The 454,181-nt window shown below is 39.3% G+C and overlaps 12 protein-coding genes and 2 long non-coding RNA genes across 57 annotated transcripts; 4 read left to right on the top strand and 10 right to left on the bottom strand.

Annotated features, from left to right (window-relative positions):
* Nucleotides 1-13,697: 13,697 nt before the first annotated feature.
* Nucleotides 13,698-33,855, top strand: CCDC66 (coiled-coil domain containing 66). The gene is made up of 19 exons (XM_064723797.1): nucleotides 13,698-13,765; nucleotides 14,720-14,784; nucleotides 15,522-15,544; nucleotides 16,388-16,805; nucleotides 17,624-17,759; nucleotides 17,930-18,033; nucleotides 18,975-19,093; nucleotides 19,827-20,000; nucleotides 20,783-20,914; nucleotides 23,399-23,649; nucleotides 24,012-24,096; nucleotides 24,893-25,054; nucleotides 26,442-26,589; nucleotides 27,012-27,134; nucleotides 27,577-28,055; nucleotides 28,978-29,015; nucleotides 29,265-29,527; nucleotides 30,702-30,829; nucleotides 33,473-33,855. Exons 1-19 carry the CDS (start codon nucleotides 13,755-13,757, stop codon nucleotides 33,551-33,553), a joined length of 2,940 nt encoding a protein of 979 aa, XP_064579867.1. The 5' UTR covers nucleotides 13,698-13,754; the 3' UTR covers nucleotides 33,554-33,855.
* On the bottom strand, nucleotides 24,979-33,221 carry LOC135453104 (uncharacterized). Its single transcript, XR_010441771.1, has 4 exons — nucleotides 33,171-33,221; nucleotides 27,298-27,427; nucleotides 25,571-26,170; nucleotides 24,979-25,458 (listed from the first exon to the last, which is right to left on the bottom strand). It is a non-coding gene; the product is annotated as an uncharacterized LOC135453104 (long non-coding RNA).
* A 909-nt stretch (nucleotides 33,856-34,764) lies between the features above and the next one.
* Nucleotides 34,765-59,314, bottom strand: TASOR (transcription activation suppressor). Of its 3 annotated transcripts, none has more exons than XM_064723902.1 (23): nucleotides 58,812-59,314; nucleotides 52,595-52,740; nucleotides 51,402-51,494; nucleotides 50,497-50,569; nucleotides 49,393-49,484; nucleotides 48,886-49,044; nucleotides 47,740-47,867; nucleotides 47,058-47,089; nucleotides 46,304-46,409; nucleotides 45,794-45,897; nucleotides 45,581-45,684; nucleotides 45,287-45,359; nucleotides 45,079-45,153; nucleotides 44,075-44,716; nucleotides 41,960-42,393; nucleotides 40,986-41,124; nucleotides 39,311-40,179; nucleotides 38,515-38,637; nucleotides 37,794-37,953; nucleotides 37,112-37,220; nucleotides 36,781-36,959; nucleotides 36,536-36,694; nucleotides 34,765-35,911 (listed from the first exon to the last, which is right to left on the bottom strand). In XM_064723902.1, the coding sequence occupies exons 1-23, from the start codon at nucleotides 59,194-59,196 to the stop codon at nucleotides 35,349-35,351; spliced, it is 4,947 nt and encodes a 1,648-aa protein (XP_064579972.1). In that variant the 5' UTR covers nucleotides 59,197-59,314; the 3' UTR covers nucleotides 34,765-35,348. The 3 variants fall into 3 exon arrangements, with proteins under 3 accessions (XP_064579972.1, XP_064579974.1, XP_064579973.1); XM_064723904.1 differs by having other exon boundaries at nucleotides 34,765-35,737; XM_064723903.1 differs by having other exon boundaries at nucleotides 39,311-40,056.
* Nucleotides 59,315-65,335: 6,021 nt separating this feature from the next.
* On the bottom strand, nucleotides 65,336-177,393 carry ARHGEF3 (Rho guanine nucleotide exchange factor 3). 9 transcript variants are annotated; one of them, XM_064723892.1, is made up of 13 exons: nucleotides 177,253-177,393; nucleotides 161,410-161,505; nucleotides 138,945-139,011; nucleotides 117,079-117,141; nucleotides 79,246-79,353; nucleotides 73,904-74,074; nucleotides 72,099-72,161; nucleotides 71,711-71,807; nucleotides 71,533-71,609; nucleotides 69,918-70,175; nucleotides 69,581-69,751; nucleotides 68,451-68,637; nucleotides 65,336-67,503 (listed from the first exon to the last, which is right to left on the bottom strand). In XM_064723892.1, the coding sequence occupies exons 1-13, from the start codon at nucleotides 177,255-177,257 to the stop codon at nucleotides 67,187-67,189; spliced, it is 1,680 nt and encodes a 559-aa protein (XP_064579962.1). In that variant the 5' UTR covers nucleotides 177,258-177,393; the 3' UTR covers nucleotides 65,336-67,186. The 9 variants fall into 9 exon arrangements, with proteins under 9 accessions (XP_064579962.1, XP_064579959.1, XP_064579961.1 ...); XM_064723889.1 differs by lacking the exon at nucleotides 177,253-177,393 and adding an exon at nucleotides 172,802-172,980; XM_064723891.1 differs by lacking the exon at nucleotides 177,253-177,393 and adding an exon at nucleotides 171,956-172,135.
* Nucleotides 177,394-178,116: 723 nt separating this feature from the next.
* Nucleotides 178,117-236,760, bottom strand: IL17RD (interleukin 17 receptor D). 2 transcript variants are annotated; one of them, XM_064723976.1, is made up of 14 exons: nucleotides 236,717-236,760; nucleotides 203,625-203,644; nucleotides 197,835-197,892; nucleotides 195,164-195,289; nucleotides 193,228-193,346; nucleotides 192,460-192,580; nucleotides 191,383-191,427; nucleotides 191,137-191,288; nucleotides 190,685-190,750; nucleotides 189,772-189,826; nucleotides 188,744-188,854; nucleotides 186,930-187,114; nucleotides 183,760-184,696; nucleotides 178,117-181,382 (listed from the first exon to the last, which is right to left on the bottom strand). In XM_064723976.1, exons 4-14 carry the CDS (start codon nucleotides 195,252-195,254, stop codon nucleotides 181,267-181,269), a joined length of 1,998 nt encoding a protein of 665 aa, XP_064580046.1. In that variant the 5' UTR covers nucleotides 195,255-195,289; nucleotides 197,835-197,892; nucleotides 203,625-203,644; nucleotides 236,717-236,760; the 3' UTR covers nucleotides 178,117-181,266. The 2 variants fall into 2 exon arrangements, with proteins under 2 accessions (XP_064580046.1, XP_064580045.1); XM_064723975.1 differs by lacking the exons at nucleotides 203,625-203,644; nucleotides 236,717-236,760 and adding an exon at nucleotides 219,507-219,708.
* On the bottom strand, nucleotides 231,190-237,370 carry HESX1 (HESX homeobox 1). 3 transcript variants are annotated; one of them, XM_064723979.1, is made up of 5 exons: nucleotides 237,251-237,370; nucleotides 233,046-235,679; nucleotides 232,732-232,937; nucleotides 232,292-232,393; nucleotides 231,190-231,382 (listed from the first exon to the last, which is right to left on the bottom strand). In XM_064723979.1, exons 2-5 carry the CDS (start codon nucleotides 233,257-233,259, stop codon nucleotides 231,284-231,286), a joined length of 621 nt encoding a protein of 206 aa, XP_064580049.1. In that variant the 5' UTR covers nucleotides 233,260-235,679; nucleotides 237,251-237,370; the 3' UTR covers nucleotides 231,190-231,283. The 3 variants fall into 3 exon arrangements, with proteins under 3 accessions (XP_064580049.1, XP_064580048.1, XP_064580047.1); XM_064723978.1 differs by lacking the exon at nucleotides 237,251-237,370 and adding an exon at nucleotides 236,717-236,772 and having other exon boundaries at nucleotides 233,046-235,682; XM_064723977.1 differs by lacking the exon at nucleotides 237,251-237,370 and having other exon boundaries at nucleotides 233,046-236,724.
* A 341-nt stretch (nucleotides 237,371-237,711) lies between these two features.
* APPL1 (adaptor protein, phosphotyrosine interacting with PH domain and leucine zipper 1) lies at nucleotides 237,712-261,929 on the top strand. Its single transcript, XM_064723693.1, has 22 exons — nucleotides 237,712-237,869; nucleotides 242,066-242,164; nucleotides 242,646-242,705; nucleotides 243,436-243,507; nucleotides 244,284-244,371; nucleotides 245,899-245,940; nucleotides 246,738-246,796; nucleotides 247,240-247,386; nucleotides 247,611-247,693; nucleotides 247,794-247,952; nucleotides 248,689-248,877; nucleotides 249,335-249,377; nucleotides 249,998-250,054; nucleotides 250,616-250,707; nucleotides 251,278-251,460; nucleotides 253,866-253,915; nucleotides 254,294-254,468; nucleotides 254,572-254,608; nucleotides 255,621-255,767; nucleotides 255,945-255,995; nucleotides 256,349-256,438; nucleotides 256,630-261,929. Exons 1-22 carry the CDS (start codon nucleotides 237,816-237,818, stop codon nucleotides 256,777-256,779), a joined length of 2,127 nt encoding a protein of 708 aa, XP_064579763.1. The 5' UTR covers nucleotides 237,712-237,815; the 3' UTR covers nucleotides 256,780-261,929.
* Nucleotides 261,930-261,951: 22 nt separating this feature from the next.
* ASB14 (ankyrin repeat and SOCS box containing 14) lies at nucleotides 261,952-269,209 on the bottom strand. The gene is made up of 9 exons (XM_064724432.1): nucleotides 269,082-269,209; nucleotides 268,535-268,551; nucleotides 268,015-268,146; nucleotides 267,760-267,918; nucleotides 266,311-266,556; nucleotides 265,458-265,629; nucleotides 264,016-264,559; nucleotides 263,086-263,239; nucleotides 261,952-262,992 (listed from the first exon to the last, which is right to left on the bottom strand). Exons 1-9 carry the CDS (start codon nucleotides 269,207-269,209, stop codon nucleotides 262,799-262,801), a joined length of 1,746 nt encoding a protein of 581 aa, XP_064580502.1. The 3' UTR covers nucleotides 261,952-262,798.
* A 1,292-nt stretch (nucleotides 269,210-270,501) lies between these two features.
* On the bottom strand, nucleotides 270,502-328,124 carry DNAH12 (dynein axonemal heavy chain 12). Its single transcript, XM_064724048.1, has 75 exons — nucleotides 327,709-328,124; nucleotides 327,493-327,566; nucleotides 326,611-326,774; nucleotides 326,307-326,397; nucleotides 326,012-326,035; nucleotides 324,883-325,072; nucleotides 323,570-323,648; nucleotides 322,949-323,107; nucleotides 322,075-322,270; nucleotides 321,454-321,642; nucleotides 320,519-320,669; nucleotides 320,318-320,409; nucleotides 319,883-320,061; nucleotides 318,475-318,610; nucleotides 317,599-317,724; nucleotides 317,113-317,247; nucleotides 316,075-316,268; nucleotides 315,018-315,234; nucleotides 314,301-314,486; nucleotides 313,741-313,941; nucleotides 312,493-312,687; nucleotides 312,140-312,261; nucleotides 311,737-312,019; nucleotides 311,060-311,179; nucleotides 310,515-310,671; nucleotides 310,121-310,293; nucleotides 308,703-308,855; nucleotides 308,061-308,300; nucleotides 307,369-307,614; nucleotides 306,947-307,066; nucleotides 306,123-306,232; nucleotides 305,312-305,495; nucleotides 304,426-304,566; nucleotides 303,457-303,540; nucleotides 303,186-303,374; nucleotides 302,411-302,530; nucleotides 301,436-301,624; nucleotides 300,627-300,778; nucleotides 299,784-299,922; nucleotides 299,531-299,697; nucleotides 298,213-298,468; nucleotides 297,724-298,023; nucleotides 296,841-297,019; nucleotides 295,148-295,340; nucleotides 294,887-295,048; nucleotides 293,378-293,578; nucleotides 292,466-292,599; nucleotides 292,089-292,251; nucleotides 291,558-291,638; nucleotides 290,548-290,724; nucleotides 290,053-290,184; nucleotides 289,542-289,631; nucleotides 288,438-288,578; nucleotides 288,065-288,306; nucleotides 287,583-287,730; nucleotides 286,520-286,665; nucleotides 285,893-286,107; nucleotides 284,828-285,020; nucleotides 283,818-284,010; nucleotides 283,228-283,400; nucleotides 282,559-282,699; nucleotides 281,272-281,430; nucleotides 280,119-280,263; nucleotides 279,158-279,308; nucleotides 278,660-278,913; nucleotides 277,974-278,114; nucleotides 277,159-277,296; nucleotides 275,800-276,033; nucleotides 275,148-275,333; nucleotides 274,511-274,614; nucleotides 273,238-273,442; nucleotides 272,925-273,062; nucleotides 272,397-272,488; nucleotides 272,096-272,163; nucleotides 270,502-271,268 (listed from the first exon to the last, which is right to left on the bottom strand). Exons 3-75 carry the CDS (start codon nucleotides 326,772-326,774, stop codon nucleotides 271,078-271,080), a joined length of 11,859 nt encoding a protein of 3,952 aa, XP_064580118.1. The 5' UTR covers nucleotides 327,493-327,566; nucleotides 327,709-328,124; the 3' UTR covers nucleotides 270,502-271,077.
* Nucleotides 328,125-328,369: 245 nt separating this feature from the next.
* PDE12 (phosphodiesterase 12) lies at nucleotides 328,370-333,030 on the top strand. The gene is made up of 3 exons (XM_064724412.1): nucleotides 328,370-329,617; nucleotides 330,649-330,727; nucleotides 331,429-333,030. The coding sequence occupies exons 1-3, from the start codon at nucleotides 328,370-328,372 to the stop codon at nucleotides 331,869-331,871; spliced, it is 1,770 nt and encodes a 589-aa protein (XP_064580482.1). The 3' UTR covers nucleotides 331,872-333,030.
* A 4,148-nt stretch (nucleotides 333,031-337,178) lies between these two features.
* ARF4 (ADP ribosylation factor 4) lies at nucleotides 337,179-347,567 on the bottom strand. Its single transcript, XM_064724149.1, has 6 exons — nucleotides 347,249-347,567; nucleotides 341,219-341,299; nucleotides 340,657-340,766; nucleotides 339,624-339,695; nucleotides 338,985-339,110; nucleotides 337,179-338,132 (listed from the first exon to the last, which is right to left on the bottom strand). Exons 1-6 carry the CDS (start codon nucleotides 347,313-347,315, stop codon nucleotides 338,046-338,048), a joined length of 543 nt encoding a protein of 180 aa, XP_064580219.1. The 5' UTR covers nucleotides 347,316-347,567; the 3' UTR covers nucleotides 337,179-338,045.
* Nucleotides 347,568-349,087: 1,520 nt separating this feature from the next.
* Nucleotides 349,088-370,752, bottom strand: DENND6A (DENN domain containing 6A). The gene is given in 21 exon segments (XM_064723960.1): nucleotides 349,088-350,954; nucleotides 351,430-351,504; nucleotides 352,948-353,050; nucleotides 353,610-353,719; nucleotides 353,800-353,853; nucleotides 354,540-354,629; nucleotides 355,308-355,372; nucleotides 355,464-355,529; nucleotides 357,242-357,336; nucleotides 359,340-359,435; nucleotides 359,641-359,763; nucleotides 360,101-360,156; nucleotides 360,744-360,806; nucleotides 362,213-362,292; nucleotides 363,393-363,498; nucleotides 363,849-363,929; nucleotides 364,908-365,020; nucleotides 367,660-367,702; nucleotides 367,807-367,845; nucleotides 370,457-370,737; nucleotides 370,740-370,752. Coding segments are annotated over 21 exon segments (1,884 nt in total). The 3' UTR covers nucleotides 349,088-350,822.
* A 1,576-nt stretch (nucleotides 370,753-372,328) lies between these two features.
* Nucleotides 372,329-376,125, bottom strand: LOC135453333 (uncharacterized). Its single transcript, XR_010441842.1, has 2 exons — nucleotides 374,482-376,125; nucleotides 372,329-373,081 (listed from the first exon to the last, which is right to left on the bottom strand). It is a non-coding gene; the product is annotated as an uncharacterized LOC135453333 (long non-coding RNA).
* A 1,023-nt stretch (nucleotides 376,126-377,148) lies between these two features.
* Nucleotides 377,149-450,371, top strand: SLMAP (sarcolemma associated protein). Of its 31 annotated transcripts, none has more exons than XM_064723662.1 (25): nucleotides 377,149-377,202; nucleotides 377,307-378,665; nucleotides 408,410-408,557; nucleotides 414,127-414,199; nucleotides 415,001-415,037; nucleotides 416,446-416,508; nucleotides 417,509-417,604; nucleotides 417,881-417,952; nucleotides 418,616-418,756; nucleotides 419,381-419,518; nucleotides 420,417-420,585; nucleotides 420,670-420,720; nucleotides 421,230-421,280; nucleotides 424,771-424,833; nucleotides 430,350-430,406; nucleotides 433,767-433,850; nucleotides 434,109-434,168; nucleotides 438,804-438,926; nucleotides 439,514-439,588; nucleotides 440,652-440,972; nucleotides 441,782-441,899; nucleotides 442,181-442,352; nucleotides 443,771-443,905; nucleotides 447,334-447,423; nucleotides 448,431-450,371. In XM_064723662.1, the coding sequence occupies exons 2-24, from the start codon at nucleotides 378,468-378,470 to the stop codon at nucleotides 447,415-447,417; spliced, it is 2,529 nt and encodes an 842-aa protein (XP_064579732.1). In that variant the 5' UTR covers nucleotides 377,149-377,202; nucleotides 377,307-378,467; the 3' UTR covers nucleotides 447,418-447,423; nucleotides 448,431-450,371. The 31 variants fall into 31 exon arrangements, with proteins under 31 accessions (XP_064579732.1, XP_064579730.1, XP_064579738.1 ...); XM_064723660.1 differs by having other exon boundaries at nucleotides 408,410-408,563; XM_064723668.1 differs by lacking the exon at nucleotides 420,670-420,720.
* The last annotated feature ends 3,810 nt before the right edge of the window (nucleotides 450,372-454,181 follow it).

Raw genomic sequence — 454,181 nt, 5'->3', positions numbered from 1 at the left:
AATCACACATTGTAACAGAAGAACTTATGCATGTACCAATAATGGAGGTCAACATTAAATTGAACTGATGACTTTTTATTTCTTTATTAAGCTATATAGAAAAAAATGAGAAGACTCACAAGTTAAAATAAAAAGGGAGAAATACTTTTAATTGTCAGCTTGAAATTATATAACATTTCCCTACAACTGGGTATGAAATGGCTGCTAAAGTACAGGAATTCCTCCCTGCCAGTCTGGCACTTCTATTTCTTGTGGGCTGCAAGACTCAGGGTGTGCAGATCGTGAGCATGACTGTGCCTGAGGTGTAACTGTGCCATGGAGGAGAAGGTGGCTCTCATAATAAAGTTCTTGCAAATTCAAGGATTTATTTTTTTGTCACCACTTTATCAAGTATTGCTTAGAGAAAAAAAAAATCCACGTGTGATTATCATTAATTTGGTTAGTCCATTTTTGTGAACTTTCTCACTGTTTAGTTGACTTTATTGGGAGAGTCCAATTGAGGAATGACAAACAAAAACATCACAGGAAACTGTCAAACTTTAAGCTTGGTAGAAATAAATAATAATCTGGAGGGGTTGTTTCCAACCAGTTCTGGATATGGATTAAATATACCATAGCAACTTTCATTTCCCCATAATTTTTCTGTCCATTTAGACATAATCTTGGGAAGAAAACTTACTTGAAATAGCAATTCAAGTAAATTATACACCTTGAAAACACAGGAAGAAAAATGAAGCCTATAAACATTTGTTATTCTATCCTTCACTCACCTTTAAAGGTGAAGAAATATAGATGCTGCTGTCAATGCATTGGTATTGAGGATTCTTTTGCCAAATGTGAAAAAAATCAGAAGAAAACCATAATCTATGCTGAAGCAATATAGAAATGATGAGAAGCAGATTTAGAACTCCCAGGAAAAGCCAGGCAATAGAACCAAATAGAAGTATTGGTAAAACTCTTTTTGTTAAATTACAAGCTAGAGGAAGCAATGCAATGCAAAATTTCACTACATTTATCAGCCACAGAGAAGGTAAGAGAAAAGCAATGGAAAACCTCACAAATATAGCTTATTTCCATTTTTTGCTCCTTCAGGATGTCAGACACCTATATACAAGTGAACTATTGACTCTAAACAAAAAGATTTTTCATGTTGGGGAAAGCAGTATTTTGCCACACAGTACGGAATTTATTCTGAAGTCTTCAGGGCAATCAGAAAGCAAATATGTATAGCACAGGAGAGACAGGCAAACCATATTTTACAGCAGCAGCCTGTGAAGGGAAGGATAAATGCATTAATCACTTGAGTATAGCTCAGTTTAAAAGATTTTTATAAACCATGAAAGATCAGACTACAATACAGAGCATGATTTCTTGATCCCTGAGCACACTGTGCTGCTGCTGCTATGTGAGGTATATGACCATCTTTAACATGAATTAAGAACCAGAGAGACCTTGGGATAAAACAGGAGGCAGAAGTAACAGGAGCAGTATTTTAAATAACATTTCTCTGCATCTTGTTTACACTTACTTAAATTGCTCTACTCCTTATTTAAACGTATTTTCAATTTTCAAATATATATTTTTATTTCCTGCATTAAATCTTTTTTAATACCCTGACCACGCAGCCATGAAGAGGAGTACATTTGAAAATTAGTAGAAATATTTTGCAGCTACAGCAATTGGTCTAAGAAAACGTATTACCTCTCTGCACAAACCTTATCTCACTGGAAATATTTTGTCTGCTCCTTTTATGCAGTTAATTGGATTCGTGGTTTTGGTGTTAAGGTTCAGTTGCAATTTTAGGATCCTAAACATTTCCATGGCCTGTGCTTGACAGACAGAAGGGTTCATTTAGAAATAAAAGGTAATGTAAACTACTTTGTGGTTTTTAATGAGAAGAAAAGTTGGGAACATAGGAGCATAACTAGAGAAAACAGTATTTTGGAAGTTAACAGTTATTTAATCCATAATAGTTTACAATTATATTGAGTGAAATAGCATTTCTGTGGTATCATTACAGAGCAGAGATTATGGTGATTCACAATGTATTATAAGGAACACAAGAGAAGAAAGAAGATCAGGCTTATGAAGGATTTAGTTTGGTACAGCAGCAGGTACTCAGGAGCGTAAGGTGAGTTCAGGTTGTGAGCACATAAACCCCCCAGACCTCCAAGGCCTTGCATAGTTCCTGCCCAGCACACCCATTACTGAGCTGTCCTTTCATACCTGCTAACACAAAAGGAAGGTTGGTAGGCAAGGAAAAATGCCTGGCAGAAATATTCTGGTTACACTTTTTCTTGCAGGGCTCCTGCCTGCATTCAATTTTCATGAGCTCTCTGTAAAGCAGATTAGGCTGCCCAAAGGCTCTGAGTCTTGGTTTCAGGCCCTTCTCAGACCCTGCTTGCACTAGAACACAGGTTTTCTTTTTCTTGCCAGGCTGCTTTCTTTGCTTCTTAAGAAGGTGCAGATTGTTGGGTTTTTTCCAGTCCTCTTCTTCCTCCCACTTTTTTTTGATAAACACAGCCGGCAGCAAAGGCAGCTGTGGAACTGAAGGATGGTGTCTGACAGGTAGCTCCTGGTGAGATGAAGCCAGCAGGGGTATAAAAGCCCAAAAGCATGCCTTTGAAAGAAGAGTCACGTTCCTAAATATTGAGAAGTGATTCTCTTAAGATAATACTTGCAATCAGCACTCAGCATGTGCAGCAGCCACGTCTGCAAGACAAAATTGGCTACTTCAGGGAGTTCAGCAGAAAGCAGACGGTTGGGGTACTGCAGTTCTCCTACACTGAGTTATTAAAAGACAAATCCTGTACGCTACTGAAGCTCAAACTGAGGTGTTCCAAAATCATGCAGCTCTGATATAGAACAGAAAATATTCAAGATCTGCATATTGCCATTTGAAATTTAAGCTGTGGTCACCAAACCCACCCATGTAATTAGCGTGGATCTTAGAGATTCTCTTGGCAGAGCAGCTGGGAGTGCAGAACGCTTTCAGAGGTGTAGAAATGACTAAGACACAAGTAGAGCAAAAAAACCTAAGGAAGATATGAATAAGAGAGGTGGGGGAAAGATCAGAATAAAGTACTGCAATCATTAGAATTTTTATTTGTAGAAGAAAAAAACTCCATGTCGCAATGGAATTATGGCTGTGGTTATGGACCAGATACCAGAATTAGTGGAAGTTACTGAGTTACTGATTAAGTACTTTTTATTAGCCCAGGTGCAGCAATGGCCAGCACCTCAAGTACAGGGATGATGATGCCTACACCAATGCCCTCTGCTAGTGAGGTTTGGATGGAATTTAGAATACAGTATTATCCCTGAGATTGTAATTTTCTTCTTACTGTAGAACCCAAGGCGGACCAGTATCCCTAAGTTTGCACAGTTCTTATACTCAAAATCCAGATTGTTTCCTAGCACTCTTCTAGCACTATCAGTGGTATTTTTTATTGCAGAAACATAAACTAAAGATTCATCTGTTTTACTCAATCTCTCAACATTAGATGCCCCCTTTTCAGAAGACATGGTCTTTTCATGGTCTGATTTTGAAGGGAAGCTATCAAAAAACCCATAAATTGTTGAAACATTATTTTCATTTTTATATGCTGTTCCCTCTGCTGCTCTCCTGATGCAATCATATTTCATAGGAACACTGTAAGGATACTTCTGAGCTATTTTTATCTTTCCCAAGTTATTTATTTGCAGTTTCAACTTGTTTGTTAGTCAGAATTTGAGTAAGCATATATCTAAATTATTGTTTCTATTAAATACATATCTCTCTAGGAAAAAGGAACATCATTATCTTTAAAGTGCTGACATACACTTGACTGGATAAATTTATAGTAGATCAAATAGCATTTTTAAATCTAAAATAAAAGCTTGTGTAATTTTAGTTTAAAATTGCATTTGTGTCTAATTAAAGACTCATCAAAGGCTACAGAGCATCTATATGTTATATACAATAACAGACATTTGGTTTTGTCATCAGAGGAAAAAACATCTATTTATTGATAAGCCTGAGTTATATTTTAGGAAGTGTTACCATTCTGGTCACTCAGTTGTTTCCAGACATCCTTTGGACAATCTGTTATTATTCAGAGGTGGTGTGTCCTAAGGACAGCAGAGTGCAACTGTGCTTTTTCTTAGTTATTTTGTGATAAGCGTTAGAGACCAGAATTTAACAACTCTGAGAACAAAAACGGCCTCTTGAAACAGGGGCACTCCTGCCAAGTGAAATCCATGGGTCCCACAGCTTCTGTCACATGCAGCCTGTTGGTTGTTTAATTTGTAAATACAAACACTGCATAAATCAGGAAAATTTTCAATCTAAACAGGGATAAAGTATGACAGATGGCTGTAGAACACAGATGGAAGGAGGGAAGAGAAAGTCTTCTTTGCTGTATCATATTTATTAGGAAGACAGAAATAGATGTTTCTGAAGCACCTGTATTTTGATCTTGGAACTCTCATAAATCAATTCCTCACAAATTGCTCAGAAGCTTCAGCCCTTTAGGCACTCAACAGTCCCACTGCCCCTATTTTTCTCCCTTTTTAAAATTTTGCATGACATGAAGTTCTAATTATCACAGACATCATCTTTTTACTCACCAAACCAAGAGTTAAATGTGTAAGCATTTTATGATCTCCCAAGTGGCCTTAAAATTTAGTTTAATCCCATGGTGGTGTTATTTGGCTTATTCAAACTTCACAGGTATAGAAAGGTCATCAGAGAGATCTCAAGTGCTCTATGTTGCTGATTTCCTTAGCATGAGAAAAGAAAACACAGTAACTCCTTTTTTTAAGGGAAGAGATGGAAGTGAAAAAGACACAGCAACAGGTCCCTTCTATCTATTATCTCTCTCTCTCTGTATATATATATATATACATATATATATATATACACACACACACACATAGATCATTCAGACAACCACCCCACCTATACTGCAGTTATCAGGGGTGATATGTATAAAGCAAGTTCTATGTAAGGAATCCCTTCCAGAGGAGATATTATGCAAAGCTTCACTCCTGCCAATTATTTAAATCATTTATGAAATATTATATATCACACACATGAACAGCCATGTAGCCTTTCTAACACTATTATTTTCAGTATTTTACTTCTCCCTGAGACTGAACAAAAGAATTCATTTACCTTGAAAAAAATCAAATTACAATTTTTCAAAAGTCACATTGCATAATGCCACGTAGCCATAGAGATGAGATGAAACTGCATTTTTCTGTGCTACTGGAAACAAGAGCAGTGTACATGCTATGAAAGGGAGATGCCATTTAGAGTACAATCTAACATATTTGAAGAAAAACCTTATCAAATTCTTTATTAATACTGGTCTTTTTTGCAAAAGGAAAAGTGAAGTAGGGAGGGAAGAGGTTACACCCCAATTATCCAGGAAGAACAAGCAGAGTGTTTGAGCTCCTGGCCATAGGGCAGTTTCACAGGCTATCTTTGGAAATTCCATTTGAGCATTTCTGACAGGATAGCAGCAGCACACAGTATATGTAGCTCTGTGATTTAACTCCCAAAATATAAGTCAAAAAGCACTCACAGACATACAATTGGCTAAGAATAATCATCCAAAATCTCAGGGAAAATATTTGTAATGACTGTTAGAAACATAAATGGTCATTCCTGTGTCAGTGTGCAGCCTCTACTCTTGCAGCTTTCCAGATACAGATTCCTTTTCTGAAACATTCATTGGTCTGGCAATAATCCTTTTAGACCTCAGTTATTTTCAGTTTAGTGTACATGAAAGTGACAGAATTCAGGTCATTCTTATGATTATGATCCAATAATGTACATTTCTGAATTACCCATGTTGTGAAAGCATACTCAATTAAAAACCCAGGTATGACACAGCACTACAAAACTCCCTTTCAGAAACTGGTAATTTTTATAACCCATAAAGATTTGTCCAAGTATGAAGCAATTACTTGTAGATACTGGAATAATGGCTGGCAGATTTCATTTGTCTCAGAATATAATACAGCAGCACTATCAGATGTGCACTTGCTTACAGCAGGACAGAAAAGGAACTCCCTGCAGAAGGAGCTCCAGCCTGACCTGAGCTCCAGAACACGATGGCTCCACGTCACACTTGTCATCACCACGGTCAGGCTTGTCCTGTAGTAGCCAGATAAGTGTTTTTTCTTTGAAAAGAATGTCAATTATATCTGGAAATAAATGTTTTGCAGAAGCACAGAATATTTTTGAAAGCCATGGCACAACAGTTTTATCTCTTTTTCTTAATAAAGCTCCTTTGCCTATTCAGAAAGAATATCCTGAATTACTGGTGTCCCAATCTCTTCCTATTCAAGCTTATCTAATTCAACAGTGTGAAGCTTTCAGAAAAGAAATACAGTAAATACTTATATTTTGGGGTAAGCATGCTTATAAGAACTCCATATATTTATATATATTTAATATATGTATGCATGTGTATACACACCCCCACATATATAAAGCTTTCATTGTAAAAACAAAACAGTTGGCAGAGCTTACTCATGAAGTGGGATTGAATCATAAACTGTTCAAGAGATCCAGGCTGATTTCCCAATTTTCTGCAAAACAATTATTGCCAAATATAATTAACATTCTCTTCAAAGACTGATAAGGACTACAACTAAATTAATTTACATGCTCAGAAATTCTAAAGCACTAATGAAAATGATAATACTCAGCAAGTAGCATTTGTTGAGATTTATTTAAATTATTTTGAAATATATCCAAGATCAAGCCTAACTTGGTTTAAGAAGCAATTTACAGTTAAAGAGCTTTGCTTAGAAAACTTGACAAAATGGAACACTCATACAAAAGATGACAGGAAGCATTACATTACCATAGGTCATTCTTTCCCTTTTTGTTAAATCTCTATTATGCTGCATTTTCTGTTTCAGCTATACCTAAGGTTTGGACAGGTTAAAAACAAGGCATAAGCATAAAAGCAAAATATTTCCAATTCTAAAAGCCTTTTTCTATTGTTAAATTTAACAGGCAGGAGGATTCAGTGTAGTTTATGGTTTTTAACCAAATCAGTTTCTGCAATTATTTATTCTACTCAGCTGAAACTGCAATTACTGCTTTGGTTATTTTTTTCATGCATGATTTAGGCAAAGATCTCCACAGGCTCATTTTTGCCTGTGGCCCATGGATGTATTTCCCTACCTTTATCAGACAAATAAACTTTAATGTAGATTGGTGATCTCAACAAAACTTTTAAATACACAAAATAGTCCCATATTCCCTAAACACCACAAGGGTATATTAATTATTTTCCTAAATCATGTTACAATGTAGTGTAATCTTTGTACTTACTGTACTTACCTTCACTGACCACTTTAACTTGTGCAGCATCTCTGTAGTTGCCCCTCAGTCAGAAATTTTAAAAAAGCATGCAAACATTCATTTTTGGAGAAAAAAATATTTGTTTGTACATACTGTCAGGGCTCCATTTATTTCCTGCACAAAAATAAGCCCCTTTATACCCACCCTCACTTCCCAAGCTGAGGGAGCTCTGCAACTCAGTGCTGAGTCCACCCTAAAATCCCTGGAAAATTTGGCTTTAGAAATTGAACAGAGGAAGCACCAGGAGCTCAGAACACACCTTTCACTTTTCAGATATGATCCATTGCAATGTGAACACATGGTTTTACTTTCCCTCAGGGCTTCTTTTGAACAGTCCCTTTGCCCAAGTTCTAACAATCAGAATGGCTCAGACTGAATAAGTTCAATCTTATCCCAAGAAGACAAACAATATAATACAAAGTGATGGAAATATAATTACTAGCATTCATTTGCCAAAGCTATAATTTTCTTTTTTATTTCTGCAGCTGGTTTAAGTTTGATTGCTTCAGTGCTTTCTCCTAGAATGTTCTCTGCATAATGATTTGTCCAAGCTCTGATGAACATTTCCTATTGAATGGATATAGTTGTTTTTATCTTAGGAGTTTTTAATTTATGGACATTTTAAGGTAAGTTGCACTTCAAAAGTGTATGCATACAAAAGCAGAATAAAGGAGAGGGAAGGTATAAGATTTGATCAAGTGCTTGCTCAGAAAAATTCAGTGGCTTGACCCATTTTTTGTATGCAGAGCACTTAAGTTTCTCCCTCTTCTCTCCTTTGGTCTCTTTAAGACAACATTCTTAATTTTTAAACTAAAAACCAGTTTTACTTTATTAGTATTTGATTTACCACAGTTTTTCCAGGTTTCATGAAAATCATTAATATTTGATAACAATAACAAACAAACATCATTACTAGTTCAATTATTTGGTTATTTTTTGCTGTTCTTGCTAAGGTTCCTGTTGTTTTTCACTTGACTTTTATTGGTGTATATTCCAATCCATACTGATTGATTTCTCGTGAGGACAGTTTCTTCAGTCCTCATATTGGACATTTATTTTACACCTACTGTGAGATATTTTTATAGCATTAACTGCTCCTATGTAATACAATCTCATCAGCCCACATGGGCCAGTTACTATGCATGAAGCTGAAAAACTCCCAGTGCCAATCTGATGTCTCTGTCCAAAATAAGGCTCCTTCAGGAAAAGCAGTAGAAGACTTGACAGCCTGTTGGAATTTTATGAAGGGGAAAAATGGGAGAGGGGAAAAAAATCAGGCTTATTAACCTGGAGCAAAAACTCTGAGCTGTCAAAGGCTAATCCTGAGACGCTTGCCATGTCTTAATTAAACACAACATGGGCTGATAAAATGCAGAGAACCAACCTAAACTCCCTGCTGTACAGTGAATTTCTGCCTAGACATCAAAGACTATTTTGAATTCTCTGCAGCTTGCAAATTGTACTGAGCAGTTGTCAGATTTCTGCATAATGCATTTCAGTCAAGACTGCAGAAGAGACTCATTTGTAAGTATTTTGCAGGAGATGCTTTTCTGACAAAAATGAAATGTTAAGTGGTAATCCTTGCTTTTATAGTGTTTAATTATAAACTACATCAAAATATATTTTTAGGGGTAGAAAAAAAATGATGCATTGCTCCAGAGGAACACTTGTCCATCCCCACTTAATAAGCTGATAATTTTTAATTTAATTTTTTTTTAAATCCAAAGTTGACAGTACATATTAGCATTATATAAATAGCACTCTAATCTCTCTTTACCCGAAAATACTGTTATTTTGGTGCAAAATTTATTCTTTCCCAACACCTCTTGAGAAATATATTTGTAAGGAGCATGACAACTTCATGTTTTGACAGTCACTCTGTATTACAGTAAAGGACCATGAGGTTTTGTTTCTTTGCTAGTAAGAATGCAGAAAGAAAATTTGGGAAAAATCTGCAGCCCCTCACATTCTTAACTCAAGACAGCAATACATTCTTTCCTTGATAGCCTTTTGCCTTACCATACATAAGTTCTACTTCTACACTTGATACCACTTCTATCATAACTCTACATACAAGTCCTTTTTAGTCACATAAACATTGAAAGAGTTTTTGTGATGGATTTCAGATTTTTTTTTCAATTAAAATTTCCACGTGAAGAAACAGTACAGGAACTGGCTGTGAGGAGAACTATGGCTATGTGCAATTTGAAAGTGCTGTGCACAAACAGATCTGCAGCTACCACACCTGTCCTTTTGAAGCAGGCTTGCTTTAAAAAGTGAGTAACCTTTCTGGGAAAGATCCAGTTATGTCATCTCTGAATAATTCCTACAGAAGTGAGTGCAAAGGTTACCATTCTTAGGTGTGCATGAGATGCACAAATACACAAAATACTTCACCAGTACTTATGGCAAATGCTATAGAGCCCAAGCAGCCAATTGAAGCTTTTATCTCAAGTGGAAATTAAGATTTTTCATTCTGATATGGTGCAACTCCACTGGAACAACAGCCATTTTTACCACTCATCCATCTGACTGCAGCCCAATCAAACCCATGGATTTGTATGTTATGGAAGGAAAAGACTGCTGCAGGTTTCAATTTACATAAATTTGGGTTGTTTACTCCCAAGTCTCTCCTCCCAGTTTAATGGTGCAGGTAGAACATACTTTCTTTACATTCCTTATGTGCTTCTTGGTGGTCTAAACTGTGCATATTTGAGAATATAAAAGTATTAATACTCCACAGAACAAGCTATGCAAACACAATCTCAAGCACGGCTATCATTTAAATCCATCTGTATGAAGGAAATGTGCAAAACCCCACACTGAGAATACAAGTGTGGTATGGATGGCCTGCACAGTGCTTGGCCACAAAGGCAGGTTTCAGAAACTGAATTCCTCTGCTACAGAGAAATATATTTTAGAAATATTCTACTGTTCATAAACTTCTCAGTATGTAGTAATCTATGACATCAGATATAAGGACTAGTTTATGGACATCACATAAGCCCCTGTTTGGAATTATAGTTTAGAATCAGAACACGCAGTCCTGTATCAATTCGAGTATCCAAAAGCAAATTATTTTCTTTAAAGAAAAACTTTTTTTTTAATTTCAACACTCAGTTTATTTGGCACACAGATCACACGTTCATTCCATTAATCATCAAGTGCCTGCTGGCTAAAGATTAACACCATCTCATGCTAGCATTTGATTGCATTCAGTTGATAGTTACTCTTCATCGTGTTGCTTTCGCAGGAAGCAATCAAGGAAACAAGTCTAAAAACTTCCATTTGCATTATCTAAAATGTATTGGAAGCAAGGCCAAAGCTGTTTAGGTTTCCCATTTAACTCCAGAAGTCCTGAAAGCTACAAATGAATTTGAAACTTTAAGGACACTCCTGATTTCCTTTACTGCAATGGCTGGGTACAGAAACTACATAAAAGTATTAAGAGGAAGGATAATGATTTCTGCCCTGAAATCTGATTTCTGATATTGTAGGGTATAAGGATACACTTTCTATGAAAGTTATATTGTTCTGAAAAGGTTTAGAATCCCCTCCTCCAAAAGTAAGTTAAAAACCAGAAATTAATGGACTCAAACCACACTAGCAATATTCAACTATTTAAAAAAAACACTTGCTCATGCAGCAACAATGCCAAATACAAATCTGGCTACATTCCATATGCAAGCCCCAAAGAAATGTATTCTTGGGGGACCCTCTCAGCTGCATTTGCATTGTAAATACATTTGCAAACTGAATTCCAAGCCAAAGTTCGTTGCTCCAGCTTCCACAAGGCATCACTGACTGTGCTGAATTTAATCATTGTGCCAATCCATTTATCCACCTAGAAAAGAGATACAACCATTCTGAGTGGGGTTCTCATGAGGAAGTGATTGAAAATCAATGTGACTTGTTCTCTTAAGTCAGTTATAACCAGATATTAATGGTATTTATGTGTCTGGAGATCAAGACAGACACCTGATGGGGCTTTCATAACACCTACCTCCCACTGAAATCTCATCCTCTTACCTGGCTTATATGAGCTATTCAAAAGTTTAATTAATGAGTGATTGAAGTGCTTGTATAGTGTTTCATGAGCCTTAGAGAGATGCATGTAGCCTGAAAGCATTTTTATTCAGTCCTCTAGAATGATAAATCAAAGACTTGGGAATGCTGGTTGTGAAACTGCAGCTTTGTTAAGGGACTTTGGATATTTTTAGACTTTGGCCTCTTAATGCGGGAATGACACAGGACATTCCCAAGGCAGTCTGAAAGTAAAAAAGAACTTATCTGGCCCTCATAACATTCAGCCAAGTGTGTAGTATGGAATCAATAATTTTTTTTACCATGTAGGAAGTCCTTTTACACAATTTACAATCTGCTTATTTGCCTAAATAATTTTATTTTGCGTAATATTTTATCAAATGCCTGAAAGACTTGCCAGTTTTGAAAGATCCAGTTCCACATATGCAGGACAAGTATTGTAGATAGTCTTATTTGTCTACAAAGAACACAACTGGTTTTTACCCAAGTTCTGAAACCACTAGTCAACTATCAGCTTTTTGAAAGAACATATCACTTGCCTGGAACAACTAATAATTAACAAAATATTAAAAGAAAAAGAAATATAAATGGACTGTGAAATTTGTTTTATAGTCCTTATAAGATGATTTTCTCTATGAGAAAGTTTTGAAAAGATGCTTGAAATTATATTGCCACCTGCTGTTTCCAACAAAAAGCAGGAGCCAGGTCTTGTTGGCTATATTATTTAAAATTCTGCAAGTATAATGGAAATCTATTAATTTAGGGAATCCATTGTGAAGCAGGGGATGAAATCTCACTGCTTTTATCACCCATCTTGTATGTTCTGTGCTTCACAGGACTTCATAAGCAGCGCACTATTATGAAAAACTCCAGGCTTTCTTTTCTTTCCTTCCCTTGTCCTAGTCCCTAAATGAAAGTTTCAAAGACTTCTTAGCTGATCTATAGAAAGTACCAAACAATAAGCTGCCAAGCAATATTTGGAGGGGGGAAAAAAAATGAAGTGATTTTGTCTGATAAGTGATAATTTTACAGAAATACAAGCAAAGCAGTTCAGAGATTTTGTGCACACAATAAACTCCACCTCAACTGTCTATTTCTCTATTATTGCTTCGTTTCCTCTGCAGCCTCCCAAGGGCAGCACTTCTCTTACCATCAGCTGGAGAACACACCAGAGGACGTCTCCCTCTATCTCTGGTACCTTCGGCAAGACAAAGGTCTTGCCAACCACAGCTAGAAGCAACACTATTCCAGACAGATCTAGAGGTCTTAACCTCCTTTGAAATAACAGAATTCAGTAAGCATTTGGCCTTAAGCACAAGCCTAAATGCCATCTCGAATAGTAAAATAACTCAACGGGCTCCGAAGCATTTTATTCAATCTCACTATATTCTTTAACACTACCAAATGCTCCTTTGAAAAACGTAGATTCACTTGATTTGGAGATTTAAGGGTCCCATTATTCCAGAAGCTGTACCCACACAACAGCAGTGCTCAATCTACGGCTCGGCAGGAGCGGGATGCAGAAATCGCCCCGGGACACGGCAGGGACGGGACGGGAGGGCTCCTACCGGGACACGGCTCCGCTGGGAGCTCCCGGCCTCCGCTCCGGCCCCGGCCAGTGTCCCCCGGGCAGTGTCCGCCTGGCAGTGTCCCGGGGGCCGTGTCCCGGCTCTCCCAGCTCGGCTGCCCCGGCTCTCCCTTCCCTGCCCCTCTCTCCTCTCTGGACGGGACCGTGCAGCCGCCGCTCCCCCGGCAGTGCCGGGACACCCGAGAGCGCCGTGCCACCCTCAGCCTCCCCCTTCAGCCTCTCGCCCCTCTCCTACCTTGTCCGCTTTGCCCAAACCACACCAGAAAATAAACCAATAAAGAAAACTGAAATGCAATGCAATGCAATGCAATGCAATGAAATGAAATTGCGAGCGAGCAGCCGCCGCTCTCCCCCGCAGCGCGGCCACTGCGGAGGCAGCGGCCGGCTCGGACCGTCCCCACACCGATCTTCTGACCCCCCCGCCCGCCCCTCGTTCCTCTGCTTCCCCTCCTTCCTCCACAGCTGCTCGAGGCCGGGGATAATCGCCCGGCAATTGCTTCGCACCCTCGGCCGGGCTGAGATACCCCATCCCCTGGGACAGGCAGGTACAGGACCGGTCCCCGGCGCTCCGGGCCGGGGGCTGTGCTGGACTCCATCTCCCAGCGCTCCCGGCCGCGCCGCCCCGCAGTGCTGCGGGTGCCCATTGGTGGCGGCACTCCGCGGGCAGCCAATCGGCGCGCGGCTCCTTCAGCGGGGCGCGGAGCTGAGGGCGGGCGATGCTCGGTGCTCCGCGGAGCTCCGCGGCCGCCGGGCAGCGCCATGAACCTGGGGTAAGGAACGAGCGGGACCGGGCGGAGCGGGCCGGGCCGGGCGGGACGCGGCTGTTCGGGGAGGGACGGGCGTGGCTCCGCGGAACGCATTGGTTCCGCGCCGGGACGCGCAGTGCCGTGCGGCTGAGGGAGCAGGAGCGATCTGCGGGACAGAGCTGGGGGCCAGCGACCCTTCCCGTGGGAGGGCCTCGGGACGGGCTCCGGGCGCGGAGCCGGGGTGCGGTGCCCGGGACAGCGTCCCTTAGAGCGGTGCGTTGGAGCGTTCCGCACCCCCGGCGCAGAGCGGGCCGTGCCGGGCCCCGCTCACCGCAGTGCCCCGTTCTGAGGTGCCCCTCGCAAAGCTGCGTGCGAGCCCGAGCTGCGCTGGGTTTTTTCGTTGTTAACGTTTTATAATGAAATGGGAGGACAAAGCGGTATTTGGAGCGCTTATGGTCACGTCGGATTGTCCCAGCGCACGGAGCAAAGGAAGGCAGCTGGGAATTGACACTGCCACGTTTTTCAATGCTCCCAAACGCTTCTAACAGCGCTTGTTCCGCTTGCAAAGGTGAATTGTTGAGCATGGAAGCACAACCAAAGGCTCTTTCCAGAATACAGCCCTGCTTTGTGATCAGCGCTGGCCTTCCGGGAGGCTTGGTTAGCGATTTGTGATTTATATTGTTGGATCATTCAATTCTTGAGGTGTATTGCACTGTATAACGATATAGAGCGGCACCTTTAGTGTTAAAGATCTACTTTGCAACAAGCAAAGCTGTAGTCGTTTTTTCAGTATCAATAAAACTACACCTTCTTCAAGACATGCTGATTTCTTTGTTTTAAGTAACTTCTCAAAACATGGCTTGGGATGTGAAGGACCATCTGGAATAACAGTAATTGTTCTTGTTATGAATGTTCAATTCTTACCATGATCAGATTACTTCATATTTCAGATTCCTCTCTCTCTCTCTCGTTTTGCAGCGATGGACTGAAGCTCGAAACTGAAGTGCTGGATGGAAAGCCTAGGCTAATTTTAGCTTCTTCTGGTATTTTTTTAAATTTAATCTTTAAAGCTTCTTGAAGTTAAACCTAATATCCAAGAGACATAAAGCCCAGCCTTCCTGAAATATTTTTGAGTTTAGGAAGCATGTTTGTGCATTGTTATTTATAAGTCCTCAGCAGCTCGATTCTCAGCAGTAGGTTGATGATGAATTGTGAATATTCTGTGCACCAGGGAACAGCTGGCAAACAGTCTCCACTGCTTAGCTTGGCATTAAAATAAAAAGTTAAGTGCTATTGTGTATCAACTGGCATAACTTGATGGTAATTCCTGTAACTTTATAGCAGGTTACTTGCCAGGATAAAAGAGGCTTAATAACACCTTAATTTACACAGCATGACATCATTACAATCGTGTTTTTAAGGCAGCTTCAGTATTTGTGGTAAACATTTTTAAATTTCAGTAAGCAGTTTATTTAGGCTAAATCTCACTACTACCATCTGAGATAATTATTTTCCAGTATAAGTGTCAATAAATTCTATTTCTGTGATTTGTCAGACATATGTCTCTGCAATAAATTTCAACTTTGTCAGACATACATTTCTGTACAAGTCTATTTTCCTAACTGTTCTACATAGTCAGGGCAGATAGCATGGGAAAAGTATTTTCCCCCTGATTTACAAAAATCAGATGAATATAATGTTTTACTAATTTCTCAAGATTGTTTTTCAGGGACAAGTTGTTATTAAATACTTTCATATGTTTGTGTTTGTTTCCCAAAAGATAAATCAAAGCCTGCCATGAAGGTAAGTGTAAAATTTTTAGAACACACAAATTCACTATTTGTTAACAGAAAATTTGAGAAATTGAACTGTATAAATACTTGGAAACAATTGTATTTATGAAAGAGAAATATGTGCTTATGAGTCTCTTGTAACTTGAGATATTCTGTTATTTCTCAGGTTTATAATAGCTGTTCAAAAGGATGAATACAAAGTTTTGTGACTATTTTTACCTTTCAAAATGCATTAGTTTCCTTGGCCAAGAGTTAGAGCAGCAGAGGGAATACTCATCTAAATCAGAACTTTCAGAGCCCTTAAAGGAATTCTGGTAAAATAAAGATCTGAAGTGTGTTTAATTTCAAGTTTGGTCTGAGTAAACTGCAATGGGGTGGGTTTGGGAAGGATAAAGAGCAGGAAAAGGTCCCAACAGACAGGAAATAATTACAAGTTTGCACCAAAGACCTTGGAAAGAATGAAACTTAGTTCAGAGGGCAGAATGAGGACTGAAATACTGCTGGCTGTGTGATGAAAACATGTACCTGTGTGGAGCCAGGAAACACCTGTTCCCATTCAGAAACACCGAAGTAAAGCAGAATTAATGCTTGTTAATTCTTTTAAATGTCAGGCTACATTAGGTTGTTATTCATACTGTCATTTTGAAATACTCAAATTCAGGTGCTGTGTCCTCTTCCAAAGTTTTCCTGGTACTTGTGAAGATGTTTCATTAGCTTATACAGAGTTACTACTGATGGAGCAGAAAAGAAAAATGACACTTATTTTCTTTATTGCTTCAATCTTGTTTTCATTTGTTACAAATACAATTTTTTCCCTTATTTAATAGATGGTGAAATCTTTTTGCTTTAACAGATGGGTAATAAAGCCAGAGCACCCAAACAGGCATTGAGAATAAAGCACACTGGACTCATCTTGAGGCCAACACAAAATGCTTGTATCAAGCAGGAAAATTTAACAAAACCAAGGAGTGAATCAAGTTTATCAATGACAAAAGGTGAAAAACTGCAAGTTAATAAACACTCCTCGCATGAAGCCACAACTAAAAGTTACTCTTTGATTTTCCAAAGAGATAAGACAAACAGATATCCTGATTCAGAGGATCCTAGTACTGTGAAAAAAACTAAACACAAACCTCAAGCCCCACATGTATCAGCTGAAGACTTAAAAAGTTTGGTGTGTTTAACACAAGCACAGCTTCAACAGATTTTGATGATTGTTAAAGAAGGAAGAAGCATCTCTGAGACTCATAATGAAAAGCAAGAGGAAATGGGTAAGATACCAGGCATTGGATGCATTTGTTCCATGGAAACAGAGCAAAATGGGAAAGCTTAACTTGGAGTTGATAATTTCAGGTTATTTGCACATTGTAGAGATGTTCCACTTAGGTTGGATGGTCTCAGACAAAACACCATTTGCCATTATGAATGTGACATTGTTACTGTGAGAACCAAGCATTTCAGAATGATCACAGTAAAAAAGATGGATTGTTACATTTCCAGTATTCTGAAGAGCAAACCAGCAAGAAGCATTGTCACGGTTCCATGCAAAATAAAAACCATTTTACACTGGGGGGAAAAAGAACTGCACTGTACCACTGCCCAAGGAGAAGGGCCCTTCTGGCTTGTGAGGAGTTCAGGCCTTCTTCTGTATCTCAGGAGCAGTTCTGCCATTTTTCTGTGGCCAAAGTTGGATTTGTGTTAATGGTGAATAGTATTTTTCTTTTCCCCTCGCCAGTTCTCACACTCAGAAGTGTAAGAACTGTTGCTTATCTTCCTTTAATGCATCCTTCCTCCTGTTGGTGGGTGTGTGCAGGGGGTCAATATTTGCACCAAGACAAGACATCCTGCAATGGATTAGAGTCCCAAACCCTGAGCTCTTTCCAAGAATAAGTGATTACTACATCTAGCATTTGAAAAATACCCTGTGAAGGTCTAACTTACGTGCCTTAACTGTATAAGCAGGGCTGAAACCACTTTTGTTAAATGGTGGGGAATCTGCAAGCTTCTCCTGCTTTCAGAGTATTTACTCAAAGCTGAAGCAAGTTTAGTGGCTATATATACATTTTTATGTATTTATGTTCTATTACAGCTACTAATGAGGCATCAGAGGAAAATGTTATAGCATCACTCCAGAAAGATTGTGAAGTGTCCCCAGTTCCAGATGAAGCAAACTCTGATTCAGGCAGGAAACAAGAAGCACATCCACAGCCAGGACAGAATGTTATGTAGGTACATTTGTATTACTGTGTACAAAAATTGTGTCTCCAATAAAGGTTCATATCCCATGTTCTTAATAACAAATATCTTTTATAAATACTAATTTAAAAGTTACCTCTAAAATTTTAACACATCAGCTTTCTAGATAAAAATCTTCCCCCTTCTTCCTTTTCTCTAGAAAGGATTCATGGAAACCTGCTGACTTGTTTAGTACCTTGGGTGAAAGAGAAGGGGAGAGAGCCTTATTGGAACTTAAAAAGGCCCAATGGAAGAAGGAATTAGGTATTTATGATGTATAAAATACATTTTTGATAGATCTTTTATTACACTCAGCATGCCAAGAAATTTGGTATTCCTTATGCCCTTTTAAATTTACCTAGATCAGTACAGTTGCTGTAAATTGAAAATTAAATAATAAATCTCCAAGACAGGTTAAGATTCTTGAATTTCAAAAGTTTATCCAAAGATTATAAATTCTTGCAAGAAACTTCATTGCCAATTAAATATTATCTCAAATATATTGTTATACTTTGTATTTTAGGTGCTACATGCCAGCAGTTTTGTCACATTCTGACAGTAATTGACAGCCATTATCATTAAAAAATTCATTTGGTTTTTAATGGGAACAGCATCAGCACTCAGCATGACTGAGTGTATGAAACTGCAATTTGAACTTGAGAGTGTTTCCAGTCCAGCCCCATCACCAATCAAGGGGAATCTCTGGAGGAAACAAAAGCTGCTAAATACAGTAGTAAACTGTCTCTGACAAATTAAGCTATTTATGATGCACATGGAGGAGTGCTGTGTTTTGGTTTGAAATTGGATTTAGACCATTTGGTTTCAAGGTTTAATTCTGCATTGTCAGTAGCTTCCATTATGGCTCTGTTGGTTTTCATAATACTAAAGTAGCTCAAGGCTGATGTAACAAAACAGAGAGAGTTCATATACTTGGTTATTTGCTGGTTTTCCCTGGGAAATTGTTACTCCAGTGTTTTTTAGTGTCCCCAGAGAGACTCCCCAGTTACCTCTGCATCCCTGGGCAGATGCCCCCTTTGCTCTACAGAGCAAGGTCCTGGGGATTGGTCAGACTGATGGGTGACAACCCTTGTGTCCATTTCACAGTCCAAGTGACAGGGAAGACCTGCATTGCTTTTTTATTTTTTTTAAACTATTAAATGTTTGCAATAGGAATTCTAGTAAGAGCCTGATTTTGTTTGTTTAAGATGAACAGGTAGCACTGAAGAAGAAGCTGAAAGAAACTCTGGAGGGTGAGGTGGGTTATTTCTGGGCAAATCTTGGCAGTAAGAAAACCCCTAAAGTGGAAACTCCTGACCCAGACCAGGTAAGAACACAGTTTCCACAGCACTGTTGCAGAACAGTTTAATTTCTAATTCACAGATTTTATTTTCTGTACAAATCCTCTAGAATCCAATATTGGTGCTGCTTTAAGCCTTCTCAGGGCAGGAATTGCTGCAGCTCCCTGGTCCACACTTACTTGTTGCTCCAGGTCATAACTTTGCAGCTTAAGATCTTTAGAGCAGGAACAACCCTTTCCTGTCCCTCCATTTAGATTCCTAACTAAAAAGTATAAAACTTCTCTTGTTCTGTTTGAGGGAACAGTCTCAAATGTAATTCCTGGCTATATAATGATATACATTGTTCATGAGCTGTCACATATATTTGCTTGCTTACATAATGAGCATAGCCAATATGACATCTAGCTTTTTAAAAGCTGTGATTCTGAAACCAGTGTGTTAGATAAATGCATTATACTCACAAGAGACTTCTCCAGTGAAAATTATTGCTCTTAAACAGAAGTTAGGGTTGTATCTGCTATCATTTCTTTCAGCAAAAGCAACTTGCACTTTTTTATGGCACATTCAGCATTCCTAGCAAAGTTTTGACTCTGTCTTAAAAGAATTTGTTTCAATCTGCATAATTGATAAATAGTGGATAAACAATGCTTAGTTACAAATTTGGGCTGAGGCTTTAATGAACAGCAGCTTCTAGAAGTATAATTTTGTTAACAAAAAAAGTGAACTGAATAAGTCTTAAAATGGTCCCTTTGTTTGCAGGCAGTGCTTCCAGCTGGCTCAGCTGATGGCACTGAGAGCTCTGCCTGTACAGCTGCTTTAGCCACAGAGGCTGATGGAGCTGCCCTGAGTGTTCCAGGAGCTCCAGCTGGGCAGTCCTCTGATTCCACTCCTTCTGACTTCCCAGCTGCCACTTGCACAGCCTTGCCTTTCAGGGTAAGCTCTTTACCTGTATGCAGGGTAGTTTTACTTATTTATTAACAGCAAATGTTTGTCTCAATAAGTTCTTTTAAACCAGGAGAATTCCTTAGACCTTTTTGCTGTGCATAAATAACTTTGTCTGAATGAATGTTTACCAAAATATCAATGCTTGGAAGACAGCACTTCCTTCCAGGCTGATGTGAAGAACAGTACTAGAGGTGTGACATGCAGTGTTAATTAGTTTTTAAGTATGTGCAGAAGAAATAGAGAAGTGGGAACCTATATAAAATAAATTATATTGATGGCAGAAGGTTCAAGAAGTAGGTCTTAAATTATGGCTGGTAGGCAGAGATTGAAGAGAGTTTTTGTCAGATGGCATTGGAAGCTCTCAGTGCCACTGGAGCTTGTTAAATAGTACAGAGATCCCTTAGGCAGAAACAGAAGAATGAAGATGGCAACTCCTTAATTTCAGACAGATCACTGCTAATTAGATTGTGGTGCTGAATCTGCCTGGAACACAGACTGAGCAGTGAACCACAGGAAGAAAAAGGGATTTCTGTTCATGATACAAATAAGTAGGGTTTTCTGGAGTTCAAGTTAGAGTAATATTCAGAATTCATCTTTCTATTAGCAGTCAGATACTTGCTACAGTTACAAAGTTACATCCTTTTACTGTGCTAGGGAAAGGCCCAGTTTTGCTCACCCACTGAAGGCAGAGCTTTCTGCCAAGTCCTTATTATGTAGCTAGAGAAGATACTTAATTTTTTGTAGAATAACCAGCAGTTATCTTATTTCAGGAAGCTGTGCCACAGGAGCGACCTTTCAGTGCTCTGAAACGTGAGCAACAGAAGAAGTGGCTTGAAGAGTTGGACAAGCAGAAGGAAGAAGCTAAACTACGAAAATTAGAAGAAAAACTTAATTTATCAAAGGTATCTGTGGTTTAGAGAAGTCTTTCTCTATTTTTGTTTTAAGAAATAAAAAATGAAATTAGTGAAGTGGCAATGATAGTAAAAGGTTTAAAATTATAAAATTCAGGGAATTAGAAAGAAGCTAGACTTAGTGGGGCCCTGGAAAAATGTTAAAAATAGACTCTGAAAATGTGAGGCTTTGTGTTTGCCAGATCATGTGAAATTGCACCTGTGGCAGCAGTATATGGTAAATGATATAATTGTTAGATGTGATGATTGTTCAGTAATTAAACAATTATTGTTTAATCTTAGGAAGAATCATGAGAAGCTATGTTAGAAGTTTGAGGGGGACCATGAGGAGCCCATGCTTGGATGAAATCTATGTATAAAATAGAACAATATAAGTTTAATAATTAACATGAAATTTATATAACAATAGAATATAAAAACATGTTCATCCCAAACCCATGGTGGGGGGGTCAGATTTGGGTTTGTACCCCTGACACCCAGAGCTGTTCAATAAAAGCACCTGCATATAATCACTCTCATGATTATGTGTTTCTGAATGCTAACAGCAACAAAGAGGGAATTTTGTGCAGCACGTCTAGGTTTTCACCATAAGGATGCACTCACACTGAGCCAGTGGCTGGTGTGTTACAGGGCTTGCTGCAGGGATGGAGACAGTGGCAGCATCACCAAAAATCAAGGAGAAAATAAAACCCTCTTTCACTATATTTGAAGTGAGAGAGAATCAGGCATTACTTTATTTTCTGGCCAGGATGTGCCAAGGAAAATGTTCCAAACACATGTTTTTGCAGGATTTTGCCCCAAACTTTACAGTCAAAACCCATAGGGATGCACTGTTTTTAAGTTAATTGGGCTAGAGTTGAGCAAACCCCAATAGTCAGTCCCACTGGACTCTAATCTCCTTGCCTCCGGTGTTAATTAGATTTTCATTCTGACCAGATGTCTCCAATTCTGCCAAAGGCAGCATCTGAGAGTAAATGTTTTCTGGATGGCCACTAATGTTTTGTTGATGTTCCGTTGATGGCCTTTTCTCTTTTTGGGATCTTTGGGCTGCTCCTAGTCTGCTGCTGTGTTCAGCCCATCTCCTTAGGGTAATGCTACATCTCCTAAAAACGTCCAGAAAATTCCTTTCCCCAAGGCCAAGTCAAGTCAAGCCCAACTTAAGAGACAAAATAAAAGTGTCTAAGTTATATTGTTTCCAACAGTAGTAGTTTCTTTCTCTTTTCCACCACGTGTAGAAGCACTTGGGTTTGCAAGGTGGTGTAGAGACCATGGCTAGACACTTTGGAAAAAGAAAATTTGTGTGGACTACAAGGGATGAGAAAAGAGAAACCGAGTACAAGGTGTCACAGTGACAGCAAAATCCTGTTTCTAGAAATACTTTTTTTAATATACATACAGAGTCATGCAGCTATAAAAAAAGTTTAAAGCAAGCACTTTTCCAGAGAATATGGAAGAAAATCACCTTACCTTTCCTTACTCCCCAAAGCCAGCCTTGCTGCTGGGGTGGTTACAGGCCTGCACACAACACAAGTCTTGTCTTCCCCTGAGTTGCTGAGGGGATCAGGCTTCCTTTGTAAACCGAGTTTTTAACTGTGAAGGGAACACAGCTGGGATATGTTCCCTCATTAGCTGCCTTGTTAATTGGGTAGGTGTGCTGTGGAAGGAGGGCTGCAGGCACCAGGGAGTCACCTTTTCCTTTTTTTTCATGGAAATGCAGCAGCAATGTGTTTGTGCTGACCAGGTGTTAGTGCTCAGGAACACATCATCACAGAATGATAATTTTCAGGTGCTTTTATTGAAGAGCTCTGGGTGTCAGGGGTACAGACCCAAATCTGACTCCAACATGGGTTTGGGATGAACATGTTTTTATACCCTGATCCTTATATAACTACACATTAATTGTTAAACTTACATTGTTCTATTGCATACATTGATCTCATCCAAGCATGGATTCTTGTATTTCCATCAAACTCCCCAAACATCATTTCTCATGATTCCTGTTACGATTAAACAATAATTATATCCAATTACCAAACAATCATCACATTTAACAGTCATCATTTATCATGCAACAATCATATCATTTATCATAGTCATTAAATGATTATACAGGTGCAGTTTCACATAATCCAGTAAAGTTTAACATTTTCCCAGGGCCTTCCAGGCCCAACCTTTCTTTCCAACTCCCCTGAATATCCCATGATTTTAGAAACATTTTATTCCTGTACTATCACAGGTATGGATCAGCATTATAATCTGTGATTTGACTTGCTTTTTAATTGTCTTCTCACTTAAGGAATTAACTGCTGTCTGCATGGTAGCTTTTCAGATGTTCCTGGTGTACAAAATGTGTACTGTCTGTTTTATTAACCACCTTTTACACTTTACAGACACGGTGTAACTGAATGCTTTTCCTTTTTCTTTTTTTTTTTTTTTGTTGTTGTTTTTTGTTGTTGTTGCTTGATACTCGTTTAGGCAGAAGAGCATGACAGATGGGAAATGCATTTTGATTCTTTTAAGAACCACTTCGGTGCTAATGCACAACAGCCCTTAAATGGAATGCACAGAAAGCCTGAAAGTCTGTCCTTGTCACCTGACCCCAAGGACCCGACTGCTTTCATTCACCCTTTGTCCCCTGCAGCTTTAGGAAACCTCATGCCCTTACAGATGGGAACTGCAGAAAAAGCTGCTAAAAATGGTGCTTTGGAACAAAGTCAGAGAGTCAGGTGAGTGAGCTTTGTAAGGGTAATTGTTTTCCCAGCCAGTACATTTATGGTACCTCCCCAGAAAAAAAAAAAAAAAAAAAGAAAAAATCCTTTCCATACATTTGGCTTTTGTTTTTCAAATACCTGTTATTTCACTGTTGAAAGACACAAGTGCTGCCAATGTTTACTAATGAAATTTACTGCAAATAGCCTTACGTATAACTTAATGAAAAGGATTTCCTAATCTATGAATTAATTTATATATTAACTTATAATTAACAGAATAACCTCAATATGAAAATGCAACCTAACTGATTCTAATTAAGGAAGGCTTAAGGACTATTTTCTCATGATTAGAACCACTGACATGTCCCTCTGTTCAGTTTCCTGCGTTCCATGACGGCTCTGCTGGACCCTGCCCAGCTTGAGGAGAGGGACAGGAGGCGGCAGAAGCAGCTGGAACATCAGGTACACCTGGGTGTTAAAGCCTCACCCTTGTTTAATAACACAGAGGATGAAAGGTAATGTCTCATGAATAAAGCATGAGGTTTAATACCAGAACCCAGGGAGGCACTTGACTTTTACACTTCAGATGACATGTGCATTGTTTGGCAGTATTTCCTTCAGTCAGACTCTACAATTCTCTTTCAATATTTGCACAAGATTATTGCACTTCTGTTACTGAACTCCTGCCTCAAAAAAAGGTACAGTTCAATCCTTAGAGCTCTAGCAGGTTTGTGTGCATTTTCCTTCAGTCTCCACTGTTATAAGGAGGAGAAATCTGATATTTACAGATTCCCACTCCATGAACCTTTAGTTTTTTATCTAGCTCACTAACATTTACCTGACCTCTGTGGCACCCTAACAATGTGTGTCTCTAGCACGGTGTGAAGAAGTCTCAATATAAATGTAGAGACTGTTCTGATCACACTGTTACTCTGCTGGATCAAACTCCTGCATTACCAGGAGCTTTTTCACCAATAAGGTGAAAATCAGACCTTCATCTCTGTACAAGAAAAAAAAAAAAGTATTTTCTAAAACATAAAAAGCTCCTTTTTTTCTATCTGAGTATTTCAGACTGCTCAGTTGGGCTGGTGGTTTTCCAGAAACAAAACCAGGAGTGTTTGAATTAAATTATCTTCAGATTTTTTTTTCACTTGTCCAAATCCAATCCTACACATATACAAAAATACATTAATAAATACCTTACAATATGTTAATGTTGTATCTTTTACTTTGTCCTTTTCTTTCCTGATCCTGCCAGAAAGCAATAATGGCTCAGGTGGAAGAAAAACGGAAGCAGAAACAACTGGAGGAAGAGCAGAGAAAATGGGAAGAGCGACAGGAAGAGCTGCGCCTGGCACGAGAAAAAGCACAACTGCAGAAACAGTTTGAAGAAGAAATGCTGAAACAAAAACAAAAGGAGGTGGGGTTTGCATTATCTTAGTGCAGATACTGTGAGTTTTGAGGAAAGTACTTCTTGTTCCTCACTTGCAAAATTTTGCTCATCATTTTGAGAATGAAAACTATCAAAAATGTAGAGTTGCTTAATAAATATACAACACCATATGAGAATAAGCCAGATTGGTTTTTTGAACAAGGGCCTTTTCAGGAAGAGAAATTATAAGAACTGGCAAAACCAGAAATGTAGTTGTAAATAGTGCAGAAACATCCATTTTAAAATACAAATTTAAAATTAAAAAATACCTTGAAGGATGTGGTCCAGTTCTTGTTATTGGTAACTTGATGCTTTTAAGGTGCTTCAGTAACATGAAGTTCATCCAGGTGAATGTGCTTTCAGTCTGAATTCAAGACTTCTTAGAATATAGTCTGAAAAAGACATTTTAAAAGTCAGTCAGGTTCTCCATCTTTCCCCTGCATAGCTGTTGCTGAGCTTTACACAGTGCTTTCATATAAAAGTTAAACCAAGGTAGGTTTTTACCTTTGGTAAATACAGATTTTGAATTTCTATTTCTCCTTTAACCCCTGTGGAAGGTTAAACACTTGGTCTGATGTTTCATTCTTCCTTTTGGAACAGCAGAGCTGTTACTGTTTGCCTCCTCTTTGGAGCAGTAGCAGATTCCATGGTGCCATAAGACAAGGTGATTCCAGAAACAGTCTTCTCCAGAGCCTGCAGAAATGTGGATTGCTGATTTCTCTGCATTTTCTGGAAGGAATTGTGTGGCATCTGCCTGTAGATGCTTGAACAGACTGGTTCAACATGGGGAGAGCCATCCTCTGTCACTGCTCAGCTCCTTTGGTGTCACAGCACCAGTTGTTCTTTCCAACTGCAAAAGCAGGAGGGAGTGGGATCAGCTGCTACCAACAGTTGGGAAATGAGATTTTCCTTGGCCCAGTCTCCTGCACCTTGAACCCACTGAGTCAGGGAGCTGTAACCTCCTGACATTTGCTGGGGAGCTTTCACTGGCTCCTTGCTGTGCAAGTAGGAGTAAGATGGGATTTGTTACTTTTATTTGGGCTCCTTTCATTTCATTAAAGCACATGTTACAGGAAGTCACAGATGGCTGACATCAGATGGCATCTAGAAAAAGAGGAATTTATTAGAAGGGAAATAAATGCTCATTTTTTAATGCTAAGACTGAAGATCTTTTGTTAGTACAGCAGAGGTTCTGAACTTATAATCACAGAAATTATAGGTTACATACTGTACTTAACTAGTTTTAGTTTTGAAAAAAAATACTTTCGCTAAATAAAATACATATAAACCTTGAGGATTATATGGTCATTAAATAATCCAATTGATTTTATTCTCAAATAATCACATATTTACCCTTTTTCTTTTTTTATGAAAGGAACTTGCAACTCTTAAAGCCAAAGAGCTTTATCAGACAATGGAGAAAGCTCAGGAGTTAGCCCAGGGATCAAAACAAGACCAGCACGTTCCAGCCTTGGCTCAGAAGGCACATGACCTTTCAGAACTTCAGAACAGTCTTGGTGGTGGCAAGTATAAATCTCACACTCAGTTTCCCTGTTCCTTTGGTGGTTGAAAGCAAGTTGTTTCTGGGATTGGCGTGGGGTTTTTTTTGGTTTTTGTCTGAATTTGGGTCACAAACCAAATTTCATTACAATTTATTTACCTTTCAAACAAATCTAAGTGTTAACTCCTATAGAGAATATTGTGTTTTAGTACGTTTCAAACAGTGTATTACATAAAGGAAGAAATGCAGAGCTATTGGCAGGAATGCACAGGAATATTCAGACCTGTGTGCTGTCAGATTTCCAGTGGCAAAGGGAGAGCATTGGCATTTGGATCCCAGTTCTCAGTATTGCTTTGAGCTCTAAACCACAACAGTCTGATAACTGTGTAGCATAGTTTAAATTGAACACAGGTTACTAAATGGAACAACTCTACCCCTTTTCAGGTGATGCAGAGTTTGGCAGCTGTAATTCTGGCGTTTCAGCACCAAGTGCTGATTTCCCTGCAGGCGTGGGGAGCCCCCCTGGGCTGCAGCGCTCCCCGCGCAAGGACACGGCCGTGCAGACAGGTACAGAGCCCACACCTCAGTCACACTGAGCCACATCCCTGACACTCCCAGGGAATAAAGCTGGAAAGAAATACTTGCACTGACACAGTCATGTTAGTGTGTCACAGTGTTATCACTATTTATTCTTCTAAATAAATGATACTTCTGTATAGTTGTTACTTACCGGTTACAAATCCCATAGACAAATGCTGTGTCAGCTTAGGGTCACAAGCCACATAGGTCCAAATTTTTTTGGTTCTCCAGTCTTTTGTGTTTTATCCCTTCCTCACTGAGTTTACTTCTACGGGTCCTATCTGTCTTCCACAGAAAAAAAAGGATTATCAAACTGTAGCAACCATTTTAAACATAAAATAAGTAGTAGTAGATTGATACATATACAAAAGTCAACCAAGTAATTTGAATAGCTCAGACTTGGAGTTAAAATACAATTATTTTTTTTTAGATTGCTTTAATACTTCAGCATACACAGAGTCAGCTGAGGAAAGAACTGCATGTTGTGAATCACCTGATATTTCCATAGAATATAAAGAAATGTCTAACAGCAAAAAATACCAGAAGGAAATGCATTATATGGATAAAAATAAACTTCCAGGAAAAGGGACTGGTGGTATTTACAGTGATCTATATGAGCAGTATGCAAGAAAAGAAAGGCACATTAAATCTTCAGAAAAATACAGCAAAAGACCTGACTGGAACATAAACAAGCCTGGGAAAAGATACATTCCAGCCTCAGAAAGGTACCCCAAGGCTCTGCAGAGGCAGAGGGAGGAGAACAAGGTGCGCCGGCAAATGGAGCTGCTGCAGCTGCTGGAGAGGAACAGCCCCGGGCAGCTGAGTGCCAGGAGGGGAGGGCACTCAGCCAGCTCTGCCTCGCCCCGGGAAGAGACAGCTGGGAACAGGAAGGGCCACAGAGGCAGAAAGGTGGGTCACTGTCTGCCCTCTGAGAACAATGGCCTGCTTTTAAAACTCTTGTTCCTCACAGTGTTACCTGGGTGGGAGTTCAGTTCTGTAACTGGAGCAGTGAAATTCTCCTATTGCTCATCCTTATGTCAGCACTCTGCTCATCAGGAGCAAAAGAACATATTCAGATTTTTGAGTTTTTACTGTTATTTCAGTCTTCCAAAGTGTTGATTCCTTTTCATTTGCTCACTAACACTGATTCATGATGTAAACAGAGAGCTTAAATGCAAGCAGTGTGCAGGACACAGCGACATCGCTGGCTTGCTCGTTTTGTCCATCATTGTGTTGTGCTGACAGGTGAGGCACAGCAGCACCTGCTCAAGGAAACAATGTTTATTTGTGCAAAGAATATGGATTACTGAGGATGTACTCCACTGCCACAGAAATGCATCCTTCTTAGGGGAGTCACACTATATCAGTAGAGCTTGTGGCTGGAAAAAAGTCTTTTGAAGAAAATACTATCAAATATATTTTTAGCTTCTCTCTTGCCCTCTCTCTATATCCATAACTTGTTCAATCAGTATGCAATAAGCACCTCACTTTCTCACACATTCAAATAACAAAACTGGACCTTTCCTTTAATGTCCTGGATTGAACCTTTCATGTTTATAAATTCCTACATTCCAAGGACAGGGGAATCGACATAATATTTTTGATAGTGCTTAGAGCTGCCAAATTCAGAAAATCGTAATTTGTTGATTTATTTCATGGGCACTACAAGTCTCTTAAATGCAAATCTTTGATCAATACCTTTCTCCTGAACCTAGGTCAAACAAGTCCTTTTGGAATTTCAGAACAAACTTTCTCTGAAAAATCAAAGCTTTTAATATAAAAAACATGGAGATTTTTTGTTTTACTTTTGACTTTCTTGGTTTTCTCCTAGGAAGAAAAATTTCATAAGAATCACTTGAATGAAGAAAGGTATGTCAATACTCTGCATTAATCAAATGTAGGAATACGTTATTACTGAAATGCATGTGCTTTTCTTTCCTGATTTTTTAAAAAGAATTTAGATACATCTAATTTAAAGACATACAGATTGCAGGTATAAAAGCAGAAGAAATAAACAAAAATCTTGTCCTTCAAAGATTCTTAGTCTCTGTTATTTGAGAAAATCACATTACTGATGTATTGTTTGAGCTTTTTTCTAACTTCAGTTGTTCCGTGCAGATCTGAATCACCACCCGTCCCAGCAGTGAGGAACAGGTTACTGCAGGTACACCCAAGGCAGATGCCGGCTCCTCCCGTCCCGGTGTTGGAGCAGCGGGCTGGGAGGGCGCAGAACGCCCGGGCAGCCCCGCAGCGCAGCAGCGCCCCCGCCGCGCCCCCCAGCCCGCCCTGGGCGCGCTTCGTGCCCTACGTGCGCACCCGCGAGGTTCTGTGCCTGCCCCCGGAGGCACCGCCGAGCCGGGCCTCGACCCAGCACACGCACGGTACGGCAGCCCCGGGGAGAGCGGGAGAGCGCCCTGCAGCGCCGCTGCTTTGCCTGCCTCGGGTTTGCTGCTCATTGCGCTGTGCAGCAACCTCTGGGTCACAGCAGGGCACACAAAGGCTGCGCAACCAAATCCTGTTCGGTGTGTTGTACTTGCCCAATTATCCCATCATCAAAAAAACCAAACAATACTAAAGGTAGCAGCAATTTTAACTGAGTAGCTTAAAATATATAAAATTGGATACACTTTAAATATGGTTAAAATAAGGGCTAATTTGGTTCCAGTAATAGTGCAGAAGCAGAAATAACCGTGCGGGGTCCGGAGTGCAGGGTCCCTGGAGCCCTGGCGCCTCTCTACGAGCTTGCCAAGCTGAAATTCCCCTGTTATGCCATGTGTCAATGCCATCTCCTCCCATGTTCCATTCCTCACCCTTCTGCCCCTGCCCTCATCACCACCTTTAGCACACACGCCCCACCACTCTTTGGGGTCGTCACTGATGAAGGTCTCTCCTCTTCCTCCATGTCCTTTCATTCACCTTTGGGCTACACATGCGCACCAAGCCAGTGCAATGTAAGCCAAAACTAACATAACATAAGATAATATTATATTTAAGCATCAAAGCAATAAATCTCAAATAATTAACATTTTCCTGGGACCCAAGCAGATTTTCCTTTCTTTCTGGTAATTTTTAGTAACTGTTATCTCTTGCTTTTTCCTGCCTTGAACATCTGCAGGAAAGGAGGGGGGGGGGTTGGAACCCCTCCTCTCCCTTTCTTTCTTGGCATTACACCTTTTAACTGTTTCATTATTTCCAAATATTAATTACTGTGTCAATATTAATTACTGTTTCAATTTTGTCAGCACGAATCATACCTATTTACCACAGGTATTAAAAAAATCAATCCACCAAGTTTTAAAAAAATCAGCAAAGCAACAAATGTGTTACCAATATTTTGTTTGTTTACCTTTCATGAAGTATGACTGCACTTTCTTGCTTTACTGCAGAGAGATTGGAGTTTAGGAATCTAAGTGTTGTTTGATTTAAAAATAGAGATTATAATCTCAATAGCAACCAACCCCTGATTTTCATAAACTTTCAAAATCTGCTGCTTCAAAATTAAAAGAAAATTAATAAAGTGTTTTATTAACTGATTTGATATATATTTACTTTTAGATTCATACCAAATGCCACAACAGATTTTTAGCTCAGATCATGTTAGAGATCCTCTTCTAAATCCTGATGCAGTTACAATCAGAGAGAGACAACAAGAAATTCTCAAAGGATTGTCAAAATTACGGCAGGTAAGCAGAAATTTATTGGCTAACTGTGCATGTGTGTGTGTATATATGTGTGTGTATATATATAGAGATATACTGAAGTAAAAATTATTACATCATTATCTTTAATTCTATTTCCATAATTTGATTTATATTTTGGGCCCTGTCCTCTACTTTTGTTCCATTTTACTAATTTTGTTTTTCACCTGTTGCTTCCATCTTTGGACAGTCCTTAGAGAGAGAGCATGGACTCCTCAGTCCTTAAATCAGCTGTGAAACAGTGAAGTGCCTGAGCAAACTTGAAACCAAGAGAAATGACTTTGTTTGGTGGCCAGGTTTCTGTGGTTAGGGCTGTTCATAAAGAATGTATCAGTTTCAACAGAACAGTTTTAACAACACTAGAACCTTGTTAATGAGGTTTCCTCTCTGCTGTTCCCAGGTTAGGACAGAACAGTGGGGTTGGTGGGGTGGTCTCGAGTCAGGCCTGGAAAAAGACTGGAATTTGCAAACTGGAAGTATGAAAACTTAGAAAATCCTTCCAAGACAGCTGCTACTTGTTAACATGTAAAAAGCAAACTCAGTATTTGTCAGCCATCCTCCTGCTGTACAGATGACACCTGTTTTGCCTCAGTTATTTGACTGAGAAAGCATGAACAGTGCAGGATTTTGTCTGATATACAAAAAGCTGAGTTTTCTGTTTCAGAATATAATCTAGTCTTGCTCTTCTGCATTTATATATACATATATAGAGTGGATTGATAGTGTCAGAGTACATACACACCCGTATTTACAACATATTTAGCCATTGTTTTGTTTGGGGAAATTCACATAACAGTCCCATAATGTCAGCCAGTGTTCAGTCTCTGAACTCCCGGCTGAGGCAGCGATGGATGCACCGGGCTGGTGCAGTCCCGGTGGGATTGGCTGAGCAGGGAAGGAGGGAGGGTCAGTCTGGCACTGCATTTGCTACCAGACAGCAAATCTCTGTCTGTGCCTCGGTCACAGCAGGTACAGGAGCTAGCAACAGACTCTCTTTCCCCACTGAAATCAAAAGTCAGAGGATAAGCTGAGCAAAGTGAATGATTTGTGAAAAAGAAGGGACAAAGTTTAACAAAGAGGACTCAGCCCCAGGTCAGTAGCACCCCACTGTTCCTGAGGCAGCAGCTCTGCCAGGGCTGCAGGTGACAATGGCTGGGTGGGGACACACCCCAGGCTCTCTGGGGAGGGATTTCCCATTGCTGAGCCCCTGCCCAGTACCTGGGCAACCCCTGTGGCAAACACTCAGCTGCCAGCTCTCAGGGTTATTTGTTCCTCAGCTCTTGGTTTATTTAGGGCAGTTTATTTTATAACTTGGTTTTGTGACATGCTTATACATGCAAAAAATGCTCTGCAAAACTACTAATTATTGACACAGAGACTGAAAGCAGTGACCCATTAATAGAAATAAGCAGATCCTGTTGATTAATTAGAAAGCAATTCATCAAGTGATTGAAAGTAGGCAGCTGCTGCCTTAGAAGGAGCCAGAGTGAAGCCTTGCAGGCTGCTTTGGTGCCACCAGGAATCTGTGCCTCAATTGCTGCAGGAGCTGCTGCCTTGCATTAGGTCTGCACCGAGCTGTGCCAGCAGCCTGTAACTCTTGTCTTTGAGAAAGGCCTTGGAACTCCCGAGAAAAAGAATTACCTTTTGTTTTTTTAAAAAAACTAACTTCTGTGGTATCAGATTATTTCTGACAACTCTAAGATAGATGGAGAGCAAGGGGCCAGATGTATCAATAAAAACTTACTTTTAATTAATTCACATACTTGTCATAGTTCTATCATGTATGACCTGAATCCAGGAGGGTTTTTTGTGACAGGGTTTCTCCATCATCAGTACTTACAAGAACCTTGAACCTTTTGGCAGTTCTCTGTGTCTCCTGAAATGTCAGACACTGCTCTGGTTCCAGTGGCCCTGCTGCCCTTGCTCTGAAGGGAATTGTTTGTGTTAAGGCTGAAAGCCAATGCCCATCAGGGTTTTGGGTTCTGCTTCATTCAGGAATTCACTACACTACTGCAAATGCAGAGACAGTGCACAAAGGGATGAGAAAGCTCCATTTCATACAGTGGAAAAGTCCTTTTTTCCTCTGCATGGTCATCCCTGGAAACTGGCCTGCCTTCCACTCCAGTCACACATCAAGGGCTGCTGTAGAAGTTCCCTCTTCCCTGAGGCTTTACTGTTTTTTCTGAACTTAAAAACCATTAGGCCTTAACAAGGAAATTGTTTCATAGTTAAAAACAATGATGCTACATTTGTTGCAATCATATTATTGTAGTTCATATTTCACAAGTCCCATGCTGTTGTTACCTTATATTCTCAAAGTCCATACCTTCTCACTGGTTTTCCACGAAGCTGTTCCTCCCTGCAGCACAGTTCTTCCTGTCCTGTGAGGGGCTGCTCCTGGGCTCTCCACCCACCCCTGTTTATTCCAGTTACCTCCACGAGCCACAGCTGCTGCCCAGCCAAGGACTCTGCAGCTGTGGCTCGTTTGGAGCAACTGGGACCCACACAGATCTTACAACACACAGATCTTACAGGGACTCTCCATAACAATCCATATATTCAGGCCCCCACATACACTGGTTCAGGCTGTGGGAGGAGACACAACATTGACATTTGTATTTATTTCAGGGCCTCCTGCAGAAGCAGAAGGAGTTGGAGAACACTCTGATTCCCACTGTAGCTCAAGAGAACTTCATGCCACCGTTCTGAGAGGTGCATATGAATGTTCTGAATCCTTCATGTGGAAATGCACAGCACTTTGCTACTGTAATTAATTACAAACCACCTCTAGCTTTTTTATGGAAATTAAATTATGAGAATTTTGATAGACTACAGGGTCATGCTACATTTTATATTGAAGATAATTTAGACTAATCATGGTTTGTCTGTTTAGAATGGTTTTCCTGCTACTTGAATACAAGGGTCAATTTAATATAAACCACCAAAAACATGGAAGTAAACTGTTACATGGGTTTTTGTAGAACTCAGTGTGTGAATTTTGATAAATAAAAAGATTAAGATGTATTCTGAATGGCTTTAGTTATCTTTGTTGGTATTTTAAACTATACAAAACTGCCTGCATTTCGATATTCTGCTACCTTTCAGCCTTATACTGTGAACATCAAGTATTCTAAGACCATAGTTCATCACACAGCCTGGTACAATTCATTGACAAACAATTTCTTTTTTCAGAAAAATTATTTGCCATGCTTGGGGGGAGGGTAAGAAGTTTTACACTGCTCTGGTATTGGTTCTTAACTTGAATAAATCAATCCACTCTTTATAGAGGGAAAGAATCAACTTCAGGCTAAAGTCTCTAAAACAAGCAAGGGTTTTGCTTGTTTTTTAAAAACTGTGCTTTTTCACCAATAATTTTCTCCCAACTAATTTTGTGGATTCAGAGTTATGTGGTTTCAAACACTCACCTGGTACCAAACAGCACATCCCAGAGAAAAGCACTAAAATCAAATGACGAACAGGAATTCCCCCAAACACAGGACTGTGCAGAGCCAGGAGTCCCAGGCAGGGGAGCAGAGCAGCAGCTCCACAGAGAATGGCTGAGGGGAAGGGTTGGGAACCCAGCAGATGGGAAATTGAACAGACAGGAGTAAGAAACAGAGAAAGCTGTACTTACCCAGTGCCAGCTCCCAAACCAACAAAACCAAACTTTTTAAAGTGCCTGAAAGCCCCAGCAATCATTCAGCTGAAGTGGGAGAGGACTGAGGTTTTTCTGATGCAAACTGAATTCCCACAGTCAATAAATGTTGTCCTTCTCTCATTGCAGTAATCACAGTGGCCAGATAAAGGCTGGGAGGGCACAGAGCACCAAGTGAGACACACAGATAATTGCTGGGCATGAAACCAAGCCGGGCTGTTCCTCCAGCACTTTGCAAACAATGTAAAAACCACAGACAAAGCAATGTGTTAGCAAGTCCCTTGTGCATTGAGAGTTTATTTGTTTTTTTTTGTAATGGAACTGCACCATTGGTTACTCTAATTGAGGTATTTAGCCAAAATCCAGTATATAGTCATGAAAATAAGTACACGGCCTTAGAGCTATGTAAAAACATTGTACAAAATTTGTGTCCATGTCAAATAAATACATTAATTTTAATATTTATGTAAAGAAACATGACTTGGATACTCTTGTGGTTAAGAAAAAAAGACAACTGGCTCTTTCACATACTTTAGGCAAACATTCAATTTTACATTAAACAGACCTCAAACTGAAGCTTAGGTAACAGGTCAAATACAAATGTAGAAACTTAAAAGTGCCAACAAACAAGATAATTCAAGTACAGTAAACGTTAAAAAATATATGTATTTATTTAAATTTTCAGATGGTTCCAACAGGGACGGGCCATCAGGGATTTAAATAGAACATGAAAACATCTGAGATAACAAGAACAAGAAACATTTTGTTCCAGAATAAAATAGAAATCATTAATCCAACGTTTTAGAAACAGAGAAGTCCACAGCAACTTAGAAAAAGAGACTTAAGAGTTCATTTTTGTTCTGAATATGGCCTGGAAGAATCACAGCAGCTATCCCAGCCACCAGGTGATAATGACTTTTCTGTATCCATGCTCTGATTGTAGGCAGATAGAAAATAATTGCTCCCTTCCTGGTTTTGATTTGCAGGAGAAATTGGGTATGTTGTTCCCAGAAAAGTCTGATGAGTGAGGACACTAAAGTGGCTGAATTGATGGAACATGTTTAATTGTCTGCTATAAACCTGGAAGTTACTGAAGGGAGTTTGTTCAACTGCATTGTGTTTTTCTCCTTCAGCAGAGCATGTTGTAGAAACTGGAGGAATTGGCTGCTTCTCTTCCAAGTCACTTTTGTAAGTCTGTTCCCCAAGGCCAGTTTGTGCTTCAGGAGGTAACTCTGTAACTGATAAGCAGCTTGCTTTAGCATCTACTCCATGTGGGCCCTTGGCCTCGGGCTGCAAAGCTTCCACATGAGTATCATACTTAGAGGCACCACTGCAGATTTCTATTTCTGCCAATTCATCCCCTGAATCCAGAGACATGTCCTCCTCATCCTTCTCATCCTTTTCTACAAGAACTACATTAAAAGAGAGAGAAAGTTCTATTCTATTGAAATATAAACTTTGGTTTAAAAGGCCATACACTACTCACAGTGTTACACTTCAGGTCTGCCAGTCCAACAGCACTTTAAGTCTTGGTCTTCTGCCACTCGAGTTCACTTACTCAACACACACACTCAACCCTCTGTGGGAGAGTCCAGTTACTGGTGCTAAAAGCTTCTGCACACCGTGCTCATATTTAGTGCTGGGCAATCCCAACTCCCAGCTCCAAAGGGGACAATGTCACAACAGGATCTAAAGTTACACAGCAGGTGAGTATTTGATCAGACAATCAAAGGAGTACAATTACTGACATCTCAGTACAGTTTATCTACTCTAAGTAGATAAAGCAGGAAGTGACAAGTTTATCCTTTCCCTGACAACAGATGCCCTGTCTAGTGCCTCAAATACCACATCAGCCTGTACTTCTGTGTTGAAGGTCTCCATCCCCACTGCTTTTCCCCCACCATTTCAAACACCTTGAGAGCTGAGTTTTCCTTGCCAGCTGCAGTGGCTGCTGACCAGAGTCAGGCACACTGTCCCAGCACCTCTACCCCACACATGCACTTTAGGAAGGAAAGTTTAAGTGTGTTTGACCTCACCTGATTGTCTTTGGCCAGCACTGCCAGCAGCAAGGTTGTTCTGCTCAGTATCAGAGCTGTGAAACCCCACAAGATTTTTAAAGTTATGCATAAAGTCATCAACAGCAGCAACCACGATGCCATTATCAACGTAACTCGAGAGAGTCTTGAGATTCTTTTCTAAATACATACAAGAGGAGTTTGTATTAATATTCAGCACCTGTTATCAAAACAGGGAGAGAGGTGTTCACAAATGTGGGGTTTACCTGTTAGGAAGACAACGTGTCTCTGCTGTATGTTCTGAGCTTGAAGCCTGATGAGACACTCAAGTTCTGGAGCATTTCGAGTTTGAGAGTCACAGTTATGGTAGGACAGAATCTCAACCAAGTTCTTCTTCTGGTAGGTGTTCAGAAGGGTGAGCAGGTTCAGGGCATTGGCATTCATCCTGCGGGGGTGGGCAAAGCTCACTATTAGAAACAGTTTAAGGTCAGTCTATACAGCAAGAGACAAACAGAAGAGTAAGTTCTGTTAAGTGTTTTGGATGGCACAAGGAAAGCTGAAGCCTTTTAACAGCTGCTATTATAGAACCTTACTTACCTCCCCAGCTCTTTCAGTTTCTTTTGTATTTTGCAGTGGACCTTCCATTGCCATTTCCCATCTGGGGTATTGAGATCCTCCAGAAATGTTAGGAACTGTTTCAGTTTATCTGTTGTAGAGATATTGAATAAAAGTTCAATTTTGCGGTATGTAGACTGAAAATATTGCTTCAGTGTGTACAGAAAGCTGTTTCCTGTTTGTGTCACAGTACGGTCACACAACTACAAACAGCAGCCACTCACTTCAAAGCTTTATTCCATGCAGGCTGGCCAACAGCAGTATCATAAAACTGAGCTGCCTTTCTGTACCTCAGGTATTTAAAAGCTGACTTCAGCATACACACTCTGCCTTGCTAAAATATTGCAAAAAATTGTAACTTCATTAGCTATTCAATTTCAAATGAAGAAAAAGTATATACAGCATGTTTGTGGATGGAGTAGTGAGGAATAAAAGGCTCCACAGACATAACTACACAATGCAACACAAACTGAAGACAAAATCTCCCTGTTCATGTGTTCTTCAAGAACACCCTGGGCTGAGAAAGAGACTGAATTAGCTGAAGTTTTTAAAGAACATCACAAAAACTGGAGGACCTGATCCTTCACTGAGGTGAGTACAGGACCTCTCACATACTGACATGTCAGGATTTTAGTTCTAAACCTTCCAGAAGGATCACACCTACCTGTAGTGATGGACTCTGGGTTCAGGACAGATTCATCTGACACAACAAAACCCCCAGACACAAACAGGTCATGGTAAGTGCGATTCTTCACATCATTCAAACTGTCAACCCCTGCAAAGCTGACACAGGAGAACCTCTTCAGAGTCACCAGGCCAGGGATCTGTTGAAAAACATTGGAAATCAGAGCTGTAAGCACAGGTCACACAGATAAAGGAATTACAGAACTCTCCTATCTACTAATGCCAGGCACCAAACTTCAAAACACATTTTCAAGAAATCACTGTTTCTTCCCTTGCCTAGGGAGGTGCTCTCTCAGGAGCATTACAGCAATAAGGTAAATGGACACTGAGCACTTTGAGTAATTTTACTTTCTGCCCAGCACAGGGTCTTAAGCTGGCAGGAATAGCTCAGGCCATGTGAAAGCTGCCTTCACCTCCTGTTGGAGCACCACAGAACCAGAACTACTCAGGCCTCTGCACAGCTCTGCAACTACTAACAATAAATATGCATTGGCCTGTGCATGGTGGTGGAAGAAGTTATGAGTAAATGTTGGACAAGACCATTTTTACTACAACAACCATTTTGTTTCTTCCAACAGCAGCTAAACACAGGGCACTGCTGAATGCTGTGCTGTTGGAAGGAAGCAGCCTTGCCCCACATGAGCTGCTCTCCCAATTGCCAGCAGGTTTCTGTAGCTCCCAGTTACTTACGTGGGACATACCTTATGGATGAGACTGGCAATGTCTTCGTTTTGGATAATGATCAACAGTTTCTCTGAATTATCTCCTCTTCTAAGGAACTCCTCTGGATGGCACTCTGTGTTCCCTAACTTTCTGAGATACTCCTGCCACCACAGAGAGAGGAGACAAGGAAAAGGTCAGTAGGCAGTTTGGTAAAAACAATGCCCAGATGACACCCACTGCAAGGAGGTTTTCCATTCAGTGATTCCCAGAGGGACTGGCTGCTTTATCCCTCCCAGAAATGAATCAGAAGGATGCAGCAACACAGAGCAGCTGTTTCAGCAACTCAGTCATTCTTATCAAATCACACACAACCAACTGACACGATCAAACTGCCCCAGTTTTCAAGGAAGGCCAGAAGTTTACCACTTTATCTTACACATTTAAGTCACAGAAGCACAGTGATTCCTCAAAGTTCTGTCTACTATTAATTAGAGGAGAAGAGAAACAACCCCAAAGGCACACACAGTGACTTTTCACACATTCTTTCTAAAATGGTAGCTATCACATTTCTTCACTTATCACTTTTTTTTTGTAAGCCCCTGGCAGGATCTTCAGAAAGGACCAACCTGCAGCCTGTTCTGTTTTCCAGCTCAAAGACTTACGTAAAAGCTAAATATAAGCAAGGCTACCACAAAAGCTCAGTGAGGAAAGGGGACAGGACAGCCTATTTTCACAGCTCACTTTCACAGTGCAAGTGAGTCCAGTTTCATACAAGTGGATTTCAAAGACACTCTGTTCTGACAGTGGAGAGAGGCTGAACTGAAACAGCTTTACCTTGATTTCTCTGCAGAGAACACTTTCTTCCTCTTCATGAATATAAAACTGGATTCTGTTTTTCTGTACATTTTCCATTATTTGGACGAAACCGGTAAATAATTCAGGCTTTAACCTGCTTATCAAATCAGAAAAATCTGGTTGAGTTGAAATGTTGAAGTTCTTAGGGGACTTCTGAGTCTTTTCTGGTGTTCCCCGGAGATCCCCACCAGAAGCCTGTTCCTCTGGCTGAGCACTCCCAAGGCCCGCAGTGTCCGTGCCCGGGGCCAGGCCGGCCCAAGGCAGCTCCTCCCCCGGCGGCTCCGGGAGGGCCGTGCCGGTGCCGGGGGCAGCGCTGCTCCTGCTCGGCGCCTCCAGGGCCTCAGGGCTGCCATGCACTGGGGGGGGCGGCTTCACGCAGGAAGAGGCCAAAATGACGCTGTCCAGCTTCTCAATCAGGCTCTCCACGTATTCTTGGACAGAAACCTCTGATGCCTGCAAACATATGTGTTCAGAAAGTCTCATCATCCTCTCCTGGGCAGAAAGGACTGGTGTGGACATGTCACTGACATAAGGAATGTTTTTTTGCTGCAAGATTTCTTTAATCTTTCTTGCAAAGAGCTTATATTCTTCTAACAGTGCTGTCTCTATTACTGCACTAATGGAATGCTTAGCTGTAAAAGGTTGATCTGTTAGCTCATACTGATCTTCAAGTTTCTCCACTTGTCCTGTGTAATGTCCATCTTCTGCTGTCCCCTTCTGTGCGTCTGAAAATGGAGAGCATGGCAATTGATAGTCAGAATTTCTCTGTCTATTTACTACCCGGGGGTCATTAGGAAGTGCATCCGTTGGTGGCAAATATTCCGGTGGCTCTTCAGGTGATTTCAGACCTACAGAAGAAGAGTTCATCATCACCATCACCATCCTCTCATGTGTCAAACTCACACACACAGGGGATAGACCAAAACCTCCAAACCCCAGCCTGAAAACAGCATTACTGCTCTGCCTCCCCCACCAACCAACTTCAACGCCAATACTCAAGTGTTACAGTCTGCTGAGGCACAGAAGCACAGTACATTTACAGCTCCTAAGACAGTCAAACAGCACAGTCCAAGTCTGCTGAAAAAGCAGAATACAAGTAGTTTTCCCAGAGATAATGTAGAATAAGCACAACAGGACATACCTTCATTACAAATTAAATTAGAAATCGAGCAGGGCAACATATGATTCAAGTATTTCCATTTGCTACTAGGTTAAAATGCTCACTTTTAAAAAGCTTAGACACAAATGACCTTGTGGAGTTGGACTGCAAGCTGCACCTGATCTGTCATCACCTGACATCAGTCTGACTGATTACTGACACAGCTTCAGTGGTGCTGCAAGGAGTGCTGACAGACCCTCATAACCCCAGCTCAGTTCCTTCACCATCCATATCCAAAACTATAGTTTTGTTTGTTTTTAAAGCATTCACATTTCTAATTTGTGTTAATATGAGGTCACACCAATATTCTCCACCAATATCTGTTTTCATCCAGATTTCTGTAATTATCAAATACAAGAAACAACAGCACAGGCTATAGACGTGCTTGTGTACCAACATGTGAGCCAAGAATGGATGGATGAATCCAGGCACAAACCTTTAGAATATGTTTTCATTCACAACTTGTAGGAACAGAGGAGTTCAAATCCATCTTACCTGTAATTGGGATAAGTTTCCAGTGCATTCCAACTTCCCCCACATTATTTGAGCAGGGAGGTTGCCTGAGATAGCCATGTTCTATAGGTGCACTAGGACAGGGACTGCAGCCTTCAAAGGTACTCCCAGTGCCTGTGTCCTGAAAACCAAGCAAAATGCTCATCTCAAAACAACTTCTTTTGGTTTTGCTCACTATTAAGTTTTTACATTCTGAGCAGCTGACAGAAAGAAGTGAGTTCACTGGCAATTCTGCTATCAATGTAATCCATTAAACCTGGAAACATTTCCACGAGGTATTTCTCTGGTCTCCCATTACTAATGCAGTCCTGAGCACTGCTCTTACAGTGTGGAAGCCCTGGGTGCCAAAGGGGAAGGGAGGCGAGAACTGGCGGCTCCCTCACTCTTTTCCAGGCTGTTGTCTTGATACCTGACTAAAGCCAGGAGGCATTTTAAATAATACAGTTGAAATAATTTAAATTTAAATAATGAATTTGCTGAGGCACTGCCTACAACTAGTATTGGGCCCTTAAAAAAGCCAATTTCACCTCGCATTCCAGATGGGTAGAAGCAAAACAGCATAGAGATTACAGGTAGGACAAACTCACTCCTTCTCTAAGAATTAGGAACTGGATTTTGTGTGGAAGTACCAGAGATCATGGAACAATCACTCTTGTAGGGTAAGGAGCTGGGGCACTGTGATCCCTAAGCACAAGGGAACTCATCTACAGCACTGCAGTGAAATACTCAGAATTCTTCAACTCTGCTCCTTTTTTATCACAAAAAGAATAACGAACCACGAACACACTTAAGAGTGGAGAAAATTTCCACCTATGTTCCTACCAAACAGAAAAGCTTCACAGAAGAGTTAGTGCGTATCTATGTTTGCCACTGTAAAAAAACAATGGTTTTTTCATTCAGTCTCATATTTATGAAAAAAATTCCTTCACTGTCAGCATCTGGGCAGTTTCACTTACTTGTAAATGTAGTGTGTGCTCCAGGGGTGCTTCGTTGGGTGGGAGCTGCAGACTGACATCCACGGGGTAGGGCAAGCACGGCGCGTCCGGCTCCAGCAGGGCCGGGCTCTGCGGCTCCTTGAAGGGAGCGCTGTCAGCCTGAGCAGCGGCAGCAAGCTCATGACCATCTCTGTCCTGAGCTGGAACGGATTCATACTCATATTTCTGCCTCACATCCTCTTCCAGCTCCTCAGCGGCCAAGGCCTTGGTGACAGCCTGCCGCAGCAGCGCCGGGTCCCAGTGGCTGGGCGGGCCCAGCGTCTCCAGCATCGCCTGCACCAGCCCCTTGGGGTCGGCTGCGGCGTCCGGCACGTCCTGCCTGGGCTCACCCTCGCGGCCTCCGTGCTCAGCGTGCATTGACAACACACAGTGTGGGGAATCCAAGCTTCTGCCACCTTACAAGAGGGTGAGGAGGGGAAAAGGAATCCATTGCTCAGTCTTAAAATAGAAACAAAACCAGATCTCCCCACAAACATCTGCCACGTACCCGCAGTCTCCATCTTTAGCGTCAGTTTGTATGTACACACATTATTTTAACAAAAATGTAGACATGCTTTCATCGCATATTCTACATCATTAATCAATGTCAAAACACCTTTGAGGTTGACAGAATTCACCAAGCAGGAATCCCAACCATAAAGTCCACCCTTCATCTCCTTCATCCCTACACGGCAATCAGTATCTTCTGTCCCCTCAAGAGGGTGAAGCCCTAAAGCAGATAGCCTTCCAGAAGTAATGGGTTAAAACATGGAATGAGAGGCATGTAAAGAAGGGCCTAGCACTAGAACACACGGAGAAAGCACAGCACTAGGAAAACAGAGCAATAAATTAGATAAAAGGTAGAGCATCATGACAGGGGAAGAGATAGGTATAGGAGAAACTAATAAGCTAAGCAGGTTTAGAGCCAGCAATGTCAAAACGACCCTAAGGGTTTTTGCCAAGCCACGGGATCTAAGCCAAATACACCGGGAATTGACCAAATTGGGAAAAGAGTTCAAAAGTTTAAAGAGGAAGACTCATCGGAAAGACCCCGTCTATGGTGAAGGCAACAGGAACGACCACCTGAAAATTCCCCAAAGAGATGTCTCCACCTACGCTCCACCCACGCTCCGCCTACACCACGCCCCATATGAATATGCATGATTATGTATCTGATCTGATGTAATCCTATACCCAAAATTGTATATAAGGCTTGCTTTTGCTATGTGAACTCAGAAATCCATTTTGTGATTTCTCCGACGCGTCGCTAATAAAAATACCTCCTGCTTAATTGACTTAAGCTGAGTCTGATTAGGCAGTCACTCTGCCTGTTTGGGGCAAAATTTGGCATCAAGGGCAACTAAGGACAACTAAGATCGACTGATCACTTCATCTTCCAGTGATTCACACACACCAGAGTGACTGGTGCTTGAGGGAAATCCCCTCTTCTTTGTGTCACCCCATTCCCATTCCCCCCTTTTGCAGGAGGCTTCTATAATTGCCTTGAGAAAATGGTCAGGGAAACAGAAATCAAAGGGGTTTTTCTGGCAGACCTTAAGTCAGAAGGTACCTGTGATACTTCTCTGAGGTTTGGATGTAGATCATTATTTAATCTTATTAGGTTGTTTCCTTTGTCCCACTGCACACATTACTGGCTATTTCAAAACTGAACTATGCTTCTTCCCTTCCATCTAAACTTCTTAGGTATGAAATAGGGCAGTGGACACAAAGGATTAGAGCAAAGTCAAACTCTGCAAAAGACAAAACCAAGTCTGCTAAGTGTTCTGCATTAGAAAGTCTTTGGACAGCTCCACAGGCAAGTAAACTCTTTCAAAGTCTGCTTTCTTTCCAAAGAGGCTAAACAAAAGCAACTTCCAGGAAAATTCCCCTTATCTCCTAAAAAAATAAACCTGCAAAATAAACCTGGAAACCTGCAAAAAATAAACTTTATCTCTATTGACAGATCTCAGGCCAATGAACCATCGTGCATTAAATTGCCACAGCATGCAAAAAGATACTCAATCTATGATGATTAAGTGTTAAATATGCTCTGAATAACAATGTTCAAAGAAGAACTCTAAACAAACACTTTCTTACCTTCACACTGACAAATATTCTCTGCAGAGTCACTCATTTTTAGGTATTTCTGCAAGTTTTCAGATTGTTCTTCCAGCTTTCTTTTCAGACCACTCCTAATTCTGGGGTCTTCAAAATCAGAATCCCCACCTACATTTTTCTTTCTACACTGGATCAAGTTAATAAGATCCTTGAGTCTCTCAGTATCATCATCTCCAGAACGAGGCACTCTTTTCTTGGCCTCATAATCTGAGCTGGGGCTGAAGCGCTGCGGTTTGCGGTTCCTGTCCAGCAGCTCCCTGGCCCTGCACACGGGCAGCTGATAGGACTCCCAGCTGAACACATAGTTCTGCAAGCACGTCTTGAGGTGCCCTTTGTACTTCGGGGCAGGGTGCAGAAATCTTTTGTCATCCAGCACGGGTGCGTACTCACGAAGCAGAAACTCTCTGGCTCTCCCAGGGCCATGGTAGAGCTTCCTGAAGTACTCGTAGATGTACTTCTCCACAACAGCATTGTAATCTCCCCCGCTGTGCTTACGGGCCTGGTACAAAGCAAAATGCAGAGACTGAACCAACTTTGTGAATTCTGGAACGATTTCCCTTCTCTTGCGTGAAGCCATGGTAGATGATTTTTTCTGTGTTCCATATGGACCATTTTTTTGTGCTGCCAAAAGGAGAAAAGGGAATCCACAATTAAAATCAAACCATGAAGCTATAAACAAATGATGACTAGTCAGCAATACTCTATGCTAATATATGCTGGGTGAAACACAGTTTGGAATGACCATGAAGAATTAATTCAGGGATGCTATATCAAGAAATTTCAACAAGTTTTACTTTCTCAAATATGAACAAATGAAGCTACAACGTTCAACATTTGCTTTTGTGAAGAAACAAGTATTTCTAATACCATGACCATAACCAATGCAAACTGTTACTCTTAGTTCACACTGACTGACTACAAAATCCTCACCAGAACATCACCTCTGTTTCAATAAACCTGCACACAACAGGGAGCAAACCCACCTGAGCCAATGACACCTCTGGACTCTGGGAACAGAAACAGCGCATGAAGCACACGGGAGCATCCAGTCTGCTGGTCTAGAGCACAAAAACAGAAAAACAGTTAAAAAGGAGAGCACCACCCAAAGTCAATCCAGTACCCAAAAACCCACCCCTCTAAAAAAGCCAAAACAACAAACCCAACTCAAACACAAACCCAGAGTGTGCTTACCATAAGGGGACATCATCTGCCAAGGAGAAAGAAGAATAAGAAATCCTCTGTCCACAAGTGGTTTCACAAGGACCTGTTTTCAAGCAAAAAGAGCAAACTGCTTCAAAGACATTGGTTCACCATGAGTACTCCTCTTGACTGCAAGATAATTCTGTCTTGGGCAGACAAGTGCCCGGATAATTAAGATGCCAGCTAAGGAATTCCAGTGAGACTGTGGATCTTGTAATATGCCTGAAACTACTAACTAGTACAATTATTTTTAAAAATAGGAATAGTCAAATCTGTGGCACTCACAAGTTTCTCTTTCTCTAGTTTTTGAAGCAAACCCTCTAAGTGACTCCCAGAACGGGACTTCTCCACAACTTCATACAGGCTACAGTACATGCCATTCTTCCACACTGCCAGGACACAAGGAGAGAAAGAGAGTGTAAGGAAAAAAGAAACAAAATTGTCATTCAGAAAACTTGAAAATTCTGAATTTAAAGAAATTAAATGAGAACAATTTACCTTCTTTTCTTTCTTGGTAAGTTTCTTTTAAGAACAATGCTGGTGAAATTTTTTTCTTCAAATCATCAATGCTTACAACATTTTCAACCTCAAGCTTCTCAGAACTGGAGGAGAAGGGTGGGGGGAGATAAAAAAAATAAAGACCTCTTTTTTTACTTTCTATATTCCTAGGCTCACTGATAAAATAAGAACCAGTAAATACATGGCCTTAAGAAGAACTTCTTTGTACTATCTCATGAGCCAGGGGTGTTTATTCCTGCAGAGGAGTGTGTGTCACTCGAATGGAAAAAACCCAACAAACCCAAAACAACAGAACAGCAAAGAGATGCTGACATTTGTGTGCCTGAGCTCAAGAAAGTTCTGGACATACATGACTCGACTCTTGTTTGATGCATTTAAGGCACTTAGGCAGTATTTCAGATTTTCATCCAAAACTCACCAGCAGTTTCTACTCAAAAGAGTTTCAACAGAGCAGTATTTTAAACTTACTGTCCAAATGGCAATACTCACAGCTTGCATGGAAGGAAAGATCGCGCTGCTGATTTTAGGGAAACGTGGCACACAAGTTTGCCTTTATTCCAAAGCTGTCCCCTCCACAATGTAACATTGGGTTTCTCTAAATTAAGATGGAGAAAGGAAGACTAAGTGAAACCACTTGCCAGCTGTGACTGAAAGAAGAGGCTGCTGAATCTCCAGAATCAGTACAGGGAAAATTTCATACTAATACCAGACAATAATGTTAAAAGGCAACAGAAAGGATGTTATCAACCCTGTTATGTTTTGACCTGCTCTGAGCAGAGTGAAGGAGGTTGGTTTGTTACCTACACCTGCCAGTACAAGCAATCCTTGATGCTAATTTCTGAGGAATTATATCCTCTTTTCCTTACCTTAACTGTCAACCACTTTCATACATATCAGCTTTGCTTGAATGAGGTTCAAAACAAAGCATGACACAGAATCACATTATGTGAAGTGCCATTGAACAGGAGATTCAGGAACTGAAGATCAGTTCCTACCACACTCTAAGAAGGAAAGCAGGGAAAAAAGGCTGTTGATTTAGTTCACTTGTGGTTCATTCTGATAAAAGAAGATACACATGAAGGTGTCTGTTTGATCATCCAGTATCAGCAACCAGCATGGTTCAGGATAAAATTCAGGTACACACTCAGCATAACTAAACTGGTCAAACATAAAACTATGGGGGAAAATCATCAGAACCTTCCCTGTCTGTATCATAAAACCAAAAAACAGAATTCATTCTTACCTGTACTTCTATCTGCGTGGAAGGTGTTTGCTCTAAACAAAAGAAGAGAGACAGAATGACTGGGCTGGAACAGAGAATTCTGACCACTGAATTTCACACTAAGAATAGTTTATCAGTCTAACAAAATAGGAAGACTGGTAATTCCCCCTCTAACCTCCATCTAGCACTGCTGCAGCATCTTGTACTGTTTTAGATACCTTGGTAACTGCTTTTAGCATTTCACAGTACAGTCCCCACACCTGGACATCTTCCTATCAGCACAGCTATCACAATGGATCTGTGATCAACTGGCCAGCTACATACTCCCTCCACCAGCAGACACCACTGAAGGGTTCAGAGACAAAATATACAGAATATTATTTTAGAGTACCAAGCAAGATAATGTTGTGAATGATTTTATGTCCACAAATTTCCTCAGTTAGGTAAAACCCTTCAGTATTTGTGGATTCCACCCAGGCCAAAGGCAAGCAGGTGGGAAGAGCAGCAAAACTGCTTCCTACAGGGGCCCCCTGCTGCATAAAACCAATTCTGGCACCTCTTGCTCTGCATTAGAACTATTTATTATACTAAGCCCCTGTGACACATTCATTCACTTCAGCACTGCTCATTTAAATCAATTCTAAGCTACTGCCAACAGCTATGAATTCTTCCTGCTACATCCACAACTCATTCCCTGGCTTACCTTGATGGGGGCACAAATTTTGGTCCTTGTACCACGTCATCTTTGTAAGCAAATGAAACAACAGCAAAAGGACAAACATGTCTTGGTCTTTGCCTGATCTCATCAAAGCCGTATTCATAAAAGTAGTACTGGGAAAAAGAAGGGACAGTGTTAAATCAGAAGCCTGGAGCAATCATTAATTTCTTTAAATGCTGGGATTTAAAATAAAGAAGTTTTTAAATGCTCCTCTCATATGTATTAGCAAATACAATAAATTAAGATCGTTTTTTTAATCTTCTCCTTCCTTTATTAACCACTTAGATATGGACAGCACCTTCAGGAGTGAATCAAGAATAAATCATTACTGAAATGCAAAATTTACTTGAAAGTATTTTTGGTGAGAGAAGGGATTAACTAATAAAAAACAAAAAAATTCAGAGGAAAGTAAATATTGCAATGAGTTTTGGAGTCTATCCTTAGCTCAATCACCAATATAAAATGTTAATTTAGGCAAATTTACAATGAGAAATGAAAAAATACATTCATTTTTTAGCCATCTATTTCACTGATTTACAGAAGATAAAAGAAGTTAATACTGAAGAGAATGCTTTCAAGCAAGGATCCTGAAATCTGCATACTTGGTGGAATAATCTCACTGCAACAGATTGTTGCAGTAAGAGACAGAACACCTGGAGGAACATAAATGCTTGGAACTGATTTCATTGTCTTCCCTCATCATCTCCAAACCTGAGAATCTGGAAAGGGGAATAAGCAAAAAAAAAAAAAGAAAAATGCTGTTCTTCCCTAGCCAACAGTTTTCTTTTTAGGAGTCCCACTTAAAGACCACAAACCAGTTGTACTTTTACACCTCAAACTCCCCAAGTCCTCTCCTCCAGCCTCCATTCCAGTCCCATGTATTCCCCAGTTTTTTCCTATTCCCTCTCCCCCTATGTGAGGGAGATCTCCCGGGGTTCAGGATGACACCATGGAGCAGCAGAGGCTGCCAGGCTGATCTGGGATTTCCAGTGCACACCTCTGGACTGCTGCACACACCCAGCTGCAGCTGCACAGGGAGCTCAGGGGCTGCTCTATCCCCAGGATTTTCTCTCATCATTCCCAAGTTCTGCTCGTGCAGTGTTCTGGAAGGTGCCACAGGCCCAGCTGTACCTGAGTGAGCTCGTAGGCTCGGTAAGCCAGCAGGGAGGTGACTTTGCCTGCATTCTTTGAAATGTGACACTCGTGGTTTGGGGTGGGATCCAACATGCTCTTGGCAGCTGATTCCATTGCTTTCATACCAGTGTAGTCGTATATGCTTTTCATTCTTCCCTGTAATAACACAGCAGAATTGTCAGCAGGAGCTTTGTCCTGCAAACTGACAAATTGCTTCAAGTACCAAACAAAGTAAGAGCAGTGAAAATAAAACAAGCCATTAAGAAAGCTACTTCTGGAAGTACATTATTTTCATACTTTCAAAAAAAACCAACATATTTTTGCCTTCTATAACAATTTATTATGATTTATTTCAGCTTAATATCACTACTGGATTTTAAATCTAGTAGATGTTTAGTTTCTGTATACACAGATGACTGCACAAATTACAAGTAAGTTAGGTTAAAACCCCTGTGTGTTACCAGTAAGCAATGTAATCCTTCAAGAATAGCAAGATTAAATTACCTTTATTATTTTAAAAACAATCACATCTCCAGTTGCTCCAGATTCTAGAGGATTAGGCTGCAATAAATCAGCATACTTGGAGATATAGACACCTGAGAAGAGTATAAAAAGAAGCCAAAATACATTATGGTGAATGTTAAAACATTATTAGAGATTTCAAAAGCCTTACATTGGATTAAAGCTCAATGCACACAAAAGAATAAAGATACAATTGACACTCAAGTGCAAAGGTAAAATAATTTTGTGCTTTTCTGTACTTAGTTATTTCATAGATTTTACAGCCTCAAACACACACTGTCATCGGTTGGTCTGGCTGACTACCTCAGACCAAAGAGCTGTAACTGAATTCAGATGCTCTATAAAGCATCCATTTGCCTTAGGTTCCTCTCATTCCAAGTCTGTATTTAACTGCTTGAGCAAATTGCTCCAGACCCTTTACCAGCTAAACAGTAAAAACTCACACGCTCATAAAGCCTTGTTCTCCACCTCTCACCTACTTCTGCTTTCAGTATTCACTTCTATATTCATTCATATTGTCTGCTGTCAATATTCATGATACCTCTGTGCCATGTTCCTCTCAACAGGATGACAAAATCAGTTCCTAATTTTCTATTTGAAAAGCTTTGCAAAAGGAACTTACTGTCTTGCATTCTCAAAACTCTTTAACCCCTTCTGACTCTTCTAAGTCTCCAATTTATCTATGCTCTTCTTGGGTCTGTGGATTCAAGAATTTTAGTTCTATCTACATCAAACTGAGCTGAGCTACTGTGTCCATGAGGCATCTCTGAATGCCCACACCTACAGACAAACACAGAGGCAGCCAGCCACACACTGCATCAGCTCTGTGCCCCCCCAGGTTTGCTGGAAACACATGGGACACTGGTTTGAGAATTAGGTGTTCCCTTTGCAAAGGGAATTTAACTGAACTACTCAAAAACAGAGCTATGAAATAATGCTCTGATGTCCATTTCCTTTGCTAAAAACATCTTGCTGTGACATTGCTGCAGTTAGTGATATAAAAGAGACTGGAAGGTGACACAACTGCATCACATTATCTGCCAACTGCTACTGAATAAGCAGCACTTCTAATGAAAAGATAATTACCCATGGAAGGGCTGCCGAGAACTGAGAGTTTGGAGTGGCCAACCTGCAGCCCCTTTTCACATATGCTCTGGATCTAAAGAGAACAGACAGGTTTTTAAGCAAGTCTGTAAGGAAAGGCAGGATATGAACAGAACAAACAGCAAGAAATTACAATTACAGAATATAAATTGAGATTTAAACACAACCCCAACCCTTACAAACAGAGGCAAGACTAGTCTGAATTCTCTATAGAACTATTCAACTGTGTAAGTTAAACTCTGACATGGAACAGCTACATAAACTCCTCTGTAGCTTAAAAAACCACACCCTCCCTATACCTCAAACACTCTTTATGAATATTACTTGCCTTTAATACAGAAAATTTTAATATTTGAAACAGAAGTATACCTGTCAAATGATTGCATGCTTAAGAAATCTCAACTCTATAATAGCAAACAAAGCACAGAAATCACTTTTCCATCACTTTGATTAAAAGTATATGATCAAAGAAGAGACAGAGAAGACAATGACCATTTTCTAATATTACAGGTCACCTTATTGATGCAAAAAAAGAAGAAAAAAAATACCAAAACAAAATGCAATGAAGGCATAAAATATTCCTCAATTAAAAAAAAACACAAACCAAATAAAAACTCACATGTCATCCAGAAAATCTATCCTTCTATTTATAAAACAGAGCCTAAACCAGAGAAGATACAGAGTCATGTAAATGGAGTACCTTAAGTAGCAGGGAATAGAGGATTTACAGGGTGACAGATCCCTTTGCCATCCTTCTACACCTTCCAGTGCTGAATTTTGCAAAAGTAACTTTAAGATTGTGCCAATAAAACCACTCTGAAAAACCCCAAAGGCCCAAAAGCTGGAAGTGCTGGATAAAGCATGTCCCTGCAGGGCTCAGGGCTCACCTGGCAGCGATCCACCATGAGGAAGGCGTAGCTGTCCGACAGCTCCTTCTCGGGGCGCCCGTCCCGCTTCAGCTCCCGCCGCTTCTCTGTGAACTGATGGCACACAGCTCTCAGCACAGGCACACACTCCCTGCTGCTGCCACACCCACTGCCAGGGCTTTAATGCCCCAGCTGTGTTAGCACATCCAAGTGTACAAAAATAATCAAAAGATAATCCAAATTAAATCACTGGATGCTGTAATTAGATTTCGAGAACATTATACCTGTGGGAAATCTAACTGGCCCAATCTGCCCAAGTATTTGGTTTTTTTAAGAGACACTCCTCAAACAAACCTGTGCAGTAACAGATTGGTTTGATCTTTGTAGCAGAACTGGCTAGAACTATCCAGCCCAAGGCCTCCCACAACATCTTTGAAACTCCAGAAATAACTTTTTCTCTTTTTAGGAGACAGATCTCTTACACTGTACAAGCATTTCTGCAGACACATCTCACTGCTGCTGAGGTGGTTTTTACCAATATTTCTCAGCTGTAACCATGAACAATTAATGTAACAGCAGAAAAAGCTTCAGTTTACTTCATAACTTCAAGATGATAAACAGCAAACGAATTATATATTCTTCAATTACTTCATATGTGAAGCTTTTTGGCACTGGGAATGAAAACTTCATTTGAGAGTGATGAGAACAAGCCCAGGCTGGATTTAACAGACACCACATAAGGCACAACAGAGGGGCTTCAACCAAGGTGCTCCAATTACTGGATCAACTTTAACTAAAGTACTTCTTGGAAAACAACAAAACTACAGAGATTATGGAAACTTCTATCAGACACATATTTTAATTTTCACAGGAAACATCAGCCCCGTCAAGAAAACATTAAAACAAACTTCTGGGTTATTAAAATACCTTAATAAAAATTAAGAAAATTTTTGACAGCTAAAAACACACAGACAAGTGGTGCCAAATACAGTTTTTCTTTTAGTCTTCTTGAGGTACCTGGCAGGCAAAAGTTGAAAACTATGCAGTAATAAACTTGCCTGAAAAATAGCTGCTTTCATTTCTGGGGATGGGAGTTTGCAATTAAAGACCAACTGCACAACTGAGAATAATGCCCAGGTCTCTGCCTCTAGACTGAGAAGCACTGGCATTTGACTGGTACCTTACTGAGAAGCAAAAGCCACAAATATACTCACTTCCTTTTCCAACAGCTCACTTTGAACTAAGCTGGCTCTCTTGTATTTAAAATTGGACACTGAACTGGGATCCAAGTAGGAAGAATGCAGAATGTTTATAATCTCCTCAAATTCTCGAGACTCTGGAAGTACTGGCTGAAAGAGTGCTATAAAAGAGAAGAAATAAAATAATGAGCATCAATATAGATGTGAAAACATCCAAAAGTTTCCAGTTCACTGACAGTTTATGCATGAAAATAAATGGTTTGTGATTCGATTTCAAACACAAAACACCTAGAATACTCGGCAAATATAAAGTTTATCTTAAAATCTCCTAGAATGATAGCATCTTTTAAAAATCACAATTGTGTTTTTTTAATATTGCTCTTGCACAGCTACTGGTTCTCAGAAGTTTGTAAGGGAAGCACTTCAAGTCTGAATTTACCCCTTGAAAGACATCTAATACGTACTGCAAAACACTGAAATTAAACTTTCAGAACTGTAATTTACTAATTAACTCCTTTAATTAACAAATTGTCCTAATAAAAACCTCAACAGCAGTTTCATAGCTTGGCCCCACTTCAGAACTATTATGAGGTTTTGTGTTGATTTGCTTATGGCAATTAAGCTAAATATGAAGAAATCCAATCCTATTTAAAGAAGCCAAATAAGCTCCTATTGCTAAAACCACCAGGGCCCCACTGCCTGTGCTCGTGGTTATGATGTTGTCCCTTACCATACCTGCTTTAAAAGGAAAGCCCTTCAGGAGCTGCTGAACCAATTCCCTCCTGGGAGAACCTTCACCTGAGTTCCCACAGGGAAGCAGCTCCGTGTCTGTGTTTGGGTGCCAAGGTGACAGAGGGATCAGAGGAGCAGCCCCGGGGGAGCCAGCACAGGATGGCAGTGCAGACTTTGAGAGTAGTGGCCAGGAAAATAACATCTCTGGGGGAACTGAACTAGCACAACACAACAAGTGGTTTTATCCTCAGAGTAACTTCCAAAACCCCCACCAAAAGCGCACAACTTTTACTGTGGTTACAACACTTAAGAACAATAGTACTAATCTCACCAAAAAAAAAAAAGACAAAAACGACAAAAAAGCAACCTACCATCACTCTAACAAGAAATTAAATTTAATTCTATCTTCAGAGTATATCCTCCAATTTCATTAAGTAATATGGCAGTAGATTTAGGCAGCAATTTTTCTCTCATTTGCAGAAAAGATTTACTGCATGAGCCTCAATATAAAACAAATGTTCCTAATGAAAACCAAACTGTTCTGTGTTATTTAGTAAAAGCTGCACACTTTAGAAGGCAACACCACATCTGCAAACTGAAATCAAGCAAGGATTCCAACACCACCACCAATGAGAAAGTGACTTTTGTAAGAGAGCGGAAATTACGAAAGTGATTTAGAAACCATCCTTATGCAACATCCTTTTCAGTAACCACACCTTCATTCTTCAAAAGCTGACAGCAGCATGGGAGGAGACAGAATTGAATGTGAATGGAATTCTCAACTTGGTATTACTGGGACTGAATGCTCTCGTACTGAAGAGATAAATGCTTATGAATAGAATAGCAAACAGAAGCCTGCTGCAGGTACACACAGCCTGGGAAAGCACCCCCTGTTCCACCCCAGACACTACAGCACCAGCCCCCTGTCACACACATCTGGGGTTCACACACTGCCAGCTCCTCAAAACCACCAGCGAAGGCAGAAGGTTATCTGGGCCAGCTGCCTGACCCAATTTCCTGTTTTCTTACCAGCGTTTACTGCACCTTATCCCTCCTCCCTCCTTCCCCCAGGACACAAGCTCGGTAAAAATGAGCCTCTCACTTCCATCTGGAGCCCAAACAAGCAGAAAGCACTGCAGGGTGAGTTAGAAAGAGCCACCACAAGGCAGGCATAAAGTCTCACCTGCTTTCCCAGATGCGAATCTAGGAAGAGGCACATTATCACATTAATTAAGATCCTGTCATACACACAAATATTATCAACCATGCTCCTCTTTGTGTTTAAATATCTGCTCTGTGGAAAGCCCTGGGGAGCAAGATGAGACAGACTTGCCCTAAACCAGCAAGTCACCCTATTCTCCTGGTAGGGAGAATCTGCATAAACTAGTATGCACTTAGTGCTCAACACATTTATGGGAAAGCCCTACCTAATCATTCAATTATGGAAAACAGAAAATAAAAAATTTCATAAAGATTGTTGCAGTTTTTTCTTCCAGACCTCGAGGCACTGCAGACTTCATATTCTCAGTCAGAACATGAAACATCACCCCAGGGAGGTGAGAAGCCAGGCAATACTTTCCAGTTCCCCACTTGAGCTGAGGTGTTCAGGGACAGTGATGGTCTGAAATGTCAGTGTCACCACAGCCTGTACCTTATTTCAAGCAAAGAGTGCAGAAACAAGAAAAAGCTAAAATAAAACTGAGAAGTACTAAACTAGACCTTGTACAGCAGCCACCAAGGCTGTGCCCCCAGGCAAAGCATGAAATTGCTGAGCTCCTCCCAGTCCTCCATCACCTCAGGGAGCAGCCATGAGCACACACACATCTTCCAGGCTTGCTGGACACAGCACATGGGGCTGCACTGCACCTGTACTGCCCCGGGCTAATTACACTCTAATTAAAGTAAGGACTAACATGCAGCATCCTTATAATACAAGTCAATTGTTTGGGGGTTTGCTGGCTCGCTCAGCACAGGTAAAAATAAGTAAATAAATACTGAGTTTGTACAGCTTCTATCCGGGGCATGGGAATTTATGTAATTATTTTTAGGTGGAAATTGAGTTTAGCTAATAAGGACTAGTCAAAGGACAGGGACTGGACTGGATGTCTGGATGTATGTCATACCTAGGAGGCTTACTTTTCTTTCACAGCTGTCTGATGTTTCAACTTCAGAAAGCTGAGATTGGAGTCCCTGGGTTTAATTGCTTTAAGTCACAATGTGAAGACAGAGCCATCCTCCCTGAGCAATGCTGAACAAAGTTTGAAGGGAAGGTAAGTAAATTAATGATTTTCCTATCAGCTAAGCAGGCAGAATGCTAGCATTCCTCACACAAGTGCTCCTGCTACAAAAGCTCCATTGAGCTCCACTCTTTTAAGTCTCAATTTCTTTCAGTCTTCATTTTTTAAGACTAAGACAAAAAAATCTGTGGTGTTAACAACTGGGACATTTTTACCTTCAGGACTTTTTCAGCCCAAAATGCCTTGTGCTCTCAATAGGCCTAAACTGTTACCAAGTTCAGGGACTGAGAGTTCTCCACCTAGAACTATCGTGGAGCAAACAGCAGATGCCCATCTCTACCAAAGAAAGGGAAAATCAGAAGACAAAAGACAAGGCAAAACGATGAATTAGAAAAGGGACAACCTAGACCTTCATGCAGGTATTGCAGAGTTTGATGGGTAAAAGCAAGGCCTTTTTCCCCCCTCAGCCTCAGAAACAGCAGGCAGCTGCTACTTTGACAGACTCCAGAAAGAAGCTCCAGCTTTAATCAACAAGCAACCCCTCAAAGGCACCGGCTGCCATGTCAGCATCACTGCTGGAATTATCCTTTGCTAAGGGGATCACTCGGATCGTTCAGCAAGTTAAAAGTGCTCTTACACTGATTTATCCTTAAAATTTGCTTTCCTAATCCTATCAAGGACCTCTCAAGTTTCAAGCAGACTTGGAAACCTGTGAAGATCAGACAACTGAATTAGAAGAGGCCAGGAAAGGCCTGAAGACAAATGACAGATAAGCTGCTCAGTGGAGCATAACACCATTGCTGAACTCCATGTACCAAGAAAACAAACCTCCAAGGAACTTCTAAGGAGCAAAACAAATGCAGGCACACCTTAAAAAAATAATGCTGCAGCCAACTTCTCTTTCATTTGTTTCCTGAATTCCTATGCCAGCAAAAAGAATGAGAAAATCAGAAGAATTCTCTGTGCAAACTGATCACAGTTGTTAGGAGGTATCTTTTCTTCAGATTGCAAAGAATTTGTTGACTTTCAGTCTCTACTTAAGTCTCCAAGAGGGAAGATAAATTCTGAAGAAGATAAATAAGCAGCTAAAGCCTAAATTTTCTAGGATATTTCTCTTACATTTTGAAAGCTAAAGTTTAAATTTTCTCTTACATTTGTGCTTTTCAGATTCAGTTTTTAATTTCTTGACTACCAAAAACTGTTGCTAAAACACATTTTAGTGTTTAAAAATACTTTAAAATCCACCAAAAACCCCACCTCCAAACAAACTCAAACACCTCGGACAAGGGGATCCTGTCCATAGCAGCTAAGCCCTCACAATCACGGCAGCAGCCGTGTCTCAGGATGGTACATCCACAAAACACATGGTGGTTTAAAAATCAGAACAAGGACAATGGCAAGGCAAGGAATGATGGAGGAAGCTTCCATATGTACTGCTTCATGCTGGGCTTTAGAACCAAGCCAAGAGAGCTCTCTTGAGGAACTGGTGTCATTCAGATTATTTTGCAATTTAACAAGATGTATTTAAGCACTGACAATAAGGATGCTGCAAGAGCCACTACCTATGGCATCAGATGATTGAGTGCTGATCTTCCAGTGCAGTTCCAGAACTGACTGAATTGCATCATTTTCCAAATGACAATGCAAATCCCAATGGCAATTTAGCTGTCCTCAAACTGCAGTTTGGCAGTCCATGCCGTGAGAACAACACTCACAGCTGAAAACCCACCAGCACCGTGGGCTGAATGGAGCAGGGTCTGCTCTGAGACCTTGGGAAGCTCCAAGCCGTCAGAATGATCAAAATACCTGAGAGCCTTTCTGCAGGCTGAAAGGAAAAAAGGCGAGAATGGCTCAAAGACCTTGACATTAGCAAGTCAGTTTTTGAAGGAAGGCAAGAATGGCTCCCTCTTCTACCTCAGAGGCCACAGAAGCCTGAGGTTTGAACTACACAATCCAAAGCTTTTTGCACACTGCAGATGGCTCGGCATAGGCAAATGATGAATTAGATGACCTACGAAGGTATTTTGCAGGTTTTCATTCACATTGGAACCAAATGCTAAAGAGCAACTCTAGAAAGCGTTGGTTAAGTACAAACATTTCTGAAACACATTTAAACCACACTTGGGTGTGGCACACAAGACACTTCGATTGTTCATGAGGCACCAAGTTACATCCAGGTATTTTTCTGCCAGATGAATTATAAAAGACTTTTTTTCTCCAAATCAACCCAGTTCTTTTTACAATGAATCTCTGCCAGACTTGTATCACCCCAGAGCGGGGTGGCAATGGGAATGACCAGGAAGAAAAAGGGGTCATTACTGCCAAAAGGAATTAGTCTATTACTGGAGACAAAAGACTGGATAATGAAATAAACCTACCTTCATCTCTTCTTTACAGAAGAAAGCATTTCAAGAAGTTAGGATGTTACCTCTTCTCTGAAGAACAAGAAGCCTATTCAAACAAGTATTTTTGTGATATGGACTAAGTTACTGACTCCATATTGCAAAAGGGCAAGAACTAAGATAAATTTCAGGAAGGAAATCAGACATGTCTTCAACTCCACTTAACAATAACAAAGTTAAGAAGAAACCAGTGGAGTCTTGTGAAAAGCAAGAAATACCATAGGCTTTTAGAGGAAGAGTTACTCAGAAACAAAAAACCCCAAACCCTGGACACTTGGAAGCAGAACGCTTCCAAAGCGAGGCACGAGAACGTGGGATGCTCCCTTTCTCCCTGCAAAGAACTTTCACCAGATAAGAGTCTTCTGCGATTCGTCAATGAAGGACAACTCTGCTGGGTTTGTTTCGTCTATCCTAACCAGGATTACACCCCTCTCCTGCAGGGAGGAGGTCAGGGAAGAGAAAAGCGAACCATCTTCGCTGATGTCGGCGTCCCAAAGAAACATCTTCTCCACATGCCAAGGCACCTCCAGAAGCAGAGCCGAGATCAACTCAAGCCCACTCTGATCACATCCAACTTCTCCTCCTTCTAAAGCAGAGATCTGAAATTCAAGCCAAGCTTTGGTTTTGGTTTTGTTTCATCCTCGTGACAAAATAAAAGTGAGAAAGAAAAGAGGAGGTGTAGGAAAAGAATGTAACATCCTGACACTAAAATCGGCTCCTCAGCAGCCTCGCGGGTGCGAGCCAGCAGAGCCTCCTCCACAGCAGGGCTCGCATGCAGCCGTGTGAGGTGTCCGAGAGCTGCCTGATGAATCGGATGGAGAGGGGAGCGAGGCAGAAAAGGAGGGGAAGGGAAGGAACAACCTTTCTTTTCTCTGCTCTTCCTGGGGATCTGAAAGTTCTTCCTAACAGGCTGCTGGTCTTCTGAGGGCTTAGGGAGAGGGGGCGGCCCCCCGAGCACACCGCTGGGCGGCTGCTGCTGTTCATTTGCCGTCGAGACGCTGCTCCTGCGCTGGCTGCTGCTATTGATGCTGGGGTTTGTGGGGACCTTGTCCTCTGCAGCAACAGCAGCCACCAGCAGCGCCTCCCCAGCGCTACCGCTCTCAGAGCGTCCGCCATTTTGTGCGGTGTCCTCAGCGGCTCCCGCTCTGTTACTCTCCGCTCCGAGGACGCCCGCGCTGGTCTTCTCCATCCGCTGATGCTGCTCCGGCTCCATCTCGCCGCCACTGCGGATCACGGCATCCGTCATTCCCTCCGCAGAAGCGAGCCCGGCAGCCCGCGCCTTCTCTTCTCCCCAGCACAGCGCCCCTGCCCAGCGCCAGCAGCGCCCGCGCCGCCTCGACTCGCCCTCCGCCCGCCTCACGGCAGCCCCCGGACCGCCCCCGCCCCGCCACACAACATGGCGGCGGAAGGGGGGGCGGGTCTGCGGCCAGCCCGGCCCAGCCAATCCGCTCGCGGCATACGTTATAAATAGGGGCGCGGGCAGCGCCCACGCGATGGAGCGGGACGGGCCCGTTGGGAGCCGCTGCTGCCGCCCCGGGGCACCGCTCGGGACCCGCCGCTCCCGGCAACCGGCACCGCTCGGGACACGGCGCTCCCGGCAACCGGCACCGCTCGGGACCCGCTGCTGCTGCCCCGGGAACAGCTCGGGAACTGCCGCCCTCCCGCGGGTGCCGGGCCAGGGGGAGCGGGGCCGGAGCGCTGCCCTGAGGAGACGCCGCTCTCCCGAGAGGGCCCGGCCCGCACACGGCTCCTGCCCTGCAGCCGGGGCGCGGCGCTCGGACCGCGCTCTCCCCACAGCGAACCCGCCCTTGGGCACGATCCCCCCCTGGCATTCCGGGCCCAGGAACGCTCCAGCTCCAGGGCTGGCACTGCCTTCTTTGCCAACTCCTAACTTTAACTACAAGTTCACTACACTGAGTGCCAACGCATGCCTCTTACTCTCAGATTCAAAGGGTTTTTTCCAAGACACTGGACAAGATGACAACATTTCACCTTTGAAGAATAAAAATGCATTCATGGTTACGAAGGGCAGGCAGACAAAAAAAATCTTAATTTACTTCAGCAGCATTCTTTCATAGGTGCATACTGAGAATAGCACTAAATAACCTATATTGGAGGCCAGAAAGTTAACGTTTATTTCCATGTAAGGCTCTCAACTTGCAGTGCAAGAGGGGTGTGAAAATGCAAAACCCAAAGCAAAGACCTGTCTTTGGCAGCTGCCAGGAATGCACTGCAGTGAACACTGCCTCCTGAAAATAACCATTCTTGCAGTGCCTAGGAAATGCAAATACCAGATTTTAGTTTTACAAGTAATTAGCAAAACATTAGAAGCCTGTAATTTGTTTTCTTTGTTAAAAGTATACTAGTGCTGTACATGTTGAACAGATGCATATATTCATTAGCTACTTATACCAATTACCTTCAATCCCCATAACTGTAGCTATTCATTTGTCACCTTGAAAACAGGCACTGATCTTAAAAATAGTGTGAAAATTGCATGTATTTTATGATTGGCTTTTTGCAAATATTGAATATTTAGAAAGCAATGCTGTATTAATTTTCTTAAGTACTGTGTTAAATATAGTTTTAGGTTACAAAAATTGCTAAAATAGAAACTATGCTATGTAAGATGTTTTGTTTAAAAGAAAGGATTTGCAGCGAGTTAGCAGCCACAGGACACCTAGATCTTTCAGAGAAAAAGAATTTATTGCCTTCTTATCGGAAGAAACAAACTTCTTCCCGCCTCGAAGGCGCTGTTAGGATTAGAGGGAAGAAGTTGATGAAGACCAGAGGGAATCCTGTGTTTGAATGGAATTTATGCATCATGGATGAGGTGTATGAATATGCAGCAGGCTGTTGTTTTTAAGGGTTAATCCTTTGTTAACGGGTGTCGTTTTTGGGGCTCCTGATGCCCAGAAAAGGTACCTGGACGTCTGTAACTCTTTGCTTTTATTGTCTAATATTGTCTTAATTCAATTTGTCCAAATTGTTATTACTCTAATTGTATTACTATTTTTATAACCATTTTATTACTATTAAACTTTTAAAAATTTTAAAAACAAGTGATTGGCGTTTTTCACAATAGGAAGTTCTCGCGCTTGCAGGGTGTGCAAGGAACAGGTAATTTAATCTGGCCCTTTTATTAATCTCTGTTTAGATAAGCCGAAGATCCAAAAATATAAATAACCCATCAGCTCACAAATGGCCTGGTGCTAGTGGTAGCCTCCAGAGTGTTAAAAGAACATAATACCCAGCATTTATCTAACTGCAGAAACACAATGTTCCATTATCTAGAGGTAATGAACGCCACAAATGAAGTGTTCATCATATGGATAAATGAGGATTGTCTCCCTGGGAATCTGATGTCCCACCTCTCTGTGAGGATTCAGTGCTGGTGAAGTGAATATTACAGATGTGCTGATCTGTGATCGAAATTATTTTGCTGTGGTTTACGTTGTTTAAATAGAATTTCCATATACAAGAAAAAAATGGAAATAGCAATCTGGTCCAATTTAAGGCTGTGTTGATCCATTATACATCTCCAATCATGTCAGATTGCTTTGTCAATTTTGAATTGGCAGAGCTGTTAAAATCACTTTCAGACTGTGCATGTCTTCAGTACACAAGCAGTTCAGTTGATTGGTGTTTGGACCCTACAATCTCTGAAATCCTGCTTATTTACCAAGCAGCACGCAAAGTTTTCCTCATCACTTGCTTTAGCAAGATATATCATTGCAGATGTACAGAATTAATTTTCTGTATTAATTAACCTAAGTCCGGGAGAGATGATCACAAAAATTACCCAGTACTAATTGATAAATGCTCCAGCAATTCCAGATCACTGCACCACACTGTGCATCTTAAATCCCAATAGATATCAAACAGGTGCAGTTCACAAAACAGCAAAAAACCACCACAGGAAGAGGTTACTTAAATACTCTGAAGTGAAAAAAGAGGTTATAAAATCTGTCACTTATTCTCTCTCTAGTTCTGGTTTCTGTGGTTTTTGATACTTGCCAAGCATTCCACCATGACTCCAGGGCTTGCACCAAGTGGTTTTCCACCCCAGTACAAAGATCCCTTTGATTCTGAAATCAGATGTTTTAACACATTAGTAATACAGATTTAGATCAGATTAAGAGCCACAAAGTAAGACAGAAGGGAGGGTTGCATGCTCAAGGAGCAAACTTGGGTGCTTCCTCCAGACATTACTTCAGAATCCTTTTATAAATGCAAATTTAAGAATTTGAATACTAAATTAGGAATTTGAAATTAATCAATCTGAGAATATCATTACAATTTAAATAACCACAAATTACTATTTTACTTTCCCTTACTAGTGTAATGATGCAAAATACATCTAATTTCTCCAAATTTAGTGTGCCAACTAAATTTCAGGTTCCGGGAGATCAAGGATAGAAGAACTGTGTAATTAATCTTTCTTCCTAGACCATGCAAAGAGAAGAATCTTTGGAAAACTCAGAAACAAAACCTAATTTACACACTTGGAAAGAGCTTTAGTATTATTTACCAGCCATAGAGAAAATATGATATGATATTTAAAATGAGACTAAATGGAGCAGTAGTTGACCTGGCTCTGTAAAATCAGGAATTAGTAGCAGAAATTCACCTAGGGGTTTTTTTTCCTAACAAATATGTGACCCTCAGATAAAAGACTGAGAATATCTACTTGTATTTTTGTAATACTTTCATTTTATTATTAAAATATGTCATATCTTAAAATATTTAAAATTTCCTGTAATCAAATCAGCTGTGAAACTACATTATTTCCAAGAGATGGCAGCACCAACCTGTAAAACACATATTTTAAAATCAGCATTCATTAATAAGCATTAAACATAGAAGAGCTGCCCATTCTGGATCTGAAATCCCCTTTTAAAAGGAAACAAATCATCTTCCATGTGTGTGGAACTTGGTTTCAGACTCTGTTAGATCCTGGGAATCAAGATTTGCCTAAGTGCCAGGCAGTGTCACCATAAAACCTCATTTTTATCAAAAAGTGCAATCCATCAATCTGCTGTCTGAAAGCTCTGATACAGCTTTCAAATTCTGGAAATTCTGTGAAACTTGAAGCAACCTGGTTCCCACTGTCACAGAAGCATTCCAAAGGGAGAAGCCCTGGTTCAGGTGGGTCATGCTAAGCAGGAAAAATACTTTTTGTACCTGTGAAATACAAAGCTGTGTTCTGTGTCAGGTACATACAAGGCAACGTTGTGTATTTGTGATTGTAAAATGTGTGTACCATGGGACAGTTATAAAGACAAATTCTAATAATAACTGAGGAAAGTAAATCATGGAAGAAGGCCTTTGAACCTATCCTTTGTTTGCAATTAACCTTTATAAGTCTTAAGTTGATTTAGGAGTATTTGAATTGTTTTTAGACAGGAACTTTCTGCTTGTAGCTAAGCCTTAGAGTTTTTCAATAATAACCTTTTGAAGTATAATTTTAGAATATTGCTTGTAGTAAGAATCTTTGAAACTATAGCTTTAGAATATATAAAAAGGAAACGTGCTTATCTCACACTTTAACAAAGTGAAAAGCAGCTTGAGAAACGAAGAGGAACATCAACTCAAGGATTTATAGTTTCGACCAAGGGAAGCTGGACATCACTGTTATGAGATTTATAGTCCTTGCAATTAAAAGGTGGACACACATCTGGAATCTAGACCTCCCCAGATGGGAAACTTCTTCCTTCTTTTGGAAACCAGACCTCACCATCTGGGGATACTCCTTTCTGGGATACATCCTGAGAAAAAATAAATCACAATAGGTATAGAATCGTGACGTAAAAAATTGGAATAGAAACTGCTGATGAGTAAAAATTTGGAATAGAAACTGTTGAGAAAGCTGATGAGTACCCCTATAAATACCTGTAAGTTCAACTATTGGTGTGCAGTTGGAGGGAAAACTTCCCCCACTGTACCCAGTGCTGTATTGCTCATACTTTACCATATTAATTAATAAATTGATTGCTGCTTGAATATTGGCCTAGTCAAGCTTCTCATTTATAACATACCCTGCAATTTTGGCCCTATCCTTACCCAGATTCCAGCAACTGTTCTTGGCACTGAGCTTCACAGATCTCAAACTTACAGTACCTGGTGTGTCATTACAGACCTTGGTGTTCCCGTCGTCATCCTGGCTTTGTTCTTTTCAGTGCTGCAGAGCAAATCTAGGGAAACAAAGGCCACAGACAGTTCAGTTTTGTGTTGCAGTCTCAGAGGACCCACACAGTTCACAGAGTCCCAAGGCCATTCTCTTTGCTTACCTTTCCTTCTCAGTCAAAACAATTTCTGCTTTTACCTTATTGCTTCTGGTCCATCAGGTCTTTCATAAGCTACAGCTACACTGACTCCTCATCAGGAGCAGAAGAGCACACAGATTTGCCACAAAGGGATGATCTGCCCCCTCAGACCACTGACATGCTGCCCTTGGGAGCAGGCCAGCTCATACTCACCCTTTGACCCGAGTGGGAGATGCAGAGTGCTCGTGCCTCAGGTTTAGAGGTGTCTGCATCCCTCTCCTCATGGTGATCCTGGAAGCACTTGACACCTCAGGCTTGTCCCTCACTGCCTCTTCCCTCTTCACTGCTGCAGCCTCACACTCCCCTCTGGACACCACAATTACTGACAATCATGAACATATTTATGTACATGATTCTTCCTCTTCACACTCATAATTTTACATTCTACCCATACTTTTTGGTACATTTTATTGTCCAAGCCCACCCCTCCACCATCATCCTCCTGCCACAATCAAAAGTCATCCTTTCAAAAGCAGTGGCATTTTAAAAGTGCTAGAATTAAAACAAGCTTACCAAATCCAGCATGATATCAGTATTCTTAAACTGGAAAGCTTAATCCTTAGGATGATTTGAAGAGAAAAACCCAACATCATTAGGATTAGATCAATCAGTAGCTAAATGCAGGTCAACTACAAAGCACAACCAAAACACTCCAGAATGCTGAACAGTGAGTGAGTGGCTAAATTATAATAAACAAATGTAAAATAATCTTCGGAGATTCCGTGGCTGGTTGGAATAGCCCAAAATTAATAATTTCAATTATTAATTGTGACCCACAAGGAATTATGAGAGAAAAATTGATGACAGGACAGTACATTTTTGTTCCACCTGCTTACTAAATTAATTATGCCATACAGAACCTTGGGGAATGTGGTGAATTGAGTGTAGTGACTTGTTTCTGTTACTACTGTGCATTTAGCAAAGTAGATCCAAATATGAACCACTTTATCAGAAACAAAATACAAGCTTTGGTCAATTACATTAAAGCCTCACTGCATGTAGCACTGGAATCTTTTTGTAGTCTTCTTCCAAAACCAACCAAACCAAAAAAAATCAAAATGGTTTAATGTAATTTATTTGAAATGCTTCCAGAAAAGTTTAAGGCCATTAATAAAAAAAGTCAAAACACACATTCATTCTTTCTTCTCTACCTGAACACTTCACATGTTTTTGTTCTTTTTCAACATTTTTGCTTGACAACTTCCCTATGACTTTTCTTTTGCAGATTTTTCCTTTCATCTTCACTCATTCAGCTCTAAAAATGAAGCAGTTGAAATAAATTACAAAGCCTGAAACAGAAAAGAAATTTGATTTTTTTTAAAAACTATAAATACAGAAATATGTTCTATAGGGTAAAAATGCCATTTTTTAAAAAATAAAAATACCTTGCTTTATATTGTTTATCATTTGTCACACTGATTTCTGTAATGCACATCAGCATATATATATGTAAGATAACTAGTAAATTTTATGTAAACTTGTAGAACACAAGAAAAAATATTTTTGGCAATAACTTAGCAGTTTTTCTACTTTTGTTGTTACAAGTACTTTGCACAAGTTATCTTGTGTAATACCAAGAATCATTTAAAATTTGTAATATATCATTTTCATAGCTTGCCATACAGCACTGGCATTATTTCTTAGAGTAAGAAATAAAATACTACCCAGGGATTCCTGAAAAATAACAGGATGATCACTATGTGTTTTAGACTGCATTTAAGTGACTCATCTGCTTCTCATCATAATGAGTAGGTTAAATCAGCCACCAGAAAACACAGTAACATTTCCAATTACAGTATGAAATGAAATGCAACAAAAACTTTTAAAACAAAACTTGAGGAAAGTAAAAAGGATGTAATACATCCTGAAGGACAAAAAATTCCCTTTTTGTTTAAACTCTCTCTACATAATCCCACAGGGTATATATGTAGAGCACCATTTGTATAAAATCATCACTTAGTTTTAAAAACCAACTACATGTAATTGTAAACAGACATTTACAGGAAATTAAATGTTTTAACATTAGTGGTGCTTAAAACCAACAGTGGAGGTCAGTGGAGTGCAAAATGCTGAAGAGGGCCTATTCACAAGCAAAGCTCCTTTCCATTCTTATTCTGTTTGGGATAAGAGATATATATATGGCACTGAAAGCAAATTACCAGCTTATTTACAAACATCCAGTATTCTCAGCATTTCATTTAATTCAGTGCTAGCTGTAAAGGTTTGGTTGTGGTTTTTTCAGTTGATTATTTTTAGCATTACATTCTTTGAAAAAGAAACCATTTTATTCTGCTGACCATTTGAAATGTCCAGATTTTACTAAGTTTGGCTGCTGAATCTTAGGACAGTGCTTCATTTTGAAAAAAATCCCTAAAGAGTCCCTGGTTTCACGGCCTGCTGTTTGTAGTTCTTGCTGATTTAATACCACAGGAGTTTGGACAGCTTATTGCAAGATAGTTTTCTTTCTTGTTCCAAGAAACTGCTTTTTCTTTCCATACCTTTAAGAAAACTTATTATCTTGAAATTCTATATAAAGAACACATCTTCAGCTGCCACTTTAAAGGGCAAATTAAATACTTAAAAATTAGGGAAAGGTTATTTATGTAATGCATATATAAACAGTAGTTTAGAGATTCTGTTTACAGCAGGACATTGAGAATAACTGGTCAAGTACCTCTTTCATCCACCTTGGGTGTTTATGGAACATAATCACAGGACATGAGTTGCAAGAGATTCCAGCTTATACAGATGGGCAGTTACAGTACGACACTCACAGGTACAAATACAAGAACTGCATTGACATTGTCACAAAAAATATTCTAAAAGTGCTTCTCCGAATGGTTCCACGTATGGAATGCAAATACTGTACGGGTAAGAGACAGACGTTCTTCCAGGAGCGGTAAGTTTTTGTCAGACATTGGTTTCTATTTGCTTTTGGCTGTCCCAGGAGTTGGTGTGCTCCATGCGCTCGCAGTCGGCGCCGAGCTCGCTGGTGTCCATGCTGCAGTCCGACTCGCAGTCCGACTGCTCCATGCGCTCCGGGGCCTCTGCCCGCGGGCACCCCGGGAGCCGCGCCCCCGCCGTGCCCGCCGTGCCCGCCGCCGCCTTCTCCTTGGCCTGCCGGATGCAGTTCAGCCACTGCTGCTTGTTGAACGAGTCATTGGCCTGGAGAGAGTGAGTCTGGCTTTGGGATCCATTCTTGAAGCTGACTCGAAAGAAGTTCTTGACTGAAAGAAACAAGATATATCAAACCCCTGAATGCTTTGGCTGAATGGATTTTATAATCGAAGAATATGCTTAAGTAACAAAATCTGCACAATCTTTGCCTTAAGATCAGACAAGACTATGTGGGACCAGAGAAAAGAGTCTGGGTATCCTCTTGTCTCTGAGAGAAGACCACAGAACACTACAAGCACTTCTAGTAACTTCATATTGCTGGATTACATAATTTTGTTTCTGCCATGCATGAGCTATCCATAAAGCTTAAAGTAAATCAGCAAGATTAAGGCTTCTCCCACACTTTAATGCCTCTCCTCCTACCTTCCTTCTCCTCTCCTTTCCACAACCTTCACTGAATGCAGCATCCTTGTGCCAGCCAAAGACTGCCTCATCTCTTCCTTTCACTTCACTAACAGAGTGGATACATACAAAAAAACCCTTGAAGTTTTGACCAGATGAGATTTAAAGGACCCTTGTAATGGAAAAAGCATCTTCATAATGTACTTAACTGGAAGAGCATAAACATGAATAGCTGCAGTCTTGACCCTGAGTACTACAGTATCTGCCAGCTTCAAGAGTTATTGAATAGCAATCAGTGTCTCCAGTACAAGGAAAGGCAAAACAGCTCAAGATTTCAAAATACATTTGCTTATAACTTCACCTTGCAAAGTTTGCAAAACCGCAAAGCTTTGCAGTTTTGCCACTACAGTCTGTATGTTCTCCCATCTCAATTCAGTACAGGAGCAGGCGTGTGGAGAGATTCTATTATCAACATAGCAAGCTTTGAATAACGATTGAAAAGAAACAACTTAGAATGCAATAAACTAATCTGAAACAAAACTCAATCTGTTGGATGGGGATAACGTTAATTGTAGAGAGACTACTCCTATGCCCCATTGGCTGTATCCCCAGTTGTGATGAGCCCCATGAGCAAACAGCAGCAGCTGCCCCGTACTTCTCTCGTTGTTGCTGAAGGCCCCGCGCAGGGAGCCGCCCAGGCGCACCTCCCCGTCCTGCAGGTCCTCCAGCAGCAGCTCCCGCACGGGGATGGGCTGCCGGTACAGCTGGTAGCACAGCTGCTCGTTGTGCGTCACAGCCCGAGTGATCACCAGCACCTCCTCGAACAGGAACACGTGCAGCTTCTGCCAAAGAGTCACAGGCAATACCGTTATTCCTTTCTTGAAACATCATTAAACCAAATGCAACAAGTAAAGTTCGCCAGAAAGATGAAAATTGCCCATTTCTTCCTGGTAGTTTGGTACTGAGCTACCTGCCTGACCTTCATCAGGTGAGCCAGGAACAGCACCTGTTCCACCTTTCCCTCTCAGCTGTGGGTGAAATGGGACCCTCCCACTGTGTGCAGAACCATGCTACACAGAAGCAGCTCCAGAGCTCCAAAAATGCACTGCTTACTGTGTTACTTCCTAAAATAAATTTTCCAAAAGTTTTATCTGCTTCCATTAGTGTCAGTAAAGAAAAAAGATCTTTTTTCATTGTTTGTCCATTCAAAAGTTCTCTTTAACATTGAGGGGAAAAAAGCTAGAAAAGACTGAGTTCTCTTCTACTAATACAATTTTTTTCCCCTTTTTAACTGAAAGCTCAGTTTGTGAAACTTAACAGTAGTGCAGTGTCCCAAAGACTGGAATCAAAGTACTAAATTTAGTCAATAAATTAACCTTGATCTCAACAAAGAATCAAGTAAAGCATTTTGAATAACCACAGCCTTTGACAAGTGTAAAGTCTGCTGGCACATTTTGTGTGTTCTTTACAGACATTAATATCACATCTCTGAGACCAGATATTTGGTGCTTTTCCCTGCAAGTATTGAAATTGATCAGATTTACCATTTATCCAGGATATTGCTAGGCTCCATAAGAGACAGAGATATAATAATCTTGTTACCTCCCTATACAGATACTTAATTACTAACAAAAAAGATTAGTGTTATATATAATAATGAATCTTTTTCAACTTCCTATATATTAGAGAATTATGTTCATGTGCACTCACAGCTCATTTAGCTGTTGTGCAAAATGAAAATATCTTTAAAGTTATTTATACGAATAATAAATCGGTGGTCCTTACCACTCCCCTGTTGTTCTTCAGTTCCCCATGACAACACACAGCACGTGAATTATCAATCAATGAATCCCTTTGGCCTTCTTCAAGATAAATAAGTCTCTCTTTGTAATACCGGCATTCAGATTCACCAGTCTTTATGTTGATTTCAGCCACAATGCCCTGAATTATATTTATCTGCAGAAACACAATGAAAACACATGAATTTTAATTACACATCCAATATTCAGCTGTTCATATAAACATTTGTGGTTTTTAATATTTTATATAGTTTCCCTTAATTCGCTGATAAGCTAGAACTGCTATAATCTCCTAAAAACCCCCAAACCCAGCAGTAACTCACAGCTTCTTCCAGATGCTGTTGATCTGGATGATCATTTGGTGTGTGTCTTAAGATTTCTCTGAGCAGCAGAGGGTATTTCACCAAGCGGCTCCTGGGGATGTCAAGGAAGTTCCAGAGGTCCAGTTTGCGGCTGAAGGGAGACTCCAGGCAGCGCTGCAGGAAATCCTGCACCCTGTGGTCTTGTTTCTTGTGGTCCAATAAAGCTTTGGCTGCTACTTGATTGCTGCAGTAGCTGTCATAGGAGTTCAGGCATGGCAGCTGAGGAAAGAATAAATTACTCTGTAGCTGAAGCAAAGCACAATTTGCTGCACTGAAAGGTTCAGGTGATTCAGGACATCAGAATTCCTGCTGAGACTCCTTTAGCTGGAGATTTATCCACAGGTTATTGATGTCATGTTTCCAACAAATGTAACCTTTACAAGGGTCCTCAGGGCACCTTGTTCAAAATTTAAGTAATTTAGAAGGACTTGCTCATCACTCAGATCCTACAGATCTCTGTTACTATTGCAAAGCATTAAAATATAAATTACTTAAGACTGAGCACTATTTAGTGCAGACAAAACTAGAACACAAAAGCCTGGCTTTAATTATGAATGGAAATAAAAGCCTAGGAATGAGTACTCCCAAACCAGGCCTTTTTCAGATCAGCAAATTTCTACAATCAAACTTCTATATTGTCCACAGGAACCTTGACCAAACCAAGATGACAAAACTGTGTGTATATATATATATATCTAAAAAAAACCCTTGAGTGTTGATTAGAGCAGTATTTGCACTTACAATACCTGCTGTATTAACACCCAAAAGCACAAAATCTTTTAAAAAAGGAAATTACACTTGAATATATTTGAATCAAGAGAAGTTCACTGATGTTCAACACACATCAGAAAACATATTTTAAGTTACATAATGCAAAGAAGATTATTTTGACATTTACAAATTATTTATCATTAACTATTTGCATTATATATATTATATAATGCGTCCCTTGTTGCCCATAGGCCACACTTTCACATAGAGCTGCTAAATGTCATTACTTAATTCCATAAAATTTCCAGCCTTTTTTTCCCTGCTAAATTTCATTACTTACATTTACTTAAAAGCATACTTCTCACATATCTAAAACCAAAAGTAACTCTTTCTGATAGCAATGAACAATTTTATCAACAAAACTACCAAAAGCTATTTTCCGTATTTATGCTGTTGGATGCTAGTGAACATGAACCTATCCACTTTATCTTTTATGAGGCAGCAATATCTCTCTTGTATCCCTGTTTGACTTTCCAAGGAAACCAGAACAGAAACAGGAGCAGATTCTCAAAGGACCTACATAAGAAAAACTCCAGTCTGACTCTTGATTTTTATTTAAAGTATATTACATAGTGCTCAACTCCAGAACAGCAAAATCTTTAAAACCAATATCCCAGTCTAATTCTTTCCATGGAAAATCCCGGAAAAGAGAAAATATTCTATTGTGTCCCTAAATAGTTGCCTTAACTTTTAAAAGTATTTTGAGAATATCTTTTTGACACGTTATAGAAAGGAAATTGTCTGAGAAAAACTACATTACAGCTGCAGATTAAAGTCCCAAAATTGGTTATAAACTCTGCCTTACCCAACCCACGAGGATGTGGCCAACATGATCTGTTGATCCATCAGGTTTCCTGACTTCTTGGAGTCGCCTGAGAAGATCTGAGAGTGAATAGAAAAAAAGGAGAGAAACCTCACTTTAATAAACCTGACTTTAAATCTGTGTGCTATAATTATGCAGCCAAAGACTATGAGAGTTTTACCTTCATGCAGAGGAATTAGAGAGTCCAGTGTTCCAAAAATTTGGTTCAGCTCTTGCTCTGTCATTATGGAAAGCTTAAGCATTGGGTCATGATAAGCCTGAAAAGAAAAACAAACATTTGTGGTTTGTTGGTTGCAAAATTCATTATAGAATTTAGTGGTCTCTGTAAGTTTCCTAACCATCTATTAAATTATCAATTTCATATTTAAAAAAAAAAGGCAGTACACTTAAGTGTTTCAGAAAGAATGGGAAAATTGAAATACATTTTGGATTTTTTCCTCTTTTACTGTCTTAGCAATTATTAAAAAAAAAGATTGCTTTAAATGTGTTATGAACCAATTAGCACTCTTTGTTGTGGTTTGGTTTTTGGTTTTGTTTTTTAAACAGACCTTTTTTGCCAACTTCAGATCTTCTATCAGGTCTTCTTCTCCCTGGGAAAGTTCAAAGATAGCCTGTAAAAACAGACACAAACATTAGAAAGTATCTTTATTTAATCTATGCTCCACTTCCTGGGTTGATGTTATATTTTGAACAGCTGTCTTAACACCATGTAATAGCATTTCTCTGCTAAATCTACAGAAATAAAGTAAGGCTTTATTCCATAACTACAGAATCAAGTGCATTGTTTTTTAAATCAGTTATAGCAGAATGATCATTAAAAAATTACCTCAAATAGACAGATTTTTTTTCCCAAAGGGATGTGTTCCCAGATGTAGGGAATTACCTTCATTTTTGTGGTGTTTTGACTTTGACTTAGCCACTAATACAATTGCTTGCATAGGAGTTTGTTGTGTTCCATTTCAGCACAGGCAGTGGCAGAAGTTACAGGGGATTCTACCAAGTAGGAGACAGATCTTACTTAAAGCACTTCGTGGTACTGAGCACTTTTATTTTGGTACCAGTTCATTATTTTGTTACAAAGGCTGAGCTCTAGATTGCTGTTGGCTGATGTTAGTTCCTCTTAAAGCATATTTAAAACTTGAAAGCTGGCAGATTAAAAATAACACCACCCTAATTCACTGGTTAATCAAACCCCCATTGTTATTAACTTTTTACCTCCTTAATCTGGGGTACAGGAAGAGTTAAGGACATTTTGGGCTAGAATCCCTTGCTTTACAGTCAAAGCCTTCAACCAGTATAAGTCATGGAAGGCCATCCCCAGCTGGAGCAGATTCCTGGGGCTCAGGAACCCCCATTCCTGCCAGGTTTGCCCTAGTGCAGCTCATGGGCAGCAGGTCAGCTGGCCCAGCAAAGCACACAGGGTGGGAACAAACACACAGCACAACCCTCCTGCTAAACCTGCAGGGACACAGCTCACTTCTTTGGGTTGGAGCAAGGATCCTGGCTCCTGCTCCCACACAGCAGTGACTGCTACACACTGTGCAAACAGTTTCTACAGTTTAGCTTTTAGTAAGCTGCCTTTGAAGTCCTCAATTACAAATTTATTTCCTATGAATTCCTGTACAATGTTAAAATTTGCACAGGAAATGCTTGACACTATTGCTGTTTGATTTATGACTCAATCCCTGAAATATTCTCAAGGAGATTATTACAAGCTCTGTTGATACAGCTAGGAATTTCTTTAGAAAATAAAAATACCTTGATTCTGAAGGAGCTCTGTGTTGACTATAATAAGAACTATTCAGACTTTGTCTTGTCTGACACATTAAAACCCCGGTCATGCTTCTGTTTTGCTTTGGAAAGCACATGTTTGATCAGTGTGTCATCTGTCTAGCACTGGAACCTTCCTCAAATGTCTTTCCCAAAAGGGAAATGATGATGCATTTTTGTGTGTCTGTATCACCTGATGAACACCTGTTCCTGGCACAGCATGCTCACCTCACATTACCAGAACAACAAAATGAAACACCAAAATATCAGCCATGACTACAGCCAGTGTCAGACAGAACACGCACACACACGCAGCCAGCCACAAGACATCCCAGTGCCTTTGGTTTGTTAAGGAAATACAATGAGCTGGACTGAACAAAGAATACATTAATGTAATACAGCTTGGGTCATAAAGAGTAGAGGTGGAATTCTGCTTCTAGAGCAGGTGGTGGCACATTTGAATTGCAGGACATCTCCAAGTGCTGCCCCAATGCCTGTGAGCATTCCCGACTCTACGCTTCAAAGGCGACTTTTGAACGTGAAATTGATGGTTAAAAAAACATATCCATATCTATATCTGTACCTCTTGCCTCTTGATTTCCTTGGATGTAAGCATGTGATTGACACAGACATCGAAGGTCTCACTCCAGAGTTTGCTGTCCCTCCTCTTGGTGCTGGCAGGGGGCCCACTGCGGGACCAGGGCCGCGGGCTGAACAGCTCGGGGCGGCTCTCGCTGCGGAAGCTGATGGAGCGCTGCGGAGAGACACGGGGACAAGGGGCTGTGTCACACCAGCTTCGGGGCACACCCTCACCCTGCTCATTTCCAAGGCTCAGTACAACAAACAAATCTTCTCTGATCGGTTTTGCCTTTGAACTTCACAGCACATTTAGTACCAGGAATGCAAGAGACATTATCTCAATACATTCTCGTGGAAGGGCAGGGCCTCCATTCCTGCAGTGAATTCTGTCCGTGTCCTGTCCTCAACATGTAGAAATCTTCTGCAAAGCATTCCCACACAACAGGCACCAGGAGTGTAATACAGGGATAGTGCAGAATGGAGCAGCACACTAAACTGACAGAACTGATCAAATACAGAGTTTCAGTTCAGTGAAGAACCAGGAATTACTGGTACATTTCACTTCTGCTTCACCAAAAATTTGGAATTAATGCAAATGTTAGACACTCTACCACTGTGTACCAGCATCTCTGTAGCTACTATGTGGTCTGGTCCTAAACTTCAATAAAGCCAATTTCAATTTTAAGAGAGACTTGAGAGTTCTAATTGCCTGTAAACTCTTAGGAGGATTTCAGGCTAAGGATGGATACATTATGCTCTTACTATTCTATTTTGAAAAGGTTTCTTTTTTGCTTCATTAAAATGCAAGGCTTCTTTTTGAGGTCATACCTCTGAAATGCTTCAACTATCTCACATAGTTGAAATACTCCACATTTTTATTGTTATTTAAAACCTGCCTTACATAACAAAATCATCTTTCAATTGCCTTGGGTAAGAATATTTAAAACAACATAAATTCTCTCAATTTCCAGGTTGAAAGCAGCATACACAAAGGACAATATTTGAAATTCTTCTCTAAAGATAAGAGCCCATAAAATGCAAACAGAGCCTATAAATACTATGTTTTCCCCATATCAGAAGACATGATATAAATAAAAAACCTGTCCTTTAACAGAAGCCGTTCTGAATTGTACTTGGAATTGACAAAAACCTTAACAATGGACATACACCCCCCTCTTCCAAAACCTTGCAAGTCAGGTGCTAGTCTTCTTCCAGAGTTAAGAATATACAGAAACACATATGAAATTACATGCTTAATTTCACTTGTTAGAATGGGAAATCACGGAGCAAACTCAAATTAGGCAGTATTTTGGGAAAAGTGACCTTTCCCATGCACTGACAGAATGTTCCTCCCTGCTGCAGGAGAACACTCCATACAATCCTCCACAGCCCTAAACTGTCCTCGTTGGGCAGAAGGGGCACAGAGAGGCTAAAAGACTCAAAATGAAACCAAACTCCCCAAAATCCTGCTTGCTTGTTTGCTTAGCATCCTTGCTCCCTAGACACAATGAGTATATATTTAATTGATTTCTCTCATCCATCAGCCTTTTCATGAACCATACAAAGTGTACCTTGCTTAATAAGGGACACAGAACTGAGGTTAGTTATTAGTGGAATACAGCCCTAAACTGAAGTTCTACCAAAAAATTCCAAAAACAAGTTTGAAGATAGTCTGATGCTATCTTTGCTTTGTACTTGTCAAGAAGGAAAAATTCAAAAAAACCAAAATACTGCAGGAATGTCAAAAGAGCATTTCTACATCTCCAGTCTTTTTAAAATATTTTCTTATAAGGAAGTTTCTGGCTTCCTTAAAAAAACATGTCTCACACACTGTTTAAAAATTATGGCCTTGTGGGATGATTAAAATTTTCATATAATTCCAAAAACTAAAGAAGCAATGAGTTGGATAAAAATTTCCATAAATTCCACAAACTAAGAGTGGGATAACCATAACTTTCTTTGTAGTTTACATTTCTTTGGTCTTTGTTATAAGACTGTTTCTTGAAGAGTCTATGTGTTACCAATGTTAATCAATGCAATTAAGAACCCTTAATTAGAGCTGTAATAAAGCAAACTTCATATACTGGACAAAGGCCGCTACTGATCAAAGCTATGGCATTCAGAATTGATATTTTTAACTATTTTCTTCTTGAGGATTTTTAGAAATTTTTGGTGTCCTAAGACAATAAAAGTAATTTGGACCCCCTACTTAAATTCAAGACACACTGATTAAAATGGAAGTTGCAGAGAAGCCAGCCAGACTTCAATTTCTTTCTTCAGCATCAGCTGCAGCTCTTTTTCTGATCCTATTTTCTGCTTTAAGCCCAACAGCACAACTGTGAATAAAACCAGGCAGATCATCACAATCATTGGTGTAGCCTGATGGAGACTGGAAATACAGCTAAATAAACTGGATTGCCAGGTGGGTTAACAAGTGAGAATACCTGCTTGGCATTAGGTATCCTGCAGCTGCACAGAGTGCAGAAATGAAGCTAAACAGCATTTTATTGGCCAGCTGCTGTACACTGCCCTACATGACAGGAACACAATGACTACAAATAGTCAATAACAAACCAAACAAACAGAAAAAAAAACAAAAATGAAGGCCCTGAAAGAAAACCTCAAAGACTTCAAATATTTTTACTTGCAATCCTTATGAAAAAGTATTGAAAATAAGTGGAAAATTGGAATAAAGTGAAGTACACATAAAAAAATCAAATACTTCTATAATCAATAAAATATGCAAAATATGAAAAGCTGCCAAGAACATATCTTTAAAAAAACCTACACAAATCCCAGACAGAAATTTTTTTTCCTCTGCTCAAAGTCCATTAATGTCAAACGGAAGTCACGTGTACAGAGGTAAGGAAAATTATACACAATAAGTTTGTTTTTTTCTTCTTGTATATATCTTCCATTTAGAAGAATATCTAAGAAGGTTTATTTGAAATGCCATAAAGGAATCTCAGAATTTTTTAACTCATTTTACTGATGCTGTTGGAGTGGTCTTTTTAGATGGATGTTCTGTTGACTTTGTTTTGTTTTCTTCCAGGGGAAGAAGTTGTTTGTTCTGCATGTTGTGGTGATGACAGAAGTTTCCTTCATTTTACAGACACAGAACATCTAACAGCAATGCAGGAAAAAAACATGAGTTTGGACTGAAGTAACAATGAAAATACATAAAAGTTCACTCAGTAAGAAAAATCAACACTTTTTTCTTTTTTACAGGAAATCACATGATGAGAAGAAACCTATATTGTTCCCAAGACACAGTCACAGCTATGTCAAAGGATAATGAAGTGAAATAGCCATATGTACTTCCCAGAATGTTTCTAAGTAATTCCAAGTGGGACACCTGAGCACAAGGGCACAAGGTCAGCCTTTTTTGTTCCTGCTCTATAGCTGTTGAGAAAATCAGATAAGACATCAATTTACAGCTGGGACATCACCAGCAGGATCTGGAGAACACAGAAGCTGATTTCTTATCACAGGTCCTTCAAGCACATAGTTAGAGGGGCTGGTATAAATAACACCACTGTTTCATCTGCTAATTAAAATATATTCTTATGGGCAGTATGAACAGAGCAAAACAGAAATGCTTGCAACACTAGGACTTGCAACAAAGCTGTTATTTTCCCTCCTATTTTTGACAAAGTTTACCCTGAAACACATTAATATAGTTCTCATTTTGGGAAGCTGCTACTGCATACATGAAAGGATCGTTGTTTTGGTTAGTCTGACACAACTTTATTAAATACAATATTGCTCTGGGCACTGGACTGTGCAGTCCCAGAGGCTTTCACTGCAGAACAATAGCACAGGTACCTAAATGAGGCCAACAGCTGCCTAAGGCTGTGGAAAGGGAAGCACCCTGCTCAGCAGAGGTTTGGCCAAAAATTAAATCCTTTTCCACACTGCGCAGAACTGGAACTGATGTGGCCCTTCCAGAGCTGAGCCAGCTTCCCCTGGAGGCAGACTGGCAGACTCTGCAGGGGATTCAGGGAGCTCTGCTCCAGTCACGCAGACCTCACCTGCACCGAGCCAGGCAGGGCTGCAGACACTTGGCTGATCCTCCAACCCCGTGCAGAAATCTGCACTTTCAACATCACAGGAACCAAAGACAGGAAAACCAATGTCAAAAATCCCTGTAATATCAATTTTCTAGGTAATTACAACTACAGAAAAATTGAGTTCTTTCCCATGACTTTTTATTTCTCAATAGACACTGAAGTTTTATTTCTTTCCTCCTTAACAGGTAACTTCAGTAAAGCTCTAATTTAGGTAATTTTGATTAAGGAACATTTCGAACACATTCAAGTTCCTTTTACAGCTCCTCTCAAAGAAATTAAGCTTGTTAAATAATTATCTTTAGATCTTTGACATGCCTTTCTACATAAACTCTTTTAAAGAAGAAACAGTAGTTTTCTGGGCCAGACCCAGAGCAGTGCAATTAAGGGTTGAGCACCCCAATACTTTGCCATCTCTAGATCTGAAGGCACAAATGCTTTATAAACTAAGTTTCATTAATCTCCAAGTATCTACAATATTACATTCCTAATCTGTAACATAGAAACTGCATTTAAAATTTGTTAGACTTTTATTAATTTCCACCATCACCTTTGGAAAATGACTTGGAAATTTCCAATTATTCACTAACTCTTTTGTTTAGCTAAGGTCAAAATTCACTCTACAGGAGGAAATTTAGCAGTCCTACCTGACCAACTAAACCAAAAATAACACTTTCAAAGAAACCAACCAACATTAAGAAAAAGCATTATGGAATATTCTCTTCATCAAATTTTAAAAGCAACTGCAATCCTTTAGTAAACTATTTTTATATCCTACAGGTGCAATAGTTTTCTTCCTGGTAAGTGAAAAACATTAAAGAGAGAAGTGATTTTTTTGAGGTGAGAGTTTTAAGCTGAGTGACCTTGTGGTGGCAAGGTGCCCAAGCCTGTTTGGCACATACTGGTGTCCGTGTGCATCCCTGCTGCAGGAAGGAGCTGCAGCTGAGGGGGAGCACAGGAGCTGCAGCTGAGGGGGAGCAGCAGCAGGAGCTGCAGCTGAGGGGGAGCACAGGGGCTGCAGCTGAGGGGGAGCACAGGGGCTGCAGCTGAGGGGGAGCACAGGGGCTGCAGCTGAGGGGGAGCACAGGGGCTGCAGCTGAGGGGGAGCAGCAGCAGCTGAGGGGGAGCACAGGAGCTGCAGCTGAGGGAGCACAGGAGCTGCAGCTGAGGGGGAGCAGCAGCAGCAGCTGAGGGGGAGCAGCAGCAGCAGCAGCTGAGGGGGAGCACAGGGGCTGCAGCTGAGGGGGAGCACAGCAGCATCAGGAGGCGCTGCCCTTACCTGCAGGCTCTGGCTGAAGCGCTTCAGCGGAGTGGCTCGCACAGGGGGGATGAGGCTGGCCAGGGATGTGACTCTGGAAAGAGGCTTGACCCGTTTGTTACTGGGCTCCTGCAGCACAGGAGGAAGGAAAGGAAAAAAAGTCAGCAGAGTGTGAGCATAATCAGGTAAAGATTGCTAACAGTTCTGCTGATTTTCCTAAGAAAGCATTTGTAGCAAGAGAGTTTGCAAACCTGGTCTATCATTAGGGCAGTAAATAAACAAAAGCAGTTTCAAATGCTGACAGTGACAGATTGCTCTTGGCTGGTACATACAGGTCCTGGAAACTGCTGAAAAATGTAATGATGAAGCAGCTGCCATGGCCAGGAACAGGGAAGGGAGGCAAAGAAACAGAAAATAATTTGATTATTTTTACTCATTCTTAGCAGAAAAATTTTCAGCAGTGCTCTGCAGCTAATGCACATTATGATAATCTTCTCACTGAAAGGAATGCTTTGAAATATAAACAATTCTGTGTGTGCCTTTGCTTCTGGCACTGTCAGCATGTGACTCCATTCAGTTAAATGTATTTTCTTACAGAATATATAATTTAGACAGAAATCTTTAACTCTTATTGTCTCTGAATGCATGTTCTTATGAAAATTGTCACATATACAGACAAACACATTAATAACATGCTACATACACCTATTTTTTGCATAAAATATAAAGGAAAATTAGCAAAATCTACCATAAAGCACACAATTCAACGTTGTCCTTCTCATATATATTTTAGCACCCAAAGTAATGTATAACCAAAATAGTATGCCTATTGTCCTGCAGATATATTTAAAAAAAAAAACAGAAATCATAACACAGAAAAAAGTGATTATAAATACATAAAAATAGAACAGTTACCCTTGGCTTCCTAACCTCCATCTGACATTTAATGGATCTCGAACAGCACATGCAAAAGGCAACAGAAAAAGAGCCAAACCTTCCAAGTGAAGTTAAAAACCCAATCCAACACCATATTTCAAGGACATCCTAATGCAGTTCATCTTTCTTTTTCAGCCATGCTTATAAAGTTTGTGTAGGTTTGCTATGCCTCCAGTTGTCTGGACATAGATTTAAGAAAATGAAGCATGCCTGTTATCCTTTTCTAAATATAAAGAAATATAAATCCTCCTGGAGATAATGCAGATTTGTCATCCTTCTTGATACCAAACAATAAATCTCTGCAGCGATGACCACCATCTGTATTACTGGCAAGAAAAATTCTCTTCCATTAGTGCAGCAACAGAGGAAAGGTGAGAAGCAGCTACATATTTAATTTACTTCTCAGCAGGCAGACCTGGAAATCCATAAAAGCCAGCTGAGATGAGCGACAAAGTGTTTAACCCTCTAGCAAAAATAATGTATTCCATCACACATGACACCTGGCATTACAGAACTGTAGCAGTCTAAAAAGCGAGTTAAATCCTTATCTTCATCACTGCACTGTTATTCATAACCCTTCCTTTTCAGCACCCATGTCTTTGAGGCAGGTTTCAGGAGCATTTTTACGTCATTGCAGCACTCGCATGCTTATATACTCACTCACCTCTCCAGCAGCAGCATCCCACCCCCTCCCCAAAACACAGGGAAAACCTTTGAGATTCCAGTGCAATTCTCCTCCAGCTGGTGGCACAAGCACGAGCTGTTTGTGCCAGTTGTGAGTGCTGGAGCCCAGAGCAGAGCCCTGGCAGGGCCAGCTGGTCAGGAAGGTGCTGCACTGCAGTGCAGGGACACGGAGCCCTGGGCAGTGCCAGCAGCACAGCCTGTGCCAGCAGCTCTGCCTCAGCAGCACGGGCACTCAGCACCAGCACCCCAGCCCTGCTGCAAAACCTGGAAATCAACATTGGAGGGACTTCCCAGGAGATAGGATTAATAGAAATTATTACTCCTTTATGCTGTATCCCTTCTGGAATCCATTGCCCCCATCCACTTCAAGGAGAAAAGTGCTAAGGCAGTATAATATTTACTAATGTTGATGTTGCAAAACCTCACTGAAAACAGAAACTGATTTTAAAGATGAACTCCAAGCAGAGTTTCAGCCACCATCAAACACCATTAAGATCTTGTGGAACCTCTTGCTGTGAGCCACTAGAGGCCAGCCGTTCCCCCAGCAGGCAGAGCCAGGTCAGGTACCTGCAGTCCTGCCCTGCTGTGCCAGCACCCCTCCTTGAATTCCTCATGCAATCTATCGTGTTCTGATTTCACATGGAAAATTCTGACCAGAATTCAGAACAGCTAAATATGCAGTCCAAACTTAGAATTCAATTTTATGAAAAGAAATCAGCATTATTACAGGATTCTCTCAAATAACATTACTACAGATAACTTCAGAAGCCTGAGACTTTACACCTTTACCAATGGGTTCTGAAAGAAAATCTTGTTAATCCTAAATTTTTAAGTATGAGGAAAGCTTTTCTGAATACTTACAACATGATTTTCTCCTTCAGTAGAAACTGTGTGGTAGGTTAAGACACTGAGCTGGAAGTGAAAACTCAACAAATCTTAGTGTTCCAGGTGTCATTTTATTCAGAGGAGTCTCACAACAAAAGCCATCAGCACTGTGTCACCATTTATACTGCAGTAAAATGAAATTTGTACAAATAAGGCTTTGACTGTGCAATGAAAATACAGCACTAGCAGAGCAATTCTAAAACTGCCAGACAGTAATGCTGAAACTGCTGCACATCTGATCCCAGGATTTCTGCTGTACTTCTACATCCACTGTGCCTCTGCCTCCCCTCTCATCAGCACCCTCATTCTCAAGCTGTGTCACCTCTCCAAACCAGCCCTGCAGAGAAGCTGAACAAGCTACTGAGGCCAGTCTGGAGGGAAAACTCCCAAGGCAAGGGCAAGTTCTGAACAGGTGGGTGTTTTTCTCACCAAGGACTCAGTTCATCACAGCCAACAACACAAAAGGAAAGAGGGGACTGCATAAACTGTTCTGCTTTACCCAGAGATACTGACCAGAATCTGCACTTGCACATCAGTCCAACATGTTCATTATTTTACTAATTTGTCTCTGAAGACTCGCCAATTTCTCAGTTAACCAGAAGTCCCACAGCCATAAAACCCTCTATGAATCTGGAGCAGTGTCTGGCCAGCACGAGGAGGCTCCATGAGGACACACTGGTGCAATGAACACCAGACTCCAGGCTGCCCTCAGAGCTGCCAAAGGCATCCCTGCTCCTCTCCTCCTGCCTCCCCCTCACAGCTCTGGGAACTTGCAGGGGAGCAAGAGAGAGGGTTTAGGGGCTGGATCCACTGCAACAACCATCACCTGTCCAGACTGGGAAGGGGGCCAAGTTATGACAAAAAAATTCAGGAGTTACAATGTGCTGCCTGACCTTTTAAAGCCATTATGATTGGTATCTTTAAAAAAAACCCTTATTGCAGAGTTTTGAAATTATTGCATGTTAGACTGTATTTTCAGAGTTATGAAGGCTTGCCAAAGCAATACGGGAAGTAAGTTAAAAAAAATAGACCCAGACTACAGTTTGGCAGAGTTTCCAAAATGTGGAGCTGGTATATGTGAATAAGTAACATTAATCTGACAGGGCTTTAAATTTGATATAAGGCTAAATAAAGCTGAGGGAAACATGAGTGCAGGAACTTCAAAGGCTGAACAGTCAAGTGAAGTCAAATTAATACCTGGCTAGGCTAGAACAATGAGCAGATGGCTTTTGGAGGGAGCTGTATATTTGAACTTAAGATGACTTCAGGAACATTTGAATTCAGAGACAAAAAAAATTTAAGCTGCAAATACTGTGAACACATGCAGCCTCAGAAAGAACTTGAAACTGTGAACAAAGTGATAAAAGGAGCAAATCTGTGTCCAAAATACAGACAGCACTGAAAACCAGACAATGGACATTTCAAACACCTACTATGTCCTTATTTGTACATTTTTCTAATATACTTTTCTGAAGAATTACTATGAAGAAAGACTAATCACCATAGTATAAACAGTGATTATCACCAATTTAAGATGGGAAGCTATCAAACAAGAAGTTTCAAAGGTGCCATGCCTCTAATTAGACATGAAGGACACAGGGCTTCCAATTGCTTCTTCATTCTAATTTACTTTTTATTTATAGGTACAATCATATCTCCAGTATCTTCTATATATTAAACTCTAACCCAGTAGTTTAGACTACTGAATAAGCAAGGAAAGCTCTACCTTTTAATGTATAATCTCAAAAAAGGCCCTTCTGCTGTGGGACAGCAGGAAAATGCAGCATTCAGCTCCAACCAGAGCATTGCTGGGAAGCCACAGTGAGCAGACTGACAGCTGCCAGCTCCCTTTGCAGTAAAATTTAAGTCTTTTTGCCTTGCAGAACCGAGTAAAGTGTTGCTTTCTAAACTGTGATATGGTCGTTTCACAATGATGACATCCTGACAAACAGGTAACTTTTGTATCATTATTTTGGGGCTGATGCACAGACCCAAACAGATTGCTATTTAAAAGCGTGAAACTTAGCACACAGCACCTGCTCCCAGGCCAAGCTGAGCATTCAAACAGCCGTGGAAGTGTGGAAAAGCAGAAGATCCCATGAAGAACTAGGTACTTACATTAGCAGTAATGCACTGACAGCTGAGTTCATGCTATTTCTGCTTCTTCATTAGTGAAACTGGCAACTAATAATTGGTTGTATTGTATCCAAGAACACACTACACCGATATGAAATCTTCTAGAAGGCTATTTAGGGGAAGAAGGTAACACTTTAGTGCTCTTCATCAGCAAAATTTAAAAAGCCTCTTTTACTAGTATATGTAAGGAATGGAATAGTCCCAAAGTTCAAAGCAGAGTGAGTTAAACCCATTTAACTGTGTCAGTTTTTGATACATTATCATTTCAAGACCACACACAGCCTAATTATCACTCTTTGGTGGATAAATTACTCTAGCAAAAGACTGCTTTTCATTTCCTAACAAACAGAAAGAAAGGAAACAAAAAGAATGAGGCCAGGTTCCCTCCATATTGCCCTAAGAAGATCAGAACCAATGACCTGGATAACACACGCTGAATAGCAGTCTAGGTGCCATATAAAAGGTCTTCACTTGCTCCAGTACCTCACTTCAAAATCCTTCCACTCTGTGCCCCTCAAGGCTTAGCCAGGGATTTCCTGCCAGGGAAGAGCCAATTGTGTTCACTGCTGCTAGGATTGTTTTTCCACCTGACTCCCATCTCTTATCAGCAGCTTCAACAGCGCTCTCCATGTCGGAGGGCTGGTGCTGAATCCCACAAACAAGGGAAAATGTTCCCCTGAGGGGCCATTATTCTTGTGTCTGCTGCACTACTGTGACCAGGATATCGTGTTGATTTTTCTGATTGTATTTAAAACCAAACTCAACAAAAGGAACTTACAAAGGTTTTTACACAGCACAGAAAATAAGTGCTATGTGAAAACTGGTACAGAAACTTAGCATTTTAGAATAGTAGAATTCATCCTGTTTACCTTTAACCTTCAGAGGCCAACTGAACCCACACACAAAGTGGCTGAAATTGCCAATGCCTGTTAGAATCTCAACTTACTGGAGTTCAGCAAGTTCTGAGACATTTACAGCAGTAATTCTGGATCTAAGGTAGCTACCTTGCTTCACATTTTATAAAAATCATGCTGGTTAACTTTTTTCCATTTTTGATGTGAATCAGGACAAAGAGACATCCAAAGCATGCATTCTGTGCTATGGGAGCATTCATTAAGGAAAAACGTCTTAACTTAAATTGGTCTCAAGAGTGTTAAGAGTGTAATAAATAGAAGACACTATAAATTGAAACAGTACAGTAACCTTTGTTTCATACCTAATTCACAAGCAGTGCCAGGAAACTCAAACAGAACCATTCTGTTTCAGATTTCAAGTAACTGGCTATATTTCCATACGCCTTAAAGGTTTCCATACTTTAAAGGTTATTAGTTTTTAGTCAACTTTATAAGGGTAAGTCAACATTTGTCATGGCAGGAAGCCCAACAATATTATTTTTGTTAGTCTGCTACTAGTTAAATTGGCCTCAGATTAAACAGCTCTAATAAATGCCCCCGAAACTTGGAGTTTAATAAAAAAACCCCACATTCAAGCTCTGTTCCACAGGATGTTATCAGTATTTAACCTTCAGCAGGATAAAAAACAAAGCAAACCAAAAAAGGTTAAAATAGAAAAAACAACCTATGTTACGACAATCCTTAACACAGCAAACACTTAAATCTAAAAATAAATTAAACCAAGCATCTCAGGCTTTATGTACCTTCAGAGCAAAGCAAGTCTAAAACCAGAACAACAGTCTCAATTGATTTTGGCACTAAAAAAACTGGGATTTTATACTGAAACAGCAGAGAATTTCCCTTTGCTTCATAGTATCTTAGAAAGATTCTGATTGGAAAATTATAGAACAGTGCTTCTTCTAGAACTGAGGTAAATGGTAAAGAAAAACAAAGTAGGTGACTCTAAAGCAGTTCTAGGTATAGTTCAATGGTGCACAAAGGCAACCAAATCATCCACATGAGTCCATACTAAAACCTGGGAGAGGCATCCCTCTACTAAAACTGCCAGCATCTCAAGGAGAATTTAATAAGCAATTTTAGTGAATTGACACAAAGGCAACTTGATCATACAATTTTCCTTGAAATCCATGCACCACCTGCACTCCCTGATGGCAGCAGGAAGAGGTTTGTTGTTCCTCCTTGTCAGTCTCCTTAAAATCAGCAAGCAAATAAAGAAAAGTCCAGAGACATTTTGTTTTAATCACAGCACTACAAAGAAGAGAACCTGAAATGATAGCTGGGGTACAATGAACAGCCATTTAGGGAAGTGGTGAAATATTCCTGGTCAAAGACAACAGTGAAGTTTGCATGATGTTATCCCACCCTGTGTTAATCAAGGATTGGCTCCTGGCTGCTCTCCAGACTTCATTTGCCATAGGCAGGGCAGAAGCACTCAAGTGTCAGCAGCATCAGCACAAGCTGCATCCAGCAATCTTGACTGATCATTTGTCTGCAACATCCAGAAATCAATACCTCTAGCAGGAGTTAGGAAATGAAGGCAAATTAACAGAAAAACCTCACACTGAGGTAAATTAACACAAGCAACAGAAACCCTGAAAAACCCAGACAACTAATGTAGAGTTGATTAAATTCTGCATTTCCTCTCATTACGAGCTGCTTGACCAGGCAGTCTAAGAGAGAGCTTTTCCACTCTGGAACTGACTGGATATTAACCTGCACTGCCAATTAACCAGCAGATATCATTCAGTGTTTTACTGAATGGAAAAATAAAGACAAGCTGTTTGTTTCACACTGCCATTACGCAGAACAGATCAGCAATTCCAAGTGCAGGGGTTTGACATGTTTCCAGCTACACTGCACCTGAACTTACCTGAAATATGTCAAAACTGCAACTTACTAATATTTCATTAACATGAAACACATACATTTAGGAAGATCAAAGAAAATTCATGACTTGGAGTTTATCTCATAATCTTTTGGCCTCTCTCCCTCTGGCTCCAAGCCTGGTTCCCTGTTAATGATGTGCCATGGCCTGGAGGCCGCTGGGTTCCCCTTCACGTTCCCCATCCCCAAATAAACACAAATAAACACCATCCCCCAAATAAACACCACGCAGAGCAGCAGGCAGCCCAGAGCTCCTGCAGCCGTGCTGGGAGGATGGCAGGAGACAACAGAAGCCAGGCTGCAAACAGGCCTGGCTCCAAGGTCAGAGTCCTGCACTGTAAGGGCTGTAAGCAGACATACAACACACTGGACACACAGAGGAATTCTCTGCCCCCGTTGTAGTTTTCAGAGCCTAAATCCTGTGTTGGATCCTGTATGGCAGAACAGGACATCCTTACTCTGAGGAATTCAGGAGTTCCTTGCCATGACCTCACATTCAGACCTTTAAACCTCAATCTGTGGCTGTGAATGCTCCTTCTCACCTGCTGCCCACCCAGCCTGGGTGTTGGCTTTAGAAGGGGAAAAATGGAAAATAGTGTTTGTCATCGGGAAAGGTCTGCGGCTTTTTATAACTAGAGTAAGCAAGTTTCAAATGTTACTAATTGTTTCTATTTTTGAAATATAAAAAAGTTGGGAAGAACCCAACACCTCTGTACTGTTTATCCCTAGAATTGTACTACAGGATTTTATGTGGGGCATGTAATGGTTCAAGTAAAGACCTTATAGTGTTTGCCATATTAACTCAGGTACTAGGTACTGCAGTGTTTTGCTGCCCTTAAACTGCACTTGAAAAGAACTATGATGACTTGTACTAGAAGACCAGTTTTTTTATCAGAATCCAGATTTTAGTGTTTACATATATTTTGGAAATTTCCTTTGTCATCGTTTTGTGACTGTGCAACTTTCCACAGAGTTTATGCCAAGGGAGCTGGCACAGCTGAAAGAAAGAGCCAGAAGCAGAAATCCTCAGTTCTCTTTTCTGCCACTGACTTGTTCCTCAAAACATCTATAAAGCAGAAAATCTGTTCTAATCCAAATATACCAACATTTATGCACAATTTCAGTTATTAAAAAAACAACCAATTTCACACGTTAATAACTAGAAGTAAACTGGCGTTTGCAAAGGCAGAAACGCCCAGCCCGGACACAGGAGTGCTCTGCTGCAGTAACACCCAGCTGTGGCAGAAGGCGCCCAACAGCTTTAATTCCCCTTGTAAATGCTAAAAGCTGACAGAACAGCTTCAGGTTAGAGCTTAAGGATTTTTCCCCCGTACAGATTTCAAAGAAACAAGCTGCATACACCAGTCCGTATAATGCCTTTCCCAAGGAGTAGCTCTTATTTCTGCTTTCTGAATCAATTTTTTGGAGTGGTGGGTGGTCTTACAGGATATTTAAAAGTTTCTTTTTCAGAATGCTGGAATCCCATCCTACTCTCAGCAAACAGCTCGAAAGCAGAAGGGTGCCTTTTCTTGTTCGTATAAAACACAAGCTGTTTTCACGTTGTAATTTTGATTGATCACATCTGTTACTCAATACTTCCTCATGCTCTCAGCTTTCACTGAGTCTTTTTCTTTGGAATTTGATTATAATCAAGCTTCCTAACTGTAACAGAGCAACACTCCAGCTCTTCAGATCTGCCAGTTCTATTAATTCACAAAAAATCCCTCCACACAGTAAAGGCTAAAATCGTATTTCTTTAATATTATCATTAATACAATGAGTACCCTTGAGAAGAACATTCAGTACCTAACAGCTTGTGCTTTCCATAGATGCATACACACACACACTTAGGGTGTTAATTTTTCAAAAACACATAGCTGAAAAGAATTCCACCTCCCTTAAGCTAAATAATTAAGTCTCTCTATGTAAAAGTACACTGGAAAGCCACAGTGCAGCATCATCTCAGTTCTTAGCTTAGCATCATGATTAAATAAGGTCACTGGGCTTATGTTACTTTTACTTTAGACCTAATCAAGTGGGGAGGTAATTAATATTTGATGGAGATGTATTAAATGAACCTAACTTAATAAGCTGTCTTCAAGTTACTCAGCAACCAAGATTAATAAAGAAACTATATATTTAAGTAATAAAAACTTTCAGATATATGTTCTGCCTTCCTCCAGACAAGTCACAATTCTTAATGTCACTGGTTTTTTCCTAAACACAAACCAACATTAACCTAAAGTATCAAATATTCAAGTTTTTCATGAACATTGCTGGATTTGAGTTAGTGAATAAGATTTTTAATGTCACTTGAAAGGCTTCCATGCTTTTTAAGAAATAGAGCAGTCAATCTGCTGATAGGACAAGATTTTCAGTTAACTGTACATCAGATTAATGTTTTGCTTATTGTGATGAAGAATAGACAGTTAATGTAAATGGTGTCTTAAAATCAATGCTTTAAGACACCATTTTACTGGTTCCCTTCCAGCTCCTATGTCAGTTTAACAATTTGTAAGTAATGCTTAGTCTTGGAATAAAATACAGCTAAATCTCTTTAAGCTACTTATGTAAAACAGGTACGTCTCAATCAGATGTTTTAAAGATTAATTTTCCTAAAGTGACAGATGACAAAAAATCTAGATTCTGTTCCTGGCTTTATTCCAAAAGAGAGGTGAATACCTAGAGAAGGCAGTAAAGGATGCCTAAGCAAAACGGGTATCCATACACTGCAGCCTGTTCTCACACCACGTTACTTTCCCCCAGTGCAATGCAGATCACACAATAAAGGAAAATAAAGTTGCAACCGTGTCAGCAGTACCTCGGTCTCCTTAGCCGGGCTGGTCACCGTCGGCGCTTCCAAGGCGAAATTGGCCCTCTTGGCGGACAGGTAGCAGGGATAATCCTTGGCCACCATGGTGGCTTTCGGAGCGGCGCTCCCGGGGCTCGGTGCCGGCTCGGAGCGAGCGGCGGGCGGGAGGCGCCGGCCGTGCCCGGCCCCCGGCAGCGCTGTGGCTGAGCTGCGCCCCGGCCCGCGGCCCGGAGCGCGTCCCCGCGGCCGGCCCGCCGCACACTGCGAGCTGCGGCAGCGCCAGCGCCGGCCCGGGCGGGCCCAGGGGCGGGTCCGGCCCCTCACACACCCTCGGGGCCCGCCCGCTGGCGCTGCCGCGGAACGAGCGCCTCGGGCCTCGCTGTGCCTTCCGTTCCCCGCTCTGGCTGCCGCAGCACCGAGAGCGCACGGGTACGGGACACACGGAGCGGGCGCTGCCCGCAGGATGGCTGCGAGAGCGGCTCTGGCAGCCCAGGGTCCCACAGGAGGGCAGGAGGACAGGACAGACAGCGCTGCCCAATGGCACAGAGACCCCAATCCAGCCCGGGCTCCAGCCCTACCCACGGCAGCGGCACCCGCATTCAGTGCGCTGTGCTCCCCTCATCTGAGCGGAACCTGCACCATGTCACTGAGGATGTCACGGTGCCACAACACAGAGCATTGCTTTAACTCCCTCCTCAGCACGCTTTTCTTTTTTTCTTTTTTTTTCCCTCCTAGCCATATAACTGCTTTTTTCCTGTCTGGCAAGCTGGAGTTTGTTTCTTGTGTTTTAAAAGTTCCACTTTTGTTCCTCTTGTTCAGCCAAATTGCTCCCCTGCCTGCATCTCTCATTGTACCGAGCTGAGAAAGTGGGAAACCACTTCTGCCTAAGGTATCTCACAGGGCATTTCAGTGTCTGTGCAGCCAGGCAAATTCTGTTTGATGGCTACCTTAAAACAAAGGTAGTGAAAATTTCCTGAAAAGACAGAGGAAGCATTAGGGGCCCTGCTTGCAACACAGGATCAGTCTGACAGGGACTAAAACAAAGGGGACAAGGAAAAGGAAATTGAGTAGAAAGTTGGATGGGGGAGAAGGGAAGAATATTTTCAGCCACACGGAAACAGCCCAAACAAGAATAACTTCACAGACCTTGAAAATAACTGATTTTAAAGGCAGATCATGTGATGGATGTGGCTTTACAAACATTTATTTTTCTAAAGGCTGTTAATCAGATAATGATGACTTTAGAATAAGATTAATCAAATGGCAAATCTAGTCCTCATTTGGACACTTCCCTTTTACTTCACCAACATCCCAAACATATAATAAGCTCTCACACTTACCCTCTAGGCTTTTTGAGGAGAAGCTGCAGTACAATCAGAGATGCTCTGCTGTGCCTGTCATGCACATCTCTATTTTATGGTAGTCTATCCTTAAAACAAAAATTCCCAGCCCTGAAATTCCTGCAAATCACTAGAAGAGTTACTTCTAGATGTGCAATGACTCTAGAACAAAATGTGACATTGGAACATTTGGATGTTCTGTGCCTCCTCATCTGCATCCCAGTAGGGCAAGACAAGGCTGACTGAAAGTGAAAGTGCTGACAAGAGGCACAGAAGAGCTTTCATGCAGATAATGGTTAAGCAGATAGGACATACAGAAATGAGAGAGATTAGAGCAGATGTGATAAGGACCTACAAACCACATTTGACAGAGGAAGCAAATATGGAATTATTTTTCACTGTGTTCAACAAGAGGGGAAAAAATGGTGCATCAGATTAAATCAGATGGTGGCAGATTCAGAGTAAAAAACAAGGAGCTAATTCTTCATATTGTATACAACTTTGGTATTATACACAGTGGAAGTATCTGTCACAAGATGCTGCTCCTAAGAAACATTCTCAGACACAACTTCCTGACTGTTGGGGCAATATTTTGGGAACACCATGACTGGCTATTTCTGTTTTGGACTCTTCTCTAAGCATCTACTTCTCACCATCACTGGATATTTGGTGTTAGGTGAGAGTAATTCTTGTAGCCATCATGTTACTTTCAATATTAAAAAAAAAAAAAAGAAGAAGAAAAAATGTAGCATTTTATTTGAAGACTACATACAAGTCTTAGCTCAGGATTTCTGAAGCTATGAACACTTACTTCAGTCACATGAATGAACACTCACTTCTGCGAATCTTCTTCCATGTGATGTTCAGAGGACACAGCTCTGAGCACCACAATGTTGGGAAGTTTATCCTCACATTTCAATCACATTAAAACACTACTACATACAAATTCTAAAAAATGGTCAAGAATCTCCATGAGAAGACTGCAGCTGCTGTGTAACCATCTAAACCCTTGAAATCAAGCAGCCTTGATTTCAAATGCCATCTGTGTATGTTTGTTTAGGAAGGTGTATGTTAACACCATCTCAAAAATCAGCTCCATTTAAATCATTTTGACAAAATACCTTCAGGGCATGTTCTCAAAGCAATCTAATCCTGTAACATGCTTCATGGCATGAACAGCACTCCACACAGGACAAGAGTGTACTGGTTTGGAGATTGAAATAATGAACTTGAGTTTATACACAAAAAATATGCCAAGAAAGGGATTCTGTCATTTCTCCATTAATCAGGCCAGTGCATTTCAGCTTGACTAAACATTCTTAAGAAACACGAGAAAAATTAATTCTAAGAGGAATATGATTGTCAATAGGCAAGACCTTCATGTCAGTAAGTTTCAGAGCAACTTGTACCTACAAGATAGACTTCAAAAAAAAAGTAGGATTCATTAGACTCCATGGACATTTGTTTACTCTACCAGAAAAGTGTAAATACAGTTTTAGAAATGAAATTTGGACCCAAAGTTCATTGATGAATGGCACCGAACTTTATAATTATAATATTATCTAATGGAATAACAAATGCAAACAACTCTCAGAGAGCTGAATGTCTGTAGAATGCTATGTGCATTTATAAACAATGAATTATGATTACAGTTTAATCATGGTATTGAATCCCCTCTGAACTGTGTATCAAACACTTGGAGTCCCTTCTGAAAGATCTTACAAACTTAGTGTGATTTATATTTCATTTCTACATGAAGTTAGATTGTACAGTGGCTGCCCTCAATAGTCACTGCGTTGTGCATGTGGGCCCAGGCAGAGCCCAACATCAGCTCATAAAGCTCTGCTGAAAGACTCCCTAGAGAACTCCAGTTGTACAGCAGGAGAAACAAAGGATGCAGTGATTCCACTAAGTGTGGAACCAGTGAGTGACCCTTTTCTAAAATTATAGTTAGATTACAAGTCTACACTAACACTGTAAAACTTGTGAATCTGAATTGTAAGGTACTTTCAAAAAAATCAACTAGCATTTCAGATAAAATGATGGTAGTAACTAGATTGCAGACCAGTCCAGTGCATCAGTTTTGCCATTTCTGGAACACATTTTTTGTGGATTTAGTTCAGTGGAGGAGGTATAGGAGGGTTTTAAAATCTATTTAGGCCAACAAAGAACTTACTTATCTGTTAGGGAGAAGTAAGGAAGGTATTTGGTAAGTCTGGAAAGCCCAGCTCAAAGAGGCCTAGCACTGCTGAGCTGGTTGAGGTCTGAAGTTCACTGACAGAGCTGTTCTGTGGTCATGGTGTTCACACCTACGCCTTCAGTTCATCCCCTCACAGATTCAAAACTTAACACAGAAGTAACTCTTGCAAAGCCCTTTGAGATGTGCTCAGGTTCAAACTTTACAAAAACCTTAAATTAAGTAGAAATATTGCATACACATTTCAAGAAAAAAAAATAGTAGTTTGCAGTTTATGGAATATCTCTCATATAATCTATGCACCCTTTCATTTAAATTGAAAGGTAGATTTAGATTAAATATTGGGAAAAAAACTTGTCATTGTGAGGGTGGTGAGACCCTGGCACAGGTTCCCAGAGAAGTGGTGGATGCCACATCCCTGGAAGGGTCCAAGGGCAGGTTGGATGGGGCTCCCACCACCCTGGCCTAGTGGAAGGTGCCCCTGACCATTGCAGGGGGTTGAAATGAGATGAGCTTTAAGGTCCCTTCTAAATCAAACCATTCTGTGATTCCGTGTATGTGGTTTCACAACAAACAAACCAACCAATAAACCAGAGGCCAGTGCTTAGAAGTGCTATTCACTGCTAGGAACACTCAAAGCTACTATTCCTCCCATTCTGAAATGACCAGTGAAGGCCAGGCTAATGCTGCACATACTGAGTATCTCTAAAGCCTCTTTCCAGCGTGCTCCAACCATTAGCAATCTTTCCTTTCACAAAAACAAACTAACAACCACCACCGCTGAAACCACATTCAAACAATCCAAAAAACTTTTGAAGCAGTTTTTTTAATCAGTCTTGAAGAATTTGAATCTTCTCAGAAGAAGGAATGCAGAATCACTGACAGTGTTGAATGAGAAGCCAGAAATCACATAAACTGCTAAAAAAAGAGCATTTATCAGGCAGTTACCCAGCTGTTCAAGAAGCTGCAATTTCCTCATTGCAAATACAGATTGTTCACATGGTAACAAGTTCCAATTTACTAGGTAATAAATATCAGGAAGACACTTGATTAAACACTTTGGTGCTGAGAAATTCCAATAAAAATATTAGACAGTAAGTGATTATCATTCAAAATGTGCTCTCAAAAACCACACCTGTAATTTTTCCAGGTAGAGTCCTAATCATGGAAAGATCAGTGCAGGAAAATTAAACACATTTCAATGAAACACAGTGAAACTCTGTGGAACATGTGACATCACAAAACTGAACCCCAAATTCCCATTCTGTCTTGATTCTCCATTTGAAGACCTTTCACATGTTCATTATTAGCACCACGTGTGGAGTACCATGAGAAGGAGGAAATTAGGTTTCCTCACTATTTTTACGGGCTGTGCTTTGGGATTTGCAGCCAAGATGCCCTGAACTATTCCCCAGCTTTTCAGTCAGTAGCAGGAGTCTCCCTTGTCTCCCACTATGAATGATGGCTATTTCAAAACACCACCCCTACCCTGAGATACACTCATGTCAAAGTGATGGTGAGCCATGGTTCTCACACCAACCATCACAAATGGTTTTTTTTTTTTTTGCTGTATAAACACACACCCAGTTCAGGCTGCAGGCTTTCAAACTCACACAGTGCTTCTCCATACAAATGTCACTGGAAGAACAATTCTGCACTTGAAGAGAAACAGATCCAACAACCTGCCAAGTTGTTTTGATTTGTCTTTATTTTGCTAAATTCATGTAACTTTTGATTACCACAGGAAATATTGTACAGTTCAAGGATGCCTTGTAACAATCACTTTCACACTGAGGCAGAAGCACTCCTTTCATGAGCTTCTCGAGGGATAAATAACAGCTCATTTTGAAATCTGCCTCAGATTCCTGTACAAAAATCGTTTTGGTGGCTGACCTGCAGCTCAGTGCTGAGGCTGGCTGGCCTGGACTCACTGGGAAGGGTTCACACTTCCCCACCCACAGCCACACCCAGCAGTGCTCAGCACTGGGCTCCCTCAGGGGGGAATCACACACAGGGTGTGGTGGGTTGGCCAAAGGATCCTCCACGAGTCACACTTGCAAACAAAGAGGTTGGTGGAGTTTGTCTGAGTACACTTCCCTGGGGACAGCAGAAAGGAGGAGGTTAGGGCTGATTTATCCATGTGGACTTGAAACAGCTGCTCAAATTCTGTAGAGGGTGCATTGATCACCCTAAGTGGAGCATCCTTTCCTGAATTTTTCATTGAAAGGCATTCTAGGGAGAGGAAATTACTAGAAACACTTGTATGATGTTCAAATGAGATTAAATGAAATTAAAATACTTTTGTTTAAGTTACAGGCAGTAGGGGAGCAGGAATTTCTCTCTAGAGCACTTATGCTGACTGGAAAATTAAGTAACAAATTTCTTTATGAGAAATCATTATCCCTAGTACAAAATGTTCAGCAAGACATCACAATAGTGGTCTATTTTTTGTTTTGATTAACTTTTAGTACAAAAATATTTATATTACATGAGTACCTCTGTAAAATTAGTCATCAGAGTGGACAGTATTTTGTAATTTTCTGCTGTATGTATTCATGTATGTTTTGCTTATATATGTATGTATGCCCAGAGAAGAGCAAGAAGAAAATTCTGTTCCTCTAATCAGAAGCAACAGGAGTTTCCCCTCTCTATAACTGATCTCACAATACTGGCCAAATGCCACTAGGTTTGACCTTCCAACCATCCCCTCCAAATGCAAAATGCAAAGCAAAGTTTGGGGTTTCTAGGGTTTATTAGGCAAATCACATAACTGAGGGGTGGGAAAAAAATCAAAATCCAAACCAAAGCCTACAAAAAACCTCAAACAAAAATAAGCAAACAAAAACCCTTAAAAAACCAACCAACCAACAAAAGAAGAGCTTGCAGCTACAGAAGTCATTTTCAAGTCAGAAATAAAACTAGCAAAAAGGATATCACTTGGGTCCTTTGAGTTGCCTTTTCCTATTCCCCTCTTTACCTAATCAGACAAACTTCAATCCTTATTATACATTTCTTTGTGTTCAGCTTGACACAGCTTACTGTGCTGCACTCAGAGTCTCAAGGGCTGCCACAGAATAGGATTTTACAGGATGGCTGAGGGGAATTGACAATTAGCCACTTATTCAAGTATAAATCTCACTTCTCTCTCTACCCTAATTCCTCTTCCTCCCTCTCTTCCTGCTCTTCCTTATTACAAGTCTAACATTCATCTCCTCACACAGGTAAGTCAGCAGTCCAGAAACCCAAAACCACTTTCTTTTGCCAGATCTCTTGTCTGCTGTTTTTGTGAACAAGTTACTGTGGCATGAGAAAAGCACCAGAACTCACTGCAGATGAGTGGTAAAAAAGCTGTCAGGTACAAATAAGGACAGGACAGGGAAAAGGTTGGTTTTTCTCCTCCTAGCTGAGCTCTGTTAGTTCAGCTTGTTTCATGAAGTCATACCCAAAGAATATTGTCATCATCTCATTTTTTTGGATGAGAGATTTGGATCAGAAGCCTTATTTATTTATTTTTAAAAACAAACCCACCTATTAATTTCCATAACAACTGTGCACTATTACTCATCTAGATGGTCACATTTGCCAATTTGACTATCTTAAAATTAGAATATTTGTACCTCCTGAATAAACATTTAGAACACAAATCTTGAGACTGATTTAATTTTCTCTTTAATTCACCTGAATTAAGGTTGGAAAAGACCTTTAAGATCATCACATCCAGCTGTTAACCCAGCACAGCCCACCGCAATACATTAATTGCAAAAGATATTCAGAAAAATTAAAATTTGCAAATTAAGACCACCCTGCAACTCTAGAAGTTTAGAGGTAATGGGCCTTATGAAAATGGGCCTAACAATTTGAGGAAATTAAATCAGCAGCATGAAAATTACAGTTCATGTACCCTTTTCTAGACCACAGCCAAGGATGTGCCAGCAGTGTTTCCAGACCCAAAGGTAAGCAAATAAAAATTGTTTTACGCAGATTACAAGACAACCATGGGAAATGGGAAAGAGTTGTGAAAGTCAAGCAAAACACTGAGACTACAAACAGAAACAAGATTCTGATAAATCCACTACAGTGAAGCAGCCTTGAACCTGAGAGGTCTTTTTGTCACACTGCAATACTGACTGGCCACCCTGTGCAGAAAACCTCCACATTTGGTCCTTAACAAGTTCCTTGGATCATTCAATGCCTTGCAATCCAGATTACTACAGTGATTATGCAAATTTCAATATTCCACTGCAATGATCCATTAATAGCTTCAGAAATGTTGTTCAATTCCCCTATGCAGTGACCTAGTGTACAAACACATCAGACAAAAATGAACACAAGAAACTAAATCATCTTTCTGTTGCCCACATCCTCCCCCTAAGAGCAGGCAGGAGAACCATGTCATAACTTCAAAAAGAAGTGTCCTTGCAAAAACTGGTAATGCTTCAGCAACTGATAGAACTACTCTACTCCCAGTACAACTGCACTGCTGACCTGTGTTCTTAAACCTGGTGTGGCATGAAGTAATGATGTGACTAATCTTCAAAAGACAGCTGAAATGGGACATAACATCTTCAAACAGACAGCAACAACTTACTCTGAGACAGAACTTCTTTGTTCGTACCCCTTTATCAAGGATTAGGGAATGGAGAAGACGTTGCCGGGAATAAAAAAGTTTTATTTAAAGTTACAAAATAACTGTCTTCCCAAGTGCTAATAGAATGATGTCATTCCATCCCATGGTACAGAAGTTACTATAACAAGTTTTAATTGCCACAGAAATATAAATTAGAAACAGTTTCCTTGAATACTCTCCTGATTTAAGAAAGCCAGCTGTAATTTCTGAAGGCTGTCTCCTCTCTGGTCAAGCTGTTAACCACAAACTGCTCTGACACTGATCAAGCTCATCCTGCTTTTATAGGATCATTACCAAATCTCCAACCACAACACACCACAAGTGTTCAACTATGAATTTTGGACAGGTGACTAATGATCACAGTCAATTTAGTTCCCAAGACAGCAGAGAAAGTTAATAGTTGGAAAAATGTCTCAAAGTAATTCCAACCATCACAAAGAAAATATTGTTTACTACTTTAAAAGCTAAGAAAACTCACAACTGCATCAGAACATACTTCTTGTATCTAATAATCTTGGAAGCATAGCCATTGACTGAACACAAAAGCATGATGTTTTAGCAAACATTCTGATTTTATTATATAATTGGGATTGGTGTTAAATTACATGGATAGCAAATACTGTATCTTCAAATCCCCACAAAAACATGAACTCTTAATAAACTTCCTACTCTAATAAACAGTGAAGTGTTAATATAAATGACAGTAGAACAACATGAGGAGACTTAAATATCAACCATAGCCCTAAAATTACTTTGTTCTAAGAATGCCTGTTAAACATAGAGTGTAGTGGGGAAAGAGAGAAGCCATATACTTTTAGTGCAAGGCACTGCCCTCGGGGCTAAAGAACATTAACAGCTGACAAGTTTGTTCTGACCAGCATGTAACTTTTGGGAAAGATTCTTCTAATAACATAGGGATGTATAGCAGGAGAAAAACACACAGATTAAAAAAGTAAACAAATAAAAATGAAGTTGAGAATGAAAGCTGTTATTCTAGACCAGACAGGAGCAGAAGTGAACAACCTGAATGGCAGGTTTGTAGGATTGGCATAAATAATTTATCTATCTTTCAAAAGCCTTTGTAGTTTGCTTGATGCACAACAGAAGTCATTAGAGCAATGCAAAGAGGAGCACAGAACAATCAAAGTGATTACCTAGGAAAACGGTAAATAATAAACAAAATTAGATACAGGGTGTATAAAAGCTCCATGATTCTCAGTATGATATTGATGCCATTCAAGAACACAGCAAAAGAATTTTAGAAGAGAAGGCATTGTCACATTAAATGAATTCTTGTATTATGGGAGGCAATATGTTCCTTAATTGATGGGTAGAACAAATTTAGTGTTGAAGGCTCTGTACCATGAATACCCCACCAGCAACCCACACACACTGCACTTCCCACCATGAAATTCCCAGAGACAGCCCTTTCACTTAATGTGACCTTCATTTACTCTACATTCTCAGAGTCCTTTTACTTAACATGATCTTCAACCCTGCACACAAGCAACAGTTTAAGTAGACATGCAAGTCATCTTGATTTTTTTTTTTTTAAATCCGTCCCAAGGAATCTTATTTCACTCTTCAGCTGTCAAACCCTGAGTTTGTGTACGAGTTCTAGGCTGCAACAGAAGAGAACAAGGTTACATAACACTGCTTGGTAAGTAAAGTAGCTGTAGGAAATGGGCTTGCAAGCACTTTAACAAAGAACTGTTTCCGTAATAAAAACAGAAAACAAACTTGTAACCATCCAGAACTGCTAATTTTGACTGAAGCAAAAATATTTTGTCACCTATAAAAGTTGAAAGAGGAAAAGGAAAGTAAAATGTGCAATGGGAGTAAAGCCCATGTTTTTCCAGGCTGCAGAATTCTTTCATTTTGATTAATAATTATCCATTAGAAACATGATAACATTTCACTGCCTTTGTACTTATCTTATTCTAAACCAAGTAGCAAACAAGTGGGACAAAAAAATTGAGCAGACTGCTGGCATGTGAACATGTTGCAATAAAGCAGAAGGAAAAATGTTAATCCTTGTGTTGTACTTCAGGCACATTGTCACACATGGTACAGGTGTTCTCAGTGTGCTCTGCCAGCTCCCCTCGAATCCACTACTCCATTCCTCCCTAAAGCAAAACAGGACCCAGGAAGAGAGGCACACACTGGGGATTCAAGGGAGTTGCAATGATAATCCACAAGGAAAAAGGGTTAAGTCCTATGAAATGTCCAGCCCTTGCACTGATGAATGCAAACTGAAAGGCTGAAAGGACAGCTTCATAACAGCATAGCTGTACAATAAAGATTGGAATGCACCTCATATCTGCAGCAGAAACACAGGTATGTTATTACATACTGTTCTCTGGAATTTGGTGGTTTGTTTTTGTACAAACACTTAGGGACTACCTGCTTCTGTTCCTAATTGCTTCCTGTAGATCTGGTATTTTTATTAAACCAAAGGATATCTCTCCAAATGATTGCAGTTTTGCCACAGTGAGAATCCATCTATTTTGTTAGTTCAGGAAGTGCCATTTGTTTCAGTACGTGCTATCTAACAGCAGATGTGCATTAAAACGTGTCACTGCAGGATATATTAACCACATCACATGAACAAGCCAAACAGCTGAAATAAGAAGCTACAAAGACCTTTTGGAACATGAGCAGCCTCCCTGATCTCTATGAAACTAAATCACTAGTCTGATATTACTTGCACATATGGGAAAGATGCAATAACTGGCAACAGATCTTATGGAAGGCACAGTCAATGCTTTGCACTTGTTTTACAATTGCTACCTACCCTACAAGCACATCTTTTTCTGTCCTGAGTTATACATTTACATACCTACAGTGTATCTACAATAGAGTTGGGATTCAGATATTATTTCCCCAATATAAAATAGCTCAAGGAGGGAAGGCTGCTTTGTTTGTGGTGTACAGGTTTGGATTTTTTTAATCATTGCCTTGCCCTCACATTCTTTCTCAACATCTGCAGAATTTGATCAGCAAAAATCTCTAAATAATCATCTTCTGACCCAACATTTCTGTTAGAATTGTAATATTCCCCCATCCTCTGCAAGGTCCAAGGCAATCAAAAATCCTGCTAGCCAATTTTTACATTTGTACCCAGATTATGAGAAAGAAGCTTTGAGTGAGATATTGTAAATTTTCAAAAGTCATAGTAACAGAGATAAACCCAATTAACAAATTACTACAAACAAAGATACCCCTTGCAAAAAGAGAAAGTAGAAAGAGGGAAATCTTTAATCTGATCCTATCTCTGGTGTTGGGAGATGAGCAGCCTTCACTATGACTTGCTATCCAACTCAGTATGAAAATGTTACCAGACACCATGCTGAAAATGACATCAGGAATACTGTCCAGTGTTCCTCACCCTCTCTTTAACCTTACGGAATCATATAGCACAAATCCAGTTTTGCCACAAAATACCCATGTGCAGTTATCTCTGTAAGCACAATTTGCAGGCAAGTGGCTCAGGAATTGGACATTCTTTTCAAAGAAAGCTCCGCAGATTTTGTACCAGTAATCCCCAAATTTTAGGGATCATGGACAACAATATTAAGCAAGTGGTATGTCTACCAATGGTTTCAAGCCTGTAATTAGGAATTTTCTATATATTTTTTTTCATTCATGTGGCCACAAGAATCATTAAGGTGCTCTCTGAGACAGTGTTGTCTGCCATCCATAATCTCAGGACTGCTTTTTCAGGCCTTTTAACTAAAGGTAACAGCTGTATTTGTGAGGTGATCAATATTCACAAAGTGCCTGAACAGTTCACATTGAAAAAAAGAACAGAATAACAGAATTGAATGACACTCAAGACCCCTCCCCCAGTACTAACCAGTGGAAAAAAGGGCAAAAATACTAAATATATATTTCAAAGAGATAACACTTTGATCACAGTTGTTAAGATTCTTATACGATCGTGTTGTTAAATATTTTTCCATGTGTGAATGAATTCCACTACCTAAGACCACAGTTTCTTTCCTACTGTATTCAGTATTTCTAGGGTGAGGATTATGTCTTGTTTGTGAAACTGGCTGGAAGTTTCTAATGGTTCTTTTCAGGAAGCATGCATCTGTTTTTCAAACCTGTTCCTTCCTAAACTTGCTAAAGTTGGCCCCAAAAATGTATCAGGAAATAACCAGAGGATGAGGGGGATGGGGAAGGAACTTCAAAGACACCTTTTCTTAATTAAATCTCGAAGTGTTACTCCTTCCTGTTGAAGTGAGTCAGGCAGGGCTTTAGCTGTCGCACCTGACAGGGGGAGGGGAGGTGTCAGCACGGACAAGGGGTTTGTGTTTCAGCTGCCTCCTCTAATTGGCAGCCTGGAATTAATTAATGAAGTGGAACTAGCACACACTTGAGTGCAGCACACAATTAAGCATGGCAAGGAGTATCAAAAACCACTGCTGCTTGCTTTAATACTCTTTTATTGCAACAGAACATGGAGAGGTAAAACAGGAAAGGCAAATGCCAATTACCAGAGACACGAGGGTGCCTCTGGCAGCCACTGGTACCATCTGGGTCTCAGTCTGCTGCTAAGCTTTACCTGAGCAAGCAGTGAGAACAGTCATCTTACCTAATAAACAATAGCCTTTTCCATTTTTAGTCTTTTTTTTGTCTCAGAATTATTTAAAATATTCTGTCTAAAGCCATCTGATTCATGTGGCTGCTCCAAGTAGTCTCAGCTGGAACCTCTCAGTTCACTGTATCAGCATTTCAACTACCAATTCTGCTGGAAAGCCAGGGTCAGGAATGTGTCAACTCCATGGATTCATCAACTCATGACAGGAATGTCATTTCTGTAACCTTTCCTCTTGATCAGCTCTTAGTGCTCAGCACAACCCACCTTCCCATAGATGAGGCCAGATATTTAACTTCTGTATTTTAAAGAACAATCTTTGGAGGGGCATGGAGAAAAAAAATCCCCAGTTATTTTTGGAGCATTTCCTTCCATTTATTTTTGTTGTTAAGTAACAGCAGATTTTACATGCTTATTTTTGGGTTCTGCTTTAACTGCCCTGACAGAGTATTGCAAAGCAGCAGCTGATTCCTTCACAAATGATGTGCCTAAACAAATCAGCACAAGTGACTTTTGTAACTTTACAGCTACATTACATCAATACCCACCAGAACCTAAGAGTGCCAGTGACTGCTGCTCACAGGGTAACTTGCACCCATTTGCAGCTTCAGAATTGCTGTTGATTCAGTTTTGCTGTACATAAGCAGCAATTCAAGTAATTATTAATCCTATAAAGGAGAAAGAAGCCATTGAAGCTGTTTTCAGGTGATGCCATTCCAAACTCACAAGTGCAAGCTTGGCTGGCTCAAACTGCTTCCATCTCAGGAAAGGAGAGCAATCTGAGAACAATAAAGGGTTCCTTCATTTGCTGTTGCAATCCCCAAGGATTAGACCTACTTTTTCCATATAGAAGCTTCCACATGGAAGAGCTATAACATTTTTGGTTTTCTGATGATCCTTTAACAGACAAAAGATATTAATGCTGCCACTAACAATTTGTTCCTTCTTCCATTTCCTTTTTCTTTACACAATGGGAAATTTCAACTCTTTTTTTTTTTTTGGAGTTACTTCTAAGAAGTGGAAAGTGATGCAAGGCAAAATGAAATCTGTCATAGTTTCATTACCAGTGTAGCTGTACCTACATATACCATAGCAGCTGTTTCATAAAGGCTTCATCAACTCTTCCTTTCCCACTTGCATATAGGTTTATTTTTTGGAATGATCTCACACATCAGGTTACAAGAAAAAAACCTGAATGCTGCTGAGTGCACCAATTCTTTGCTTCTTAGACTAAGGTCACTAAAAGGAGACTATAGGATGAGAGCTTTACCAGTAAATTCATCCAGCACTTACATATCTACAACTTTGTGGTCTGTTTAATGTTCAGAATTACTTTATAAGATGTCCTCATCTGTATCTCTCACTTGTAGAGGGTTTTTTGGCCTACTTAAGTGAACACCACAAAGAGGAAGTTATTTTTAAAGAGCACTAAGAAGTGACAAATGTCAGAGAATATATCCAGTAAAAGATACACTGTTGCTTAACTAATGGATGAGAAATTATTAATATGTTGACATTATGTCTGTTTTCTGCTAATGTAAATAAAAACCACTAAAAGATTACAACAGTAAGAATCAGAGTATAGCTCTACTATTGGTGCTAAAGAAATCACTTTGGAAACAAGGCATCTCATTTGATGGAAGGGAACATTCATTCATATGTCATGTCCCCAGACACAGGAAAGAAAAAGTCTCCCTGCCAGGATGCCAAAGGCAAAACTATTTTTCCTGAGACAAACTATCTCAACTTCCTGAGGAGTTAGGCAAAAGCTGCCAGTCAGGCCCCTAATCCTACCCATGACCCAAGAGTCAACTTAGAAAAATCACTGAATTTAAAAATACAAGGTAGAGAAATGATGAATGACAAAGGCAATAAATAGGCAACAAATATGAGCTCTCTCTGACAAGGTAGTGTATTTTGGAACTTCTGTAAATGACATTTTTAAAGCCTGTGCACAGAATATTTCAAGTGAGAATTTGATACAGGTGCTGGCTAGAAAGTATTCTGGCAGAGATCAGTACATTTAGCTGTGCTCTAAGGGCTCTTATCATTTTGGGTTTTGGGTTTCTTCTTTTCCTTCTTACTCTATGACAGAAGACCATTGCATTGACTTCATGCAGTAAACTGATTTTAAATTTGTACTGCAGTACTTCCTGGCACTGCTTTTACCTTGCTTACTCCACAGCTATGCATCCTGCATCAAAAGACTGTCTCACTACAGCAGCTCCTGAAATTCTGCACCCAGACCAAGCTCAATTACATCATAAATAAACACAAGAATAGTACTTTCCATTTCAGTAACATTTCCATATTCCTTTAGGTTTGATGAATAAATTTGCTTAGTACCACTAAGGAAAAATAAGCTCATCAGCATTTCACAACCACAAAACCAAGCCAGAGAATATGTAAGTGATAGATGAAGTTGATGAGAAATATGCTCTGTAACCACAAACAGATTTTTAACTTCAGGCAATGTCAAACCCAGCCTCCACATCACTTCCTGGGCCAATTCCACATAGACACGGGCAGCAAGTTCATTATCATCATCATAAGTGTTAAAAACTTCATGTTAGCAAAAAGGGCATAAAAAGCTGCTTATTCAGACAAGAGGTTAAAAAGGCAAAAATGTCTTCAAACATGAAAACATTCAAACTGCTTGAATTCAGAGCACATTTCATACAGAGTGCAGGAAGTCACTGTGCTATTCTAAGTGATGGTACAAAAGAAAAAAAAAGCCACAAAAGAAGCACAACAAACATGCTGTAAGCAAGAAATACCAGAATATAAAACAAAAAATCTCCCTGAAACAACACAATGCTTACAGTGAATAACATAATGTAAACAACATAATCCAATACAACAATGCTCTTACAACTCTCAGCTTTATGACTCAAAGTTGACTCATTTGTCTTAATTAAGAAGCAACTATGGAGCTTTCATAAAAGAGGTAAGAAACACTTCATGTACTACTTATAAATACTTTCAGAACTTTCATTATGGTTAATTAATAAATAGTATAAGAAAAACTTGTGTAGCCTCTCCAAGAATGCTTTTGCTCCCATGACAAACCCACTTGACACAGTTTGCATCTTTCATAGTCTCATCCTGTTCCCATCCCATCACATACACATCCCTGACCACCTCTGGGTCCAGCAATAGATAGAAATTAGGCCAAAAAGATCTGATTTAGAAGATGAAAGATCTGATACATAGATATCTATAAGCAATAAATAAGACCCTATGCCTATTCAAACTTTGTTAATATTTTTACACAATCTGGGTTCCCACTCCTTAAATGAAATCAATAGTTACTGGAAGTAATTTCATTAATTTCACAGGAAGAAGGAATTTACTGCCAGCCTCTCTCCCTCCAGCTAAGGGCTTGAATTTGTTCTGTTCATTATTGAAGTTCTGGAAGTGTATAATTAGTTTAATTTATTTTGAAAGGTCTTCACTAACCTTTGCAGAAGAGTAACTGTTATGTCAGGAACACAAAGATCTTGACCTTATGTATTTAAGCCTCCGCTATCCTACCTTGCCACTGCCTGTCTCATAATTGAAAGCTACAACAAACCAGAGAGATCTCTTGAAAGATGGAGGATTCATTGAAGGCCCAATAACACATAACCAGTTTTTATATTTAAGAACTCACCTCAAACAGTGAAAAGGAAAATCACAGAATCCAAACTTGGGCCTTAAGCAGGTGAACTGTAATTCCAGCAGCCCTCTGCACACTCTCTATAATTATCAGGGTCCCTACACAGCCACCAGCTACACCAGCAGGAACACATTCCTGTGTTATGTAAAATGAATTATTTAAAGCTTTAATAATCAATTGTTTATCCACAGAATTGTAAAACTAAACCATCATAAACTGGAAATTTATTTCAGGAAGAGGCAGCTGATATAGGATAAACTTAATATTCGCAACAGCACCATCATGCTTTGTTTTACTTTATCAAGTAAATAAATCACTCAGGCTGTCAATGCTTCATCAGGTAAGTGCCCTGAATATATTAACATAAAGTTTGTTCTGAAGACAAGGATGAAAAATTTACATTTCTTTACAAACATGATTCAGTACAGTAAGGTAATTTGGAAGGGAAAAATCTTAAATTATAAGTTTTAAGAGGAAACACACAAAAATTAAGTGGTTTTAATTAACATGCTAAAGAAAAGCCAGATGAGCGGACTGTTGCTGTCCTCTGAATTACATTTTTAGAAAATCAAATCAAAAGTCAATTACATTCTCACAGTGAGTTAAAATTGAGTAGAAGCATTAAACACACAGCAACAGATATTTAAATATATTAAGTTACCTACAGTAAGATTTGGAAATTAAATGCTTCAGCACCTTTGACAACTCTATGCAGATGAATGCATCCATCACTACCTAAGCATCTTTAAAAAAACCTGGCATAAAATTCTAATGCAAAGGAATACCTCTGGCAGCTAAACTGCCTGCATTCCAGGAAGGAGAGCTTTAAAAGATTGTGGTTTTGTTTCCAATTCTATCAAATGTTCACTAAAGAAGTCAGTTGACTGAGATAAATCAAGTGAATCCCTCCTCCATGAAGGGATTAAGCTCTTAGAGGCAAACAAAACTCAAAGGGCAACCTCTACCACAAGTACAAAGCAAATATATACAGTTTAAATAATGTATTTTATGTAGAAAAATAGTAATGAAAGGCTGAACATTTCCCAAGACAAAGTCAAATCCTTTCAGTATTGGTTTCTTTAAGAACAGTGGTGAAAAATATCAGCTAGATTGTTATAAACATTGCCTTAAGAATTACAGATCAATTAAAAAATAGAGCTTTTAATCCAACTAATGGCTGATATCACAGATAAGACAGAAGAGAATATAGTGGAAGTAAATGAAAAATTCTCTAATATAGCAGCAGATTTACATTTTATTCTGCAAATGCAGAACTGTGTCAATGAACCTTGCAGGTTTACAGCAAATTTTTTTACTTTTCTGCTGACTCATTTTTGTAGTCATGTAAATGAAGAAGTTCAAATAAGCGTAAATATCTCATGAGTCACCACTAGAGATGTTCTGTCCTCATCCAGGTGGGATGACTTTACAAAATACTATTGTTCAGTCTTCTGTAGGTTAGTGGGTATATCTAAACCACCAAGAGTATTACTCTGCAAGTTTTAGTTCTCTTTTTTCTGCAGTCTTGCTCATCATCAGCAGAGGTGACATGCTAATATACTGTTGACAAACACAATGAAAACACACTTAGGAAAAAAAGGGGTTTTTTTGTTTTGTGGTTTTTGTTTTTGTAAAATGCTCTTGGAGCATTTAGAAACATTTGTTAAGCTTCCACTTGCTGAGGGCTTTCCCCTCCTGGCTGCTTCCCACACCATGGAAAGGACACAGGGTGCAGGTGCACAACAGAGCCAGCAGCTGTAAGCAGACACCCTTCAGCTGTCCTGATTACAGAGTTACAGTGATAACAGAATGATAGAAAAAGCAATAAAAATTTTTCCCTAAAAGATAAGAGGACCTAGAGGCTACTACCAAATGAATTGAAAAATCACTGCTATGCAGACATCATTTTCCAGGATTATTGTGGCATTTCCACAGCATTCTAAGATTACCCCAGAGAAAAGTATGAAACTTTTATGACAAATCATGTTACACTTCTCTGTTTTAATATTCACCTGCTTATGTCCCCCTACACTGCCCTGCACTGGAGTGGGGCATTGGGATGTGCCCTTCCCACTGCAGTCACAGCACTGGCACTACAGAACATCCCCCAGGCATTTCTGTGCTTTGGTCTCAAAGCAGGTCAGGAAAACAAACACAGATTTGTTGCATTTTTCAGATAAGGATCTGATCAAGAGAGAAGTCCAATGAGCCACTTGAAGGATACACAGAAAATTTAAAGCTCGTGAGGAATAAAAACAAGCCAAATAGACCATGCAACCACAAATATCTGAGTGAAACTTGTTATCTCTTTTTGAAAAAAAAAACTACTTTCACCAGCTAAAATTAGGAAGTACCTACTAGAAAATGTTTAACAGTAAGGTTGTCTTTGTTTTCCTTGTTGCTAAGCTCTTGCTGAAGAAGTTATTTGATAATGACTTTCCTGCTAAGATGCAGCTTGTTTTAAAAAACAAAAAGCCTAGTATAAGAGGTTTCTTCAAAAGATGGAAGCATATGTTATCTATTATTTAATGAAAATCACCTCAATATATTGATGAAATCACTTTAGCTTCACATTACCTGAAACAAAAACACGTCCTCTGACCTACCTAAGGAAAAGGCATCACCTGAAAGAACTGGTTATCTGTAGGTTCCTGGCTACATAAAAAGTACCATACAGGATCCCCTGGCCATACCTGTTCAGGGGATTTTATACTGATCTGAATGCTCACATGTGGTGTAAGATAGTGCCTGAAACTGGTTTGTGACTAGGAAACCTTGTTAACAATGGACAGAGAAGCTCTAAGCTGGATTGCCTGCAGGAGTAGTAGAGGCTTCTACAAAAGACCATGCAAAATTATCTGTAATGAATAATTTCATTATCATTTAATTCAACCACCAGGAGATGGATGGGACAATGCCCTTACAAGGCCTGTCCTAATGCTATGATGTAGAGAGCCATCCTGGTGTATTTCAGTATTTATGTACCAACTTCATTTCCTATTATGATTGATCATTTAGAGGCACAGCCAAAATGAAGCTGGCATTGCCAAAATGTATGGACTTAACTATGCAGCCATGCTAATTCAATGAATCCTGACTTGGCTTGCACTCCAGGCTTCAGTCAGCACTGGACTGTGTCAAGCACTCCCAGTGGATATTATTTGAGGATGAATGGGCCATCCTTTCCTTCTTCCATAGAATAAATACAGGTAGACTGCTTCAGCCAAAAGTTTAACATAACTTGAAAAACCTCAACTCTGGCTCCAGGCCACACACAGCCCATTGCTTACACGGTGCCTTCATTTTTTTTACAAATTATGTCTGCACAGTCCATATTATTAATTCAATATAAAATACAGTTCCCAATAATGATGTATAAAACTTAATTTTAGAAAATGTATGGCATTATACGTTATTTATCTCTATAGAACTAGTATCAGGGCTTACTTTGACCTCTAAATAAACCAAATTACTGTAACTCATTACTTGATTGAATTTCATTATGAAAACCTGCCCTGCAAGCCTTCATCAAACCAACCACTGCACACATTGCTTAATAGATATCCAACTTCATAGCTGCCAATAACATCTGGCTAATTTCAGTTCACAAATGCTCCCAGTCTGCCATGTGAAAACAAGCAAATGTCAAGCCTGTTTCTGTAACCCAAAAGTAATTTAAACTGAAACAGAACACAGACTTATGTATTCTACTTTTGACTGAATCAGAAAGATAAAATGTGTTACATGCAAATATTATAAGAATTACAAAGTCTTCATATTTCTAAAGATAAAGTTATCTTCCATCTCATATTTCTCACTGAGGTAATTTGCTGCTATTGAGAGCTAAGTCCACAGACTGAGTGGATGTTTTTGATGAAACCTTAGCTCCTTTTCTTCTCTTTTATCAGTATAGCCAAGGGAAGAAAAAATTGGCACCTCACCTAAGAATTGGTATAACCTGCTTCCAGATTTTTATCAGAAGATTTCCACAGTTCCCAAGACTTTATCATAATCTAAGATTTGACCAACAACTAAACCCCATGGCAAAAGTGTAAGGGATAGCTTTGCAGTGTCTGAAAAGCATCAGGTTTGGGGTTTTATCACATCTTTCTTGCTCCACAGTGATGCACATTTCAGTTTCAGAACACTAACACTGAGCATGCCTCATCAGGAAAAAAAATTTGAAGAAAAATAATTTTCTAGGAACTGACAAGTTCCCCAACAAAACTTCCCCAACAAATCCCCCAACAAAACCATTTTATGGCTTTACTTCCCCCTCAGAGACTGCAGAATGCCAAGAACTATATAAATAATTTCAAAGGAAAGGAAACTGTACATACAACAAATTGATGATGTTGTATCAAATAAAGATTTGCACATTAATTTAAATAGGAGCAGACAAATAGATGCCAGCAAGTCACAATAAGATAGTGTTATAGTTTGAGCTAAACCATTAAAAAAGTTAGTTTTAATGATCATACTTCATTTAAGGTATCTATAGACCAGCTTTAATTTCTAGAAATTGGGTGAATATGTACCAGAGATACATTTTCTTACTCAATTCCCAAGTATGTTTCAAGAAAGTTTGGTGCATGTTTCCAAAGGTTTGGCATATTTGTACAGGCAGATTGGCACTGAAGATGTTCATCACACATTTGCTGTCTTCACCAAAATAATCCTTGAGATTTAATGGAACTATTAGCCAAATTCTGAGAAGTTGTTCACATAAATAAAGAGTGATTGTATAACTACACAGGAACTCTGAGATCACACTAGCATGCAGAGGGGGAAAAATGCAGCCTGACCAGCAATTTACACATTTTTCCAATACAGCATTGTAGGCCTTATCTAATGAGAAATAGCAAGAGAATTAACAAAATAGAGCTTTAAGATACAGAACATTACTGCAAATAATGCCAGCAGCAGAGGGGGTAGTCTGTGACAATCATATGAGGGATTAATAATGGATTAAGAATAGTCACTGTATAATGAAGTCTGAATCCAGATGAGCACTGACCACCCTGCTGCATAGCAATATTCAAAGGTTATGAATAATTCAAACATATTGCATGCACCTTACTGGGCAAGCTGAAGACCTTTTATACTATGAACATGCAACAGACCACAGTTTAGAGAAATAAAAGACCCAGATACAATATATATTTTAATTATCTTGACTCTGATAAGCTGATGTGGAAGTAATCCTCTCTAAGCTTATAAAGCTAGCTTGCCATACCTTAGCAATCAAATATAATTGAATTTATAATTAAGTTTAATTAGGTCAAATAATGTCTCAGCTATATTGACTATAAAACACATAATAAATGATCACTTTGCACTAAAAGCAATCAAAATTAATGAACTCTGGTCTAGTGCATGCAAATGTAGCTCAAGTCTGGGTACCTTTTCGTTTGTATTTTATACTGGGACAAGTTTTAATAACTTGCAAGCAGACAGATGAGCAATAAGACATTTCCAGTTCACTCAGTGGTAAGTGACTATTTGGCAGAGCTTAATTTTCAGTAATAATTGTTCTATAGAACAAAAATAAATAGCTCTTCTGAAAGTTTACCTTATTTATGAAAGTGTTTTAAAAGTTTAGTTCATCATGTATTTGTTATATGATTCTTCTCAAAATAACAACAACAGTAATTTCCATGAGTTTACAACAGATCTGCATAGAACCAATTGCAGAGGAGAACTGCAGCCTTTTGCACTGACTCTTTTTGTGGATGGAATTTTGCTCAAGTACAATTTTATTCTGAAAAGCCCACATTTTGTATTATGCTTTATCAGCTTTTTGTTCTGGAAATCTCCTGAGTTACTTATGATTTTACAGAGCTCAGCCATCCAAGGCACACAATGTCATCACATTACAAGATTTCAGCCATGCAGTTACCCCCTTAGAACAGCCATTAAAAATGCAGGGCTGGTAAGTGCCTTGCTGAGTGCTCTGTGCAGTGATCTCCAGATAACAGTGTTCACCACCACTTTGCTCAGTGGGCTGTATTAACTCTATTTAACAGCTATGGAATACAAGAAAGAACCAGCTGTCTGTGCCTGAGTAAGGAGCACAGCCCTGCAGTGCTGCACCAGGCTCAGGAGAAGGCTGCCCTGAATGAAGAACCACATTTCAATGCTGGGTTATGAGGAAAGAACAGAAGTCACCGCAGCAACAAGGAGCAAAAGCACAGACAGAAATAATAATCCAGAAGCTGCTCAGAATTCAACTAAGGAGAGAATGTCTGCAACAGGAGGAATATAGAGCAGGGCTCATTGAGGTGTTTGAAATACAAAAAATACTTTGCCCTCTATGATCATTAAAGCTGTCTCAGTTTACAGGCCCCAATTCCCCAGCCTTTAAAGAGACAGCAATAAAATGTGAAGTTTATGTAAGCCAGGTTAATTACATAGTGTCTCTAAATCATTAAGCATACACAGATCCAGAAGCTATCACCATTCTAAGAGCACAAGCATCAAACACCACTGGCTGAGTTAGCTGGACAGACTGAAGTCCATTGACTGAGTGAGGCCAACATGAACACAGCCATGGCAGGTATCAGGCACATCTCCCTTTAAATCAACTCCTGACTGCTGTGGCCTTGTCCATTCATGCACTCAGCCCTCACAGTCTGCTGGCCACATCTGTCACAAGTTATCACAAACTATTTGACATTGAGGAGATTTGCAAATCCACTTATTTAAGCTGGCAATAAAATGAGCCAAGTCGAACCAGTCAGTTTAATAAGCCACTTCATCAACTCCTGAAGCATCAATGCCAGTCCAGATCACTAAACAAATACAAAGATCATTTAACATGCTCAGGTTACCAGTCCTTGTCCTGAGTCAGCAAAGCTCCAAGCAGTGTTTCCTGTGAAAGGAAATTCTGTCAGTATGACTTATTCCCTTGGAAAAGACAGGTATGTCTGGCAATGGTCAGTCACAAAAAAAAAAAAAAAAAAATTGAACTATTTTTGTAAAAGGACTGTAGACACATGATGACGTAATTGGCAGGAGACCCATCTGGATGTTGCTTTCCAAGGTATGAAGTAATCCAGTCATTAAATAGTTAATAGCTTCTTTCTTTGCCACCCCCACCCTGTCCTGGACAAAGGTGGCCACCAGACACATTTACACAAACTGGATTGTTGGACATTAAAGACGGCCAGATCTTTCCATTGCCAAGCACAAAAACGAGGTGCACCCCTGAGGGGATGCCTGTGAAACCAGCACAGAGTGAATGCACCACCAGCTTTTCACATCAGCAGCACAGGGAGCTGCAGACCTGGCCAGACCAGGAGTCATTCAAACCAGACAATGTGCAGCACAGGAGAGCCTAATATACTGATTTGTTATATACATACAATATTTAATAAAAAATAACCAATTTATTATTTGTAAAATTTTAATGATCTATCATTATCTCACTGAAAATCTGAACATGTAATAAGGAACACATGCATTCAAATTTTCATATTCTTAGGCCTGGAAAACAAATGATTCACTGAAGAAACAATTTGGCAGATCTTTTCAGGGCATAAGACAGTTGCTAGACAAAGGAACTTGAACATTTAATTATTTACATCATGCTATAATCCAAAGATTCCAATTAAGCATAGAGCCCTCATTTAGTAATTTCAAAGCTGTCATTGCTTGGAAGAAAGGAAGGCATTGCATTGGGCTAAGCAAAGTCTCCTGAGAACAGCCATGACAGGCTAAGGATGGATCTCAGGCCAGCACCACTTCCCCAGCAACAGTGAGAAAAGGCTGCCCATGTGAAAGCAGAGTAAACACCTGGTGACAGACACACAGTCTGCTCTCCCAGACTCAGAAATATGCAGCTTCAAGGGCTTCCTCAGATGGGTGGCTTCACTCAGTCTAACAGCTCTTGGCAGTTTTTCCTTCCATGAATTTACCCTATTTGTTTTTTTTGAACTCCTGCAAAACCTCTGGTATCCACAACACCCTGTGCCAGAATTGTGCCACTGTGTGGTGGCATGGCTTTTGCTTTGGTAGGAACCTACAAACAGCTTTATTTTGTGCCCTTATTCCCAAGGGAAGAAATAACCTTACACAGACCATTTCGCATGGAACTAATCACGTGCCAATTTGTTCCCAGGATATTTGATTTCAGTTTATATAAGTTCCACTATATTTGACTGTTTTTTAAACAGAAACTGTTCCAAACTTTCAATTGTTCTAGACACTTCTTCTCACCCCTTTCTTCAGCCCCCTCTCCATTTTTGGGAGTTAGTTACTCTGTACATGAGGCAACAGAGAAAGGAAAAGTGACCTTGCATAACACCACCACAGCTGGTTTCTGTGAGGTATGAACTGATTCTTTTTGACATTTTCCTTTTTTTTGAAATTTGCCATCACAAACATGAGAACAAAAGACAGCCAACTCTCTGCCTCGTAACAGAAATCTTGAATTACCTATAACCTAAGCTATGGCTCTCTAAAATCAAAACCCAAAACATAAAAAGACACATCTCTACTCAATATAAATAACATTTAAGCACAGAGAGAACAAAATGCTTCCACAGGTAAGTTATTCAGCCATGGACTGTCAGATTCCATCCATCCCTTTTGTGCCACAACATTCCACAGTGCAATTAGAAGACCCTCCAGTGTTTCCCAAACCATGAGACATTTGGTATTCAGTCTAGCTGCATTCTCAGCACTGTCTTTATCATTAATCATAAGAAAAATATAACATGAAAGGAAAAACAAAAGTTTATTTGGCATGTCTAGGAGGCTCACAAAGGTGATAGTCCTTCTTTGCTTGGGGGGATGATAATCTAATGGGCAGGAACACAAGTCATGGGAAAATGTAAACTCTTCCTGTCCAACTTGTTTTAATGTCAACAGCACCTGGTTTTGATGGGCACACTTGAACCATTACCTGAAGTTAAAAATCCTGAGGGTGTTGTTCTAAATTCACATGCCAGGCTCATTTCTTAACCAAAGGCACCCACCCTCTCCAAGTCATTTATCTTGACAGTTTAAGTCTCCTGGCACAGCCTGAGGCAAACTGGCCCTAAGAGCAGCTCCTGTCAGAGGGGAGGGCACAGCCAGTGCTGAACAGGAACCTGCAGTACTGCAATGTGCAGCAGTTCAGGGCAAGGTAAGCTCAGAGACACAAAACACAATATAGTCTGTGCAGCACAAATCAATCAGCACTTCCCGGTAACAGAAAAAGGGGTGACAAGCTTGAAGTTATCTCAAGCAGAACAAGATAAATCAACTAATGTTTACATAAATTGTACATTTAAATAAATGATCATTCTTCAAGATGCAATGCATACCCTTTATATCCTCATGGGATATTCCTCACCCTGTTGACCTGCGTGATTCTGAAGCACTCTAAGGAAAGATTCAAACTTCTTCACCCATTCATTTCTCACCCCTACTTTCTAACACAGACTCCAGCATGCATTTACATTGAAACAGTGAAATTCTGCCTTGATGACAGTGAGAAGGGTTTTCTTAACAGCCTTTCACACATTTTATTGACAAGATTCCCCTAAAATAGGGATTTACAAATCTTTTAATGAAAATCCAAATTCAATGGTTTTATTAGTCATGGTCTTACAGATCAATATTTAGTGAATTACTTTATCTCTTGTCAGATTCATGTTTGTTTTGGCAGTAATAATGGTTACATAAAAAAGCAATACTAAGAAAATAACAGTTTATAAATGTTAAGTGGTATTTAATAACTGCAAATGAAAGACATTGCTATTATTATTGCTGTATCTAATGCTCACCAGAAAACTACAAACTTCTCTCTGCTCAGTGCTCTGTCTGTATTTCCATGGAGCAAACTCAGAGCTAAGATCACATTAGATCACTCTCCCCCAGGAATTCTATTAGCAGAAATTGTCCCCTTCAAGCAGTATTTAAATCTTTAGCTATTAGCCAAAGGAGAAGCTATATTTATCCAAATATTTCTACAGCAGTGTAACAGATTCTACACAAGGAAATTTTACCTAATTGTCCTAATCACCCAAGAATAAAATACACACTTTTCTGAGAAACATAAAACTAGTTAAACCCAACATTTTCCATTTTTAGAGTTAAGCATCTAAAAACTATCAATTTGTCTAAAATAATAATAAATAATCAACAATTTCCAATTTTCCCTGAAGAATAACAATTACTTTCAAACTCCTTTAAAGGAATGACAATTCCTTTGAAGTTGGGCCCAATGTCAGGTCTGATGGGATGAACTAACATTTAAGTATTAGCTCACAGACAAGGTCAGGCTACTGTGGGTTTATGATTTCCAGAATAGTGCTGGATTCCACCCAGCTCACTTGAAGTGCCTGCAAAAGCTTCTGTTTGTCTGCAGCCATCCAGGCAGGTGAGCCCTTAAATGTAATTAATGCTTCAAAGAACAGGTGTACTTCAAACCAAAATTAACATCTGATCGTTAAAGAAACCACAGCACTAGGTTGGACACTTGCTAATAAATAAAACTCTTAAAACAAGCAGTCTTGATTCTCTATTTTTTCCACAATGTTTTCTGTCTGTACTATGTGAGAGGTCTACAGAAAAGGAAAACTGGTTCAACAGCTGACTGTAAACAGAACACTGCAAATATTGATGAAAACACTGAACAGAAGGAATGGCAAATCTTCCTACCTCTATTTTAGTTCCATGAATTTGAAACTGTAACTTCAAGTGTACCTTTATGTCACAAGTTACAGGAAAAACAACACACACTGCTGCTTACTGCATAATTACCCTCATTAATACTTTGATTCAACACCCACCATAATCAACAGAAAGAGTTTGGTTCCTACAGCTTGCATTAACCACCACTGACAACTGAAATGGAATTTCTCATACACCCATTCAACAGTATAAAAGGTCTATATTTAAATCCTGCATTCGCAAAGCCCTTTTATAATTTTAATTATTTACTAATAAGAGATTCAATGCTTTACAATAAACTGTCATTATGACATCATTTTTCTTTTAAAGGTTTAATACAGAAAATGAGAGAAGCAATATAACAAACTTTTTTTCATAACAAGCAGAACAAGTTATTTGTGCTATGTATGAAAACAACACGGCTAAGAAGATGGAACAGGCTGATTTCAGAATACTCCTAACAGCCATATTTTAGTTTCAGGGGTAGAGAGGGAGGGCAAAAAAGAGAATTAAATTACTCACACTTGTATCCAGGCTGCAGATACTGATTGTATCTTCATCTTGAGTACTCTGTTTCCGTTTTTTCTATAAAACAAAATGAAAAGAAAGCTCAGTTTTGATGAACAGTAGCAACTGCCTTTGGTTTGATCCCAAGACAAGCATACATCATGATGTCATACACATAAATATATGTGTATATTTATTTAACTTACTCTCATTATCATTATAATCACCATGCATGTGAATATAAACTCTCTTTTCACAAGTTGAAAAGCTACCCATTAGCACATAGTGAATTAAATGCTGTTCCTTTTCTGCTCAGATAGGTTCACTGCAATTAAGAAACCTACTTCTAACTAAAAGCACAAGTAATTACTCCATATTGTAAACTGTATTTTGGCACTTGATATGAACTTTTGTAACCAGTAACACTGTTAGGAAGAGAAACTCACATTTTGTGCTGAAAGCATAAACATAAGATTTTTCAAGGGCTACCTTTAGCAATCAAGTCCTATCCACAGACAGTGAATATAAAAGGTGAAATGTACTGCGGGAATCACGAGTGCATGTTAGGGTTTCACTCTCCATGTCAGTGATTACATTCTGCTCTATATTCAGGTTTTGGGTTTGCAAATGGCAAGCCCTCCCTTGTGTCATTTCACAGGTTCACCACAAGATTAATCTTCATGCACTTCAGAAAAGTGTGAAATGTCATTCAACAGAGCTCTGCATTGTCGAGCAGGCCAGGAAGCTTCAGGAAACAGGAGAAGTCACAGAATATATACATGGCTCTTATTTATCCAGCTGTGTTGTCTCCCAGTGTCAACCAGAGATAAGCAGTAACACATAATTATAGCTGGGATTTAATTTCCAGTCTACAGAAGTGAAAGATGAACAATCTAAAGACCAAAAACCCCAGACAGAAGCCATACAGAGTTCATAGGTTATGGGATGTCCAAAGCTCAGCTAAAAGGTAGAAGCTGCACATAATGAAGGCATTTCTTATTAAAAAAAAAAAGATAGAAAAATTGTATCTCCCCCATCCCCAGTGTCCAATGCACCCACTCTTTTGAACCCATGAAAACAATTACAAATCTACAAAGAGTTCAACATATGGTTTTGAAACAGTTTCAATGATGAGAAAAGACAAGAAATATTTAAAACAAATATCAAACATATTTGATAATCAACTCCCTTAAAAAAAAACCAAAAAGCATATTGAACACCTATTATGTTTATCATTCCAAAAGGGATTTCAAGCAGATCTTTGACTCAATTAAATACAATTTTGCTTTTTTTTTTCAAGAAATCCTGTACTTATAGTAAACAATCATTTCACAAAATCAGCACAGCTCTGTTTTCTTTAACACTATAAAAATATGGCCAGAAACTGGACACAGTTCAGTCACACTATCACACAGGTCAGAAGTGTTTTATGAAAGTAATTCTTCACCTTCAGACTAAGCACAATCAAATCCCTCTTACTGCTACAGTATGGATTATTAGCAACAAGTTAAAGCACTGACTAGAACACAGAAATTTCTGGACCAGACCACACTGAGCTATGAACTGAGCTATGCTTGTTTATCCTGTATCAATCTTTTGTAAGGTTTGGTTCTTTCCCCCACAGGATAAACTAATCTGAATTACTATTCTTGGGCTAGCAAATGTGAATTCATTGTGAAAAACACAAATCAGGGATGAGATCTGTCAGGTCACTACTTTGCCCAGAGTAACATCTCTGGGCAAAGATTCCAGTTGCATTCTAGAACATTTTGCAGACTGTTCTTCAAGCCTAATTAGAATTCTGGGGACCCAAATGCATGCATCATTCATTTGTACTCAAAAATCATGTATTGATTCTACTTAAGTCTACACCAAGTCTTTACTTCACAAAAAGAAATAATAAAACTGGCAAGTACCAGCCTTCCAAACAGTGGACATAGGTTAAGTAAAAATGAAGGGCATTTGGATTTGGAATACAATACTGGAATACAGCTTTCTACAAGAGAAGGGTAAATTAAAATTGTGCATGGACCTGGTGTACCTGAGTCTACACTAACTGATGCTTCCAGTGCATGGATGGGCAGGATGCAACTGCATCCACAGCTTGGGATGTTGATGCTTTAAGTCTGACATCTTAGATTTGATTTCACTGCTAACGGAGTGGGACAAATGGCCACACACACAACAAACGGGCAGCTCCTTTGTTAAACAACCAACTAGGAGATTCTGACTGCAGTCACATGGTTACAGATTAACACAGAAGGTGGCATTTCCAACACTGGCCAGCTCTAAGCAAAGTGGATTGAGACTATAAATTACATAATATGAAGTAATAGGCAAGGCCACAGGATTAAAGTGAACTTGAATGAGGCAGGAGATGGTTTTACTGCAGAGGGAAGGTTACACAACAACTGTGTGTGGGCTCTAACTGCTCTGGGTCCAAAACACAGAGGTACCATGGCCAAAGCAGTGGCCATGAGGACAAACATCCATGGCAGGGCTATTCAGGTAAAGCACAGCACAAAATGGAGTCAGCAGGAATTAAAATACTTGTATCTTATTTAAAAGCAACATTTTTGATTATATAGTAAACATCAATATACTCCTGAGTTGATACAAATCAGTATCAACTGTGATGTACAGACCAAAAGCAATGAAAAGACAAAAAAGATAAAGTGTAGGAAAAGCAATTACATATTGAGTAAGTCAGGGACAGCCTCCACAAAATAGATCTCTTGCTCTACCCCATACTTCACTGTGTTCATCAAAGGATCATTCCTCACTTTATCTTAGAACTTCTACTTACTGAAAATTACTACACACTTAATATAAAAGCTACTGAATATGAAATGTTATCTGGAAGCTTGCAAATATTATACTCATTATATTCTCTGTGAGCCTCAGTGGTTATGCAACACCAGTCATTTCAAATAGAAATTGTTAAATATTAACCAGGGCAGGCAAGATTAATGATTTAATATTTCTGAGACTTTCAAGAGCTATTATCATTGTATAAGTGGGGGCAGAACTCCATGGCAAAAAAAAAAACCAAAAAGCAATAATTGAGCTACCAGATCATAGATAAATTTCTTTGCCCATAATAAGTGGATTAGAAGCAAAGATTGCAGTGGATATTGTGCAGGGAGCATAAGGTGCTCATTAAATTAATCCCTGCTCTTTGTGAAGATCTTTTCCCCAAGGGGGTTACAAGTCCTGTCTCAGCTGTCATAGTACAATGCAACTGACCCCTGAATCTGCCTGTCCCACAAAATCATCCCTTGATTCTTGCTCTGCATTTTCTGTTTTAACCCACATGACACATGAAGCAACACAAACCTCTCCCCAAAGCAGCCCAGAAGCTCAGCCTGGTGCAGCAGCCTCTGGCAGAGCCCAGGGCAGGCTGAGGAGGCACAGCAGGGTCCAGCAGGGCAGGCTCAGTCCCCCTGCAGCCCTGCTCCCCCAGCACACTGACATGAGAGTGTCCCCCTGCAGCAGAGTGACACTGACCACAGGCCACCCTGGTAACCCCACACTGGGCTGTGGGCAGAGGGCAATGCCGTCTGACCACAGAGCATCTCTTTGTGAGAATTTGTATGGGCATGAACCAGACTAAATTGAAAAATATTATGATGCTGTTTGCCTTGCTGGGAAAACAGGAAAGCTTGGAACACTTGGATAACTTTCTCTTGCCCAGTATTTAGAGACCTTAAAAAATGGGCACACATCTGCATGAAAATAGTAGCAAGTACATGTTCTGATGAGAAATGTGTCTGTTTTCTGACTGACCACACAGGTGCATTACCTGCATCCGAAAATGAACCTCTGGCTGAAAAAGCTTTTTCTACCATAATTTTGAATCCTAATGTTTGTGATACTGTTTCCCAAAAGGCTGTGCCTACATCCACAGTTACAGACACGACTTCCTGGCCTTAACACAGCAGGAAAGAGCTGCTTTCCATAATTATCTCACAGGAGATGAGAAGGTAAGATATCCAATTATATATTAAAGTATTGATTTCATTAAAGGAATTAGAGCAATAAGACATTATTCCTTATTCATATAAGGAAGGCTGGATTAACACAGTGCCCATCACAGGGTTTTAATTATCAATATCACAGATTTATACTTTACCACCTGGGAGATGAAATGCGAAGATGCACAAAAATAGCTTGACAAAACCCATCCTGTAATGGGGAAAGCAATGCTTTTCAGGAGACCTGCTGACTTTTGTAAAATCATCTCTCCATTCTAGATGCTTAGAAATGGGTCTGCACACAGACTGGTACCAAAACAAATAACAATTCAAGATAATGTATTTGCATAGGCACATCATAACCTTAGACCTTCTTAGTCAGAGACAGACTCATTTCAAAACCAAACACTAAAAACTTTAAGTCTTTTTTCATACCAAAATCCATTCTAATGAAACAGACTTTTCCCATGTCCCCAACACAAAAAGTCCAACACAAAGAAAAATTAGAAACCATTCAAATAGCCTGTATTTCAGATTGTTTTCATATGAAAATATTTTCTAAAACAGCCTTTCCAGAACATACACCTGAACACACCTCAATACTGCTAACTGGAAGAAAATAACTTTTTAAAATAACAGAGTTTTATTATTCAAGTAAATGTAAATAAGTAGAAGCGCATATATACACACCTACATACACATATAAAATATTTACGTATTTTATGTATACACACATATAACAAGTGTATATACATATATATACATTTACAATAATACAGAAAAGGGAAACCATTTAGCTAACAAAGTTTTGTATCATTTTTACTGTTGAGAAGAAGGGAGGAAGAGATTCACTACTCTGGGCTTTATGTTCCTGTCTAGCTTATGGCACACTTTTATCAAGGACAATATCTGCATCACACTAAATTAAAAGACAAAACAACACAAAGACAAACAATTTGAAGAGATCAGGTAGAGCAAAGATAAAATCAAAAGGGATTAATGTGGAAGGATGGGAAAAAACTGATCAAAGACTTAATAAAAAGTCAAACATCACAGGCCAGGTTTAAACCACACTCCAAAGGGTGGATTATGTCTGCATGAAAAGCAGCATTATTACATGATTGTTTTTCTTTTAATTTTAGAAAGCAATCAGTATCTGCTGAGCCAGCTGAGAACCCCTCTACATCTACAAGGAACCTTCCCACCCAAAGCTTGATGATTTATGCCCTAAGAATCACAGCTGGTGCTGAAGCAGCTCAGAATAAGGCAGGAGCACATAATTTCTTTATAGAAAGACATCAAACCACAACAATAATCCAGACTTCCATCTGAATTTCTAGTCACATTTTTATCACAAATTTTATACAACTTTTTTTTAAACATAGTTAGCCTATAAATTCTCTTGATGTGTAATTATTTTTATCAGCAACATCCACATGTGTATACTAAAATATAGATGTGCACTTCTAAGCACCCTTCTAATTCTTACATCTCTAACATGTACAGATGCTGGTAAATTCAAAAGAATATTCAGACACTACAATTCTCATTCTTTCTTCTTTGTAGCTTCTCAGTGCATCCACACCCATCCAACCAACACATGGACCTCTCTTCAAAAAGCCCTGAAAAGTACCACTTGCTAAGACCATATTTATTCTTTTAATGACTCCAAAAATTCCAGTTGCTGTTGCTTCCGTGTTACAAGATCTGTTTCAAGTTTTCATTGCTTCCATTTCAAATCACATTCAAATGTGATTTGAAAATTATCAAGCTCCCAGTTAGTTACACCACAGAGTATGGAGGACTCAGTGAGGACAGCGGCCAGTGATGAGGCACAAATAGTACAAAACAGATGTCAAGAGGAACACAAAAAGGGAGGTATAGGGTGAAAAGAGTAAACTACAAACTGGACTGCTTCAATGTTTCAATTCTCCTAGCTAATTTTAAATGTTTCCAAAAGTTTAACAGATGACGCAGCCATCAAACAGAAAGGTTAAAACATTTCAGTTTAATCTTCCTAATACAAGAGGAAAACCAGCCTAAAAGCCAGCATTTTTCTTTCCTGGTGTTATTACTCAGTTAATGAAATATGCCTTGGATCCAGCCTAATTGCTAAGCAAAAGTTTAATAACCTTCTCTTAAAGTTACTTCAATGATCACTAATTTAACATTTCCTGCTACAGGTGATGGGCTACAAGCCCACCAAGCAGAGTTCAGAAGAGAACCAGAAGAGACAGCAGTGGTGCTGCACTGCCCAGCTCCAAGCCAGAATGATACTGAAAAAAAGAGTAAATCTCACATGGGATTAGACACTTTCCATCATATCAGACTCCTGCTCACTGGCATTAAAGCATGTAAAATGAAATTAAGGCAGAGAAGACACAAAAAACCCAAAAAACAAACCTAAAAAAACACCCTTGAGCCTAGCTGATATAAAGCACAGACCCAGAAAGTCTGTATTGCAGGAGATTGTGACATATTAATGACACAAACAGCTCAGGGTGCAATCCCCAACAAGAAATATCTGCATTTCCTGTTGATTACAGGATTTGGTTACAAGATAGCCAATTTCAGTTTCACAATAAAGTGACAACTCATTCTCTAGAGTTTAAGCCCTTTCACAAAGAGATGGATCTTCTTCCACCTTTAAAGGTCAGCTCTCTTGGCCTTCACCACAGCCTGTCACTCACTTTTCTGCCAATACCTGTGAGCCTCCCTGTTGAGCTCCCTCCCTCTTCTGTGGCTTTATCACCGACAAGAGTTTGAGGGATGAGGAGACAAAAACATCTTAAAATGAGTTTTCCCAGAGCATGATGCCTTTTCTAGCTGAATAATGCATCATGTATGTTTTTGGAGACCATAATCTCAGAATAGTGAATTCTAACACAAAAATTTTTCAAGTCCAGAACTTGTTACCCTGCATTTCAGTATCACATTTCTTTATGTTATATTGGCAAAAGGAACTTGCAATCAAAAATTCTTTAGTGTTATAATAAAACTTTCCATGTATATTTCCAGGGCCCTGTCCTGTTTGGAATACCAGAGACATTGCAGGTTTCATTTTCTCAGGAGTGACACAAAGTCTTTAACATTATTGCTTTTCAGGAGAAAGTGCCAGAGATGACCTGCCTGCACTCTGCACTGAGCTGGACACAGCATGGACAGTCCAGCTTCCCACCCTGCCCATGTTCAGCTGGCAGGAGCCCTGGATACCAGTGCTAGGAACAGGACTTGCTTGTTCCTGATATTCCAAAGAAAATAAACAAATGAAAAAACAGACTCTGCTCTGTTAGAGCACAGCAAAAACTGCAATGGAGGCGAGGTCATCTGTGCCACTGATGACTTTGACACTTTCCAAGCCCTTCCAGGAGTCATCACATCTCTGCTGGCCAAGATGGCAGCTCCTGGGCAGCCTCCCCTCGGCACAGCCAGCAGCTCTGCTCTGCACTGCTTGTTGTGATGGATTGGAGATTTTCCGGCCAGTGTAATGTAAAAGGAACACTGAAGTGAACAATGAAATGAAAGTTATATTCAATGTGTTTAACATCAACAACAGGAAATGGGTGTGCATGTACGGGATGCTGTAAGGACAAGGATTAGCACAGCTTTGTTTGAGGACTGGTATTTACTTTGTCTTTATTTAACCTTCTTCCTTCCCCTTTTTGGAAGACAGGGGAGAGGACCAGTAACTGGAATCTAGAACAGTTAAATACACTGACACTTCTGCAAACTTTACAGTAAAGTCCAAACCAAATTCAGCTAAATAAGTCACATTTATTTCTTCTGCACAGGAGGTTTTTATTGTGTGAGAATCCTTTCTCAGCCAAAATCTGAACACTCCTACATAAGTTATTCTTCTAATTAACACAATCAATATCTAATGATTTTAAACTCACCAAATATATAAATAAAAAATAAGATGCAATGTGAAAGAGTCCATACACTATTTAGATTCAGCTTCTGTTCTTCTTTCAAACACTTTTCAGCTGGGATCTGTCAGATCCAGTTCTGTATGTCTCCAAGTAACACAACCAGTCAGCATGCAAACATCCCTGGATTCCTTAGTCTTCAGCAAGCTGAGGTGATGAATTTGCAGCTCCTGGCCTTGTATGTTTGTGCTGAGGGAGTTTAGCATAGGATTGGTTGTAAAAGCAAGAATAATCAAAGTTGGGGTGTTTTAATGCTCTAATTCTATCCTTGAAGGTTTTGTGCACTTGCAGGGCACACAGGCTCTTGAACATCACGTCATAGAATCCCAGGGGCTGGAAAATCCCTCTAAGATCACCAAGTCCAACCTTTAACTCAGCACTGCCAAACCACCACTAACTCACAATGACACAACTACAGGGCTTCTAAACACCCCCAGGGATGGTGATTCCACCACTGACCTAGGCAGCCCATTCCGGTGCTTGACAGTGCTTTTAGTGAAGAAATTTTCCCTAATACCCAATTTAAACCTTCCCAGGTGCAACCTGAGGCTCTTTCCTCTTGTCCTGTCACTTGTTACCTGGGAGAAGAGACTGACCCCACCTGGCTACAGCTTCCTATCAGGTGTTGTAGAGCCATAAGGTTTCCATATCCCTGATTTGCCTTGCACTACAGCCCCCTGCCTTGATCACATATTTCTCAGAACTTCAAAGTACAGTTTTAATCAACATACACACAAATATTTTGAAATAACTTGGATTCCTAAATGAGAGGATGTTTTAAAGTTTTCCAAGAAAGGATGCTGTAAACTGGGGCTGAAGCTGCAAAATCTGAGATCACATCTGTTCACTGGTGTCCCTAATGGGCCACTCTTATTCACATATTAACAGTCCAAAATCAAAGCTCAACACAAATCATTAAGAACAAACAAGTACTAAATGCAAACCACTGCAACACAAGACAGGAAAGTTTTTATAGAGCGGTTTGAAATTACAGATTTTAACTCTATACTTTGTTCTACTCTTGATGAACATGACAATCAGGAAGCATTTATCCCCAAAATATCTAACCTCAATCTCCCTTGCCATGAAAAAAGCCCATTTCTTCCCATGCTGCACTTGGCAAGTACAGAGAACCAGTGCCCACTTTGCAATTGTCTACACACACTCAGATAAGCCTATACTCACATCTTTTCTATACACAAGATGCACTGAATATTTTAAACCTCTCTCAAAGGCTGTGTTTTCTACAGTTACTATCAACCTTGCTACTTTTCTGGCCACATCTCTCCAAACTGCAGTGTCCATATCAGCACCCAGTTTTCCAGGTGATGCCACACCCACATGCTACAGAGCAGAATCATGCTGCAGTGTAAGTACAGTGTAAGTAGGATGTGTCACCGCTTTCACTTTGACAATGGAGACAATAATGCATCTTGTTATAAATATTCCTCTTTAAGCCATAGCATCAGCTAAAATTCACATTTTCAGGCTAGGAGACTGAGGCAGAGATGTTTACACGGGTATGACAGATAAGTAGAAGCAAAGACTTAAACCCATCACCCTGCAGCAACAAACAATGAATACAGAGAGAAAAATAAACCGTCCTCCATCCCATTGGGAACAGCAAAGTATGTTACCTCAACTTTTAGCAAATTTCTTCCCTTACACAAGGAAACATTCCTGCCAAGCAACATTTTGGTTTAATCAATACCCAATCTTAAGTCCTGGCATGCTTGGAAGGAGTATCTGTGCAATTCCAACTTACACACAAAATACAAAGTTCCACGATCCCGATTCACGCTTACCTGATGATGCACAAATAAGCAGCACCACACCATGAGTTATTTGTATTGTACTCAGACTTGAGCAGGTTTCTCAATTTCCAGTGTGACAGTGGAAAGCCTTGGCTACAAAGGAGTCCCTCTGTCTGTCCCTGGGTTTTCGGCAGGAACTCCTCCCCATGCAGCCTCACAGTTTGCTCTCGCTTCCTGTCCTGCCGTGCACTGCAAGTCTCAGAAACTGATCTGCACTGCTGTGTCTATCTCTGGTGTGGTTTTTCTCTCACATGCTGGTTCCCAATAATATTTTAAACAGAAAAAGTGTTTTACAAATGGCCAATAAGTGAACAGCACCAGTATGGTGAAGGTAAAGATATCACTAACAGGTTTCTAAAATAACAGGTAGGTGTTCGGGAACTCTGAGCCTCAGTAACTGAAACAATCCACCTCCACCGGTGCAATTCTTATACAGCAACAGGCTTTAAACTCAAGGGCAGACAACTATGTCCAAATGCAGATGTCTCAGCACACAAAACTGCTGGTAGATACTGGGCAGAACTTTTAAATATTTATTTTACAATTTATTTTTTTTTTAGCATTTGAGAAGTGATGTTTTTAGGAGAAGCTTGTTAAGGGAGGCATAACAGTAAAAATTAAGAACTGATTGTTTTAGAATCAGCCTAGAATAAAGGAGCAAAGATAAGCATGGCAAAGCATCCCAATTTTGTGTGTAAGTACAAGTGCAGACTTTGATTTTATCCCTAGAAATTCAATATAATTAGAAAGAAAGAATTACACCTCACTTTGGATCTGCCCCTATCCTATTTAGTCTTCTGTGACTTGCTCAGATCTACAAACACAGAGCTGATTTTGCTATAAGCAGAATTCTGCATTCTTCCAGTGGGAAAGAATGTAAAAAAAAGTTTAATGTGGGTAGCAAGATAACAGCAATTCAAATTTCATCTTTAAAGAAAACAAGTCTTTAGTGAGCTGGTGCAATCTTTCTTCTGAATAAAAAATTTCTGCTGAGCTTGGACGAAGAAGATAAAGGTGAAACTGATACCAGTGAGCAACCAGTTCCTTTGAGAAGAGGAGCCACGACATCTCTGCAGACAGAAAATACTAACTGAAGGATCTTTCAGAAAGCAGACATTTCAGGCCAAGACTTAAAAATTACTGAAGTACACTCTTGGTGAATGCTATTGGCCTGTCTTCTCTGCCCAAACGTGAGGCAAAACCCAACCTAGCCACCTTGTTTTCAGACCCTGCCAGCAGAACATAGTACACTTCCCAAGGAAATACATATAAACTCTGTATGTAAGCCTACAAAATTTTCCAAGTATTATTTAGCCTCTATTAATTTAAAGTTATTTCTTAAATAATCTTTAATCCCATGCAGGAAACCCTAATCCTCTGCTGTCAGAATTTGGTAACACCTGACCCAGAATCAAATACAAGAGTGCATTTTTTTTTTTTTCAAGTGTTTTGATATCCACAGCTCTTTAATTGTACCAAAGATGAAGATAGGTAGGCAGGCATTTCTCAATCAGATTTCCTGGTAACATTTGGATTTCTGTATTCCACTTCCTGGAGACCACAACATGTAAAGACTTGAACTTGCTGTACTTCTTTCTATTTGCACTTGCACTACTCCTTAGGCTGCCTATAACCACCTGCCTCAACAGCCATCAGAATTTAAGAAGCCTAGCAGACACCACAGATTTCAGATTGCTGTCAGGTTTTTTCTCATCAATCTAATAAATAACATTTAAAGCCTTCTGGCCCCTTGCCTGTATCAATCAACACAAATTAATGGGATGGCAAAACCTGCTTTCTAAGGTCTAAAGGAAGAAAACATTTTATCTGTGTTTTTTCCCTGCAGTTGCACAAGGATCACCTCCAAGGTACTCTGCACTTTGTTGACAGCAGCATCAAGGGTGCACACCTGAAAGAAAGCGCCTCTGGAATTTACATTGTAGACAGCCACACAAGTACCAAGGAAGGAAATACAAGATACCCTATCTAGATTCCAGACAGCAACTTCATCCTAAGAATGAGGTCCAGAAATCAGAACTGACAAACTCTGAATATGCAAACACATGAAAGCTGCTCCTTTGGTGCCTGTGCAGTTAGAGCAGTTCTGTCCAGTCCAACCAAACATGAAATGAAACAAGGCAGTGCCATGAACACAGGATCAAATAATAGCCAAAACATCCACAAAGCTGAGTAAAGGGAATTAAATATTGCTGTAAATATAGTTTTCAAGAACAAAGGATGAACACCAGCTATTCTTTTTTCCTTTTTCTTTAATTAAAACAAATCTGACAACACTGTTTCAGAAAGTTTCCTGCCTTAGTATTCTCACTTGTAAAATGCCCACAGCACTGCGGTGGCATAAGGCTGAAGCCTGTCCAGTGTCTGTAACCAGCAGCACATGACAAGTCTCTATTCACACAGCACACAGTTTCCAGTTGCTGTATCAAAAAACACAGCAAAATGTAAGCAAAGCTACCTAGGCAGATTCACCATTGCTTTCTTCTCCAGCGTTCTTAAAATTACAGATATTACAAATAGGAAAATAAACACATAAAATTCTTTTCCAGGGCAGTACCCTACTGCAGCAACCAGGTGTTTCACTGCACAAAGGGGAACATACACATCTCAAGTGCTCTGAGGTTTGACCTGGCTCTTTCTAAGGGCTGGGAGAGACACTCACTGGTAGCAAATTCCCTGCAAGACATCCAGATTTGCCCATCCCATCTCCCTTAGTACAAACCACTGAGTTTGTCATTTCTCCTGTATTCTCCCAGAGATAAAGATCAAGGGAAAGCTCAGATGATGCTTCCCAGAATGGGGAAAAGATTGCCATGATTTGTTCAAGACATTTAGAAGACAATTTTTATTTTTTCTGAGAATATTTTTTTTTCTTTTAGTAGTAGTCCAGAAGCAAGGGCCACACCAAAGTGCAGCAGCCACTGCCCAGCTGAGGAGCCTGAGGAAGCCCTGCAGCTCTCTCCCATCTCCTCCCAGGATCCTTGCAGTCAGGACATGCCATCTAATCTTCTTAGGATCAGCACAACTGCCCTCATTCCGTGACCTTTGCACAAGGCTACAGCTCTGCTCTGGACTCTTGGAAGGCTCTGGGAGGACACAGGGTTTGCTGAAACTTATGACTGCTACTTCTGAGAATATTTAAGGTTATGAACTACTGAAAACAGTGCTTGGAAAAGAATTAAGTTTAGCAAATTCAGTGAGGAGCCTGCTGGCACAGAGACAGATTGAGACTGTTTTCTCATTGTGCATTATAAGTGTTTTAAGAATGCTAAATTTAACTCTCTCTGAAAAGCTTTACAATTAACTACCATCTAGAAAGAGACAGACACAACCTATGTAAAACTTTTGCAACAAAAACAATCTAACAAATATTTTTAAGTGAGCATTTTACATATCCTGAGAACAATACCTCACATCATGTTAGGATCACATTATATATACTGAATATATAGACTGCATATATACATATCATATTATATTCATTATCCATTAGGAATGGGATATCCCATTTCAAAACACGTAACAGAACCCAGGAATTACAAAGATTTGTCATCATGAATGAATCTTAAGAGCTTCAACAGATCTTAATTTATACCAAAAATTTAATTGATTATTATTAAAGAAATGCAATAGTATGTTCATTCACATGCTTAGATTGTAAATTCTTTGGAGAAATAATAGCTTATTACTATGTTTGTGTAATATCCAGCAAAACAGAGACCTTATTATCTGGTTGCTACTGTAATAAAAAAATTTGTTTCCAGGCTGCAATAAATAGAAGGTACCACCATATTGTTTTTACTAAGCATTTGTGTCAGATTTTAAAAGATGGCCATCACTTTTAACTGCTGTGTACATTCTAACCACACCATTAGCTTTCCAGAAGAATCTTGCTCTTATGTTTAGAAATAATTAGGATTCACCCTACAACTGAGATGTTTGACCAATTCTGGTTGTGAAAGCACCACTGTGTTTGGAATGAAGGGGGGTCCTCAAGGACAAACCAACAAACCCCCTCAAAATGCTTCCTCAAAATTGAGAACTCCAACTTTCTTTTCTTTCCCCATCAGCTTCAGGACTGTTTATAAGTTGTTTCAGAAGTTCAGAACTTTTCAGGAGGTTTTCCTTCTCTCCTGGTCCTTAAAAGGATTTTGCTTAGCTTCCAGTCACAAGTACAACTTGACAAACTAAATTAGAACCTGTGGGACTGCAGAGGGACTGCAAATGGAGAGGAAGATGTTAGAATAAAACCTCCAGTACAGAGGATTTCCCAACTGTCTTTGGATATACTTTTGAAACCTTTTCCAAATTTGTAGTCCATCTGTTTACTTTTTTTTTTTTACTTAATCCACAGTTTCAAATAATAATACCTAAGCATTACCTACTTGAAAACTTTTACAATCAACTTAGAATGATCACTAAGGCTTTGTACTATAAGCACTAGGAGATTAGACAACAAACCATCAAAACAATTTGGGGAAAACAGAAAGCCACATTAACAATGTATCTTTGTAACAGGTGTGATAACACCAAGTCCTCCTGCAAGCATCACTAGTAAAAGCAAACACAGCATCATTTCAAGCCCATGTGTGCAGCCCTTCATTTGCACAAGACAATTGAAAATAAAACTGCTAATATGAAAGAGTGGAGCATCAATGAAATACCAATTTATAGTTCAAAATTGCTTCTAAAATGTTGATTTCTCAGACTGGACAAGAGCATCACTCAGTTAACCATTAGAGGTTTCTGAAACAGTCATAGGAAATAGTAATTTCACATCACGTGTTCTCAAAGAGCAGCCACTGGTGGAGTGGGGGGAAACAGAGACAAAGAAATGGGCAGAGTTTGGTTGGAGTTAAACTGAACAGGGGTCAAGTTCATCTGCTGCTGAACAAAGAAAAGAGCAGTAAATGACAGCAGGAGTACAAGGTAACACCCAGTCTATGATTAAAGACAGGAAATCTGCTCTATAACAGAACATCCAACTTAGCATAAGAGAATCACAATTGGACCTATCTGCTTTATCACATGCTGCTTCTAGCTCAGTATTGTTTGTATGTGCAAAATAGCTGGCATGGAGGGTTTATAGCATATACAGAATATTTCTACTATAAATAACAAACCACACCCGGAGCAAAAATAAACTTGTTACAAAGCACTGACAAAGAACCATAAAACAAAACCCTACAGCAATAGCAGAATGACTGTATGAAGTATAAAAAAAATCCATTCTTTGAAAAGATAAAATTGAATTATACAAAACCCCTCCCAATGGGAAATATCATAGTGTTTCCATTATCAGAAAAAATCAAGGTACTAATTGAATATATGAGCTTTTGTAAGCAGAATATCTACCTTTTACAACAAAAGTCATGGGTGAAAAGTTTTGCAGGTGTCAAAGTCTGTGGATGTCTTTCCAGGAATGCCTCAGCCAAGTGCTCTGTAAGGGCCTCAATACTCTTGCCCCAAGAAACATAAATCTAAATATAACTGCCATGTATTTGACTTGGAAGCATCTCTGTAAACTAGGTGGACAGTTTAATGGCTATGTACTTATCTCACAGATGACTTCTTGGGAGTCTTCTTTCACAGATGTAAAAGTTGTGAAAGTTTAATAAAACAGCTACTGAATTGAGTTCATGAAGTCAGTACAAACTCCCAAGCAGTACAGCACTCCCTAGGTAGCAGAGCAGTAATAGTTCATAAACATGCACAGGTTTGTCTGCCTGAGCCCCCAACTATTGGAATTTTGAAGTCTAAAGGTCAATCAACATCATTCCCCTTTGTAATTAATTATAAACAACTCACAGCTGTCGCTCCAGCCCATTCCTGTCGCCACCCTACTGTATGCAGAGGACCTTGTAACTTTCAGTACCCATTGACCCTACAAAGAAATGTGGCCATTTATTACAGGCCTAGGAATCCCACATATCAACAAACCATGTTTGGCTGGAATTCCAAATACAACATTCTACTGTGACATGGCTAATATTGCATCACACACTGTGGGTACAAGTTCTGGTGATTAAGCCATGCTGACTCAGCACATGGCTTTGGAATAAAACAATTTTTAATTCTTCAAATTTTATAACTGGTCACTCTGAATTTGTACTTGAATTCAGTGTATACATTAAGAATATGACAATTCTGATGTGTTTTGAAACTGCAGATGGAACTGACTGCTATCCAGTTACGCAAATGCCACACAATGAATTTCTGATAGCATCTCTATTTGTGTGCCAATATAAACCTTGCTGTTCCAAGAGAAATTAGTCTTGTGACTAATCAACAACAGTTCCAGTGGTTTGTTCAAAACCAAAACCAATAACAAGCTAAACCATTTAAAACTCCGCCCATAGATTAAGCAGGGAGACACCAAACCCAACATTTGGTACCATATAAGCTCCTGTCTTCTGAACCAGAAACTGTGTATCACGGGAGGATATTCATTGGTGCTACCAATGGTGTGAAGCAAAGCTTCCCTGCTCCTGCAGTGCTCCCAAGAAACAACAGCAAGAACAGACTTACAGAATCACTTCTGACCGTTTCTGGTGTCAGGTATCAGGGCCATTCCGGCCCAGGAAAGGTCAGAGCTGGACAGCAGCACAACAGCTCCTCCACAGGGGCAGACTAAAGGCAAGTCTGAGCCGAGCCAGGCAGTAAAAGAGAAGGGCTGAGACAAACTCTGAAACAGAAGAGCTTGAACCCACTGTAAGAAGACAGAGGAAGAGATCTAAAAGGAGTGAGTGGCACACAGGAACTCATCATCTGTCGGAAAGCAGAAAAGGAACATGGAATCCTGTTCAAAGACAAAGGGGGAGGAGACAGGTCAGGGATCAAGCATCCACGTATCTTTACCCTGCTGCAGGTTAGAAGAGGTGGCACTCTGCAAAGGCAAAGGGAGGAGAGCAGCCATGGGGAGCAGGGACCCCAGCCAGACTCCTCTGCTCAGAGTCTCTCTATAGTACGGGAAGGAGCTGATTGCTGACTGCCAGGTCACAACAGCTACAATTATTCCACTCCCAGCTATGCTCTGAGTACACAAAATAGTCACTTATAAAAACATGCTGTCAATGACAAAGTAGCCATCCCCCTCTGAGGAAGCTGCTTAAATTGGGCATAGGAGTAAACTGAACTAACAAAAAACCACATGTGTTTTTAATGCATATGATACTTTGTGTTTTAAAATCATACTGGACATACCAAGAGATTATGGTATTTAAGCACATTTGATTTAGTGTCAGTAGTGCATAACATTGTTTCAACAAGTATGAAAAAAGGCCTGTGTGATGCCACTTCTAATTTCTGTTACAGGTAACATCACTGCTTAGGCAAACAACTATCAGTGGATACAGAAATTAAGTAAATCCAGGCAGAATCCAGGAGAGGTACAGAGGCGCTTTCTATGGTAGCAAAAAACAATATAAATTTATCCAATTATTCATCAATTTAAAGCCAGGATAAAACTTCTTTTCTCTCTTAAAAATTTTTATCCTGTTGAGATTCGTGCACTCTGAATGGGATGGATAACTGAAGTGTGCCAGCCTGCACAAAAACATACTGTTTTCCAAATACTGTCTGAAAAGTGTGGAATCCTTCTCATTTGGCATGGCAGACACCTTTCCTTTCCCCCCACAAACACATGTGCAGTAAAACTAGCACAGAAACCACTTACATGTCTAAAATTGACTTTCCGCATATTTAACACTTTTTTATGACAAGTTTCTCATAAATTAGATCAGCCTTCCTCACAGGTGACCACATCTGCAGCTCAGCTAGATGCTTCTAAAAACTAGAAAGGAAACAAGAAAGGAGGAAATAGGAAGAAGCCTCAATGCAATAAATTATCTTCAATCTTCAGGCAACTGTGCACTAAACACATGCCTCAAACTGTTTCAAGCACAAAATGTTGGTTTAGATGTCTCTATTTATTTTCAGCACTGAAGATCTTCAGCCAAATCTGTTGTGTGTGGCAGGGAGGAAATAAAGAAAGGATCATAATGGTTCAGATGTTTGCTTAAAGCATGCAGGAAATTATGCTCTCTCAGTGGAACAGTGGAGAGGCATTTCAGAGACAAGGGCAGACAAAACCAGCATCCTCTTCAGTTCTGCCTACAGCCCAGTATTCTTCACTGCTCAGGTAACTGCTCTTCTTTTGACTGACTGGCAGTTTCTTCATAGTCAACTCAAATGCCATGATAGCAACACTGTGTACCACTACTTCTGCAAATTTATTTATCTTTTTTTTTTTTTTTTTAACAATCATTTGAAGACTTCCATTTGTATATCTAAGTCTAGAAGTTTATCCTGCTGGCATAAACAAAGTGGGTACTTTTAAGGGAGACAGATAAAGCAGCTGAAATCTCAAACTCTCAAGAGATTCTTATTCTTCTTGAATTCAAAACTTCCTTGTTTATAAAACTGACTGTTCTTAGTGTGGTAGAAAACAGCATACAAGCATATAACTCAGGACTGTATCATAACTACCAAAAAACCACAGAAGCTTTGATCCTCACATCTAATTGTGTGTGGATGACTGAACACTTGTAATCCTCATTTGATGGAAGGCTTTGTGAAATGAAGCTGTTTCCCACTCCACACAGCAACATAACACATTATTTACACGGACACTCAGAGCAGCATATTCACCTGATCTCTCTTGCTCATAAGCACCAAACAGTGATGAAGAGGAAAGCCACTTATCCGCATCAAGGTTTTAAGGGAAGGGTGGCATGGGGATGGAAAGGACAGTGAGAGTTAATGGTAATCAGAAGATAAAGCAAAAATAGAATTAATAGTATTTTCTGTGTCAAGATCTGTGCTGGTGTTTTCTTTATATTCATTATTGACCTGCCTCTGAACTGCCCTATCCCTTCAGATATTTGTGCTTCTTCTCCCTGCCAAGTCCCAGGCACAATTTGCTCACCACTGACACCATCTTATCATCTCAGGGTCAGCACTTCCAAAGGCTGAACTGATCAACCTGCAGGGCTCTACACATTTCTGCCTCCACTTTATACATCCATCTCTCTGCTTTTATACTCCCTAGCTTTCCTCCATTTCTGTACTCTATCCATTTCCACTCTCTCTCACAATTCTTTCACAGCTCTTTGCTTTCTCCACCCTGGCTATCCCTCTTTCCAAGTTGCAGATTCCTCTTCTTCTCTTCTCCAATCCTATATCCAAGATAGGATTTTGCTTTTATTCCTTTTCTATAGTCTATACTTTATATTCCTTTGCTTCATTCCTTTTCTATTTTAAGTACCCCCTCTAACACCTAACCTCCTACATTCTAGTCTTTCCTCCACTATGGGATATTCTTATCTCCACAGGATCTTTGTTTCTTCCTCTGGAATGGCAGCTGTCACTATAAGTACTTTCCCTTTATAATAGTCTATTTGTTAGATACGTGACTGTAAAAATCTCTTCAAATCCCAAATTACCCTGATGCTTTCTGTGTATGCAGGAGGAGCTGGTAGCAAAAAGATTTCACTGCTCAGTAACATAAAGTCTAAATTTAATCTCAACCAGGTTTAGTTTATTCAGTTTAAAAAAAATTATTAACTCCTTTCTCCCCACTGATATCTAAACACGGCCCAAAATTCTCAAAGTCGCTGCTTACCACTACCTAAAAACAACAGAAACGTGATGTCATTCTGACATGAAAATCCCCATTGAGAGAGTTGAACATGACCTCTAACCATGGAACTCAAAAGTGCTGTTCAAGATGGAAATCTGCTTCTTCTGATAAATTTAAGTAAGGAAAAGAGAAGTGCAGAGGAGTTTCTTTGGTAAATGTGTCATATCCGGGCCTTCCTTATCTCACTCTGAGGTTTACGTTGGTGTATTTTCCAGGTTTCTTTAACGTGTCCTTTTATCAGCCTGATACTGAGACATTGCAACAGAGTGAACTGACTGCAAAGCAAGGACAGGGAGATGAGCACAATGTTGCAATTCTGTGCTAATCACTTTATTCTTTGTTATTATTTGTGACTGTTGAAATGATCCTGTATTAGAGTCTGTAATAATAGAAGTTAAAAAAAACATAGCCATGAATAAGTCAGCTCCAGAGTTGTGTTTGTTATACTCAGCTGTGGCTCTGCTCCACTGTCAACATTAACCTAGTAATTTTAGCCAGTAAGGTTTTAGTCCTGTTTGAGAAAAGACATCAAAGCCAACCTATTATCTTTCACCATCTCTATGAAAACCTGTGTGGCTTCAAGTCTGCTCACTGGGCTTTTCATAACATATTTTTTTTCATCCATCAAAATAAAATTAATGCTCACACAACGCAAATATCAACCAACACGTAGCTCTCTCTTTTCCAGTGCTCAGCTATCTTGGCTTCAGCATCCAAGCAGATCAAGTGAACAACTCAAACAGGTTCTTGCCTTGATGCAGCCATTTATGTCTAACAATTAACTGCAATTGCCTACTACACACTGTATGAAATATTACAGCTGTAGAACGTAGCATCTGTGCTGCTATCTCATAAGTTTCCTTAAAAATAAGCTAACAGCCACCTGCCACAGATCTTCATTTCTACCCATGAAGGAAGCAGCTGGAAGATCCCTTAACTTGTTGCCTGTTTGCTCTCTAATACTACTATTCCTATCTGCTTTCAGGTTCTTGATTCTGGAGGATTTTACTCCCCAGTTTTGCATTCTTTGGGTGCAGCTCACTCCACCTGCACCACACAGGATCACAGAGCTCATGCTGCCACTGTGAAACCAGCCCTAAGTCGTCACTTCAGTGATCTACTGCTCTGAGCTTGGGATCACTGTTTCTTCAGCTGCAACTCATATCTACACTACTCTTCCCACTATTTTCATACCCACCTTCTTCCACAATTACTTTTCCAGGAAAGAACTGAGGGAAACACTAGAGTCAATTTTATTTTTATACTGGCTCTGAATTAATCTACAGCTTAGAAGTTGTTGGTATTTTGCCTACACTCTTGACCTTGCCCTTGTGAGGGAACTATTTTCTTGGTATCACTGATAACTTCACCCTGGTGTGACACAAGAAACAGTGACAACAGAAAGCTCACACTAAACAATAGCAGATGCTCTACTTAAAACATCAAGTTAGAATGCAAAATTCAGTGAAAAATACTTTTTGTTTTAATGAAGTTGACCACATTATGAACAACAATCAGTAAATCAATCAATGCCATTAACTCTTTCAGCAAAGCATTTAAGTAACGTCTGCCTACTTAACTATTCTGGTGGAAGAAGCTCAGAGGAAACAAATTTATATGTTCTCCCAAATACAAGTCAGTTCACATTACTTGTAATGGTAATTTAGTGTTCATTATACTTAAAGAATTCTGCAAGGTAGAAAAGCCTTTCCTTTAACCAAAAGATTAGTGTGACTTGGATACAACATGCAGTGACTTCTCCTGGACTGTATCCCAGGCTCTTACACACGTGGCAAACACAGCATTGCCACAACACCACCATCACAGAGTGTTTTACACCAAAGGGTGTAGAAGGGCTCACAGGCCTCATGGGACAGAGAGGGGACAACGTGGCTGACTCTGAACTAATTAACCTACTAAGAAGCTACCTCTGAAACCTGAAGAGGACAAGAATAAAAGCTCCTGATCCCAGCAGCAAATACAAAGATTTTTAATGTCACTTGCATTGCTTTTTCATGTATCTTTTCAGTCAGTTTCATTGGGAAGACACAAGCGTCCACATTTCCTTATTCAGCCAAGCAAATAAAATCTATTCCCTTCTGCCTTGTAAGAGACCCACATAATTTTTGTTATGATTTAACTGTACTTCTGCAGAGTTCACACATGCAAACTTGCAATAACTTTACAAATATCTATATTAGAATTAAATAGTATCAGTCCAGTTTCCATTATTCATTTTAAGATATGAAAACACATCCTATTTTTTTTTAATTTAAAGTAGGTTAATGTAGTGTGATTATGTTCTACACACCTCAGAATAATACAAACACATTGTAAAACAAAAAAGCTGGCATTGTTAGAAAACCTTTTAAGGAGGGTACAAAATTAAAAGTTCCAGTCTAATAGTTTGCCATGATTTTAGTCCTAACAGATGATGGTTTAACGACAAGATTACACTGCAACAGAAGGGAATGCTATACCCTGAACAAAACAATATGAAACTTACCCCTCTGAAATTCCAGCCCTTGGTGGAAGAAAACAAGGAAAAATTATTCTGTTGCTGCTGTTTCGGCCTGCAAGATGAGACAAAGAAAAGTGTTTACATTTTCAGCTGCCATATTTTCTATCTCAGTAACAAAATGACAATAGAGGGAGAAAAGAAAAACACTTCAAGTACTAAGACACTTCCTTGGCTGTACCTCTGACAGGTTTCTGTCTTCAGTGCAGTTACATGTTTTAATTCAAATTGAGCACTGAGGGACATGGCAGCCTTTCAACCATTCAGAGATGCTCTGACTTGATGTTTGACAGCAATTTATTCCTCCCACTGATTTTCAGCAGAGACAGCCCTGACCCAAACAGTCTGTGAAGCCGCAATTTCGCCACGTGATGCAAGATGGTGCAGCTGGACTGGAGGGGGACATTTCAGAGCCTTTAATCCTGACAGTGGAGCTACACAAAGCTGTAAAACAGCAAGTTAGCCAGCCTCTTGTGTGACACTAAAAACTAGAAGCTGACTTGTTTTTACTCCTTCCAAAAAAAAAAATCTGTCTCCTACTCTATAATTAGCACTGGACAATTATTTCTGAAAAGTAACCATAACATGGCTCACTTCTCTCCTAATGAGTGCTTTTTACCAGTAAGATCCTCAATTAGTTCACAAAGGTAGGCAAACATTGCTGAGATTTTACACATGAAGTCAGATCAAAGCTCGAGCGACCTGCTGAAGCTGACCAGACCAACACATGGTTTGGCAGCAGGACCCAAGTGCTGAGCAGCTGCAACTCCAACCTTGCAATTACACAGGTTACAGAAGCGACCACAAATAGTAACAGGAGCACAAAAACTTGGTTAAAAACCAGCAAATTAAATGGCTGCTTGTCAAATCTCACCATCCAACAATAACACAACGTTAAAGCACTGAATTAACACAAGTTCTTCCTGCTGCTTATAGTTCCTGAAGGACTCCAACACACCATACCTCAATTTTTTTATTACAATCAGGAGAGCAATAGTTTCCACTGTCTTTTTTTTCTGTCTTCTATTTTTTGGTGTAAAATATTTGGTGTATGAACATTTTTGTTTTCATGTTCATTAAAACACATCATAGAATTGTGATCACAGTAAATATTTTTAGATGCCGGCATAATGCAAATAACTATAATTATGATAAGTAATTTTTGTAACATCAAAGGTTGAGATGTAAATCTCCTTAGTTTTTCACTGTACCAGCCTGCCAACCAGAAAAAAAATGTTGATATTGAAGTGCATTGGCAAAGAGCACAAGGCAGCATACACAACAGACTTTAGCTGTCCTACTAATAAATCCTCCACTACAGCTTTCCAAGTTAAAATATTTTGAAATTGAATTTCTAACATAAAAGCCTCACTGCAACAGTAAGTGCATTACAAAAAGAGAAGAATGTGATAAACAAGAGCAAGTTACACAGGTTATCAATTGTCCTCATGGTGTTTTGCACCTTTTTATTCACAGTTGATATCACACTGGAAACCAGTCAGATTTTTGAGAAAGCATAGTGAGCTTTCTATAAAGCTGTGCTCCTTAGTAATTTCGGAAAAAATATATGCTTGAACTTACACTTCATCATTTTGATCTTGTATATTAATGCCATCCATGCATTTATTTTCCCACTTTGTTAAGAACTGCAATAATTCTATACTAACTAAGATGAATGTAGGGGAAGCAAAAGACATTTCAACTTCAGTTTATGACAGTTTAGACAATATTTCAAGGGAAATGAATGACTTGATTAAAAATTATCCATCCTCCCAATCATTCTGTAATAAGAACTGAGAACTCTGTAATAAGCAATAAATTTGTCATATCATCCATCTACGCTCAACTAAAGTCCATCCAGCAGAAGGATGACTAAGCAATTGTTATCCATCTCTAACTTTGCCATTCACTGACAGCAACACAAAAGACTACACAAAACCAGACAGTCTTTATAAAGAGCACACACATCAAATTTACATTTTGCAATAGGTATCACAACAGGTATCCTCTTCCCTCTTATCAATCAAGAGCCTTGCTTCATTTTGATGAGACTGAATCTCCCCATCATTCACAATGGCCTGCTAACTCTTCTTGTTAATGCTGCTGTGGTGTTATTAAAGGGCCTCAAATGTAGCAGCTTAATCAAACAACGCAGTTTTACCAAAAGGAGTTAATTAAAAAGTCAGAGAAGCATATGGAGGTCACTGTATGCTCCTCCATGACTTGCTGACCCAATCTGATATCAGGGTACAACAAAATTCTCCACAAAATATTTTTTTTCCACCCAATGTGTGCAGCACTCTTCTAAAATCAGACTGAAGCATTCCCTATTTTCTACTCTATCAGAGGCATTTGAAGCCTGGAACACAGTCAATGTTCCAATTCTCCTTTCCCATTACAAGCAAGCACTTGATACAGCCCATCTCAAAGGTACCAAGGTATTAGAACTGCAGAAGAACTATCCCCTCCATTTTCCTGAAAGACTGTTTCAGAAATCTCACTGTTCCCATAACTAGGCATGACCTACATTAAACATATTTAAAACATTTACAATCACCATTCTGAACCAACATTTTCCAGCCTAACACACCCCCAAGTGAAAATGAAGTAACATAAATCTTCTGATTCTCAAATGCAGCTCAAGTGACAAAATTTAGTTCTATCAAAAGCAAGACCTCATTTACAGTTTTCAGTTTGGTCCTTCACTATCTTACAGTGATTTTCATCACTTGGTCTTCCCACTGTCAACATCAATGAAAACTGTACTGAAAAAGAAATAAAGCATTGAAGCATTTTCAAACACATTTTAAATTAATGTTTTGCTCTTTTTTTTTTTCCTACTAACACATTACTACTGTTACCTCAGATCATTCTGTTTACTGGATAGATCCTTTTTGAAGTGCAGCAGGATATGAGATAATTAAGCAGCAGCTTGTGTTATAAAACTATTAAAATACTAAATAGCTATTTGATATTTAAATTGCAAAACTGTCAAAGAATTCTATTTTTGCAACATCCAATAGATATTACACTTGGATCGGAAGGATAGGTGTCCAATAGTGTATTAGATGCACCTAGTTTTGTAACAAAATTTACAAGACCAATAACAAAAATCATCACTGGCATAAGCAGGTAGCTGATAGAACAAAATAAAACATTAGCTTGAAGAAAAAAAGAGGAGCTATTAATGGGCATTAAAAGTGATGAGCAGAACTGACTTTTAGAGGCATGTAAATCTAAAACAAATTATTCAGATACCATAGGAAGGATTTTTCAAATATCAAGGGCAGGCCAAAGATGGCTCCTACAACTGAATGCACTGTGATAACACTCTCGAAATGCACCAAACGGGTTATCACTGACTAGATCCTGGTGAGATCACAGAGGTTGAGAGGAGGAGTTCCTCCCTAAAATTACTTACAACGAGAGTCTCAGAGCTGCAATTTCTAACATGTGACCTTTCTTACACATGGATCTCTTTTCATTTAGCTAAAAGGCACCAAAACATTTTCTCCTGGGCATCACAGTGTTAAGAAGCAAAGACTAAAAGGTGAGGATATAACGGAACTCTGCAGACAGTGGGAGGGAGGGGTCACCAAACCCTCCATCTGAGCTTGGCATCACTATGGAAAGTTACCTTGGGAATAAACCTGAAACCAAGTCCCTCCACTGTGAGGAAAGTACAAGTGGGGTCTGTCCCTTGGAGAGGCAGCCCTGGAGAAAATAAGCATTGAGCTCATCCCTCTGTGTCAAACTGCTCCTCCTCATCAGCACAAGTTTGAACTGCATATCCTCCATTTCACCTTTCAGCTCCAGCACTGGCAACATCAGCCAGGAAATGGCAGCTTCACCCCTTAGCAACACAAATATATCTTAGACCCCTTGAAGCATTTACCAGGAATGACTGACTTGCTTACCTGCTAGCTCCCAGTGATCCTGCAGTTCAGTAAGAGTCATTTAGAATTTTGCCAAACAAAACTTTTATTACTGCAGGAACTTCTGACACCAGTAATACCCTCTGTGCTCTGGCACTTGCTCTGACCAAGGTGCTTCTACCACTGTTTTGTAGCCTAGGGAATAAAATGCTTTTGTCCTTAAGATGTACAGGATTTTCTGTTTAGGTTCCATCACACACACACAATGCATATATTATAAAAATATTTTTACACACTAAATTAACATGCCTCTCAGAATAAATCAGTGGAGCTTCTTTCTGCAACCTTTACTTTGCTGTTAGTTATATAATGACAATTGGTAGGTAAAGTGTATAAAGGAATCTAAAAACTAAAACACAGACTGAACGTTGAAAAGTTTCTATTACATTTACTAATAAAATGTTTCATCTGCCTTGAAGCATGATAAGTTAAGTGAACAGTTTATGGTAGTTTATATTAAGCTCACACAACTTTTACATCTTCATCTGATCTTCCAGTCTATCTGCACACAGAATCACTGACTACAAGGGTATTTCTAAGATATGAATATCCAAACTGTGCGTGTTTTGTTTAAAATATTCCACTCCTACATCCGTTCAAAGATAAAAGCTCATTTTTCACATCTACATGAATACTCAGATAATGAAAGGAAAGCTCAAACCACTTGGAGACAAACTGTGCTAACTAAAATTTCTTTTCTATCTGCAGAAATAAAGGTTGTTACTACAGATGTGAATATTCTACCAAGATACTGTTAAATAATAAATAGTACCTACTGCTCAGATCTGGTCTTTGTGATGTCATCTGCTCAACCCATCAATATGTACACTACAACACTGGTCAGAAAGCACATTTATTTTTATTTTAATACATTGGAATAGTTGTGGTACTAAATTCCACGCACAAAAAATGTCAAAATGGTTTACCTGGTGAAGCCTGAGACATGCAAGAACATTTTAGCTTTGAGCAGTAGTTTTGAATACAGACTGTCTCGGATATTTAAATAACAGGTAATAATAATGTACCTTTGGTACTGATTTTAAAAGCTGGAAAAAAGCTCATGCTTTCACCTACTCAATAAAAAACATTGAATCATCCACTTGTAATCTCAAACACTATTTCTCTTTTATACTAAGCCTGTGCATTTTGGCACCAAACTGAGATTGTGGAAAATTCCATTCATTTTCCAGAAGTGTAAAGCAAATCTAATACAACAGAATTTTGGTTCAAAAAATATTTAAGCTTATACAAAGAGTTGACTTGATGGGTTTTTCTTGCTAAAGGCAAAGTAACTCTAAGGCTGGGTGCATGTTTGATCTGCCTGGGCCCCATCCTGCAGACAGAAGCTCAACACAAATGGGTAACTGGGGGTGGGGAGGCCCCTCAGCAGAGCCAGGCTGAACACTTTTGTCTTGAGAGAAACAAAAATACCAAGGAAAAACACAGATGACTGATTTTCAGCTCCTATGCTGACTTCCTGAATATGAACATAATCTTTTACTGTCCTACTCTCATGAACTGGCATAAATGCATTAAGAAAGCAAAACAGCCCCTGTGAATGTGGCTGCAGAGCCAAAGCAGGTACGTGTAGCAGTGAGCTGTCACACACCTACTCTTTTCCCATGCTTTCTGCAGAACACGTTTATTTACACTGTGAATCAATGCACCCTACCATAAAGTAGCTCTAACAAAACCCAAAGAAGCTACAAAACGCATTTTTTTCATTTCTGTATTTGATTCATTTCCTGCAAAAATTAAAAACATCCTTATGAAAGATGAAAAAAAGAAATCTGAAGGTCAACTGAAGAGCTACTTCTCAATCTAAAACTCAGACATCCCACATGATGTAACATTTCACCTTCTGAAGAATAACAAGCTTGATTTAAAGCTTTAAAGAAATAACAAATTATTTCTTAATTTCTAATTATTGCAGGTTGATGCAATAAATGCCATCAATATACAGGACTATAAAAGCATCCCCCTTGATATCCATGAACTCTGGTCACATCTGAGAGAGAAATCCTGGCTCTGGCCAGCAGGAGGACCCAGACTTTTCTGCTGTTACACAAAGGTGCAGCTGTTATCCTTATGTTTCTGTGAAAAATATCACTTTTTCATGAATATTATAAAAGGCTGAGATGAGAGCGATAATTCACAGCTTTACTTTGGCTATGCAGCTTAAAAACATTCCTGTGTCGTTTCAATATATTCAGAAGAAAAAACAGCAATAACACTTGTTAATTTTTAGTCATTACCTCAGCGCATTTGTGCATCTCAGAGACACACTGAATTCTTTGCAGGGAGCACAACTGCTCATTCAAAAGAAATGTTTGCTCATTTCCACCCAACAGCCAGAGAGGATCCTCTGGTCCATGGAGAAACAAGATCTGGTGCTAAGGTTAAACTGCTCCCATCATCAGGGAGAAAAAGCCAAGCCTCGGGGCAAAAGCCTCGCAACACTCATGCTCAAGGAAAGACAAGTCTGCTTCGTTTTCTTTTCAAACTAGAACCTAAAGCTGGGAAATCCACTTAGGTCAGCAAGACTGGATAACCTGCTGGTTAGACAGGAAAAAAAAGGTTTCCACACAGAGAAATCAAACAAGGGATTTCTTAGCTGTTCAAAATCCACCCAAATAACATTTTCATCTCTACCATAGAGAACCTACTGACACTGTCAAAACCATTCAAATGCCACCACATGATATTCTTGATAAAGGAAATGGGTGTGTTCTGAAAGCCCTTTCTGTTTGGATGTATCTCGTCTGGCTCTTTCTGAAGGTAAACTTGAGTTCCTGAGGAGCTGTGATTCACTAACAGGCACTCAGAGAGACCAGAAGCACTGAACAAAGAGGGCAACAGTATTTACAACAAGTAACATCTGGAGGCAAGTCAATCCTATACACTATTTTAAAACTTTTGTACTGCTGGTTCCTTATCCTTCATTTGCAACTTCATCTTTTTGCTGCATTACAGCTTGCATTTCACCTGAAAGGGCAAAAATTGTAGGTTTGTAACTAAAAGGTTGCACAGGATCATTATAGTCAATTTCGAGACTTTTCTGTGTTGAAAAGTAAAACACCCCTACGCACCTTTTCAAGAGAGCTGTGTGATACTTTCACACCTTGCTCTCAAGGATATGGCACTAAGCCAGTCAGACAAGGAAAGAAATCTGTTTTTATTAAATGTGATCAGTTATAGAGGACTAACTTGCAGCATAATGGTTCACTGAGCGAGACTGTTCTTGCGTGAAGGGTTTCACACTGAGTGACAAGAACCACTCCTGCAATCTCTATGCAGACAGACCAGAACATCTTATCTTGAGATTTTAACAGGCCTGTCACCACCAGAGCTAACAAACTAAACTTTTCCACTGGATGCAGCCCATGCCCATGACTTATTTTCAGTATGCAGTAACTGCTTCTCTTAAAAAGTTAAATCATACCACAATTTTCTGTCTCCATTAGTTCTGCCTTCCAGCGTGCCTAAAGGATTGGAGGCTGTCATGGCAAATTCCACTTAGCTACTTTGTCACATACAGGTCAATAACTTGGACAGAAATATCTCACCAAATATTAAATTCTGCAGCATCCTGGGGCCCTGCTCAGAATACAAGCAAGTATTTTATGATGGCATAACTACAACATGGACAACAGAAATTCTCCCACACATTTTCAGTGAAATAAAGCACAGAATATTAAAAAGTGGGGGGAAAATCGGGGAAAGTCAGTAATTCATAGAATAGTACAGTCATTAAGGCTGCAAAATACCCCCAAGATCATTAAGTCCAACCTTTCACTGACCACCACCTTGTCACTCAAACCACAGCACTCACTGTCACATCCAGCTGTTTCCTGAGCTCCTGCAGGGATGGTGACTCCACCCCATCCCTGGGCAGCCATTCCAATGCCTGACCACCCCTTCTGTGAAGAAATCCTTCCTGATATCTCATCTGAACCTCCCTTGATGCAGCTTGAGGTCTTTTCCTCTTGTCCTCATCACGTTATCAATAACAAAACTTTTAATGGGATGTTGCAATATTTATATCAAGCCTGAGGGATAAAGCTTCAACTTTTTCAACATTTTGCCATTTCTAGATATTTAACTTGGATTTTTTTCTTTTAATCCCAAATCCCAATACTTTCTTTTTTCTTTGAGTGTTGCTTTAAAGACAAGCATCCAACAAAAACCTGGGAGAGAACACCTATGATCTATTACATTACCAAGACCAGTAAGTACAATAAATGCAACAAAATTTTTAAGAGACAGCTGAAACGTCTGTAATGCATGTGATATCAGCATGTGATATTTAGATACAAGTCATCAAGATCAAACTATGTAGCTTTTAGACTTACAAAGACATTTTTGCTTATAAACTTTCACCTGCATTACTAGCAGATTGCACACCACAGGGGCCCAAACAAATAGTGATTTCACCTCCATTTCATCACATTTCCATCTGCACAGTAATTCCTATTAAGTTGCATAAATAACTCTAAGAACAACTATCAGCCCCCAGGGCTTAGAAAACTGCTTTCTGCTCATATTTAACAAAGTGCTCTTCATTTATATTCAGCTTTAACATATTTTTGTCGATCTCAAAAATAATTACCAGAATCTTGCAAATATTTACTAGTTTAGTTTCCCTTTTTCTATACATATAACTCATTAGAACTTTTCCTTTGTGGCCACAAATCCCCAGAGTACCAAAAGTACTTTGGGTTACTCCATGACAGTGAAGCTACCAAATCAAGCCCTGAAATGCTTTCAAGTTTCAAAGTTTATTCATATCATAAACACCAGACTGGCTTCCCCTTTGTTCCAAATGAAAGCGAAATAAATATGAACAAGGCAATTGTATGCACAAAGGCCAGTTTACAAGTACAAGGAGAGCTAGATGCAACAACAAACAGTTTCAGGATACTGCATCTAACACTGAAAAAAATTATTTCTGAAAAAAGCAGAAGAGTTTTTGAAGGAAATTTATAAATGGACACTGAAGTCAACAAATACTGACCTCTGCCACGTGACTTGTGTGGTCCTGACCTTTGTTGCACAGTGAGGTCAGAAGGCTACTAAGACAGTGTTTATTAACAGTATTTGTCACATGTAAATGATTTACATAATTCTTCAAGACACAACCAAGTTAGAGTTCCTGAGCAGATTTTATACTACAAATTTGCCTGAAGACGTTTCTCTACAACATAGAACATTTGAAGCCAGTGACAAATTTGACACCTAACATTTGTAACACTTTTCATTGGTCTTTGGGATGATACTTCAGCAATACATTGAAAAGGTGTTCCTACTCTGAAACCAGACACACCTGCCAGCATATGTGGGGCTTTATGCAAGAGAATTACTTCTTATAAAGTAAGCAACCCCCCATACTTTCACTGAAGGGACATTTAACATGAGATGCAAAAGCAAAATGTTTTCAGTTAGTTATTATTCACAGCTGGGTTCCTGTGGGAACATTTTCTGCATCACTGTTGCCATAGTAATTACTATAGAAACCCTGAATGCAATGGACTCAAACCTGTTCAAACTGTGGTACCATTAAAGCTCTATTCAAAATATCCACTCAGGACAGAAAATGTTCACTTATGTCTACTTTTGTCAGCAACAAGTTAGGTTTTCTACTCTCTTCAATATAAATACACTAACTACATTAATTTCAGCCCAAGACCATTTTACAAGAACATACAGGAAACCTTGTTAAAATAATTTTCTTACGAGTACAGAATCCTATATTTTAAAATAACATTATATCAATGATAGCTCCTAAATTGTTTATGCTTTGTCCCAGGTCAAAGAACATTTCTTTAAAAGTGCATTTATCAGTAGGAGATACCTGGAGCTAGTTTTTTTCCAAAATGCATATATAAGTACATATAAAAAAGTATAATTTATTTCTATGGATACAGACACTCCTATGCTTTTTCCTTTCCTTCTTGATTACAATCCCTGCAAAACCAGGCATTAACACATGAAGTGAGGTACAAAATGGGATTTTGTTGTAAAGCAGAACAGTGATGAGCCACCAGTGGAGGAAATTAGTAGCATTTGCACATCTGCACACAGAGCTTTGTTCTTTATTTCCATCATGTTCTGGGTTTTGTTTGTTTGGTTTTTTCAGACACACTCTGCTGTTATGTTTCCTCTGAAACTTTTAATGCCGTGCCTTTAAAATAGAGCACAATTATCTCTGTTCTCACTCTTGCTGATAGCTAATGTATTTGGGTTTCAACGAGGTACATTAAGACACACACAGGGAAATATTTCATTATAAAAACTGAAAATCTCCCCAGTCACAAACACAAAAGAACAGCCTTTTTCAGTCTCTATACAGAAAGTACTGGAAGACCAGGACAATATCCCCAGTCACTACAGCAGCTGAAGTAAGAGTCGAACCACAAGGGAAGAAATTAAACAGATGTTGATTTGATCAATGATGATGCAAAAGTATTTAACATTTCCTTTGTGGTCATGGATACCAGAACTGCTGTCATTATTCTAGGTGAGTGATCCTCCTCCTTTTGAATACATCAAGTATGTTTCTGAAGCCAAGCTGCTGGATTTTTTCCAATCACTTACACTACATCTCTTGATTAATAAAACAATATCTGTGCTTTCAGGACAGCATTTTTTATTTCCAAATACATCAAAAACAATGTTTTATGAACAACTGATGTGAAAAGAGTTCACTTCAGCTGAACTCTCACCGCCTCCAACTGAAGTGGGGGTCACACATCAAGGATTTCAGGCTGCTGCAGGATGCACTGAGAATGTTATCTAAGAGCCCTCCAGGCAGATCTCCCAACCCTGACAACTTCAAGCCCAGAAAGAAGAGATATGCAGCACATTCCATAGGTCAGTCACTCAGGAGAAGTGGCACAGTAATGAAGAACAAGTTTGCAATTCCGATGCTACACTCTGGGCTCTTTGTTCAGGGTAAAGATTGAAGATAAAAGCTGCTTTCTTACTTCCAAGAGACCAAGGTGGGACCAGAATGAGGTGGAGCAGCACTCACAAGGCACGGGGTGAGATGTGAGCCCATGGTCACAGCCAGAGCTGAAGATGTGAGGTTTGGCACCGAGCACACAGGGTGACAGCAGAACCCCACACCCTGCTGCGGGCAGACTGGGCTGGGGCAGCTGAGGAAGGAACTTGCAGCGGCAGCAGCCCAGGTTGTGTCCCCCAGGTTGTGTCCCCACCTCTGCGAGCCCCTGCCATGCCAGGACAGGGCTCAGCTCAGGCACACCCGTGTGTCCCTCAGCACATTCCTGTCCCTCAGCAAGGACAGCAATGGCCCCGCTCTGTGGGCACCTCCCTGGCCAGGCCAGCGCCGAGCAGCTCCTCTCACCCCAGCCACACATGTCACACACTTCTGCTAAACTGGAGCTCGTGTGCTCTGGCAGTTTTTATATCTTCTAAAAAACGAAACCAGGCAATGAGTTCAAAACTCGCTGGCAAGACGAAGAGCAGAGCCACATGTCATTTCCTGAGGAAACCAGGCTCTCTTCAAACCACACAAACCACACACAGGCACCTTCCTTCTGCAAGTCTGACTTGCTGAGGAGCCTCGAAAAGCAAAGAAATTGGTTTCAGAACTCTGAGCTGCCATGTCCCTTGGTGTCCTACTGAGGAAGATAAAAGTTTGGGGAGTTACTTGGTTGGATCTTTCAACTCCAAATGTGTCATAACTTTCATTCTTCGTGTAAATCTATGGAATAGGGAAAAAAGCTTGTTCTTTAAGCTGGCATAATGAATCAACCACTCTGCTTGGGGAGAAATGAAATTATTTTTTGTCCAAATTTGTAAAATTGTGTGGCTTTTCTCAAGAGAAATATATTTAAAATTATTAGCAAGTGAAAAATATTAAATATTAACCACAAAGAGAAACATTAACACTATGTTTGATATGTAAACAAAGAGCTTTAGGGTTATCACTAAACTCAACTGCACTGTGAAAAAAGATGCAGAAAAGAAGCATCACAGTTTTTTTATGTTATCTTGAAATGGAGAGCAGATCAAAGCAGTTACATCTTTGCTTTAGTGGAATATAAACAGAGTTGCAGTACACTTGTAATGGAGTTCTACTGTGAGCAAAAGCCTCAGTTAACAAAAGAAATTGCCCTATAGTGCATTTGAGATGTTACTGATTGCTAAAAGGCTATTAAGGCATTAAATTACCATAGCAGACATTTATTGTAAGAATGCTCTGGTATCAGGAGTGTCAATCTTTGCACACCAATTACAAAGCCTAATAGACAATTAACACATAATAAAAGTGGGTGTAACTACATTTTTACAACAGCTTCACACAAAAACCTTTCTGTTCTTACAGAAATCTCAAAACGTACAAAGTACTGTGTAAAGAACCTGAAATTTTAGATATTTCACTTTCAAACAAATACAGGCAATTGAATAACTCAGCTTGTTTTCCTACACAAGTTAGCACTGTAAACAAAAGAAATCCATGTGCTTTGTTAAAATCCCCTCTTGTCTAAGTCTGTAACAAAGCAAGACAGCCGGCATCCATACTGATCCCAAACCTTGCTCTGCAGCACCACAGGGTTGTTTACCTGAGCAAGTTCTAAACTCTCGGGTTAGGCTGAGAAAACAGCTCAGCATTCTCTCCGGGGAAACACAGCTTGTTGCTTCACAAGGCTACAAACTATCCTCATCTATTCACCTACCGATGCAAAATCCTAAATCAACGGTGACCTGATGATGGATTAGACAGCTTTGGAGACTACCAATATCTTGGCAAGAGAATCACAGATTCCTGATTGGACAAAAAATAGTATTTAAATCACCAATTAAAACAGTTTGACTTGAAATTGGCAAGGAAATAATATCAGGAACTTTGACGGGATTTAACACAAGACCATTTCCTATAAATAAGGACACCAGAGATTCAGAATCCAAAACAAGTTTTTGCCAGTTCTCAAGTCTTTGGTCAATCTTCCTGCCTGCCCTTTGTGACAATTATGTGTTTCTGTATGCAGAAGTCAGCTGCTAAAGGCCTGAGGCAGGAGCATGGTAAGAGAAAATTGTGATCCCATCCTACCTTTATGAGAAAAACAAACAGCTGAACATTCATGGCCTGTGTTCCTCAGGGAGACAGGGACAGCTGCTTCAGTTACATGAAATTACACATTAGTAGAGGAACATAAGAAATCACAATTTTGTTTATGACTACAAAATTAGAATATACAATTTTTCCAAACTAAGTGTACAGAGTCAGGGGACATCTCACAGCTGTTTTCTTGCAAAAGAAACCTGCTCAACCTGACAGGAGAAATCTCTGCAAAGCACACCTACAGACCTGAAGGACACTGCTGGTTAGGAAAGTCCAGCCCTACCCATTCAGCACACACACACACTCTATGAGCAAAACCAAACACATACAACCTTCAGAGAGGAAATGCAGAAATGGTTCTGGTGCTAAACAATTCACCTTTTCAATACTTTGATACATTAAAAAACTACCACAAAACCAAGTATTGTAATTGTAAGAAGTCCTACAAAACAAAAGGCAAACACCAGTAGGTGGGAGGAGCTTGGCTACAGTCTAAACGGAATTCAAACATGACATATTTCCCAAAGGAAACAGCCCGAGGAGGGCCGGTGCCTCGGCCAGGAGCGCCCTCGGGGGCACAGCCCGGGCAGCAGCGACTCGCACAGCCCAGCGCTGCTCCCCTGCTCCAGCACACCCAGAAGGAAGAGATTTATTCCCATTTTGCTATTTCAGGAATAATAAACCAGCAGATTATCAAATAAATTTCAATGGGTAATGATAAACTAATTTAACCCTCTAATCCTATTTTTTTCTCTCCACTTTCTTCTTCATTTGTATGGAGATTGGTGGATATTTCCCACAATTTTCTGTTTTGTTATCGGTGCCCCTATGTCAACACAGCACAGAGGAAGAAGATGAAAGAGCTCTTTGGGTCAGTTGCTAATTTAGATAAAGGAGGATGTCCGGGGGAAGGAAAAAATCTCCAAACTTAGGAAATCTGATGGATGGGACAGAGAAGGTGCTCTATACCAGGGCAGATAGAATAAAAGCATATCAGCACCTTCCCTGTCGGCGCTGTGCTACAAATCCCTTACTGATCTGCGGCTGACTCAGCGTGACCCCTCCCTGCATTGAGAACAGCAGATCTGAGAGGGAGGGAAACGTGCTGAAGCATGCCCAGGTACAACCTGCCACATCCAGCTCTGTGTAGTAATAAATAATGGATTACAGAGTGTCAGATGTCAATGTACCTAAAGAAATGGCAAAGACACATCAGTTTTTTAAAAATTGAGTGTAACTTGTCTTTTTTAAATTTATCTAGTCACATACAACTTGCATTTAATCTCTGGAATACAAACACATTATATAGCTTTCAAAACAGAGCCATGTTTATCTTACTGTTCTGTACAGAGTGGGGCTGGGGAGACCCCAAAAGAGAAAAACTGAGAGCTCCTCCTTTTCTGGTGCAGTTTGCAGCAATTAATGAGTCTTTGAAACAACATCTTCTCTACATTCAGAAGCACAGTATTAATTGAATTCACTGTTTTAAAAACAACTATAGAATCCATCTTTTAAAATGAAGACATAACTAACCAGACAGCTCACAAAACACAGTCAGCTCTTGGCCTTCACCACTGAGTACAAAGCCTGACAGAAGATGTCAACAAACCACCTCTATTCCTGCCAACAGGTTAGGTTCATTTTTAATTTATGCTTCTTGTAATAATTAAGTTCAAAGTCGGGAAAGAAAAACATGACTTCTTCATACTAACCAACACAAGAGGATATTCTGAAATATTTGCAGATAGTTTTTTGTCACGTATTTTTAGTGAGTTTCTGTTCATAATGACAATGACCCTAATACTCCTATTCATACAGGTTTTCTCTTCCCACATCAAAAGAAACGAGGCTGCTGAAGAATTTCCTTGTGTAGTTTTAAGGCAATGGAATGACAACCCAATACAGAAAAGCTGTCTTTTGTATCCCACAGATTTGCAGGTGACCAAATGTATTCAGCTTGAAAGATAAATATTCAAATCATTGTCACTTACAACACAGCTATTGAAATTTTCAGAGCCCCACAGGAAAACCCAGTTAATTTAACCAGTTCACCTCCAGCCTACCTTCCCCCATGAAGGATAGATCAAATTACAAATCACCCTTTGTTTCTGATCTTCTGTTTGCAAATACTGCAATGTGTAAATATTCCCAAAGAAATACCTTTGTGTTCCTTAAAAACTTTATCACCAGCTCCCTCTACAGACGTAGAATGAACTAAACATATGTAAGAACTACTTTTTTGGGGGGGAGGGAGGCAAGGAGAAGTGTCTTCCTATCAGTATTAGAGTATTAGCTAGAAACTCAGCTGTAATAGATGCTGAACAAGTGTCTAAAATAAAACAGACTGTTTATAGGAACAGATTCTGGAGTCAGTGAAGAGGAATCATGACCAAGGAGAAGAACCTTTAGAAAGAGAAGCAGGGTAAGCACACAGGAAACAGATGGTTACCAGTGGTAGATGACTGGGTTTGGGGGTTTTTTTACATTAAAAAAAAAAAAAGTTGCAGTTCATATACACACATGCACCCACAGAGAGAACCAAGATGTTTCAAAGAGATGAGCAGAAGCTCACACTCTGTGTCCCTGCTCTGCCAGTGAGGAGCTGCACGCAGGGATGGAGCTGGTCAGGGCAGCTGCTCCAAGGCGGCCCCAGGGACCAGAGACAGGCCAGGAGGCCGCGCCCAGGGCAGAGGGAGCCGGAGGGGGCCGATGGCTGCATGGGATGGGCACAGCTCAGTGACTGCTGAGCAACCCCCTGTGCATGGCTTGTTTGTCTGTGCCTTCTACTGCAGCCACTGCTAGTGCTGGGAAAAGCTGGGATTGTAACAAACAGCCTCCGAGCCTTGTGAATTCCTTTAGTGCCAGCTAAAGCAGGACAGTGCTGAGTCCTGAATAAATGTGTGCAAGTGGTTCCTGCAGCCTTAAAGACCCGTGGGCCTGAGCAATGCTGATAAGAAGCGGCATCTCAGCCAGACCACGCTGGGGTGCACTCAAAGAAAAGGTACTTTTCTTTTTTGGAGGCCTCTGACCAAAATAGGATGATCTGAGGAATAGAATATTCCCCAGATGACCACCAGAGACCCTCTGATGCCTACTCTGACGTAAATAAGCTTCAAGAAGTTATTTGAATATGCAAAAGAATTTGTGTGCATGTTTAGCGTGTATGTATGAGTCTTGGGAAATGTAATGAATATGTAAAAGCTACAGAGATTTAAACCAGTGTGCTAGCTAGTGGGTTAGGCAGAAATATCCTGGCACCTAAAATAAAAGTGATGCTTCTTCCTAATACTGAAATTAGAGTGCTAGAGAGTTTTATTTCTGACTTTTGGTGACACTATCATTGTCATTAGCAAGGGGTTAAGCCATGACAACTTTGAAGGAGGGAAGGCAGTGTTTTTCTTTACTTGGCTTGCTAACATTTTTCAACAAGAGATTTCGACTATTTCTGCAACTTTTGTGGGGTTTTTTTCAGAAGATAATAGAGAAGGAAAAGAAAATACATCAAGATGATGCTGCCTATCTGAATGAGAAAATGAGGCTCTATAGCATGAATAAGAACTAAGACAGATGACAAATTTCATCCTTGTTCTAAACTATACAAACTCATTTACTTTGTATTTGCAAGACAACACTGAAGGAGATGTTTTCATCCTCTACAATCATAATTTCCATTTACAAATGACCAAAACCTGAGTTAGGGATGGTGAGGCCTCCTTCCATAGTGTATTAATTACTAACATTGGTGATCCAAGCCTGATCACCGGTATTATCACCCTGATAGCAGGCACTCTCTAATACATGGAGGGGGGCCAGGGAGGGGAAAATGAAAGGAAGTTTAAAAATTTCACATACCAAAATGTGAAAGCCTGGTTCCTTATTAAAAACTACACAGATTCACCTTCTCAGTACCAGTGATTCCTGTTCCAGCCAAGTGAGTTATTCACACACTCCAAAGTGACATTTCTATTAAACTTGGTTTCTTAGATTTCACCAGGATAGCCCATAAGGAAGAATACAACAAGACACTTTTAAAAAAACAGATGGACTGACAGATTTTTACATTCCTTTTCTACATCAAAGTAAAAGGTACAGTTTTAAAACATTCTGCAGCTCTTTAATAAAGAAATGTATTTCACTCTCTCTACACACTCCCTGTGAGCACTCAGTTTATTTGTCAGAGTACAAAAGCCTTGTCATCAGCCATGCACTAACACACATTCATAAACAAAATACCATTGAGGGCAGCCTAAAGATGCCATTACCTTTTACTTGGATAAAAATTTCTTGACATTCAACTGGATCCAATCAGCTATTTCAGAAATGTTTGCTGTAACTCCCTCCCTCAGCTAACAGCTATAATAAAGAGACATATCACATGAAAAAAGCAGATAGGACCCAATAGTCATAACCAAGTATTCAGCAAATGTTTTAAGAGACACACTATCAACAGAAATTATTTGCAGTATGACCTAGAGACAATGCAATCACATGTACAAGGTGCAGGTTATAGCTTTATCCAGGAACCTAGTGAGTGATGATCTCTCACTAAAAAAAAAAAAAAAAAAAAAAAAAAAAGAAAAAATGAACCCCCTGCAAAAACCCACCAAGGAGTAGCCTTAGCTTAGTAAGGTGTTTTTTGAACAGCCTCGGCTGCTATGTCCTTATGTGATCCCAGAAAAAGGCCAAGGGCGGGGTGGGAAGGGGGAAGGAGAGCAGCCAGGGAGGGAGCGGGCACAGCCCCTCACCCGAACCACGGCTGCCACCTCGTGGGCTCGGGCCGGGAGCAGCCCCAGCGCTTTTCTTTCTCAAGGCAAAATCGAGAGGTTTCTGATCCCGTCCAGGATGAGGAAATGCAATCCATACTTAGTTTTGCAAGACATAATGATTGAACATATGTTTAAACTTGTATTTGCCTCTGGGGCGTATTTTCTTCAGCTACAAAGCCCATTTCATGTATGCATGAGGCAAAGTCAGCAGCTGGTGAGTGCACTTAACTTTAACCCTTTCATCACATTCTCATCCCTCACTGTTTGTGGGTGTGCTGCAGAGCCTCATGAGTCACCTTCTCCTGATCTTCATCCACTTCCTTTAAGGGACTGCTCTCGGGCTGCAAGGCCCAATGCAAGTGATTCCCTTGTAACAATTTTCAATTCTACTACTCCTTTTATGGGCAGTGGAGCACTTTAAATAAACTGGGAAAGTTAGGTAAGATAGAAGTGATTTTACATACATACAGTAAATATTTATCTGCTTTATTAAAAGTGGTTGGTGATGATTGTTATGTTATGCTAACTGTCCTGAATATTTTATGGCTTTCCAAGAAAAGCATTTTCTCACTTTTTAATAAGACATACTAGAAAGCAACTAATTCAAGGTCTCTTGTAGATAAGATAATTTTACTGAGCTATCTAAAATGTTAATCTGTAATTTATGGGGCTTCCCTTTTGCACACACTGTAACCTTGTATTCCCTGAACATGCATGTGCCTTTTGTAATCAAACATCTGCAGTTAAACCACACTTGACTACAGCCAGTTTAATTCAGTCCTTCAGGATGACTCATTTCTACTGATTAAACAAGGATCTAGGAGAAACAGGGAAAGTTGTGAAACTTGTTTCTCTTCTTACTGTAATTCCAGACACATAATTCTTCCTTCATCAACTGGCAGCTGGCAAAAGCTGCAACAGAGCCATGATGATTTATTGTCACGAAACCTGACTTCCCACACAAGCTACGAGTCAGCCTGTGCACTTGTCTGCCTGAGGTACAGAAGGCAGCAATTCAGCTGCTCCCTCCTGATCCTCACTGAGGCACAAGGGCTGTGTGATTAAAGCCACAGGCATTAAGGTAAGATCTGTATGGTATCTGCATTGTTCCTTATTAAGTGAAGATGTGGATTTTCAGCTGCTCACCATTGCTTTCCTTCTTGCTTTTACTCAGTCATGGGGATGTCAGTTCAAATATTGTTTTCATCTCAGTTGACTCTGTTATTTCTTTTTCATTATTGACCAGATGAACGTATTAAAAAAGCACCTCAAATACAGGTTGTACAATACTCCAGAATAATTACTTTTTCTATATCAAAGACTTTCCAGACATCTGCACACTTAGATATGACAGTAAACTGCTCTTTTTCAATGTATGCAATGATGGAGCTGGGTTTAAAGTTGGTTTATCCAATACCTAAATTCAGTATCTTAGCATGTCTTCCTTCTCACTCTACGGACTGGAGTTTCAATAGCTTTCCCTCCCCACAAAGTCACCAGTCTCAGATTAGAAAAGAAAGCTGAAACAAAAACAGTCTGTTACAGCATAAAACAAAAATGAAAAGATGTTACAAAGTTTCTGTCCTCAAACTCAGTTTAACCCAAGTCATAAGTACAGAGGCAGAACGCATTGGAGTCCACATCTAACAGTGCTTGTTTGGTTATTTCTAAGATTTATTTATTCATAACATGAACAGTTTTCAGAGGAATTTTGTCTAAAAGTGATTAAAACTCTGTTATAGAAATAGCAGAACACCGCATACTTCATAAGGAACATGGCAGAGTATTTGGAGACAGAAATAGAAAGAAAAGGCACCAAAACTGTCATGAGACATCCAGGACCCAAATTTCAATTATTAGTTTTAAAAAGATTAAATACTTCCTGACTTAATCCTAAGTAACATCATGAAAGAGTGACTAGCAAGATTTCATCCAGCCTAGAGGAAGCATGTTATAAAATCCACACACAATAACAACACCTGGAAAATCTCCAATTCTCCTGCACATTTGTTTTGAAAAACAATGTGCCAGCCAGCTACTTTCACAGAAAGCCTGGATGAACTGACACAGTTCCCACTTGCTCCCTAATCTTTAGTTCCTTTCTCACAATTTTCAACAGTAAGACACTGAGAATCTGCCAAATCAGGAGCTTCTACAACTGCAAGGCTCTCAAGCCTCAGATGTTCAGCACTCTTGCACACCAGCTCAGACAGCTGATACTGTTGATGTTATGACCATCCACCAAGTTCCTTCACCTTCCTGCTTATCAAGAGCAGCTTAATTTGGTTTGCACATGAACTGTGCCACAATACCCTGCAGTTATCAGACACTCACAGCAGCCACACTTCTGCTGCTGTAATCTTGTTTATGGATGTTGGGAGGGAAAAAAGCAACACAGCGAAGTGAAGCATTGCAAGTTTCAATTCTTTTTTCATCAGGTAGATGCACCAAACTATGCAGATGCAAAGCACTGATAAAGCAGAATGGCAGCCTGGGTAAATGGCTGTACAAGGTAACTGGGGTTCAGTCAATTATTTACTCTCCCCTCTGTTTCTAGGGGGCCTTATGCAACATCAAAGTCTTTTATATGCATCCTAAGTGATGTTTAAATGCTAGATAAGGTCTTGCTCAGAGCTTTTCTCTGTGGATGCTTTTGACTTAATTGAATATATTACCCTGCCACTGTACACTTTTGACAATAGACATTTCTAATCTTCCTATGACTAACACCAGTCCTTACCAAGACTCATATTTTCATGAAAATAAACCCAGAACCATCAGAATGTAAATAAGTTCCAAGAATCAGACAATGAATAAGCAGCAATAAAAGAACAATGCAGTAAGGCAGTGCACCATTGCACTTTATGAGGCTGAGAAAAATAATGTTCATTCAACTGTAGTATTCACAGAAGCCCAGAATAAAAAATAGTATTTTAGAAACCTAACCAGACATGCAGCACACTGCTATTGATAAGGAGGCCCAGGGAGGACTTTATCTCCAGGTTAAACAATCTCAATTCTCTCAGCTGCTCCTCATCAGACCTGTGCTCCAGCCCCTTCCCCAGCTCCCTTGCCCTTCTCTGGACACACTCCAGCCCCTCGATGTCTTTGCGTAGTGAGAGGCCCAAAACTGAACCCAGGATTTGAGCTGTGGCCTCAGCAGTGCCCAGTACAGGGGGACAATCACTGCCCTGGTCCTGCTGGCCACACTGTCACTGATACTGCCAGGCTGCCGCTGGCCTTCTTGGCCACCTGGGCTCATGCTCAGCTGCTGCCAACCAACATCCCCAGATCTTTTCCTGCCAGGCACTCTGGCCCCAGCCAGAGAATTTCCTTTCCAGCCACTCTGCCTCCAGCTGCAGGGGGCCTGTTGCGACCCAAGTGCAGGACCCATCTTTACCTTGTTGAACCTCACACCACAGGCCTTGGCCCATGGACCCAGCCTGTCCAGATCCCTCTGCAGAGCCCTGCTACCCTCAGCAGATCAACACTCCCACCTAACTTGGAGTCATCTGTAAATGTACTGAGGGTGCCCTCCATCCCCTCACCCAGAGCACTGATAAAGACATGAACCAGAACTCACCCCAGCTCAATACCACAAGCAGGATATAAAAATCAGCAAAAGACATCAAATGAAAAAAGTGTTTGTGTCAATTTCCCACCCCTCAGTAGATTTGTTTGTCAGGAGGTAAGCCCAGAGTTGTTCTTCATCCTGCCCTTTTATTCAAAGACTTTGTTGAGAATGTTCCAGAATAAATGCTTAAAAGAAACTACTTTAAGGTATTATTATGCTGTTAGTTTAATATTACACTAAAACCAAAGCAAAACAAAAAGATTATTTGATTTCCTGACAGCATGCAACAGGAAACAGAACATTGATTTGCTAATATTTCTTCAATTCTTCAGCTTTTCAAGAGTATTCCTCAGGCAACAAAAACAACATAAGGCAGGTTTTTGTTCATATGGGTGTCATGCTTCCTGTCATGAATTTACTGGTTGTTTGCCACATGGTAAATAAATAATGCAAAAAATCCCTAGCAAACAACAGCAAGTAAAAACCAGCAGGCTCTCAAGAAAAGGCTCATTAACCCAGGTGGAACAGTCTCAAAGCCTTTTCAACACCCTGTTCCCTTCATGGAAACAAAGCAGGTGCTAGAAATTGTATGGTCTGTAGCAATTTTCACCAAAAAATTGTTATGAAGTGTAAGCATTTCTCCATGTCTACCCTTTAACATTGCAATTGCTTTTTCCTCTAGCACAGAGTAAATTTTTCTCTATACGCAAAGTAGAAACTGTTGGCTTTGTAAGGTCTCCCAGGACAGGAATCTCAGAGCTCTGAAGGTTCTGGTACCAGCATGGCCCAGCAGCCCAGCAGCAGGGGGAGATTAAAACATTTGCCACATGTGAGAGATTCCCTGAGCACAACTGCTGCACTGCTGAAATGAACAGGAGTTTTTCCATAGCCCATCCCCCATGACACCCTCTATCATGTCATCTGCTAAAACCTCAAAAGCAAAATAAAAAATTTCCCTTTTTCCTTCTCTGTTGTTAAATAATGCAGACTTAATGTATCAGTTAAAACAAATAATTATTTTACCTAATTTTCAAACTACATCTTCCAATATTGCTGCCTACTAACCTCTTAAAAAATTAGAAGCAATGCTTACCAAATTTTTTCTTGTTCCATTCCTCCTCTGGCACACTGGTTTATTACAGCAGGGCTACTCATGGTAAGACCTGAGCTTTCAGAATTCATTTTTTTTCTACAAAAGAACAATAACAAGAAAAAAAATGCTATTTAAGTAAAGACTGTGGTTGCTAATTAAGTAGAAAATGGAAACTTTAAGAAAACCAAATACAGTATGTTTTACTCATTTAAGAAAATGTCCTACATCAATGTCATTAATTGGATGAATACACTGAGAAGGATTTGGCAGTTTTATGGACTTGCTAGTTATGCCAAATCCAACACTGATTGTCTTCTGTTTACTTTTCTGAACACAGGCCAAGAGAGTTGATGTCAGCAAGGCTGCAAGCAGGGCTGTGCACCATGGCAGCTCTGCTAATTCAGAGCAGCAGCACAGCCAGCACTGCTGGGGAATGATCCACACACACAACATGGGCACAAAACTTCCATTTCTAACACAAAAATTTACAGAAGCTTTTCAGCATATTTTAATAATTTAAGATGATACTTTGCCACTTTGCAGAAAATAACCATCCATGGCTGAAGTCCTTCCCTAAAACAGCACAGACACATTCCAGTTGCAAGTTACACCACCTACTAAAGGTCTCTATGGTCAAATAAGTTTCCAGTAAATGACTTGCATAGCAAGAGCAAATGAAGACTACATAATGCAAGTTAATTCCCCCATGAAACAGTAATCATTTTTAGTAACAGGATCCACAATGTCAGCCTGAAACTTGTGAGTCCTATAGCTTCCCTACCCACTCCCACTTTCTTTTAAGGAAGGGAGGATATTTTTAGCTATCAGTCATCCTATTCAACTTGATTTGACACCTAGTTTGTATCATGATCAGCACAAGACCTAACTGATTAACAGAAACCAGGCTCAACTGCATATGAAATAAAACCTACTAGTATATAACCAGAAAATAAGCTGTGCTTGGCAAGAGAACAATCCCTTACTTTTTTCGAGAGGTACAAAGAACCATTAAAAAGGGGGTTTTAACCTGTGTGAAACCTGGGTCAAAATCTGACTTGACAGATTTCAGGGACAGCATGAAAAGCAGAGCACAGGGCACACGTCCCATCACTGGCAGGTAGATAAGGACAACCTGCACAAACCAAATGATCTGAAGAAAATGCTCATCCTGGTTTCAAAAGTCTGCCCATGCAGGAGTGGATAAGCAGCCCTGGCAAAGCCCCTCTGTGAGGGCAGGAACAGAGACTCAGCCATCTAACCTCTTTTTGGATCAGCACTTGACCTCAAATTTACTCCTGATTCTCAAGTGGATCATTTTAGAAGAAATTAAGAGAAAACAAAACAAAAAAAAAAAAAAGCCACAAAGAAAAAAAATCAGCAACACAAAAACCCCACCAAACAAATCCACACAAAAAACCCTTTCTTTCTACAAGTGGTTCAAGCAGCAACACATGTTGAAAACGAAATTATTACCTGCCTCTGTAGTCCATAATAGCACAGGAAGAAAAGACTCTTTCTTAAATACATGTTAAAGCAATATTGCAAGACTCCATACTTAACATCTTCTGCAGAGCTCCCCTTTTTGAAGCAGCAATTTCCTAACCTGGGGAAAGCTCAGATTCTTCAATGATCACACAAGTTATGGCAACAAGAGTTTTACCTCCTCTTGCAGGCACCTGTACCAGTAAGATCAAAGATCCAGGGCAAGGTTACAAGGAGTCCATTAACTCTCTGAGTTGGAAGGTCAAAGATTCAGATTACAAGATCCCAAAGGTTGCCATTCCAGAAAAATATGGTACAACTTCCACTATTTTCTAGTGGGCTGGTACTAGAGCAGTACTAGCTCAGCACCCTCCTCCCCACCCTTGGAAATACCCAAGCCAATACTCCATACCTATCTCTGCACTGAGGCTTCCACACTCAAACTGCAGCAAAAGCAGAAGCCAGAAGTGATAAAACTTACTGTTTAAAGTATTAACTTATTCTTTTCCATGAAGAATTGATGAAAATGTTGACATAAATCTAACAGAAAATAAATGAAATATGGCATTAACCCAATTCATGTTCTGAGATGCTCTGCAAAAGAAAACCACCTAAAGTAATAGAGAGAGAAATACATGTTGTCAAGCTCCCCAACTGCCCCATGTTCCCAGGCTGATATCTGAGCCAGCAGCAGCGCACTGTGCACCTTGAGTGACTTTTGTGCATCAGCTGCCCACATCAGCTTCCTCCAAAGCACACTCTGGCTCCTGGCTGTGGAGATGGAGGCACTGCCAGGGCTCGGAGGCCACCTCAGGCCTGCACCCAGCAGCTGCCCCAGCCACAGCTGGAGTGGGACAGCAGGGACTCACACAAGCTTTGGGGACACACGTGTCACACTGTTCCTCTCAACAGCTCTGCACAGCTCCTTGTTCGCTCTCTGCCAGGAGCACCAGGTAATTAAACAGCTGATCCCCACAATACTGACAAGTTTTATGGCCTTGTCAAAACACCAACGGGTTTTTAGTTTCTAGATGGCAAACAGAAAATTGCTATCTGTCAACACTTGACAAAGCCAGGGATACCAAGTGTTACCAGTACTTCTCTTACTTGAAAGTCCTTTCAGAGAAAGATTCTCAGCCTGTAGATTCGCTCCTTACTCATGTACCACAGAGCTCCCTTAAAACCCTTTCTTCAGAATAAATTATTTTTTTGTAAAAATTAAAATATGTACAAGAGGAATACATTTTTTCAAGCATTAAGAATATTTTATGGACATATTTCCAATGAACACATACTGCTTCAGTAGGTCTAAAATAAAACTGATTTTTTTTGTGAAAAGAAAATTGTAAGGCTTATACTCTCTAAAAAATATTGTTCATATTCAAAGTGAGCCACACTTTTAAAACTAGCAAAGGCAAATTTTGTATATGTTTAAAAATATATCTATGCACACAGTCAGAATACTACCACTATCCTCAGAAATCACCCTCCAGTAACAAAAACATCTTAGAAAACAAAATGCAACTCAAGAAGCAAAAGAACAATGTTCAGAAAAAAAGACACTGTTCACAGGTGCCTCTTTCTGTATCACCATCCAACTCCTGTTTGGACTTGAACTCTACAGCACAGGCAAGGTTCATGATGAAACTTGAAGGAGGAAAATAAATCCATCATCCTCCCTCCTAATAACTTGAAGCCAGATGCTAAGACAAGTCAATGAATATTAATTTAAGAGAGTGCTCAGACCCATTCTGTTCCTCAGCCTGTGCACACTGAACCTTGCCTGTTCCAGACAAGGGGCACACTCCTGGATCAGGTGCTGTCCTGGAGATCAGGCTGTGCTGTACCAGCAGGAAGTGGGCAGAACAAACACATGACAAAACAAAGCCAGAGAGCTTATTCATAGTTTATCTATAAACTATAGATAAACTAAGTTTATCACTACTCTCTCTCTTACTGAGGAAACTTGAAGAAACATCCTTGCTGGTTTTGATGAGACATTTGAAATTCAGGATACTTAGCCTTCTATGACCAAGTATAGGTTGCCTAGCACTAGAGTCCCCAAAGGGAAACATGAACCCTAAAATTCTCTTATGTTATCTCTTCTATGCTTCCATGGAAAGTATTAACTCTGTTTTATACTGTAAATTCTGTTTAGAGTATTAACTCTGTGAAGCCTAATCAGCCCAGCTGCCTCAGAGCAGATTCTTACATCACACAGTGGCAGAGAAAAGCCTAGCAGTGGTAAGCCACTAGCTCAAATACTGACAAGTGTGTTATATTTAAGTATATTTTATTCATTTGTATTTAATTTTGGGAGTTCTGCAATTGCCCTTAAGGGAACAAAGCAAAGCTGGGGAAGGGGCTGTAGTGTAGCACAGCACTGAAGCCCCTGAACCCCTGCACAGAACAGCACTGCAGGATTTCTTGAAGAGAAAAACATGAGAACGTTCAACAAAAGTATTCAAGTCACAACACCCCATAGGCTCAAACCTGACTTATATCTGGACAAATGGGGTAAGTATTACCCAATCTCACTAAAACTGATTCCCTATACAAAGTCCATTCTCTCCTCCACCTTTTTTTCCCCCTTCCCCTTGTGTTATTAAGTGTAGATACACTTTGATCCTCAGGCTAAAAATATTTTTGCCTTTCCCTCCACACCCTATTTGTATCTCTAGACAAGATAGTCACAGTAGCTGTAGTTAAAAAATAACATATCTTTCAACAGCTGTTCACTACAGTTAAAGCAAAAATAATTAATATCTTCTGAGGAAACATGTTCCCACAGTTCCTCACCCTCACTAGAATGCTTTGCATTGTTGAAACAGTATCTTGTTATACTTAGCTGATAGGAAAACCATGAGGAAAAAAAAATCTTTTCTGAACTCTAAGAACCCTCAATGCAGAAACTATTATTCTTCTTAATGAAAAAGAAGCCAGTAGCAGCACTATGTAACAAAAATGAGCAACTACTACAAGGAAAAAGATGTTACCCACCCTCACTCTCGGCAGCAAATCTCTCTGTGCTCACACAGCCTGCAGAGCTGGTTACCTGATAGCAGTTTTGGTGTGACATCTCTGAAGAGGCCATTCCTATTTCCTCACCAGCTGCCTGAAATCTGCTGTTTCTAGTGAATGACCACGTTCACCCTGGCATTGCTTTGTGAAAAGCCACCTTTCCACACCCAAAGTCAGCAAACACGAGTATCTCCCATCCCCAAAGCACTCAGGCAGCTGCCGCCTTAGGCAAACAGTTAAACAGCTAAAGGGCACATTTGAACTTTAAACCAAACTTCACTGTTTAACTGCATCACAACAAATTCTAAAAACAATATTTTCTTCACTCTCAGATATGGGAGCTGCAAAATATTTTTATGCCACTACAGCAACACTTCAGTGAAACCAGGTGAAAACTCAAGAAGCTCTTGAGGAACATTTCAAAGTAGCAGCCAGTGCTGAGAATTCCACTTTGTATGAGCACTTCAATCCAAGGCACCCATGCAGCATACCATAAACTTGGTTCCACACACACCATGGTTATTTCAAGTTTTGACCTCATGAACACATGGGGCATGCTATTACTTACTCTCTTGGAGTCTTTAAAAATGAACCTGATACTCTACAGAATAATGTTTTGGAGGACCTTTTCAAATCCCTATTTTTGAGAGTTTTTATTCCTGTTCTGAAGGCATCCTAGTAAAAATATATGCCTTCTGTCCTCTTCAGAAGTGCAGTTAAATTTTATACAGGTACTTTACAGAAGCATATATACAAAGACATTTGGAGGCAGCACTTCAGAGAACCAGAGATGCTGCACATTTTGGTGAATCTGTCACAACTCTTCGAGGTGACAGAGAAGCAGCTTGGTAGTAAAGGAGTGATTCCGATTCACAGCAAGTGATGAGTTTGGCTCCCTCTCCCACAGACACACAGTTGCTATAAACAGCAAGACAGTCCATCCAGCATATAGAAAAGACAATATTTAGTTTTGAGATTGCATGGTTGTTGTACTTATTCTCAGCACAAAGTACATTAAAAGACAAAAGACAACTGTTAAATAAATAGATAAAAGTTCAATCCAGGCTGAAGCCAGAGCACTGACATGAAAGGAGAAATTTCTCCATGCTGGAGAAATAGAGCCCAACATGAGACAACACTATCAATAGATCCAGTCCTTTGGCCAACTGAGCCTTTGCTCTTTTCCCTTAAAAATACCAAAATAAATGGAAGGCAGCCAATACCATTGTAATCCAGCTGACACTGCCATCAATGAAAGCCCCTGGAGAAGTTTCCCAGCATCAAAGAGAGGACAGGGTTACATCTCAGCTTTCAGAAGCATGATAAAAAAGAACAAGAAATAATTGAGACTGCTGTTTTAGTCTGTCTTGCACATCAGCATATTAAATAATCCAGTCCATCACTGCCAGGAATAGAGGAGCAAGGACTCACCCACACTCTCCAATCTGCAGTTACCAGGAGCTGCCAGTGGTTTCAAGTCAAACTCCAGCAGTGCAGGGCACAGTAGGAATGTTTGTGAGCTGTGTTGACACTTTTAGGCACAGTAGTCAATTGCATTACCAATTAAAAAAAATTCAAGGCTTCAGTACTCTTGTATCTTAAAACATGCAACCAAACCACTCATCCGATTAGGACAAAACTGAGCATTGTAAAACACTTGCAAAGACTTCAACAAAGCATTTTAAAGAGAAGGTTTAAAATGCAGAAGGATACACACACAACATGAAATTTACTGTTTAAGCAGAATACAGAGAACACTAAGTACTATATTCAACACACACAGGTATCAAGAATTTTTTTGTCATTGATATTGAAATTACATACGCTGTCCTACAACAAATCTGTTTCTGGACTAAAAGATGCAGATGTTCCTATTTCAAGTCTCTGGCTTCAGCACCAGGCAGCAAACAAAACAACCCATCTACCAGCATGCAGGGAGATTTCTCCAGCACTGCCCACTGCTCCACCCTTTACCCCTCCCCAAGGTTTTATTTCTTTTCAGCAAAGCAAGCAAACAGAACACATCAGGATGATAACGCAGCCTCCACTGGAGACTTCATGCCAGCCTTTGGTCAGTTTCCCATGCAAAAGGTTATCTGACTTTTATCATAAACTATGATTTCAAATGCAAATAGAACTACTTTTAAGCTAAACATATTGTATTGTGTTTTGCAGTTGACACTAAGCAGGAAAACAATGTTGAGAGGTCCTTTCCAAAGAATATGAGTATTTATGTTCTCAATTTAGTGACTCATACAACCAGCAATTTGAGATTTATTTAACTCCATCCTCCTCAAACTTCTGTATTTGAAAGCAAGCACTAAGTTTCTATTCAAACGTTGTAACAATAAAACACAAAGGTTTTTTTCTGTTTTTTTTTTTTTAATCTAGATTTTATCTAGAGGAAAATTACTTCCAGAAGTATCTTTTTTGCTGTGTCTGTGAAGAATATTAAAAGGGCTATACAAAGCTAAGTCAATTTAAGGAACAACTTACTAAACAAAAAGAAAGGGCATTTTCTGAAACTAGCACTGAAATTAAACCTTTTTCATGGTAAAGGCAGACTCAGAAAAGCAGAAGAAAAATGATACACAGCATGCATGGCCAGTATAAAGTTAAGGCAACCACTGTCTCTTTTCTTCATATTCTCCACATCCTTTCAGCATATTCCTGCTTCCCTCATAATAAAGAGGTTTATCTTCAACAAAAATACATTAAGAACAAAGTAAAACCAAGAGAAATACCACTACATTTTTCTCTTTATCAGAATCATCACTTCCAGGAAACAGCAGCAGGTTAAAATTTTATCTGCTTGGAAGGGTATCATATTTTCTGCCTAAAATTAAAATGATGATGCTTTTAGACTACCATCTTAATAATCATAATTACTTTATTCAGGATTATTGCACAGTTCAATACAATTCAAGTTTGTCAAGTTTGCCTTGCATTTATATTCTTGGTTATTCAATACATTGAAAGGCAGACAGAGTTGTATTGCCCTAAAATTGAATTTTTACAGCTTTTCACCTGCAATTGCTAAGCACAGTCAGAATCCAAACCTACAAGGGAAAGTTTTTAGAATCCAAGCCCACATAGGAAAGCTTGCAAGACCACCCATCCACACAACAACCAGCTCACTTGAGTGAGTTTTTTCCTTGGCTATTAATTACTTCTATCTGTGGAGCATCAACCAACGTTAACTTTGACAGCACCTATTTCTGTAAGCAAAGCATTTCACCTGAGAACATCACTGTCCTGGGGGCTGGCAGGGCTGGGACACCCTCAGCACTGCCCATGTCACACAAACCTGCTGCTGCTGCAATTCCCACCTGCCTTTGCTAACCCTTCCCAAGAGCAGAAGGAGTCAGTCACCCCCAAAACACACCCTGTCCAAAGAGCTGCTTGTCATCTTCAGGAAATCAGTGATAGTCCTGACAAACCTTCTGAAGAACACTACATGGGCACACTGCTGTATTTAAAATAAAGCCAGTAGGATTCCTGATACAGGACACACAGTGTAATGGGCATACTCTTCCCCTCATTATAATACTGAAAATTAATTTAGGAGAAAGGGTGAAATGTTTAAAATAAACTACAAAAGGCTGCGCTTTAACAACTAAAATGTCTGAGAGATGATAGCAGCAGAGCAGCCGTTCTTGTTCTACAGAAACCACACAAGCCCAGATAATTCCTGCCAACTTTCCAAGTTTATGTAAGCTCCAGCAGTGTAAAAGCCAGTAATCTTTTCTGATTGCAAGTTGTACCTCACAGTGATTACACCTGCAGAGCTATGAGGGCAACTAGAGGACTGTGAGGGCAATTAACTCTACAGGAAGGGAAAAAGCAAGAACAATAGTATGGGGCACCTTCCTAGTTACATTTATATATGCAATCAGAATGACTTAACACAAAAGACCAAAACCCCCTCTCATTGCCAAGAATGTAAAGCTTCTACTTCTTGTCCAGTTCAAGCACTTTTTAGGAGGAATTGCTACATTTTACCCCTGGCCATACCTTCAATCACTGCCCTCAGCAGAGGTCTGGGTAACACACATGTTACTGCAAAGACCTCTGTGGCCAGGCAGCAGCCTCCCCTCGGGCCACTGAGCAGCCCTGATTAGGAAATAAATGAAAAGTAAATGGATGTACACAGCCCTGTGTTCGGGTATTACCAGCCTGGTCCTTGGGCCAGGAACCCTTTCAGCTGATCCGGGCTGTGGCAGCACCTGCGGGTTAATCATTGCCCACATTCGGGTACCTGACAGCCCATCCCTGCACGTTCTGCCCAGCTGGCACTCGAGGGGAGAACAGCGTGTGTGTGTTTGCACATCCCCTGAGCCACAGCTGGGGTGGAGACCCGCACAGCCACATCCTAAATAAACACTCGTTTCAGAATTGTTACTTTATAGCTCTTACAGTCATAAGAAAAGCAGGAGGTGAGTTGTAATCACACACTAATGGAGTGTATTTACCAAGTCCTTTATTTTCCAATTTTTTTGAGATACTACACAACAGTAAATTTACACACTCCTAAAGAGTTATGAAAGGCGTCAGCCTTCTGTTAATTCCAGGTTTCATATGACCTGAACAACCGAGATCCACAACACATCCCCACAAGTTGAGAGGCACACTTTGGTAGCAAAGCAAAGACACATAAAGAGGCTAATTGAGTTAAACAAAATAGTCCTCCACAAATATATCATTCACCAGTTTCCCTCCATATTTCACAGCAATTAAATGGCAACAAATTATTTCTCCAAATGCAGCTCTCACTCATACACTGAGTATAAGTTGTCTTCAGTAAAATACAGCACCTACACAGAGTTCCAAAAGGATTCTAAATGCATTCATTACAGCATTTGCAGCAGCAAGCAGATGCTCTCAAAAAAAACCCTCAAAAACCAAAAAGAAACCCAGAAAATTTCTTTCATCAAAGGAGACTGTTCAAAAACCTAAACCACTGAAACATACAAATAAAACACCAGGGTAAACAACATTTAAGAGGTCAGGTTAATTTCCTTCAACACTTAAAGCAAAATATTTAAGATAGGAAAAAAAGAAACACTCAGGAGCTTTTTAACACAGGCAAAAAGCTCCTGAGTCAATATGAAGGTGTTACACATAAACCCCCGAGCAGAAGCGGGTGTCACCCACTTCAATTCATGAGCAGCAAAACAAAACAGTTTTGTTTAAGGCCACGTGGTCTCACTTGCCACTTGCTGGAAGCAACTTCACATAATGCACCTCCAAATTATGTGCACACACAACTCCCACAGCCTGGAATCACGCCAGAACAACTGTCTACACAAAAACAGTGCTGAGAAGAAGTGAGCTATTCAAAACAGAGCGGAGGTCTGCGAGAATGTGCAGGGAATGATACCGAGTGTTACAGTGGGTCACAAGGCCTTGTCACACTGCTAACCCATACACACCGCTCCCATGGACAGTGAATGGCATCTCTGTTCAAAACAATGACATTTTATTTACTCACACTGTACTGACACTGCCTAACAACTATTTACTGAGAACAGGTATCATATCATACGTATGAAAAATTTAAAAAGGACTCAATCAAGGACTTGTCAAAATGACAAGCCAGAGATATACCCGGGCATTCCCTTACCTCATCTGCACCAGGGCAGCTCTGTTTCACACACTCTACCACCTACATTGAGCAAGCAGTTATTCTGCAATAAATACTTAGCTCCATTCGTTTCCAAGCCCCATAGGTTCTCCTATTCTGAACTCAAATTCTGTACAGGTACAACATCCATCTCATAACTTGTTGCACTCAGCAGACATCTGTACATGCTGCAGAACTGAGTATGCAACCAAAGTAACGCCATAGCAAGTGTTTGATGATGAGGGAATTTCCTCTGTCCTTTAACTGTGAAAATGTACTAAAGGATAACATTGAACTAGAAATTGCATTAATAAATGTAGGCATTCATGGAAAAGGTACACAAGAACGTTTATAGAGTCATAAGATTTAAGAACTACATAAAAACTCAATTTAAAAAATGAAATTCAGGAAAAAAATTACCGGAGTTGAATTTCTTGCATGGACGTAAATGGTTCCGCAGCAAATCACATCTCCTGGCCGCTGCCGAGCCCAGCACTGAGGAGCAGCAGCGCAATGACCGCGCAGCCACACGAGCCGCCCGCGCCTTCACCTGCGCGCCGCAGAGCCCGCGCTGCGCCCCTCGCAGCCGCTGTCCCACTCACAGCCCGCCGCGGCGCCTCGCTCCGCACGTGTAACTCACTACGCTCCCTGAGTGTTTTTTTCCACTTTCCTTTCAGCCCGAGCCTCCCCCACTCCTCGCCCGAGGCGGAGGGAAGGGCCGAGAGCCGGCTCTGGGCCCCGCCGAGGCAAACAGCAGCGGGGCACAGCCGGCCCGTGACAGCCACCGCGGGGCTCAAAGCAAGCGGCCGGCTCGGGGCACCGCGGCCCTTCCCTGGAAGCCGACGCTCGTGTGAGATTCGCCACTAAACAAACGCTGAAAGTTCTTCAAAAGCATAAACGAACAGAGGCACCCGAGAGGGAGCGGGCTGAGCGCCCGCCGAGCCCGGAGCCGCCCCCTCAGGGCCCCTCACGGGCACGAGCGGCGCTCGCACCGAGCGGGGCAGCGCGGAGCTGCGGCCTCCCCCACACGGGGCATCCGGAGCGGGGCGAGGAGCTGGAGCAGGACCGGCCCCGTTCTAGCCAGCAGGAGCTGCCGGGAGTCCCCTCCCGACCCGCCGCTACCGCTCCGAGTCCCGTAAGGCGCGGCGGGTTCCCCCGGAGCGACCTCCGCTCAGCTCCGCCACCGCCGGCTGCCCCAGGACAGCTGAGCCCGAACAGCTCCGCTGGGCAGCGCCCACCTGCCCGGCCCCAAGGGACAGCACTCACCTTGCGCCCTCCGGCTCCTGCCCCGCTCCGGGCATGCGGCTGGCGGAGCTGCCGCCCCGGCCCGGCAGCGAGAAGGGGCTGCGGAGGGTGGGCACGGGGAGCCGGCGGCAGCGGGCGGGACGCGCTCCGGGGGCTCCGGGCGGCTGTCACGGCAGGCGGAGGCAGGGCTGGGTCTCTGTGTGTGCGCCCGCCTCGCCCCGCCGCCCGCCCCTCTCCCCGCCCTGCCCTCCCGGATCCTTTCCCGGCTCCAATCTGCTCCTCGGTTGTGTGTCCTGTCCTTCCTTTCCGCTCCGGGTTCCTTCTGCACGGCTCGCCCCGGCTGCTCGGGCCCCACAGCAGCTGCGGCCGCAGCCCCGACCGGACTGACCCCTGCATCTGCCGGTGCTCCGGGCTGCGCTGCCCCGGCCTCAGCCCCGGGGAAGGGGAAGGAAGCCAAGCTGGGGATGAGAACAGCGAAGGACTCAGACCGACCAGAGACAGGCAAAGGACATCGCGCCACACTGTCTCAAACGATATTAACAGCAAGTGACCAGGAGCCGGTCCCATTGGGTTAAAAACTTGTGGAAAATAGCGACAAATAATGTACAGGTGGCAACAGGCCACGTGTGTTTTGGACAAAATAGTTGTATGGAAATACAATCAAAAGCCCTATTGACTTGGAAAACCATAGCAATGCAAAGATGGCGGTAGATGATGAGCACTTTAGATGAGGAACTCTTTCTAGTCTGTGTTTGTACTGCGCCTGGTAAAGATCATCTTATTTTCTTGGACCGAAGTCAGTATAATAATAATAAATACTAACAATTACATCACTTAAAACAAATACAAATTCAAAAGACGTGTAGGTGGTAGGTCTCTCACAGCAATAGCATTGCCAACATAAAACAGCCAGTGGAAAAACACTAATAAAGGCACTCATCACATTTTGTAGCCCAGACCCCAGAAACACTTCACAGCAGAATAACTAATACTGAACTATGGTTTGGCCTTACTTTCTAAACCAACATCTTGTGGGGAGATTTCATCTCTCAGTTGTTTCTAATTGCTGAGGATAGGAATGTGGTATGGAAGAGACATATGGGCATCAGACCTTGCTTTAAGTAAAGGTCTATAATTCCATGTCATTTCTGCAGGTTGGAATACTACAGTAAGTCTGAACTCCACACTGTATGAAAACATTCTGGAATTAATATCATGTTTAAAGATACTGGTTTGTAAGGTAAATTATTTTTAAAATAAGGACAATTCAACTGGATAATAGCCATCAAGATGCCATAGTAGTTTTACATAATAGTTTACAGCTGGAGTTCTTCTCTGCTCTTAAACTAGCAATTCCCATAAATTACACAGGTGTGTGGAGACTTGGCACTTCTCTTGCCCTATGGCAAAGTCAGGGATTTATGTTATAAACACCAGGTTATGGGCAAAACCTGGGCTCCCAGCAGCTTTGATATAATTAGCAGAAGGGAGAAACCTGTGAGGTTGCTCAATCTGATAATTTCTGATGGATTCCCCAAACATTGGCCCTTTGTCATAGCTGCAGCCAAGGTAAGTGGAAAACAGACATCCTGCCCCTGCTTTGGCAGTGCCTGTTATAAAAGAGAGATGCACAGGATATAAGTGTATGTCCATTTTTCATCCGGGATTTACCATGCCTGCCATGGAAAGCAGCAGTTCCAGACCTGTGTTTTAAAGCTTAATTTGATATTTATTATCAGGAAATGGGAAGAGATGGTCTGTTTAGAGACATTTAACTTTCAGAGTATTTTATGTGTCCACAAAATTTCCACTTACTTATGCACACAGTGAAAGAACAATTAATTGATGTAACATTTATAATTATATAACAAACTAGAATATGCTCAAACACACCAACTAAAAGCATTGTCCAGGGAGACTGAACACTTTTGAGTAATTACTAATTTGTATTTTCTGAGTTTAAAGACAATATTTTATAAAATGTAACTTGTAATTGTGGTTTGTTCAGCATTTTAAAATCATGGCGAGCATAAAATTTTCTTCAGTATGCAAAATAAAAAATTCAACTGTTAAATATACAATCACTTCAGTCCCAAAACATTATCCTAAAAACACAATGATATCTGACTATTATACTTTAAAAAAAAAGTTTAGCAAGCCAATTAAAGGTTAAAAACATGAATATTCAAATAAATGTAGTGGAATTTCTCAGCTCTGGAGACAGTCTAAGCAAAGAGGGGGAAAACACAAATCCTGCCCTGTTTTCCTGATTCACTGTCACTGGCATTCCCACTCCACCCTCAGTAGCTGAGCATTGTCCAACTCTTCAGCAAAGAGATGGTGACTTCCTTCCTAACACCTAAACACACCTTGGCAAGTTTGCAAAAGCTACAGTAAAGAGCAGACAGCTTCCTTTCTGGTGATGACTCACAGCTTTTATGGGTACATCCCCTCTATGAGACATTGCTAAAGACAAGTACGTCTAATTCTATTCTCACTTTTAATTATTTTGAAATAAGTATGATGTAACTGACAGCAATTAAATCACTCTAGATTTTCATCAAAATTATAAAGGAGTCATTCTTGCAAACCAGGTTCTCATCAAGCAGGGCACTTCCAGAAGAGCAGCACCAAGGAGTGCTGTGGGGCTGAAACAGGCTCCTGCAGAGCCTGCCCCGAGGTGCCTCACACCTCACAGCTCTCTGGGGGGTGTTGTGAAGGAAATAAAACATTGCTTCGTGTCTGCCCCAAATCTGCCTCTTCCTGCTGCTGCAGTTCCTGCTGGGCCTCTGTTTCCCACCATTTACTGCAGTGGTGCTGCAGCACTGAGACATCAACCAGAGCCCTGCAGTTCCATCACACAAAGTATTGCAAAACACCAAAGCTGCAACAATGATCTCTAACCAAACACACTGACTGCCCACAGAATCACCACTATGGCTCAAGACCAAGACATGAAGCGCTGTGCTCTGCCTTCAGTGACACCAGCCCACCTCCATTCCCAAGGGATCCATGTCCTGTACTTCATCCAGCTCCTACCCAGCTCTCATGCAACATGAGGACAGAAACACTTGCTCATGGCCTGTATGTGACCAGTTGCGCACCTATACACGAAAATCTGTCTCATCCATGTCCCACTCCCATCATTAGTATCTGATTTCATAACCAGACCCATTGAGATTGGTTGAATCACCTGAGAAATAAAGCATTACTAAAAAGGGTGTGCCCATGGCCTTCCAGAAAGGCCTAAAGAACTGCCAAAACCCACTTTTATATCGTGATTATAGTTCTACAACTTGCACCAGAAATTTTTTTTACCAGACAGTCAGTTGCTGCCCTGAAAATAGTCCTGGCACTGGTTTCCTCAATGTAAAATCCTTTTGGCAATTTTTTTCTTAAAAACACAGTTTAGCTTGGCAACTATGTGAAAAATACATAAACAACCCCATTCTCCAACTGTTTAATTTTCCCTTCTACCATGCAAGGCATCCAATTTGACAAGTTTAAGTCTCTGTAATTGATTTAGAAATAATTTTTTTAACTATGAAGAAGGTGACTTCTGTTTTTAGGTTTGATCTGTATTTTTACTGTACTGGCAAAGGTAAGAAAGAACTCCTGGTTTGTAGCTATTGGAAGTAGTCAATATTCCAATCAAAGACAAGCTCTAGAAGTTAATTTAGCTCAAAATGGAAAAAGGACTATCAGTTTCCCAAGTCCTTGGTACAATCCAGGGTTCTATGGCTGTTAAGATATGCAATATTGAGGAAATGGAAAAAATATTGTGTTCCTAGGAAAACGAATTATGATGATCAATAGCAAGTATTTTAGGTTGAGTAAATCTCATCATAAACCTGACTGGTTCTTACAAAAATTCAGAGCAAGTTTTGTGAGCAATTTGATGTTGGTTTACAGTTAAAGGGTTAACACAGAACATGCACAGGGGGCAGATGTCTCAGAGTTTAGAATTACATGAAACCACAGACATGCACTTCCCCCATGGAGACAAAAAGCCAAAATGATAGACTGCCACAAAACAAACTTACCTGACTCTTATAATGAACAAGACTGCCTCTCTACAAGCAGATTTTTTTGCACACCAGTAGCAGCTAAATAGTTGGAATACCAACTAAATCAGCAGCCCAACAGGACAGCATTCCATACACTCACTCATGCTAGCTCAACCTGCCATCTATTGCCAAGGCCTGTGACCCTACCAGAGAACCTGGAAAAAAGTCTGAGTTTTGTAAATTGGCCTTCATTCCTTCAGTACAGCTTTAAGTCTTTTTATTAGCTGATGAAGAAATTTCTCCACATGTTGTCTTCTTCTTGCATGGATTTTTACTATTATAACCACGAAGCCTATTATATTATAAATTATTACATTCCACAGTTGAGAGAGCCACGATACACAGAGCATCACCACACAATTCCAGAAGGCTTTAAGCATCCACCCATACACAGTAACACCTCACCTCATCAGAAGGCTTCAGGCATCTGCCCATGCAGAGTAACATCCCATCACTTCAGGAGGCTGCAAGGTCTGTTCTCTCTTGTTCTCCAGCCCAGCCTTTTATCCCCTCCTGTTGATGCCCTGCCCCTGTGTGCCCTCTGCTCCCTTTGGTGGTTGGGCAGTGCCCTGGGCACTCCCTGGCTCGTTGCTGTCAGTGCTGCTCACCTGCTGCTCACAGCTGTGCCCACTGGGGATGATGAGGCTCAGCCACAGCCCAATCACCCCACACTGTGTGCCTACAATAGCTAACATTGTATCTAACATCATATCTAACAGTATATTTAGATCCCCTTCATTCACCCAAACATAAGGAATCAGAGTGGTTTCAAGGCTTACCCCTAAAATTACAGTTTGCAGGGTTCACTGACTGGAACAATGCTTTGAAATCAGCTGGATAAAAAAAACCCACATAGAAATCTTAAATATTTATCACGTCCTCTTTGACAAAGTCAATCCAAGTTATTACAGTTTTGTGGATAGGTTTCACCTGGCATGCAGAACAACCATATACTGCTAGGAGACCTTCAGTGAAAATACAGGAAAAAATTACATAAAATCATATTAATGCAATTTTATTAAAAAATAAAATCTGATCCTGTCCATCCCATACAAAAGTTTTAAAAGTTAACATTTCTTAGATTTGCTCGACTATAACCCATCAGAAAGACCCATCAAAACAGCTGCTTCCCTCCCAGCTGCAGGGCACGAACAGCAGCCAGCAGGTCTGGCTGCTTGTGTTGTGTGGAACTGCACTCAAAGTGTGCAGGATAAAGTCACTGCACTTTTTAGCCATTTCTTTTTAATAGTACAACAAAAGCCCAATGAATGAAATGGAACAAAAATATTTTATTTTGGCATTTAACTTCTAAATTAAAGTATGACAAAACATTATTTCTGAAAATGTCAGATGCATTCTATTTTCAACAGTTGATGTGTCCATGGACAGGTACAAATTATGGCAACAACTGCATATATATCCCATTCAAAATGCTGAACACACTGTCACATCTTGAGCTTCAGCTTTCCAATGTTTCTTCACCCTCCCAGAAAATACACTATCAAATATCCAATGTCCACACACTTGAGTGTAGCAAAATTTAAGGGATCCTTTCACCATTACCATGATCTTTAGAATTTACTAAAGCTTGAAAACAGTAGTAAGCTAACCTCTAGTATGTGTTAACATATTTTTAAAAAATAATTTTTACAAGGATTTTTGCTGCTATTCCCAGCATAGTCTTGCCAACTCAGTACTATGTCCTTCCAGTATCTCAATATACACAGTATCTAACTGTTTTAGGAACCGTGGCTTTGTAAAAAAGCTATACTAAGTTAGATAAGTATTACTTCTCTTACTTTTGTAAACTTTAGGTGTGGGCCATCCTAATCTATATTTTCACTTAATTATGTTGTCTTTCTTCTGAGTACATAAAATATGCTGCTTCCACCTTAAGCTAAGAAGGAATAAAGGAATTTTTCTTCCCTCCACCCCTAGATGTGACTGTCATCTGCATAGACTTTTCATAATTAACAAATAAGTGTTGCAAGATTGTACAGCAAATTTTGAACAAATAAAAAAAGCATTAATGACAAGCAATTCTTTGTGCAACTACCTTCATCCCTTTTCAACACTCAGCTTTCTTAGAGCTCAAAATGAAAACTTAATTTCATTTCATAATACTGATTCAGCCACTATATTTAATGGAACCAGGAAATCTTCCCAATCTTTAGCCCAGCATTACATAACAGTAAGTGAGCTGGGACTTCCAATGGATGAAAGCAGAATTACCTTCACTTGCTCACAGCTAAGAAATTGCCTCTTCCTCCTCCTCCTCTCATGTTGTGCAGCTTTGGCACTTCTATGCACAGCAGATCTTCAGCACACAGGTTGTGTCACCTTTCTGCCTCGGCTCATTCAATCCAAACCCTTTCTCCAGTAAAATAACAAGAATTGTACCAAATCATAGCTGGATATCCCTCATAGCTGGATTTAGTGGAGGAGCATTAACCTCTAAATGATTCCCTAGTGTGACCTTCAAGCAATGGGAAAACATGGACAATTTTACCTTCAATAAGGCTCAAGGCACAGCCTTAAAAAAATCATCAAAGGCACAGATGATTCACTACGTATGTAAAATGACCTAAACTTACTTAGATATTGCAAGTTTTGAAGTTTTCCAGGTAGTGTTCTTTGAAATTCAGAAAGCAGAGAGAATAAGGAACATTTCACTACTGGACAAGGGCCTCCAGATCCAACACATGCCGATCCAAATGATCACAGAATTTCATATTACAATTGCAAAGCATGTCAGAGTTCTGCCATTAATTGTTAGACACAATTGTTACAGCACTTTCTTACTCCATCTGTGATAACAATCTCAAGAGTCCTTTGTTTGGAAATTCCAATGATTAAATATAAACTGACACATAGAAACCCAAAACAAAACAAACCCAAGAAAACAACCCATGAGCTTTACAGCTACTCAGCCAAAATCATCGTTTAATAGTTCTATCTCATGCTATTAAAATGGATAATAAAATGTAACAGTTAACAATGTCTAATTCTCATCTATTAAAACTAAGAGAATATTTGAGGTATTTGAGTTCTCCCTTAATTCTCTTTAAAGTAACCTCCTGCTAGTGGAATGTGAATTCAGGTTAAATGAGCCAGAATTTGACTCTGTGACCAGGATGAGCAAAGGCACATTGGTGAGGTGTCCTTTAGTATTTGCTGTTCCCATACTTTTATTCCTGTAATAGTGCCTGGAACTGCAGCTACAGAGATGCATTTAATTTCAGAGAAGTTGGTCCTAGGAAACAGGAGGGACATTTTGGGTGAAGATTTACCCACCTGGTCACTGCAGGAAACAGGACATGCCTGTTCTGTCTCAGCAAATAAAAATGGCCAGTGGTAGTTTCTGCATTTTTCCTTAATATAACACTAGTGACAGCACACAATTGAATCACTAAGTGATGATAAATAGTGTAAACTGCAAAATAATTCACTGGCTTCTGCTCACTGCTTGGTTCAACACAAAGTACTCCTGGCCTGTCAACTGCTGGTCTTGGCTTGTTTTAGCCCAGGTGGTTTTGCAGCACCCTGTCCTCAGATGATAATATGAACCCCCCATAAAGCTTAATCCTCTCATGGCTGAACAAACCTAGAATATCTTCAATATAAGATATGGCCTTCCTTCTCCCATCTCTTTATTCTTCATATCAGCCCTTCAGGAAGAAACAGGGAGCTTTGTTTCCATGGTATCATTCAGAGCATGAGGAGCTGTATTTCTGTCTGTTACAGAATGATGCTCAGCCTCAGAACGGGGCTGTGTGTGAGTCAGCACAGCCCGACTGCAGGGGAGACACAGGAGATCAGTGCAGGGGAGGGACACATGAACTGGAATGAAACACTGACACACATTAGCATCTGGGAGAAGGAGGCTGAGGAAGAGAGCTCAAACATTTTGAAAAGAAAATTATTTCTTCTGATGGAGAATTTCTTGATGTCACCTTTGGCATTTTATCTTGCTTCTGAAAAAAATCCTGTTCTCATTCACTACAACACTCCTGCCATCAAGTACATCAGCACTTAAAACTAGAGGCTGGACTACAAAATTTACTAAGGCTTAATGTTCCAAGCTATTTTATGTCCAGTTGCAAAGTTATTCCTAGCAAAAAATAGTAAATTTTGATTATAGCATCTGTAAACAGTGTAATATAATGACATTTAAATTATAACAGGAATTATTTTAAATGTATGCTCTTCTGGTTTTCCATGTACATTTTTCAAATTATGAAAGAGTTTTTATAAAAATACCAACAGATTCAAGTTTACTGGCCACAAAAAATGGAATAACAGATCTTCTTCAGGGGCAGTTGGTTCCTTCAAGTAGATTTGGTGCTGAGACAGTGTGGTAGTTAAAGCACAAACAGAGGCTGCTGATAAAGTGGCAATGCATAACAATGTTGTCATGTGTTATAAAGGAGCAATTGCCTGCAGTTCATCAGAGTGGATGTGGCAATGAAGTTCTGCTTTACATATTCCAGGCACTAAGAACTTTGTAGCAGTCATTACAGGAGGTTCTTCTTCCCCTATAATAGGGAAAAAAAAGGGAAGTTCATTAATTGAAACAGAGACTTTGTACTCAGTCAACATTTCAGAAACAATGCCAAGAAAACTTATGAAATGCCTCTGCACCACCTTGTCATGCACTCCTGAGGCTGAGCTATTATGCTCAGCAAATGTTATCTACAGGTACAACACTGATTTGCTTCCCAGGCAGGACTTCTTAGGGAAGACCTCATTAGTGAATGGACCTAATAAAGGTTTAGCTGTTGGTACTTCATCAAAATTAAACTGGTTTCAACTCCATGCTAAATATGATGATATATTTGAGAAACTTTACTTTGCAGACCAGTAGTCTGCTCAGGAATTGCACAGAAAGGATTATAAATAAGGGGATTTATGATTTTTATTCAAAAGATTATATCAAACTGGCCTTTTAAGGAAGAGAGGAAAGATCTTTCGAGATGCTAAATGTCAGAGCTATTCACATCTGCTCTGACCAAGTAAGAGGTACAATAAGTAAAAAACGGAAATGTAGGGTGAATTCAGAGCAATAATTTGGATGTGTCTATCTCTCAGAACAAGAATAAAAGCTAAAAAATTCTATTTACTCCTCTCATTAGCATGCATATAAATATTAGGGCTGTAAATGCTTTGTATGTCTGGGATACTAAAGAAATTCAATGGGTTGCAGTCTAAAAGGCAGATGATGCTCAGTTCCAGTGCTCTCTCCTTTGTAACCTGTACAGGGCTGTGGTTTGGGGGAGAGTCAGGCAGGGTGGTGCTTTTGGATGAGGGCAGTAAATGGGAAAATGGCAGAAATTGTGGTTTCTTGAGACACTGGAACATCAGCAAGAGCGCTAACGTTTAACCTGCACAGCTGGAGCATGTTACCAGGGGGGTATGTGACTGGAGAATTAATGACTGGGAAGACTGCCTCTTTCTTCTGTGCCTCCCTGCAGCTGGGACAGCCAGCTGACAGCTCAGCACTGATCAGGAGGGGCACACTGGGAAAGCATTCTGCCAGGGAGGCCATACACTTTAAATGAGCAGCCCACTTGCACTAGAACCTTTACAGAGATCACCTGTAATTTTTCCCACACATGTGAGAAAAGACTAGGTTAGAAGATGGTAGAAAAGTAAAAAATATAGTTTTAATTCTGAAAACAGAGTAATTGTGGCTTAATTAATTAATTAAAGCAGTAAATCTGTCTTTTTGTCCACCTGAAGTTTTTTTCAGATTTTAACTATTTAGTCACATAGGCTATCTAACTGATAGGTGCTGTATCTGTAAATCAGCATTTGTATTCTCTTCCTCCAAGATAATTCTGGCATCAGACATTAGTTATGAGTTATCTAGATAAGAATAAAAGGTTCATTTACCCAAGAGAAATGTCTAGTTAATGCACTGTCAACACTTATTCTAGAAAAAAGAACAGCATACAACCATCAAAATACAATATTCACCTGTTGTAGCTGTGTGGGAAATGGATTTGTACAGAGTTGAAGTTTTACACAGCATGCTGTGTAAGCTTTCTGTTAAGTCTGAAAAACTCTACAAATCAATTTCCCACATGGCTGCTTAAGGAAAGTCTCAGCAGAGCACTTTTATCATATCAATACAATTCCTGGAACATTCCTCACTGAGATAGTTGTGATGCCAGTTAAATATCCTCTAACTAGTAAGGTTAGATCAATTTTTTTATACACCCTGAGGCAAAATTTACACCTTCTAACTGAGGGATCTGAGCTGGGTGTCTGTTCTGGAGAGTGTCTTCCAAGCATTTAAATGACTCCATTGAAAGCCATTTGTTCATTCCCCAGCCCTGGATCTGTGGGAAGCCTGATGTCATCCTGAAACTTGAGTTGAGCACAGCACAGAGGATACCCCTGAAGGATGCAGGATGAGCTGCAGCCAAACAGGATGCCAGGTTTGCATTTATGGCTGGCTGTGAGAATGCTGCACCGTGTCACCCTCTGGATTACAGCACACAGCTGTCAGCTGAAATCCCAGCTGCCAAGGGGGCCCTGGAAGGAAGAAGCTATCTCTCCAAGAATAGGTCAATTAATGAGCAGTGACTTATTAATAGAATTTTAGTGAAATCTTATCTAGCTAAGACTTCCTCCACACACTGTAAGTTTAGGAAACAATTTTTCCAAAGTTACTCTACCTATTTTAATTTTTTATTTTTATATGATATTTTAATTTTATATATTATTTTTACTTTTATTTTATATTTTAAAATATTTTTAATTTTGTGTTTATTTTTAACATCTTTATACAATGTTCACCTTTCTCTGCAGCCTTTTATATGGCTCCTCACATATTAACTTACCTCTTTGGAGATGGCAGAAATATGCACAGTAACTGAATGTAAGTTTTGACACACTGCTGTATCTTACCTAAACCTGATGATGAAGAAACACTTCCTGTAATGGAAGATGTTTCCATTTGGTCTGTCAATAGTCCTTCCATTAAAGGTAAAGATAATTCAGATGAAGGGACAGATGAATCATAGATCCCAGAATCTCGAGGCATGTCTTTCAGGTTTGAAGCTTTAATCACATGTAGCAATGGCTGAAGGACAGAGCTGCCACCCCCTTGAATGTCCTGAGTTTCTAGATCTTCTCCAAGGTTTAAGTGCTGAATGATACAGTGAGAGTCTGAATTCCCCACTGAAATGTTTAGATCTGTTTTCAGGTAAAAATCACCATCCATCACCTGTTTATTCACCAAGTCATTTAAAACCAAGCCCGAATCAAATTTTTCCATGACAGGCTCCGAGTAGTGTAAAGAAGGTGGAGGGAAGGGAATGAATTGTTTCTCAAACCAGTCTGGTTCCTGATCAATGAACTGATGCATGTTGCAAATAGCAACATAAAGGGACCTCCCAGATTTGCTCCTGAAATAATTCCTTTTACTGATGTTAACAGGAAACCCCTCTGAATCCTGCACACTGAGATCCCTGGAGTGTAAGTGTGAATAGAGCTGGGGGAGATTGTCCATGAGTTTGTATTTTGTGCTCAGATCCAGAATGGCAGGGATGTCTCCCTCACAGGAGTAATCAAAGTAAACTGCAATGAACTTGCAGAGGTCAGCTGAGTTCTGCTTGGCCTGCCGAAGCTTCTCTGCCACTGTCAGCACAGCAAAGAGAAAGGGTTCTCCTTTTCCTGCATCTCTGGCTACTCCTCTGTGCTTCCAGTTCTTTTTTTCAACAAAGTATTTCATCCCTTTGGAACACACAATGATGATAAACTGTGACTCGTTTATTTTTTTAATAAGCCACTCCTTCTGATCTTCTTTACAGCTTTTCAGATCTTCCCACAAATCTAAAGCCACCTAAAAAAAGGGAAAAAATCTGATTAAGGTTTATGTATACAAACCCAAATGGTTCCCTAAAAAAAACACACATCCAAATGTGGATTTGATACACAGCAATATTTTTTGGGGAATAAAAAGAACATAGAAAATGTGGCTGGATCAAGTAAATTACAATTAACTTATCTAATCAAATTTGGTATCATCAATCTACAATAAACAATTGTGCTTGCCTCAAACATTTACCATTGTGTGTCTGGGTCCATAATGTGCTGAATGCAATGGAAGTAACAGAATCACAGGATTGCTTAGATTGAAGAAGACCTTTAAGGTCAAGTCCAGCCATTCAGCCAGCCCTGCCAAGTCTAGCACTAAACTGTGCCCCTAAGTGCCATATTCACTTATCATCCTTGCATATTAATGAAGTGTGATACCAAGAATTTTCATATCTAGACAGAAACGTAATTAGTGCCTATAATATCAAGATCTTCCAGTTAGGATGCAAAACAACAGCCATTTTATCTGATGAGAAAGCTCTGAAAAATTTTATCCTAGGAGTTGTTTTATTTTGTACTTGGTCAAGCTTTCTGACCATTCTACATTATCTGAAATGTTTTTGTACACAAAGATGAGGGACACAATGCTTTATCTCACAGGAGGAATGAGTAGTAGGATGAGAGAAAAAAACAGATGTAAAAAACTTGCATAATAGACACACATCAAAACCACTTATAAAAATCTTCTTTGAAGCATTTTTTCCAGGGAACAACAATTTTTGCTCTGCTCTGTCACCCACAGCAGAGTGGAAAACTTTGCCCCATCAGAAGGCAGAGTAGGTGAATGCCCAGAACACAAGGACTCCTGAAAAGTGCTGCCACACATTTGGCTGCAGGGAGAAAGTGCTCGTGCCTGAGGTGCTGGTCAGCTGGACTGGAGATCATGGTCAGCTCCTTCCAAACAGCTCTAGCCTGGGGAGGAGAGGTCATTTTACTGCTGCCTGGGACATGCAGGTAGTTTTGTGTCTGGTTTTGTTTCTGTTCTTCAAAATCCTGTGTGGCCTGCTATTTGTGAGAAAGCATTTTTATTTTAAATGGTTATTAAATGCCACTGGTTTTCTCCTTTGAGAAAACATTCCAATTCCATATGAAATACTTGTGCAACTCTTCTGTTATGCATTAAGCATTACTTTTTATATTAAACTCCACAGCTTTAATAACAATATGTATTATTTCTATACATAGGTGCTATCACTATTTTGTTATATCAATTTTGTGTGCTGTCCAAGGCCATATATTCCATGGTTAGAGCAGTAAGAGTTCATCTCAACACTATTCCAAAGAGGAGTAGTAGGGCTAAAGTACATCTCTAAAAGGAGTTTCAAGTAAGTCAGTTATAAAATAGTTTATCCAGAACTATTTTAAGCAGATGAAAAAGCTGTGACCATCCCCAGCAAGCACGAGGCCTCAGCTGTGTTTCTGTGTTTGGTCACCAGAGAGCAGAGTTGCTGTAATGAAACCCAGCTCCAGCTCAGCCCAGTCACATCCCAGGGCTGGGGGAAAATGCAGCACAAAGAGACCAGCAACTGTCCTGCCTTTTCCAGCTGAAAAGTGAACAACTGGTCACACATTGATTCCATTTCAGACAGCAGTATGAGATTCTAGGCCTGCTCATTCAAAGTAGCAATTGAAATGTCTCTCTCATACCATTCAAACAAAAACAAGAAAAAAAAAAGAGCTGCTGATTTCACAGTATTAATGGAACAGAAGGGAAGCAAAAAAATAAAAATCAGTAAGTACATGCTGTCAACAAGTAATCCTAATAATGCAGTTTTTGCTCTATGGGTAGAAGTCTTCATAGATTCAACTTCTTTTATATTACAATTCAAAACACACTTTAGGAACACCAAGGTATATCAAGTAGACAACAACACCTCTTTGTGGCTGCTGACTGTAAAGATGTAAGGCCTACTGAACAGAAAAAGCACTTAATTCAAAGCAAGCTAAACATGGCTGAATCAAAGTCCTGAAATCATCTTCAACTATTCTGTTGGTTTGGGTTGTTTTGGTTTCTCTACACTGGATAAGATCTCTTCATTTCCCCAAGTAAAGAAAATTCATACAGCCTAAATTTAGAAAAATAACAGAAGTTATCTCTGTGGAAAGGAGTGACTGAAACACCGACTTTTCAAGCACAGAATTTTGGGAGTGCTGTTTCAATTAAGGAAAAATGTTTACATATGAAATGCTGAGTTTACCTCACAGCCACAGAAGTCCTGAAGAAAATAAGCAAAGCACTGGATGACATTGATGTGTTTCTGGCAGTCCTTGCTGGAGTAGCAGATGAACACTTTTGGCCGGGGCCGAAGCCTTTCCACATGGAGACCTGCAGCATACGCTGAAGATTCTGAGCTCTCCTCATCCAGATGGGAATAGATATTTTCTAAAGTGCAAGAGAAAATAAAGTTCATTGTTTTGTTTTGGGTTTTTATTACTTGTGTAGGCATTTTACTAATGCATACAGTAATGTTTGGTTTTTTTCCTAAATCTTTTCCTCTCCTTTCCAATCTAGGAAAAAGAAAAGTTGTACACACTCTGTTTATCCAGCTTAAGATTTGCTGCATGTGAAATACACTTTCAAAGTGAAATGTGCAGTTATTTCTGCCCAAGTCAGAAAACATAAGGAAGATTTATTTTATAGATAGAATGAAGTTGTTTCACCTTTATTCAATCTCAACAGTCTTCACTTCTCTGTTCAAACCCTATAAGCCTAAAAGATGTATCATCTTCAAGAGTTTCCTGTCTAACAAAGTCTCTTGTTAAAAAAACCCAAACCACAACATAAGTCAGGTAAGAATATTCAACTCCAGGTCCACAGACCCTTTCAGGATATCCTACAAGATTTCTCTAGTGTATATATACACACCCATGTTTGGACATTAATTTGAATTAAGATATGATTAATTAAAACCAAAATAGCTATTAGTGTTTATTTCCTTGCATAGATCCTTTTATGCTGGAGCATAACAGTCTGGCCTTATGCCAGACTAATTCAATCTAATTCTACAGCTGATTAAGCTAATTTGGAATAAAGTATGAGTATTTCAAAATACAAATATCCATCCAGGGATTCAATTCAGAACAATTCATCAGGAATAACTATTCTGGAACAACTCTCTCTGCAGACAAATCCTCAGAGATTTGTCTGGGTTTTTTGTTGGAACTATGCTAGCTGTGAGCAAAGGGGATAACTACAGAAGACCAGAAGGTAAAAGGATTTAACCCAGCTGGCATATAGCACTTGCAGTATATCTCAGTGCCAAAATTCAGGTGGATAATACAGATATGTGAGGTTTGGAGAAGTAATCTCTTTTTCCATTATTCATGAAACCACATGATTCTTTAAATTCAATATAAAAAGCCAAGGTATTTTTAACATTTAAATGTATTAAGTGTTGCTTGCCAGCTCCTGGATACAGAGGAGAAGTCAGCAAGGAGGAATGGAATCTAAGAACATCTGCAAGCAAGGCTCATAGTAAATTTAGGAAGATGGCTTAGAATGAAAGGTAAAGGCAACTTCCAGGAAAGTGAGCAAATCTGGAATAGCAGCTGTGGAGAGTATTCCAGACAGCACTGTGAATTGTATTGCCATCACATGGCTTTACTTTCCTTCTGATTTAAAATAAATATGAATTAGATATTTCTGAGTAAAATAAGAGAATGTTTGAAACATACCCATTTACAAATCTGTTTGTAATCTACATGGTCACACGGTACTCTCTCAAAGAAAAAGAAAAATGAAATAAAAAGTATTTTCCAATATTGCTTTTGTTGTCTCCCTTCTACAGTGAAGTCTTGATACAACACTGTCTAGGCAACCAATTACCATCAAGCACAGATTTAGAATTTGCTACAGGCTTCAGCACACAAAAAGCTGAGAGGGGGAAGGACAGATAAACAGAAAAGCAAACTTTTCAGAGAAAGGTATTTCTGGAGTCAGCCTATCAGTGAGGACAGTTTTGGCTCCAAAAGCACATCTGCCAGTGGCACTGCCCTGAGGGCAGGCTCCCACCTTGCTGCTTCTTGCGGCACATGACGGTGAAGAGCGTGGCAAAGGCAGAGATGACAACCAAGGGCACTGTGATGGCAATGGCTCTGATGGGGCCAGCCCAGGGGGAGTGCACTGCAAAAGAAAGCACAATTAGCCACATGCAAATCTGCTGCATTACCATTATCCAAACAAGTCTTCACACTGGGAATGCAAAACTGCTGCATCTATTATCAGGTAATGGTCCAAGATACAGGATATCAAATATGCTCAAATACCATGTTCTGCTCCATTTCAAATTAGGTTTTATGGCAGTTGCCCCACTGACACAGTGACTCTCATAAGCAACAAGAGCTGCAACTCACACCACCCCAGGAGAACAGCCCTGTGGCAAATAGCTTGGCTGAGATATGCAGTGGCCATTTGGACCTGACATGGCTGGTTCCAGGGTGTTGAATTTGCCCCTTCAGAAAGAACTGCCTTCCTGCAGAGCTCACCCTGAGCAATGTGCATTAGGATTCAGTGCATTTTACCCACTGCCTCCATCTGTGGCTGTTTTGAGGTGCAGTTGCACTCTGAAATCCCTGTTTAGCTTCTCAAAACCAGGTCTGACCCAGAGGCATGTGATGCATTCACCTGACGGATTCTCCAGACTGCTGGGTTTGGTACCAGGCCTGAAGGACACAGGGATGTGTTCAGGCTGCTCCCACACTTTCATTGCAGTATTTCCACACTATTGCACTCTCTGTTGTAGGCAATTAAGGTTATCATTCCTCATATCCACATATACAATAAAAGCCACTCTTCCATGAAGATTTCCAGTGTTGGATTGATCTAAACTCCACTAAATACAAGTGCACAGAGATGCACATGTGTATGCTCAAGTGTGCATCTCGTTTTTCATTAGGTCAAAAAAACAGCACTATTATCTCAATAGTCTAGATTATGGCAAACAGATAGGGTCAAATAGAGATTTATTTCCAACATAATTAAAACTGAATCTAAATTACTACAGTAAATATAGTATATTGTTTAAAAAACAGAATTCATACCTGGTTTTAGCGCATAGTGCATCGTTTTCCTTGTTGTATTAGTGTCATCAACCAGCTTGGAAAAGTAAAAGATTAATTTTATTTTTTGCAATATGAAAATAACTGTAACAGCTTTTATGACCAAATGTGAATAAAGGTACTGTTCAAATAGTTAAAACTAAAAAGCAGCACAAACTAGTATGATAAAAATTGACCAAGAAAGAGAATTCCAATTAAAAAATAAAAATCGAAGTCCAGGAATTATGCAGGCCCACAACTTCAGTTTAAAGCACAAAATGCTGTGCACTCATAGAAGCAAAGCTATAGAAATGTCAAGAACATTCTGATGCCTGGAGATTCTAGCCTTTGTATTTTTATGCATTCATCCTGTACCACATTAGTGCATAACTAAACTCCATATAAAGTGCCAGTTAACTGTCCTCACATTTTGGTTAGACAAACAATCCCTCTGGGCCTGTAATCCAAGGACACCCTACAGCTCAGGCCCTGAAAAGTATAAACAAAAGTGAATTGGGGGGGAGCAAACTGGGGATATTTGACTTCATTACCTGAAGCTGTAACTGGAGGATTAAGCCCCGATATGTAAATGGACCAAACTTATATCTGTCTGAAAAAACTCCTGACCATCATCCATTTTGGGTTAGCCCCCTGGGGAGGCTTCATCTGCCCTTAATATACCAGAAGGCCCTTCATTGAATATCTCTGCTTTTATTCTTCTAACTTTGTCTGGCCTCTGTTTCTAGGTAAGCCCAAAAAAGGCACCATTCTAGAAAATTTACTTGCCCAAGTCACTTCAGTGGGGATACCTGAAGTTCAATTCTACCAATGTGATTTGAAACATTTGAATTTTATTCCATTTTCCCATTAACACATTCACTTAGGTGTGGTACACAAGACTGTTTAGAAATGTTACCTCAATGATATAATCCCCTGGAGACACATTCTGAAGAACACAACTTGTAGTGTCTGTGTTCTGCTCCTACATAAAGAAAGAATACTTTGCAAGCAATTCACATACTTTGAAAACCTAATAAAGAATTCACATTGATTTAGAAATAGGCAGTGCACCCTTGTATTAACACACCTTAGACCAGCAAACTCAGTCTGCCCATTCACTGATACAATTGTCTGCCTGCAGAACTGACTTGGGTTCTCCAGGCCCAATGGAGTCCCCAAACCTGGCTGTGACTGATGTGCTATCACAGCACAATTGTTATCTCCATAAATAGCTCCAAAGAGTTTTACAATTTTAAAATTGATACTATTTTATATTAAGTTTTTAAAGTTTCTGTAAGATCTTAGAACACCTTATGTTAATGTTAATAGGTGTTGTGTTTTTAAGAGGGGCAAAACTCAGCCACATACCTGTCTGCAGGTCTTTTGCTTAAACAGTCCTTCATGCTTCAGTTTGTAGTGAAGGAAGTAGGACCTAAAGCCAAAGTTGTGAGGGGCATGATCAAAGGACACTTGCATGTTGAAGCCTTGCTGGGTAACATTCACATTCCTTGGCTTCCAGTCTGTCAGAGGAGATATTCATGAATTGCAAAATGACTCTTCAAGTACAGAAACTTTTTAAAAGATTAATATATAGAAATATTACATTTTACTTACAAGGTTTGCAGACAAGGTTTTCTGGCTGTAGCAACAATTCACATGCTACAAATATAGAGAAAAGATATTAATTATACAGTATCAAACTGCTATGCTATTTAAACAGAAAAAGAACAAGGGCCAAAGTAGGGAGTTCATAATTTTGAGAACTCTCACTTCTTTCCCAGACTCTAATATGCCTGGACTAAATGCATTTTGCAAACTTGACTCCTTTGTTATTATTTCAAGTCCCTTCTCATCTTTATATGAGAAACAGAGATCCATTCATTTGAATATCACATTTCTTAGTGAGACAAAAGGGGTAACACCAGGCACAGCACATCAGGAGAGGAAGTTAAAACTAGTCTTAAATGTATTTAGTCAGAATAAGTAAGTATGCTGAGCACTACTACCAATGGTACAGTGGTCTGTGTTAACAGACAGACTTGAAAAGCAAGTTTTATATGGAAAAAACCCCTTAGCAGGACAAATATCAACAGTTCACTCCAAAGGGTACTTGCAGTTTCTCACCATACTGCGTGAGCACTGGGGAGCTTATTCAAATTTCTTCTCTCTACCTCCAGTGAGAATTGCTAAGTAATTGCAGAAATTCAACTTGATGTGCTGCTGTCTAATTTTAGATGTCCTCCTCTACATCTGTCTTTGGATAGCTGTTGTTAAATTGTAATCTCAAAGGCAAAAAACAACCTGCCCTTCTTCACAATGTCCAGAGAGGAGCAAACCATCTTCAGGAGCTACCTGAGAACCACAGGAACAATCCTGCTCCAGGCAAACCTGAGATTATCTCAGGCCTACCTGACACTTCTCTTCTGGTTCTGGTTGCTGCCTAACACTTGTGATCACACACCACAGATTGATCTATGGCATGCAAATTCTTTCTGCTCAACACCCAGATCTTCCCTCCACAACAGTGTCAGTAACTATTGAACCCAGACTCACCCAACATCATCACCCACTACATTCCTTTGCTGGGAAAACCAAAACATTGAGGGGAGGCTCACTGAAGAGAAGATAGGCAACACCACACAAAATGCAACACTACAGGATGTACAACACCATATTATGTGCAATACTTACATCTAGTTCTGAAGAAAAATGGGTGATAATTACTTTCATTTTTAATGGAAGGAAAAGGAACAATCTTTACAAAGTAATCTGTTTCAAACTTCAAGTTTACAAAGGGCTGGGATTCCATTCCCTACAAAAAAGACAAAATTGGAATATAGTTTAAAATCAATGATCATAGCTGAAAGTATTTTTCAAAACAAGCCCACAATTTTGCAATCAAAGGCTGAAATTAATACATTAAGAATCCTTTCTCTACCCCTCTATTCCAAACTGAAATGAGGAACCTCAATCCATAGACTACCCCAGATGTGCATTTGTACTCCATGTACAAAACAGCAGTTCCCGGCTTCAGGAAAGTTTCTATCAAAAAGGACAAGATCTGTCTCTAAAGCAACAACTATCATTAATTTCACCAATAATACTTTTGGGACTCTTTGACAAGGGCATGGAGCAATAGGACAAGAGGGAATGGCTTCAAACTGACAGGGGGAAGGGTTAGATGAGATATTGGGAAGAATATCTAATATCCTCCAGTGTGAAGGAAGAGAGGCCCTGGCAGAGGTTGCCCAGAGAAGCTGTGAATGCCCCATCCCTCCAAGTGTCCAGGCCAGGCTGGATGGGGCTTGGTGCACCCTGGGATAGTGGGAGCTGTCCCTGCCCATGGCAGGGGGTGGAACTGCATGACCTTTAATGACCCAAACCATTCTGGGATGATAAACACCTTCAAGACTACTCACAGTCAAACAACACAAACTTTTCTTGAAACCAAGCACTTACTGTTCGTTTAAAACTGGGGCTGAGCTGCTTTGGATCTTTTAAAATCATCTGCTGGCATTGTCTTCCCTCTGACTTTAACTCCTCAAGTATTACTCGAAATCCCTTCAGGTATTCAATCCCTACAAACAGCAGGGCATTTCAACAGAAGGTTAATATTTCAAAATGCATAATGTGGTATTTAATGAAATTTGAATATATTACATTTGTCTTTAAGCATAAAGGAAGAACATATGTAAGAATAAAACGTGTCGGTCATATGAAATATGTTTGTATTTAATACCTGTTGCTGTCTGTCAGTTCTGCATATTCTATCTTGCCTGTCTAGAGTTCAGTCTTTGGCCAGGGCTACAATCACTGCACACTTGTGTAATGCTTGGAACAGAGGGGCCCATGTCTCAACAGGGGCTTCCAAACCAGTGTACGTTATCAGTACCTTCTTCACCTTCAGAAATACTTCACAGTTACTTCACATTTCCATTTTAACAATCAAATATAACATTTTGCTGGTAAATTATAGAAATAGTCCTTTATAAATTTTACTATCATCTCAGAGACTACCAGATTAAAATGGTAACAATTCTTATAACTTCTTTAGTTCTAGTACAGTAAGGGCTAACAGAAAACTTGACTTAAATGGAATGGAATTTATTCCAGTGCACATATACTTCCAGTTATTCCTAACTGCTGCCAGAACTACACCCATTTTGTTCAAGTTACTCTACTACAACTTAGCACAGTGTCCTTACAATGTTCTCATCGCAGAATTACTTCATGATATGACTAAACTGAGTCACAGTGATGTGAACATCCCAGGAAAATGCCAGTGTTACCCTGTGACAGTTTTGTGGCTCAGGTATCAAAGGCACTGCTCAGCTCTTTCACTCTCACTACTCCAGCTAATTGCATTTCTTCATCAGCATTACACATATTTATCAGTGACACAGACACCGCTTTTCTAAGTTAAATGGTACATAAATCAAAATGGACTCATTTCAGTTTATGCTGTGCTTGTCAACCCAAAAAAATAAAATTCCAAATGTATCATTTTACACCACCTCCTCTGGTTCACTGGTTTTCACAGGTTTGTGTGTTTTGATTAATGTTTCATAATTTTGTAGAAGATAAAGTGTTGCCAAATGTGTTCTTAGCATTCATGGAACAAAAGCACTATTTGTCCTTACACAAAGACCCTGAAAGTGCCCAGGTTACCCAAGATTCTGAACTGCAGTTCTGTCCTCAAGCTCTCCAAAGGATTTACCTCTGGTGATCACAAGGAAGAACCCAGGCTTTGTTTCCCATGGATGTTTGATTCTGCAGCTGAGGATTACCAAATGCCTTCAACTGTACAGTTCTGCAGAATTCAGTGGACTTCTCACATATATTTTAAAGCCCAGAAATAAGTTTCTCAGTGAAAATGGATTTCTGCACATCCTCAATTTTGGACACTACTGCTCTAGTGGGCAACAAGTGACATTGAAGTAATTGAGGAATACTCCAAATCACCAGACCTGGCAAGGAAACACATTGAAGTCTGTTTAGCTGTGATTAGATAATGTTTTCCACCTGTAGGACAAGCTGCATCTTAAAGAACCTTTAAGTGCATCAGGAACTAAATTCAATCAATGCCACTGAAATGCACCAAAGCCTTAGGGCAGAAAATTAAATCAGGGACAGTTTCACAGTTCTGAAGAGCAGGAATTCATAACCTGGGATAGTAAAAAGCTGTGTATGACTGCAGAGAACATCCCAGTTTTAAGGGTGTTTTTGAAGCAAACCAAAAAAAAAGAATCTTTGCAAAGGTGTTAAGAATTCCTTTGTTTTTAGGCAGTTTGCATCAATGATTCCAAGCATAATTTAATTATTTTATTTAATACCTATGAGCATGAAGTTATTACCAAACCCCTGATCAGCGAGTCCATTTCCCTCTAGAACTTACCAATGGCATTTGCTGTCCAAAGGATCATCACAGCCACCTGCTCCTGGCATGCAAACTGACTGATAGTGATGTTCTGCACATCTCCAATCATGTGTCTGCCCACTGAACTCAGGTAAGGAGTGCAGTCTAAAAACGTGGACAAATAAACACTTCAGGAAAAACATTCTAGCTGACAGAGATTCCCTAACATGTCTCCAAGACTGAGCAAAGTAAAAGTACCAGTGCATTATTTTCTATAAGGACTACAAATCAAATCTAGATGAAGTTTATGTCTCAAGACCCAACACCCCTCAAAACCTCACAAATCACTGAGCACAACCACCTTCACTGTTGCCAACCCAGAGTTCACAGGACTCCCAAGGGTGTTACCAGTTCATACCAGCAGTGCAACCTGTCCCCCATCACAGTACTGGGACTCCCACAAGAGAACAACTTTTCCTTGTAGCTGTCCAAAACACTCTAGACTGCCATTAATGTTCTTCATGTACAGTGTCCAAAGCAAGAGGGTGTTGGTCAAGGATCAGGCACATCTGAGAACAATAAACCTTGAGAACTTGAGAACTGCTCAAGAAGTGCTTTCAGCCATGATCCTGCTTGATCCTGACCACAAAGAACCTGCTGCTTAAATCCATCTCCTCCCTGCCTTCCATTCTGCAGCCACGTCCCTACAGACCCCTTAACTGCCACTGGCTTCACTCAGGACTGGTTTTGTCTTGCTAGCCTCACAAAATACAGTTTATTCCCTAAAATTGCACTGCCACAGCTTTAGCTTTAATCAAGAAGACAAATTATAAACAAAAGATTCCTGAGTTTGTTGTTGAACTTGTTCTTTTTAAAAGAAGAAAACAACTCCAAATTTTATTATTTTTAAAGCTTTACAATATTTGGGCTCATATTTTGTGGTAGGAATAGAAGCAGCAGGCAGGGAATTCACTAGTTCTGGAGCAGAGTACACATGAAGATGGCTATGCAAAAACAAACACTCTGTTTCTGAGCTAGTGAAACTAACAAAATCCAGAAGAAAATGATCAGTACATTGTATATTACTGACTGATGATTAATTTAAAAAAACCAACTTAGATAATTTATATGCTATATATTCATCTATAGAGAGCTTGTAGAAAGCAAACATGAAAAATCAAGTGCTATGATACACCAGTACAGGAAATTTGAATTTAATTCAGAGGTGTGATCTTAAAGGCAAGGAAAGAAAAATTATTAACTGTAAAAGAGATTTAGAAAATGGCTTTTTACTATAAATAACCATGGCAATGGGTCTTTTCTGTAACTGTCACAGACATGAGAATAGAAGACTGCAACAGTGCCCTTTACAAAAGTTGGTGCTTGGTGCTGACTCCACTGTTTGCAGGGCTCAGTTGCTATGGGGGAACTCAGGGACAGCATGAACTTCCTCCTAGGAGAATAGAGGATCTTTTTCAATGGAAAGTCTGAAGTAACTGGTTTTTCCTAGGTCTGGATCTAATTAATAGCAAGCCCAAGATTTTGGATCCTGGTTACCAGAATTTTATGGTCAAATGACAATTTGCCAAAATGGAATATAGCACAAATGCCTGAAGTTTTACTGCAAGTTACTGATTCACTCTTATAAAGAACAACAGTTTTAGGAAGAAAACAGCATGGAAAAATCACACTTTTTAGGAAAGCACTTCTTTTACTTGAATACAAGTGACATTCTAAAAATACAGATATGTCCTTTCACCTGAATAAATAATCTAACTAATTTAGCATCATAAAACACACTTTCCTAGAGTTGCTCAGCAGCAAAATAAGAGCCTTTAAACCACAGTCAGCAAGCCAAATTTTCTTTTGTGCTGGCTTATTAAAGGCAAACACATATTTTACCATAGAGCTCACATACATACCATGTGAACTCTTTAGTCTTCATATCAGCAAACTCCTTTCCTAGTCCTGCAGAACTCAAATAACTCCTTTGTGCAGGAAGCACACAGTGCCAGCAGAATTGTGAATTAATATTTCTCATTGGTTAAACACAGCTTCTAGTGCCAGAGTTAATAGAAAAAACATGACACATACTGGGATTTAAACAGACTCATTGTGTTAACTAAATGTGGGATCTCTGTTCTGACTGGTACCATTTCCTAGTTTTTGTTATGTAGATAAAAAAAAGAAACAACCTACTACAGAAGAAGTTATTCAATATTCATGTTCAATATTAATCCTTGCAAAGAAAAATTTTTAAATATATTACCTGTATACAAATACAAACTAACACATTTTCTACCTCGAGAAACACATTATGCCATTTTCACCCAAAATGACACATCAGAGAAAAGCTGCAGAAAGCTCAAAATAATCCTTTCCTATGTCCTTGTGTCTACAGTGACTATATTTTTCACAGAATAAAATAATTTTCTATAATGTTCCAGTCAAATACTGGGCAAATTATGTAGGCCAACCTGAAAGACAAACTACTACAAATTGTTAGACAGTTTCATTATCAGTGAGACACAGGAGAACATCTACCAGACCCAGCAGACACAAATTTTCTAGATTTTAAAATTATGTCAATATTTTGACATTATTTTGCTTATGCCATTCTTAGAGCCATATTAAGACACATGTTGCTATATATTGACAACTGTGATGGAGGCCTTGATTTCTGTGAATATAGAGCGGATTTTCAACTTACTGTCATATTTAAAGGTGATGTTGAGCAGTCCATTGTTCCTTGTGACTGATGACAGCCCCTGCAGAGATAAAACAAAGATATGGAAAGTCTGAATGTACTATTTGCATGAGGACATGAAACTGTGGCTGAGCTAGTATGGTCTGCCCAGTAGATGGGAATCAGAGAAGCTTATTTTTGGGAGAAAATTATGTGATATCCTCAACTTCTACCATCTAGGTGAATTGTGTATGTACAAAAACCATACCTTTAATCAAGGTTTAATGACAAACCAAATTGGTTTAATGACAAACCAATTCCAGAGGAAACAGAATGCAAGAGAAGAGAAGAGACCATCAGCCAAAGAGCTGTTTTCCACTCACAGCCATGAAAAAGAGCATCAGAAGCTGCAAGAGAGTGACACTGCAGAAACCCATCGTGCCACCTCAGACACCCTTTTCTTCTATCAAATACTGCTAGAGCAGATTCTGCAAAGTGAAGAGCAACCAGAGAACGGCCAGGGAGAACCCCAGGCTGATGAGTTTGCTGCCTCTTCTCTACTTAGAGAAAAGAACTCTGGCCCTCAGACATGCAACACCTTCCCCTTCAGAAAGCACTGGAATTGTTTTGAAACACACATTGTAGCATCACCCTCACACGAGACCAAGCTGAGAACTGGAATACTGATTGTTATGATACAATATCAGTCCCTGAAAGGCAAAATACATCATATTTACCATTAGCTTTAAAAAATTACCACCCATGTACATAGAATTGTATCTGGGTTCACTGCTACAATGCAAACAGCAAAACTCATCAGCACAAAAGGTTTGCAGCAGGAATTAGCTGTTGTCAGGATCATGGCTGAGCACTCTCCACAGTCAGACCCAGAATGGGCAAAGGAAAACAAGGCAGGAGTTGTCAAGTTAAAAAAAACCCTAAAACACTTCCTAAAGGATGAAAGCAATTCAAACTTTGATACCACTGTTACAAGTTAAATTTGTAATCTCACTTTCTTCTTAGGTAGCTTTTAATTGTTTAAATTTGATTTAGTTTGGCATTGAACCAGTTGTTATACAGAAAAGCTTCCTGAAACAGGAAGGAGTCTTTCTTTTCAGTTGTAACTTTTCTATTAATACCTGTTCTAGTCTGACTCACTTTCTGCTTCTCTAATCTTTATTAAATGTCATTTCACTTACAGCAAAACAAAGACATTATTCATTTAATTTAAAAAATCACCAAAAAGTAACTACTGACATTTTATACAGGGAGATAAACCATCAAAGCAATTGCTACTTGTCTTCCTTTGGTCCTAGAGCTGAAGTTGTGGGACACAAATTTACTACACTCCACAGAAAATTAGCACATGTATTTTTATTTATTCTATAAGATTTTTATATGCTCTATTAAAATAAAAAGACAACACTTCTCCTTTAATTGCATTTCTACTGGGATTATGGTGACATAAAATATGTAACAGTATAAGCATAAAGAAATACACCACAAGCATTGATAATTTAGATGTAAAGACAGACATAACAGAAGCCAAACTCTGCTGAACTTCTGCAGCACAGAAGACTCACTAGTGGCAAAAGTTTGCTCTCAAATGTAGAAAAGGTACAAAAAGGCTGCAGTAATTAGTGAGAGAATTAGGGTCACCCCAAAGTATTGAACTAAATAATTGTTATTTTAATTATAAATTAAAACATGTAAGCAACTCAGATAATTTCATCATGCTCAAGTGCAGTGTTCATCCCTCAAGGACTTACTGCTGGGAGTTTAATAATAAATTCTTCCAGGAAGCATTGCCTTGGTTTTGAATTAAAGTAATTGTGCTATTTAGGTGGCTTATAGCTAGGAGAACTTGTTTAGAGCATCCTACTTCAAAACTATAAATACCAATGTTATGGCCTCAGGGTTCTGAATTCTTACCTAATTGTCCCTGCCGTGGGAGGGGGGCTGGAATTAGATAATCTTGAAGGCTCCTTCCAACCCAAACCATTCTCTGATTCTATCATTAATTAACCAAAAACATTTGTTGAATTTCCATTTGTTTAATTTAATTTATTCTGAACTTTACTAGAAAACAAGTCTTTGTGTCCTGGAGCTTTTCCTAAAAAATCCCTGTGGTCTACATACTTCTATACATGCAGACTGAGAAGAAATACATAGGAAAGAAAACAGCCAAAACATCTTTTCTGAAGAACTCTAGACCACTGATCTTTGAACAGATAATCAAAGTTGAAATGCACACATATTAAATTACAAATAACCTTATTTGTCAAAAAGCTGGGGGAGCAGAGGAGGCATTAGCCACATTAAATCTCACATTATGTGAGCTCAAAGCACAGAACTCCACAGAAAACCTGATAAGCTAAAATCCAAATCCTGTATCTATACTGGCCAAGCAAGGCAGGAAGAATTTCCGTCACACACCTCAAGTCACAGAGATCAACACTGGATCTGTTCCTCAATCTGTATAAACAGCCTGAATAATTAAGGTTAAGATCCCCAGATATCCCAAGTCAGCACAGATCTAAATGAGACCAATCCACATCATCTGCTGAACAATGAATAGCTCATTTGGATGTTCAAGGCATGTACAGGCACTTCATTTTATTTAAACATCCATCTTTCAACATGAAAGAGCACAAGTATTAATAAAAGACAAAGACTATTATATGAAGTTAACCTCTATTCTTGTTTGTTTAGATTTTTCTAATACTCAACCCTCATTTATAGTAACAGCTCAGTAATGAAATGCACTCATGACAACTCTTTCACCCATTACTGGGCCAGAGAGGAGCAAAGTTAGGATTACATATCCAGAAATAAAGCTAAAATGAAATTTGTAACCACAGGAACTAATTGTGCCTCCAAGAGAAGTTAAATTTAACTCATGTCTGCTGCCAGAGGCATAAATTAAACACAGTTGAATGAAATGAAAACTCTGTTTGATTTTATTGAACTTCTCCCTCTTCTTTTTAACCTAGAACATACAGTGTTTCCTATTTGAAAGAAACATCTATTTTTCATATCTGGCAATTGCTGCCAGAGATAGCACTGGTGATAGAAATGGATGGGTGATTTCAGAATAGTTCTATAACGGATCTTTATTTCAAACAACATTGAAATATACTCCAACATTCTTCTGTTGAGCAAACACTTTCATTCAAGAAAGCCAATTGCTGTGTGTGACTAGGCACTGTCAGGCAGCCCCTCGAACAGAAATACAGGGAAACAGAGAGGAGCTAGCACTAATTACAGCAATCTGGCACAGGAGGTAGGAAATCACTACCCCTCCAGCACAGCCCTGTGCAGCAGACCAAAACAGTAATCATGATTCATCTTTCACATGTTCTTCATCAACACACACATGGTCCTAATTTCACACTCCCATGAGGCAAACTGAAGGCACAATTGTTTTTGAACTTTAGCATCAAGATGAATAATCAATGTTTATCATACTCATTGCTCAGTAAAACAAGGGCTTTATTTCTGACATCTGCTCTTCTTGTTTCAAAGCTTTATTGATGCCTTCAAACAAGTAAAAATATTTTCTATTTCTAGAGTCATCAGTAAAATGATGAATTATCTGTATTATTTAGATGCCTGCATTTTGAATTGCTTTCAAGAGAATATAACACAATACACAATCCATGTTGATGTTTGTTGTGTGTACTCCATTGACTGCAGAATGAATTCTAAGCCCTGGTGGATGGGTTTGTACCATTATTACTTACAAACTTGGTGTGACTGCAACCAGGAATTTTGTTCAGATTTACCTCTTTATCTATATCTATATATTCCTGCACTGCATGCAAAAATTATGGGAATAGCATTTTAAAATACCTCTCAGTAACACTGTCGAAATAAGTTTTAATTTAAGTGAATTAAAGTGAATTAATGCAACAGACTTCTTGATGCCTATTTCATATTTTAAAGATGAACCTAGACTCTTCTAAATAGTAAAAGAAGTTAAAACCAAACTAAGTTGACATCTTTTGTGTTTGTTATTATGTAAGCAGCATCATTTACAAGAAGCTCACAGATTTTGGCTGGTTCTTTGTTGGTGGCTATTTAGTGTTTCACTGCTTCATCCAGAGCCACTGCACACAGAGGAGTTGAACTTGTGACTCCAGAGAACTTCAAATTCCACCTTAGATACCAAAGGCAAAGCACTGCTTTAACTTCATTGTAAATAATATATTGGCTGGGGAAGAAAACCATCTTGTGAGCAAGAAGGAACATCTTGGAATAATAGAAGCATTTAGGCTGGAAAATACTTTTAGATCACTGAGTCCAACCACCAATAATGATTTTATGGTTGACTTCCTACATTTTGTAATTACACTTTGTCTGAACAATCCTCCTGCCATTTTGACTAGATATGTTCTCAATGTCCTCCTATCAAGAAAAAATATTGAATTGAACAGCTGCTGACTTAAATCCCACCAGGGGAGGGAGGAGTGGTCCTGAAAGGTACCACTGGATACTCATTTCATGGGCTCTTTGGGGATTTTGGAGGTGAAACATGCTGGCTGAAGAGCATGAGCCACAGCATATCCCATCTGAACAAAAGAAAACAGAAAACCTACCAAACCAGTAAAAATGCCTTTCCATTATGCCCATTTCTGCCTGGTTTAGTTTCTATTTTCAAAAGGCAGTGCAAGGTTATCTTACACTGCTGTCTGACAGAGCAGTGAGAAAGCAGTGCAAGGAGAAACAGTGCCAGAAGTATTTACAGCACAACCCTTCAGCTGCACACAGCTCTGTGCAGCTGTTCCCTGCAATGATGTGAACTGCTTTCTCTAAGGAACAGGCAGCAATTAGGGGCACAACAACAAGGGAAGCAAGTTCAATCTGCACTGCTCACCACCAACCGTGAAAATCTTAAATCTCTGAGTCAAACTCAGGAATTTAATGCAGCAAAGCATGCCACAGAATGGGCAGTATCAGCTCTCATTTCTCTCATGCAATTTGAAAGTTTGCCTAAGAAGTTTTCTATTGTTTGCACTGACACAGTTTATTTTTTCCTACATTCTTGTGCAAATAATGTTTGGTAAATTAAAAGCCTTCTCAAAACAACCAAAAAGCCTCCAGAAGTTAACAGAATAAATATTTTCAAATACAGCCCATTTCCCACAAACAATACTGAAATGTGCTGGTCTCATGATAGTTGGACAAAAGCCAAAAGTCTGTAGCCAAAGCAGTGTTCTCTAACTGTGGGACATGACCCCTGGCAGGAGAATTCCCAGAAAAAAAGGTGTTTGGGAAGGGGAAGGGGGAGGAAAAGCAATGCCAAGACAGGTGCAGGGGAGGTGATTATGACTGGGAAGGAAAGGGGCTGCAAATGGTAAAGCTGCTTTCAGAGACCGAAGACAAATTAGTTTGAGAAACACTGACCTGTGCTCTAAACAACAAACACAATAACATGTCTGAAATAATGGAGAAGAAATTAATGAATCCTGTAGTGGATGTTTACTGTTTAACACACTGCACAGCACACTGTTAAATCAACAAGCTCAGAGTGTCTTCTTCTGTAGGAAGTTACCCACAACCCCAGGAAGCCCACAGAGTTCCTCACACTTACTGGTATGATTAAACAATCTATTTTCATTCATTTTATTGGCTGTGCACACAGAGCCACAGGCTGAGTGGCACAGTCTCTGTCTCATGAAGATGTTGAAACACAAGACAAACAAGAAAATGTTTCAAGAAGTGACTGAAGCATGATAGATCAATGGATATATGTTATTTATATTAACATATAGATAATTTACATGGGTACGTTCATTCATTCCTTTTGCTTACCACATTAAGAAATTATGTAGCTTTCAGAGGACAGAGCATCAGGGGAAAAAGAAAGCAAAGAAAAATACTTTAGAGTTACAAATTGTATCTTTCAAGATTTTATGCACATAAAGGTTTTTGCTTCTCCTAAATGACTAAGTACTTCCAAGTGAGACAGATCCAAAAAGAAAGTCTTTGCCTTTAAAGCTGAGCAAATGCAATGGCACCTGGAAAACAACTAAAGGAGTTTATTTCCAAAATCATAAATGGTTCTCTAACTATTTTTTGCTGCCAAATTCCTACCTTTCAATCTGGAAACTCCTAGCACAAGCTCTTCATTTGATTTCAGATTCATCCAAAAGAACAGAACATCTGTAAAAGTAACTAGCACTGACTTCATAGGTTCAGTTTTAAGCTTTAACCAGAACACAATTCACAATTATGACTAATTCAGTTTTTCACTCTTCATTTCTCAATATAATGCCAAAGTGCACATATACACACACACACACAAAAATCACTTGAGAAACTGTCATCAAATGTGGATTAACTGCTTTACTCATAACTGCTTGACCTACAGAAAATTCTAATCTGAAATTTACTGCAATGTTGGACATTTTCATTGCAAACAACCTCAAAGCAAGCAGACTACAAATACTCTATTTGCAGTACAGGGTGAGTTTATCCAATCTGTAACTTCTGAAAATGGTAAAAACAGCTGCTTTCAAGGAAATCTTTAAAGCAGAAGATCACATAAAGGCTGGAATGTGAAACATTTGACATAGCACATCTATTCAGTTTAGGTGTATTCAGACAATGTTTCCTCCCAGGTGCTTCTCCTGCACTAGTTGAAAGTCACTGAAATTCTTTGAGAGTTTGTAGTCCGAAAATAGGAAATGCCTGTTCTTAGGAAGTTCACTTTAGTTCTTACTTACATGAATGGAACACACAGGCACAAGTACAGAAAATATTACATATTCACAAGAGACCAAGACTGCAAAGAATATTAATGTACATTGGTTTTGTAGGACCAACATAGAAATAGACCAAAGCCTTGGCTCAGGAGGAGGTGGTGGCTAGGTAATTTAGCAATAACTGCACTGATTAAAGTGCCACAGAACTCATAAAACTTTCAAAGTAGATAGGATTTGGGATTCTTCCATCTTAATCCCTCCCTCTGAAACAACACAATTATTTTGGACATAAACCCCTATTCTCAGGGATTTAGAAACACACAATTGTTTAGAAACACACACTCATCCATGAGATTTTAAAACTGAGTTCATAAGCAGTATGGTTCTAGTCCAGGAATAACCAACGATTCACTGGCCAAACCCCCATGTTCTAGCTTTAAAGAATCATTTACCATTCCACCAATAGTGCTTTTAATACTTCACATGAAACTTGTTTGTACAGGAGATCAAGCAAAAAAACCAAAAAAACCTTTCCTTAAAATAACACAAGCATCTCCTCCCAAAGTTCCCATCCTCCTTGTGAGCTACAGAACCTAAAAAGCCTTGGGCACTGACAAGTCAGGAATTGGCAATTTTCATTGCTACTCAAGTGGCAATGCAAAGGTGCCTTGGGCACAAGTTCACCATCAGGGGGACACAAGAAGTGCTACATTTATTCCATACACAGCCATACTCTACATTTTGCTCACCAGAAGTCAGGGGCAGGTTGCTGCAGTCTCAGGACACACCAGCATGACTGCTCCAGATTTTGTACTGTGGGTGAGCAGAAAAAAACAGACAGAAAAATGGAGGGGCCATCGTGTCAAACACAAGGACTAAAAATACTTTTGGGTCAGAAGTGAATGTTCTTGTACACCAACTGTGCTAATAAAACCAGTTACCTTTCCCTACAGATCCTAGGAAGAAATCAAGCACCCCTCCCTTTTTCTGTGCCCTCAGTAAATGGAGAAGCTGCAAGGCTCAGCTGTGCTATTGACACAGGCTTTGGTTCTTTTGCTGCTCCACTTTTTAACTCCCACCTCCCAAAATCTCTGCCAAGAGAGATTCTTGCTGCTGAACTATGCATTTTTAGGAAATAATTCCTTCTCAAAGCCTCTGTCTAGTCCAGGTCCACAGAGAAGATGAAAATTGCTCCAAGCTTAAGCAGTAATGCATTGAACAGAGAGGATTAGAAGGTCCAGTGCTTGCTGGGTACTGATGTACATGGCTGAACTTCAGAGACACAGGCAGACACATCTGGGGGCTGCAGATTTAAAGCTTTGGCTGCCAGGGAATTTTTACACCCCTGGTTCCCCTCTATGGAGTACAGCCATCATGTCTGCAGCCAAAAAACTCCATTTGGAAGTGTCAGAAACACACACAGAGCTGCACAAACACTTCTTGCTCACCTGCAGGATACCTGGAAGAAATAGTAGTAAAATATTCCAACTATACCAGGCTGTCTCTGCAGGCAAACTGGAGCTTCCCCCTTACAGACAAGCAGGAAAAGCTCCACCAAATAAACAACACCAGGAATTTGAACACTACAAAATAAAATCATCCAAAACAGCTTTCTGAAGAAACATTCATGAGAACGTTTCTGAGAACTGCCAACCTTGAATAAAGTTCACCTCATGATTCACCCACTCCTTCACACTGAATAGTTTCGGCCATCAGGATTCTTGAGGCTTTTCACAATGAAAAAAAGATGAAGAGAAGACAAAATACATTCAAATTTTCCTGTGAGCTTGTCTGTCTTCAGTACTTGAATTAAAAAAACATTAAGCATTGCTAAGTTTTACTGTTGGAAAAAAAGTCAGGGCAATGTGTGTGTTTTAAATATATCAGTACTGGCAAAGTCTTTAGGCAGTCTGTGCTATCGAGTCCCTTGCAGTGTTTAACTACTATAAAAGGGAATTTAGATACAAGTTTTGAAAGAGAGCTGTAAGGTTGGAAATGGTACTGAAACTGCAGTCTGCCTGCATTCAGTTTGCACTACTGAAAATCACACCCTATGGATAACCCACTTTAAAATCCACTTGATCAAGCTGAACACTTCCAGAGATCCATTTTTCCCTGAGTATTTCATGTTAAGTGCTTTTGGAAGTTGGCCAAAGCAAAGGTTACACATCCTATCTGTGTGGTACAGGGCAGTTCATAACTGCCCTTTCATACTAATGAATTCAGTACTTGACATGAAATGTGATATCTGCTAAAGCACTGACACAACCTGTACCACAACCTGCTTGGGCTTTCAATTACTTCATTGGTGCCATTTGCTTAATTACTATTTAACCACTTGCAAGATTTCCATTCTAAATCTTTGTCTAGAACCTTGGAACACTTTTTGTTCTTTCATTATTTGTTAAATTTGAATTATCTGACTAAAAAACCAAACCAAAACAAACAAATAAAAACCAAAACCAAACTCACAAACCCATGGCAAAGAATATCTATATCTTGAAAACATTTAATTTTTCAGTGAAATCAATTTTTTTTAAATTAAAATTTTCAATACTCACTAATAAATAATAATAGGAAATCATACTGTGGGGAAAATTACACAAACATTAAAATCAAATGTCTGAGGTACAAAAGCAGGTTTGGCATATGGATCTGTTCTGTCATGGCCTACTCTGACAAGATGCAGGAAAGGTACAAAGTCAATTCAGCCTCAGGACAAATCCCCCTGCTGTGCTGCACCAAAGAAATACCTCTGGTTTCACACAAGCAGCACCAATAAGATCCAGACTCATTCCACACTGTCCTTACAAGTCAGGGGAGCCTGCAAGGAGGAGATCCTAAAGTGTCATTTCACCCATCTCACTAAAATTATAAAAACATATATAGAATATATATATATATGTATATATCTTTCTGTATTTTATACAGAAATAAAAAAAATCCTTTTACAATCTTACATCAAGCAATGAGCTGCTGAAGTAAGCACAGCCCACAAGAGGCAGGTTCCAGTTCATGTCCTTCCATGAGACCCACAGTAACTAACAGGTCACACAATGAATCCTTACATTGTACTTTTTTATCTTCAAAAGGTACAAGTGCTTGGTTTTTACATACAGATTTAATTAATTATTTTTTTAACCTACACCTCAGATAAAAAAACTGTTCCAAACTGCCCAAATTAAGTAATAAATCTTCACCCTATTAAGGCTTGTTTCCTATTTTGTGTTCCTGCAAAGCTGAAAAAAAATTCTACACACCTGAATAACTTACTTGATGTAGGGTTGAGTATTTCAGGATGTTAATACATGATAAAGATAAAAATTTTCATCTTTTTTTTCTGGTTTTTTTTTTCATGTTCCCTGGACATTTAAAATGTAGTTAATCGAAATACTTTAAATACTTCAAAACATAGGGCTGTTAAACACATGAAAAACACACCAAAATTTCTGCTGCTTGAAGTTTCCATCAATAAAGTTTCAGTCCATGGATCTCACACTTTAAACTACATTTGAAGAGGAGACAACCTGAAGAAATGCACTGAGCTGGAGGAACCCAACCAACACACAGGAATTCACACTCTTAAAAACCCAACCAATGACAAACACAAAGCTCTGAGACTTTGAAGCAGTTTGGCCACTGCACAGCCACTCATCAAACTGCTGCTTCCTGGGCACACACAGGTACCTGAATGCACATTTCTGCTATTCCTTGAAAAGGTTAAGGGATCAAGGCTGAAAGAAAGAAAAGATGTGATATTAATAAGTAGTATCTGCTCATAAAATACTATAAAGCAAAAAAACATATTTGAAAAAGCTTATACTCTTCTGAAATATTTCTATTACATGGATATTCCCAGTGATTTTCCTGAAATCAGACACTTTCACCCTAAACCATAGACTGAAGTGATTTGAAATGGAAATATTTCCTGTCCACTCACTGCCAGTTTCTGTTCCCAGAGTGATATAACAGATGACATCCAGTACAATATATTCTTTTATTAACCATAAATTTGAGCCTGCTTTAGGGATTTGAAGTGTTCAGTTTCATGCTGAAAAAATGTAACGTTATCCACAGACCATCAGCATGTGTAACAAAAACAGAGCCACAGGTTATGTGACTTTGATCAAATTATGACAAAATTTCATCTGAATTTAAAAATGCTTGGAAAACCATTTATACTAATTGTTTAACCTTTTATTTTTAAAGATCCATGCACACCATCTGATTTTTTCTGCAGGGAGTAGTCACTTCTAAGAAATGAAGTCTCCTTACAGAATGACAATGAACAAGTTGTCTTCTGGCATTCATCTTATTTGAGAAGCCAGAATGCAATGGAAGTGTTAAGACAGCATTTAAATACACAGATTAAAAAGTTAAATTGAACCTCTGTTTCTCACAAACTTTCACTTAACTTCTTTCTATCAACATTTAACTGAACATACATGCAGCTAATCCTAAAACACTGAACAGGCAGATACAAAATACAATCACATTATTGTAGTAAATTCAGAAGTAGATCCAAGGATCATCAAGCTTCACTTCCAGCAGAAATTACAGCTTTTAACAGGAATACTTGAATATAATTCTAATACTTGGATATAATTGCAAGATATATACATGGAAACAAATATTTTTTTTGTTGCAGTAAAACCACAATGGGAGGAGAGGGAGGAATCACACCTACAAATCCAGGTCAGGTTGCCACAGACAAGCACATAGATAAACTACTGGAGCTTCAATGGTTGAATGATATTTAATAAACAATAAATAAAAGATGTAAACCAAATGCAATGTGGTTACACTGAGCAGTCATCATCCACAGCTACCAGCATTGTTAGACAATATTGGATGTTATTCTATCACTTATTTGGGGCTTTGATTTCTACATTTACTGCCAGAAGGTAATAAAAAGAAACTTCTGTCGTTGCAGCTCATTCTTTAGTGAGCTCAATGTCCCATTTTCCAACCTCTGCATGACATTTCACGGCCAGTGGTCCTTAATGAAAAAGAACCCCAAAAGTGAATGGCATGATTACTGAATTACTCTTACAAATGCAACTATAAGGAGAAACCTAAGCTAGCCCAACTTGCATTATTCCTAGCTAATGAATAAAAGATAAAGGTTTTGTTTCCTTTGATGTTCTGAAGAAGCATGGAAAAATAACTTTTCACCTGTTAAGGGTCTGGCTGAGGTAGGTGTTTGGTTTTTCTTTTTATTTCTTATTTTAACTCTTTTTGTACTTAACCTATTCCTCCTGTCAGAAGATAAACTAAGCTAATTATTAAACACCACCAACATAATTTGTTCAAAACAGAGAATTAAACAATAAAGCAAAGCTGTAACTATGCAATAGATCATTTTACTGGTTCTTTGAAAAGTATCTTAGCTCAACCTTTTGTAGTAAACAACAGAAAAAGCAAAACCCTAGATATTCTTTCATAACTAAAGTATAATTTGTGAAGGAGTGCCAGAAGACCTCAGCTAAAATTTTGACAGAGGAAACAAAATGAAAGCTCCTTATAATGGGGAATAATCCTCAACTGTACTCCCTACACAAATTTGCTCTGCATTTATATGAGATGCTGTCTTTAGAGCAAGGTAAGAAAAAGAGTTAGTGAGACCCTCTGGGTTGTTCTGTAATTTTCGTGGTGAGCTGACCAAATTCCATTCACAAACTGAGGGCTGGCTGGTGAAGTGCCCCCCTTGGGTTACAAATGAATACCCTGCTCTTCATTTCCTGGCAGGAAGGGCTGGATTGCCTTACCCTGAGCTCTGTATTCCACCACGGAGCTGGCTGCATTTCAACAGATGCTGAAGTGATTTCTGAAACATTATCATCTTCTTGCTTGTGAAAAACTCACTGTTAAAAACACTCCTATGAAAAATGTTGAATAATTTATATGCTCATTATACTGACCTCAAACTCTTTTGATGAGATACCTTTAAAAGAGTATCTAAATGAACACAGTTTAAGGGTGGGAATGTTAAAAACATCTGAATAGCTACATGGAACACTGGGCCTAATCACAAAAATAGCCTGGGGATTTCCTGGCTCCCCTGTCCAGTGCCTCTGCCTCCATGCTGTACTTCACCAATTCTGAACATATACTTAACATAAATGCATGGGGACCTCATTTTATCCATGTCATTGGAATTACTCCAGTTGTGAAAAGGGGAAAAAACAAACAAAAGAAAAAAGTAGGGATACATTCAATTCAAGCTGCTTTTAAAATGTGATTTACATTGCAGCTCACAAATAGGTGCATTAAAGCAGGTGGGGAGGGAAAGGCAAACACCAACACCAAAGTGGGAGGAAACAGACGGGAGTGAGAATTTCACAAAGCAGCTTCACTGCTGAGTCAATATAAAAACACATCTACACCCCTGAGCCACAAAAGAGACAAACTTCATTGAGGTTTATAGGAGTTAAGAAACTCCATTCTTTTTCAGAATCCCACTCCCAGCTTTTAAGGGTCTGCTCACACTTATATGGTGAAGCTTAAATCACCCATTTACACCCTGTATCTCTCAAACTTCAAGGCCAAGCCCAGCACAAGCTTGAAAACTTTGCCAAAAAGGTTTGTGATTCCTTCCCACACTGTATTTAAAGCTCATCCAGACAGAGCACCCTTTATGCTCAGCAAAAATTGCACAATTTGCCAGTTTCAACTTCCATCCTCGTTTTGTTACCACTGCCTACAACTGAAGGCAAGCCTAGACAGGAAAGTAAAACTGATTCCCATAAAGCTGGAGGAAGAGGAAGCAGTGCAGGCAGGCTTTACACGGGCTGAGGGACAAGATACAGACTGGCACCTTAACAGCTCAGACAGAGCAAAGAGTGGAATTCTTCATTGGCTGGGCAGCTGAACCAAAGTTACTCTGGTACCTTTGATTCTCCTTGGCTGGGCAGCTGTAACCAAAGTTACGCTGGTACATTGGAGGGGGGGAAAATCACAGAATCATTAAGGTTGGAATCAAGGAAGTTTTTCCTGTGGGATAAACAAGTTTCCAACTTCACAGCACACTCCCCACTTCACAAGAACACAATACATGGGCTGTTCCAGGATACACCAATGAGACTGGTGTTGTTCCTACAAGCAGATGACAGAGGAGTTTGCTTAAATCACTGTCTAACATAAAAACATCGCATGACTGTTGTTTCTAAAGTTGTATTTTTTGATGTTTCTGATTCCAGACAGTCACACCTGGAATTACATATGTTTAACTGAGCTGCTGATAACTTATAATTTTAACAATTTAGAAGATTAACTGTTTGGATCTAAACATTCTCATATTATGCTTTCTATGAGTGACACTAGGTTCACACATAATTTTAACCTGCATTATTTGGAACGAAAAATTCTCTTTTAGCCTGCAAAATTAAGGTTTCAAAAAGGGGACTTTCACAAATCAGATTATTCTTCAGTATTTTACATACAAATAGCTGAAACTTCAGTATAGATAAGCAAACATAGAACAAGTTTTCTTTCATAAATACAAGAATTCAACCCAGCAGCCTCCTCATCTTGGAATTCCATAACTTTTAAAGGAAAATATTGGGAAACATATGGAAATATTATGCTATAACTACAAAACTCAGGAAGATAAATTTTATAAAGATAGAATGAACTTTAAGCATCAAAATGAGTTTGGGATTTAGTTTGGAGAACTAAAATCCTCCATTTGAAAATACAAAGCAAAGTTAATTAGAAAACACAGTGTGAGCAAAGGGGACTCTTGCAAAGAGTTCTTAGAAAGGATCACCTTGAATGTGTTTGATGCTGAGGCGACGCCATAACTTTTCTTCACACAAAAGCAGTCATCTACAGAGCACAACCAGATGTTAAGTTTTCTTTTCTTAGTTTCTGTAAACCTCTGTGACCTCTCTCAAATTAAAAAAGGGAATAGCATTTTTAAAGCCACGGGAGCTATAATTAGTGAAGCATTCTAAGGATTTTCATTAATTCACAGCCAGCCAACCAGGAATTTTCCCACAGCCGTATACAAAAAAAAGTCAGGGAAGTCATTGATTGCTTGGTTGGATTTGAATGTAGTCAAAAGTAAGATCAGAAATACCTAGTCACTCCCACTGATACAAGAGTGAAGAACATAGGCAAGGTCAGAAATTAAAATCCAAGTCTGCCCACCAACCATGAGGAAAATCCAGCAGGGCCATATAGCAGGGGGTATAGGAATGGGTATTACACACACTTTTGTGAGATAAAGGATCATATGGCTAGATCATTCCAAATCAATCACTTGGAAACCCAAAGCCCTGAATGTGCAGCTCCAAGCAGATCTGCAGGCCTGTCATTGCCTCCAGGCAGCAGCCCCAGAGCTGATTGATGCTGTCCAGTTGTTGGAATGTTCACAGCAGCTCACGGCCCTCACACACACTGATGGAGCCCTTTGAACTCCACACGCTCCTGAACAGCCCCTCATTGTTCCGTGAGCCCGGGAGCAGCACACGGGGAGCGCCAGCCTTGGTGGGATGCCCTGAACACGGAGGGTGCAGGGAACACAAGGGCAGGATCCAGCAGCAAGAGCCGGCTGGGCCCCGCAGCTCCGCCATGGGCGCGGGCAGGGGCAGCAGGAGGGACAGACCCCCGGGCAGGGGCAGCAGGGAGGGACAGACGGACCCCCGGGCAGGGGCAGCAGGGAGGGACAGACCCCCGGGCAGGACGGACGGATCCCCGGGCAGCAGGGACGGACAGACTCCCGGGCCGCTGGATCTCGCATTCCGCGCCGCCACCATTCTCCGCCTCAGGGAGCGCAGGGCAGCGCCCCGCAGGCACCGCCGAGCGCGGGCACAGCACCCACAGGAACAGATCTGACCCACACCGGTCACTTCTGGTTCTCCTCCATCCACCAGAACACACATGCCAGAGTTTGTGCTTTCAGGTACGACACCTGATGCAGTATGGAGTCCCCTAGCACAAAGCTACCTCTCACATTTATTTGGGCTCATTGGAGTACAATTGATGCACCCCAAAAGCAGATTTACTGTCTTGCTTGAATAACAGCCCAAAGGGAAATAATAAAAATAGAATGTCTGGAACAATTCTTCAAAGCCAATAGTGACATAATATTGTAATAGCCTTCAAGTGAGAGAATTTCAGAGAATACAGCATCTTCTGGAACATGTGCTGATGCCTGATAAAACTCTAACCCAAGCTTTAATTATTTTTAATAATCAAATCAAACTTTGGGAGAACAAATCCCAACCTGCACATTTGACTTTCCTCACACTCCTGGAATCCACCATGCAGAGATGAGAGGTGACAGGAGAACAATGTACCTTTAAAATCCATAAATGGTGTCTTGGACATGACACTGAAAGAACAATTTACTAAGAAAAACAAGTTGAAGCATGTTAAAATAACATTTATACCTTGGTTTTGCTGGCAGAATTTTGGTTAACCAGTGATAATACCTGTGTTTCTGTTGTATGGATATTGCAATGAACCTATCCATTTCTGGCATATGCCTGTATTCACTACTGTACTAAGTATACATCTGGTCAAAGTTTTTATGATAAAATCCCATAGAAATATTGGGTGTCAGGATGTGCCACTCCTTTTGAGGAGAGCTGGGGAGGACAGTGAAACAATTATAAAATACTATAAGACATGAGAAGATAAAATCCTTTTTCAAGTCTGCATTTAAATTTTGACCCTCAAATAAAGTCTCACATTACCATAACCTAAAACCTAAAGTACTTCGGATGTATTGACCTAACATTCTTTTAGGTTACTGTAACTTAAACTTCCATTCAATCCTGTTTTACAACTCATATAGAGATAAGGATATAAAAATAAGCATTCGTGTAACTCATACTACTTTTATGTGGTTTTTCCTAGGTTTGGTGTATTAGTGCATAATATTCATTTTTAAATATAAAAACTGCTATAGGAACATCAGCACTAACCTAAACTTTTAGAAAAATCTATTTCAGATCCACTTCATTGTACTGATAGCAGTAAATATAAAATCAAAGCAATATACTCGAAAAAAAAATTTGTTTTTAAAAACTAAAAATGGCATTCAAGTTTAACAGTTCTGCAGGAATACTTCACACTCCTCTTGTTTGCTTCTAAAAACACATGCTAAATTTATGGGTAGAATTCAGCCTTTGAGCATAATTAAGCAGGCAAGCTCACATCAAAGCTTTGTTTCATCATCTTTAGACTGATCTGCTGGACAGCCGGTCCTTATTAAACACCCTTTAAATGTTGCAGTTTCAAGTAAGTAACATCTATGTTATATTAACATTACCAAGTAATTAACTAAAGAAAAGCTAGCATCAGCTAATCATGACAGCTTAACATCCTTTCACCCATGGACTATAAAGTATTAATCGTTAAAGCAGAACTTGTTCTTAAATAAATGTCTCAAGAGTTTAAATTAACAAGTCTGCTCCAGCAGTTTCCATACTTGTACTTAGGGAAAAGCAGATTTTGAGGGGAAGTAAGGCAGGGAGTGGAGTTCAGCATCTAAAGTAAGGAACACATTCTGGAGAGGAAATCAATCAAATCTGTAACAGTCCCAAGTGACTCCAACTGCAGAAACCCTGTTAAGTCAACAGCTGATAAATTATCATCACATTCAGAGTGCCCAGTTCCATGCAAGCACATAAGGAAATACACAATTTTGTTGGAAATAGACAATTTCATTGTTAATACTGAGAGTTAGTTTCAATTACATAAACATGTGTTTCCATATTTTTTCCTCTAGGTCATGTATTTGAATGCTCATTCTGAAAACACAGCATTAAACTGTAGAGCCTCAGTTCATGAGGAAACAGTCATCTGTGACTTTAAACATGAACATATTTAGGCTACTTTGTGCATTTTTAAAATCATTTCAATAGGCAGATTGTCATCAACACTTTTTGACACTAGACTAGGAACGGGGTCTCATTCTCTGCTACATTTTTCAATAAATGAAATTCAAAAGAAAACCCCAAAACAAACCCTGGAGGGACCCTGAAGCCAAACTAACTAAACAAAAGTGATACAGATGCCTACCTGCATGACTGACCATGCCTGCAAAGCCTTGCACTCAACATGCTGCATTGTATCTAATCACAGCACACAGGAAGCTTTAAGTGACACATCTCATCAATTCTGAAATGCTATCACATTGTTCTGGATGCCAGGCAGAGAAATCTATTGATTCTATAAATTCCCAAGAAATGGCACATAGTTCCAGAGCTGCTTTAAAGCTCTGCAGAGCAGATGGCAGCACTTCCCTGTCTTTAGATTAAAGAACACCCTGATGGCAAACATTAACACCTTGACCATGCTCCATCTTAGGGCTGTCTTCTGCCTAATAACTTTTAAATTTTTTAAATACTCTGCACGAGAAAATCTGGGGTTTTTTAACTGTTGGAAAATAACATTAAATAAAAGGGAGAAATTTAAACTTTGATAATTTGTTACTATTTTACAGGGTGGTTTTCCTCCAAAATAAAGTTCCTAAAAGATGTCCTCAGCTAGGAAAAGTATTTCTGTATGACCTAGCTCTGTGCCTGGTAGATTCCTAACTGTGGAGAAGTGTAAGTCTGCTTTGGTATGCTTGAGGAGATAAATGCAGGGACACAGCAGCATGAGCCTAAAGAATAATGAGGCAGGCAGAGCTCCCAATAGTGGAACAGTAGGAAATCTTCAGTGTCTCTGCTCTGAAGTGAATAGGAAATTGAAATTTCCTTCCTTAAAGAGCATAGAAGGGGACACAGGGAGTTTCAGGGAGAATGGCCGAGAACAGAGCCCTCCGGTCTGAGCAGCTTTGCTTAGCAGAGCAAAGGAAGGTACAACTCTCTGCTAACGAAGAGGGGAGGGTTGGTAAAATGCTGGATTATTTATTCCTCCTCATCATACAGTCACATTAAATTTAAGCTTTATACTGAACACAATTTAATGCCAGGAACTTCAGAGGAATTAAACATGAAAAAAATTACTGATGTGTGTACTCCCATTACAATCTACAAAACAACTTGAGAGTGAAGTTGCTCACGTGTTTAACACTGAATAAATGAATCTGAAATATATTCAAATCATCCTCAGATCACACCTCTGTCTTCTCTGTGCACCTCCTGGCTTGTTTACAGCATGAGAAAAATTCAGGATCTACTTTTCCAGAACAGCTCCCCATGTGGACACACACATTCTAGATCAAAACAGGCCCTTCTCTGAACTACTTCTATTCTGGATAAAGGTATGCATATGAGGTCCCAAGATCATCCATATGGAAAACTACTTTGCAATACTATTCTACTTTAAGCAAATGTCTACCCTAATGTGAAATAATATTCGGTGGTGGAATGCATCAAAATTTCTATTAAACATCAATGAAAGGAATCCTACACCACCAAATTCTACAGTCCTGAACCCACTGAAATCTGATAATTCTTAGCCATAGTAATGCTACTTGTCCTTGCAATTAATTGCTTTCCTGCTACACACATGTAGAGTTTGCAAGACAAATACCAGTGTATAACCAGAGAAGATGCATAATACAGGCTATAAATAGATTTTGTGATGGAAATTGTAAAACAAACAAAAAGTCACATCTAGAATGTGATTTAGTTATTAGTTTTGAAAACGTTAGATATTAACAGTTTCAGGAGCTATGAATAAAGCCAACAAATAGTTCCTCATTAAATTCTTTTAACCATAGTCCAGTAATATGCTCTCATTAAGTCAGTTTTTTACTACTACAAAATATTGAGGATACTTAAAACTGTATTTTGCACAGTGAAAGAAACTTGTGCATTACTTGTACATGTATGTATATTACCTCTGTGTATATAGAGAAAAATAACACTCAAATGATGAAAAAAAGATTCACCATAGGGAACTGCAACTCACATTTACAATTTTAGCAGAGGAGAATACCTAATGTGCATGTATCTAAATGCACATACAAACCCAGCTAGCTACATTTTATTTCTGCTTGAACAACCATTAAAAGTTAAATTATACACTTTTAGATTTATGCCCTTGAGAATTACCTCAATTCAATCACTTCATTTAATGCAAACTAGACGTTTTTACTTTCTCTATATAAAATGTTAAGATTTATTCATGCCTTTAACGCACATTAATTAGACACCACTTATAAATAACCTGCAATAAGAGTAACTATTTGAATAGGATACAATTACTTAGGGCTTGTGTCTTTTCAATCAGTCAGTGTCCCTGCAGTGTTTAGAGTGGCAGAGGGGAAGTGGCCTGTGGTTAAACAGAGGAAATACCAAGGAATTTTAATAGAGCAAATAGTCTCTTTACTTCCTACAGGGTACTACTTCAAAGGCAGCCCTGCTCCAGAGCAGACAATGTGTTAGAGGGGCCATCAGTCATTTAATAGCATGTCAAGTCTACTCAAAACTTACATGCAGCCCAAGATAAATACCACAGAACTGAGACAATGGGTACCATCCTGCAGTCATTACTCTGATAAACGCTGCCCTGCCGGCAGTACGGAGGCAATCATGTGCAAGGGTGGTATTGCGAAATCAGACCACAAAATTATAACTACACAATCAGACAAGGTATCTCATAAATTGGCTAGGGAAGTCTGAACTTGAAGCTGAAAACACAATAGAACCAGAAACTAGTACAAATATTTTAAAAGCTAAAACGGTACATTAGTTGTGAGCAATAAAGACAAAGGGGGGTTATGCTACTTGGAAAGAATGTAAATTTTTCTGATTTAAAAGTCAGTCAAAATCATTGTATTAAAAGAAGTACATTGTGATAGATTCCTGTTTGACACACACAATGACATTATGTAAGCAAAAAAATAAATCCAGAACAAACTGCATTTGCATATTTCTATGCAATACACATTAATTCAAGTGTATTACGAGTCAAGTACTATGACTTGTAAAAGTGATAGTTTACTTAATAGAAGACGGAAAACTTGACACAAATATACAGAGGTGTTATGATCCTGCTGAGTACCCTGCCCATGTCTGGTGAAACACACAATAGACGGACCGAGCCAAAACATTTCATTGCTAATTCTACTAAAATAGACCAAACAGGGGAGTCTAAACCTGTAACTGCTCCATCCAACACAAAGGTTTAGATCTTAAGCTTTACCAGGGTTTGAAGTTTGTTTTTTCACACTCTCCTTCTACAGATTTCCCGATGCTTTCGCCTTTCTAAACTATGCCCTACAAACTTCTGAACTCTGTGTTGCAGCAACGTTTTCAAAGGATCTGATCTGAACCCAAGAAAATCCTTAGTGACAGTCTAACAAAAAGGAAAAGCAATGAAAGTCAGTTGTGTTCCCTCCAGCGTTCCCGGATCACCACGCTTCAACTAAACCTGTAACCAGCATCAGGAGAAAGGACAGGAACGAACCAAAACACACAACTCAAAAGTTACCAAAAGTACATTAAAAAAATTTAAAAAGAAAAATAATATGAAAAGCAATCGAGAAAAGTCTGACAGCAAACCACACCAGAAAGGGGAACAAAAGGCAAGGACCAGTAACAAAACGTTTATCACCTTCCTCCCCTCTTCCCCCTCCCGTAAATTTCCTACATCCTCTGTATAATGATCAGGCCCGGAGCTAAGACCCCAAGCCGGCCTCGAATCATTAAAATAACAAAGCCCCAGCGATCGCTTTTATCCAGGTCGGCTCGGGGAAGCAGGGAGCTGGTAAAGGACCTGTTGAGTGACTTCTTCACACTCGCCGGCTGCGAGCCGCCTCTGCCCTGGGCGAGAAACCCATAAATATCCCTGGCCGGGAAATGCCACCCTCCCTCCCGGCCGCAATTAACTTCCAGCTGCAGAGCCCCGGGGCAGCGTTACTTGTTGCAGAAGTGTCCCCAGGGCAGAGCTCCTTCCCTCCGTCCCGCACCCCGGAGCGGCCGCAGAGCCCCGCGGAACCCCGCGCATTGCGGGAGCCCCGTGCCCGCCGCGGCCGCTGCGCGGGGAGCGGCAGCTCCGCTCTGCCCCGCTCGGCTCCACTCACCCGCCCCGCGCACGCATCGGCCGCCGGGCCCCTCCTGCCGCCGGCCGCTCCCGCAGCGAGCCGGGCAGCGCCGAGGCAGGCGGCGAGGGCCAGCAGGACGGAGCCGAGCTGCAGCCCCGGTGCCATGGTCCGCAGCGAGCCCGGCGGGCGGCGGTGCTGCCGCCGGGTGCGTGCCGGTCTGTCGGTCTGTCCTGGCGTCTGCCTCCGCGGCTGTGTGTGTGTGTATGTGCGTGTGTGCGTGCATGCGCGCCCGGCCCGGGGGCGGGGGGTTCGCCCGAGCCCCGGCCCCGCCGCCCCCGCCCCGCTCCAGCCCTTGCGAACGGCAACAATGGGAGGGAGCAGAACCCCTTCCGGCTGCTTTGCTTTGCACCCTGCCCTTCCCGGGGAGCGGGGGGGCTCCCCGGGACACAGGCGGGCTGCTGCCTTCCTGCAAATCAGGGGCCAAGCCAGTACCGGGCCGATCCCATCTTCGTTCCGTGCTGCGGTACCACATTCCTGATCCACTCACTGCCTTGCAGGGAACAGAGGTACCAAGGAAGATCAGTCATAGATCTTTGACATGATTTCATACATCACAGAGTCGATTAGGTGGTTGGAAAACACCTCTGAGATCATCAAGTGCCATGTCCAGTCTTTCCTTAAACACTTTCAAGGGACAGAGACTCTTCCATCTCCCTGGGCAGTCCACTCCGAAGTCCAGTCACCCTTACTGTGGAGAAATTCCTCCCAATGTCCAACCTCACCCTCCCCTGGCACAGTTTAGGGCCGTGTCCTGTTACTGCCTGGGAGAAGAGACCCCACAGGCTACAACCTCCTTTCAGGTAGCTGTAGAGGGTGATAAGGCCACCTCTAAGCCTCCTCCAGGCTAAACACCATCAGCTCCCAAAGCTACTATTTAATTACTCTTTAATTAAAGAGGACAAGCTGGAAGAATATACTATCATAAAATTTTCAATTGTTGAAAATGCAAAGGAAGTCATAAGTGGCAATAAATATTTCAACTTTTTCAACTGGAGTTCTGACATTACATTTTTTGATGAAAACACTTTTCTTTAAAATAACATAAATCACATTTCTGATAAATATCAAATGCAAGGTGGTCTAATATATCAGTAAATTACATCAATTTCCTCCCCTTTGCCTCAAAGTCATGTAAGAGACAGAGCAGCCCAAGGCTCCTCCAAGGCACAGGACAACTTCAGGGGTCACTAGGCCTAACCCCCTGCTCAAGGTAGCCCTAACTTCAGTTCCAGATGAGACAGCCCAGGGCCTTGTCATACATCACTTTTACATATCACTTAACTCCGGTTATTTTGAAAACCTTCATTTTAGTACATTCTGTTTGCTCTGATTGATCTTGGACAAAAACATCATCCTAATGGAACAGACAAACCCATCACTATCTTATAAAAGACATTAGAGTTTGGATTAAAATAGTATGTAAAACCACCACTAAGGCAATCAGTTGAAAGGAAACATGACGAGCTGGTAATTTTTAACTACTATTGGTTTTGCACCTATCATAGGTTTTCCATCTTTTGTGACTAGTGGTGAAAATAATATGATAAAGCTTTCTTAAACTGTTTGTTTAAGTTGATGGATCACAGCCCTGGCACTCAGAATTACCTTTGAAAACAGGTTTGTGACTTTAGGATAGCTACTGCCCTCCATTGTGACAGGAACAGAAATTATATTTTTTATATTAAACATTTTTTTAGCAAAAATTAGAGATTAGGCCATTGTTATTTGCTGCTCTGGGATCAAAAGGTTCTTACTTTTGATCTCCCTTTCCCCTGCAGGCTGGAATTCTGAAAAAGGTAATATTAAGTCTCTAGGTGGAATTCCACTGATTTTATAATGAGATGTTTTTGGTGGTCAAGTACATCCAGGCCAAAATGGAAGTTTAGCACATTTTCTCAATGTACACCACACATTTCTGTCTTGGTATTCCTGCTTTACTTTCTCCTTGCATTACTCAGAAGTCGTTTAACAGGCATGAAAACTACATGAGCATTTTTAATTTAATCAAGTTAGGCTGCATAAAACCTGTAAATAACTAGTCCTTTTATGTTTGAATGAATTACAAAGGACATAAACTACCACAGCATCCTGGCTAAAGAAAGGAAGACATACGTACAGTTCATTTCCAGGTCAGTAAATACCTCTGCTTCCCATAGCCACCTTTGACAAGCGAGGATTCCCTGTTGAACATAATGCCATTGATCTGCAATTAAATCTTCTAAACCATGGGGAAACTGTTTGGCTTTTTCTGTTAACTGAGATCTGGACTGCTGGAGCAGCTGTAATTTTTAAGTGAAGACAAAATGAGCATTATCTGAGCTATTGATGCATTAGCCTATGATGTTTTTAACAAAAACAGACACACAACAAATAGTGCCAATGCCTTGCTAACAGAACAACTGAAGAACTCACAGGTGCCACTGTTACACTGGCAGTATGCAGAAAGCAGCAAAATGATTGGCCTCATTTACTGAGAGCTCAAACCTAGCAGCACAAAGCAAAGATGCCATCAGACAAAACCAGCACTGATACTTCCTTCCCAACACTTCAGCCTAAGCTAATAACAAATGACACATCTGCAAGACAATTCCTCCATGCTGCCACCATGTCCAGCCTCTCCTGTGAGTGCACTGGCTGAACACTGAAGTATTGCATTGCCTCAGATCCATTTAGAATAACTTCCACTGAATTCTTTGGTGGAAAACAGTAGTGGAGAGGCAGGAATCAAATGACTGCAGTTAATGTTTCTAACTGGAGTCTCCAAACTGCTGGGAGCTCATGGAAGGGCAAAAGTGGCTGTGGGGACTCTGCTTTTCTGTAGGTTCCTTTGTCCTTTTTACAACAGTCTCTTGTTTCTGAGTAGTATAGAATGCATAATACCCAAAAGTCATGGGTATCAATATCCTGCATTCTACAGCTGGTTTTGGTTGCCACTCTCCCATCTTGCTTAAAGCTAAAAATCTGGGGTTTTTTTTCCTTCTCCTTTCTGAGCAGCTGTTCCCAGATGGAGGAGACAGTGAGAACTCAGCAATTCCTATAAAAACATGAAAACTCATGGAGTAAAAATTTCCAGCAACATGGTTAAAAACTCCCTACAAAATCTTTCTATTGCTCAGAGAAAATTCATTCTTGGATTTATGCACTATCCATAGTTCATATTTCTAGCACTGAATTCTCTCCCAATAGAGGCTGACCTTAACTGCAAAAGAAATCATTCAAACAGCTCCCTTTGGGGCAGAAAGGGTGCATCAGCCTTGCAGAGTATTCAGCTAAGTCAGACAATCATGGCTATTGCAATATCACAATATTGCAGTAAGTCAGTAACTCCTGTAACAGACAGACACTGCCCACTGTTAGGAAAGGAGCATCAGATGCAGGGAACCAAGCAGACAATGTGCTAAAAGAGATCCCAGAACAGAAATCCCTCAATGTGAGGGTCTGCTGGAACTTCATCCAGCAGGTCTCTGAAGACAGAAAATCAGATCTTTTGAAAGCAGCCATTTGCATGAAATTGTCCCACTTCCATGGGGATGGTTTATCTGTGGGATGAGCACTGAGCATAAAATAGAGGAAGAACTATCCTCCATGATCAAACCTTAGGAACAAAACTAACAAGTGTGAAATGGACGTGGACACTCCCAGCAAGGGCATGAAAATTTCCACCTGTGTCAGAGGTCACAAAAATTCTGCTTCCATGGAATCTTCTGTATTATAGCATGCCATAGTTTCAAATGATCTGGCCAGGCTCAAGTGAAAGGTTATCAACTGATAAGAAAACAACCTCAAGTCATAAAATTGAACTGAAACTTGAATCAAATCTATCAATTGTTATGAATACCCATGTTATCAAGGCAAATATTAAATCATTATGCCTTGAGAAATGTGACAAAAATTCATGAAACACAGAGTTCTCAAAGAAAAATATGTATTACCAGTCTCAGTTTATAGATGAGAAAACCAAAGCACCAAGTCATAAAGATGCCTGCTTTTATGTCTTGCACACATGCTCAGGGCTAAACCAATAATTAGATTTGGAGTCAGGAAAGACTCTGTGCCCCAGTAAGACAGGAAAAGAGCCCTGTGTGTAGCATTCTTTGGTTTTAATTTGCTGCTGTCTGTAGAGACATACTCCACTTGCCGAGGTCATCCAGGCAGTAGCAGTGGGTGAGAGCCTCCAGAATTGCTCCTCTCTCTCAGGAGTGGCAAAGAGCTCCCAGCAGGCTGTCCTGGCTGCCAGCTGCCTCCTGCCAAGGCCACACCTTTATTGGCACTTCTGCAGGAGCTGCTGCTGTGGCCAGATGGGAAAGTGGAATTGGATGCAAGAATTCTACTTTGACACTGCAGCCATTTCCATATCCAGATGCTTTGCAGCAGGTCCTGAAATGGAGCATCCAGTCCTCCCTGCTGCCTAAGCCAGACCTCCAGAATCCCACAGAGTTTCTCTCCTGCTCACATTTTTTTGTCACAGCGTCATGTTTGAGATTTTTCTCAAAAAACTCAAGTCCATCTCCAGATATTTGGGGATGTTTTGAGGCTTGTAGAGTTCAGAGAGAAGGGAGTGAATGGTCTTGTGGCCCTTCTGGATGACTTAATCTCTTCTACAGGAAATTGCACTTAATGACCAGAGAAGTTGAAGTCCTATATTCCTAGAGGCTCAAGTCAGCATCAGATGTAGGAGTATGTTATGGTGAAAAGGAAATGACTGAACTAAACCAAACAGCTATTATATGAAAATTACTTCTGATCACCATCAAATTAACAATTTGTCAGTGATCCGTGGATGTAACTTCATATAAGGTTACCCCTCCCCAGACCTCACAGTTCCCTGTATTGTATAGATGCCTCCTCCTTCTACTGTCAGAAAATGTTTGCAGTCAAATGTCTGCTTTCTGTATTTCTGTTTAGTTTTGTATCTGTTTATTCACATGAATATAATACAGGAAGTTCTCTAAGATAATTCAGCTTCATGATGTGCCACCAAGCACACTGCTCCCTGCTCCAAAAGCACCCCAAAGTGCCTCGCCCTGTGGCCACATGTTGTTTCTGAGGGAGCAGGGCAGGACTGCATCTTTCAGCAGCAGTCTTCTGTTACACTGGATTAGGGGTAATATGAAACTGCACTTTTAAAGAAGAGTAGATTTATGATGCAAAGAAAATTAAAAATTGTATGGATGAGTCATTTTTAATGTTGAACTGAAATTATTCTGAACCAACAACTGTATCCTCAAAGTTATCAATGTTTTATTATTTAATAAGTGAATAATTTGTAATGTTCAATTTTAAAATAATGTATTTCTGCAATATAGAAATTTTATCTCAAACAGCTATTAAAAATGCAAACCAAGATCCTCACAATGCAGTTTGAATAAATGCCAGAAATTATAATGAAGTAGCACCTTTACAAAAGTTTCCAGTTTTAGTTCTACTCTCAACCCTTTCTTACTGCAGCTCAATGCTTCCCTTGCAGACAGCCTGTCCTTTTCCTTCTGCAGGGACACACGGGGGAGGGAGGTGGGCTGGGAGAACAACCCTAACCTGATTTCATGTCCATTGTGCAATTCAACAGCATCCTGTGGCAACGTCTGCAGAATTAATCCTAGCACACTAAGGGACCCCTCACTGAGCATAACCTGCCTTAAACCCTTTCCCATTTAACTGAGGGAGAGCTATTTGCTCAAGCACTTTGCCATGACATCATTTGTTATTTGAGGCCAAAAGCTAAGGGTAATTAAGGCTAAAGAAAATGTTCTGAAATTTTTTGCAATTAAAATGCATAGAGACACTTGTAACAGATACCACTGCAGAACAATAGAGACATGACTGGATGAATTTTAAAAAGTTTGACTATTGTGCAACCAGTGTGGAAGAAGATTGGAAAGCCCTTTGTCAATAGCACATCATTCTACTCCCACAAGGGGAAATACACAAACAAAAGAAAATACCAAGGCTGGGGGCATATGGAAATCTCCTTTTTTTTTTTTTTTTTTTTTTTTTGTTTATATGATAAATATTCCCCAAAATATTCTGGTGTAATTTTAGAACACTTCATAACAGATTTATGAAAGAATGCACAGCAGTTCTACATGACTGGGTTGACAAAAACAGAGGAAGGGCCCTATCAGGAATGACAATTGTTGCTGGCAGCTCTACCTCTCCAACAAACAAACTCATGGTTCTTTTTCTCTACACTCTGGCATATTATTTTAAAACACAAATCTGAAGCAGTTGGATATCAGGATTGAGTTAGCTGCTTATTTTTGGAAAGAGTAAGATAAATATGCAGATAATAACAGACTGAAATGCAGTGAACATGATTTGTTAACACTCCATGGAAAGTTAAAGCCTGTTAATATGGTAAACTACAATAGATTAATATTATTTCTTTCTAATTAGATTACAATAGTAGCAACCACTGAAAACACCAGTCCTCCTAAACCATAAATTGTGATAAAACTAACTGCCCAGGGTTGTATGTTTACAGAGGAAAGAAGGAAAAGACTGGATCAGTTTAATTTCAACAAAAACATCCCCAAGAAAAGATTTTCCACGTAACCAACTTAAATTTTACAGAAGTCTCAGCATTCTAAGGGCAGTGCTGATGCCTCCTGAGAATGCTTCCCTCTGACTTCCTTTCTCTGCCAAAATGAATTACAGCAAACTACAGGAATATTGTCAGACAGCCACATCCCATAGCACACAATGGAATGCTACTCTGAAGTTAGAGAATCCTACAAATATTTGAATCATGACAGATGGATAATATAATATTTTTAAATATTTTGCTCTGAATTATTTGAAAAGCAATAAGAATGGTTAAAAAGTGCACAGTATTTAAACAGCACAAAGTAATTTCTTATCCTTCTAATGTGATGAAACAATGAAAACTGAAAATCTGGTGGCAATAAGTTTTTTGCCTGGCAAATATTTGCATTGACAACACTGTATTTATCATCACAGAAGAATATTAGTAGATGTTGTAGCAGAAGTCATAAGTTTTACACCATAATGAGAGGAGTTATTCTAGAACTGCAGGATACTTTGTCAAAAGCTTTCACAGAATCATTTAGCTTAGAAAGACCTCTAAGACCGAGTCCAGCCTTTGACCAACCACCACCCTCTGAAGCAGACCACTGCACTCAGTGCCACATCCAGAGGTCTCTGGAGCATCTCCAGGGATGGCAATTCCAGCATCTCCCTGGGCAGCCCCGATGTTTAACAACCCTTTTTGTGAGGAAACCCTTCCTGAGAATTCCTTTCTGGAATGTGAAAATATTCTCCTACCATAAACTGACAAAGCTGGGCAGTCTTACAGACACAGAGTCCCAACAGCAGCCTAAATTCCTTTAGAGGTAAGATTTTAAAAGGTTGGCTGTTCAGAGCATCAAAACCATTCAGCAGCCACCCATCACTAAGTGCAGTTCAATAGTGAGCACTCGGAGCTTTGGGCAATCAGGCCCCGTACGTGTGCAGAACATCAATTGGGGCACAGATGTTGTGTAATTGGAAGGATCAGTCAATCCCCGCGGGCACGGCGCGCCCCGGCCCCGCTGCAGAGCGCGGGTTAAACCCCTCAGCGGGGCTGCCATGGCTAAATGCAGCCTCTAGAGGGCAGAAGCAGCCCAGCGCTCTCCTAGGCAGCTCAAACACAGACTAAAACCGTTCCAAAATGTATGACTTTAAAGCCTGAATTTATAAGGAAAAGCCAAATAAACAGCCAGAGATTTTTAGTACAGAATACTTTATCTGCTATCTTCTTAATTTCCTTAATATGGCATCATTCATAGAAACTGAATCACAAGATACTCTGGAGTATTATTATGATCCATACAATAAAATTCTAAAGATTAAAAGTAAGAAATATATCAATAAAATATTTTTCCATTTTCATTTTATAAAACATAATTTGGTTATACAGACAAGAGAATGCTCCAGCATCTAGAAATTGTGGTCAGGCACTTAAAACCTTAGAAGTAGTAAAATGTCATGGACTGGTAAAATAAAAATTCAGTTCTAAGAGAGCAAGGAAGGATCAGAGAAAAAGAAGGTGCAATAATTGAGTTGATGCAAGGTTATGGATTTTTTTTTAAAGGTCACAATGAGATAATGAGTTTGAAACACATGCAATTTAAAAATTGCAAAATCCCAAAATTTCATAGTGATTAATAACAAGACTAGTGACATAGATAATTTTTAATGAAGGGGGCTATCTTATATCACCTGCCTACTTCTGTCCTTCAAGCCATCCTAGTGGCAGAGAAAAACCTGGTTTAGGAGCTAGGAGAAAAAAATCCTGGAACATAAATGCAGAAAGAAGGAATATTTACTTCTCTTTCAGTCTAGGTGTTGTATCAATTTTGCTGGTCACACATACAGATCCTTACAACATCCCAAGCCAGATGACCCTGCTTGATATTTAATATCAAAAGCACTACCTGCACCTGTGTGATTCCACACTCTGTCTGCTCAAGATGCTGAACTTCACACTGATTCACAACATGGATCAAAACACACTTGCAAAATCTGTCCTTTCACTGCTTTTTTGTTCTTTTTTCCTTTTATTTTTTAAGGCACAAGCAATGCAGTGCTTATTCTGTCACTCTAATACCAGCCCCACAGCACATCCATGTGATCAAATGTAAAACATACCCAGGGGAATGAAAGTCACTGGCAATCACACCCAGCTACACCAAAGCCCATATCCCTAAGCATTTTTATCATGTTTTTACCTCCTTGCTTAAACAGTGTCCTGCAAAAAAATGAGTATTAAAAGAAATCCAATTTATTGCTGTAAACTCAACAAGTACATGATTCGTTTTCCATTTGTTAGTTAATCTAAGAAAGCAAAACTTCAGTGGCAACACTGGGCCATGCAAGGCAACACTTCACCCTTCCTGGGATTGTCCTGAAAATGCTGCTGGCCACCAATACCAGCTTTGGGTGCCCAGAATAGACAGACTGGTTTCCCTATTTTCTGTAGCCCTTTCCCCTCATGTCACACAAGTCCAGGCACTATTCCCCCACAAAGGAATCTAGAACTGAAGGCTGCTCAGCAGCCCTGTTTGCCTACTGTGACCACAAGAGCTCCCTTTTGAAGCAATCAGGTGGGATCCCCAAGAGGTTGAACAGCCCCAGCTCCCCCTCATATAATGATTATTATACCTTGTCTTTTTACTCTTTCTTTATCAAATACATACATAAAATATTATAAGTTGCTCATATAAAATAACAGAATGTGATTTTGATTCAAGATGGATCCATTAAACAAATAACAGGGCATGAAATAATAATTCAGGTCAATCACTATAGCTCCAAAGTATTTTTAAAAATAAAATACCTTCTATTTCCCATCCAATTATGCAAGTCCTTTAAAATAAAGGGACAAAGATCATCAATCTAACAATTAATATGGAAACTAAATCAATGCAAGGAATGGAAGAGCAGGGCTGGATTCCAGCATGCAGGTGGCCTCCCCCACTGCTGCTCCTGCACAGCAAACACAACTGTCACACCCATTGCCAAGGCAGCCCTGCATATTGCCAGGACCAGACAAACCCTGTGAAGTCCACACTAACACTTGTCAAGGTAGAAAAAAATCCAGCTGTATTTGAGAAAGTCATGAGCATAATTTAAACCCATGCTGGCCAAAACAGGTAGAAATGCAAAGTGAGAGGCTCTTTTTTGACTTGCTGATTCCTTTACTCTGGGAAGAACAAGCTAAGCCAAACGAAGCAAATCATGCAACTCTGCTTTTAAATTCTTTTCCCCTTAGCACTGTGTGGGACACTCCTAGCACCTCACACTAAAGATCCTGCTGGTAACATTTGCTAATGGAGAGCAGGATAGCAGGGCTGGTGCTATTATTATTCTGCCACTGTTCTACAGCTTCTCTTAAATTGCTTTGTCAGACTTCCGTCACTTGACACCAGTTCCATTAGAGCAGACTTTAGGTGTATTTAGGTATTTGCCAGATAATAGAGTAAGGTTCTTAAGCAATCAATCTGTACAGATTAGTCTAATCTGCTGCTGCTGGAAACTTTGTTTCCAGAAGCAAAGTAGACAATAGTTTCAGATTACCTGCAATGAGGTTAAGCTATGGGCAATATACGTTTTGAGGTGTGAAGAAAAACAAAATAAAAGAATGCATTTACAATATTGTCTTTGCCTTTACCAGATCAGGCAGGTATCTGAATTGAGATTTCAATTTCTCTAAAAACTATTCTTAATGGATCTGGCTCAATTTAAATTGCTTTATTTGTGGTTCTCTTAAGTATTTTGGAATGCAGGATACAACAGAATTTGGTTAGCAATGTTATTTCCCAAATCCAATAAAGCACAAAAAATAATGTTTCAATATCAGATAAAAGTTTGTTATTTCCCTATTAAAATAAGATTTCCAGGAGCAAAGCCAAACAATGAAAGATTTTTAGGGTTCTGCATAAAAGTGAAGGCAATGAGCCAATGAAGATAAAAACATGGAAGGGCCAATATCTGTCACCCAGTTCTAGAGTAATGCAGTTTTCCAGTGATATTTTTCAGAAAATATAGAAATGTTTTTTATTTAATCTCTTGTAGCTCAAACTATAACTCAAAATAGTAAGGACAGTCAGATCATCCCTCCCTTTAGCTTTTCCTAGTATGAGACTACATAAAATGATTTTTTCTATCACCCTATTTTATCAACTTACCTTTCATCCTATTGGACAAGAGCTGTGGATACAAGCATGAAGAAAGGAAGAGCAATACTTTGTCTGTTCATGAGATAATGTGGAATTTATGTTGAGCAAGAAACACAAGCTGGAGTCTCACTGAAGGTCACCAGCACATGAGGCAAGTGCTCAGAGCCCTGCTGAACAAGCAGCAGCATCAACCTGAACTCACAATGTTTCCCTGCCTTGTGCCCATGAAGAAACACTTGAGGGTTTTTTTGGTGTATGGCTCTCTTTGACTTTAGGTACAATATCAAATATGAGGATAATTAACTTTCATGTATTGTTTGATAAAAATGAATTCAACACCCCAAAATAAATGGCAATGATCTGGATATCTGGTCTGGCCCCACTGATCTGATCCCGTGACATGCTACATTCTGTCATTAAAAGATAATAGGGCAACTTCCATAACTGGAACAGTTAGACTGACAAGAGAGGAGATAACCAAGTCAGAGAATTAAATAGGCAAATAACCTAAATTAATTAAAATTACATAAAAAGATTATAATAGTCAGCTTCTTTTAACTGAGCAATGGTTAAAAGTGAAGTCAGTTGAATATTAGTCCTTCCATTGCAGATACCTTTTTCTAAAATTATCTTATTTATGAAAACTATCATATTCTTTATAAATAAGCAATTTAAACTGCAATGCAACAAACTGTTCCCTGTAGCAAAATCTATTTTGCATACAGTTTATTTCAGACTTAAAACAGAATACTTCTAAGACTATAGAGCTTGTCAAGTGACCTGCAGTAATTCATAATAGTGAAATTCTTGTGCAACCTAGGGTTTGCATTGTTTTAAACTGTAAAAATATCTCAAAATCTCTGAAAATACTTACTCAAATATGTATAGGAAAAGTTCACTTTTTCCACAAAAAGTAGATTAGAATAATACTTCAAGTATTTACAGTTTATTTGAATGAAAATTATAATAAACTTTCAAATCTGGGCATAAAATCATAATTACTATATCATTACTTAATACAGGTTATGAACAATTCTTCATTTTCTGTAGCAGTACTGTAACAGCAAAGCATCCTTCCTTCTACTCCAGCAGGCTGGAGGTGAAAGTATTTTTCACCATTAGAAACTGAGATTCTCTGTGGGATCTTTTCAGCTTTGCACGGCGGTTCTGAAACCAGATCTGAAATGGAAAGAGAAGGGAAGCTTTTCAGAAACACAGCAATGGAAGCAGAATAATAATTGAAACTTAAAAGTATTCACACAATAGGACAATATTTTGTGTGATGACAGCAGCTTGCAAGTTCAATATAAATTTAAAATCTGCAGATGCCTGTAATTTTAACACCACAGACAAAGAAAATATCCCCAGGTTAACTGGAAAATGAGATCAGCTTCACTGTAATTAATATAAAAACTGGAATTAAATTCAGTGACAGAATCAGATCCTGGAAGATCCTGAACATCTGGAATTCACACGTCTTATTGTGCTATTTCTTCATCTGCTTAACTATTTGCAGCATCAAGTTTCTCATGAAGCCCAATATAATAACTGCAACAAAAGCCTGATAAACAACAAAGCAAAGCCCAAATTCTTATGTTTACAGTGTGCTTCTTATCACATGGAATTACCTGGAAATCAATCATTAACATTCCTGAATAGATTTTGCTTTTGGCCAGAGAAAGACATAGGTTCAAACACAGGTTTAACACACCTATGCTCTGCTGGCAGTCTCACAAATTATGTCCATGCCTGTTTCGAATTTATTTTTCAAATACGATGACAAGCAAAACATAAAAATTATTTTAAGGAAATTACCAAGTTCTGCAGGTAATATCTAGAGATTAACAGAGCAGATATTGTGGCAATATTACAGTGATTAATTCCTCATCAGTGCTATGGAAGGCTTTAGATTTCAGAAGGAATTCAATGGTTTCCATTTCACAAATCATTGAAGGCATGTTTCTTGTATATACATTGGTTTAAATTGAGAGCATTAAATTCTCATCACTGCTGTCAAACCACTTATGTATATAAGCAGAGAGTACCTATAGCTGGAATTACAGGAAAGTTCAATGAGTCTTTAATTACCTGGATCCTGTCTTCATCTAAATCTAATTTGCGAGCTAGCTCTTCTCTAATATCAATGCCGGGGTAGGAGTTCATTTTAAAAACATTTTCCAAGACTTCAATCTGAGGAGATTAAAATACACTTGTTGAATAGTTAACACTATGTTCATAGCACTAATACATAAAATAAATAAAATAACAGCTTAGTTTGTTCAACAGGAGACTTCTGATCAGTGTTTGCACAATTCTGATTCTATGCATAAACACAGATCTGCTGAAATTCGCAACATTCCTGTTAATTTACACTAGTTCCTGATGACGTTTCTCTCTGCAGAGGTACATCACACGGAGCTTAGCAGCTGTTAGAGGTTCCTTCCAACATTTTACTCAACTACATTGTTACCCATTTGTTTACTCAACTACATTGTTACCCATTTGTTAGATGCTAAGGAAAGCCCTACCTGGCTTCTAGTGAATGCAGTTCTTGGTCTTCTACCCCGGTACCAGCTCAATTCCCGTTTGAAAGACAGCCTTTCAGTGACTGAAAAGTATTTTTCACATTTCAAAACGTTTTCCTCTTGCACTGGATCACTTCTAGCATGAAATAATGGATTTTCATAGCAAACAACAGGGATTTGCAGATGGGGATTACTGTCATCACCTAAAACTAGAAAGAGCAAGAAAAGGAGAACTTCAGGTTACTGGTCTGTAGTAGAAACACGCCAGTGTTTTTAAGGGGTAAGAACTGAAGGGGGTACAAAACAGACTGACTCACCCAAGCTGGTGCATGCATCCATCCAGGGTCTGTGAGGTTTCCCAGCTGGAATGCCATCTTTTTTCTGCTCCAGCCCCAAAATACTCTCGATTGAGAAGGAGCAGTGCGTGCTTTTGCTGTCGCCAAAGGCGGGCACCTTGTGGCGCTGCGGAGGGGCCGCCGTGGCGGCAGCGCAGAGCGAGGGAGCGGCCATGCCTTCGCCCTGAGCCAGCATAGCAGGGGCACTGCGCCCGCATCGCTCCACGAGGCCTCCTTATAGCCATGTTGACAAGGGGGTTGGATTTGTAACGTCATTAATTAAAATCTTTTATTAGAAAGTTTTAGCATGTCAATGAAAACTCTCCCACCAAGAGGCACGAGGAGTTAATTGTTTATTTGTTTGCAAGTAATTAGCAACTAATGGTGACACTAGGGGGGCCACCAAGGGGGACAAAAAGTGTTATCTCTCCTAACCAGAGCATCGACTTCACTTTCTCAAAAGAAGCTGTGCACAAATATAGTACTTCTCTTTTATTTGAAATCATTAATGTATAAAATCAGTTTTTTAAAAAACTTTATACTCTAATGGACTCCACTTACCTAAACATGGAAGCGTGATAGGAAACCAGTCAAGTAATAAGTAATCTCATTTAAGTGAATTTCCTTCCAAGGAAATTTAAAAAATAATCTCTTAATGCTATTAGGGTAATCCCGATGAAAATGCCTCTGTTTTTTCATATGCATATGTAATGGTGAACGTGGTCAATAAAACAACAATAGCTTTTGGCATAAGGCACTGTGCAGTGGGTTGGCAGTGTTGTCAAAGCTCAGTGTAATTGCCTTCCAAGTGCCTGGATTAGTTAATAGGAACAGTTGCACCAACTATTTTAAATAATTCATGCATTCATTTTTCTTATTAAAATAACTTTGTTGCAGCCTTTTTGAAACGTACCAGATGTGAAATTTCCTGATAATTCTTCACTACATAAAAGCAAAACTTCACGTAATAGAAGCAGTACACTGAAATTTACAGATTTAAAAGATGCAGAGGTGTTCTTCAATTCATTACTATTACATTTGTTGCAGTCAAATTTGTAGCTCAAGTAAAACTTTTTCTCACAAATGTCTCTCCCTCCTTGTAGGTTTATAGCAAACACAAGTATGTTTAAATCCTACAGAGCCAACACTTAAAATCACACAAAAAAGTTCTGAGTAATGGGAAGAAAGGAGATAAAGGCTTTGTAATAAAGACTGACAGAATTCTGATTTCATCCATTATAATAAAATACAGACTATAACATTTTTATATTCAAGCTCATCTGTCAGTCACACAGCAGTTTACATCACATGCTCAAAAACAGCTTTTGGTTCAGGCAAAGAAAAGGAGGAATTTCTGTAGAGACACTATAAAATCAAGATTTGTCCAAAAAAACCAGGCAAACATGAACACAATACTTTTATTTCAGGTGGAAAAGTTTCCCCTCCTTCTGGCCTGGCTTTGTGCTGTGCAGTAAGATTGTTGTCAAACCAAACTATTAAAAGAGTGCCACTTGCAGAAGTGACCTTCCCAAGGACACTTCTCACACATGTCAAGGGATCTTCAGGCAGCAGGCATCCACCTGCAGTGCTCCAGTCACCGTTCATGGACCTTAAGCCTTCCCTTGAAAGCTGAATGTCTTGTTTTGGCCCATCAGTACTGAGCAATGCTACCTTGCAACCCATTTGAAATTACCTATGGACTTTTAACTGAATACCTTGGTAGGGGTAATTAGAGCAACACAGCAAACATTAAATTGGGAATCCTAAGTAACCAATAATACGAAAGGTCACTGCTCCTTGGATATGCAAATCCAATCCTCTTACAGCATCACATACTTGATGAGGCAGGAAACAAATCACCCTTTCAGACTGGTTTTTGCCCAGGGACAGTGGAGTTCATCTCTTTAGGAGATGGATTCTGTTCTGGCTGTTTGCAGCAGCTGAGGAGCCCAACCCAGAGCTCTGGGGGGCTTTGGTGTGAAGGCCCAGCTCTTACCCTGGCTGCCCTTTGCCCTTCTCACCCACTGCTGGCTCACCTTGCACTGGAGCCTGGGCAACAGTTCCAGCTTTTAAAAGGGTATAAATGATACATATATATTATCTTTCTTCATTACTTACCACACTCCAAACATTTGCCTTTCCCACAACCTCTTTACCCAGTATCTCACCATCTCAGAAGTCATGCTGCACAAAGCTCTCTTTCCAATATGTTTTTAACATGAATAACAAGTATTATATTCAAAGCCAAGTTCAGAATTCCCAAGTTTTTTTAAAGCAAGAATACTCTAAAATGGTAACACCAATTTTCACAAAACAAAAGCAGTTAGCTATTTCCTGGTTGAAGTAAAAGCTATTTTGGCACAGGGAGATTAAGTGAGTGCAGGTAAATTCCAGGTTAATCCAAGGTTGCCATAGGAAAAGTATGAGAAACAGCGTGTTAAAAAGTGGGAAACACTGCAAATAAAGCCCACCTTACCCACACAGCTACTTTCACCCTCCAGCAGGGGCAGAATGCTCTCTCCATAAGGGCACACATCTGGAACCCTCTGAAGATGTGTTCACTGCTCTTCTCTCCGGTGACAAAGTGCCAAGTCTTAGTTCCCCACATTTTTAAGGCTTCTTAGCAGATATTTTGCAGAAAAAACAACAACAACAAAACATAACAAACAGAAATCAACAATCCCTCCCCAAAAAAACCCAAACCAAACAAAAAACCCAACCTCACAAATCAAAAAGCCCAACAACAAAAAACCCTTACACGAGGTCTACAGTGCTGAAAACAGTGTAACACCAAAACCACAATTAGAGGATGCAGAGAGATTCTTCAATTCATTACTATTACATTTGTTGCAGTCAAATTTGTAGCTCAAGTAAAACTTTTGGATGCCACTTACAGCTGTAAACACACAAAGCTAACTAAACCCAATCCACTTAAAGTGACCACCTTCCTGAATTCCACAGGAAAATGATCTTACAGCACAAAACAAAGTCATTTCTTATTGCTGTAAAAACTGCTGTAAAGCTTGGTCACAAGTTCACTGTCTCAAAACCACAAAGCACATACATTTATTGGTCATGAACCAGTGTTAATGTCCTGTCACATGGCTGCAGATACAAGACTTAGTCTTTAAACACCTTGTAAGATAACCCTGAATTATTGTCCTTATTGACAGGGAAAGGGAGAGGTGCTGTGACTTGCTTCAGTCAGGTGAGTCACCAGCTGAGCTGGCAAATTAATTGACTGAACAGTATTAACTTGGAAATTTCTTCACCACTCCCTACAGGAAAAAACAAAACAACACAACAGCAAAAACAAAAACAAAAACCACCCATCAAAAAACCCAAACCAACAAACAAAAGAAAAGCCATCTCCAAAATCTTAAATTGTTTACGATTTAACACACCAGTCCTGTCCTTTATCTGCTTTTAATGGTAAATCATAACCTGATACAACATAAAGAATGGTCTCATAGCAAGACTGCACAATCATTCATCATTTGCTCTGCTGAACGACTTCATGTACTTTCTAATCTGGTCTTGGACTAGGTTCACCTGGTCCCAAAAAGGCAAAACCAACAAGGGAGTAGGTTTTTGTTTTGGTTTTGTTTTTCCCCAGCTAAAAACTATCATCAAGTCTACTAAGATTAAACTACCTGACAGGAGGTTGTAGCCAGGTGGGGTCAGTCTCTTCTCCCAGGTAACAAGTGACAGGACCAGAGGGAACAGCCTCAAGTTGTGCCAGGAGATGTTTAGGTTGGATATTGGGAAAAGTTTCTCCATGGGCAGGGTGGCACTGACAATCACCATCCCTGAAGTGTTCACATGTGAGGATGTGGCACTTGGGCACATGGTTTAGTGGTGAGCACGGGCTCCTGGATTAATGGCTGGATCTATGATCTTAGAGGTCTTTTCCAACCTTAGGGATTCTACAATTCTAAGTAATTTCAGAGCTGAACCCGTTCACAAGTCCACCCAATGATCTGTTTTGATTTCAGTGAGCCCTCACAGTAGTTTTAAGCATTTAAAATTTGCCACCAGCCTATGGCACCACAATTATTCAGACCAAGAGAGCAGAGATACTATTTTTTAATATCTAATCAGAATCTCTCCTGTCTCAGCTTAAGGCCTCTTGTCGTCTCACTGCAAGCACAGTAGAAGCGACTGGCCTCCATCTGGGGCCCACCCACATAGCAGGGATAAGAGGAGACTTGCCAAAAGAGATGCTCCAGAAAAGAGTGCCAAAGATGCTCCAGATAACATGGCAAGAGTGCCAAAGCTGCTCCAGACCCAACAGCGCTCCCTCGCTGCGCAGCGGCCCTCAAGGTAATTGTCTGTGAGGAGACCACAACAACGACCGGAGCACAAACAGGGCTGGGAGGACACTTTGCTAGACAGCCGTGACTCGCATTGCCGAGCAGCCACCACAGCGGGGACACAGCCCCGGCTGCCTCCGCAGCGCTCCCCACACGGAGCCACTCCCGCATCTCCGCCGGAGCCCCGGCCCTGAGGGGCCGCGCGCGAGCACCTCATCCCCCGCGCCTGCGCGTGAACGGACAGGCCCGTCAGCCAATGGGCAGCCGGGGGGGGGAGAGGAGGACGGGGGCCAATGAGGAAGCCGGGCGCGCCAATGGGGAAGCGGGGGCCGAGGGGGGCGGGACGTCCGGCGCGCGACGGGCGGGGGTCGGTGCGGGTCGGTCCGGCCGGGCCGGCGCGGGGGCAGCGGAGCCGCGGGGGCTCAGCGCGGTGGCCGCCATGCCCGGCATCGATAAGCTGCCCATCGAGGAGACGCTGGAGGACAGCCCGCAGGTGAGACAGGCCCGGCGGAGGCCGCATCGGGCCCAGCCCCTGCTGGCGGGCCCAGCGCTGCTTCCCTGTGGTTCCCGGCCCCGAGAGCCGCGGCGGTGGCGGGAGGGAGGGTGACGCCCCAGCAGCGCGGCGGGGACGCGGCCTCGCGGGCTCCCACAGTGTCGGCTCGGGCTCTCCGCCCCGGCCGTGCCCCGCCAAGGCCCGCTTGGAGTGCCGCGGGCCAGGAGCGGGGCCGGGGCTCCGGGCCCGGGTGCTGCGGGTGCTGCGGCACCTCCGGCGGGCAGTGCCGGCACCAGCACCTTCTGTCTGACCCCCACCCCCGCCTTCGCACTCAGGCTCGGTATGGACACATCTTGACCACAAAACCCGCGTTGCCCTCTCAGACCATTTTCCCCCTTTGTTTTTCAGCAAGGCGCGTTAAGGTTTAGCAGAGCCGTGCGAGCGGCGGGGCTGGGTGAGGTTACCGTGCTCAGTGCGGAGCGCGGGTGGGGAGCGCACGGTGCCCTCCGTGCTCCGCGCCTTCCCTCGCATCGCTGCTCCCCGATGTGACAGCCATGCTCTGTAGTGCGCTGGAGTTCCTTTCTAAAGCAGGAAATGCTTTATTCTGTGGCTCTGGTTTCTCTTGCTGGCAATTGTACTGTATTTCTTAAATGTTGGAGAAAGTTTGCAATGTATTTTCTTTTATGGCAGCCTTTGGAATTAAGATCCTTGTTCTGGTGCATGCTTGACATAGTGAGCAGTTTGTCCTATACTGCAATAGCATGTGCATTGGTAGTTTCAATTCCTTGGTCATAGGAAGAGAAACTTTCACTTGTTAAAAAGGGAAATTTAGCCCCTAAAATGACAGTTACTTTAACAATTCTGTACCAAGTGGAAGGACGACTTTAAAAAGGCAAGAGAAGGCCATGCAGAAAAAGAATAATTGATTTCCTAAGGACAGTGCCCCAAATAGGTCAAATGCTGAATGTGAGATGAGACCTCTGAAGTGGGTTCCGGTCCAGGCGCCAAAGCTGCTCTCATCTCGTGAGGAGGAAACAATTCTGAAAGTCTTGTAATAATATTGATTTTAAAAAATTATCTCTTGAAGGTCTTTTCTTAGTATAGGAAGTCAGAACTTTTCATATTTATAGAAAATGTCAAATGTAACATGAATTTAGGACCATCTGAGGATATTTGGGAAGCACATGAAAAAATGTTACTTACTGGAATGTAATTGTAATTCTAGAATCTTCCATGTGAGCTTAGTTGTGATACAGACAAGCAAAGACTGATTCAGCCCAGTGTGTTTGAGATGCTTAAGTAATTGGATTTGTCAATATTATCTTTTGTAGGTAGAAAATATTTGTCAATATTGCCTTTTGTAGGTAGAAAATTTACATCTTTCAGTCAATTTTTCAGATGAATTCTGGGAGCCAGGTCCTCTAGTAAGGACTCAGTGTTCTGTTGGGTTAGTCCATTTGTTACAATAGTTAATTCTGTTACTTTGAAATCAGTGCAGTGGAAATGGCAGCAAATGTTGCTTGAAGAAAGCAGAAGCCTCTCTCTGGAAGAGTTGCCATGACCTGGGTACATTAATACTGAATTTTGCACAGCCCACCAGCTTGGGGGGTTGTTTAGTGCTGCACCATGGCCTGCAGTTTGAGTTTCAGACACTGACTGTGGGTATATAAACATCATCTCAAACTTATTCTGTGTCTGAGGAAGGAAAGGCTTTTCAAAAATGTCAAACCCATTCATTTCCTGTTGTCACAGGACCAAAATCTCACCACTGTGCTTGTCAGGCCTAAACCAAAGGCCAAGTTTACATAGTCTTTTGCTATGCAAAACAGGGCAATTTACTTATTAACCTGGGACATAAATTACACACACACTCAGTGTGTGTTTAGAGAGAGTTTCTGCTCACACTGATTTGCATTCCCAAAGCATTGCACAACAAAAAAGCCAAGAGACTGGAAGCACAGGCTGGGTCTGCTGTCACCTGCAGTGGCCTCCATCTGATGGCATGGAAGGCTTCAAACACTCACTTCTAATGAGGGGTTTCTTTGTGCAGCTTCTCCCTGGTCCTTTCCTGTTTGCTTGCTCACAAACACAGATTGAGAGAATCCTAAAGAAAATGGAAAACGATGCAGAGTTTTACTAGAAACATAAGTAAACAATTGCTCTCATTTTCTGCTAAGCAGAAGTCTGCCATAACTTATTTACAGTTTCAGGTTAATTTCTTTCCATCAGTATTGTATGATGTTGTTTTGATGGTTGAACATCAATAACAGACATTTTTCAAGTAAAACATAAAGATATTTTTTTCCATGTTCAGTTAGTATAATCCAGAAACCTTACATAATACTCCTTTAAAAATCCAAGCTCAGGTTTATTTATGTTCAGGTTTAAAGGTCATGGGTGTGTAATTCAATGGTTATAGTACCATGTAATTTTTGCTTTTGCATTCTTTCCTGTATCTCTACCTTAATGGGAGAGTCAAGGTTGTTAGGATGACACATGTTGCCACACCTGGCAAAGATTTGAATTCTTCTTCACCTCTTTCCATTTGATTTATAAACTAGAACCAGCATTAAAGCTATTTATTGTGCTGATCATGCTGTTTGATTACATTTTTTAATATTCAAATACCACTTAGACATTATATAGCAAGACAGTAATTGTGATACAGCCAGGCATCTAATTCAACTTAAATAAAAGAATCTTATGTCAGAAGGAATTATTAAATAATATACTTTATGTGGGTTTAATAAGTCCTCTTTGATTATCATTAAAAGCAAAACATCAGAAATAGCTGAAAAAGACCTTCATGCTTTAAGGGGAGATGGACTAAAGACTTCAGTAATTTCAAGGCAGCCTAGGGAAGACTAAAAAGTAGAATTTCCAATTTCAAGTGTTTAACAATCATAGTTTGGGGAAAAAACAATTATGTGCTTATGATTCTTTTCATTTTCTGGCTGGACATTAATTTTGGTGTAAACCTAGAAACAAAACATGGTCCTTTTGCTAAAACGTTGCCAAGGTATTTCCTTTGTGGCTCTTGCAAGCACTGCTCCTGCTTCTACAGCCAAGCATCCCAAGAATGTTTTAAGCAAAGCCAGTGTGGCTGTGCAGAGTTACTGGTACATCCTCTGCTTTTCCCCCTTTGGGATTTTTGGTGGAAGGAAGCCATTCAAAACCCTCATGGTGAGGAGGAATAACCTTGCTTCCAAGTGCAGAAAGGATGCAAGAACATGCAGTCAGCATCTCATTTAAGCTTACAGGCAAATTACACCTGAGCAACCGGATTGCCTTGTTGTGGATGGAGTCAGTCCCTGGGCAGGAGGGAGAGCAGGGCATGTCAGCCACCCTGGCTTGTGCAGGGACTCTGACACAGCCTGGCAGCTGCTTCTGCCCAAAAGGGAGAGGTATGGACTGTGGCCTGAGTGGTGAAACTGCCTGGCTAGTTGGGCTCAGTTTCAGTCTAATAGGTGGCCAGTGATAAAAGAGGTTGGTTTTTGAGGTGGAGGTTGTTAAGCACCATCAGTGATGCACACAGGAGTCATCAGGCTTGTGGGTGACACCAGCTAAAGAGCAGACAGGCTGACAAGCTGGGTAAGGACAGATCTTTTCACTCCCTTTCAGTGGTGAGAAATATGTATGTTGAGGACAATGAGATGCAGGTTGTATTGTTTGTTTTGGTTTGGTGGAGTTCCTCAACCTTTTGATCACAGAATTGATGGTTATTCCACAGGTAAGTTAGAGGTCCAAGCACAACCAGCAGGTGTCTGTGTTCAGGTTGGACAGTATGAGACAGTGACAGCCTTTATTTGGATCTCACTGCAGAGGAAACGTGTAGACCTGGCAAGCTGTTTCACAGCAGTAATCTTCACCCTTCTCCTTAGGGATGTACCATAGTGAGCCCAGTAGCTGCCCAGAGTTTCACCATTTAACAGTTGTCCATCTCCCCTGGCCCTTTCCTTTCTGAAAATTCATTAACCTGGAGAGAGGCTGACAGGAGGAGGAAGGCTGAGCTTGGGTATCTGTAAGATTCTTTTAGCAATTCTTTAGCAACAGGTATCATTCCTTCAACATTATTGGAGGGTTTATAGAATTTTCAGTAATGAACCCTGAAATAATGTGTTTTAAGTCTGAAATTCTATTATATTTAAATTCTTCTAACTTGCCATGGTTGTGTTTTGGCTGTTTGATCGTTACAGACCCGCTCTTTGCTGGGAGTGTTTGAAGAAGATGCTGCTGCAATATCCAATTACATCAATCAGTTGTTTCAAGCCATGCACAGAATATATGATGCTCAGGTAGGGTTAATGAAATTCTTGAATGCATTAGAAAGCTTTGGAACCACATTTCATGTTTTTTTAACTTCCATATGCTTTAAATGTAGAACTGAAATCAAGTAAGAATTAATGATTGCTTTTCTGTATGTTAGGGAGTGCTAAGACTAAATTCTTGTGATTCTTTTTGCAACAGAATTTTTTATGACAAGTGAAATTATATTCTCTGTTCTCTAAGTAACTTTAATATATTTCCCAAGTGTTTCTAAAATGTTGCACACACTAAAATGATCTTGGTGTGTATAATAGTATGTATCAAGTGGGAGGTTATTTTTTACCCACAATATATTCATGTTTCACTCATCTAGAAATAACTCAACTTTTATGCCAGAATCTTTTTTGTATGTTTTTCTAAAAATCTGAGTTAATCTCTGTATTTTTAATTTAGATGTACTTTACCTGTTTGACTTTTTATTGATTTTCATGTTTCCCTTTTTTAAATCAGAATGAATTAAGTGCAGCAACTCATCTGACTTCAAAGCTTCTGAAGGAATATGAGAAACAGGTACTGCATAAATCATGTTGCCTGTGTGTGGTCAGATATTGTACTCAAAATCCTGTGTATTTCTGTGGTATTTTATCTCCCAGAGCACAGTGTAGAATGAATTTAGGTTTGGTCCAGATAAAAGGAACTGCTGTGGGTTGGTGGTTTAAATTGTTGCCAAAATAATCTACTTCCTTTATTTTAGTTCTTCCAGCTAAACCAGAATGAAGTTCCTCTTACCATGAAGAATATTAATGGCTTTTGAAATATTTTACTCTTGGATTAGGTGTTTTTTGGAGAATTGCTTAGGGTAGTTCTGTTTTGTTTTTAATTTATAAACCTGTTTACCCTTAAGTGCTTAAATATCAATAGTCCCAAAGAGAAGAGATTGCAATGCATCTCCAAATTACAACCTGAATTTGCTCTGTGAGCATAATTCCATCTCTGAAAGCACAGACTGTGGAATCCATAACTTTCTTCCCTCATAACCTGTACTGTGAAGGGTTCTTTGTTTGTAGCTTTGCTGCTGGGTTCCCTTTTCTGAGATTAAAAATGTTAAAAACAAAAATTTGTTTCTTTTAAGAGGCTGCTGCTCCCTATCCTCCTTTTTCGCCTAATGAGGTGAACTGCTTCAGCATATCTTAATTGTGTAATATTTTAAAATAATGGAATACCTGATATACTCATGGAGATGATTAATCCAGTTTTGTGAATGGCACTGCAAACCACATAACTCTTTTTGCCTTCTCAGCGTTTTCCACTCGGGGGAGATGATGAAGTCATGACTTCCACTCTGCAGCAATTTGCAAAAGTGATTGATGAGGTAAGTCCTTGTCTGTGCTTTGCTAATGCTGTCAGGTACAGACTTTAGCTGCCTAATTGCTCCTTATTTAAGCTAGGAGGTACAGAAATGGCATTCATTTGTCAACAAAGTAACAATTAATTGTATATTGCAGCATCTGTTTAAAGTTACATAACCTTAAGATAAAGAATGAATTCAGCAAAATGAGGATACATTGCTGAAAAAACCAGTTTAACTACTAGAGATAGAGCCAGAACCATGACCCAGTGGCAGTTAGCAGCTGTGTACATGAGGGGATCTGTGTGCCTGATTTCAGGTACCTGACTGACACAGCACCCTCCTGCTGTCTCTCTTGGATACTGACTCACAGGACACACAACTGAGCACCATTCAGAGCTGAATCAGGACTTTTGTTGTGATCCCTCTCCTCACTTAAACAGCATTTTAGGAGGAGGATCACATTTTGCTCTACCTCTGTGAGCAGTGAAAGATGGGCTGTGAGGCAGCTGGAGGGAAACTGGAGAAAGAAATGGACTAGTCAGGATGGATGAGGTTGGTTTTGGACATGATCCAGTAGCTTGGAAAAGTTCAGACAAAAACTAAATTTTTAACAGTTTTCTGTAAAAAACTGACTATGAGATCTGGAACCTAGAAAAAAAGAGCTGCAAAAAAAGGAACATACAAAAATGTGTTTGAGTTGTACATGTCATCCTTGAGTGGCAGTGCTGTCCACCTATTGTGATTTGATTTGGTCTCAGCACTGCTTTCCTAAGATTTTCTTCTTTTGTCTTTTTCAGCTCAGCTCTTGCCATGCAGTACTTTCAACTCAGCTTGCAGATGCAATGATGTTTCCTATTACCCAGTTTAAAGAAAGGGATCTAAAAGGTAGAGGACTTGACCAAATACTGTTTTTTTCAACAGCAGCAACAATAAAAACATAGCATTTCATCTTCATAGCTCTTGTTTCACTAAATAGAATACACCACTTATTTTTCAGCTCTCAAAAGTATGCATCTCCCAATTTAAAAAGCAAAGTAAGTTATTTCTATTCATGAGAGTATTACAGTTGAACTTAACATTATTATTGTTGCAACAAAAATATTACTTACATTAGGGAAGCACTTATCTTCTATTCAAGATGAACAATTAGCAGCTACTCAAAAATGTTAGGAAAGAATAATTTCAGATAATTTGCATTTTCAAGAAAGATTTCTATATCGGATCATGACATCTGTATAATTGCAGGACTAAGCTCAAAAGGCAGTGCCAAAGTTGTAGTACTTACCTTATTGAGATTTAGTAATCAGCTTTGCTGGTAGCACAGGTGACTTCTTAGGTGCAGACATAAGGTGCTTCCAGCTTCTTACCTTTGTAATAATTGTACTTGTGCCTGGATAAAATAACATCTGTGTGATGATGATAGATTTTATTCAAGATACTGGAGTGAACAGACTCCTGTGGCAAATGAGCTTCCAAGTAGAAATTATAAGAGTTAACCCCAAGTAACTTAAATATCCCTATTGTGAATGTTCAAGAGTGGGTATGCCTAAGACATGAATATCTAAAGTCTAAATTGAAATAAAAATTACAAGTCTTTCGTAAGTTTTCTAACTCTTCATGAATCTTGGAAAATACTTGTTTGGCAATAGGTCACAGTAAAATTATGGATTGAAAAGATTATGGTTTGGTTTGGATTTTTTTTGAGCAAGGAATCATGACTATTCCAAGCTGATATTCCTTCTCAGGACCTGAAAAGTCTCCTGTCAGTACTTACTGAAGAGGCATTCCTGAGGCAATCATTGCAGATTGCATTTTCCCCCTGCAAGGTTTAGGCACCAGCTGGTGCAGTTTGTAATGACCCTGCACTTCTGTATGGGCTTCACAGGCACTTCCTGGACAGGTTTTTTTTTGTATTTGCTTTACCATAAAGTTGATTATGGCTCTCTGCTGGTTTGTATTGTAAAATGGCACAAACCACAGCCAAGGTCAGAGCAGGTGTAAGGTGTTGTACTGGTTCCAGTGCTTGCCACAGTGAGGCAATAACCAGCTGGAACCAGCTGATTCTGGGCTTTGATACTGCCCATCTCCCATGCCTGCATTTCCCCAGCTCAAACCAGAACCCAGACTGGAACTGCAGGTGCAGTGATGATGATGACTTTCAAAGACTTTTGAAAGGAATTCCTCCTTACAGTATTACAGTACAGATTTTGGGGTTTTTATTGGTGAGCACAGAAATGATCCTCAGGCCCCAGGCAGAGCAGATTTCCCTGGCCATGGAGTGCCTGTGGTAGCTCAGTATGGTACAGGGTGTTCCCCTCAATTTCTCAGTACTGAACATTACATGAGAAACTGTAATACATGAATGTTACACTAATAACAACTTATTGAAATTGTGATATGTTGTTTTTTTAGAGATTTTAACTCTAAAAGAAGTTTTCCAAATTGCAAGCAATGGTAAGTGTAAAGTACTTAATCTCATCAATATTACAAGACAACAGTGTTATTGTAGATTATTATTTGTCCTTAAATGGTGAAGTTAAGCCTGTAGTCTTAAAATAACTAATTAAGGTGTAATTCTGAGTGATACTTGGGCACTCAGCTTTCCTGGTTCACCTGTAAATCTCTGCTCTGTGTACTGAAGCATTAATGCAAATTGAAAGGGTTTTTTTACAAAACCTTAAGTGTATGTATGATTATTAAATAACGTAGGATTATGATATCAAAATCAGAAAAAGAGTAAGGTGCTAGCTCGCTTCTTAAAGACAGGACCAGATCAATAAAAAAAATTTACCTTCCTAAAATTAATTTCATAGTTCTCTTCCCTATTTTCAGAAGTTATTTTTTTAGCTGCCTCTAATATATCCATATTGAGAAATTATTATTTAAATAATATTCTGCTTCTGTCAGTGAAAATTGTTCAATTGCTTTAGAAGCAAAAAGTATTTGATACAGGTTTTCATAACGTAAAACTTCTCTACTTAATGGATAGCTCTTCTTTGAAAAATTGTGGATGTTTAGGGAATTTCGTAACAATTTGGCAGCATTTGCATCTGGTTAGAATTTTTCTTCAGCCCAAGTATTTGTTGCAGTGATGTGATTATAAACAGACAAGAACTATTCCTAAAGGTGTTAATATGACAGAACTTTGCATTCAGCTGTCTGTGTAACACTGTGATATAAAAGGTTTTCTGCTCTGTTTCATAAGTCACTAATTTGTGAAAATGATCATAAATTCTCTCTTGATTGTTCAGACCATGATGCTGCCATTACCAGATACAGTCGGTTGTCAAAAAGAAAGGAAAATGAAAAGGTTTGTAAAACAAAATCTTAATATAAAGATTGTTTAAAGAAGATAAGAAATAATTTTCATTTCATATATATTTATGATAGAACACAGTGTATGACAGATTCTGTGTGACATTTGATAGCTTTTAGCAGTCTAGACAGCAAAGCAGGTTTCTCCAATACATGCCTGTCTGTAACACTGACAGTGCTTTGGGAATAATATTGTGATGTCATATTCAGTTTGTTTTTGTGAAGGAATAACCACACTTTCCAGGTATTTGTATGTTTTTCACATATCTCGTGTTTAAATTAGAGAAGTAGAATAGTGCAATATGCAGCAGCTGGTGATCGAGGGTAGAACATGACTGTGGCTTTTTCCATGCTGGCTAAGAAGCTGTCACAGGGCATGTGATCAATGCCAATGTCAAACATTCCTTTTTTTCCCTCCCCTTGTCTGTGTCTCTGCAGATCAAGGCTGAAGTTACAGAAGATGTATATACTTCAAGGAAAAAACAGCATCAGACTATGATGCATTATTTCTGTGCATTGAACACTCTCCAGTACAAAAAGAAGATTTCTCTGCTGGAACCCTTGCTGGGATACATGCAAGCTCAGGTCATTTCTCTGTTCACGTCCCTGTGACACAAATGTCACTGCAGTGCCAGCAGCAGCCTTCAAACACTCATTCTGCTGCTTTTCGTTACAGGCTTTGGTGGGAATGAGGGATGAAAACACATTTCTGTGGGAAACTTTTTTTTCTCCTATTACTTCATCTGTTAATTTTAAGTGTAGTTTTATTAATGACTAAATTCTCCCTTTTTCTCCTTTTTTCTTTAAAGATAAGCTTTTTTAAAATGGGTTCAGAAAATCTTACTGAGCAACTGGAAGAATTTTTGACCAATATTGGCACAAGTGTACAGAAGTAAGTTGGCATTGTTGAATTTTGAACTTTATTGAAGATTATTTTTTTCTGTTTCTACTTCTTCACAAATTATCTTTGTAATAACACATTTTTATCTTAGTGTTCGCAGGGAGATGGATTGTGAAGTAGAAAACATGCAACAAACTATAGAGGACTTGGAAGTAGCCAGTGATCCACTGTATTTGCCTGATCCTGATCCTACCAAATTTCCTGCCCATAGGAATCTAACAAGGAAAGCTGGCTATCTCAATGCAAGAAAGTAAGAGTAACTTCTTATTTAAAAATTCCAGAGTATTTAATTTTTGGAAAGCAAAGCTAAAGAAGCTGGAAATTTTTTAAAGATGTTAGCTATGCTGGTTTTATATATTTAGTTTAATAAGTCACATAAGAGCTGTTCTGTTTCTTTCTTTGGACTTCTTCACCTAGTTAGTATTAAATTCATTGCTACACTGGTATAATGTCATTCAGGTGCAAAGCATAATTATCCTGATTTTAGTCTAATTTTGCCTGAATTTTCAGAGTTTTAAAAAAAAGGTTTGAGAGTGTAATTTTTGTGCATCCTAACTGGGAAGTAACAAGATTCTGTCTATTTGGATTGTTCTGGAAGTGTCTGTTAAAGCTTTGGGATTCAAATGGCTAATAAAGCATTGTAATTTATAATAACCAAATAACCAAAATACCCTTGGAAGGAGCTTCTGGATTCCATGCAGCAGTGGCTCATTGTCCACAGGAGGGAGCTGTGCCTCTAAGGAAGTACCACAGCTGTTTTTCAGAGCTACTAAAAACAAATTGTAACATTTAAATTTTTTACTGTAATTTATATAATAAGCTCCAAAGAATTAAAAAAAAAAGTTGAATTACTTTTACAACAGTTAAGTAAAATACTTACTGAATGAGGCATTAATTTCTGCATTAGAACACAATTACAGCCTCTAACATTATAGAGTGTCTGAGCAAAAAGGGAGGCTGACTGAGGACTTGTTTTTATTTTTCAGTAAGACAGGGCTGGTGTCCTCCAGCTGGGAGAGACAGTTTTACTTCACTCAAGGTGGAAACCTGATGAGCCAGGCAAGAGGAGATGTGGCTGGGGGCCTTGTGATGGACATAGACAATTGCTCTGTGATGGCTGTGGACTGCGAGGACCGGCGCTACTGCTTCCAGATCACGTCCTTTGATGGCAAAAAGTGAGTGCTCCTGCCCTGCTGCCTCCTGTCACAAACACTGCAGTCACTGACTAGAAAAGAAATATCGTCTGCCTTTGGCCACATGTTAACTTGATATATTCTGTGGGTATTTAGAAGCAAAATCTGGGATATCCTTTTAACAGCGTTAACTGGATTTTTGTTTAAAACTCTATAATGTAGCTGAGTAGTATTTCAAAATAAGATTATGGTAATTCGTTGACAATCACATATTATTGCATGTTGTGAATACTTAAGTATTACATGGACACAATTACAATTGTTTCTTTTCTGCTTCCTGTTAAAAGGAAAGCATAGGTTCCTCCCCATCCTAATTAAATGTTGAACTGCACTCAGCACAATCTTCAGCCTTTTATAATTTGTTTAGTGTGTAAACATGAAAATGTAATTTCTTTGGCATTTTACATACCCAAAACTGTTTTCCATTCTCCTCTTTCAGGTCTTCAATCTTACAGGCAGAAAGTAAAAAAGATTATGAAGAGGTAAGCTTATAGGAGGTGTGCATGGAGCCCAGTGATTTTCTGCTGCACACAAAGAATGCATTCCTAACCATGGCTGGATACTGCCTATTTTTTTCTGTTTCTACTTATTCATAAAATATCTCTGTTAGTAACACTTTGTTTATCTTAGTGTTCCTGTTAGCTTCCTCCTTCAGATAAAAGTTGAAAAGCCAGGAACAGGAGCAAATGGTTTTCCAGAGCAGAGAGAGAAAGTAGATTCTAGCTTGCAAATGCAAGAAATGAGCAAATTCCACAAAAGCCAAATTGAGTTTTTATAATGTCTTGAGGAAACAATGTCCTCTGCAGCACAGAATAAGGAACAGAGAATCCTGATGAGTTTTTTTAAAGTTCTTTGGAGTCGTGATTTAAGCTTTCTTTAGTTTCAGTATGACTAAAATTATTTTTGTGAGTAAAATCTAAAAGTGTAAGGTGCAGTATGCAGGTGGCAGTGAATTTAATGACAAGCTGGGTGTGCAGAATATTTGTCTACCTGAATTTACCAAGGAAGTAGAAAAAGTGATGAAACAGCAACTCAGGTATTCAATCAAGATTGTTTAGAAGACATAACAGATTAATTTGGGTTTTTTCTTCCTCTTTTTCAGTGGATATGCACCATAAACAACATATCTAAGCAGATATATCTAAGTGAAAACCCTGAGGTAACTCTACTAAAATTTATATTTATGAGTAATATGTAAACATTTATATTTATAGAGTAAATTCATATTGATAAAAACTTACATCACGATTGTTGTTTGCTAAAGTAGGGGAATTGGCCCAATAAAAACTGTTTTATAACAAAACATGTATCTGTATATGAAGTGTATATATAAAGTGTATGTTGATTTTTCATATATATGAAAATCTGTATGGGTTTTAGTTCAGTTGAGGCCTGCTTTCTCAAATGAGATTTTTTTGTTTTCCTGGCTGCATTTGCTTATTTTGCCAGAGTTATCATTGGAGCTTTTCTCTATTGCTGCCTTTTATTAACATTGGCAGTATTTTAAGGCCAATGTGTTAATTTCAATTTAGAAAGTTAACATCAGGTTATGTGTTTGAAGAGAAGTTGGAAGAAAATGCTGCAGGTGTGTTGGCGAAAATTTAGGAATGCAAGATTCTCATGCAGGGTTGAGTTTATAACTCCTCCCAGTTACATATAAATAAAATCTGAAAGTTTATTTTGGCAAAAGTGTTTTGAGTTCTTGTTTGCCATTCTGCAGGAGATTGCTGCCCGTGTGAACCAGTCAGCTCTGGAGGCTGTCACTCCTTCCCCTTCCTTCCAGCAGAGGCACGAGAGCCTGAGGCCAGCTGTGTAAGTGAAACCACCAGAGGCCATTGGAAGTGCACATAGAAAAAGAAAATCCTGGATAAAGTTCCAGGGGAAAAAAAAAAAGCCTTACAAACCTACAGATATTTTTGTGATCAGAGCTAAATCTTTGACAGGCCAGAGGAAAATTTCCTGAACACAGCTTTCACTGCTGAAGCACTGTTGAGCATCCATTGTCACAAGTAATCCCAGTGCCAGCTGTGGACACTTTGCTTGCTTTCATCACAGCTGTTTTGTTGTGTGATTTCATGATGAGATTTTTCTTCATGTGTGCAATTCCTGGAAGCAGACCTCAGATTTTATTACACTTAATATGTGATTATATATTGATGTTAAATCAATCTGATGCAATTCTTAATAGAAGTAGTAACTTTAAGTTAAATTTGAAAAACAAAATCTAGATTTGTTTGCTATACCCCGATCTTCAGGTTTTTAGGTTTTGTTTTGTTTCACATCTAAGGTCTGGAATATTGTATTGGTGTCCCCTGTGGTTTAATTCATTATCAACCAGCCTGAGCTCACCCAGCCTGACTGTGCCTTTCTGGTTTGTTGCAGGCAGTCCCGTCCCCCTGCAGCTCGTACCAGCAGCTCAGGCTCCCTGGGCTCCGACTCAGCAGCTCTCTCAGCACTTTCCTTGGATTCCCTCGTTGCCCCTGACACTCCCATCCAGTTTGACATCATATCTCCAGTCAGTGAAGATCTGCCTGGCCAAGCAAAGTCATCAGGGCAATCGGGCAGGTAGGAAATGGAGAGAGAAGGAAAAAAATCCCTAAAGTTAAGGTTACTAATTCAAAAAGCAACAAACAAGAAAACCACATTTAAGATGCAGCTCCAGCACACACATTGCCTTTTTCCTGACTGATGTCACAAATTTTGCAGTGGCCAGTGGAGCAAAACAATTTGTTCAACTGTTAGATGGATTTGTAAAAAAAGGCTTAATTGCATCACTAGAGTCAAGGTGTAGTTTTCTATTTTGCAGCAGCTTTTCTTGCTTTAACAGCCAATGCTTTTATTTATTGATTTATTTTAGACTTTTAGTTTCACAAAGTATTTTCCTTTCCTATTGCTTGCTCACCCAGCAGCTTGGGTTATTTCCTCTTGGAAACTCAAGAGAAATTTGGTAGCCCTGCCTCCAGGTGATGATGGCATACGATGACTCCTCTTAAGCTGAAAGGTGAGTGAAAATGGTCTAGGCTTCTGGAGTAATTCAACTTATGGACAACTTAAAATCATCTTAAGAGTTCATCCAAAACATAAAAGCATTTTCTCCTACTTGTTATTATATATGAGTGGGAGATGTACTAAAAACCAAAGACCTGTAAATCATCACTGCATTTCTAGAGCTGTATCTATAGAATTCAGATAGGAACAAAATGTATTTGCAGATCCAGCTGCTCTTAACAACAACAAAAACAGCCAAAGAGATGAAAAGTAATTGATGTGATTCTTGTCACAAAAATGTGTTCTATCCCCGTGCCTCTAGGAAAATATTTGTATTTTGAACTGCATCTCACAGATGTAAGAGTTGAAATTATATATAAAAAACTACTTTTTCCTTTATTCCAGTTTTCTTTTTATTGTTGGCAGCAGGATAAGCAGGTGGCCAACTAGATCCTTCAGAATACACTGATATAAAATAGACTTGAGCTGTATTGCAGGAGGTGGAGAGTTTAAGCTTAGCTGAACTCCTGTGGCAGCCTGGGCAGCTCAGTGGGTCAGAGCTGGGTGTCAGTAACCAGGGCTGTGGGTTCAGGCCCTGTGTGGGCCATTCCCTGCAGAGCTGGACTCTGTGATCCTTGGGCCTCCCTTCCAACTCACAGTATTCAATGATGTCATCAGTTATAATTCTCATCTAGAAAATAATATTTTTCATGGCAGAAATGATAGAGTTGAGCTCAGTATTTTCAATTAACCATGGCCTTCAATAAAGAACTGCAGTGTTTGTACAGATAGGTAACATGTTTGTTATTAAAAAATAAGTACTTTTCTTGGTTTCTGATACTGATGACATACATTTAAATTTTATTTTTGCCTTTTGAGAGAACCTGTGAGATTTTGTATTTACTGTTCCAGTTTAATATTAAACAACAAGAAAAGTCTGAGCAATACAAGATGCTGGTAGAAAGAATTTGTTTTTACTGTAATTACCCAGGTCAGCCTTTAATGAGATGGGTCTTGATTGAGCTCGTGTTATCTAAGCATTGTAGCAATGCCATCTTGGCTTCAATCTAGAAAAATTTAATACTTTAAACCAGACATCTCTTAGTTAAAACATTTCTGATAATTGATAAAATAAACTGGCAGTCAGTATGTGTAACTGAACAATTTTTTTTTTCTTATAGTTCTGAAATTTGTTTTTAGAACACTAACTATTGAGGTAACACTTTCATTAATCCCATAAAAAACCTAATTTGAGCTATATTGACTCCTTGCCAATAGCTTTTACTATCAATCATCCAGAGAGAATGAGTCATTTCCTCTACATATTTCAAATAAAATGTCCCCATTTCCTGTGCTTATTCCTTTACTGTTTTTGAAAAATGCAGAGTTGGAAGCCTAGAGTATTTTCACTTTTCTCTGTAACTGATAGTAATTCTGTCTCTGAGAGCCAGAAATAGCCACATTTCTCTTGACTCTCTAGGAGTAAAACCCCAGTGATGTTTTGAGAAAGCTGCATTTGAAACATACCCAGGGCTTCTCTTGAGTAAGTAATTCAGCACCGTGACAGTGATGAGAAGTGGGTGCTCTTATGGAGTACTGCAGGGGCCTGGTCTTTGGCTGTGCTTCCTGAAGCTGTTCTGTGAAATTTCATTCCCTAAAACTTTACATTTTCAAACATTACCAAGGTTTTGGTTTGGGCTTAATTCAAATGTTAAAAAAAAAAGTGAGCAAAACTTTCTGTGGCAGCAATAGGACAATACTGTCTGGTATTTTCCCCATGATGTGGGCCCTCAGAGACAGCAAGTTATGTCTCACTCCTGATAGAATTGCTTCTCCTTATGGCTCATGAAACATTATTCCTCCAGATGACAAGGTTGTGAACTCACTACATGTTGGTATCTGACACAGCATGAGCCTACTGCACTGTCCATGAGTGGTTCCTGCAATCTGACTCCTGCTTTAATGTTTTCATTTTCTCATAGACGCACCAATCCTTTCGGGGAATCTGGAGGCTCCAAACCTGAAACAGAAGGTAAAACAAAATTTCACTTCAACGCAAAATGAAAATCAGTTTTGACAATTATAGTTCTGTTTTCATCTCTAGCTTCTCTCTTCTAATTTAAAACCAGTTTTAAAATGCTTAATTACATTGCAAGGTATTTGATTAGTAAAGTTAAATCAAACGACTGTCTGAAAATCTGCTGTAAAAATTATTCATTGCATCTTTTGTATTCATTTAGCAAATGCAAAGATGTGTGATGTGCTGTGTAGTAACTGCACCTCTAATTGCTAAGTAGGAACAATCTCTTTCCAAGTTAGGAGCTTGGAGTTTTCCTGACTGCAATCCACCTTTGGTTTTGAATGGGAAACCCAAAGTGGAGTTTTTTTCAATACTTTTCTTCTTTCTTAGATTCAATTCTTCATCAGTTATTTATTGTGAGGTTCCTTGGCTCTATGGAAGTGAGGTGTGATGAGAGCCCAGACGTTGTTTATGAGACAATGCGTCAGATCCTCGCAGCGCGCGCCATCCACAACGTCTTCAGGATGACAGAGTCACACTTGTTAGTCACTTGTGACTGTTTAAAGTAGGTTTGCTCCCTGACTTCTACTGATGTTTATTTACAGAATGGTTTTCTTTCACCTTGGTAAAATTTACTTTCTGGTTTGTCTTTAAAAACAAATTTTTAGGTTAATTGATCCACAGACACAAGTTACAAGACTACGAGTAAGTAACTTTCCATTTTAAGATAAATACCCAGCAATGTAATTCTTTTACTTTAAAAATATTATTGTTAGATGATAGCAAAAATCTCATAGCATGAGATTTCCAGCCAAATTTCCAGTGCTATTAGGAGACCAATGCAGACATTGAGAAACACTTGCAAATCAGGTTTAGGAGAGTGATTTCAATAGGTCAGATTGGCTTTTGAGACTCCCTGTAATCTGAGAGGGTAAAATAGTAAAGAGAGATTAATGATGGAGTCACATTAGTTGTGAAGTCCAAGAGGGTTTGTTTGCTGTTTGGTTTCTCTGTTTTGTTTTGAGGTTTTGTTGTTAATGTTTTGACATTAAGTTCAAAAATGCTCCAAGGCTGTCACCTTTTACAAGTGGGGTACATCAACTGAGGGTATGTCCCATATACTAAATGCACACATCTAACTCCAGGAAAACTCATCCTTTCAGTTCATAGCAGCTGTGGTAGGGAGTCTCAGAATTTTTAAGTTTATTGTTTGATGAGTCTTAAAAAGATAATTTGAAGTCCAACCTCTTTTAGGAATAAGAATGCAAAACAGTTTTCTTGTAACAAACTAATGAGGGGATGGGATGGGGTTTTTTTTCTTGCTTATATAATTAGGAGAACTGAGCTAATTACAGTAGAGGTTTTTGAGAAGTAGTGCCTTTACATCAAACTAAATATTGAAAGCTTAGTCACAAATGTAACTAAAATGAATGATTAAAACAAAATAAAACAGGAGTGTATGCACTTTTAGGAAGATGACTGAGTCACACTGCAAATGTAGTCCCTTTTTCTTTCATGGAGTCTGTTTTTTGACATTTGCTTGTCTTTGGAATAATTTAGTCCTTGCTGTCTAATCTGTTTGTGCTTCATAATTACATTTGTTTGGGTAACTTCTTGTGCTGTGGGTGTGCATTAATTAATGTGCAGTGGATTGAAACCTCGTGTGGCAAATCTTTGGAGTCAGTTTTAACCTGTCCCTGTGTGATCCTTTTGGCAGTTCCCTTTGCCCAGTGTAGTGCTGTACGCCACACACCAGGAGAACAAGCGCCTGTTTGGATTTGTGCTCAGAACCTCAGGAGGGAGAGTGGAGAGCCGCCAGACCTCCATCTGCTACATATTTGAATCCAACAATGAAGGGGAAAAGGTATTGGTGATGGTTATGCCATGGATCAGTTGGGAATATGGACTCCAAGATGCTAGATCCATTCAAACCTGTCATTTTAAGAGCCTGCAAACTCTTTATTGTGCTGTTGTATTTAATTTGGGATGCTGGCTGAAATTTAAAGGCATTTTTAATTATTTCCATCTGTTTTGTGTTTAGATTTGTGACTCTGTTGGATTGGCCAAACAGATAGCTTTACATGCAGAGCTGGTAAGAATCTTTTAGGGGCAAAGGATGCTGGGGAATGGAAGGAAGGGGGTATTTTTAAATATGTGTAATAGATTGTATTCTGCAAGATGCCTCTAGATGCAGCAATACTGTCATATATTTTAAGGGACTTTTTTCCTAGAATTTAAATTGAAAAGAAAAGACTGACCAATATCCACTGTAGAACAATATTCAATATAGGATTCATTTTGCCACTTTTAACAACCATACCAGTCCTTTAAAAGCAGAATATTCAAAACAGTGAAGTCACAGTCTTGAGCAAGCTCGTATCAGTCAGTAGTGTCCCAAACATCCCAGGCTGTTGTTACTGACTTTATTTATATTTTTCTCTTTAGGATCGAAAAGCCTCAGAAAAGCAGAAGGAAATAGATAGAGTCAAAGAGAAACAGCAAAAAGAACTGAATAAACAAAAGCAAATTGAGAAGGTACCTTTCATCATTATTTCTTAATATTAGGTTTTTTCTACTTACTTTCTTTTGCAGTTTTGTCCAAAGTTATCCACTGGTAGTATTGATAGATCATTTAGAAATTGTAATAATGGTATCCTGTGTCCATTGCAGATGGCTTTAAGGGTAATATTCTTTTTCTGATTTCCCAACCCCTCTTCTCAACGCAGGACTTGGAGGAGCAGAGCCGGTTGATAGCAGCTTCCAGCAGATCCAACCAGAGCAGCACAGAAGGACAGTTTGTAGTCCTTAGCAGCAGCCAGTCAGAAGACAGTGATTTAGGAGAAGATGGAAAGAAGAAGAGAGAATCTGAAGCCTAAGGTTGCTTGCTTCATTAAAATTGGAATCATCAATATATCTGGTAAAATGGCACAAGTTCTACAAGAGGTGAAATGTAGGTGGAGGGTCTGTCATGTTCTAGAAAAGACTTCACAATATATAGACCCTGTTATGCCTTGATTTTTCTTTCTCAGTTGAGTGATTCCTATTTCATGTCAGTATAATTTCTCTTGTATGCCAGATGAAGCAGGTGATGCTGCCATGTTGATTACAAACATGTTTTCTCAAGGCTTCTCTGCAGTATGGGAAAAAATGTGGGTGATTTCCCCACTTAGCTCTGTGCAATTGACTGCTCTGGAAGCAAAACTGAAAACCCATTGGCCTTCAGCAGTAACACTGAAATTTGTTCTTTACACTGCAGTAGGGAGAACACCTTGCTGGAAACAAAAGTGGATGTCCAAATAACACAGTGCTAAGCTTTACCCAGTTTGTTGCACATACCTGTTCCTAGATTTAGAAAGAAGGATCCCCTTTAACATCAGTGAGATGTGCAATAGTTCCTAAACAGAAGGATCTTTTTTGTTTCATTTTGCACAGTATGATACTGTCTTGATTTCTTTTATTTTGGTGAATACAATGCCAAAAAAACTTCTTTCAACAGGAGAAAAAGATACTGTCAGACCTAGATAAGAGCTGATGAGATGCAGTTGAACTTTGTTGCATGAGGAAAAGCATTCCTCACCAAATGATGAGTCATGTATATAGCCTTGTAGCACAAGTGCCATGTTCTTGGTTTTTCTCCAGTACTTGGAATAAAAAGCTGTAAACCTTTGAGTTCATTTTTATAAAACATGCTTAGAGCTGCAGGAAGATCTTGAATTCCATCATATGAAAATCTTCTGCATATGTAAATGCTTTGCTGCTAATACTACATCTACTGGAAATAAGTTGAGGCTCTTTAGTCTTTTTATGATTTTGCAAACAGAATTTACCTGTTCTGAAGTAAGAGATTATACCAATCCTACATCCTAGAGTCGGTTCTGGAAAGCATTTTTCAAAGTGATGTCTGTTTACAGCTTGTAATCTGCACTCCATATTCCATACCCTGTGTAATATTTATTTTGTATAGTATTAGATGTGCATTCACCTTTTGAACCAGAAGAGAAATCTTGTTTGAAGAGAAATATTTATTTTTGCACTAATTACTATAAATATTAAAATCCAGATGAACAGAAGATAGCTCTCTAATAGTGGCATGAAAATAACAGGATATGTAGAGAGAAGAGAAAATACTTATATTCCAAGTTATAATATAACAGTTATGAGTGATTTACAGTTCATTGCAGGGCATTTCTGGTGTTCAGGAATGGAAGCAATTTTCAGAGTATCTCCTCAGCAGCTGGTGGTGGCCCAGCCCTTGCTGGCTGGAGCTGTTCAGTGCTGATAAAGTCAGTGAGGAATCTCAGGTCGTGTCTGCTGGATGGCTGTAGGTGCTCAGAGGGCTCTTCTGACTGCTGGGAGTGCCCTGCACTGGCCAAAGCCTCCTCCTGCCCTTGGTGCCGTGGCTCTGTGTGCAGGAGTTGGTGGCCTCAGCTCCTGAGACAGGAGAGAAGGGCAGCAGTGCCTGGCCAGGAGCACAGGCAGCTGGGGCTGCACAAGCTCTGGGCAGAGGTTTTACACCACAGCAGGGTTTTTACACCACAGGGACTTGAGCAGCCACCAAAGGGCTCTGCCTTGAAAAAGGAGGGGAGGAGGCTGAGGAACAGAGAGCTGCCAGGTTCTCTTCCTGAGTTAGTAACCAGATCCTCTTCCAGTGTGATTTTCATCCCCATAGTAGCCAGTCACTTGTAGAAATATCTGCTTTTGCTGTTGCCCAGTTAGGTCACATAGTATTGCCCTGTGGCTGGATTTAGCTGGCACGGTGCCACATGGACCACACCAACCTGAGACTTCTTGTAAAAGACAGTGGCATTTTTATTTCATATCTAGGCTTCCAATCTTAGCTCCCATTTTTAAGAGACTATTTTTATTCTTGACAACAAAAATGTACAGAGAGGCACTAAATCCAATTTTTTCCCTTTTTGTGCTTAAATCAAGGCTTACAGAGAGTGGCAAGGCAGTTTGTCTCTGCAAATTATTCCAGTTCATGTTTGTTTGTTTGTTTTTATTTACTGATATTTGTTTTCTATAAAATAATATCACAGGGTAGCTCAAGGTTCCTGTGTCTTACTTGTATCTTTCTCAAGTATTTCCTGAGGATGAAGCAGTTTGGAAACAGCACAGGGAGCTTGTGAAATCAGTGATCTCTAGTGTCTAGAATCCAGTCCTCAGCTTGTCAGAGAAGGACTAATTGTGTTAAGCACTGGAGCTGCAGTAGCCCAGGCTCCAGAGGGAGGACAGATAATAGACAAGCACTCTCATGAAAAAGCATTTCTGATGTGCAGCCTGTTTTGCATTAGCCTTATTGAAGAAATGTCAGAAAATAGAAATACTGTATTTTTTCCAAAAACTGTCATTACTCATATAGATACAAATCTGCAAAGATAATGAAGAAAGGCTGATAAAGTTGGCAGGTGAATTTTTTTTGGATTTAGCAATAAATATTGGAATTACTCCATTTGCTTTTCAAGCTTTCCATATATGCTATTAAACAGCTTTCTAAAACAGACACAGTAGGAGTAAAATATATTTCACTTCTGTTGGATGATTCTCATCTTAACCACTACAAGACTGATATGCATGAATGAAATGTAGGGGTTGGTTGTTTGCCCATTTAGGGGAGTTGCACTGGTGCAAAATGAGCAAGAAAGTACAAAAGCATCTGGGGTAATGATGAAAGCTGCAAGAGCAGAGGGATGGCTGCAGAGCTGGGTAATGGTAATCGAGTTATTAGGGGAGTGAGAATGACTGAGCTTTGCCTAGGGAGGATCACACAGGTTGTAATTAGAACTATTTCAAGGCAAAAACAGATGCTGAGGTTTCATACATGATCTTTTTTCCTATGAGGTTTAGAACTACTTCATTAGAAAACAACTTTGTTGAAAAAAATCAGAATGATGCTTGGTATTTTCCATGAGAGTAGGAACACCTCATGGTCTGCTGGGAACTGCTGTGGTAGAATTTCACCACCAGAGTATTTTATTATTGTAACTAAATTACTAAATGGTTTCCTTTACTAATTTACAGGAGAAACTCTCCTGTTTATTATTTCCTACTGTCTTTTATTCACAAACTGATCTTTCAAGCACCTTTGGCTGAAGCTGTAGTTTGCTTCATGTGCATCTACTATTACTTCAGTCACTCCTGAAAATATTCTTTCAAGTCCATGATTTTGAAGTGACTTCATGTAGGTACTGAATTGGCAGTATTGTTCAGGACTGTTGCTAATTGCAGCCTCATAATTAGTGCCAATTATCCCTTAAGTAAGAGGATATGAAGCTCATTACACCATTTAGATCTATACACTGCAGACCAAATCAGTCTTGCTGTCAGCTGTTTAAGCTACATACATTCTTTGTGTATGTAATGGCATGAATATCCAAATCTATCAGGTGTGCTTATGGGTATGCATTTTATTGCATTACAGATAGCTGGCACTCCTCTGTGCTCACTGCTAGATTTGGCCAAGTCCAAACCAGAGGACAAGGTCAAAGTCATGAACTACTAAAACATATCTAACTGGATATGATCAGGTAGTGAAAAGTCAGCTGCATGTCACAGTCTTACTCCCTTAATCTGTTTGAGTTTGAAATTGTATCAAGACAATTTACTGCCTAACAGTAAAGTAATATTTCAGAGTTAAGAAACATTCCCTTCTAAAGGGCTATCAGATTTCCTCGTTATGTGGATGTAAACACAGAGCTGAAAACTGTGAAACAGCTGATGCTATTTATGAAGCTGTAATTGACATACATGGATATAAAGAAATAAATTTGACTGTTTAGGGTAAATTCTGTCTATGCTTAAGGTAAATACTGATTAACTAGTTGCACAGCATTTGGGACAAGCCAATGGTGAAAACTATGCTACAATATAGTCTCTTATTATTTAGGAAATAGTTCACCTAGAGAAAGAAAACTGCCACTGCTTAGTGAATTTAGTAGAGATATTGTCTAGTGTAACAGCAAAAGCTGATACTTTATATTCTTTCTCTTGCTCTATATTACAAAAATTCTTGCAAGATAATTAGTTCCCAAGGCTTCTTGTTTTATTTAAGCACTAAGTTGGCATTTTTTTCCCTGCCACAGTGGTATCTAAGTTGTCATGACAAGAGTAAGTCAGTGTATCATTGTGAATGCACTTGTATTCCTAATGAAGTTTATATTGCAAGCCGAGGATTTTGTACAACCTTTCTGGTCATTTTTATAATAGAGTTGAGTGGTCAAATTCTTATGATGGTGTTCTGGATTGGTCCTGTTCTGGTGAAGTGTAAGTGATTTTTGCAGTGTTTGAGACTGACTTGCACATTTTCCCTGAATAGCTGTATTAAGAACAACCAATGGCATATTTATGTCAACTCTGATTGTTGTGTTTTAATCTTGGAAACATGGATAGTAATCCTATTGTACCAGGGCTCCAGTCAGCGTTTTATATTTTCAATAAAAGCTTACTATAGTAACTTTCTGGGTGAGACTTGTACTGATGCAAAAGCCTCCTGCATTCTCATCATACTGACTTTGAGGAAGTCCCATTACTGGTGACAGGATGTGTTCCCTTCCATTAAAATAAGTTCTGACATGCAGGTAGTCAAGTGTAGCTCAGTTCTCTTAATTTTTATAGTAATAGCCAGATAACCTCAGAGGAAATTGTTATACTTGGGAATGCTCTTAACCTATTTTTGCAACAATCAGAGACTGAAGGTGAGCAGGAGCTGTGGCAGCTGGCTGGGCAGGGCCCATGGTGGGGCAGAACAAGCTGAGTGCAGAGGCTCTACCAGCACAACCATTACCAGGGGCATTGGACATATCTTCACAGGCTGAGTTAGTTTATTATGGGATAAACACCATGTAAAAAACCATGGGCCATAACCACATTAAGGTTAAATTTGTATTTTATAAGGTTTGTAGATTTTTCTGGGGAAAAGCAGACTTTTGAATTCTGTAACTTCTGTGATAAAGATGCATGTATAACTAGAAAAAAAAACCATCTATGCTTACTTGATTATGAAGGAATAAATACTACTAATGCCAAATGTGTTTATGAACTTCTTTTTTTCTAAAATAGGAACTGATATTTGCAGTATTTTGAGAAGGAACAGAGATGCTCTAAGTCTTTCTAAGACTTCTGTAAGACTTCCTAAAATGACAGGGCTCCAAAAGTTTAAGCTCTATAGACCTCTATAGAGAGAAACTCCAAAAATTGCAAGCATGACTTTGGACAGCACTGTGTAAGAACCCAGTTGTAGAGAGAATAGTCCAGGTTCATGGTGGATGTGACACACCAGTACCTGAGAAGGAGCTGCAGAACTAACACAGCTTCCAGAAGTGCCACCTTGATAAAGCATTGCTATGTCACATGACCTGCTGTGATAAGCAGAGGTTTCTCAAGCTTAATCTCATTTAATTGCCTAGAAGGGGGAGATTGCTTTATTGGGTGAAGAATTACTTAAGCTGCTCTTCAGGACTTCACAAATAAAAACTATTTCTTGCCAAGAGAAGGGAAGAAGTACAAGAGAAAACTGAGTCCCTTCCTGACTTAAGTCAAATCCCTGTCCTTAAACTAAACCCTGAGTTTAACCCTGGAATGAGGGTAGGGGTATCTGATATGACAAGCTTCAACTTAGCCATAACACAAGGCTTGCAGCCCTGTATTGTTCACTTCCTTAACTTGTCACACCAGGCATTTAAAATACTGTTGCCATAACTTGCAGATAGGTCATAGTCCAGGAGATCCTTAGAATGGGATCACCAATACTTACATTTTGGGGGTCTCACCATGTTCTTCAGGGGATGAGGGGAGAATGATGGCATTCCTTAATATACAGAGGAGACAAAATCCCGAAAGAAAAAAGCAAAACAGTCTTATCCATATTAAATTCCCTTCAAAGAACAGGACTAATACTTATGCACAGTTGAGGTTGTAGATCCCTGTGAAGTTTTCCTGTCCATAAAGATCATATTCCTTGTACAGGATGTAATCTTTCAAGCAGTTGGGCAGTGGAAGGAAGGTCATGAAGACAGGGCAGCGGAGACGCAGGCGGCCCATGCACGCCCGGATCTTCAGCCGGCAGAGGTGCTTCAGAGAGCGAGGATTTGCTAGAAAGGAGAAGCAAAATTAAAATGCTACCTAGCAAAAAGGTCCAGTGCCAAACCAGCTTGTTTTCATTAAAAACATAAACAGATACTTACTTAAAATGAAATGGATGTCTGGCCAGAGTTCCTGTTCTTTGAGAACTGCTTCGAGCTTCAAGCAAATCTTAACGTGATCAACGTAATCCAACATGATTCGCACGACTTTCCCAGACACGTGCTTCAGCCAGGACAAGGTTATCACTTCACAGAACTGACAGGAACAAAACATTTAGTAGGGTAATAGTTGATACTGCAGTAAATTACTTCTGTCTCTGAGGACAACAACAATTACTTGAGTAGGGTTTTAGAGGTCACCACAGCTTGCCTAAGCCTGACTATTAAAATCTAAAAATCTGAGATGGTTATTTTGTACTAGATCCAAAAATAAACTCAAGCAGCTGTGTATTTGGGGACTTGGTGCTTAAAAAGAAGTGCTGCCACTCTTAAGTGGAATTTAGACTTATGTCCCAAGTGCTTAATAGGGGGATCCACCAGCCCAGTTCCTGCATCATCTCCTTATCTTTAGGTTAACTGAGGGTTTATGAGAGTCAAATGGACTTTACAAACTGTGAAACAATGACACTGATGAGTATCTTTAGGTTTGCTAATTTCTGCTCAGTGCTTATCCCACCAGCTCCAGGAGTCCTTTCAGCAGCCTTCCAGTCTTGGTGTTCTGGTACAGGACAAGGCAGAGAGCCAGCCTGCAAATCTGCTTTCACAGAATAGAAAACATTGCCCTGGAGAGCCAGTTCCTTACTGATCATCAGCATATCATCAGCTATATTTTCACAATTCAAACATACTGTTTACAACATTTGCTGTAATGAGCTAGACTTCGTAACATCGGGTTCATTTTAAAGTTTTGTCTGCTCCTCTCTTTATGTTTAAACTGTCTTCAAAACTTCTCTGTCTGCCAGTGCATTAAGCCCCTCTCCATGTAGCTTTAGGAGGGCGGCAGGGCCGCACCCACAGCCGTGGCACCCTCACCATGGTGTCTTTGATGACGGTGGAGGTCCAGCCGTCGGTCACGTACTGGGAGTGGTCCCCGCTGCCCCAGGGGCAGTCGAAGCAGCGGTGCACGTCGTAGCCATAGCTCAGCAGCATCCTCAGCATCACCTCGTCCTTGAGGGCGTACTGCAGGGCCGAGGGGAAGTGCGTGGTGTTCACGCGGCAGAAGTAGTTGACGTTGGCGCCGTGGCGGAGCAGCAGATTCATTAACTCGTAGTTGCCCATTCTCAAGGCGAGTTGGAGGCAGTTGATGGGATCCTGGTTTGTCAGGGCTCCGGCGTTGAGCAGCAGCTGCGTGGAGCAGATGTCCCCGTTGGAGACGGCGAAGTACAGCGCGGATTTGCGGTGGTCGTCGTAGCCTTTGCGAACTCTCTGAGCCAGCATAAAATTGGCATCGAAACCCGACTGCAGGAGAAACTCAAGGCACTGAGGATGAGCTCCTGCTGCTGCTGAGTGAACTGGACTTATCCCACTTTCTTTAATGGCAGAAAAATCAGTCACTGGAACTAAATATTTTAGAGCTCTGAAAAATTAAAACCAGAAGCATCTCAGAATATTAAACATTTTGGTTCACCTAACTCATCTTTGAATTTCTCAGTGTAGTTGGGCTTCAGAATTCATCATGACTGTCAGAATAGTCTTAATATACCAAATCAGTACCATGGCATGCATTGACTCGAATCACTAACACTGCAATTGTTAGCCAGCAATGGATACTGACTTTACATCTCTTACACATAAAATATTATTATATTATAATATTATTAATGAACAACCATTCCTTGCTGTAGGAATTGATGGTTCCTTTTCAATAGAAATTTTTCCTGAATGTTAAAAGCACATAACCTATAGGGATTAGGGAATTAATAGAATATGTATTATAACATGAATACATATAATCTATAATGTAATATATATACATCTAAGTTTAAATATAACAACTAATATACAGAAAATATGAATACAGAAATTAAGAATACTCAGGTGCTTGTTTCTCATTTGTTAGTTGTGATTTCAGCATAAATATCTTCCAGTAGTTTTACTCTCTTTAAAATAGGGATAACCCTTACTCTCTGTTTGTCTATTTAGCATATTCACCATTCACATTTCTCTGATGGGGTGAAGATGAGACATTGACCCAGAGAGAGTGACAATGTTCCAAGAACCTCAGCATCAGACTGGACAGTGTTACTACTTGTGACAAATGGGGAAATACCAGAGGGATTAAGATGTGCATCCTAAAATCATGAAGATTTTATTCTAACTGGTTTCTTACATTCAGACACAGAACATATTTACACAGTCAAAAAGAATTCCTTGTACAAAGCTACAGATTTTCTGCCTGCTTTGAATAAGGTAAGATTAGTAAAATTAATATTTCTGGTGTCAATATTATTTGATTTTTAAGTATATTAACTCACAGAAAGTGTCCTCTATATGCAGCTCTGTGGATTGGCAAATGACCCGAGTGCTTTGGTACATTGGCATCAGCCCCATATTCTAGTAAAAGATTCACAGAATCTGGATTTCCTCCTCCAGCTGCTTCAAACAATATAGAAGCACAATCCATTGCCTGTGAAAGAACATCTGCACCTGGGAAAAAGCAGCAAGGATTTTCACAGTAGTCACTGTAAATATCCATCTGCAATTAATATCTCCAACCCCCCAGTGATAGGGTGTTTTGAATTCTATTCTCCACTAAACAGAACTACTGTGGGCATAAATCTTCATAAGGGATCCTTGATTTTAGATCTGTTTATGTAATCCTTAGAACAAGAAGGTCCAAATTGCTTTGAACACAGTAAGAATTGTTCCTAGAACTGCACCAGCAATGGTTTGGTTCTTATTCATCCAAACAACTGCTTTTGGTTTACAAACAATGCATTTCCATTCCTTTACTTTTCAAAGAACAGGCAGGTGTAACTGTAAACATGAGAGCACCCAGTATGCAAGAGTTCATGCAATCCAGTTCCAATGCTGCTGAATCATCATGTAAAATTCCCCACAATAAATATCTTGTCGAGTGTGCCCTAGGATGACCCGTCTATGTGAGAAAATAATAGAGCATTTAAAAAACAATTATAAGTACTCACTACAATAATAATCTATTCTTTTAATATTATACAAATTGGTATTTATCAGGCCTTCCCTACATCACAACAACCCTCAGTGCAGATCACATTTAATTTTCTCTAGTAAGGTGAGCTACCTCTGTTTCTGAAGGCACATCTGAAGCCTTCTCCTCCTATAAGGTCCTATATAATAAAGTCTCACCTCTTTGCAGTAAGAGCTCCATAATTTCTGTGTGTCCCATCTGTGCAGCCAGTGCCAGAGGTGTGAGGCCATATCCACTGCGGGGGTCAGGGTCTGCCCCAGACTCCAGGAGAAGCTGTACCAGGTCCTTCCTGCCCAGCCTGGCTGCCTCATGCAGAGCAGTTCTCTCATGGACACAGCGCAGATTCACTCTGGCACCAGACCGCAGCAGCAAGGAGGCAATGTCATAGGAATCAAGTTTAATTGCTGTAGGACAGCAAGCAAAGCATCAGACAGGATTGTTATTCAGTGCTATCTGTGCACCATGGCTGCTGTTATGTGACTGCTCACTGTTCCTGGCAGTGCTATTTGTGCTGAAAGGTTTAACTCATGAGTTAAACCTTACCCTACGCTGAAAGGTTTAACTCATCAACAAGTCTGTTCTTTGCTTCCAGGACTGCACTAAGTATGCAAAGGAATCATTTCGTGGTAATCTCTGTAGATTTTTTCCCCTCTGTTGCATTTGGTAATGGAACAAAACACAGCTTTTCCTTGCCACTAGATGGAGACCACACCCAGGGCCTGGTGCTCAGGAGCTGCCGCCAGAGCTCTGTTAAATCTCCATAAGCAGATACCACAATATGAAACAAAGCTTATAATGACTTTCATATGCCTTCTTAGCTTAATAAGCCTGAAGTCTTAAGTCAGGGAGGATCTTAAAAGAGAGATTTGCATTGGCTCCAGTGGATGGAATGATCAGGCAACACCCTTCCCTCCTCTCTTTGATCTTCCAGGCTGTGCAGGACAGTGAGTGTCCCTCAGCAGGACAGATTAGGCTGAGCAGCTTCATAAACACCACAGCTGCCTCAACACCACTGAGTGACAGCATTCTGTGACAGAAACTGTGATGTCCCATTATCTGTGACCGACATGGCTGCTTTAGATAAATCCCATGCATCCCCTTCTTGGGGGATGGTACATTTTAATGCTGTGCACTTCAAAAGTATCTAGGAGCTCTGTACATTTTTTAAAGCAGATGGCCCTGATTTGAAACTGCAGCCATCTTACAAGGATGGACTGAGGGTCCTACACATGATTGCTAGGCCTTCTTCTCCTTCTTTAACAATAGTTTTGATAGGAGATATCATATGGGCAGAGAATCTGAATGTTCTATGCCTGCAGACATGAAGGGCACAGCATGAAGGAACAGAAGGACTCACTACCTGGCACCACTGCAGAAATGATGCCAAGGAAAGCAGAGGATGGCACTCTGCACTTCAAGGAGAAAGCTAATTATCATCTGAGAAAACACAGGGGCAGATCTATTCAATGCTGAGATTATCTTTCTTTTTCTCCTTATAGCAAAATATTTTAGGCACTGAAGTCAAATATATCACCTTAAAACCTAAAATGTATAACTGTATCCTCACCTCATTCCCTCACCTCTCCACCCCTAAAAACAGTATTCACCTATAACTAAAGGAGAATCTCCCTCTTCATTTTTAACATTGGGATTGCAGCCATTGAGCAGGAGAAAGTGGACATTGTCCACAAAACAATTTCTTACTGCCACCAAGAGAGGTGTTTCCCCTTTTAGAGTGGACTGTTCCCAGGTAATGTCACGGGAGGCTGAAATACAGAAAAGCAGAACACATTTGAAGGTGGATGATTCATCAAACTTTACTTTGTAAAACTTTTTGATGGAAAACTAGAAGGACTTAGTACCTTTGAAAGTTATTTCAAGGATGTTCTTATTAAGCTGTGCTGCAGCTTCATGCACAGGAAGCCAGCCTTCCTGATCTGCTTCTTCAAAAGCAGAACTGTGCCTCACCAACTTCTTCAAGGCCTCCTCTTGGCCTGTGATATTTTAGCATAGATATATCTCATTACACATCATAAGACAAAATTCAGGTAGCTAATACATCGAGTGCCATTTATCCCACCAGTATATCTTGCTTGTTATGAATGAAAGGCCTGGAGTTTTCCTCTAATTTCAGGAGATGAAGCACTGGAATTTTTGGAAGGGGTGACATTGAACCCATCCCACTTCCATGATCCTAGCTAATAAGCTAGCTTTTGGATGTCTTGTTTTTAGTTTCCTTACTTCTCCCAAGACTGTACCAAGGAGAGCTGCACTTAAATCAGGTGATCAAAGCCCAAAGTGTAAGCATTGCTCAGCCATTCCCAGGGCTGTATTTGTACTTAACTTTCCGAATTGCTGCAACGATCTGCCCATGTTCCTTACTTGTGGTATACTGGAAACTGCATAAACAGAACAAGAATAAAATCAGAAGTAAAAATTCATGTGAAGCTAAGGATATAATTATACCTTACTTCAAATACTCTAATGTAGACAATATGTTAGATTTTCCTAAGTTACACTGGTTTTGTGAGGGCTTAACACATCGAAACACTATTTTTATTGGTCTTTCCCTGACACTGTAAATACTGAATTTTTCACACAAAGGCCAACAATTAAATGCTAAAATAAGGGGAAGCTCCCATACCAATCTGCTTCTACATCACCTACTTTTCCTCTTCACAAAACCTTATACTCATTAACATATTGATGTAAAACATCACCTGAAAGTTTCATATGTTTCACATTTTCCAAAAAACAGGTACACTTTTTCAGGGAGAACTCAAAACAAGTGAGGTACCAGTGCTTTCCAGTATCCATGGGACAAGGTCAGCACAACACAACTTAGGGAGTTAAAAAAGGAAAATAAGGTCTATTAAATGTTTACAGTAATGCCAAGAAAACACCCAAAACAGAAATAATAACTTATTACCTTTCAACCTCTGTTGCACTGCCACTTGTTTCAAATTTATGCCAATCTTGTAAGCTTTCCTGAATAGCTTGCTGGGTAGAGATTTCCTCATCAGAATCACCATCAACCATATACACAGAATTATTCATGGCAAATCAGCACCACATGGATCACTTCTGTAGGGAAAAGCTGTTGTTTAATTAGAAGCAGATGTTAAATCTTTAGGTTAGATCTAGATCTAATAGAAACAGCAAACACTGTCAGTATCAAGAGAAATGCAACACAGTTTAAAATAAATGACTACACTGTTACATGATTAAGCAGTCATGCTGTTCTTGGCAGATTCAAGATCTCAGATATTCCATTAGGCTCAAACCTCTCATCTGTTTTACCTTAGCAAAACTTCCACTTCTGTCTTGCAAGAAAGCTGGCCTGAAAAAACCAAAACCAAACAAAACGACAGGGCAAGGTAAAATAAAATTAATAAATAAAACTGAAAGCTAATAAATAACTTGGCAAAATGAATGAGCACAGGAAATTTAAGGAAGTTGTCAACATGCCAGCTACAAAGCTTGGAATAATTCTAGAAATATCTCAAAGCTGGGCAGAAGTAATTCATAGCAAATCTGCATCATTTAATTTACCTGGTCCACCTAGTGTGTGATTGCAAGGCCTTGCTCTGTAATTGCATATTTGGCAAAAAAAGAGAAAAATATTAGCAACTATACAGTAAGAAACTGTTAGTAATTGATTTTGCTATGGCTCAATGAGTACATAGACTACTTTTTTTTCCTAAAAGTACTACTAATTTTCCTATGCATTGAGAAAATATAGAAAATATACTGGCTTTCCTCACCTTCTGAAAGAGGGAAAATCTCCGCCTTTGAAGAAGTGATTATTAAGCTGAAAGTGACATTTTCAGGATTGTAAACAATCTCTGCAGAGCCCATGTCCATTAATAGCTCACTATAAATACCCAGTCATACGATACTCTGGGACTTTCTCCACGTTTCTTTCACACGTCAGTTATGTTTAATAATCTGACCTGATAAGTGCTGCCAACAAAAGAAGGAATTAAAAGTCCAGTTTCCTTGTAAAAATACTTTTGAGTTTTGGAATAAGTATTTCAGACCAATAGCAGGAAGTATTACATAGTAAAGAGAAAATCCTTTAGTGGTGTCCTAGGAGAGCAAGCTAAAGGTGGTCTTAGGAGCTTGCTTAAGAGTGAGACAGCAGAAAAAATAAACTTGAAACAATAAAAGTGAACAAAACCAAGCAAATAATCAAACAAAAACTCTGTTAAAATCATTACATGCTCCTGATTGCTTAATCATAATTTACATTAATACCAATAGAAAAGCAATTGAAAACCAGAATTTTTAAAGGGAAAAGCAGTTTCAGAAAGACAGACTTACACTGGTTCAACACCCAATAAGCAGGGACACAGATGCCCAGGTGTAATAGTGATGCTAGGATGGAGTAAGACCTTTATGTGCTCAGTTATTCCTACTGCAGTTTTTTGGAGGGATCCATACACAGAACAGATGATGGCTGTATCTGAATGCAAGGTGGAAACAGTTCTTTGCTAGAGGAGATGTAGAATGAATGCTTGAGTAATGTTTTTAAATTATTTTTAAAGAAAAAAAAGTGCAGAATCAAGTTTATTACCTATAATATTTCTCTCAGAAAGCACAGACTACTTTCATTTCCCATGAAAATATATTTTGTGATATTCAACTAATGCACAAAAAAAGTGTTCATTTTAATAACATCACCAAGGGCTAAAACATTTTAATAATATAACCAAGGGCTAAAATCCTAGTTGTATAGCTGACAGATTGTAAAGACGGTCTAGAACAAAAATAATACATACTAATACAAAACCTTGAGGGTCAGAAAGTATTTTCATGCCCTCTCACAACACAAAAACCTCCAGATGGCTCTTTTCCACACCAAGCTCCACTCCCTCTGTAAGGCAGCAGAGAGAAGAGGGCGCTGTGAAGCCGGAGTGTCCCAGTCAGTCATCCAGCTGGCACAGCAGGGCCACTCCTCTCTTGATCCAGTGCTGCACCGGCTGGTCCGTGTTGAGCCGCAGGGCGATGACGAAGTTTGTGGAGTGCCCCGTGGTGGACAGCACCCCCTTGCGCTCACTTGTCTTGTACAGCGGGCACACGTAGGCGTTGGTCTTCTTTATGTCTGCTTTCACAGCTTCAAAAAACCCAAAACAATGCATGACATTCAGCAGATCCAGTGGTACAGACATAATGTACATGCAAATGTTAAGTAACATCTTTAGAGGTCAATAAAAATGCAAAATTGTTTTGTGAGCAACAGAATAAAATTATCTGGCTTTTCCTTGTTGTGTTTTCTTGTGTTCTTAAACCCAATTAATTTAGCTAAAATTTATTTTCAGGACTCGATGCCCTCCTGTGATTCTACCAGCTTTTTAATACTCATTATAATACAATACACATTAAAATCTGAATAGTTACCTAGTTAATATATAGCTTATACATGAGTCTTTCACAGCTCTACAAGAATTCCCATCTAATTGCCAGAGAATCTAACTGCAATTCAAGTCATCTGAGACCCAAGGACAGAACTCTGCAGAACTCTTTGTATGCCCAGATTTCTTCCATGGAACTTGTGCAAAGCATAAAATCATGAAAGGCTGAATAAATTCATCCAACCTCAAGAGAAATCACAAGCAGAACAAGTGGCAAATTTTAATACTGCCTATTTGCTAACGCTTAGGGTGCAGCAGTTGCAGTAGTAAGTCCTGATTCTGTGCATAAATAAAAACAAGGATTTACTCCTCTCAATCAAAGAAAAGAGTTGTGAAAATTATCTTACTAGTAGGAAAGACAGCTATCACAGAGCTAAAAATAACCTGAGCAAACCTTGCTAAATCACATAAGGTAAAACAGTTTCTGTAAATCTGTGAAAAGTTCTCCTCAGTGATCTTCAGTAGAAAAAGGAAACCACTGTTGCAATTTCTCATTGAACAGCTCACACATCAGAGAAATCATCCTCACCTGGCTTTATCCAAATGATGGGCATGGCATCAAAGAGCACTTTGGGATACTGCTCAGTTAATATTCCCCTGGAGAGAGACAGCAACAAAGTCATTGTTTGTGGCTTGAGGGGTTTGGTGAGTGTTTTTTGGTTGCTACTTGCTTGTTTGTTTTTATTTCCCCATTTCCATGCATGAAAGAGTACTTAATTTAGTGTGTTACTTCAATAATATGAAAAGTATCACTTAAATTACTTAAACTAGTCTTGCTTGAGCACTGAATAAAGCTTTCCAGAACCAGAGTAAAACATTTGGCTACTGACTTGGCCCTGTCCCAGCGAGCTCCATCTAAAAATAATCCATGGACGTAAACACCATCCTCTGGTGCAGTATCAGCAGTATCCTTAGGAATAACCTGCAGGAAAGAAGTGTTACAAGTCATTAAACTCTCACAGCTCTTTGATTTTTGAGCTATTATGCCAATTTTTTGACCAAACCAAACTGAGAATAATATAGTAACCCCTCCTTTTCAATGCTACTTTTGTAACCCCTCCTTTTCAATGCTACTTTTATATATATCTGTAGAAACAGCAGACTTCTCTGGGTTTGTTAATTATCTTTCTTGTAGGTTACAAAATGAGGCTTTAATTACACAGAAAAATATACACAGTTTCCTTGAGTGGAGTTCTGGGTCCAGTGATAGAATTGCTTTTAATCACTTTGAGAATTATTTAGCCTCCCACTCCTAACAAATATATGCCTTCACACTACAGTCAGTTGCAAAATGAATCTTCCAGTTAGGATTTATTTACTACATCTCACCACAACATCAATTTATACTTTATCCATACCTCAAATTCATATCCCAGAAGGTCAATAGGGATCCTGTGCTTCCTGGCATAGTTTTGCATGGCTCCAGTTAGGAAAGCTTGAGTAAAATAGAATCCTGATAGCCAAAAAACAGCAGGCTTCCCTAATTCATACCAGTCCTGGAGAGAGGAAAGCAATACATTGAACATCCAGAAAGAGAGGAATCCCATCCTCTTTGACTATTTTCTACATAATTGTACTCAGAAAATCTAAACAAAGCCTATCACTCCTTATCACACAAATCATATGGAAAAGCAGATTGAACAATTGGCAGCACTGCCACTTGTACATTACCTGTAAGAACTTCAGCCTTGCCAGCAAATCAACAATATAGCTCCCTAGTGGTTTTAGACTTGGGTATGAATGCTGTGCCCACTTCTCAGGAACTTTTCCAATCAGGAGACTGCCAGACAGAGCCTCCAGTGCAGCATCCATAACAACCAGTCCTTTAATGGCTTTCTTCAGGTTAATTAGTGTAATGCGAATAGTTCGGATTAAACTAGAATTAAAAAACAAACAATTTTTCACACATTCTGCATGATTTGTTAAACATGACTATGTCACTGGAAAAAACTAAAAGAAGTGGATTATGGAGGCATCTATAGAACTTTTCTAGCTTTTTTAATCTATATATCTATATAGATATCTGCACAATAAACCATGTCTGTAAAGTCATGGATTTGGGCACTAGTGCAGATTTATTTAAGACTACAAACAGTAATAAATTCTTTTGTTTTCTCTGATATCCTGATTTTTTTTTTAGAGGATAAATTTGGAACTCCAAATGTATCCACTATATTATAGATGAAGGAAAAAGGTTTTGATTGCAAAAGAAGAGGGTGTGCAATAAGGATAACTTGGAGACTTAAGGCCAGAGAGCATTTGGGAGAAAATTAAGCAGGAGAAGAGAAAAATAGAAAAGAAGGAAGACAGAGAAAAACCAGAAAGAAGGAATAGGCAGGCAGGTGAAGATAAGAAATAAAATTAGGAAACAAAGTCAAAAATTAGACTGAGGACACAAGGAGAAAAATAAATTCAATTCTAGGTTTGTAGTCTTAGAAGAATAATTGTGAAAATTAGGCATAGGGGAAAAAATTCAAACAGAAGCACATGAGAATATTAAAAAACAAAAATATCTCCATTACATAAAACATTTAATAAACTATAACTGTGCATGTGGAGTTTCTAATTCCTTTACCTTACAGGTCAGAAATATGAGGAAAATAAAATAAAATTAAGGTCATGATGGTGAAAGAGAAAGTGAAGTTAAAAAAATATATCTATATATTGTTTGCATTCTCTTTTCCCAGTACTTCCTCATACTCCCTTTTCTCTTTCAGTTAATTTTGCCTCACATCTTGCCTATTATTTTTCCTGACATCTATCCTACACTCTGACTCTCCACAAGGAGCAAGGGTGTTTGGACTGCAGGTATCACTGCAGGCAATTAGAAGGGAACAAAAAAATATTTCACACACCACAGGGCTTACAGAATATGATTTGCAAGAAATATTTTTCTGTGAACGGAATGATTTCTGGTAAATTTAATAAAATAGAACATTCTTACTGGTTAAATCTTTCCATTTCTTGCACCAGCACAGTGTTCATACTTTCTTCATATCTCACTGGATATTTAATTAGGCAACTTTCAATGTCAAAATCCTTTGGAAGCTGTAAATGACAACACATTTGGAAACCATTTCATATATATCACTATGATTTTACATTAAGGTGTGCAAATGTGAAAATTTCCAGAGCAATAGAAACCACTAAACTTTCTGATTAGTATCTTAGCAGTACAGGATTCAGTAGTTCAACCTAAATAAAAATGTGTAGGATTTTCATGTTCATTAAAAAAAAAAAAACCTAGAATTTTTAATATAATGAAAATTTATTAATATATTTCTATTTATTAATTTTAAAATTGTTCATGTGAATGAATCAACTGTTCTTTCAAGTCCTCTTTGCTGTATTTTCTCTCTTTCTACTGTCTTCTGCCTATTTAATAAAACAAATAAAATTTCTTTCAACTGAAATATAGCTGTGGTCTGTTACAGCCACACAAGTTCTTACTTTCACATTGCACTAAGTTCCTTTCAGAATGCTTTTCTTCCAAGATGAAATCTACTTTACAGTGAAGATTCTAGTTAAGGAATTTCTGCTTTGTAAAAAGATATATTGAAGTAATTTATACAATACAATACCTTGCTGAGAATATCATCTGCAATTGCATACAGAGTGCTGTCACCACCCCCAGAAGTTCCCTGAGAACCTCCTCCTTGTGTTAAAATCAGAGATCCAAAGAGGGTCTTGGTTTGCTGAAGATCTTTTGCAATATCCACATTTTCATGCAAGCCAAATACCTCTGGGTGCTGAGTAAAGGGAAGACTCTAGGACAAAAAAGAAAAAAAAAGTCTGGGTGACATAGAGCAGGAGGAATCTCATCCAAGGTTTCTTTAAGAAGCCAAGTGAAAAACTTGAGCTGCAGGTGAGTGAGGACCTTAGAGGCAGGTATTTGCAGGCAGAATTACTGGTGACAGAGCCACCACAGGTATTTGCAGGCAGAATTACTGGTGACAGAGCCACCACAGGTATTTGCAGGCAGAATTACTGGTGACAGAGCCACCACTTCTCACACAGTAAGTCATTTCCACAGAATCTATGCTACACATCCCCCTATCTACTTACTGATTCCCTCTCCAAAACATTTGAGGTCACATCAAGGATCATACAAGGATGCTGGCAAGAACCTGAGCACACAATTCATTGTGCTGCAAAACCACCTCTTTAAGCCCTTCAGGATTGCTTTCTTAGCACATCAGTGTAACAGTGCAAAATCTTGTTGCTACTTTTTACCTTAATAAACTCAATGTACTCCTCATATGTGCCTTTGGGTGGAGCATAGTAGTTGCCACTGGGAGAAAAAGTGTACCGAGGGTTCTCGATGATGTCTGGGTTATAGAAATCATCCAGCATGGTCAGCAGCAAACGTCTGTCCCAGTCATCTGTCACTCGCCCTCCATAGTTACACTCACCAGTCAGGTAGGAGACAGCCTCAAAGGGAACGTGGCTGTACTCATTGATGAATAACTGAAACAGAAATAACAGTGCAGGGGATACAATATAAGGAAATGAAGATAGTGTAGAAAGTAATCTTACCCCCAAGGAGTTGCAGCTGGGCCGATTATCAAAGATTAGGAGCAGGCCTGACTTTAACAGGCCCCAGCTGTACCCAATGAGAAGAAGATGCTATAAAAGAGTAGGGTGGCTGGGTGAGAAGGAACTGGAGTCAGTGCTCTGAGGAGCTGCCCCTGAGAGAACACCAAGGAGGTGTGAAGCCTTTGTGATGAGGAGACAACAGTATGGAACCGCTGCAATAAGATGACAACAAGAGAGCAGTTCTAGAGACTTGCAGTATCTGCTAAACAACAGTGGGACCTAACAGAATAAAAGGCTGGAAGCTATAGCATGTGTAAGCTGCAGTTTATGGAGTTTTCTTCCTAGGTGCTGGAAACTCAAACTCTTAAATCTTATTTTCAGGTAAAAATTATTGTTTAAAATCAAGATGAGTTAAGAGCAAAAGCCTCCTACGAGTATCAAAATTACTTAGTCACCCAAGTAATTCTTCAATTATTTACTTGTGGATGATTTCTCCAGTTCAGATGGACACTTTTCTGCACCAGAAATAAACATGTGTTTCACTTCATTTATCTTTTAATCTTCCTCCAATCTCATTCATTAACTTCTTAGTAACTTTTTCAAATCTTCAGCCTCAACTTCTGTAATTCAGTTTTAATTCTCCTGACTTTTATACAGAGTGCCTATAAAAGGTTCAAGGTCAAGCAGTGTTCACCATCTCATTTTGGGGAAGGAGAATAGTCGACTGTCATTGACACGTGCTACCTTGAGAACAGTGAGCTCTTGTACATGACAAATTTAACTTTTATGATACTCACATATATCAATTCTATTCCATATGTCTGTAGAAATTAAGATTTCTGCAGACATATGGAATATAATTAATATATGTTTTTTAATTAAGTTTTTTGTTATTTGTAATTTTGAAAATATTTATACTATGATTGACATTCCTTGGCTTTACAGCTGAAGTCCTGAATATCTGTGAACATTTGAGGTAACTTCAGTGTATTGCTCCTTGTGACTCCCAGCTGTGTTTTGCAAGATCAGAGTTCAGGAGGTAATGAGTAATTTTACCTGCAGCTGTCTGATACTGATTCTCAAATCAGATTCATTAAATCCATAGGGTATATTCCAACCAAGGGGCCCAAACTTCCTTCTCTCCTGAACAAGAGCATGGAAGAAGCAAACTCCAAATAGTAATTTCTCCCATACCTTTGAGAAAAGCAAAAGAAAAATGTATTATTAACTAGTCTGTAAGTTCATGGTAGTCTGCAAGATGCGCAGTGAGCACCCTTGGATTGCCACTCTCCACCCAGGTATAAATCCAGGTCACTGCTCAGAACCTTGTGGTTTTTGCCCAGGGAACAAGTGCACACACAGTGCCACAAATGCAAGCACATTTAGCCAGTTCCTCAAGCACCATGATATTCTTTAATGTACAGGGCAACTGACTTCATAAGAATTCCAATAGCACAAGGTATTTATTTTTAAGGTTCATTAGATAAACAAAAAATACAAATGTATTTTTAAAGCAAGTCCTTAGGTGCAGTCACACCTATGTATATTGATAACTCTTATCTCTGATCCCACTGTTTTTCACTTCCTTCCCAGGTAATGATTAGCTAAGGTGTTCACCAGGTATCAATAAGATATATGGGCACTGCAATATTTGGTCCCTGGTAGCAAGAAAAGGTCTCCTCAGTGTTTATCTCAGTGACAACAGACATGCCTTTCTAATCAATGCTCAGAGTCCATGTACATTGTGTACTATGTGTGTGTAGCATGTCAGGGATTTAATAAAGCCTAAGAAACCATGTAAAATATTGCTATGTGAAATTGGATAACAAAACCCCAAAGTCCAAAATCTTCTCAAGAGACAGGCACATTACCAGCTCCTTCCCAGGGCATCCAGCAAAGAATTCAGGATCAGAAATAGGATCAGAAAGAAATGACTGAAGCAGGTTTAACCGCAGACCAGTAGGAGGCTCATTTGTCATCTTCACACCATTCTGCAGAATGGTTACTGGAAACTAGAAATAAAACCCAGCAATACAGCATTCAGAGAGTGTGGAAGAGATTCTATATTAACAATATACTATTATTCTGTGTTTTTCACATTAACAGCTATCTGCAAGAAATTACATTTTAAAGGCCAACAGCTTATAAAAAATTCTTCAAGGCATCAAGAAAGTAAGATTACTGTAAATAACAAATGTGTATTTTAAAATGTTTTCTTGGTATTCAACACTTCACAGATAACATGCAAGAATAACTTTTTAAATTTATGTGAGAGCAAAGAAACACTCTTAATCATATATGTTGACAGACTGGAGTTTCATTGAATAGTACACAAAATATTGCACATCACAGCATCAAAATATTACAAAGGAAGCTTGATGTTATCATGTTTATAATTATTTTTAAATGTCCTGTCTTGGTTAAATTATCTCTTCAAAGCCTCATTGCCTTTCAGAGAAGTTTTGTATTGTCAGCTCATTGAGGTATACAAAAATTCCCTAAAAATGCCACCAACTTTCCCTATCCCTAAACAGAGATTGTAGGGCCATGCATATACCTTTGGTGAAGGGTAACTTGTAAGCCAAAGTCTGAATTCTGGGTGACATTTTTCACTGTCAAACTCCTCACATATTTTCTCCAGCATTGGCATCCAGGAGACAGCTAAATGACAGTTTTGTAAACAAACCCATGTTCCTTCTTCCATTCCTGTTTGAATCATTTTTGTAGCTATTGGTCCTTGTCCTTGTCCTAATGAGATGGACTGAAACTTATCTCCCACCATGTCTTTGTCATTTGCCAGTTTCAGGAGGCCTTGAACAGAAAGAAGCATAAGATTTTAGCACTCATATATTAAAAAGAAGTTATGTCAGAAAAAAAAATTGAAAAACTTCTTTTACTGTTTTGTTTACATGTATATACAAATTAGCATTTTGAAGGGGCACAGAATTCTACCAGTCTGACACAATGCACTCAAATCTACTTGCAGAAAATGGAAAAGAATCCTCACTGTGTATTGAAGGGGAATTTGAGGTCCCTACTTTCTGTGTGTACTCACTAGACATGGGATCTGCTCCTGGAGACAGCACAAATATTAAAGGGGCTGTAGCAGTTGAATCTAAGTAACTTTTTGCTAGATCAAAAGGTGGTGGCTCTACAAATTTCTTCCCCAGTTTTTCAGTGACAAATGTTGTTACAGCTGGACCAATCTGGTAAAAAAAAAAGAAGATACAAACCATGAACATAGATATAACTGCAGATTTGACAATGTCTTTTATGCCAAATTCCCAACCCTGAAGGCACCTCTCTGATCTGCAGAGATTTGAGACCACTCTTGCAGAGTGATCCAAAAGCATCTTGTTGACACCTCTCTCCTTATTTTTTCCTTACAAGAGGAATAATAATGTTTTTAGAAAATAAAGAATAGCATACCTTGTATAAATAATATTAAATAACATTAAGACCTTGAGTCAGGATTTACTAATGTGGAGGACAAGCACATTCTCCCTTAGGATATATTAATGTCATTATTTTTAATTAATTCAAGGGAGCAGTTGCAATATGCCTTAAATTCTAACATTGATAGCTCCTAAAGAAAATGCAATACAATCTGCTAAGAGCACCAAAGGCAGAATTTGTTGAAAGTTCATCTTGGTCATTCGAATCAACACATTTTATCTCTTTTTGCCTTAATTATCATTTGCAGGAAAGCACATGGTATTAGATAACCTGTGTATTTTTTCAGGCTAATATGTCCTGTCCTCGAGTATATTGAGTGCACTAGGAAACAACCTAGGCATGAAAAAATATTTCAAGAGAGCCAGAGCAATGAGAATCCTCCAAAAGATTCATTAAATCACATCAGAAAGAAAGATTTCAGCTGATGCTTGAGGTGTTTGTATTGGTCACTTGAAAAATAAGAACAGCATTTACTTTCTTAATTAATATAATGAAGAACAGATTAATTACTGGAAGATGCATAGCACAGTCTACAAACACTCCATAACAGATCATTTTACCTTGTCTGGTCTTAAGCACCGAAGAACTATCATCTTCTGTATTTCACTGAATGTATTATTCAACTCTTCTGGTAATGGTAAGTTTTGAGGCTCTTTGCTATCATACATTTTTTGCCATTCACGTATATTTTCAGAGACGTGACTCCTAGAGGAAAAAAAACCACAAGTACTAGAAATACCTGGAGTCTTTTTTTTAATGTTTATCAAAGGAAAATTACACTGTATTGTCATTTAAGACACTTGATATCTATGTCAGAAAATAATCCTACAGTTGAGCTTCTCAATGCTGAATGGTGAAAAATCTCTTTCCACCATGCTGCTGAGGAGAGATTCCACCTGAAATGTTCCAAGCTGACAGTAAGTTCTGTCTGTTTCTCCAGGCAGCTCTGCTTACACCTTCATAGATCTGGGGGAATTTTCTGCCTCCACTAGTTCAGGAAAACACCACAATTTAACTGAAAAAAATTACCAGGAAATTCAACTAGGAAAAAAACCAAACTGTTTTCCTTCACTTAACATGCAGAGTATGTCCTTGGCAATGGGACAACTCTCGGATTACTTAAAGGTGGGATCATCATCCACATTGCTACTTGTACTCCAAAGGGGCTGAACAAAAAACAACCTCAAAGAACTTCTAAGAGAGCAGTATTACTGCATTCAGATCAAAATGTTCCAAATATTTGCACTTAGTCAGCTAATTTATGGAAGTCTTGTACAGCCATGTTGTCTCCAGAATTTAGTGCTAAATTCTATTTAAACTCACAGAGAAATTGTGCTGAGTTCAGGAGAATAGAGTTTACTAGAAATACTCCTTCCCCAGAACTACAGTGGAATTCTGCTACATCTACCATCTCTGGCTTTCACTGAACCCTTAAAACACTGTTTCTTTACTGTGAAGACATTTTGGAAGAAAAATTTCTTTAGGCAATGCCTCAAATAATTAAAAAAATAGTTTTATTACATAACATTATAAATAGTGATCTGACTGATTGGATTAAGTGAAGCAAACATGACAATGAAAAAAAGGGGCTGGTTTCATGCCCTTTGCATTCTGGTACTGATTTGGAAAACATAGCAATCATTTCTTTCAGCATGTTACATATGTATTGGTCAAAACCAATTCAGGCTGATTCACATCAGTATTTTACCATACCTCAATCTTCCCATCGCTGGGAATTCACTGGCACGACACAATTCATCCCAGCTCTTATCTGACAGCCAAGATGGATCTGGATTCTTGTGCTCATTCTTGAGACCCACACCTCCAGTTAGTAAGAACATAAACTCTTGATGTTCTATTTCTTTATTAGCCCTATATATATTAAAAAAAAAACAACCAGTAATTGAGATATGATTTTACATAATATAAACAGTGGTTTTAAATGAATTACACTTCACTGCCCTTTAGGAATGCTTCTACTTCAGTAAGAGCTGAGATCAGATCTCAATATTCTATTTAATTAAAAAACTACATGGTAAAAATGTCTGATTAATACTAAAGTAAGGGTTTCAAGAGATAAATCTTAGAATCAATTGATTGTTTATGCTGGAAAAGACCTTTAAGATCAAGTCCAACCATTAACTCAGCAATGCCAAGCTATCACTAACCCCTGTCCCTCAGTGCCACATCTGCACAGCTTTTAAATGCCTCCAGGGATGGTGATTCCATCACTGCCCTGAGCAGCCTGTTCCCGTGCTTGTCAGCACTTTTGGTGAAGAACTAATACCTGCTTTTCTTTTTTTTAAAGTGCAATTATTTCTGCTTTTTAAAGGCTTTGCAAAAAACAATGCATTCTACAATTACAGTACCCTTACAGATTGGCCCAGGAAGAATATCCATGTACAGATGAGTACACACTGCAATTAATTAAGTATGCACATTGTGGTTGTGCAGTTTTGAACCTGTCATTCCTTTCATAATGTATTCACACAAAATTAGGAAGAGAAAAATAAAAAGCTGGTAGAAAGGAGAAGACTGCATCTGAAATCACATGATGTTATGCAAAAGGGTAACCGACAGAGAAGAGAAAAAATGAAAAACAAAGACAAAAACCTAGAAGTTGTTGCCATTACACATAACTGGCCAAGTTTTCTTTCTAAAAAGTTCTCTTAAATAACAGAAATTGTTTTTAACATAAGTAGTGTCAAAGTGTATGTAACACTGCCCAGATCCTTTAAATATAGATTTATCATTGACAAAACCATTGACAAATAGGCACACTTGGCACACTTTTTTTTCATAGTGTCCTGAAGTAGTGATCCATGCACTCACACACTCTTCCATTTTTTAATATTATACATCTTAGCCCAAGGTATTCATGACCTTGCTCCAAAGGCATAATTATCAATGTGCACAAGAACATTCCATTTCATCACTACCTGCTTCCATGAGAAAATCATTCGTTTCTGTTTGTAAGAGACTTCACAAAAATGAGCTTACATGAGCAGATTACAGCACAACAGAAATGAGAAGAGCAGCTTGTCTGTTTCAAACAGTGAACGACAGACTTGGCAGTACAGATTGTAGGTGAAGTGGTCATTTAGATATTGAAGTCGCTTCTTCAAAACTTTGGATTTATTACTAAAAAGAAAAGAAGTGATAAACTGAGACTTCAAATTGAATAACATATACAATCCTCAAGAAATCTCATTTATTTAGGGTTGCAGAGGATTTATATCAGATCCACAGACTCCACGAGGGACTTAGGTGGCAGTTTCCCCAAAATTTCAACTGTAGTCCCTGTCTTTTAAAAAGACTGTAGCACTTCTAGAAGTCCCAAGCAAAATAATAAGTTGAAATCAATTTGCCACAGTTAAGTGGTGGCACTCAGTCTTCAAAATGGAGCCTATTTCAGAACCTGACATCACACTAAGTCACATTCTTAAAAATACTTAAATATAACACATCCTTACAGTTCATAATTTGTTTTAACAGTAACCAGAAAGATAAATGAATTCATTAATAAATCCTATTTTCCTTCAAAATCCTGCATTTAAGGAGGCAAACTGTTTCTGGAACTGTTTCATTCTCTTCTTATGAATAGTTTTCTCCACTATTCATAAGAAGAGAATGAAACCCCTTTATTTTCTGCAGAGAGACCCTCTTTACCTGTCGTGGATGGAGCTGACGTAGAGGCTGACAAACCAGCTGAGCGAGTACTGGTACATGGGGTCGATGTTGGCCAGGTCGGCGATGCTGAAGAAGAGCACGGCCGAGTGCTGCGCCACGGGCCGGTACGCCTCCCGCGACTCCGCGATCTTCAGCTCCGTCTTCTCTGCAATCTGCACAGCAACACCACGCCACAAACAACAGCTTCGAACAGGTGTAATGCTCTTCTTGTTCTAGAAAATGCTATTCATAACAGCATTTCTGGAATAGTTCCATGCAGCACTGAAACACCAGAGTAAAGCGTGTTTCTGCTCCACCCCAGTAGGTAAAACGAGCGCTTGGCCCTACCCCAGTGCTGCCTGATCCACTTACCTGCACTACAGATACACAGACTTTAAAACATTTTTAAGACTGAATAAACTACCAGTGAAGATTATAGAACAGATCCAATTGTATTTCTCTTTCCATTTCACAAGTACAGAATTTGCTCCTTGTGCTATGCATCCAAATCAGAGACCTTCTGCTGGCTGCAAATTTTAACATGTAATGTCTCAGTATTATTGAGGGAAGCACACATACATACTCCTTACCTGCTGTTTCCTTGTGATCTCATTAGACATGACTTTGGCAGAATCCAAGATCTGGATGGCAGTCTCATCTTCCAGAATATCACCTTCAGATGACTCTAAAGTTTCTAAAATTTTCTTCTCAATTTCTTGTAGATTCTTTTTATTGGCTGCAGACTGAATAATGAGAGCATTTCTTTCCTCTTCTAAATCTGGCCTAATGAAGAAAAACACAAAAACCAAAATCAGTCAATGCTCATCTTGCACTGACTGCAAAAGAAGCCCATGAAAATTACTCCCTCTTCCAATAGGAAGTTTTTATGAATATTCTTTTCAGTTTAAGGAGGTTTATGGTGTTTAACATCTATTTATACTGGTGAGTATAGATTTCTTCCCATTACTTCTAATCAGTACTTGGAAATGTTGGTCTAATCTTTAACATCTTAGCATTTTGAAAATGGCAGTGCATCCTATTTTTCCTTTATTGTGTCTCTGCTGCCTAAAAAAACCCACCAAGTGATACACAGAGCCAGTTTACTGCTGGAACACTTCTGTTAGCAATGAGTTTCCCCAGTTACACAGAATGCCTGTCCAAACCAGATACGTTTTCTCTGTGCCTCTGTGAGGGCTCAGATATGATCCATAATCAGTTTCAGAGGTACTTTGCATTTATTTCATACAAAATTAAAATTAAATCCTCATCGTTCTACACCTTTGTCTGGCAGTTCAGTCACATTGAAAAAATAACAGTAATGATTCAAATAATATTTACAAAGTTTTCTAATATTCGAGGAATATTTCAGGAGAAAATTGCCATGAAAAAACAATGATTTCACATCAGCTATTTTTAATTAACTTCTGGACACTTACCCCTAATAAACTTTTTAAATAATAAAATTTTAATTTCAAGCTGTTACTGAGCAACATTCATACTGTGTAACATCCATTATTTTATACAATAAATTAATTTCCCATTTTCTGGGAATTATGCCATAAAAACCTTTCATGGCTGTTTACCATAAAGAGAGACTTACCTCTCTTCTGCTACAACAATACCTAGCAGCTGGTCTTCAAGTCCCTCTGGTGTTATCATAAAATTGAGCAATAAAACTTTTGTAGCAAGTTCAGGCAAATAGTGTGGATTTCTCAGTTTTGTGGTAATAAAAAATTTGAAATCGCTGGAATACTCAATAATGCTGTCCCCAAGCCTGATACACTCCATACCTCCTGAAGTTAAGAAGAGAAACATTAAGAAAATTTATCTACTCCAATTATTCATAGGAAAAAAATACTTCTGTCATTAGATAAAAACAAACTTCTCACCAATGACAAATTTCCTGAGAAGTAAAAATTATTAAATATATCTGAGAGTCTGAAAAATTCACAGAGACCTCAATGAGGCCACTTATCCCTCTCAGCAGATGAAATCAAGTCAGTCCTATCCCTACAGTATTCCAATTTGCATATACAAAAACTAGAGATGCCAACAGAGAGCTGTGGAATTATTCCCAAATATTCTATTCTTACAGACTATTCTTTCATTGAATTACTTGTCTGAAAGAGGAAACCACAAAGAAAAAAAAGTGTTTGAGCTTTACTTTCCTTTTGTTTTTAATTCTGAACATGAAAAGACAATCTAGGTAAGAAGGAAGGGAAAATATAAATTTCTTTATGTGCACTTTTCTGTCACCTAACAGGAGGAAAAGCTGAAAACCAAATTCATAGCTACTTGCTAAGTACAGTGAAAACTATGCCTTAAGCAAAATGTCTTGACAGCTTTATTTGCTTTATTTGTGCAAAATTTAACAAATATTATCATCAGACTAAAACATATGAAAATGAACGAGAAAAACCATTTCACTGACAATGTTTCCTCCACAGAACTTCTTTAGTCTCCTATAGGGATTTCACATAAAACCATTTTCATGATAGGCAGGAATGACATTTATTAAAAAATAAAACTTCAGACTCTTGTGCAATTACCATTCTCTTACCAGAGGCAGAATTAAGGCAAGAAGAGAGCAATATGAAAAACATCAGGACTAGACACTGAACATTAATGTCCTCTCCTTCAGGGTTCTAAAGGAATTCTGCTGTACCTTGTTTAAATGTCTGTTTAAGCAGCAAAGGTTCAAGAGATGGGTCTAATTCTTCCCCAACATTTTCCAGCAGCAGAGGAGTCCCAAACTGAATGCAGTTCTCCACAGTTCTCATATAATCCGAGTCACTGATCTTGATAACGTTCAGACGGTTGTCCTTCTCAAAATTCTTGATCCATTTATTTGCTTGACCTTGAGGATCAATCATTAATGGCCTAGAAAACACAGGATAGTTTTCTCACTGCTTGCAGGCATTTTCCAAAATTTTAAACTATTTTACATGTTTCTGTATTAGACTGTCGAGAAGAAGTGATAAAATTTAATTATGTTATTTTAAGATATCAGCGAATATTGGATGCATAGCTGTTTTACAATAATTTGAAAAGTAATAGCAGAAATAGCTATAAAAGTTGCAAAAAATGTTTAACAGTTTTCATAAAATAACCAGAATACAGAATTCTTGTAAAATATTGTTCTACCTCCCCCCTGGAATACAAAGATTCCACTCCTTCTTAAATGATATTGCTCTACAGAAGCTACACTGTTTCCAGATACATTCTTTTTTTAATTTTTTTTCTTAAGTGGGAACTTGCTTGGATTTGAAAATTAAACCTTTTTGTCACCTACCAACGTCTTGAATTGTCAACAATGACCCCATTGTCTACAGAAAATACATCAGTGGGCAAACCAGCAATATTCCAGGCTCTTATTTTTACTGGGTCACCAAGATTCTTGCTCAAAGAGAAATTCTCAGAACAAGGGATTTCCTTCTCCTGAAAAAGAAGGGGGGAAAACCCAACAAAATAAATGTTTTTCTTTATTCTGGGTTTCTTTATATCTTTATTAAATGCCACTTCTATCAAAAACAACAATGTGCATTTTGTTTTAAGGGACTGAAATAGGTCATGTACAAGTAAAAATCCTGGGGAAAATAAAACCATAATTTCAATAATTAACCACATTTCCCCACTAAATATATACTCTTTATCAAATTTTGTAAGATTTGTCCAGTTTTTGGTACATTCATGGAGGGAGGTTTGTTACATAAAGTTATAAATTAAGAAATACATACATAGTTGGAAATACCTAATTAAATCTTCCATTAAATCAGTACAGTAATCCAGTGCTGATTTGTTACTGTTTCATGCATTTTAAGTGTTTCTAAATCACTTGATTTATCAATTATTTATGAATTTATTTGGTTTATGAATTATGGCATTCATATGCCATTAGGGTTAGGGTTAAGTGTAAGGGTTCAGGTTCCTGTGTTGAAAGTGTCCCTTTGCAAACCACACAATTAACCATATAATTAACATACAAATATTTGATGGCATAAGTTACAGAATGTTTTACATTACACATAACTGCATTTTAAATTTATTTATTTTATTTAAAGGAAAAATACACAAAACAATGAGATTTTACTTCAGTAACAATCAAGCCTTACAAAATCAATGATGGGCTCTTGTTTCTGATATGCTATTTTGCAGTAAATTATAGGTGCAGGGTAAATTCACTGATTTAATTAAATTCAAATCTACAAAATATTGGATCAGCAGAATTGATCCCATTGCTTTACCCATGAGGTTTACTCGGCTATCATTAGGTAAATTACAAGGGATTTTTGAAGCCTTTTGCAGTTGTCTCAAAAAACCAAAACATTTATTTAACTCTATGACAATCTTCTAACCTTGCACAGTCTGCTCCAATCTTTGGTACAGTCTTGTCGAAATCCAGCAGTAAAAGCTCCCAGATATGCTATTACACCAGCTGATATCAGAATATCACCTGTCAGATTATCATATTCCACTTGAAGATCACATGCAGCTTGATGCCATCTATGACAAGCAGAAAAAAGTCATACTGAAACCTCCACATTAATGATATTGATGTAAAAACCAACTTGGTTTTGTTTATCTTAGCTAAGAATAAAAATATGAAAACCTCATTCATGTATTCTATTCTCATTTTGAAGAGATTTCTGCTACAATTCTCCCAGTGTTGCTGCCCATATTTTTATGCTACAAACAACCAGGAATATTTCAAGGTGCAGGACATTCTTTAGTGTTACAGTTCTCAGACAGAAACACAGCATTAAAGGCTTAGGGAACGTAATTTCAAGTTCTATTTCTACAGTTGTTGTTTTATCTCACATTTGAACTTAAAACTGACCTTGTTTTCTCTCCACCAAGGCCTCCAATCAACTTCTCTGCTCGTTCCAGTTTTTTAGCACACAGATCAACCTGGAATTCCAAACGAGCCTTTTCTTCTGTCTTTTCAGCAAAGGTTTTTTCCAAAGCAGCCAAACGCCCTTCAACTTCTGCAAGCTCTGCTCTCTTCTGATTCAACAGCTCCATTGTCACTGCCAAGGACTCCTCTGCCACTTTTAAACGTTCTTTTTTGGGTTCAATCTCCTATTCAATTACAACCAATCCACAAGTGCTTTAGTACATTTGTGTAACTTTATTAAAGTACAATGCTTAGGGTGAATACACCGAGCAAAGGAAGATTCCATAGCACCAAGGGGCAAGGACCAAAACCACACCTTTGATACCCTGTGAAAGACTTCCATTCCCTTAATCCATTTGCACAAACCCTCTGCTGCTGAGGAAGCTTTGGCCACCACTTGTGGATCAAACTCTGGATTGGTCAGGTACTCGGTCCGGATCTTCTGCATGACGTGTTCCTGGGGAACCAAAGCATTGCAGCCCATCAGGTCTCACAGCTGACACCTCCAAACTGAACTGACTCATTTCTCTACACAATGAAATAGCAAAGAACTATTCCATAATAATTGTTGCAGAAATCACTGCTCCTTTGGTTGTTTTGATCTTCCTGTCATGTTATATAATCTTTTCCTGTTTTCATTCTAATCCTATCCTTACCCTTTCTAATCATGCATTTGCTGTATCTTCCCTGTGGCAGCTCCATAAGCACATTACAGTCACAGAGAAGCCTTCATTTACACTGCCCCTTGTGCAAAACATACCAATTCCATTATTTGCTATCTTTTTCTCAATACACAACTGTGGGGACACTATAAAATGCATTTCTCCTAATGTAATACAAAATGTAATTGCTTGTGCCTACTTTTGGGGAACAGTTTTATAAAGGGCAAAGAGTATTTTATCAAGTACAAAGCATATTCCATTTCCAATTAATTCAGCAAAGGGCAAGAATCACACTCTTGGATAGTATGACCTTTAGGAGAAAAAATCATATTTGAAAGGTGATACAGCTAGTACATTTCAGCATTTATTGCATATCTGCCAGTAGGATCAACAAAATATTACCCATTTTGTCATCATTCATTTAATCAAAAATAATACAATTAGAAAAAGATGTTAAGAAAGACAGCAATGGAGAGTCAAGTATAAAAAGAAGTTTATAATGCTGAATGGTTGATCTAATAAAACTAGCAACAAAAGAAAAAGGCAGAGGAAGGCTGGGCATGGATCAAATGTTCATTGGTACCACTGAAAAACCCCAGCCAGCTCCCAAAACAGAGCATGTGAAATGAGGCTAAAAGGACACAGGCTCAGAAGAAACTGATTGCTTTGGACAAATGATGTCTCCAAAAAGCATTTTCTCATTTGTTTTTTTTCCCCTGCAAGAAAGTGTCTGGTAAAAATGACTGAAAAAGCCTTACCGGAATGGGTGTCTCAGAACAGGCTTTCAATTCCTTTAGGAAATTAATGTTGCCAAGCATTTTCTGGCTTACACCCCAATAATCCCAAATCTACAAAACATAGTAGAAAATACATTTTCACGCTTTAAAACAAATACACATACAAAAAATTACAAATCTAATTTAATTAAAATTAATGAATATTTAATACTGATAATCTGGTATCTCCTTGAGATGCCAGTAAAGCAGAAAGTCTGTCAGATCAAACATTTCCTTCCAATCATGCTTTCAGTCAAAAAGTAAACAGTGTTTCAGGGAAGCTATGTATTATCAATTCTCAAGAAATGTGTAAAGCAAATTAAATCTGGCACATAAAAAATTTGGAAAATAAGGAAAGTTTTCAGTAAAATCCTGGGTGGAGGCTATAAGTACTTGCCTACTTTAATGGACCTTGGGCTATCTTGTTTGTTGGATAAGTGTTGGAAAGAGCATGAATTACATTTTTATTTCAGACTATTGTCTGCTGTTTTACCTTGCCTCCAGATCCTGAAGGATCCGAAATTCTTTCAGGTTTCTTTTCTCTTATGACACAGACAGCAGCCATGACAAGTTTGACACCAGAGGGAGGATTTTTCATTGTTTTGACAACTGCTATATCAGAAGGCTAAAATAAAAAATACATGAAGTATTATGTCTTTCTCAGCACTCAGTAAATGAACTGATAGAAAAAAGAGGAATTATAACACCATTACCAATGAATATAAGTGGTAACAGAGGACTTTTAGAAGGGATGATACAATGTTACCATCATGATTAACAATATCCATCACTATCCTCTAGGCAGAGGAAAAAAAAATAAATAAATGCTAAGAAACTGTAAACTAATGATTAAATAAAATTATGCTTTAAAAATTTCAGGTCAGAATATTTTTGATACACTTTGTGTCATCTCTTATTTTTCTAAATTCCTACTTCATTTCAGAGAGTTACATAACACTTTCAAATGCTGAAATTTAGATCAGCTTGCCTTCAAAGTGTCAAGAGCACCAATTGCAGCCTCCATGACCGGCAATGCCTCTGCCAGGTCACTCTCACATTCATTTTTCAGTGCCTGAGCTTCTTCAGCTTTTTCTGTAGCAATTTCTTCATCCACTTTAACAATTTTTCTTTTTTCTTCTACTTCTGCAGATTCTACTTCTATAATCTAAAGAAAAACCATGAGTGGGCTTTATTTATATCGTGCCATGAATGATCAAATAAACCGAAATTATCTACTATAGAACTTAAGGAATATTGTAAAATATAAAGGGAACATTGAAGATTTTATTAAGAGCATTCCAATTTTAATATGTTAACAGATAAGTCAAGCTTTTATCCAACTCCCTTTGCAGTTCTAGGGAAGTGACATTCAGTTTTCTTAGAGGCAGAAGAGATATCACTGTATCTGTAAAAACACTTCAGAATCAGAAACAAGTGTATAACATCAATTAAATCATGCTTTTTTGGTGATACAACAGTCACATACTAAATAAGCATGTATATATTTTTATATACTGGAATTTTCAAAACACCCAAGATTTTTGATCCTAAATCCCACTAAATTCCCAGGATCCTTTCCTAAATCAATAATATAATCCCTGTGCATGCAAAGACAGACCATGCAAAACTGTTCTTGTTTGTTTTGTCATATCTGGTCACATGGAAAAACTACTTGAGGTTTTTGCAATGTTTGTGAATCAACTTGGGAAACCTGATCAATCACTATTAGCATGAAAATTCCTCTAGCATTCTTTAGCATGGAGCTTAGGCAGTGACTGTATATCCACAGAATGTAGAATGTATTTTATATAAAGAATGAAATTTGATTTCTGTTCTAAGGCTATAAACATAAATAACCAGTCTCAGAATACTGGAAACCTCTGTAAACAAGGAGTGAGCTCAAAAACCTCAATTCAACTTCTACTTTCTGAAAGTCACACATCAGTGAAATAAGACACGTGCTTACATTAAAAGCCAAAAGCTTTTGTATAACTCTACCTCCATCATGCTTGCATTTTCCACTTTAGCCTCTTCCAGTTTGGGCTGCAGCTCAATCAATTCCATTTTCATCCTACCAACCTATGCATATACAAAAGAATCAGGAGGGATCCAGAAGGGTCAAGCACAATTTCTAGCAATTCCTTTAAGACCTAGATTTTACCTAATGACTAATTTATGGATTGTTAATGTAACATTCAGTTTCAAACCAAAACATTGCCAAGACTTATTTTTATCTCCTACATTCAATGTCTAATTTTAAGAACTATGATCACTTACAGTCACCTGTTAACCACCAAGGAAATGACAGCTCTGTTCATATACCACTTAACAATATATGTTTAGAGATGTATGGCTTTAGCACAAGTTCTGTGATTGCAGGAAAGAAAAAGCAAAATACATTTGTTAGTTTTACTGCTGAAGATTGAGCTGAACAAAATCTTAAGTAGCACTTTTGACTGACTTCTCCAGCAAAAGACCTGCAGTTGACAAACACTTCCTAATTTCAGTTCCATATTTGTTATACCTCACCTGTGACTCAGCAAAAGCTAGTTTATCTAGCCCATTCACATATTTCTTCTTGGCTTTCATTACACTGTCTCGTTTCTCAGTGAGAAGTCTCTGAAATGCAGCAATAAGCTCAAGATAAGAAGTAGGAGTAACATAATTATGGCGTCCCAGACTTTGTAAAAACCTATTTAAAAAAAAAAAAGTAAGAGTAACTTAAACTTTGATTTATTTATTTTTTTTTAAGTTTATCACTAGCAAAGTTATGTAACTTTTTGATATAAATTAACAGTTTCAGTGATTTCATACCATTTTTATGAAGGCAAATAGTTGTGTTAACTTTTAATATATAAATGAGTAGTGTTGAACTTTATGATTGTTTGCAACAGCCATAGACTGACCTTTCAGAGAGGGACAGAACTGAAGTATGGAAGTATTTACAGATGGGCACAACTGCCTGGCGCTCAGTGTCCGTGAGCTGAAGGGTTTCCAGGAACTTACTGGCCACACGTTCAAGGGCATCTTCAGGCCATGGCTGAGGGAGAAGTGAGGAAGAAAGAATTTGTAAAATTCAACTCTTAGCAGTCTTCAAATGTTAAATCAAGTTTTCCCAACCAAACCAGCAGAATGAGACACACAAGAACAATGAGCTGATAAAAGGGTTGGTTAGCTCAGGCAGCAAGGTCAGCACCCATGCAATCTTTTCTGGCAGCTCCTGGTTGATATTCTAGCTCCAAGTACACAGTAACATTCCATCCAAACAGGTCTGTGTCTATTCATCCTTTGGCAGAAAAATTAATTGACAGCACTGGGCCAAGCTATGGAGCTAACTGTGCTTTACTGAGAGCAATACTGCTAACATTGATACTATTTCTCCAAGTTTTATTCTGCTATAAAAGATCTACTGATAAACATCAGGATTTGTATTTGCTAGTTGTTCCTACAATGGATGACCTGCTTAATAGGCAGCCACAATTAAAATAATTTTAAAGTCACAATGAAATGGTTTCTCTAGTCCTCTAAAACATACATATTATGTAAAATTACAAATTTCCATCATCAAACTAAGACTATTGATACTTCAGTAACATGTAGCAACAAAATTTAACTTTATTTAGATGTGGAAACGTTGAGATCACACATCAAAGAGCTCCAAAACTATTACAGAAAAGGCTTATGCAATTTTAAAATTTTGGAAAACAAGGAGTACTTATACAAGGAAGATAAAAGAAAATCTAATGCCACTTAGAAATATAGAGCATTAGAGAGCTGAAGCAGATTTTGGAGGAAATAACAGAAATATTCTCCCATACCTGGAACCAATCAATAGTACAGCAGTTGATGAGCGATGGAAACTGTCTCAGGCGATTGCGGAAAGCGTCTCCAATTGGGCTGAACGCCACCACAATGTGGAGATTTTCTTTGCATAAGTTCACAAAAAGTGCATACAAGGCCAAGGGACTGAGTTCTTCACCTTTATCAGCAGCCTGAGCTGCTGCACGAACACGAACACCCTTAGGAATAATACATAGCATAAAAAATGTTACATAAATTCTCATTAAGCACATCTGAAGTCCTATAGCAATCCTATTAATGGTAGCATCACCAGGAAATTAATTTTTTTAGTGGAAATGAAACAGGCAAAATAAAGTAGCAAACCAGAACAAGTAGTAAATACTGTCTGAGAACAGGATTGCACTATTTATCTGTGACCCTTTCAGCATTTGAATGTGTTCCAGAAATGATCATCTGCTGCTCTGAGCAACAGAGAGTAGATCATAACAATAGAGTAAAAGAAGAATTCTTTGGAGGGAGCAAATTTAAATTAATAAAAACCAACTTTGCTCCAGCTGGCACATTGTGGATAGCTACCAAGTTCCAGCATATAGCCTCTGAATATGTTCACACAAACTATAAAACTGGGAAAGAGCCATATTATTTTAATATTGACACTATATACCTGGTAAGAATGAAATAGTAACAGAAAAAGATCACAAGAATTATAATCTAACTTCTTTGAAAGATACACGAATTCAGGTATCAACATGCTCCATAATTCAAGTGCAAGAAAAACCAGGATTAACATCTATAAAGTGATACAGATATTGTAACAAAGAACATTTGTGTGTGTACTAAGGACCACTTTGAAAATCCACTAGAAGCATACCTACTTAATTTAGTAAAAACATACAGAGACAGGGAGACAGCACAGCATGCAGTTCCAAATATTGCTTGCTAACATTAAGTTTCCAACTTGATGTATACAAAGATTGATGTCTCTCCCTCCCAAATTGCAACTGCTATTGTGAAAATCCAAGCCTGATTTGAGTTAATTTTGTTTTTCATTTGCCTGAGTACACTGCATCCTTACTTCTGAGCTAAAGTCATGGAGCACTTTTGCCCATTATGAAATTCTGTCTAACAATGCCCTAGTGCCCCAGAGAGCAGGAGTCTTTGAGAAAGGTAGGCCATGTGTTCCAATAAAAATGTCACATCTTTGCACTTTGCTGGTCAATGAAAACATTGTGATGCACAATCTTGCCCTACACAATACACTACAAAAATAACTACAGCCATGGGGTATTTGTGAACAATGCAAGTTCTCTACATGCACAACTTGATGTGTTTGTGAACGGAGCACTAGGTCAGAATTAAAGGTTGCAGTTGGCATAAACTACTCCATAAGTTTACTAAGTTGATTTATCTAAAGTCTCAAAAAGAAGTCACAGATTTAAGTGCAAATGTCCAAAAGCCACATTTCACACTGAACTGACCAAGTAGATTAAAAGGGAGGTGAAATTAAAGAGAGTTTCTAAAGATACCTCTATAATTTCTTGTTTTTCATCTGCTGCAAAAATATTGGGAACCTCTCCTGTGTTGAGGACACTGTCAATATCTTCCAAAAAACTTTCCTCCTTAATTTGTGCGTCTGTGATGAGAAATACAGTTTTCAAGCGTTGAACACCTGCACTCTTCAGAAGTTTCTGAAAATGCAAGACAGTAAAAATTGTACATTCCAAAACAAAATTGTACATTCCTTCCTCAAAATGAAATCAAAATGCAGACAGGTTATTAATACTCACTTTGAGATCTTCTCTCCACTCATTTGTACCATAGGTCCTAGAAATCTCTGGCTGAAAAACATGCATTTTTGCCATGAAGGCTGCCAGGCGGGTCAGAGACTGCCGCCCGCTGCCCCCCATCCCGACCAGCAGAGCGTTGCCCCCGGCCTGCTTCAGGATGCGGCTCAGGCGAGACAGGTGCTCCAGCATGTACCTGCAGGGGGAGCACCACGGTCACCCACACAGCACAGACACATGGACCTATGCACCCAGAAATCCGGCAAACAAATCAAGGAGTGGCATCTCCAAAACGAGTTTCTGAATGCAGGGTGGGGTGGGGTAGAGAGGAAGAGGAAGAAAGAGAGTGGGCATGAACCACAAAATAAAGTAAAACTTATAATTCTATTATACAAATATCAGTGTGTAGCTAAATTACTGCTAATTGCTAGAAAGAACATGCAGAGGTAAGAACAGGAGTACTGTAAGGATAAATGTGTTAAAGGAAATGAAAAACATTCATTTTCTACTTCAAAATAACAGCAGTAATACCAATTTTAACTTTCTTGAACAATAGCAATTTCAGTATCCTTTTTAAGTAACCACTGGGGGAACATGGTTTATATCAACAAACATCTCCCTTTCCTCCACCTGTCACACTGTTTTGTAAGTTATATGTGGAATTGACATTGGAACATCCTCAGGAAGCAGTATCTGCACATTGCTGAGAGTCCTTGTCAAAACTCAGGCATGATTTATCTCAGAATATGAAGCAAGGCCTATAGGAGATCCCCTGTTTATGCACAGGGCATGGGGTAATTAAAGCAAGCTGAGATGCTATTAAAAGTAGTCTCAAAAAAACTTTCAAACATTTCAAAAAAGATAACTTCTTGTTTATTTTTACTGGTTAGAAAAACAAAAGAAACCAATTCAGATGTTCTCCATGAGACAACTCCAAGGCTGCAGTCCAACAGGCTCTCCTGGCTGCTGTTCAGTGAGGTCACTGCAATATTGCCTCTACACCCAGGAAGTGGCCTTTGATCAGAGGCTGCCAGCTCTTCAAACTGAGAGCCTAGCTGTACATACAGGCTCTCAGAAATCCAGCTTGGCAAAATGACCTAGACTAAAATAAGCTGCTACTAGAACTGTTTGAAGAACCCTCATCACCTTCAGGAAGTAGCCACGTGTCAAGTTACCGTGGCAAATAGGAAGAGGTGGTAATCTCTAGCAACAGCCAGGAGGAAGGAGTCTGACCTCCTGATCTCTCTCAGTTGTAGCTCTGCATGATCACAAGTTAAGGTAACAATAAGGGCCTGCAGAGTCTAAAATTTCACAGGATTAGCTGCAGCACCAGCTGGGTGCATGGCTGTGCTGCACAACAGAGCAGACAGACAGCTTGGATTGTGAACATCTCCCTCGTGGGATGCTTGTCCTTGGGGAATGAAAGTCCCGTGACATTCATCTTCACTGGGGACAGAGGCCTAGGAGAAGTACAGCACCTACCTGAGAAAAGCTTCTCATTATTTACTTTCAGGTAGAAAAAGGAAAAGCATAAAGAAAAAATCAGTTTACTTCCATTCATAAAGGTGTAACACCACAAACACTATAAAGGATGCAAAAAGGGGAGGAGACATACAGAAAACCACAGTCCACAAAATTGAATATACTGAATTATCAACTACAGCTTAAAGCTCTTAATAAAACAGATCATAAACACCTGAAAACAACAAGGTTCATTCTTGTTTTCTGGGTTTGATTATATTCATCCAGACACTGCTCCACAACATCACTGAACTCCTCAATGCTTGGAATCTCAATATAAAGTTTTTCCTCTCCCTCAAGTTCTGGATCCATGTAGTCACCAAAACACAAACTTCTCATGTCTTCTTCTGTTACCTATGGCAAATATTCAGCGAATTATGAAGTTAAGTTTAATATTTAGCGAATATATTTCTTATTGTAATTTTAGAAAACAAAGGAGAATTTAGACAAATACCCCAGACACAAGAATAAGCACTCCAAAATATTTTGATTCACAGACAACATCCCCCTCAAAATTATGCTTCCTGCATTGAGCTATACACTTATTCTTAATTTTTTCTTGGAAAATAATTGGCTCAAATAGCCACTAACAGTTTCATAATCATGACCTTCAGATTACACCAAATTCATACAGATGTATATTATGAAAGGACAGCTAAGACCACAAAGTTATTTCTTCTATACATGAAAGCAACTACAAAGGACATAAAAAACAAACAACAAAAAAATGAAGACAAGGCATAAAATATAACATAACTACACAGCATTTTGGATATCAAAATTTAGTAACAATCACAGGATGCAGATGTACATATTTCTTTTAAGGAAAAGTAGCACATTTTAAAAGTAGTATTTTTTGAAAAGAATGTTCATGTACAACAGTTAAACCCTCCCAAACAATTTTCATTTCTACATTTTTTTCCTTATGAAGACATTTGGCCAAATTCAACTCAAATTTTCATGTGCATTTGAGTCAAAATTTCACCTATGATTAACTCCCATGTCCTAAATTTGCAATAAAAGCAATTATTTTGCAACAGGTACAACATGATACTCACAGAGGAGCTTCCTTCCTTCAGGTGTGCAAAAACTTTGTCGAATACTTCTTTGAAATGTTCTTTCACAATCTCTTTCACCAGATTGAACAGCCAGGCTCTGTCATCATCCTCCACCAGCCGGTCGTAGAAGACACGGAACACCTCGTGCACAAAGAGCCGAATCATCACCTGCTTGTTCTGAACCGCGCTTTTCTTAATGAGCAAACAGCCATGGATAACCCGGGAAAAGTCACGCAGGTTGAAGGTATAATGAGATTTGGCTGGTGTGGGCAAAAGATTTTGGATGGCTTTCTTATACACCTTCAGATGACAACAACAGAGAACAGCAAAATCAAAAAAGTAACACTGGCTGTACTATTATCATAATTCCTAAATGCCTTCTGAAATGTTATTTCTCAAAGAAACCCTTTCACACTACATAACTGTAGAGACAAAGGAACTTCAATGAACCAATTGAAGGAAATCCCCAGTAAGGTATTTGCCTCTTACCTCTAAGGTGGCAGTGACAATCTGATTTCCAATAGTGGAGAAGTCAGGAGGAAATTCATTCATCTTGAGGTAGAGAGCTACTACGGTAGAGAAGATGCGGATCATGGTCTCGTCGCTGAAGGAGTTGATGCTGCAGATGTTGAAGTGCCGCAGGAAGCGGGGGGTGACAGGGTTCCTGCCGCCCCCCGGGGGCCCCATCGCAGCCAGCAGCTGCACATCAGCAAGCGTGATTTTAGAGGTGTCCTTAAAATCATACCTTCAAAATAAAATGCCACGTGACACTTAAATACAGATAGAACACATTTGTTGTACCTTAGATGCATCTATATGACAGACCACCCCCTGGATGCATTAAAAAAGTATTTAAAAAAATATATAAACATAGTAGGCATTATGTAATATAATATATATTTCTATATATTTTATGTTTTTAAAAACAAACAACTCCTCCTCCCCAAAATACAAAAAACCAACTAGTCCTTTAACTGTGCACCAGTTAATCTCAACATATCATTTCCTGGCTGGAAAGAAAAATTATTTGTTTAAACCGCATTCTGTAAAACCTGATACGGAATTTTGAGTATTAAAACAGTAAAATATCAAGGTATATCTCTATTCAAGAGTAATAGATATTGGAGCAGTGCCTGGAATCACAAGAGCAGCTGTATTTGAGAAGTGCCTGGAATTGCAGAATGATCCAGACTCAGGAAAACACCTGTTCCTATCTTCTAATATAAGCAAAGGCAAAAAAACTCAAAAGCAGGGAAGACTTTTAACTGATTTTATTTCATGCGTATTATCATACCTGATTTCACTGTGAATTTAAAAAAAGCATTTTGAGATCTTGTTAAAAAAAATTCACTGAATAATGAAAGAGAAACATGGATAATAAACCAACATAAGAAATAAAATCAGAAGTTTTATATAACTGCATATATATAGGTATGTACAGAAAACTGCAAACTCAGTCTAAGGAGAAAGAGAAAGAAAAAGAACAAGAAACTACATTGGAAAAAAAAAGTTAAAGTAATCAAGGTGTAAATGAATAATTTTACTTACATATACTAACTCTGCTGCTCAGCACTAGAACATTCTAAAACACTCAAAATTAATTTGATCATGAATTTCCTAAACTGAGAAGTCCTTAGAGAGTAAAATACAAGTTGCTTCAACTTTAAAGAATGTATTTTTATATAAATTAAATTTACATTAACATTTACAAACCACTTCAAAAAGTTTTGAAAATAAAATTCAAAGGAATAAAAAAGTAACAGCAAATACATCAACAAAAATTTTCAGTTGTACTTCAAATAATTACCAAAATCCATGGTCACAGAACTGTCTTAAAAGTTCTATAGGAGGCTGTGCCCCATACTTCTCCAAAGCTGGCATATTCATATCATCTACAAAGATAATGCACTTCTTTCCCATTGGAGGGCCAAAAACTCCTTTGCGCCTCTTGTCCAGCCTGGCCATGATGATGTTCTGCAATGCAAACAGGATCACTCAGAACACAGATTACATATCCATGTCCACAGCCTCCTGAGAGCAAAATGATCTGTTCCACCAACCTGAGTCTGATTGGCACTGGTTCGAGCTGAAAAGTTAATGAAGAAGGGTAAGAAGAGCTCCTTTTCCAGGTTGTTCATTAACTTGTCCTTGACGTACACGGATTTCCCCGTTCCTGTGGGTCCCACGATAAGCAGTGGTCTTCACAAAAAAATAAAGCACAAAGACTGCAGAAACCTAACATTGTAAACTAAAAGCAACTAGAAGTCAAAGGTTTTACTAACTTGCCCTTCTTCTACCTCCAAAAACATTACTTGCCTAAAGAAGAAACTGGAGTGTTCTAAGACATTCATTAAACCCTCTCATAATTTTAGTTTGCTTCCATCATCAAGAAAATGGGAGGATAAATAAACATTTTTCATTCCTCATTCTAGTGGTGTTGGAGTATATGAACACACAGGGGAGCTAAATTTCTCCAGATTGGCCTTTCATTAATTCAAACTTCATAAAGCTTTCAGCCTTGGAACCTGAAGCTAGTTTTTATTTTATTCTCTTACATGATCTGACCATGACTAATATAAATGATTTTCATAGGATTAATAATTAAAAAAAAAAATCCTAAAATATTTATTTAATTGCCAAAGTAGAAAGAGGGTGCAACAATTCTTGGGTTGTCCTAAGCTCATCATCAGACTGCAAATACTAAAGTTAGACTGCAATAAGGTTTCACAAATACTAAAATCAGACTTTTGGGCAGATTTTTTTTTTTTTGGTAGTAAATGTCTGTTTTAAAAGGCCAAATAAACTGAGGGTTTGATAAAAACAATGAACTCAAAGGAAAGAAGAAGAGATATTTCTACCTATGATCAAATTTCACTTCAGAAATTTGTAGTGAAGCAACTTACCTTCCATGGGTAATGAACAGGTCTAGCAGATAGGTATAGCGAACTGTATCCATAGTTGGGACTATGATATCTTGAATATTCACATTTTTATCACTGTAACTAATTTTTTCAATAAATTCATTCCAGTGAGCCCAACCTACTTTGCCTTTGAGCTAGGAAGAAACACAGATGTAGAACAGATTGGTGTTACACATATGAAGGGTCTTCTCTACTACTTCACTTTTGAAAAATTAAAGTAATGGATTTGAACAAATGAATGAACATTTGATGCTTCGAAAGTTCACATATTTAGTTTGCTTTACCTCACTAACAAAGAATTAAAGTACATACCTAAACTTAGACTGCTTTGTTTTCTTAAAAAATCTTGTTCAGTGAAAACAAATTAAAAACCCACATATATAGAAAACCACAACAAAAAACCAAAACAAAGCAGTCTAATAGGCACAATAAACAAACATTGCAAGACAAACTACCTATGGGGCTCATATTCTGCTTTCCTTTTGAACAGTCCACATTATTCCTTCTAAACAAAAACAGATTTGAATCCGCCAACTGAGCTTGGGTTACAGAAGAAATATGCAGCGGCAGTATTACAAATATAACTGAAATGTACATCTTAGTATTTTATTTAAAAATTGGTCAGTACACCGGTATTCGAAAAAGAAATTAAAAAGGTACTGCGGGATTTAATTCAACCAACACTCCACAACACCCAACAGGCTTTGTACAGTTTAAAAACCCACCTGGCTGCATTTTCCTTCTGTTAGGACTGTAAGAATCTATTTAGTGCATGCAGAAGCCAATCCTACCTGATACACGTAGTCATAGACCAAGCCTTTCTCTTCTAAGGGACACTCCCACTTTCCCAAATTCTCTGGGATAGGATTTGTTTCAGATTCCTCAGACAAAGTTTCCCTCAAGAAATTATCAAAAATCATCCTGCTGTCACCATCACAAATTCCACCAATGGACCAGATTATGGCAAAAGCAAAACAACCCTGCAAAGGCAAAAAGTTAGTAACTAAAAGTTAGTAACTGTCTCATAAGTTGACACATTACATGAACCTTGTACAGTCTGATTAACAAACATAATTCTAAAATAATATTGTTAAGCAGAGAAATGTTAGCAATTGCCCTTGAATACCCCTGGCCTAAAGAGATTTAGAAATCTGACTGTAGACAGAGGACACAAATAATCTTACTCAAGGACAGAAAAAGAGAGAGAGAAATCAAGAAATAAAGGCCACTGACTACAGCAGTATGTCAGATGACAAAGCCTGAGAAGAGTTCTAATGACAAACCAGGATCTAGGAATTTTGCAATTTAATTTTAAATAAAATTCTCTTCAGTTTTTCATAAGAATAATCACATAAGGTCAGACAGAGGATCTAACTAATATAACTGTCAGAAAACCCTCTTACATAGAAATTTTTGCTCAAACAAGCCAATCAGTGTTGCATGAATATTTATTTCCTTTGAGAGAAAGAAGACTCTTTGATTTAGCTAACCTCTTGTTTACTTAAAAAGCACATTTAATAAAAGCACTATCCTATTTAATTGGAAAAAGAGTAACATTTTTAATCATATTTGTCACTTGTAAGACTTCCATGTCATCTGGGTACCTCCAGAGTATGGGGAGAGAGAGCAAGAAGGCAGTAGAATTGTTTCACATGTCTCTTATTCACAAATTAAAGTTACTTGGATTAATAAAATTGTTTTGAAAACCAGCACATAGAGAAACATTTCTCTAGAATACACATTTCTCTCCATCTTAAAAAACCAACCATAATCCAGGCACGGATGCTTTTGTTGGTGGGATCTTCTTCCACAGCTGGACCAATCAACATTTCAAAAATCCGTGTGAGAGCTACTACAACATTGATCTCACTTGTGGGAACCAGCTCCTAAGAGATTCAAAAGGTTGGATGTCATACTTTACACACCTCTGGTTAATTTATATTTTGGAGATAAAATATTGAAACAATTAGATCACTGGCTAATTTAAAACACACACTAGAAGGCAAGGTTTACACTGACTTTTACTCAAAAGATCATTTGCCCTCCTCAGTCATTGAAATGCCAAGACCTTTAGCTCGTTAACCATGTTCATGGCTACCATGTGAGCACTGCAATTAAACATTCCAAATCAAAACAAAACCCACAGAAGGAGCTACAGCAAAACATGAGCAAAATTCTGAGCATGTCACACTGAGCTTGCAAGGAACTACACATTTCCTCTAAAACTTAAAACAGTACTTCCTTATGCAACATGAGATCTTTAAAGAAAAAAATGTACAAAATTCTCTTGGGAAGACTTTTAATTCAGTGTTTTAAATACTTTAAAATACTTACTTTAATACTTTACTTTTTAAAATAAGAAGATGAAAACTATGATCAGGTTTCAAACCTTAGCTGACATTCTCATTTAACTCTTAACTGGTCCCAAGAGCCACATATTCATTCTAACTGTGCTTGTCATGAGAGAACAGTCACCTCCTAGCAAGGGTAACAGAATGGAAATGGCCACTGACTACTGCAGGAAAAAATGACAAAAAATACCTTGCACTGTTTCTGACGGACTCTTAATGCTGGTGGTACCAACCAATCAAAAAGTCCCTGCAGGAGACCTTGATGTTCCTCTGAATCCAGAGGCTCAGGCAGTTTATTCAGCCAAGAGGTAACAATTGGCCTCCAGCCCAGCTGAGAAGGTTCCAAATAAATCATGCCACAACGACTGACCGTAGCAGGCTAAGGAAAAACAGTAAACTCATTTTATTGTCATTGAATAGACTAAATCTTGTTTAATACTTTAATTAACTACAAAACTTACTGATGCCTGGGAAAGATCCATCGTTTCAAAAATTAGAGTCATCTGAGGGGACATTTGGATGACTTCCCCACTCATCAAACAAAGCTTGAAAGATAAAAAATAATATGTAAAATCATTTTTAAAAATTGGTATTATATTACACTTCCTATCACAGGGGAGTTCTATATGAAAATTGGCAAAACCAAGTAAAATCAAAGGTAAGGTCAACTACATAAAATGTTTAACTACTTGTATCAACAGATTCTTATCAAGTTTTTGCTCAATTCTTCACTTAAACCATAGTACTCCAGAGTAACCTACCTGTAGGTTCATTACAATCAATCTTGCATATGACAAGAAGAAAGGACAAAAGATATGTTCAGTTATTATTGCTAATACTGCAGCATTCCAGCTGGAGACACACTACCCTTTTGCACTAAAGTAGGAGTCCAGCTTGGGTACCTTGACACATTATCATACAGAACTTAAAAGTTCAAATGTGTCTAATTTTTCTATTTGCTTTGGGATTCCTAGGGCCCATTCACAAAAGTGCTGTTAGAATTTTGCCTTCAGAAGCCATTCTTTTGAAAATGCAACCCTTTGTATCTTGAGATTGTCTTGAAATATAGGTGTCTAAGCTTGTGCAGTCTTAGAAATAATGGGGTTTATAACGTGAAATTAATTGTAATTTCTGATATTTAAATTTCAGTTATTTATGTTAGAAAATCACACTATGGCATTAAGGAAATATTACATAATTCATGTCTTTCAGCAATGAGTTGATATTGTGATTATGATTCCAATACAAACAAACAAAACAAACAAACAAAAACCACGAAATAGAAAAGCTCACAACTTGTCACCAACACCATCTTGCACTTGCTCTTCTCAGAAGTCAGGCACTGCAGTTTGTATTAGGGGTTTTATACACAGAAGAGTATTTTCAGAATATCCCATCATTTTCTTCAGGCATTTTTCACTGACTGCTACCTTTTTGTTGTCATCCAGGACGGTGTTCATGCTCTCTATCCACAGGGTGTCGATGGGGCCATCGAAGATCACCCATTTGCGCTCGGGGGTCTCGGCCAGCGCGAATTCCCTGAAGGTCGTGGCGACAACGCCGTCTGTCCACTGCCCACGGGGAGTGACACAAAGCACAGAGGTAACCTGGCTGCCAGCCACACAAACCCTTCCCTTGCCTTTCCATTATCCCTCACTTGTAACTGCTCTGCTCTTGTGCTGCAGAGAGCAGTATCTAACGTTGGAGTATCACCAAGGGTCTTAAAACAACAGCAAACTTAAAAAAAAAAGAAAATTTCCTCTTGACAAAATACCATAAGAAAAAGGACCAGCAATTCAATTTACTGAATCTTAGAAATGCTTTGGCCCTGTCTTGCACCTGTTTCTCCCCAGAATCACCCTAATTCTCTCCAGAGTCACTATTTCACATTTACTGCTTCATATTGTTCCTCCTCTAAACCTAAGTTTCACACTTGGGAACCCATGAGTTCATAGATTTTTCTAGAAAGTTTTTGCATTACTTTGATTATACTGGTTAAGAATAGACAGAAAAATGAACACAATTATGTTTGATATGATTTCCTAGCACAGATACAACTATAAGAGGACAATGACCTTCAAAATGGGATTGCTTTTTTTATTTTTGCATGTTTAAACCTATGTAACTGCATACACACATGGTACTGCATTTTTTATATCCTAATTAATAACAGAGCACAAAAGTATTAGTTAAAATAAAATTTACTATTGTGTTCTCATCTGAGTTTAAAATCATAAATTATCACTTCAAGAGTTTACTATCTATAATAAAGGAAACATAATATACAGGAAACGTTACTTTTTAAATATGCATTACCTCATGGGATATCAGATCAAACTGCCCAAAAAGCTGGCCCATAGTGATTGACTTTGGATTTACAGTTCTATAAATGACTTTTTCTTCTTCACCATAACCACGCTCTTTCATAAGAGACAGAGTATCTGCCAACACATGTAGAACTTTGGTCTTCCCAGAAAATGGCTCCCCCACCAGCATGAAGCTGTTAGATGGAAAAAAAAATCCTACTATTAATAAATCTGTCTTGCAATTTAGACTTTCACAGATCACATGAAGACCAACAGTACCAAACACACTTAAAGCCAATTTTCACCTAATTTTCAAAAAGTGAAGCAAGTAAATTTTCTTTGAATATAAAAAAAATCTTTTCCACAAACTCACTTATTTGCACATGCAAATATGATTGCACAATCTTACAGAAAAGATTAATTAATGAGCTGAATATTAGCCATCACATAGCTTATGTCATATTGTATATATTTCCTCCAGCTTCACTTCTGTAATAAAAGCTAGGAATAAAATGGCACAGATCTGACAACTAATATTTTAATAGAAATAATGTTTACAGTCCTAAGTTTTCACCATACTGGCATCAGCACCTAAAAACATTACACATGTGCAAGTGCTTCTGATATCAGGAAGAATACATTCCTCAGAAATACCTCCACAAGAACTTTGGGACATGCAAAAGCAGTGTCAATATCAGCTGTTCCAAAGCTGATTGGAACAAAGAGGAATAATATGCCACCCTCAAAACCTTCTATAACTTCTATAACTGCTACAGTGTAAGTCAGAATTACAAAAGAGAGTGCAGTGATGAGAACCTTACCCGTGTCTAACAATCATCATTTCATACGTCTGTATCATTTTCTGCATAAAAGTTTGCACAGGTTGGACATTATGTTGAGTGCAACATTCATTGGCACATTCCAGAAAATCCTAAAATCCAAACAAATCATAATCTTATTCCTGCTACAATTAAATTATTGTCCTGCACGACAATAGAAGAGTTTATGCTCATCAGAAAGGGTTTCAAATTAATTAATAACTAAAATTGCATTAGTCAGAATATAGCAAACTTCCTGGAGGAAAAAACTCCCAATTCTGTACTTCATGTGCTAGAACAGAATTTAACTACAATTTTTTTCTTAAGAAGGTTCAGGAAACCCTCAGGAACCCTCAGGAAACCAGCAGTATGCTTCAGAATCAAACACTTTTTTCAAGATTGTAGTATTTACTGAAAATTAAAAGTTAATCAAATTTGGTTTTTCCAACATACTCATCCTTTCCAACCATTCTCCACCAAAGATTGCTTCAAGTGTTGCTAAAAATAAAGTACAAGTACAAACCTTTATCTCACTTCATTATTTCCAATAATTAGGAAAGAAAACAGGAGGCCTAAAACTTGGCAAATGTGCAAATCAGTTCTCAATCTCTAATGCACAACTCTTCTGAATGTAAGGGAACTCTGATGTGGATTAGATTCAGCACAGATAAAAGAATTCCCTTTGCTACAAAGTTTCATGACAAACATTCAGCAATTTTGCTCATCTTGAAATACCTCACTGCATCAATGGCACCTGATTACACAGCAAATCACCACAGAACAATCAACAATGGTTATTACCAAGGAAAAATAAGAAGAGTACTTACATTGTAGTCTGCCTCAGGAAGCTCGATTCCAGGAAATAAATCACTGGTTATACCCATGAACAGAGGTATATCATGTGACAAAAATTTGGGCTCATTCACATCTTTAATTGATCTAAGAAGCTGGAAGAAACAAATACGCATTTTGCTGTTCTTATTAAGAGGCAGAGCACAAGGCGTTCAGCAATTAAAATAACCTAGTATGTAACAAAGATGAATACATTAAATGGGGTCTTTGATAAGAAGCCCAACCATGCAATCACCAGAACAGCCCAGGAAAATGCAGCATGTCTTTTATTATCTTAATTTCACAAACTATAAAACAGGGATCAGTGATGAGATAAGATATGCTGGAACTGCCTTCAGACCTTAGAACTGCATATATCTATGAAACTCCTTAAACAAATATTCCCTCAGGAACTCACCAATATATCTTCATCTTCTGTGGGAAATTTTAACTTCAGGTTCCCCGCAGCCACCAGCACAGCCTTGACTGCCCGCATGCCATAGTCGTAGTGATACTGAGAGGAAAGCTGTTCTGAACAAAGCCTGTAGGTCATGACTATCTTCACTGACAGGGACTTGGCATTCAAAAATCCATAGGAATAGAGGGAAATTTCTGCTATCAGAGCATAGTTTGGAACCATCATGGCTACCGTTCGGAAAAGAACCTGGAATACACACCCAAAGAAATATCTTCAAATAATTAATTTAGGAATGGAAAGCAATGCAGAACTTTTACAGCATTCATCCCCCCACAAAACAGTATTATCAATATTTGCAGCTTAAGACTCCCTAGGAATTTAACCTGAGCTACCACCAATATCCATCCTAATGTACAATGCAGTACATTAAGAAAACCTGTGCCCCCCAGCTGTTTTCCCTGAGCACTGTCTCAAGAATGCAAGAATGCAATTTGCCCCTTGCACAGATACATCCAGCAGAAAGGAAGAGAAATGCTCTCCACGGCAGGTGAGAGAATGCACTTTCTTCCTTTCAGCAATCTCCTCCTGCTGCACCATCTCTGCTTTCAGTTAGCAAAGCCTCTTCATGGAAACAGCTCACCTGGACAAAAGTCATCACAAAGGTCACAGATTCATCTATCTTATTATTTTACCTTCAGATTATCTGGAAGTTCAGAACGTCCTGCATAACCTGGATTCATAGTAATTGCTATAAAACAGTTGGGGTTAAGCTTCAGCTCAGTTCCTTCAAAATTAAATATTTCTAGCTTCATCTGTATGGCTCTTTGGATGCAAAGGATCTGCTGTGCCACTACAGACAGCACTTCCAGCTCAATGCGATTGAATTCATCAAAACATGCCCAGGCACCTGATGAAGCCAAACCCTTGAAAAACTGCAAATGAATAAAGAAACCAATAATATTGCTAACAGAAAAGATTCAAAAGAAAGTAAGAATATAATGCTGGAAGTTTAATTAAATTTAAAAATTGCAATTACAATAATAATGCTTGAACCTGTTTAGATCATAGATCAGTGATTTACTGAAGAACAAAGTTTTTGACTCTAAAGCAAGCTAAATCAGAAGATCCCAATCCCATGAACTCTTGTTTCCTCCATGTTTTAATTAGCAACTTAATAGACTTTCATAAATTACAGAAAATGAAACGTACAGAATAGCATATAGCATCCAAGGGCAGCAGACTACAGGTGCCACATTTATTTGTGTCTGCAAAACAGGGACCCTGAAATTTTCATGCTAAAAATAAAACACAACATATATTTATTTTCTGTTTACCTTTCCCATTGCCAGGTAGTCAAGGCCATCAGAGCAGTTAAAGACAACACACTGAACAGCAAGAGCTTTAGCCAAATCTTTGGTGGTCTCCGTTTTACCTGTTCCTGCTGGACCCTCTGGGGCACCACCGAGGTTTAAATAAAAGGCTCCAATCTAAAGCATAGAAATAGTTTATGGAAATTATTTGTATGAAATTCTTCTGAATAAAAATGGAAAAATTAAATTACACTTGATAGTTTCATGCACTTAATTTTATTGAAGATAAAAGGTATGGTTTTCCTAATTAAAAAGAATCTGAAATGTACTTACAGCTGGGAAAAATAGGCAAGAGAATTTAATTTTGATGCTAACAGAGGGTTTAGCTTTATTATCATCATGACCATGATTGGTTACTCAATCTTTATTATACCCAATCTTTCAGTTCTTGTTTAGATACAACTTTCAAATTAAATTTGTTGCAGTTGCTTGTTGCTACTCTTTTCTCTCCATCTGTCCTTTAATATATCTTTTTCCTCTTTTCTTTTTCTTTCCCACACCATCCCCCTTTGATGTATGTCCCTCCCACTGACTATTCCATATTCTTTCCTATACTCCATTGAAGTAGGAGGAAATCTGACAGAAAACAAAAACGTTGCAGACTTTAAGCAAACAGTCCAATCCACAGTTACAGGGCCACGTCTGTATTGACTGACAAGTTCTGGGAATACTTTATTAAGATCTTGGTGGGCAAAGGACAAGACTTCTATTTGCCACAATGCCACACTTCCACCTGCTGTGCTCTGATTCAAGGCTTGTGAGCCTAAAACCAAACCAGACTACCAGCTGCATCACCCTCTCACACCAACATACTGTGATGTTCTGACAAACAGGTACCAAGCATCAGCTATGGCCACACCACGTGTGCCTAGCAAAACCTGAAATCATACTCCAGCAAAGAGACTGCAGTAACTGATAATGAGAAAAACTCTATCTGAGATGACTTTGGTAACTTTCAGTTGTCAGGTTGGCTGAGGATAAAAAAATAGAATAATAAACACCTCTGCCAAGAGCAGGGGTACTAAAAAGCTGCCAAACTTGTACTAGTCTTAGGAACAGCGTGCTCACAAGTGAATCCTTCTCCATTTAATTTAGCAGCCCCAGAACATCAGAAAAGCACTTTGTGTTCTCATAATCTTTACAGTAATCAAATATTGTCTTTTTTTCCTGTGTGTTTTAAAAAAGCAGAACCATGACAGAAGAACACCCTAATGCTTCAGTCCAGATCTGTGGTTATGAGTGATTTTCATGTGTAACATTCTGCAGAAATGACAAAGCCCGTTCTAGCAGCAATAGCAAGCCCTAAAGGACGGCTGCAGTGCCGCTGTGAGCAGCACAGAGCCCAGCAAGCACCAGTGCAGGGTGCAGGAGCCAGCCCGTACCAGGGTGCGGTAGCACCTGTCTGTCAGAGGGGTGATCACCAGGCGGGGCGAGTTGCCCAGGTACTCGTAGGCGTATTTCACATTGCAGTTAATGATGCACACGCGCACGTTCTCGTTCTGCCAATAATAGCGCAGCTGGGCAAGCCACTGAAAGTCTGTTTCATTCTGCACACCTGGCAAACAGAGTTGACAGCAATCATAAAAGATGTTGTAGATAGCTGGATTTTCTATTATGGTTAAATTTAAAACAGCTGTGAAATTATTAATGCTGATGTTTGTAGCCAAATACTCACAAACCCATCTTAGTGCTGTACTGTTTTAGGCAGTAAAATCTGATTGGTTAATGATTTTTCATTAACTATGTGTTAAGAAAAACGTCTTCAAATATAATTACCACTTCCAATCATTTCCTTGATGACATCTCTAGCATGAACATCAAGAGTAACCAAGGCACCCAGTGTAATCCTTGTTTGCTTTGACAGTTTTCCTCTCACCAGCTCTACAATATCATTAAGTTGAAGCTGAAGTGCATCATAATAATCCTTTAAGCCCTAGGAGACAAAAGGTAAATTTGAGACTAGTTATATCACAGTTTCAAGTGTTCCAGACTTCTACATGTTGACTAGATATCTTAACAGAGGCTGCTTATTAAGCTACTATTTTATATTGTCATGGTTTTTCATCACATTCTCTCATAACCACAGTTTTGCATTTATGTTGCAAAGCTACATTTTAAACTATGATTGCTCTAAATAAGAATATTTAAGTACTTGAATGAAGGGCATAAAGCACTGTACATAAATTCATTTATGTCAAACAGAAATACTCAAAATTTTAAAATTTTACTTTAATTGTAAAAAACTGTTTGATTAAGCAAAATACACCAGCTGAAATGAAACACTAAGAATGATTTTTTTCAAATGATGCATTACACAGTACCTGGGACCCTTGGAGAAGAACTTCATGTACCTCACTTGTCCAGTACATTTGAGACACACACAACACTACTTGGCCAGGCCACTCCAGAACCCAGCGCTTTCTCTCAGTCTCTAGATAAGCCTGAAAGAGTTACACACATCATACAAACACAGTGCCTGGGAATAAATACAGCAATGTAACACAGCAGTTTATAATGTAATCCTGTTAATATTCCTTGCTGAAGAATATTATTTTCCTATTTGCAATGTACAAATGGAGCTCTTTTCCCCTTAAGTTCACAATTTTTTACCCAATAATTTTAAATATTCTTAGAATTATCTTTCCATATTACAGAAATATTCACAACTTGTTAACTTCATACAAAGAAATATTTTCTGTCTAACGATTTCCTTTTAGGAGGAAGCAAGCATATTACAAGTGTTCTATTTCTAATTCATAAGAAACCTGAACTATTACATTGGATGATATATCCCCAGTACTATAGAAGAACTACTTGCATCTTATTCAAACTAAACTCTAATATATATCACGGGCCTATTAAATACATGTCATGTTAACTTGGTCCTGGCCACATGACTTCATCAGCTCCTGTGTTGAGGAAGAATTTTAGAAAGCCAAGAGACAGCCACAAAACAAAGATAGGTGCTACAGTTCTTAAATTATCATAGATCTCATACCATTCTTGATCTGGCAATTACATCACGTACAGTCCTCAGCATAACATCTTCTACTTGAATTAACCACTTCTCCACTGCACCTCGAGCTTCAGAAGTAGAAATGTTTGAAACCAGCGTCACACGCTCCCCTTCAGAGCTACACATTCCTTTGATGTCCAAATTGCGAAGGAAGTCCAGCTTAGCAATGCCCTCAAAACACTTCTTCAAGTGAGGCTGGACTCTAAGAGGATCCTTAGTCTCTGATAGGATCTCCAGCATTTCATCATTAGACAAGAAAAAGAAGCTAAAAAATTAGGAAAAATATACAGCTGCATTATCAAGCTATTTTTAAGACTGAACTTGTTCCCAACAAAAAAGCCCCATTCAGAATCTGTGGGTTTTAAATAACCAAAGCTCATCATACCGGGGAAAGAAGAGACGTTTCTTTTCAAGGTAAGCATTAAGCCCTTTCATGATTTGGTCAAGAAGTTCATTACATTTCTGAAGCTTCTCTGTTAATCCTTCAAAGGAAGTAGCAACAAGAACCTGTAACAACAGGTTACATGTGCAAACTGTCAGCTATAAATGAAGTATTTCAAACAGAAGAAATTACTCAAATAAGGAACAACATAACTTCTTTTCTTGAAAGCCTAGGGAACTGAAATTGTAGTTCACTGTATATATTCCAAAAACTAAGCATCACCTCCCATCCTCAACCAGAAAAAACAAAGGCAAGAGAAGCTATTGCTTCCTGTCAGTATTGGGTATTTCCCTTACCTTTGGGTCTTCAGCACAAAACTTCATAATCTCTCTCCACTGTCTATCCACAGTCTGAAACTGCCGTCCCTCTTCTGGCATCTGTTGCATAATATCCTCAGAAGAAAAGATGGGTTCCAAATACAGCCACTGGGACTGCACTTTGAGCCACTCATCAATATTCTCCTGAATTTTAATCAAGCGGCTTTCCCATTCCTTAATAAATGTTTAAAGAATGTTAACTTGACATTTCCAAGCAAATAATGAGACAAATTATGATAATGAGACAACAAATTCAGAGGTAGACATAGTAGTATTCCAGCTCCCAAAGAGAAAAAAAAAAATCTACCAATAAACAAAATGAAAGAAAAATATTTAGGAGTGTAAGTTCTTCCATATATACAGATAGCCAAAGGAGCTCAGAAATTTTTACTCACTTGGAAATTAATTTTCCCAACTGCATTTATCACTTTATTGCTATGAAGTTTCAACAACTTAATTGTTAAGCAATAGCCAGGAGGCCACCAGTGATAAATTCCATTTCATCTCCCAACAGCCAGGGCTCTTTCAGCTGCATGGCAGCAGGGACACAGTACCAGCAAAGCCTCCTCAGCTCACAGGAGATATCCAGCAAGTCAGGACAATGGCAGACACCACTGGAGCAGGCTGCCTGTACAGTGTAAGTGAGCCTGCTTGAGCCTGAATATTCCCACATAAACCAACAATGAACTAGGGAGGGAAACTGCAAAGCAATTCCAGCAGCTTCTCTCCTGTCAATAACCATGGTGTCAGCACCACAAACACTACTCTAGCCCTGAAATTCAAAAGCAAGTGTAAAGCACTGCCATCATTGCTCTGAGGCCTGATTTAAAAACACTCTCCCAGCCATCAAGAACTTCCTTTGCCCTGAGGAAAACATTGTAATTCAAAATTTGAGTCCAAAACTCAATAAATAAATAAATGTTCTTATTAGCAATAATAGAAACATTATTTCCAGTTATTAAGAAGCAAGGCAAATGGAAATAGTGATTTTGCAAAATATGAGGAAAAATTATCATGTTCTCTTGGTTACACTTGAATCTGAATGGAAGAGAGAATTCCAAAACAGTAATATGTATGACTCATACTTATGACTTAAAAGATTCTTGCTGAAAAATCAATGAAAACATTTTGTTAACAATTCAAACAATAAAGTTGTAATACAATCAGTATACTATTGCACTACAGTTATCTTACAAATAAAAAGGGTTGAAAAAGTACTCATTGTACCCTTATTTCAGTCTCAAACGGTTTAATGAAAGGTGATCCTCTCATTGTCTGAGTTTTCATAATCTGATCATCAAGAAGAGTCTGAATATCATCCACTGAAGACAGAATATGAATACCAGTCTCACGATACACATTTGTGGTGAAGGAAATTGAATCCCAGGTTTCCTTCATGGTAAACATTGCTTTTTCCAAGGAAAATTCCTATTTAAAAAGGAAATAGCTTGGTCTAGTCACTGATTTTTTTTTTTTCCAACTCTAATTCAATATATAAGCATATCTAGCTGAATAAACTATTTTGCTCTAGCAGCACAAATTAACCATTTGTTATTATTTTTCCTCAGTATATTCTTTTCTGGCACACAGAAAGCAGCACACTTGACAAACACTGATGATGTCATATGAGATACGAATTCTTACACTCATTATTAATATATAATGGGCCAAAGTCTCACCAAATCTCCTCAGTTGCATAATGGCAGAGACAAATAATGCTAATAAGTCATCAAAGTATTCAATAAGAGACCTGATGTCACATTTGTCACTCAAATCTCTGCGCTCACCTTGCTTGCGCTTACACTTATTACTGTAAACTGGTCCATGTAAGCAGAGAGCTTCTGCTTCAAAACTTTTCTCAGGGTAGTTCCAGCATCTGGTGTTATATCAAACCCTGCTATGTCTGACATCTGCTTCCAGTGACGTTCTCTCATGCCAGGGTTACAAAAGACAACCACTGTGGGAATATACTCCTAAGTCAGAAGAAACATTTATAAGGTGAATATTGTCATTTACATTATTTCTTAATTTTTTAATCTTTTGCGTGCATTAAAATTCTGCTACAGCAGCTGAAGACAAGAAAATCTTTTCCAAAAAGTGCAGATGGCTGCACTTGGTTTTCCATTCAATTTCTAAATAATTATATCAACTACTGAAGAAGAAATATAAAAAAACTATTAAGCATAATTTTTCAGTGATGCTAAATTTTGCTTCTATTAACATAACACAGTCCCATTTCAAAATTCCCAACTACATCCTTAAACGTTTTTCTGCATCCAAAAATGACTTTTCTCCTGGATGTGTGCTCTCATTGCAATTCCGGAAACTATTAAATAAATTTTAAAATCCGATTTTATTAAAATGAACGAGACAGGACAATCTGGAAATGGGGATTCAGAACAGCCTCACTCTATCACTGACTCATCATCATCTACATGTACTAAGCCCTGAATTTAGCATTTGTCCCTCAGTATCAGATATTAATATTGCTCATGTTTTTTTACCTTAAATTCTTTAATCTGCTCCAGAACTGAAGAGCACATGGTAAGAGTTGGATTACCCATCAGACCTGTGTATCGCGCTGCCTTCTTCTTCTCCGTTGCCGCTTTCTTCTGCTTTTGTTGGAAGAGTCTGAACAGTTTGTACATCTCTCTATAAAATTCATCAACCTCAATCTCCATGCTTTCCCCATTCAGCTCCAAAAAGTTCCCATCCATCCATCTGAGAAAAAAACAAGGTTACAAAACAGAATAACAAATGTAGCCCACAAATAATTATCACTTTGTTTTGCAACACATGAATAGCTATCTAAATTAAAGCAAAGCTCTTCTTCCATATTATTGTTATTCTTTGCAAAATTCTAAAGCCCAGCTAAAAGTGGCTCAACCACATTCTTCTGTGTATTTGTGTAGTTCTCTTAAGTCAGACACATACTGAAACTGAGTAACTGCATGAATGGACAAATATTTAAGTTAAACTCCAGAGAGAGATTGACATTTGACATTTAAAAATACACTAGGTCTTGTATTTTCAAACACCCCACACTTTCAGCCACAGCACATTATAACTTCTAAAGAATGCATGAAATAATAAACAAACTCCCTTTTATACACAGAGTTCAGTTTTGTGGTAGGATGTAACCACCAAACAGCAATGTACTGTTGAACCCACCATTCTGGACAGCTGCTAGGTTAAAACCAGTTTTGGTTACATGCAGCTGATGAGCTCTCTAGCTGAGCTCACGTGTGTGATTCTTGGTGTGATTCTTGGGGCTGTCCTGTGCAATTCCAGGACTTGGACTTCATCATCTTTCTGGGTCCCTTCCAGATTAGGAAGTCCAATGATTCTATGATTCCATGATTACATTTTAAAAATAAAAACAAATCAACTTTTTTTTAGCTGAATTAAAAACAGCAAGTCTGATATATATATTACCCTTTTACTTTGCTTACTAATAACATGTTGACAAGAAAACAAATCCATATTCTACATCTGACATGAATGAGACCAGCATAAGCATTTTTCTCACTCTCCCTCTCAGAGCATTTAGTGGTGAATTACCTTCTTTCTGTTCGCTGCCATTTCAGTATAACATTAAAAAGTCTCTGGTATGGTTCTATGTCAGCTCTTAAGTTGTTGAGGAGAGGGAATTCACTTGGTTTCCATCCAAGCAGAATCTCTTCTTTATTAAGAGCAGCTACTGTTTCATCAGTGTCCTGTATTGCTTTCTGTAAAGTCCTCACGTCAGTCACATACTGAAATCAAATCATAGCATGTCTTGAGAAATAAGCAAATTGAGCTCTGAACAGCTTATATCAAAATATAAGCTTTCACATTAAAATTTTAGAAAACAAGATTTAAAAACTTCTCTGCTTATTGATGAGTACATAAACTGTGAAGAAACCAGATGAACATTATGAAAAACAAAATTGGTTCTCATTACTGAATTTTAGAGTATTTTCAAAATGTGTGGTAGTTTTAAAACTTACTGCTCCAGGAGGCAGGCACACCATTTTTTATGTACATGGCATATCATATTGGTAACTGGGATTTATTAGCTTAGGATTTCTGTTTTGTGCTTTGAAGTGCTTTGTTTTTTAAAAAACCAATATTTCTTACTATGCAATATCCTCCAATTAAAGCACAAGACATGCTCTGAAAATTAAAAAATACTGCTAGAAATTAATGAAACTTTGGAGCCAGTGGTCTGCTCTTCACTAGCATAACAATTAAGTTTTGAGGTTTGTAGGAAGAAAGTGTCAAATTGGTACCTGTGCTGTTTTTGCATTAACTGATTGGTGGTGAAGAGGGAAAATTAATAAATTATTTTTGTGGGTGCACACACTCTTTCTGAACTTGTATTATTGGTGCCTATCAGCTAATTCTAGCTTTGTAGCAAACGTTCCTCTAAATAAAATGGTAAATGCCAATGGTAAACAAAAATGGGAGGGGGACTGAGCTTGGTACCTGTGGCAAGAGGATAATAAATGCTTTAGTTCACATTTATTACACTGATTACTTTTAATTACAATTTTTTCCATGATCCCTGGGCATTAAACACATGAAACATTTCTACCAATTTTATGTTATTAGTCAAACCTGCTGCATGCGATCCAGTTCTGAGTATTCTTCTAATTCTGACACAGATTTATAAACCTTGTCTAATTCACCATGCAGGATCTCACATTTCTGTTGCAATTCTTGTTCTCGTTCAGCTTTAGCCTGCTGGATCAGCTACAAAAGAATTTATTTTTGTCATGACAAAGGTGATTTTAAGTCCTTTCAATAATTACTTAAGTCCTTTCAATAAGTACTAGGTAACATCTTACCTAGTACTGACCACAAGCATATTAGGATCATCAGATTTGCTGAAGCTCTTAAGTTACAGTGACAGTTTTAAAATTTAGCCACAAAAAGCCCGCTTTTGTTACAAAAATCTGGAAAGATGTTATTCATGCATGTCTAAATTAGTAGGGTTCATGTTATATGTGTATGTACATTTAGCCTGCTGATGAAATAACAGCTCAAGTAAAGTGAGAAGTCTAACAAGCCAAAATATACCATAAAGTAAGAAAATGCTCTTACAGTATCATGCTCCTTAAAAATGCGGGTAATCTTCTTTGGCCAAGATATTGCTGTTTTATTTAGCTCCATGTCCTCGGGAGTAAATGGATAAACATCTATCAAGTAACTCATTTGCCGACAGCTCTCCTACAAAGAGAGGTTTCACAAAACTTTAGGTATGATAGATCTGTTCAAAATATAGGGCATGATAATATTATCTATAAAGATAAAATAAAAATCTACATTTCATGAACTTTTCAGAATTCAGAGCTCCTCCAGCCAATTGAATATTAACATTCAAAATATATGTGTAACATTTTTCAAATCCCTGCCCTGATCATGAGCTTGTTTCTCTAAATATGACTCCAGTGTTCTGTAAATCTATATGCAGAACTTCTAATGTTATTAAGAATATACAAAATATAATTTCTGCAGATATAAACATATAAACTATTACTATCAGAAAATCTGACACATATTCACACACACATTCACAAACTTCTCCTAATGTAACATCACCTATATTCTGCTCAAAGAGTAAATTACTTCTTGTGTGTTCAAAGTCTGTTGACTGTTTTTACACATAAAATGTTCTTTATACTGTCCATTACATTTTCACAAATAGATTTTTAAGCAGTCTTGAATTAAGTCTCCAAGTACAAAAAATAATCTGACTGATTTATTAGAAGCTGCATTTCCTCACAGACTTGCAGAACACATGGGAATGGGAAGAGAAGCAAATGCATATGGCAAAGAAGAAGCTGGACTTCCCACTTCTGTCTGAAGTAACACTGAGTTTACTCACACAGGCAGAAAAAAGTCTGCCCTCTGGAATTAATTATTTGTATAGGTCAGCATGTCCAATAAAAGATCAAAAACTAAAGGATAGTCTTTTACCTTACTCCTTCGCACCAGGTCCTGAAAATCTTTGGTTTTGACTTCCTTCATGTGTTCCATCATTTCTACCATATCTTCTGTTGACTCAGGAATTTTTAATGCACATTCCTTAATGGCTTCACATTCAGTGATTATCCTATAGGTTTATTTTACATAAAATATCAATATTTTAAGATGCTAGTTTGACTGGTTTCAAGCTCAGCTTTAATGCAATTAAAAATTCAAATTACTTCTTTAAGTATTCTCCCCTCACAAATTCCATTATTTATGAATCAAGAAGGGGAATATGACCAAGTCAGTCTAGACAAATTCTGGTTTCTGACTTGCAGTAATTGCTTTGTTTGGATTTTGGTATATTCTTCTGAAATAAATGCTTTAGTAACCTGTTGTAACTAAAAGAACTTCAGCAAACTATCATTAGTGTACACACAAACACTTTCCTAGTAAATATTGTCTCACTTTGGTAATGTGGAATCACTATAAAACTTGGCCATAATTTTTCATTTTAACTAAAAAATGTAGTAAGAGTTTCCCCAGTTAATCCATACCTGCAAATTAACCTCCTGTTTAACCAAACTGATATCCTGTAAGGTCACCCATACAGAAGATAAAGGGGAGGTGTTGGATATAATTTTTGTGAGTTTTAATAAGGCTTTTGATACTGTCCCTTCACAGAATCCTTCCAGAAAAGTTGTCCAAGTGTGGGATGAGTGTGTTCATGGTGTGCTGGGTGAAAACTGGTGAAGTGCAGAGCTCAAAGTGTTGTAGCAAATGGCTGGCAGCTGTGAGCAGCAGCGTTCCTCAGGATTCACTTCTGGGCCAGTTCTGTTCAATGCATTTATCACTGATTTTGATGCAAGAGTTGGATGCACCACCAGCATCAAGTTTACTCATCATACAGCTGTGAGGTGCTGCTGGCTCCCTTGAAGGATGGGACACGTTGCAGAATCAAACATTTGACTGTGATTAGGGGATGGAAGGCAATGAGTTGAAATGCCAGATTCTGCAGCCAGGATGCACACCAGCACAAATACAAATGGAGAAGAATGGCTTGAGAAAAGCCCTGCTGAGGTATCCACCAGGTAATAAGAGAGTCTAACTTTGACAGTGCAGTTAATACTGTAATTCACACATAAATCCAGAACAGTAATAAAGTTCTTGGATCTTTGATCTTAGATCTTTGTTCTTTTAGCTCCTCCATTACCCAAGTCCATACTAATACGTTCTCCTACCTTTTTTTGAGACTAACACAGCAGAAGAAAAACAACAGCCTGTGCAAACTGAGTAAGATCATTAGTTAGCCAAGAACCTTCAGCAAACAAAGCATGGTATATTTGCATTTCTACTACATGTTTCTGTTTATGCATTTAACACATAGAGCATTCACAAGCAGAAAAATTCTACTTACCTTTCATTTTCCTCTCTGTAATCTGCAAATATTTTGTCCATTAGCATTTTTGCGAAGTTATTTGCACAATTAGCCAAACCTTGCTTTAAATCCTCACAATTCAAACAGATCATAGGGAAATAAATCACCTCTGGCAAACTCATGATTTCCTTCTTGAGGGTGAAAAATTCATCTATGAACTTCAGAAAAACATCAGACTTTACACTTCAGAGCTGTTGTTTAAATACTTGGCTACATGAGTAAGTATTAGATACTGAAGAAAAGAAGTAATGCTTTCTTCTATTTACCATAAATTTTTAGGGAAAAAATAAGCTACATTGTAGGTAGTCCATGTATTTTTAGCTAAAGGCTAAGAACCTCTTACCCTCTGCTACCTTCTCATTATTGCTGTATTTATAGTAAAAATTATAAATAAAGTGTAGAATTAAAACTTACAGAAGTGTATTCATCAAAACTGGGTTGCTCTGCCATAAATGTGTTTATCCGTTCCTCTGCAGTTCCATCCACAAGCCAGCCATAATTTTCAACTACAATTCAATTACAACATATTTATATTACTAAAATGCATATGCCATACAGCAAGCTACGTATCACAAAGAAGTGACACAGCTGTTTACACACTCTTCTATCACTTACCATAACCTTTAAAATGTTGCTTTGGGCCTTCTAAGTTGTCTCTGATAGATTCTCCCAGAGTGGATTTGGCCCATTGGACGATGTGAGCAGGAAGCTCAGCATCCACAGTTTCACTGCCACCCATTAGCCAAGCATCCACCTTTTGGAAGTTCTAAGAGCAGTGCAAGAGCTGATTATTTAAATTTTAAAAAGCAGCACAAGGATATATATACTTTAAAAGTAAGTTGCCATCTGCAGAAGACATGATCCCAAAAGTATGAGACCCTAACCATGACCAAGTTCATGTGCTTTATACACATGTAGAATGACTTTTGCTGAAGCAGAGTTGAATATGAAACATGTAAAGGAAAACAAAAAATTATCCAACATTGCATTAAATGAAATTATTTAATATATGCAAATACAGAAAACCAACCCCAAAACACTTCTCTGAAAATGCTGCCACATGTGACTAGTGACCAATACTCAGTTTATACCTAATGCCCCCAGAAAGGCTCTCTTCCCTGGAACCACAGACAGGTTCCCAAGACATCAATCCTTTGATGTTGTATGTAAGAGTTTTTAGGGATTGGAGTATTTTCTTTTTCTTAGAAAGAAAGGCAGTATCAACTCTAATTTTCCTTTAATAAAAAATTATTGTAAATCAGCACACATATAATAAAGGTGTTATTGTAACTGCAGACCCAAAGAGCAGACTAAAACAATCAATAGCAGGTGCACCAAGTTTTTATAAACAAGGAATTACAAAATTACTTCAGAGCCTGGAGTGCCACTGGGCACCAAGATTCATTATGTGACCTGTAGAATCATTGTGGAAAATAAATAAAAGTTGCATTCTGATCCCATTGCCAGGGTAGTCAGACTCCTAAATCACAAGTATTTTCACATACTGAACATCTTAACAATTACATAACTAAATAAAAACAAAAGCACACCTGGAGAGTCTGTCCTATACATTCTACTACAAACAGAATTGCTTCTTCTAACTCTTGTAAGCTTGGATAAAACTCCATTCTATTTTCTTCAAGAGTCAAGTCCACTTTAAATATAGGCAGACGTCTTCTGTCTTCAAGATCAAAAAGTTTCACAAAAACTTCAGTTGTTCTTTGCAGTAATTCTTTCAGCTAGGTAATAATGAAGATCACCTATTAGTTGACATATAAAGGGCTCAACCCATTTTCCACTCATCCATTAAGCCAGGATTTCCACTCATTTTAGCACTTCTGGCCTGATTTATTGATAACTGAAGCAGTGTGAATTTTTCTAATAATTCTAAGCAGAAATCAGTTCTATTATTTTTTCTAATAATTCTAATTAGAAATCAGTTCTAATTTTTCTAGTGGTTATTAGTCCCAACCCTTAAATGATAAAACCTAATGAACAAGTAAGCATTTCAGTAAAGTCCATGCATCTATTTCTGCTGCAAAAGTAAGTATATTATTAATATATGCATGTAGAAACAAAATATCTTGAAAGCATTTTCCTTTGATTAGACTATTGTTCCATTATTTTTCTACAAAGCAAGTAATGTTTATCATGGGAGGAAAGATATTTACCTGATTGGACATAAGCACAGCCACACAGTTATAAAAAGAGTCCAGGTGATCCAACTTTACACCATGGAGGGATTCTGGCTGACTGAAGAGACCGAGAACCCTTTGGTACCACGTAGTTGTTATCTTGTCTTCTGCTTTAGAACAGCTTAGGGAAGCATCAGTCTTTAAAGATCTACAGTCAATGGGTCCTCTCAGTCTAGAAAAGAAAGTTACAGCCAGCTTTATAAACAAAATTTAAACAAACCAAACATGGAGTAAGGTACCAATACAGACTTTTGTATTACAAACCTAGTTTTTCTCTAGCAGGAAGCACAGTGGGAATTTACACATTGCTTCAGTAGATGAAATGGAAAGAAAAAGCCTGCCTCAAACTCCAGGATTTGCAGAACAATTACCAGAAAAAATAATGAGGAAAAATACTTTGAAAATTATCTTTTTGAAAACTATGAAAATTTAAAGTCCCAAGATTAAACACAAAATTCAACTTCTGAAAACCAGCAAGAAGTCTGATCTTCAAGGTTAGCATAGAATTTTCTATGATGATAATACTACTGGAAACTGATTTTTCAAATACTACTTAAACAGATTGCTATGGAAATTAAGCATTAAGAATAAGTGAACAATGGGGAGAACTTTACAAAATTTAAGGCAAAATACAAATCAAAAGGTCTGATATTACCAACAACTTGATAACAATAAAATATGTAACAGAGAGAAAAAAGGTCACATGTCATAACACAGAGTAACTTAATCACAGTACATTAAAATGGTGCATCAAAGCAATGTTCTACGATAAATAACAGAACTGAACAAGCTCATCTTTGCCAGCTTCAAAAACCTATATGGGTCAATATTTCAGCAGAACAGACTTTACCTGCAACTAGAGAAATCCACTACAAGAAAGTTAAAGAAAGCTGTATAACCAAAATCCAGCAGTGCTTGCATTGTGGGGTGAAGAATCCGTAAGGTGGAATTTATTTGGCTTTTCGCTTTGATGTAACTGTTACGCCACGTGCTAGAAAAATCCAGGCCTCTAAAAAAGAAAAAGCATTAAAAAGCAACCAAAACAAATAAACAAAAATTAAGAGCTCAAGCACTACTTGAACAAAGTACTGATACATAAAAGATAGTATTCAAAATTTTATTCTCTAGCATGAATAGTTAATTAATGCCACACACGTCCTCACTACCATGCAGTGGAAGTCACACAGATACTCTGGTGATAAAACATGCTCTGTCCTCCATGGTATTTTCAGCTGCTGCTCTACATAACTGTATAACAGTAATAAAACACTGTCAGTGCTAAAACTTTGCAGAGCATTCAGATAAGAGATGTTCAAATGCAAGATCCTCTGCAGAGATTTAAAAATGTCCCAGTAAGAGGCTCCAGAATTAATCTTGTACCATAACTCTGTCCACACAGCTCAACAAGAATGTCCCTCATGTAACTCTGTGTGTTTTGCCAGGGAGTTATTTGCTAACTTAATCCACTCACAGAGGTAATGAAGGCAAAGGTGCCTCCTCTTCCAACTTATCAAGTTCTTTTATGTCTGGTTTAACAAGAGCTCTTCTCACTAAAAAAAATACATGAACATTAGATGAAAATAAGGCAATATTCAATAGTCACTGAACTTCCTTGATCCAAGCACACAGTAGGAGGAAAAAGTAATTGTGTCACCCTAGTCTGCAAAACACGCTCTCTCAAAGGTAACTGAAAATCAACAGCTTCTGCTGAATTTTTATACAGATTTGGGTGCCTTAACTCCAATTCTGGCTCCTGCTCCTGAAGGTTTTCAGATGGCTTTGTGCTTAAATAATTGAACACTTGTGCAGTTTCTTTGCTGAGGGGACGGTCAGTGAGAGCAAGCGGCCCCTCAGGGAGCTGCCCATGGCACAGAGGGCAGGGAGCACCTGGGCAGGGCTCGCAGTTGTGTGGGTGAGTTTTAGAGAGCCCTGCAAGCAGCTGGACTCCAATCCTTATGGACCCCTTCCAACTTGATATACTCTATAACTGCAAGAATTGATGGCAACTTTGTTACATAATTACAGTGAGGTACTGTAATTATGCCACTGATGACATTACAAAGAAGTTAGTCCAATGTTAAATTGTTTATTTTTTAATCTACATTTTTAAAAAGATCAGACATTCACTAAAACATCAACAAAACTGAGCCCAATTTCAGATTCCAGCTACTACAAATGTAAATAAATTAATACATGATTTCTAGGGAAAACACTTTCAAAACTCCAGATCATGACTCTTTTTAAAAGGTTTTAAAGTAATATCTGAAAGCAGAAATTATCTTTGCAGATTTTTATTGTGAGCTTGCTCCTGCAACAAAAGCACCATCAGAAAACTCATGAATGCATTTGTGAATAAAAAGCTTAAAAAAGCTGCTGTTCCTGAAGAGGTAGAAAGAATGACTAGTACATTAAAAGTTTCTCTTTTCTTTAACAGCAAATAGCAATACATTCTTGCTTCAAATTAACTAAATGGGTTAAAGACATAATGAAATAACTTCATCAGCAATCAACCTTTTTGACATGAGCTCTGCAGCTGTCTTTGCTTGAACTGTAATTTCAGCTGGTTAACTTTTTACTGTTTCAAATAAAATAAGCATGTTTTGCCTTAAATATTATGGCCAACACACATTTGATAAGGCAGGAAAAGCTAAATCAGTAGTTGATTACAAAGATCCTGCCTGGCTGAAAGAACAAACCAGAAAAGTTATTTTAAGCATGAGAATATGGAGTGTATAATATATATACTAACATTAATACAGGTGCTCAGTAATCTGTGGTACTTACACAGACATCTCTGCATGCTTTTTTCATAATCCCTTACTACCTCCTTTAAAAGATCTTCAGTGAGCAGCTCTCTTTCTTTGCCCTTCATAAGTGACTGTGGCACCATGGCAAGCATGGACCTCAGCCACTGCTGCTGGATGGGAAGCATTGGATTGCTCTGCACACACTTCTTCAAAAAGAAGTATTCTGCCTGCAAGGACAAGATATTCAGAGGCCTAATAATTACCTATGTACGTATTTTTGGGTTAGGCTTGGCAAAAGTCTCTTTTTATTCATAATTTCTTCATTTCAAACTTTCTTAATTTCCTTAAAGGTAGAGTATTGAATTTAATCTTTTCAGTATTCACTGACTAATACCCTAAAAACTGCTTTGTGGTTGGTAGCATGGTCTCTCTGTCTTAATGTTTAAATATAAAATATTGTACTTGTTGGTATGGCATTTTCCTTGGTCCCCTGCTGAAGTTTATGACTAACAATAAGATAGTTCAAGGTTAAGGTTATTGTTCTTTGGACAAACATTTATCTGGCAAAAATTGTGGACAAACATCCTCCATAAGAGGAATGAGTCTTAGCCAAAGAAATAGGTATTTCTGGTTTTGACTAACAGCTTTTGTATAAAATCTCTACAGAATGAGTTTGCCTAACAACAGCTAGGCAAAACTGGTGTTACCTTAGCCTACTTAATATAAATATTTCAATACTAATTTGAGCTTCAACTGGCTCTCAGAGATGAAGTCTTACTTTAAAAGCTATACACAAATTTGAAGTTTAGTGCATGTTCTTCAAATGAAGGGAACGATGTCAAAAACTCCTTTTTGTACAGGCTAAGGTACAATCTATGACCTCAACTGAAAAAATCCTGAAGCCTGTTAGGTTTTTTTTTCCTAAATAATGACCTTTAACTAAAGTTAAATTATTATTGATAGATGCTCTTTCTAAAACACAAAAATACTTTCCCTCTACAGGACCACAAGACAAGATTCCTATTTTGCTCCTATTCCATTTTCCCTCACCAAGATTACTTCTTCCTGTTTAATAACAATAATTCTGCATAGCATACTCAACTTCTCTTAATAGGGGCCATTCACTCTTCTGTGCCAAAAAAAGCAAATGAAAGAATTTAACTCACCCTTAGTTGGCTTTCACTGTCCATCTGTATAAAAAGAAAAGGAAAATTGTTATATATGAAGAACATACAAACAAAAATACTGAAAATATAAAATTTAGCAAATATTATTCTTAAACAAAGACTTTATTCTACAGATACACGGGCATACATTTCAATTGAATTACCTGAGTACATAAATACATTTATGAATTACTGAGGAGTAAAACAAGTATCTTCAAGTAAATTCTAAGGAAAATATATGTCCCAATAACAAAGAACTGAATAGAAAATACTTAATAAAGAAATACTTTCTCACAGTAGAAGGCAGCTCTGCGATAGGAGGTGCAGCATTTCTCTCTTCTCTTTCATCCATGTCAATGTAATAGACTTCAAGAGCTCGATCAATTCTAAAGTAAACCACAGCATCAGAAGTGCAGAAAAATCACAAATAATGCAACGAAAATAATGCTAGCACTTTAATCAATGCAACATATTTTTTCACGTTTATCACTAAATCTCACCCTAATTATATGAAACAAACACTGTTATTTGTCAAATATCAAATGTGTAATGTCTCTTTCACTTGAATTTCAACATGTCGTGAATTACATGAAACTCACAGTATCTGATGAATGGTCTTTTGCTCCTCCTTGCCTTTGTGGTATGCCAGCAGTTTCTTCTGTGATGGTGTCTCTTCAGATACGACTGGTGGGGGTAAAGCAGGGGGACGAAACAAAGTTCTCAAAGTCCGTTTACTGGAAGTTGCCTCATCTGAGCGCTCCATCTAAAACCATAACAAAATCCAAATTCTAGAACCCAAGCCAGTCCAGAAAGGAGTTTAACACATGCATCTATTAAGTTGAATGTATGTAAGGCATAAAATGAGGTCACCTCAGAGATCTCCACAGTTTAGGTATGACTTGTTTCAAAAAGAGAACAATAGTTTATATGGTAAAATGGCAAAGTTCAAGAGAAAGTGTGTACATACAGAGCCTGTCATAAGAAGGAAAAAAGAGAGAGGAAGAAAGAAAGAAAAAAAATTCCAACAAATTTCAACTAAAAGATCACTCTTCTGTGGCGGCTTAATCGCCTGAGCGGGGCTATTCCAAAGACTGATGGTCGGGTTCCCCTGGAAACACGATGCACAAACTCACCACTGCTTTTCAACAGCTTCCCACAGGGGAGCGGAAAGACAAAACTACCTCCTAAATCAGTGGTATATCCTAAAACCGCACCAAAGCGGGGATGGTGGATGCACCAAAGGACACGAAGGACTCAATCACGGCCGGCCGGGACACGGCCTTTTCCCGCTCCCTCAGCCCCGCCGCCCTCGCCTCTCCCGGCGCCGCGGCCCCGCTCGGCACAACAGCGCGGTTACCGCGGAGCCGAGGGCGGGGCCCGGCCCGTGAGGGGTGCTCAGGCTCTCCCCGGCCGATCCGATATCAGTGCCTGTCGTGATGACAGGAAAAAAAAAGAAAAAGAAAAACTTGGAAAAATCTTACCTTGACCGTCCCTCTCTTCCACAGGGTTGAGACAATCCGAGCGAGTCAGAAAGTCCCTCTGCTCCAGGCTCTGCCTGCACCAAGCAGATCACAGCAAAAAGGCTTGAGGAATTAGAAATATAATGCCCTAATGCATCAGGTGGCTGTTGCTAAGCTTTTTCTTTTTGTGCAACTATAAATGGAAATTTTAAGGAACTCTACAGATTTGCTACCCACCTGCCCACACTTGGCAAAAGAGGCTTTAAGATCCTAATTTTGTGTCTGTGTAGGCAGAGCTCCACACGCAGTCTGAAGGGGGAGGGGGGGAATTTTATGTCTATTTCCCGAAGTTCTGGACACCTTCCTGGCGTGGCTCTCACTGCCAGGGACTATTCAGCGTAGGTCTCAACCCAGACATGAAATGTTTCCTCACGTACAGAACACAAATCCAAACTCTTGACGTTAAAGGATTTATCCACAGGCAATTTGCATCGGGGCGTTATGAGGGAGAGCCGCCCACGCCTCGAACGTCTGTTGGCCAGGAAGCTGCGCCGAGCAGAGGGGGTTTTGCTGCTGAAGGAGCAGAACCCGCTGGTACTGCGGCCGGCCAGACTCACGCCGTGCCGGCGGGTTAACGGCGGGGCGCGGGCTGCGGGCACGGGAGCGACGGCGCGGGGCACGGGGCAGCGGCAGGGGGCGCTGCCTCACTGCCGACGGCGCGAGCCCGCCCCCTTCCCGCCTCCCGCGCGGCCCCGCCCCTTGCCCCGTGCGCTGACGGCAGCCCCGCCCGTTGCCCCTCCCCCGTCGCGCGCGGTGACGGCAGCGACAGCCTCTCCTCGCCCCGCCCCGCTCGGCGGTTCCGGCCGCGCCCCGCGGAAGCCGCAGCGGCGCCGGGTCCATGTGGCATCGGCTCCGCTCCGCCCTCCGGAGCCTCCGCGGCTCCCCCGCCGCACCTCCGCACGGCGGTGGCGGCCGCCCGCCCGCCGCCATGGAGCGCGCCGTGGTGCGCTGCGTGCCGTCCGAGCCCAAGCTGAGCCTGCGGTTCGTGCTGCCCGACGGCAGTGCTCGGCACATGCAGCGCGACCAGGAGGAGCCGCTGGGGCGGGCGCTGGCGCGCATCGCCACCAACGCCGCTAAAGGCCAAGGCAAGGCGGGCAAGAAGAGCAAGAAGGCGCGGGCGGAGGGCGGCGCGGAGGGCGAGGCGGCGGTGCCGGCAGTGCCGGCCGTGCGGCTGTTCTCCCGCGACGGCGCCGCGGTGGCGGAGGAGGTGCCGAACGCGGCTGCCTGGCAGGACGGCGCCGTGCTGCACATCGGGGACGCGCGGTACCGCGTGGAGCGCAACCCGCCCGCGCTCACCGAGCTCCGCCTGCCGCGCTCGCTCCTCGCCGGCTTCCCCGTGTGCCCCAAGGTGAGCGCCGAGTTCGCCGCTCCGCAGCACTGCCTGTTCCGCTGGTTCCGCGAGCAGCGCCCCGCGGACGGCGGGGAGGCGGCTGGGGAGGCCTGGGTGGAGACGGCGGCGGCCGAGCGCGTGTTCACGCCGTCCAACGCGCTGGTGGGGCTGCGGCTGAAGCTGCGCTGCACGCCCGGGGACGGGGAGCAGCGCTACGGCCCGGCCCTCGAGGTGGAAAGCAGCGGCCCCGTGGAGGCCGGGCCCGGCGCCTGCACCTTCGACGCCCGGCACCTCTACACTAAGAAGGTTTGCGGCCACGGCTCCGTCCGCGCCGTCTCCTACAACATCCTGGCCGACACGTACGCGCAGACGGAGTTCTCCCGCACCGTGCTCTACCCCTACTGCGCTCCCTACGCCCTGGAGATCGACTACCGCCAGAACCTGCTCAAGAAGGAGCTGGCGGGCTACAGCGCCGATCTCATCTGCTTGCAAGAGGTGGATAAATCTGTCTTCGTGGACAGCTTGGCCCCGGCGCTGGATGCTTTTGGACTGGAGGGGCTGTTCAAGATCAAGGAGAAGCAGCACGAGGGCCTCGCCACTTTCTATCGCAGGGACAAGTTCAGCCTCCTCAGCCAGCACGACATCGCTTTCAGCGAAGCCCTGCTCTCAGAGCCGCTGCACAAGGAGCTGTGTGAGCAGCTGGCCAAGTACCCCCTGGTGCAGGAGAAGGTGCTGCAGAGATCCTCTGTGCTGCAGGTACCAGCTTGGACATGCCGCCTTCTCTTTTCCTTTTTTTCCCCCCCTTTCTTCTCCTCCCACTGTCTCCAGATGCAGCAGGACCAGCATTCTTGAGCCTCAGGCAGTAGATTGGAGATGAGGGATTAAGAGTTTGAAACATGTAACTTTGTTCTCTGTTAGCTGGGGTAATGAATAGAGGAGAAGATCAGCTTAGGAACAAAAATAAAACATTGAGATCTTACTGAACTGCATATATGGAATTACCCAAATTTGATAAAAAAAGGCAATATTATTTTGCTTTAGAATGAAGACAGCTGTTGAGATTCTGGGCCAGGTAGTGATTCCTGGCTGGTGGTATTGGCAGCCAGTGTTTCATTACTTACTCTTATATGTCAGAATGTACTTTATAAAACTTCGATCTTATAAATCAATTTTAAGTTAGTTGAGTATGCTTTATAATGCCTCTTTAGCAAGTGACAGGAGGGAGACAAACAAGGCTGGACAGGTGTGTGAGCTTCCTGATGCCAGAGGCTCTTCCCACAGAGCGGTGTGCAAGTACAAGTGTGTAAGATAAAAGGCTGTGTCAAGAACTGCAGAAACACCAGTAAAAGTTTCCTGCTCATGGACTGAGTAGGACTAATGGGATTTCTTTGATAATTGAAATCACCTCCAAATTTTATTCAGTTTAACAATTATAGAATGCTACATTTGATTGCTGAAAATGGAGATTTAGCTCCAGTTCTGTTGCAGAGAGTGAATACAAATGTATTCAGAATAGGACAGCCTGAACTATATCTTATGGAAAAATATGGCCAAAATGGACACAGTCAAAAGAATGTTTGTTAAATGATATAGTGGTAATATTTTGGCTGATACCCAGACTTTACATAGAAGACTATTGAACAGTACAGCTCCTAAATTGAGTTTATTGGTTATAAGCATCAGATTCTTTGAACTGGATTGCCACAGAGGCATAAGCTAACTAGTGCATTTTAAAATATATAACCTCTCTATTTAAGACTTAACAAACACTGTTTTCTCTCTTAAAGGTTTCAGTTCTTCAGTCTACAACTGATCCTGCCAGGAAACTTTGTGTAGCAAATACCCACCTATACTGGCACCCCAAAGGTAATTTTGGTACATTCCTGCATGTAGGGTAACTGGGTTTGGAAAGGTTTTTGCTCTACCTTGGGAGAATAGATTTCCCACCATTCTTTTGCAGCTATAGCCTTTTCTTCTGGAACTGAGGGTTTCCTGCCTCACTTCTTATCTAGATGAAATCATGCCAGACTCCTAGGTCTGTTTATATATTTATTTTTTAGTGTGCCTAGGAGTCAGTAGAATCCAGCTGAAAGCAAGGCAAGTCACAGTACACACAATTCACCCAAAAAGCAGCCCATAAAATAGAGAGAACTTTGTGTGTGCTTATGGTTTCCCAGTCCTGTTGAACGTGGAGCTCTCCCAGAGTACTGCCAGGAGGGGCAACCAGATTGGGCTCCAGAAGCTGTTAGGGGAGATTCTTCTTCTGCTCAGTTAGTTTTCTTTTGGTTCTGTACCTTTTTGGGAATATTATTAGGATGGTTGCCATGAAATGGAAAATTTCTGTATATGGGTGTTAAAGCTTCAGAGATCATGCTTGGGTGAGTTTAAGTTGAAATTGTTACTCAAAAACTTTCATAGTCACAAACTTTAAAGGCTTCTTAATTCATGAAAACTATTCTAAAATTCAGGATTGCAGTTTCAGAGCTATATGTGCTTAAATGAGCAATCCAGTGAGCACCTCCAGTGCTGTTCTGCATTATTTGAAATAATACTTTTTATGTCCTTAGGTGGGAACATCCGTCTGATCCAGGTTGCTGTGGCCATGTCTCACATCCAGCACGTAGCCTGTGACTTGTACCCCAGGATCCCAGTCATATTCTGTGGAGATTTTAATAGCACACCCTCCTCAGGAGCCTACAGTTTTATCAGCAGTGGTGGCATTGCTGAAGATCATGAAGACTGGGTCTCAAATGGGGAGGAAGAAAGGTGCAGTATGACTCTAAGCCATCCTTTCAAACTGCTAAGTGCTTGTGGAGAACCTGCTTACACAAACTATGTTGGTGGCTTTCATGGATGTCTGGACTACATTTTCATTGACAGAAACGCTCTAGAGGTGGAACAAGTTATTCCATTGCCAAGTCATGAAGAAATAACAACCCACCAGGCTTTGCCAAGTGTTTCACATCCTTCTGATCATATAGCACTTATATGTGACTTGAAGTGGAAATAGAGTAGCTCTGGCATGGTGCTTTTGGGGGTTTTTAAACAAGAAATTTAATTTAATGTACTGCTGGGCAACTGAGGTTAGACCCTGACTTGTATGCTACTAAAAGGAAGGCCAAAATGAGTAATGAAGAGTTCATTTGTTTAATGGCTCTACTGAGTATTGTCACACTATTCAGAATGTTTGCATGACAATTTCCCCCTTTTTTACATGCTAATGGGAAAAATACTTTGAAGACAGGGTTTTGAAAATTGGATTATCATATACCTTTTTAGTGGTGTTTTTAAAGAATTAAAAATTATTTTGTTTAAAAAAAGGAATTTAATGTGATTTGTAAGACAGTCTACAAATTGAACCCTGTTTAATTCAGAAATGAACACAGAACCGAAACTTATATGGATTTAGTTGACTCCACTTTGATTAATATAATGGTAATTTAAGTTCATAAATTGTCTTGTTCACTTACCATTACTATGGCACAACTTCTAGTAAGTTGCATGAACAATGTACTTGTACCTACCAACTTCTGAAATGATGTTCTTAATTATCAGTGAGTAGACCTTGTCAAAAATCAACCATGTTAAATTCAAGGCTATAATTGATTTGGAAGCAATTTGTCTGCCCACATAACATGGGTAATGAGGATAATGTTAACACCTTGTGAAATTGGACTACATGAACAAACAAGCATCTACTTTGAACATATGTTCCTTCTGGTTTGAGTCATCAGCAATAAAAGATACTGGAGTTTAGGACAAGCAGCTTTGGATGGGAGGGAGCTTTTTATCAGTATCATCTGTTTTCAGGTGGGGAGAGATACAGAACAATGTGGTGCATTAGTTATCTGTGCCTAAATCTTTACAAAGAAACACAAGTGACTTGCAAAACTTTATCACAATGGTTATATTTTGTTTTTCTCTTGCATACAAAGACAACCTGAATTTGTAGTGTTTTTACATGCATTTTTTTCTTTCAAGGAATAGCCTAGTTTGCCCTATTTTGTCAGATGCAGGGAAGTGTATCCATACCTTCACAGAATGTGTGGGAGTGGGTTCAGTCATTTAACAAGCTTCTTGCCCTGCATCATTCATCCATGGGAAACAAAAAGCATTTGGAAACCATTCACTTCCTTTTTCACCTAATAAAACTCCCTTTATCAATTGTCTGTCACTGTTGTCAGTTTGGGTTTTTTCCTAGTTACTGGTGTCTTCCATGGCAAAACAAGTCTGCCTGGGTTGATGTGCACTCTCTCTTGCACAGCTGCTCACCTCCCCTACATTCTGGTGCTCTGTAGCTGGGATTCACTCAGCTGTTTAAACACTACTCAAACCAGGAAGTCACTTTCAGGTGAGCTATTTCTGAGGATTGCTGGTGCTGTGTCTTGCCATAGTAATTGCTATGCTGTGAAGGGTGATGGAAGTGAGATTGTATAACTTACATGGGCCAACTGAGCTCCCCCTGTAACTCAACAGAACATTCTTGTCCTTACCAGCCATTACAACTGGGTTACTTAGTTTTATCCTAACCGAAAACATTAAAACTTGTAACTTGTCGCTGGAACCAGAAGATGGAGCTGCTCAGAGGACAGACTTGCCTGGTGCTCTGCCTCCCTTCCCAGAAACAGCAGCTCCCTCCTGCTTGCTCTGCTGGCACTTGGGCTGCTGCCTCTGCCTCCCTGCAGCCCAGGGAGAGGGAGTGCAAAGGGAAGCTGCACTGGAAGCAAGTGGTGAGGGCAAACACGGCACTGGAACAGGCCCTTGCACATGGCAGATAATCCTGTACTATGTTTAGGAGATATTCAGTCCTGTGAGCTGATGCTGGGGAATCTCCAGACCCAGTATCCTCCAGTTAGGAAACTGCAGCAGCAGGGGCTGACTGCCAGTAGCAGCAATCTGTTAGGAACCTGCCACATGTCAAGAACGGGAATGCAGCACCAGGGTCTAGATTAGGAAAGGCACAGTGCAAAAAACCTGAGTTGGGGTAAAAAAACCTTTAGGTATCCCTTTGGCCCAGAGCCCCCAAGCTGTACTTACATCTGTGTAAGGTAACAGATGGTGCTTCCTACTGCACTTATGGTGATTTTTAACTCCCATTTTGGCTCTCCCTGCACCACTGGACCTTGCCCAGGAATTAATTCTTCCTCTCTAAATCACATCCAGAACCCACATTTGTACAAGTCCCATCCAACTTGTCTGCATTTTATTTCATAAACCTAAACTCACCTGCACTTGTTCCTCATCCAGCAATTGGAAAGTTCCATGCCCTTCACAACAAAAAACTGGGTATGATTTTCTTTGCATCTCTGGGATTTTTTGGTTTTGTTACTCTACTTTCCCAGACCTCCTGTTAAGGAAAAAGGAAAATCTATTTGCCTCCTATTTGAATTTCCCATCTCTGATTCCTTAAAGAGAGACAGTGCTGCCTCCTGCCTGGCTGTTGTCTCAGGAGGGAGAAGTTTCTTCCACAGTAGCTCCTGCTGTGGACAAACTCATCACTCACGAGAATATTACACAACTAAGGGCACTCAAAACACTGACCTCCTGAAGGGAGCACACTTGGCTCATTTTAGGCTCTGGATATTGTGAAATGTTTACCTGTGTATTTGATACGTACAAAATCAACCAAGTTCTGCCAGATCCTTCAGACTGGTCTGGCAGCTTGAAACTCCTATTGTTCTTTCCCCTGACCATATCTGTTCCAGACAAAGAGGTCTCTTATCCTCCTGTGACAGTACCTGAATTCTTGCACAACTCTTGTATCATTGCTATTTTTGAAAAGTATAATTCAAGCATTAAATAAAGCACTTATATGTATCATGATGAAGCAAGCAAGAATGCCAAATATGATTGAGAGAAGGATAAAGAAAATGGTATGAAAAAACCAAGGGGAAAAATAGCCAGTGTGCTAAGGCATCAGGGCTTTCAACATGTCAAATTAATTGTGTGGTTGCCTTGTTTCTCATATTCTTGGCATAGAAAGAAAATTGTTTCAAGTCTTCCAACTCCTACCCAGTAAGAGGAAAGGCCTTAAACATTTCTGTTTTGGCAGCTCAGCTTTATTCACAAATCCAATGGCAGCATAGGAAATGTAGTTTCTTAAGTCTCCATTCTTAATAAGGGTGGGAAAGGCATACTGGACAAGGTGATGTGCAAAGTTTCACAATATTATACTCAAACTGCCTTTGTCCAGACCTTTATAGAAGGATTTCTTAGACAATAACTGGGCTCTGAATTTTCTTTACTGGCAAACCCCAAACCAATGTTTTAAACAACCTGAGCTATTCTTGCAAGCAATTAAAAAATTAAAATCATACATGTACTTAATATTTGAGAAATAAATTGTGTCACCATGGTCAAATAAAAGAAAATCCACTCTTTATGCAGTATTTTGTTCTTATAGTTAAGCTGGCCATCTGACACACTGAAATAAAGCTTCCTGTACACAAATATTACTTGTCTAACTCCCCAGTGCAGCAGAACTTACCCATTTGTGTAAATATAGAAGGTAATGTATACAGAGACATTTCAGCTACTGGAACTCAGAATTTCCTGTCACTACAGAGAATGAGGAACACATTTCTAGGAGTCTCATGCCTGCTCAAGATTTTGAACTTCAGGGACAGCAGCTCAGTTCAGGCACTTGACTTCTGATAGGGAAATGACAAACCACATTAGTATCTAAACTCCTAAGAGACATGAAAACATGGAGTGCTCATGGGAATTTCATCTTCCTCTGAAGAACAGGGCTGTACTGTTCATTGTTACTGATACCAACATTGTCTTCCTGCCTCTCAGTGCAAGCTGTAGCCTTAACTGTCATGCAGACTCCACCACTCTTAAATGAGGCTCAAGATCTTCATTACTGACTTTGAGAAATTATTCATTTTATAGCAGAGTTACACCTACTGATACAAAAATCCAAGCATGATGACTCAGAAATATGAACTTTGTATACCCATGCTGCAACTGAAAAGAATAGTGGTTCAACAGAGCTTTCCTAAACCTGAATACTTGCTCATTTAAATAATTAAATCTCTACCAAGCAAAATGTTTCCTTCATGGTAATAGGCCTAATTTAAGTATCCACAGTTTCATTTAAAGAGTACCTCTAACTGTGTAACAAGCATTGTTTATTTTAACCTACTGGGACTACAAAAACCAGTTTGTATTAGAGACAAGCTGTCTCTTCTGAACAAGGTGTACCTTTTAAGGTTTAATTCAAGGAACTGCATTGCTAGAAATGTGCACACCAACAGCTACTGATCAAATGCATGGGTATATCAGCTTTGGTTAATAAGTAATCAGCAATTCATTAAAGGTGCAGGCAAAACCCTTCTCACCTTACACTGTCTCCTGGGTTTCCATTACACATTGAAGACATTTAAGGACTCCATTCAAAGCCTCTGGGATGCTCCCTGCTTACCTGTGCTCACAGTAACAGCACCTCCTAAGAACTTAAACCTCACTTAGAGCAGAAGCTGCCCAGGAAGGTGTTCTGAACCAAAACTAGCTTGAATTTACCAGACCTTGTCACTGGCATTTCTTGTAGCAAGGGTAACCAGACCTGGGTGGAAAATGAGAAGCACTTAGCCTGAAACTGCAACACAATCATGCTTTGGGTTCCTAAAGACATCCAATCAATAGGACAGCACATTTTAGTGGGAAGGTTGAGCAATATTTGCTTCTATATAGCAGACAGGCAACAGAAAAATAGATTCTAAACTACCCATCAGTAGCAGCCTCAAAACACATATTAATTTATGCCTTTTGAACTACAAAGGTGTAAGGGGACAGAAATATGAAATCAGCCAGCAGCAGTTGTGTAGAGATGATTTTGGGGAGTGATTATCAGCATTATTATAATATTTGCTATATCTCTGTAAAAACACTCAGGTTACCTTCCCAGCTAGCCTCCAACAGAACGTGTGACTCTCCTGCTGGGACCCATGTAGGTTTTGACATGTAGATAAAACTATGAAACAGACATGCATGCTTTTCAGGCAGTTCAAATTTGTTTTATTACAATTTTTTAACTGTTAGTATTTTCATATCTGGACATCTTGAAAGGAATTTTAGATTTACAACTTCAAAAGACATTACAGAATTATGTAAGCCCCAATGACAGCTACTCTACTGCACTGTATACAACTTGGTTGCCTCCCTTCCATGTCCCACTCTACACAGCTCCAAACAAGTGAAAATTTGAGACTGGTGTCCATATATAAGCTGCAGGAAAGCTCAGTATATGGAGAAAGAATAAATGATAATTTGTATTCAACTATTTCAGGAATCAAGAAGAGAATACACAGAACTATACATTTTATCATTTTATTAGGAATAATTCCAAGTGGGTTATGAAGAAACGAATCCATTGAGTTTGATGAATTTTCCAAAATTTCCTTATGAAGATATGTTCACCAACAAACAGTAAAACTTCAGCAGAACTATTATACACTGGGCAAAAATAGTCAGGCTGATACCAAAAAGCAACATGCAACATAAAAAAAAGATACAATATAAAGGAAGACAATCTGCTGAATATTAAAAACAACCTCAACATGAGCTCTTCGCAACCAGCACAGAACTATTCTACCCATCAAATCCAATTCACACAAAGGCAAGTTGGGCTGACAGAACCCAAGGATCAATAAAATGTTCCTCAGTGCAGTAGATTTGTATAGTGTTTTAGAGCATTTCCTTGGCTTGGAACAAGCAGAATTAGGAAATCTTTTTGGCAAGGGAGAGAAATAAATACATACGGAATGCTACATTTTTAAATCAGCAGACTGTCTGAGGAATGAAACAGGGCATCAGTAAACTAAGAGTAGCAGGGAGAAAAAAAATTAAAACATTAATTTATTGGGGCTCAAAGAGTATTCAAAACAGATCTTAAAGATGTCACAATAACTATATTCAGGCATTTAGGCTAACAAGGGGAATAAAATCAGAAGATACACTTTTTCCAAGTTAAGGAGATTTTTACCCAAGCATATTGCTACCTTTGCAACATGTAGCTCGGTAAACAATAAATTGGCAACGAAACAAGTTGAAACGCTGTAATATCCTGCCCAAATATCAGTTCCAGATACTGTAATAACCAAGATGCAAACTAATTTTGTTGTAACAAGCCTAGACCACTTATATCAAACATGTCCCTGGTGAAAGAGTCATCCAGTTGGAATTAGCGTTTTGAGAGTTCATTTGACAGCCAGTCAAGTCCCTCATACAGACCAGTTCCTTGCGTAGCACAGGTAGCCTGGACATACCACTGTTAATGTAGAACACAAAAATTCCATTTAAATACTGACAAAATGCAAGCTAAGTTATGACAGTGTGACACTCTTTAGTGCTCTTAGAATTGTGTGTGTTATACCAGTGTTTTGTGCTGTAAGTAGAGTCAAGACTGAACAAATGGTATTTTTAAAAATTTTGAGAAGTACATGCAGTGTAGAGGAGGTTCAGACATTATCTGGAAATTCAAGTGCTGGCCTAGTAAAGGCTACAACATAGCTTAAGGCATCAAGAAACAAACACAGAACTTGTTTTTGGTTTACATGCTGAAAACTACTTCTTGTCTCTGAAAGACTGCTCTTTGGGAAGTGAACATGGAGTTATCTACATGAATAGACCTCTGAAACAGCTTCTATGGTCAGGATCTTAGTGTGCCAACACAGACACTCAGATTACAAAAGGTGGGATGGTTCATGGGAAGCAAACCTGTGCCTCTAAAACTTGAGCAGATGAAATCTAATGTTCTGGAAGCTATGTAATTTCCTCCTGGAGGTGGGAATGCAGAATGCATTTGTTCTCCCAGGGTACTGAGAAAACAGGAAATCCCATCACATACTTTGTGAAATGCTGGATGTCTGCATTTCAATGACAGACTGGAGTGTTTGTATGTTTTCAGAAAAAGGTGAGAAATGAAAGACCTCTGGATTATACTTCTAAATCACTTATTTTGAACAAGGACCTGAATTATGCCTTATTAAGTTTAACAGTAGGTGTGTGCATCTTTCTACAGAAAGAAGTGAAAACTACCCTTTCCCTTAGAGGAACTTTACATTTCTGATAAATAATAGAGGGAGCAAAGAGCTGAGCAGTGAGGAAGCCGAGCACTTACAGTTCTGTTACGCAGAGACTGAAGGCCTAGTTTGTCTGTCATTTCACTGATTGCCATGGCATTGGGCAGGTCCTGCTTGTTGGCGAACAGGAGCAGCACTGCATCTCGCAGCTCATCCTCCTGAAGCTAACACAAAAACAGGCATGTTATTCAATTGCCTCAGTTAAATACATCAGTTACTTCAACAAACACTAAAAAAATCTAAATACTGATTTAAGGGTTGTAAACATTTTCATTCTTACTCCTGAAGTCACTAATAAGAATTGAGTGAAATTCAACTAGTATACAACAGAACTCCTGCAATTAAGGAAGTCACCTTTCAATTTAAAAAGTTTAAATTTATGGGCATCTTGCTGATGAAATATCCTCTAGCATCAATCTGTTTTTCCAAAACTCTTTTCCCGCTGCATTCCTATCAAGGTTTCATGAATGAAAGGTTCAGACACATTATTGGCTCTCTACAGAGTGGAAATTACAACTCGGTGCACCGTGTGACCCAGAATTAAAACCTCAATACAATACACACTGTACAGGCTCCCTAAAACTGTAAAATCCAAAATCTCTTAGGGAACCTGACAAACATTCAAAAATAGAACAAATCAGTCTAACAATTATACCTCAGAAGATATTGATATTTACCATTTTCTGCAGCTCTTCTGCTGCTTCCTGGATTCTCTCTCTGTCATTGCTGTCTACCACAAAAATGAGGCCCTATAGAAAGTCAAGCAGATTTGAAAAAAAAAAAAGTAAATGTGCAGCACTATTCTTAAACCACCAAAATACTCATATTGAATATTGTGATTGCTTACCTAAGAAAGGGGACAAATTTAACAGAAATTTATCTTTAAACAATGCATGATGTGTGTCTGAACAATTACCTATGTCTCAACTTCAAAATAAAGTTAGGGGAAAAAAAATGCAGCAAAATCACATTAACTCTTCCCCCTCCCCTTTCACTCACTGTATTGAAAATCACAAGTGCTTCACCATCTCATATTTACCTGAAAAAGCCCACACCCTTTAAAGTAATGCCTGAATTTGTTTTAAAAAGTTTGTATCAAACAGTACTTCTAATGGCATCTGTTATTCAAGTGCTCTTACACAATTTACTCTTAACCTTGCAGCTGAAAACCTTGCTTTTATCATTCCCTTCAAGGAAAGAGAAGTATCTTCTAGGAGTATTTAGTAACAGGACAGTAATAAGGAACTGAAAATAAATATTGCTCTATTCACAACAGTATGGTGGTGCAAGGTCCCTTTTGTCAATCCAGACCTCTATATTTTTCTGCACCAATCATCTGCATCGTGCTGCACACAAACATCATGGAAACAATTCTACATTAAACACAAAAAAACCCCAAACAAACACACTGCAGAAGTTTTCTGATACTATTAAGCAACTTACCTCACTACCTGTCAACCAAAGGTATCACATTCATGTCCCAAAACCTGACAATAGTCACCTCATTGTGAAGCTAGCACTTATCAACTGGTAACAAGATCTTTTACCATATTTTAGAGGCTCAGCTTACTAAAAACACTCACTTAGCATGGTAAAAGCTGTATATTTTAAGAGTTCCTCACAACAAACCAGTTGCAACTTTCCATATGTACTCTACAAAACACAATGAGGTTTTACAAAGTAGGTCTTTAACTACTGCCATACTCTTACCTGTGTGTTTTGGAAATAATGCCTCCAAAGAGGTCTAATTTTATCTTGACCACCAACATCCCAGACTGTGAAACAAATGTTTTTATATTCTACTGTCTCCACATTAAAACCTAAAAATGAAGGAGTTCAGTAATTAGAAACAGTTAATTCTAGTGTTAAAACATAATTCTAACCATGTTACACTTTTTCCAAATATGTATAAAATGGCTTATCAATACTGAACTGATAAATCAAGAAGAAAATTGATTGAAGGGGTTAAAAACATGAATCACTGAAATCCAAGTGGCTGAGCAAATCTCTCAGCCAAACTGTGAGACTCATGGTGTCTGGGGGAAGTGGTGCCATTGATCTGGCTCCTGTCCTCCTGGGCACTGCTGCTGGCCATGGTTAGCAGCTGGATTCTGGCCTGGATGTCTCTCTGCTCCCACACAGTTATGTTATGGCACTACCACACAGCCATGTTCGTCTTGATTCTTATTCTACTACAAAGACAGCAAATCCCTGCACTCTTCAGAGGCCTGTCAGGTTTAAAATAACAAGATATAAAAACTGGTGATCTTACCAATAGTGGGAATTGTGGTGACAATTTCTCCTAGTTTCAGTTTATAAAGAATGGTTGTCTTACCAGCAGCGTCCAAACCAACTAGAAGGAAGAGAAAAATTGCTTTAGTTCACAAACTGAACTACAACCTGCTAATTTCAAAGCTTGTCATTTTACACGCATAGTATTAGGGGCTTTTTACTGAGAACAGCTTTTTAAACACTGTTAACTCATTTCTGAGAAACCACAGTATAGTTTTCCCATCTCCTCTACCCAGGGCTGAGAGAGAACAAGTCATGAAGAAAACAAGCTCAATAAGATGCCTCCATTCACAACCTACAGGCTCACAAGTTTTAAGTAATCTTCCTTAGTATTTGTGTTTATTAAGCTTTATCATTCACATTGAGAGTTTCTTCTGTGTAAATCAGGGAGACTGTAAAAGCCTGGCAGCAAACTACAAGCAGCACAATTTCTAATTGATCACACATTTGTTACTTCACTAAGCTGGGGAAGGCCTGCCCTACTCAGCCTCCTGCAAAGCTCAGCTTCACAGGCACTCCTGCACCAACCCAAGCTGGCACTGCACACACAGACACTTCTAGTCCCTTATTCCAGCCTCTCCTCCCTTTGCTAAAACATTTCTGTAGCACTGAAAAAACCACAAACATCAGGCAGCTCTCATCATCCCTCCACATACACCACAAGGGCTGTAGGTGCTCATCAGAACATCATTTCCATACAGTGAGATCCACTAGGATGCTTCCATTAGGAGTCTCCTCCTAATGACTGTTGGTCATTACAGAAGACCTTCTGCACTTAAATTTGCTGTTCTGTTTCTAAAACAAAACCTGAGCTTGCTGTTTCTCAATGTAAGCTATGTGGTAAATATGGGACACTTCAGAAATAAAATAAAACTAAGCCTAAAAGACATTTTTTTAGACATATCACCAACACTGCAAGCATACACTGTCGTTTTCTAAAACTGTTTGTGAAACTGCTTATTGTTAAGCATTTTGGAACACATAAATGTAACTCAAAATAGAATTCTTTAATTTAGAACCCAATACCGAACACACAAGCACCTCCATAAACAGCAGGTACTAAACACCACAGCACAAAATGTCTCTTTTGTCAGTAACATTTGCCCAAGCAAAAATACCTCCCATCAGAAGAGTTAATTAATGCTTTTGCAAGAAACCAAATGCTATCCTCATTTTATAAGGATAACACACATTCTTAAGCATTCTGAGTTAACTGCAATGTACTGAGCTTTAAGTGGTTTGGTGACTTGACTATTAATAACAACTGTTTCCTCAGCATCACAAAAAAAGGGGGATTCAAAATTACCTGCTCATTCAGAATGAAACCAAACTCTGGAAAACCTCCTTTTTCTCAAGATACAAACTGCTGTTGCAGCAAGCTAATTTAAAAAACCTTATCTATAAGTGTCCTATATTCTAATTGTGTGCATAAGATTAAATGTGCCAATGCAGCTTCTTTGGTAATGTCACTGCACGTTAAAAAAAAAAGTTGTTTTAATTCTTAATGTCATGACAGCACAAAAGAAAGGGTGTGGGGTGGAAATCTACCATCAAAACCAAAGTTCCTTGACTCTAAACTTGCTCCAAATGAAATGTAAAGGGTTTGAGTTTGCTATTGTTTAAGTGTTGGTTTCCTTCAAAACCACACACAAACATGAACAAAAAAACTCACAGTGCAGCAGAAATTACACAAGAACTTGCAAGCCATGAAACTTGTAAATGCCACAATTTTCCCCACACCACTTAAGTGTCAGGTCACCTCACAAAACCCTCTAAGCTGACTTCAGAACCCTCAAATACTGCAGCTATGCTGAAAACCAATGTTTATAACAGCACAGTGCTTGAAGCCCAACAGCCTTTTCATAAAGCTCCACCTCAAGTAAGCACTTGTAGGACATGTAGACCTTCTAAAGTACATATAATGCCTGAACAGGATATGGAAGGGGTTTTTTCCAGTAAATTAATAATAAGATAATTCAGTCAACCAATTAGAGTTACAATTGCTACTCAAAATTCTCCTCTTATTGCTTCCCACCAAAAAAATTACTGTTATTAATATAATAAACACTGACAAGATCTGTTAAAATCACCAATGTAAGAAAGATGCAACTGTCTACACAAACTGCTGGAGTGTATTTGAGGTTTACACGAACAGCACAGATATAGACAAAGAAAAAAGCTAATCTCATTCCAAAGAATGTACACAGGATATCAAGATCCATTTGAAGACGTGAGTCAGAGTTCAGAAATTAGAAACTAGTAGAGAATTTTAAAGCACTTGCCATATTATGAAAATATTGCCCCAGTTAGCCACTCTAGCCTGGTGCACCTCGGTGGTGCTGGCAGGAGGCTGCAGGGCCTGTGCAAGCACAAAGCCCAGACTCTGCTGAAATCCACTCCTGCCACAACTCTTGGTTAAGCTGCTGGACTTTGCACCGAGGCAGGCTGAGTTACAGGGTATGGGGACGTCTTTTCTTCTGCTGACTTCACACTTGAGGCAGAAGCTTAACTGAGGGAAGGACCTTACACAAATCCCCATGACCCTATTTGCAAAACTCTCCTCTTCTGACCAAACTGCAAATGTTATGAAGCCTAAAGAAGCAAGTCATAAAAAGCATAGACTCCATTCATATTTCTTATTCCAATCTGTAATTTAAAAAAAATTCAGAGCATTAAATCACATTTAATCTTCTGGTGGGAAGTGTAACTACTGCTTTTAGTAATCCAAGAATAAACAGGTTTACATTTGCACTGGAACATTAAATGTAAACCTATGAGCTACTGCCACAACATAAACTCCACCAAGATTAAAAGTCACATCGTAAATCCCCAAACAAAGTAAATTCCCAATTCTACATCTTCACTGACTCTACTGCCTGACTGACCATTGTCAAGACCAAGGTGTAAGAGACTCAATGAGGGGTTAAGCAATTGACTGCAAAGCACCGAGATTATAATGAAGTACAATGGGAAATGCAGATCTGTACTTGCAACCATTCACCTAAAACTGAATCAAACATCCTCTTCCTCTAGCTGGGGAAAAATATCTACAGTGCTTTCAGGTGCTGCTAAAATCACTGTGGTTCTAAGCCCTTTACTCCTCTTAAAGAGTGTTTTATTCTCAGTCAGTTGTTTTTCTAAATCTCAAGCTTCTAGTTCACTTGTCCCTGGGTAAATCATCCCTGATCACATCACATCCTTCATTAACCAACTTCCTGCTCTGAGCACTGGTGGCTGAATATCAAGCTGCCTCTCTTATCACAGCACAAAACTTCATAAAAACTACAGAAAGCCAACAGCACGCAAACCACCATTGTCTAAAACAACACCTGCCCAAATAAAAACAGCTAAATTATTATCATCAGATTGTTCCAAAGAATCTGCCACTTTCCACCCCATGTATTTAATAATTACCTTTGTATTTGAAGCTCCTGAGCAGTCACTCTATCAGTTAACACTTGCACAGCTACACCCAGACACAGAACACTAAATTATGATACTGAAAGGTGCACAATGAATCGGTGTCTTTTTTCCAAGGACAAAGAACCACTGGAGAAGAGTTTCACAGACAGGTACATGGAGGGTCAGGACTCAGTGTTTCTACTCCTGATGTCCCAGCTGCTGAATCTGACTTTCAGACATTCAGCCCTATCCCACAGTCCTTTCTTTTCCCTCATGTTATGCCTATTTATAAAGAAAATACATGAATCTTCTTTTCATACATTTTTTTCAAATAGTAACTTAATATTTTAGAAAAATACTTACTTATACTAGTATACTTAAAAAAACCCCAACGTTTCAGTAACAGCATAACATTAAATATCCACTTCATATCATAAACAGAATTTGAGAACATAAAAAATAAGTGAGTGCTGTTGGTAATGGTCCCTGATGAGAAATACTCAAATTCTGCAGAACTCAATAACAAAGTCTGTGTTAGGAGCTAAATTAATTCTAATTAATCTTCAAGTCTGCAGAGAAGAAGAAAGCTGTGAAAAGGAAGTTATAAATTAATTGTCTGTTGGTATCAACTCACATAACATTTTTCCCCTAAGTACTTTACCCCATGAAGTTATTTCTTAATTGGTGTTCTACATATGGAAACTTAAATGTTTGCCCTTGTAGAGCCCCATTTTCAAACCATACACTGAACATTATAACCTTAAGGAAAAGTTTTAATTCTATCCCAGTACTCATTCAGACATCTCTCCTCAAAGTGCTGATGGATGATGTAGAATGCTATGAAGAGATCAGTTTCAGTGTTACAGTTATACACAAATTAGGTCATGTTCAGTGTAACATTCTGCTTCTAAACATCCAGTTTATGTCCTATAACAGACTCTCACCACAACATACCCCAAGTTCTACTCTCCCATACCACCTAACAAACACAGTGCTGTCCTGTGCCCTGATCCAGCCCTGCATTTTGAGGCCTGAAAATAAATTTTTTTAATAAATACAAAAATAAATTCATTTGAACCAACTGCTAGAAAATGCACCTTCCAAAGCCATCTCTAACCTAAATTCAACCTGATTTCCTACCAATGAAGAGCCTTGCAAACAGTTTAGATCTGCATGACATCACTTTCCTGTTTTCAGTACTTTGCAAAAAGTAACAGAACTACAAATACCACAGACTCTGTCTCATCCTGCATCCTACAGTGAAGCTCACTTGGAGACTTGAGTTCATTCATTAAGTCATATGAAGAGTCTGGCTCTTAGGGAGACAACCAAATCACCTCCTTGAAACCAACACATGTACTAAGTTGTCTTGAAGACTAAAATGACTCAGATTATTTTGAAATGGATGAGAGTCTCTAATTTCAAACAGTTAAGATACAATAAAAATTACTGGGTATGCAATAACAAACTTCACCATCACAAAATATATGGAGAACTTGAAAGATTATAATTTTTAAAAGCTGCACTACTGTGTCTGCTGTGCATATCCAGGCAGCACTAAGGATGGGTGTGTGCCAGGAAGTTTCACAGTTAGAGCCCACTCTCCTTGCTGGCTACATCCAAATGAGCACTTTACTCAGTTCCTTAGGACAAGCTACTTCAGTCAACGATCATGAACCAAATTTCATTCAATTTGGTAACAGAATCTGAGAAAAATTAGAGGCTAATCACTGTTTGTACATAAAGCTTACAGGGGTGGGTAGGTGGGTGGAAGGAGGCAGGGAAGAACTCGAAGCGGAGGAGGAAATACCAATGCAGTATGTGCTGGCTTTGACCTTTTGAACTATAATCTGAAAGTGAGAATCTTCAAGAGCCACTGGCTTCACCTCCTACACAGTCCATATCAAGAGAACAGATAATTTCAAAATAAATGGATATTAAAATTAAATTATTATGGGGGCAGACAGTAAAACTAAGGAAGCACTGCAAGAGCTGCTTAGAGGGTTTTATCGGTTTGTACACGAGGCACAAAACTAATGCCCACGGAGGCTGTACCGAAACGCCCTTTCACGAGAGCCAGGATACAGCACTACAGCTCCCTACAGCTGCCGAAAATCGGCCATTATACGGCAGTCCTCACGCCCCTGTGCTGCACACACCAGGCTTTGTCACATCCAGCCCGCGGAGCCGCAGTGCCGGCCAGGAGGGCACGGCCGGGCCGCGGGGCTCGCTGGGCGCCCGGCCCGGGGACGGCGGCCCTGCCCGGCCGCAATCCCAGCTTTGTTCCAGCTGCGGGAACGGGGCTCGGCCTCGCCGGGACCGGCGGGACCGGGGAGCGGCGGGCGAGGCAGGGAGGGGAACGGGCACACGGCGGGGGGAAAGGAAGGGCAAATACAGCCCGATGCTCACCCCCTCCGCTCCCCGCCGCTCTCCCAGCGCACCCTCCCCAGCCCATGGGACGGACAGAGCGCGGTGTCCGCGCCCCGCAGTCCCGGACAGGGCGATTCCCCCGCCGTGACCCGCGGCCCGTCCCGCGGCCTCCCCTCCCCCCTCGGGCGGGACTCGGCTGCGCGGCCCCAGCCGGCCCGGGCTCTGCGCTGGCCCTCACCCATAAGGATGCGCATCTGCTTCTTGCCGAAGAGGCGCGAGAAAAGCGAGGAGATGGTGAGGCCCATGGCGGCTCCGGCGGCGCTGGGCGGCGGCGGGGGAGCGCTGAGGGAAGGCGGGCAGGAGGGAGCGCGGCCCGGCCGGTGTACGCGCACGGATCTCTCCGCGCGCGAGGCGAGCCCGGCAGCGGCGGCGGGTGCTCTGTGACCGGGGACCTCGCTCGGTCTCTGCCACGTCACGCTCGCCGCGGCCGCCCCGGCTCCAACGCGGACACGATCACGTCACGCTCGCCACATCCCCCGGCCGCGGCACCGCCCTCCGCCACACGGCCGCGGCGCGGCAGGGACCACGGCTCCCGGCATGCGCCGCGCAGCTCTGCGCCTCGCGCTCATTTGCCATCGCCGCGGGGCACCACGGGGGATGTAGGCGGGCGCGCCCGCCGGCCGCGCGCAGCTTCCGGGTCGCGCGGAGCACGCCGGTTGCGGCGGCCCCGCCCTGGCCGGGGGACAGGTGGCAGCCCCGGTAACGCTCCGCTCGCCGCCGCCGGGCGGGGACGGCCACAGGGTCCGCTCCCAGCACACAGGGACAGACTGGTGAAACCGATCCTCGGAGACGCTCCAAAAGCACCCCAATAGCGACAAGGTCATTTAATGAAGAAAAAATCAAAACCACCCCCCCCCCTTCCCCCCCAAACCTCTAGAAACCCAAACTGAAACAAACGGCTATTATTAATTGTACATATATATACATACAGCGCCACCACTACAGCAATTATTAGGCAGCCCGGGCCCAGCAGGACCCGCCCTGACCCCCCCCACAGGCCCCGAGCTGCAGGACGGGGGTGGCACCGAAGCACTCCCGGTTCACGGGCACGGAGCGCCAGACACGGGCATGTAAGAGCAGAGTAAAACCGAGCCAGGCCAGGGGCAACGTTCTGCGAACAGAAGGGATTGACTTAGCCTTTACTAAAGAAAAACATCCTTAATGATCTCTATTACGATAGTCCTGAACCAGATCCTAACATCTGGCTACTAAGCCAGATAATTGAGCTGTTGTTTTCATAGAATCATAAAATGGTTTGGTTGGAAGGGTTGGATCCTCTTAACCACACCCCTGCCACGGACAAGGACCTTCCACTAGATGAGGTACTCAGAGCCCTGTGCAGCCCACACGTCCAGGGATGGGGCATCCACAACTGCTCCTAGGTGTGATGTTGAAAACCTTATTCTAATTCTAAATTATGTTCTTCTGAATCCAAAACCTGGTATAAATTAAGATGGAAAGCTGTATTTTTATAAAAGGAATCAATCATGCTTTAAATCTAGTTTGTGCCCAAGATGTTAATATGATCCTGACCTACCATGAAAACTATCAGGAAGCTGTAATGGAAGGAGTCCAGTTCTAGGTTTCCAATACTCACCTATCTGTTCAGAGCATTCAGCATTTACACTTCTTTTTTGGGCTAGGAAAATGAAGCTTCCCTGTGCTTGAGGATAGTTACTTTCTGGATCTCCAAGCTGGCCCAATCTTAGTGTATCTGGAATGTTCCTAGATACCTTTCACTATTTCATTCTTTGAGTACAATCTAACAAACACCTGCTTTAATCCAGGCCCTGCCCTTTGCTTTGCTGAGGATCCTGCAGCTCTGTCTCATTCCAACCATGATGCATAATCAAACCACAACACCACTCCATCACATTTCTGTGCAGCTCAGGGGTACAGCTTCATCAAGCAGCAGTCTTTGCAAGCTGAACAGCTTGGCTTACACAGGGGAGGGGGAAAAACCAAGCAAACCAAACACACCCATCATCTAAATCACATAACTTCCAAAGAAAAAAAATAAAAATCAAACTCTTTATTTTTGTTTAAAAAAATACGTATTTGCAGTCATGTGCTAGTTATCATAGTTGTTACCAGTTTACATGGTTCCAAGAAACAACATAGTGCTACAGATTAAATAGTTAAGATAATTTAGGGTATGAATGGCCACTTAATTTCTGGATTAGAAATTCTTTTCACAGGGCGTGCAAAAAAAATTCTGCAAATTAGCAATTAATGCTGAAGTGGTATAGTTTATGTAACATAATAGATACATGAAACTTTTGGTCGTGAGTAATTGTATACAAAACATAACAGTATTAAAATACATTATTTTCATAAAAATACTGTTGTGACACTTTATATCTAAATAAGAAATTTTTATAAAGATGGTATGAAATATTTGTTATACAAAAGCATGTTCTTATAGCAGGATTATGTCATAAGATGTAAAAAATTCTATCCAAGCACTTAAAAGAAGAGTAATTTTTTTTTTAATAACTGTGATCCACTTGACATATAAAAGTATATGCTGTGTGTGCACTATAGCATTATGTTTGCTCTACTTAAAACTGGTCAAAGTACAACACTGCATGTTGTTGGAGCAGCTGAGTTCTTATACACCACTGAAACTTGTTCAAGAAGATAAAACATCCCATTCTTGTTGCTGAATATGCAAGAGGAAGGTAGTCTTTATGCATGTCTGCTGTATGCACATACTGAGAATAATTTCATGCTACAATCTTTTTTTGCCAGTCTGACCTGTCCAGAGGCTTTTTTCAGCTGAAGCCAATATTTTCTCCCTCCAGCCTCATCACCTCCTCACACACCTGACTGGGTAAGTCAAAAATAATGAAGTTAAAAATTTTAACAGGAGCTGACTGGTATGATCTCCAACTGAAACAGACTGTGTATCAGCTAACTCTACCAAAATTACCCATTTTAAAATCCCTATTAGAACACCACAGTGTTCATTTCCTCTGATGAATACTGCATGCTTACATTTACATGAGTGATCCAGTTGAAATCCTGGATGTCAGCAGTTTAAAAGCACAAATTAGTATGTAATTACTTTAAGGCATGTAAGAGCACCCTGATAACTGACACTGAGTGGAAGAGATTTTCTTTCAGGAAAATTTTGTCAGCTGCCTTCTCTTCTTTAAAGATGCTAAATCAGTATCATTCTGGAAAGATGGTAAGAAGGAGAAACACAGAAAGTTAAGAATGGATCTGATCATTTCAGTTGCTCCTGAAACAGTTTTAAAAGCTGTGATTTACCAGTAAAACACCTCAGTTTTAAGGCATTCTGGCCAAATCACCGATATGTCAGTTGGACTTACCACTAGCTAAAAACTAAAAGTAAAAAACAAATAAAAGTCATCAGATACTACATCAACAGGACAGTACAGGTTCAATATTGCCTACCCCTGAGAAGGACTGGGTATAGCAGCACCAATTGGGAAACATTCTGCAATGCCAGCACTGCACTGTTGTCCTATACTGTGGCCCAGCTTATATGCCCACAGATTATTTTTAAGAGCACTTATTTAAAATAGTATTAGACATAAAAATCCCTTTAGTTGCATTGGTATTGAGTGGGAAAACAGTGAGAATGATATAGTGGGCTATACTGTTAGTACAGTCCATGTGTAGTGTTAATGTACTGGTTTAGAGCTGTGCTCCAAACTTGGTAAGCCACTGTCTTCTGTGAGACCACTTGCCTTCTGGTTTTTGGCACCAAAAAAGCCCAGCAGAAATCATGTTGTGCCAGTTTTGAGCAAGATGTCCTGTAAGTCATCTGGCAGTGCCAGTATAATATCATTGATGTGTGTCTGCAGCTTTTTCAGTGTGTCAGTGTTCACAGGAAGATGTTCTCTGTCAGCCTGCAACTGCAAAGGTACCAGAAAACAAGATTTGTACTAAAAATGCAAGGTTACCTTAAGAAATGTTAGTCATGTATTACAAAATCTGGAAAATGAATTCCTCATTTGCTGACTGAGTAGGAATTTGGACAACAGCAGGTTTCCCCAGCAACCACACAACAGTGAGAACACTGATTTGGACTTTCAGAAATAACAACAAAAATTGGTTTTCTTCTACCCTGGGGATTCAGATCAGTCACAGAATTACAAGTAATTAAAAAAACCCCAGCAATACAATGCTTCCAGCATAGCCAGATGATATTGGGAAGCCAAATAACTTTTCAGGCATGGCTGAAATTGACTGACTCTGTTTTTCAAGCCTGAATAAATGACTGAACCTTTAAACTACCCAGATAATGATGAATGTTTTCATTTATGTACTTGCAAAACCAGCTATATCAAGCTTTTATGTAGCTAAGTAATGTTCAATTCAGTTACTTACCAGTTTATTTTTTAACTTTAAGACAAGATCCACCGTTTCTACCTCAGTATGCTTCTGACTCCAGAAAACCAAGTTCTAAAATAAAAAAAACAGTCATTGAATTATTCATGGTTGCATATGTAATTTTCAAAAGAGATCTTAATCTACACCTAATGTTCAGAATAGGTATTTTCTTTATTCCTATGCCATTTGCTAACCTCATTTTATTCATGCACTGTCTTTACTGTGAACTAAAAAATCTGCTTTATTTGTACTTCACATAACAGCAAACTCGCACACAAACACAATACAAATAAATTAAAGGGGGAAAAAATCCTGCCAAACAGGCTCAGTTTGAGAAAGAGCATCTCCAATGCCAAATGGCAGTGAATGATTACCAAATCAGAACTGCCAGCACAATAAAGCATTACAGTAGCTCAGGGCAGTGCTCACTGTTTCTAGGGCACTAAAGGAGATCACAGTTGATAACTAGTAAAATACAATCAAGTGGATTTTCTTATGGAAGTTCTGCTCCTCTACCCCTTTAGAACTCTCCTATGAGATACATTTGTTCATGTACAAAGGAACATTTATTTTGTGGGTCAAAAGACAAAACAAGAAAGGAGCAGAATCAGTAAGAAATTTATAACAGTTCCTATTTTTTGATCAAGTTGATGTCAAATACAGTTGGATAGAGTCTAAGTTGTATAACTGACCTGCAAATTATTTGGTCTGCTCTATTTGAATAATCTGTTTGGATTTGCCACATTTTTATTGTTTGGGAATTGACAAGGCAAGGGATAAAAATAAATGGCTTTTGAGAAACAGAGCAATTTTGTTTGTTTGTTTTAAAGCTGTAGTGCTGCTTTACTTTGTTTTTGTTCTTCTTATTCCCTCTCTGGCTGTACAACATCATCTCCTCTGGCAATTCCTTTCTCTATCAGTTGTTCCAAATCAAATTATATTGATACCCACTTCAGCTTCTTAATTAAGGATTGGCTCTTACAACATCAGAATAGTTATGTGGCATTTTGTTATATATAAACAGACTTCACTTCTAAGGTTTCCATTACTATGCATCAGCTGTAGGCTTATTTACTAAATATATTTAATTAGCTGTCAATTAGAATGTCAAACTAGCTGAATTTTTACCTTTAAAGCTACAAACTGTATTGTAACTGAAAATATGCTGTCAAGAATGGAAGCTGAACAGAGTAATATTGTCAAGTAAGAGGAAAAAGCTTTTTTTTTGAGGGTGGGTGCGTGTACTTTATTTTAAAATACACAACAAACCTAAAAGTAGGTTTTACAAAGGATGACAGTTGTTATGACAAGTGAATTATATTTCATATTGTTCTCTTGCTGAGTCAGTTCTAGCTTGTACTTGTTTAACTAAATCATGTTTTGCTAGATCAGGATTCACAAAACTGTCAACAATGTCACATTCAACCTATGAAAACAGGAGTAAAGCTGACTTGTGGGAGAATGTATTTGTATTACAAGATGATAAATATAATTGTAAGCACACATTTTTCTAACCTCATTACAGAGTGCTTCTAAATGAAGGGCCTCTAACTTCTGGGTCATTTCCCTCTGCCGGCTCCTAAACCAACCATCAAAGTTTGGGGATTTCAAAAAATGCCTGGTAAAACACCAAAGAAAAATACATTTTATATTTAAGTACAATGTGGTAACAGTGTTTTCTACATCATCAGATGTAACTATATTTGAGATTGAGTAAGATATTAGAACCATTTCTCTACATACTTTCAGAAAGATGTAATATTCTAAAGTAGAGATTAGCATTAATTCTAGTAATTAAGACAAGGATTGAGAAAAGAATGTAAAGAACATGTGTCTGAAACACAATAACGATTAGGGAATTTGAGGAAAAAAAGAGATCAAGGCCCAGTTTGAAATAGCCTAATTTTTATATTTGTGTTTGATTGGAAGGAGGAATCAAGCTAGAACCAGAAAGAAAACCACAAATAACACTGATCTACAGAAACCTGTAATGCTAGCAAAAAAAGAGATTTAAGCAAGTAAAGTATGCTTAGTCCTATCAATTTCTATTAAAGCACATATTCTAAAAGAGCCTTACTCAAATCAATCCTGATTGTAAGTTTCCTCAGGAAAAAGAGCATTAATATTATTGATCTGTTTTAATTTATATCGTTTTTTATGCTGATGAAAGAAATTACCTGTAAAGTCCTATCCAATCTCCCTTTAAACCTGAGGTGAGCTGTGGTCCTGCTTTTTCCAATGTCTTCATGAAGTCATCTTGACTAAACTGCCTCAGCTGTGGTGGACTCTATGGACAGAAAAATAAATTAGCAGACTTTAAGTTCTCTAATTACCAATTTCCAGCTCATTCAAATTCCACTTCCTCACCTTCCAGGGTGATATGCATTTCTGCAAAGGCATTAAGCTTGCCACGTAACGTTCCTGGGGAAAGGAAAAGGAAAGGTTGTTTGCATAACCAGTATTAAAGACACACAGTCCACATGTGTGTTTACTTATTGCTTGTGACCACAGCATTTTCTCTTCCCAGTGTTAGTACAGGGTGGGGTTGTGCGTATTCACCACATGAGAAAACAAGAAGGAGCTTATCTTATATAGACTGTATTTTCCCAACTCCAGAACTTTGAGCCAGTAAAGTTCAAGGAGGACACGAGACAAAGAAGGATAGGAAGTAAGTGCACAGATAGAATATCTATATCCTGAACTTAAGCCACTGGTAAACAATCTCTCTTTTCTTTGGAAACAGTCCACAGAAGGTGGACAGTCCACCCCATATCATGGGTGATTCCAAACAGTAACCACGCTTTGTATGAAGTGTTTGGAAGAGATGGTCTGAGTCCCTGAGCCAAACATTAGAGTTAGAATTAACCCACAGGAGACTGTCTGAGCTGTGGCTGTCTCTGCTCCAGCAAGGCTTGGCACAGGCATGGCCAGAGAGAGCCCCAGGGTGTCCAAGGCACAGGGAGTGGGGCCACTGCCAAGTGTCAGGTGTGACAGCTGGGCCCAGGCCTGATTCCAGGGCTGCACTGGAGAGCTACTGTACTTAGGCTAACTCCAGAAAAACTATTCCTTATTGCTTCTGTAAAAAGCCCATTACTGTAAGAACTCACTAAAGGAATAATGAAACTTTCCGTCAGCTCCAAGAAATAGCGCCGCAGTATCACACTCTGGGCTTCTGTAGGACGCTTCTGTTGTACTCCCTTAAAAAAACCCAAAACAACACATCACAGTCAGTCTGTTACTCCAGAGGATGTAGGTAGTTGTGGTGGGTTTACTTTTTATGAATATTTATTATCATCTGCATTCATTTGCCATATGCCCACACACAGCATCTCCTACCCTGAACCAGGGAAGGAAAGCAATAGCATCAAGTTCTTTGTACAGACACGTGTCTTTGCAATTACTGATTTTTTATTTTCATGTAAAGAATTTCAAGGAAAGAAATGTTTCTATTGAGAAGTGTTTGCAAATGAGTTAAAATCTGGAAGCTCTAATTCTTACACACCTCATGTGTGAGAATTTTAGATCAAAGAGACCAGAGTGGGGGTGGCAGAAGATGGAAAACCTCAACAGATGAACAGATAAAATACCTTAAATTCTCTAAATTATTAAGCTAACTTATTGAGGTCCACCATTCATATAGTTACAGGAGCTGCTACTAAGGCAGCAGCCCTTCTACAGTGAGGGTGTATACACACCTATATGTATAGATATATACATATATCTATACATATAGATGTATACACCCTCATTGGGGCAAAGGAAGCAGAATCCAGTTTCATTTCAGTTACACCAAGTGCAGCCTGACATGAAACCCCTGACAACAGCACACAAAACACACAAACCAGCTGCCATTAAGAACTCATCTATGCCATTACCTTTTGCAACTGCTTAACGATTTCTTCATCTTTGTTCAAGTATGGCTTGTAAGAGGTATAAACACCTAAAGGAAAGAAAGCAGCATGTAGCCACAGGAGAAATGAGGTACACATTTTAAAATGAAAACACTGACAATTTAACCCTGAAGTTATTACCAGGTTTGGAGTCCAAAGTTTTTAGGTTCTTCAGTTTTTTCACTTTCACCTGCTTTGGAACTTCACCTGCCAAAACACATAAAGCCACCTTACTTGAAGACTATCCAATATTGCAAGAAACATTAGAAACACTGACAAGAATCCAAGTATATATCCAGAAACACCCAGCAAGCACATGAATAACAGCAAATAGACTTTTTATTTCATATAAGTGTTCCTTTTTGAAAAGGCAAAAAAAACACCTGAAAACCTACAAAAACCCAAACAAACAAAAAGTGAACCAAAAAAGCCCCACAAACAAAACCAGCCAAAGGATGACCTTCTGAATTCAAACAGCCAATCAACATACAGATATATAGCAGAGAATAATTATTTTCTTAATTTCATATTTTTAGTCCATTTTCCCTTGTTCCCCTTAGTGTAAATGCTTTTGGGAACAAAACTTTGGTACCTTGGCATAATTAAAATTTGTATAGAAGAAAATCAAATAGAAGCCACAGATTAAGTGTTGTAAGGAAATGAATTTAAGTCTCCTTTGTCATAGGCCATACTAAGGGCTTTTGTTTTCCCAATTTATCCTGCTCCAACCAGAAGACCCTAAACCCTGTTCACAGTCTTGCAGCCTCATCAGAACCTTCCTCCTAAACCTAGCTGGATGCTCGAGTTTAGAAACAGTAACAGTTAAATTGCTCTTGCAACTGCAGAGTTGGGGAAAAATGAAGGAAAAAAACGAACAAAATATAATCAGAACCCTTCTTTGTCCCTAAAGAAATAAAATATAAATTCTTAAAGACAGGTCAGACAGATGCCTCTCTAGAACTTCCTGACTAAGCATTTCCCATAGCTACATCAAAACTAGAATTTCATACTTGAAACTGTATATCAGATTTGAAGGCCACCTGTTTAAATGGATTTCCAGAGTTAATTAAGATTCTATTTTCCAAACATAAGCTACAAGCAGCAAAGTAACTCTTTCCCACACTATCCTAAGTCCCCACAAGTATTCTGACCATAGACAGACATGGTATTTTGAAGTTAAGCAAATCCTTGCTTAATTATATTGAACACAGTATGCAATCCTTAATTAATTCAGTGTACTCAGAAGTTAAAATTAACTTCTTATACAAAAATTAATTTTATGGTGTTTTATCTTAATTGCATATTTATGCATTCCCACTGTCAGGACAGTGTAGTGAACCTGCAGCAGCAAACAGCTACATTCAGGAATTTCACACAATAATTCCAGTGGTGGCAACTGACATTTTATCCAAACATTACATAAAAATTCTAGGCAATTGTGTAAGGAAATCATCCAGACTGAACAATTAATAATTACTGGAATATTGCCAGATTAGAAATATATTATCAAAATATTGTCAACAACTTTTTAGATTACTGTAACATTGAAAAATAGTTTTCACATGGGTGTCATATTCTGTGCTGGCTGTGACTGATTTATTATATTCTATTCACACTAAAATTAACATCAGTAATATATTATGTCTCATTTTAATACCGTATTGGGAGAGATACAAATTCAGGATTCTCTGAAAGGTAGAACATTATTACTAATGAGTATTACTATCTTTTGCATTTAAGATACTAGATTTGAAAAGACACAGCAGTCAAAATTCTAATTTCACTTGACAGATTTACATACATGAAAATTTAGTTTGCATTAAATTAAATAAATGGAACAAAATTACATATGTTGGTAAATAAATAAGCACACAGTTAGATCCCTTTGCACAGAATTGTAGAAAATATTTCTATTTTACCTGGAAGTTTGATATCTCCAATTCGGATAATGTGAGGCCAGTGCTGGAGTGTTTTAGCAAAAAAGGGATTTGTCACCCCTAGAATGACAGATGGCCTAGAAAAGTAATGACAATGATTAAAATATGACAGCAAGAGCTTCAGCCCTAACAAACAGAAAAGGTCAACTTAAGTTCTTCACTTGAAATTATTTTCCTTTGGTATTTAAGAGTTACATTTTAAATTGCACATAAGAGGACAAATGTTTATCAAAGTTTCAATGTTTTAGAAAATAAGAGTTATCTTAAAATACAAACAACAACAATTGTTGAATAGAATAAAAATGACATCATCTGCTTAGACTTGGCTAAATTCTGCCCACTTGCAATGGTGAGAACAGCACATTGTCTGTAATTGGGGTTTTGTGATGTGTTGGTTTTTTGTTTGTTTTTTTATGAGCAGGAATCTGACCCATATTTGAAAGACAAATTGCTACTTTTCAAGGTTTGATGATAACAAACTCTCAGTACTTGAATGTGCATGTCATTAAGAAAATGAGACACTTAATACCCCACTTGCTTTAAGCAGCAGTTATCAAGGGAAGCAGCAGAAGCACTTGCAGAGCGCTGTGCCCCAGCTCACTCTGTGCCAGATTTCTCTGCCTGCTCTGTGCTTGGGCACACAGGGAGCAAGGGGCAGTAAGAGCACAGTGCTGCAGCACAGGCCTGCAAAATTTGGGATTTATAGCACTGATAGGATGAGGGATGAACATGTTTTTCAACAGAGTGGTTGCCATCCATTTTACAGTCAAACATCAGCTAAGGAATATAGCAGTAAGTCTCACTGAAACTGCCATCTTAAAAATAGTTTATCATCCTTTTGTTAGACTGGTCTTAGAAATCCCAAAGTTTAACACTTTCTGTACACTACCCAGAAGTTTCTCTGCTCCACTCTATTATTAAGATAATACATGGAATAGACATCATTTGGATTCTTCACCTCACTAAGAGCCATAGGTTTTTAAAACTATCTCCTATCTTTCCAACTTTTTGTTTTCCATAAGAAAGTCAGGGCAATTTCAGCTCTATTTCAAATACTAATCTCTGCAGTGACCAACCTTTTTATTTTGCTACAGAAGAGTGGATGGAATTTTGAAACGTGGGTTACTACAGTTTAACCAAATTCTTCCTGGAATTATTTTTAGAAACTAAATTACACACTGCATAACCATTCCCATGGAACACAACCTAAAACATATTGCCTGTGTTTATGTGTTTCTCCACTGCTCCATCTCTGGCAATACACCAGTTGAGAGGAACACTACAGTAAAAAAAAACCCAACAAAACAAACAAAAAATCCACATCAACAACCTCTGGCTGTTCTGACATTAGAAGAAATTTATCTATCAAAAGATCACTGAATCTAACAAATGCATTCCATTCCAAAATCAAGTTGCATTTAAATAACATACATTAAGAAATACTGGAGGTGTATGTGCTCAAAATAACAGCAGGATTTAAAAAAAATAAAGGGAGAAAAAATATACTTAAAGTAGTTTCAAACATCACTAGTTTTGGACATTCACACTCATAAAAAAATAATTTCTGACTTATTTACATTAATAACCTAATAAATTTAGTGAAGAGATATTTGATTTTAAATTGTCTTGACTAGGACTTAGCTTTACAAAACAGCTGTATGGGTGTTGAATTCTACAAGTCACTTTGTTTAGCAGTTAATTAAAAATTAAAACACAGCAGAATTTCCCAAGGAGCTACTCTGGAGCTGCTGTTGCACAGACAAACCCTTATGGAAAAGCAAGAACTTTTCTTGGGTTCACACCTGCAGTTTGACTTATTCTGTAGAGAATTATCCTATGAAACTCAAGCCTGGTTTAATGGTGGCATTGTTTTGTAACTTCTTTGTCTTATCTAACTGGAATAAAAACTTAAATCAGCTAATTGCTGCACTCTGCATGATAATATCACCAAAAAAAAGATAAGTCTAAACCTAGTTCTCTAATTATAGAAATCCAGAACAGTTAAACAGTATTTTAATACAAATGCATGTTTATGAGTAGTTTTGAGCAACATCTTCTCCAGAGAATTGGATTTACTTACGGGGCTTGTGTGCGAGTTGTGTATTCTTTGAATTCACTGTCGTGGATGGTGAAGTATGGCCTGAAGTCACTGCAGTACTTCAGTGGGGAAATACAGCTGCAAGGTACAGCAAGGATGAGCTTGATTTGTGTACTCAGTGCAAACTTTCATCAAACACACAAGCAAATCTAAAATTTGTAATGTTTTATCACGTTCAGATCAATGAAGGTCCACTCAGCTGGAATCTTACACCAACTCCCTCAGCCATAGTTAGAAAGGGAGAAAACACATTTTTTCTCTCTAGTTTTTCTACTCCATTTACCTAACAAGGGCCAACACAGTTTCTGAAGATTCTGCTGGTGATGGTGCCATCACAACAAGTGGTTCTCCCAGCAGCACCAGCTCCCAAAGCATCTGAATGTGGAAGAACACTGGACAGAAACACCTAAAAACAGATTGAGGTATTTTAATACATTTGAAAACATAAAATACATATTTCTTCTGGTTAACAAAGGCATAAAGAAGAAGTCTGTGGTAGTATTTTAATAGCAATTTGAAAAACAAAATACTCTTGTAAAATGGAACATTTAATGAACTTGTTTATTTATTGCCATTTCAGCCTGTAGATTGTCAGTACTGTGTTTCAGCAAACTTGACAGAAAAAAATTAAAACCAACACTGATAAATGTTAGCATACAAGCCATGAGATGTGTTAAGGAACTGCCATAAATCAAAAACATGTGGGAGCTCCCAGCTAGGAATTATTCAGTCCAAGCTCCTACCTGAAAAGATCTACTTCATGAACAGTGGGTAAAGCCATGGAGATCTGAGCATCTGCCTAAAAGACATCGCAATGCTTGGTTTTTAGTCATCAGAACACCTAGGTATTAAATGAAATGGTTTCCCTTAAATGCTTACAGACAGTAGACAGGATATAGTCTAATTATTCATGTACTGCTGCAGTATATAGTACATTTTCTCCACAAGTACCTTTGTGTTCTATGAGCAGGACATCTCCCCCCACCCCCCCAATCAAAATACTGAAGCTGTTTCAAACAACTGCACATGAAGACACAGACAGATTGGTTTTATAAACATCTTCTACAGCTAAAGACTTTTAATTCTGTATCCATCATCAAAAAAACCCAAACTATCCAAACTTTAAAAGGATGTTCAGGTTAGTAATTGTCACCCAGCTATCTTCTTCCAGGACCTGGACATCTCTCCCTGCTCAGGGTTACAGGGTTAGAATATCCTTTCTATGAAGAATCCAAATCTGGACTACTCCATTCAAAGTCTCAACGATTATTATCATGTAGTATATGATGATTTGCTACCCATCTTTTCTAACTACCAAGTTTACAGAATGAAGCAGATCTCTGGCTTTGTCTGGGGCTGTATACAGTATCAGTATCTAATCACTACCTGGTGCATATTCTGCACTATCGGTGGTGTTCCAGGCTTGTCACGATATGTTGGAATCCGCAACTTGGAAAGAAAAAGAAAGATTTATTTTCCCTTGTACTGAATCCAGCAGACAATTCAAATGCTGACTTACAGAAAATCTGTAATACTTTGAGAGGATATATATTACAGCACGATGCTTATTTACTCTACAGCACTTCCATCTACAGAATTTCCAGTAGCAAATTGACTAATAGAATATGAAAACAATACTTCAGTTTAAAAAGAGTCAAAATTGTAGCTGTAATTTCAAAAAAGTACCTCTAAATTTTGTAAAGAATGATCTGAAACCAGGTCTTGGGGTTTTAAGATGGTACAGAATTACTTTTAGAAAAAAATTCTCTCCTAAAACATCAAGACGTTAAGGCAAGAGAGACTTGCCAGAATCCAAATAGTCTGAACATCTGAGGCTTCTCTGGATTCACAGTTTGCATCTGTAAGTCTTGAGTGCTACAAATTGAATCATAGTGGAAATGGATGTCATTTACACACAACACTTAAAACTGCCCAAGCAGTATAAAAACCAGGGACAATATCACTGGACAGTAATTATGGCTTTACTCAGTTTAGGAATGCAATTTCAGTTCTCATGGGTAAGAATTATTGATGAGATAAATGTAGGCAATGCCCAAAAAAGACACATCTGATACTCCTCACCACCCTGCATCCAGAACCATTCTTTTAAATTTCTGATGTAGTATAGTTTCAGAAACTTCTTTTTCTCCCTCTCTTTCCAAAAACTTGAGTTTCTGCTGAGAAGGTACTTCTGGCTGTAACCTCCAACTCCATCAAATCCATTTAATTGCACTTCATACAGATTATGAAATTAATACAACTCCCAGAAGCCCAGTTCTTAACCACTGTTTAAACTCAACAGTTCTTCACTATGCCCTAGATACAACTTCTTTAATGGCTTTCTTCAGACATATTTCACTGCCATTAAAAAATACAAACAGCACAAGCAATTATTTCTGGTGTGCAGGACAAAAAAGATTTTTACTCAGCTTTCAGAAATGAGAATGATTTTTAGTCAAGCAAATATTTAGTTTGCTTGACTGGAATTTAACTCTCAGTATTTTCAAGGGCTACTTTATGTTTGATTTGACAAACATAATTAGCACTGAAGTCTCCTAGAATGCAAATTCTAGGAGGGATAATACAGACACTGCAACTAGTAATTGTATTGAAACATCACTTTTTAGTAGCTACTAAAATTAAATATTAACCTAAGCACTATAAAAGATCTTCCCTTCCTCCCCTCAATTGAAGCACTTAATCAAGATCTCCCAGACCTTCACTCTGAGTGCTGTAAACAGCTACTCCTGTTTGGAAGATCAGGACAATAAAAACAAGGCACAAGGCAGTGAGGAACTGCACAGTGAAAGGTGGGGAAAACACCCTCAGAGAGGAACAAGTGCAGGAGTCCTCACCTTCATTATGAGACCCATAAGAGGCAACTGCAGAACTTTCCCTGGAACTGGTGCTGGCCAACGATCAATGTCACTACAAACTGAAAGAAAAATACCAACGTTTCTGCAAGCTATAAACCATGATCACAGAGTCACCTTTGTGCACACTGCAACTTGAAATTAGTGCTAATAATCCACAGCAGTTCTACTTGTCTCTCAATCACACTGAAGTTTTACAGCCTTTTGGACATTATGTATTATTCCATTAAACTATAAAGATTCTCATTTCAAGAAAACAGTGTTCTCTGGTCTTCCATTTTTTTGTAGCAATGAGATTTTAAATTCAGTGAAGAAATGTTACCTGAGAAACCATGAAAGTACATACTAAAAAAATTCGAAAAGAACACCTCCATTTATGTATATTGGCCACTGCAGAACCAATAAACAGTTAAGCAGTTAAGGAAAAAGCTGGTTTGTAGCTGGCTACAAAGTTTTCCAGCATTTTCTTGTAAACCATTATGAATATAAAACATAATTCTCATAGTTTCTGCAGAGCTTATTTTGCTCATGATACAACCTCTCAAGAAAACAGGTGACTGAAAAATGCAATTCTTTCATGGTTTACACAAATTGTTTCTCAGTGAAAACACAAAACCATGAAAGCTGTATGGGGCAGGCACAGTACACAAAACAGAGCTCTTCCAGGCAAAGAGCAAATAACTTTTCTATTTGTCTTTCTCCAGCTCTTTCAGCTCTGCAGTGAGGCTGAGGCACCTGTTACCAGCGCTGCTCTGTCACTTTTTCCATTTGGTCAAAAAACAAACAAATCACACACACAAAAACCAAACCTCAAGCAAGATGACATTTGTACAGCTGCTCAGCAAAAGCTGTCAGACTGCCCAAAAGGATTTGGGTGGTGAAGAGTGCAAAGTAAGGATTGCCATCAGCTCCTTGTGCTCAACAGCTGTCCTGAAACACACACAACCCTAGATGTGCTTCAGGAGGGACCTCCAACTCTCCCAGGGAAGATCCAGAATTCAATCAGCTCTGTTCAATGATCTAGAAGTGAAGCCAGTTTGCTAAAATTTCAACCCTCTACTCTGCAAGAAGACCAAACCACAAACTAGAACATGACAGTGTTGTTTATTTCTCCAGAATAAGTATGTGATAGTGTAAGAGTCCAACACTGTAGGACCACTACCTGCTTCCAGGAAAGCTTCACTTTTCTCAAAATATTCTGGTGCAATTTGCTTAAGCATGGTACGAAAGAGATGGACATAAGGCAGCTTGCTGATGAGGACCAGTGACTGGAATAAAGAGTAACAAAAGAGATTTTCAGTCAACACTTTTCCTCAGTTCTACTGCACCTGTTACCCTCAGACAATTCCAAGTGGGACTTCTCTCACACATGCAAGCCAACCACACATCTGACTACAGGCAAACTGCAGACAAACAACTGCCAAAACTACCCAACTTCTTTGTTTTTAAACATACACACAAAACTATCTCTTTTGACAGCATACCTGATGTAAAATTCCAACAATTTACTATAAATTAACAACTAATTTAGTTAGAAAGCAAGACAGTGTTCCTGTTCCTCTGCAGTCACTGAAAATTAATTTCTAAATTAATATTTTCCTGAAAGAACTGAAATTACCTTTTGAAAATAGCCTCTTTTTAATGACTTGTCTCGAACTTGTCTGAAATACACATAGCCATAGTAATATGCTGAGTCTTTCTGCAAAAGAAAAGAACAAATTCAATACAATCACCTGCTACTGCCCTGTTTTTTGAAGCATTCAACATAGTTTAAAAGCTTATTCCCCTGTGAGCTCCAAAGTTGATCAGACACAATAAACTAGAAGGATTACTATGTTTATTAACATTATCTTCTTTAGTAAGTACTTCAAAGAGAAAACGTCATCATGGGGAAACAGCTGTGCTTTCTGGCTTTACTATTTTTATATCTACATTCTCCTGACACACTCTGAAACCAAAACCAGAAATAATTTCTTGAAGAATAAAGCAACTTTTATTATTCTGCAAAGTAGCACTAAAAAGATTTTAGCAGTTAAAAACCTTAAAGCCCTGACTTGAAGAGATAAAACCTAGTCTTTCAGTGTATTAGTTTTACAAAAGATTCTTGGAATATTAAGGAAGTAGGCTGCCAAACTTCAAAGACAAGACATCAGCTTTATGCTTTCTACAAAGAGGAATTCAAGTATTTGCCACATAAACAGAAGTGAATTCAGTTTGAGAACCAGGCTCCCAGAGGCCTCAATATTCCCTATGGACATGATGAGAACAACTTTTGGCCACTTCCTCTTTTAGGTAACTGCTCCAGCTTCAAAATTGAAGGGTGGAAACTGAGACAGCCCAACTTGCTTGGAATTGTTTAAATTAAGTTACAAAGAACTTGATATTTCCACAACAGTAATGGTTCTTACAATTTGGTCTACGGGTTCCTAGTCAATAATGAAACAGATTTGGGCTTCAATTTAATTCCTTGTAATCCAAAATGCACACTACCAAAACAAAGAATAGTTAATGAAATTAATTATTATTATTATGATAACATGCTACAACAAACATGAGTTTTGACTTTCAGGACATCCACTTCAGAGATTTTTCTTTTCAAACGTTATATTTAAAGGTGAAGACCCACAAATGAACATTACCCAAAAGAAATTTAACTTCATTTTTTCTCATTTCCAACCTTTAAGTAAACTGGTAGATCTCTATCCAATTGGTCCAGAAAACAACAGAATGAGACTTTCCTTCCAGGAGACCGTCGGAATCTAAAACAAAATTGTGTGTCCCCAAGACAACCTACATGGGGAAGAGATAAATGACACAGTATTCACAGTTTGAGCCTTGTTTAACATGAGGACTTGCTTACAGCCAAAGAGGTATCAGAGTTTTGGTTGATTTATCTTGCATTGCCCTTGTGAACATTAATATATTTAAAATTTTTTAAATGGTAAATTTGGCATCTTTGCCAACAGTAAATATACTGTCTGCAACAAGGAAAAAAACAATCATGTCCTCAAACAGGTAAAATGGCTCTTCTCCTACTGCCATTCCCCATTCCATTGGCATGCCTGCACAGTTTTGATTGTCTCAGCCATGGCATTCCTCTGCTACATGGCTGCACTTTCCCTCTTTTTCTGACACCACACAGTTCATACAGATGTCACACTGTAGGAGTGCATTATGCTGATCTGTAACTCCACAGGCAGGTCTAGGATTCATCATTTTGAATGCTGCAAAGCTAATTGCTGAAAACTGAGTGAAATGGAGTAGGACTTCCCAGTAATATCCCCAAGGAGCAAAGTTTTCCTTTACTTCTATCAAAATGAATTTCTTAGAGAAAAATGTAACAAATTCTCCGCGGAACTGTTTCACCAGACTTTAAAGCTCCATTTCATCTTCTCTTTCAGTCACATCCATTCTGCTGCAGCAAGCACAGACAGCCCAGCCCCTGAGTGCCAGGGACATGCACAGAGCACCCAGGGCTGAGCCTCAGAACCCCCGGAGCTGCTCACAATCCCTCCGTGCACCAAAAGCAAAAGTAGCAAAACACGGTGAGATGGGACCTTGAATTCCAACAGGTAACAAGTGCTCAGCAAGGGTGCAATGATAAGAAAAACCACAGCACATGCCAATACCACAGCACTAAATATTTGCTTCAACTTCTCAAAGCTCCTTCCCTTCATCCAAAGGAAAAAAAGCCCTCATGAACTGTTGTAAAAATCTACACACAGAAGACCCAAATTACTCTTAATCATTACTATGTTCAAATATCATTCAGAATATGATGTCTTATTTAAGAAGCTCTTGCAGAGAAGATTGGTAAATATCTATTCTTTTTTCAATTATCCATGCAGAGAAGGCAAAGCATTGTTTTAAAAATAACTGTACTGCAAAACTCAGCTTAAAACCACAGTTGTTGTGATCTAGTAGCTCATTAAATCATTTTTCTCCTCTAAATTCCCAGCCACAAGTACTGGCATAATCCCTCTTTGTAATATTAAGAGTAAAAAGTTGAATTAACCTTTTGAGCCATGAAAACCTGGGATGGGCTGACCTCAAATTTAGCTGCAAGCTAGTAACTTCCTTCACTGCTCTATTATATAAAGCTTTTCTTTTTATGCTAAGGCCTATGATGAAAAAATAAATCCTAACAGAGAGGATCCACTACCAGCCCTGTGGAAGGCAGGTTTTACACAGGTTATTCCCTCTACTTCATTTGAAACTTAAGCCAACCAAGAATGATCAAGAACCAACAGTTCTTAATAGGGACATCATAAAAAGCAAAACTGTGGAATTTTTCCCTGCTGAAAATAAAACCTCCTCACATATACCTATTCTGTCTGAAGTAGAATACTACACTGTTATTTGAAAAAATACATGAAAAATTTTTAAGAAAGCAACCTTTGCTCTTAACACATGATTCTGTACCTTCAAGATACCTTTTAAAGATTAAAGATACTTAACATTAACAATGAGAGTAATTAGAACATACAATTAACTCCTACTTCAGTAACAGAAAGAAGCTGTGCTTCTATTTGCATATAGAATAGCAAGAACAGAGAAAATACCTTAATTTCAGTGATATTTAAACAAAGGAGGAAAACTAGCCAAAATACTTTGTAAAATTACATAAGAGAGAGCTCACACACATTAAAAGCACACATCTGCATCACTCCCTATCCAAGCTGTCATACTGCAGAGCATCCAAAAGCAGAGTCACTGCAGTTACAGGCACAATGCTGGTCCTGCAAGCTTTGACTTCTGATAGAAATAAATGAGAAAGGAAGTGTCTGAACTTCTGTAATTTCTTTTTGCAGGTGGTCCAACCCATCAGCCCCATGCCCCAATTTCTCCTTGGCAGCAGAAGAGCAGAAGTTTAGATTGGAGAAAAATTTAACAAGCAGGACCACACACAGCTACAGGCACAGCAACAATGCACAAGACAGCTGAGGTTTTCCTTTCACAACTGTTCTTTCTAAATGCTTTTGAATTTAAAAGTCAATTTCACTGTTATGAACTTAGAAAATACACATTTAGTCCTTTATGAGAAGGGGGTCCCATATACTTCCATTTGCTTTACTAAATCCTTCAAATTCCATGCCTACTCTCCTCTCTACACTGACAATATTATTACTTTGTTTAAAGAGGAAGATTAGGATGCTCATTCTTTACCTGCCAAGTATTCTGAAACGTCTGCACAAATGTCATCTGGAGGTCTTACACACTTACATAAACCAGAGAAGAATCCTCAGACCTTACTGCAATGCAGACAGTTGCAGCTTTATATTTAACCTTAGCTGCAACGTTTCTGTATTGCAATGTTAATTAAGATATATAAATACCTATTTGATCTAAAGCCCAGAACACATCCTGTCAAATTCTTTTTTAACACAGTTTAGTTCAATAACAGACTACAGAGAGAAGAAAGCACTTACCCGAATTAGAATCTGGAAAAGACAAATAGCAAATATTGGTTTTCTAAAGGGTAGGGAAAAGAAAAGACAGCTGTTACATTTTCTGAGATATAATATATTTATATTTCCTAAGCTAAAACAAAATGATATATAGCAATTATGACTTACCTCTTTATCTGTGAGTTTGGAATGTGGAGGATATATCACCTAGAGGAAAAAAACGGTATTATTTTATTTGAAAATAAGCTGGATATAAGCAATAAATTTCCATCAAATATTTTAACAGTACAACACTCAAACACCTTCCCAGCTGTAGGACATTTTCAATTGTAAGCTATTAATATTATGTCTCAGTTCTTATCTTCATATGCTTTTAAGCTTTCTTGATCACCCATCTTTACAAGGTATTTTGGATGCCAGTTAGAGACCACACACATTAATTTAAAAAGATACATTCACAGCGCACATTCTGAGTAGTTGAGATTTTTGGTGCAAAAGGTCTCAAAGGAGAGCAAGATTACATCTTTTAGATTTAACTTGTACATGCAAAATGCAGTAGAGAATTACATTTAAAGCAAACACACATTGTCTGAAATCTGTTGCAATCAAAAGTCAGGCAGGAGTAACCAAAATTCAAACACAAAACATGATCTATATTATCATCAGCTCTTGGAGGATGAACACTAGTCCCTAATGGCAACTATGGAAGCTCAAGGAATAAACTCAAAGTCATGGCTTTTTGTACTAACAGAAAAACAAACAGATCATGTAGTAAGCTTGTACAACACAGAAATAAAAAATGATGCAACACGACCAAGATGCGGAAGCACAATTACTTCAGAAAAGAAAGGATGTACAAAATGAGTGATTATGCAAGCAGGTGGGAACAGAATATACAGGAAAGAGGACAAATCTCAGACACCTAAATTTCACCCAAAAAAGTCCTCAAAACAACCCACAACCCACTCCAAAACTCCTGAAATGCTTGGCGAGCTTATGAGCAGAGGAAATTTGACATAAATTCCAGTATTATGTTTCACAGAAGGTTTCAGAGCTTCCAAAGATGGGACCTAGTTGAAGAGCAGAAGTTCAAGGCAGGAACAGCAGCTTCATGCAGTCCTCATCTCACCATACAGCTAACATCCCATTATCTCATTTAATCTTGTTCTGCTCAATGTAAGTACATTTATTTCCTGGAAACACAACACTATCCTACTCTATAGAAAACAAGATATACCCACTGGCTGATCTCTGACTAAGCACCTTTCGGTCCTCCAGCCATAAAATCTCCAGGGCATTTTTTTCCCTCAGTCTCCTATCAAATGATGTCCAGCTGTGTAAGACATGATTAGCACAAGTGAAGCTGAAAGCAGACACCAGTGGAACACCTGCATTCTGCATGGAGTAAACCTATCACTGCCTCTTTTCCAACCCTTAATACTTTCCTTTGCTACCTTATGCTAAGCAGCTGTACACTAAATGCAACTTTCAGAAGCTGAATGATGCTGAATTATCCACATTTAGTCAGAAGGCTGGCATACAGACTTGAATTCATACTCGTTCTCCTCACTAGCAGGTGTTTCTTCCCAGAATTCCTGCATAAACTGAAGCTAATTATTCTGCATGCAGCTACATGCTGGGAGGGGGAAAAACCCAACAAAACAGGCCTTAGTTCTGTAGACATTTTAAGACTCATTTTATCCAGTTAAATTAACGTGACTGTCAACTGAGAAGTCTCAGCCAGGACAGAGGCTGTGCTTCCCTCAGTCACTGAGCACAACAGCTGCCCAAGTCATAGGTTATACAGAAACCTTTGTTGTTAACACCGCCTCATAACATCAAAGGAAGAGAACTCAGATAATTAACACAATATCCTGGTTTTATCTGCATTTCTTTGTGGCCAACAGTTATGTATTTTACATACTGCAACAGCCTGGTTAAATTTTAGGCCAGTCTGCCAGGCGTTTACACTGGCACCCCTTTAAGGCAAGGAAAAGAGAAAGAAAAAGACATTTTCCCTGCAGACCAAGAGTTTGCTGTGCAGTCACATGGTGAAAAGAGCAAAACAGGATGTGAAACTGATCCGAACAGTAATTCTTCTTTCCATTTCCCAGACTGTGAGCTCCCCGTGCCCTCCCAAAGCAGTGCCACAGCTGTCCCTGTCCCTGCCCTCCCAAAGCGGTGCCACAGCTGTCCCTGTCCCTGCCCTCCCAAAGCGGTGCCACAGCTGTCCCTGTCCCTGCCCTCCCAAAGCGGTGCCACGGCTGCCCCTGCCCTCCCCAGATTGTGCCACAGGTTCCCCGCCTGTTGCACAGAGGGCACAGCCGGGAGCTGCAGCCGTGACACTGCCAGGGGCCGGCATCCAGCTTGTGCTGAAGGAAAACGCTTCGAGCCCGTAGAGAATCTTTTCGCACACCTCAGCGACCTGGTGAACGCTGTTAATTATGAAGATCACTCACATTCTCCTTATTATCACATTTTTTAACACCTAGACGCCATAGAAATCAGCACTATTCGTACGTAAAGAAAGCCGACGGTGTACTTCATATAAATCCCGGGACGCGATGCAAACCATTTAAAAGCGCCCACCGCCAGCACAAGCAGAGCTGCACCAGCCTCACCCGGGACAGCCGAGCCGGTTCACCGGGGCGCTGCCCCGCTCGCCGCTCCGGGGCTCCGCACAACCACGCTTCCTTAGGCACGGCCGAGCTTCCCCCGCCTGTGTGCAACACCGGGGCCAGAGGAAGCGCCCGATTCCGGCGGGGCCCCGCCGCAGCCCGCAGGGCGAGCGGTGCCCCCCGCCCGCCGCCGCACGTACCTCCACGGCCTGGCCCAGCTCCAGGTCGAAGCCCACCACGCACACGCAGTGCAGCCAGGCTGAGAAGCGGTCCCAGGGCAGCAGCGACAGGCACTGGTCGGGACTCTCCGGCTCCGCATCCTCCGCAGCCACCTCGGCACCACCCAGCCCCGACTCCGGGCCCCGCTCCCGCCGCGACATGGCCCCGACCCCGGCCCCGCCGCGCGGAGTCAGGTGACTCGCGTCGCCCCGCCCGCTCCCCCCGGAGCCGCTCGGAGTGGGAGGGGCCAAGCAGGCACCGAGGGAGGCCAAACCATTCCTGCGGGGAGCGGGGGGGGGGGTGCTGGGGGCCGTAGGGAGGGAGCGCCCCCGCGCGGCCCGCCAGGGAAGGGCTGCGGTGCTCCCGGCCCGGCCCGGCTCCTCCAGGCGGGCACCGGGCGGGCGGAGCTGCTCGGGCGGGGAAAGCGGGGAAAGCAGCTCCTGTCTCGGGGCTGCGGACACCGCACCGGGCCCGGGGAGCCCGCCCCAGCGGTGCTTAGCAGGGTGCTCGCGAGGGCAACTCTGCAGGCAACGGATCAGTCAGCGCTCTTTGCTCTTTGACATGTCAGTGACGGCACCTGCTGGGGCCGCCGGGGCCGCCGAGTAATGAACAGCCGTGTCTCCAGCGTGAGCTTTGCACCGCTGAGCGCGGCGCGGGAGGGACATGGAAATACCCCTCTGGCTGATGGCTGCACTGCTTCACCCTCGCAGGATCACTGGGATGATAATAAAAAAAGCATCCAAATCTCTTAAACCCTCTTTTATTGCCTTAGCCAAAGCCCAAGCTCTTTAATAATGTAAGAGCTTTCAAATAGTCTTTTAGCACAGTCCAACAGCTATTTATATTTCATTATGAAACATTTTGTAGAGTTAAAAGTGCTAAATAGCTACTTTATTTAACAAAAAAGAAAAAAAGAAAAATAAAATGTCATGCATTCACCTCCCCCAAAACTCCATACCTCTTTTAATTTAATTATTCACACTAGATTTTGGTTGACTGCTACTAGAATAGCTTCAGCAGCAGTAGGTGTAGATGAGCTGCTACCTGAATCATTACCTGCCATTTTTTCTCCAGAACGGGAGTTGCAAATATTAAAACCAAGATAATACATCTATACTTACTTAAAAGAAAATGTAGGATGCCTTAGATGCACTGTTTCCTTAAGGCCCATTAACAACATTTGTTTTTCAAAAGCAAACAGCTAGAAATTAAAAGTACGCTTTGATCACTGGATTATTTTCTAGACAAAAGATGAACAAACATATAACTCAGACAAAATTATAACACACAAAATTATCATGGTAGTAACTTGAGATACAGCGGCCTTCAGTCATCTAAAGCATGAGCAGCAAAGTGAATGTTAGATCCAGGCTGAGATAGGAACGGGGTTCTGCAGTGTGCAGCCTCAGGCAGGCTCTGTGGGAAGGTTCTTGCTGTCTCCAGCTGCTTCAGGTGTTTTACAGTGATACCATGCAAGACTCACAGACTTTTCAAGTAGTTAACTCCTAAATTCTGTAGATTCTCTTGACAAAAACATTCTCATAACTAAGACTGAGCTTAATCAAGTTCAACTCAGTGCAATGAGTCTCAGTGGAATTTAATTTGCTGTTTCCATTTAGGAACTTAAATGGCCTGGCCAAAAGCTTTCATCACTTGGTTTAAGAAAAGATTTCATGTCACCGCTTCTTATAAGCCTTCCCTTGTTTATATTCTTGCTGTCATGGGCAAACCAAAATTTTTAGCTATTATCATCACGCATGTCCTTCTAGTTTTTGCTGGCCCCTTATTAAAGTTCCATGTGAATAAACAAGTGTAAGTGTATCTATGTGAAATAATAAGAATAAAGTACTTAGTAAGAGTGATACATTTTATTAAACAGTAAATTAATTCCACTGGATGCTTAACAAATAGTCTTTTGGCAGGAGAAAGTTAAGACAATAGACACGTGATCCCTGATAAAAAAAGTACAGAAGAAAGAATTCTTACCTACTGGAGATATTCCAAATAAACAGTTATTCAGAAAGATTTTTACTTAGCCATTTTAAATACATTTTAGTTTTGACAAAATGTGATTATCCCCTTCAGTTGAGAAAGAAAAATATTTCTGCATGTATTGTAACATTTAGAAACATCTGAGTTTCCTTTTCAAGAAGCATCAATGCAGGACAAAAAAACAGACTTCAGAGCTGGGGACCACCTAACTGAGAGCATTTTGCTACAACTTGCAATAAAGCCTCATAAAACACTAGAGCTCTGCATATGGAATATGCCCTTACAAATCTCCAGGAACTCTGCTTTGTTTTGCAGAAATACAGCCATCTGGAAGGGTTTGGACAAGAGACACTGCTAGAAAAAGCATGCCCTTGATGTCAGTTGCTGGAATAAAAATGAGAGAAGGCCTGTGTGGGACAGCTGGGCTCTAAAGATCCACAACTGCTCAGTGTTTGAGCCTGCCTTGCTTTCTCCCAAGCTCTATCTTGCTCCTACAGCTGCGATCTCTCAGCAGGATGGTTTCTATCAGGTAGCTGCAAATGCTGTGTTGGCTGCTGGCTGGCCAGGCTCCATCAGCTTCAGCAGGGAGTGACTGTGCAGACTGCTCACATCCACTGAGAAACACCAAAGAACTGCATAAACATCATCTGCTCATCTCATCTTCCACTCCATCCCCCGCCTCGAGATTTCAGTTTAAAGCAGTATTTTATTTGTATTTGAAAATTATATTTGGTCTAATAAATACATTCAGTTAAAACAAATAAACACACACACAAAAAAAAGTCGTAATTATTTTTAAAGCATCTTTTCCATTTTTCAAACAGCCACAGAAAACATCAAACATTTCAAAAAGTCAATATTAATATTGACTGTTAAATTGATATATTAATAGAAAAGCAAATAAGAGCTGGTCACATGATGACTGTGGTCTGCTATAATGATAAAGCAGTGAAAATGCCAGATATTTCAACTTGCCTGATTTAATTTGAAATGAAAAAAACACTGCATGTGAAATTAGCTATATATTAGCATAACATGTATTAATGGTATGCATGTTACATTGTACTTATGTATATATACCAAATACATGTATTATCAACATACTGTGAAATGTACATTGTATATATAAACAGGATAAACATATATTAATTATATATATTAATTATATATATTAATTATATATATTAATTATATATATTAATTATATATATTAATTATATATATATTCATACATAAATATATAAATAGGAGATATAGCACATAAAAATAATAGATTTTAAATCATTGTATAAAACACTCATTTTTATTACATAATCTAAACTGAATAGTATATTCAGTATATGCTCACTACATATATAACATTAATGTAAATGTTATGTTGGTAAGACACTCATTTGTATACTGGATACAAGTATCCTTTTTTTAACGCAAACCAGAAATAGGAGCAGGGAAGGATCTGAAAGAAAACTGAACAAATGGAGAACCTACCTGACAAAAGAGGATTAAACTGGTAGAATTGCTTATTCTTTCAAAATTAATGCCAAAAGATAATGCAATTGTTCTTTATACAACCAGTCAGAGAGTTAAAAGATCATAAACAGAAAATAAGTCTGAAACTAAAGAACAATAATAGCACTAAAATAAAAATGTGCAACCCCTTCACTGAATCCGGGGTGATAATTAGAACCAATTTTTTTTAACACTGGAGAAAACTTCTCTGAAACATCTCCTTACTTTTGACTGCTTGGTTCAGAATGTTTTAGAAGCCAAAATCTCGATGTTTTTCAGGTACGCACATGAACTATCTCATCTGCATTTCATCCTCCTGAAAGAGACACCAGCTCCATAGGGGATAAATGTGACAGTGCCAGTCCCCTAAAGAGCTCCCTTTCCCTTATCCAAGATGGCTTTGGAACGGGCTCTTTCTGCCCTCAGCTATGATGGCTAGCATAACATTTTCATGGACTTCCTGCCCAGAAAAAGGAGGGACACAGTTGGCTCCGGCTGCCCTTACCTAACATGGCTGCGAGGTGCTCGCCTGTTCCACTGTGACAGCGTTCGCAGAAACGAAGCAGGAGCTGACACTTCCCTCCTCCTCCTCCCCTTTCTCCTCCTCCTCCGAGCACAGCAGCCAAGCACTTCACACCAACTCCTCACCCACCTGCTGCTTTCCACAGTTCTGGGACGGACACTTTCTGGTAAGCAGCAGACACCTCAGAAAATACCCATACAATAATTGTATCCTCATTTCAGAATGCAGCTGCTTTCTGTAGTTTCATCTTGGCCTTTGACTCTGCCCCTGATAACTTCTGAACTCATCAGGCAATTTGAAATAGGAGCTGAAAAGCCTGAGGGATAACTACACCCACGCAGCTCCACTGAGCTGGCACTCACGCAGAGAAGGAAGGGTCAGATGGATGTCCTGCCTGAGCAGTGGGTACAGCTCAGCTGCTGCATGAGCCATCTGGCAGTGCCAGAGAGAACTAGAAAGGCACCTACCATTGCCAGCTACTTTTCTCATCGCATTGCGTGAGCCTGGCCCAGTGGGACTTCTCCAGGGGATGAAGAAGGGTTCAGGAAAACATTATATGCCAGTGGCTTACAGTTTAAATGACACAGTTATATTATATTATTATGTTATTATAAATACTTAGAACATCAGAGAAATGTATCCACTGCTCAGTTTATTATTTTATCTGATTCTCTTAGGCCCCATAGATGGTAATGGATCTTTTTCATCTCTTATTTTACTTCCAGTCTCCCTTCTCCATTAAACATGCACACAAAATATAAAAAGTGTTCTCAGAAACATTATTTTCATTCCAACACCTGTAGTACCCTTTGTCCCCACTTTTTACACTTTGCAATTCCAAAGTGCTCTCAATTATTTCTACTTTTGCAACTCATTCCCTCAAATGTAACTCTTAATGGACCTAAATTTATTCGCACTTTCTCCATCTTTTTATACCTTTCCTTCTCCCTTTGATTAGTTATGGCACTTTGTGTGCTGTAAGCAACAGCCACACAGAATTTCCACTCATTAAAATAATTAGTAAGAGCAAATTATGATTATATTTATCAGAGTAGTACAATCTCATAAGCTGATGAAAGCCATGAAGTGACGTGCCAGATTTTTTTTTCCCTGTCAGGAGAATTAAAACTACGGATAAACACTTCTAAACATTCCACCTATCAGTTGTTTGTTTTTGTCTTCACAAAATCAGACTTTAATCTTGGATTTAATTTGTTTCCAACACAGATGCTACAGCCTAGTTTTGCTGTCATTTTCTCACTGGATTGTTGGAAAAAAAATAGTCTGTTACGAATCAACCTCCATTCCCCAAATCACAGTGCAGTCAAAAAGAAAGGGAAAAAAATGAAGACACCCCTGAGATTTTACTGTATTACAACTGAGAACATACCAATCATGCTTTGTGTCATACACTGCACTGCCTTACCTTGATCTCTGCTTTTCCCCTCATCCACTGCTGAAGTGCCTGGCCCAGCTGCACTCCTGTCCTCCACGGCTGCCAGCTCTTTCTGCCATCTCCCATATCCCTAATTCCTAACACCCTGTCACTGGGTAATTATAGTGCTGGCATGACCCCAAACATCTATCTTACATCAACAATTCCTACTTGTTTGCTTTACAGGGAATGACGGAATTAAAAATGTATTTGGACTGGAGAGACTCGTTCGGCACCAGATGACCTTGGCAAGTGACCTTTCCTTGGTTTCTAGCAAACAGGCATGAATATGACCTTGGATGATGCTCCATGGTGTACAGAAGGAAAACACAGCAGTGTCCCCAACTCAGTCCTGTCCCTGCAGCCACTGCTCCACGAGTCCCCCTGCTCCAGCTGCCAACCTGCAACAAGGCACGGCAAACACGGCCAGCATTGCTCCGGCCCCAGGACACATCACACCACACCGCGGTATTAAACTTGGATCACCAAACGACCAGACACGCACAGGGAAAGCAGCAGCATGTTCAGGAGACTCCTGCAGTTTCACATGCAAGCTCTGCTGAGAACGTGTCACCCCAGCTCCTCCTCTGAGCTCCACCCTTTCACATAATCACAAAATATTCTGAGTTGGAATCAGATCATCGAATCCCAACTCCTGGCCCTGCAAAGGGTGCCCCAAGAACCCCACCGTGTGTGTGCCTGAGAGCGCTGTCCAAAGGTTTGTGAACTGGCAGTCTTGGGGCCATGACCACTTCTCTGGGGAGCCTATTCCAGTGCTCGACCACTCTGTGCGTGAAAAGCCTTCTCCTAAAATCCAACATAACCCTCCCCTGACACAACTTCGGGCCATTCCCTCCCCATTATGTATAAGGGCTGACGGGCTCCGCTCGCCCCCTCCCTCCCAGAGCTGAGAACAGCGAGGGCAAAGCGACAGCGCGGGGCCGGGGCTCACTCACCTCAGCGACCTGCCCCGTGCTAGCACGTCCCAGCCGTGCTCCTCCGGGCGAACACCGACCCTGTCCCCTGTCCCCGGTCCCCTCACCCCTGTCCCCTGTCCCCTCTCCCCTCCCGGCCTAGCCCGCCGCCCCCTCCCGCGCGCCCGGAGCGGGGCGTGACCCGCCCGTGCCGCAGCCTCACCGGGCGCAAGGCGCATGCGCGAGGGCAGCCGGTGCGCACGCTGCCCGCCCCCGGCCCCGCCCCGCCCCGGCCCCGCCGCCGCGGCCACACCGGGAAGGGCTCCAGGCGCTATGGCGGCGGCTGCGCGCAAGGTAAGGGGGGAGCGGGGCGCGTCCCGTGCCGCCCGCGGGGCCGAGGAGACGCGGGGGGACGCGCCGAGGGAGGCGTCTGACCCGGTTTGTTTTGGGCCCCGCAGGTTGGAGGAAACTTCCTGCGGCCGGTGGCCTCCTGAGCGGCAGAGCGACCGAGGGGGAGCGCCCGGGCCCGGCAGCCAGGCCTCTCCCGCCGCCGGGGCAGCGGAGCCGCACTGGGCGGGCGGAGAGCGCGGGGGTGCGCAGCGGGCCCGCCTCATGCGCAGTCACCTGCGGAGGGGCTGAGCGGAGCCGCCGCCGCCGCGCCCCGCGCCGGGGGCTCCGGGCGAGCACTTCCCGGGGCTGCCCCCGCTGCCCGGCCCTGCGGAGCCGCCGCCGAGGGACGCACAACGACCCCACCACCGGCCGGAGCCGCGGCCGGGGAGCGACCTGTCAGGGCACCTCGCAGGCCGGCCCCCAGAACCCTTCCCACGCGTCGGTTTGTCCCCGGGAGAAGGCGAGTTGGGAGCCTCTCCATGCCTTATCAAGTTCCTTATCTGAGCGGCTCCCAGAGGCTGTAGAACAGTTCAGCTTTATCTGGTGTAAGGGAGAAAAACAGTGTAGCTCTCGCACTCCATCCTGTATCGAGGACCACCTATTCTGCTGGGGTTTATCACACGAAGATGATGAAATGTGGATTGCTGGGTGAACCATTAGGTCTCTGTTGTGAAACGAGGGCTTTGTATTCGCCTTCCAGTTCCTGATCTGTGCCGTGTGTGAGAGGACGCTAATCTTTCTCCTTCATTCCCCTTCCCTAAACCTTTCCTTGCTTCCATGTTGCATTGGTCAGACTTTTGGTCAGTGTTGTTTACGGAAGGAGGGGGGAAGAAGGCAGTTGAGGTTACAAACAAAAGTACTTGTATGACTCATCTACTTGGATTTAAGACATTGTATCCTTCTTTCACGGGGCCTTTGCTTCTCTCTGAAGGAATCAGATGCTTTTTCCTATTCTTCCAGAGGAGGATGGATTGAAAGTTGTACGTTTTAGACTTTTTTTGGGCCACTGCTGATATTATTAAAAGACATAATGGGACTTTTTCACTGGATTATTGCCAGAATTAGTTTACACACTGAAACAATGAGTTGTTAGGCCTCTCATATGATAATATTTGTCCTGCTTTAATATAAAGTTGCTGTGGAGGTGTTTTTAAAATTGCGGAGGACAGTCTGCATCAGAAGAGGCTCTCTTCATCTCTGGTTGGTGTAGCAACCGCAATCTGTCCTCGATGCCTTCAGCCTTGGCCATCTTCACTTGCCGCCCGAACTCCCACCCGTTTCAGGAGCGTCATGTCTACCTGGACGAGCCTGTCAAGATCGGCCGCTCGGTGGCTCGCTGCCGGCCAGCCCAGAACAATGCCACCTTTGACTGCAAGGTGCTCTCCAGGAACCATGCTCTGGTCTGGTTTGATCACAAGACAGGCAAGGTAAGATGTTAATTTAAAAACACTGAAACTGCATTTATTCTAGCAAGTCCCTGTAAATTGTGGATGGCTCTGGTTTTGCTGTCATAAATGGGGTTGCATAGGGCAGGAGTAAGATTTGTTTTAAAGCGATAACTTTCCAGGTAAGTTGGTAATTTCTTACTAAGCAGAAACTTTGAATATTATGAAAAGTATATGAAACTAACAGTTGAAAAGGGTTAGTTAAAAGGTTTGCATGTGTCTTATTTATGACTGGAAATAGGTGATTTAGAGGTGAGACGAGGTGTGAATGTGAAAGCACATTTGTCGATATAGTGGTGTCATAGTATTTTTTTCAAATGCAGAGAAATTACTGTTTTATTGGTGTGTGAAAATTGATTGTGAGGAGCATTGAAAAATGGATTTTAAAAAGATACTGTTCTTGTTTGGCACTCTTCCTACTTGTCCTTTTGAAATTTTGTGGAGTATTTTGTTTGGTACTGATAGGAGGTTTATTACTGGCAACAGGAGTGTAATGGGTGGCATTCATGATATAGTCTTATTGTTAGTGAAAATGGTTTTAAAATACATCCTGTGTTCTTGACTGTTCCTCTCTCAAGTCTGGCAGTCTTGTTAAGCAAAATTGAGGGGTCCTGTAGTGCATCTTTTGTCCACTAGGGATTGAACTGGGACAAGTAAAGTTGTTTTACTTAATGACTGTCAAGTTAATTTTAAATATCCAGCGAAAAATTAACAAAGGGCAGACTGCAGTTGCTGAGCACTGTATTCTTTTTCGAACTATATTGATGTTATGCTCTAGAACTTAACGTGTTGTAAGTCAGCTGGTTTTTAGCTTTACACCAAGTCCTTCTATGAAATGCAGTCAGTGCAGAACTGGATTTTAAGAATAATATGGTCTGTAACTCATGCAGATTTTTTCAGTAGTATGACACAGCATGAGGAGCAGCACAACGCAGTCAAAGTTCTTAAACCTTCCATTGTTAACTATCCTGTATTATGCAATACTTGGACATGATGGGACAAGACAAGCATTTAATTTCTTAAGGCTGGATTATGGCTTTCAAATTACCTGCAGGTAATTGTGCAAACTGCTATCTGTATTCAACGTTTCATTAAGCATCTTGCTTTGGCTCTGTTGTGTATGTGATGTGCGTTCTTGGATTCTAGAAAACTTAAGTGCTTGAAATACTTTCAGTGTAGTCTTTAACCTTTCTTGTTTGATTCAACAAAGTAAAATGTTCCAATTTATTGTGCTGTTTTTAAATTAGAAAGCATTATGCATATAGCTTTTTATCAACATTTCTTATGACTTACAAAGACTTTAAGACCCCCATGTGTTCTGTCATGGTTACAAATATAATCAGTAATTTTCAAGATGGTTAATTTGAGAAAGCACTGAGTGTTAAGCAAGTCTAACTGATAGACAAGCTTCAAAAATGATCACCTATGAGGATTTTTGTTTGTTTCTAAATTTCAGTTAGCTTTGTCTTCTCTAATAGAGGTAAAAAATTTGTATGCTTACTCATTTATCTGTTTAAAAATAAAAACTTAGTAGTAGTAACTAAAAGGATTGTATTTGAGAGGTCTTGAGATAACATCATTTGAAGATTTGACAGAAGTCTGGTGAAAATTGCCAAGGTGGGAATCTGTAGCCATAGTAAACAACTAAAGAATGGGTTTGTGATCGTGCCCTGGAATCCACTCCTATTGCATGTTAGATGTGGTGTTGTGAAAGGTTTAAAGCAGAGGTATAGCAGTGAGGAGAATTTCAGATTTTGTGCTTGTTTTTTGGATGTATGGACTGGTTTTTGATCTGGTTGAGCATTGGAATGGTAAATTGTGAGACAGTGTGGTGGGGGAAATGCACCATTAGAGATAATAGGTATCAAATGCTGTTGTGGAAAGGCAGGTAGAATACTGATAAATACAGGCTTTATCTTGAATCACAAGAACTACTTTAAAAAATTCTGTGGTGTTTTCAAAATGCAAAGAAAAACAGGCCAGAACATTTACGTGCAGCATCATCTATTATCATTGTTTACATAACTGCTAATAAGCACATCTCATTTAGGAAATTGTCATTATCCTATCAATGACCTATATTTAAACCCCCACAAATTCTCTTTGTCAGAGTATTTGTAAACATTGCTTAGAATGTTATATATAGGACCTTCATCAATTCTGGATTTTTCGAAAGGTAAAAGACCTTCAAATGTGAATTTAGTAATGAGAAAAACTCTCACCTATTTCAAAATAGGTTGTTAATGATCTGGGACTACAGTTTCATAAGTTGTGGACTTTGGCAATACCAGTTTCAGGCACTACCAGTCATTCAGTCCAACTCTGCTGCCTCTTGAGCTGCCTTTTAGTTATACTTCATTACTTTGTTTTTTTTTTCTTCCATGAGGGCTTGGAGTTTTGTTTAGTGAATCATGTGAGTGATCATGTTTACTACATAGTCCGTAAACAATTTTGTCAGTATTATCTGTAAATAGGGGCAGAACCTGAAGAGAGGGAGCATTAGTAAGCTATGTCAAGGAAAGTAGTACAGAATTTTTTTCCTAAGGCAGAGGAAGGTATAAGCTGAAGTATGTTGCATAAGTAGACCAAGCTGAAGATAACATGTTACTTACAGTTGAAAGTTGTGGATGTTTATTTTGTATTAAGGCACTTTAATTATGCATGGAAAAAGTTATTTGCCCAGGGAGATAATGTGTATGTAACAACAGCATTATTAAGGTTGAAAATAGAATGAGATTTCAAGATCACCAATACGTAGCAGTTAAAAGAAGGTACTTAAATCTGGATTTGCTTTTTAAAATATTTTAAACATAGTATGTGAGCCTAAATATGTGTATGATAAAGGTGGAAGGAGGTGGTGGTGGGATTATCTGCACTTAGACTTTTTCTGTACATAGTAATATTTTTGAAGATAACTGGTGCAATGCCTCTTCCATCCTGTGTTTGTAGATACAGCATAATAACTCCTAGTTAACTAGTGGATTTTTCATGAAGTGATAACATTAGAATATTATAATTGGAATTCATTTTGGTTTTATTTTTTTTTAGTAATTGCAAGTTAATGAATCTGGGTTTTTTTAGAGGTGCCTGAAAAAGTGACTCACTAGATACGTAGGAAGTAGATGCTGTGCTAAGCATGGAGTGTTCCAAAAAGTGTGAATCAAAGCAAAAGAAAAAGTGGGCTATACTTCACAAAATCTAAATGTGTTCAGCTCAAATCACTGCATATGAGAAGAAACCCTTTAAAATAGTGTAACTGAAATAATCTTAAACTTGTTTTTTTCGGTTTTGTTTTCATTTCTAAAAATAAGCAAGTGGAAGACCTTTGAGAATTTGTATGTGACTTCCAGGCTGAAATGCTTCTGACAGATGTAGAAGCTTTTAGTAGAAACCTGAAGCTTCCAAACAGATATCCAGGCTTTCAAAATCTGGAATTACTCAATCCCTGATGTTGTTGTGAGTTGCTATTATGAGCACCTCTTATAGGGAATTCATTGCCACAGTTTACCAAAGGCTCTGAGAAACTGTGAAAAATGAAGTATTTTCTTAGATAAAAAGCACCCCAAAGAACTGGTCATTTTTAATAACTGAAAAAAGTGTGGGCACAAGTTGATGTGTTAATGGTAGCTAGTGCTATTGTTTTAATTTAATTCAGAGTGGATGTCAATTGAATTGAGCACATTCATATCTTGGTGATGGAAATTCTGCATTTCATTTTGGACCACTAATGCAAGAAATACATTGACTAACAGGAGCTGAGATTAGATAGTCTTTTTTTGCTGTGTTGTACTAGGGACTAAAGTAAATTGATATGAAAGAAAGCAAACAAAATTAGTAAAGAGGAAATATGTTACTCACTTAACATTACATAAAATGTTTTGTGGATATTGAGAACTTGGCATGATTCAGGAAAGCACAGAACATTTCCTTTGGATGTTCTGTTTGTTCAGAAGTATTTTAGTAAACTTGTCTTAAAAAACAAAGTGGGATATGAAAAATGGTATTTGGAATTGCAGGGTTTTGGTGGGAAGTTTTGTTTCCTGCTGCTTCCAGTAGCGAATGCTGTGTGATACTCTGGCCTGTTTAGTGCTGATCTGTGTAAAGTGTGTTTAGTCTCCCATCTATCAATAGCACTTATTTGGATAGATATCATGTCTGTTATTTGTGTTTTCCTCTATTATATCTTTTTGACTTTCTGTTAGGATTGTTGTCCGAGAGATGAACAGATGTTTTATTTTTCAGTACTCCTGATGTTGCTGTATGCTTACAGTCTGCAGTGGAGACAGTGTCTTCAAAACATGGAATATTTGTTCCAAGAGCCCTGGGGGATTGAGCTGGGATTTGCTGTAATGCACTAAGGTGAAACTCCAGTGCTTAGGTGCTTCTGCTAAGAGGGTGATGGCAGGCAGCCCTCACATACACCTGGTAATATTTTTATGTAAGTGCTTTTCACCCTGAATGAACCATCCAATTTTATACTGATATGACCATGACAATAGTGTGGGTAGGGAGCTCTTGCTGTTGACCAAGTTGAGCCCCATGGTTTTAGGAGCTGGTGTGGGAGTGCAGGCAGCCATTTATAGTAGAGGTAAGGCAGTGCTGACAAGGATTTCCCTGCAGAGATACCATCTAGAGCCACTGCTGCAGAGTTAATACTGTAATTCTTGGAGCTGATCCATTGCAGTCATGCTGCATCTATCCTGAGCCAGGAACACCAACACATTGATTAGGCTTTAAAAACAAACAAAAATCCCTTTTGTATTTGCAATGAATTTTTACAAACCTCAAATGAATCAGGTTACTTAGCTGGAATGAAGGCCAGTAAATATGTTTTCCTTAGATCTCTTATGGGATGGTTTGGGTTTGCTCCTGGTCCCAGGCTTATAAATGCAAAACCTTGCTTCCCTACATTTTTATTATATAAAGTTGTTCTTGATTTTTACTTTTTTATATGTTAGTTGGGCAGTCCAGTGATCCTTTGCAGGTGTATTTACATAGCACTGGAGAAATACTTTGATTTGGCTTTATCTTCTCATTTTTTTTCATGTGGCAGCCTCATTTGCTTATTTATCTAATGAAAGTGGTTGAATTTATGTATGCTGTGCAGGGCCATGTGGGTGAGGAGTGTCTGTGTCACTGTGCTACTTTGGTTGTGTTGATTTGAGTCTGATCTAGCTAGAATTCTGCAAAATGTCTTGATACATACTCAGCTGTTTTGTTGCATTTTGGATTTTGTCATTTCTTTTAATAGATAACATAAAGTGAAAATGATGAGTATTTTTGGAACCAGGACAGGAAGCAAGAATTCTGAATTCTGTCTCCATTCCTGCAGCTACCAATTTTACACTCTATTGCTACTAAATTATATGGCTATTTGCTGTCTCTGGATTTTCTTCTGAATCACATCAATACTTGCTTCCTGTTAACGTTCACTTGCAGAGAGTTTGGATTATCCAAGAGCTCTGAATTTTGTTACATCTTGCTGTGACCATGCATTAATTTTCCCAACTTGTCTGTCTTTCCAGAAACATTTCTGCTTGTGACAGAATTTTTGGAAAAAGGCTCAGCATTGTCACATTTTTGTTGAATATAGACAAGTGTTTTTTCAGTCTGCTCTAGGAGTGGGAACATCAGGCAGAGAGATGGGTTGGACTGTACCCATCTAGCAAGAAGACATCTCTCTGCCAGAGGCCCAGAAGAGTTTCCTCCTTGAAAAGGAAAATCATTGTGCTGGAGCCAGACAATTAATTGGATACAATTTTCCTGTTGTGTTGTACCAGACTTGTGTGTGATTGAGCAATGCCTTAGAGTTTATTTCAGTCTTGAGAAAGTATAAATAAATGATGAACTTCCAGCAGGCTTATAATAGAATGTCCAAAATCCTGTAGTAGCACTGTAGTTGAGTGGAAAAACACAGAAAATGCTAGCAGGAGTTTGACCTTTTTTCCCCTTTCTTTACTTTTGTAAAAAATAAACATTAAAAGTTCAGGGATTAGTCAAGGGTAATTTAGGGCATGAGGAATTTATAAGAACTTTGCAGAGCTAAGGAACATTACAGTATTGATAGCTGAACTGTGTAGTGAAGGGAAATATATGCTATTCATAGAACTTTTAGGTTATAAAACATTAACCAACCATTGGGAAGAATTGACAGTTAGATGGGCTCAATTGCAAATGTCCTAATAGTGTAAAATCTGAGAACTTGTAAATAAATACAAAAAATAGTGACAGCATTGTGCTATGTTAAAGTGAGTTTTTCCCCACTAGTTTTAATTTTCATATGATAATTCAAATGTGTTGAAAAGATTTATTTTCATTGATAAATAAAACACAGAAAGTGTTCAATACAGAAAGCATACAATGTCTCATATATGTATAAAACATATATTAGAACAGAAGGGGGATCTTTTGCTCTTGTGTTAAGATAGTATTGAATAGAATCCTAAGAATTAACTTATTAGTGCTGCATATTCTCATAATTACATAGTATTTCTTCCATAAAAATAAAGTAAATGCAAGAGCTTCAGATGGAAAAGTTATGGCTGCATGTAACCATGTATTGAGTAATACTCTTTTTAAAGGAAGGAATAGAAATGTTATGTTTCAAATCCAGAATGCAAAGCTCTTTAATGGGCCAGATAGATATTTGTACAGCAAGTTCTTTTGCAGACATTTGGTCCTGGCTGCTGCTATCTGCATATGTCATTAGTCTTATCTGATGCGGGAGTTTTGGCTCTTAAATGGAATTTTTCCAGAGTTAGCCCTGTTTTGGAAGTGGAGTGAGCTGAAGTTTAAACCTTGATTTGTGTAAAACTTGGTCTTTGCCATAGTATCAATGTTCTGTAAGAGATTTGTTTGTTGAACTCCACCCCAGCAGAGTTTGATGATTATGCCTTGCTTTCTGGTTTTTGGGTTTGATTTTTTTAATTGGTTTTATTGAAGTGTAATGCTTAATTATATAGGTTAGAAGCCAGATCTCTTGCTTCTGCAAAGCTGAGCATTTAGCCTGCCTACCTTTTTGCCTTTTAATATCCTGGTGACCTTTCCCAGTAACTCGTGGCACAATTAACTGTCATTCTCTCCTTTTTTCGTTGTTAGCTGTGATAGTTAAGCCAGAACTTAAGGGCAATAGAATTGCAAATCAGTTTCTGTGTATTACTTGTGATTTTATTCTGCCATTGCTGAGTTTTTCACTTTTGCCTACTGTTTCCAGGGGCTTGAAGAATCTGAAAGCTTTCAGGATAATGAATTATTTGTAATTCTTCATGTTTTGAAGTCTGTCATTTAAAAAATAAGCTTTGTTTTTTATATCTGATTGTCGAAGGATCCATTCTGCAGCCAGGTTATTTTTGCAGGTCTGTGATCTCTGTAGGTAACTCCTTGTTGTGTTCTTATCCTTGCAGGGATTCCTCTTGCTGGATGCCAGAGGAATTTTTAAGGTTATGTCAATATTAACACATACTTTTAAGGGACAAAGAATAAGTTTGATGAAGTTCCTTTTGTTTCTGTGGATTCCAGAACTTTAGGTCATTAACTAGGGTGGTATCTACGTTGAGTGAGGTTACAATACTGTGAATAAAGGCAGCAAATCCTATGACATGGATGAGCTGGCAGAGGATAGCTGAGGTTGGTGTGTACCTCAGGAGACTGCACTGAGCAATCTGCTGCTCCACAGCAGGTCTAATGAGTTGAGGTTGCTTGTGGACTTTGTAGAGAATTTTGTGTGCAGAATTAATCCCTGCTAGGAAATCAGCTTCTGAGGTCAGTGGCAGGCATATTAGCTGGTAGATTAGCCTGTGTTGCTGTTATCTTAAGTTATGTTTGTAACTTCTGGTGTATGTATGCATAGTTAAAATTCAGTATTATGCTTACCTGGAGTACTTCTTGTGTAGTGTAACTTAAAATTAGTACCAAAATGTGTCAAGTAAATTTTAAATGCATTTCTGGAGGAAAAGAAGGACTAAATGAATGACATAAGACTGTTCCTAATTCTATAAGGGTGGAAATAATACAACACTTTCACTTATAGCTGTCAACCACTACTTCCTTTTTAACAACTCAAAGGGGAAATATTTTTTTTTGGTCTTCCTCTTTAAGGAACTTTAGTAGACTGCATATTCCAACAGTTGTAAGAGAGAGCCAGGAATACAAATTGTCATGGAAAGGGTATATTTGTTTTTGCAGTCTCCGTAGCTATTTGATGTTAGGTAAAGCTGCTGTTTGTGCTACTTAAGCAGAGCGTTGGCAGGTAAATACAAATATTGTCAGTGCCAGTGAAGGCCAGTGATTTGGTCTATGAACAGAGCCCTTCCTATGTAATTAAGGGAATAAGTGATAGGCTGCTATTTATATTAATAATATGTTACCTATAGCACAGAAAGGCATGGGGATGTTCTAAGTCTATTTGAATGCTCTTTACCCATGGCGTCATTCTGATCTTTGGTTACATTTATGAATGACACTCAATTAGAAAGTTAAAAGTATGTGTGCTGTGTTTAGATAACTTCTAACTTGCACATAAACAGAGAAGAAAATGTTTCTGGAGTTTTTGTACTTGAACAAATGCATTGCATCACACACAAGGACAACCTTCCTTTCAAAGTGCATGTGTTGATCCTGACTCTCTGTGCACATGCTGCCTCCCTGCCTGAGAGCAGCACAGATTGTACATCCCTCCTGTGGCAGCATATTGCTTCCTGATCAATTGAATGCAGATCTGCATTTTAGCTGCAGACTGACCTTCCCTGACCCCATGTTCCAGAAGTGGGCTTGGGAAGGGTTAGGTTAGCAAAACACTGCTGTCCTTTCTCTGAGCCACTCTGGGACATCCAGACTGCATTCCTGGGGGCTCCTTAGGTCACCCTCTCCTGGGATTTTGCCTGCTTCACAGGTCAGTGTGAATGTGCCTGCAGTTGAATAATTTTGTATGCAGATGTGCAGGTAAGAGGGGTTTTTTTTGTCTCCTCTGGTTATCAAATGTAAGTGTGCTCATTTTCCTTCCTTCCTTTCCCATGCAGCTGAATGTTGAGCCTTCCCAGGATAAGTGTTGCTGGATAAATTTTAGATGATGATCTGAGTTTTATAAACTAATACCAAAGGATCTTCATGACTATTACTCTTTATTTTGGGATCTGTAACTTGTAATCTCTTTGATGTGTGTTATGGTTTATACTTGCTGTATGCATTTTGGTTTATAATTGGTGTTTTGTAAATAATTGCTTTGTAATATCCTTTAAAGCCTTTTATGAAGATGTAGTTTTGAGTCTAATGTTAGGGTACCTGTAATCTTGCAACATGATTTCAGTGGCTGGATCTGCTTGCTGGTGCTATGCCTCAAATCTAGAATGGTTTTTATACCATTCTGCTTTCAATATTGCTTCAGACAGTTATTATACAGGTGAGCAAAGCTCAGTGGAGACTCTTCTGTCTTGTTCAGACCAAAACTTTTCAGACAGTAGAAGAATTTAAGAAATAATGAGTGCTTGGTTATACTTGTAGACATTTGGAAGAGGTAATTTTTTTCAACTGCTACACTCATGCTGGGGTGTCCCAAGTATTCTTTTTCATGGGACAGTTGTAGTGGCAGGATTTTAAAATGTGAATTTGTGACCATATATGGACAGAAAATGTTTTAACCTTGAAGTTTAATTGTGTTTACAGACATAGTCAACATGCATTTTTATTTCAAAACTGGTTATATTTAATATATAAAGTTATGTTTAATATTTTTATTTAATGCTGAGATAGTGGTGACATAGAAAAGAAGAAAAGAGGCAAATCAGCCTTCTAGGTATAGTCTCTTCTATCTGAAAACAAGTTATGACTTTTGGAAAGTTCTGCTTGAATTAACAAGAAATGTGGTAAAAAAGTCACAAGAAAAACAAATATTTTGGAACTTAGGAAGGGGCCAACTTTTTTTTTTTTTAATATTAGCAGTGACAGTATAATTGCTAGGACATGAAAAAGGACTTTACTGAGTATACTGAATCAAATATGAAAAATGGGTCAATTCAGTCTTTTTTGTTCTTTTTGACCCATGTAACTCCTGCTCTGGGGTTTCCTTTCCATAAAGCTAGAGATGATAGAGTGAATGGACAGGACCAGCCTGCTGCTGAGCACAGTCACAGAATGGTTTGGGTTGGGAGGGACCTTAAAGATGATCTGATGCCAGCACCCTTGCCGTGGGCAGGGACACCTCCCTCTAGACAGGCTGCTCAGAGTGCCAGCCAGCCTGGCCTTGAATGGTGCCAGGGATGGGGCATCTTCCATTTGTTTGGGTTTTTGTCCCCATCATTGTTCCTTTCTTGGTGTTTTTTAACTTCGTTTTGCTCATTAACTACTAGCATAGTAGTATTAGTAGTAGTTATTATTAATATATTCCAAAGCAGAAGAATTTCTGTCAGTGCTTTTAATAATTCTTGGTGAAGTGTCCCATTTCAGTGGAAGAAAAGCACACCAGCAATAAATACCTACAAAGTCACAGAGGTGTTAGGTGCACTGCATTTGCTCAATCAGGAGTGCCCTTTTATCAGTTGTGTCCATGGGCAGGTCTGAGGACCATCTTAGCAGGGTTCTTTGGGCTTGTCCATGTGCTGTGTAGACTTGGGTGGGGGTGAACTCCTTATTTCCCTCATGCATTGTATTTCTGAGCATTTGAAATAGTAGGAGCTGTACCAGCCTTTCTAATGCAGCCTTTGAAGTATGAGCATTGTTTGCTGGCATCTTAAAAGAGGGAGGAGAAAGTTTATCTGCTTTGATAAACAAGCCTGTGGAAAGAGCTCCGTGACCTTGCTTGAAGAAGGATTATGATGACAGGAATGTCTTGTATATTTATTTTATATAATCACAAGTGGTGAATTCAGTTAAATGTGGCTTGTTTACTGTGTAAAACACTTAGATACCTGTCTGCACTTGAGGCAGAGTAAGGGTATTATCATTTAAATGTCTGAATTATGATAATTTACATACTTGTTTAACATGCAAGCAGTGAATGAAGCCAGACTTAGAAGTTTTGAGAACATTATCATTTAAATAACTTGAGTTGTTTAGTTTTTTTTTCAAGTATTAGAGCGTTAGGTTCTGGATGACTGTTCTTTATAAAGGTGTTAAGAGGTTTTTTCTGCTTGGGTAGAACTGTTAAAGATGCCCCATAGCAGGAAGCCTGCATGACTTCCATCTCCCCACAATACTAATGAGAAATTGTATTTTGAAAATTGTGGTGGAATATAGAGTCTTTGTTACTTGCTGCAAAACTCAGAGCTGCCATGCAGAGGGAACTCTTGCTTTTCAGTTTCAGTTCTGCTCTTTTACAGGATTTTGTTCCAGTTCAAAAGGTACTTTTTTCACTATCCATTTGTGTTCCTCTATGCTTTCTAGTACCTTTGACAGAACAGCTAAAGCAAATAGCACAGAATGAAATCTTGTCAGCTTACACTGTGCAGTGAAAATGAATTTTGGAAAATCCAAGCTCACTGAGCCTTCATGTTTCTGAAAGTGTTGGTGGTAACACTCAGAGCATGATGCTTTTGCCACCATTAGGGCAGTAATCTAATTGAACAGGAATAGTGAAATGGAATAGGCAGCAAAAAAGCACAGTGAACCCCAACATCAGAGTAGGGTGTTCGTTGTTTCAAACAGCTGATCCTCTTGAGGCCTAAAGCCTCTGTAGCAGGGAGTTCCTTTCTGCATTGTGTTTTTGTCAAATGCTGAGTAGTAACTTCCTTTCATTTTTAATGTATATATATTACCATTAGAAAATATGATACTTCAGGTTGGAATTAAATTTCCCTTTATTTTTTCTGGTTGAGAAGGTGAAAAAACAATACTGTTCTTAGGAAAGTATTTGCCAAAACTGAAGAAATAAGAACAAATCCATGGCAGAAAAGGTTATGGGTATACAGAATATCTCTAAACCAGTTGTCAGATGCCAGGTGAGCTCTTCTGCATTACTGATCCATCATTCATCCTATCCTGAACATGTTGATTCTCACACTTGGGCCACTCCTAAAACAACTAAATTTAGACTTCAGCTCTCTTGTCTGTCCTCTGTAATATCAGTGCTGTCTTCCTTCAGTCTTTGGGATGAAAAGAATTGCAGATTTTTAAGTTACCTGTTTTTACAATGCTTCCCCACTGGAGTCTATAAGTAATCCCAGCTGCTGCCTTCCTCTTCCTATCTCTTTCTGCAAAGTACAAACAACAGTGGTAAAATTCCAGCTTTGTGAGCCTTGTCCTTCATCTCGTGCCCTCGTGGCTTTGGGCATGTCTGGTGATGGAGCAGCCAGGCGTGAGGCAGTTTAGGGGCTGGACAGAGGGGGAAGAGGAAAGGCTGGAAGAAACTTTGCTTCTGTTTCTCATTCTTTCTAATACAAGCCACCAGTTCTCAGGTCACTTGCTGTGGTTTGAGCTGGTGGCCATGGAGGGTGGCCTTCAGGTGCTGTGAGGGCAGGAAGCACATCTGTGTGGTCAGTTTGGAGAACTGGTGAGATGAACTTTGTACCAGCACTGAGGCTGTGCTGGGGGTACACAATTGGGTGAGAAGAGCACTGAGCACTACAGATAGCAGGAGTTTGCATGGGAAATTCTACAAGGATGGATAGAGACAAGGGGATCAGTGTTACAAGTGAATCAAGTGATGCAGAAGGGAATATTGAAACTGAAGAGCGATTGAAGTCACAATTGCACACTCTAGATTGCAAGTTGCCCTTTTTGAGAAAAAAAAAAAAAAACCAACAGGAAACATGTATTGCTACTTCTCCTTTTTAAATGTACTTGTACCATTAGGCACAGTGCCCAAAGAGCAGAGTTCTGCGCTATGGGAAAATGATCACAAACATTACAGTTATCATTTAAGGTAACAAAGCTTTTTATTGGGGATTTTCTGTGTTATGCTTTTTCAGTCTTTAATTTTTAAAAGATGCTTACTTCTCTCAGATTCTATTAAAATATTCTTAGCATGTTGAAAAGAGCCATTGTTATGAGCAGTGCAGGAATGGCAGTTGTAAGGAACTGTATTTGTAGTGAAGTAAAGTATTTCCAGAGCAGATAGATAATTTTATTTTTTTATTGAACTAGTCATGTAGTTGGAAGATGGGTCATCTTCCATGAAAGATTTTAGGAAAAATAGTTTCAGCTCCCTATATAAAACTGTTCTTAGTGAGGAGTGTGCTCTCTGCCATATTTGAGACACTTACTGTTGAGCACTTCACCTGTTTTTAATTGTGAGTTGTTAATGAGAGCATTCCCTATTAGAGTTCACTAGGTGGTTTTGGAAACATGGAAATATTTGTCATTATGTGCTTCTGATCCTACATGAAGTTTTATAGTTATTCTTGTCTAACTGGCAAAGAAATAAATGTTTTGCATTCTATCAAAAAGTCCACTGCAAGAATACTTCTGTTGTAATTTATTGTGGAATATTGCTATCAATTGACTTACTTTCTGTAAATGATAATTAATTTTCTCTTAAAGTAATAAGTGAAAAATGCATTAATAATTTGCACATTGGTTATTGTATATATGGGTGACTGATAAAATCTAGAAGGACCTTCTGAAGTTTTAAGAATTTATATTTGAAAATTAGTTTATTAAAAGTATTTAGGTATTCATAGAATAGTTAGGAATAAAGATTTAACTTTAGTTAATTTAAAATACTACCTTTTTTTGCTTTTAGAATAGTAGCTGTGTGAGTTCTCTTGGGATTTTCTCAGGTTTGTTACTCTGAACTATTTATTGATGTTTACACAATTTTGTTTACTAGTTTGCTGTTTCTGGTATTTAAGTTTTCAAGCTGAACCTTTGAAAGGGAAGTGAAGAAAACAGCAAGGTTCCTGATGTGCCTGTTAAGAAACACTGAGGTTGAGAAACAGGTGGCAGAAAGCTGCTGGGTGCTGCTTGATGCTGGTGTGTCCTGCTTTGCATTGGCTCTGCCTGGCACTGAGGAGGGGATGGTGCTGCAAGTCTGGAGACACTCAGCTGCTGAGTCTGGAGGTTGGCAGGTCCAGCCAGTTTGTGCAGTCAGGAGGTGGATAAGCTGCTCAAGTTGTCCAGTTTTGAATTAAGTATGAAAAGTATAACTTAACAAGGTAAATTAGGCATCTTTGTTAAGAGCACATGTTTATTTTACCTGACTTTAACTAATTTTAAGAGACAGAGAAGCAAGTAAATGTACTAAAAATGCACTTTCTTTGCCCCATGAGAGGTTGTTAAGAATTAAATCATATACTTTGAGCTCAGAAGCTTAGCCCCCCTTTGTTTTTAAGGTATCTTGTTGAATGTTGAGGGAGTGCAGGATATTCTGTGGTGTTTTTCCATCCCTTGTGTGCTTTGCACGTGTTGCTGTTGCGTGAGGGAGGTGACTGGTCTGCACTCAGTTCCACCACGTGTCTGTGTTTTGTCTCTTCCAAAAGAAACCAGAAGATATCAACAGGGAGAGAGCTGGAGGTGTCCTGTGGTGCAGCTCTTGAGGTGGATGTGAGGAGAGGCACAGCAGCTGTGCCCTGCTCAGGGTGTGTTCCGGAATTGCTGAGATGTTGCTGCTCCCAGCACAGACCTGCTGTCAATGGGGGAACTTGGTGGGATGGAAACTATTTGAGACACAGAGAGAAGAAAGCAGGGAGCTGACTGTGACACTTCCCTGGAAACCCAGCTGGGAGATTGTGAGTGCAGTCAAGGAAAGTGCAGTGCAGCCAAGAGGTCTGTGGAGGCTTGGGGTGGTGTGTCCAGGCCTTTCCTGCTGCAGTCTGTCATTTGGGAATGTCTGAAATGCAGCTGCTTGCTCAGCCCCGAGGAGCTGCTGTCAGGTGGCAGCAGAGGCAGGAGGTGATTTAGAGATAAGCAGAAGGACCAGCTTACTGCTGTCCAAGCCTGTGCTAGACAGACTAATTCCTGCCTGCTAACCAGAGCTATGTGCAAAGGGACTTTCATGTGAGAGGGCCTTGCCTTTGCTTGCTTCCTGTATCTCTTAGGTTTTGTAATTTCGGTGGATATTCACATGAATTTGTGTGTAAGCAATCAGGAGGGCTGTTACTGATCTATATACAAATTTCATGTTTTGTTTCTGTTATAACAATAACATCTTCATTATTTTAAGGCTGGCTGGGCGAACTTGTGAAGTGTTTTTTCTGGTAAACACTTGAAAATTCATCTAACAAGTGTCACAGATTTGTTTGGGATTTAATTTTTTTTTCTTTTATTAAATAGTGCAAAGCTGTAATAATCCAATGAAACATTGAACCAACCTGCATCATGTATTGTGTTTGATATGCCCAGTATTTGCTTAAGACCCAAGTATATTACTTGGCTGCAGAAGAAAATCTTTTTCCAAAAAATTTAAAAGAAGAAGTATGGACACACATGTTTCTCTTAAACTTGTGTTTAACTCTGTTGCTCTTAATGCTGCCAATTCCCAGTGGCCCAACCTATTTTCCTTTGAAACAGGCTTTGGATAGCATCTAATTCTAATTAAAGTTTATTAAAACTTTGCACTAATAGTAGACTAATTATAAGTAGTGTAAAAGTCTTGCTGATTTTCCTTTAATCAAAGGGTAATCTTGTCTACAGCTGTATTAAATTTAAGCTTAGATGTCAAACCTCTTGGAATGTCAAAGCTTATTACTTAACAGCAAACATGTTTTTTGTGGGGAGGCTGTGTTTGTACTGGGAGTGCAGTTTGAATGTTATGGGAACTTAATTTGAGGGCTCATCTGTTTCGGTGATACACAGTGCAGATCCTTTTTTCCATGGACTAGATGGGACTGATTCCATGCACAGTACCAGAGCAGTGCCACTATTATTAAGTATCATCATTTTTAATGACAAGCTTGCTGAGCTTTCTTCCATGCTGTTTGGACTATAAATTTTGAAATAATTCTTTGAATGTTTTTGTTTTGAGCTTCTAGTGTATGTCCTTCTGTCAGCTGGGCTTTTGGTCTTTTAGTGAATGACTCATTTTCCTGGTTTGGTTTAGTTTTGGACCTTGTTTTCTGTTCTTCTAAGAGCATACATAATGAATTGTAGCAGAATTTAATATATTAAATGTCAAGAATACATTTCAACAAAGGGTGATCTTTGTACAGAAAAAGCCTAACTGTTCTCGGAATAGAATTTTTTTAAAAATGCTGACTAGACACAGAAAAAATCTGCATGTTAATTCCGTTTCCTGCAGCATATGGCCAATTTCTAGCTAGATAATTTTTACCATTGATTAGGAAGTTAAATTTCTATATTTAATGGGAAAAGCCTTTGACAGCATTCTGGTTTTTATCTATGCTTGCTGATTCTGGGTAGAATTCCTGTAACTTGTGTACTTTCAGTATCATGAACACTGAAGTTGAGAAACCTAATTTTAAAATTTGACAAGTATGAGAATTGTAAATGTGGATGTTGAAGGGCAGAGGTAGCTTGTCTGGGAAGCTTTGGACTGTAAAGATGGAATTAATAGTTTAGGAAACCCACAGAATATGTGGGTATAGTCCTATAATTAATGGAAAATTCAGTATTAAGAAAAGTTGAACAACCAAATGTTCATAATATAAGCAGTGTTCAGCTGTAGTTTCTGCTCTGCTTTTTGTGGTGTTGGTTCTGCATTACCCAGCCCGGGCAGTGTGTTCTGTATCGTGGCCTTGCCCTCTAGTGGCTGCAACTTAGCTTGAAATAGTGAATGGAAAAGGCATTTTCGTGCTTAGGGAAGGGATTTGGAAAACTTTTTATGGTGATTTAAAGAATTAAATTGTCAAGGGAGGCTATTTCTTCTTAGACTGACAGTCTAGAACCTCTGATACTAGAAAGGCATTATTTTTGTATTTTGAAAATTTTTGTCTGTGTTCTAGAGGAAAGTATGGCACATTTAGTACCAAAAACTGTAAAGCTTGATAATGACTTTTCAGAGGTCTGGGTAAGCACTCCCTCAGGCTTTTCAGCTGAAAGGGTGTGGGATTGCCAGCAGTACTTTGCAGTTCCCCTGCTCCTATGCCCACTGGCAGATTGGTCACGGACACTGATGTGTTCTGGGTGCATTTCTGTTGACACAGAAATGAAGAGATTTGGGTTGTTGGTCTTTTTGTGTGTGTGTATTGTTTTTTCTTTTCAGCTTGTCTGAATAATCATATTCACGGGCACAGGTGTTAGCAGTGTAGCATCCTTGATGACCCTGATGGAAAATAGCTAGGAAAAAAGCCAGCAAAATGCTTCTGTCTGTGTAGAAAGCTCTACCCTGGCAAGTTTTGCCATATTAGCAACCTGTCTAATCTGTAAATGCAATGTGCCTTGCATGAGATTTTTGCCCTTGGCTGAGATGTGTGAGTCAGCAGGTTTGGTACCTCAGTTCCCAGATCCTGGCACCCTTGTCTGCCCTCGGCCCATCCCTCTGCTGGCCTGGATCTGCCACGAACCTCTGAGGAGAAGGTTGCCCCTTGTTTTGAAGCCAGTAGGACACAGGTAAAGACATGAATGATGAATATTCTGTAAGATTGCCTATCAAAAATCAGCTCACATGTTCTCTCCCATTGCTGGCTGACCCATCTCCATATGTGTATTTCATAAGTTTAAAATAAATAATCTTTGTTGTGTAATTGTTGGTCTCAAAGGAGCGCTGGAATAAATCAGCCTTTGTTCAGGAATACCAGTACTTAATTACTACTTGCTTTAAAAGTCCTGATCCAGGAATGCATTACAAATAAATACAGCCTCCTCCCAGGATATTTTTGCTCTCCCTTTGTTGGAGGTAAGGTTTGGCTGTGCCTTGAGTACAAATATTAAACTCCCAATTGTCAGATTTCTCCTCTGTGCTGGAAGATGAATTTTCCATCTTTGGATGGAGCTGCACCCTTCTCTTTTGGTGTTTGGTTTCCAGTTAATTGCATTTGCTCTCTGCGTGGAATGCTGAAGTACAAAACACAGAATGAAAATAAATTAAATTTAGTTGTTTTTTTTTTAAGGTTTGGTCTGCCCTTGATGCAGAGAAGTCTTTGGGAAAGAAGGAGGAGCATATTGCTCTGGTGACCTGTTGTTTTCAGTATGAGGAGCTGTGTAGTGAACTCTCACTACACTCTATTTGGGTAATACTTGTGGTTTGGACCTCTTACAAAAATATCTTGTTTGACATGATTAAAACTGGTGTGGTGTCGTTTGTACTGAGCCAGTTCCCTTCAGTTAGGACTTGTGCTTTTGCATCTTTATTGCCTGCTTTGAATTGATATCACAGTAGCTTTAAGTTTATCCTCAGCATGGGCATTTTAGCTGTTGTTTAGCAATGTGCTGAACATTATTTTCCTTGTGACACTTGTGCTGTCTGAGTTAAGAGTTCAGGGACAGATGACGGCAGAAAGCAAGGCAGCATTGCTGTGTGCAAAGGAGAGGTGAATTAACTAGGCCTGCTGCAGATGTGTCTTAAAAAAAATGAAATTACTGTAGTGAAATTAGACAAGTTCTTTCAAATGGAATATGTCTCTTAATAAAAGGCAGGGAGGAACTTTCTTATATTTTTTCAGGATATTTTGAGAGTTTTTCCATATACAGAGATAATACCAACCCCCTGCTGCATTGCATTTAGAGGTATCTGTGAAATCTGATCTGGGTTTTTTTCTTGACCTGAATGTGTGATCACAGGGAGTTTTCTCTGCCATAAACCAGCAGCAGTATGGAATTAATGATAGTAGGTAAACACAGTGAGTTGTGTGGAAGGAATAGAAAGGAGAAATAATTTGAAATAGTTTCAGCACCTCCCTTTACTCTAAGAAGTTGTAAAGTCAGCATGTGAAAAGTGATTCTTCTGTGCCAGGGTAGAGGAGCTTTGATGTAATGATTAACTAATTCAGCAATTTAGCAGCGAGTAGCAGGACAATTAAGAATCTTTTGCAGTTCTGCACCTGCCTTGAAACATCGGGTTGTGTTGGGAGTTGGAGTTTCCTGATAAACGAAGGAGCTGCCTCATCACTTTCGGCTTTTGTAGAAGTAGTTCTTCTCTTCTGGTGGAGTATCTGGTAATCTTGGCTTCTGTTGTGGTTTTTCTCCAATTTGCTTGCAAATGAAAATGTAATTGTTTGTTGATAGAAGTTCAGTAGTGCAATTTTCTTAAGGAAAACTTCCCTTTCAATTCATTTTTTGCTAGTGATTTATCTACCTCGTTAGCTCGAGATTTTTGAGGACGCAGAAACAATGGATAATGATGGTGCTGGATTTCTCATTCTAAGTATTTACTCTTAGATGCTGATAGTATTTCAAGATTGCTTTTTAAAAATCTGGTTTTCATTTGTTTTCTTCTTTTTCTGTAGTTTCTGGTTATTTTCAATGTTCTGCCATAAAAACAATTCATTTGGTTTCTTTAGTAGGTGTTACAGAAATTGATTTTAGTTTTTGTTTATGCAAGGTTCTAATAAGGGTGTTTAAAATCCAAAGACCAGGAGAGATTTATGCCTTATATCTGCTCTTAAATTAGGGCAAAGCTCTGTCCACACATGACAATCTTTGTCATACTTTTGCAGTAGTCAGAGACAAAACCATACTTTATTTTGGTCTTGCTCTTCATTAGGTTGGCCAAAGAATGTTAACTATCAAGTTTAACCATTTTTTGATTGTGAATTTAAGAATTAAAGTTTTTGTTTTCTGAGTGGTCTTAGTGTTCTTCAGTAGTGCAGAATATTTATGGGGGGTTTTGCTTCCTAAAGATAAGAGGAAAGTGCAATAATACATTACAAACCTTTTGAAACATGTATTTGAAAAGAAATTAAGCTTGTGTATGAGAACCTGCTCTTTGCAGAGCTTATTTGTTTTATCTGGATACATGTATCCTACAAATACAGTCTTTGGGAATTTGTACATGTTGAGAGCAAGTTAACTTTATTTACTGCAAAGTTTGAGTGTGCCATGTTGCCAAATTTAATTACATTTATTAGAGTAAATAATAGTGTTTAGCTTTCAGTCTAGTTTTGTAGGAAAGTATTCCTGTAAGGGCATCAGGAGTGATGAGTATTTCAGCAATATTTTACACTTAAAAGTAATGAGCCTGAAGAAGCCTGGATTTCTGGGTAACAGCCTAGTAGAGTGTTTTATTTCTTTATTTTAAAGCTGCATTAAGTTGCAGTTTATTTCCATTATTGATTAATACAAAGAACACAGTAGCATTAAGTGAAACCTCAGGAGGTCACCTTGGCCATATGTTTTCCCTCAGGTCCATGTTTGATGTGATGATAGAAGTTGAGATAAATTATACAAAGTAATCACTGGTGTCACAGTGATACCTGATATGTGGCTGTACAAATGCCTTGTGTAACGAGAGGCTGAGCTTCTTTAATGAAATAAAGCAGGAAACTTCTTTGCAAGTACAATTTCCTTCTAGAAACCTGTTTTTATCTACTTTTTACTGGTTTTATGAGTACATTGCACAAGCCAGTGTTTTCATGTGGAGTAGGAAAAGTTCTTTCAAAGTCTCTGGGTGTTATGTAAGATATTGTCATCTATGACAGCAGTAAGACAAATAAGTCTCTTCTTTATATTGTTTGAGTGTTCTAATGAGTCAATTTGAGCATCTTGGGATGATGTGTGAGTAATCATTTCCTGGGAAGCCTTCTGTTGATTGTACTTTTATTGTTAATGTATTTTAGCTTTGCAGTTAAAGCAATGATGTACCTTAAAATTCTCTCAGCATTTTCAGGATGGGATTAAAATAGTACTTGAGAATTTTCGTGTAGGCTAAAAATTCAGTTTCCTCGAGAATATTGTATGCAACTAGTACTGAGTTGGGTAGTTTTCTTGTGGGAAACTTGTGTGCTTTGTCTATATTCAGAATGGAATTGGATCTTTTCTGAAAGTGTTAATATCCTTCATCTCTTTTGTGATTCATGTACCAAAGTTTTCAAGCATGATGCATGTGAAGGGATAGACTTTTATTCCGCTGAGAAGAGAATAAATACAAAATTCTTCAAGTTATCCTGAAACCATGTAGCACTTTTAGCAGAAGTCTGATACTCAGAAATTTTGGTGAGCTATTAGGACAAAAGTTAAGTAAGAGACATTCTAAAGAGTAGTTATTAGTAACTATGGTGACACTGTAGCAAGGCAGTTGGCTATATATAAACCAAATTACTTGTAAATTAGAACTCTTCCTCTACATCTCTTCTTTTTAAAAATAGCTTTTTGCATCAAAATTAGTGACACTGATGTGTAGAGAGGGATCTATTTTTATATGGTGGTGTCGCATTTTGTGGCTTGAAGTTTTTGGTGGGTATATATCTTGTCATTCTTCTCCTTTTGACAGTGAATGCCTTTTTGGATTATTTGAATAATCTAGGGATAGATCAGGACCCCGGTACATGAGCAGCTTCTACCTTTTGCAGTCACTTCATTCCACACTTTGTGTTTCCTGCAGAAATTTTTATTTAGAAGAAGAATGAATAATTTGTATCATGCCTAGGATTGCTTCTGCTCACATCCTTCATCATAAATCTTCTACCAGAGAGTGTGCTAACTACAGGATTTTGAGGAGGCCTTACAGCATAATAGGGAGTGTCCAGGACTTGTTCTTCTCTGACTTGGTGTTATACGACATTTTTCCATTATGGGATGTGATTGCTGGGAGGTGTTAATTTCACAGCTGTCAAGTTAGGCTTGAAATGTTTATTTCTAGAAAATAGTTTGTGTGTTACTTGAATGCTGCCAGTTCTGCGGAAGGAGGGTGAAGGTAAATAGGTTAGAAAGGGGAGCCATCCTTTGTGATAGTGTTTCCATTCACATTGGTTGTGCACAGTCATAGTGCACAATCATAGAATAAAAGCTTTGTTTTCAGTTTAATCTGTTACTTCAGTATTGATATATATGATATATTTATCACCTTATATGAAGGATTCTTTCCCTGTATAAACTGCTATCCCCATAACACTAATGGGTTTTTTCCCCAGATATTTTCTTGTTTTAGGTGTTTGGAGTTGATAGTTCCTTTCAAAATTAAAGTAAATAAAAGCAATCTTGAGGTGAGTTAGTGATGTTCATACAGCTCTGCACTGAGTGATGTTGAGGGGTTCAGGAATTGTAATGCAGTTTGTCTCCTTACTTAGTTACATTTTCACATAATGGTTAGATTGGAAGGGACCCCAGTGGGTAATGTGGTCCAGTCTCCCTGATCAGGCAGGGTCACGAGAGGATGCAGCACAGGATTGTGTCCAATGGTTCTGAATATCTCCAGTGAGGGAGACTGAGCCTCTCTGGGCAGCCAGTTCCAGTGTGCAGTTACTGCAGAGTAAAGTTCTTCCTCACATTCAGGTGGAACTTGCTGGGCATCAGTTTCTGCCCATGGCCTCGTGTCCCATTGCTTGGCAGCACAGATGGGAGCCCAGCTCTGTGCTCTGACACCTCCCAGCAGATACTGACAGGCCTGGGTGAGGTCCCTGCTCAAGGTGCTCCCAGCTCCCTCGGCCTGGCCTCATGGGAGACATGCTGCAGTCCCTTCATCATCATCACCACCTCTGCTGGGCCTGCTCCAGGGGCTCCATGGCTCTCCTGAACTGAGGAACCCACAATTACATTTTTGTATTTCATGAAAGCAAGGATGATGTAGGTCGTGGTTTCCTTAATTTTCTTAATTCAGCTTGAGACAGTTGTCTCACAATACAGAGAACTTTAGATTTGGACACAAGCAGTAGGGATTTTTTTTCTCCTCTTTTTCATATACATGCACAGATTTTGAATTGTGAGGAAGGGTTTTTGCTTTTGTCTTAATCTAGAGAACTTGGATTGTGATATAGTTTGAGGTCCTAGACTGAAACTTTTAGCCATCTTCTGTCATTCTCTTAAGTATGAATTACTTGGAAAAATGCAACAATACTGCTTGAGAATTATATTTGATAAAAATAGCTCAAACCATTTAAATAGCATATTTTTAAGATTCATGTAGCTAATTGTAAAACTGACTAATTAGAAAGAATTGTTTAATATTTTTAGTAGCCTTTCTGTTAATAAAGACCACTTTCTAATACAAATCAAAAATCATTGTCAAATAAGTGTCTGATATCCTCTTTCTTTTTGGATGTAAAGTAGATTATCTGTAACTACTTGAAGACTAGTATAGAGCTATTGACTAATAGGAACCCTGAGTCCTGAGCTTTTCCCCTTCAGATGAGTAAGCTGAATTGCAACTACTACCAATAGTGTGGTTTGAATAATGATTTAGAAAGTAAATGTTGTGCTTAAATGGGCACAACACATAGGAGGTGGCATTAAGTCTGCAAACATACTTTTTTTTTTGTTAATGATTTTAATATGCCAGAATTGAAAGTTCTGATAGGTGTAAGTGTATCTGTAAAAGTCAGCAGTTGAAATAAGCATTGCAAAGTCATACGTCAAAAAAAATCTGTGCTGAAATGTTCACGGGTACATCTGGAACATTTTGCTTTGTTCTGTTGAGAAAGGTGACATTTTGCTGCTGAGGAAGGAGCAGAGCAGCTCAGGGCTGTAGCCAAAGATGTTTTATGCCCAGTTAATTGTTGGTGTCTCTCAGTGCTGGGCATTGCCTTCCTGCCTGCCTGAGGTGATTCCTCTTCCTCCCCACAAATCCATCCATCTTCCCTTCCCTGGCATAGTCCCTGTGCCCTTTTTGGGCAAAGTCTGCTGACCACTCACACAAAAGTTGAGTGACAGGACCTATAGTGAACTTCAAAGCACTTGAACAAGCAGGACATGGCAAGGAACACAGGGATGAATATTTTATAGCACCTCAAATAATGTGTCTGCAAAGGCCAAGCTGTGTTTATACCCAGGCTCAGTTATGCTGGCACAAAGCTGCTTTTACTGGCACAGTTTACTTTGCTTGACAACAGGTATGAGTAACCAGCAGGGTTGTCCTGGCAGTACAGACAACAAAACTTCAAGGTGTAAACAGACAAAGGAACAACTTGGTTAGCAGAGGAGCATATTCCCTGCTGCCCTTTCCCCTCTACCCCTTTGAACTGCTGGCAAGTTTGGAGGGATAGCATTGGAGTCCTGGGAATAGCTGAAGATTTTAACCTTTTTGCATACATTAGGCTTACACTTTGAGTTAAAAACACAGTGACTTTTTTTTGTCCCGTGCTATATCAAAGAATGTCAATTTTTTTATCTTTTTTTTTTTCTTTTATTCCTCATAGACAAAGTGGTAAAGTTTATTATTTTTTAGAAAAGTTACTGAAAACTACTAGCAAGTTTTGCTTCACTTGAAAAACCCAATACTTTCGGTCCCTGAAAAGCCAGCTGCCACTCCTTCACTCTGTTCAATCTGACTGGAAAATCCCTTTCTTCACAGCTGGTTGCTTTTAGTTTCATAGTGGGTGCTTGCCTGGGGTAGTTAGAATCATTTTAAAAAGGAGTTTTCATAATAACTGAAAAGTTACTGCACTAGTTTTGTTTCTGGGTTGAAGGAGCTGGGGTTTAGTAAGCAAAGAGCTATTAGATCTATGTGTTTAAGAAATGGAAAACTAAATAGAAAAGCAATTTTGCTTGATGCACCCCACCCTGTGAATTACTCTTGCTTATGGAGACAAATACTTCTACTTCCTTGATAGACGGGTGGAGTTAGGCAAGTGAGAGGAAAGGAATTTGGGATCTGTCTAAGCAGACCAGAATGAGAAACTCAAATCAATTGGATCTGGAGGTAATTTAGCATTTGAACTTGTGTATCTTACAGCCAAAGGACTGACCTGGAATTCAGTATGGTTTGCACAGTGTAGTCTGCTAGCAGAGTGCTGCTTCCAAAATGAGAAAATTCTCACTGTGAAGATTCAAATAAGATTATTTTTATCTTGTAACAATATGAGAGAAAACAAATTTCTAGCCACAGTGTGGCAAATGTTGGCCATGTGGGTTTGACCATGGTATATATTTTGTTTTAAAGTCTTGGCTTTGCACAGTTGACTTGTGCACAGTGTATTTTGTTTCCTGGTAGAATTCTCAGCATGCAGTGAGTAAATGAACTCAGCTACCTTACTGCTTAGTGAAGTATCACTCCAGGGCAAGTATTCCAATTTCTAGATCCCTATTTACTTCCTGCTTTTGGGTATTAGCTTTAGTACTCAGGGGGTGCATTTATAATGCCTGCATTAATTGTTCAATGATTATTTAGTGTGAGTCAGGGAAGAATTTTTCATCATTAACTGCAGCATTTTATGGTTTAACTGCTCTGGCTAATAGCCCTGCTGCCCCTTTGTGGTGGTAACCATGGCAAAAATGAAACTGCCAACTCCTTATGGGTTATAGTTCATAATTGGACAAAATCATAGAAATCTTTCTGGTTCAAGCTAAAGCCACAAAGGTATAACAGGACCCTGAAGCTCCTGGGATTTGTGTGTACTTCTTTCACAGAGGAAATAAGAGATGAGAAAAAGAATGGTAAACTAGGAGATTCTGAAATTTGGCTTATTTTTCTACATTCATTTTTTAGGCAGTGGAAATTTATTTATTACATAAAAAATATTGACTTTGTGTAAAAGGCAATAGCCGACAATTTGGTACTTATTTAATTATTAATTCAGCTTTGGAAAGAGGCTGAAATAGGTTTAATTATATGTAATGATTTCTTCTTCTTCCTTCATTTTTGATGTAGAAGTTGTTTCTCTTCACATACTGAATCTCACATCTCTGGACAAACTGCCTCAGTTTTCCAGCAATTCTCCTCACTGTAGTTGTCAGAATAATTGCCCTGAACTGCAGTTTCAAGCTGGGTTGGATGGAGTAGCAGTAATGTGCTATTAAAATGGCAAATGATGGCTGTACATAGTAATAGCAAATATAGAAGTATGAAAAAGCTGGTCAGTTGTTTCTTCCTGTAGTTCTACTGTAATTAAATCCAGATAATCAAATCACTGAGGAAGTGTGTTGCTTTCAAGATTTTGTATCCATCTCTGAGCCCATATTTTGTCTTCTCTGAGACAGAAGTGTCTCATCCAGTATCAGGCCTCTGTATGGTTTGGGAAGGACAACACATCATGGCTTTCTCACTTGTCAGGCTGATTAAGGAGCTCTCTTCAGCTGCCTTCTGGAAGAATTTGCAATAGTGATCATTAAACAGAATGAGTTTGTTATTGTTAGTTGGTTTTATTACTTTGAAGAAAACAGTTAACCTACATTTCATAAGTTAGGTTAAAATCTGTCCTCATGGAGCATAGCAATTTGCAACTTCCTAATATCAGTTAGAATTAACATATTTTATGTACTTAGCTTTGATGTATTATGGTTTGGGATCACTACAGAAGAACCTTCTGTTTCTTTAATCTGAAAATACCAGCAATTTGTTATAGGGGAAAAATCATAGTGATATCTAACTGCATGAACAAAAACATGAACTGATTTAGCAGGTTATTGATGCTCTTCTGAATCATTGACCTAGAAGGAGGAATGTGATTTTTATGCACCATAGGTCAGAGCAGAGGAGGTGCCTTTGTTTCATTTGCAAAACTGAAGACTAATTTGAAATACGATAAATACTAAGTTTGTGAAATAAATCCATAATTCCTTGAAAACAGGGAAACAAAAATCTGTAGCTTTTTGAAACTTCCATAATATAGATTCTAAGGAAGGTGGATTGTACTTGGAGAAGTTTGTGTGTACTGATGAACTGCAAGTTTTATTTGAGAATAAAATCTTCAAAAATTTTGTGGAAGCAGGCTGGTAAGGTGTCTGCGGTTAATTGGTCTTATTAATGGCTTGTAGGTGGGAGGGGATATAAAGGATAAATTATAAAGAAGAAAGAGAGACTAGGAGAGACTTTTGGTTGAGATGTTATGATAATGGAACGTGAGTTTCTTGAATACTTTGTGTGTTACCTTGTATTTTTTATGAAAGGAGGGGAAACCAGCACTCACACAATTACACAGCTATCCCTTGAATTAAGGATGTGGTCATGCTTTAACAGTCCTCAAAAGCTGAGTTGTTTTGAATGTGTGTGAGCTGCCATCTCTGCTCTGCATTGGACTTGTTGTTAATATGAGGTGCAAAAGGGCTGGGACTTCGCTCTGGAGAGTGAATTATAAAAGCAAGTGTAATTAGGCCAGTACATGCTGCCATTTTTTCGTCAGCTTAAGCACCTCCTTGTTTACCTTGCTCGGAACTGGTTTGCAGTGGCTGAACAAGAGCCTGAGCCAGTCCGGGTGGGGAGGTGGTGGCACAGCTCGGCAGTGAGAGCTGGGAAGGGCGGGAGGCAGCGCTGCTGCCTGAGAGTGCTGGGGCAGGGAGGAGAGGCGGTGCTGGGCTCCCAGAACGTGCTGTGCCGCACAGCTGCTCTCTAAAAGGTGTTGGTTTGGCAATCTGAGGACCCACTGTGCTTACTGCGTAATTAAATACTACATAAAAACCAGTGTGCTGCCACAAGTATTAGTTAATGTATACACACGTTTGTTTCAGGGCTTGCACTTGATTTTATTTTCTGAAGATAGCTTTAGTAATTATGCGAAAGGGATGGAGAGATTGACCTTTGAGAAACATCATTTGGACTAGTGAAAACCAGCATGGAAGTAACTTTGGAATTTGCTACCTGAAAGGGGCTGGCTCAGTGGGTTCCTGAGGAATGGCTGCCTTAAAGATAACTGAATCCTTTATAGCAAGATTTGAAGGCAGTGTGTTTTCCCTTCCTCAGACATCAGCTACTAACATGTATTACTTCTTCTAGATACAGGAAGAAGCATATTTACAAACAGGATGGAAAGACTTGAACAGAATCACTTTTCTAAAATTTATGTAATACAATTCAGTAGTATGCACTTAAGTGGACATAAGTTACATAATATTAAATGCAATGTGTATTTTTTGTAGACATTTGTTTACAAATATCCTTTTGCCGTTTGAATGTTGTCTCTGCTGATGTTTTACAAGCTTTGTATGGCTGATGCTCTCTTGCACTTCTTTTCCTGTGGTCGCTGTCCTGTATTTCCTTGTGCTATCTTGTCTGAGTCCCATTTGCAGATTGTGCAAAAATGTGGTTACAAGGGGCAGTGATTAATCAAAACCTTGGGAGGGATAAAAGGCAGATATGCACAGAGAAGAAAAGGGTGGGGAAGAGCAAATAAGCAGAAGCATGTTTGTTTCTCCTTGCCTGTGACTCACTTTTTCATAACAGAAGAATTTTCAAATGAAGAAGAAAGCTAATTGAAAACAAACAGGAAGCAAGAAATAATTACCTCTGCACTGAGCCATGAGAGAGTTCAGTACTTTCAGCCTATTAAATTAACAAGCAAATTAATTAGAGTGGCTTTAAAGCATATAACTTATAAAAGCTGTATGATACACTAGTGTGTTAATAGATAGTATTTAATACTATGGAGAGTATTATTTAGAGTGGGTTTGATTATTAATATAGTGAGTGCAGTCAGAATTTCTTGATCTATCCATAATTTATGTTTACCTTCATCTTTATCAGCTTATGACAGATTACTGTTTTGTTTTCCTTCAATTGAAGATCTAAGGCATATCTGTTGGGGGAAGGGAAGTCTTTCACATACTGCTTTTCTTTCTTTTCACATACTGCATTTCATTTCTAACACCTACATGGGCTTTCTGTGCTGGCCTTCCCCTTGATTAGTGAGTCCAGGGCCACTGGGTTTTGCCATATAAGATCTGTCTCGTACACTCTGTGTCATTCCCAGTACAAGATCTAAGGAGCCCTGGTGCTCTACTCTCGCTCCATTCAAAACCCATCTTTCCCCTTCACTGTGGTTTTGAGCTATGTATCAGGGGTTTTTTTTTGAGGCCTGCAATAATAGAGGCAGTTAAAAACATGGAAAATTTTGTAGGGAGTGCTGCAAAAAAGGGAAGGTCAATTGGTTTTATAAGAAAAAGATGGAAATAGATTCATTTCTCTGAACACAACATCTTTTTCCCCAATCTTATGCCTGCTTTGGGACTTGATGAGATTCTTTGAGTGCAGGAAGCCAGTGATTTCTACCATTCCAGCAGGTTCCTGTAGCAGCTATTGTTATCTTGGAGTAGTGAGATTGACTCATTCCAGTAGTTACACCTGGCTGTCAGGAGCGTTCTGGTCCCCTCTTTTGTGCTGTCACTGCTCAGTCACAGCCAGTCACTCTGGTTTTCTGCTGGATGATTCAATTGTAACCTCTTTTCAGATGCAGAAGTTGAGGCTACAAGTCTTGCATCATAAAAGCAGTTTCAGATTCAATAAGTTTCTATTAACATTTAATTAATTCTGAAGTTGGGTGATTACAAAAGTACTTGAAATCTTGAAATTTAGTTAATGATGTGAACTAGTATTGCTAGTAAAAGCATCCTGTTGGTTTTCTTCAAGTTTCACCATGGTCTTTCATTGCAATTCCTAAATTCTGTCTTTTGCCAGAGGTTTTCCTTCAGTAGCCTTCCCTGCAGCATGATTGTCATGCAATACTGTTACCTTGAATGTATGAGCAGTTAGAAGTTTTGTGTTAGACAACTAAAAAATATGAATTGTTGTATGTATGTGGCAAAAGGTGTTGCTGCTGATGACGTGTGATCCTCTATTGCAGGCAGCAGTTCAGGCACACTTTGTAGCAATTATTTGCATAGTGTATGTGCTAGAATTCAATCATATGTGAACTCAAAATCAAATACAAATACTTCTTGATGATGAGAAGGTTTTACATCCTGATGAGGGTGTTTAGAGTTTTATACATTTGTTATCTTCTAGAAATAAATTTTATATAAATAAAATTTTACTTATGCTTGTATTTCTTGTCTTACTTTTCCCAAATATCTTACTGTTGTTTTTGTTTGTTTGTTTACAGTTCTATCTTCAAGACACTAAAAGTAGTAATGGTACCTTTATTAATAGTCAGAGACTGAGTAGAGGATCTGAGGAAAGCCCACCATGTGAAATTATGTCAGGTGACATCATCCAGTTTGGTGTAGATGTGACGGAGAACACGCGGAAAGGTAAGGGTATGGATCATTTTTTGGTTTCTTTTCAAGTATATTTATTTGGAACATCTTACCACAATCCAGTCTTTAAAACTAAATGGCATTCCCATTGTAAGAAAGCAGTCTTGTTTGGTTTTTTGGTACTTCCCTTTTTTGTGCTGGCAGTGAGCCCTGGTGCCATGTGGTACCTGATCAAGAAACATGTCTGCTGAAAATACAGCCTCTATGTCTGCCCTCACACCCCCAGATGGACTTTACTGGGTTGTTTCCATGGCCTGCTTTCTTCCTTACTGGATGCAGGGGAAGTGTAGGTCTGGGAAAGGAGGCTCAGCTGTGGCTATGTGTTCATCTATTGCTTCACTTAAATTGACCTACAGCAATTTTAAAAGTGCAACACAAGCATATGTGTGTAATGCTGTATTGGGCTTTTTGTATTTGGATTTTATTATTATAATTGTAATTACCTTTCTTTCAAGCCCTTTGAACCTTAAAGTTTCAGCTAATAGTGTGGCAGAAGTATGAACCTGAATTTCTTGATCAAGTAGTCAGTGTAGGTTTGAAACAGGCTAACAATTCTTTTCAGGGTACCCACTGTTTCCTTCTGTGTCAGCTACTGATTTTGATTTCTACAGGTACTTTAAAATGAGAATAGGAAAAAGTTGCTAGCTGACAAACAAGGTGATGGCATTTTTGTTTGGTTTGTTTCTCTTGCTGTCTTCTTCCCAGTGTGCATGCTCAGGAGGTCTTGTATTATGGCAATAGCTCTGTATCTGTGTTAATTAAAATGCAGCCTCTATCTCTTTTCTTTCGAAATTACATAGTATGCCAAGAACCATTTCTTTATCTTTCTGGAGACTGGTCTGTATGGGGATTGTCAGACTATAATCAGTTTTGTCAAGACTTTTTAAAGTTCCCTAATGTGTCTGCTGCTTTCTGTAAGCATTGAACTTCTGACCATGTTCTGCAGAATCCTGCCTACTCAGTAGCACACAGATTTGGCATTAAAGGTCAACTGCCATCACCCCTTTATTGCTTTTCTGAACAAGACCTTCATAGGGCTTATCCTTAAAGAGAAGTGTATTAGAGAAGAATGAAAAAATAATATTGAATTGGAAGGTTGGTGATAAAGTTTTTAAAACAAGCAAATAAACGAAATGTCCATCAAAGCAACCCCCTCCCAAAAGCCCAACAAACCAAACCATAGTACGACAAGAGAATTTCTTAAAGTACCTTAAGTGAACAAAACATAGAGATGGCACCTGCTCTGTTACTCGTGAATTTTTGTCTTTAGCCAGATGGGGTTGTAATTCTCAGATCTGAAGTATCAGAGGAAGGTTAATGAATGTGTTTAAAGAAAACATTATTAAGTAATGGTGGTGGTGGTATTTTATCATCAGGAGCTTTTGGAGCTGTAGGATTTTTGAGTGATTCATTATAGTGAAGGTCTTAGCACATTGTTTTACTCTTCTCAAAAATGATATTGCAAAGGTTCAACTCAAGGGTGCCTAGCTGAAATTGCTGGGAGTTATTGAAAGTGTTTCCATGTGAAGTGATTGTAAACATTTATGAATACTAGCAGTACACATGGAAGAGATCAAGAGTATACACTGCATCTAATGAACTTGGAACTATTAATTTGATGAGATGCTGTCCTTGCTAAGAGGAGCTGAATTTCTTCAAGTTATTTAGACTAAAACAACTTTTATTATAAGATTTAGTTGGAAGAGAAATTGCACTTGACTTGCTTTTATCAGCACATTGCAGTTAGTTCATGGAAATATTTGCACAAAGTTCATAGTAAGCAAATTCTTGCCATGAATTTTTGCCAGTAGTAGTTATTTGCTGTGGTTTTGTGTTAGTTTTACAAAGCATGATACATTACACAAATGCTGGTGACCTGGCATTTGTGTAATGAGTGATCAGATTATGCAGCCTTCCTTGTCCTTTTCTCTGGCTTTGAACTTGTAAGCTGTGCTCGTGTTACTCATGAATGTGTTGAGCTCTCTAATGAGGAAGAGGATACAAGTTTGGTTTCTTCCCTCTCTGCTCCCCCAAGCAGAGAATGAAGATTGTATCATCACAGGGTGTTTACTTATGAATATGGTTGGAATGCATATAAACATGGGTTTTTCACTAGTTGGTTTCAGTAGGCTTAGATGTTACTGTTACTCTAATCTAGTCATGAAACAGACAGGAAAGTAGTTTTTAAATTGGTGATTGCCTTTAAAAGCACTTTGCACTCTGGTATTTACATAATGCCTTACTTGCACAAGACACGTCAGCAATCTGCTGTGTGTAATTATAAGGTAATGACAGGACAGAATGAGTGTACTTGCCCATGTAAATTCTGAATTCTGTCAGCGTTGCTAGAATACATTTATTTTATTGTTCAGGCTGTGTTTTCGTAAGTAATTTCCTTGCAAATGTGATCTGGAGTTGGTTCATTAAAATAGTGGCATGTTCAGTATGTGATTTTTCAGGTTATCAAGTATGAGAACCAATTCCTCAGTTTCCTGCTGCTGAGCCAAACTCAGTAACAGGTCCTGGAGAAGTGTTTGCATCCCTCCTGCTTCCTTATTTGTGCACTTGCTGTATTACTGACAAGCACAGGGGCCTCACCATTTCCCTCTCCTTAATACAGCAATAACCTGTGCTTTTTCTCTGTGTTAGTGTGGTTTATATTCTTTTAGCACTATTTAAATTTCCCACTTGTGCCAAAGCATTCTGAGCTAATTGGTGATACTTCCCTGCACAGCAAGCAGCAGCAGCCTTGCAAAGCAAGGTCAAATAATTCCAACATGATTTAGTTCAAATGCAATTTATGCACATTTTTCTAGTCAGGTTTGGACTCTCATACATGTGTTCTGTCATGGGATGTTTGAGGGAGGTCATGTAAGTGGGGAGCCCCACAGCAGTGTGGGCTGCCGGGCAGTGCATAGACCCCCGAGGGGTGTGGGGGCTCCTCAGGGCTGGGTACCACATTAACTTGTGAAAATAGAAACAAAAGTATCACTGGCCAATTGGCTCTCTAGGAAGCAAATATTGAGACAAACAGAAATGGTTTCTGTGTTCCCGTTGTGCTGTAGTGCAGCAGAACCTGTCTTGGTTTAGGACGGGTCTCAGGGGTTTTGGAGCTGTGAAATGTGGGTCAGCTGCGTGTTTTGAAGGGGACCAAGAAGTTTGTGACTGAAGCGTGGAACAGCAAATGGAGCAGGAGCAGGGTTTTAATCCGTGGAGAGAGCTGTGGATGGGGGGGCAGCTGTTTCACACCGTGGAGGGAGCCGTGGCTGAGGGGCGGCAGTTCGATGCTCTGGACGGAGCCGTGGCTGAGGGGCGGCAGTTCGATGCTCTGGACGGAGCCGTGGCTGAGGGGCGGCAGTTCGATGCTCTGGACGGAGCCGTGGCTGAGGGGCGGCAGTTCCCGCTCCGGAGGCCGCGCGGGGCGGGGCGGAGCCGGCGGCCGCGGTGGCCGGCGCTGTGGCGCCCCCTGGCGGCGGCGCTGCGCAATGCCGGCTGTGCCGGGGCCGGGCGGGAGCGGCGGCCCCGCGGAGCGCCCCGAGGTGAGTGGGATGGATGGAGAGGGAGAGGGGGTGAGCCGCGGGGACAAGGGGTGCCTCAGCTCCGTTGGGACGCCAGGCGTTGCTTTACTGCCTTTTCTTGTTAATTCCTCACAAGAAATACTGTAGACCTGAATTTAAACCGTTGCTGTTCTTCTGTGCAGTCAGTACTGTATTCGTGGTTTTTGTGTTGCTTTCTCCTTATTTTTCCAATTGCAATGAACTGATAGCTTAAGGTCAGACTGCAGAGTTTGGATATTGTTTCATTTCTTACTATTTTAATTTTATAAGTTTGTCAAAATACTTGGTACCTGTTCCCAGTCACTGTCTATTTGAGACTTTTTGCTAGAAGTCTGTTATATCTTGACACAAATAAAGCTCCTGCAGATTTTAGGAGATTTTTTTCGGTCTAGCTGTTGACAGAAAAACTTCAGAATTATATAATCTTACAGCAGACCTACCTGATATGTGACCCGAAGGTAAAGCTGTCTGTTGCCATTTAATGTCAGGTATCCTAATGTTTTCTTATTAAAATCACTGATTTCCTCTAAAAGAAAGAATTCTGCATTGTGAAAGCTATGTATTACAGGGTACAGCTAATATTGCTAATGTATTTTTTAAATGTTTTTTGCAAACTGGATTTATTCAATTTATAAATCAAGACCCCAAACCCTGCAGTTTAATCTGTTCTGCCCTGGCATGTAAATTTAATACTTTACCAGGTCAGCTTGAAAAAAAACAAGATGCTCTAGTCAGGAGAATACGTCTCCAAAGCATTAGCTAAATAAAGGTTAAAACCATCTTGTCTTGGTTGGATTCATTTCTCCTCTATATTTAGATTCTATTGAGGTAGCTTCCTTAAAGACCTGTCTCATTTCCCTGGAGTATTACCAGTGTCCTAAAACGCCCATTGCCCTTTTTTTCCACAGCCAGATTAACTGTTTTGCTGATATTAATAACAGAGGAAGGAGAGCAGCTATTTGTTTTGTATGTTAGTGGGTGCTGGAGGTACAGTGGTTCATGATAGGTGACCACACACTCATTTGTATCTCACTTGTGGTAGTGTTTTGGGAACAATGTACAGCTGTCTTTCCATGTATCTGGAAATAATTTTTGCTTTCCAATTAATAGAATCATACAGGGAAAAGACGTCAACCAAGACACACACATAATTTGACTGTTTGCAGAGGCACTGAAAATCATATCAGTAATATTTTTCAAAACATTGTGTAGAAGGTTTGAATTTGATGTAAAAATCAAATATTGCATTTCTTCCTCTTATTCCTTAGGATCTTTCTCGAGTTAAACAAATCTTGAATGTAGTCCTCAAGCAGCAAGTTTACCTCTTCTGAAAGGAAAGGCCACTTAGCTGGGCTATGCAGTAGGTGTGCACTGCAAGCACCCCAAAATAGAAATGTGCTGTCTTGAATGATGCTGCTTACAGTGTTCAAAAGGATGTAGTTCTCAGTGGTTCCTGCACACTTCTCTGCATTTCCTTTTCCATCCTTTTTTGTAAATAATAATTGCTTGGCAAGTTCCACGTTTTGAAGTGTTGGTGACACAAATTGGACATATTACCTTCTAAGTCCCTGGATATGCTTGTCAGAATCTTGTCCAAAAGGCAGCTCATTATTTTGTTTATACCTCTGCATTCCTGATACCTATTGCAGGTAAGATCCATTCTGTTTCACTCCCTTATGATCAAAACATTCACTTTTTTAACTTTGTACAGTAAAGACAAGTTTCAGATATTGCAGCACGTGGAGGAGTTGGAAGTGGAACTGTTCCACAGCCAGGACTGAGTACACAGCATGACCCCTTCAGGTTTATAATGGTGAAGTTTCTGTGTCCAGAGGAGGTTTGAGCAGGCAGAGCCAGGCACTGGTGCTTGAAGGTGTTCATGCCTTCTCCTCTTTGCCTGCCTCAGGGTTTCTTCAGGCAGTTTGCTTGGTCACTGGAACATGAAGCACTGAACTTGAAATGAAGTAGTAATGGATCATGATGACTTAGTGTTTGTTTCTTTTCAGTGACCCATGGATGTATAGTCTCCACAATCAAACTGTTCCTTCCAGATGGAATGGAAGCTCGATTGCGATCAGAGTAAGGATATGGATTCACATCTACCAAAGTTCAGCTACTGTGTGATGAGGATTTGATGGACATTATGTTTAAAATCATCATGGGAGCAGTTGGTTTGCCTGTAATCCTGCAAAGGGAGTAACTGAGTGCATGGTTCTTTTGCAGGCATTATGAAGAAAAAAAATTCATTTCCTTATGGGTTTTAGTAATTAAGACAACTCTGAAGAATAAAAAAGAAAAAATTCTTATGTAGTTGGGCTTTTCTGACAGTGGTTTACTTTACTGAAATGGGTATTAGAAACAGAAGAATATGGAGAAAAGTAAAGCAAATAAGCAAATTCTCCTGCCCTATTTCTTTATTAGTGATTATTCTTTTGGCTCTTTTAGATGCACATAAACTTGACTAAAGTGAAGCTAACGAAAACTCAGATGAATATTGACAGTATTTTCTGTCTGTATGCCCATTTTTGAGAAATCTTCCAAGAGCAGTAGAAACCAAAAACTTGAACATTTTGTGTGCTCTGAGTGCTAATCACAAATAGCATAATTTTAGTCATTTTTCATTATCCAAAGTTTTGTAGGGTTTATTGCTTATTTAAATATCCTTTTATCATTACTCTCCAGAAATACTTGTGTGAAGCTTTAGGGTGTCTTTGCTTGCTTGTGGGAAGATCAGTAAAAGTAAATTTCTATAGAAGATTTTCCATATAATTTCATGTTCAAATAAGAAATAGTAAAAACATATGGTGTTATATTTTTAGTTTTGATGGAAGTGTCCAAGTACAACATTTATGTATTTTGTGTATTTTTTTTATTTTTCAGTGTTATCCATGCACCATTACCAAGTCCTGTTGACAAGGTAATTCAGTAATTTGCTGCTTGATGCTTTTTTCAGACACATGCTATTTTCAGATTTGTTATCAAGGTGAAGAAATAGTGAAATCTGTCCAGTAACATTTTGATATGTCTTCCACTGACTCTTTTTATCTAGTTTAATATTTTGAGTGACATTTAAGGGCAGTTATCACAGTGTACATTTGAAGGTAAGTTGACTTTTTACATTGTGGCACCTGAAACATGGCTTTGGAACACAACCATTGATGTTAAGATGGTTCATTTCCAGGCACAGGTTCACAGGTGTTGCATAATTGAATAGTTGATGTTCTGTGGGACCCAAGAGTAGCTCATGATTTGGTGTTTGGATGAGGTCTGTTTTCTTTATATCATATTTTTTTATGGAGGAGAAGCTGTGCTGCACAGTCTGGAATGCATTGTCCTGTTCCCAAGGAAGACTGAGACCAAACCTCTCTGCCTCTCCTGCAGAGCCACAGTTGCTCACTGTAGAGTCATGGAGTCAATATTGTAAAGTGTAATTCTTAAACTCAGCTTTGGTAATGTGGGGGACTTGCAGAAAAGCTGCTAATGGATATTCCCTTGAGAAAAGTGATCAGGAGTTGATTATTTCTCTAGCCTCTAAAAAGAAGGATTAACTTAAATATGTTCTAATCGGAGTTTTGTACTTGAAGAACAAAATATCAAGCAGCTGTGGAAACTTAGTTATGAAACCAGCAGCCTGAGGAGTTTATAGACTGTGTTTAAGTTCAGATTTCTAAACAATATGTGTGGCTTGAATCCAGGGCAAGGGTAGAAATCCTGAGGAAGGACTGCAGGTATAACTGTGGGAAAACAGTTAAAAATTATTTCAATGTAGGAAACCTACAAGAATTAGTAAATCATTAGATTGGCTGAAATAAACCCATAGAGCAACCCCTCACTTCTCTCCAAGTGAAGAACAGTTTGTCATTATTCAAAGATAGTACAGGTATTCCTTAATTTTGAAATAAATGCTTATAAAGGGAGACAATGATGATAACTCGTGGGTCAGCAGGAAGTGTGCAGCCATAATGTGTGGTGACATTGAGCTGGAAGCCCACAATTTGTGTTTGCCAATGAGTTGAATGGCTTCACCTTTGTGCCCCTTGTTTCTTTGTTGTCAATTCAGTCTCAACTGTACCAAAAGCTTTAAACTCATTAGTGTCTTGGTGGTTCAAGAACTTTTGCAGAAACACAGTGGGACCTAAGTCCCAAGTTGGGAAGTTCTGTGATAAAAAAACCCATAAATAATAACAGAACAAGAAATGAAGCAAGATGCTATTATTAGATAATGTAATGTTTACCTTTGTGACTAGATTTAAGTGAATTTTGCATTACTTCTGTTTAATGAAAAATCTAAAACCATTCTGATTCTTACTTGTCTTCTTTTTCAGGTTGCTGCTAACACTCCCAGTATGTATTCTCAGGAATTGTTTCAGCTTTCACAGTATCTACAAGTAAGTTTTCTTTTAAGGACATTTAGTTTGGCTGAATATTTCTGTTCAAAACACATCTTATGCTGTGGCTTGTATCTATTGGAAACTACAAAGGAAGGGACAGTGCTGGCAGCTCTTCTTCCTCACAGCCTTTCTGTGCCTGCTTCTGTGTCAGTTTAATAGGTGTGCTTTTCCCAAGATGTCATGGCACAAAAGAGTTAGACTGAAAAATGGTAGCATGTTCAACTGTGTGCTGGTAGATAAAAGAAAACTCTTTAGAAAGGATGGTAAAATCAGCTTTCTGAGAAAAAAAAGGAAAATTTCTTTGCTGCTAAATTCTTTCCAGGTTTAACTGTGTATAAGTTCTACTGATTTATTTTGCCTGGTTTATTTCATAATGGCAATTTTTATCTATTTTGTCTATTTTATTTTGTCTTTTGAGATAGATACTGTCTTTACATGTATTTGCTGACATAGCAGGAAGGAGCTCATGCAGATGCTCTTTCTTTGGAAGCCAAATACATATTCACTCACCAATCTGTTCTCTCTCCATATCCTGGAGTTAACGAAGATGCTCTTCTGTCTTCCTGTCATAAACCAAAAATCAAACAGAAATAGTAGTTCTTGCTTGGCATTTCTCTTTTGTGACCTCATTTGAGGATGAACAGCTCATTGCATGGAAGCTGCCAAGCTGTCCTTTGGTGTCTGCAGTTTTGTTACTCAAATTATTGAGGAGATGAAGTATCTTTAAGTCTTGGGAAGAATAACAGTGTGTCCTCAGCATGTGCAGCATAGCATGAAAAATGAATGGTTTAGGAACCTGAGGTTATAAGACAGCATTTTCTAATTAAACTATCCAAATCAAGTTGTGGATGGATTTAATGGAATGGGTTTATGGTTTTGAACAAGTTGACAGTGTTTGCTACTCACATTTTTTTGTTGTATTTTGGGATCTCTTCTGTTGTTTCTGATTTCCTGAGTTGCTCTAGCTGAGCTGAGTGGTGCCCTGCTCTCTTCACAGGAAGCCTTACATCGGGAACAAATGTTGGAACAGAAGCTGGCAACCCTTCAGCGACTGCTTGCTGTCACACAAGAGGCTTCAGATACTAGTTGGCAGGTATCTGCAGCATCCTTTCCTTATGGACTCAACTGAGCACTGCCATATCAATTTTAGCTGTTAATGCAGGGAAAAAACAGCAGAAATAATAAAAACTTTACGGTGGTTCTCTAAAACTCTGCAAAATACAATGTTTAATAAATTTAGTGGTTGTGTACTTTTGAAATAGCTGTTAGCAGTAAGTACTCCCAACAAAATTCAGATGTTTAAAGCAGAACTCTACTGGCACTACATTAAGCATGGGATAATTCTAAGGTGATAATTCTTTTCTTCTAGGCTTTAATAGATGAAGACAGGCTGCTATCAAGACTAGAGGTTATGGGAAATCAATTACAAGCTTGTTCAAAGGTAAGTAGTTCACCTGAAGTCAAGTATTAGGAATGCTGAAAGGCAGCTCTTTTCAAAAGTTTTGGAAGTAGCTATTTGTAGGAAAGCATTTGGAACATAAGCTTTCCAAAAGGAAATCTTATGTAGGAATCCAAGTAGCACAAAAGCTGCACATCTGCTCTGTATTTCAAGGCATTTCAATAAGTGGCTGTTGTTTTCATTGCCCATGTCCTGTCTGATATTCAGAGTTACAAGTATGTGCTACCCTGATTATTGTTTAGGTCACCTATGTCTGCCTTGGATTTAAATTTTTTTTTATTTCTATTTCCTCTTAACTATTTACGTTATAAAAACTTTTTCTGCAGGTCCTGTTTAAGGTCTTTCCTCTGTGACCTGGTTTGTCCAGTTCTGTGTCACCTAGGCTTGACATTGTCTTAGCAGTGCCCAAAAAAAGAGCCATAATTCTCCTGGGATCAAAACTGACCACTGAATGTGTGCTGCTACACTTCAAAAACTCACTTACTTATAGCCAGTCAATGATCCTCTTTGATCACTGATTTGTACATAACATTTTCTCATCTATCAGAAATTGCTAAAATTTAATAGAACAGGCTTTATCACAGTCTAACTTATGTAATGAGCAAAACAGTAATTATTCTATTTTGAATTATTTTCTGTGTGCAGAATCAAACAGAAGACAGTATACGAAAAGAGCTTATAGCATTACAGGAAGACAAACACAACTATGAGACAACAGCCAAAGAGTCCCTGAGGCGGGTCCTTCAGGAGAAAATTGAAGTGGTCAGAAAACTATCTGAAGTGGAGGTACTGAAGTTTCGTGCCTGTTCTTCTGGAAGTGCTGAAATAGTTGTAACTACTCCTGTTTAGCTCCCTGCTTTGTTGCTGTGTTATGTCAGTATCTGTTGTACTCTGCACTTGCAGGATATTAAGTAATAGTGTTTATTTCTCCTGTTGGACAGAGCTAAGATTGTTAAACCATTAATGAGAAACTATTCTTTCAGCTCTTCTCTTTTCTCCCTGCTTTCAAAATTCATGATGCTGTCTTACAGAAGTTTCTGTGTGTGGGACATACACAGGGAAAATTACATAGATGCATTAAAAAAATGCTGTAAGACCTTGTTTAAACTGCAGCATTTATGGAAATATACAGTTAACCACTTGTACAAAGTGTGCTTAAAAGGAGCTTTTACAATGAGCTTTTACAGTCCAAGTGTTAGACAATCTTTTGAAGTAAGATTTTTCTGCCCTATAGTAGCTCTCATTAGTCTCATTTCCTTTATCATTATTGGCTATATTCCCTTGGTCAAGAAGTCTCATAAGACTAGTTGGCATCCTGTGCATATATACAGCTTGGAAAAAACAGATGCAGTGTTTGGTAGTTTGTCTGTCTTTTGTTATTATTTATTGCAAAATTATTCTGTCTTACAGCGGAGTTTAAGTAACACAGAAGATGAATGTACACACCTGAAAGAAATGAATGAGCGGACTCAGGAAGAATTAAGGGAATTAGCTAATAAGTACAATGGAGCTGTAAATGAAATTAAAGATCTTTCTGACAAGCTAAAGGTAATGACAGAATTTCTCTGACTTAGGATAGAATAAATGTGATAAACTGAACAAATAAATACAGTTTAATTTCTAATGCAACTAACAAAAAAGTTAAACTTACTAAACAACAGTTAGCAATAGTGTCAATATCTAAGTCTATGAATAAAATAAATTAGTATTTAAGGTCTTTTATGCTGGAGAACAGAATAATCACTATGATGAAGCCTATTCTCCAAGAGTCTCCAGTCTAGTTAAGTAGGAGTTGTGGAGGAGGAAGGTAATGTTATCATCTCTGGAGACCTGAGGCAGTTGTTGCATTTATATTGGATAAATACTGGAATTGGAACCCAGGTTTCTAGTTCAGTACCTCAGAGAAATTTTTCTTTCCAAATGAAAAGATTCAATTGCTGCTCCTAAGGCAGCTGGTTTCCCAGTAATGGGTTGGTCACTGATGGTGATGAGTGTATCCACAAGGATCAAACCTGAAATTTATTATCTTGTTTTGAGGGAGGAGACAGCTTAAAACTTATGTTCTTGAGATTCAGCAAGGAAAGAGATGTGCCTTGCAATCAAGATGGTCTGTGCAGTGTACATTCAGTACAGAAGGGTTCTTGGGTTTTGATTGAATTGAGATGCTGGAGACTCTGGGCATTTCTTAGTTCTAAGGCCCTTTACTCTTGCTGTTAAATTTATGTTCCTCAGTCAAAAAGTTGCTTCAGATATTTTGAGATTTTCTCAGTCTGCTTGTAGTGAAATTTGTATAAAGGTAGTAGATTTGATTTTGTTTTCATTTTTTAAATCTGATTAGCTAAGAAAGTCACTTACATACATTTAGTTGCATGAAAATTAAGATCTATTATTCTTCCACATGTTAATTTTGATTTTTTGGTGGATTTAAAAAAATCTTTTTGAGCAGGTAGCAGAAGGAAGACAAGAAGAAATCCAACAAAAAGGACTGGCTGAGAAAAAGGAATTGCAGCATAAAATAGATGAAATGGAAGAAAGAGAGCAAGAGCTTCAAGCAAAAATAGAAGCTTTGCAGGCTGATAACGACTTCACCAATGAGCGGCTGACTGCTTTACAAGGTTAGTCAATAGCGGGGAAAGAACTTGGATTACTTGGTTTTTTTTAATCTGTGAAATACCTTTTTCTTGGACTTCTGTTTACAGTACGGTTAGAACACCTGCAAGAGAAAACTCTTAAAGAACACAACAGCTTAGGTAGGTGCGATCCATTTCTTGTTTCAAGCCGGTTTCCGCGTTCGCTCTTCTGTTACTTTTGTTATGATAATCTCGTAGTTTTGGTGTCTGGCAGAAGAATTCCGATTCCCAGTTTCCCCAGTAAGGAGCTCTCCTGGGCTGCTGGGGCCGTGCCGGGCAGCGCCGGCAGAGGGCGCTGCTGCTGCGGGCGTTCGCTCCGGCCCGGGGCTTGACTTAAAACACATTTTATAACATATTTTATATCCATCTGTACACACTTTATCTACACCTATACTCACGTATATCTGTGTAATAGGCAGTCACTCTTTGGCGTTAATAACCTCTTAGACGTTTGAACAAACAGCAGCATCATCTCTAGCAGGAAACACATCAAACTGCCTGGGTTGTCTGATTAGGTACTTGTGAGGAGGCGGTATGAAAAGCCAGGTACATTTCAAAATGCTGTGTTTATAAAGAAAGCCCAAAACATTTTTCTTTATTCCAAAAATAATGCCCTTTCTTAATCCTAGGCATACAAGTTGACGACTTCATACCTAAAATAAATGGGAGCACAGAGAAAGGTAGTGTATCTGAGGGCTACCTTTTATCTTATGGTTGATGTTTGAAAATGAACAAATTCAAAATGTTCTCTAAAGTTTTGCTTGGAATTTTTTCTCTTTGCAAATGAATTTGTCTGCTCCTGACCAGTTTTTTGGGGTTTTTTGTGTGTATTTCCAGTCACGGTGTTTTTAGAAAATTCTGCAAAATACAACAAAACCACTTGGAGGCTGTCTCTTTTTGTTGGTTTGGTTTTTGTTTTGTTTGTGATGGGCTGTCACTGGAATCAGGAGTCTACTGATTGAATATTGTGAGGGTTCTGACACAAGAAAGTGGAGAGCTCATTGATTCTTTTTCTTTTTAATTTTCCCTTGCGACACATAGACATACAGTGTTTTTCTGGTAAAGTTGAGTATGATAAGTAAAGTCAGCAAAACCTATTTTTTTATAACTTTAATATGAAAAATGTGAGTATATAAAATCTATAAACAGTGAAAACTAACTTGTAAAAACTCCAGAAGTATCTTTATGTGAAACAGGAATTCATACAGATTGAACAAAGTGATAGGGTTTTTAAAGGCCAGTTAGAGTCAAATACTTAAGCTCATGTGTCTTAACATACACAGTTTTTGGAGTGAAATTGTCCAATATCACATATAGCAAAAAATAGTCCAGTTATGATTCCAGATTGTTTAATTGGCTGAGATATATTTGTCAATTTAAGTTTTTTCCTTGATGTAGCTTGCTTCTGCTGTATGAGGGATGGTGGTAACATTGCTTTGAAGGTTGAGGGACCTATATAGAGAGCTCAGGGTTTTAACCAATATTCACAGTGTTTAAGGGTTCCTGTATTTATATTTTTGAAACAGAATTTGAAAGCTCCATATGCATATTTATAAATGATGAGGTTCTTAACTAGGAAGACCAATAGCAAAATCAAAAGTTAATCATGATATAACCTCCTTATTGGGAGCAGCAGTTTAACACCTACAGGAGCTGCACCAAAGCCCCCCTAAAGCTCAGAGTTCTGGTTCCTCCTGAGGGCCTCAGCAGTTTGTGCCCTTAGCTGTGGTGCATCCTGAGCTTAGCAAGCAGGACATGCAATGTTTGTTCCCACTTCTCTACACTGCCATGAGATTTTATTTTTATATAGATTTCCGTCTTGCTGATGCCCAATTTTAGGTTGGTAATAGCTTAATATTTGATAGAATGGTTAAGAAATAGATCTGCTTTTCTCTTTTGTAAACTAGAGCTAATTTGACACATTTTGTAAAAGCTTTTGAGCTCTAACTTCAAATATAAATGATTTTACAGAGGAATGATTTATGACATGATACTAGATTTGATTTTTCTAAAATAAACACTTTTTATTTGTTTTAAAATTGTTGGCAGGAATGTCATGTGAGATTTTTAAATACTGATAGCTTTTACAAGTCCAAATTTTAAAACTGCCCATTTAAAGTTGTGTGACTATAACAAATATCATTGTATCACTGAAACTCACTTTTTTGGTCAAAGGTGAAGAAGCAATCCCTTTTGGACTTATTTTGGGTTGTGCAAGAGTCAGTGTCATCTGAATTGATGCATGACAAAATAGATTCCTCCATCCCATGAGTAACAGAGGAACTTGTACTTAAACCTGGAAGTTTTAGGAAGCTTTTTGCCAGGTTATTTTTCTTTGAGTACAGACAACGTATAACTGCTCATTCAAGTCTCTTTCTGTGTGTTTATACAATCTATCACCTTTTTTGTCATGCACATTCCATGCCCTTCCATTATTCTGTATTTTAGTGCAGCTTTTCATTATTCTCTCAGTTGTACATTTTCCTGCATCTCTGCCTTACCTGATCCATCTGCATTTCTGTGGCATTTTACAGCTTGCTGCCCTGTGTTCTCCTCATGACAGTCTGTGCCTTTCTGCATCTTCCAGTCCCTTGTGTAGCCCTTGTATGACAGATGGGCATTATTTGCTCTGTCAGATTTTGGATTTTGTTCCCTTAAAAGCAGCAGGAAGCAGTTACTGCTGGGCTTTTGGGGGTTTTGTTTGATTTTGATTTTTTTTGGTTTTTGTGGAGGGTTTTTGGGGTTTTGTTTTGGTTTGGGGTTTTTGGTTGTTTTGGGGGATTTTTATTTGTTTGGGTTTTTTGTTTTAGTTTTTTTTGTTGGTTGGTTTGTTGGTTTTTTTTGCTATGTAGTTCTGCATTATTTTAGAAGAGCTAAGAATTTTTGGATTTATAATGCAGATTGAGCAACTTTGAGAATGAAAGATGAAAACTGTAAGGCCCATGTAAAATCAGTATGCTTTTAAAAATTCTTTTGTCTCTCTTTCTCTCAAAGTGTGTGCACAGGCACACTACCTGGCCATGACTGGAATAATGGTTTACATCCCTTTTTTCTGTGGCTGTAGCAGTCAGGAGCTGTATTCAGGGCAGAGGAACTAAGAGCTAGAGGAACTGAAACCTCTCCAGCAGCTTTTAATTAAAAAAGTGTATTAGAGGATGATGTTAGGCATTCATTTTCTCTCACTGGACATGCAGAAAAGAGGAACTTGTTGTTACAGCAAGCCCCTGGTAAAAGTTGTGTAGAACAAAATTGTTTCAAAAAGTGGTATTTTTCTCAGTGTGTTGCACCACACCTGGCTTTCATTTTTAAATTTTGTGAGCCAAATGTTGTGTAAAGAAGATAAGAGAAATTGGTATACAATCACTTAGAGGACCAGGTTAAAATTGAAAGAAAATAAAAAAAGGAAGTTTAAATGTGGAAAATAAATTTTATAGCCATGGTGCTGTTTTTTAAAAGCTCTGTCCTTGTGGGTTAAGAAAGTTTATTTTTTAGAGTGACTTTGAGGTACAGTAAAGCTTAGCAGTTGAACTTCTGTTATCAGAGCTAGTGATTGAGCAGTTTGGTTAGAATGCAGCACATCCTGCAGGTTTGTACTGGTGCCAGCCTTGTCCCACTGCTGGACTCTTGCTCAAAGGATTTTTGAGGTTTTCAGAAAGGAAGTGTCTGCACCTTGAGGAGATGCAGGATTCTCATGGAGCTGGGGGCTGAGCAAGGACCTGGGAACAGAGCCCAGTTTTAGGAACTCTGCTGCAGAACTGTCTTTTCAAAGTGAAACTGTTTAAAAAGTATAGACATATATTCAATAACACTTTTAAAATAAAGGATTCTAGATATGAAGAATCAACATGAAGATTAATGAAAAACTTTTAAAATACCCTTTTAAAGCTAATAAAAATATGGAAGAATATAGGTTTAAAACATGTTTCTTTTGAAAATGCAGCTGAAGTACTTCTATCTTCTGACCAGTTTGAAAGAGTAATCTATTTCCTAGTATCCCTCAGACATCATTTCAATTTCATGTCTTGTCTGCTTGCATATTAACTCAGATTTGATTCAAAAGTCCACCGTGAATACACTGACAATTATTGTTAATATGCCTTTCAAATTTTTTGTTGCATCAATTTGAAAATGATAAGAAGATGTAAACTGAAGTGTTTCTTTCTCTACTAGAGCACTTTCTTTCAAAGAGTGGAGGGGACTGCACTTTTATTCATCAGTTCATAGAATGTCAGAGTGAGTACAAGAGTGTTCACATTTGCTTTAAAAACAACAGAAAGCACAGAAAAGGTGGATGAAACCAGAATTTGTCACTACTATTGAATATTTCTGTAGAAGCAGAAATTTTCTAAGCATGGAATTGTGGCATTGTGGTATTGAGCAGGGGTAATAGGATATCTTTGCTCTTGCAAAGTGATGGTCACATTGTCTCTTCTCAGTTCATCCATCATTGTACCCTGACCAACAGAAGGGTGGTGATTTTGCCACATGGAGTTTAAAACTGATGTCGTTTTTCTCCTGTTACAAATTAAGTTGAAACCTGTCAGTTTAAGCAAACATCACAGGCAGCAAAGGACAGAGAATGAGGTGCCTTTTCACTTAGCTGTAATTTATCTGATAATTAAAGGCTTTTCCACATTCTCCAGATTAGTTCTAACAAAAGAACAGAAGGGAAAACAAGTCCATAGTTTGTAAGTGGAAGTCTAAGAGACTGTTCTAAGAAAAACAGAAAATTGCATACCAGTCTTTAGAAAGATGTGTTATTCTGGAATGTGAAACATGCTTTTCAAAGCAAATGCTTTTGAAAATGAGTAATGAAACAGCACTGTCTGCACATCTATAATTAAAGAAAAACTGAAGATATTTATACTTTTTGCCTACTGAAAGAAAAATATCATTAGAATGAAGAGAAACAAAGTGGTATTAAACTTCAAAAAAAACTGGGATTTTTTTACTTTAGAGTTTATAGAAATTATGTACCTAAAATTAAGTAGAGAAGCATTTACAAGCAAAAATAAGACAGGATCATTTTTGACATTATGGCCATTAGACTCTTTGCTCTCAAATTTTCATGAGGAAGGGCAGCAGACTTGTTTGATTTTACTCTTTGTGATCCAGACTGCAGTGCCATAAACCAAATTACATGATACTGCTAATGTTTGTCTAAGAAAATTTAATCTTTATTTGAAAAATGTTTATTTAAAAACATAACCACTGGTAGCTGTCTTCTGTGAGGCTGCAGTTTAAAATCATTCTAAATTTTGCAAAGATCTTGTATGAATCTTGTTTTTCAGTATGTAAAAAATGAAGTTAAATGCTTGAGTAAACATTTTTCCTGTCTAGAACATGAAGAGCACACTGTGCAATGTTCAAATACAAATTGGTTACCTGTTTTCATTGTTTGGATGTTAGCTTAACCTATTTTGGCAAAATTAGGTTAGTGCAAATGAAATGTGACCAGTCCTGTCACTGTTGAGAAGGAAAAGTGATCAACAGTATCTAGTAAAATATTCTAAGATGGTAAAGAAGTACTGATAAGGGTAAAATTAAGATAAGTGGATTTATGCTTACCCTTTCTCAAGCTACAGTGAAAGAACTGCCAGGCCTCAACTGCTTCATTTTTAAAGGAATTAATAGAGTTCAAAAGAGCTCAGGATTTTGCATTTTTTATGACAGTCTAAGTTTTTACTCTCACATCAAGAAAAATTCCAAATCATTGACTCTTTTATTTCTTCTTGGACTGAAAGTTTACCTTTTCCATATTCAAATATGTTTAGTCTGGCCTCACAATATCATGAGGTTAAAAGCTGCAAACTGTAGCATCTGTTTTTTGCCTTTTGTATGTAAATGTTGCCCTTCAGTTCTACTCCTGCTCTTTGCTCTGTGTAGCATCAAGAGCTGGGGACTCGTGGGGAGAAAAATCACAGTTCAGAGATTGTCAGGAAATGAAGTTTTAAGGCACACAGCAAAGAGTGTAGAACAATATCATACAGACTGGCAGTACAGAGCAAGAATATGGAGCTCATCATGGGGTAGTATGCTGGGGTTTTATTACTTAAACAATAATAATAAAAATCCCAGAAACCAGATGGTTTGTAAAATCCAGCTTCTGTAGATTTTTAAAGGTATTATGTAATTATTTTTATTTTTTAAGCACAGTGCTCTCACAACACCATCCAGTAACATGTCCTGACCTCTGACATCTGTGGAGTGTTATGAAATCTGGCTCTGAATGATCTGGGAAGTCTCTTACTTTCTGATCATTACATCCAGTTCACTTGTTGCTCATTCCATAGCTTTTTTTTTTTAGTAACCACTGATCAAAATCAGTGAAGAGCAGAAGTCATGGTGCTTCTTTTTGATCAGTCCATGATATGCATTATTAGCCAAAATGTGATGATGTATAGACCAAAGTGAGGTTTGTTGCCCTGCTCACTTCCTGGCTTTCACTCCAGTCTAACTCTTCTTTATTTGTGTCCTTTTTTCCCCCCTTACTTTGTGATTTTTGCATTTGATTTTAAATGCAAGTCAACTTCCTTCTTTTCACCAAGCTCATTTTTGCAGATTTATTAATAGTAAGTAGTTTTTGGATGGATTGAATTAATTATTTTTAACTTTTCCTTTGACCTGCAGGTGTCTAAATTAAAACTGTTTAGTATCACTTTTTTCAGATGGTTGGAAATTTGTGCATTGAGGGACAGGTTTTTTATTGGTTTTCAAACCTGGCCTACTTCAAAGACTACTTTGATGGCAAAATATAAATGTAGAGGGGCCATGTTAGTTAAGGGATAATTGTAATGTTAACAGATCTTAGTTATTATATTGCACATAGTGATAGGCAACCTAAATCTAAAATTGAGTTCTTAAATTGAAAATACAGGAAATGCATAAAAACCTAAAGGAAATCTGGCTTTAAGCTGCAGAAGAAAATATGAATTATCTTAAGGACTAACTGAGAACTTAACTTCACAGCAGATTGTGTCAGTAACAACATTAGTTTATGTACCTCTCTGCTTTCTGCTAAGTAGGAACTGGATAGTAGGAAAGCTAAAGTTCTTTTGTGCCAGAAATTCAAGCTGAGATTCCTACCCTAGTTTATCTTTTGGTAGCCAAGATTGCATGTCTTGATTCAGGGACAACACTAAGTGATTTAAAAACAAATAAAGTTTATGAAGTTTTCTGAAATAGTAAAATTTAAAAATGCAGAGATTTGAAAGAGCTGTTTCAAAGAAGATGTCTCTGTCTTTTTTCCCCTCATTGTTGTCTAGATTCTGCCATTTTTAATGACTGGGATGGTAACAGTGAAAAATAAGATTCTATGGAGTTCAGCAATACCACTGTTGCATCTAAAATACCATATCTGTAGTATCTAAATACCAGCATGCTGAATTCATCTATTTTTTGTTAGCTTATGCCATGTATTAATGGTAGCATTCTTGAAACACAGAGAATGTTGACTTGTTCTGGAAGTGAGGAGAGGTGTCAGTCCAAGTGCAAAACCCTGGCTGTGCCAGCTTTGGGGCAGGCTGGGCAGAGCCCCGTGTGCTGCTGCTCCAGGTCCTGGCTGCAGGAACAGTGCCAAGGATGTACCTTTTGGACAGAATGGTCCAATCAAGTAGTGGACTCTAGAAAACAATAAGCCACCATGGAAATGGAAAAAAAAAAGGCAAAAAAACCCCCATGCCTGCAGTTTCTTTTAGTCATGGAACCAGAGTGTAAAGAACTGATGCAGAAGTTTCAGTCTGGAAAACATCTGTGTCAAGAAGGGTAGTTTGTTTTTTATTAGAGTTATTTATTCAGGGTTTAACAGTTACTGCATTGAGAAAGCTAGAAGATGCATCCATCCATAATGCTAAATTTTCCTCTGTAAGCTGATTACAGAAGCCTATTTTAAGCTAGCAGTCCAGCATGGTTGAGCTGTTACCCCTTCAGCTCAGTTGAAAGCTGCTTGTTTTTGCATTCAGCTGTTTTATTCAGATCTACAGGGAGAATTCCCCAGCTTTTCTCTTGCTGCCTTCCCTTCCACCCCTCTTCCAGCCACAGCTCAGTACTGGAGTAATCATATATGAAGACTTTTGTTTAGATTTATTTTATTTTAAAATGGAAGAAGAGTCATGGTATCACTTGAACTCCTGACTTTTGTGGCTGCCAGTAACTTGATTCCCTCCACAGTGCTGTCCTCTGTCTAGGCAGTCATTCTCACCAGCTCTGAGGAACTTGAGGCTGTTCTGAACTTAGATGATGAGTGATCTCCTACAGTTGCTTGAGACCTAAAGCCAGTCCTGAAATCCAATGTGCTGTTCCATGTGTTTCTGAAGCAGTGTTAGTAAAATGTTACATTAATGCAGAATAATATTTGTAGATAAAAGTAGGTGAAGGGAACATCTCTTTTCCACTGGCTTATCTGTCTGTGTGGGAGAGGGCAGAGTACAGGACAACCTTTTGGCCATGAAAACCCTTCTTCAGACTTGAGGGCTTTTTGTCTGAAAGTTTGTCTGCCATCTAGGTTTGTAAAAGATCTCTCCTCCCAGATCTTGTCCTGCATCTGTCCTTAGGTTGTCATAGTTGCAGCAACATGCCATCAGAGGAATAGAGGGACAAGTTAATCTTCAGAGATACTTGAAGCTGAAAAAGCTTAAAGTCAAGTTTTTTGAAGAGGACTTACTGTCATCCAGCTTCTTTAGTCTGAACTCTCCTGTTTGTGCTGTTCATTCAGCCTTCTCTGTGTCTCTTTGCTGTTGACAGCACATGGAGTATCCAGCAAACGGCATTGCCTGCCTGGTTATCAGGGATCTGACAGGGACACCATGGAGGGGAGGCAGAGGCAGCTTCTCAAAGCCTGATATTTCAGGGACTGACAGCTTTCAACATGGACTAGACTGTAAAATCTGCTGCACAGAGATTGAGGACGTGATCTGTCAGATGGGATCCTCGATACTTCTGTGTTGGCATTGCTTCTTAAGGAATTAGAAATAATGAAATCTCATCTGCAAAAAGAAATGAATTATTCAGTAGTTTTTTTAGTGTCCTTCATTAATCCAGTCCTATTCTTCCCTTGGTGTTCTTGTTTATCTTCATAGCCTAGCAGGAGTTAGGATGAAGTTAGCAATCTAGTCTCAAATTCCACTTCTAAGATTTTGGTGCACCTCACATACATGTGTAGACTTCCCTGAAGTAGACTTTGGATAAGAACTGCATTTTCATGAACCTGAATGTAATGCATTCCTAGTTTTTGGAGTTTTGTGCAGCTCTCTTAAAAGGTTTAAACAAAGAAAGGCTGTTTCTGTGTGCATTTCACAGGCACTGTTAAAAGCAGTGGTGATGTTGAGGGGACTTCTCTATTGCTGTTTTACTGTGGTGCATTTTTAGGTTTCTGCTGTGTTGGGTGGATGTCTGTTTCATGCAGCCGGCTCTTCAAATTCCTTTTTTGATAACTAAACTTGAGAAACATGTTAATTATTTGTTATTTCTGATTATTTTTATTAAAGTACATAAAATTATTTTTTCTAAATTCTCATTAGTGAAGTGCAGCATTATGTAAGTTAATAAGGAGAAATAATTATGCACTGTATCACAAAGTTCTGGTAGGCTTGTGTGCTCTGTTTCATTATTCCTTGCCAGAATAAAGTTTTTGTTCAAGGCTGAGTAGGAAGTAATATTATCAGCTTTTAATTTGGTCATGGAATGTACTCTACGTAGATGCGTGCAGGGAAAATTTGAGCTTGGAAAGTAACACTTATTTTGTTTGGCAGACAAGATCATAGATGAAGGACATCTAACCAAAGTGGAAGAAACAAAGCTTTTGAAAGGTTAGACTTCTGGATTATTTAACTGTTTTTGAAGCATGCTTTTTCTGTCACTCAGTGCATGTTCTGTGTTAAGCCAGCAGTTTGAGTTTTATTGAATACGCATTTGAAGGGAAATTCAATAAAGGGGAGGGAAATTGTTTGCTGAACTCTACTCCAAATACTCTTGTAGGCTAAAAAGATTTAATGGAAACCATTTTTTGAGTGCATGAAATGCTAGTCTCAATGTTGACTGAGTTCTTACTTGGATATGCATTTTAAAAAAAAGTAGGTTTTGTAAATTCATTTCAAGCTTTAGTGTCTGCATGAATTCCAAATGGGATTTTGGTTTTATTGTTGGGTTACATAGAAATAATGTTTGGTGTGATTTAAGTTTCAAATAAGTGTATTTTAATTTGATTATTTTCTATCTTATCTCATAACTTTAAGTATTAACCTCCTAAATGTGTCTTTTACAAGTAAAATATATCTGTGACTCTCCAGCTCTTTTCTCTAATGTATAAAGCCAGTTAAATTAAAGGAGCTAATTAGAAAAGACTTTTCAAGGAACAGTCACCCTTACCTTACAATGCCAAGGTCAGGACTGGTGACAAGTGTGCGGGTCAATGTTTCTCAAGTGTCTAATAATGTAAGATTGTTTGGACTTGCAGGCTCACTCCTCTCCTGCAGCTTTTTATTGATGTCTGGACAGACTGCCTCAGTTCTTTACCCTCTGAGCTTCTGCCAAGTGTTGTTGTGTTGAATAAATGTTCGTTTGCTAAAAGGTCCAGTGTTATAGAGATATTTTAATTTGTCTTCTCTTCCTTTAGTGAATGGAATGGCCCCTTTAACTCCTTTCTGTAGTGAGGAAGCTATAGACCAGGTGCCATATTTGGCAAAAGAATGCATACAATAACTGTAACGTAACACTTGCATGCCCCTTCCATTGCAAAGCTCTGAGCTATTTTTAGTGTTTGGTAATATATTCTAACTCATCAAGTATGATGTCAACACATTTTAATATACTTTATCACTTTGGCTATATTTATTCAGCTCAGTTTTATTATGGGAAATAGGAACAACTGCTGTGATATAATATAGTACAGAAAAGAGTTTTGTGCTTACGACTCTGGTTCCAGAATAGGAAGCAAGTTTCTAATAATTTATCTTCTGCTGTTTCACGTGTAGAACTGGTGCATCTTTCCTCTGGTGCCTCATCTTTTGTGCTTTGTTTCAGAGAGGGAAAGAAGCTGGTGGACCAAGGGTGGGTGGGAGGGAAGTATATAAGGGGGTGCTGTGGCAGAGAGAATTAATCCAGTGGCTGGAACTGCACAGTTCCTCCCATTTTGCACAGAGCAGGGAAGCTGTATTTCCATGGATGCCCAGATATGGTAAAGTTAGTTGCATGTGGATCTTGCTCAGCTTAGTGTGCTTCTGGATCGGCCACTCATTGAAGTGACATGGGTGAGGCTTTTAGGTTATACTTTTTTAAAATAATTATTTAATAATTATTTTTTTATTAAGAAATTAATGTGTTGGTTTAGTAATTATTACAGTTTTAGTGACAATCCTGTGAGCTTGTTTCTATACGATAATGTACAATGTTTTGATTAGAAACACCTTTAGATATTAGTTAAAAATAAGATCCCTTTTTGTTTTAGCAAAGAACCACCTACCCCCAGAGATTAGGTTTTTAACTACAAGCAATCATTATGAATTTTGAAGTCTGCTAAAATGGGAATTGTGTTTGTAATACCTGCCGGGTCTGAACCTCTGGTGTGCTTTAACTGTACAGGTGCTTTTCCCCTTCCTCTTCTCCGGTGATTTCAGTTGCGTTAGGGTGGGAAGAGTCTCCCTCTTCACCAGCTGCTTTGTTTCTACTTGCTGCCTTCTGTTTCATGGATAAGTGGATGTTAATCTGGCACAGAGTTATAGAAAACTTTTCATCTTAGATTGAGAAAACTTTGTGGGTTTTTTCGTTTTTTTTTCTCTCCGTGTTCTGTCATGTTGATTTCCTCATGCAGCCGCACAGATTGTCTCCAGTTTCCGCTTCTTTTGTTCTGGGGGAAGTTAGTTCTGTGTATTCTCTTGTTATTTGAAAAGATGTCTTATTATTCCCTTGGTTTTTACTTATTTTCATATACTAACCCTGTTGTGTAACACGATTTATTTACTGATGTGCTCCTTTCGTCCTGTGTCCTGGTACTTCATTGTTGCATGCCTGTTATCTGTATGTGGTGAAATTATTTGTGTTCCCTGTGCTTTTCTCCATGGATGGGAGATGTCTGTGCCCTGGGAATTCTGTACTGACCCCTTTTCATATAATGACTCTGCTGGAATTTGAGACTCAGAGGAAACCTCTGGTAACCTGCAGGTGGGCAGCAGAGCTGTCAAAGCAAGGCTCTGAATAGGCAGCCAAGAAAGATTTCATTTTGTATAACCTCACCTGTATGTTGGTGACAGTTCCTTGCTGACAGACCTGCTGGGTTAGCCCACACCAGAAATTATCTGCTCTTTTCAATGGACCTATCAGAACTAAACAGTAATTGTTATTTAAGAAAAATTTTTTAAAATTTATGTCCGTCATGTGTAATATTTAGACTGAGTCAGGGGTGATTCTGTGTGGGACAGAGATGCACTGGTGTAATAAAATGTCTTTGATTTTGAAAATATGTGGTCTAAAAGTCTAGAGCTGGGGAAAAAAAACCCAAAACCAAAAAATCCAACCAAAAACAAAACCAAAAAAGCCCATCAAAACCAACTGTGTGCCTTCACTGGGCTGCTGTAATAAAAGTGCTGAATTATATATGAACAGATATTTCACAAGGGTAATTTTTTTGTGGGAGCAACATAACACTTTCTCTTAATACAATTTAAACTGAAAGTTCTTTCTAGAAACTCATGTATTAATTTATATTGCTGTGGTTCTTTAATGGTTCACACCATGCTTCTTTTGAACAGTACGGTATGTGCAAGTCTTGTTATTATGTAATTTGTTCAAAATATTGAAACACAATTTTATTCTTTACAGCAGTTTCTTTGACTTGCTACAGTCTCTGCATTGTTCTAGTTCTCTTTTCTTATTTGTTTGCTGATTGAATCAGCTTTTGCACAGTTCCAGCTGGCAAGAGCACAGCATTAACCCAGGCTCAAGCTGTGCACGAGGCGATTGCATCCCTTATTAGAGGCTAGGCTGGGTTAATGATTCCAGAGATGCGGAATCCATTTTAGCCCAGGCTTGCAAAGAAATAAGCACCCAGCAGGTTTTTAACTGTTTCTTGAACCAAGTTGTTTTCTCTGGACATTTAGCAGTAGTTTGGTGTACAGGAGAAATGATGAACAAAGCATTTATTGATTGTAGTTGCTTTTCCTTGTCTCTTGCAGAAAACCAAGCACGAGTCAAAGAATCGAACGATTTGTCTGACACCCTTAGCCCGAGCAAGGAAAAAAGCAGCGACGACACTACAGGTAAGAGTGTACTACTGAGATTTGTCTAACCTCTAATTGGTTTAAATTAAATCTAGGTAATTAGGAGCATTTTCTTAAAATCATGCAGTATATTATCCATAGAGACAAGCTTAGAGCAGTGTGGTCTATTTTGTGGCTTCATAATTTGACTCCTGTAAAGTGAGAAGGACATAAAATCTTCTGTCCATGTAAAGAATGTGTATATGAGAACTGTCTGCAGTCTGCCTGCTCTCTGAAAGGTGTGGGGTTTCTTTTTAGATGCTCAAATGGATGACCAAGATCTAAATGAACCTATTGTCAAAGTAGCTCTTCTAAAAGGTAAACAAATTTACTTTTTCAATTTCAGATGCATAATCTGTATATGTAATCTTTTTATCTACCTTGTTTTTATAAAATAAAAAAAATATTTAAAATAGAATTCTGGAATTCAAAGATGTTAATCATGTAGTAGGGAAGAGTTAAATTTAAATGTTAGTAATGACTCCTTTGAGTGATATAAAAACACACTTGTGAGTGTTGCTATAGAAATCATCTGTGTATAAATGTAATCTCTGTACTCACCAACGCTGTTCTAGGAATTTACATGTTACAACTTGGACTTGAGAATTAGAGTCAGTACACCTTTCAGATTATAGCTGGGGAGAGGAGGGATTGTTCCACCACTGACATTTTTTAAGCATTTTACTTGTATAGCTTCCATCACTGTCAGAAATGCTTCTGTTAGTTTGCAGTGATGGGTGAATCAAAACAAGATTTTAGATTTTCTTTTTTAACACAGTCAAGATTGGAAGTTTGTATTGTAACTGTATTTGGAATGATGGCTGAGGCTTAGCTTTGAGCTTCGTTTCTATAAATGTAAAATTTTTATTGGTTTTTATGCATTGAAGGCATATACTTAATTAGCAAGCTGATATTTACATATTCATTACTGAAGATTTCTGTGGCATAATAATTATTACATTTAGCCTATTGAAAATCATTTTATGCTTCTTTAGCAATTAGACACTTGATAAGATCTGTAAAATTATGCTCCTATTGAGATCACAGGTAAAAGAATGTCACAGTTCTTTGTGACTCAGGAAAAAAGGAAACCATAACGGAATGTAGGAGACCTGTAAAAGAGCTTTCTCTGCAATTGTTTACACTCCCTAATTTTACGACAGAAAGGCTTCCAAAAATTGCACAAATTACTTTTGCTGTTTGTCAATGTGCATAAAATGGAGTTTGATGTTTCCCAGTGGACATCAGTTCAGCACAGCAGTTTAGAAAGAAGGGTTTGAGATACCGGGCATGTTCCAGTTGGGGTTTGCTGTAATATCTGCAACTAATAACAAGTATGTTCAGTGACTTTCTATGCTAAAAGGTAGACTTTGATAATGTTGTTTGTAGTGATTATAATAGTCTTATTTTTGGTTATAAAACTGAGGTTGGCAGCAACTTTTCTCTTCCTCTTGAGGCTATTTATGGGCCTTCCTATTTTGCTCTCACGAAACCATTAAAAAATATCTGTGCAATGAATCATTTGCCCTTTTAATTTTTATGAAGGGCCTGTAAACCCACAGTTTTGTTTGAGTTTTTTTTCAGAGACTGACTTCATGTGCCTGACTTTGTCCTAAAAAGGATCTGATTGGTCTCAGAAAGGTTTTCAAGTGGACTTGTTATGCAGCCATACAATTAAGGAAGAGTGAGAACATTTTTGATCTGGCGGCTGTTTGGAATGCAGAAACGGCCGCTGGAAAAGGCAGAGGTTTTGTTGAAATTTACAAAAGAAATTAATGGAACAGGAAAATTATGAGACTTCTGGTTGCTGTAGATTCCTCCAAGCAATTTTCCATCAAAATTTTTGAGTGCATTCAGGATTTGATTTAAGTTTCTACAAATCAGAATCTGGCAAGGAGGGGAAGGGGGGAAGCTGTGCCAGATGAGTTGGTTTTGTTTTTTCCCCCACAAGGTGAATGACTTTATTAACCATTCATCACAGTTCCCTGGACACTTCTGTTTAAACAGGCTGTTTGTGACTACTTATTGCCAAGTTTAGGGCAGGTAAATGTTGAACAGATGGAAAGGAGCAGTAAATGTCATTGGAGGACTGGTAATCTTGTTCTTACCAATGTCCTTGTGTTTTCATAGTAATTCCAAGCGTGATCCATGGAATCTTAGCAGGAAGTGTTTCAGCTGAGGATTTGCTGAATAGTGGTAATTTACATAAGAAATTTTGAAAATCAGCAGTGGTCTGTCAGCTCAGAAAGTTTGGGAACCATTGTTTTATGTCAGAATAACCAGATACTTTATTTTAAACATATGGTGCAGTTTCCTTCATGTGGATCTTATGAAGCTAAAAAAAAACCTCAGGGTTGAAATTGTTGTGTCTGACTTCACCTGAGTACCCTGAAAATTGTCTTCTAAATAACCTGAGAAATCGTGCAAAATTCTGAAGGTGAACTTTCAGAAATACCAGCCTGCTCATTAAGTTGCTTCCACAGGCCAGGCACATACAGATAAAGGATCAGTTAAGACCACAGCCTGGGTGGGCTTCTGTATTATCTCTGTTATAAAAAAAAATTAAATTAAAATGGTTATAAAAAAGTCTTTTAAACAATTTAAAAATTACCATTAGAGTCAACGTTAAGGGAAGCCTCACTGTATTTGTGTGGAAGACAAAGTGGTGTTAATTGAGAACATTTCTTAAAATGTGGCAAACTGATCACAGATTAAAATTGTCCACGAGGTAAAAAAATGAATGAGGAAGAAAAAATGCTGTACTTGACCTTTTTTATTTAATTCTTTCTGGCACCTTTTAGTAATTCATGGTAACTCCTTATTCTGCTTTGGGGACAGTTAGCCATGATGTGAATTTGCTTCTAAAGGGAACTCATTCTAAGCATCATGATATGTAGTAGTTTTATTGTTTGCCAATAGGGCAGTCCTACTTAGTGAAGAAGTACTTTTCAAAACTAGAATTAGCACCAAATTTATATTTGCTTTGAACTACAAGACACCTAATTTTCAGATTGGGTAAGACTAAGAAGCAAATATTTTCTTGTACTTATATTTCTTGGCTTTTGATTTGGAAGCATGTCAGGCACATGGAAATTCCCCTTTTGTGTTGATGTAGAAAAGAGTTTTCCTCTCATCTCTTTTGAAGCAGTACTGTCTTTTATGATGTGTGCTTTCATTGACTAGAAATTGCTGCCACCATAAAAGTTCATTTAGGGTGTCTGTTGTTGGATTTGGGACACTGCCTCTTTATCAGGCATGGTTTGAGCATAATTTGTCGACTTCCTCATCCATTTCTTCTGAAAAGTCTCATTAAAGAGGGTTGGAAGTCTAATTGCTCTAAATCTTTATCCATGAGAAGCTAAGAACAAAACATATTCAGTAAAGAGAAACTTGGATTTAGAGCTAATAAACCATAAAACAAAGTATTTGGATGAAATATGTAGTCCTCTCTGTTCTTTCTGCTCTCATAATTTTGTTCTGAAAAAGTCTAAAAGCACATGTGTGTTCTCAGCTCTGCTCAAACCCACCAGTTCATTATTGTGAGAGCAGGAAAAACAGCCCCTTGGAGAGATGCAGTATGAAGACTTTAGCATGATTTGCTAAACTATTTTCTTAATTAAGAGAGCAAGGAAAAAAATCTATAATTGTTTTATTGATAACATATACAGCTGAATATGAATGTCAAAAGTATAATGATGAGTTAAATTATAGTTTTGGGGTTTTTTTCCTTATTAATGCAAAGTCCAGACAAACCAAAATAATATTTTTCTAAGCCTTTATCTTAAATCCATGTGCTCTATAGTTGCAGACATTTATTGACCAGGTAACTGTGTAGGCTTTTTTTTCCACCCCCTCTCATGATACACAGCTGGAATTCTTTCACCAGTTTTCTTCCTTTACCTTTCTCACCAAACAGGCTGTATATCAAGTTTCAGCCCTCTACCCATAGAGTTTATTAGTGCTGTTTGTCCCTGCTGAAAGATCAGTTTGTGCACAGATACTGCTTAAGGAAAATCTAGTAAATGAGAGTTTGCTGGCTTTGCAGATGCCTGCAGGCTGGAGTGTTCCTGCATCTCATTTCTAGATGTGGGCCCATTGGAGGACACTGCTCTTAGTAACAAATACTGTTTTCCTCTCTTAAATTCCTCCAAAACTTCAGCTGTAAAAGTATTTTATTTTCTGTGACTGCAAGTCTTCTCTTACAAGCCTAAGAGGCATTTGATATGTGTTTTAGCTAATGCAAAACTTATGGGGAAGAGCAAATGTTTTTATTTAGAGTTTAAATCATGTGCATAGATTTATGATCATATTAAAGACATACTTAGTAGTTTAAGATGCAGTTTTAAAAAAAATCAAGTGCAATATTGATCTTACTATTCACTAAGGCCACTAAATGAAATAAGGAGGTTGGAATTTTTCTTCTTTTTCTTAATTTTATTTTAGGAAATTTCCCTAAATTTTTCCTTTCCTTGTTGGTCCCCAGAGGGAGAGGGAGAGGCTGAGCCTGGCAATGTGGTGGGTGGGTGGCAGCAGTGAATCATGGAATAGCAGCTCTGCCTGAGCCTGTGCACTGAGACAGGCTCAGGGCAGCTTCCTTTACAAAGAGACAAGTTGTAAACACAGCCAAGGATTGTCTTAAGCTTTTGTTGTTCCATGTTTTTGTCAAAACAGAAGTCCTTGCCAATTTATGCAGTTTTTTTAAACTCTCTAATTCTTTCTTGTTAATTTTTGTTTTACATTGCATGTCATGTGTAATGAATGCTTTAAGGTTTGCATATGTTTTACTGCTTTTAAAAGTATATTAATATTTTTGCTAATATTTGCTTAATCTAATTTTGAGTTTACTTTAACTAACTTTTGAAGATTTGAGTAAAAAGTTGCCAGTCAGCACGTGGCAGTGCAAATGAAGCTGTTGTACAAACTTATGATTCAAAGAAAATGTTCTTTTGTCAGATGAATTGCAGGGTGCACAATCAGAAACTGAGGCTAAGCAAGAAATTCAGCAACTGCACAAGGAGCTGATTGAAGCCCAAGAGCTAGCTAGGACAAGTAAACAAAAATGCTTTGAACTTCAAGGTGAGACCCAGATCAACGTGGTTCTGTAGGGTATTCATGAAAATTGTATATATTACAATTTTCAAGTAGTTCAAGACAAACCAACATGTTTACATAGTATTGAGTACATCCTTGAACTCAGATTTCATCCTTATTTCAGTTAGATAATGGATGTAATTGAATGTCTTCAGTGGTAGCTCTTTGTTAGATCATCCTGTCAGCTATGTAGCTCTGTTGTTTTTAAGAGGAAATAGTGTAGTTCAGTTTAATTGCATATTGTTCAGTGTGCATTAGAGGTTATATTTACAATCTTTTTTTTTCCTTCCTCTCACACCAGTTTGCATTTAGTACACATGGAGTTTTCAGATCAGGCAACAAATTGTATAAATTTCAAATTAATTGTAATACTACCACAATAATGCAATGATGTCTTAGTATTAACTTTTATTAAACTACTTACACAGTTTTACTACCTTTGATAACTTTCTGAAGTAATATGTTTGCTTAATCTTTTCACTGAAGGAGAGATTGTGACTAAAATTAATTACACAGGTGAAATTCATGTTACTAACAAAAACTCTTGGGCACATTTTCACTTTTATTTGTAGCTCTCTTGGAAGAAGAGAGAAAAGCATATCGAGTGCAAGTTGAAGAATCCAACAAGCAAATAAATGCTCTGCAAGGTAGGAAATTTTTTTCCCCACTCTTTAGGGAAGCTGTATAGTTTTGACTGTTTCTGTGGCATCATAGTCACTAAGAAAGGAAAATGTTTAGTTGAGTGTATGTTTTAAATCTGATTTCTTTCACCATATCTTTGAATGTTGTTGTGGAATGTTTCCTTTAAATTCCTATGGTTGTAATAGTAACTTAAAAATGCAAAAGGTGTAATCTGTAATAGGTACCTCTTCTTCATCTCCTTTTAGTCTTTCCCAGTCCTAGATGATCCAGGGATTCTTACTGTGGCTGCCTGCACAGCACTCAGAAGCTTTCTAGGTGTTTTGTGCTAGTCAGTCTCTTCACTTCATTCTAGGATCCTTTTAAAGGAATTTTTCATCCAGATCCACATCCAGCATCAGAGCATTCAGTAAAGTTGCTGCAACAGAGACCCTGTCCACACCTTTTTGAAAATTGATATCATCAATTGTGCTCATTTCAGCCCAAAATGGATACAGCAGGATGTAACCCATGATTTACACAAGTTCTCAGTCAGGTGTTCTGTATCACATTAGCTTCTCATCCATGCATGTGAGTGAGCTCGTTGGGAAGAGTCCATCAGTCTGTCCAGCCTTAGGGTCACAAAGGCTGTGTTATGTTGTCACTTCCTCAGAGCAAGTGTTAGTTTGTAACGCTACTCAGGCACTCAGGGTTAGGGTTACCCTAGGGTTAGGGTTTGAAAACCACAAAGCCCAGGGATCCAGGCACACTGCAGCTGAAAAAGGCATCCCCAGGGGAACACAAAACTGCCCCAACATGGCTTCCTCCGCTGCTCTTTCCTTGCAAAAGGCCTTAGTCCTAGTCTGCATTTACTGCCGAGGTTTAGGGTTTTTCTTTCTTTTGACTCTGTGTATTACATGGCCCACATACTTGCCTCTTTAAGGTACAGCATTTGACAGGATATTTTTTTTCAATTGCATTAGGCTTCTTTAGCCCTGTTAAATATCAATGTGTTGAGAGAGGGAGGTAAGGTTTTTAAGTTTATTGTAAATGCATTTGAAAAAAATACTGACATGAACGTGTGCTTTCCAGCTCAGTTGCGAAGGTTACAAGAAGAAATTGAGAATCTTCGCAAGGAGAAGGAGAATGAAATTTCAACCACTCGAAATGAACTAGTCAGTGCTCAAAATGAGATTCTGTCACTTCAAAAAGTAGCAGAAAAAGCAGCCTCAGAACGAGACACAGATATTTCTGCCTTGCAAGCTGAGCTGCAGACGGTGCGAGCGGAGCTTGACCGCTGGAGGAACGATGCCTCGGACTATGAGAAAGAAATTGTCAGTCTGCAATCCCGGTTCCAGCTCAAGTGCCAGCAGTGTGAGGAGCAGCAGAGGGAGGAGGCCTCTCGCCTGAAAGGTGCTTGCTTGAAAGGATGTCCCAGAGCAGGGCTGCCAGAGCATCCTGCTGCTCACTGTGGTGGATGCCAGTTACTCACATCTCTGTTTCTCTGTCCCTCTGTAGTCACTCACTCTGTGTGCACACACACCTGTATGTATGTATCTGTGTGCACCAAGGCTTGTGGGGCACACAGAAAAAGACATTTTGCATGCTTCATTAAAGAGTTATTATCAATTATGCCTAAACTAACTTATGCCTAAATTACTGTTTGACATCAGTAGACCAAGTGTAATTCCACTTTTACAATTTGAGGGATTCATACTGCCAGAAAACCTCCAAGAGGACTTGTGTAACTTCTCTATAGTTTAAGAGTGCTAAGGGGGAGCTCCTGACTTTTTAATTCTACCAAAGTGTCACTAAAGCTTATTGCTTTAAACATTCTATTCCTTGAAACAGAGGCATGGTATTAGTGGTTCTCTTGCTATTTTGAAGCCTTGGAAATTTTCTTCAAATATACTTTTCTACCACTATTTCTAAAATATTAGAGTTGACCCATAAAAAGACTGTTTTCTACTTCTTTATGCTCAGAAAAAGCTTTAATGAAAAAAGTAACTTGTCAGGCACTGGGTCATAAACCTTATAACAGTAGAAGATAATGTAATGTTTTACAGGTGCTCATGAGAGAATTCATGTGACATGATTACAAACAAATATATTTGAGATTTATGGCTGATACCAGCTTTTCCTCCATTTATTAGGTCCTTTATTAGTTCCTTGAAGTAGTCATGAAATAATTTTACTTAATTCAATTAACTTATTCATTGCAGATGAACTTGAAAAGTTGAAGGCAGAGTGGATTGCTCTGGAAGCTGAATGTGTTAAACTGAGGAAGGAAAATACTTCACTTACATCTGAACTTCAGCGACAAGAGAAGGAGCTTTCTAGGTAAGGGCACAAGGTTTGTCTGGGGGGTTCCACAGCAGCTGAAGAGTTTTGCTGATGGTGATTTTTCCTCCCAAAAGTTAATTAAACACAGCAAGCTGTGGACATATATTTCAAAGCAAGACCATGGCCAGCCTTTTGTGTCAGCACTCTGCTAGGGAGGCAATAATGGTCTGTATTGGTATTTACACATCAAAACCAATGTGGTAAACTTTCAAGGGTGAAAAGTGCCAGTTTGTGTAAATTTAAAATGCATAAGGAATCAATTGGGTTTTGTTTTTCAGCTCTCAGAAACAGAGTTTAGCACTAACCAGCGATATAAGTGTTCTTGAAATGTCTCGGAAGGAACTTGAAAATCAGATGGGATCATTGAGAGAAAAACATCAACGGGATGCAGCCAGTCTGAAAACTCAACTCAGTGAAGCTGAAAGTCAAGCAAAAGATTTTCAGAAAGAGGTAACATGAAATATTTCCATTTTGCAAGAATGTAATGCCCAATGACTGACCTGTTTAAGCTAAAGGAAAAGAGGCTTTTAATTCTTTACTTTTTCTGGTAAATATTTTTTTTACATGTTTATGGCAAGCAGTTTAAATGGTAGCTCTGAAAATATAAACTGGGAGTCAAATCTAAAAGGGAAGACTTCAGGTAAATACACATTTACCTGAAGTTTAGGAAGTTCTTTGAGAACTTCTTAAACTTTACTTACATGCATTACTGTAGTGAATTTACTTTTAAGATGTTCAGACAGGTAAACCATTATTCAGAGTCTTCATGAACATTATAGTCCAGAGTTTCTTTGGCTGTTATGAGTCAAAGTTAATTTTCACAGTATAATCTTCCCAGTTAGATTTGAACTCTTCTGTTTGGCAATGGGACTACATATTCTTTACAAAGATCTTTTATCTTAATGGATTTGTAAGTGCATAAGGAAGAGTCAGCATTCTGAGCATGTATTTAATCTGCCTGGCCTCTAAAGATTGTCTGGACAAGGCCATAGTCTCCAGCACTTAACTTACTTCCTCTTATGAACATTTTGAATGTTTCCCCAGTCACTGCTCTTTGTTTCTTTTGCAGTCCTTTTGTTTACTCCATGATTAATTCATTCATGTCACATTCTTTACAATTCTCAGAATCTGAAAATCCCAGTTGTCCTAATCTCTGTTTTGTAATCAGATCAGTATTTGTAAAGATGCCTCATCTTCTAAATTTGTGGTGAATGCCAGTACTGAAGGTCATTGGTTCTGTCCTTACTAAGCACAGTCAGGAGGACTGCTAGAATAGGAAAAATGGAATGTGGGTTTGAAAAAGGAAAAGTTACCCATTCTGTAGGAACATGTCCCATTCACCCAGTACTGTTTGTACTTGACCCACACTGAGGATTGTGGCATAATGTTTTTTTAATGCCTGCCTTGCTCTTATGTTTGAATTTGCTGTGTGGAAGAGAATTTGATTTACTTCATACAGAGTGTTGAATTTTGCACCTATTAGAGGGGTGTAACCTGCAGCCTAGATGTAAGACCACTATTCAAATGTGAAGTACTCCTTGTTCCCCCATTTCTTGTTTCATCTTTGTAGTTTTTACAGTCCTTTCCAATATGATAATGAATAACTGGTATGAGAGATTAATTAAAGCTTTGCATTTACTTTGTATTTCCTTGGGTCTGGTAGTCCTAGCCCTGCCAAGCTGGGCAAAAAAAATTTAATTTAGAAAAAAAGGAAATCTAAATTCTACCCTGCTTTTATGAAAAGAGAGTGCAGTGATGCAAGGCGAGTTAGTCTGGGCAGATGACAGCGAAGGGAGCTGTGTGCTAAGCAGATGTCAGCATGTGCTGGGTGTCCAGGGGTCCACACATTGTTCTCTCCTTGTCTTTAGTATGAAAGAACACAGACTGTGCTCTCAGAGCTGAAGGCCAAGTATGAGGTGGCTGAACAACAAAACCAGTCACTCACGGAGGAGCTCAAACAATGTAAAGAAAACCTGAAGCTGCTACAAGAAAAAGGAAACAATGTAAGTCTGTACCAAATATGTGGGGAAGTCAGGTTATGACACTGGCAATTCTGTTGACTGAAGGAATATGGAAGAGTCATATAGAAAAGGATGGACTTTTAGAGAAAAAAATGGGTACCATATTATGCAGAATTCCCTTTTAGTCCTACCTGTGCAGATTTGCAGATCATTACACTGTTACAATTACACATGAAAGTTAAATTTACAGTTGCTTGACAGTTTAAAGTATGTCCTTAGATACCTGCTCTCTTGAAAATATGTGGCTTAAGTACTAGTGAACCAGAACTAAGTAAAATTTTCTGATTTCAAAGAATGATACAGGGGCAATAGCTGACAAACCTGTATGCAAATGAATTGAGTAAACCTTTTCAAGCTGCTCTCATTTTATTGGTATTGATTACAATGGATGTTCCCACCTTACTCTTGCTTATGCTTCTTAACCATGGTTATTTCTGGTGGGCTCATGCTTTAGGCAGTACAGCTGAACTGTCCTTTCTATTCACTAATGAAAACCGTGCTTTCTGGTTTTCAATTAATTGAAAGCTTGTATCATTAGAACTGAGTTGCCAACTAGAGACAACTTTTTATTTTACTGAGATTCTGAAATCTTCCAAACGTTAAGGGTGTGGCAGACACATTATAAGGTGGTCATAGCTTTATTTTAGGTCCCTTACAACCCTGGGGGGGCTGGTTTTGTCTTCCTGTACTGCCTCTTTGGCCAGTGCAGGGTGAACAGCTCTAAGGCACAGTACAAAACAGGAGGATATTAATGCTCTGTAACAGAATTTAGCAAACTGTTTCTCTGACTACAAGCAAAGTTTTACAGGTCCTATCCTCTAAATCAGCTGGATGCCTAAAGTTTGTATGAATATTTGCCATAATTAATTCTTGAATATAAACCTTGAACATCATGGAGCTGTCAAAGATGTAAAGAATGCAAAGCCTTTCTCACTTTTTTCAGACATATTTTCAGGAATATGATTTCAGCATTCTTTTGGAACCTGATTCTTGCTTAGGATTTTTCTGCAGTGCTCAGAGTTACTTGACTTACTTAAAGCAGAAGTCAAAAACAACCACACTAAAACCCCACCCCATTTTAATAGAAGAGATCACACTGAGTAAATAATTGTGAATGTGAGATTTTCTGCCCTGTTAAAAAGATTAATCTCAGAATCAAAATGATCAGTGGAAAAGGGGAAAAAGTAAAGAGTTGAAATACTGTGAAGGAAATTGGAGCACCTGATGAAAGTGGAAAAACTGAAAGGAGATTTTAGGGAGAATTAGAGGTGAGTATTTAAGTGAAAGCAGAAACCACAGCAGTTGCCAAAAGCTGCTTGCAGAAGAGGAGTTAATTGTGACAGTTGAAACCTGGAGGTCAGGGTGTGATGAAGAGCATCCTCCATATAAGGGCAAACTCACTGCTCACCAAACATTACTCACAGTCAGTAATGTAAAACATATCCATCTTGGGGATTGTTTCAAACATCATGGATACTGGGCTGAGTTCCAAGGTCAAATTTTTCAAGTACCATTGCCCCTTTATGCTGGAATCATTATCTGCTACTTCATTTCTGAGGACAGAAAGTGACTTCCCACTGTGGGATTTGTTCCTTTTTGCAGCCCATCTGTGTCTGAGTTTGCATATCTTCATATTCTAAAAAAAGATGCACAATTATATTGAAACATGCAGTTAAATGCTCCTTGACAACAGGGAGATTTGTTATGTATTGATAAGCTTGTGAGGGGAAAATCTAATAATGTGGAGGTGCTCTCATTGAATGTGATGGTATTTATCATTGGTTTCATTTGCCAAGAATGTGTGTAACTTACAAAAAGATATCTACAAAGTTGTTTGGTGAATCATCAAATGTTACAAAAGACAAGGCTTCTGTACTCCATTTGGGATATCATTTAAATATTAAGTTTTAATTTTGAAGTTTTACTTTTCTATGGCAGTGTTGTGTTTTTGAAATGCTTAGCGGTGTGGTGCACACTTGTGTCTGCATGCTTGTAGCCACTGGTTACCTCCTGATGCGCTTTACACAACAGATTTAATGATCTCAATGGTTTGAGAACATCAGCTGCTCTGGTTGATTTAAACCTCTGGCACTTTTTGAACACTGCTGTGATTATTTCTGCCAACGGGCTTTCTGTGGGAAGGTGGCACTGTGATTCGTGGCACCTGTGACACAAAAATAATCTTGCATGAAAAAGTCTTCAACAGTTACACATAATTTTTCTGTTAAGTATTTGCCTTGATTGAAAAAAATTGAACAAGACTGGAATACCTTCTGATATTCCTGTATTTTGAACCATATTGGAGGTTCTATAAATTAGTGATTCCTACAAATTCAAAACAGGATGAGATTTTACTTACTAATCACCATGTTTTAGAAAAGTTAAGCATGAATTTATCATTTATTTATTTGACTGAACAAAATCAAGGTAGCTTCAGCACAAACAGTTTTAAAAATATTCGGCATGGTTTGACCTTAACCTCTGTGTGTCTTTGTGTGTGCACAAATATATAGAGTAGGATACAGAGAAAGCAGATGTCTTCCAAGGACAGATTAAAAGCATTTAGGTCCATTTTTCTTTTAACTTTTCGTATCACAGATAGAGGCTGTTCCATCCAGAATGTGCAGTAGTTTCCATGAGTAGAGCACAGCTGAGAAAAAGTGTGGCTGGTTCTGAGGAGCCATAAGCTGGATGAGCCCTGCAGTCTGGCCAGCTGCTGGTTTGGCCCAGCTGCATCATTTGATGAGTTTTCAGAATTGCATTTGGTCACAAGGCTGCTGACCTGGCAGAGATGCTGAGCTTTGTGGTATCTCTGATAGAAATGTGCTTCTCTGCTTTGTAGTAACTGGATGTGGATTGTACAGTCACGTTACAATCCCACGGAAATGTCCGAACTATCGGGTTTGCCTGTGGACATAGCTGTAACTGATTCACTAGTGGAGGAAAAAAAATGTTTTTTTCCAGAGGCTGGTGATGGAAAATGGAAAAGGCTAACTAGCATGGAATGAAAAAATAGCTGAAAAATCCAATATTTGGTGTGAGTCCATCTCTCAAGAAATCCAAATAGGATTTCCTTTTACTTAGAAAAACTAAAACCAACTATAAATAAGATACAGGCAAATCAGTTTAACATTCATATTGTTTTCAAGTGCTAAATTCTAAGTTGTGACAAGAGGTTTCTTGGAACATTTTCTGCTTACTTCCCTTTATTTTTAAACGTCCTTGTTAATTTGAGTAGAATGGTGTACTAACTTTGTATACCAGATTAGACAATGCTATAATGTGTTAGATGTCTTTAATACATTTCACTTAAAACAAAACTTACTGACTTATTTTCCCCTCTCTAAATCATCTTTACCTGATTTGATTTATAGCACAAAGTGATTTTTAATATCCCTTCCCTTCTTTAGCCTTCCATATTACAACCCGTCCCAGCCGTATTCATCGGCCTAATCCTGGCTTTCCTGTATTGGTGTTACGGCCCATTGTGGTAGCGAAAGGTACAAGCACTACTGTTCAGTCAATGTATGTTTGTCCCTCACCTGTTTGTGCCATTTCTGTATCAAATAGTGCATGGTGAAATGCTCACAGGTGTTTCTCTACCTGAAGCAAACCCTTCATTTAATATGCCATTCTGTTGACACTGACGAGCTGAGCAATCCACTAATCATTTAACATCTCTGTGATTTCCTGAATTCTAACAATGAATTTTGTTCTAACTGGTGCTTGAATGTGCCTCTTCTAACTCGGTCTCAGTTTGTCTTTTGCAAATGGGCTGCCTTTTGCACAATGCTGCAATGCTAGGGCTTGTCAGAAAACTTAATTGCCTAATTAACTATGAAAAATGAAGAGTTTGCCTCTAATAATAAAATTCAACAAGCTTTGGTTCCTATCTATGGACTAAGAAATTCCTCTCTGACTCTAAACACTTTAATTTTTCTCACTATTGCTGATGGAAAGATGGGAAAAAAAGACAAGAAATAGGTGGTTGGTTTGTATTCTGAACTCTCAGCTTGCATTTTCTCTTGTCTCTCAGTGTGTCCTCCTCTTAAAATGCCATTGTTGTCATGCAATGTTGTGACAGTCTGTTAAAAATGGTGTTGTTAGGATCTGCTACAAACTAAGTCACAGATCTGGATTTAAACAGTCAAAAGTTAAAGATGTGCATAAACCTCTGTGTAGCCTTGAGCCATGCTTTAAACATCTCAAGCCTTGGCACGTTCAGTGGCAGATTTCTCTGAGGTGTGTGCAGTACCAAAGCTGGAACACGGAGCTGCCAAGAGTCCTCCAGCCCATCCTCAGTGCCCAAGAGCTGAGGAGTTGCTGTGCTGGAGGAACGTGGTTTGCTGTGGTGCTCCAGGTCAGGACTAGCCTGCAGCAGGGCTCCTGGGTGACACTGTGGTGATGCCTGCCAACAGGTACTCAGGACTTGCAGGAACCACCAGGTAAACTGATTAGTATGAATTAGAACAAATATGATATTGATTTCTTTTTTCTCTCCACACAGAGACAATGGCCTTGGATGCCTGTGATGGCAGCTTTGGTTGCTGTAACAGCCGTGGTGCTGTACCCAGGCCTAACCAGAGCTTCTCCATGAGAACTGTTGTTGAATCCATACACCGTCCTCCCTTTAGAAGCTGGCAACATTCATATACTGAGGGAAAACAGATTAATTCTCTTCCTTTTTACCTCTTAATACAGCACAGCTCTGCGTGAGAACAGCAGTAGGGTCATTTGCTTTAAACTGTATAAAATGTATCTGTCTATAAAGAGGGAATAAAATTGTGATTCATCATTCTGTGAGCAATATTTTTGCTTACAACTTCATGCAAGTTTTAAATTAGTATGTTGGGATTCTGAGTACTATAATGGTGGCCTAAAGCAGGCTTCTTGGTACCAAATTATTTATAATGGCTAGGGTTGTGGACACTGACTTTAGAATCCGATTGCTAGACTTAAAAGGAAAATACTGATTTGGTCATCCAAGCCAAGTAACCTTGCAAATACTTGGGAAACAGATGCAGTATGCTCAGTGCCTTTCAGTATGATCTATTTTTTTTTAAACTAGTGTATCATTTTACTTGCTGTTAGTCACTGAGCTGTTGGGAACAAGACATAAGAAAACTTCTCTTACTACGCCTTTCGAAGGAAGCATATTTTTCTTTCATAAGGATTGCTTTATTAATGGGTTTTGGGAATAAACACAATTCATGTCCAGCCTTAAAGAGATAGAGATGCAGATGGTGAAGACCAGCCTCAAGTATTTAGTGTGCGCGTGTGCGAGTGTAAGCATGTGTGTGTTCTTGAGTGGACTGAGGTGTTTCTGGGAGCAAGTACTTGGTCATTTGATGGACATAGTGCATTGATTCAACTTATGTTAACTTTAGTTTGAATGTAATTTATTAAATTTCATATATTTAAAGAGATACGTTCTTTAAAAGTATGAATACCTTCTCACATATCACATGTATCAGTTTATTTTTTCAGTCATTTGATACCTTCTGACTTGAGCTGGAGAAGCTCTTTAGAATAAGCTTTTGTGGACGTAACTTTTATTAAGAGAACTGCTACAGTACGTCTGTGATAGCTGAGAAAATCTAGATACAGAAAATACTACAAAATTGGAATCATACCTGATGAAGCGTTGTCAGGTGATGATTTTAATTTGGTAGTAAAATTTTGTGGCTCCTTATCACATGGCTGTAAGTATGATGCAGTGGTCCCCATTACAAAGTTTATTTTCCTTATCTAAGTAATATAACTATTGCTATTTGCTGACTTTTGGTGGGAATCACTGTAGTTAGTGCTGAATTAAATGTAGACAGTAGTTGTCTTGTTCAGCTCAACAGTTCTGTCAAAAAAGTTTATTAAAGACTTAAATAAGATGTTAAAGAATGGTAAAGTGATATGGCTCTGCTAAAAGAAACTTCAAAATAGGGAAGTAATCTCAGCAATTCAATTGGCTTTAAAGGATGTTATGGCAATCGACAGATAGTTTAAATATTTAAATAGAAATTTAGTATATAATTTACTTTGTGAGGTTTTAAGGGTCATTGTCCTTTAATTAAAGGTTCTATCTTAAGTTACGTGGGATTTGCTAATGGGAGGATTATTAGTTGGAGAAAATAGTCCACAAGTGACTTGTAGAAAATAACTATTGTCATTTAGTTCATTCATTTCATCTTTTTCATCCTTTTCAGTTGCAGGAAGCCACCCAACCACAGAACACTCGTATGCCAGTGGTACTTAGTACCTCTTGTATATAGGTTATTGCAAATATTGTTCTGAAATGCTTAACTTCAGAATTACATTTTTTTAAGTAATTAATTGTTTTAAATCTATTTTGTAAAGATATAAAAATACAATAGAATTTCTGGAGTACAGATTAAACTATTTGCACTAACACACGTGATGTGCATGATTTAATAAAATAACTTTACTCTCCCTATGCATGTTTGAGTTGAATGTCATTTGAAAACAAGAGATTCATGCTAAGTTTCTTTTGCACTAGATATTGCCACAGTTACTAGGCACAATGTCTGCAGCATGTCCAGTAAGAGTAAAAGACTTTTTTTTTTTTTTTACCTTTTATTTCACATCTGTGCTGGTTTAAGTTTTGGTCTAGCTGATCCCTCTGTCTGTGATTTTCAGAAGGAAGTGGAGTAGGAGAGAGTCCTGGAAGGCTTGGGAGCATATTGCCATGGAGGAGGAGGAGGAGGTGTTGGAGCTGCAGGGTGGATGTGCCGTGGCAGGGTGGTGAGCTGGGAGGAGCAGTGCCGGCAGGTCCTGGGCCGTAGAGGAAAGCCCTGAGGGGGAAGGGGCCTGATGCTGCCTCCCCACCTCTTCAGCATCTCAACCTCCCCGTTTGTCCCTGTTTCAGCCACTGTTTCCTTTGCTGGCAGCCTGAGGAGGTGGAGCCTGGCAGGGCCGGGGGTCCCTCCCCGATGGCAGCAGAGAAGGTGCCAGGTTCCCTGGGGGCAGCTGGGGGCCCTGCAGCACAGCAGGTCTGCTGGGGCTTAAGTTGGCCTTGTATTAAAGACAAAGGTTGTGTTTTCCAAAGTCTTTAGCACGTCAGAGAGCTGCAGTTTGAGGCTGAACATGGTTGTATTAAAGGAGGAATATTTCTAATTTCCTTACATGCATGTATGCATATTTATATTCTATACACAGGTGCATAGTACACGTTGCATGGGGGCTTGTGCTTACAAGTATACCTGTGGTTCCCTAATACAGTGCCTTTTCCAGGAGTTCTTGGCATTTGCATGTTCAGAATGATGAGGAATGAGCTCAAATGCACAGTTCACTCTTCTGTTGTGAGAATCCCTGGAGAAGGGTTGGGTAACTGGGAAGGTGCTGTTCTTCAGTGCTTTGATACTAAAACACCAAGTGGAGTTATTTTGCAAGGACTCCTTGCACAAACCTTTCTGGGTTTTTATTGCTTTTTTTAATGGTAAATGTGTGTGCTCTTTTACATTCATATTTAGGTTCTTTCTTTTGTTAGGCTTGATTAGCTGAGCCTTGGAGTTACAATACCAAGCAGCTTTTCACACGTGTGAGATGCTCCACTTGTAAAACAAGTGCTCTGAGCTTGCACTGAAGTTTGAGGTTTTAAAAAGGTTCCTCATAGTAGCAAAGTTAGAAAGTTGTTTTATCAGTTGCTAGTTCAATTTGGAAGATTTAGTATAAATCTTAGAATATGTGAACATTTCTTCAGATTTGTCCTGGTGTCTTGAGTGAGGCACCTTTTTTAAATTCTCAAAGAATTTACCTACGTGGGGACTACAATATCAGGCCTTTTATTTAAAAATACAAATATGTAAAAAATATAGTGTGATTTTCCTTGTAGCTGAATTAAATGCGTTCTTCCAGAGTCTTTGCCTCCTCCTTTTTGCAGAATGTCTGGATTTTTTTGGTGCTAAATGGAGAATTGTGAGCCTGCACAATCTATTGCAAGAGTTCTCATGAAACAGTGAGAATTAGTCTCAGATAACTGATAGCTGAAGCAAAGGTAATCAATCACCTGTGCGTGTATTTTTGGGGTATATCCCTAAGTTATTTTTCTAATCAAGTCTTCTGAAGTATGTTACCTGTTCCAGATTTCTGTGTGCTTTATGTAAGATTTTGAATGTCTCCTGCCTTAATCCATAGGGTTCTGCCACTTGCAAGAATCATTTCTTTGGCTTGAATCTTTTCCATGACAAATCCACTGCCGAATTCATTCCACCAGCAGCATCTGAGTGCTCTAAAACACCAGGTCACCACTATGGCTTTTGGGAAGCCACTGTCCTTTGCACTGGCTCTGCAAGTGGGGCTGGCCAGGTTTCACCAGGGGCCTTTTCCCCCTCTGGCTGTTCATCCACCATTAGTGTTTCATTAGCAACTGCCTCAAAATTTTGAGTCCCCTATTTGAGTCTCCTATTAACAATAGCAATTGATCATAAAACAGAATTAGAAGCCATATTCTTTCCTTCTCTCTTGCATATACCTCTGGGTCTGTTTGAAGAGTGATTGCTTCCTGCAAACAGCTGCATTGAATTCCCCAGATCCAGCTGATTTGCTCATCCCAGTCCCTCTTTGCACGTGCTTGTGAACACAGAATTCCTCTTTCTTCTCTGGTGGGGAATTGGGCTGCAGTATAGGGGATTATTTTCTGGCCTTCCTGGGTTTTTACTTTGTAGAAACTTGTTGAAAGTGAGCAGAGGTTTGTCCAACCAGAGCCAAGTTCTTCTGCTTGGAAGAGAGGGGCTGCATGCATTCCTGCTTGCAAGCTGGATGCTTCCAGTGTCTGACTGAAGGCTCCCAGCAGTAGAAGGGCAATCAGCAATTGAAACACAGGTTTTGCTGGGAAGGGACATTACAGCTCAAGTTCCCATTTGCAAAGGTAAGGGGAACTCATCATTAATCTGGATAACACAGTCATAAAACTTCAGTCTGATTTCAGCAGCAGCAGCAGAATGTCAAGAAGTTCAGCATTTGTTAGAAAAAAAGAATTCTTGCTTTGAGAAGTTCAGAAAAAGGATCAGTCACCTCTAGATAAGGTACGTGAGCAACTACTGTTCTCTCAAAAAAACCCCAAACCAATCCCCAACCCTGTGCTTCAGTTCATCTTGCTTTGCCTTCCAAAAATGGAACTCCAATACATCTCTCTTGGAGGATGTTCTTTTGCTGCAAATCTTGTCCTGATCTAGGGATTTGACATACCATGTTCATAACTTCCAATCTTACTGTATATGAATGAATTGTTAAATTTTTTTCTTCATCCCTCTAGTTTTTGTTGTCAGCTTTTTAAGCAATTTTTAATTTTGCAAATGTGTAGATGCCAGAACAGAACATGTCCTTACAGTTATTACCCTGCTAACATCATATGAATAGACAATAAGCTTTATATCTTGCTCTGGTTTTCTTGTTTGATTGTCTACCAGAACTTTTTTTTGGGGGATTCACTGACTTCTAGCTTCTAGATTTAACCTTGTCAATCAAATCACTGTACTCCTCACATCACCCCAGTATGAGGTGCACCCTGTGGTATCTGACTTTGCAATATTGTTTGGTAAAAACCACTGTAGGCAGCAGGCCCAAGCAGCAGCCTGTTCCCATCACTGTTGAGCACAGCATTGAAGGAGGTTTTTTCCCTTTAGGTTTTATAGGGATGGTTCCTGAAGCTTTATTCTGGACTATTGATCATACACTATTGAACAGTAGTGAGAGAAAAGCTGATCCCTCATGCACAATAGGGAAAATATTCATAGAATAGTTCCTGCACTCCTTCACTTAGTTTTCACAAACTGACAGCTGTTCTACGTTATTAGTTAACAGTGATAGTAGTGTAGTGATCACTTTTATTGGAATGTCATGATTTCCAGAAGTCTTGGTTTAATAACACTAATAAACTCATTTTTTAAAAAACTTTGAAAAGGGGAATTTTATTTTCTAAATGCTTTGACAGGTATGAATTATTTTATATTCTTGAATCTTTTGCTGACTGCTTCCTGTAGGTTGTTCTATGATTTGCTTACATCTTAGAATGAAGCAAAGCCAGTCCTTTTCCCAGGATCAGACATTTTACTGTCTTCCCTCAGCCCCATCATGTTGTTTGCACATTTCTGACACTTCCCTCTCCAAGCATTTCAAATTCCAGGTTGTTCAGTGGCTCAGTGTGCTCAGTGAGCATCATTCCCAGAGCTGGCTGTGTCCCAGCCCCAAGCACTGAGGGATGTGGATGTGTGTCCGTGCTGTTCTGGGCTGTGCATGTGGTGGA

Source organism: Zonotrichia leucophrys, chromosome 12 (assembly GCF_028769735.1).
Source record: "Zonotrichia leucophrys gambelii isolate GWCS_2022_RI chromosome 12, RI_Zleu_2.0, whole genome shotgun sequence".
In the NCBI taxonomy this organism is placed as follows: Eukaryota; Metazoa; Chordata; class Aves; order Passeriformes; family Passerellidae; genus Zonotrichia; species Zonotrichia leucophrys.
Note: the sequence above shows the minus strand (reverse complement) of the source record. Positions and strands in the feature narration are given on the sequence as shown.

Coding starts and splice junctions, on each gene's coding strand:
- CCDC66 (XM_064723797.1), top strand. Junction 17,760..17,929: donor CAGCCAGGACAGAATGTTAT/GTAGGTACATTT, acceptor CCTTTTCTCTAG/AAAGGATTCATGGAAACCTG. Junction 20,915..23,398: donor AAAAACTTAATTTATCAAAG/GTATCTGTGGTT, acceptor ATACTCGTTTAG/GCAGAAGAGCATGACAGATG.
- TASOR (XM_064723902.1), bottom strand. CDS start 59,196: ATGACGGATGCCGTGATCCGCAGTGGCGGCGAGATGGAGCCGGAGCAG. Junction 51,495..52,594: donor GTGAGCTGTTGGAAAAGGAA/GTGAGTATATTT, acceptor GTGTGCCATCAG/TTCACAGAGAAGCGGCGGGA. Junction 47,868..48,885: donor GAGCCTACGAGCTCACTCAG/GTACAGCTGGGC, acceptor TCTTTTTCCCAG/TACTACTTTTATGAATACGG.
- ARHGEF3 (XM_064723889.1), bottom strand. CDS start 172,836: ATGCCCGGAGCGGGGCAGGAGCCGGAGGGCGCAAG. Junction 161,506..172,801: donor CAGGAGCCGGAGGGCGCAAG/GTGAGTGCTGTC, acceptor GTTCTTTTGTAG/AAAAAAAATGAATTCTGAAA. Junction 69,752..69,917: donor AACAGCATCTGGAAGAAGCT/GTGAGTTACTGC, acceptor GTGTTTCTGCAG/ATAAATATAATTCAGGGCAT.
- IL17RD (XM_064723975.1), bottom strand. CDS start 219,632: ATGGCACCGGGGCTGCAGCTCGGCTCCGTCCTGCTGGCCCTCGCCGCC. Junction 195,290..197,834: donor CATCACCTTTAAATATGACA/GTAAGTTGAAAA, acceptor CCACGTTTTTAG/ACTGCACTCCTTACCTGAGT. Junction 193,347..195,163: donor TTGGACAGCAAATGCCATTG/GTAAGTTCTAGA, acceptor TGCTGTTTGTAG/GGATTGAATACCTGAAGGGA.
- HESX1 (XM_064723979.1), bottom strand. CDS start 233,259: ATGCTGGCTCAGGGCGAAGGCATGGCCGCTCCCTCGCTCTGCGCTGCC. Junction 232,394..232,731: donor CTGCATTCACTAGAAGCCAG/GTAGGGCTTTCC, acceptor TAATCTCCTCAG/ATTGAAGTCTTGGAAAATGT. Junction 231,383..232,291: donor TAGATGAAGACAGGATCCAG/GTAATTAAAGAC, acceptor TTTCCATTTCAG/ATCTGGTTTCAGAACCGCCG.
- APPL1 (XM_064723693.1), top strand. CDS start 237,816: ATGCCCGGCATCGATAAGCTGCCCATCGAGGAGACGCTGGAGGACAGC. Junction 242,165..242,645: donor ACAGAATATATGATGCTCAG/GTAGGGTTAATG, acceptor TTTTTAAATCAG/AATGAATTAAGTGCAGCAAC. Junction 250,708..251,277: donor GAGAGCCTGAGGCCAGCTGT/GTAAGTGAAACC, acceptor GGTTTGTTGCAG/GCAGTCCCGTCCCCCTGCAG.
- ASB14 (XM_064724432.1), bottom strand. CDS start 269,209: ATGAATAATTCTGTGTATATGGTTGATGGTGATTCTGATGAGGAAATC. Junction 265,630..266,310: donor GGAGCTCTTACTGCAAAGAG/GTGAGACTTTAT, acceptor GCTTTTTCCCAG/GTGCAGATGTTCTTTCACAG. Junction 263,240..264,015: donor CCGTCATCAAAGACACCATG/GTGAGGGTGCCA, acceptor TGTTCCTGTCAG/TTCTGTGAAGTGATAACCTT.
- DNAH12 (XM_064724048.1), bottom strand. CDS start 326,774: ATGGAGCGCTCAGATGAGGCAACTTCCAGTAAACGGACTTTGAGAACT. Junction 320,670..321,453: donor GTATAGGACAGACTCTCCAG/GTGTGCTTTTGT, acceptor CACTGCTCTTAG/AACTTCCAAAAGGTGGATGC. Junction 271,269..272,095: donor CATCATTTGGATAAAGCCAG/GTGAGGATGATT, acceptor GGTTTTTTGAAG/CTGTGAAAGCAGACATAAAG.
- PDE12 (XM_064724412.1), top strand. CDS start 328,370: ATGTGGCATCGGCTCCGCTCCGCCCTCCGGAGCCTCCGCGGCTCCCCC. Junction 329,618..330,648: donor AGAGATCCTCTGTGCTGCAG/GTACCAGCTTGG, acceptor TCTCTCTTAAAG/GTTTCAGTTCTTCAGTCTAC. Junction 330,728..331,428: donor CCTATACTGGCACCCCAAAG/GTAATTTTGGTA, acceptor TTATGTCCTTAG/GTGGGAACATCCGTCTGATC.
- ARF4 (XM_064724149.1), bottom strand. CDS start 347,315: ATGGGCCTCACCATCTCCTCGCTTTTCTCGCGCCTCTTCGGCAAGAAG. Junction 339,696..340,656: donor ATTATTTCCAAAACACACAG/GTAAGAGTATGG, acceptor GACTTTCTATAG/GGCCTCATTTTTGTGGTAGA. Junction 339,111..339,623: donor CAGAAGAGCTGCAGAAAATG/GTAAATATCAAT, acceptor TTTTTGTGTTAG/CTTCAGGAGGATGAGCTGCG.
- SLMAP (XM_064723659.1), top strand. CDS start 378,468: ATGCCTTCAGCCTTGGCCATCTTCACTTGCCGCCCGAACTCCCACCCG. Junction 442,353..443,770: donor CAAAAGATTTTCAGAAAGAG/GTAACATGAAAT, acceptor CCTTGTCTTTAG/TATGAAAGAACACAGACTGT. Junction 443,906..448,430: donor TACAAGAAAAAGGAAACAAT/GTAAGTCTGTAC, acceptor CTCTCCACACAG/AGACAATGGCCTTGGATGCC.